This window comes from Triturus cristatus, chromosome 5_1 (genome assembly GCF_964204655.1).
Source record: "Triturus cristatus chromosome 5_1, aTriCri1.1, whole genome shotgun sequence".
Classification (NCBI taxonomy): Eukaryota; Metazoa; Chordata; class Amphibia; order Caudata; family Salamandridae; genus Triturus; species Triturus cristatus.
In genome coordinates this window covers 953,175,695-953,694,131 of record NC_140587.1, presented here as the reverse complement: position 1 = coordinate 953,694,131, position 518,437 = coordinate 953,175,695, and the positions used below count along the sequence as shown (strand labels likewise).

Genomic DNA, 518,437 nt, shown 5'->3' with positions numbered 1-518,437 from the left:
CTTACAATACCAAGGAAGATCATGAAGGAAGTTTATAGCTTTTTCTGACACCTCCTCATATTCTGATCAAGACATATCAGGTCCTTCCACTTCCAATACCCAGGGGTTCAACCTTTTTATGGTAGAGACAGCCACAGGGTGAGAGTTGGAGGATGGAGAGGACAATCTCTAGACCAGGGAGAGTTCAGGATCAGGAGGAGAGTATATAGATGATAGACCCACCTCCACCACGTCCACCAAACCCATCCCCATATATAATCTAATCTGTCTTCATATCAGCAATCAGAAGCAGGGATACAGATTTCAAACAAAGGCCTAATTTTCCTATTCCTCAGGGTACAAGATCATGTAGAAACCAAAAACGAAGTCTCTCAATTCCTACGTCAAGTTAGACTCAAAACCTATTTTTTTAGACCAACATTGGTGGTTTCAAAAACAAGTCCTCCTTTTGCCCAGAGAGCAACAGTATCCCCCCAGAGTCCTTATATTTGAAGACATAGTCATCCGGAAAATCGACCAATTGAATAACGAGAAAATTGTTTTTACAACAAAATTGTACCAAAATCGAATCTTCGTCCATATACAATCTGGCGAAGAACAAATCCATACTGATCAAAACCGTAGATGGGGGGGGGGGGGGGGGGGGGAGTCGTATGGGACAGCTCCTTATATAACCAAGAGGTCATGGGGCAGTTAAACAAACCTCCGCATTACCAACTTATACAAGAGAACCCAACTAGAGAAATGTCATTTAAAATCAATGAGCTTACCCCTAAAGTTCTTGAAGTAGAATGGATCTGTAAAAAGGAATCAGAGTTCCTCAATAGACCATATACATCAGCCAGGGCGACCGATCATCTCTGCGTGTTGTTCTGTCTTAGAACCTCTGGCACAATATGTAGACGTCTTTTTTAAACCCTTTGTGGTTCACACCCAATTATATACTAGAGATTCGATGGATGTTATTAACAAAGCAGAAGGTCTCTCATTTGACAAAACTAAACAATACCTAGTGACCTTTGACTTTGAGTCCCTGTACACAAACATCCCACAAAACAAGGCACTTCAAGTGATATAAGACACTCTAGACACAAGACCTACACCTCATTACATCCCTACAGAATTTTTGGTATCTTTGGCCGCCTTAACTTATACCTGCAGATCAATGGAGTAGCAATGGAATGTAGCTGCGCTCCAGAAGTAGCTAATCTAGTGATGTCTTCAAAAACAAAATGGGTTTACACTAATTAGAACCAATACAAAACACACATTACACAGGGGTTCCGCTACACTGATGATGTCCTGATGCTGTGGGAGGGTGACTAGTATACCCTAGAAGTGTTCCATGAATGTCTCAACGTTAGGACCCCAGACCTTAAGTTCACTATGTCCAGCAACACCCAGAAGATACATTTTGTTGATCTCTGGATACATAACAACACAGGGAACATTGAAGTTAGGTTGTATACAAAGACCACTGACCTTAAAACTCTACTTTACTTTTCCATCAGTCATCCATGCACACCTAAAGAAAATTTACCCTACAGACAATTTCTCCTGAGACTTTGTTCTAACAAAGATGACTATTCTGAAAATGCCGACACCTTGATGAACAAACTGATAAACAGAGGATACCCCAAAAAAACGTGTCAAGGCAGCCTCCAAAAGAACATGGTTCACACCCAGAAAAACACTACTCGCCCCCAAAGTACGTCTGGAAACCAAATCCCCTCACTTGTGTCATCACATATAATGCCAAGGCCAACAAAATTAAAAACATACCTCAGCAAAATTGGAAAATACAGAGCCCCCTAGAAATCCCTAAACCCAATTTCTTTTTCAAAAAGGGTAACCACCTATGTCACCACCCAGTTAAAGCTGTACATCCCTCAGAGAAAAGAAAATATCTGCGTGAAATGCTAGGTATACCCCCGTTAAGTGGGCATTACAAATGCAATAACTGTGCTGCATGTCAATTTAACAAGGACACAAAATCTATTGAACTCAACGGCAAAACACACCATCAAGTTAGATTCTCCAATCGCAATACCAAAAGCGTGTTGTACTGCGTACAATGTTGGTGAAAACTAACATATCAGACAAACCACTTAATCAGTTATAGCCAATATTCTACAGCACAGGTCAAGGATAAGATGCACAGTGCCAGGCACTCCCCTCGTAGAACTCTACCAGCATCTGAAACATAAGGAAAACGACATCCAGTGGTCAGTACTTTTTGTAGTACAGAGGGACCAAAGTGGATGCACTGTTGAGTCCATCCTGAATAGAACGGAAGCCGAACGGACAGCCACACGTGGTGTTAACGACCTAGATGAGTTGTGGGCCCTTATCTAAAATTGCATTAATCTGCCACACAGTGGGCTCCTATCTAATATAACACTTATAGGCCAAGCACTGTACAAATACACCTGTCTAGTTGGCCAGCGGAACACCTGTTGCAAGTTTCCCCTAATATCTGCTGGATAGTTCTGCTGCAGGCTGGCGTATACACCATATTCTTCTTACTCAGGGTTTGCTTATGTGGACGTGATGGCGCTATATAAGGGTACTGCATACCCCAAAAGTGTTCTTGATTTATGACACTGTTATCTTTCTCTACATTCTAGTAACACTTGCCTTGACATACCTCTGTTGGTCTTTGTTCCCCGAGGCAGAGTGTAATGGTTTTATACATAACTAGCATGATCGATAACAGAAAGGCACTTGACCTCCCTGATGCCTACAGCTGATTCAATTGGTTCTTTATATATGGTGCATGACACTTTATCAAGATAGCCACTGTACCTGAGGCATTTTTGCACTCCTTTAACATGGCCGACACGGTCCGCACATTTATCATGTGACCTGTTAGACGCGCCCTCTCTATTAATCCGGATCCCTATCATGCTTCTGCAAACTGTAAAGCAAGCACTTGTTATTCCCTGCCTACCCATCCTGCTATCAGTGTTCGGACTTTCTAGCCGTACCACTAAGAGGTACATGAGGCACTTCTCCACATGATGCTCCAACTGGCACCTCATTATTCTTAATTTACTAAGTTTTGTTTATTTCACTTTTTCCTCCTTCCATATTAATATTTTCCCTCCGAATTCGCTAGCACCGCCCATGCTAGGACACGCAAATTGGAGTTCATCTGGAGAAATATGCACTAAGTTGTTCTAAATCCGTGTAGGTACAGATGACTCCGATCACTAAGCGCTCTGCTATTGATTATGTGCAACCCCAAGCCTCTGGCCCTTTTCATGCATTACTAAAGTGATAGGGCTGTAATTGTTCTAATTCATTCTATTTAATGAGGCGTGGAATTGGTGTGCCTCCCCTTGTCTGCGTACATCCAGGCCCCTCAATCCTGGGACTTTCCATTCTCCTTAAGCAATATATCACCATTCATGATTTTAAACCCCTCATCCCTAAGCACTCAGATTTTGTTGATGGCCAAATTTTGCTCCCCTGCCCTATTTACGCCTCCTTTAACCTATAAGGATGCTATTAATTTAATACTGGTTTGAGCACCAAGGTGCTCAAACCAGCAATGGAACACTTGAGGTCAGGAAGAATCCACCTCCTAGTCTATCTTGACTACCTCCTCCTGATAAACCAATGCCTGATGAGGCTATCGGAACATCAGCAGTATGTGGTCTCTCTCCTGGAATCCCTAGGCTTTGTAATCCACTGCAAAAAAATCACATCTAATGACTACCAGAGGTTAACGTTTCTCAGATTTGTCATCGACTCCACGGAACCCTGAGTCTTGCATAGCCATCGAGGAAGATGGCCGAGATCAGGCAGATGCTTTGCAAAACTCTCTCAAAATCGACAACATCCCTACGCCAGATTGCAACGGTAGTTGGCCTTCTCACATCATCCATTCAGGCCATATTCCCAGGACTGTTACATATCGAGCCCTACAAAAGTTGAAAGGTTACCACCTCAGGAGGTGCTTCACATACCCAGAATCGGTGCACCTCTCACCAGAAGCCAAGGGAGAGATAAATTGGTAGCTGTCCCACACAGAATCGTAGCACTGTAGAGCCATTGTCGGATCCAACACAGATCTTGTTATCGAGTCAGATGCCAGCAGGATGGATTGGGTTGCCTGTTGTGGGGAATTATTCACAGGAGGAGGTTAGCCAGCGCAAGAACAGAAGCTAAGCATACTGCTTGGAGCTACTATCCGAATCATTTGCAGTTCGATGCTGGACTAAAGACCAGGTCCAATTTTCCTGGCTTGGCGGGCGGCGCTCCGCCACACCCGGTGGACCGGGAAGTTGACTCGCGCCACCCCCCTCTGGCACGGGACATGGTTGCGGGAGGTTGCGGGGCTGGGGGGTTTTAAGCCATGGGACTTGCTCGGCATCTCCCAGCTGGGGGACGTCTGGCGGCGGGAGGCATGTGCTCGTACTCGGAACTGCAGGCGCGCTTTTCCCTCCACCCATCTCAATTTTATAGGTACCTCCAACTGCGACACTATATACGCGCATACACCCCGCTGGACATCAGGCTGCCGGACCACAGCCCCCCGGAGGCTCAGGTTGTGCTGGGTAACCTGGGGAGGGGGGGTATATCCAGGATATATCGCTCTCTTATTAACAATGCCCCCGCGCCCCGGGAGGGGCTGAGGGAGCGGTGGAAGGAGTGGGTGGGTCCCCTGGACGAGGTCGATTGGCGGGATGCCCTTATGGCTCCCAGGCTGGTGACGGCCTCCGCCAAACTGAGGCTTATCCAAATCTATTACCTCCACACGGCCTATCTCACACCAGCGTGCCTGCGCCGTGCGGGCCTCTCCACTGATGCAGCTTGCCCCCGCTGTGGCTTTGACCCGGCCGACTTCATCCACATGGTGTGGTCATGCCCGGAACTGGAAGGGTATTGGAAGGGCATAGAAACCGATCTGACGGAGGTCTTTGGGTGGGAAGTGCCGCATAACCCTAAACACACCTTACTGGGCATCACTGACGGCCTAGATGGCACACGTGCTGAGAAATTGTTTCTTATGACAGCGTTAATGGTGGCGAAGAGGGATATTGCAGCGGCATGGAAGCAGCCGCAACCACCTAGTCTAGCCAAATGGAGCACCGGAGTGGACTGGTGTGCGGCACAGGAGCGGACTCTTTACCAGGCACGGGGCTGTCACGAAAAGTACCGAAGGGTTTGGGGGAAATGGTTAGGAAATGTATTGTGAATTTGTGGTGCGGGGTGGGGGTGGGGGGGGTGAGATTTCGGGGGGGGGGGGGCGGAGAGGGGGTGTGATTCCCCGGCGGGGCTATTGCGTGCTGATGGTTCGAAAGGCTCATTGTTTTCTGTTATACCTGGCAAAACAATAAAAACTTGTTTATCAAAACAAAAGACCGGGTCCAATGCTGCTCACTCCTGAAATTTGCTAATGTGTCAGCACCTAGCTATGTCAACCACCTCAGGGAACAAGATCCAAGGCCCTCTCAGACCTAGCCAGGGACTTCTGCCTCACCCACAGTATATCAGTGATGGTGGAACAGCCCCCAGTTTCATCAAATGCTGTGGCAAACTGGATCCCCAGACAGCTGCAGGATTCAAGCATGTGGGAACTTCATCCCAGATATTCCAGGCACTAGCTTGCAAATGGGGCCCCTTCATGACAGATTGGTTTGCCTCCAGACCATCAAATAGACAGGTCCTGAGTTGGAGGCCAGGACACGATAGCAGCAACGACGGATGCTTTTCTCCAGGTCTGGAGCCAGGGAAAGGGATATGCATTTCTCCTGTTCTCGATGATATCCCCCATCTTTGCGCAAATGAGGAGACAGCAGGCGCACCTGGACAATCTGAAAGTCTGGTATCTGGGTCTGATGGTACTTTCTTAGGATTGTCCGATCCCTCTGTCAGGATCTCCTTCGCGATCTGTCAGGAAATCCCCACAAGTTGGTGCTGGACTGCACTCTTCTTCTCATGTTATGGAGGATTACATGCAAAGATGGTAAGTCTCAGTACTTTCGGAATCTCAGGTGCTCCTCTCAAATGTCTGAGCATCTTCCCCTGTCAGATGATGCAAATCTGCTTGGGTACAATGGATGGGTTGGTGCCTGCAGAGGGACATGAATCCTATGTAAGTCACATGGTGTAAATACTAAACTTCCTTTCAGCAATAGCATCACAAGGTATGGCTTACAGGTTAGCAAATTCTTTCTGATCAGCTATCTCAGCAGCTAATTATCCCATTTTTGCAAGCCTTGTGGGAGATTAATGGGTGATATCCAAATCTATATCCATGTCCCTCCAGAACCGTGATACTTGTCCCTCAGGAATGTTACTAAGATTCTTAACCTATTTCTCTCTTTGCCAAAACAGACATCTTTTGAAGAAAGAATTATCAGGTAAGCTAGCTAGGCTTCTTTGTTTAATCTCCTGTAAAAGAGTCTCAGATGTTAGGGCTCTGGGCATTACAGATATAGTATTTACTCCAAAATGAGTTACCTTCCATATCTCTAGACGGACAAAGGCTAACAGTAAGGTTGTATATTACCCTTCTTTTGAAGACAATCCCTAATTAGGGGTAGTGAGATGCACAAAAGTGTATGAAGATATGACGGAGGAACTGAGACCTTCAGAAGACAACAATTACTCATTTCCATCAAGAAGCCATTTAAGGCAGTCTCCTCCCCTACTGTTTCCAGATGGGCCACAAGTTGCTGCAAGAAGTGGGCACTGACATATGGATTTTTGAGGGACATCCTGTAAGGTATTGAATGGCCTCTGAAGCTTTCAAGTTAGGTGCTCTGCTGGAGGATATCATGAATCCAGAAGACTGATCGTTTCCACTATAAACAAGTCAGGCCTACTGCCTTTTGAATAACAGGAGATAAGACTTATGCCATCTGACCAATGGGATCATTGACTTGTCACCATAATGAATTCAAGATTACTCTACCAAACACAGCTTTCCAGCAAGGCATAAAGTGCAATACAAGTACTTTTTTTCAGTGGAAACACCCAACATCTGCCCAAATAAATGATTTAGTTAAGGGAATCAACATGTAGGAAAGGCCAAAGCCCCTCTCCAGTAGTGCAAAAACATGGTTCCAAACATGGGATGAAACCAATATATGTGCCAACTAGAAACTTTACTTCAGTCTTACAACTGTTTAAACAATTATGGCTGCACTTTTTATTTGTGGCACAGTCCATAGGGGAGGTAGTCCATAAGAGAGTACACACACACACGTGGAACAATCTTGTCCTCTGAGAACTAGTGTGTGTCCAAAGATTCCTTAGTGCATTTGAAGTTTGGAAAGTCTCCTCCAATTACAAGTGTTGACGCGTTGTTACTAAAGCCTCTTCAGGACGGTGGAAGAGTGAAAATACCTATAGGGATAATATTTACACACATTTAACATTAACTCTGATGCTTGTACACATTTGGAGTGTACCACTGGATTAAAACCAGATATGTATACATGTAACCTTAAAAATGTCAAGCTTGACGTGAAATACACACAAGTTAAAAACTGGTTTATGCCCGAGAGATGTTTGTAACAATGGGACCATGCAGAAATCTCCTTGTAGGTTTGTCAATAGAATCTGACAGTGATAATTGGACATGCCTATGCTCCGAGACACAGTGCTGCATGCTTTTGTGACGCTGGTTGCATTCATATTGTTCAGGTGCACACATGACGGCATGACAATGCGCTGGCCAGAATAACTTCAAATCATTTGCAGAAGTGGTGGTGGTCGCATGCGAGGTATGTGTAGTGCTGCTACCATCAACTGGACTTACTATGATATGCACTGCAGGGAGGACAGAGGGGACCACTCAGGTTCCTTGGTGGTCACTCCGCAGGGAGTGGCTGATTTCCTCATGTGGAGGTATAAACGGACTGAAGGAACTTCGTCTGTGTCTGTCGTTATACAGATTACCTCTGTAGGCCATTGGAAAGGTACTGAACGACTACGAAGGCGGTCACCATGGTCTAAGGGGTAAAAATTGTTCTTATAGAGTGATTGCTAATGTGGAACTGGTTGACCAGGAGGACTGGGAGGACTAGGAGTCAGAAAAAAAGGCACCAATGACATGCTAAACACGTAGATTACATTAAAACCTGCTTCGTAGGTGGGGCTGGAAGTAATAGACCAAGACTGGTGATAGTACACATAACGCTTCACTTCAGTTCCAGTGAAGACTTCACCAGAACTGGAGGAATCTGCAGTGAGGATAGGGATTGAGAGGTAAGCATCCTTGAAGTTTAGTCATGCCAGCCAGTCCTGAGGTGAAGTAAATCCTTGAGGAGGTGGACACCCTCCATCTTGACGTGGCGGAATATCAACCACTTGTTGAACTCTATTAGAGTAATGATGAGATGTTCTCCCCGTCCCATTTCACTACCAGGAACAGGTTACTGAGGAAGCCCCCGGGTGTTGGACTGATAGAGATATGATGCCTTTTGCATATAACACCAAGCCTTCCTGTTCTATGAGTGAAGCATTGTTCTGAAAAGGTGATGGGATGCAGCTGCCGGGGCTAGAAGGGGGAGCCGTTGAACTCTGTGTGGAAGCTCTGAACTGTTTGCAGCACCCAAGTGCCTGATGTGAGCATGTGCTGGTGGTGTATGAACCACTCTATCCTGCCCCCCTACACTTGAGTGGGAAGAAGGAGTAAGATTTACCGTTATAATGCATGTTGTCCCCTCTGGGGTTGCCTCTGGCCCCACGCTGATGTGGCTAACTTCTGGAGGGGATGAAACCTCTGAATCTTGTTGCATCTTGTAAGTGCCCTTTTCTAAAGCCCTGACCCCTGAGGAAGGGAGGTTGGGATGCAAGGTGACCAGCTGAGCACTCCCTTCCATGACTGGACCCTGCAAAAACATTTTGGTTAAAGATCTGTTTAATAGAGGCTTGGGCCTTGTCGAGGGAGTTAAACATCACAACAAACTTTCCCAGTTCTTTTATGAAAGAGTCGCTGAACAGACCTCCTTGCACTAATGCCCCTGCTTCAGAAGTGGCAAGATCCCCCAGCTTGGGGACCACCTTGATAAGGAGAGATCTGCGGCATTCAGTAGACAGTGTGCAAATCGCACTGCGTAGCAGGATGTTAGTCCATTGGGCCCAGCGTGAGAGGACATCGGGTGTAGGAGGGACCCGGATTCTTGATCTTCCTTTACCATATCGAGAATCTTTGACAACCCTGTAACATCAAAGAGCGTGTCCTGCAGGAACACCAGGAGCCGTCAATAACCTTTTTAGGGTCACATATGTACGTGGCCAGAGAGGTAGGCATTTTTAATCTAGCTTTGGGGTAAGAGCCACTTTGCCTCCCACAGATCTCGAGGGCATTCCACAGGCAGGCGATTCCGAACATCCTTATCCAGTGGCTACCTTAGCCTACCTCACACATAAGCAGCCACTTTTTCTCCCAGTAGCCACTCTGAAGAGCAGGGTGGCCTATGTCCTCCGGGTCCAGCATGCCCACTATCAGACTGCGAATGCTGAGGCTGGTTGGGGGTAGGGGTCATTAATTATGTGGGGAAGGGTGCCAGGGCCCTGAATGATCATGTCACCATTTGAATCCTCTTGTGAGTCATTCAGATTGGGATCCTGCATGGGGGAGTTAATACGGTATGGGCCATAGACACCTGAGCCGTGGCCCCAGGAGCGTAGGCAGTAGTGAAGGGACTCCAGAAGGGGACATGCTGCAGAAAGGAAGGCCTTTTTTTTTTAGTCTGTTAAAGGCATCTAGGTCAACAACCTGATCATGTTTATGAATGGCTTTCGCAATTTTAGATGGTGCTCCTGGCTGCCACTGAGGTTATAAAACCGAGACTCCAGCAAGGTCATCCTTGAGAAGAGGGGTCTGGAACACCTTTGCACCAACTGTTGTAAAGTCTTCTTGTAGGGAACTAGGGCATATAAGACTGCTCTGTGGATGGACACATCCACTGACTCGCAACATTTGTTATTAAAGGGTAAGTATTATATGGCCTTCTCTTTGAGGAGGGAGGTGTCAGTGGCCTGCATGAGTGCAGTAGTATATGGCACTGGGGATACCAGTTGTTCTTGGAGGCCCCACGGGCTGAGACCCTGGAACACTAGTGACACCCTTGGTTATGAGAGGGTAGAAGTGCCCGGGTCAGTGTCCCTTATGCCCTTTGCTGTGTTCTGGAAGAAAATGCCAGTCTTTTCACAAATACTTATATAGACCCTAGTAAAGGGAGGTCAGACTCCAGGGACAGCAGGGGAACCGATTCCGGGCTCCGCAAGTGGGTGTGCTGCTCCTTTGACGTCAAAGACTCAGAATAAAGTCAGAGACTCAGATTGGGCCAGAGAGGTGCATGTTCCCTCTGAGACCACCTACAGCACCCTCTGCAGGTTGGAGGACCTGGCTGCATCTTGTGGCCGAGCAGAGCCGAATCCATGGCAGAAATCGGGCCAACTTATCTGAGGAGCTGCGTAAGATGCGAAGACAGATAACAAATTAGTAGAGAGGGAAGGGACCGTATAACACCATCTGTACTGCCATTGGTTGGACTCATGGTTATTGTTTTTTTCTTTTCTTTTCTTTCCTTCCTTCCCTAATATTCATGGGTAAGGTAGTTTGAGAAAATGTGTTAAGAACTTATGGCTACTGTTAAATATAAAGCGAAGGAAGATAGCGTAATCCTCTCCTCCGGTCGTGATATAGAATTCCTGTTAGGTCCACTCAGAAGAAAGTGTATATTGTTTTGCCAATTTTTTTTATTTTTATATAATTCTTTTTATTGAACAAAAGAATCGACAATACAAGGTACATAACAGTGTATACAGATCACGTAATACTTGACTTACATTTCCAATTCAGTACATGACCATTTAAATAGTTGCTGCAATGGTAATTACGGTGACAGTGGGTCATTTTGTGTAGGTATGGCTGTGGGGGTACAGATCTCACCTCGATAAATGTTCCAATCATTCCATACTTGTAACCATTTCCGGGGGCATCCACGAGCCACATAAACTGTTTTCTCCCTAAACATGCACCAGTCCATGTCCCTTTCCCAAGCAGCTGTCGTTGGCGTGTGTACAGCTCCCCATAGTTGCGCTATGTTTCGTTTTGCCACCATAAGGCTCAGTGTTACCCACAGGACGCGCTTATTATTCAAATCTGTGGGCTCCCACACATTTAGGAGACATCTCTTAGCCTCTTGACCGACAGTATGCTAGAGTACTTCACTGATAATCTTGTGTATTCTATTCCAGTATCATTGATGTGTTTGCACTCCCACAGTATATGCATGAACGTCCCTATACTACCACAGTTTCTCCTACAAGTCCCATCACCACCTGCTCCCATTTTCACTAGCGTGGGCCCAGTTATATATACTCTATGTAATATCTTTAGTTGGACAAGTCGCAGCCTTGCAGATATAGCCACTTCTCGCGGGGACGCTGTCGCCACCATCCAGTCTTCATCATCCATGAGTATACCGTCTCTGTCCCACTTTTCCCTAATGTCACGGAGTGCGTCCCCTGAATGATTAACTAGTTTTTTGTACGTCAGGGAGATGGCTTTGGATGGGAGGTATCCATCTAACAGTCTGTCCTCAAGAGATGAGGACTCAGGGGGTGTAGTCCCCACCGGGAGCGCTGTGTGCAGTGCGTGGTGGACTTGCTTGTACCTAAAGTGTTCGGTTTTGGCCGAGTCATATTCTTGCTGCAGTGAAGCAAAGTATTTCATGTCGCCTTTTACCCATAGGTCTCCCACCTTCGAGATACCTATGAGGTCCCATTTATTGAAACCTTTCGACTGCCACAGGTTTCCAAGCAGTTCCGAGTCCCATAAGGGGGTTGCAAGTGTTAATCTGTGGTCCCACCCCAAACTTCTGTTGGCTGCGTGCCAGATCTGCACCGAGTGTTTGGTCGGGCCCGTCAGAAGTGTCTGTCAACTCATCGAGTACAACGCTCTATTATAATGTCCCCCAGGTAGTATCCATCGATCCATGGCATAGCCTGGGCCGTCCATTCGGCGGTAAATGCCATAATTAATGGCGGCGGGGTGCGCTGTTCAGTAATACTTTCTGAGGTCAGGGATGCCGATACCTCCGTCATACCAGCCGAAATTAAGTTTGGCGAGTGCTATATGAGGTTTCCCGTTCCATAGCAAGTTCCTTTGCAGGTGCTCAAAGTCTTTAAAATAGCTGGCAGGCACTAGGTCAGGGGAGTTTTGTAACATGTATAAAAAGCGGGGTAGGGACATCATTTTGAAAAGCGATGCCCTGCCCAACAACGAGAGCGGGAGCACCCTCCAACTCACTGTATCACTCTTCAGTCTTTGTAGGGGCGGCAGGAGATTACGCTCAAAGCGGTGTGTCGGATCTGTTGTAATAAAAATGCCCCAATATTTGAAACCAAACGTCGTGGTCTGGTCCGGGTATCCCCTCGGGAGGCCAGGGGGGGGGGTCCTTTGAGGACATATATAGTCGATTTACTCAAGTTGATCGAATAGCCGGAGTATCTTCCAAAAACTGCAAATATATCTAGTACACTTGTAAGTGATGTCTTGGGTGAAGCCAGGAAGAGGAAAATGTCGTCCGCATATAACGAAATGCGATCTTCCCAATGGTCTGCCCATCGCAGTCCCCGTATCACTGGATCTTTACGGATCCATGATGCCAATGGCTCCAACGCTAGCGCGAAAAGGAGGGGGGAGAGCGGGCAGCCCTGGCGGGTCCCTCTTCCCAGTTAAAGTATTTCTGATTTCTTATTATTGACGACTACTTGGGCAAGGAGTTCTGAATAAAGGAGCTTAACCCATTGGGTGAAGCATGGCCCAAACCCCATTTTTCCAAGGACTGCGAAGAGATATAGCCATTCGATGGTGTCGAATGCCATTGTGGCGTCAAGAGATACGATTATTGCCACTTCTTGAATAGTGGCTACTCTCCCTAGCACCCCGTTGTTTTGCCAATTTTAATTCCATACATATATGTAATTCTGATGGATACTTGTACCTGCAAATTCCTCAACTATTGAAATTCCTTAGGCGTGAGATTGTATCTGGAAACTGTGTAATACTGTTCCAAGCTAGCAGGTGGCACTAGCTCCATGCCTGCACCGGATGCAGTGCAAGTGTAGCAACACTATAGGCTTAGAGCACCACTTCGGTGACCTGACGTCAGTTCCTTTTTTCCCTGCACCTTTCAGCAAGGATCTGGAACTTCTCTCAGTAATTTATTACATTTTCTGCTGCAGTTTGTCTACAAAAACCCTCTTTAGTGCAGCTCTTAGTGATTTCACCCTCTAAGAAATCCGGGTTTAAGCCCCAACGCTCTTCTCATGGACAGATGTCCATTTACATAATCAATGAGCTTAGCATTTGGTGTCTGGGACCGAAAAAAGTCTCTCATGTAAGAAGTCCAGCCTCATGCGTACCAGGGCATCAACAAATAGGAGCTTAAGCTTTTTATGGCCATAGTGTGTGATGACCATTGGACCCGATGCGAGTTGTGGTCAGGAAGAGGCTTAAAGTCATGCTGTTCTCCATCCTCTAAGTCATTGAAAGAGAAGAGAAGGAGCAACTCCTCACACCAATGTTGCTCCCAAGGTAGGTCACCTCAACGTTCTCCACCTCCAGCAGATTCATCTCAGGAACCTAATATTTTGGATGTTACTTCACATGAGGAACTTCTGACGACAGTGACACTACAACCTCCAGGACCTGCCTCAGCACCCGTTCTCATGTCTTTTTGCTGGCTCCACCAACTATTCTGCAAGCTTTAATGATGCTTCCGGCTCTGGTGCCTATTCCGGATTAACCGAAGTTACTGGTGCAGTTCCTGTATGCTATGATGGCAATCTTCATGAATGCACCGGTCCTTTATGGTGTGTCTATGGGCCCCATGGTGCGGTTTGGGTCTACATTAGGGATACCGCTGGTGGTTTCAAACTTGGCAAAATTTGACCGCGAAACTGTCCTCAAGGCACACCACTGATGCCAGCTGGAGCCTCACTGACGCAAAGCGCTTTCCCTGCCAGTTGTTTCTCAAAATGTGATGGTGCCATCACAGAAGCCGTCCACAGCACCGGCTCCTCCCCAGGAATAGACCCACAAATCCAATGATGACCATTGGACCTGATGCCAGGTGTGGTCGGAATGAGGCTCACAGTCATGCTGTTCTTCATCCTCTAAAACATTGAAAGAGCAGAGGAGGAAGCGCAAGAAGAAGAGGAGAAGGAATAACTCCTCAGACAGATTTTGCTGCCAAGGTAGGTCACCTCTGCGCTCTCCACTTTCAGCAGATTCATCTTGAGAACCGTAGCTGGTGGATTTCAGGAGAGAGACCACATTACTGCTGATGTACTGATAGCCTCCTCTGCCATTGGTCTAACAGGAGGAGATCGTGAAGATAGACTAGGAGGCCGATTCCTCTGGCCCTCAAGTGTTCTATTTCTTGTTTGAGCACCTTAGTGAAGCACAAGGGTGCTGATGACAGGCAGAAGGGCTGAGTTGGTAATCTCTACTGACAGTGACACTGCAACCTCCAGGGCCTGCCCTAGCACCCGTTCCCATTTTTTTTGCTGGCTCCTCCACCAGCTCTTTTGCCAGATTCAATTATGCTTCTGGCTCTGGTGCCTGTTCCAGATTTGCTGGAGTTTCTGGTGCAGTTCCTGTATGCCATTATGGTAATCTTCAGGGATGCACAGGTCCTCTTTAGTGTATAATCAATGGTCAAGGCCTGACTTGATGGACAAAAATACCCTAAAATCTCAGACACTAGAGGTGTCTGTAAAATATCTTAATGACCCCCTCCAAAGTGCAGTTATATACTGCTACTTCAAATGTCTATGTGTCCAATTTTCAGAACATAAAGTCAATATATTGCATTTGTGGGATTCCCACCAAGATTTGATTAGAAATCAGAAAAAATGAGAAAGTGGAGAAAAAAGCACCTCACGGTAGTAACACCAAGGGGGGGCTTGCTAGTTTGTACTCGCTAGCACACCCACTTATCATCATTGGTTGCTTTCTCACCGTGAAAAGGAAAAGTGTTCCAACCTACATTTTCACAGAAGTGAAGGAAAGAAATAGTGAAAGAAAGTGGAATATGCACTATTAGTGCCAATGTCACATAAGTGCCCAACTGGTCCCCGTGAATAATGAAATGAAAATGCGATTCCCAATATTAAAAATGAGGTCTTACTCACTGGCTAAATTTAGCTTTATTCGGTGCTGTGAGCGTCCTCAAGTAAAAAAATGGTTCAACTCAGACCATTATTTCGTCCAAAGCGCCAACATGTTTCATTGCTATCAATTTGCGCAACTTCATCAGGGCTAAGGGGATAACCAGTCTTCACTTCTTTTGAAAATGACCACTTAGTCTGCAAATATATGACAATAAAAGACCAAACACGTGCCAGGAGTAAAAATCCCCACTCTCCACTACACTTCATACTTATATTACTGATAATCTAGAATATTTAGTTACCGAGTTGTTGCCAGTGTCCTTCGTACCTGCACCCAACTCATTAGGCAGCACATGCCAATTGGTCACGCGTTCGCCTGGTGCCCACGCTCATTTGTGGCACCTGCAGGTGAATAGAAACAATGAGGTGTTCATTATACCATGAATCAACACTGTCCTCCACCCAGCAACAAGACTTTTTATATGGATAGAATCTCATTGCCACCATTGCCGCTTTTCAACAATACCATATACTTCCACACTCTCCTCGCATCTGAATGAATCCATTTTAATGCAGTAAATCACGCATGGCCCTTCACGTGTATCTATATTATTCTCGTCCGATAATAAGAAAACATTGGTCAATTCTGGATACAGGTGCTAAGAAGATGCTGCTGCCACGGTTTGCATTTAGAAGAGCCTCCAACTTAAAAGATAAATTGGTTCATACACGTCCTTCCCTGACACAACAACCATTGAATCTACCATCTGGCCACTACCCATGTGGTGGATGTTAAGTGTGCGGTTTGACACAAGTCACCAAAAGTGTCTCCTTGGTGAATGGCAAAACACGGCATTTGAATAAATTCAGCAATTGCAACACCGCAAACGTTATTTACAGGTTGACCTGTACTTGCGGGTTGCATTACACAGGACTCCCTTCTCGTAAGTTGAAAGTGCGCATTCAAAAACATCTCAGCACCCATAAAGCAGGCGGACTAACAACTCACCTGGTCCAACATTTCCAAGAGATGAAACATGACTTCAGGGATCTGAAGTGGACGGTGTTGGAAAGGGTGATTGTAGACACTCATAATGCTGACACCATTTTGGCAAGAAAAGAGGCTAAATGGATTTTTTCTGAACAAGTGGATCGCCTTGGCCTGAATGAATCCATAGAATGGAATAAAATCAGCAGACACTGAATCCAATATATAGCCATTTCGTTAGGGGTGGTCTGTGACCCTGGCACCATGAATGATGAGGATGTACTGTCTGTAATACTGGCTTAACTGGGGGGTTTATAGTATTAACTTTGTTTAGATTGTTTGGGCTTGTGTGGCTGGCATATATGTGTATATCTTGTTTGCCCCCTCTAGAGTGCCCATTCTTACCCGAATATAACACCCTGGGTAGGTGCCAGTTATCAGTAAGGGTGTAGAAAGATTGGACCTCACTTTTGGTATCTAGCTGTCACATTCTATTCACACTTTATTTAATTTTCCCCCTTTTTACATCGTTAGCAAATGGCAACCTGTGGTTATGATGAGAGAGCAATTTGTTCTACCATTAGTATACAGCAGCTAGTACACGGGAATCATTTTATTTACAGTTTATTTCTATTGTAAACACGAAGCATTTAACGGGTTAATATAGCCAATCAAACTCGCTAATTTAAATTTTTAATAACTGTTACGTGGTAATGTTCATTGTCCCGCATGAGCGTACACGCATTTGAGTAGTAATTGCCAATAATGAATTTTACATCCTGTCATCATGGCAGCCCCTTGAATCCAGGTTGGACTTGTAGACGGGGTTACGTCACGCTGTGAGTTACGGAATGACGCCTGGGTGACCACGCGGGGTCAATCTTAAATGCCTGTAACTCCCGGTGCAGCATCGACGGAGATCTATGAACGCTGGCAGATTCCAGCAGTGGTAAGGCGTCTGAATGCGTGGCTGGTGAATGGATTTTAAAATACAGGCAGAACATGTATTGGTTCTGCATTGATGGGTCGTTATGAAAGTAGCAGGCTCTCGAGCAAGATGCTAATATAATGCAAGGCTTACGAGGGATGTGTTTGTACGCGTGTGCAAAGTATCACCGTGGTGGGGCATTAACATTGTATCCGAGAATAATATAGGTACACGTGAAGGGCCAGGAGTGATTTACTGCATTAAAATGGATTCATTCAGATGCGAGGAGAGTGTGGAAGTACATGGTATTGTTGAAATGCTGCAATGGTGGCGATGAGATTCTATCCATATAAAAAGTCTTGTTGCTGGGTGGGGGACAGTGTTGATTCATGGTATAATGAACTCCTCATTGTTTCTATTCACCTGCAGGTGCCACAAATGAGCGTGGGCACCAGGCGAACACGTGACCAATTGGCACATGCTGCCTAATGAGTTGGGTGCAGGTACGAAGGACACTGGCAACAACTCAGTAACTAAATATTCTAGATTATCAGTAATATAAGTATGAAGTGTAGTGGAGATTGGGAATTTTTACTCCTGGCACGTGTTTTGTCTTTTATTGTCATATATTTGCAGACTAAGTGGTCATTTTCAAAAGAAGTGAACACTGGTTATCCCCTTAGCCCTGATGAAGTTGCGCAAATTGATAGCAACAAAACATGTTGGCACTTTGGACGAAATAATGGTCTGAGTTGAACCAATTTTTTAAATTGAGGACGCTCACAGCACCGAATAAAGCTAAATTTAGCCAGTGAGTAGGACCTCATTTTTAATATTGGGATTCGCATTTTCATTTCCTTATTCACGGGGACCAGTTGAGCACTTATGTGACATTGGCACTAATAGTGCATATTCCTCTTTCTTTCACTATTTCTTTCCTTCACTTCTGTGAAAATTTAGGTTGGAACACTTTCCCTTTTCACGGTGAGAAAGCAACCAATGATGATAAGTGGGTGTGCTAGCGAGTACCAACTAGCAAGCCCCCCTTGGTCTTACTACCATGAGGTGCTTTCTCTCCACTTTCACATTTTTTCTGATTTCTAATCAAATTTTGGTGGGAATCCCACAACTACAATATATTGACTTTATGTTCTGAAAATTGGACACATAGACATTTGAAGTAGCAGTATATAACTGCACTTTGGAGGGAGTCATTAAGATATTTTACAGACCCCTCTAGTGTCTGAGATTTTAGGGTATTTTTGTCCATCAAGTCAGGCCTTGACCATTGATTATGTGTTGAGTGGGGGGCGGCCTGACTTTTGTTCCCCCTTTGCTCCTTTTTGTGTTGATGACCTCTTTAGTGTATATCTGGGCCCCATGGTGCTGTTCGGGTCTCCGTTTGGGATACCATTGTGAAGGTTCATCCTTGCCTCCACTTGACCCAAGAAACTGCCCTCGAGGCACATTGCTAACGCTAGAAGGAGGCACACTGACCCCAAGCATCGTGCTAGTGATTTCTCTAACTGTGCTGGCGCCAACAAAGAAGCCATACACAGCACCAGCTCCTCCTTAAAATAGACCCCTAAAACCAAGGACTTTCTTAAGATGCTCAAGAGGGAGGCAAAGAGATTGGCTGAGATTACCTGGGACAGGGAGGAATCCCAGCCTGGGCCTACACAACTTAAACAATACTGGCAGACAGTTGATGAAATCTTTGGGCCAGATCTGAAACATATTTAGGTGGCAGAAGGAGTAGCCTACGATTGTGATGATAGTAGTGGGAGAGTCAACTTGCTGCCTCCTGCCCCCTTGGATATAACAGACTGCATGGAGCTTCAAAATGCCAGATATATTTATGCCTGCCAGGAAACAGCCATGTATTGCCCTTCTAAGACAACACCTCCGGAGGTCACCTCTTTCCATTCAACCTTGGGAAAAGCAACAAAGGTTTTAGAGCTGTCTATACTCACAGTCGAGACTATGTCCTACATTTTGACAGAAGTACTGCATCCCACTTCATCGGCTTCTGACCCTCTCCTCCTTTTTAAGTAGGCTTTTCTCAACCCCGTCAAGACGACTTGTGAAAAATCATCTTTTGATACAGCTGTAAATAGTCTAATTGTCCACCTTGGCAGACCAGCTCCAAGGGACAAACCTTTTTGTTGATACACCCTTCGCTGGAGAGCTTGGTAGTGCAGCATTCCTCCTTCACCAAGTAGAATCCTGGGGATTTTCCTTCTACACCCCCAGACAGATTCCAAGAAATTGGAGGTGGTGGAGGAAAAAGGTGTTTTCTGCTGCAAGTTTATCCCTGTGTTTCATAAATGCCACATACCTGCTAGTGTGGTACACGCATGTACAAGTGGAAATGGCAACCGTGGTAATACCAAGCATAGCAGACCACCGGAAGGAGAACTTCACAGATGTGGTCAGAGATGGCCAGGATGCCTCCAGGCAAATCATTAGAGAAGCCCGGGCACCACCTCTGTGGCCCGGGCCATTAGCTGTTCTGTAGCCCTGCAGAGGCAAGCATGGCTGACAACCACTGTCTTTTCCAGAGATGTGCAGGCAAGTCTCATGGATATGTCGTTTGATGGCTCTCGCCTGTTTGTTGACAGAGCTGACTCCGCCATGGTTCTGCTAGAGACAAAAAAATGGCACAACCCTGTATTCCTGAGAACCTGGGTGATCAATAGTACAGGTAGACAATGGTTCTCTCATGGGAACCCCTAAGCCGCCTCGATATAAGCAATCAACATGCATGCGGAATGTAATAATACCAGATTTTTCTATTGTCAATCTTTACAATTTAACAATTACCTTGTGGGGGCTTGAATGAACGGCACAGTAAACAACGTGGTATATGTGAATACATTGTGCACTGAATGGTATTTGTGAACAGATCCAAAACAAAAGAACAATGTAGACTCATTTGCAAATAAATTTCCAATTTTGGCTCATAATTAGAGTACAGTTTGGGCAACTAACAGTGAATATCAGTCTACATGTCAGATGTGTTGACTTTCCGACCCTATACATGATTTTCGTGGGTCTTCAGCAGGACTGATTTGTAGCACCTACAGAGATAGATAAGTACCATTTAATTATCTCAGCTGTATAGACATCTGTACTAAATTATATATGCAAATGTGTTATGTCACACTTACCACACTGCTGGTTTGAGAAATGTGTATGTAATGGTCACCAGGTCCTAAAAAAAATAGTGTGTGTATCTAAAAAAATAAAGAAACAATATAATGATAAAATGATACGCAACGTTATTACAAATGCCAAGGAACATTGTGTCCTTTTTGGTACTAAAGTGTTGGTGAATCATTCTAGAATCAAATATTGCCACCAGTTCTAATTAAAGTAGGTAGGAATGACTTGAGCTCACAAAACCTCAACCAAAAATCAATCAAACTTAATAATTGAACCATTGCCTAATGTGTGCTCTGATCTCTCATCACAGAAAGATCTGGTTTGTCAAAAAGTGATCAGACCATGATCTTTGGTCATATTGAAATATTATCATTAGAAATGTGATGCTGCAATTTAGCAGAACTGGTGCGCTTCTATTGTAAAAAAAACAAAAACACTACCTAGTCTTGAAGGATACAATGAGCAGGTTATACACACTGACTAGGTAAATCTATGTATTCTCAAACAAAGTTGTGAAAACTACTGGTGCTGTATCCTCGTTAACAACAGCAACAATGGGACACAAAACACACTACAGTCTCCCCTTTTGATTGTATGGTCCTGGGAAAAGGCAATAGTTATAATAATTTACACGCTTTCTCCTTTGTGGATGAACAAAACATAGAATCAAATCGATGTGTTACAATACCATGCCACGGCCGTCTTATTGGTGCTGATGCTGAAAATCAAGAGGAAACGTCATGAACTTTTGCAGTGTATGAAAAAAAAAAGTAATTGAAGCAATATTGCCTTTACATCCAATGCTTAATTTGAGCCGGTGGTTTCAGGTGTTCGGCACCGGCACTTAATTGCCTGAACCTGCACTTATGACATCTGCCACATGGTGGCGCTCTTGGTATAATTTAAAGATAAGCAGAAAAACAGTTGTTAATTCAATATACATTAAAAACAACTAATATCTGCCACCCAAGCCATTCTTAAAGCTTTGGCTGCCTCGAACAGTCTGACCGTCACTCTTCAGTGGGATGGTTAGTGGTTGTGTAACAGTGGCAATGTGTTGTTGCAAACTGCGGTGGTCTCCTGACAAGAGACCCGGCACTTATTATTATTATTTTTTAATACAAATAAAGCACTGGGTAAGTCAATGCAGGGAGAACTCAGCTCTGCATTTTGTTGGATCAAATCAGTGTGTGCTTGCTGTCTGTGCGCAAACGCTCTAAATATTGGTTGGCCCTGCCAGGCGCGCTGCGTGAACGCTACATTCCAGAATGGATCGGAAAGCAGCGTATGAAAAAATCTGCTTTGCGAACACATCAAAGCGTTGTGCTAAATCTTATATAATATGCCTAGTAGTATAATTTGAGCTGAACAATAACCAGTGTTATAGTTTTAGTTCAAAAGTAATTTTATTGAGAAAGCATAGAGTAAGAATACATAGTACAATAAGCAATAGAGAAACGAAAAAAATAAAGATTAAGCGTTTAAGTAAAGTTGTTTGAATAAAAATATCAGGCTGACATGATTAAGATGGATTGAAAGAGCAACAAGAAATTAATATAACCAATAAGATTACATTTCTTATAAAATATACAATAATGATACTAACACAAATATATCAATTTGTTACTAAGGCGAGGAATGTCAAGGAGGTTGGGCAACTTCTTGCTGAATAGGGATTTGGGGAAAAGAACGTTTAGCGCTGGCCTCTATGAACATTGTAACAGGTGACCATAAATTCAGGCGTATTATAGCTAGATGAGTAGGATGAACAAATTCCAAAATGGATCAGAATGTAGCGTATTAAAAAATCTGCTTTTCGAACACATCAAAGTGTTGTGCCAAATCTTACATAATATGCCTAGTAGTATAATTTGAGGCGAGCATTAATCAGTGTTGTAGATTTAATGTGTAAAATAAACTACTATAGATATAAAAGAAAAAACATATGATTCGAAAAAGCTTTTTGGATTCCGAAAAACTGGCCAATGGAAGGCTGTCAAAACATACAAGTAAAAGGAAACTTATAAAAAGTGAACCTCAAAAGTTAGATCAGTGTCAGGAACTCCGCGACTTAGAACTTAACTTGGAGGAAAAGGTTACAGTAAGCGAGAAACACCTGTACTGGTTTTGAATCCCTTTTACTCTTGAAGCAGTCTGTGTGTTAGTACTGGGCGGGGGGGTGTGTGTTTTTACACCAAACCACCTACTAACCCTAGAAGACCGCACACCTGAGGGCGCTTGTGCAGAGACCAGAGGGAGGAGCACCCTACCACTTTTCAAAGGCACCGATGTTACCCCGCAGCGTGAGACGGACACCGCTTCACGTTTAGGGGACTTCTAACCCTAGAAGACCACACGCCTGCAGGCGCTTGTGCAGAGGCCAGGAGGAGGAGCTCTTTTCTGAGCTTCAAAAGAGCTGACGTTATCTCGCAGCTTGGGATGTGATTGGGCCGGGTCAAGGTCGGGCCAGCCCTGAGCCTGTCGGGGCCCGTAGAAGGATGGGTTGGGCCACCCCTCTTGGCCTTGTTTCCTCTTACTGTACTGTGCTTTTTTACTGTGACTGTCCCTCAAGTGACTTCCTGGACTTTATTTCATTTCATATTAGCTCAAGTCGGCCTTTGTTTTTATATTATTTGTTTAACTTTGTGTCTTGTTGTTGGTGTTGTACTCTTATAAGATGACTAAATGCAAGCTAGGTCCTAACTCTGAAGGGGCAGCTGCTAAGAAATCTGGCACTCTTGACAGGCATATTGAAAGGGCTGTGGGGGCCCTAGATAAAGAATTTCTCCTTGCTGAGAAACGGCTTTCCTCAGCCACCTCCCAGCTGATTGTGCAGCCCCCACCAGCTCTACTGGTCAGGAGAGTGAGTCAGCGTTTTTTCTCTGTCTTTACACTGGCCCCAATAAGAAACAACAAATGATTTTATCTATTTTTGGTTTCTCTTCACTTTGTCCTCCGATGGATCGGAGCTCGACTGCTGCAACACAGAATACCAATAGTAGAATCGGATGTTCTGCAATCAATTTGACTATCTCCGCTATACATTTAGAAACTTTTATCTCTAGCACAAGCCCTGTGGCAATCACAGTTAGGAAACTCAAGAAACTCAGACATTTAAAGATTTTCAATTCAAATGTATAATTTTAGTACATTTCATCAATACATCAAATGATCATTAGGAAATTAGTTGATGAATTCAAATAAATCAATTACAGATGTAGTATAACACTACACAATACAAACTAAATGTAAAGTTCTCAAAGTCCCTGGTCATGGATAGATTAAGCAAAGTCTCTAAATTGGCAAGTTCAAAAGAAATTCTGGCTAAAAGGGGCATTTTAGGATATAGTCCAACCAGGAGTCCAAAGGAAGTCTGCAAGGCAGGAGATGCCTTCCTTTTCAAGGGCAGATAGAGTCCAACAGTTCTCTGCAGTCTCAAGCGAGTCAACCAGCAAGCCAACCAGCTCAAACTCAGAAAAGGGCAAAGTGGGACCAGGGAGTCAACCAGTCGGTCAGGAAAGAGGCAATGGCACATGGCAAAGGCAAAGAGAGGCTTTCCCTTCGCCTCTGTGCATTTCAATAATATAGTTCATCAGTCCGGATGTAACACCCACTCTGTCACACTATTGTAGTGCCATCAAAGTACGGTGTTCATAAAATAAATTTCCGCTTACAAAATCTTCAGAATGAAACATAGCAATACTTTCCTATGTAGATTATGAGAATCGAGTGTCTGTCCTGGTCATACAGATTAATGTGTGAAAAGCCCATTTTTTAAGCTTTCTGTACTGGCAGTTGTATCAATAAGTCGGATACAAGATGTGCCAACTTCCTGTAGGTTCTCGAGGGAAAGTACAAGAAAGTTACTTGAACAAGTCTGCAAAGAAGTTCCATTGTATGGATGCCATGAGTAAGAACAGGCCTAGAATTTAGGTCAAGTAAAATGCATTTAAAATATTATGGCATAATTATTAAACGAATATACAGTTATATGAGCATGTGTAACTCCATTTGTGCATTATTCAGAGCAGTTAATATCAGGAATTGTGCATGTCAATGTTCAATGATAGGTGGGACTCATTACTACATTTTGAGAACATCTATACGTGTAATCCATATCCATACATTAATGAAGCAATATCGTTTTAGGAAATCCAAGACACTCCATATATATAGAAAATAATTCTACAAAGTTTGAACTTCCTAAGTATTACGATGACAGTTTTGCACCAGGTCGTCATTACTCAGTGACACATTACAATGTGATTACTTAAGACAGTTTTAGGACATTAACATCCATCATATTAATGTAGCATCAGGCTTAGTTAAGTAGCAAATAAGCTCAATACGTATTGCAAATATACTTTCAAATACAATTAATTAAATTCAAAGGCCATTCAAACACGTTCTAATTATAACTTTCACATGTCTTATTAATTATTTCATAATAAGGAACTGTTCATAACTACATGAATTAATATTTGACACGAATTAGACACACAGTATATGATTTCCACTAATTCTACAACTTAAGCACACTTTTACAGTGCTTGTACTTCCATTTCTTATGATCCTTGACGTTTCTAAAACCATGTGCAAGGTGCATGTTCAGTTTATAATATGAGGCCGAAGTTGGTTAGCAATAAGCTTGGCCAATATTTTATTGTTCATGTTAATCATTGACAGCGGCCTGTTTTAACCGCATAAGTGTGCCGGTTTGCCTGGCTTTAGTAGGGAAATAATGACTGCTTCTCGAAGAGATGGGGCAACTCACGGACCTCTAAAGATGACCGGTACATAGCTTGCAAACGGAAAATTAATAGAGTAGCATATTCCTTATAGAAAGGAGTCGTCAAGCCTGAGTGCCTTGTCGTTCGGTAGGCTGACAATGACCTGGAGGATTTCCTCCTCTGTAAAAGGTGAGCCCATATATTGGTGATGTGCGTCGTCAGGCCCCAAGAGCTGGATTGTGTAAAAAAACTCAGGTCCACCTCTCGCATCTCCCCTTTAGTTTAGTAAAGACAGGCACAAAAGGAAGACATTGTGTGGAGTATGGCTGTTGGGGAGGTATGACTTACCGACTGCTTGTCCAGAAGCTCCATAACATAATCTTGGGCTCTAGGAGTGCGAAGCATATCAGCCAGGGTCCTACTGGCCCAGTCTCCCTCACCGTACTGTCTTGCCTAAGATTAGCTGGAAAAGAGTGGAGTTCACGGGCCACTTCCTCATGCTCCATGAGTTTTCTGCGTATAAACGCCAGGATCTTTGGGGATTGTGTTTTGCAATATCAGGTTTTGAGTGCACACACATCCTGCTCATGCTGAGCAAGTCTTGATCTAATCGCTCTCAGTACCCCTGCCTTCGCAATGCAAGCCCCTCTTATCACGACCTTGAAGGCCTCCCAAAGAGTGTGCTGGGAACTGACAGAGCCTTCGTTGGTTACAAAGTATTCTATGACGGCGTGCGTATCTCGGCGCGGAACACCTGGTCTCGAAGTGCACCGGGGGCAGGCGCCAAGTAAAGGCGGGCCAGTGGGAAAGCAACTTCTAGAAGCACTGGGGCATGGTCCGACAGTGTGCCGGGGTGGTGTGTCACGCTGACTGTCCAAGGGAGGACATCCCGTGTGGTTGGCCAATAATCTACATGTGACCAGGCTTTGTGAGCCGAAGTCACACAGGTCCTCTCCCTGCGGTCCCCGTGTTTGTCTCCATACGTCAACTAAATGGAAATCCGGCATTAAGGTGTGGAGTTGCGCTGCTGCTTTGGAGTGAGGGTGACAGGAGGCACCCGGTCTGTCTAACCCGGGATCAAGCATCACATTGAAATGGTCTAAGTTCGCTATCTCGCACCATACTTCGGTAAAAATGTTTGGGCAGTCAGTGTTGGGACACGCTGGCCAAGATAGGGGTTTGATGGTGGATCAGACCTGCCCGCAAGACTTATCTCCCCTCCGTGTCACATTTCGCCTGCGTGAGTTTCCATGCGGTAACTTTTCCTATGAGTATAGCAGTGCACTGGGTATAATTAGAATAGAGAGATGAGTGTACCTGTGCACAGCAGCACGCTTACGGCGGGAGGAAGTGGAAGAAGTGAAGTGGAGCTCCTGAAGGAAGCAGATATCTGGTGAGATAATTATGAACAAGGCGGGCCTTCCTTGGATCATTGAGCCCTCGAATGTTCCACGTTAGGAACCCAAGCCCTATAGTCATTCCGAGTGTGCCATAAATATATAGCCCTTAGGTGATTATACCAGTGTAGCAGTGCATTCTGCTGATGGTAGAGGCAGTAGGAATCATTTGCAGACAGAGCGTATTGTACAGTGAAATACCAGGTGGGGTTTGGTGTTTCAACTGCACGGTCAGGCAGTTCGGATGTATGTAACTCCAAAACATAAGGGATAGGAACCCAATAGAACATAAAGGAATAATACAACACCCCCGTACCCCCTCCCACACCAAACCCCAAACAATGTTGAGCATCTAGTACCCTCCCCTCACCCAGGATCCCCCCCCGAACCAGTCACAGCAAATCTGGGATTCAACCCAGAGGGGGGAGTAGAGCCTTGCGAACACTCCAGCCTCTGTCTGGCTCGGAGGCTGAAATGGGGGTCTGCCCCCTTGGAGTAGTCCCATCTGTGTCAGAGCGAGAATGCATGAACAGTTAACAGTGCGATGGGAGGGCCACATGGGGACCCACATCAAAAATCATCTGTGTTGCACACAAGAACAATCTACATGATGCAATGGGTCTTTAGACACCGGTTTAGTCATTATTGTCTAAGGCAGCAGTCTCTAGTCCCATTGGGGAGCTCCGGGTGACTTTGTTGATATTCCTTTGGCAAATTTGAATGCAGCTTTAGTCTCAGTAAAGTGATGTGCCCTGCCCTCATACATGATTCTCAGTTTAGCAGGGTCAAGAAGGGCATATTTTATCTCAGCCTTTTGGAGGATCTTCTTGGTGGGCAGAAATTCCCTGTGGGCAGCCTGAACAGCGATGGAGAAGTATTCTATGATGGCGGTACGTATCTCGGCGTGGAAAAACTGGTCTCGAAGTGCGCCTGGCGGCAGGCGCCAAGTAAAGGTGCACGCAGGGGCCAGTGAGGAAGCAATTTCTAGAAGCACTGGGGCATGGTCTGGCAGCGTGTGGGCGTGGTGTGTCATGCTGACTGTCCAAGGGAGTACATCCCGTGTGGTCATCCAATAATCTATACATGACCAGGCTTCGTGAGCCACAGTCACACAGGTCCCCTCCCTGCAGCCCTCGTGTTTATGTCTCCATATGTCAATTAAATGGAAACCCTGCATTAGGTGTGGAGTTGTGCTGCTGCTTTGGGGTGAGGGCGGTGGAAGGCAACCGATCTGTCTAATCCGGGGTCAAGCATCACATAGAAATAGCCTAGATTTGCAATCTGGCAGCATACTTCAGTAAAAAAGTAGGGGCAGTCAGTGTTGGGACAATACACGCAGACGAAGATAGTGGGCTGATGGTGGAGCAGACCTGCCAGCAAGACATATCTCCACCCTGTGTAACATTTCGCCTGCCTGAGATTCCATGGGGTAACTTTTCTTAAGAGTATAGCCGTGCCCCGGGCATAATTAGAATAGAGAGATGAGTGTACCTGTGCACAGCAGCACGCTTTAAAGCGGGAGGAAGTGGAAGAAGTGAAGCGGAGCTCCTGAAGGAAGCAGATGTCTGGTGAGATAATTATGAACCAGGCGGGCCTTCCTTGGATCATTGAGCCCTCAAATGTTCCACGTTAGGAACCTAAGGCATACAATCATTCTGAGTGTGCCATAAATGTATATCCCTTAGGGGGTTATGCCAGTGTAGCAGTGCATCCTGGTGATGGTAGGGGCAGTAGGAATCCTGTACAGACACAGCGTATTGTACAGTGAAATACCAGGTGGGGGTTTGGTGTGTCAACTGCATGGTCCGGCAATTCGGATGTATGTACATGACAGGGGCCTGCTCTAAAACAGAAGGGCTAGCAACCCAATAGAACATAAAGGAATAATATAACACCCCCCACCCCCACCCACACCAACCCCCAAACATGGTTGAGCATCTTGTACCTTCCCCCCACCCAGGATCCCCCCTTCCCGAACCAGCCACAGCAAATGTGATATTCAACCCAGAGGGTGGAGTATGGCCTTGCGAACACCTCAGCCTCTTGCTGACTGGGAGGCTGAAATGGTGGTCTTCACCCTTGGAGCGTCAGAGCGAGAATGCATGAACAGTTAACAGAGCGATTAGAGGCCACATGGCGCCCCACACCAAGAATCATCTGTGTTGCACACAAGAACAATCTACATGATGCAATGGGTCTTTACAGGTTTAGTCATTATCGTCTCGGTGAGCAGTCTTTTGTCCCCTCAGGGAGCTCCGGGGCGGCTTTGTAAATATTACTTTGGCAAAGTTGAATGCAGGTTTAGCGTCTGTAAAGTGATGTGCCCTGCCCTCATACATGATTCTCAGTTTAGCAGGGTAAAGAAGGGCATATTTTATCTTGGTATTTTGGAGGAGCTTCTTTGTGGGCAGAAATTCCCTGCAGGCAGCCTGAACAGCGACGGTGAAGTCCAGGAAAAGAGGTCACGTTCCCCTGGTATTGTATTTCTACATGCTCTCTGGAGAGATGCAACACTGTGTCTCTGTCTTTGAAATGTAAAACACGTGCCAGTATAGGGTGCGCCAGCATGCCCGGCTGTGGCCTAGGTGGCAAAGAGCGATGGGCACCCTTGACTATGAACACAGGGGATAAGGCCTCTCCGTACAGTTCCAGGAGTATCTTCATTATGCATTCTTCCATATTCTCTATGGCCGTTGACTCCGGCACCACAACAATCCTCAGGTTGTTGCACCTTGAGCGCGCTTCTAGGTCCTCGTTCTTGGCCTTAATTATTTCGAGAACCTTCTCCATCTTAAGTAGTTGTTTGTTGCTCTTTGCCTGTTCATCATCTATGTCAGAGACTCCAGTTTCGAGCTGGTCTAGCCAGTCATCATGCTTGTCCACCCTTTCTTTCATCCTATCTAGGCAGCTGGGCATAAGGTTGAGTTTAGCGTCAATAATGCATAGGCTTGACTTGACATCTACCAGGATATTCTTAATGTCCACATTCTGGGTGTTGTTATCTGGGAGGGCAGTACGGCTGGTACCCTGTTGTGATTTGGGCTGACCGGACATTTTCTTACTCTCAAAGTGAAACCAAGACTGCCTGGTGTCATGTTTACCCATGGTCACGATCTTGCAACAGTAGTGGGCCCAAGTGCTTGTGCAACGAATCCGGTTTGCCAGTACAGAGTTGCCTGTAGATTACAATTGCACAGTGGGGGAGGCCCAGCAGAGGTCCACGCTTCAGAGCTCCTTAGCGCTCCAACGCGCCCCCACCTCTCTGTTTGGCAAATTTCCCCAGCAGTGCTGCCCCAGCAGGTGTGGGTAGCCTTAGTATTGTCTTTGACTCCACCTCAGTCCCCCCAAAGCCTGTCACTGCCTCCACGTCAATACAAGGTTCAGTAGTCCGGGGGAGCGGGCCACCAGCCTCTCCCCCGCGAGCCCCAGGGCCCCCGTCAGGAGCACAGCCAGTCCCGTAGGGGGTTGCGTGGGCCTAGAGGATTGCACAGCAGGGAAGGGCAGGCGGGGGACCTCGCAGCCAGCGCCCCGCCCTCCAAGCATAACAGCCCACGGGGCAACCGTGTCCTCAAACACAGGAGACTTCAGGCCTCCTCTGACTGTGGCTCCCCCGGCCCCCGTCTAGCCCCACGACCAGGCCTTAATGCCAGAACGGATGGATGCCGTGGACAGTCAGCGTCAAAGGATCCCTTCAACAGGCCTCCTCACGGTCAATTCTGCCTTTGTGACAGGCGAGGGGCAGCCAGCCCCCGCTCCGCTCACCAAGACATCAAGTCGGGCCGCGGTCGCCACTCTCTGCCTTTCGATAAAACTTGCCTCTGTTCCCAGCCGCCATCGTCAGACAAGGTCCTCACTTACCTAGGTGGCCCGATCATGTCGCGGTTCGAGTCTGGATCCACATGACTCCGCCCCAGCCTCCGCACCCGAATCATCGCTCCGGGCGAATTTCCAACGGATGTTGCCTCCAAACTGGAGCGCCGAGGCCATCAGCAGCAAATGGGAGATCCCATGTGCTCACCCCGACAGCAGCTGGGCTAGAATAATGGCTGATTTTCGCTTTCAGGCGGCAGAGCCCCTCTACCAAGTGGCCATTTTCCTGCGTGGCTAGGCTCCGCCCCCTCTCACTCAAGTGATTGCAACAGTAGTGAAAGTGTTAAATTGCGGAGGGATAACATTTACTATTCCCCTCCAGCTAGTGGAACAGTTGGGAAAGTGTTGGATTGCGGAGGGGTAAAATTTACTTTTCCCACTACAGTCAGTTCAACAGTAGGGGAAATGTTGGATTCTGAAGGGGTAACATTAACTACTCCCACTGCAATCAGTGCAACAGTAGTAAAAGTGTTGGATTGCGGAGAGGCAAAATGTAGTATTCCCACTCCAGTGTATGCAACAGTAGGGAAAGTGTTGGAATGCGGAGTGGTAAAATTTACTATTCCTACTCCAGTAAGTGAAACAGTAAGGAAGATCTTGGATTGAGGAGGGGTAAAATGTATTATTCCCACTCCAGTCACTGCAACCACTATACCCTACAAAACCTACAACCCACTGGTAAAACGTAACATTTAAAGAAAATAATTACACAATTAATTATCAATTTAATAAGTAATATTAATCTAAAATAAATATTAATTAGTTTAATTTAATTTTCTCCCCACACTATACCCCTTCAAAACCCACAACCCACACCTGAAACGTAACTTAAAAAACAGTTACTCACACAATTAACATAAATATGTATCAATTAAGTAATTAATATTATTTAGAAATTAATAATTAATTATATGTAATATACTTCCCACACTGTACCCCAACAAAACCCACACCTGAAACATAACTTTAAAAAAAATACTTACACAATTAACAAATATTTACCAATTAAGAAATTAATATTGATTACAATTATTAATTATAATTATTTTACTATCCACCCTATACCCTGACAAAACCCACACCTGAAACGTAACTTTAAAAAAAATTCAATTATACAATTACATAAATATTTATCAATTAAGTAATAATATTAACTAACAATTAATTATGGATTAATTTTAATTTACTTCCCACCCTGTACCTCTACAAACCCCACACCTACAATTTCACTTTAAAAAATGAATTACACTATTCAAATAATTATCAATTACTTAATTAATATTCATTAAGAAATATTAATTAATCAAAATTAATTTACTTTCCACCTTATACCCCCACGGAACCCAAAACCAACACCTAAAATTTAACATAAAAAATTACACAATTAAAATAATTATCAATTAAATAATGAATATTAATTTAATAAAATGAATTAACATTAATTTACTTCCCATCCTGTACTCCTATAAACCACGCTACAGTACTAAAAATCGCAAATTTATTTTTGATAAACAAATTTTTATTTTCATATAGGCATCAAGATCAAAAAGGACATACTGCAATTTGAGCAACTTAGCATCAACCAGACCTGTCACATAATCTTTAAGAATCAGCCGCATGAGCATTCTCTCCCAACCCCCTTTTGTTCCCGCCCTACGTAAACCCTCCCCTAAACAAAGCCCCCAAGCCATTTCCCCCATACTTTACGAAACTTTTTGGGGCAACCCCGTGCAGCGTACAGTGTCCGTTACTGTGCAGCGCACCAGTCCACTCCTCTCCTCCATTTGTCTCCTCTTGGTGGATCAGTCTGCTTCCAGGCGGCCGCGATATCTCTCTTGGCCACCACCAGAGCCGTAGTTAGGAAATATTGCTCATTACGGGAGCCATCCAGCCCATCCGTTATTCCCAACAGCACTAACCGAGGGTCGTGGGGGACCTCCCACCCCAGAACTTCAGTTAATTCAGTTTCAATCTCAACCCAGAAGCTCTCCAGGCGAGGGCAAGACCAGACCATATGAAAGAAATCTGCCGGCTCCACCCCGCACCGAGCGCATGATGCCACTTGGCACAGGCCCGCTCGAAACAGATGTTCCGGGGTCAGGTATGCAGTGTGGAGATAATAAAGCTGGATAAGCCGCAATCGAGCCGATGCGGTGATCGTCCTGGGCGCTATAAGGGCGTCCCTCCAATCATTGTCGTCCAGAGGACCCACCCAGGCCTCCCACCGCTGCTTCAGCCCACTCCAATCCATCGGGGTATTATTGACCAGGGACCGATAAATACGGGATATGCCCCCCCTCCCAAGACATCCCAGCATCACCTGAGCCTCAGGCGGGCTATGGTCGGGGAGTTTGGAGTCCAGGGGGACTTGAGATTGGAGCGCGTGGCGCAGCTGGAGATACCTATAGAATTGCGAGGGATGTAAAGAAAACCGACTCCGGAGCTCTTGAAAGGAACACATATGTCTTCCCCGCCAGACATCAACCAGGCAGGAGATCCCCAAAAGGTCCCAATTGTGAAAGCCGCCGAGTCCCAATACCTCCTGCAACCAAGTGCCATGCCAGAGCGGTGTAACCCGGGTCAGTACCTTCGACCAACGGGTGTGCCGTAGGGCCGCTCGCCACGCCAGAAAGGGAGCCCGTACGACCTCCGGAAGCGATCGAGGGACTGCCGCTCCATAGAGCATATTTTGAATAGAAGGGAATCCGGTGATCTGCACCTCCAGTCTATAAGCCGGATCATCCCACCCACCCGAAAACCAGTCATGGACCACCAGCAGCCGCGTAGCGAGATAGTACAGGTAAAGATTAGTCATGCTCAGGCCGCCGTCATAGGAAGGAACTCGACAGCGGTCTAAAGCCAGCCGGGGCCTACCTCCACCCCAAAGAAATTTAGTTGCGGTCTTGTCCAGGTCTCGAAACCAAGAGCGGGGGAAGGACCAGGGCGTGTTTTGTAGCATGTATAGAAACCGAGGGAGGATCATCATCTTATAAAGAGCTATCCTTCCCAATGGGTTCAACGGGAGTGACTGCCATTTTATCATGTCTGATCTGGCCTTATTAACAACGGGGGCCGCGTTGAGAGCCCAGCAGAGTTCCGGGAGAAGGGTAACCCAGATCCCCAGGTATTTAAAGGACAGTCTTCGGATGGGAATGTCAGACTGCCAATCAAAACATTCCCTAGAAGGGTGTAACGGAACCAATACAGATTTCCCGAAGTTCAGACGGAGACCAGATGCCTGTCCGAACCGGTGAAGAGTCCGGTGTACCCGAGGACCCGAGACAGCCGGATCCGAGAGATAAAGAAGGACATCGTCCGCATATAAAGCAATTTTATCAGGGACCATACCCGGCCAGTCCAAGCCACGGAGAGCAGGATCTGCCTGGATGAGCACAGCCAGGGGCTCCATTGCCTGGGCGAAGAGGAGGGGCGAGAGTGGGCAGCCCTGCCGTGTGCCCCGTCCTATGGAAAACGCGCGGGACAAAGTCCCATTAACCAGTACTCGAGCCCGTGGGTCCGCGTACAGAACCCGAACCATGGCGCGGAACTGGGGGCCGAACCCCATTCGCTCCAAGGTTTCTCCAAGGTATTCCCACCCCACCGAATCAAAGGCCTTCTTAAAGTCAACCAATAGAAGGGCCAGATAAGAGAAAGGTGCTCTCGGTGGGCCAGAGCAAGATGTAAGCGCCACAGGCAATGTCTGGTTCCTCGGTTCGGCATAAACCTGCATTGGTCCGGGTGGACCAGCGAGACAAGAAGCGGGCGCAGCCGTTGCGCAAGGATGGTGGCGTATATTTTAAGCTCGGTGTTGATGAGAGATATCGGCCGATAGTCCGAGCAGGACTGTGATGGGGGTTGAGTCTTCGGAAGGACGACTATAGTGGCGGTATCTGTTTCCCGCGGGAATGAACCCCTCTTCACCGCCTCTGCAAAGAGATCTAGAAGCCGTGGGGCCAGGGTTTCACGGAAATGGGCGTAATACTCTTGCGGGAAACCGTCCGGTCCCGGGGTTTTCCCAGGCGCCAAATGGGCGATTGCCATCTCAACCTCCTGCAGGGTAATGGGTAGGTCCAAGGTCTCGCTGGCCTCCTGTCCCAACCGCTCAAGGGCCGCCCCACTCCCCCTCATCAATTCCGCAAGGGAGATCCCCGGCGCCCGCGCCCGGTTTAATTGGGAGTAGTAGTCCGCAAAGGTTTGAGCTATTGCCACCGAAACCGTGCGGGTCCCACCCGCGGAGTCTGTGATGGCAGGAATCACCCGGCCTGCACGGGGGTAGGTAGCCAGCCGGTGAAGAAGCGTACCGTTCTTATCCTCCCACCCGTAAACCTGGGCAACCGAGGAACGCCAAAGAGTCCTCGCCGCCTCCAGAGAGTGTGTGCGTATTTCCTCTCGGAGAAAGGCCAGCCGTCGCGCCCGTGTGGCGTCTCCCAACGCGTCCTGGTCTCGCTCGAGCTCCAGGGCCTGCGCTTCACAAGCTGTAAGTTGCTGGAGTTGGCGTCGACGCTGCTGCTGCATATGCCCCTTTGCAACCCCTCTAATAGTCGCCTTGCCGGCCTCCCAGAGGACGGCTGAGGAAGAGACGGAGCCCACATTGTGAAAGTAGTACTCCGTAATCCCACTCTCCACCACCTTCCGAAAGGCCTTGTCCTGAAGGAACCAGGCATTCAAACGCCACGTCGGACGGGCAGAAAAGGGAGGTGGACCAAGAGCAAGAAGCACCGGCGAGTGATCAGAGAGGCCCCTCGGAAGAATGCGGGCATCACAAACCCCTGTACATTCGGTAGAGGGGACAAAAATTAGGTCAATCCGGGCGTGGGAATGGTGCGCCGCCGAAGTGTGGGTATATTGGTGATCGCGTGGGTGCCAAACCCTCCAGACGTCACACAGGCCCTGGGCTTCAGCCCAACACGATAACTGTTTTGTGCGAGCGGTTCTGGTAAGGGAGACCGGGCCCGTCGAGTCCAGATGGGGTGTGTAGACCGCGTTGAAGTCTCCTCCGAGGACAAGCGACCCCGTCGGGAGTTTGGGGAGGAGATCCGCGGTGTAAGAGAGAGCGGTCTGCAACAGGGACGGTGCTGCATAGAGGGACAACAGTGTAAGCGGCCGCCCCTCCAGGGTGCCACATACCGTAGTGGCCATTCCCTGGGGGTCTAGATGCACCTGAGTCAGTACAAAGGGAAAGGAGCGTTTGAGCAGGATAGCCACCCCCCGGGAGCCCCTAGCGAAGCCTGAGTGCCAGACCCTATTGTATCCGTACCGGGCGAGAAAAGGACATTTATTACCCATAAGGTGGGTCTCTTGAAGAAGGAGCACGTCAATCTCCGCACGCTGCGCATATTTGAGGACCGCCATACGCTTGAAACGATCCAGCAGGCCATTAACATTCCAGGACAAGACGCGCACGGCAGCCTTAGGCACGGGTGTGTCTGCCATAGGAGCAAGCAGGGGCATGCATGACAGGAGGTGGAAAAGGTGGCCGCGAATGGGAACAGTGGGTGAGTCGGGAAGCGCGCATGGAGCTATCACCCAGCGGGCACCGCGCCCATACCGGGGCCAATGAGTGTGTGGGCAGGAGAGCTCCCTGGAGGGAGGGACATGAAGAGATCGGACAGGAGATCAGGTCAAACGTTACATGATGCCTTAGAACCACAACAGCGAGGATTGCACCCTCTAGCAACAAAAACCTCTCTAGGAGGAAGAAACAACCCCAAACCAACCTCAACCCGCACCCCCCACCCTATACTTCGAAAACAGAAGCATCTGTCGCCCTAACAGTGTGTAACCAAACCAAGCTAAAACGCTCGGGCCTGAGTGCCAGTGGACCCCTTAAGAAATCAGAGCAAACCCAATTCATCCGCCCTGGCCGAGAGCAACGAGCGTGCAGGAGCACTGAGGCCCGACCCCTAAGTCTTACAACCAGGAAGCACATCCCAGTCTCCCCTCCCCGACAAAATACTACAAGCATTAAATGGAAGTCAAATGGTAGGGCTGCGGGAAAGGTCCGAAGTGTCCACTTGAGGAGCATGCTGGGTCGCAGAGTCCGCCCGCGGGGGGGACACGGCCCGCCGCCCGGCGGCAGCAGGACTGGTGGGCGCCACCGAGGCGGCAGAGGAGGCCCCGGATGCCCGGCGCGGCCGCCCCCGGAGCGCGTGACAATCACCTCCTCCCCCGCGCGCCTCCGGGGCAGCGTGCAGCGTCTTCGTCGGGATCTGGAAGATCGGGGCGCCTCTCGCCCCCCCCGCCCCTCCACTGGTAATCCCCGGCCAGCATGGTGCAGGGGACATTCCTCTGTTAGCCAAGTCCAGGCTGCTCGTGGCGTGTCAAAGAAGAAGGTCTTATGCTGAAATATGACTCGGAGGCGGGCTGGGAACTGCAGCTGATATTGGAAGCCCATGGATCGCATCTTCTGCTTTACCTCCATGTAGGAGCGCCGGAGCTCCTGGACCTCTCGTGTGTAGTCCGGGAATATCATTATGGTGTGATTTTGGTATTGGAGAGTCGCAGAGCGCCTGGCCTCCCGTAGGATCGCATCTCTGTCTCTGAAATTCAGGATCTTCAGGATAAAGGGACGCGGGGGCGCCCTCGGGGGTCTGGGATCCAGGGAGCGATGGGCCCTCTCCACCACGAAAGAGGCCGAGAGGCTGTCTGCCAGCATCCAGGATTTAAACCAACGCTCCAAGAAATCATCCACACGGCCCGCCTCGGCCCCCTCCGGGAAACCCACCAGGCGGAGGTTACAGCGACGGGCACGATTTTCAGCGTCCTCAACCCGGCGGTGCAGTTCTTTAGAATGGGTGGTCAGTTCACGCACCTGGTCCTGCAGCTGGCGGATATCGTCTTCAGCTGTCGAAATTCTAGATTCAGCTTCAGAGATGCTGGCGGTGGCGTTACGCAGGTCTTGTAGAAGAAGGGCCACGTCAACCTTCACCTCTCCCACCATACCCTCCAGGGAGGAGCGGGACGCCGTGATGGCCTGCAAGATGGCAGCAAGGTCCGTGCTAGGGGTTTGAGCCACCTCCCCGGCGGGGCTCGGCCCCCTCTCAGAGGTCATGAATTTGTCCATCTTGGTCTGGGTGGCCGCGGGCGTCGGCCTGGAAGCCCTGTCTTTACCCATGGCGGCGGCACCGCAGGCACCGGGGGCACCTTGCCCAGGCAGCGGGCAACGGAGCCAACCTCGGCAATTCCGCAAGGACTCGGGAGGCGAACGGCAGGAGGGAGAGAACACGGGCAGGACACCTCGCCGGATCAGAAGGCCACTCGCCGCAAGCCCCACGGTGTATCACCTCGCTAGCTGCCCGATCCTACAACCGAAGAGCCCTTAAGAGCTGCTGCTCACCCTCAGCCCCGGATCCTCCCCGGAGGGGCACCACTCTCCACCACATGCCGCAGCCGGGGTCAGGCCTCCGCACACCAGCCAGAGTCCCAGGGCGCCCGTCCGCGCCACATACCCCCTCCCGGAGAGTCCAGCGCCTCCACAGCCCGCGCACGGCTCAAGACCATAGGCTCCAGGGGCCTCCGAGGACAGGGCCCCCTCCAACACACAGGACTCCGGAGGTGGAAACAGAGGGGGGGGGAGAAAAGGAAGAAGACGAAGGATGGTCAATCGCCCCACGACCGCCAGCCTGCGGCCCGAGCCCCCGATGCGGTGCCGCAACCACCACCACGCCGCTGCAGGCCACGGAGCACCAGGGCAGGTCCAGCCACGTTGGTGGGGGGGAAAGGAGGGGGCAGGCCCCCGACCGCCGACACCCGGCCCGATGGGGAGGGCCTCCCCGCCACCTCCAGCCCCCACAGCCACTCAAGTCGCCCCGCCGGGGAGGCAGCCAGCGCCGCACTCACCGCCTGTCCCTCAGCACAGCTCCGCGTCCCGGGATGAGCCCCACAGTTCCTCGCCTCTAGCTGGTGGGCATCAGGCAGGAGCCCCTCCTGACCCCCGGGAGGGGGGGGCCCGCAGCCGCAGCAGCGACGACTCCTCCCGGCCACCAGGACCTCCAGGCCCAGCCACCTCGTGGGCGCCGCGGGCTCGAGTAGCCGCGCGCCCGCTCCCAGAGACCAGGATCACAACCGCCTCCCGCCGGGCACTCTCGAAAGACGGCGGGTGCAGCTCCGGGGTGCCAATCACACCCCAAACTCAGGCCAGGGAGAGCCAGACGATTCAGGGCCCTATTACAGCCAGAAGAGGCAGGCCAGGGCAGGATCAGGCGGAGTGAGGAGGATCGGCGGGGTCCGGCGCCTGGAGCTTCACCGCGAAGCGGCCATGCTGGTCAGGCGCCACCTAGCGCACCCCAAATCGTAAACATTTATTAAACTAAATGTAACCACTACAAAAAATGTAACAACTATATTAAAAAACATAAACAATAATTGTACAAAACATTTATAACCTATACATTTAAAATATATACTGAAATACATAACAATATTTTAAAACGACGTTATACACAGCTTTATTTTTGTAAACAATAATAATGATTTCGATATTTGCAAAATCGATATTACTTACCTTAAACTCGATATTCTTGACTAGGTTATTCTTCCAAACGATATTTCTATATCATGATATTTTAGACATGATATTTTGGTATGAGGATATTTTGGTTGCGATATTTTGTCTGAATACCGTTATTGTGACTGGTCCAAACTGGAACCATGGAGAACGGCTGAGTTACATCCTGATTCCAAAGGGGTTTGTATTTACATTGCAGGTCTGATTTGTATTGTATATCCGAACGCATGTATTTTGTTTAAGTATCGGACTTGGGGTACTTGTATTGTTTGAGCTTGAGACACATTCAAATTTTGAATTCTTTGTCTTTGAGTCTGTTGAGTTTGAACAATATTATTTCCCTGAGACTGTGCTTACCCTCCATTCTGAAAATGGCCTCTAGTATTATTTACATTAACTCAACATTGGCGATTCCAATGCCCTAACTTGCCGCAAACGTAGCAAGGGTTTGTTTTCTTCATTGTCAGCACAACAACACCTTTTCTAGGATCAATCAGTACACCACGTGTTCATATAGTAGGTATGAACTGTCGCTTTCATTTCTTGGGTCGTTCTGCCAATCTTCACCCAATCGATCTCTTTAGGAGAGATTTTTGATTTCAGGAAGGTAACTGCTTGATGATATTTCTTCATTGCCCCTGGAGATGGAGCACCTGTTTTAGGATCTCTTGTGGGCTCCATCTCAGGCCAATCTACAGCAACTTTACATTCAGTTCACAAGTCAGCTGGAACCACAAATTCAAACTAGGGGGTCTATTATGATGTAGGGCGGATCGCCACCGCCCACATGGCGGTGGCGATCCGCCCTACATCATTCCCCGTCTGCCACCCATTTCCCCTCTGCCATATTAGTATGGCGGGGGGGGACCCCGGCGGACGGACAGGCCGCCCGCTGGTTTTCCACCAGTCGACCGGGCGGAAAAGGGTCTGGATATGGTGGCGGTGTCTGGTAGACACCGCCATCCATATTAGCATGGGTGCAGGAAGCAGCCTTTCCTTGGCGGCTTTGCCCCCTAGGAAAGGCATGCGGATTTTGCTTTCTGGGGCCCGTTGAGGGCCCTCAGGGTATTGGGGGGTTGGGGGGTGCACATGGGGGGTACCTATGGTACCCCCCTACATTGTCACGGACAAGGTAGCAGGCACCACTTGGTGCCTGTCACCTTGTGCATGACAATGCACAACGTGCATTCCCAGCATTGTGGCGGGCGGTGCTGTGAGCACCGCCCGCCACAATGCTGGGAATAGAGGATGCTACCACCACGGTGGCATCCTAATTGCAGGTGCGGGACCGCCACACCACTGGCGGCCGGTCCCAGCACCGCTAGGGTGTTGGGCAATAGGCCCCCAGGTATCCAAATCTTTCCAAAGCACTTTTGAAACGTTCACAAAACGCTCAACTTGTCTGTACCGTTCCATTGGATTATCTCTCAGTTTTGGGTAATCATTTATGAAAAATAAAATATCAGCCCTAGTCCAAGGCACATGTACTTATCCTCCTCCAGGTACTCCTCTCATGCGAAGTAAATGTACTTCCTCTACTTCCCCATCCACTATGGATGGAGGCATCTGTATCTTAACTTTACCATTTGTCTAATTCGTTCCATTTTTGCAATCTGCAATTTCATTCCTGTCATTCTCATGTTTGCAAAATCTTGGTCACTGAAATCTAAACGGTTATGTTCTCTGTAAAACTTTTGAGTTTTGCACATCAATTTCATATTTCTGAGCCAATTCCGTTCATCTTTCATGAATCTGTGTGGAACGTCTTGTAATGTCTTGCATAAAAATAGTAGCTCCTCATCTCTGTGATTATTTAGATTAAATAAACTAAGAGTTCCGATAAACATTTCCTCTAACTCCTCTTTTAATCTATCTACGTCCAGAACTTTCTCCTTTTCTGTAACATAAGTATTTGTGCACTAGTGCCAGGCTTCTCTCAAGCAACTGGAGTATTTAAACCTTTTAACCAGTCGTCAATTTCCTGTGGTGTAGGACGTGATCTGTCTGTTGAAGTATTTAAAGATACTTCTCCATTATTTGAATTTCGATTTATCTCGGGTGGTCAATACAAGAGGGACACATCAGGAGTTGACGTTTCCATCAGTACTTCTGTCCATGAGGAATTGTGATATATTTCTGGTAATAGAACTTTAATGTAATAGAACTTTATTTCGACATAAAGACATATCATAAAAGTAATACATAACATCAATAAAAAAAGAAGAAAAAAGAACAGTTTGGTGGACACAGTATAAAAACCTACAGAATCAGCAAAATAAAATAATAACCAAGTTTTAAAAGCCAATACAGGCAGAAACACATTACTGTATCAACTGTTTCCTTGCAGTTCTTATCCTCCAAGCCCAGCCCAGAAATTTAGCCATACAGCAGGCAAAGAAAGGACGGGCATCTGAGCGCAATATGCGTAAAGCTTCCAAATATGATCTTGTGCCCAGACTCCTACATAAAGGCTTCAACCATCTCAACCTAGGCACAACATAAGCATGGCACTCAAACAACAAATGAGCTATAGACTCAACCCTTGAGTCACAAAAGGGGCAATAGGGTATAGTTTGGAGTGGAGGTTTCCAAGTGGAAGTTAGGAATCCTAAGGGAAGAACACCCACCCTAAATTTGAAGTATAATGCTCTGTCACCCGGGTTATGGATTGAGTCCAGGTAAGGTTCTCTGAAAGGGATCTCCTTAACTAGCAGAAACTGGGCAACAGATTTACAATGATTAGGGCTACACAACCTCTCGTTATCCACCCAAAGCCAATAAGCCTTCTTTAGCATTTGTTTTGAAGGTGCTGTTCTATTGACCCAGGCATCTCCTAAACCCAACTCATGAAGAAGTCGCTTAACCTCCCTGAGCCAGTTTACCTTATACCAGCCAGATAAGGATAAGATTTCGCTTAGGGCATCTGCATAGCTACTCAATTCAGGGACATTCCATATCCTGGCCCATAATAAAAGGGGACGTAGCCTAGCTTGCTCGCAGATTGGGCGTGTGCCTGCATCTAGCAAGAGGGGAATTGTAGGGGTACTATGGGGTAACTTTATAAGATCTTTATAGAAATAGTTTTCGAGGTGGGTCAAGATGTCAACTCTCTGTGTGCCCCACAATTCCGCACCATACAATGCTGCACTCACCACTCTTGCCCTATAAATGTCTAGTAGTGCCCCAATAGGTTTTAGAAATGAGGCACGTTGTTCTTTGAGCAGGGCCCCTGTGACCCTCTTATGGGTCAGAAACACCTTTTGGTGGTGCGCCTTCCAACTCATATTGACACACAGTCGAATGCCTAAGTAGTCAAATTCATTCTGGTAATACACTTGAGTTTGCTACTGGTAAAGGTAACATTCTTGAAAGAGGCCCTTGATACAAATCAACTACTGTATGATTTGAGTCAGAAGTTGCAATGGAAACATCTAAAATGTTCCTGTGAGTCTGAACCATAGGAGTCTGAGGTACCAGTCGTATAATAGTCTCTGTAAGTGTATTAACAGGTGCATTTATTCGAGTGGGAACAGCCAATGTGTCGACAGTGTTTCCCTGCATTCTGGATTTGCAAAGGGGTACAACACGACCAATAGTAACAAACAGTAAAAGCATCTGGGGCAATCAAAGCAATCTGTCATTCCTGTAACTCCTCCTTTTAGAAAACATGGTGTATGCACATTTGTATCTACATGCAAAGAGTACAGTGGTCCTGTCGGGTATGTACAAAATATTTCTTATAAATACAATTTAATTTAAGGATAATTCCTTTTGTGCACAGTTTGAATGTGAAAGCGTTTTCCAAGGAACACACTCTAAACACAAATAAATCAATCAAGAGGATTGTGATGGGTATTTGGTATATTTTATATAAATTAAGTCATTTATATATACCCACATTTAAGGAATTTAGTTATCTACATTACTGCCAACAAGGTGAAGCATTTAAGGTGAATTGTGATAAAGTGACATTTTGTGCTGGGTGATATAATAAGTGCGTGATATGTACAAAGTGAGCAATATATACAGTTTTGAAAGCGGCCAGGGTAGAGAGAAACACAATGGTCCTGCTGCTCTATTCACTTTCAGTATTTTGAGCAGGGCCCATGTACTGGACCGGGAAGTATCATCGACGTTTCAACCCTATTTGCGCAAGATTGAATGGTCAAGGCGGGTCTTTATCAGGACTGATGTGGGGGGAAAAATGGATGGCAGCCTGCAGAGTCAGATAAGACGTGTATAAGGAAATCACGTTGTGAAATAGAGGTGTGTTCCAATGGCCACAGTAAATTTGTGTCTACAGGCACAGAAGGTGCATTTGGGATTCCAATTGAATATGTACTTATCAGTTCCCCAGAGTGAGAATCATTGTATGGGGCAGGACGATTCATCGTTTAAGTCATTTAAAAATTCTTCATTTAGGTTACTTTGTCCATCATCAACTACAATGTCAATTTTGTCCTTTTCCACATTTTTCCTCTTTTCTTTTTGTTTGCCTTTAGTTTCCCGTTCTTCTTCTATAACTGGATACATTCTTGTTCCCTCAGCTATGTCCGCTCTCCAAGCTTTCTTTTGTGCATCCCATTTGGCCTTTGAGTAAGTATTTATAACTCTTTTATTTTTTCCCTTTCTTTCTGTAGTGCCATGTGTTCCCATTCATTTAGTGCTGCAATTTGGGAAGGTCTTGGAGGCTGCTTCATTTCCTATAGCTTTCTCCTCAAATTTTCAATGACCCTCACGTTATTAGTGTCATACCGTGGAAGGGCTAAGGGACCATCATTTTCTGTGATCTTGTATCATTGCTCAAGCTATAGACATGTATGATATCCTTTATGTAATGCCATATGATGACTTGGCGTACCCTCAGGAAGTATAGGTTCTGCTTCCCTAAGTGGTATAATCATATCTCCCTGCATTATTCTTCATAATATTTTAAAGAATTTCACTTTCTTTTAGGATTGTACAAATTTCACAAATTACTTTCCATAAAACCAGGAAATAACATTTTCCGACACTCCTTTGTTCAGCACTCCCAACCAATGTCAGTTAAACTCGTTGTGACGTATTCAACCAATCCCAGCGCAGCTTTACACCAACTGACCAATAGCAGCGTGGCACACTATGATGTAGCTCTCGCTCCGTGCAGCAGCTCACCCTCTTTACAACTTTCCAAGTACGTTTTGTAAGCGTTTTCACACAATTTCAGTACAATTTCAGTACAAGCAACTTCAATTATTAAATCTTGAATCAGGAAAATTAGGAAACTTAAGATACTTAGATATTTAAAGATTTTCAATTCAAATTCAAATGATCTAGGTCCCCATGTGGGGGCCCTAGATAAAGAATTTCTCCTTGCTGAGAAACGACTTTCCTCAGCCACCTCCCAGCTGATTGTGCAGTCCCCACCTGCCCTACTGGTCAGGAGAATGAGTCAGCGTTTTCTCCCTATCTTTAAACTGGGCCCAATAAGAAACAACAAATGATTTTTTCTATTTATTGTTTTTTCTTCACTTTGTCCTCCGATGGATCGGAGTTCGGCTTTTCAGCAATACAGAATACCAATAGTAGAATCGGATGTTCTGCAATCAATTTGACTATCTCCGCTATACATTAAGAAACTTTTATCTCAAGCACAAGCCCTGTGGCAATCACAGTTAGGAAACTCAAGAGACTCAGACATTTAAAGAATTTCAATTCAAATGTATAATTTTAGTAAATTTCATCAATACGTCAAAAGATCACTAGGAAATTAGTTGATGAATTCAAATAAATCAATTACAGATGTAGTATAACACTACACATTAATAAAGAAACTAAAGATAACGTTGTCAATGTCCCTAGCCATGGATAGATTAAGCTAAAGTCTTTAAATCGGCAAGTTCAAAAGAAATTCTGAATAAAAGGGACATTTTAGGATATGGTTCGGCCAGGAGTCCAAAGGAAGTACGCAAAGCAAGAGATTCCCGCCTTTTCAGGGGCAGAAAGAATCCATCTGTTCTCAGCAGTTTCAAGCAAGTCAACACCAAAGGGAAAAGCGGGACCAGAGAGCCAGCCAGACAGTCAGGAAAGAGGCAATGGCACAAGACACACGGCAAAGGGACATAGGCAAAGAGAGTCTCTCCCTTCTCCCAAGTGCAGTCCGATAATATAGTTAATCAGTCCGGATGTAACACCCACTGTGTCACACCATCGTTGTGCCATCATCGTAGGATGTTTATGAAGTAAATGTCCGCTTCCAAAGTCTTCAGAATGAAACATTGCAATACTTTCCCATGTAGACCATGAGAATAGAGTGTCTGCCCTGGTCACACAGGTTAATTTACAAAAGACAATTCATTTCTCAAACTTTCTATACCATCAGTTGCAATAATTCAGTCCGCAAGAAGGTATCAGTAAGTTGGATGCAAGATGTTTCCTCTAGGTTCTCATGGGAAAGTACAAGAAATTTACATGAACGAGTCTGAAAAGAAATTCCGTTGTATGGATGTCATGAGGAAGAACAGGCCTAGAATTTATGTTAAATAAAATGCATTTAAATTATTATGGCATAATTAATAAACAAATGTACAATTATATGAGCAGGTGTAGCTTCATTTGTGCCTTATTCAGAGCAGTTAACATCTGGAATTGTTGCATGTAAATGTTCAGTGATAGGTGGGACTCATTACTACATTTTGTGAACATCTTTATTTGTAATCCATATACTAAACATATTTTTATTGCCATTTTCATATTTCACACATTGTACATCATACAAAGTTTACGCATAGTTATGTCAGACTGTACATCCAATGGTGGTACATATCATCTGTATATACTGGTGATACGTCAACGGGGAGCATGCATAACGTACAGATATATCGTGATGTATATACCCTGTTGTCTGAGGTTCCAGATATGGCACAGGAACTGGGGTGGAACGGGGGTATAACCTAGGGGACGGGTATGGAAGAACATCTCCAGTTACTCTAGCCTGGGTATGAAACGTCGTATGGGTAAGGCACCTCTGTGATTCACGATTGCCTATCATATTTGGTTCGACCTAAAACTGCGATAGGATACCTGATGCTGGGGCTGGTTATGCGATCCTGTGGTCGGTATTTCGAGAGATTGGTTGGGTAGGGTCTGTGACTGCGTGTGCAGGGCTGACGGTGTGGGCGGGCCGTCTGTTGGATCTGCTCCCGGGGTTAGCTGCTTGAACGGATATAATAGCATGGCCCATTCCATAGATATAGGGTGTTTGCGGACCCCTCTCACCTCCTCCTCCCGCAATGTCTCCTCCTCCGCTGCCGCCCATTTGTGTGTAGCTCCCACTCAAGCCGCCAACGGTGGACCGTTGGGGGAATGCCATTGCATGGCGATGCTGCGTTTGGCAAAAAGCACCGCAAGGGAGAGAAAACGAGTCCGCACCTTGTGCTGCTTACTTGCGCGAAAGATGCCTATGGCGCTGGCCTCCCACGTGTTCATGCAGGCCAGCCCTGTGAGGGTACCCAAAGCAGTGTGAATGTGGTGCCAGAAAATTTTAATGATGGAACAATTCCAAAATATATGTTGGAAATCTGCATTACGTTCATGGCATCTGGGGCATAAGAATTGAGTGTCGGGGTAGAATCGTTGGAGGCGCGCAGGTGTTAAGTAGGCCCTGTGCAGAATGTAATATTGAATATTCTTAAAGCGTGCGTTTCCAGAGACCTTCTTAGGGTACTTCAAAGCCCTCTCCCACTCACTCTCATGGAGCACACGCCCGATTTCAGCCTCCCAGGTGGCTCTCAGGGTCTCCAGTGGTTTATTAGTCAGTTCCCGTATGGCTTTATAAAGCCATGTAGTTAGATGGCGCCCTGCTCCCATGTGTAGGATCATGTGAAGAACTGGATGTGTGTGTGGTTCCCCTTTGATTAGGTCCTGATATGGTCGGTAGCTATCTAGGAGTTGGCGGTGAAGCAGGAATTGTCCCGGAGGAAGATCGTATTCTTCCACAAGGCTGCGGAACGGTCTTAGTTGCCCATCCTCGAATAGGGACTCCACTTCTGTTATGCCACATGATGGTGTAATCCATATACTAATGAAGCAATATCATTTCAGGAAATGCAAGACACTGTATATCTACAGAATATTTCTACAAAGTTTCAACTTCCAAAATGTTACAGTTCTGCACCACATTTTCATTACGTAATAGTGCATTACAACGTGATTACATAAGACAGTTTCAGGACATTAGCACTGCTATCCATCATATTACTGTAGCATCTGACTTAATTGAGTGGCAAATAAGCTCAATATTTATTGCAAATATACCTTGACAAACTATTAATTAATTTCAAAGCCCATTTAAACACATTCCAATTATAACTTTCACATTCAGTTTGTAACTATATAAACTAATATGTTCGATGAATAAGACATACAGTATATGATTCCACTAATTCTACAACTTAAGCACGCTTTTACTATGGTGCATATACTTCAATTTCACATAATCCTTGTCATTATCAACATAGAGTACAATGCAAAAAAAAATATATTGCTGTTGAGGTAGCACCTTTACAAATAATGGAGACCATGAGCAACAGTGTGTCATTACCTTACATAACAACGCCAGGCGACAGGAAAGGTGGATCATCTCGGTCAACGCTAAGTGGGGGGGTACAGATGTCTCCTCGATAGAAGTTCCATGGGCTCCAAATTCGGGACCATTTCTGGGGGCAGCCTCGTGCTATATAGACGGTCTTTTCCCTGTACATACACCAATCAAGATTTGCTTCCCATGCCTGCACTACGGGAGGTTGTGCCGCTCCCCACAATTTTGCAATGTTTCTTTTAGCCAACATGAATCCCAGCGTAACCCATTGCATATGATAGTTGTTTAGGTCCGTGGGCTCCCACACGTTCAACAGATCCTTGTCATTTCTAAAACCGTGTGCAAGGTGCATGTTCAGTTTATATGTCTATTGTTATTCTCATAATGTGTTTAAATGTTGTATAAAGGATGAACAGTTTTTACACTGCATCAAGGGTGTGGGTAGAACTCACCTTGATAAATGTGCCTCTCCCTCCCATACCTAGGCTGTAGATCAAACTTTACCGCCACACACCAAACACCAAATGGAAAAGAGGGCCCACGCTCAAACAGGCTGTTAACATAGCCAGTCCTGTCTCCCTTGAAACTCCAATGCCGTTTGATCATTCCAACTATAGAGGTTTTTTTGGGTATATTTATGCAATTTGTCAAGGAGATTTTTGACCTTATTGAGTCTAAACTGTCAGGGCTGTATTAACTCCTTGGGCGAATTGAGGCCAAATTAAATTACATGGACATTAGGCATGTTGTGGCTGGAGGGGGGATAACATCTTTGAGCACAGGCTCTCTTGTCAGCCCAGGAGCACCGGTCCTTGGATAAGAGGAGGGAGGGGAGATGAGGGGGTGGGCAGATGTCCTCCTGTTTGTCTGTTATGGCCACTGTGCCTGGTCGTGTATTACCACTTCCTCCCTGTTCAAGGGACCCAGAGCCACCAACACATTAGCGGGGGCATCCGCTTAGTGGGAAATTCTATTCTACCCCCTCCCCAACTAACAAGGTTAACCTCTGGGTGTGCTTCTAGATGTGACCTCCCGCCGGCCGCATGTCCTTATGTTGTTTTTATGGCAAATATTCCGATGTTGCACCACAAAGCGAGTGAATCCACCCCTCAGCTCATTAATAAATCCATTCACTCAATTAAAGGGAATTCAAGGCTCCAGGGTAGTTTATTTCCAGAGGTTCTTATGGCTAGAAGGGTGGGGTGGATCGGTAAGAAATCACAAAGGAGGGACTCTGGACTTTTTGAACAGGTCCAGCCTACGTGCCCAAACTTGTAAAAATGCAAGAAGTATGCCGTTCCTAGTTGCAAAAGGAGGGAAAAGTGGGGAAACCGATTTTGAGTAGTCATGAAGTGCAGGGGAACTGGGGTTCCTCCTGTTGGAATTTAGGGCCCTCACTCACCCGGCTGGGTGTCATGCTTCATCATAGGGCTGCTCCTTGTCAGGTCGGCGCTGCAATACCTGATGGGCTCCCTCTGAGGGGCTCTTTGGTGGAGATCTTCTATTCCAAATTGCTGTGTGGTGCCTTGGGGGTGAGGGGCCTGAACTGTATAGATGAGTGAGTGAAGGTGCAGCCAGTGCTGTGTATCTCTAGACACGTGTTTCAGGATAATTGTCCTTCTTCAGTAGAGAGCAACACTTTTCTTGGGGGTGCTGAAGATGCTGCCCAAAGTCTTCTCAGGTCTCAGTACCACTCGCTGGGCGCAGGTGCATCAACCAGAGCTCGTCAGCTCGTTAGCTCAAGGGAGCCTTTTGAAATAGGAGGGGGGTGGGCGCACACTGCCTCACACTCCAGCACTCAGTTTGCACCGATGCATCATAATAAATGCAGTGCATGATAACACTTTCTTCGGTGTCAGGCTTTAGTTTTTCACCCTTGTTGGTGCAGCCAGTGCTGTGTGTCTCTAGATACGTGTTGCAGGAAAATTGTCCTTCTTCAGTAGAGAGCAACACAATTTTTGGGGGTGCTGGAGATGCTGCACAAAGTCTTCTCAGATCTCAGTACCACTCGCTGGGCGCAGGTGCATCAACCAGAGCTCGTCAGCTCGTTAGCTCAAGGGAGCCTTTTCAAATAGGAGGGGAGTGGGCGCACACTGCCTCACACTTCAGCACTCAGCACGAGTGGTACTGAGACCTGAGAAGACTTTGGGCAGCATCTCCAGCACCCCCAAAAAAAGTGTTGCTCTCTACTGAAGAAGGACAATTTTCCTGCAACACGTGTCTAGAGATACACAGCACTGGCTTCACCAACAAGGGTGAAAATCTAAAGCCTGACACCGAAGAAAGTGTTATCATGCATTGCAGTTATTATGATGCATCGGGGCAAACTGAGTGCTGGAGTGTGAGGCAGTGTGCGCCCACCCCCTCCTATTTCAAAAGGCTCCCTTGAGCTAACGAGCTCTGGTTGATGCACCTGTGGCCAGCGAGTGGTACTGAGACCTAAGAAGACTTTTGGCAGCATCTATAGCATCCCCCAAAAAAGTGTTGCTCTCTACTGAAGAAGGACAATTATCTTGAAACACATGTCTAGAGATACACAGCACTGGCTGCACCAACAATGGTGAAAAACTATAGCCTGACACCAAAGAAAGTGTTATCATGCACTGCATTTATTGTGATGCATCGGGCCATACTGAGTGCTGGAGTGTGAGGCAGTGTGCACCCACCCCCCTCCTATTTCAGACTTTCACTTGATGCCCTCACAGGAGCTGCGAAGCCCAGTAATACGCCTGCCGCAATCCCACCGCAGTACGTAGACTGGATACACGTTGTAAGCGCCTCCCGGACCGCACCCCCGTGCAAGAGAAACCTATTCAGGAGTGCATTCATTTGGAGAAACCCCGACGGGGGATATAGGATACGGATAATTCTGCAGGTGATACAGAACGCGCAGTAAAGACACCATTTTGAAAATGGCGGACCTGCTGTATAGCGAAAGGGGCAGGTGGGACCACACCGTTGTTTCGTCACGGACCGCAAGGAGCAGCGGGGCTATATTGCGTGTCCAAGCCTCGTTAGGACACCTCGTGATATATACTCCGAGGTACTTAAAGCCCGAGTCAGTGACGATTAGTTGCGAGGCCCAAGCCTGACTCCTCTGCTCACCGCAAATGGGGAACTGGATAGATTTGGATGGGTTAGCGCATAGCCCGGAAGTCTCTCCAAAAATCTGCAGGATTTGGAGCACACGTGGCCCGGAGGCCCAAGGATCTGATATGAAGAACAGGGCATCGTCAGCATACAGCTCGATCCTGTCCGAACACTTCGGCGACCAGTCCAGTCCCTGGAAGACAGAGTCCCGGCGCACCCACGTGGCTAATGGCTCGATCGCCAAGGCAAATAAAAGAGGGGAAAGGGGACACCCCTGCCTCGTTCCCCTACGAATGGGAAAGGGGGCCGAGCAATGTCCGGCCGCATGAACCTACACAGTAAGGTCCGGATATAATAATTTCACATAGGCCAGGAAGCGTGGTCCCAGGTTGACGGCCTCTAAGAGTTTAGGTCCAACTTAGCGAGTCAAACGTCTTATCTATGTCCTCCAGCAGGACTGCCGCAGGGCGACCCAAATGGTGAGTTTCCGCCACTGCGTTGTGGGCCCGCCTGATATTGTGTCTGGTGGAGCGTTGTTGCATGAAGCCAGACTTATCTGGATGTACCAGATCCTGGATACATGTGCGGAGTCGGTCGGCTAGAACCTTCCCCAGCAGTTTTGGCTCAAAATTCAACAATGAGATAGGGCGATACGAACCCGGGTCTTCAAGAGGATGGCCTGGCTTGAGGAAGGCAACAATTTCAGCGTGTCGCCAGTCTGGGGGCAGAATGCATTGCTCGGAGGCCTCGAGTAGCGCCTTAAGCAGATAAGAACCAAGAGTACCCATGTCGCACAGGAACCCGTTTGGGCCCAGCGCGCGTCCCGGATGGGTATTTGATAATGCCGTCTGTAACTCGTCGAGGGATATGGGTGCGTCCAGGGCTTCGCTCTGCTCGTCCGAAAGGCGAAGACTTTCCATCTTTAATACTTTTACTAACACTGAGAGAGACTTCTAGAAACTCCCCCTTCCTTCATCTATTGCAAAACCAAGGCTGACTGTACCGGTCTGTTTTGAGGTCAAGACGGAAGTTGGCCCGCCCTCCGTGTTTTGACTCCAAGACAGAGAAGTACATTTGTTTCTCATGCTTTCAAAAGCATATCCCACACCGTCTGTTCCAGCAAGGCTGTTTTGCTCTGTACTGTGAAGAAATGAAAACAACCTACTCTGAAGCTATAAGGAGGCACAAAATGAAATCATGGAAGAGCACAAAAATGATGTACATTCAAAAGGAGTCAGTTAAGACACATAGAGATAAAGGTAACCACAATCTCACAATGCATAGAATCTCCGCTTCGTGGCCTTCCTCCAGAACTGTGAAAGAAATGATGCAGGGAGGTTCCTCACAAACTGGCTCACTTCATGGATCCCGAGTGATGTCCTCTCTTCATGCTTTGTGGTCCAATGTGCTCACAGGGCCCTTCAACAAAAGCCTCCGCGCGGGCCCAGATTGCGGTCCATGATTGCACGAATCCTAAACTTCTACGATCGGGACATGATCCTACAACAGGCATGACCTAAAGGAGATCTTATATATGATTCCCATCAAATCATAATCTTTCCGGACTACACCAAAATGGTCCAGCAGCAGCGTCAATCCTTCATTGCCGCCAAGGCACGGCTGCAGGACCTCAAAATCACCTACATGCTTTTGTACCCGGCCTACCTTAGGGTGGTCTTCAATTCTCGTACCATCTTTTTTTATACTCCGGAAGAGGTCTTCGCATGGACAGATGAACAGCGGCCCGTCAAACCACATACCCCAATGCACAGAGACTCGGACTCCTTGGCGGGGGACTCCAACGACACGCAGCCGCAGCCCAAAGACAAAAGACGCCACAGATCCAGATCTACATGGTGATCCAAGAACAATAAACAGTATCCAGAAAATATGCCGCCCTAAAAAAAATAATATTACTATCTCAACACTATGGACCCCCGGGGTGGGTAGCATGGGCTTCCCTCTTGCCCTTTCATTGGTTTTCAGGTAAAATATGGGCCGATTGCATGGGTTTGCTCCAGTCCCCCATTAGGATTTTGGGACACTATAGGGACTCAAGGGATCCATTGGGAGGGCTGTACTCCATCTCCCCGTTGGGGGCGGGTTGCAACACTTCGCTTTATAGATACTTCTGCTGTTTTGAGGTATTGGGATGGAGTGGGTGGGGGTGTTAGGTGTGCTCTTGTTTGCCTTAGTTTTTTTAGTTAAGTGCTGCGTAGCTAAAAAGCCCTTAGAACTATATAGTCCAGGATTGCTCGACACAACGCTTCACCTTCCCATGACACAATGGCGGCAGAACCTAGGGTACATTCCTTGGGACAGATCTACATAGTGAGTTGGAATACAAGGGGCATGTTAGATAAGATTAAAAGGGGTGTAGTCCTTCGTCAGGCCAAACATATTGGTACTGATGTTCTCCTGCTACAGGAGACACATATGCTCTGTACTAAGGCCCCTTGTCTCACCCAATATGGATTCATACACGCCTTTCATGCAGGATTCACTAGGCGTTACAGGGGGGTCGCCATTCTGATTCACTGCAGAGTCTCGTTTACATTGATACAGAAGTGGGCCGACATACATGATCTCTACATTTTCGTGAATGGGACAATGGCTGGGGAGCACATTGTGTTTGGTAGTGTCTATGTACCCCGCCCCTTGGTCAGAGTTTTTTGGACCACATGGTGTGGTTGTGGGGTGCTCTGCCAGCAGGGCTTGCGGTGGTGGATGGTGACTGAAACTCATTGATAGATGGCTCCTGAAGGGAGTGGCTGTCGGGATCCCTGATTCCAAATTACGGACCTTAGCAGATATGGTGGTTTGGGTGGACACATGGCGGGTACATAAACCCATTAATGCCAGCTACACATACTTCTCTCACACCCACACCTCATACGCTAGGTTAGACTACATATGTGTCCCAGGCTCATTTGTTCATAGGGTACCGGCGGCTGCGATTTTACCTAGTGGTCTGTCGGATCACTCTCCTTTGGCCATCCATCTATTGATAGGCCCATGCCGGCCCCCCTTCCGATAGCAGCTCTCGAAGTGGAATTTGCAGAACCCAACATAACATGCTCAACTTCATAGCGCTCTCTCAGATTACATTTCTCATAACGCAGGGTCGGTGATTTGGGCGTGCACCTTTTGGGAGGCCATGAAGTTTCGGGTCTACTCAAAAGGCTTTCCTTTTCTTCAACACACGCCTTCCTAGGCAGTCCAACAGCCAAACTAATTTCAACGGTAATACAGTGGCCATAATAGTGCTGGATGCCTCCATCTTTGAGTCGGATGCACATCTGAAGAACTGAAGACCAGAGACCACTGGTTTCCACAGCAGCAGGTTTGGCACATCAACTGCTCCAGCTGTGGGCGATTTGCCTGGCACTGAAATCTTTTCTACCCTCCCTTCGTGGCTGGGCTGTACAAATCTTGACATGACCATGGAGTGGTATGTGACCAAGCAGGCACACCTGGGCTCTTATATTCTCTGTTGGGATGTTTTGAGGCTCTGGGCCTGGGGGCAGGTACATGGGATCAGGCTCATAGCCAGCCATCTGGCAGGCTTTCTGAACACCAAAGTCTACAGCCGTTATTTTGCTGACCATGAGTTCCTCTCTACCCAGAATTGTTCCTATAAATCTTCACTCTGTAGGTCACTCCAGAGTGGATATCTTTCCCACTTGTAAGAAGGTGCACTGCCCACACTTTTGTGCTCTCTAGTTTACTTTGCAGGTGCCTTGGAGGATGTGTTTTAGTTGATGTGGAAGTTTCCACTTCACTATGCTTTCTCATGTATACCCTTAATTCCACAAGTGTTGAGAAAGTTGCACTAAGATCAGACCCAAGTTATTCTGATCAACCTGAACTGGCCAACGAGGGTATGGTATGCAGTCCTCCTATGATTCTTCCTGTGTCCTCCGCTCCAGTTACCTCTCAGAGAACATCTCTGCTCCCACTTCGAAGGGCAGGTTCTGCACCCTAACTTTCAGGAGCCTCTACCTTCATGCCTGGAGATTGAACGGGTACCCCAGACCTCCTTTTTCCTACCGCTGAGATGGTTGATGTTATCCTATCAGTTTGTCGTCCCATCACAGAATCAGTTTACGTGGGATGGTGGAACCATTTTGTTGTCTAGTATGCAAATGAGAATATAGACCCCTTGAACTCATACCAGTCAGAAGTGTAACGTTTCTCTCTTTTCGTAGCCCTGAAGGGCTGTGCAATGGGCACTGGTAAAGGCTACAGTTCAGTTCTTTTGGCATTCATTTGTCTTCCTCACCAGCCATTTTTAAGTCTCCCACTATTTAAAGGGGCTCACATGCATGTTTCTTCCTTCACCATGAGTTATGCTACAATGGGATCTCAGTTTGGATCTAACACCCTTGATAGGGACCTTCTTTAAAGCTCTACACAGTTTCCAGGTGCGACTGTTAACCCTCAAAATGATGTTTCTGTTGACCATCGCTTCAGTGTGACGTGTCAGTGAGTTGCGCGCGCTGTATGTATGTCCGCCCTTCACCCGTTACTACCTGGACAAACTGGTCCTGATGATAAAAGTGCTTTTCCTGCCCCCTGTGGTGACCCCCTTGTATATGGTGCAGTCTGTTAAATTTTCCAGCCTTTTTCTCTACACACCATTCAACCAAAGAGAAGGAGCGATTACATCACTAGAACCTTCCAGTTTTTCCATTGACCAGACTGAAGAGTTCAGGTCTGACACCTAGCTCGTTGTGAAATATAAAAGTGGCAAGAACGGCAAGGTGGTCCAGAGGAGGACTTTATCATGATGTGTCATCCTTTGCATTAAAATCTGTTATACCCTTGCTAAGAAGAACCAACTTAGGGAATCTGTACTCTTTTCACAAGTGTAAAGACTTCAACCTCAGTGGTGGTCAGGGGAGGTCCTATGGAAGAGATTTGTCACACGGCATTATGGGATTCCCTTCACACTTTTGTGAAGCACTATTGTTTCAATTCGGAAGTGAGAATGGATGGCTATTTAACTTATTACATGTTGCTGGGTTTACTAGTCTGATTACTCCCTCAGACCAAGCACCTGGGAGAGGGGTCTCTGCTATATTTTCAAGAGGTGATGAATCTGCAGGTAGAAGTATCAATCAAAGAAAGTTACTTAACTCATCTTTCTGAAGCTGGTGATTGAAAATTAATAAGGTTCCAAGTAAGTTCTATGAAATTGCACATTCACATTCATTCTGATGCTGTTCTCTTCTCTGTCTTTAAGGGCTTGGAAAATAAGGACAAGGTACTGATGTCAGGGCACCAGAGTAGCGCTGTATGACTCCAGTGATGTCACGCCTGCAAAGCGCCCAGCTCAGAGACGGAAACAATGCTACATACAGGCACTGGAAAGTTCTGCCAAAACAAAACTGTGTGCAGAGTTTCCCCCAGAAAGAGTGTGAACAAAGGTAAGCAACTTTTTCGTTTATGTTTGCAGATGACTTTTGGAAAAGCCTATGTTCAATACAGTTGCCTGAGTTGGTTATGGTAACAAGCCAATGATAAAGGATATAGGCCTGAGCTGTTCATGGGGAAAAAGGGATAACCAGAAAGGTAACGAGCAGAAAATGAACTTGGGTGACCCCAAGTAAGGATTCCTCAGACCTCACCTAGGGTAATAATTGGTGTCCAAGCGAGGGAAGCACAATCGTATCCACCTCTTTCCATTGCCATAATATCATCATCGAGGGATCAAGTTATTAAGCAAGTTGAGTCTTCATATTGAAATCTTAAGCAGGTTGGCATCTCTCATTTCTCCTGGTCTTACGGTTTCAAGGCACAGGTACGCTGGCTTTGGTTGTCTCTTGCCAGGAAGTTAATTGATGCCCCGATAGGGTGGACATAAACTGAGGTTTGAAAATGGCTTGCAGCAATGCATTTTTCTATCACGTCAGTGCTGCCACTTCATCAGTGAAGACTATGGTGAGGAAGAATTTTTTTTTTTTTTTTTTTTTTTTTTTTGGGAAAAAGTTTTTATTGAACAATAATTCGGTTACAAGTATGGGCCTACAACCACCCGGGCCGGCCGCTAGGTACATAAGGAAATATACACATATCAAGGCTGCAATCCGTTCCCAGGGCACTGCCCCGCCGTGGCTCAAGATAGTTCTCGAAGAACAGCAAGCGTCAGTCCAACAATAACAGAAACAAAAAGAAAAAACAATAAAAACAAAAGGCGAGTTACGAGGGATACCAGTGCGGTTCAGGCTCCCCCCGGGAGACTCCAGTCAGAACATTTGAGCAATCCGCTAAAAGAGAGGAGTACCGGGAGGCCGGGGACGGAGGGGGGGGGGGAAGGGGGTCAAGGGAGATGAACGTCCATATGTAGTTGTTACAAAAAGCGCCAGGAGCCGTCAAGGGTCAGGGGGACATGGCGATATCAGTGTCCACCAGGGGGGGCGTACAGATGCCTCCGCGATACGCATTCCATTGACCCCAAATTCTACCCCATGCCCCCGGCTTGCCACGGGCCACATACACTGTCTTCTCCCGAAACATACACCAGTCCATATTCTCCTTCCATACTGACACGGTGGGCGGCCGTTGAGCGCCCCAAAGTTGCGCTATATCCCTCTTGGCAATCATGTTCCCTAGGGCCGCCCACCGAGTCTGAGCCGCGTTGTAGTCATTGGGCTCCCACACATTCAGGACACAGCGACGCACCTCCGGCAGCAGCACAACCCCGGTGACCTGTCCCATGACCGTGTGGACCCGGCGCCAGTAGTCCGCCACCTCGCGACACTCCCAAAGGATATGAAGAAAGGTGGCGCTGAGCCCGCAGCCTCGTTTACAGAGCCCGTCGTCGGAGAATCCCATCGCGACCAAGCGCGGACCCGTAACATACACCCGGTGGAGAATCTTGAGCTGTACCAACCGGAGACGAGCCGGAATGGCAACCTCCTTGGGGGACGACAGTGCAGACTGCCAGTCTTCGTCGTCCAATTCAACCCCATCCCCAGTCCAAGCCTCCCGAAGGCGCACCAGGAGATCCGCCCGGTGATTAATCAATTTTTTATAAATTAAAGAAATAGTACTATCAGGGACATGTCCGTCAAGTACGCGGTCCTCGAGGGGCGAGGAAACCGGGATCTTGGTCCCCTCCCCGAAGACCGAGAGCAGGGCGTGTCGAACCTGGGCGTAGCGGAAGAACTCCCTGTCGGTCAGCTCGTATTCGGCCTGGAGCACCGCGAACGTCTTGACCGCGCCCTTGTGCCACAGGTCTCCCACTTTGCTGATACCAATCGTGTCCCACTGGTCAAACCCCTTGGTGGTCCACAAGCTGCCCAGGCGGTCGGAGGCAAACAAGGGAGTAGCACATGTCATTCGCTCACTCCAGCCCGTGGCCGCAGTGGCAGCCCTCCAGGTCCGCACAGCAATCTTAGTAGGACCCGTAAGGGTCCGGTCAGCCAGGCGGGAATAAAGTGCCCTGTTGTAGTTCCCGCCGGGAAGCAGGAACTTGTCCATCTCATACGCCGGATTCAAGCCGGGCGCATACGTGGCGTGGTTAATGGCAGATAGCTGCGAGGCCCAATAGTACCTACGAATGTCAGGAAGCGCGATGCCCCCGTCATACCAGGGGAGAGTGAGCTTGGCAAGAGCAATACGCGCCCGGCCGTTCCACACCAGTCTCCTCTGCAGGCTCTCCACCTCCCGAAAGTAGGCCACTGGGATAACGTCAAAGGAGTTCTGGAGTGCATAGAGGAACCTGGGAAGGGACATCATTTTAAACAGCGCGGCCCGACCCAGCGGGGACAGGGGCAGCCTGCACCACCGGGCCGTGTCCTCCCGCAGTCGCCGAAGTGGACGCAGAAGATTCTGCTCGTAGCGAGCCACCGGGTCCAGCGAAACGTATATCCCCAGGTACTTAAAGCCGCTCAGAGATATTTGAATCGGGAGCCGAGGCGGCAGGAGAGGAGGACCACCAGCGATGGGATAAACGCAGGATTTAGACCAATTGATCGTGAGACCCGAATTGTTCCCAAAGGAGGTCAGAACGTCAAAGAGGACGTTGAGTGACTGCCGCGGTGAGGTGAGGTACAGGAGAATGTCGTCCGCATACAGCGAGACCCGATCTTCAAAGCCCGGGCCCCACCGGATCCCTCTAAGCGAGGGCTCCCAACGGAGCCAGGCAGCGAGTGGTTCCAGGGCGAGAGCAAAAAGCAACGGGGACAACGGGCACCCCTGCCTCGTGCCCCTGCCGAGGGCAAAGGGCCGAGAGACCCGCCCATTCACCACCACTTGAGCCATGGGTCCCGTGTAAAGGAGCCTCACCCAGCCAATAAATCCCTCTCCAAAGCCGAATTTATCCAAGACGGCCCAGAGGAATGGCCACTCAATAGTGTCAAATGCCATCGTGGCATCCAAAGAAACCAACACGGCCGGTTCGGAGAGGAACTCCGCCCTGGCGAGGACCCCGTGCAGACGCCGCAAGTTAAGAGCGGTGTTGCGGTGCGGGATAAAGCCGCATTGGTCCGGATGAATAAGGTCGCACACGACACTCAACAATCGATTGGCCAGGACTTTCGCCAGGATTTTAGGCTCCGCATTGAGCAGTGAAATAGGCCGGTAAGAGGTACAGCGGTCACGAGGCTTGCCCTCCTTGGGGAGGAAGAATTGAACTTAGAGTATTGGAGATTGTCAATAAATAATCTGGGCATTATCAGGATGGCTTTTCCAAGTGCAATCTCATAAAAGCCTATCATCTGGTGGCATGCAAGGGACTCTGCATGCACTTGGTATAACCACTGATCCATGTAAAATAAAGTGGCGGCTCCTCCACTAAAGCGGAGGAGCGTCGCCCCCACTGCTTTTAAGAAGTGGAACTAAAAGAAAAAGAAAATGATAATAACTGAATGGTAGTATCATTTTATTTGTTCCTGCTGCTTTGCGGCCGGGGCGGGCAGGGGCTCCTCTGCTCTCAGAGCAGGGCAGGGTAGGAGTGGTTTGACCACTCCAAGTGCGCATGAATGCTTGCCCTTCCCTCTCGGGCCGGCCAAACAGTCATGCGCACTTTGCATGTACTCTGTGCAGGCAGCATTACAGGCTACGTGGAGAACATGCCCAGGCCCCCATTCCCTGCCTGAGCGCGAACCACACGCTCAGACCAATCAAAACGCTGTATTGCAGTTTTGTGATTGGTCAGGGGAGCCTGGGTTCCTCCTGATTCCTGTTCCGGCTTAGTCCTGACACGGATGAGAAACTGGAGAGATGCGGCTGCGATAAGGGAAGTTTAATTATTTTTTTTACTCCCCCCGTACCCCCAACTCCTGCCCCACCAACCCCGATCCTTGCGGGCCGCCACTGGTAACATGTATTCTCAGACTTGTTAAGAGGTTTGTGAATTCCTCTGCGACTTAGAAGATCGGCCAGGGGCGTAGCTTTGTCAGTAAGATTGGAGGGGGGGGGGGAGGGGGAGTGTAAGCTTAAGATTTCCCAACAATAACGCTGGCATATGTTTAAATACATTATGAGAATCAGGATACAAGGGGGGCTTAAGAGGCAGTGGGAAAGAGAGAGGAGTGCGTATTGTCAGTGGTACTTAAAACGCAATTGTTTTCAAACTAACCAAGCTTTAAATCAGAGATAAGAGAGAGTATGTGTGTGTTTTTGTCTTGTATGTACATCTAAAAATCCATTGTGAAATACGACAGACACCTTACCATATCCAACTGAAAGCACCTGTACCCAACTATTTACAACAAAATATATATTTTTTGGGGTTGTGATTCCTCAAACACCTGATGCAAAATGGAAAACCTGCATCTTCTACTTGGATAACTACCAGATCATGCAACTTTTTTCACATTTAAACATTAGTCTCTTGGATTCTACATTACAGTTTGACTTTGATAGGACCTCTGTTATCTGGATAGGATCAAAGGTGGCCCACCCAGGTATCCTCCCCCGCACTAACCCTGTATATCGTCCCTCCATATAACTTGACTGTCAGATGGGAGCAGCAGAGGGGCAGCTGCAGGCGGCCCTCACCTCTCTCTTTCTATATCATGGCTTCGCAAACAGAGCGACAAGCCATCCTTTCTATGTTTGTTCACCCACACTTCTGTTTTACGCAGCTTCGAAGTTTTACTTTTTTCTGTAAAATCCTCACTCATATGGCATGACCCACATGAGAAACAAGTAAATGTGTACATCAATCAACCTGCGCTAAAGTGATCTGATTGCAACGCAATAGAAGTGTATTAACCTATTTGCTATTTTCAAAAAATTCAATTTAAATAAATCATAAAGGGATTGTGAAAACAAATAGGAAAATATTCAGATTTTATTTTTTCTTATGAGTAATCAGCATAAATCCATTTGTAAAAATAAAATCATAGTTGGTAATTGCACCATGTGCTGAGGGTGACTATCAGCCCGCCTTTTATTTTTCAACCAAAGGTTTAAGCATGCTGGCACGCGCAAACCCAGATTTATCATCAGGGCCAATGGAATTATGCGGTTCTACAGTTCCAGCATTTTCCCCATCACACTTGCCGCATAATCCACTGTCTGATGCAAAATGTGCACGTTTCAATAAAAATGTGTTTAGTTCGAACTGATTCAAAGTTACTACAAAAAGAGCAGCACCCCCCGTGGTGCTTTGCAGCTGCAGACTCCTGGCACCAGCTAACTGGTTACCTTTTACTTGTTGTATTCAAGTGTTATACTGGTACTAATGTAGTGAAACGGTCCTCCAGTATTAATGTGTGGGAAAATAACAAAATAGCGAAATTATACTGTCACCTACTGTGCCGCTTTATGCCACAAAAGTTTTGCCTTTCCTTGCACTTAGGGAGAGGGTCATAAATAGTAGCGGCTCCCTTTCATAACAAGTGGTGGGGAGGGGGGGAAGAGGGGAGGTTTGGGTGGGGGCGTATGTAGTGGGAATATAATAAATAGAAAAAAAACACTTACCTGCTGCTGCACTGCCGGCAGCTGTCTCTGGATTCTTCTGCTGGGGTCCCTGAATGCTACGCAGGCCCCTTGATGCCACTCAAGACGCTGCTCTCATGAGAGCGGCACCGAATTTGCCCTGAGCGGGCTTGTTTAACGCTCACTCAGGTCCTAGGAGCCTGTGCCTCCACTCTACCCAGCTGTACAACACCGCTCGGGTGGAGAGAGATCAAAGTGCGCATGACGGTTTGGACGGGCCTTGGGCAGCCGGCCAAACCGTCATGTGCGCTTTAGTGTGTGCACAACTCCTCCCCCTGCACTCGTCATGGCCCCGCCCCCCTAGACTTGCCTCCTTGCAGTAAAAATTAAAATGCAATGATATTAAAATCGTTTTATTATTATTTTATTTTTCCTTTGTTTGTCTGCTGCCTGGCACTCAGTGGGGGGGGGCGACGCTCCTCCGCCATAACGGAGGAGCCGCCGCTGGTCATAAATGACCCAGTGAGGGAAAGGATGGGGCAAAACTGAGGCTATGGGAGTTAGGACTCAGCATGGTGACGCAGAAAGACTAAGATAATAAGATAAAAAGAAGGGGGAGAGCAGCAAAGGAATGGTGAAGGAGAAGGAACAATGAAGTGGAGGGAAAAGCAGAGACAACAGACAGGGAAAGAAAACCTGAGAGGCAGAGGAAAGAAAAAGTTTGAATAACACCTCTCTGAGAGATAATGAAAGGAATGGAGATAACACATGAGAAAGAAAGCAAGTGATGCTGATAGAAAAATCCTTAGAGAGCTAAAAATCCTTGCACTCTCAAATATTCTACACATGGAGTTTCAATGCCGACGACTAATTGCATCTTTTGGGAGTTGAATTGCACCAGATTATGTTTGTGGTTAATTCGTTAAATTCACGATGCATTGCCTCTATATTATTGTTAAAAAACCTTTGTGCAGTTGGCTGTAACCTCACCTGTGCTGATTTTTTCATCTCTTCACAGACAGGAAAACACCCATCTTTATGTACATATGTCTTGGAATCAAAGCAGCGTCAATAAAGGAAACCGGTAAGCTTTGCAACTACTGGCGCCCTAAATGTTCGAAAACCTGGGAGGTCAATGAGAGGTTTATTCAGCTTTCATGTGTGGGACTGCAAGAGTGGCAGTCTTTACTGTCTCTTTCTTTCTATCACCCTATACCTATTTTCCCTGCAAGCCATGTAGATGGGTTCAGCTGAACATATATCTCATGGACCTGTAATCACTGTAATACATACTAAGTTTGGCTAACCCTGCGACAGAAATGCTAATGTATCTGGTAATTAAAATCAATAAAATACTTTGAAATAAAAAATAAAAAAAAAAATATATATATATATATATATATATTACCTACTGGCGGTCGCCAGTAGGTAGTTATAGTTAGGACCACGTTTCCATAGGAAAACCTCAACATTCTATTTTGAATAACTTTGGCGCCGGTCGACGAATCCTCGCGAATTTCTCAAAATAGGTGGGGCGCTACGCTCCGCTCCTACCCTGAAAGTCTCGGGGGGATCTGTCAAGCGGGGGCTGAGATAAAAGGGGGGTCCCAAAACGCGTTTTTCCCATGCATTTTTCCATAGGACCTTTAGAACGAGCTACAGCCCGAACGGCTGAACAGAATTACTCAAAATTTGGCACAGAGGTAGTCCCTAGGTCAAGGAAGTGCCTTTTGTAGGTTTGGTGTAAATCTGTTCAGTAGATTCTGAGAAAATAGCCTTTAAATCAATATATATATCTGAGCCCGCTTACGGTACGCTTACCGTACGCTTACGGTAAGCGTACGGTGGCGTGCGCGAGCGCGATTCTGATTGGCTCTTAGATCTTAGTAAACATTCGAATCGGCCGAAACCAGGAAGCGGCGGCCGCCATTTTGTGTATTTCACTCTGAAAAAAAAGAGTGAAAACAAGGAAAGGGGGCAATGAGGAGAGTTACAGACCCCCTAACATTTGTAAGGGGGTCAAAGAAGGACAGAAAAGTACAAAAAAAACATTTATTGATTTTAAAAAAAATCACGGGGTACGCGTACGGTAAGCTTACGGTAAGCGTACGGTAGAAAAAAAAAAAAAAAAAAATGAAAATCAGATTTAAGTGTTTAGATATTAGGGGGCTCTAAAAAGAGCCGTTGTGTTTATGAAATGATTTTTTAGTGGTACCTACAAGTAAGTACCGATGCAGAGTCTAAGGTTCAAGAGGAAGACTCTGTTCCCTTCATCATTGAAGTGCACACCATCTCCTCTATAAATGTCTTGCATGTCATAACGCAAGTTGTTGTGGTAAATGGCACCCATACCATAGTCACGGAGGAAAGCAGAAACAGATTTGTTGACGTGCTTTCTTGCTTTGTCATCGCACCGCGTGCCCACCGTGCGTGCACGGCACTAACTGCGTAAAGTGGGCGCGCGGTGCGCGAAGCGCACCGTGCGCGCACGGAACGAACTGCGTTAAGTGGGCGCGCACGCCACGAATGGCGTAAAGTAACTTAGCATTTAAAAAACCGTACAAATTCACTGAAAAAACCATAGGTTTCACACACGTTATAGTTAGGAATTAGCATTTAAAAAACCTTGCAAATTCACTGAAAAAACCATAGGTTTCACACATGTTATAGTTAGTGGAAATTTTACTGATAAAAAAACCAATGAAATTCCCCCGTTATAGTTAGTGCAGGCAACTATAACTCACGCGACCGCAATCTTCTGCTGATGACATATGTGTCTTTATGAAAAAAAAATATTTGTAATATATGTATAGCTAAAAATGTATGGAAGAAGACATGGGCAAATAAGTGTCTAAATACAGTATTAGCATCAGCAGAGGATTGCGGTCGCGTGAGTTATAGTTGCCTGCACTAACTATAACGGGGGAATTTCATTGGTTTTTTATCAGTAAAATTTCCACTAACTATAACATGTGTGAAACCTATGGTTTTTTCAGTGAATATATATATATATATATATATATATTACCTACTGGCGGTCGCCAGTAGGTAGTTATAGTTAGGACCCTGTTTCCATAGGAAATCCGCAACATTCTATTTTGAATAACTTTGGCGCCGGTCGACGAATCCTCGCGAATTTCTCAAAATAGGTGGGGCGCTACGCTCCGCTCCTACCCTGAAAGTCTCGGGGGGATTCGTCAAGCGGGGGCTGAGATAAAAGGGGGGTCCCAAAACGCGTTTTTCCCATGCATTTTTCCATAGGACCTTTAGACAGGGCTACAGCCCGAACGGCTGAACAGAATTACTAGAAATTTGGCAGATAGGTAGTCCTCAGGTCAAGGAAGTGCCTTTTGTAGGTTTGGTGTAAATCTGTTCAGTAGATTCTGAGAAAATAGCCTTTAAATCAATATATATATCTGAGCCAGCTTACGGTACGCTTACCGTAAGCTTACCGTACGCGTACGGTGGCGTGCGCGAGCGCGATTCTGATTGGCTGTTAGATCTTAGTAAACATTCGAATCGGCCGAAACCAGGAAGCGGCGGCCGCCATTTTCTCTCTCGCACTCTGAGGGGGGGGCTGTAAACAAAGGCAAAAAACATATAAAGGGGCTGTTTAGACAGCGCCCATGCACATAGCCATGTTAGTTGAGTCCTCAAAGATCCCCCAAGGCCAAAAACGGTAAATTTTTATTTTTTGAAAATTTCGCCGATTACGCTTACCGTACGCGTACGGTGCGCTTACGCTAAAAATTTTAATAAAAAAAAAAAAACACTCTGTGCATGGCATATTATTGTCATCACTTACAAATTAAATTTAACAGATTACCTATCACAAGGAAGCGCATAATATGTCCTCCATGTGCGCACGGTGCTCACTGTGCGCGCACGGTGCGCGAAGCGCACCGTGCGCGCATGGAACGAACTGCGTTAAGTGGGCGTGCACGCCACGAATGGCGTAAAGTAACTTAGCATTTAAAAAACCGTACAAATTCACTGAAAAAACCATAGGTTTCACACACGTTATAGTTAGGAATTAGCATTTAAAAAACCTTGCTAATTCAATGAAAAAACCATAGGTTTCACACATGTTATAGTTAGCTGGAAATTTTACTGATAAAAAACCAATGAAATTCCCCCGTTATAGTTACTGTAGGCAACTATAACTCACGCGACCGTAATCCTCTGGTGATGACATATGTGTCTTTATGAAAAAAAAAAATTTGTCAAATATGTATAGCTAAAATTTAATGGAAGAAGACATGGGCAAATAAGTGTCTAAATACAGTATTAGCATCAGCAGAGGATTGCGGTCGCGTGAGTTATAGTTGCCTACAGTAACTATAACGGGGGAATTTCATTGGTTTTTTATCAGTAAAATTTCCAGCTAACTATAACATGTGTGAAACCTATGGTTTTTTCATTGAATATATATATATATATATATATATATATATATATATATATATATATATATATATATATATATATATATATATATATATTATAAAGTGAGAATCTCTTTTAGGAAGCATTTTAAAATGAATCGGAAATGAACGGTAACAATCATTTGTCTATTTATATATCATTAGGTACCTCAGTTTTGTCATGTTGTAGTATTGTGACTAATAGACGATGCTATTACTCTAATTATATACACGATTGTCAGTCTCGAAAGGATGAAAAGCTGACCCGGCCCTGCCAGGATTAAAACTCATTGCTTTACTCAATCTTATTTTTTTTATATTCATTTATTTATGTAGTTATTTATTTATTCATTTACTTATTTACAGATGCAAATGTACACTTAAATCAATTATGTATACCAAATTCCGTGCACAGCATTTAGCGGGCGGAATACATTTACTGAATCCTGGGGTAGGGTACAGTAACATATTGTGCAGGTGGTATGCTTCCTACCAGACTAAATGAACTAGAGCATTCTTCAGTGGAGTCAGTGTGCGTATAATTTGCACACACACTACATAGTGCATTGTATTATGTGTGGAGCATTCAGTATAATCCCCCATTCTTTAACATTCCTGCTCAGTGCTTGACAAATGGTCTGGTGAGGGGTTGGTCAGCGTGGGCAGATGGTGCCCAGTGTTTGGAATGTGTGCTGGCATTGCTCTCTCACATTCTTTGCATGTGTACGTGTTAAAGTTATGAATAGAAATAACACACTGGTAATAAGAAGCAGTCCTTGCAGAGCATAATGTGGCAATACAAGCTGAGGGCCTCATTTACTCTGTTTTCACACTCGGCAGCACAGCAAGCCTTCCTTCTGCGCTGCTGTGCGTCAAAATAAAAGGGCAGGAATGCACCGTGATGCAGCGGAGTTTACCAGCTCTACACATTCATACACGCAACACACATTTGGGCCCATATACGTTCATACATTCAATGAACTGGTAAATATCCACTGGTCATCAATTTTATTTTACCCTAGGAAACCCTTACACCAGTATTCTTACCATTCCTGTCTCCTGAGTAAATGCACATTAGAAAGATCTAGTAGTAGATTAGAATAGGGAGGAAAATACAATAATGCATTTAACTTTTATTTTTAAAGAACCACAGACTCAGAAGGAGTTTTAAAAGTTTATCTGAATTAATAATTGTGTGAGTCAATTCAGAATATACATGAATATACCAGAAGTCTCCATCAGGAAAATAGTACAGTTAGCTTATAATCAGTTTGCATTAATAAATTATTGCAATGACAGCACATGAGGAGAGAAGAGACAGAGAGCCTTTACCCTACAGATATATTTACCTAGAATGGTGTGAGGACCCCGACATCAGAGAGTCAAGGATTCAGGACACGTTCAGGACAGGGAAAGAAACAGATTACAGAGGCGGACAACAGCGGACACACTGACCGCACTTTCCCTGTTGTGTTCCCTTAGTATGATGATCAATAGTTAATTAGGTTTGGTGTGCACAGGCTGCTCCAGCACCTGCCGTTGTTTGGTGCTAACTACAACGCAGAGAGATACTGAGCCCAAGAGTGGAGTGGTGCACCACCTTTTATATGTGAAGAAAGTTGTTTTCAATAAGTATCACAGTCTTTTGGAAGTTGTCTTTAGACAGTCTCTTATTGTGAAAATCCGAATGTAGAAAATTGTCAGCCAACGCGTTTCGTTCATAACTTCCAGTGTGGCAGCTGCCACACTGGTAGTCAAACACCGGAACTGCAGTTTACATATATGTTTATGCAATTCTGCAGCACACTAGCCCTTATCAAGGAGGTCCTCGCAGCTGCTCTGTAAATGATCACCACAACCCAGACGCCACGTATACTTTTGCCCTGAAGAAGTTGCTATGAACGAAACGCGTTGGCTGACAATTTTCTACATTCAGATTTTCACTATAAAAGACTGTCTAAAGACAACTTCCAAAAGACTGTGATACTTATTGAAAACAACTTTCTTCATATATAAAAGGTGGTGCACCACTCCACTCTTGGGCTCAGGACAGGGAAAGGTGACCTCTTCTAGTGTAACACCAGCGTTACACTCCTCTCTGGTGCTACTCTCTCTGGCTCGGGAGGACCCCTTCTTAGATGTGCCTCCTCGGTTGTTCCGCGAATTTTCCCTAGTGTTGGATTCTTCAGTCACATTGCAGCAAAATCGGGCAGCATCTCAGCATCAAGTGTGTGTCTAACTATCTAGAACTTACCTCTGTTATACCAATTCAAAGGTATGAGCCACCCCCAAATGTTTCAATTCCATGTTCACCCGCAATTTGATTGGGCCAAGCAGTAGGGTGAGGACATCACACCATACTAAGTGCAATCATTTTCTTTAGTCTATTGTCTTGTTCCCCGCCCCTTAATTTTAATACCCACAAGCTTTATTCCCACAAGCATTTCATATGTGGACCGATAAGTCTATTTTACAATGTTGCTTCTTTTTCCTCTCGTAGGGTCCAGAGTTGGTTTCCCATGTCCTTGCTGGGCTTAGGGTTTGTCAGCCAGTCAATTATTTCACTTGTTCAAGACAAGCAGACGTTTGCGCATGCGTTGAAACCACAAAGAAACAGAGACGCGGTCACCCTCCAAGGCCCAAATATAAACTATTAATAAAGTCAGAGAAGAACATGTTAGAATACAATATTTAATGAATTCACTGTATGCCACTTACTTCTACTCTAACCCCATTTACTTAATACATCTTTTGCATTAATAGCTTGTCAGGAGGCCACTGCTGCTCGCACCACCCACTGCCCCTGTCAGCGCTACCAATTAGAGTACTAACACAACTACTACCCATCACACTCCTTCAAATGTGAAAATACAGACTATTCCAGGCCCCAACACAATAAGAATTACTAAGGTGGTAGGTATTAATCATTTTGAATATATATTAAATTAATAAACCACTATTGTGTGCTCATCTCTGAATTACACAAACAGCAACACCATGTGGCAGACCATCATAAGTGCTGGTGTTGATAATTAAGTGCCAGTGCTGAGCACCAGGAAACCCCCAGTTCAATTTAAGCAATGCGTGAAGCGTAAAGAAGGTGCACAAAAATCTGTGGTGTAACGCAAAAAGATTGAGGGACCTGGGAGCTTCCCATATCTCAAAGATGGTCTTTGGCTGCAGTTGGCCGGGCCCCCCTAAAAGGTTGACGAGGGCCCTGAAGGGTTGGGGAGGAGGGGCACTGCACCACTGGGCTGCAGGGGCCTGCGTTACACCCTTGCAAAAAATGTGCAATGTTTAAGTAACATTCATGATTTACAGAATAGGAAATGGCTTACTTTCACCTTTGCAAACGGAATTTGACAAAAAGTAAATTTCAGCAATTTGGTGGATTTTCCACAATTGCAAATCAACGGTTAGAGGTCGGTTTGTGGATGTATCTGTGTTGAATATAGTCACTATTGTATCGCTGCAATTCAATGTTTCTTTGACAGCCATATTTATTATTATTTTTTGTAAATAACAAATTAGTAAATAATAATTCTGTGCCCTAGTGGTGTGTTTCCTTTTTCTCTCCTTTTGTAAAAATCACTTGTAGATTACTCGGAATTGAAATTTCAAATTGTATTATATGCACACATCAAAGCAATTGTAACTTCCCAACAGAAGCAATTGTTTTAAATATCATAAATACCCAGGTACTGAGGGACACAGGGTCACCACATTATCGCTCATGGTGTGCCAAGGTCAGAGCCTAACTTACTAGCGACAGCAAATTGAAGATGACGTAGCTCACTGCTGTTTCTGTGGGTCTCTGTTGAGTAAAAAGCATCACCCTATGACCCCTCCTCACTGTATTTTAATGGGGTCCACCTCACACAATGGCGCCCCATCCAGAGGGTCTCACGTCATCAGTCTGCAGCAATAGCAAAGTGTCGCAAATTTAAGAGGAGTCAGGAGTCACATTTGAAGTCAGTGAGCCTGTAACTGTGGGTTAGGTCTGGTTGTTGAGGAGTGAGCAAAGAAGTGGCAATTGTTGGAAAGGTGATATGGAAGCTAACTGACTCGTCCCTGCTTAATACCGGAAGAGATTTCTAGGGATGATTTTGAGGTGATGGTAGCAATGAGAAAATATGATATAAGACCAGAGGGGTATGAGGAAACCCCATGCAGAACAGCAGAAATACCAGAAAGAAAAACAGGTGAAGATGTATCCAAATTAAGAGTGCCAAGTTTAGTGGTAGTAAGTGTTAGTAGTAGCATAGCAAAAGCAGATATTCAGAAATTATTTAAGAAGGAGTTACGTTGCTTGGATAGGTGTGTGCATACTATTTGCAGGAGGGCTTAGGTAGTGCAATTAGCACATTAGGTCAGGGAAAAACACATAGCAATGACTGAAAAGGTCTTTAAGGACTTGAGTGCGCTTGCATAGAGACGCGGCTATTGGGCCTTTGGAAGCCGCCAGGTGGGTTGTCCCTGTGGTTTTTTAATGGAAGACAGTGGTAATATGAATCTATAAATCGTTTGACTTCTTTTATTTTACAAAGTGCAGCATATTTCCTAGAATGATGTCATACCTATTAATTATTTTCTATTAACTGCAGAGATTACATAATTGATGCTAGCTTTTAATTAGTGTTTACATATGGCAAAGCATTTAGTTAATGAAAGCATCCTATCATACTGCAAAGGTTCTTCATTTATTTTTATTTTAAACCAACTTTATTGGGGGTTTTTAGTACAGTGGTCGTACAGCAGTCCTGCTGAGCATCACAGTACAGGATTAAAGGTATATCGTTATGTAACATAGATGTTCAATGCCAACGTAGCCCTGTGTCAAGATGGTATAACAGCTTTGAAACAAAAATATAAGAACAACAATCTTGAGCCTATCTTCCACTCACGTGAGAAAACTTGGACACGATCTAATCGCTCCATTTAGCCTTATAGAACTGGAGACTTGCTACTCCACCATTCTACAGGTATATATCCGAAGTATGTTAATAAAATGAAGTCTGGGGTGGAAGTGTCCAACCGCTGCCGTGCAAGGGAGGCCCTACCACCGGGATCCACTCAGGGGGGCTTGAGGGGGGAAAGGAAACAGATGGGGGGGGGGGGTGCAGTTATCCCACAGAGGGAGGGACACCCCGCTATGCCGAGCCTATATCGCTCTCCGCAGTTCCTTGCAGCTCCTCTAGGAGCTCATCTCACTCAGCGGCTATGGGGCGCCTCATCAATCCTCCCACCGCCTCCCGACGAAGTGTCACTGCTTACTGCCCACCACACTGGGCCACCAACCCCTGTCACAGTGCCGCATCCGGGAGTGCAGGGGCATTCCAGTGCATTGCAATTGTCCGCCTGGCAAGCATCAGTACTAGATCTATGAAGCGGTTAGTGGCGCAGCTCACTTTTCTGCGCTTCTAGAGGCCCAGTAGGTAACTGGCCACATTGTCTAAATCAAAACTGTGTGTGACATAGACGAGGCTTGCATTGGGTGACCAACCGTCCGTAAATTTCACTGACCGTCCGTAATTTGGACTTCACGCCCGTTGTCCATGAGGATCCCTTTTACGGACGCCTTTTGTCTGTAATTTTGGGCATTACAGGCAACAGCACTGCTCCCCTGCATGAAACCTCAAAACTCTGATGGGGCCGTATCGCACTCCTCCTTGGAGCACAAGACCAGTTCTACCCTACCCATTGTGATTCTTTATGCGGCTGATTGCCACATACAGAATGATAATGGGCCAGTCTGGGCTGCAAAGCATGTGGTGGGCATCCCCAGCCTCTGTCTAGGGCAGGGCATTCTCTGTCAGACAGAAGAAATGTGCAAAAACGCCACTGCTGCTACAGGAGAATCCAGTTCAAGAAAAGAAGCTGGTGAAAGAAGTTAAAAAGAAGGGGCTAGAGTTCATTCACAGTCTCGTCATTTTAGAACTGATGCATTTTCAATATTATATTCAAGGAAGCCATAATTGCTGCTTTTTTATTTTATGCAACTAACAACCATGGACAAAGCCAATAGTTCTGGCTTGTTGCAGGTGTAACGTTACTTGTTGTGTTATATATCTGGATACAATGACAGAAGAGGCAAAATACCAGTCGGGCAGTACACTATACTAAGCACAGATTTTTAGCTTAGGTGTTTTAAGCCACGCCTGTTAATTACATTGAACGCCCCCTTTGGAGAGACACCCCAGTTTTTTCATCCCACTTAAAGCCATGGAAACAACACCATGTCACAGTCACCTCCTGGCCTGACACTGTGCATCATTTATGACTCATGACTTCCACTTTTTCAGATTGCCTATGTGCAAGGGCATAGTGAACCCTACCCCCACCCCACCCCTTGCTTTAGGAACTCTACTGAAAGGGTTAAATTCTTGATGGGCCTCTTCTGTCTGCAACTCTGCAGACAAAGGCTCAGCTCATAATTGATATGAAAAGGTGGGCGAGTGAGTAAGTGAAGGGATGGGTGGATGGCTGGATAGATAAGTGGAAGGGTGAATGGATGAATGAAAGGATGAATGGATGGATAATGAGAGAAATGATGGATGGATGGATGGATGAGTGAGTGGAAGGATGGATGAGAGAAAAGGTAAATAGATGGATGTATGGGTGGAAGGGTAGATGGATGGGTAAAAGGGTGGATGGATGAGTGAAAGGATGGATGGATTAGTGAAAGGGTTGATGATGGGCGACTGAATGGGTGGATGGATAAGCAAATTGATGGATGGATTGATTAATTTTTAAGTGAAAGGGTGAATGGATGGACTGATGAGTGAAAGAGTGGATGTAAGGATGGATGAGTGAGTGAAAGGGAGGGTAGATGGACAAAAGGATGGATAGATGAGTGAAGGAGTGAAAGGGTGGATGAGAGAAAGGATGGATGAGTGATGGGGTCAATGGATGGAGTCATGAGTGGGCGAGTAGATGGATGGGTGGAAGGAAGGATGGCTAAGTGAAAGGGTTGATGGAGAGAGAAAGAGGAATGGATGGATGATTGAAAGGGTGAATGGGTGGAAGGATGAGTGACTGGGTGGATGAGTGAGTAAGTGAAAAAGGATGGCTAGATGGGTGAAGACTAAAAGGCTGGATGGATGAGTAGATGGATGGATGGGTGGAAGAGTGGATGGATGGGTGTACCGATGGACAAGGTGAAAGGGTGTATGGATGGATAATGGATGGATGAGTGAAAGGTTGGATGGATGGAGGGATGGATGAGTGAAATGATGGATGGAAGAATACATGATGAATAGGTTTGCAAATGGTTGAATATGTTTGGATATGGATGGGCTTCAATATATAATATTATGCGACCTCCTCTAATGTGTCTGTAAAACTTACCTTTTGTCCTGAAGTTTTGTCCTGAATTTTGACCTCCTGCCCTCAATTTTTGTCCTGAATTTTGACCCTTTGTCCCGAATTTTTACACTCGCCGTCCTAAATTTGCACCCATGCCAGTTGGTCACCCTAGGCTTGCACGGACCTCTATCCACAAACTGCGGGCATACACGCAGCTCCAGAACATATGTAGTAAATCAGCCACTGGGATGTGAGAATGCTGTCACTCCGGCCCCACTGAAGGATGTATTCTATGCAATCTGGCTGGACTCAAATGGGTTCTGTGCAATAAATTATGCTGGCTATTTTGGAACCGGGTGTTGCGAGAGACCGCAAAGTTTCTTCATTGACTTTCATTTGATTAGCCTTATGTTCAGGAAACATAAATACAATTTTAATATTCTCGCAGGAATAAGGGCTCATTGATGTCTCAAAATTGCAAACAATTGTTTCAGACCCCTTTATATCTTCAGCAAATTATGTTTAAAAAAACACACCTTCTGGATAAAATAAATAATACTTTTTTGAGTCTGGCATCAGCTATGACCTTATGAATATACTAAAATTCTATATTTAATATTCTTAATTATAGGGGCGTTCAGCCCCTCTCATAACTCACTGCTCTGTAATCATGTCATTCACTTATTTCTTCCACCTACTACAGCATGAGGCAAAGTGTCGGCCCACTTCGGCCATTGGGTAACTTCACTGTGAGTAACAGCATTCCCCTCTTTCACAAGGAGCACATCCACACATAAACTCTTTCCCTTCAGTGTCTGGGACTACTATGGAAATGTGTGCTTTTTGAAACCCAAAAAATATTTATGCTTTTGGACAATGTTTTTCTTTTTTTATACGAGTGAGAGACCACCAACATCTCAAACAATAGGGGTTTACAAAAAAAAGTGATAAAGCAAAACAAGCATTGACAAAGCCAAAAGCCTGGCACCCGACTCTAAACCTATTGGGTTTAATGATGTTTGTCTTTTGTTGTAGCGCAGAACAGACAACCAAACAGTGTTTGATGGATTGTTGCACAAGGTTTCTCGAAGATACTGCAGAGGGAAAGATGGGCAATCGAGATTTAGGAGACAGTTTGTTTAATACGAGAGATGTACAACCAACTGAGAAGAGTTTCAATTGAAAATGGGTCTGTAAATACAATCAAATCCATACCTTCTCTTACAAAAAGATTTGTCAGGGTTGTTCCTATGGGTGGGTGAATAGTATGCCAGACTTAAAGCATGGTGTGTCAGCAAGACTGTAGAGCTGTGAAAATTATCGAAACAGGGAGTAGAATTTGTTTGGACTATGATGTGAGACATAATTACAGATAATGCAATGGGATATTGGAAAGGCACCAAAACTGAGTAGAGCCTCGGAGCAGGGGGACGGCCAGTAGTGAGAACTCGGTTCCCTGTGATACTGGGGTGAGAGCCGCTGAGGTGAGCCTGTGGTACTGACAGAGTGCTGCACCTTAACCGGGCAATGGCATCAATTAGATGTACCCAGGAGAGAAAGCGAAAAGAGGTCCCACCTGGGTAGAAAATGTATTAGATTCCAAAGTGACTGAAGCGATCCGGGGCAGTAACCTGTGAAGGAGCCCAAGGCAGGACATGAGGACTCCCCAGTCTTGGCAGTTCTGGGGAGAGGCGTGCATAGACATTGGCTAGTCAAGTCAGTTCAGGGGGTTACATTGTTGGAAGCAAGAATTGAGTGGCTGGGGGGCGTGGCTTAGCGCCGACAGTAATGGCCGCTTAAGCGAAAAGCTCCGTCGGAGCCGAGGCTCAAATCCCCCTAGATCTCCGCTATAATCTGGCAAGACGAGGTCGGAATGGCGCCCCACACCTGCGGAGGCGGGCCGGACCGGTGAGCACAGAAATTACGGCACTAATCGCTGCCGGAGGACGCGCTGAGCCCCGGAGGGCGCGGCGCCGGCGGCGTCTTGGGAGGAGCACGGCCGAGGAACCATCGAGGCGGCGCTCGGCTTCCGCGCTGTACGCGTCGCGGGGGAGAGATGACATCGAGGGCCGGGCCCTTCTCTTCCCCCCCCAGCCAAAAAACACAGAGTGTGGAATAACAGGTGGCCCGCTGCACACTGGGAGGCCTAAGGAGGCGCCGACGCACAAGGTAAGACGGAGGAGTGGCGGTGTCCCTCGTTGGTGGATGGGCCTTCACGGACCTGCACATACTTTAACCTGGAGGCCCCTCAACTAAGTGAAGCTGCATAGGGCGTGACATCGGCTGGGTGGAGGGCGCGATGCTGGCAGTGTGTTGGGAGGAGCGCGACCAAGGAAGCACCGGGACGATGCTCGGCTTCGGTGCTGTACGCGTCGCGGAGGGGGGGACGACATCGGGGCCCGTCCCTCCCCCCCCCAGCCAAGAACACCGATTGTGGAGCAATAGCTGGCCGGCTGCGCATTGGGAGGCCTGGGGAGGCGCCTACACCCAGGGTGAGATGGAGGAGCCGCGGCGTCCCTCGCCGGTGGACGGGCTTTCGCAGACCTGCATGTACCTTAACCTGAAGGCCCCTAAACCAAGTGAAGCTACATAAGGCGCGACACCGACTGAGTGGAGGGCGCGGCACACTTCAACGGGTGGCGTGGGCCCACATAGTGCGCCTCTCGCGTTGCTATTGTCACCGGGCACCCGTACTACGGCGCGGGGTGTCCCCACTGCGCACTCAGGGTGAGCCATCGCAAGGGAGTCGGCGGATGTCCAGGAAAGACCGCAACCATTACCCAAGGGGTGATATCAATGGTGGTGTATCCTCGCGTCGGAGCTCCTAAGCGATTGGTGCGGAAGGGGCACAACTACACTAACCTTGGGCAAAGTCGGATAGGAGTGGACCAATAAAGGCTACAGGCACCACTGTTGGGCCCCTTGCCAGATATCGACGGTGTGCAGGAAGGAGCGTGTCTGGGGGTGCGGGGGGCGCATTCACCGCCCTGACGGGGGTGTGCCCTGCACGCGCCAGGACGTGAGAAGCTACAGTCGGACGGAACAGTGGAGAGCTTGCTGGAGCATAACGCGCTGGGACCGCAAGAAGCGCTGGTGAGGGTCAGGGTGCGGACGCGTTGCCGGCCCACGGGACGAGGGAGATACGGAACAAGGGATTGCGGTCTGAATCGTGAGCCTTCCTCGACGCCGGGGTTCAATGAGCGCCAGACGGACTATTCTATCTCATAAACACATACCTGAGTTGCGGGACGGCGCTGTATCCGGGAGTTGAGTCAGTGCACCTCCGGTTGTCGGGGTGGGATCGGCCTTGTCGACCACGCGACTTGTGGCGGAGGAAGCAGACGGTGAAATCTGGTGGGCTGGATCGTGGTGGAAGCAGCCGCCCCAGTAGATTATAACACCTCAAAGGGAGAAGTAACATCTGGAGGGGTGCACAAGTGAACATCGTACCGTCACCATGAGACCTAAGCACGCCGCTACAGTGCAATCTAACAAGTTGGACAAATATGCTGTCCCCAAAACGACGCCACAGGGCGAGGGGGCGCAGGAGGACCAGCCGGGCGAAGCGGAGCCGTCTCTTCAGTCTATAATGGCAGCCATCAAGGGGCTGGGAACTAACCTCGAAACAAAAATGGACAAAATGTCCATTGAGATGAACTTGATGAGAGCTGATATGAGCAGAGAGAGTCAAAGTGAATGAAACCAATGTCACAGATCTTCAGACAACTACTAAACGCCCGGAAGAGAGACTTAATGCCCTGACCCACCAGCACCGCCAAATGGCCCTTAAGCTCGAGGATCAGGAAGGGCAGGCCCGACGCAGTAACATAAGAGTGGTGGGAGTCCCGGAGGGACTGGAGGGACCGAGCATCGATCTCTTCCTTGAAGATCTCATCCTAAATCACCTCAAACCAAAACGACTCTCATCACTCTTCACGGTGGAAAGGGCACACCGAGCACCGGTTCCCAAGCCCAGGCCAGGCGCAGCCCCCAGAACGATTATTGCAAAGATCCTCAACTACAGAGACCGTGATGCGATACTGCAGGCAGCGAGGGTCCAGGGGGACCTACACTACGACAACGCTAATATCCGGTTTTTCCCAGACTTCACTCTCAAGGTACAACAGGAGCGGCGTTCCTTCGAAGGGGTGAACGCAATTCTTCGACAACATGGACTTAAATACATGATGTTCTTCCCAGCTAAGCTTAAAATACTCGCTGATGGAAAGTCACTCTTCTTTACCAGCCCCCTGGAGGTACTGGACTGGCTGGACGGGAAGGTGGAACAGAAGAGGACCTCTGGGGCTGGGGGAAACTGGAAGGAGCCTAACACCGGCGAACCATGATCGCCCGGGGAACGGACTGACACAGAAAGACGTAGCATGCGCTCCTGGAGATCAAGGTCCAGCAGTCCGGGTCTGGCAGCGGCACAAAGAGACTGATAAAACTGGGGTTCCAGAACTGAAGCCGGAGGCTATGTCACCAAACCGTAAAGTATAAGTAGATATATTGTTGAAATATGGGGCGGCTGACACTGGGGTCCGCAGAACAGAGGGATGACCTATTAACTTTGGAAGAACTCTTTGCAGTGCTGGGAATGTACTCGAACATTAGTCCGACCTACTTGATAAATATAATATGCAGGATACGTTCCTGGTTAGCATATCATGACTGCCTCATTTACTGGGGCGCCACCCTTAGATCTCGTGCTTTGCACTTTTTCGAGCAACACAGGGGGAGAACCTCAGGCGGCCGGAGTTCGCTCTAGCCCACTTCCCCACGACACAGTTGATCAATCATTAGGGCGATAGGCACTCTGCTAGTTGGGTATGCGGGTAGTTTCGAACCTACATGGCAGGGTAGCAGGGAGGGGGGGTGAAACAAAAGGGCTAGGAATATTGTGGGTTTCAAAATGTTTATTGTTGGTTGTGGGGGGAGGGAACGGGTGAGTTTTTACGTTGGTCATGCAATTTACAGTCATTAGTAAAGGGGTCGGGTCACAGGCTTTATATGTGGTTCAGAAAGCTCTACTACTGTAACTGGTATGCACTGGGATAAAAGTATTAAACTCATAAGTTGGAACGTCAACGGGTTGGTTGATAAAATAAAAAGGAGCATAGTGCTAAAACAATTGAAGAGACACCTGCCAGATGCTGCACTACTCCAAGAGACACATCTAATTGGTAATACGTGTAAAGCGCTTAACAGATGGGGCTATAGAATGGTGGCACACGCCGGGTTCACAACTGGGTCCCGAGGGGTGGGTATCCTCCTAAGACACACCTTTCCCTTCAATAAGAAACACACATGGGCTGATCCACTGGGACGCTTCGCAGCGGTCTCAGGGAGGTGGGAAGGGCGCACACTCACATTAGTGGCTGCATACATCCCCCCAGGCCTACAGACCCAAACCTATAAGGATTTTGGTACCTTTCTTCTCTCCCTACCCGAGGGGCACCTCGTGATTGGGGGAGACGTTAACTCCGTTGCATCAGGGGAGTTGGACAGACACCCACCGCGAGACATCAGCTCGGGGCAGCAATGGCTCCCCAACTTTCTTGAAGCGTTTGGCCTCATTGACCTCTGGAGGCGGCGACAACCCACTCTCAGGGAATATACATTTCTGTCGGGATCCCACCATACCTTCTCGAGGATTGATTACGTTCTCGCGCCCTTTCAGGAGGACGTGAACACGCGTGAAATCAAGCATTTGGCGAGGGGTATCTCTGACCATTCCCCCATATGGGTCCACCTTACTATTGGAGACAAAAGAATCGGCTGTGTCATGCCGATAAATCCCTGGTATCTGAAAGATCAAGATACCAAAGCCGCGATGGTGCAGGCAATTGAACAATACTTCCTCGACAACGAGGGTACGGTGAACTCCCCCACTACTTTGTGGGAAGCAATCAAAGCGGTGCTGCGGGGACGCGCAATATCAGCCGTGGCGGGAAGACGTAAAGATAAAGAAAAGCAGCTGACTGAGATTGAACGCGACCTCCTCCGTCTTGAGGAGAGAGCCGGGCACAACTCGGACCCTGCCACTTCTCATCAACTGCAAATAAAAGCAGCTGAATATAAAGCAATCGCGACCGATGCTGGGAAAACCCTCGCAAGAGACAGATGGGCGGCTCTATGACCAGGGCGACAAAGCGGGTAAATTGATAGCCTGGCTAGATAAAAAAGAGACAGCGCAAAGAGTGGTGTCTGAACTAAAAAATACTGCTGGTGAGGTGCTCATCGAGCCACACGAAGTAGCCAGAGAGTTCGCTATTCACTTCGAAAGAGTGTACCAGAGGGGCTTTGAACTCACAGAAAAAGATTCCTCTGATTTCTTGGCAGATATTCACCTACCAGCCCTCTCTGAGCAAGACCGCGAAAATTTGGAGGGAGATCTCACAAATGACGAGTTAGCCAAAGCAATAAGAGACCTCAGCACGGGCAAAGCACTAGGCCCCAATGGCCTCCCCATTGAGCTCTACAAGTTCAAGCCAGATAAAGTAGCACCTCACCTGAAAGCCATGTATGAGGACAGTAAGAAAATAGTGAAATTGCCAAGAGACCAACGTATAGCCACACTGGTTACCATTCCCAAGGAGGGGAAACCAAAAGACGAATGTACTTCATACAGACCGATATCCCTGCTAACCGCGGAACCCAAGATACTCGCTAAGCTCCTGGCCAATAGACTCCGGCTAATTATATCTAAGCTGGTGCACCCAGACCAATCCGGATTTATACCCCACCGTAATACGGCCCTTAATCTGCGGCGTCTCCATGGAGTACTGGGACGATGCCCCGGTATCCAGGAAGACCCGATAGTGGTCTCACTGGATGCGACTATGGCATTCGACACTCTGGAGTGGGCATACCTCTTTGCAGTCCTTAAAAAGATGGGCATCGGCCCCAAATTTATAGGGTGGGTACAGCTGTTATATGCGGAGCTACTGGCCCAAGTGGTGGTCAACAACAAATTCCCAGACGCATTCACACTAGGCAGGGGTACCAGACAGGGATGCCCGCTGTCGCCACTCCTGTTCGCACTCTCCCTTGAGCCGCTCGCGGCCTGGATACGGAGTGATGCTTCGATCCGGGGGCTTCGATGGACCGATGGGTGGGAGGATCGGATCTCATTATATGCTGATGATATCCTTCTTTATCTTGCCTCCCCTCCACGATCGCTGAGGGTGGTGTTGGACATCTTTGCCAGTTTCGGAAGAAACTCGGGCTTCCAAATTAACTGGAGCAAGTCGTTGCTCTATGTCCTCCATGGGAAAACCCCAACCTTACCTAGGAACTGCCCAATCCAGATAGCTGTCGAGGGATTCAAATACCTTGGCATATTCATCACCACAGATGCCAAGACTCGATATGAGCGTAACCTCATTCCGCCCTTGCAGAGGCTCAGAAGGTACACCGACAACTGGAAAACGCTGCCCCTATCCCTTCTCGGGAGGGCAGCACTTTTCAAAATGATGGCATTACCCCGATTTCTATATGCCCTTCAGAACTACCCCGACCCGGTCCCTCACACGTACTTTAAGGACATCGAAGCCTTGCAAAGGGATCTGCTATGGGATGGGAAACCACGCATAGCACTCCGGAAGTTAACTCTTGGATGGTACGACGGGGGTATCGCGCTACCAGACATCAAGAATTACTATTGGGCAGCGCAGTTGTCCGCAATAAACCAATGTCATTATGGAAACGGGGATGACCCAGCGTACAGTATGGATGGATGGCTGCTACCGGGAGGGGATTTTACGAGAGCACTATATTCTAAGCCGGCTAGGTTTCCGCTTACTGGACCTACCAAGCACGTGGTGCACTTATGGCACGTGGTTAATCATGTTCTGGGATGGGCCAACAGACTCACACTAGCGACTGCCCTTTGGGACTCAGAACGGTTGGGAACTCTAGGACGTACTAAAGGGTTTGATAAATGGGATCTCATAGGTATCTCGCATATAAGGGACCTCTGGGGGCGGAATGGGGTGGCGAAATTCACCTCACTACAGCAGACATATGAGATGGCCGACTCAGAATCCTTTAGATACGCACAGGTCAAACACTCCCTACAGGTCAACATTCTGGCTGGGATGTCACTACCGGAGTCCTCCCCTCTCGAGGATAGACTCCTTGATGGACACCTACCAGAAAAAAGCATATCCCTAACATATAAAAACCCGTTCACCATACTCCAGACCCTTTGACAACACTTAGGGAGAAATGGGGGAGGGACGGTTTGGAGATTGACGATGAAGAGCGGCAAGAGGCACTTTCCTCACCTAAAGAAGTGGCCATTTCGGCAAAACTGAAACTGGTACAATTGAAAATTGTACACAGGGTTTACCTCTCGGGGCGGCAACTAATGCTCATGGGTAGAAGTGAGGATGGGATGTGCAAGAGACAATGCGGGCTGGAGGGTACCTTCCTGCACATACTTTGGGAGTGTCCACTGATTCAAGACTTCTGGAAGAAAATCCTCGGGTGTATGAGTGTTGTCTGGGGGGTGACCCTTCGGCCGGAAGCTAAAAGATGCCTTTTGAACATCTGAGAGCCCACAGACTTAAATGTAAAGGGAAGGCTCTGGGTTACACTCGGGCAGATGATTGTCAAGCGCAACATAGCACAGCTATGGGGGGCTGCGACACCACCAACAGTGAAGGGATGGAGGGAGGACATGGATTGGTGTATGAAAAGAGAGAAATCAGTATACGTTGCCCGTGGATGCCCCAGGAAATGGATAGCAATCTGGACTAAGTGGAATGTATACCGGGGAGGAGTATGCGAACCCCGTATTGTTCCCTCCCCTGACGAACACTTGACGATCTGAAACCAACTGCATGTGATATTGTGGCAACCTTGATAACATGAGGCGAAACGCCAACGCTTGTAATGACACTGTTCCCCGTAATACGAAAATTGATTATTTGTATCGCATGACCCTGTTATTGATGTTTAATAAACAGAATTTATTTAAAAAAAAGAATTGAGTGGCTCAAAAACATCCCTAGATGTTCTCAACTAAGAATTCTTGGGGTTCCCTCTTGGAACCAGGCAAAATCGCTGAAAGAAACCACATGTGCAGTGCCTAGATGTTGCTGGAGATGGTGTTGGACAAGCTGTGTACACAAGCGGGAGGGACGTATCGATTACTCCAGAAAGAAATGAAGACAAAGTGGACACTGGAGGCATGGTGATGGTTGCCATCGCAAATGCAGAGTTGCCGGAAAGATTAATACGGGTGGCGATGGGCTTGGACAGACTCCTTCTCTTTCCGAACTTAAGTCCGGAGGTTCTCTCTCATGAATAGGTGCTTTTGGACACAGAGAAATGCCTGATGCCGAGAGATGAATTAGCCTAAGTTGGGTACCCAGCCAGACTTAGTTGATTATGGAGGGAAGAAATATGTTCTCTCCCAGGAAGATCGGGCAAGGGGTTTCCTAGAGAACTTGCCGGCGAACGTCACAGGGTAACAATGTTCGGTGATATGAAGACCAGTAACTGGAGACTGAACCCTTGAAGAAGGGGTATTGTTGTGGAGTTCCTAGGGTCCGCCTCAGAGGGCGTCTACAGGGGGTAGTCTATATCTGAATAGTCAAACAGTTGGGAGAGTGAGAATGTTGCTTTCCCGCTCTGATTCCCCCTTATACTACCTTTTGGTTAACCAGCCTGCATGTTTGATTAGGTTGTTTCTACTAGGTAAAATCCTGCTGATACTGTTTATAGGGTGCTTTGGTAAAGCACAGTGGAAGCTTATTGTTTGATGGTATGTCTTCTTTTCTGGAAAATATTGACACAATTTGAATCTAAAGAGCTTAACAAACTCCTATCTGACACATCATGTACACTATGTTCTAAATCCCTCTCTGTTTGGATCTTCCTGTCTGACGTACAGTTTTTCAAAGGGATCTTTGTACCTAAATAAACAATACTTACATTTTCCTAACCTCTCTGTAAACCAAATACAGAGCCATAAACAGCCATCCTACTTTTCCAAAGGTGCTTAAAATAGGCTGTTCTGGCTAGCTGGTAGTTGGATTGGGAACCCAAAGCAGCCCTGACAAATTTTGTTAGACCAGCCTCCTTACGGTGCAAAGCGAGTGCAGCGAGTGAGCCAGACTATTACAAAAGGAGGGATCTCCCCAAAGTAAATTTGGGACAAAATGGTCCAATCTATAACACATTTGTCATTATATACTCAATTGTATTCGTTTTTAAAGTATAGTAAATGATGACCTTACTGTGCACCAGGATATTGCAGCTCTTCAATGAATCCCTCACTATCACCCTCCAACAGTGCCTGTCATCTCTCCATAGCCCCTCTCTCACATGTATTTTATTTGTTTTATAGCACCTTTTATAACAGCGTAGAGTGTTGGAGCAGTTTACATCACACACAGATACATACAGAGACAATGAATCATTCATGTGTAAATCAGTGTAGAAAATATTACATAAGGCAAAGGGGGCTACAAGGTGTAGGATTCACGTCACCCATACAGGTAGGCACGTTTTAAGAGGGCTTGGTCTGGGGAAGCGCACAGTCAGGATTCAGAACATAACTCAGTGGTAAGGATTGACTTTAATAAGAATGTATTTCTACTCAAACAAATCTTTTTTAGCAACACCAGGATAATAAAAGGCTGGAAAAAACATACATTTCTAACTATACCTTGCAGATTTTTGATGGCAATTCATAGCTTACTCACTGTGCTCGATTACAATTGTACCTTATGAACTGCCCAGTAACAAAAACATCTCTGCGATAAAATCAGTAACCCACTGAGCTACGCACATAAAATATTGTTCATGTTCTTTGCAGCAGGCATATTAACACTCTGCTCTATCTTATATGAGTCAAAACTGCCACTAGATAACACCGCCCTCTGTCTCCAGCAGGTACATTAACCACCAGAGTTAACTTGACACTTTTATTGTTGCCCGAAACCTGCTGAATACAGGGGCGTAACACAGGCCCCCGCAGCCCCCCGCGGTGCGGGGGGGGGGCCCAAGCTCCAGGGGGCCCCCTCAGCACTACACTCTGGCCAGAGAGCTCCTGATTGAGCCTGGAGGGGGCCCCTCTTTGCACCGTGCAGGGAGGCCCCCTCAATTTTCGTTACGCCAGTGGCTGAATATCAATATACAAGGAACTTTACAGTACTTTTAAAACTACCGCACTCCTACAAAACTGCCCTCCCCTCACCCTTCCAGGAAACACCCGATGCCCGGTACTGACAGTCCGGCCTTGTGTAGTGGGACTCAGTTTGCTCATTTTGAGTACCAGGACTTCTTCTTTCCAATAGAGAGTACCAGTTCTCATGACATAGGCAGCTCGTGAGTGATGTGTGTCCTGCCCCCTGCCCCAGCAGGTTCACAGCTGCTGGGTTCCTGCCTGCTGAGCTCAGCAGTACTCTGATAGGCACGTGTCTGCTTGAACCTTTCAAGTAGACCGTTTGACCTCTGAGTCTCTTTCAGGATATGAGTGAACACTGAGGAGGCATTGTTGCTGATGGCTCAGTAGCTGGTTATTTCACAGAAAAAAACTGTTCTTACTCTTTCTAGCGTGAGAAAAAGTTTCATTTTATTTTGTGACCACGTGGTATTTCTCTCTTTTCCAGTTTTTTTTTTTTACTATCTTTCTCGTGGTTTCCTGTTTAGGATTGGGCGGGACATGCCAATACTATGTGTATTGCACAACTCTTCCGCTTTTTTGTGGGAGTGGCTTTGTGAGGGGGAAGTTTGACTGAAGAAACCAGAAACAAACATAAGGCAACCCAATTGTGCTGTTATTTTGTGGGGGAATAGTAATTGTGTCCCGAGCCATCTGTTGATTTGATCACACCCCTCAGATATCCCACTTCAGAAGGGGCCCGACTTTCAGGCTGGTGTTTGGCAATTTTATTTTCCCTTCTTTGTAACAATATATTTTGAAAGTATTGGAAAGTACACTTTTTGTTATTAGGGAGTTGGTAGCACGTTTAAAACCACCACCACCTGAGTCCAAACTCCCAACTCGAGAATTACCTAGAGTAAAATGCACTCATTATGTCAAACTAAGGAAGATGAAAGCCTGAGTTGGCACTGAAAGAATTAAAATATATGATATGTATGTCACATATAAGGATCTTTACGGCACTCTACCTTATTGAGGCTGTAACTTGTCTCCTGCAGGTAACAACTAGATCTGTGTAGGAGTCACAATATCCCCGAACTGCTCTGCAGTGATTGGGACCAACAGTATAAACCAGATCTTGCTGTAGACACTATGAGCTGTCTTGCAATGATGGGGACATGTAGTCTGACAGTTGCACACTCCTCTCTACTGTCTCATGGAACCGACTGTCAACAGTTCCAGAAAAAAGTCCGTGTAGCTATCTTCCTGGTACACAAAAGAATAACCAAAATTGCTTTTGGACAATGTTTTTCTTTTTTTATACTGGTGAGACACCACCAGCTTCTCAAACAATAGGGGTTTACAAAAAAAGTGATAAAGCAAAACAAGCATTGACAAAGCCAAAAGCCGGGGACCCAACTCTAAACCTATTGGGTTTAATGATGTTTGTCTTTTGTTGTAGTGCAGAACAGACAACCAAAGAGTGTTTGATGGCTTGTTGCACAAGGTTTCGAAGATACTGCAGAGGGAAAGATGGGCAATCGAGATTTAGGAGACAGTCCATTTAATACCAGAGATGTGCAACCAACTGAGAAGAGTTTCAATTGAAAATGTGTCTGTAAATACAATCAAATCCATACCTTCTCTTACAAAAAGAACAGCCAACAGGTTACACGCAGGTATTTGCAGCAGAGGAATTAATCTGATATGCCATCCTACTAGCAAATGAACATTACAGGTTACATGGCTCTGCAGCAGGTGCATTAACCCACCAAGCATTTAACTGACACTGCAACCTGTGAGGTGTAGGTTACATTTTCTGAAGCATGTGTTCCACTTATTGACATATTACTGGATCGTCTTCTTTGTTTCTACAGTAGCATGCATTCCTTGGAAGGCGTTTTACCCTTTTAAACAATACTGTAAACAGTGGTGTCCATACACGCGCTTGGGGTATGCAGCTATTATGATGACTAAGACCCCTTTTCTTAAAGGGAACATTTCGAGACAGTTTATAGTTGTTGATGTTTTAATATACAAGGCAAAACACATTTCATCAACTTGGCAGGAGAAAAAGCTGAGCAGTCGAATCTATGCCTTGAACCTGCGGATCTGCATGTTGAGCCTATCTGGGGCAGAGCTATTGAATACATGAATTATCTCATAAGAAGAAGGGGCTGGCTCCAGCCCACTGCTGGAATGCGTTGTCTCTAATGCATTTTCAAGAGTGTCTCTGGTCGGAGATTCAAGAGCAGATGTGGATCTCTCAGTATTGTGACACCAGGGTACACTAAATAAATCTAAAAAGTGTCCTGTGGCATCTTTATGGATGTCTCCATACGGTTTAACAAATGCATACTCGGTACCAGGACTACTTGAGGGAACATACCATTACCTCATCTGCATCCTTCTTACCTCTAGATCAAAAAAAGTACCTCAACAATATGACCTCCTTTGCCTTTTCATTGTGCACGATTAGCCCACCTAAGGGTTAAATTAATATTTTATGTCTATTCATTTCAATTTGAAATTTTTTAATTAAATGTCCTACCTCTTTTCCCCACTATTTAACCACTAGACGCATCCTGGCTCATCTCCCCTCCCATTTACAAACTCTAGGGATTATTTTTCCTTGCTGCTAAGCTTCTAGGGCAGGGCCCCCTCCCCATTGGACTGGTGGAGGACATCCCTGCAGATTTAAAGGTCCCCACTGGGATTACATTGCAGGACCCCTTTAGCTGCAATTCGAAACTGATCATGGATCTGATACACCAACCTGTTTTGTCCTGGTCAAAGATTTTACCTTCTGACTTAGGTCTTTCACTCCTAATCCACCACAGGAGTGCACTTCTAAAGCAACAGCAGGGGAGGCACTTAGGAACTCACAGGCTGTCATCAGCAGGGTGCAGTCCATGTCCAGTTGCCATTAGTCAGCTGGGCAGTACAGGAAAGGCCTCTTGTAGTTTGTCGTGTCCCTGTAGCTTGAATAGGAGGCCAAGCTTATGACCCTTGAAGTCCACTTCTTCGACCTGGGTACAAGATAAAGCAGGCCAGGTCCTTTAAGACTCCTCTCAGGTTACTGACAGCAGGTCCAGCCCTCTTCCAATCTTCTGCAGGACCAGAAAGTGTTCTGAAATGATTGTCTGAAGATGGCACATGTTATGTTATTGGCTATTTATAGAGCGCAAGATCACCGGGGAGGTCTCTTGGCACTAGGTACTGAGATGTCAGAAGTCCTTAATACTGGTAAGCCTGTATAAACAACCAAGGCTTCAGGAGTTGCCTAAATTTGGTGTAGACAGAGGACTGCCTAATTTCCAAGGGGAGTGTGTTCCAAGCACGTGGAACTGCGACAGAGAACCTGCAGCCTCCAATCCTGAGTTTCTTATAGGTGGGGGTGACCCGGTAGTGTAGGTGGTTTGATCTCAGTTCTCTTTGTCGGACGATATTTTACAATTCGAGCTTTCACGAAGCCCGGACAGCTCAAATGCAATGGATTGAACGCCGTGCAGCATGCCTTAAATTTGCATCTTTGCGCCACAGGCAGCCAGTGGAGGTCCTTTGTCACCTGCGTGATAGAGCCCCCTCTGGGCAGGTGAACTATCAGCCTTGCAGACTGATTTTGGATTAACTGAAGCTTACGCAAGAGGGATTTCGGGAAGTCCAGATAGAGAGAGGTCGCGTAATCAATTCTGGACATAACCAAAGCCAAGATAACTTGGATCAGTGCCTCCCTCGTAAGGAATTTCCTAATCTTTTTTATCCGACGCAGTTGCAGGAAACAGGCCGAGGTCACTGCACTGACCTGCTGTTTACATGAGAGGTCAACGTCAATGAGCACCCCCAAGCTTTTTACTGCCCTTTTTGGAGTGGGAGGGGAACTCCTCTCATTTGGCCACCACACAGGGTTCCAACAGGCAGTTCTATTCTTTTTTTTTTATTATTTTTTTTTTTTTTTTTTAGGTTTAACTCTTTTTATTGGTAGTTTTAGCAAGATCATTGTACATACATTAGGCGCACTATTATCTAATGCACCGGAGGCCAGTAAACAGCAATAGATCCGTAATACAGGTAGCTCAGGTTTGGCCCCGGTGTTCCCCTTAATGTACCGATTGCCAACAAAGCAGTCCTTATGCTGAAACATGAATAGGTAGGACATAAAGAGGATGAGAAAGAAAAAAACATAACACGGAACATTGAACCCCCTTCCCCCCCACCACCACCCTCCTCCCCACTGGTATGCAGAATTCTCATTTTTCATGCCATCACGGTGAAGAGATAGGTCCCTGCGTATTTACTGAGGCAGGGAGGCGCCTTCCGTTGTTGTGAGGCGAAGGAGGCGAAGGTACTTTGGACACGTGACTTCATTATATTCGGAGGACAGCAGGGAGAGAACCGGCCTCCGTACCTCCCTGAAGCCGGACTCCGAGCCTGTAAGAGATGCCTGGATGCGTTCCATCCCCAAAACGTACCATAGTTTATGAAGCCATCCCGTATGTGTGCGTGGGTACCATCTGCGTGCACCAATGTGCTAATATGTTGTGCAATGCCGCCCCCAGTGCTATACCCATTTGTTTGCCTTTGCAGGATTTCAGTGGAAAGGTTAGGGGATTGGGTAACCCTAGTACAACATAGGCAGGGAATCTTGGAATCTGTGTCTCACACTGCTCATCAATCTCGTCAAGAATCTGAGGCCAGTAATTGGACAGTGCCAGGCAGTTCCATAACAATGTAACAGAGTCCCATCTGCCCCGCATCCCCTCCAGCAGGTAGGGCTACGGTCCGGATTCCCTTGGTTCAGATGCACAGGTGTCAAGTACCAGTATGTATTTATCTTAAAGGCAATTTCCTTACTGGCGGTGTTCCTCGCGGTATGTTTGGCCCTATAATAGATGTCTCCCCACTCCTTCTTCGAGAGATCCCTGCCTATTTCCTTCATCCATCTTTTCTGACTGGGGGTAGAAGCTGCAGGGGCCGGCGTGCGCAGCATGTCATATAGCTCTGAGATCAACTTTTTGTCCGACGTCTTTGTAATCAGCCATTTCTGTATTTAGTCAGCTTTCTGTGTACTTTGGGGTGAATGTCTGGGTGTAGGAGCCAGTTCCGTAGTTGCATGTAAAGGTACCTCTCGGTCTCAGAGAATGCGTAGTCGTATTTCAAATAGGTAAAGGGTATAATCCCGTCAATGTCAAACATGTGGCCCGCTGCTTTACAAGGCGTGGATTGCCAAGCTCTAACGTCTGTAACATCCGTCCCTGGGGAGAATTCCCTGTTCTCAAACAAGGGTGTCATCGGAGAGGGAAATGTCGTGAGCCCCTTCTTCAGAGCCGCCCCTCCCACACATTCAACACCGCCCTAGTTATGGGGGACCCAATGAGACCTTGTGACCTGTCAGCCTTTGCCAAAAAGGGAACTTTCCATAATGAGATCTGGGCCAGTGCTCTGTCTTGGAACAGCCACCGCTTTTCTGATTCCTCCCTGCCCCATTCCACCAAGTATCGCAGCTGGGCTGCTCTATAGTACTCTTCCAGGTTCAGTATCCCGAGCCCTCCCTCTTCTGCCCTCAGGTAACCCAGCTCCCGCCACATGCGTCGTCTCGTCCCAGCCCATATGAAATGAAACATCTCCTTCTGTAGTGCCTTGAGTACTCCGGCTGGTGGTTTGGTCGGTAGTGTCTGAAACAAATACAGTGCTTTCAGGAGGGCCGACATCTTTATTGCGGCCACCCAACCCTTTAATGACAGCTGGTGGTGTTTCCACGCCTGCAGATCCTTTGTGATCTGGCTAGTGAGATTGTCATAGTTTGTTGTGACCGTTAGTGGGACTGATGGAGCCAGCTTAATCCCCAGGTGAGGGATCGAGCTTGTGACGTGGATCCCCAGAAACCGATCTCCCTCCCGCTGAGGGCCCAGCTGAGTCCCCGCTAGAGTGAGGATCTGCGATTTGCCAACATTGACTTTGTAACCAGATACTTCACCAAAGGCCTCCCGTTCCCCCAAGAATACCAGAACCGACCTCTCAGGGTTCTCCAGTGAGGCCAATATGTCATCCGCATATAGGCTGATGGGGTGTCGTTCCCCGCCGAATGGTATCCCGCCGATGTCTGGATTTTCTCGTACCCTCTGCGCCAGCGGCTCAATGTATAAGTCAAACAGAAGGAGCGACAGTGGCCACACCTGCTGGGTACCCCGTTGAATGGGGAAGGGGCGTGACGAGATCCCATTTACCCTAATGGAGGCAGTGGGGGAACTATAGTAGCTCGCTATCCATGCTCTGAAGCACTCCCCTAGCCCGAAGTGGGCCAATGTGCACCCCAGAATATTCCAGTCTACCCGATCAATCGCTTCCTCCGCGTCAACCGTCAACAGCAGTGCGTTCATATTCGTGCGGTGGGTCTTGTCAATTAGGTGGAGGATCCTTTTCGTGTTGTCGCTTCCTTGCCAGTTTAGAATAAATCCCGCCTGATATGGGTTTATGATTCCGGGCATAAACGGGCCCAGTCTCGCCGCCAGGATGCCTGTGAACAATTTGAGAGATGCATTCAATAGGGACACAGAGTGATAAGAACTACATTTCTTCCTATATTTCCCTGGCTTAGGGAGGAGTACAATTGAAGCTGCCAGCAGATCTGAGGGGATCGAGCCCGACCCCTCCCAGGAGTTAAACAGTCGCGTCATGACGGAAGTGCTCATCCTGGGCTCCTGGGCTCCTCGCCCTCCGCCTGGGACGACTCCTGGTGGCCCCCCGCCCTGGGCACCGCACCGCACCCAAACCGACAGACCACGCACGAAACCTGGGCTTCATCCTGGACTCCTCCCTCTCCATGACCAGACAAGTCAACGCCGTCTCCTCGTCCTGTTTCAACATCCTGCGCATGCTACGGAAGATCTTCCGGTGGATCCCCACCGAGACCAGGAAGACGGTCACCCAGGCCCTTGTCACCAGCCGACTGGACTACGGCAACGCCCTCTACGCCGGAACCACCGCCAAGCTCCAGAAGAGACTCCAGCGGATACAGAACGCCTCAGCCAGACTCATCCTCGACATCCCCCGAAGCAGCCACATCTCCGGACATCTGAGAGACCTGCACTGGCTCCCCGTCAACAAGAGAATCACCTTCCGTCTCCTCACCCACGCACACAAAGCCCTACACGACCAAGGCCCGAGCTACCTCAACAACCGCCTCAACTTCTATGCTCCCAAACGCCATCTCCGATCAACCAGCCACGCCCTCGCCGCCGTCCCCCGCATCCGAAGAGCGACAACAGGAGGAAGGTCCTTCTCCTACCTGGCCGCCAAGTCCTGGAACTCCCTCCCGACCGACCTGCGCCTGACCCAAGACCACCTCTCCTTCAGGAAGAAGCTCAAGACCTGGCTGTTCGAGCAGTAGCGGCACCCTCCCCCTCCCCCCCAAGCGCCTTGAGACCCTCCGGGTGAGTAGTGCACTCTATAAATGGCTTTGATTGATTGATTGATGATTGGTGCTAGCAGCTGGCAAAAGGATTTGTAAAAACCCGCTGAGAACTCGTCTGACCCCTGCGATTTAAGCGATTTGAGACGTGCTATCGCCCCTACCACCACCTCAATTCGATCGGGGCATCTAACAACTCTGCCTGGTCTTTCACTAGCGCAGACGTGTGTATCCCCTGCAAGTAGGCTGACATCAGGCGTTCCGGTTTATCTTCCTTGGTGTATAAGTTTGTGTAGAATTCCCTAAATGCCTGTGCTATGTCCTCGTCCTCTGTGAGTCCCTCCCCCTCGTCAGTCTCTATCGTCTGTACTCTCATCTGTTGAGTCCGTGCTCTGAGGGCATACTCGGCCCTGTTGAGGTCTAACCCTGCCAGTTGGGCCCGTGCCGCTCGCAACTGCCGTCATACCCTGGGGGCCCCTGTCCGGCTATGCACCCTTTCTAGCTCCAATACCTGTGCTGTGAGGTCCGCCCTCTTCTCTTTACGTTCCTAAGCCTCCGCCGCCGATAGCGCAATTAGCTCCCCTCTCACTACCACTTTCAGAGCTCCCCATAGTGAAGCTAGGGACATATCAAGGGAGTCGTTTACCTCGAGATACCTCTTGATGTACTCAGCGAGCTGCTTATGCACTGCCTCTTTGTGGAGCATAGTTTCCCTCAATCTCCAGCCCCCCTGCGTTTTCCGCTGTGGTGGCAACTGAAGGGAGACCACCACCTCCCCATGGTCAGACAATGTCGCCGGAAGAATGTCCACATCCCCCACCATCTTATTGATCTCTACCATGCCCAGTATGTAGTCCAGGCGGGCGTATGTCTTGTGTGCATGAGAAAAATTAGAAAATTGCGACTCGTGGGGGTGCGCCTCCCTCCACAGATCCACCAAGCCCATGGAATTAAGCCAATCCCTGCCCTCCTGCGACATCTCTCCAGTCTGTGAGTACCGATTCCCGGTCCAGTCTATGGACCCGTCCATAACTAAGTTCAGATCTCCCCCTATAATCGTCTTACGTTCTTGTCTGTGCATGACATCTGTGAGAGCCAATCTCAGAAATTATTCTAGGTCAGCGTTGGGTGCGTACCCGACCTGGACCGTATGAGCTAAGAGCCTTCCTTTGCTCTTGGCCACTTTTCCCCCCTTCGTCCCCCTAAATCATCTAGCCACCAAAATAGCCACTCCCGCTTTCTGGTCGGGGGTGGACGAGAAGAACTGGTGTGGGAAAACTCGAGACCGCATCCTATGTCAATCCTGGAGGAGACACACATCTGCCTCCGATTTCTCCAGATAGGAAAGGATGGACCGTCGTTTAATGAGGTTATTGAGGCCTCTCACATTGAGAGTGAGAACTTTCATCAGTGCGTGGGACATGACTCAATGTGGGGGGTGCACTCGTCTGACCTGACTCTCAGTGTCAGAGATTTGCCTGCCCCCCCTTTTTGTCCCTCCCTTGCCCAATAGCCAGTGCTTGCGCTTTATCCCTTCTGTACCCGCTGTCTGCATACCAGTGACCCGCCCTCCCCACCCTAACCTCAAAGTTGAAATCCCAGTGAACCCCAAAATCTCCTGCTAAACCTGTACGCATGCCTTTGATGTCCAGAAAGTTCAGTAGCATCGTGTGGCCAAGTCCCAGAACCCCCCCGCTCCCATCAGGTGATGCCGCCCACCCTCCAGCCCTTCTTATGCCACTTATCTGTCCCTCAGTCCTTCAGGGAGTCTTCGTGGGGGATGTCCCCCGAGATAGCATCTCCAGCACCGATTGCCTTTCTTGTGCCATCATCGTGGGGTCTGGTCTTGTCGCTCGCTCGGTGCCTCTCCTGCCGGTGACCTAATGCCAGCTATCTCTAGGTGCGTCAGTAGGTCCGTTCTCTATCTCCTCTGGGTGCTGATTCTCCACGCCCAGCAACCGGCAAGTGTCCTGCAGTGAGCGGAGTTGGTGCAGTTTGCCCTGCCACTGGAATATCAGCCGAAAGGGGTGCCCCCGTGAATACGGTATGCCTTGGTTCTGGAGATGTGTGGTCACTATTCAGAACTCCTTCCGCTTTTGGAGAGTTATTAGAGCCAGATCCTGATATAAGGTGATGGGATGGTCCTGGTATCAGAGGGGTTGCTTATCCCTGGCCGCTCGTAGTATGCGTTGCTTAAGCTGAAAGTCTGGGATGTAAGCCAAGATATCTGGTGGGGGCACCGGTGCTTTCCTTGGGAGACCCACTCTGTACGCGCTATCTATTTTAATGTCCAAATCTGGAGGAGCATCTAGCACACTTCGGAAGAGGCTCTGCAGGTAAAGCGTGATGTCCGTCCCTTCTTCTTTAGGCGCCACTCCCTTAACTCGAATGTTATTTCGGCGAGAGCGAATCTCCAGGTCTTCTGTGTGGGCCTGAAGTTCTATCTGTTGCTCTTGGAGCCGAATAACTTCTTGCCGTAGGTGCTGTACCTCGTCCTCCCGGGCTTGTTCCTGATCCTCAGTAGATGCCACCCGCTCCCCCACTGATTCGATGTCCCGCCGCGCCACCTTTATCTCTCTCGCTATTACTCCTTTCAGCGTCCGAAAGTCGTCTCTTAATGTGCCAAAGAGTGATTCCAGAAAGGCGCAGGTAACCGGGGCATCGTGAGGGTCTGCAAACTGTCCCGTTTGTGCCGTTGGGGAGACTCTCCCATCTCCACTGCCAGAGGGCGGGAGCTTTGTCAAAATCTCTTTTAACGTGCGGTCTTTCTTGTTCCTTACGGTAGTCATGGCCGCAGCTCTTCTCTCTCCTTCTCTGGATCGATCTGCCCTGTCCCAAAGGGATATGTGACCTATCTCCGGTCAGTTCCTGATCCCCTTGGTTGCGGTGCCCCGAACACCTTCCACCCGCGTTCTAAGGGGCCAGGGCTCGTCTCAGAAGACCCCCGTCCTGTGCTTTGTTCTACGGGGTGTCAGAGGTCTCCCCCTTCTGGTTCTCCCTGCGATATTTCCTGGGGCCCCTTTCAGTGATCCACGTGAGAGGCCATGAGCTGTGGAAGGACCGTGGACTCAAACAGGTTTCGGGGCTCCATAAGTCGCAGGTTGGGTCTGCCCCCTCTCTGGAGGTCACTGTACTGTCCTCTGCCACTCGACAGCCCCAAATATGACTTTCCCGACCAGATGTGACTGTCTTCACCTAAGTACCAGGTAGCGCGGTATCATGGAGGACCTGCCAGGTCTCCCCGGCTCCCGCTCCCTCCAGATGCAATGTTGGCTGCGGTTCACCCTTCAGCACTGCACCGGCGGGGAAACCACCACTCTCTTGTGGCCCCAGCAGCCTCTGGATCGGCCCACAGGTCCCGCTCCACAATGTCAGAGGATATCCCCTATCAGCGCTCAAATAACTGCACAGATGCGCTGGCCGTGGCTGCCTCCACCGCAGGTCGTAGCTAGTGCCGTCCAGCTCCCAGTTGTGCTTCCTGCAATCAGTTATCCGCTGGGCCTTCCATGGAGCCCCAGCCTCCTGTTGCGGCCGACCTGCCGCTCCGACCCGCATACGCCAGCCGATCGCTCTGGCCGATGTGCCGCTGGGCAGAATGTCCGCGCTGTGCGTCCCCACTTGCCTGACTCTCAGGGGAACACTCTACCACGGGCCATGTTGCGACATGTCACACGCCCACTCTTGACCCCTTGGGAGCAGCCCCGGGCTCCGCTCACCACCAGTCTGTCCTCGCGCCTCCCGGTGCCCACTCAACTTCCCTCCGCGCCCGTAGGCCCGTGTCCGGTCCTCACCAGTCGCAGCTGGTCTATGGATGGGCCGTGGATTCAGTGGACCCAGACAGCTCTGACCGCCATTTTCTATCGCAGCCTTGCAGCGGGCCTGGGCTCAATTTCTTCCCCCGACGGGCTTCCAGCTTATTTGTGTCATTACCTCCAGCTGCACGCGGCTGGGAAAACGGCTGCCGATCTGCTCACCTCAATGCTGCGGCATGAAGAAAAGCTCTGTTTTGGGCCGGAATGGGCTCCGGGAGCAGGGAGACAAAGGGAGACACGTCTCACTCGCTTGCCATCTTGGCCACGCCCCCGGCAGTTCTATTCTTGGTAAGGACTATCCGTTTTTTATCCGAGTTAAGTTTCAGATGGTTAGCATTCATCCATCCCCGGATGAATAGCATGGTGTTTTGAAAATGCTGCCTGGCTGCATCGCTATCATTGATCGCAAACAGCAGTTACATATCGTCAGCGTAATTGAAGACGTTCACTCCCATCATCTTAAGGGATCTGACCAAATTTTGGATATAGATATTGAATAAGTGGGGGGAAAGAGAAGACCCCTGGGGCACTCCACAACTCAACTTAACCTCTATAGATGAATAGGTGAAGAGTCTAACCGATTGGGATCTATCTTTCAGGAATTATATCATCCAGTTCAATGCTGCGCCCTGTAACCCCGCGGCCCTGACACGGCCAGCCAGCAAAGTGTGGTCCACTGTGTCAAAGGCCGCTGACAGGTCTAGTAGCACCAGAGCTTGTGTGTTGCCCTTATCCACTTCTCTTTGCATTTTGTCCAACACCGACGTGACCACTGCTTCAGTGGAGTGTGCTTTTCGAAACCCCGCCTGACACGGGTCCAGAAACTCTGACTTTTATGCTTTGCACAAGCTTTTGGGCAGGAATGACTCCTAGGCACACCCTAAGCAATGGGGTAAAGGTTCCTAGGGTCAACCCTACCCACTTTGAGCATTTTCAAGATGGCAAAAGTCTTCAAGCACACTAAACCTGTGCTCTGATGGTTGGGGTGTGCGGGGGGAGTCTACTATTGTATTCTAGTGTCACCACACATCTAAAAATAAAATCCAATTAAGGGCACCCACTGTACCCACAATAAACACAGAGACAGACGTCTGGTAGAACAAAAGCAGGATTTGCTGGCAACCAGTTAGTGGATACAGAAGAAATGTTGTGGCATTCTGTTTCAGTTCTTTCAGGTGCACCCCTAGTGCTATACGTAAACTCAGCAAACCTGTCAAGTAGAGCTTGGCACTCCAGCATGATTTGACACTGTAATGTCAAAAATGATGCTCTCCGTCCACCCTTCTGATGAGCTCAAAATGGTCCTCCCTGACTATTCAGGTTGACCTGCCAATCACATGGACCTACTGTGTACATCCCAGGAGGAATTGCACACCTCATTCACACCTCTTCAAATGCTAATTGTTGGCTTGGAGAAGTTGGAGATCAAATGCAAATTAGCCACCAGGACCTTCAGGTAGGGAAATGGCAACCATATAAAAGTTATATTTCCTTATAATATTTATTAAAAATATGATTTCACCTTTGAATTGGATTTTTAATAGCTATTAAAAATAGTTGTTGAATTAATTGTCTAGCTGGTTCTATTCCCATGTTACAGTACTAGGATGTTTATCTGTACTCTGGTTTTTCTACATAGGAGAGCTAGGCCTTCCACACTGAAAATGTTTTTTGGGTGCTAGTCACTGTAAGGACATGTTAACATTACATTTCTACATCTCCTACCTTTAACCATACACCCTGCCCTGTGGGCTATAAGGCCGCGCAGGTCTGGCCAATAAATATTTGAAAGGAATGTTTTGGCCAGTCAAAAGAGTTCAATTTGACAGATCGAATTGCAATTTTTACACGGCTTCAGTCAGGCAACACTGTAGGCCTGAAGCCATGTTTGCACATAGTAGGTGCTGCAGTCCACTAATGGCATTTATCTATGAGGCCCTGGGTACATCTTGTACTATGCACTAAGGACATCTAAGTAAGTTAAATTTACCAATTAGGAATGCACCAATTCAACCATGTTTAGAGTGGGAGCACAGGCACTTTCCTGCCGATTAGCAGGGGTAAAGTGCATAGAGTTTTGAAGTCAGGAAACATATAGGGTCCAGCGAAAGGTGAAAAATCAGGGGGAGTCACACAGAAAAGGTAGATTTCCTACAGCCAGAAAGACCGCTTGAAACACATGCACTCTTATTGAGTGCTTACTCAAACAGAAAAAAGAAGTGCTTGAAAATCAGTAAGTGGAAGCATAGATGTTGGATATTGTGACGGGACACTAAGGGCGGCTCAGGGGGCACCGGAAAGCACTTAATACAGGGACAATAGAAACTCAGTTGGGCAGTGGAAAGACAGATGATCTCTGTCCAGGCGGATAGAGAACTCTTCCAAACCTCCATGAAAGCCCACCTTGAGTCTTTGCCTAAAGCAATGCCGGACCCGACCTTACCGGTACCCATAGAACGGCGACTACCCTATGCCAGTGCGGCCGGAGCATCACTACAAAAGTATATTCAGGGAGAGGACCCGGATGCCTTCCTGACCAATTTCGAGCGAGCTGCTCGCGCTTGTGGGTGGCCCGAGGACAAATGGCCCTTCTTTTTGGCACCGCTCTTGTCCGGGGAAGCCCAGGCCGCTTATCAGGTCGCCAACCCCAACGGTACCACCGGCTATCAGCTCATTAAAGAGGTCATCTTGGAGCATCTGGGGCTTGATGCCGAAGCATACTGCTGCCGTTTCCGAAAAGAAAGAGGCGTGCAGGGGGAAAACCCAAAGACATTATATTTCCGCCTAAAAATGGCCGCGGACAAGTGGCTGAAGCCGGAGTCTAGTACAAAAGAGGAAATTATTACTAAAATATACATGGAGCAATTATTGGAAGCTGTACCATTCGGGACCCAAAAATGGTTGAAACAACATCCCCACCTGACTCCAGAACAAGCGGTTGACATGGCCAAATACTTCGCGAGGACTCAACCCCGCTCCTATCCCCTGGACGGCGAGAAGACCAATAAACAGCTGACGGGAGGTAGGAGCGAGAGAAAGATGGCCCTTCCGCCGGCAGCTCCCCGGCCCAAGAATCCTAGATCTGAATCGGCCCTCGCCAGGGGCCCACAGTGCTTTGACTGTGGTGAGTGGGGCCACATTGCCAGATTGTGCCCCCGAAAACGGACAGAAGAGCCCATGGACGTGGGGTACCTACACAGGAGTGTCCTATACTCGGCTGAGATGGGTGCATCATTCTACATACGTGTGGGGATGAATGGCATCGCCGTAAACGCTCTTTTAGATTCAGGATGCCGACAGTCTGTGGTCCTAAAACGACTAGTGTTGCCCCACCAGTATCTATCCCAACAAATAGTACATATTAGGTGCATACACGGGGAGGTCCGGCCCTATCCCTTGGCCCTAGTTCCCCTCACTCCCTTGAACGGACCAGCCTGCACAGTAAGGGTGGGGGTGGTTGACTCCCTGCCCGAGGACATAATATTGGGGGTGGACAATCCAGATTTCCTAACCATGTTCAAATATTCCGTGGAACAAGAGACCAAGAGAGAAGGCCCACCCACCTCGGGTCTCGCCACGGCTGAGCCGTGGATAATCGATAGAAGCTTTCGCTTTGCACAGGTTAACGACCGTACCCTGTTCAATGCCTGGGAAAGTGCTCACATTAGCGAGACAACCCCAAGGGACACGTACCCCCGGTTTTTGATCAAGGACGAGCTGTTATACTGGGAAGGAACGAAAGGAGGGGAGCCGCAGCTGTTAGTACCCCAACCCTTTAGGGAACAGATACTGTTCTTCTTCCATGCCCATCTCACGGCCGGTCATTCAGGGAAAGAGAAAACTACTAGTGGGGTACTACAGTTTTTCTATTGGCTAGGGGTCTATAGGGACATAGAGGAGTATTGTAAAACTTGTGATGTATGTCAAAGGAAGTCCTCATATAAGCCTAAAGCCGCTCCCCTGCAACCCATGCCCATTATAGGCGTCCCATTCGAGAGGGTGGATATGGATCTAATAGGCCCGCTTCCGAGATCCAAGAGAGGAAATCTACACGCCCTCGTTATCGTGGATTACGCTACCCGGTTCATAGAGGCGTTTCCCTTAACATCCCCCACCACCAAGAACGTGGCCGATAAGTTGATAGAGCTGTTTTCCAGGGTCGGGTTCCCGAAGGAGGTGGTGACGGACCAAGGTACCCCCTTTACGTCCCGCCTCATGAAAGAGATCTGTGCCACGCTAGACATCCACCAGTTACAAACCTCCGTGTACCATCCGCAGACGGATGGACTGGTGGAAAGATATAGCCGCACCTTAAAATCGACCCTTAAGAAGATGCTGACGGCGGAACGACATGAGTGGGACAAACTTCTTCCCCTGGCCTTATATGTCTTGCGGACCCAAGTACAAAGCAGTACGGGATATTCGGCTTTCGAGCTACTATATGGAAGACAGCATGGATAAACGAAGACCACCAAGACCACCGGTCCTTACTCGACTATACTTCCCAGCTGAAATCGAAAATCGGAAAACTCAGGGAACTGGCCCATTCCAATATGGAAAAGAGCCAAGCCAAACAGAAGGCGTATTACGACCAAGGAAAAAAACTCCGAACCCTAAAAGTGGGCGAGTGGGCCCTCGTCCTCTTACCGTCCAGCTCCAGCAAATTCAAAAGCAATAACCCCCGGGTCCTACGATGGTTTTTATCCCTGCAGCCCTTCACGTTCTCTGTGCACCACCGCAAGGGTCGGGACAACTGTAACGCTGACTTTCTTTCCCGATCCACTCCTCTCCCCGAGCGGGAGCAGCCAGGGGGGGGTGATATGTGACGGGACACTAAGGGCGGCTCAGGGGGCACCGGAAAGCACTGACTGGTGGACTCCCGTGTCACAGGCTTTTAACATTTTCCCCTCTCAACAGGACGAGTGGGCATCGGATACCGAGGAACACCTCCTATCAGCCCCTGCGGTGCCCTTTAACTGGGAGGCTCCGCAACCACAAGGACCGCCCTTAGATGACGTCACGGAGCTCGGGTCACCAAAAAGGGGAGGAACCAGGAAGTCGACGGACGGCGATTCCAGGTGGAGCCACGGAGATGAGCGAAGCGAGGAGAGAGACGAAGAAGCAGACGAGACCAGAAAGCGAGAGCAGGAGGAGAAAAGAGGAACGAGAGGCGAGAGGACCATCGGCTACGGATACGGCGAAGCGCCCAGCCACGTTCCCAGGGGAGGAGCGTGGCTTGGACAGGTACGGGACCGGGTAGCGGGGTGGATAGGGAGGAGGGAGTGGCCGCGCTAAACCGCCCGCTTCTCTGTGTACGAACCCTCCCCGTCTTTCTTTCGTTATTTCCCTCACCTTTTTCCAGACACTCGAGTAGTCCTGTTTTTGTTCCACGAAAGGTGATTCCTCACTCCCTGGCCCTGGTGGTAGGCACAGCGCGCCTCTATAGCCAACCTAATACCGTCCCTTATTCTTTTCTTCTGGGGAATACCGGGAGACGACCCCGAGACGAGAGAGGAGGCGGACCCCGGGAACCTGACGAGCCAAGAGGTGCACGGAGCTCTGAACACCACGGATCCCGCCCGCTTTGCAAAGGAGAGAATAACTAGCCGGACTAAGCGCAAACTTATTTCAATAAAACCCAAGCTACCCAGAACTCGTGTAGTGTCCCTCCTTGAGAATCCGTCACAGATATTCAAAAGAGAAGGTAAAAGCCTATGCGCAATGGAATGGACAAACACAAAATTGGCAAGCTGGGACACTAATAAGAACCCGCAAATGAGAGTGACAAGTAAGCGAACCAATTGTGAATAATGGGCAGGCTCCAAGCCCATGCAAATTCTTTGTAAGCCCAAAACATGTATTTTCTCTCTATCCTGGAAGCCTCACTGTGTCTGCCATATTTAACCTTAGGAAGCTGGGGAAAGGGACAGGGGCACCAGGAGCAGGCATTGGCTTTCAAAACTAGTCTCCAAGGGCATCAGCCCACTGCAGACATGCCAAATGGAATAAAAGGCTTGTCCGGCCCTGGTCTTGCAACTGACAGTGAATACGCTGTCTATTAGGCTCGACCTGGAAAGGGCCTGCCTTCCAATGCTGTTTAGACACCCGCTCAGAGGCAGACAGGTTGGCGGAAATGGTTTCCACTGACAAGGCTAACTAGCATGCATCTGCACTCTTCCACCTGTCTTTAAACGGCCCACTCAGTTGGGTGAATATCTGCACTTTTTGTTGCCCCCCATTTTAATTACTAGATCTAGTGCACAACCCTCCTCTTGTCAGCTTGACATTTTTCGGCCTTTATTTGCTAATATTTTGCATGGACGCTTACATTAGGCAATGTAAAACAAAACACATCATAAACCTACTAATTGTTTAAGAAGCCCAAATGCACAACTCTAAAGTGCGTTGGGTCAAGTGAGCATCTGGGCAACTTTCAGTTAAGGGCCCTAGTTTGGAAAACCCTAGAACAGAGCTTTACATAATTTTTAGTACCACAACCCAGTTTTTGGAACAACAAACTTTTGAGACTCACCTGACATGAGGTGAACAATTTTTTAATATAACCAAAGCATCATGTCGTAGCACACTGTCATGTACAGACGGACCATTTTTCATGAAATGACCACTACATTTGAAAAGACGTACAGTTTTACTGCTAAACTATATTGCACTCAAATTTTAATGTGTGGAAATCTGGTTTCAGAGAATATTTTCCATTTGTGCATCACCAAATAAAGTATCCTGATTTTATATCCTATTAAAATAATTTTTGGGGAGTTCCTATGTGCTGAATACATTTCATTACAGGTTTTTACAATTTGTTGTGTGTTTCAACAACTGACATCCGAAAGCCTTTTCTTTTACACTGGTGCACCCAGCAAGATTGTCACATAATTCACTTTACTTTTCTTTCTCTGACTGCAAAGTGAAAAGAGTTTGCAAATGCCAATTCCTATGTTAAAAAATAAGCAGCAATTTGTCAGAAGACATAGCCCTGACACTTGATCTCCGTCTTTCAAGCGCATCAAATGTGACAAGATAAATACAGAATTTAAAGGCATCCTTATTTAGTCTTTGGACTTTCATGACCCACCAAAAATCTGTCTGCGATCCAAGGGTGAGGAAACATTGCCCTAGAACATTCTCAGAAAAGCGTATATTCAAGCGACTTAAAATAAGCTAGGACTTTGCTCCTGGACTGCATATCACACATGGTACCAAATCCGACATACAGGTTACTTTCCATAGGCTTGTGTAACCCAGTGAGAAATGTGCCTTTTCTAGGTGTTCAAATGGAAAAAGGGGACGCTGACTCTGACAGACACGCGTGATAGCTCTACTTGGGACTGAAGGTCTTTACTCATCGTTTACACTTGGGACTAGATTTACTAACATTTTGTGTCATGGTTACACCACTTTTGTGGCACATCCATGACGTAAAACGCTAGTAGATATTTACAAAGCCACACAAAGGGCGATTTGCGCCACCTTGCGCCACCTTGCGTAGCTTTCTAAAACAAATGTAACACAATACAGTGGCTTGCGCTGCATTGTGTTAAATCTAATTCTGGGAGGCATTCAATGGGTGGAACATGGGCGTTTCCATGCATCCACCCATGGATTTCACGCAATTCCAGATTTACAAAAGTTAGTAAACCTGGGATTGCGTGAAATCTCTACGCCTCGCAGAGGATGGCGTAACGAGGAGAAAAATCTTTCTTCTCCTCGTTATTTCCTCTTTCTGTGTGTGATGTAATCTGCAGCACACATAGAGGAAAACTCTTGAGAGATTGTTCCTGTGCAGGAAGGTATCCCTTCCTGCACTGAAACAATTCTCCTTGTAACACAGGCAGCCTTGTACCATGGTGCAAGGGTGTCTGTGTTGGCGCTAGGCTGTCAGAAGTGCACCAGCGCCATGAGAGAGCAGAAGTGCGCCAGCGCTATGAGAGAGCAGAAGTACGCCATATCTCAGTATATATGATGCATTGCGTTGCGTGAAAGGTTAGTAAATCTGTGTCTTAATGTGGTTTACTGCAGCATTATTTCAAAGCAAGAAAATACAGAACCTGCAACCAAGGGCTTCGTCTTTTTCTTTTAAATTTGGTCCTGAAAAGATTTAAATAACCTTATTTGGTCAACGATCTCAGTCCTAGATGAAAATGCCACAGACAGACATTAAGCAGTTCTTTTCACATAATAAAATGTCAGGCTGCTGTGCATTTATCATTGACTTTGTTTATAGACAATGCTAAAATTAAAGAAGTGGACATTGCTAACAAGGAAAAGATCAAATAAACATTTATGTTATATGGATCTTTATATGACTGGGCGCATCAATAAGTTAGGAAGTTGGATGCTAATATTGCTCAATTGAAACATTTAATCGCCGACGTTAAAAAGTCTCAAAACTAACAATACCTTGTTCTGATATCACGTGACACAAGTTGCTATAGGAAGCCGGACCCTGATCTGAACTATTCGAGTCAATAGTTACCTCCTGTTTTCAAGTGTTTGACTTACAAACTAAGCCCCTGACAGCCTAGGAGGAGTGAAGTAGCAACAGAAAAAGGCTCCTGCAAAGTCATGACCTTCTTCAAAGACAGTGCTCGAAAAGAGTTAGTGATATGTGTGGGTGCTATTGTGAAGACATCTTCCAACAAGGAATATTGGGGAGGTATTCTGACTATCTGGTGTACGGTTGGATTCCATGCAATTAACGGGGCCTTTATCTTAGTGCAGAGGGCGGTTGGGGGGGGGGGGATTCTGCTGCTGGCGGAGTGTCACTGGCCGCTCACCAGACTGGCTGTACGCATCGCTTCGCATCTCCTTTTGGGAGTTAAGTGGGGAATCCTCCCTAGTCACTACTCAATCAGTGGGAGCATAGCCTAGCAGGTGAGGCAGACTATCCCTTTTGGGATTTTGTTTTGGCTGATAACTGCTTAGAAAGATACTCACAACGTAATTAAAGGTAGGTCGAACACCTCCCTCTAGTTCATTATGGACACAGTTCAGTGCTTAATTTGTAAAAAATTAAGTGCCAGGGCCCTTCTCAGAAGGCCACTGCAGCCTACACCACCCATACCCTGCCATCGCTGCCAATGATAGTACCTACATAACACCTAGCAATTGCACTCCTACAAGTGTGACAATTCAGCCTAGTTCAGGCCACACAAAGCTATAATAATGGCATGAGAGGCTGGCATTATTCATTTTTAATGTATATTGACTCAATAAATACGGTTGGTGTGCTCATCTCAGTGTTAAAAAGACAGTGCCACCATGTGGTGGACTGTTACTAGAGCCGCTGCTGACAATTAAGTGCTGGTGCTGAGCACTGGAAACCAACGGCACAAATTAAACACTGCAGACACCGTTTCCTGTCCTTGACGTGTGCGTGCTAGCCTAATGCATTCTGGGTATTGTGGTCTTGTTTTGCTTCCATTGAACTAATTAGACCAACACAGCTAAAATCAATGATTTGTAAATGAGAATTTCATGACTGAAGAAAATGAATGTCCGTAATGACTTGGAGTGAGGTGGTTCACACAGGCATTACTAGGGATTCCCATTGATTCAGCCATTTCTATCCTTTACTTTTGAACTGTTTAAATGAGTATTCCAAAAATGGCCTGGCTACGCCCAGGTATATGTTCCGAGCTCACAGTATTACAGGGACTTAAGGTACTTCTCACTGTTCAGGCCCAACAAGGCAGAAACATGTACTGGGCTGCATGTGTCAAGAGGACATGGCCTAGCAGTTAACTTTGGATTCTCGCTTTTTTTGTGGGGATATATGGTCAGAAGTTCTAATGTTTTTTGTTTGATAAACCAGTCGCAATATGGTTTGTAAATACAAAATGTACAATATGTAATGTACTAAAGTCTTAAAGAAGTGGAATCAGTATTTTTGCACAGTGAAGTAAGGGGATTGCCAATCCTATTAGAAAGTGCAAATTGAGATTTCCAAACAGGGATTCCCCAACAATATTTGAGAATCATTACCAAAAATTCACAAAACAAGCATTTATATTAGTAATTATCCTCCAATTACGAGCAGGTGGTAATCGTGTGCAAACTCTACAAAGAGACTGAAAATACAACACACTTCTTTCAAAATGGTAGCCCACTATGTCATGGTGAGGAGAATGCAAATTTTGTCAGCCCAGCTGAGCAGAAAGGGGAGCAATGAACAGGTTTGTAGGTAGCACGCTACACTGTTTGAACAGGAAGAGCTAAATGCTAAATACAGATTAAGCATTTATGCTACATTAGACCTGATATATTAATTATATTCACTAAGAAACACTCTGCACAGTCATTTCGTTCCTACAAATTTGCAGGTACTTTGCTCCCTACACCTGCGAGTGCCAGGAGGCTACCAGGGCATTGTAGCTGGTGCAGGAAGCATATCTCAAAATGCACTTTCAAGGGGTTTTAGGTCATTAGGTCTCGCCTGAACCAGCGTGCATACGCTGCCCTGCGAGGCTTTTAGTAAGGGCTTTTAAACTCTGAACATATGCTCGTGCGTGTGCTTATTTTTTTTATCACCCGCAATTGGCCTTTGCATGCGTCTTTCTAAGAAAGACAGCACGCAATTGGTCCAGGGCGGGTGCATGTCCCTCCTTCTCTGTCCCCTGGTCTAGGGTGCTTGGGAGCAAGCAGCAGCGCCATCTGTTTCCAATTATTGTGCCCACGTCTCACGGTCGCGTTAATTGGAAACAGATGGCGGTCGCGCTGGCCATGGTGCACTTTTGCTCCAAACGCGGCGCTTTCACTTTCGTCGCCGACCATAGGAGAAAAGGCTTGCGGCCAGCCGACAGAAGGTATTTTTCTGTTTACTTGTTTCTTTTTATTGCTTTTCTTTCCTCTGCTATAGTACTGATGGCATTAAGAAGAAAGGAACGAGCAATGACCGGATGCAGTGTGCGCGGGAGACACGCCTTTCATCTGCATCTGGCACTGAGAAACAAAACAGACAACCACGATCTCCTGGGAAGCTCCAAACAGGCGCTATGTGGGCCCCTCCAGTGCTGGCGTGAGAGGCGTTGCTTCCTGCCAGTGCAGAATGCTGCAGTGTGGGCGCACTGCAGGGGAGCGCCGACATGAGCTGCTGGGGCCGGAACTTGGCACTGCAGCTATCAGTGAGGTATCACAGCAACCGGGGTTACAGAGAAAACCAGAGCAGGAGAGACCGCTCATAGCTAATCTTGAGCAGCAAAGCGTCAGCATGCACTGGCACACCTGGCACCGGCGGAGGCTCAGACACACCGCTGCACCAGCTTTCCAGAAAAGCACCGCCTGGCTTCCCCCACCAGGCCCTCGCGGCCTTTCAGACAGGCACTGGGCTGACATGTTACTCGTCAGTAGCCAGACCAGTCAAAGGCCGTGAAGCCTGTAACGTAGCCAGTATGTCAGGGGCCCTAGTTCGAAGAATGATAAAATGCAGCAACAATCAGGGTTTAGTGGGCCCTTCAGGCCCCGGTGCTACTGCACCAGCTGCACCAATGGAAGCTACGCCTCTGGGCGCAGCGTCCTGACTTGCTATTTCCTGGGGGGTCAGGATAATGATCTATGGCTGATACTATGCGTCATTATGTGGTGTTATGATGTGTTACCTTGTGTCGGTTGTTTCTAAAGGGCTCACCGCAGTGCCTGGCTGCTTCAAAGCTCTAGGACTGGGAGAGGAAAGGAGGTATCAGGAAAGAGGGATTGAGGTAAGGGCCTTGTGATTGGACAAAACTTCCTCAAAAATCTCGCTAGCTAGTGCATCATAGTGTGGTGCAGCTCTGCACAGTGCCGGATTAAACCCTGTGTAGGCCCCTAGGCCGTCGAAATTTCGCCCCCCCTCGCAAATTATCTACCAATACCCAATGCATCGGATTTTTTTTTACAACCTGACAGAAGATGAGTTTTTAAAAGACAAACTGTTATTTGAATCATATGTCTCTGGTTTATGTACTTTAAGTTGTTAATGGCTACATTACATTAACACAGTATTTTCTCTATAGAACATTTACGGTCATGTTTTTGTTTCTTTAAATTGACTTACTTTTTTCCTTCTTTTGGAAACAATATTTAAGAAAGCCGATTGTAATTTTCTTTCAGGATCAAATCAGTATTATTTTGATCCGTTGTCGTGGGGCCCCTAAAAGGGGTGTGGCCCGTAGGCCAGTGCCTACTTTGCCTATTTGGTAATTCAGCACTGGCTCTGCAAACAAAATCTTATCATGGCTCCGTCAGCTAGCACTCTACTAAATGCAACATAAATACATTCCACATAATACCACTCAGTGCCACATACTTACACGCCACATAATTACACTCTATTCAATGCAACATAAATACACTCCACATATTAACACTGTGCCACATAATTACACGCCACATAATTACACTCTATACAATGCAACATAAATACACTCCACATATTAACACTCTGCCACATAATTACATGCCACATAATTACCCTATACTCAATGCAACATAAATACACTCCACATAATACCACTCAGTGGAACATAGTTACATGCCACATAATTATACTCTACTCAATACAACATAAATACACCCCACATACCGCTCAGTACCACATATTTGCAAGCCACATAATTACACTCTACTTAATGCAACATAAATACACTCCACATGATATCACTCAGTGCCACATAATTACACGCCACACAATTACACTTTACTCAATGCAACATAAATACACTCCATATAATAACACTCAGTGCCACATATTTACACGCCACATATTTACACTCAACTCAAGGCAACATAAATACACTCAACATAATACCACTCAGTACCACATAATTACATGCCACATAATTACACTCTACTCAATGCAACATAAATACACTCCACAAAATACCACTCAGTGCGACATAGTTAAACGCCACATAATTATACTCTGCTCAATATAACATAAATACACCCCACATACCACTCAGTACCACATATTTACAAGCCACATAAATACACTCTACTTTTTTAAAGCAACATAAATACACTCCACATAATATCACTCAGTGCCACATAATTACACGCCACATAGTTACACTCTACTCAATGCAACATAAATACACACCATATAATAACACTCACTGCCACATATTTACATGCCACATATTTACACTCTACTCAATGCAACAGAAATACACTCAACATAATACCACTCAGTACCACATAATTACACGTCACATAAATACACTGTATTCAATGCAACATAAATACACTCCACATAATACGACTGTGCCACATAATTACATGCCACATAATTACACTCTACTCAATGCAACATAAATACACTCGACAAAATACCACTCAGTGCGACATAGTTACATGCCACATAATTACACTCTTCTCAATGCAACATAAATACACTCCACATACCACTCAGTACCACATAACTACACGCCACATAATTACACTATACTCAATGCAACATAAATACACTCCACATATTACCACTCAGTGCCACATAATTACACACCACATAATTGCACTCTACTCAATGCAACATAAATACACTCCACATAAATGCACTCTATGCGACATACCACCAATCAACATAAATGCACTCCACACCACCATGACATAATTTCACTAAGCATAATTTAACTCAACACCACGGTTCCAGGCCACACAATTCAACTCCACACATTTCCAATACACACCGCATAATTACACACCAAACAACATATTTCAACTCAACAATCCACGATGTACCTCCAATCCACACCATATAGTGGCACCACCTGAGCACCAAACATTACTCACCACCACCATTTTGCATCAGCGCACCACCTAAGCATTACCTAAACATCACCTAAGCATCACGTCACTTTGCTCTCGGAATCTGGCATCTGTTGATTCTCCCCTAGTTTCCGTCGGCTGCTCGTGTTCTAATTCAATTAATGTTTACCAATCACCACTCCTCCGTTATTTATGTCCCGCTCCCCCATAACAAAAAGAAACATTTAAAAAAGGATGAGAACAGGCAGGAAAAAGTTGCCAGCAGTGCAAGTACAAAAAAACTAAAATACATTTTTTATGTTAAATTCTTTTTTAATCAGGTTGTTCAGTTGTATAGAATGTCATCTTGGTTTGTATAAAGGTAACAAAAATGCTTAACACTTTTTATTATAACTTTTCAACATAATGCACAGCAGCCACAATGCTCTACAACATGGCCAAAAGTTCTGGCTAAACACATAAGGTCCCAAAGGCGAGACCTATTGGCTATGCCAATGCTTGTTTTTAGATAGCCTCTTGTCTAGGATACATACCAACATAACGTTCCCCCAAACACAGGCTGAGTTGGTTGAAACCATGGTGGATTTCTATTTGATTGCACAATTCCCACTAGTAATAGGTTGTGTGGACAGTACCCATATATTAATGTCTCCTTCATCAGGTAACATATATCTTTGTAGGAAAAGGAAAAACAAGCGTACCTTAAGCATTTTGTTGGTATGTAACTCAGATAAAAATAATTACACACCTATTTGCACTCTACTCTGGCAGTATCCATGATGCTTATTTGTTCAAACACGGTGCAATATATGTCCGACTTGCCAGATGAAACATTAGCAATGAGGGTGCTGTAAGGCATGTAAAAACATCATACTTATTTTTTTTTTGTGCTGAATTCATTTTTGTTTGTTTTAGGGCTCTGCGCACTTTACCCCTGCTAACCACTTCCAAAGTGCTTGTGCTCTCTCTTTAAATATGGTAAAATTGGCAAATACCCAGTGGGCTCGTTTAATTTACTTATGATACTACCTTTACCCAGGACTGGAAGTTAAATTCTACTAGTGGATAGCAGCACTCATTGGGCCACCCACTAAAGTAGCAATGCATACATGTCTCAGGCCTGCCACAGCAGCTTGTAGTGCAGTTTGAAACTGTCATTTCGACCAGGAAAACTAAACCTTTTGCCGGGCCTGGACCGTCCTCTTTAAAAACGTATAAATTACCCCTAAGATAAGCTCTAAAGGATCATAGGGCAGGGTGCATGCCCTTTAGAATGTAGGACATGTGTATTTGAGTTTTCCCTGTCCTGGAAGTGAATTAACTCCTCAAGTCATTTTTCACTGCAGCAAGGCTGTCTCTCCCATAGACTAACACCAGATTAACTTATCACACTTAATAAGTGATAACGTCTGGGAACAGATGGAGAAATGTCTCTTCCAATCATTTGAATTGTAATTTAAAGTGGTCTTTCATGGTAAAGTTGGATTTTAAGTTACTATTCTGAAAAAGCCACATTTGGAAAGTTGCAAAAACAACAAGGTGATGGATGGAATGCTTGAATTAATCGCAGACACTGGCAATCGCTCGGACCACATCCCAATCCATAATTTTTTGTCCACCATGCCACCTCAGTTTTGACCTAGCCATATGCAAATCAGTCTTGACCGTGCTCCTCATGGTAACAGTCCAACCCAACCTGCCAGGCCAGGTCCTCCTTGAACCAGAACACAAGCCACCCAGGACCGTTTTTGTCCTTAATAGGGTTCTTCAGCCAGGTATCGCTTGATAGCAGTGGCACAGTGACCCCAGGACCCACTTCTGGTCATACCTGGTGCACTTAAGGTGACACACTAAAGTATACAAAAAAGTGATGGATGGACTGCTTGAATTAATCTCATCCACTGGCAATAACAAAATGTACCTTTCTGCTAGAGTCATGGGACACATGAATATAATGGCTCTCCTGTGGTGTGCTGTGTATTCCTTCCATACATGGGAACAAAAAGGGCCTAGGAGTAGAGGGAGTGTGTCTTCCTGACAGGATTGCTGGGAGGAGTTGTGCCCTGCCCTGATTACATTTCAAACGATCCTGGATGCAGCACGCAAAGGAACCTGGCACCACGCCTGCCCTTTCTTTTGTCACCCTTAACAGTTTGGGCCCAAACCCAGGGGAAGAACTGACCAGAACCAGTTTGACAGCAAGCCAGAGATTGCCCCCCCCCCCGCCCACACACAACAGCTGCCACTAGGTAGACATGTGACACCTTTAGAACCTCTCATCACAACTCTCCTGGACATATGGAAGATTCAGAAGAAGGGCTGCACCGCTGTCTGATGAAGGAACACTGGACATGCTTGCCTTGAACAGAGGCTCCCTAGAAGTGACTCCAAGGTTCAGTTCACTGACCTTCTGTTTGAGCTACAGGTACACAACAAGCTTCCAGAGTCTCAATGCTACTGCCCAGCTGGGCAGCACCAACTAGACCTGTCTGAGCTCTACTCCTGGCCTCTGCTAGAGTGAGTCCTGATCCCCAAGAGGTGCACCGCAGGTTCCTGTACCCTTGCCTGGCATCAGAGTGTATTCCTCCTGCTTCAAACTCGAGCTCCTGGTGAAAATCCAGAAGTTGGGGGCTCTTCACAACCATGAGTGGGCTCCTTGCAACAGCAATGGTCACGAGTCACCCGCCAACACAAGGTTCCAATAGCAACTTGCTTATTGCGGCAAACAGCGGGTGCCCGCGTCGCCTGCCAATTCAAAGCTCCAGCACTGAGCACGGTCTCCTTGCAGTCCCTGCCAATATGAAGCTCCTCACATGGACTTGGACTCAGAGAAGGTAAACTCTGCACTGGGATGAATCTGGTCCCTGTATCCAACCGGCGTTCCTTTGTGGGCGACCTAAACTTGTGACTTTGACCCAGTGCAGAGCGACCAGATACCCACGAGGGGTGCTTTGTGCTTTTTGGTGCCATTTTCACCTAAAACTTCATAGCTCCAGTTCTACTGATTGGGTTTTTGTCATTTTGGCGTCATACTATTTATTACATTTTACTCTATGGCCTTTATTTATTAGTTTGCAGATAACCCGCTGCTTGGGTGACAGAGTAAATTACTCCGTCCATCAGGGATAGGGACAACCTGCAACATTTCTAAGTGACTGCCAAACAGGCGGTCATTTATTATGCATTTGTCAGGAACTGCAGTTCCTGCAAATGCATTTTTCTGTTTGGTGCAGGGCTGCGTCAGCATGACGCAGCCCTGCACCAAACAGTTTTCTTTTTTTATTTAAAGGAAGAAAAAAATGAAATTTGTTTTTCTTTCTGAAAATGAAAAATGTAAAGCTCTCCTTGCCATAGGAGTCATCTCCCACGATGGGGGTGCATTTTTAGCATTTTACTGTCTCTCCCTGCCAGGGTTTTCAAGCTGTGGAGGACAGTATAAAACAATGGCTATATGCCTGCCTGTCCCGAGTCAGTGGGCAAACAAATAGCTATTTCTCCAACAGCCCCTACTCTAAAGGATTGTTGGAGAGGTTTGACTAAGGTGGTGACGGAGTAGTCACCTCCATACCGAAACCGATCAGGCAGGCGGATGATTATGTTAACAGTAAGGATACTCAATCACCACGAAGTATCCTTACTGCCAAAATATAAATCAGCCCCTATGTTTCTAAATTGGTTTTTGATTTTTCTTGTGTTGTGTTTTCACTTTATTGCTGTTTGAGTGCTGCATAAATAATCTACACATTGCCTTTAAGTTAAGCCTAAGTGCTTTTGTGGTTTAGCACAGTTTTATTTAGTGATGTGTGTAGTTCTCTCTGACAAGGATTGTGTTTTTTTACTTGAGTGGGGCTCTTACCCCGCTAAAATAATAACCCCATTTCTTACACATGCCCCACAGAAAGACATACTTAGTGGTGGAAGTTACCTTTGGGCTGCTCAAAGGCAGATTTTATGTTGCCCACAAAAAGGAATATCTCCGTATTCTGCAGAAGCCACGTGCAAGATTACAGTGTGTGGTGGAATACTACACAATATTGCAAGAAGGAGAGACCTACTATTGTTCAAAATGCTGCTGCACGGCTTTTTCTCCACTCTCATATATTCACCTCCACAGCCATTATGTTATGTACATTACATTGGCTACCTATTGAGCGTCGTGTGCATTTTAAGGCATTGTGCTATATGCACAAAAGCGTATCAAACACCGGACCTGTTTATCTTAGAGACTTGGTGTCTCTGTATTTCCCTACACGCTCCTTGCGCTCTAGTCATAGAAGCTTGACTGTAATTCCTAAAATTATGAAATTCCGCCAAGGAGGTTGAGCATTCTTTTTCCTTGGACCAAGACTCTGGAATGATCCACTTCCAACACTGTGGGGGTGTCATTCAATTTCGCAAATCTTTAAAGCCATGGCTGTCTCAACTTTTGGAATCTTCCTAACCCTGCATTTTCTCTTGATACTACTCTGGTTTGAAATATTTTTTGTGATTGAGCCTAGTGCTGGGAAACCATTTTTTGGTAGCCATGTGCTTTACAAATTGCGCATAATAATTCTAACATACCAAGAGGTAGATTATTCAAATGATGATGACCTCCGACCTCCCCATGTGTCTACATATGTTGTGATGCCACTCGAGCAGTTGAAGCAAGGGCAAGCCCGAGAGGTGTCACCAACAACTATGTTTAGGTTTGTGTTGTACAATTAATGCATTTCTAAAATAAAACAATGTACAAGGTGTCAGTGTTTCTAGCAATCTTTTCTGTTTACTCATAGCCTCAGAAACAAGCACAACATAAATAACTGCCAGTCTTGAGTAATGCTCAGTGAAGATTTGGATATATACATTAATTTGAACAAAAATTAGATTTCACTATTCTATTTTCTTTTACTGTCTCACAAGTGATGACTTATCTTTGTCGTCTTCTTCACCTTCTACCTCCCCCTCGACACTGTGGCTCCAGACAAACCACTCCCTACCTATAACTGGTACAGAAACGCTACTTAGGCGTGAAGGCTCTTCACTCTCAGGAGCTCTGGTCTGCTTAGCGATGGACACATGAGCTTTCTACAGGTCTTACAAGTTTGATGCATCCCCTGCTAGAGCCTTGGTGGTACAAAAGGGGGTGGTGATGGACGGAGCATCAGAACCATCAACACTCACACCCAGTCAACAGATCTGGGTTTGATCCATCACCATTCTTTAGCCCACTCTGCCACCCCAGTTCAGACATGGCCATATGCAAATCAGTCTGACCCTGTGCCTCACGGGAACAGTCCAGCCCGAACTGCCAAGCCATACCTTCCCTGGACCGGAAACAAGCCTCCTAGGACCGGTTTCTGGCATTTCAGCCGTCTTCAGCCAGGCTTGCTTGAATCCAGTGGCAAAGTGAGCAAGGGACTCACGTCTGAGCATACCCTGCCAACTTATGGCAAACAAAGCGGTACAAAAGGGGGTGGTGATGGACGGAGCATCAGAACCAATCAAACACTCACACCCAGTCAACAGATCTGGGTTTGATCTATCACCGTTCTTTAGCCCACTCTGCCACCCCAGTTCAGACATGGCCATATGCAAATCAGTCTGACCCTGTGCCTCATGGGAACAGTCCAGCCCGAACTGCCAAGCCATGCCTTCCCTGGACCGGAAACAAGCCTCCTAGGACCGGTTTCTGGCATTTCAGCCGTCTTCAGCCAGGCTTGCTTGAATCCAGTTGTAAAGTGAGCAAGGGACTCACGTCTGAGCATACCCTGCCAACTTATGGCGAACAAAGCGGTACAAAAGGGGGTGGTGATGGACGGAGCATCAGAACCAATCAAACACTCACACCCAGTCAACAGATCTGGGTTTGATCCATCACCGTTCTTTAGCCCACTCTGCCACCCCAGTTCAGACATGGCCATATGCAAATCAGTCTGACCCTGTGCCTCATGGGAACAGTCCAGCCCGAACTGCCAAGCCATGCCTTCCCTGGACCGGAAACAAGCCTCCTAGGACCGGTTTCTGGCATTTCAGCCGTCTTCAGCCAGGCTTGCTTGAATCCAGTGGCAAAGTGAGCACAGGACTCACGTCTGAGCATACCCTGCCAACTTATGGCGAACAAAGCGGTACAAAAGGGGGTGGTGATGGACAGAGCATCAGAACCAATCAAACACTCACACCCAGTCAAGAGATCTGGGTTTGATCCATCACCGTTCTTTAGCCCACTCTGCCACCCCAGTTCAGACATGGCCATATGCAAATCAGTCTGACCCTGTGCCTCATGGGAACAGTCCAGCCCGAACTGCCAAGCCTTGGTAACATCATTAGTGTAGTGCCTTGACGTGGATTGAAGAATCACAGTGCTTCTGGAGAGTGGGCTTGTTGCTTTCACGACAGATCTACTAAAACCCTCTACACTTGAGGTGGCCACATTATCTGCATCTCTGGGGTAGTGCTTTATCATTCTAACAACCACAGAGAGCTGTGATGGCCTCTGTCATTACCTCTACCTGAGTCACCATGTTTCTTGTCCCTCGTCGATGCCCTTGAGTCCTTCCTTTATTGTTTCATGTGGGCCACTTACTCTTATACTCAGTTGGCACAAGGTTTGGAGTTGTTTCTGTACAAACAGCATTGATGCTTCAAGTGTACAGAAAACCCTGACAGTGGGTACCACTCCCTCTACTTCATCCGACTTGGGGCACTTGCCCTGATTGGCACGCTTTGCCTCCTAAATTGTCTAAGATGGTGGATGTGAGCAAACACAGATGTGTTGTGTGCTGCCTTTGTGGAAATCTCATGGTTCTGCTTTGAACACAGAACACTGAAGGACATTTGGCTGGTCAGGTATAATGGGCACAGTTGTAGAAATACTACTCCCCCCCATATCCAGCCCCTAAACGTCATTTTCCCTGCCATCTTCCTCTTACTCTAGGCGTGAAGTGAAGTGTTTATGAACATCAAATACTTAATTTTAGTATATGGAGTTATTATAAATGGATGTGACATTATGAGGGCTGTTTCTTCTAACTTTCAAAATATTTTTCACAATGGGGACATTTTCAAACATGAATACACTTTTGTCACACTGCTATTGTGCGAGCAGTGGCTGCATTTGTATACATGAACTACATATCCCACAATGCATTTCAAAAGCCAGTTATACCTTACCTTTCCGGAGCACTGCCTGTGTGTTATGATATTATTGACTTGACACATGCTTTCAAAAACAAACACTGGTATGGGGCCATAAAACATAAGTTAATGACGAGGGTTCTCTGCCTGTTATTTGTGGTGCCGAAGTATCAATGGCTGGAGGGTACTCGCTATCATTTCCTCCATGGGAGAATGTAATCATGTTTTATCACCCCATATAGGTGTTTGTGATTAAGTAAATGATAATTAAATAAATATTATCTAGCAGAGAGTGCTCGATGCCGTTCATATATAAGTATTAATGCTTTAAAATATAAATGCAAAATAATATGTATGCCTTACATCTTCATTTACTATCTTACAAATGATAACAGTTACTCCTGCCTGCATATGGTAATATCTTTGTTTGTAACATACATATGCCTCTTGGTGGAACTGATTGAGCAGAGGCACAAGCGTAGAACTTTGATGAATTAATAATTGCTTATATACATTTGTTCACTGTATAGATACTTGGTGGACCTGGCCCTTTTTGCAGGGTTATCCCCAAACATTTTGCCTTCTTCCTCCCATTTTTTCTGACCTGTTTTTATTGGTTTTGGAATATAGGCACCTCACCACTGCTAAACAGTGTTAAAGTGCATATGCTCTCTGTGTAAGGTGTATTGTTGATTGGTTTATAAATATTGGCATATTTGATTTACTAGTAAGTCCGTGGTAAAGTGCACCAGGTGCGCCCAGGACCTATGAATCAAATGCTACTAGTGGGCCAGCAGCGCTGATTGTGCCACCCACGGGAGTAGCCCTGCATTATTGTTTCAGACCTGCCACTACAGTGTCTATGTGTGCAGTTTTAAAATGCCATTTCAATCTGGTAAGTTCACCCGCTTGCCTGCCCCATACCTTCCTTTTTCCTACATTTAGGTCAAACCCACAGTAGGCTCAAGGCAGCCCCCTGGACAGGGTGCAGTGTGTTTAAAAGGTATGACATGTACTGGGGTGTTTTACATGTCCTAATAATGAAATGCTGCTAATTTTGTTTTTCTCTTTTGTAAGGACTATCTCTCCCATAGGGTAACATGGGGGTTGCCTTGAAATATCTTTTAAGTGCAATTTCCGATTTGGAGCAGATAGAGCTTTGGGGTCTCTAAACTTACAACTTAAAAATGCATCTTTTTGTGAAGTTGGTTTTTAAATTGCGTGTTTGAAAATGACAGTTTTAGAAAGTGGGCATTTTCTTGCTTAACCATTCTGTGCCTCAGCCTGCCTACCTCTAGAATCCACATCTGGGTGAGGATTACAGTTGGGCTCTTGTGCATTTGCTCTAGACAGTCACACTTAGGGAGCTGAGGTGTGCCTTGCATATCCTGATGGGCCATCAAAAGGCTGATGGGTCTTCCTTAGCTAGAGTGGTGGGAGGAGTTGTCCCTGACACCTAAATAGGGCTGTGCCTTTCCTCACACAAAGCTATCTCCATCTCCTGGAGTAAGTCTGGGGCCAGGTCAGGGAAAGGCAGGGTCTTGTGCACCACACAGATTTTCCTTTGAAGTTTGCCTACTTCAAAGGCAAAAAGGGGTATAAGTATTGGACCTATGACACCCCAAAACCATAACACTTCTGGACTGAGGACATTCTGCCAGGAAGAAGAGCTGTGTTGCTGTCAGGAGGCACTACCACTTTGCTGTGTGCTTTGAAGTGTTAGCCTGCTGCTTGCTGTTTCTGTCTTGAGCATTGAACTTTGCTTTCTACATTCTGCTTTCAAAGTTTCTCCAAGGCCTTAAGTTGAGCTTGCTTCCTGTTGGCAGTCTCAGGGATATCAAAGACGTCATTCACATCTTGTTACCAGCACTGGGACTCTCCTGCTGTGGGTCCTCCGTTGCCAAGGGGTGCCAAAACCATTCCTGGGCCATTGGAACTGAGTGGTTGTGCTGTAACCTCCAGAAAAGCAAACCCAATGCCGTTCCCGACACCTCTGCCTGCACCAAAGCCGTGATCAACACGCGTGAAGAGCACGACGCATCGCCTCGACGACATTGCAGCCCCTTGTCTACAAACAACAACGCAATCGACTCCGACTTCATTACCTTTGCTGCTGCCTGCACCATTACTGAGAACACCACTCGTGAAGACACAACTCATCACCCCGTCTCACATCCCATCCCCGGTTTTGCCAACGACTGCGCTCAGCAATGATGCCGCGCCACTGCCTGCACGAAACCGTGGTCACCACTCCTGTGGAGCACGACGCATCGACTGCGACGACACCGCAGCCCCGCCCTGCCGACACCAGCAATCCTAACCTCAACATCGCGGAGCTCTATTACAGCACGTGTAAAGCCAAGGCCTCAATGACATCAGCACGACGTTCGAAACCGACGCCTTATCTTTCGATTTCATCGCAAGGTCTCCACATCCTCTTCAGTTCCAAAGGTACCGTTTTACGGATCTGTCTGATGCCGTATCCCTGAACAGTTGGATTTGTGTTGTTAATTATGCCTCAATAGCCCCAGTTGGTGCTATCGACTTCAATGAACTGTACTTTTAAGTTTATTCCTACAAAATTCATATGTTTACTTCTGTATGTTGGATTTTTATTGTTTTTGTCTTGTTTCACTCAGATGAATATTGGCTATTTTTCTAAAGTGGTGTGGAGTTGTGTGTGTGTACATACACAAATACGTTACACATTGCCTCTGAAATAAGCCTGACTGCTCGTGCCAAGCTAACAAGGGGTGAGCAGGGGCTATCTTAGCTGTGTAGCTTACCCCGATTAGAATGAGGGTCCTTACTTGGACAGGGTGCATACCGACTGCCAACTATAGACCCCATTTCTAACCACACTTAACAAATTATGGATATTAAAGTACTCTGGTCGACTTCACCTTGGTAGGACTCAGAGAGTGAGACCCCACATTCCAGTTATTCACTTTAATAAGTTTCCTATTGTTGAAGCAGACAAAAAAGGAAGTGGCTACTCAACAGAGCATTTAAGTGATCTGAGCAAGGGACACAGTAGAATGGGTGAGACAGGAACAGAATACTCTTTCCTTCATCTAAGCAGACCTTTTTTATGTTAGTCTTTCAATATTTATTTGGTTGATCTTGCCATGTCAGATGGGTTCTTAAATTGTGCCTGGTTTGAGATAATGAATTAGTTTTGATATATACCTTATAATGTATTCTTCCGACCTTGTCGCTAATCTACATTTTCTTTTCTTTGAATTAAAGGCAACAGCTTTTTTTTCAGCGAAGTTAGATCTAATTGTATTTTTGGTGTCATTGAGACGATAGTCTAGGGAGCAGATTTACTAAGACTTTGTGCCTGCGCAAAGTCACACAAAGTGAAGGAAAGCAGCACAGGTTTTTGAAAGGGTAATTTTTTTTTAACACAAAAACTATTTTCTGCTGGAATGATGCCCCATATTCAGTGCAAATAGTGCTTTGCACTGTCTTGCACCACTTTGTGTCATGGGGAAATTACATGGGGGCGAAAAGGCTGAATAACCACAAACACCCACTGTTGTTGATGCAAAGCCCAATCGACTAAGATAATCAGACCAGGCTGGCTTTGCATCCAAAAAATAACCCCTCCTTAAAGCAGGCGCTAAGAGAGAGAAATGTTTTCATTTCACCTAACATTTCACACATTGCATGTGTGCTGCACTCTGTGGCATGCATCCATGTGTGTAATGTTGTTGGATTTTGTACTGGAAGGAAATGCTTCCGATACAAATCATATGCTAGAGATCACACACACACCTCTGCTTACTTACTTATGCCTACTACCACTTCTGGGGTATGGGCCATCAACCAGGACTCTCTAGCTATCTCTGTCCTGGACTTTTCTTTCAATATGACTCAAGGTGTAACCCATTTCCTTGCAGTCAGTGTTGAGGCCTCGATGTAAGGTGTTTCTTGGCCTTCCCATTTTCTTTTTCTCCTGAGGATTCCAGGTGAGGGTTTGCTTGGTGATGTTTGATGCAGACTTGCGGAGGGTGTAACCTATCCAGCCCCAGCGTCTTTTCATGATTTTTTCATGAGCAGAGAGTTGAGAAGTCTACTGCCATACCTCGTCGTTGCTGATGGTGGATATGGACGATTTTCCTTATAAAGGTGTTGATGAAGGTCTGGACTTTGTTGGTGGTGGTAACTGTTGTCTTCAAGTTTCTGCTCCATACAGAAGGACCGATTTTACACTGGTGTTAAAAGCCTGATCTTGGTTTGCAGCTTTAGGTCCTTGGAGCTCCAAATCTTCTTTACATGAGAGAAGGCAGTCCTTGCTTTGCCGATTTTTGCCTTGAAGTCAACACTTATGCCGCCCTTCTTGTCTAGGACACTATCCAGATAAGTGAAGGCCTCAACCTCTTCTAGTGCAGCACCTGCAAGAGTCACTGCAGTAGTGTTGGCCGTGTTAACTTTTAGGATCTTGGTTTTTTCCCCTGTGCAGGTCATGTCCAAGTTCTGTTGATGTGGCTGCCCCTTTGTTGGTCTTCTCTTGCATCTGTAGATAGGTATGGGAGAGTAGGGTCTAGGTCGTCTCCAAAATCCTGGTTGTCAAGCTGCGTCCACGGTGTCCACTGGATTTCATTTCTTTTCCTTGTTGTGGATGTCTCCAAGATCCAGTCTATGGCCAGCAGGAAGAGAAAAGGCGAGACCAAACAATCCTGCCGGACTCCGGTCCTCACTTCAAAGGCTTCTGTGAGTTGTCCTCCTTGGACTATCTTGCAGGTCATTCCCTTGTAAGAGTTCCTGATGATTCTTACGAGTTTATCTGGCACATCGTAGTGGTGGTGGAGTTTATAAAGGGTCTCTCTGTCCTCTAGTTCTTGCAGACCTTGAAACTTTTTTCTCTGCATGTTTGAGGAGGGTGGTATTATATCGCTGGTGTTGGTTTGCCGGTTCCATCCATGCTTTCTTCAGCCTTAGCTTTAGTCTGGCCATGACATGGTGATGGTCTGACGCCATGTTTGTTCCTCTCATTACTCTCACATTCTTCAGGGACCTCTGGAACTTGTTGGCAATGCAGACACGGTCAATCTAATTCTCTGTTGAATGGTCTGGTGACACCCATGTTGCCTTGTGTATTATTTTGTGTGGGTATACACTACTGCCTATCACCAGACTGTTCAGGGCACAGAGTTCTTCGAGCCTTTCACCATTCTCATTCATGTCACCAAAGCCATGGTTGCCCATGATTTCTTCTTACCCAGTGTTGTTGCTTCCAATCTTGGCATTGAGGTACCCGATCAGTATGGTGCTATCTATCTCAAGGCATTTCTCCAGGATGGACTGGTGTCTGTTGTAAAACTGTTCTTTTTCCTCTTCTTTGCTGTCATTTGTAGGTGCATAGCACTGGGTAACATTCATGTTAATCCTATTTTTCTTTGTGTGGAAGGTTGATGTGTTCCACATGTACAGAATACAGCCGCATTTGTCCTGGAGTTAGTCTTTCACAGTCTAGACTGTGCCCATTTGGTCTTGCTGATGCCAAACATGGCAAGGTTGTATTTTTTCATGTCCTCTGCCACTTGGGCTGTGCTGCCTGTCTAGTACATGGTCCTCATGATCCATGTCCCGAAGGTGATGGTCTCGGTCGAAAGCAGGTGGATCGTCTATGTGGCTTCCAGGGAACTCTGGCTTTCACCACAAGGCGTCATAGCTCTCCATGAAGGAGATTCCTCTCTCCCCTAGGCCGGGATATCTTTTGGTTGACGTTTCTGTAGCTAGGATTTTATTTTACATGGTGGGGTAACGAGCTCCATACATAACTTTCCTCCTTTCGCAGCTAAGCTTGGCACTGGCCATGGCTGAGTTACACACCTCTGCACCATGGTGCAAAGGTTGTGCGTGGCGCTAGGCAACTGGCCCGGCGCAGTAGATGACAGCAGCATCAGACCATTTTTGTTTTTAATAAACATGGCTCTCCTGCTTTCTTTCCCTTGTGCTATGCAGTGCAGCAATTTTGGCTTCTGTGTATCCCCAGGTGAAAGAATGAGGAACTTCAGCCATTGTGTATTTTATGGTTGTTGTCTTTAACAAGGTTCCTCACAAATCATAGTGCTGGGCCTAGGCAGGATACTCTGTCAAGAGATGTTATTTCCATTTTTAATAGACAAACTGTGTCTGGAAGTTTATCAATGAGTCCTGAAACAGGTCTTAAAAATATGCTTTCATTGTTTACGTCATTGATTTTAACGCACACTCTCAGTACCCCCTGCCCGGGCTCTTGGCTTGAGAGAATTATTGAAGCCAACTAATGTTTAAAAGTTCATGGCACTGTTGCAAAATGTATCGCCTTGATTTATGGTAGAATCCTCTATACCAGTACCATCTACAAACCCATTAACTTACTTCTTCTTAGGACATCCACAGTGCTGATATTAGAACTTGGTATTATAGTTATTCAGTTCAGTTTTAACGTCTTTATTTCGATTTTTCATCATAAAAGACACACATATACACAAAATTACATTAAATACAATTAGTGCGCCGAAGTCATAAAATCATAAATATTTAAATACACATGCTAAACAAATCAAAAAGAAACAAGACAAGAAAAGTTAAGGCAAGGCAAATCTAGTTAAAAATCTCAATTAAACATGCTTGTAAAGACGTCAAGGGGAATTGTAAAAACATTTGAGCATATATAAAAAATAGCAGATCGTCAATACTAATAAAATCATAGGCCAAAAAATCAGTGGGATAACACAGTATACAAATTATTTGGGTCATGATACTATGAGCTGACTGACTTAATCCTTATCAGCCAAGCCCACCCAAGGAATTTGGCCAATCCTATGGTTAGCCATTCAGAAGTGTTGGTTCTCAAGATGTACAATGCTTCACTACTCACTCGGGTGTTTAGTCTAGTACATATAGGTTTCAGCCACTTATTACGTGGTTCACAATAAGCAGTACAGACAAATAAAAAATGACCTAGTGTTTCTTTGCAAACGGTACAACAGGGACAAAAACTTGACTCCAATCTCTGCCAGCCACTAGTAAAAGCCCTCAGAGGCAGTGTACCTACACGGAACTGATGGTATAGTTTCCTATCTAATGTTTTAAGGATAACATCCCAGTATACTTCTTTGTTAGGTACTGTTTTGTGGAGCAAAAACTGGCCTGTCAAATTCATTTTCTCAGAAAGTGCCACATGTTCCGTTTTTACCATAGACCAAAAGAGAAGTTTAAATTCATTCTTGGTAGGGAAGGTTTGAGAACCCGGCTCCGACCAAAGCAAGGGAAGACCCATTTCGGTAAGAGTGTTCTTAATTAGCTTTAGCCACGGTATGTCACCTGCCCCTTGTTGCATTCTCACATCCTGTAATTCACGGGCAAACATGGCCGACTCCGGGGTGGACCATATGCGTCTCCATAACGCCACCATCCTATAGAGGGCCTGGTGTTTAATGGTATGCATGCCCATGTCCATCAAAAGTGGAAGGACTGGTGTTGAGGGGGGGAGACTAACTAAGTTTCGAAGAAATTTATTCTGTATCCTATCCAGGACAGCCAGGTCCACACATCCCCAAATATCGGCCCCATATAATATGGCTGAGCTGATTTTAGCACTATAAATTTTAAGTGCGGGCAATACTCTTTTAGTCAGTGAACACCGCTGTACTTTTACTAGACAACCAGTCAGGCGGGCAAATTTCAAACAGAGTGCCGCTACTTGATCTTTCCATTGTAGCCTATAATCCAAGGTAACACCAAGATAAGTCATTACATCAACCTGCTCCAGTCTAGACCCATTCATTAAAACATGGCCCCTCAATGGCTTTTTCTTAGTCAGGACCATGAACTTGGTTTTATTAATATTGATCTCAAGATCATTCATATTGCAAAAGTCCATGAATTTATTTATTGCTGCCTGTAAACCCTTCTGTGTTTTGGCCAATATGAGAGTATCATCTGCAAAAATTAAAAGAGGGAATTTGGTCCCACCCAGTGAAGGAGCATCAGTGGGGGTATCTGAGAGGAACTTAACCACCTGATTAATGAAGAGTACAAATAGGGTGGGGGCCAGGACACAACCCTGCCTCACACCGCGAGTTACGGGGAAGGAATCGGTAACCTGGCCCTGGCGACCCCATCTGACTCTTGCAAAGTTACCCTCATGCATCCTGATGGTAAGTTATAATAGTGCACTAGGGACCCCCATCCTTCTCAATGCTGCCCACATCTTCCCTCTGGGGACCAGATCAAACGCTGATTTGAGGTCCACAAATGCAGCGAAGATCTTCCCGTCTCTCAATAACACAGTTTTCCAATAGATCATGACAAATCTTAATATCTGATCAACTGTGCTAAAGTGTGCTCTAAAACCCGCCTGCATTGGAGACATGTCTCCTCCATCATTCACTTTCACAAGTACTGTCCCTAAGTAAAACCTTTGTTATGTATGGCATTCAATGAGAACCACCCTAAGAAATACCAGACTCTAAATCCATGTATTCACCGCTATGACATTGCAACAGTTGGAGACAAAAGTTATTTCCTCCTGTTACATAAAAAAAATCCAGTTTCTGCTCCCGTTGCCCTTAGGATAACTTTGTCCTTGTGGATCTGCATGTATGGTTCCTCAATAGTCAAGGCTTGTAGTTCGCTTACCCTTCGTAAAGACGTTATGGCCATTAAAAAGGCAGTTTTTATGGTGTTGTATTAAAGTTCTGCTTTGTGCATGGGCTCGAATGGCCTTGTCATTAGTTGTGTTAGGACTGTGATTACGCTCCACATTGGTGCTAGAGACTTTCTTGGGGATGCAATTCTTTTTGATCCTTCAAGGAATATTTTGATGACTGGTGCTGTGAAGAAACATGTACATGATTTACCCCTGGTATAGGCTACAATTTCTGCCAGGTGCACCTTGAGGTTTGAATTGTTGATGTTACCTTCAAGCAGGTGAGTCCGATATTTGAGCACTGTTTCCTGTGTGCAAATTTAGCTTGGGTGTTGTTTTTTTGTTCACCATATGGTGTACCATTTCCATTTTGCTGCATAGCATTGTCTTGTGGCATGTTTTCTTGCCTCCTTCAGTATTTCCATTGTTCTTTGAGGTAAGTTCGAATGTCCGAATTCTATGTATTCAGGCGCCAGGCTGCTAGGCTGAGCGCCGCTGGTTCTGGGTGAAAGATTTGGCCCCCTTGCATTGTGAGGAGGTCCTTTTCTGCTTTGAGCTTGATCATTTGTCCCTTGGACAGTTTGAGTGCCCTTGATTACTAGGTGTGTCTTTCCCATTGAGGTGCTATGAGAATTAGATTTATTCCTGGTTGCCTGGCTTTCCCTATGACTCCTTGTATTAAAGGGATCAGAGGAAAAGTGTATGCATTTGTCCCTGACCAGTTTATTGACAGGGCATTCCCTTTTGACAGGTGGTGATGGAACCTGGAGGCGAAGGATTGGCATTTCTTGTTCTCCATTGATGTGAATAGGTCTATATCTTAGGTCCCCCAGAGGTTGAAGATTTGTTGCAAGGACCTTTGTTTTATTTCCCTCTCGTGAGAGCTGCTGTTCTGTCTGCTGAGTTGAACCATTGTATCTCAATCTGAACATTTTGTGTTTCAACCACTAGATCTTCCCAACTCCCTGTGGCTTGTGACCAACTGTGGCAAAGCCACTCCTGAGGACGGCACATGTGAAGGTATGCATGAGTGATGAGGGGGATGCATGATGCTATCATGCCCATGAGTTTCATGACAATCCTCACTGTCAGAGACTGACCCTTCTGGTGCAGGCGAGTTTCTTGTTTGATAGCTTGTATTTCTCTTTTGTGTCGGGTATGCCCGCCCCACCTTGGAGTTTAATCTTGCTCCTAAGAAGGTTTTTTTCTTGTTCTAGTGTTGTGGATGATTTTTTGTGGTTTATTGAAAAACGCAGCTTTTGAAGTGTGTTGATTACTTGATGGACATGTGCGTAACATGTTTGCTTTGAATTTGCCTTTATTATCCAGTCGTCTAGGTAGGGGTAGAAATGGATCCCTCTCCTTATTAGGGATGCTGCAACTGCTAATAGGCATTTTGTGAAGACTCTTGGTACAGATTTTATCCCGAAAAGGGAGGACTTTGAATTGGTAATGAGTGTTCTTGTGAAAGAACCTGAGGTATTTCTTGTGAGCTTGGTTCGTGGGGATGTGTAGATAGGCATCTTTTAGATCTATTGTTACCTTAAAATCCCCCTTTTGCAGCTGTGGGATTATTTCCTGTAGTGTCGACATCTTGAAATGCTGCGTGCGAATGAACTTGTTTATAAACCTCAGGTCTAAGATTGATCTTAGTGTGAGATCTTGCTTTGGGACTAAGAAGTATGGTGAGTAGTTTCCTTTGTTGTGTTCTCTCGTTGGCACCTTTTATATTGCCTGTTTTTGCAGGAGTTCCTTTATTTCTAGTCTTAATTGTAGGAGTTCTGATTTTAGGAACTTTATCTTTTTTGGTGGGTTTGCTGGTGGTTTGTTTGTTAGTTCTAAACAATATTCATGGCGTACCGAATTTAAAATCCAACTGTCTGTGGTGATGTCTTCCTATTTTTGTAGGTGGTACACTATCCTGCCTCCCACTGGTGTTGTGTGTGGGTCCTTTGCTGCTGGCAAGTCACTTTGAATTTGCTTCCCCCCCTCTCGAAGCCTGTCCCCTGCCTCTTCCTCGAAAGGGCTGCTTTGGCTGTTGTTGCCAGACTTGGTACCCGGACTGCTGGTTTGACTGCTGTCCGCTGCCTTGATTTTGATGTTGGCCTGTTGAGAAGACTCCTCTTCCTGTGGGTCTTCTGGTGTTAAAACCTCCACTTTTGAAGGTGCCCCTCTATTTTAGGGTCCCATAGCCCTGGCTGTTTCATTGTCTTTCTTTATTTGTTGCAGTGACTCATCTACTTCCTTTCCAAAGAGGGCGTCCCCTGTGAAAGATCCATTGATGATGGAGGTCTGGACCTCTTGCTTAAAGGCTGATATTCGTAGCCAGACGTGCCGTCACAATATTGTGCCTGCGCACATTGGTCTGCAGGCTGTATCGGCCGCGTCTAGGGCTGATTTCAGGCAGGTGTTAGCTATGTTCTTACACTTGTATGATGGATTTTGCTCTTTTTCTATCTTCCTCTGGGAGCTTGCTCATCAGTTCCTCAAGGTTATTTCTTTGTTGGTGGCCATACCTGTTAAGAAGAGCATTGGAGTTTGCAATGCAACATAGTGTTGCTGCTTCTTTCTCCATTTTATCTCCCTACCATGTCCATTCTCTTGCTTTCTCTCTCTAGAGGTGGGCCAGTAGAAGAGTGTGCTTTGCCCCTCTTTCTTGCAGTGGTGACAATAATGGAGTCTGACACTGTGTTTCCCTGAATGTATTTAGGGTCCTTTGTTGAGGGTTTATATTTCTTTTCCACCCTTGGTGTTACCCCTTTAACTGATGAAGGCTATTTTCCCTTTTCCAGGATGCTTAGTAGCATTGGGAGGTATTGTGTACCCTTGGTGGATGGTGCCAAAGTCTCCAGGAGGAAGCAGGAGTCTCCTTTTTCCTCTTCTAAGGGGACACAGCAGGTATCAGCTGCTCTCTTGATGAGGCTGTTGTAGAAGGGTATGTCATCTGGTGGTGAAGATTTTGAGGGATAGCAACAGACCTCTTCTTTTGGGCTTTCTTTATTGAGGTCGTTCCATTCTTTTTTGAGAGTCTCCGAGGCTGCTTCTTCTTCTGGAGAGTCAAGTTCTTCTTCAGTATCTTCTTCGCGCGGTTCGGGGGTTGCTGGCAAATCGAGGATTTCTTCCTCTTCTTCGGCGTTTTCGGCGTCGACGGCAGACTTCGCAGGACTATAGAATCCCTTCAGCTCTTCGTCGAACTCCTTTTTTCTTTGAAGGAGCGTCGCCATTTCCGCTTCGAAGCGTCTCTTCTTTTTCTCCACCTCGAGGGCCCTTTCAGCGTCTGAGGCTGGGGAGATCTTCTTCTTGGGTGTGTTGGTTTCTTGTTCCAAAGGTGATGTCTTTCCTTTTGTGGCCTCTCGTTTGGCACTTGCTTTTGTCGATCTTCCCTCATCGGTATCCCTGGGGTGGGATCCAGGGAGTTCTTTTGGTCGCGGCTGACCCTCGGTCGTCATTTTCTTCGACGCCTGGGATGCCTTTTGCACCTTTTTTTAGAGGCTCTTGGTTTCCGATGGTTGAGGGTTTCTTACCTTGTCCGTCTTCTTCTCTGTGTCCTTTGTCGCTTTCTTTGGGGTACGCCTCTTCTCGGCATCCCCTTCGAGTATCTCGACATCAGAGCCCCCGTGCTTGATTCTGCACACACTCCCTGGTCGTCCTCGTTGCTTGAGAGGCCTGTTTCTGACTTTGTAGCATGGCTGCGAAGTGATCCTCTCTCTGCTTTCGGCGTATCTTGAGTGTCTTCGACATGAACAACGCACAGGCCTCGCAGTCCTTTTCCCTGTGATCCTCTGGTAGGCAGGGGTTACAGATGTCGCTTGGATCGACCTGGGTAAACTTGTGGTGGTACTTTGGACAGAATTTGAAAAGGGCATTTTCCATGGCCCCTACCTCACCCTCTGTCGATCCATGTGGGTCATTGATTTGTCAGTGATTCTCGACGGAAAGGAGTATCGTGCTTAATTTAATAGACTATAATGTTGCTCTAAAATAATCTGGGCCGTGTACTGCGTTTAAATGACAACTGTCTTGCCTTTTAGGGCACTAATGGTTCATATTTAAAAACTATCACTTTTAATAAGCACTTCTCAGTGCAGTGCTATATAATGTGATGTGATGTTAATATTAATAAAAACTTCACATGATTAAGAAATACAGGGGTATATTCACAAGAACGTGTGATAACTACCGCAAGAGTAGCGTAACGCAACTTTCAATATCGCAGCTCATTGCGGGAAAATAATCCTGTGTCAACGTGGAATTCACAACATGGCGGTACCATGCGCTAGACACCAGATAACGCGTCAAATGACAGCATCAAAATCAACACCATGCCGCAAAAATGCAAAATGCGAATGCGGAAATTCATGCGATGAGGCCAATCGTGACACATAAAGTAGCGAAAACCAGCCACAGGCCTGCAAATCCCACGCGTCTTGCGGGAAAATGCACCATAAAAAGCACAGAAACAACACACCAGAAACAAGCCTAAGCACAGAGCAACATTGATGCACCCTGACCCAGTGCAGAGGACAAAGTGAACCCCACAACCCCAACAGACCACGAGCAAGGAACAACGGGCACGGGAAAGGCCAAGGAGAAAAGGGAGAGGAAGACGGGGTGCAGACCGCAGTAAAACAAAACCAGCATCACGGAGGTGACAGAACACTACCAGCAACTGACCCACAAGCAGACTACCTTGAATGCAGCCGGAGTGACGAGGAGGCCAACGGAGGAGGCCATGAGGCGCCGGCAGGACGTGACAACCTAGACCAGGTACAAACCCCCTGCCAACAGGAAGGCAGCAACGGCGACAGGAGGTGGCAGTCCAGCGCCACAGGAGGAGCTGGAGGAAACCCAGGCCACAGTCATCAGTGTGGAGACGGTGCAAGGAGTAGAGACTACGGACACAGCTTGAGAGGACCTGACAACATCAACAAGGAAAGTAACGGACAGGGACTAGGTGGCCGGGGGGAGATAGGCACAATGACACACATGCACAACGAGGCGTAGCACAGTGCACACCCACAATTACCCAGGATCATGTCTCACATCCCCTTGGCACACTGCATCACACACACATAGCAAGAACAGCAAACCCACATCGACGACAACGTGGTACAATACGCATAGCCGACACTGCAGAACAGAGGACCCAACTGGCTCCGCACATGCACAGAAACATGCCTACCACATCTGACAGAGCAGGAAACTGTGAAATGGAAATGTACGCATACGACCTCACATCCATCATGTAGTCCAAATCCACACTGTCCCGCAGAATAATCCAGCAACTCACAAACAGTCACAATGTACATTGCCAAACAGTCTGCCTGTAAACCAGAACAATGCGCCAACATACATGTCAACACAATGTCAACATGCATCTCCCCTTCACATTGCAGAGGGGAACACAACTCCTCCAGCAGAGCACAGAAGACAACATTTCTGTGATGCGAGAGAGGACCACCACACATTCGACACCGACGCCCTACAACAGCCCATGGATATACCACGCAAACCACCACCAGGACCAGGGCAGACAAGCTCCTCAGAAGAGAACACACCCCCTGCAACAGACAACACAGCAGGAAGCACACGCAATCACAGCTGTCTCAGGACACTTCACCCACCCACACATGGCACCCCAATGCCATGTGTCAGCAGGCCAAAAGGAGGTGGCCGAACAGGTGTGGGTGGGGTCCCAACCCATGGAAGGCGAACTAGATCACATAAGTTGGTGTCTATTACCCTTCAGGGACAACCTACACCCCACGAAGGAGACCCACACTGCCATAGAGACACATGCGGATGCACATTCACAGTACACAACCATGCCCAGGGGCACGCACATATCAGTCACACACCCACGTTGGCACGGCATACGACGGCCCTGGCCACTCCCCTTACAAATTGAGTGGGTGACTACAAAGCTACATGTCCAAGCTCCAACCCGCTGCCTGCGGTGACATGTCTGCATCCGATGTACACAGCACACTGTAATGTCCTAAGGCCCAGGGCCCTCATGCATACAACAAGACCACAGGGACACACGTAGATATCATGTCGAACTGGCTGTGGGCAGGTGTGCCCGGCCCTTTTATTGGCAGGGCCACATGTACAGTGACACCTGTGTTGGATGTGTGTGAGGTGAGTCCGCCAGTCCGCACGGAATGCTTGGTGCTGGTAACAACTTGAACATTGGACATCAGTGCAACGGAAACAGAAAACACATGCATAACAGAGTCAACTGCACAGCAACATGGTGTGAGCCGGAGTAAGGACAGAGGTCCCCCAATATTTAGTCAGGAGGTTCCGTGAGTTGCAGTGCACTGAGGTAGGGGCACTAGAGATGAGTGCGCTCAAGTGAAGGAATTGCTAGGATTGTGTCCCTTCGGGTTAGTCCTAATGCAGATGCAGTGGGGTGTGTTACACCTGCATCAACTTCCTCATCAACGTCCCAGGTCTCCCACACTGCCTGAGGTGACAATTGCGTCTGCAATCCACAGCGCAATACCCAGTAATGGTTCCGGATGTGTAGCTTGACTACCACCTCCAGTCTGCATTCCTGCCTTGGGGATGTTGCCTCCTGCCCTCCCATTGTCTGTGCCATCTCCCGTACGCACACTTGGCACATCTTCCCCATCATATTCCCAGGTCTTCCACACTGCATGAGGTGACATAGCTGCGCAACACCTCCACAGCACAAAACTCAATCACTAACGGACAATGGCTTTCGGTGCACTGGGTCACTGGCACCTGGAGTGCTGAGGAGGGTATCAGGCCGATGATGGTATCCACGACAGGTCTGAGCAACTCCGTAGGTCTGTCACGACCACCGTATCAACTCTGGCAGATGGCGGTTGGAGGTGGTCCTTGCAGTGGTGGCGTGTGCCTCCTGCGGTGATGCGACGTTCAGGCCGGTCAGGACCCGAATCTATGTGTGGGCCCTGGTGACCCGCAGTTGAGGCCGGAGGCTGCTGACATCGCAGGGCCACAGACACATGGCGTTGATGACCCCAAGACCACCGTCACAGAGGTCATCCAATATATCTGAAGAAGGGGTCCCAGACCTGAGCAGCACAGAGTTAGTGGCCCCGGATGCACTGCGGCCGGCACCGGCACCCTGCCACGGGACGGTGTTTTGCAGTGCACTGAGGTAGGTCCACGCGCAGTGGGCGGGTCCTAATCGATGTCCAAGGTGAATGTGGCGTAGGCTTGCGGGGGACAGAAGAAGGTGTCCTCCCTGGCAGGATGCGGAAGGTCTGATGTCATCAGACAGCAGCAAATGGAGGAGTGGAAAGCGCCAGCCTCGTTTTCACCACCAATTTGGTATCAGCTACATGAGGATGTAAACAGCCCCTAGTCCATAGACTCAGACTCCACCAATGTACGACCAGAGAGTGTCCATGAATAAAGGGTAACAGACTTAGTGGCACAGGTGCTGAGCAGGGATGCAGTCTGCGATGATGCCGGTACACTGACATGAACTCCACCATTGCCAAATCAAGACTGTGACCTACTGGACCGCAGTGTAGGCCGGAGGCAGCAGTCAGCAGTGGCCCACAGCCACATGTCGTTGGCTGGCGAGGCACAGAGTTAGTGACACCAGGGCAGTTGTCGGTAGTGTATGATCACCTCCGTAACGATGATCCTGTTCCCTCCGGACTGCAAGGCGTCATCCCCTTACGCCTCTCCGTGCGTGCGTTGACATGTATTCTGCCTTTTGAATAACCGATGTTCAGTTCCAAATCTGTGACCCACTCGTGCGCAGCGTAGACCGAGGGCAGTAGTCCGCATAGGCCCACAGACACGTGTGGTTGTGATGCCATGCACAGACTTGTTGGCACCACATTGAAGGGGGTATAGTGACTTTTCCTATGCCTTAAATTGTGTTCACTGCCATGGTGTAATCAAGACTCAGTTCCAAATGTGTGACCTACCTGACCGTGGTGTAGGCCTGAGGCAGCGGTCAGCACGGCCCATTCACTGAGTGTCGCTGGCATAGGTTGGATGGCCCCACCGGCCTGCGTAGTTCAGGTTCAGTGGCACCACGTGTTCGGACACCTCCGTGTATGTGACCCGGGGTCCGTCCGGACTGAGCCGCATCTTCCTCTTACTCCTCTCTGTGGGACCACTGGTGTGGACTCTGCCATTCGTGATTTTTGCCCCGGTGCGGGATGTGGGACCTAATGGTCCACAGGGTAGTCCTGGTCCCTCATCCACGTTTCGACGGCTGGTGTTGAACAGGGTTAGTGGCACCACATGTCGCCGGCTGGTGTTGAACAGGGTTAGTGGCACCACGTGTCGCCGGCTGGCATGGAACAGAGTTAGTGGCACCACGTGTCGCAAGAAGCCCATATGGAACTATGCCTCACTGATCGGGTGGGGCCTGGTGCTGTTGCCGCTGGCTCGGATTTGGGGTCACTGGCATTCATGACTCAGGACACAGTTTCACATATGGGACCTACTGGGCCGAAGAGTAGGCCTGAGGCAGCAGTAGAGTACGTCAACGAAAAAGGTGTAAAGCGGACCTGTGTCGCGGAGGCCGTGATGGTCTGAGGAGGCTGCCAAGGTTGCGGGACTCAGGCCTGGAGCTTGCGCCGGAACGTGGTAGGCCCTCTTTGACACACGCCGGTGTCGGAAGCTGATCAGTGAGGCCTGGCTGCGCAGTGGCGGGCCTGACGGGTTTGTGGATCAGCGTGCTGGGGTCTGGCAGGCGCACAGCATCGCAAGCAACTCTGCTCAAGAGGATGGCGTCGGCCTAGTGGCGAGGTGAGAGGCGCCGCCCTTGCAGAGACGTTGGGCTTTCTGGATAAGGACCATGCCCAGGGCTACGTGCTTCTTATTCACACCCCTACGCTGGCGTGGCGTATGCCGGGCCATCCCACTCCGGTCACGCATGGGGGGGCGCAACAGGCAAGATTTCCGTGATGTCCCCCACTGGCTGTGGTGACATTGTTGTGTCCAGAGGTGTATGTCGCCATGGATATGGGAGTGTGCTGCATACTGCGGTCTGTCCAGCACATCTCCGCCACGTTTGGCATTGTGTACTTTCCAAATCATGGTACTGCTGCATCCTTCACACATGCCTGTTTGCCACCTCTCCCCACATTAGGCTGTTGTGTGGCTGAGGTGCCATGCTGTTGATGGCTCATGATCATGGCTTGGCCAGGTAACCATTGTGAGTTGTTCTGTCGTGTCTGGTGGGTGGGCATGTTGTTGTGCATGTTGGTTGTGATTTTGTGACGTGTGCATTGCCAGAGTTGTGATATGCATGGTTGTTGAGTTGAGGTGAGTGGGGTGTTCATTTGAAACTTGCCAAGGGGCTGTGGATTTCCCTTGTTGCCATCCTGGGTACGCTGGTTGATGATGGACGGTCGAGGGATGAAGGAATCATGCACACTGGCTGTGTATTTGAAGGCGACATTGTTGGAGGTTCCACAGTGTTCTGTTGCCAGCACATTGGGGTGGGACGTGTTCTTTCTGTTGAGGTGATTGTGTGCTGCGTCACCAGGGGGCACAGGTGGGACATGTGTGATGTGGAATGCCCCCAACATGTGTGTGCATCCTGCTATGGCGTGTGGTCCTTGCTTGGTCTCCAGCGTGACCTGCGCATTGTGTTGGACGTATGGGGACTGGGGTACCAGGGTGATAGTGATGTCCAGGACAGGTGTGAGGGACTTGGATGTGGCTGGCAGTGAGACTCCTCCGACTCTGGCGGGTGTTGGTTGGGGGTGCCAGGGGCCAACAGGTGCAGCCAAGCCAGCCGCTTGGTGTGGGGTGGGATGTTGGTTGTCCGCTGTGTTGGTGCTGTAGGCCTGTTGGGTGATGATGGTCAGAATGCGTGGGATGGTTGTCCCTTTCAGCCTTTGGTGGACGGTGACATTGTCAGAGGTTGGGTCTGTGCGGCTGGTACGCTTCCTGGGGGTCCGCTGTTTTTGTCTGCGCTGCGTCTGTGGTGGTCCGGGGGGGTGTTCTGGGTGTGGGTTGTGGTCCTGGGGTGGTGTCGGTGGGTTTTGTGGCCCTCTTGGGTGTCCAGGCCGCATGATGGGTGGCTCCATGGCATCTGTTGCCCTTCCAATGTGGCCCTGGGCTGTGCTCCCTTTTGTTGTGCAGGCTGCCGTCCGACATTACACCAGGTCAGAGCAGGTGTAGATTTATTGATGCTAACGCGCCATATCGCCTGTTTTGTGTTTTTATTGCAGTTCTGTCTGGTCGTTGAGAATGTTGAGGTGTGATGTTGTTGCAGCTTTTGACACGGGAACGCCCACTCTGCATCTCATTAGCGATAGTTGCGGGGGGCCTCTGTGGCGATGTTTTTCGCGGCTGCTATCGCTGGTAAACTGGTGCTGTGGGCTGTTAAGACCAGCTTGTGAATTGGGCGATAACTTTATCGCAACTTTGGCTGCGATAAAGTGCCATTGACTCTGCGATAGTTCCTTGTGAATATGCCTCACACTTTTTAACTTTGAAGCGACTATCATATTTTACATGATGTTTGTTGAGTAATTTACATTATCAGGTCTCGGCTCGTGCACGGCCTCTAAGATCTGTGCCAGAGCTTTGACTCAGTTCCGGCTCGACTCTCGGAGTAAATTTGTTGGCTTGCCCACCAGGCCCAGTTCTAGAGGGTGGGCCAGGCCCGCCCAAGGCCAAATCAAAACTGACAAACAAGCGTTTTTCACTTTAATGTTTCCGTGGGATCTCCCTTATTGTATATTTTAACGATTAACACCTTTGACATAGGATACTTTCAGGCCTGGGGAAAGGTGTTAAGTCAGCAGAGTTTATTAGCTGCTGTGATGCACAAATGACATAGATATTCTGAAAACTGAATTATGATTCTGGGCTTATTGCATGTATTTTTAAACTTCAATGCTGCTAAAGTTTTTAAAAACATGAAAAGTTGTAAAGTAGCTCCGTATTGCAGCAGAAACATTTCTGCTGCTGCACATGACCAGGTGAATGCTTCTGCAAGATTTGACAAGCAGCGTATCTCCTCTTCCCCAAAGCCAGAAGCACATCAAAGTAAACTTGCTTTAGGGCAGTGTGACCGGTGCGGCTGCACTGGGCGCTGATTTGTGGAGGGGGCGCTGACCTCAGAGAGGGGGCGCTGTGTGTTGCAATAACTTATGATTGGAGCGATGAGCAGCACTTTGGCCCAGTGGAAGTGAGAGAGTCCAAAGAGGCGGTCATAGGGCATGGGGTGCCAAAGAGATTGCCGCACCGGGTGCCACCAGCGCTAAAATACTGATACCTAAAATATCAGATCGATTAAATACTTTGTCGTTTTTTGGCCAGTACCCACTCATCTTCATGGCCCACCCATACTTCTTTACGGCCCACCCAAAGAAAAAAATCTAGAGCTGGGCCTGTTGCCCACCTCTAGCTCTGAGAGAGCTGCTACCAGTGCATCCCTGGCTTTTTGTTCTCAGTGTGAGGGCACAAAGTCTTGAGAAATCCGCCCCCCAGAATTTAAAAAGTTAAGAGCACCCAGCATGTACAACAGACCATTTTATGAACAACAATTACGAATTGCATATCCCTTACAATGCTGGTGACAACAACAAAATCCAAAGTTTATTCATTTATTTAATGCAGTCTTATATAGCGCGGAGTTTGCCCAAAGGTGTCAGAGCGCTTTACAATAGAACCAAATACGTTACATACTAACACACTAACTAGTTACAAATAATGAAACCACGTGCAAGTTCAAAAACAGTAACAACGAAGGTAAATACAGTGTATTTATTCAGTGTTTCTTTACAACCATTCTGATTCACCCAGACATGTGATAAAAGAGTTGGTTTAGTATGTTGTTTGTTTTGTGACTATGTAAAGTGTGTGTAAAGCACGAGGGTTATCTTAAGTTATCTTCGCGCGCTCAGTGCTGTCTGGAGGTGAGCCAGGCGTTCGTGTGCTGAAGGTCAGAGTGCTGACACTGCGCATAAGCATGCAAGGTGTGCCGCCGGCTAATGTGAGGTCACAGGAGATGACGCAGTGTTCCTGCCCATAATCTGTTCATTGCGGGGCGTATGCCAGTGTGTAACGGGAACCAGCAGATTCCCACGAGTATAGCCTTTTAGGTCTCGCCTGACCCAGCGCATGCGCTGGTCTGGCTAGACTTATTGAGAGGGCGCCAAAAAGTGCTACCAGGCCAGCCTAGAGCTACAGTGCATGTGCGCGGGCGCCGCGCTTCACCGCAATTACTTTCACTTTCACGGCCGCTTTGATGTTTGATCGCATCGCGATCAGTTCCACTTTCGCGGCCGCTTTTGCGACCTTATAAGTGTTTAGTTATGCAACTGTTGCATGGCTAAACACTTATAAGGTCCCAAAGGCGAGACCTATTGGCTATGCCAATGCTTGTTTAGTAAGCCACGGCTCCCACCCTCCCCTCTGACATCACCAGGCTCTTCCTCCAGCCGGGAGGGATGGGCGGATGGACCAGTCAGCTGCAGACCCGGCCCCGGGGGCAGGCTATCCGGAGTTCAGCGGCGGGGAAGGGAGGCAGGGCTGGATGCTTTGGCAGTGAAGTGCAAGAGGGTGAGGAGCCGCACAGCTGGGCGGAGGAGGCACAGGGCAGAGTGAAAAGAAACAGCTTCACCCGGAGCTCCCAGTGCAACTGCAGGGCACAGGCGCAGCCATGAGGGAAATAGTGCACATCCAGGCCGGCCAGTGCGGCAACCAGATCGGAACCAAGGTAAGTAGGGGTCTGGGGAGAGGGTCCGATGCGCTACCCCCACCTCCCCTCGGCCCCACCAGAGAAAGGTTAGCACTGCAGCTCCTTTTCTTCTCGAGTGTACTATCGGCTCGATGCCCTCTCGGTCCCCTCTCTCCTTTACTGGAGAAAGGACCTTTCCCGGGATCGTAGACCTCGCCCCCTGCCCGACTCGACTGTGACAATTTCCCAATAACTTTTTACCACCAGGATGTCCGGGTACTCGGTTACTTCCCCTGACGGCCGCAAATGGGATGCCTCCTCTATGCGGGTAGTCCCCGGGCTCCCTCTGACCGCACCCTGTGCGCTGCAGCTTCGAGGCGCTAACTGCTCGTCCCTTCTAGTTAATTTAGCTCGCATGCTTTTGGAAAATTCTTTAGAAGCACAGTCACACAAAGGGGCCCGTGTTACCAGAATTGGGCCGATGCCGCGGATGGTTTGTGTGTGCGCCATAGGTCATCTCTCATACCTCTGGCTAACAGTTCCATATTAGAGACGACATTATCTCTCCAGATAATCCCTTCCACCGCATCTTTGTGAGAGAATCTCCTTGGAGAGGTGGATCCTGGCCCCGGTGGCACTCTTTCTGGCCATACATGTCCTTTTCCTGACACTGCATATCCCGCTGTCTGGCCTGCATGTACCACTTCATGCCCTGCCCCTCTTCCAGCACCCACCTGTCCCTCTGCCTGTCCCACATAACCTTTAAGGACATTGTATGCCCTCCTTCCTGACCCCTCGGGCCCGGCTCCTGATCACGCGTGGCCCGCTCTGTTTGACCCGGTTTCGTCCCTCTCCCCGAGGCCGCGTGACCCTCTTCTCTGCCCACGCCTGCCTTGTTTTAGTTTTTACTTACTTAACTGGGCCATGTGCTGCTCTCAAGGCCCTGCGGTCTGCTGTGTGTCTGCCCACCCCATGTAAAAGGGTTGAGTGTTCCCTACAGAATGAGGGGCGAAGGGACGGCTAGGCCTCAGCCTGGAGTGCGTTGCACACACCAGCCACGTGGTAACAGCTGACAGGCCGCCACGCGCCAGCGATGCAGCCCCAGACCGCAGGAAGACCACGCCGACATGGTTTGTGGTATTCGGTTGCTCGTTTAACAATGTTCCTATTTCCAGGAACAGGTGGCATCGAGTCCATGTTGCTTGCGGTGAGACTGCATGGTTTTTGGAAATACGTCACACCCGCCAGAGCTGCTCTTAGAGCCCGCGAGTAGCTCGTCCGTTCCAGGTTCTTTCTTCGCATTCTGATAAATATAGACGTCATTTTAGAATTGGAGCAGCAGGGCTGCGCCTCCCAGAGTGCGAAGTGAAACCTGGAGTGAATGAACTACTTACCCTTGGAACTGGAAATGAGAGCGCTCTTGCTTAGCCAAATAAACTGCAACCTATAGAAGAGCCCAGTAGGGCCCACTTTTCTGCTTCCCCTAGAGCAGAAGGCCACTGTTCCATATTTTGTTGTCACAATGTAGCCTCTTATTAACATCCACATTAGGGAGACCCACCCAATATGGAAATCCCTTCCAGCTCAAGGAAGCTTGCGTTATTAAAACGACGGCAGGCCAGTGGCAATTGGTATGGACAAGGCCTGGTCACTGCAGAGTACCCCCTGCTTTTATAGACATCGTAAATGACCCCCTGTCGTTGGGGGAGGGAGGTGCTAGAAGCCAATGAGTGACAGTCAGGATGGGAGGTGGGGTGGTCAAGAGAGAAGGGGTCACGAGCAAAGCACAGTGTCCGGATGTGACAGTCAGTGGTGTGGAGTGCCAGGCAGCTCCTGGAGGCAGATAGTGACACACTGAAGGAGCTAGGAATTGTCAGGTGTGGGATACAGGAAGTGAAAGCCAGGAGAAGGAGCATGGAGTGTAGGACAGAGTAAGATGCAAGCAGCAGCTAGTGACGAGGCCAGACCTTTAAATGGGCCGGTACTACCCGGCTCGGAGTACCGATACTTTTTTATTTTGAGAGGGAGAGTACCGGCACTTCTCAAGAGAAATGCAATACTTTTAATTGGAGAGTACCGGCACTTCTCGGGGTACCTGCACTTGTATTTTTCCATTTCAAGCACTGGACGAGACATAGCGGTGCAGTGAGCGATAGTCAGTAGTGTGGGAAGAGGCGAACAAAGGGAGTGAAAGCTGTAGGAGCTGGAAGGAGGCAAAGAGACGAGAATAAGATGGGGTAGGAGTGACAGCTAGTGAATCACTGAGTGATGAGAGAGAGTTGGTACAGTCTGACCGGAGTGTGGGATAAAAGATGAAAAACAGACGTGGGATGAAGGAAGTGACATCAAGGAGAAGAGACATGGAATGACACGAGTATGGGGCAAGCAAGTCACAAGACAGAAAGAAGGAAGATGCCAGTCTGTATATGTGGCAGTGAGTGACAGCTATGAGGAGGTAGAAAACAAGAGGATGCAGCCAGATACAGCGAGTAATGGGGGGCTGGGAGTGGCAGAGGGTGAGCTAGCGAGTGAGAGGAGAGTGGGGTGGGAAATGAGGGGCTGGGTGAAAGCCTGGATTGGGAAGCCGGGAGAGACCGTAGAGGGGAGGCAGGAAGTGGCTGCACCGTGGGTGTCAGGGAGTAAGTCTCGGGCGGTCAGGGCAGGCTGGGCGTGGCTGCGCCGTTGTGCTCTTGCTGGAATCCCACAGCTGTTGTTGCCCTCTCTCCTGCCCTCTTCACACCCTTCGGAAATGCCAGCATGCTCTCTGTGAACGATGGCGCAGGACGTCACACGTAGCCCCCGGCGCTCTTTCTATGAATAAATCTCCAGTGATTCTCAGCTGCCATCTGCTGCCCGCCCCTGTGCCCAGCGCCCCCTCCCGGACTGGAAGCACCTTTCTTGACTGGAGTAAAGTGAGGCCAAATTCCCACAGTTTGTTTTCGAAGACAGCAGCGATTCCTCATCTAACTCGTGCACTTACACAACCCCCCTCCCTACTAATGGCCGTTTCACATTTAGAAAAGATAAATGGCTGACGTAATTTGACAGAAGTAGTCATGAGATAAGACCACAAGAACCGTTAAAAATTCGCACAATTGACCGAGCTGTGTTTTTTCCCTCTCTCTCCCGCCCTCTTTCCTCAGTTCTGGGAAGGAATCAGCGACGAGCATGGCATCGATCCAGCCGGAAACTACGTCGGTGACTCAGCCCTGCAGCTGGAGAGAATCAACGTCTACTACAACGAGTCGTCCTGTAAGTTGTCTGTACTTCACGAGGGCACCTCTGATTAGGCTGTTCACCCAGCCAGACCTAGTGTTGACAACAGTCCCTCTAAAATTAGCTTTCTGCCATCCGAAAGTGGTCACACACACCCCTCAAAAGGTGTGAGGCATTCAACCCTCTTCAGCTACACACGCCTGTTTCACCACAGGGAGGACAGAAGACAGTCTGCCTGAAGGGTTTCTGAGAGGCACTCGATGGCTCAGTGTTTTTTTGGTGAAAAAACAAATCGCTGTTTCCTTTTGTTCAGAAGCCTGTCTGAAAACGGAGTTCGGGTTCAGTCCAACATCACACACCAGGTGGCAGCATTGAAAGCAGTCTCTCAAGAAAGGCCCGTGGTGCAGCAGGTGTAGTTGCACCGGGGCTCAGCTGAGCCCCATGAACCCTGATTATTGCTTTATTTATAAGTCAGACAGCAGCCAATGGGCCATTTCCTTCCTTGCACTGGGACCCATGACTCACTGGCTACGCCACTGGAGAGGCCTAAGACTGAACGAGTGTGACCCACTCACCCCTGAAGACCTGGTCCATTTAGCCAAACTAATGACTGTTAATTTAAAATTTACCCAAACACCAAACCAAAGTCTGAACCTGCAGTAACCATAACCTAACTGTACATTTTACCGCAACCCTTAATCGTAATTAAAACCCAAACTTTTTTTTTTATTTACTAGTTTTGTATTGTGTATGCATGTCACCTTACAGGTGTTTCCAGCCCAGGATACTCAGGAGTATTGGCACAGGCGAAGATAGACAGGTTAAAGGTTGTGTGGATTGCCGCGTGGCTAGCAAGTGGCATGAGGACCAGGCAGAGTTTGGGTCCAAGTGCAAAGAAGAGGGTCCCAGACACCCTTTAAGGTGGAGAGTGATGTGCCCCCAGCCTCTAACTGTACAGCCACGTCTGAGGACCTTCCTTAAGGCTGCACAGCGATTTATAAACATTTGAGGTTTAGCCTAAATCATGAATTTCCTAATCTAAGGTTACAGCCCTAAAACCATAAACCAAAGAATGAACCTAACCCTGATGTCCTCAGTCTAAGCCTACACCCTGAGTATGTGTCTTCAAGCCTCAGCCTAACCCCTAGGCATTAAGGGATAAGTAAAAGCATAATTCCCTAAACCTGTAACCCTAAACTCTTAATCATAATATTAAGCTCAAAGGCTATATCATAAACCTAAGACGCAACCTTTAAGCACTGGCTGAAAACATTAAACCTACACCTTATCTTTTCTGCTTTAGGCTAAAACTTGAAGGTCTGTACTAAGAAATACTATCTGAGCACATAAGCCCTAAACACTATAGAAAAACTGACAGTGGTACCTCATATCGGAACAAGAGAAACCTGAGAATCTCTAGGGACCTGGGGGATAGCTATAGCAGTACGGACAGTGATCCCTAATATCAAACAAAGCCAAGATTGTACCAAATGGTTTACTTACACATGGAACAATTTGTGAAAAATTTCATAAAAACAGTGACACAGTGGGTGCTAGTGCAAAACGTGCTTAGTGCTCTCTTCCTATTGATACACAAAAATTATAAAACGTGATCAATACGTGTATCAAGAAAGCAAACATAACATGGCCCGTCGATGCAATGAACAGAATATAATGGGACCATGATTAAAGTAAACAACGTTTTGATTCCTCTTGGAATGTGGGGATCATAATCAGGACTATAGGTACATGGAAACCTAAGAGCACTGAAACAGTGAAAATTAAAGGCATCGCAAGGAGAACAAGTTATAAAAGAGGCATGTGTCAAGTTTAAATATTGTAATCACCTACTTACATTTAAAGATGAAAAAAACTCTATGTGAAAGAAAATAGAACAGAGAAAGAAATTAAAAATACATGAGTCCCAATACGGCAAAACAAGGAAGGAGAGGTACTTATTGGGCTCACCTGTTATTAATTACAGTCAAAGCACCATGTTGGGTAAGGCAATGAATGGTTAGAAAAAGTCATGGCCATGTTGGGTAAGGGGATGACCAGAAACAGTGGTGGCCATGTTGGGTAAGGCAATGACTTACCCAGCACCACCACCATTCTTTCTGGCCACACTTCTCTTTATTTCTAGGGCACTTTTGAGCCTGGCTCATCTTCACTTAAGTTTTTCCTCTGGTCACTTTCTTAATTTCCATTAAATCATATCTGCTTTAATACCTGACCTTAATGTACCCTTTTTATGATCAGTCATCCCCTGATGTGATGCAGCTGTTGTTTTGATTTTTTGTAATCACTGCATGCGTGGTTCATCATTTCAGCCAACATGGCTGCCATTGTTTGTGGCCTCAGTCCCTCTTTATTTCTAGAGCACTTCTTCAGTTTAGCTCTCTCGACCATTCTGATTTCGGATTCCTTGCATGCACGACCGCCTGCCTGCATCCCACGAGCAGCAGTGGCACTTCTTACATATTGGGGACAATTCACTACCTGATTCAGGTATGTCATGATCCTCCTCACCAGCCACCTTGCCCCTCCCCCAACTCCAAGCGATTTTTCAGACATCTGACTGGTGTCCCTTTCCTGCACAGATCGTGCTACAGGCCGGGTCCTTGGTCATCCACATTTATTAGTCCAGCATTATGGGCCTATTCTTTGCGATCCCAGATTTCCTTTGACTGCAATTAATGTCAGGTGAGCCCAGTATTTGTCACTACTGCCTTGTTTGGACGGACTTGGACTCTTGCATTTTTTTCTTTTTTTCTCTGTTCTAGTTCCTCTTGACAGAGCTTTTTCACCTTTCTATGTAGGCAGGTGAGCATGATAGTTAAACCTGACATGTGCCTCTTTCCTATCTTTTCCCTCCTTTGATGCCTTTAACGTTTTCTGTTTCAGCACTCTCTCGGGCTCCCCATATACCGAGGATGATTCCCACAGGGATCGGAATGTGATCGACTTTACTCACGGACCCACTACATTCTGTTCATTGCATCGATGGGCCGTGTTGTTCTTGTGTTCTTGACACACACGTTGAGCCTCTTTTATCACTTTTGTTATCACTTATAAGTGAGCACTGAGCATGGTTTGCACTAGCACCGACTGCGTCATTGCTTTTATGACATTTTTTCACAAACTGAAAGCCATAAACAGAGTCCACTGAATTTTAAGCCAATTCTTTCAAACACCTGAGTCAAAGCCTCTAAGCTTAAAACGAAATTCCTAAGCCTAAACCACAAAGGCCATATCCTGAACCCTAATTCTATACCCCCCAAACAAGTCTACATGTGCTTAGAAGCAGGGCAGTTCCCACGTCAAGTTTACTGTAGTAAGTTACTTGTAGTCCCATCTGAAGATGGCGCCAGATTGCGACAAATGCCCTCTAAAGTGACCTACTTGTTAAGAGAGTGAGAGGGGCTAAATGGGTAACTGTTACTTGCCAATATTCCTCTAAAATCAGCTGAACTACGAATTCCGATTTACTCACCTGTTATCAGGATAGACCTCAGTGCTGCATCTTTGAGTCTAGTACTGATTCAGAATCATCAATCGAGTGCTCATGTACAGTGGAATGGCTATATTGAGTGACTCAGAAATCCCTCATTGTTCCCCGGCGCTGTGAGAGCGTAGATTATGGATTTAACAGAAGGAAATCTGTCCTGATTTGGCAGGAGATTTCCATCCGGCTCCCACAAGAGTTGCTTCCATTGTTTTGCTCCGAGGCTTCAAAATATTCCGCACAAGTGGGCCATTGTCAAAGCCTCCTTCGTGTTTGTTATAGTTACAGGCACATCTTGGCGTAATAATTTGGATTTTTTTCAGCTTTCAGGAGGGAATGCCTCTCCCTTTTTATGTCTGGCCTGGACACAGCTTTAGGTGTCTTGGAAGCCCTGATTTACTTAAAAACAAGCATTTGCAATGCAATAGGTCTTGCATTTGCTAGAGTTTAAGATATTGGCATTGTAAATGACAGTGCCTTTTATTTATTGGTTTTGATAATTAAAATAAATAAAAGGCATTATCATTTATAATGCCAATAACTCAAACTCTTGTAAATGCGAGACCTATTTCATTTCAAAGAAACAGTCGCCATTGTCCCGGGCTGCTTGGAAAGTGAAAGCGCGCATGTTGTGCCTGCAGTAGGAGAAACTCATTAAAGAAAATAGTGCTTACAGACTAATTAAGATATACTGTGTAACAACAGAAGAAAAAGGGCCAGTCCTCATGGGAGGTTACAAATGAAGACAAGGCGGTTCTAAGGAGGGAATAACAAACCTATTAACGAATAAGAAGCCAGCATTTATGAAGGGCAATGACACAAGCCAATGACAAATATGGGTGGAGAGTGGGCAAGGCTTCAAACCATACTCAAATACAGCATGCCTCGTAGAGCAGCGCATGCGCTGCCCAGGCTCGACCTAAAAACAAAGCTAAAATCACATAACTAAATATGCATATATACATACATACATGTAGAGACTTTGGGTCAGGCCTATTTTTCCATTGGTCTGTTAAATTGTCATTCACTTTTTGCATCTGCCCATCACTGCATACAGAATAGGCAATGGGTTAGCAAACTTTAGCCATTGGCTCTCTTGCGCTGTTAGTGATAGCATTTTGCTTGATCACAATCGCACATTTCATAATAAGTTGTGCACCTCATTGCCAGGACTGATGGAAAGCTCTCTCCCTTCATTCCTTGTTATATCTTTTTTTTAAACTTTTAAACTTTTTAATTGATATTGCATATAAATGCCACAAAAGAAGTAAAATTGTTGAATGCTGCCCGTATCATGAAACTGTACGTTTGCGCAGAGCACAGCTGTGCGCCTTTTTTAATGGCAGTCCATGCATTTAACTTGGAATTTCTCTGAGTTATTGCATGCGCTGCAGACAGCACGTCTCGGAAAGAAAGAGCAGTGGTTACTCCTCTTTGTTTTTGAGCAGTGCTTTCTACAGCTCATGCACTAAATTGGAGAAATTCCCAGAACAATGCATGCACTTTGGACACTAATCGCATAAAACAGGTGCACGGCTGTGCCCTACATAAGCGCACGTGTTCATGATATGACCTCCAGTGCTCTAAAATTAGCTCTGAGGCTAACCTCTGGCAAACATTTGCTGGAACTCAAGCCAAAGGATTGGTTTCTTCAGCATGTGTTAACAGAAAGAAACTTGTTTTTTAAACTTTCGAAGAGCTGTTATTTTTACCCTTTCGGACTGACATAGATGCTTAGTTGTGGTGGTTAAAGGAATATTGAAGTGATTTAACTTCCAGAGTGTTCGGCCCTGGAATGCAGCATGTGGAGTGTTTCATCAGGTGCTATAATATTGTATTACATGAGTATTTATATTGGGAAAACCCACTTGTGAAAGCTCTTCAGTGCTGCATAACGAGGGCCTGTAAGGGTGTTTAGGGACAGGTGTGGTGGGCCGAGTCAGAGATTGTGCACAATACTGGAAGGACAGAGGCATTACCAAGTCTCGGCCAGGGATTAACTGGAACGATCCAATTAGGCTGTTTTGGTAGGGACTAGGGGACATATTTATGAAGGTTTTGCGTTGCCCTTACACTACACAAGGGCGACGCAACTCTTAATGTGATTTATCAAGCTACCAAGTGCACCTATGTGGCCCTGCATGGCTTGATAAATCCAGAGTAATGAAATGCAGCGCATATTGCTGCGTTGCGTTACTCTGCCTCAGGGAGGCATTCCATGGGTGGAGCATAGGTGTTCCCATCCATTTACCCATGGATTTTGACGCATTCCCAGATTTACCATCAGAGGTAGCCCTTGGAATGTGTCCAAATTCTTTGCCTGTCCAGGGGAGGCGTAACAAGGAGAAATATTTTTATTTCTCCTTGTGTTATCCTATTTCTAAGTGTGCTGCATTCTGTTGCACACGTAGAAAGAGGAAAATGCCTCTCAGGATGGTTTTTGTGACCGAGGGTGTCCCTGATGTCAGAAAAACAATCCTGCTAACTACACAGGCATCCTTGCAAATAATACAAGGGTGCCTTTGTTGGTGCCTGACACACAATCACACTTGCAAATAATACAAGGGTGCCTTTGTTGGTGCTAGACACACAAGCACACTTGAAAGTAATAAAAAGGTGCCTTTGTTGGTGCTAGACACACACGCACACTTCCAAATAATAAAAAGGTGCCTTTGTTGGTGCCTGACACACAAGCACACTCCCAAATATTACAAAGGTGCCTTTGTTTGTGCCTGACACACAAGCACACTTCCAAATAATACAAAGGCGCCTTTGTTGGTGCCTGACACACAAGCACACTCCCAAATAATACAAAGGCGCCTTTGTTGGTGCCTGACACACAAGCACACTCCCAAATAATACAAAGGTGCCTTTGTTGGTGCCTGACACACAAGCACACTCCCAAATAATACAAAGGTGCCTTTGTTGGTGCCTGACACACAAGCACACTTCCAAATAATACAAAGGTGCCTTTGTTGGTGCCAGACACACAAGCACACTCCCAAATAATACAAAGGTGCCTTTGTTGGTGCCTGACACACAAGCACACTCCCAAATAATACAAAGGTGCCTTTGTTGGTGCCTGACACACAAGCACACTCCCAAATAATACAAAGGTGCCTTTGTTGGTGCCTGACACACAAGCATACTCCCAAATAATACAAAGGTGCCTTTGTTGGTGCTAGACACACAAGCACACTCCCAAATAATACAAAGGTGCCTTTGTTGGTGCCTGACACACAAGCACACTTTCAAATAATACCAGGGTGCCTTTGTTATTGCTAGACAGCAAAAAGTGCACCAGCACTAGGAAAGAACAGGAATGCGCTGTATAATGTTTTTCATGCAGCGCAGCAAGGTGGCTTGCTGCGCTGAATGAAAGATTGATAAATATGACCCTAGGTAACTATGCGGGTAACATAACCTACACTTTAACAAGCAAAGTTCTGCCAGTCATGAACGTCCTGAAAATGTTTTAATATTTTAATACGTTTTTTTCTTGTTCTTTTATTTAAGTATTATCTTTTGACTGATATATATTAGACATTTCCTTAGGCATGACTTGATCAAAACGCTGGAGGATCTTTATTGCTGTCATGAAAGTCCTCAAGCTGTGTACATTTTAGTATTGTCACCCGCATGCTGCAATGAATATCATTTAAAGTGATTGCTCTCTGCTCCGGGCATTAACCCTGCTTACCACCCTCTCCAGATGGCATTACTGCAGATTTGTTTTCTGTCCCACAATTATGAGTTCATATCAAGGGCAAGCGGGCATACATACTGGAAGGACAATTAAAAGCTATTAGCACTTGGCAGCATTGGTGACATGAAACGCCTTATGCTATATTTGGGGTAAGCGTCAACGGACAGTTGTTGCTCGCAAGAAAAACACAGGCGAACCCCCATGAATCCGCTACTGGAAAGTTCTCTTTCCCCTTCCCTCCCACCCCAAAACAGATCCATGCCCCTACTACCCTGGCTCTCCCTCTCACTCTTACACCTTTTCCTGAAGGCCCTGTCACTGCCCCTGAACCTCGGCATCCCACTGCGACTGTCTGCTCTTCTCCTTGCTTCTAGTCTATTTCCCTTTCTGCTGCACCCTACAGTCATTGTCCCAGATGCACTGCCTAGTTCCATGTACTTGTCCTTTTTATCTTTTCCACGAACCTTCCACAACCCAAAACAAGGCAGGGGGAGACCTTAACGTGACGTAGCCTTCTGGACTCACCAGTATGAGTCCTAAGAGCTCGGTTGAAATGCAGCCGCAAGCTCTTCGTGCCACGTCTTTGATCATGAAAGCATTATTTATGCTGGTAGCCCCAAAAAAGAGAACCACTGGTCTTGTAGAACCGAGGCTTGAGCACTGTCAGTCCCTTGCTTGGCGGACGCCTCTGTGCTTTTAGTTACTCGGGGAGAGTCTATGGACCTTCCAACCTTGTTTTGCTTTGTTGTATAGGTCACCCCATGAAGCAGGGAATGTCATTGTCAACATAGCTATCTGAACTTAAGAGAGTTTTAAGGAAGGACATGATTGGTGTTTTAACTTTCTGGAAGAGAAACAGAGGTGGCATCATATAAGATTTGCCTTGAATGTCAAAAGTGAAACCAGTCTGGACATGAATAGTTTGTGCGACAAACTACTGGTGTAACGAGCAACATGGCGACCAGACCCTGTGTTAAAAGAGCAATATGTAAGGTAAAGTCATTACCTGAGTATTGTGTGCTGCGTCTGCGGCTTGTATCAAAGGGAAGTGTTTTAGTGCACAGGAAGTGCTTGTTGTATGGCGCTATGAAGTTTCCCCAATCATACAAGGGAAACAGATGAACCTACCATAGTTGTTCTCTTAAGTGAAATCACTGGTATTGCTGTTGGAATGTTATCAGAAACAGTCCAGATAATGACACTGAAAAAGGATTGTAGTCTTTCTTATCCAAATAGTGATCATGGTTTTCTGGAATTTGACACTGTTTACAATAGCAGTCCTAATTTGCATCTGTAATTGTAGGGGGACTTGTTAATGTTATTATTAGTGTAATGCAAATGATTTGAACTCTGGTTCTGAGCCATTATAGAGGGTTAATTTGTGACAGACAGATGTCCATATCTGCGATGAAGTGACACCACCATGTTGGGGAGTCGTTTTGGTATTCATTTTCACTAGTGTTGTAGCTTTTTCTGTGGTGAGACCTCCAGTTTATGTAGGCTTTTTAAAAAAAATCAATGAAGTTAAATGCTTGTCTTTGGACAATTACCATCCCTGTAGTACTGGATATCTTTGGCACTATTTGTCACCTACTCCACCATTGGACCATGACAAGTTTTCTAGGAAATGTCTTGGTGTCTGATAAGTTCCTTATTTCGGATTTTTGGATCAGGGGCTGTGATTATTAAAGACCCCACTCTGTCCATTTTGTATCCGATGTGTATACTTTGCAGACATTTCACTGTAGGTGGTGTCTCTGGAAATTATTAGGGACTCACACAAAAAAAGAAATTGGGGCACTGGTAATTTTTTCCATTGTTTTAAGGGAAGTCCTCGCGCTGTAGGCCACGGTGCTCCATCTTGCTGCTGTTCAGCTTTTGCTGACATGCACTGTTTTTAGTTTATAATGTCAACCCTAACAATCTGGGAGTCCACAGAGGGTGTTCAATGATTGATGGCCTGGGGGGCTTTCACATTGTAACCACCCATTAAAGGCAGATCACTACAGGTCCCCCATCAGTTTATGGGTAGATGAGCAGGTAGTTGGATCCCAATTTTTAGTGCGGGTAGAGAGTGTGGTGGCCCACACCAGTGCTCAATATGCAATAGAATGAGGGCAGGTGCTCAAAGCTCTGCTCAAAACCCTATGGTGGGTGCTTTAAACGTTGGCACATCTAATACCAAGGCTGCGTAATCTTGAATCGTCCTTGTGGCATGCACTATCTGACATGCCCTGCTCCTTTATCTCACCCATGCAGGTTCCTGCTTTCTCCTTCTGAGACAGTTTTCCCGTCCTTCTGTTCCTAATTCTCTCCCCTATGTGTCTTTTTTACTCTCTTGCTAACAGTCAAAGTCTTTTGAGGAAAAACAAGCATTTGCAATGCAATAGATCTCGCATTTGCGTGAGTTTGAGCTATTGGCAGTGTAAATGACAAGGCCTTTGTTTTGGTTTTTAAAACATAAATAAAAGACATTGTCATTTACAATGCTAATAGCTTAAACTCTCGCAAATGCGAGACCTATTACATTGCAAATGCTTGTTCTCTTCTTGTGGGCCATGCAAAATTTGTGAAATAAAAATAAGTGCAGGGGCCAAAGCTGTTCTAAAAAAATGCATTGAAGTAGATCCCGAATGCCGGGGTTGCAAAAAACCGAGGGTGCCTAGCCTTGATTTCACTTTGTTGCACCACTCTACACTTCCTGTGTCTTTCTCTCGCTCTCACATGTTGTTTTTCATCCTCTATCTCTGTCCTTTTCACTGTTTTCTTGTACTTTTTTTCACTCCCCTTGGCCTTTCTCTTTCTTTCCCTGCATCATCGACTGATGATGAGAATCATTCGTGGTTTCGCAAAACTACTTGCATCACATGTACACATTAACGCTAGGCCCTGCACCTAGCATATTACACTCCATCTTCACAATCTGATCGAAATTCCCAAAAATAATCTTTTTTTGACTGAGGCTCTGGCCCTCAAACTATGGGCATGCATGTACCGGAGCTTGCTCCATTATGCATTCTCTTATGTTAATGACACATCCGTTCTAGGGTTAACCATTCCGTTGGACCTTTTGTTGCAGCGCTTGGAAGTCCTAGTGGGGTTTTATAGCGCTATACACTTAATTACTGCTGCTGGTGAACTCGCTTTTATCTCAAAAACATGTCCTCTTTTATGTAAATAAGTTGGCAACTGGCATCTTCCTGGGGATTTCACCAGCACCCCCCAGTCATTCTCACCACTACCACATTCACACCATGATAGATTAATTTAAACTTCCAGTTTGGCGCAGAATGCTATATTAAGAAAAAAATAAATATAGGAGGTTGTGCTTTGGGTAAGGAAAGATTAGAGATTGTCACTCGCGACCCGTTCTCTGGATTCTGTGATAGTAATACGTGTTTGTTGTGTAGCACTTCATAAAGCATAATTGGCAGACTTTGCTGTCACGCGGGATTCTTATATCTCGTGCCCTGCAGACCACTGAGGATGTAGCCGAGTGCGGTAAGTCACTGACACGTCTTTCTTTTTGAGGGCGCTTTATCAATAACTTTGGGCGAACTTCGCTATTACCGTCATCCAGGGTCCTTCTCGCGGCGCTCATGCTATTATTTATTAGTATAATAGGCAGTAATGAGCTCTCTGAAGGAGGCGTCAAGCCACTCCACAGTAGTAACCGGCCGTGTGACACAAAACTGGCCGCGCAGTTCCCAGCCTAGGATGAGCAGCCGCGGAGGGCATCCCAGGTCACGGCAGACAACGATGATGAGATAATGTGCGCTATTAATACCTCCAGCTGTGACAGGCGGGCAGGGCCGCGCATGCTGCAGCTGCACACGTGCGGGGCGGCTGGGCACGACACATCTACCCTGCGTCTCCCTGAGGTCATGCCAGTCTTCTGCACTAGACACATTCTTCCACGGTGCCTACACTTCCCGATACACCGCTACACAATGGACACTCCCTGGCTCCAGCGCACCATTATCTATGTAGGCAAGCAATGCACATGGCAAAAACAAACAAGCCTAACTTCCCTGATTGCCTTGTGGCAGCCCACAGCTTTGCTTCGGAAAACACATGCACTGGAGGCACCACACAGGGGCTGCCGAGGTTCAGCGGAACGGGGTGCGCACTCTATGCACGCGGAGGTGGGGGCAGCAGACTGGGGCTGCTGGTGTCCCGCGGAGGTCAGGGTGTCCTTCACGTACCAGTAGCTGTGGAGGGTAGCAGCAGCCCAGCTCCTGTCCCTATGTGCCGGGTGCTGAGTAGCAGCAGCAGCAGGCAGAGCCCCGGGCGGCAGCTCGTGGTCCTGGTCGCAGCCATGGGCGCAGCCCCCGTGTCCCGTTTCCAGCAGCAGCAAGCCCCCGGCGCCCTCGCGCTCCCTTCTCTCGTGCAGCTTCAGCAGCAGAGCCCGGCGCACACTGCCTTCCCCTCCGCTGCACACACGCATTTTTCACACGCTCCTGTCACCCGCTTAGACGGGGTTTGTGGAGAGGAGAAAAACAAGATCTCGGCAGCCATGACACACTGGGAGCACAAGCCTAACTTCCCTGATTGCCTCGTGGCAGCCCACAGCTTTGCTTCGGAAAACACACGTATAAACCAAGCGCGGCTGCTAAAGTTAGCGGACCGCGCTCCAGCAAAGGCAGCCGCTTGTTTAAATTTGCATTGCGCTTTCACTTTAAGTGAAAGCGCGATGCAAAAATAAACACGCTGCTGCCTTTGACAAAGGCGAATAAAACAAGCTGAAAAAAAACAACAAGACTTCGTAAACATGATCCTCACTACACGCCCCCTATAGATAAGAAATTGCTTCATGACAGCCGTGAAGCAGACGACCCAGTCCGGATGGGCCGTCCAAAAGGGAGACAGGGCAGTAACCAAGAAGCATCCTTTTCAATGGGAAGCCAGCGTTTAGCATAAACGCTGACGTGACCCAATGAAAATGATGGGCCTGGCTTTAAGTCCCCTTCTGAAGTCTCCTCCATCTCAAAAGCCCTCGCAGAGCGAGCAGCGCATGCGCGCTGCAACGCTAAGCGAGACCTAATAAGTCCCAGACCCCTAAAATAACTGCAGAACCTCAAAAATTCGTCCGGGGCTCACCGGCAACCACAAAATCCCATTAAGCACTGGTCCACACCAGGAAAATGTTTTCAGTCCCCCAAAATTGGCTCCTTCAAATCTCCTCCGATGGAGGTGATGGGTTACGTTGTGTGGCATGATGTGTTCATATGTTACATGGCTTGTGAATAATTCCCTCCACATAGACACGTTAAAAAAAGCCTCAGATTGATACCCTTCGTGCACCATCCCATACAAAATCTACATCCACGGTATGTTAAGATACATTAGGTTGTGTTATAGTGATATGTATAGTACTATATTGCCATCAGTATGGCGTCCCACTGCTGTTGTAGTTTTGGTACCTTCAAGGCCTGTTTTTTTAGCATTCAATCACACTATTGTTTATTTTCTGAAACTGTGAGTTAGATCATGCATAGTGTGCATGTGGCATTAAACAAATTTTATATATATATAATTATATTATATATATATATATATTAATTATATTATATATATATATATATTTCTCAGCCCCCGCTTGACGAATCACCCCGAGACTTTCAGGGTAGGAGCTGAGTGGAGCGCCCCATTAGTTTTGAAAATTTCCCGAAGATAAGTCAACCGGCGCCAAAGTTATTCAAAATAGAATTTTCCGATTTCGTATGGGAACTCGGTCCTAACTATAACTATCTACTGGCGACCGCCAGTAGATAATAATATATATATATGTATTTGTGGTATATTTGCTGTAATAGTGTTGTTTTGTGTGTGTAGTTGGGGGTCTTTACCAATATGGGAATGTGCTTGTTTGGAGACTTAGTGTGTGCATTGCTTGGCTTGGAGTACAAGTCTGAAGTAACTGATAGTATAGCGTCTTGTTAGGATCCACATTATCCTTTTAAATGAGAATATCTTTGGGGTGTTGGGTGGGTGTTCGTTTAGTGTGTTCTGTGCTGTCAGAGCCATATATATTTAAGAGTGTAGTGCTATTGGGAGCTCAGTGAGGTTCAATTATGTGGTGCTTCTGAGCTGTGTTGGATGAATGTGCGTTGTTCTGACTCAGGTGGTCTGCTGGGGTTGTGTATTTAATTTTATATTTGGAAGCGTTATGATCTTCAAAATAACCATCTACAGGGACTTATTATCTGTGTTGGATGTGTGCTTAGTGTTATGTTGTATTGTATTGTATTGTAATTGCATTTATATAGCGCTTACTACCCCTGACGATGCGTCAAAACGCTTTTTCGGCGAGTAGCACGCTACTCCGGGACCCATAAAGGATTAGTGTTGAATTAGTATAGTGGAAAATGAAATTTGAGAAGTGAACATGTTAGTCTGTTGTTTTGATTGAAAAGGATAGTGGTGGAATAGAGGTACCACGTCCAGCCATCTATTCCACGCTTGTTTAGGAAAAAAATAAAACTGCAGCCAGCGACCCATTACCACCACCACTTGCCGTCAGTGAACTCCGTGTGAATGACATGGGACACAACTCACCTTGAAATCTGTGCCTGTCACATGAACAACAAGCGCCATGCAGTCGCCTAACCCTATAATATAGCGCTATGAAATTTGTATCACTTTATTATCAGACCTCGTGGCACATTAACCGCCTCTCATAATTGTTTTAAACTTTTACGTTAATGCTTAAGTGTCCTGGTGTTATGAAAGTTGGAGGAAAAAAAAAAGAAGATTTTGCGATGGTTACTGGTGGGCGGCTCTGTTGTGCGCACCGTAACATTCAAGTGCCCGTCACATTTAAAAGGTTCTGCACTCATGAGTATATTTTCATTCAGTGTACACTTTTCTTTTTATAAGGAATGATGGGTTTTACGTGTAGTATGTGTGTTTGTATGGTGTTTCAAGGGCTTGGATTTCTCCTACTGGGTTTATCTACAATGTTCAATTTGAGCCAAAACAGCAATACAAGTCTCTGAATTTATCCTCGAAAGAGAGTACGTCCTTGTGATGCGGCTGTTGGTAGATACTGGTTGCTCTGATTCTGGAACCATTTGCACCATCCATCTACAGTGTACTTCCCAGAGGTATCATTGTTTAAAGGTGCTGTGGCACACTAGCCCTCAATTGAGGTGCTCTGCTGTTGCTAGTAGGAAACAGTGACTGCCCTAGGTCTCAACGGTGGCATCACCACAGAAACATTTACCTGTAACAAACTGCTTAAGAGAAGCAGGCTCCTGAAGCACGATACTTTCGGGGCGCCAACTGTTGGTGCTAAGTCCATTTCCAGCACCGTTAGCTACACTGACGGTGGCCAGTTTGAGCTGCAACTAGATCTCTTGATTTGTGCCGAGTGGTCAGTAGGACTTTGACTTGAACCTGCTTCCCCTTTCCATTAACTGAAAAATACCTTCTGTGGGTAGGCATTCCTATTCAATTTGGGTGGTAGGGGTTTGAGCTTTTTGCCATTGTCACTGCAGCTGGGGCTCAGACCCACCAAACTACTCTCATTGACACAGGGGAGAGAATCTGTAGCAAGAGTCAAACAGATCATAGGACTATGTAGCAAATATAGGCACCAAAGAACTGTGGGAATCGATCCACTTGCCACTATTCCAGCGGTTAGCCATGGACAACAACAAAGACATTTAAAGGCAGCACACATCAGTCAACTGGCACTAAAACACTCTATAGCTACATTTCTAGTACTTATGGTAAAATGTTTAAAGAGCTCTAATGCCTTCCGGGGTTCATATCTTGGCTCCATAAAGTGTTAGCTCTGGCTGCCTTTTTGTGCATTACTGTAACATAAACGTCTTTCTTTACCTAACTGTACCTAATAAATAAAGACCTAAGGGCTCATTTATGAGCAGCCTGTGCCACCCGAGCGTCACTTTTTCTGATGCTGGGGTGGCGCAGACCTCTCAACCATATATATGAGGCGACGCAAAGCCACTGCCGTGGCTTTTAATGGCCTCATAGATATGGAGTAAGTCAAAGCAGCGCATGTCGCTGCGTTGTCTTACTCTGTGTTAGGAAGGCGTTCCATGGGCGTTCCCACGCAACACCCATGGATTTTGATACTGCCCCAGATTTACAGCATCATATAAACTTGGGAGAGCGCCAAATCCTTACGTCTCCCCAGAGCAGGCGTAACGGGGGGAAATGTTTTCTTTCTCCTCGTTTTTTCCTCTTTTAATGTGTGCTGCATTTTGCAGAACACATAGAAAGAGAAAAACGCCTCTCAGAATTGTTTTTGTCCAGGAAGGTGTTCCTTCCTGCACAAAAACAATCCTGCATGCAATGCAGGCACCCTCTGATGGTGCAAGGGTGACTGCGTTGGCGCTAGGCAGCCCATTGTGCGCTAGCGGAGGGGGAAGGGACAGAAATGAACCATATTTCATAAATACAGTGCAGTCCTGCCCTTTCACATTGGCATAGGGCAGCACAGCAAGTAGACTTGCGGTTCTGCCCTACCCCAATTTCTCGTAAATGAGGCTGCAGACCCACTGTCCCCACAGACACGTGCGAATGAACACATGGTAGCTGGTTGACTGAAGCGTCCCGCATGGCACATGACCACAAGCAAGCCATGTGTTTAAGGCCTTGGAGAAAGCTAACTGTGTCTGTTCAAGAAAGGCGGATGCGAGAGCTGGTTACGGAAGACTGGTGGTAGTACCATTGTCTGATGGACTAGCTGCTTGTGCATGGTACTTGATGAGCAAGTGAACATTTGCCGTATAATGAGCAAGTTGAGAAGTCGTGTCTGAAGGGAGGAAAGTGGCACTTGTGGGCACTACTGCATGACCTATGCCTGGGTATGGTTGCTATGGTGCAAGGGACCGGACACCATCCCCGGAATGAAGCATTCTGCCTTAGCCTGAAAGGATGGACTGGATCCAAAGGTGGACCACCAGGCAACAGGCCCCACTGTGGCACCAGTGTGCGGATTCCCGGAGGCTCTCCATGTCAATAGGCCCATCCTTGTGCGCATACTAGCCAACAGACCCATTTCACGGAGCAGACTCCCTACTTTTTAAGCCCAAAACGGATTTATTTTAGCTGTCTCCTGTGTAACCGTGCCTCTGCTTCCATATGAGTCAATGGAGAAAATATATACCCCGTTTTTTACCCCCAAAATCTCCCTCTTTGCAGCTTGCAAATGTTGGCATGTGTGCTTGGGAGGCCCACCAAATTGCAAAGATCAGACAGAGGTTGCTATGCCTGTCAATTTGCATAGCCAATATGAGTGCCACACAAAGCAAATTAAAACTAAGAGCAACTAACACCGTCTGGCGAGCTACAGGGATCTTGTGGAAATTTTAGATTGCCAGGACAAAGTGTTAACCATTAGATATGACCACAGACTTTTTAACATGCCGTGCACATCTCAAACAGGGCTTCGAGACACAGCTCGAGATTTATGTGGACCTAGGGAGAGGAGGCGGGTGGGGCCCACCAGCTCTAACATTTAGTTGTTGCATCACCACGTACTGAGATACCACAAGTGTAGGGCACTTCTGCGTAGTGTGCCATCTGAGAGGTTTTGGGTGTCTCTTTCCGCTTGTGTTTACGTGAGGCACTAGAGAGTGAGGTGCAGAATGAATCTCTATGCATACTCTTTGCGATGGTTATACCACGCGTTCCAGAGAATCGTGGTAGTGACCGGGACTTTATAAGTAAATGAATGGAGTAGGCAGTAGACAGCTCCATGTGTGTATTTAGTATAAGAAGGATACATGGATGAGAGGTTTCAGGCCCTGCAACCACAACGGAAGCACTTGTATCATTTACAGCCAACATGGTGTGTGCCTATAGTTAGAGTGTGCCAGGTCCTGTGTAGGTTGTGGCCCAGCAGATCCATGAGTAGTAGTGACCCACTGGGCGGGAGAGGGAGTATGGTGCAACAGTGGGAAACCAAGGGTACAATTTGACACTGTTTTTTGTGTGTTACTACTGCTTAATATTAGATCTGAGTTCCAAACATGCTACCACCTCCTGAAGTAAGTCTTGACTGTCCCGCAGTATTGTCTGCTCCAGGACACCGAAAAAGCGCCTCTTGTGCTGTCTCCTCTCTTTCCCCACTGCTCCATTTCTGCCTTTTCTGGCGTTTGTCCTCTCTCTATGCCTCTTCAACTCCACCCCTCTGACGTATTTCCTTTTCCCTCTTTCACTGTTGCTTTCTTTCTCTCTCTCTACCTTTTCATCGCTACCTCTGTCATAGTCTCATCTCTGTTTGTTGATGTAAATGTGGAGTTGGAATACATAGGAAGAGAGTTTCAAAGAAACAATTGGATTAAGGCGGGATAGGCATTGAACCTACACAAAACGGAGTAACCGGTCACACGTGCTAGACAGTTGCTAAGAAGAGTGTTTCTCCCTGAAGCAAATGCGGCAAATTTAGTGCATCTTGTTAATAGTGGATACATTTAAAAGACATAGGTGTGAAAGAGGGCCACTAGATTTACCCATATCATAGTTGAAACAAAAAAACAAAAAAAAAAGTACCTTTTTTGTATAGTCTTCTTTCGAACAAGCGGCATGTCACACGTTGTCTACCCCCCCCCCCCCCAAAGCCCCCCCCCCGCTATCCCCTGGTACTGGGTAAGGATTTCACGCTGCTAGGCCCTTCGGTCGGTTATCCATTCTCTTAAATAAATTGCGCTACCTGTAGGCTCACATGGGAGTGAGCTCACAGCCTTAGAGGGAGCCTAAACCTGCAGCTTTGTGATACTGCTGACATTCTAGCAAGTTAGTCACCTTCACTTTCTGATATCTTCACTAGATTGTTGGGCAAACAGAGGGTGGGATGGCAGGACTGTCGGTGCGCATTGTCTTCTAGACGGGAGATCTTTTTGTTACTTCTTCTTTACCCCAAATAGATGTGATTGAATTTGTTGATATTACAATGGTAAACAGAATATAGACAAACGTAAGTACCTCCAGCATTTATTAAAAACACCAACATGAAACCGCACAATGGGGCAGAACCTTTTCCCTCTTTATTGAACGCTGCACAGTGCAAAATAAAACAACCAAAGATGACCCGCCGTAAAGGACACAGCCATACCCAACAGTTCACTTCTTACAAATAAATCCAGCATGGTGTTTTTTTTGGCTTGGACAATATAGATGCAGCAGAAAAAATAGGTGTAATTCCATTGGTTAAATAAGAATACCATCCTGCATCACTAGACACCAATAACCAGTTTCAAGATGCAACTGAAATCAGATCATATGTCCATATCTCATATATCTTGGAAATTAAATTGCATATGAGACGTTTACAACTGTTGAACTGAATTCAGAGGGGGATAAAACCAACCCAATTCAAAAAGGACACCAAATCACATGCATGGCCTCTGGGCAGAAAGGAGACATGCAATAGGGAGGTTTATTGGACTTCTTCTGATCGCCATTACAGAAGATGACCAAGCTGAGAAGTCCTTGCAACACATGTGGTGCTTACCCTTTTCAAGCAGCAATGGCTAGACACACACAGGATGATGGTCAGGAGCATCAAGCTTTGTTTAAGTGTTTTCAATCACTTTACAAGCTGAGCTGTGTCAGCTTTAGAGAGCCCTGAGATATTGTAAGCATGCACAAATGTCAAAACAAAGCAATATCCAGACAGTGAGCAAAGCAAGAATTGTGCAGTTATGGATACGCACTGGGAGGTGATGCTTTATCTCCCTGGTGATCCATGAATCACACCAGGTGATGACTTTCCGGTAAGGAATGCGGCCATGAGTAATACCTTTCTACATGAAATTGAAATTTACTTGAGTGCGGTCAATGAATTCAGACATCAGGCTTCTCGTGGCATCGCACCAGTGTATTTCCTATCAGCTAATTGTTTTAAAGAAAACATTGGTTTGAGGGCTGCTGCAACTGCAGGCTATCCCAGCGCCTTTGGTATGTGATACCGTGCCACTGAAGGTGATTTAAGCTGTGGTAAATAAATTGATTCTGTCAATACGACCCATTTTGTGAAAGGTGAAATCGCAGTGGATATTCAGGAGATGTGTTCTCTTTGTCGTACACCTGTGCTGTGTCTACATACTTTACAACTAGTCGGAATAGGATCTGTGTGAACTATTTAAAAAAAAAAAAAAAAGTTCACCCTGAAGACAAGCTTAAAACAAGCATTTGCAATGCCAATAGCCTTGGTTTAAAAGGCTGAGGTATTGGTGTTTTGAGAGTTCTTATTACTACTTTAGGTATGCAGTGGAAGGACACAACCTATCCAATAAGAACAGTGTGCGACCGAAATACTCCAGGGTGGGACAAACACAAAAATAGGAAGGGGATCCATCAAATCAAGAGCAGACAACAGAGATAGACAACAAAACCATCCAATCATGATCAAGAGGCTGACCCGAAGCCCATCCATACCCAGGGTATATGTTAGGTCTTTGAAGCACTCGGCCTTTCCTAAAGCCGTCTGTGGCTGAGACCTACAGATTACTCTGCCAAGACCACGCAGTAAACTGTACTAGACAAACATAGAGAGGAGTGTGGTTTACATGGGACAGCATCATTTCCTCTTCCTGCAATGCAATGACTCTGCTAATGGCAAGAAGTTGAGCGGCAAACGCCTCTTCCTCTCTAGCTTCCTTCCTCAGGTCAGCGTATTCTTGCTTAGGGCAGTCTTTTTTGTTTTCCACTTTCTTGTGTCCCCTTCATCTGTGCTCTGGAGTCTCGGCCCTTAAATGCTGCCTCTAAGTTGCTCAACGGGCAGAGGGTATTCCTCAACATCACATAAATACTGAGGTTGTTTTTGTATAAAATCTGAGCGGCAACGAGCTGAGGCTCTGGTTTCAGTGTTGTCAACTGACTAATCCTGAACACAGTCACTGTAGCTCACGGGCTCTGTTGCACCATCTCTGTTTATATTGTAGAATCCAGACATTTTCCTCTCTGGTTGAAGTGACTTATAAGGTGTGTTTACAGACACTTGATTACATTTCAACTGAGTCCACTGGATTTCCTTTTTTCTGCATAATGCATGTAGCATAGTTACTTTTATGATGGCTAGGTCTCTATATGCATTGAGTCGCTCATCATAGATACAGTATATCCGTAGGCATTTTTTTGCCCATCATATCAGTCTGGGACGATGATCCCTTGTCTCAGATCCAAGCTCTTTGTGAGACAGCGGCACCACACACAGGGGTGTCCGGGAAACGCTATCCAACAAAAAGTGGCTACTTCTCAGAAGTCTTTGCGGGCTCGGGTTCTCAGAATGCACTTTAAGTATGCATTTCAGGAGAGTCCTCTGCTAATGACTGAATTGTGTATCTGTAACAGTTCTGATTGGTCTCAGAAGATGATCAATTTCTAATCTAAATTTGTGTAGTCTCTCACCCATCAATAGTAAAACAAAAAGTGAATAACTATATGCACGGCCCATCCTTAAGGGTGGAGGGATCCCCACCTTTTTGCAAGCATGAAGAATGTGTGTCAGGCTGAGGAAAGGTCATCTTGATAGACATTCTTCATGTTCAGGTCAGGCAGCCAGGCACTGTATATGCACCAAATGTGCAGGTGCCGGTGCTGAACTTTTCCAGGCTGAGGATTTCACAGACCTGTGGGCATGACTTCCTCAGAGCTTTGAAGTACTTCCTCTCATGACGAGGGGGTACGTCACTGATATCCTTGGGCCTGGGGTGATTCAGCTTTAAGCCTTGAAGCACACAGAGCCGAGTATCCATTAGTGACACTTGTCACGGAGTGGGGTACGGTCAGCAGTCTCACTGACCCCATCCCTCTATGTGACGAATAAGGGCCTGCCACCTCTCTTCTCAATGCCAGGCCCAAAACAAGGTCAGCCAATGAGAGGAAGTGGAAGTCCTATTTCTCCAGGAACCTCTGATCCCTCCAGCCTCCTAAAATCACCACTATAGCCCGCTATTTTTTTTATTTTTTTTGTGATTGGTGCGTGGGTACGTGCAGTGAATGGGTGTATACATGCATGCTTGTGAATGTATGGGTATGTGTGTGCATGCATATAGATGGGTGAGAGTGAGTACATGTGTGCATGTGGCCTGCTCGCCTCACCCAAGCCTGCTCAACTTACTGGCCGCCACTGTATAAATATATGGTTTATTTATGAATTGATACATTATATATATATATATTGCATACACAAATAATGTACAGTGAGAGTTAAGGCTTTCTGCAAAGGGAACGTGGTTCACAACTTCACAATGTGTTATTGGTTCTCTCCTGTATGGTTGTTGCATGCTCGCTCATAGATTTGCGGGTTTTACTTCGATGACTCACACACACCTACACACCTGCAATCTTTCTTATTCTGAATCGATGCTTTAGCTCAATAGCTTCGTCTTCAGTGTGCTCATTTTAATGTTTGCTGAACTACACATGCACTCCACTCGGTCTCCACATGTGTTTTTTGGGCATTAATCAAATTGTGGCTCATATGAATGGGCCCTGTCAGGACCCTAACACCAAGAGACATTAATATGCTGTGCATCTTGGTATCAGCTGTAGTCAGTGACTGGCGAATGAGGATGAGTATGTGACGTGAGGTCTCACTAACCATATGCTGTGTTACAGCAAACAAATGATGGCCGGAATGCTGACAATGCAAACATTCTCCCCCAGTCAAAATATCTGGGTTAAATCCATTGTTCTTTTGCCCACTACACCACCCCAGTTTGGACCCAGCCATATGCAAATCAGTCTTGACCCTGTGCCTCATGGGAACAGTCCAGACCGAACTGCCAGGTCCTCCCTGGACCGGAAACATGCACCCTTGGACCGGTGTCAGGTTATGTCACCCTTCTTCAGCCAGGCTAGCTTGAATCCAGTGGCACAGTGAGCAAGGGACCCACGTCTGGGCATACCCATCCCACTTAGGGCAAAAAGTGTTACAGCAAACAAATGATGGACGGAATGCTGACAATGCAAACATTCTCCCCCAGTCAAAAGATCTGGGTTTAATCCATTGTTCTTTTGCCCACTACGCCACCCTAGTTTGGACCCAGCCATATGCAAATCAGTCTTGTCATGCATGAGTGCACCTGGGTGGGTCTAGATATGGCCGTCCCAATTAGTATAGGGAATGTGGGCCTTCTATATGGGGAATGACAGCAAGAGTCCCGGTGCCAAAAATAAGTGCTGGTAGTGCCCACTGATACTAATAAAGTACCAGGTGTTCCCAGTGAGAAAGATGGTGGTCATAGGCTGATCTGTAGTTGCAGTTATATAGTGCCTAACATACCTATAATGCAGTCTTCTCACACAAACGTGTAGGTTTGTAGGTATACACAAACATTTTGCAGGAAGTGTCACGCTCACTCTGTAAACAACAGTAAAAGTACTCCAGTGAAAAGTAGGAGAAAGTGCCATTCCAGATTGAGAAGGGGCCGAGAACAGTTGCATATTCCATGAGGTTGTTGCGATGGAGCTTTCTCAATATAGAAAAATAGTCTCCCTCATGTGAAACGTGTTTCTTTATGATCAACTTGTGGAATTTTCACAGTTTGGAAAATATGCATGAGTAAACATTGTCCGGTATAGTACTTCTGGAAATCTACAGGTTAGTGAGAATTCCTACAAATGCCCCTGGGGTTCTGTGAGAAACACCCCAAAAATCCAGAAATCTGATATATAACCTACAAGAGCATATTTCGAACTTTTACTAGCCTTGCTTTGCAAACGTGACACAAGTTGTCCTTAAAAACACTTATATTAGTGCTTTTCTATTGAAGTAGGTCAGACACATCTTAGATAAACAAAAGTAATCCACTGCAGTTCTTTATATGGGCCCAATTCACAAGGGGTTTGCTGTGACTTACCCTTGTAGTACTCCAGAATCCAAGAGGATACCATGAGAATATTACACCTACTGATAGCAACATCTTTGTCCATTGAGCCCATTGTATTTATCATCCATCTTAAAAGGGTCTAATTCTGTAACTGTAGTGTCACTATTGGACAAGTTAAGTTCAGCCCTAGGATACAACATGTAAGAGCTCAGGACATTATAAAACACCCATTGTCTAATAGCTTATTTAACAGCAGCCATCTCGGTCTGTTACTGGCAGATTCCACCAAGATGCCTTAACAGTATGCCTGCAACATGTTTGCAGTTACTTGTTTTAGTTTTTAGACATATCACAAGTAAGGTATGACCAGGGTCTGAGCACAAATGTTCAAAACAGGCTCTGCTCCCTTCCTGTCTCTTTCTTTCCAGCTCTTATTTTTCAAGGTGAATGGCCTTCTGACATTAACCTTGGGAAGGCTGTTGCCTCTGTCTCCAGTCCAATGGCTCAGCCCCTACCCCCAAGGGAAATTCCTGGTGGAACAAGTGGTCAATCCGGCCCTAGATAAGCGCGATTTCTGAGGTCCATCATGGTTCTATGTATTTGAAATTCATGTGGCATGCTGCAGTACAAAAGATAACTTGGACACAGGAATTTTCACTGACAAACTAGCTGAACACATTATTTGCTAATAAACTTTAGGTAATATCCTGTGTTTCTTCAATTACCATAATCATAATTCTGGTACCAAGCTGGTCAAGGTAACATATCCCAAACTGCTTATACTATCCGAATCCTGGAAGATGACATCCACTTGTAAATATTTCTTAATTAAAGAAGCCATTTCTTATTATTACCATCTGAAACCGCTACCAGTCATTTTGATCTAATTGAAAAAGTGAGAACAAAATTATTTCCACCCAGGACCAAGCATTTTCTCTTCACGCATAACAGTTTTTACCAAAAAGTTGGTGAAGCATAACTTACTGACACCCAGAGATAGATGTTGCATTGTAGTTACAACATGGATATTTATAAGTAGCCGTGGCCCGTGCAGGTAAGAGCGGTGGGGCCAGGTTGGGGGCGGGAGGGATTCGACAGACTACCACGAGGGAAAATTAAAGAAATAATTAATTTTCCTTGTTATGTCGAAATCCCCCCACCGCTCTTACCTGCACGGGCTGCGGCTGTTTACAAGCACACGTGGATATTTATTTCACATACTGCACTGGAACTCTTAAGCAGGAAAGAGATTGCATTATGTTTCATACAGATCATTTTATTTGAATTATGTCCCACTCTGGGATTTGCAATTTTCTCAGTTGGTCTGGATAGCACATTCTTTCTCTAGTTCTTTCTATTATAAGGATACTTATAAAGACAAATGGTAGACTTGCTCTCTATTTAGCATATGTAATTCCGCTGATTTAAATTATCCCCCCTTTAATCCAGTATGTTAAGACAAAATGGAAGGAAAAAATAGACAATGAGCCATTTGCAGGAACAATATTAGGTTTTTAAAATGTTACATTACTTACAAAAACGAGTTAATTGTCGCATCAACTTGCTCATCGATTTCCTTCCAAGTACATTGAATTGTCATCCCACTGCATTATGTGTCGTTTCTACCCAGACATGACAAAAAGTCAAAACAATCCATAAAGCGGGTATACTTGTTCTCTGCTTCCCAATATTTAAAATAAATAAATGAATGTATATTTTGATAAAATCCACTGGTCCAAAGTTTAGGTTATTTCATAAATTCTTTCTCTTTTTCCACAGCTCGGAAATACGTGCCCAGAGCAATCTTGGTGGACTTGGAACCAGGGACCATGGACAGCGTGCGGTCTGGCCCCTTCGGGCAGCTCTTCCGGCCTGACAATTTCATATTTGGTATGTGACCATAGCTGCAGATTTTATTTCTGTTATCACCCTGAATATCTGGACTGTACAGGCCATGAGCTCCCCGGCATGATACCTTAAATGAGATCTGGAGGATTCCAGCGTCAAACGACAATGTATATTCCATTTTGGTTTCTCCGAGGTAGGAGAATTAATTCCTTTTTACTAGACTGTGTTTCTGAAAAATGACAGAACTGAGTGGAGGAGAGCGAATATCTGCATTTCAACCTCTAATAACTGCCTTTGCCATGCAAGACGAGCCATTTAGCAGAAGTAAAGTATAGCATGGACAGGCTGGGTTTAGGGGCGCTTCCCGAGATGGTGAACCGCCGCAATGCTCACTGTGAGTTAACTTGCTTGTATTCCTTGATTGTGCTTTAATATTATAATCTTTAGTGATGAAGTACAATATGAATGACCTTATAGACTTCAACATCTGATCTTTGCTAGAAGGCGGCCACTTGCGTGTTTGTTGTAACTCGTACAGAGGGTATTTCTTACTTGTTGCTGTCGTAAATCACCTGTCGTGGTAATGGTTACAACATTGAGATTGTAGTGATGTCCACCAAGGAGCAGAGAAGCCAGAAAATGCCATCAAAGGCCAGTATTTCCCACCAGGCTATGATTGTGTGCAAGCTTGGATGCCTGGAGCGTGACTGAAGAAATAGGAGTGGGGGTAGACGGGGTCTGCAGATGCTGATAGAGGTGTACATGCGAAGCGAGCACAGATAATGACATAAGTTCTGAATGTATTTTATTTTTCTGGCTCAAGTTGTGATGGCCTGCATGCCACAAAAACAGCGATAGGCTTTCTGTGCTGACACAGTATTTTACATTTATGTCATTTTTCATGGTATGGGATTTTTGATTGACCTTCTTTATGCTGGAAATTATTGGACCAAATAAGCACTGGTTCTCTTGAGGCACACATATATTTGCATGCTGTTTCTAATCAGGCACGCAATTTACTCAGAGGAGTGTTCCCTTGTGGAAAAGTGTTTCATTTGTTCCTCTTAAGACCTGCCTCTACAACCTACCCTAAGACTATTCATCCAATATATTTGAAAGAATGTGCTTTGAAATAACCAGTTTGATCTCAAATTTCCCAAAAAGTTCAGAATGTGCCAGCCAAGGACACAGAGGGAGTTTATTGGCCCAGATAGTTTAAAAAGAAAAGTACGAGCCCTCAAAATACAGCAGATCTGCATACTGGGCTGCCTCTCCGTCTAGGAAGGATATTGACTCACCCAGGCGTCTTTCCAGCTATTAACGCCCCATAATAAATACAGCAAAGGGTGTCGATGGTTGTTGCTTATTGCTGGGGTTATATGGGGCGCTCGTTTTCTTCCACTACCCTACACGTTCGGTTTTTTATATCACTCATTTGCAGCATAGCATTCAAAGGCCATTGTCTTCTTAACTGTCCAACAAATAGCACGTTACTGCAAGTGCCTTCTCCCTTCGGTGCGAGCCATGAAAAATGAAACCTAGATGTCTGGGCAAAGAAAATCAAATATTGGAAGGAGTGAATAGTTGTCGAGCCTTTTGTCGCTAAAAGACCTGCAACATTGCCAAGATGGACCACATTGATCAGAATGAAGGGGGGGCAGGGGTACTGAGTTGTGTTTCACTTGATACCCACATATGAAGGCTATTGGCGAGTGCCACTCACTCAAATGTTTCTTGCGCACACTACAACATACACCATGGGGCAGTAGGTCAGTCCACATCAGTCATTTACTAACTTCACTGTGAGGGATGGCATTGTGCTTCATTGTTTTTTTACAAGGGGCAAAAAGTAGTTGCCCTTCTGTGCCAGGCACAGCTACAGCGAAGGGTGCTTTCTGGAGAAAAAGACCACGTGGATTTTGCATGCTCACTAGTCGACTATATCACACAGTTAATGCCATCTCCCACAGCTTTCTTCATGAAGGGTGATTTCAACTTTTGGGCTGACGAGTGTTTTAACTGTGCTGAATTAATTGTTAGCTGCCCAGCAAAGCTATAGCCATGCAGTTCATTTCCATTGATAAGCAAGCTGTGGTTCTGTTGGATTTAATAATAGACTTGAGTAACCTTAAGCTTTCCCTTTTCCACCTGCAGGGCAAACTGGTGCGGGAAATAACTGGGCGAAAGGTCATTATACGGAAGGCGCAGAGCTCGTCGATTCGATCATCGACGTGATAAGAAAAGAATGTGAACATTGCGACTGTCTGCAGGGATTCCAGCTCACTCATTCGCTTGGAGGTGGAACTGGTTCCGGTATGGGAACGCTGCTCATCAGCAAAATCAGAGAGGAATACCCTGATAGGATAATGAATACCTTCAGTGTCATGCCATCTCCCAAGGTCTCGGACACAGTAGTGGAACCATACAATGCCACCCTGTCTGTTCACCAGTTGGTAGAAAACACTGACGAAACATACTGCATTGATAATGAAGCATTATATGACATCTGCTTCCGTACTTTAAAGCTTACAACCCCAACCTACGGAGATCTGAACCACTTGGTGTCTGCAACGATGAGTGGGGTCACCACATCGTTGCGATTCCCTGGCCAACTCAATGCTGATCTTCGCAAACTAGCAGTAAATATGGTCCCATTCCCACGCCTTCACTTCTTCATGCCTGGCTTTGCACCTCTGACAGCTCGAGGAAGCCAGCAGTATCAGGCACTTACTGTTCCAGAGCTCACCCAACAGATGTTTGATGCCAAAAACATGATGGCGGCCTGTGACCCAAGGCATGGACGTTACCTAACAGTGGCTACAGTGTTCCGTGGACCCATGTCAATGAAAGAGGTAGATGAGCAGATGCTTGCCATTCAAAACAAGAACAGCAGCTACTTTGTGGAATGGATCCCGAACAACGTCAAAGTAGCAGTATGTGACATCCCACCTCGTGGCCTCAAGATGGCTGCCACCTTCATTGGAAACAGCACAGCCATCCAAGAGCTCTTCAAGAGGATATCTGAGCAGTTCTCTGCTATGTTTAGAAGGAAGGCCTTTCTACACTGGTTCACCGGGGAAGGGATGGATGAGATGGAGTTCACAGAGGCTGAAAGCAACATGAACGATTTGGTTTCAGAATACCAGCAGTACCAAGACGCAACTGCCAATGATGGGGAGGAACAATTTGAAGAGGATGAAGAAGAAATTGCTGAATAAAGAGCACCCTTTCTATAAAAGAACTTTACAAGGCCATCTTTATGAACAAAAATAGAATTGAAAAATTGAGATTTTTTGATGAACTTAAGCAAAGGACGCCGTTGGATAAGCAATTTGCTTCAAAGCAGATCACTGTGTTTTAGTCAAACTGTGAAGGGCAATGCAAGGCTTTGAGCGATTTAAAGCAATATGTGCAGTAGTAAATATTTGAGAAGCTCCTTTATTCATAATAAAAAAAAAAAGTCTAATGGTGTGCCTTTTTTTTGGAAGGCGTCCTTTCAAACACTGGTAGTTACAGGCGGCAAATTGGAATCAAAGGTGGATTATTCATCTACTGTTTTAGAATTTATCCACAGGCAATCTGGAGTAAAAAAAAACTGCTCTGCACAAACATAAAAAATCGAATCAATGTTTTCTCATATAGGCAAGAAAATATGTTAGATTGCAGGCAAAATGTATATGGATGACGAGTGTCAGTAGCAGGCTTCAACTTTAAAGTATGAAGGAAAATAGATTATGGTTTGGGAGAAGAAAATCAGATTTTGTCTCATCCTAGAGTATGGCTATGAAATAAATGCCAATACTTCTTTATGGTATGCAATTCATATTATTGTTGTACTGCACCTTTAAATGGGATTTAGAATGGATCAATAAGTTATTTCTAATTAATTTCCCCCCACGCAGCAAGGAAAAGAAAAAGTCACCAATCTTAACTCCCACCCTTACACGTTGCCTGTCCAGCCATGTTTCACTGTGTGATGACCCTGCAATTAGTTTGGCTTCTAAACTCTTGTAATCTGTAAACAGACAAGCTTTTTAGGTCTCGCCTGAGCCAGCGCTTTAGCACTGCTCTCGCGAGAGCTTTTGTAAAAGGGGGATTTAGAAGTGCAAACCAGTGCTTTCAGGCCGCCAACTACAGTGCATGTGCGCCGGGCGCGCGCACCATTTGGCAGCCTGCGTGATCATTTCGCGGCCGCTTTGATGTTCTCAGTGAGCCGCTCGGCCACTGAGAACATCAAAGCGGCTGCGAAAGTGCACACCATTTGCCACCTCCTCCCTTATCCCACTTCCATGCTACACTTATTTATTTTATTTCGCGGCCGCGTGGCGTTATTTTTACAGCCGCGCGGCCAATGCTTGTTATAATCTGTCCCTTTCCTGGAAGGGGCGGGTTTATTGAAAAGGCTCTCTGGCAGCGAAGCTGCAGTGTCTCTCGGGTCTGGCGGTGATCTCAGCGCTCTCCCGTGATCCCAGCGCTCGCCGGTGATCTCAGGCAGTTCCCTGGTGATCTCAGCAGAGGGGCTGGCAGTGAAACGGGGATATATTGGTCCACGGGGCCTTCTGATTAGGCTTGCCCGCATCGGCCCCTCCGCCCTCAGCAGACAGACAGCAATAAATGACCTACAGATAGTGCTCGTGTGTTTGGGCGCGCGGGAGGGGTGGTGTGGGCTTTCACTGACAGACTCTCTTTTCCACTACGATTCTTATGTTGCTACTAAATAGAAATGTAATGTTTTCGTTCTTCCTTACACCCCTATGTCCCTAGTGTACTTCTCATGTCTTTGCGCCTACTGCCTTACCTATGAGAATTAATTCAAATGGCGCTGTTAATGTGCTGAGGTGTGACTTTCTCCCCCCAACCGAGCCTATCTTGCACTAGTCCACCAATGACATCTGACAGACGCTTGACTATGCGAGCAAAGATGTCAACATACGTCCTCTGAGACCGGCTGCTTCACCCCGTTGGGTTCTCCAGAAGCATCAGGCTGTCCCACAAGTGACTGACTCCGTCCCAGCCTTATCTGCCCATGTCACTGACTCTGCCCCAATATTACCGGCTTCTTCAGAAACCTCAAACTGTCTCATGAGAGACCGACTCTGTCCCAGCCCCAGCCCCACCGGCCCTTTAGAAACAAACTCTTACCCAAGTCACTGACTCTGCCCAATATTACCGGCTCATTTTGAAGCACCTAGCTGTCTCACGAGTGACCAACTCTGTCTCAGCCCTTCAGAAACACACTGTTTCCTAACGACCCTGTCTCAATATTACCGGCCCTTCAGAAGCACCAAACTGCCCCTCAAATGACGACTCTGTCCCAGCTCTTGTCCTTCTTACGGTGCACACATGAAGAGTTATTGCGTCGCAACAAATAATACGGCGGAAGTGGGCAGTAAAAGCAATGATTCCCAGTCGGTTACGTTTGGTTTTTATTGAAGAATAGTTTTGGGCTTCCAGAGGAAAAAACTATAAATAAAGCATGGCAAAAGAGTGGCTTTACTTCTCTAGCGCTAGGGGCTGAACAACTCGCCTCTATGCGCTATGAGCAGAAATACTTGGGTAGTTCCTTGTGTTTCTTGGGCTTGGTGTGGACAGTGGCCCCTTCGGTCTTGAAGTGCAGCTACAACAGACTGTGCACATACAATGCGCTCACTTCTCACCTGAGCATACTGTAGAAACCTAACCATGAGTACAAAACTATAAACCGTGCAGGGGACCTCAGTAGCTCATGTGAACACCCCTTAGCTATGCCCCCCCTTACACACACCTTATCTCTGATCGTGACAACCTCCTGTGTAGTTGCAATAAACTCTCGCAGCACTCTGGGCTCCATGGGGCGAAAAGCCGCCAGCGCATTTGGCCCATTTGGTAGCTTTGCGGAGCTTTGAAAACAAGCATTTGCAATGCAATAGGTCTCGCATTTACGAGAGTTTAAACCATTGGCATTGTAAATGACAATGTCTTTTATTTATGTTTTAAAAACCAAAACATAAATAAAAGGATTTGTCATTTACAATGCCAATAGCTCAAACTCGCGAAATGCGAGACCTATTGCATTGCAAATGCTTGTTTTTAAAAAGCAATGGCATATCAGTCTTTAAGACAGAACATTATAGTGTTATACTGAAGTGCACAGTTGGAAGATCTCATTCTTTGGAGTTGGAGCATTAACTATCACAACTCCCGCTACCCGAACTAGCAGAAGTAGCCCAATCTACCATAAATAACCAAAAACGAGTGTTAATACTAAAAAAAAAAAAAAAGTAGTGTAAGTTGCCCATTCCGCGTAAGTGTCTTAACCAACCCATCATAAACATGTTTAATTAAGGAGCACCTTATTCACTGACCAAGAATGAGTGTACCTTCCTATCCAAAAACCAATTACTTTGGTCACTTGCATGAAAAATGCAACAATGGAATTTAAACAAACACTCTCAATACTCAGGGAATTCTATACTCCTATCCTGTGCTGTGGGGTCTCTGCCAATGAGCATCGCCTTTGACATTATGGCAGTGTCAACCTGTGGCATGGCGGACTTTAGCTTTCCTTTCAGGGACTCAAGTGCCGTACAAATGGGACGCAAGGTGTTTACGGCGACTGATCTTCATGTAGTCTATGCAGTTGCAAAGTATTCTGGAGGGTAATTTATGTTTGCTAGATGTGTCACCCTGTGTCTTCAAAACTTGCTTAGAGCATCAGTACTTTTATTCCCTCCCAATCACAAATATGAATTAAGCACTGATGTATGGTATAGGTTATCATTTCCTGGACATGGCCAATCACTGGACTCAACTGGTAGCCTAGATTAGTCCATAGTGTTACATTTTCTTCTTTACCATTCTAGGTAATGTAGATAGTTTTAACTAATGTGAGGAATCTTCATCCCACTATATCATCTTGTGCGGTGGGCAAATGCTCTCCACCAGCTTTTTCCTTTCTCGCCCATGTACCTCTAAATTTCCCTCTTCACCAGCTGCTCCCCAGCATTACCCATTTTATCTTCGATTATGAGCATCTTTCTAAAGATGGTCATCATGCCAGTATGAAATCATTACACTAGGACTGGCAGAATAAAGTTCAAGCATCAGATCCCGAATCTCCATCCTGATAAACTAACTGCGTATCACGGTTACAACACTACATCACCTCTCACTAAATCTGACCTCGTTCCCCAAACCCTGACCTAACCTCCCCTAAATCCACTAATGACTGCGATCTCAGGATTACAGGATGTAATCGAGTCACTTTCCCCACTATACCCAGTGCTTTCTGATCATTCACCTACAAAACAAGGGCAAAGTGATGACATGCCAGTTCTGAAATGAAGTGTCGATATATGGCCTCTTACTAATGTTTGCAGTTTTCCGGATCCAGGTTTTGTTCCCATCCATGTCTGTGTCTATGTTCACTTTTCCCCTCTGTCCAAATGAATCAAGAGGTAAGTCAAAGAAACCAGGCCTCTCGTGGCCGTAAAGTTCAGCAAACCAATCTTACAAACAGCAAAAGCCCAAGTGCTCCAGTTCTTACTTTTGGTGTGATGGTTGGTAGTAGCACAGATTTTCACCTTTATTTACTCCAAATCTCCGCTTACACATCTAATATGGTTTAGTCTGGCCATTTCTCAAACATGCCTAACATCTGGAACCCCTTTCTCCCCTCATCTCTCCATGCTCTAACAGAGAACATGCTATGTGGGGTGTAAACTCTGGGTTTATGTGAAGCTGTTAAAAGGGAATGAGGTACATAGTTAGTGACGCTAAGGAAGTAAGCTTGTCCCAACACCGTAAAAATGTTGTCAATGGGATCAAGGCCTAAGATATTTAGTTAGCTACAAAATTCCCCCAGAAGAACTGATCTGCTATCACCACTCCATGAATACTAAGGGGCATATTAACAAGAGCCGGCGATAAATAACGCAAAGCGCGCTTAGCGCTTGTATATTTATCGCCTGCTATCTCTGGAATTTATCGCCCGGTTAGCGCGTTATCAACAACGCGCATCGCCAAGGCGACAAAAATTCCAGAGATAGTGTGGCTATCGCAGTTTTCCATGGTGTAAAACGGCGATATCCTAGATGATAGGACCTGTGGTCTTAGCCACAGAATCCAATCCCCATGTTAAGTATGCCTTAGTCAGGAATTTAACAGACGTTAAATTCCTGCGTTAAGGCATACTTAACGCGGTTTAAATAATCGCTACCCTTCCTTGTTAATATCACGAAGCTGCCTTTGCGATATTTTCCCTGGTTGGTTTCACAGCCACGCCTACTTTGCATCTCATTAGCGATGCAAAGTTAGGCGTGCTGGAAACGGGCGCTAAGTCAGCAAAACACGCGATAGCGTGTCTTTGCTGATAAGGCGATAAAATTATCGCCGCTTTTCGGCCGAAAACGGCCGCAAAAGCGGCGATAATTTTACAGCACCGCCTTGTTAATATGCCCTTACGGGTTTCTTAGATTCCGGGGATATCCAGTCTTTTACAATCCAGAGCTGGCGAGCATAATGATATCCTTCCATAGCTGGTCACACCAGTCCTCCCTTTGAAATACAAATATCCTCCTGCTCATCCTCACTTTTTCCCATTTACAGCAGGACAATCATTTTGAAACCTAACCTTTTTTTACCGTTACCGTTGCTATTTCTTGCTATTTCTTGAACTCTGAAACAGAGCATCCTTACAACTCCTGGATCTTGTTAGGGGCAATTTTTAGGCTACTCTGACTCTCAGCTTTGTAAATGACTTGTAATAATCTTCTTGTGTTTTTGCAAGACTGTTGACCGTGGACAAATCAAACCAATCGGGATCGATCAAAGAGAACAGCGCCACCTTCAAACAAGGCCCAGATCTATGTAAATACCATAACGCCTAATTGATTTGACATACATATATATATATAAATACAATTCTTTATTCTTGCTCCGTATCCGGTCACCTCGCGTATTTGAATGAAATAATGAAATAGTTTTTCTCCAGGGTTCAACAAGACTAGTACCATCCTTGTGCATTAAGATATGGTGAAACAGTCTAGACCAGGGCCTAATCAGAAACCATTAATCTGATTGCCTGTGAGATTTCATCCATAAGGATTGGGCTTTTAAACTCATCCCTCACTTGTTGGGGGACCTCCAGGAGCCACACTCTTACCAGGTAATGATGCAGGTCCCTCTAATCATGTTAATTCTAATCTTTGTGCTAGTAGTTTGATCATGTTATTGTATATCTTTTAAAAGATTTGTGTAACCTCAAAATAGTGTACTCTGTTTGCAGCTGGGCTGGTCCTCCATCCTCTACTCTCCTTTTTTAGGTCTCGGCTAGCGAAGGCTGCGCTTGCGCAGTCTCGCTCGCGAGATTTAATGATTTCAGAAGTGGGGCTTGAACCCGCGCCTCTTCTTCCCTCTTCTCCATTGGCTGGCCTCTTAAATGCTGGTCAGCCATTGGAGAAGAGCTTTGGTTCTCCAAACAAGCCCCGTCTTTTTTGGATTCGGGGTCGTGTTTTTTACTTTCTTTCTCTCCTCTGGAATGTAAACATTCCAGCCAATGGGAAGAGGAGAGAAAGAAAAACATGCCCCCCAATCCGAAAATGCCACTGCGTTTCTCCGAGGCATTTCTGCTTGACCTCGGAGAAAGGCGGTGGTGTTTATGGCGTCATCCCCGTTGCTCCTCGGTCTAAACACGGTCCCTCCAGGGGCCCTTCAGATGCCCTTGTTTTAACCAACTTCCAAGACGCGTGAAAGGTAAAACGTCAGACAAAAATCCTAATGCGATGTGTTCTGTTGGTAGGGATTCTGCCAGCTTTTGTGAGAGTGCCTCGGCGATCAGTGTCTCTGCTTCTCTGCTCTTGCGCAAGGAGCGTTTCGTGGTTAGTTACCTCGTTTACCGGGCATGTGCAGTTGAACCGTCTGCTGGCCCTTTTAGGTTGTCTATGTACCAGTTCTGTTTACTGCGGAGGCTGTGTGTTTGTTGTAGGATCTGATGAACAGCAGTCATCTATTATTTAGTAGGCGGTGGTGGAAGGCACCCGTCTTACTAGAATCATTAAGGATCACAAAAATTCTATGATTTTATTATTTTCTATTTTATGCCATTTTGCCTAAAGGAGTATTTTTTTTAACCAACTCCCAATACGCGTGAAAGGTAAAACGTCAGACAAAAATCCTAATGCGATGTGTTCTGTTGGTAGGATTCTGCCAGCTTTCGTGAGAGTGCCTCGGCGATCAGTGTCTCTACTTCTCTGCTCTTGCGCAAGGAGCGTTTCGTGGTTAGTTACCTCGTTTACCGGGCATGTGCAGTTGAACCGTCTGCTGGCCCTTTTAGGTTGTCTATGTACCAGTTCTGTTTACTGCGGAGGCTGTGCGTTTGTTGTAGGATCTGATGAACAGCAGTCATCTATTATTTAGTAGTATTTGTGTGTGTGACTCTGTGTGTGGGTGCAAATGCAATAGGTCTAGCATTTGAGAGAGATTAAGCTATTGACATTGTAAATAACAATGCCGTTTCTTTAAATGTTTTAAAAACAAAAACATAAACAAAAATAATGTCATGAGCAATGCCAATAGCTCTAACTTTAACAATGCCGAGACCATTGCATTGTAAATGCTTGTTCTATCTAGTGTTTATCTAAAAGTTGTAGTAACTAAATCATGGTATATAAAGAAATACCCTTTGCACCAAAGCCCCTTTTCAACAGCTTGTTGCCTATCACCCACCCTCAAAAATCTCTTTTCACTGTCTTATGTATTTGTTGGTGGCTAGTCTTCATTTCCTTGTCTATTGTTCCGATGTTCAAAGAAATCAATGTAGGGAAATGAAAAGCGGGAAAAGAGGGTTCACTCAGCTTTCTATAGCAATACAAAAGACAAAAAGAGGAGGGGCACCACACCATTCTAGGGACCGGAGTCTCTTAAAAAATGTATCGAGACCCTCAACAGCTCATTTCCATCAGCGGTATGGTATCTCCACTGATGCTACTAGTAGTCGGCATCTTATTAGAAGGCCCTTCCTCCACCAGGAGGAAGAGTCTCTAGGTGCAGTGACATGGTGGGATTAGTGAAGTAAAATTATCTCCTATTCCAGGAGTGAGCTATTTCCTAAAACTGGGATGAGGGCAAGATTAAAAAAACACAGTGAGATGTGGTGGGGATGAGTTGTATATCCTTCACATCTATCAGTATGATTGACATGTTTTAGTCTACTTGCGCCTAGAAAGGTTGTCGGCTTTCTTCAGGATCGTGATGTGCCAGATCTCCAATGGTGCCAGATGGGTCAATCCCTACTGGAACTTAAGCTGCAAGTACATTGATTTAGTCAATCTGGGAAGTGAATTGCTATTCTCTGAGAAATAAAATAACGAAAACAAACGGAGGGATTTATAGAAATTGCACAAGTTAATGATTCCCATTTTATGAATCCCAATTGTGAATTCAAATATAGTTATGTGCCCTATGAAGCAAAACAAAGTAAGTAATTCGTCCTTATGAATTAGACCTACAACACACATTGAGTGCATTATGCACAACGACGGGAGGTCACAGTGTTTTTCGGATAGATACTAATACAAACCGCTATTTTCATAAAAGTAAGACTGATCTACACAATGGTATAGTTTGAATAGGGTTATCAGGATGGTAGGTACATTAAAATAGTTGACCGCGTATACACCCAGTTAGAGTCAGTTTTAAAAGCCTGCTCCGTGTCAAAAGCGCTGATTGTCTGGAGCATGCTGTGTATGCTTAAATTTATGGAAAAGAGGTAATCGCTCTCAAATTATGAGGGAACGGGAGTGAGTGAGAGTCAAATCTAGCTCTGTTTTGGTTATGGGAGGATCCCGGACCTTCTAAGAATGGTTAGTGTACTCCATGCAGACAATCGGCAAAAAAATAAAACTTGATGCGGCGGAATTGATAAAAAAATAATGATAATTTCTAAACCTGACGGAAACCTTAATTAATCTCTCAAGAGAGAAATATTCTCTTCAAACCATTTGTCTTATTGGAAAAGCACTCACACCGGTCCGAGTTCCAGATTGTTGTCTCTATGCATATATTTGTCAAAAAGAACATTAAATATCTACATACGAAAAAGTGATACAAAAAATTTATGTACATATACATTTAACATACATAAACAATCATATAGTGTCTTCTGTCTCACAGACAGAATTCTTGTTGCCCGAATTTCTTAAGGGGCTGCAATAAACATTTTTTTAACCAACTATGGTTCGCAACCCATATCGTCAAGATAGCCCTTGTGCCAACACCAATTAGGGGAGTAATAAGTCTCAACCCCTTTCTATATCAGATGGTGTTGTGAATTTCCTTTTTATAAGAGTCAAAATTGTAAGGGCTTCTTTTATCTATCAGGCCGGCGTGTTTCAGCCCGTTTAGTCTGGGCCTCATCAGGACTAGGGGCACAAAGGAAACCTCTGCGACTCGCCGATAGTGCAACATCAATTGGGACACAATAAGCTGCACCGGGAAAGCAGGACTACTCTGTAGGGAGCAAATGGTCGGATAGGCAGTAATCAAATAGGCACTATAATCGGGCTTGAAAATGCTGCAACTAAAATACTTTGAATGATAGTGACAGATACTTTGTGGTAGGCAGGTGGATGGTACACATAGCTACGTACTCAGTCAGTATTCGGGAGTGCTCTGGAACGGGTTTGATCTTTAAACAAACCATTCGTCAGTAATTGCTGCGTTTAGTTGATAAATTACATAGTACTAAAAGACATAATGAATAAACCATGAGTGTACTTTAGGTGGGAAATGCTAGTGTATATAATATATTGGAAAATGCTAGTGTCCCATAGGACGCAGGGTGGAGGTTTGCTCAGTAACCGGAGCAGCCTTAAAAAATAAAAAGGAAACTGAAGGTTAAATACACGCGGCTAACTGAGCCTTGCATATGGTTCTCCAGTTACTAGTGACAGGCCGGCTTTAGCACAGGTGGCGCCCAGTGCGACAATGTTTTTTGGCGCCCCCCCAATGACCACCTCTGCCACGGATTCCCTTACTTCCACCCTTTAGCAGTCTCTATAACCTCTCTCTCAGATGCATTTATTGAATTTTATAGCGTCACACATAAAAGTGAAGGGTGTCAGAGCACTTTACATAACACACACGTTACACAGAGACAATCAATCATAGGTGTTTAAATTGGTATATAGTAAATGTTACATAAGACAGAGGACAACAAGGGGTAAATTCACATGTCCTCCATGTAGGTAGGCATTATAGTTTAAGCCTACTTGGTCTGGAGAAGCACAAACTCTGAATTTAAAATGTAACACAATGGATTGGGGCTCTCTTTAATAACAAGAACTGATTTTTACCCAAATGAACCTTATTTGAAACATTAGAATAATGAAAGTCTGGGGGAAAAAATCCATACGCTCTAATCTATACCTTAAAGTCTGCACACAGTTCTTTGATGACAGTTAATAGCTCACTGTAAACTGCAACTAACAAAAGGAAGTCTCGGACAAAAGCAGTCACCCACTGACCTGTTTACAGTATATTCACTTTATGATGTGCATGGTACATGTTATTTGCAGCAGGCATATCAACCCTCTGCACTACCTTACCATGAATCAAAACGTCCACGACTCAAAACATCTACTAGACAAAACTTCAATCTCGCTAGGAAGTACATTAATCAACTGAGTTTTCTTGACATTTTAATTGTTGAAACTGCTGGCGGCCAGGAACGCGGCAGCAGGTGCTTTTAAGCAAACAGGCACCCCCATGTGAAGTCAGCACCCGGTGCGGTGGCACCGGTCGCACCGCCCAAGAGGCGGCTCTGAGTAGTGAAGTGTGAGCACTTACTTGAAAAGCGTCCCGCCCCTGCTCCGCTCATGGTGTCCTACCCGACCTTTATGCTGAAGGGAGGACGGCCGGTCAGTGTATTTGTATCTGCGGGCAAATGGCTAATTGCTGAAAGGTGTAATTAATTGCTAGCGCTTGAGTCTGTCGTTAGGAAAGTGAAGAAAGACAGGGCTTTCGTTAAGAAAGTAAAAAGTAAACAAAGACTTATTGTTAGACGCCATTGTATATTCCTCCCACAAAAGATATTGATCAGTCTTTTCCGTGAGAAAAAGAGGGAACTAATGTGAAAAATAAGAAGAAAATGAAATGGAATGGAATAGAATAGAATAGAAATCGTCATGAAAGTGTAAGGCCCTTGTGGTAAGGTCATTTTTATGGTAACAGCCTGTGCTAGTCGTGGATGGCCATTATTGTACCAGTGGGAGCACATACGTTGATCAGGCCGTGGGTGTTTTTGCAAACAAGTAAGAAATAAAATGCCATTTCTATTCATGGGTCTGTGTATCCACATATGTAATATATGAGGTGGTGAAATATTATTATATTTTCGAAGGACGCATGCTCATTATCAGGAGTTTGGGATACCATACTCTCCTTGCCCAATCTGGCGGTCGTTCCTGATCTTCTTCAGAACTTGGGGCAGGAGTAGTATCAGCAGAGAGGAGTACTGAGTTCCACTCTATACAGAATGCATCTTCAAGCGAGAGACACGTTGGAAACTTCAACGTGAAAAGTGCTGATATTGCATGTTCTTGGCAGTGGCAAAAAGACTGAGCTAGGGTTCTCCTCATTCACAGAAGTGACCCAGCACTTTCTCCGGATGTAACTGTCATTTGTGAACTGAACGGCATCACTTTTTTTTTGCTCCTCTGCTCTGGTGTTCAAGGAACCCACCAGATGGTGCATCACCTGAAAATCACATGGCAGTCTAGACGCAAAGCCTCTTGGCATAGGGTCCATGACCCCCAACCTACCCCATTTTGCTTGTTGAAGTATAACATGGTGGTGGTGGTGTTGTCTGCGAGTTCCTGATCCAGCGTCCCTTTGATGGAGGGCAGGATGTCTCTCAACGCCAAGTGGATGGCAAGCAGCTTTAGAAGGTTGATATGGAGCTGAGCCTCCACCAGGGACCTGAAGCTTCTGATCTTCACCTCTCTTAGATGGTCTCCCCAACCCAGAAGTAAGGCATTGATCACCACTGTGAGCTCTGGATTAGCGTAAGGAGAGGCGCCTGCCACTGACCCAATCACGGTCCTGCAGCCACCTCTGCAGATCTTTAGCAGTCTCCCCTGAAATCTGGACGTGATTGGAAAGATCTCCTGGTGCTCTGCCCTCTGGCACTTTGAATTCTACTGCAGAGCCCACATATGCCACCTAGCATGATGGATCAGCAGGATGCAGGAGGCCAGTAGTTTCATAGTCATCCTCACTAAGATTTAGGACAGAGGTTGAAACATCTGGATCATAGCACAAATGTCCTGGACTCTCTGTTCCAGGGGTGGTATGCATGAAACCGCACTATGATCAGAATGGCTCCAATGAACGTGAGCATCTGCAAAGGAGTCAGGTGGGACTTAAGGTACGTTGACAGTGAACTCTAAAGATGTTAAGAGGTTCGCTGTAGTCTGGAGGTGAGTGAGCCTTCCTTCAACAGCCAGTTGTCTAGGCATGCGGAAGACTGGGACCAGACCTCTGAAGATATGCTGCAACCACTGCCTTCACTTTCGTGAACACCCGAGGGGCGCTGATAAGGCCAAAGGGGAGCACAGCAAACTGAAAATGCTAATGGACTACCACAAACCACATGTAATGCCCTAGGGCATGCAAGACAGGGCTGTGAAAATAAGCTTCCTGCAGGGCCAGCAATACCATCAGGTCTCACAGTTTGAAAGAAGACAAAACGTGAACCAGGGCGAGCATCTTAAACTTGCAGTTTTTCAGAACGGCATTGGGAGAGCGAAGGTCTGATATGGGACGGAGGCTCCGGTCCTTTTTCGGCTCCAGCAAGGAGTGGGAATAACAACCATGACCGACTTCCGGGACACTCTTTATGGCTCCTTTGGCCAAAAAAGTCAGCACTTCCTGTTGCAAGAAACAGATGGTCCTCCATCAGCCACTGTGAAGATGGAGAGTGCGGAGGGGCTTGAGGGAATGGCAAAGCATAACTCCACTATAATATTTGCAGGACTCACGTGTTCGAAGTGATCGCCCGCTACCTTGGCAGAAAATGTTGGATCCTGCCTCCGACATAGTGGCTGTTTGTAATCGAGGGCATGCTGGAGAGGCTTGGAGGGGGTGACAGCTGGGGGTATGAAAGACTGGGCTGTCTGCTGTCCCTCTGGCCCTCTCCCTCCCCTATGGGTACTGCGGCAACAACCACAAAAGAGCTGTGGAGATTGTATCACCTGTTGGTGGACCGAGAACGATGTGGCAGAAAGGACAGGGAACGCACTGTGACACTGATATCTTTGAAGCGCACCTGGGCCGAATCTGCTTTATCTACAGTCTGGAGGCATTAAACGGCATGCCAATGAGTCTGGCCTGAACATCTCTAAAACAGTTGGTGAACCACATTCATGTATGTCTGCGAATGACCACACAACTGCCAATAGCCTTGTAGAAGGAGATAGTGGTATCCAGTCCACAGCAGATGATGAACTTGGCTGCATCACAAGAGTGAAGGGCCAACATTTTAGAGGAGAAAATTCAGACTAAAAGTCTCTATCCTCTTCGATTCCCTGTCTGGGTCAGTAATGAAAAATGAGGTTCAGTTCACTCTGCTGGCCGAAGCCTGCACCACAAGGCTTTCAGGAGTGGGGTGTTGAGAGAGAAAAGCTGGGTTGCACGGAGCAGGGCGATGGTGTCTGGCAATGCACAGATGGACATTAACAAGGCTTGGCTCAGGTACTCAAGAGCAAATCCATAAGAGAGCCTCGTTGAATAGCAGTAGAGGCTTACAACTCAACTGGCCAAGGTGCAACACCTCTGTCAGAAGATTGGTTTTAACCTCCTGAGCGGGAAGGTGAAGGACGAGACCTCCTGCATTACTTGCATGATCATAGGGAAGGAGGGTCTGTCTCCCAAGGCAGGCCCTAGGGAAGAAACATCACTAGTGATTAGGGAGGTGACCGGACCACTGGCATCCTGGAGATCCTCATACCAGTTTTCCTCTTGCTAAGGCTGGGCAATCTCATCCTCAGAGTCATAGCCCCATTTATCAGAATCCGTGCCGAGCAACTCATGAAGAACATGAGCCCTTCCGGAAGGCAGAAGCACCGTATCGGATTCCGAAGGGTGGTATAAAAAGGTTGCGGCTCAGATGATGGAGTGTGTGGCCTCAGTCAGGGTGGCGCAGTCTCAGTGTTGGACAGTACTATGGGTTGTCTGTTGGAGGCAATCGATTGTGTTCCGGTGTGGTCTGTGGCTCCAGGAAGGGAACAAGTACTGATGTTGGTCCAGAGCCCTGAAGGGATCCTGAAGGCCTAACTGCTGGAGAGGATGGACCCATTGGAGGAAGCCCAGATGGGAGGCCCCTCTGCTCCTTTGGGCATGCCCAAGCCAGAGGCAGCCAGTAACATGTCAAAAAGGCACAGCATAGCATTGCAGCATCTCTCGATTTGCTGCGGTGTTGCGGACGCGTCCGGAAATTCAGGTTATCGCAGGACGAGAGTCGGAGTCACTCTGAAGTAGACTGAATTCGGGAGTGTGACCAGGAGGCACGATGAAACCATCTGTCTTCTTAGAGAACCGAGATTGGCGGGACAGAGCAGAGTCCCGCTTGGACTTATTGTGCTTCTTTATGGATTTTCACGGGTACTAAAAGCTTGAAGATCAGTTGTGGTAATACCTCGAAAGAGGGATTGGGACCTACCTTTAGACCATGACCGATCCAGGCGGGGGGTCTTGCAGTGCTTCGCCACAAAGAGCTTAGCTTCCTGATGTTGAATGGTCTTTGGGTGCAGACCTTGGAGTCGTGATCCGACCCTGGGCACCACAGGCAAACTATATGTGGATCCGTCACATACTTTTGTTTGTGACATTCCCCAAAGGGTTTGAACTCTGTCAATTTAGTTGGCGACATATTCCCTAGCACACTTAGAATTTAGAAGAATATAAATGTCTCAGTGAGACGAGAGGTAGTTCTGGATTCATGTCTGCTGGCGCAGGAAGAAAGGAACTAAGGTCACCGCGCATGGGTGGCACCTATGTAGGCCCAATCACATCTGGTGTCGAACGATGTTGATGCAGAGCCAACGCCGTCACCTGCCAGTGTACAAAGGGCTCCTCTTAGCTGATAAAAAGGAAAAGCACTCCTCTGCAATGCTTACGGAACCTTACTCTGTACAGCTCAAAAACAATTCTGTCCTACAGGCACTTACCAGCGCATGCATCATAGTATAATTCTCTTGTAGGGGTGGTGGGAGTGTTCCAGAATAGCGGTGGCGACCCACACCCCATTTCCAATGCCAATACTGGTTAAGATGCTGCACCAAGTATTAAATCCTCCATACCCAAGGGTGAACACTTCAATCACTCAGCAATTTTGGGTCAAATATTGTATTGATCCCATTTTTAACATGGACAGGAGTCAATTTCTCAGTTGCCTCTTATAAAATACGGTGCAGAAGCGACAGGAATTCACTGAATCAAAATTTCTGAGACATGAGATGCGGGCTCTGCTAGGGTCAGTGACTGAGAAGTGTCTTTCTCTCCCAGCAGATTATTGGACGACTTAAATGGCTGATACAATAAAAGAAGGCAATTATGTATTTAGTATAATTGTTGATCTCGCCAGAGATTTAAATCAAGAAGATTAAACTGCACAAACATGGCTTTTGATTAAAACTAAATCAACCAATAAGAGAAGGCATTTCGTTTTATCCAATCAAAAAATGGTACAACTCAAAGCAAAAACACCTTTTCCAGGCAGGGGACAACTATAGAAAGAAACATGGACACAAATATGAATATTGTGCCCTGCAGACACATAAATCAGATATTTTGATTCAATTTAATAAGCGGTGTGCTAGTGCCTATATGCATCTTTGAAATGGCCATGTGGCATATGCAATAACTGAGACCACATCGGTGTGATCAAACTCTAAGCTGCACAGCTACATATATTTTTTTCAACTGGTCTTGCAATAAGGCCCATTATATAGTTTGTGATATTGGTAAAGGGCTTTTTAATTTCCCTAAACATTTCATAGTCAGAGTCAAGAAAACTTTGCTAGAGGTCAAGGCACATTGTCATACTTTCAAGGCACTACATAACACTGCCCAACATAACTCAACTGCTTCCACAAACCTTGTAGACACCCCTTCTCATATGGACTCCTAATCGCACAAATCCCACACATACCGAAAACCAGTTCCGGCGGGCAAGCCTTCTCCTCCATCGCTCTTGCAGCGTGGTATGATCTACCGCTAGACATAAGTGTTGCCTTCTCACTTATGATTTCCGCAAGAAGCTGAAGATATGGCTTTTCCACTAGTGAGTCTACGTGTGCCTAGACTCACACCGGCTCAGTGCCAGGATACGCTCCCAGGTATAGTGGACTCTACAAATCAGCATAAAATAACAGATCGCTACAGCAAGGGATGTTATTTGTAATAATGCCACAACAATGTCAGAAAAAAACGCCACTTTTAATGGTTGTTTGCTTCAAATAAACCCTATTTACACAATTATCTGAATACATTCATAGTTTACATGGCAGGTGCTTGAGAAATACTTAAGATCTAAATAAAACCGCAAGAGATGATCTCTGGATGTCCCTTTTGTTTGTTTATTACTTTAAACACTAGCTAAATTCTGTCCAGCCAAAAAAGCTTTGATTTATTTCCTCGGGCAAGAGAATATGTAGAATTTTGTCAAAAGTTGTTGCAAATAGAACTGAATTTAGTGTCTCAAAGAGATCAATGAGTCGTTGGTTCTGGGTCGGAGGAAGATTTAAGATTTCAGAGACACATTTTCAATGTTAACTCCAGCAAACTTACCAGACATTACGTTGTTTCAAAGCAATACCCCGATCTTCTCTGAAATATCACTTTTACTTTGTAAAAGAATTGTTTTTGCACCATGCCCAACTCCGTTCAGTGAAAGATCTCTTGATTTGAAAGCGGTTCTTTCGTAAATTATTTAATTAAGTGTTCAATTCTATGAATAACAGTGACTGTACAGTGTGGAACATGCCACACAGTTCTCAACACACAACACTTCATCTCTAAAATGGAATCCCTTCACTGATCTGCCTTGCGACTTGCTCATCAGAAGACTCCTCTTTTGCCTTCTCACGATCCTTGTTCCAGTCTTTCAGGCCTTCTGGTAGTGAGGTGTCCTCGTCTAAGCTCCCTGTTCCTTCTACAAATTCTTCGTAAGTGGATTTTTCTGCAAATGGCCTTGGGCCCAGTAGTTCAACCATATCACTTTTATCCAGTACCTCTTTTTCCAGTAACCGTAGAGCGACCTGCAAAACATGAAAAGGTGCGACTTAGAGTAAAACAAAATCTCAGTGCAGTCAGAAATACCCTGCAAAACAATATTACAAGATCAAAACAGTTATGTGTACAACAGTGACTTCCAGGACCGATGGAATGCTCCGTGAAGGCTAAACTAAATACAGGACAACTAAATGAGAACATACATTGGCATGGTATCACTGGCCTCCCACATTCACCCTTATGCTTCTGGCTGGAAAATGTGAGAAATGTGTTTGGTGGGCTCGGTCTGGTCTCGAGATGTGCGTGATGGCCATTTCTGCTACATCAGAATGAACTGGCTTGTTGCGTAGTACTGTTTCTCCTATTTAAGGGAAGGAAGAGCAATTGACAATCGGAATATGGGAGAAATTGCTACTCGCTGTAACACAATGCCCAGTTCACATTATTAAGCTCCTTGCCACTGCTCACATCAATGTCACAAATCCACACACTGAAAAAGTATTTTTTTAAATGTGAGAAAAGTCCATGACACACAACATGTTAGGGCGCCATTGTCTCTAGCACATTACTTATAAGATCTTTGCTGGGGATGATGCACTTCGATAGGCTGAGGATTTTACCTTTTGACTTTAGTCCTCTAAGCCCAAATCCACCACATAAGTACACTTCTAAAGCCCCCCCCCCCCAACACCAGGAGAGGCACTTAGTGACTCACAGGGTGTCAGACAGAATCCAGTCCAGGTCCAGTTGCCACTAGGCAGCTGGGCAGTTGCAGGAAAGGCCTCATGTAGCTTGCTGTACCCCTGTGACCTAAACAGGAGGTCAGCCTTATGATCTTTGGCGCCTACCTCTTTGTCCGTACAAGAGGGAGAGCATGCCCAGTCTTCTAGGCTCTTCTCAGACCTCACACAGCAGGTTACGTCCTCTTCTGATCTTCCGCAGGTCTGGGAGTGTTCTGAAGTGGGTGCCTGGAGATGCCTTATTTATGCGCCACCAAAACTGTTGTTTTTGCATTTGTCACCCCGAGTGGGACGGGTATGCTCAGACCTGAGTCCCGTGCTCTCCATGCCACTGGAATCAAGCTATCCTGGCTGAAGAGGGGTGAAACCCCGAAACCGGTCCTAGGATGCTTGGTTCCAGTCCAGGGAGGACCTGGCTTGGCAGTTCAGGCAGGACTGTTCCCATGGGGCACAGGGTCAAGACTGATTTGCATATGGCTGGGTATAAACTGGAATGGCATGGTGAGCAAAAAAACTATGGATTTAGGCCCAGATCTCTGTACTGGGGTGAATGTATGACATTGTTTTGCATTCTGTCCATCAACTGTTGTTTTTGCATTTGTCACCCCGAGTGGGACGGGTATGCTCAGACGTGAGTCCCATGCTCTCCATGCCACTGGAATCAAGCTATCCTGGCTGAAGAGGGGTGAAACCCCGAAACCGGTCATAGGATACTTGGTTCCAGTCCAGGGAGGACATGGCTTGGCAGTTCGGGCTGGACTATTCCCATGTGGCACAGGGCAAGACTGATTTGCATATGGCCGGGTTCAAACTGGAATGGCATGGTGAGCAAAAAAACAATGGATTTAGGCCCAGATCTCTGTACTGGGGTGAATGTATGACATTGTTCTGCATTCTGTCCATCAACTGTTGTTTTTACTTTTTTTTTTTATGCGCCTCGCATAAGGTAACAGGTAGGCATGACCCCTCGGCAAGCCCTACATAATGGGGTAAAGGTTTTGGGGCTAACCCAATCTACTTTGGGCATTTTCAAGCTGGCTGCTGTCTTTGGCTTTGACAGCTGGGTGTGTGTGTGTATGTATGGAGTGTACTGTGGTAATCCTAGTGTCCTCCCACGTTTAATACCAAAATTCAGTAAGAGGCAGTTCCTGTACCCCTAGTAACCCAGAGACAGACGTTTGGTAGAACAAAGCAGCTACCAGACAGTAGATGCACAAACTGTATTGACATCCGGCTATCGCCCACTGAGGTAATATGTAAAACCACAGCAGACCTGTCAACCTGATTTTGACACTCTAGCAGGATTTGACACTGTGAAGTAAACAAGAGGCCCATTGTGATTAAGGCTGGTCTGGCTGGAAAGACAAAAGAAGGGTGCAGGCCTGGGTGTTAGCTATATCTGCTTGTGACAGAGTAAGCCTCTTTGAAGTTAATCAAGTTCCTGGATCCAGTTCACAGACCATCCGATCAAGGGCACAACAACACCTTCTCATACCCAAGGTCTTTTGTCCCTATTCTGGGAGCAAGCTCACATCTATTAAAATGCTATTTACTAGCTGGCATAAACGGGGATTAAATGCAAATAGGCCTCCAGAGGCTTTAGGCAGTTAAAGGTCACCTTTCTAAAAGTGGCTTTTCCTTAATAGTGCAATTGTTGTTAAAACAAACATCGAATGGTGAGCCAGTCTCTTCCATTTAGCATATAATACTTTTATGAACTTGGGCCACTTACCCGCAAGTTGGAAAGGAGCAATAATCATACCCATTTTGATGAAAAACAATCCCTCCGACCCACACAAATTATGGGCAAATTAGCCTAATTGAAGTGTGAGCTAAAATATTTGTGAAGCAGATCCTCCAATATTTGAAGGATTGAATCCACACTAATGAGTTAATACCCATTAAGCAAGGGGGCTTAAAAGAGGTGCATTCAACTATCGATCATTGCTTTTGTGTCTGGGCAATGGGACAGAAAGTAACACAAACGTGAGGGAACCTTCTTTTTTTTGTTTAGCCGATTTTCAATTGGCCTTTGACCTGGCCAATAGGGGGAAATAAAGAGAAAAACTAAGGGTACGAATATCCAGAGAAGGTTATTAGCTGTGTTAAAGGAACTTCACTAATGAAACTGGGTCAAGGTTGAGCTAAATATTAATAGAGCTCTCTCAAGGAAAATACCAATTAAAAACGGACTAAAGGCAGGGATATGTCCTTGCTCCTACTCTATTCACAATATACCATGCCAATTTGCTAGGGATTTTACAGAAAACAGACTCATTTTCTCCTATGATGGGGGAAAGGCACATATCACCCTGCCTAGTATATGTGGATGACCTTGTTATTCTAGATGTGATTTAAGTGGGCCTTTAAGAAAACTATATGCTTTTAATAACTGTAAGGCAAATTATGTAACAATAAATATAGAGAAAAATATAAATTGGTGATAGGGGAAAAAGCAAGCCTGTTATATAGCCCATTGGGGATATGGTTGAAGAAGAAACCCACTCCTGTAAATATCTTGATATGCTGCTCAACAAAAAACGACATTGAAAAATACACTTGGACACTTTAAAAGGTCGAGCACTAACATCTCTGGGAGTATTTAGAAATTTAAAAGAGACTTTGGTGGCTCCTCAGTAATCCCAGAGTTCACTGCATATAATTTATGGCCACTCCATTAATGCATTATGGGGACAGAATTTGAATTCAAGATTGTTTTTAAGAAATTCTTGGCAGAATTGCCCGGTGTGTCTATATTTTTCGGAGTTGCCAAATCCCAAACTGAGAAGTAAGCTCCTGAAATTTCGTATAGGGATTAATACTGCATTAGTAATATAAATCAGTGGAAAATCCCTGGTCGATGAAGATAATTGTGGATGTGGGTTCAAAATACAATTCTCCAGTGTGCATACTTTAATGGATTGGTTATATTTTAATATAATTAGAAGTAGGCTTTTAAAACCAGTTCTACTCAAGTATGGTGTGAAGAATAAGTTGGAATCTATAAGAGTTTTATATGAGATGCAATTCCTGGATGTAATCTGTGCAGTGAGTAGGTTTTTATGGGCCTGATCAGTTTAGCCAGTGTTGACAAATCCACAGTTTTTATTGGATTTTAAATTTAACCAGCTTTTTTAAGTTGGCATATATTTTTGGATGATGTTTGTAGTTATTTTAGAGGATGTTTAAAACCTGTTTTTAAATTTTTATGAGATATATGTATTTATTGGGTTTCATAGGGTCACAATTCGAACGTTTATGTAATTCAAATGCCATAAGCATGGAATATTATTTTAATGTTGATTAGACCATGGTCTAAATAAACATAACTACTTGACGTTTCCTTAATAGTTATTATAAATCAAATTTTACCATTAAATTGGATTTGAAATAGTAATTAAAAGCAGTCCCTCAATTGGACTTCTAGCTGCTTCCAAACTGAAAATTATTATTAGTATTATTAGTAATAACGTAAGATTGTTTTTCTAACGAACACCCAGTCTATAACTTTTACAGCCTTTTCACTGTAAGACCATGCTTAACATTAAACTTTTACATCTCCTACTTTTAAATATTATGCAGTGGTAGTCAGGCCTACTTACTAATACTTAAAAGGAAGGTTTAGGGCTTTCAAAAGGGGTTATTTTGACAGGTTGAATTAGCAGTTTAAATGTTTGCACTGTTACGGTGGTGAGTGGTACAATGGGTGCTGCCTCCCACTTGTGATCTTTAGTTTACAGACCCTAGGTACACTTTGTATCTTATAGTAAGGACTTCTAGTAAGTTAAATATGCCAATTAGGGGCATGCCCATGTCATCATGTTAAAAGATGCACAGGAACATTACCTCTGGTTAGCAGGGATGTAGGGCTCACAGTTCTACAGTCAGAAAAAACAGCTAAGGCAAAAGTCTATCTGGGTAAGCACCACGCAACACAAACTATCACAGAATCTGCAGCCTAAATGCAGTGGCCTTCCCTATATCTGATAACAGCTGAAGAGTTGAAATGCAAGGCTCCATTGTTCAACAGATACAAAGACAGTGGTATAAAAAATTCAGCTTTTTCTACAAAGTCCCACATCAGCAAGGGTGTGATTTGGCGAAGGATCTGATCACCTCTCTAAAATCACATTTACTGAATGTAACAACATTCTACACTTGAAAACTCTTTACAAAATAATATTGAGCGGTAGGTAGATTTGGTTAACCGATCTGCATGCTTACAATAAATTTGTTTAACTCTCTATTATGGATGCCAAGGTATAAGATTTGAGTTTGTTCTATGTTTAGATTCAAAGTACAGCATGAAATTTTTTCATGGATATCGCTGCACAAAATATATACTTTTTAAGAATTTCTGATACCAACATATGAAAAAAGGTTGCAGAAGACAAGTCACAGTACAAAACTCTGTTTTTTAGAAATAAAACTTTTTGAAACTCAGAAAATTCACATTCACAGAAAATAACATAAAAATGGCACTGCAATTTACATTATTCTTACTGATTTATTCAAGCAACATATCACATTGTCTAAGTTCTAGCCTGCACGTAGTAAATGTCGATGTCTAAATGTGATTCCCTGAACTAAACGCATGTGCGCAGAAGGGGCCTGCTGTGACATCAACAGATGAGACTAATGATCTCAGTATGAGCAAATTGGAGACTTTCTATCTTGAGACTGGATGAAATGCTGCAGGTGGGACAAGAGTACATCCCACACATCACCGCTACCTAAGCTTTGTAGTACGTGGGCAATACTACCAAATCAAAGTCTACCATTTTAGGGTCACAATAGCCTCATTGGTGTTGATAATATGTCTAGCGGTGGCAACTGCACACCTGTGCAGAAACGCTATACATATTTTCCCATATCTTGACAACTGGCTGATAAATGGCTGTAGTCAATACCAATAGCTAGCACATATTTAGGCAACGGTGTCCCTCTTACACAGACATGGGTTCACAGTCAAAGTGAAAAAGCTGCATCTCAAGCCGTGGGGAGTACATCTCAATCACATGACTAGTCAGGGTACCAGCAACAGGAATGTTTTAACAATTACCAGGAGCAGACAGCTACTCAATTGGCTTTCTAAGTGTTTTACATGCTCATTCACGGCAAAACAGTCCTAGTAAAGACTGACAACATGACTACCTTGACTCCATCCACAAAAACGGTGCATCAAGAAGTCGAAGAGTGGGAGATGAGTCCCCAAGCACTTCAAAGGTATTTTTCATAAGCCGGCTTCCCATGAACGAGACGGTGTAGGGGGACCATACAGGAGCGAGCAACCGCCACCTGCAATGGCAGAGGAGACAAGGGTAGAACCTTCGAGAGGAGAAGAATTCTGTACCGCGGCCACAGGCATTACCACTTAGTCATCACTTGTTTTGCCATGTAACACCCCGCAGTTCAGGGAAATGGCCATTGCAGCTGTGCTGCCAGATAATACACTCCTAAGGAGGGGGGCACACAGTCCTCCCCTACCCATTGGGAACTGTAATTTCTTGAAGGCGACGCAGCGACGTTTGTTACCCTAAATAAGTATACACAAAATGGAGTCCAGTTCAGTAAAGAATTACTTTGATAGAATGACTGGCAAGTTGTCAAAATAGTATAGGAGGTGAGGTAAAGTGACCAGTGGCGCCTGGTGACATTTGAAAGTGGTACGGCGTAAATACTGCACTGTGGCGAGCGTGTGGAGCGCGCAAGCCTGAATCACCTGCGGGGGGTTCGGGGGTTTTACCCCTGAGAAAATTTTGAAAAATGAGTGGGCAAATGGCGCATTTCCAAGCAAATTTGAGAAAGAGGTGGCTTGGCAAACACATCTCTGGGAGTAGCCAGTCAATACTGCAAAATTCGTCTCCACACTTCATGGATGCTAAAGACACTCCCTCGCTAATGGCACTCTTTGATATGCTGTCACGTCCTCCGCAGCAAAACTTGAGAGACGGCCATGTGTTTAAAACTACCACAACTGGCTACTCCACAAAGTTCACAATGATTAAGATGTGCCGACGTAGTCGGATAATATAAAGAGACTCTGAGAAAGGCTCCACGTGCGCCCTACCATGATGTCGCAATGTTCAAACAGGCACTCTAGAAAGTAAACAAGCATGTGCCTTGCAAACCAATATAAGCCGCAGAGACAGCAGAAAGAAAGAAAAATTACATCGTCCTTTGTTTTTATTGTGTTTCTTCATCAGATTTTTATAATAATGAACTCTTTAGTAAAGGTTGCATTTTATATTAAAAAGCAAAAGCAGAGTGTCAGTCGAGCTACATTCACTATTAACCGAAGACGCAGGAATGCACCCAGCGCCCTCGCGTTCAGCGACACATACACCCTGTTTACTTTACGTTCTTGGGAGCCACCTGTGCTCTAGCGGTTGTCTCTCCTCTAATCTGTTCGCTAGTACTTAGCAGCTTACCCAGCTTGTATTTAACCTCTTTCCGTAATGGCAATTAAGATTTCCCTTGCAGGGGATTGCCAGTGAAATCCTCCCTCCCTCTTTCTCTTACTCCCTCTCTTTCGCTTGCCCCCTTCTCTTTCTGTCTCTATGCCTCACTTTCCCTTTCTCTCGCTCCTACTTCGTGCACACCGCTTCACACTCGTCTCAAGCTCCTAGTGTACCTCGTGCACACTGTTCCATACTTGCTTCTCGCTCCTGCTCCCCGTCGCCCTCAGTAGCCCAAACTCCCTCCGGCCCAGCTCTCCCGGAGGTTGTTCCGCGCTCACTCTCTCTCTCTCTCTCTCTCTTGCTGCCTCTGGGCCCAGGGTACCAGCGCCTTCACCTCAGCCTCTGATTGGCTGACGGAATGCCCGCGCATAAAAATAAATGATTAAGCTGCGCAATGTTTGAAATCCAGCTAAATACACTGATTATCATCTGCTTAAAGCGTTCTTATCTGCAGCTGGGTGCTGTTTAATACATTAATATATGCGTTAAAGCACTACACTGAGAAGTACTTATTAAAAGCGATAGTGTTTATGCATGAACTTACAACCACTCTGCCCCCACCCTAGTGAAAGTGCCATTAGTGAACTAGGAGGCGAAACCGTTGTCACATGCACCCTGTATGTGTTCCAGGTTATTGATGATAATGGAACATGTCTTTTGAAACAAACCCAATATATTTTTGTACAGCTGGAATTTGTAACAGGATTTTGAAGGTGCTTTCATTTGGACAATGAAGAAAAAGAAGGACTTTGGCTTTGTTCACCCTGTCCTGTATAAAAATAGTTTGCAGTCGCGCGCAAGCTAAATCCTTCAAAGCTTCTCATTTAATGAACAGAACACATAACTAATGATCTGCACAGTGCCACAGTACCATATGTTCTACAACGCTGCAAATGAATGTGCCTGTCTGGCGACGTGCATCCTTTCTATCAGAGTTGAAATAAAGGAAATATTTCCAGTTGAGTGGGTGCCTCGTGTATACCACGAGACTCAACAATAATTTACCGCAGAGATGTAAACCGGGGGCTTGGAGAGGGGGGGCAGACTCCGGACATCTCCCTCAGCGCCCTATTATATATTACTTGAAAAATGAAAGCAAGGCCTGACCTGCAACCCCCGACCCCTCACCCCCCCCCGGGACCCCGCTCTCCGGGCCCACTTGAAAGGTCGCAAATCCGTAGGCAGGCGCTTTTATGGATATTACTTCTCCGGCACCTGGGCAAAGAGGCAGAGACAAATGAGGCGCTTATTAACATTTAAGTGCCCCCCGGGCACCCCTGCTGGAAGCTGACGGGGGGGGGGGGGGAGCCGCAGGGGTGGGGGCCGGACGCTCATATCTGCCTATAGTGGGTAATAAACTCAGGCCTACACCGGAAGTGCACGCCTGTAGCAGGATCTGCCCCCAGGGGCAGGTGAAAGCTCGATCCGGCCCGGGCAAGGCAGCTCTGCCAAGAAAATCGGAGCGCGCCACGGACCACCAGTGTTTCCTTCATTGCCTTGAAACCGGCGCCCCCGCTGCATACAGGAAAATAATGAGGCGACACGGGGACCCCTCAAACTCGAGCCAAAGCACACAACAGAGATTCACAGCTATTTTATTTATTGTAAGCACCAATATAAATCATTTGTTTATACTTATCGACCTATTTCCACAGACTATAATTCCGGACAATGAAGATTCCACCCCACATTAAGCAAGTAGAATTATGCACAGTGCTCGCAGTTTGCTTTCAATGGATTTTCGCTGCAGGTGCTAACCCGTCCTGCTGAATACCTCTATCCATGGCGCCTGCAGCAGCCACAGACTCGCCTGTGGCCTCCGCATGGGTACACATGTAGGCCGACCGTACTGCAGCCACGCCGGCATGCTCCGAGTCGTGGGAGAGAGGGAGGGGGGGCGAGGTTGCTGAGTGGGGAATAAAATAAAAAATAAAAAATCTTTACCTACCTTACCACCGGGTTCCGTGTGCGCTGCAGTGTCCTTCACTCCTAGATGGTGTAATGCTGCAGCGGGTCCCGCGCCGCTTGTTCTTGCAGGAACAGGAAGCAGCACCGAAGCAGGCAGCCTCCCTCCCCTACCATAAACCAATCACAACGCTGCAATAGCAGTGTTGTGATTGGTGAGGCGAAGCAGAGAGCGCCCCAGACGGGCTATTTTCTCTGTGTAGGCTGAAGGGAGGGTGGGCGGTCATGCTTGAGGGCAGGTGGGGAGTGGCTTTCCCACTGTTGTGGGTATTGACTGTTCGGTCGGCCCCAGGCCGACCGAACAGTCAATACCCACAACAGTAGGTAAGCCACTCCCCCCCTGCCCTCGAGCAGGACCGCCCACCCGCCCGCCCCCAACCAGGCACTTCTGCTTTCTCGCAGTGTGAGAAGCAGAAACATAAAATGGTAGTTTTTACCATTTTATGTTTCTGCTTCTCGCACTGCGAGAAAGCAGTGAGGCGGCGCCCAAACGCTCCTATGGAGGAGCCGCCACTGAAAGTGACCATATTTGCCAGTGCAATCTTGCCAATCAGGGCATGGGTTGCCAAAAATGCACCTGAGACCCAATGCAGCTAGGGCCTTGCGGCAGTTCCCCTCATACTTCTCAAGAGGGGCATGATGAAGATGGACCCATAGGTAGTGGACTGCCTCCTTGCACCAGTGGAGCTGTGCCTCGCCAAGGTGTATAGCTTGCACTGGTTGGTTCAGGCAGTTGGTTAATTGGCGATTTCATCCAGTTAACCTGCAATCCAGCAGCTTCAGCAAATGCAGTCAATGAATCACGGAGCGGGGAGGGATCAGAAGTTATATCTCATAGGTACAGAAGTATATTGTCAACGTATAATGATACAGTTCTGCCCTCAAATATACCTAATTCTTGGCCCTCGCTGGGCAGTCGAATGACCAGGGACTCCATCACAAAGCGCAGGGGGGAGAGTGGGCATCCCTGCCAGGTATCCCAACCCACTGGAAATGAGGCCAAGATGAGACGACCCAGGCGAATCCGAGAGGACGGTCTAGTATAGAGTAACCGGGTATAAGCGAGCAACCTCTTCTCGGCGCCCACATAAGTGAGCAGTAGATAAAGATAATTCCATGTCAACGTATTAAATGCCTTCTCCAGGTCTAATGTGAGACAGGCAGCAAGCGGAAATCGGTCCTGGACCCGATCCTGAAAGTGAAAGAGATTATGTACATTCTGGGAAGTGCTCCGGCACAGGACAAACCCGTTCTGATCAGAGTGCGTTAACTCTGGGAGGACTTGGGAGTATCTACTGGCGAAGATCTTTCCCAAAATGTTATAATGTGCCCCAAGGATGGCAGTGGGTTGGTGGTATCCCAGATGTGCAGGGTACCAGTCGGTTTGGGAATAGAAACTAGGAAGGACTCCCGAAAGGACTGCGGGAGCTCATCAGAGTGCTTCAAATATCTCTGCAAGACAGACAGCTAGGAGCGAGGAAAAAGTTGCATAATATTTCAGTGGCAGCCCGCTCAAGGTTTTGTTATGGACAACTCCTGGATTGCCTGCGATATCTTGGGTGTTGCGATAGGGGCATCTAGGGAAATTCTAGTCGTGTACGCATTACACAGAAGGGTAACATCTGCCAGAAAGGCATGTGATGCACCTACTGAGTTGTCCGGTGGAGCTTGGTAGATGGAGGAATATTAGGCATCGAAATCCTGCAGTATCTTACTCTGTGAGCGTACCATGACGCCTGAGCGTGAAACAATTTCTGTGATGGGGCCAGGCCAAGAGGCAGCCCAATTTGTCCCCTTCTCTGTGCACCAAGGCCGCCTGGGCCGTAAAGTTCAAACGCCTCAAATGCTCAAGGAGGGCAGAGTAGTTAGTTTTTGCTTCTATGTAGGTCGGAGCAGTCGTGGGATCACTGTCTATCTTCCTCAGTTTGGCGAGAAGCCGCTTGGCTTCCACTAGTTATCTGTTCAAAGTTCTGTGGACACCTACTGTCTCCTGTATGCAGGTATCCCTCATTGCCACCTGGAACGCCTCCCACTCTAGCATTCTGGTGGTGGCTTTATTATGATTTTCAGCAAAATATTGTCATATAGGAGTCTCTTGCGCCGCATGGAAGACAGGATTCTACAGTCAGTCGCAAGGGAGCCGCCATGTCAGTGTGGGCAGACGCGAGGGCAGCCATCGCATGTCCACCACATGGGCGTCGTGATCCGAGATAATACTTCCTAGATAGTCTGAATGAGGGGTACCAAGGAGGTGGAGCAGAGGAAGCAATCCACACATACATAGACGTTATGGGGTATGGAGCGAAAGGAGTAGAGTTTGGTCCTCGATGGAGAGATCTCCAGGCGTATGATAGGGACCAATGATGTGCCGAGCACCGAAGGCGATTGGCCTGCATATAAAGGGGGAGAGTGGCATAGGGTGGTGAGACCTGTCCAAGGCTGGATCCAATACGCAGTTGCCCGCTAGGACCCACGGCATCAGTGTCTTATGCGCTAGTTCGGTCAAAAGGGGTCCCAAAAGGTATCCTGTTCAAAGTTTGGGGAATAAATGCTCCCTATAAGTATGAGTCGGCCATCCAAGCGGCCTCAAGAAACACATATCTACTATCCCTGTCTGCGACAGTGCCAGTTTCCTAAAAGGGAACTCCAAGTCTAACCCAGATCAGGGCGCCTTGTGCATATGCTGAGTAGGTAGTGGTGTGTATGATGCCCCACCAGTGTTTAAGGAGACACCCCAGTTCCTCCATCTTCGTAGGTGGCTCCTGTAAAAGGACTATGTGTGCCTGTTGGTGCTTTGTGTATGAATAGATTGCATAGTGTTTCCTACCTGAGTGCATTGCAGGCAATTCAGGGTCAGGAATCGGATGTCAGACATAGGGCCTATAACAATTGCAGAGAGCTGTGTGCAGCGTGCGTGGCAGGAAACCACCTGGGGGAACCCTCACCCTACACAACCACCCAGCCAAAGTCATGCAAGATATATAAGGTCTGCCTGCCTGTGCCAATCATGGGAAAAGTGGGTAAGGGGTCTGTCGAGTCCCAGGCGTCTTTAGGGTCTGTGGAGAAAGTGGAGGCCCCATTCAACATGATCTTAAGGCGAGTTGAGAACAGCGAGTACTGGACCCACAACTGGTGAAGGCAACGCTTGACCTCTAAAGAAAAGGAGCACTGGAGCTGACCACGCACGTGTAGTCTGGGAACAACATGATGGTCTTGTCCTCCACTCAGAGTGGACCTTGCAGGATAGCATTCCGATCTCGAAAGAGTAGTTTAGCCAGCATGAGGCGTGGGTAGGCCTCTGGGGGAGAACGGCAGGCAGGGGCACGATACACCCTCTCCAAGGAGAACAATCATTGGCATAGCCAATAGGTCTCGCTTTTAGGTCTGTATATGTGTTTAGCCATGCAGCAGATTAACCTGGGTGCCACAACATCTATTGTCACTAAATGAGTAGCACATTATCCAGTGTGTGTATGTTAGGATGCTCTATTCCAGTGTGTGTGGCCTATCCCTGCGGTCCCTTCTCTGACTATTCTGTGACCCATGCCAGTGATCCCATCCCGAGAGCAGCGTGGGAGAGACTGTAGGAGTATGTATAACTTGTGACAGAAGTGTGGGGAGTGAGTGACTGAGGAATGTATGTGACGTGCACAGCAGTGGCAGGTTGAAACTGCAGGAATGTGTATAGCTCCTCAGAGCAGTGAGAGACTGTGCAAAAGTATGAGCTGCTCTTGAAGGCAGTGTGATAGAGAGTGCCGAAATGCATGTAACAGGCGGCAATGTGTTGGGGTGAGCCTACAGAAGTGCATGCAACTTGACGAAACATGTTTAACTCGATACCAGGCAGATATGGATTTCATTCATGTATGGTCGGTTTGTGCATCCGTGTGTGTGTTTGGTTGTGTGTTTGAGAGCCAGAGAGAGAAAGAATGGGAGTCCTCTGAGTGTTTAGTAGAGGGCCGTCAGAGGTGTGTGGGCTTGGAGAGCAGTGGGGGAGATATATTCCGCTCTTCACAATCCTGAAGTAGATAACACAAGTACTACTGCCATGATTATTATCAATCCACCTTTTATTTTAAAATCAATTCTGTTTTTTTGTATTTTTTGTCTAAATATTATGATGTAATTATTATGTAAAGCACCCACCCCTCTAGCAGGGTGCCAGACTTGTGTAGTCTCGGTTGTATAAATAAGGGACACAGTTAGTTTAAATCTGTGGAACGCACATAGTAATACAAGCATAAAAAATGCAATAGGTCTCGCCTTTCATTAGGTTAAAGCCATTTGCTTTACTATACAATACCATTAGCAAAGCAAATGGCTTTAACTTAATCAAAGGCGAGACCTATTGCATTTCAATGCTTGTTCTCTCTGGATTTCCCTTCTCTTTTTGAAAATCAGGAGCAGCAACATTGTCGTGGTGTCACCAGGGCTTTAAGTGGAAGTTTTTTCAATATTATATACAAGCCATAGTTGCTGCTTATTTATCTTATGCAAACAGCAACCATTGACAAAGCCAATAGTCCTGACTTGTAGGTATGATGGGACTTGTTGCATCATATATCTGGACACAATGACAGGAACAGCAAAATACAAGTCAGGCGGCACACTGTGCTAAACACAGAATTTTAGCTTACGTGTTAAGCCACGCCCTTAATTACATTGACCCCGCCCCTTTGAGAGACCCCCCAGTTTTTTCATCCCACTTAAAGCCCTGCTCTTGGCATCAGCAGATCCCTGGACCTCCAGCCAATCAAGTGCAAGGAGCTAATCTCAGAAAATGTCTTCCGCATTAGCAAACGGGCAGAGTGGGTGATATACACAAGAGGTGATGCAATGCACTTTGTGGGCTGACCGACAAAGTCACCGCAGGGGACCCTTATAAGAGGGCGGCCCCTTTAGTGCCACAGGATGGCACACTGGGCAGCCTAGTGTCCAGAGACCCCTTTGGGGTCCCGCTCGTCACTTCCGGCCGGGGTTGGGGTCGGGGGTCGGTACAAATTCCTCCCCCGCCCACCCGGCGGCATCTTTGTCCCCTCGCCCCAAGCAGAGTAGGCTGCGTAAGTTGTCACTTCACAAAAGGGTGCAGTGTCTAATAACGGCCACCATACACTTATTCCCTCAAACCTGTTGTGACACCATTACTATGTTCGCCAGGGATCAATCGAAAAGAACTATGAAATTGTATGGCCAATGTGGCTAAGTAATGCACCCTAGAAGAAGACCACAAAGACCATACGGTGCAAATTAGCAACCAGTGGGGGACAGGTGAACTTCAGTGGTCTGAAATCACCCCCCCGGCTCCCATGGCATGGAGCTCGGTCGGGGGAGGCAATGAAGCCTGCGCGCAGGAGGTTCATCTGAGCTATGCGTAAATTCACTGAGCAGAGGGGATTTGGCTTCATTAGACATGGGTGCTACTCGTCAAATTCACAGGGTGTTGTAGGACGATGGGGTACATCTGTCCAGTATAAGCATGGGCCTGTTCTTGCTGGATAGGGGAGAGGCCCTAGAATTAGCAGGATGTACGTAGGAATGCCGGCCTTGGTGGGAGGCCCTGGCTGCGACGGTCGCCACACCCATTTCTACCATTAACTGGAAGGAGGTTGAAAGCACAAAAAATAGCAAAAATAGGGTATGTCCCAGAAAAATGCCAAAACTGTGTAAAAAATGTTGCTTTTCTGACAAAATTCTGTCATTCCCTAAAAGCTGGAGAAATGGTGATTTCAGCCCCACAAACCCTCTTTTGATACCATTTGCAGAGAAAAACCCAGAAGCTTTCATTTGCAGCCCGTTTTTCCCATTTTTCACAAAAAAAACAAAATTTTGCTGTATTTTGACTAATTTCTGGGAACCCTCTAGGAGAATCCACAAACCCTGGGTACCTTTAGAATCCCCAAGATGTTGGAAGAAAAGGACGCAAATTTGGCGTGGATACCTAATGTGGTCAAAAAGTTACAGGGGCCTAAGCGCGCACTACCCCAAATAGCCCAAAAAAGGCTTAGCACAGGAGGGGAAAAGGCCTAGCAGCGAAGGGGTTAAAGAAAGACAACAAAGAAAATATTTATCTCTAATAACTGGAAGACTTTTTTTCTATAAAGTTTAATAGTATTGATATTAAAACATGTTCACACAGAAAGAAAATAAATTTACTTCTAAATAAAGTTAAACAAACTAGGAGTGCAGCAGAAATAATGAGGAAGTCCTGTCTATTCGATTAATTCAGACAGGCTGTTACTCTGTTGGAGGGACATTTTCAGAACAAGGGAGGCATTTGACTTGTTTTTTTGGCACTAAACGGCGAAGAGCTATCAGCAGTTTGAAGACGTGCTCGCTTTCATCCGTAAAAGCATTGTTGACTTTTTGTGCAGTAGTCTTCAGCATTAGAATCTGAGCTAGAAGTCCTGGGCTGAACGAGGTGATGAGGCAAACTGTGCGAAAATGAACATATTATATCGCCTTTGGGATATACCAAATAAAACCGGTTTTCCTAGTACTTTTGATTTTTGTTGCATGTGACCTCCAGCTGGGTTCCACATTATGGATGAATTCTCTATCAGTTGGTGACAATATCCCGGATGATGGCACGGGTGGGTTAATGTTTACAAAAGCTGCTTCTGAGGACTAATGGGTCTCTGCCCTGCTATCACAATACTGCCAATAATGCTCTGAGGGGTCCGGCCCCCCTCTTATGGCAGAATTGAAGGCAGCAAGAACATTTGAAACACCCCACTTTTGCCAAACAAAGACGCATAAGAGAAAAAAAATAGAGAAAAGTATATAGTGTGCATGAAATGAATGGCTGGCAAAACTGAAGGTAAGAAGAGAAGATTCGACCTAAAACGATCTTATTTCTGTATACGAAAATGTCAAGCACTCCAAAACGGAAAAGATGTTTGAAGGCGTTGTCTGTCAGACATTGACTTTTTAGAAGAACGAGAATGCCGCTTTATAAGTAGATAAAGCCATCTCATATCAAACTCTATCGTATATAGTGAAGAGCATGTCACGTTTCAATTTGGAAACAATTCCCAGTATATCCTATTTCAGCCTAATTTTCTTTCCGTTCGTTCTATGATAATTAAAGGCCCTATATTAGCAGTCCTCTTACGTGGTGTACTTTGGAGGACGTTATGTCTCCAGATGGCCTCTGAAATTGCTTTCAAGCAGAGATGATATATACATGGTTTTCTTTAAGCAGGTAGAAATGTGATGTCCCTTGTTTTCATGATCAAAGTGTGCAGGAGATATGTCCAGATGTAAATCATTCCTCTATGTGAATAATCTCAGTCAATGAGCTGCTCTTGTGATGCCCTGATTTTGCATATGTGCAAGGTAGACACATGTGGAGCTGCTTGATAATTGGACAAGTTGTTACACCTATAAAGAGCTACACAGTAAAACTAAAGGATCTACACACTCAAAGTATAAAAGCCACCCTAAAGGCGTGCCTAAATCAGGCTAGGATCACGAAAACGTCAAAGCGGCCGTGAAAGTGAAAGTAATTGCGGTAAATCACGGCGCGCGCGCCCGCGCACGTGCACTGTAACTCTAGGCTGGCCTGGTAGCACTTTTTGGAGCCCTCTCAATAAGTCTCGCCAGACCAGCGCATGCGCTCGGTCAGGCTAGACCTAAAAAGGAACATCACAAAAGTGGTCGTAGAACACACCACCCAGTGACCCAGCCCTAGTGCATGTGATTAAGTAGGGTTCTGTCATGTTAACTTACAGAGTCCATGCCCACCCAAAGCAGACCGATCGAGCAGTGGACAGGAGACTTGAGCAGACGCCACTGAGCTCACAGAGGGGCAGAGAGGTGCCCTCGGGGGTGGTTTGTGTATGCCACGTGGTGCTGGAAGTTTATAACTATAACAGCTCTGTATTGCGAACGCGAAGGTCTTATTTTACGCGGATTCCTTGAATCAACTCCACAGACACAAATAAATACATCCCCTGAGTGCGTCGGTGGTACAACTGGAAGAAAAGAACCTCTACAAGAAAGGGGTGCCCCTTCCATGCAGAGGGAGATTGCATGAATAAGGCTGCACTCAGGACTGAGTCGACCTCTGAAGGAACTAACAATGAGAAACCACAAAGCAAAGTACAATGAAAAAAACTAAATGCTGGAGAAATCATGAGTGAGCATTGCAAATACCATGCAGAGTGCAAGGGCACACAAACGGATTCTGACTTACGGAGTTGGCAAACGCCATATTTAGATTTTGGTATTATTTACATAACAAGGATAACAATTCATTTAATGTGCAGTCCAGTCCAAGAATATGTTTTAGTATGTCTACATTTATGGTTACTATTTAGATGATTTTTTTTTTTTGGGGGGTGGGGTGGGGTGGGCTTAGGGAAGTTAGTTCCTAGGGATGAAAACTAGTTCAATGTATTCACATTATACAGTTATGTTCATTGTTTGCCTTGACTCTTTTAGTCTTAATTTGATTATTCGGGTACAACGTGCTTATAAAACCTATATCTGAACGAAAGTTACCTATTAACCCCTTCGACGCTTATGACAGAACGGTTCCGTCATGCACGTCGGTTGGGCTGTGCTTATGACGGAACCGTTCCGTCATGGCCCCGCCCGCGCTCAGAACCTTCAGCACTGCGCGGAAATCCGCGCAGCGCTGAAGGGGTTAAAAGGCAGAACGCATTAAGAGGCAGAACGCAATTTCTTTAGAATACATATGAAAGTTGTGGGGTAAAATACAGTATCGACATATGAACAGCTGTTTAGTAAATTATAATGAAATGGATTTGTTAGAAAAAACAACATTAACTAATACCTCATCTAATATTTGTTAACTTAAAGCTAAATGCCCCATTGATTCTGTGTGTTGCCTAAACACGGGAGTTGCAATTTAATGTTACAGCTCATTACATTGTTAAATTGGATTTAGAGGTTTAAGCATGGATAATCGCACTCACAATCATTGCCTTCAACTTTTAAATACTTCTTTATTTGTGTTTTTTTCTGCCGGTTTAAAAAACGTTTGCATCAAGTACGGTGTACAGTACAGCATCTCGGCGTGAGAAAGCGCTCCACGGAGATCGGAAGCTTTAAATTGTTGTTTTATCTGCAGCTTGATCCGGAGTCATTCATTACTAAATATTTAGTGAATGTATATATTTAATTCATTTTAATCATATTTTAATTTCCTGTTTACATTTTTGTATTTTCTATTAGGAGATCGAAAAAAGCGTATTATGTACTTTGCTGCACTTTGCGGAAAACATTAAATCATAAGCACAGGACACTGGTGGTAAAAAATAAAAAAACAGAGTAAAGCGACAGTGACAAACGACTTTCCTGCTCATGGTGCGCAGGAGTCGCTGAAGAGATATAATATACCTGTCTAGGGGTCGAGAAGTGAAAGGGGCAGAATGATGAATCACAGTATGGCTCTACCGTTAAAAAGAAAACAGAGTAAAAACAGATTTAACTTCAGGGAATCTTGGACAATAAAGGCGCCGAGGGATCCTGGCACCGAGGAGAGCTGCGGAGGCTTCCCTGCGGGATCCACGGCGCTCCTTGGCCTCTCAGTAACGAGTGCCACAAGGAGGGTCTCTGGAACTATGTGATAAGTAAAATAAGCAGGACACGAAAGTTACTAGTGGGGAACTGATTCATAATAGTGTTTCCATTACAGATCGGCAAAACCTTGGATGTATGTTCAGAAACAAGCATTGGCCGCCCGGCCCGCGAAAGTGAAAATGATCGCGATTGCGATCAAGCTCACTGAAAACATCAAAGCGGCCGCGAAAGTGAAAGTGATCGCGATTGTGATCAAGCGCGGCGTGCGATGCGCTTAATGAACATGATGAGGAAAGCCATATGGCACCTCTGCTCGTAAGCGCGCGCCCGCGCACATGCACTCAAGCTCTAGGCCGGCCATGGCAGCATTTTTTAAAGCCCTTACTAAAAGTCTCGCCAGACCAGCGCATGCGCTGGGTCAGGCGAGACCTAAAAAACATATAGGGAAGATGGGTAGGGGTACCCTTCTTCCCCTAAGCTGCCGGGCTCCAATACAATGTAAAATAAATTACAGCACATCTGCAGTGGATCCGTGAATCCACAGTAAAAAGTAAGAAGAAAAAAAAACGCAGGGTCATATGATTTTAAAAAAAGAAAAAAAGGAGGGGCATGCTTTTTCCAGTTGGGCCCTTGCCCTTTTCTAGGCTCTGGGGACCACATCCCCATGGGCCACATTGATTTTTAAGAGAAGGGGAGCAGGGGCGGTCCTGCTCTCGAAGCCTCATACAGGGATCCCATCATGGGGGCCGAGGCAACACTTCCTTTGACTCCCCGGTACCACCCGGGAAACCCACAAAAACAGGTGGAGGGAGACGGGAGCCAGCTGAAGTGGTTTGCTCCCTCCTGGAGGGAGCAGCTTTACTTTGCACCCGCTGGGCGTGAGCATACCTGTATTCCCTACTGCAATAGCGGGGGCAGGGAGTTTAACTTCTCTCTGCCCGCACTGTAGCAGGTAGGAAAATGTAGTGTCCTTGGAGGATGGGGTCCCAGGGTCCCTTGTAAGGCTTGGGGGGAAGGAGCGCCGCATGCCCCCTCCCCGAAATCAGAAAATCCACCCTGGGGGATGGGGTCCCAAGGTGGCAAAAAGGACGAAAATCGGCCTGGGGGGATGGACATTTTTTTAAATAATATGTTTTATTTCTGGTGGTGCCCCTAGAAGGGACAAGGGGACCACCAACCTTTTTTTATGTTGTGGGGGCTGAAGCAACCTCCCCTACCCCACCAGCAACATTACAATTAAAAACACAGCAAGCCTCCTGGGTTATTTAATCTATGACCCCAGGAGAGCTTACCATATTTTTTCTAAAACACTCCGAGCTGGAGCTGTTTGCTCTTCAGCTGGAGTGCAGGGCACCCTTGTGGCTGCACGTTGTAGCATGAAACTGTAAACAAAACCCTACTCAGACATGTTATTTTTTTTTTTATGATTTAGTGAAAATATTATAAGCCATTAACTTTCAATAGTTAAAAAGCAACTACAACTCGCACCCTCGACATGCAGTGTTAATTACTTCACATATTACATCATTCGTGACTTGTTCTATGACATTGTTGATAAAACCACTGTGGAATCTGAAATGGCATCATTGATAATCACAGTGTGCCTGGCTGGGATGGAAGTTATAGCTACTCTAGGGCATGAGTTATAGTTACTTGAGATAATTATAAGTGGTGAATGTCAGTGGTTTTGTTAGTTTAAAATTGTATGTTTTAACGTAACAACAATGTCCCTTCAGAGGGAGAAGGAGAGAGAGTGTGTCTCTCTCTCTCTCTCTCTCTCTCTCTCTCTCTATCTCTCTCTCTGCGTGCAACATGGCAAAAAATGTAAATGTGGCCCAATAATGTGTTATTTACAACAACAGTGCAAAGTTAAAATTGCTGTGTATTACCCCAGTGGAGGACATTTGACGTTTTGTTCTGAGAAAACGCTGTTTACTTCTTCACACATTGTAAATTTCAGTAACTTTAACATGGAATTAATGCTCCTAATGGTCACAAGGCCTCTTCAATCAACATAAAAAATGACATGGCATACACCATATGCAGATGCGAAGAATGTAATATGCTATTTATTACGATTGTTGAGGGATGGTAGGGATATCATAACCCACTTGAGGCTTCGACTCTAGTGCATCACAGCCCCTCCCTACACTCAAATATATATACATATTTGTGTAATCTTGCACAGGCGACTGGTAAAGAAATAGGGTCTACTTAAGCAGCTCCTGATACTTTTGGGTAACAAGAGTCTTTTCAGGAAGCAAGGAGAGACTTTTCTGTGGTGTTGCTTATACATTTACCTTCTCTACCTCCGGCTTCTTCTCCTTCAGGAGCTGTAATGTCCTTTCATAGGCTGAGTTAATAAGTACCCGGACTTCGTCATCGATCATCCTTGCAGTTGCCTCACTATAAGGCTTCTCAAGCACCATATCTCCCTGTCTTGGAAGATCGAAGGACACCTGTCCCACCTTCTCATTCATGCCAAATTGCACAATCTGAGAAAATAGAAGGATAAAATGTGAGTTATCATATCATACACCAGTGCTGGTAAAGTTGTATTAATTGGTTTAAGAATTTCGGGATGCAGTGTACAATTCAAAAAGAACTCAAATAAACAATGAGTATTATTCCCACCAAACTATATATTTATCTTTATGGTGACTCCAATAGTCATAGCCCATGAGCTCAACTTTTAAATACCCTCCCCTCTGGCATGACGAGAACCACTTGTATTACTGTTTAAAACAGAGTTTTGAACTGATGCTGCACACATGTAAATTCATTGTATGCTGCTCATTTCTGCACGCATGTTTGCTCTTTCCAATTTCCAACTTAAAAAATGAAGTCGATTGGCACACATTTGAAGAACAGTTGAAAGGCTGGCAGAAATGTGTTGACATTTGGTGGGAGCAATGGCTAGGAATCAGGGAGTCACTATAAAGTTAAGTTCATCCTGCTCTTACATCCAAGTTAAGTTCATCCTGCTCTTACATCTACTTTCCTATTCTCAGCTTGTGAGCATATTCCATAGTAACAGACGCCGCCGAAGGCGGAAATAGAAAAGCAGAATCGGGCAGCTCAGGACAATGCAAACAGATTTCAGAAAAATGTTGGCCAAGTCTTGAATAACTCTTCAAAGAAAGTTCAAGAGATTAGTAAAGGCAGAGGGAATGCAAGGTATCCTATACAGCTGCAGGCGTAATTCTTTGGCAGGAGAGCCTGGTGATTTGCCACAACACCAATTTAGCCCCAGTATAGTTTGTCCTAAGTACCCAATGCTGAAGGAAAACACAACTTTGGGTAAAAAGAACGCCTGAGTCTTCAGCACCATTTGTCCGGGAAAAATTGTGATGCAGGGCATTTGCGCTGAAATTGCTGGTAGTCCACTCACGTGACAAGCAGATGTATTCACAATGAGGAGACAGTCTTAAAGGCCTGGAGATGCAGTGACCAGCTAGGCACATGCTCAAAGGATGTAGCCATGAGAAATGTTAAGGCCATTGTGGCATCACAAACAGCATGGTAGGAAAAGTGCGTCAAGCATTTAATAAACCTCATCACTACAAGTAATCTGAACAAGGACGGCTGGTCCAGCAAATATAGAACGTTGTAAGTACCGAGAGATGTCCTTTGATCATGCCAACAGCAAGGCCTTGCTGGGTACAGCCAAACCAAACAAAAGTCAGTCAGACAGCTATTAATTTAAAGTGTCAGTGATGCACACACTATATACCAGGCTACAAATTTGTTCATCTGGATTTTGTGGAAGAGAGCCAGACAACAAGAATGAGATCCAATATTTCAGGTGGTAAATCAAACACAATCAATTTTCACTGCTGAATCTCCGCGCAAGTAGGGGTAGACAGTGTAAATTTGGGTGACCTGTATAATCTGGGATTGCCCCCAATATGTCTATACTGAACTTCCCTCTGATATTATCAGTCTAATAATGTATCTGCTTTATTTCCCTGTTCATACACCCTATACTGAGAAACCTACCACATCTACCTGGGTTTGTTCAATAGGGCTTGCCGATAAACCAGCTGGGGTCAATGTCTCACCTTGCTTATAGATTCTTTATCGAACATTAATTCTAGGATATTCTCTCCTATCTTTGCCTCCTGAGTTTTGAGACAAGGGTTAAAGCTTGTCCTGTCACTGCTGGTTTAAAGGATTTTCATAGGGTCAATGGGAATTAACTGGCTCCACCTTTACCAAGACATATTGATCTTTCACCTTCCTTCTTTGAGCTCGGACTTGGTGAGCCACCATGTATTGAGTTGTCACATATCCTGCAGTCGAATTCTATCCCTACCTACAGCAGCTCAATTAGTGTGTAATATAATAGCCCACAGTGTGGACCCTTATACTTTTGGTCCACCTATGAGAGGAGGAAATAATTCAGCCAAGAGAAAAGCCTGAGCACTCTTGAAAATAAGGTACATGGCCATGTGCTAGGGTGTCTTCGGTGCCATGTCGCTCACCCATATTAAGTTGTAAAAGAGGTGAGATGGGAAAGTCTGTCCCTTCCCACTGTCTGTGTTCTGCTTCGATCCAGTGCTGGGTTCGGGATTCTGAGTGCTCAGTGCGGTTAAGCCTGTGGGGGTGGGCTCGAAAAATGATAGCCCCTAGGGTATGCAGGAAGTCAGGGGATTGTGGGCTGGGGGTTTCATATAATGTATAAATGTCATTACTGGTGCTCTCAGTGTTCCAGAAACCCTAATGCATCTGGCACATCTATTGTGCCATTCTCTAACCATTTGAAAGGGCAATTGCTTTTTAACCAGAATGGTCACCCTCTGGAGCCCCTAGGAAATCTGGCATGATATACTGAGGTGAAGCCCTCCCGACTCTGAAATCCACAATTAATTCACATCAAAAAAGTTTCAGACAGCATGTAAACCTCAGATCTGAGATGCGTCCCACTGACTGTTACTCTGTCACAATGTCTCTTAGGTCTGGGTGCAAGAGGCTGATACCAAGGCTCACCCCCCTATTTTGGCCTCACGAGACATGAGCAATAGCTGAATAGCTTGAAGTCTCTGTGGATGTCAATTGGTCTATCTTTTCAGCTCTCCCCCGCTTCTTTCTGGCTTGATGCAGTCCCATAAGTACCTGGAATTTAGCCTCTGTTTTTCAGTAAACTTGTCCTTTTGCTCAGGTGAGGAATATGTCCTGTCTTGTCTTAGGCCATAACGTCTACTTTGGTGCCACACCCTTTCACTCAAACCTCACACCTTCCTTGCGGAACAAGATAGTGCTGGATGCAGTTGCCATTTAAGTCACTCTCTGTAGCTACGTGCAACAGTTTACACGAGTATTTCAAATCGAATGAGCCTGGACCATCATTGTCTTTCCCGAGGGCTCTGCTCTTGCTTTGTTTCTTCTTTTGTGGATTTTGTCAATGCCACAGATGCACAGGGGTTTTGCCACAGGAGTCCATGCCAGTGTCAGTGCTGGGTTCCTCCCTGGTGTCTAAACATGTTTGTATCTCTTCAGTCTTGTAGCCCCACAGAGAAACCTTCTTTCCCTCCTGATGTGTCTTGTAGCCCCCTCAGTGGTCTCAGTATTCCCTAATTTGTGTTCTCATTTCATTTTGGGGCCCATCAGTGGACCTAGACAGTAAGACGTCACAAAAAAAAAAGAGGCTTGTCCCTCTTTATCTCTACTCACACAGCCAAGCAGGGTCACCCTCCACTCACAGTCGTGAGCTTCTGCCCCTCATATAGTTGCCCCTCTCAAAGCTGGCCTCAGATGTAATATGTTAGAGGGAGAGACTTTAAGACTGATTCACAAAGGGCCTCCGCACTCGTGGCAGAGGCTCCACAGTCATGGGGGAGTCTCCACACTCGAGGAGGAATCTCCACAATGAGAATTTTCATTGTGGAGATTCCTTCCTGAGTGCCAGGACTCCTTAACAACCACAGGGCCTCCACCAGGAGTCGTGAGGCCCTTTGGGAACCAGGCCCATAGTGTTCTTTCCACTGCACTGAGGAGTGGGAGGCATCTGAACCAGTCTCACCTCCTCTCTGCCAGTTGATTCCCACTCTTTGGGTCTGATCCACTCCGAGTCATTCCTATTACTTGCCCTGACTTGGGTACCCCTCACTGGAATTTCCTATATCTGGGGTGAAGGCTGTTTCTTCACTGTTCCTAATACTTGCAGAGGAATCTTTACAATTGTGCTGATTTCCTTGCAGCTGGGGCTCCTCATTATGGAATGACTTGGGGGCCGATTATGATGATGATGGTGGGACCGCCGCCGCCAGCCCATCAATGTCGGTCCCACCTCCATCGGAACCATCTTATCCGCCTGCCATATTTCAATGGTGGTGGATTGTTGCCGACTGCCACGCATCCGACAGGCTCCTTGAGCCCACCGGTACGGCAGGAAGGAATGTATTCCCTATCACGGTGGCCGCCTGCAAGGCTCCCCCGTAGGGATTACAATGTCCCTTTCTGCCCACCTTTTCATGGTGGTTAACCCGCCATGAAAAAGTAGGCAGAAAGGGACTTTGGGGGCCCGTAGCAGGTCCCCCTTGCTCCCTGGCCCTCCGATATTGGCAGGTGCCCCCCTACATATCCCTGCACCAAGTGGCAGGCACCATGCTGCCATGTAGTGCAGGGATATGCCAGGTATCCTTATTTTGCATTGCGGCGGGTGCTGCAGCCAGCAGCACCCACCGCAATGCAAAGTATAGGCATTGCGACTAGTGTGGTGGCGGTCACATCCTAATGCTTATGCCGGGTGGCCCGATTTCTGATAGGGTGGTGGGCAGACGCAAGTTCACCCGCCATCCTAATCAGCCCCTTAGTTCTCTGCTGGGTCCTCCATTGTTGACATCACCAATTCACTCCCCCTCACTGATGGCTGCACCGCCCCTTGGGTGTCCCTTCTAACTCTCTGAGGCCTGATCCAGCCTGCTCCCTGCATGGGCCAACCTGCCACTAGCTCGAGCATCACTTAATGTGTCCCGCACCTTATGTTTGTGCCTGGGGTGTGTGTTGTTGTCTCCCCGCTGATGGCTGCTGCCTCGCCTATCCAGACTAGGTCTCAGGGTCTCTTGTACTGTGCCGGTTTACTACCATGTAGCCTGCTCCTTTAGGCAACCTGATAAATAAGCCAAGGCTTCCATTTTGGGATCAGCATTGATCTTCCTTCTGGCGCCGGCTCAAGCGTATTCCTGGTGGTAGGGGAGATGCCCAGCCGACTTGCTTCAGAGGCCCAGTGTCTTTGGTCAGGTGCAGAGAGCACGAGCAGCTGACAGGTCTTCAAGAGGAAGGGCCACTTCAATGCTCGTCAGCAGCTCACAAATGCTGCCTGAACATCCAGCACTGGATGCGAGGATTTTTAAAGGACTATTAGGCATCAAGCTGGAGCTAAGAGAGAGCGTGTGCTATAATGGCTTCCCAAGGCATACCCCCACCAATATAGACACTATAATTATCACAGAGTTCCACCTTTATAAGGAGTGGATACTAAGGTCTGGTGTTCGGAGATTCTTTTTCAGGAATGTGGTCTTCCATTCCTGGTCTTCATCCCTTAACTTCCCTTCTGGTCAATTTCAAGGACTTCTTTCACTGTGTCAAGAACTGGGAATGGGTAGAATCAAAGATTCCTTAAAGGGTAGGTACTCTGCACTGCTGATGTAGGACTGCCCTTGATTAGTGATGGTTGAGGCTGAAGCTTAAGCCTACCAATCGCAGTCACTTTAAGATCACCTGGATCACAGTGAGGTAGAACGGTTAACCACTAAAAAAGATAATTTCAATTCTATTTTTTTTTTACTAAAGATTTGCGGCACTCATGTGTCACTTACCCTCAAAAGGGTTTGGATGAATCCATATGTAAACAGGAGTAATGAAGCAGAAATAAATACATTCTTTGCTAGTTCCACCAGATGGTGGCTGGAGGGCAGACTCCTATGATTGTTAACCAGCTATAAAGAACTATGTGTAACATGGCGTGAGGATGATGCAACACAAACTGTCTGTCTCTTATCATGACAATGTCGGCATGTTCTTCAAGACTGTGTATATGCAAGCCCAGTTCTGGCAATAGGGGTGGTGTGCAGTTTATGACGAATGTTGTGGCTATGCTCCTTGCAACTACACAATCAAGGTCAGGAGTGACGGTAAGTAGTGCTCGTCGGCAAAGCAGGGCCCTAGCGAGGGGCAGCTGGATTCTTGCTTTGCCGGTTAGGAATATGCCTTTGTCTGAAGTGTGTATAAGTGGGTTGAGTTACACTGGAGAAAACCACAGAACAAAGGAGCAGGCCACTGCTGTCAGGAACACAGAAGGCATTAGGAAACTCTCCAGGAGGCTGAGATGTGGGCACCGGTGAAGAATCTGCACACTTAGTGGGACTACCAACTAAGCCGTAAACCCCCAAGAGTCAATTGAAACCACAGTCTGCATAAGGGAAGGGAGAGAGAACAGAATATGGAATGTCAAAAGCACGTGCATATAAAGATAAATAGAGGACTGGGCATATTTAATTAATTATATCGCAAAACAGAGAACGCAGAAAGATCTCGAAAGGCGAAGGATGTGTGCAGTTCGTTGTTAAGCAATCTGCAATGTAGCAAGAAAAAGCAGTCTCATCTATGTACAAACTAGAATGAGTTGAGATATTTTAGTCAAAAATATAACCGATGGCAGCCTGTTTGAGTTCTGAACTCACTCTTTGGGAGAGGAGTGGCGACTACATTTTGAAGTTTAGCCCATACAACTATGAGAAATCAAAACATATGCTCCAGCTGTTCGTTTGTGTGTGTGTGGGGGGGAGCTGTTTTAGTTAGTATGAACCATAGCAACTGGTCAAACAAACGCTCACCAACATGTCACTTTTTACCCATTCCACAAACAGGCTCTTTGAAAAGTTACAGGAGCGGTGCTAACCACCTGAATAAGTAGTAGTGAAGGACAGCTGCATGTGCGTCACGAAGGCCTAATGTGAAATGGCTGTTTGGCAGTTGCTGTGCTTACATCAGAAAATCAGTGTAAAGCCATCTCTGACTAACGTGTGGCAAATGCCACTGCTTCTATTTTAAGTCTACAACACCCTCGTACCTTTCTTGAACCAGCCTCAGGGCACACCCCAACAGCTGCTACAGTGGATAAAACAGATGGCCCGGAAAACACCACATGCCTAAAAGCCTCCCAACCCCAGATAGGCCCTATCTGTATTCGCAACACACAGCGACACACGTACAAGCCCCACAAGGTATAGTAGCTTTCGATCAACTCGGCTCACACTTCCTTTCCTGCACTCTATTCAGGGGCGTCACGCAGGTCCAGCAGCCAAGGCAGATAAGTGGGGGGTGGGAGGGGAGGGCATACTGCCCCAGGCCAATGAGTATCTGGGAGACAGCCGCGGTGCGTCCATTGGGGCGTAGGGGCGTAGCCCCACCAGCCCTGCTGATTGGACCCGCGTTAAATAATACCCGCGTTAAATAATTAAAATATAATGTCCAAATTACCATTTACTGCGCACATTATTCCGGCGGCGCCGGGCAGCACCCGACTTTATCGGGAGTGTGCAGGGGGGCGGGCTGGCTGGTGTGGTCATTGATTTGAAGCCGGATGATTGACAGGTCTAAAAACTTTTTTTTTCCCCTTTCCCCGCATGTATACTTCGGGCAGCAACTTGCCCGAGCATGCGCACCCAGGCCGGCCCCATTAGCTAGTAGGGGGGGGGGGGGTGCAGGACCTGCTGGCGGCAGCGCTGGCAGCAAAAGGGCGACAGGGCGAGCAGTCACTATGCCCTCCAAGCCAATCCTGGCGCTGCATGCAGCGCCACTGCGCCAGGATTGGCCGGTCACCGCGCAGCATGAGCAGGGGCAATCCTGATTGGATGCCGAGCTTGACGTAAGGTAAGCGTGCTGCTTGGATCCGGTAACGGTCGGGTTCACTTCGTGCGCGTCGCCTGAGCCTCGTGGTCGTCGTGACTCGTGGACTGGACGGTGGCTGAGGACTGAGGACACACAGGTAGGATCGGTTGGGGAAACATGGGGAAATGCTGGGCCGGCTGATTTGTAACTGCTGTCATATACCGTTTTAAGTGTTTATTAAAGTCCTTTTCGTATCAAATTAAAGCAGTGAGTTGGACCTACAATTTTGTGCTGCGGAGCGTTCAGTTTGTACACCCCTGCCCTACTTTCCTGAGAAGCCTGTGGCTGTTCACCAGCGGTACCACTGAAATTCGTGTTGAAGGGGTTGTACTTGGCCTAGTTTGCGAAGCCATAGTAGGACAGATTACAGGAGATCTGAGGTGAACCACCCCTGCCCTATGGCCGTGGCTCAGCCCCTAAACTGGGTCTGGCACATGCCTTCAACCAGAAAGGTTATGTATTCAGAGTGACCAACTTTACTCGTTGTGCCACCCAAGTCTATATAGTCCGTTAATCACTATTCACTGAATTCTACATTTCATTGGAAGTCAAGGGCACAGTGTGTGCAGGTAGAAATGCCGCACTAAAGGCATTAAAGGAAAAGAATGAAAACCAGCCTAGATGCCGGTCTACATCATTTCTTCAAAAGCTGCAAAACAGCACTTGTGGCTGTAGGTGACCTATTCCTTCCTTCATAGTGGTCGTTATGAAATCCATTGGGGCTCAGTGTTGGGCATGGGATTTCTTCCACCCCACCTGCGCTATACCCTTAGCGATCAGTCCCTGCTCGATTCCCACACAAGCTCACAGCCACAGTTGCAGTGCTTGAACCTCATCTGTTGTGCTGCTGCCCTCCAGCAGCCTTTGCCTGCTTTATCTACTCCCTTTTGGCTGATTCCTCAGGGCCTAAGACTAATCCCACCTCCCACTCAGCCACCTCTGGTTCCCACTCAGTCTTCTTTCCTGTGCTATTCCTCAGCGCACTCTTCCCCTCTTGCACTGGTATTTTAGTTACGGAGAGTAGGCATGCACTAATGCAGGAAGAACAGATATTCAAAGTATGTACACTTTCACGAGAGTTGGGTAATTAAATGTATGCTGTGTTAGGTGTGCCTGTGTAAGTGCTGGGTGACACGGAGTGAGCAGTGTGAGTGCAGGGTGAAAGGTATGCCTGTGGAAGTACAGGGTGAGTAGTGAGTGCAGGGTGAATAGGGTGCCCATGTGAGAACTGGGTGACCAGTGTGGTCTTGTCTCAGGACGGGAAGCGTGAAAGATGAGCTGTGTGAGAAATGCGTAACCGAAGTACCAGTGCGAGTGCTGGGGGAATCGTGAACCAGTGTGAGTGTAGGGTCATTCGTGGAGCTGTGTCCATGCAGGAGGATTCATCCCTCGACAGGAAGAAACCGTCATTGACAGTTTAGGTGTAATTGGAACTATAATTATAATGATTGTGAAGCTGATCCTGCAACAAAATGTCAGTATTTTGGATATTTCAAAGTTACTTTTGTAGAGGTAGGTGAGCCTTTGAAGGCCAGAGCCAGATGTTGAGCTCTGGCTCTGAAAGAAGTGTTCTTGGAACTTCACGCCAAGTCTTCTTGTGGTTTCTGTCACCCACACACTTATGTTTGTCACTACGCCGCCTCATCGAGAGGCTAAATGTTGCAACGTAAAACCAAGAAACCTGGTTTCAAATGGTATATCTGCTTGGCAAAATGTGTGTTTCCCTGGCCCATTAACTTATTTCACTGTGCCTTCTTTTCTGTTATCATCCTACCTTAAAACTCAATTAAGGATGTGTCATCAACAACCTCATTTGTTTAAAAGACTTTAATAATACCCCCTATGTTATAAAAACCTATGCAGTGTTCACATGACGGCTGACTTGCCTCTTGGTTCACTAAAAGCATCGTCCTCGCAGGCATGAATGTTTCAAAGTTGACATTTAGAACCAATAACTTCTCATAAATTCCAGTCCATGCAGAAATTAATTCTAGGTCTCTGAACTAAAACGCATCCAAGTTAAACAAATCTACCTTTTTAAAATTTGAGCCTTTAGCATAGGTTTACATGGCAAATTATACACCACACAGAGCACTGCCTGGACTCTGGCTCGGCACTCTTTTAATGTTCTGCTTGCCTAGCTCTGTATTGTTCCTGAAATGTATTCTTCCACTGTGGCATCAAGGGTCCTTAACAAGAGCAGGGACAGCAGGGGGGCCTGTAGTAATTAAAACACACAGACTGGTGAACTGAGAGCAGTCATGCGAAGGTGTGGCTAGAAGCGAAGAATACACTTTGACACCGCATAATCATGATTGCACTTAAGCACTTTAGGGTAATGCTTTAGTTGTGATACAATACATATATCATGCATTTATGTATTTCCATGTCTTAAGGTACCTTTCTTAGATTTGCGAATGAGAGAATATTTTATACTGGATTAGGTATGTGTTAAATATGTTATATTCTAAATCTCTGCTGAATGGGATTCATTCAAAATGTACACTTTATGATTAGGGTCAATCTGATGGCAGCGTAATCAAAATGACTTACTCCGTGACTCTAGGATTGTCGACAATGAATCTCTAGTATTGTGTGCTTTATTGCACCTTTCCTAGTGGGCTTCTGATATATTATGCATACTGTGAGACACTGCACTTCAATATCTGTGATTGCCTGTGTTTGCCTTAGCTTCTGCTTTGCAGTTGTCTCATTGGGTGATGAACTGAGCTATTACCCTTTTGCACTTGTTTTCTTGTCACGTTTGCTGGTTATTGAAATACAAAGGTCAAATGTCAGCCGCTTTCATTCTGGGAGCCTGGTGTTTACTTTTCTTTCTCTGACTTCGAAGTGAGAGAGTTATGTGAAATCTTGCTATGAAATGGAAAGGGTTTTTTCTAGCACACAACAAATATGAAAAGTGCTGATATTTCACACTATATTAGAATTATAAATAGATAATGAAGTTAATTTTTGTATTGGAGTCTGGAAACAAATATTTGAATACAATGAAAACACAATACACTAGCCAATGCTATTTCCACACATTATCATTTATGCGCTAAAAATCTGCATGTCTGTACCAATGTTATGGTCATTTCAATTGGAAATGTGTTGTCTGTAAAGGCAGTGTGCTACCACACGATGGATACTCCACATTACGCCGCTCCACTCTGCAACACTCTCCTTCAGTCTATGCCCTTTGATTCAGAGACATGCCCCTCGACTTTGACATGCCACTCTATGCCACTCCAATCTAAGCCACTCAACACCATTTGACCCTCTTAACTCTACCCACCCCACTCTTTACTAATCTATTTCAGTCAACTCTATCTCACTTCACTACAGTCTACCCCACTAGGGTCTACCCAACTTTACCCCTCTCCACTCCTGGCCAATCCACCCCAACCTGCCTCATTCCACTACAATCTACATCACTACAATCTACTCCAATCCACTCAACCACAATCTACACCAGTCCAGTCTGCCTATCTACCCTACTGCAATCTACCTCACTGCAATCCTCTCAATGTTTTCCACTCTACTACAATCTACCCCACTCCACTCTCCCACAATCTTGCACTCCAGTCTACTCCACAGCAAACTACCCCACCCCATGCCTTCCCCGCTCTGGTCTTCTCAAGTCTACCCCAACTCCACTTCACCCCAACTCCACTCGCTCTTCTCAAGACTACCCCAACTCCACTCCAATGTACCCCACCCCTTTCTGCCCCGCTCCAATCTACCCCTTTCCAATACACCAGTCTACCCCGCTCAACTCCAGTCTACCCCACCCCACTCTAGCCCACTTCACACCCATGTACCCCAATCTACTCCAGTCTACTACAATCTACCCCACTCCGCCCCAATCTACCCCACTCCGCCCCAATCTACCCCACTTACTCCAATCTACCCCACTTACTCCAATCTACCCCACTTACTCCAATCTACCCCACTTACTCCAATTACACTGCTGTGCAACTTCTTCTACTCTTAGAGCTGAGATTTCCATGAGTCTTATAGTCTGAATTCAGCACCTGAGCATAATAGGACAGAATGTATGAAGCTCTGTGGTAATACTGAATAAGCAGCTACCTATGTTATGCCATCTATTAATGTAATAACTGCACTTTCACAATTGCTTTATTAACCTTCCTGCTTTCTCAAATTTGCTTGAAAATGCCTGATTTTTCTTCTTTTTTTTCAATATTTTCTAGGGGGGGGTAACCCCCCCAAACCCCCCTTTTGGGGTTCGGGCTCGCTCGCTGCGCTCGCTCGCTACGGTGCTGTATGCTAATTCGTTTGCGCCCCACCACTTTAAAATCTCACCCACCGCCCCTGCTGGGAGATATGGAGTCTGCGAGGCCCTTCTTCACATTCTGCGGGGGGGGGGGGGGGGGGGCACGTTGCGTTAAACCTCTGTCTCTGACGTTGGACAAGCAAAGCGTTCAAGCGTGCGTGACTGTCACATCCAACAACTTAGCTAAAACACCTTCAGGTTTGGAAGACTCGTTTATGAGCGAGCTCACACGCTACAGCAGCACTCAATAGAGCCCCAAATAAAAGTTTACGCCATTTCGAAGTTAAGGTGGAAGTTAGCCTTCCTCTGAGGTGGCGCCTCGCGCCTGCCTGCGACTGGCATCCCTGTGACAAATGCCGCGTGATTCTGTCTTTGGAATTCTGCTCTGCCGTCGTTGAAAATTACCGTGTTTTAGGAATACTGCAAATTGCTTATTTTCTCATGACACATTAATTTGGGAAGCGCCGTTCAAAGTACAGCTCATGGAAAAAGGTACCGACCTTCAACTGCCATGTAGGTGACCCCTTGCTAAAGTGTTAAATGAGCAACCATATATTCTAATAAAAATGAATGGAAACGGGACTATTACTTTAAGCGACGTAGATTCAGGTGCCGTGCAATCTTTTCCATCTAGTGTTGGATTCGAAATACGGCAACTTGTTTTTCCTGACGAATGTCTTATGACCACGATCCCTGAAACGCACCAGGACACAGACTTCGCGTGCAAAACAAGCATTAACACCCCCCCTGAAATACTAAAGTTATTGTAACATTTGTGTAAAACAAACTCTTAACTGAGCCCGAAACCAGGCACAGTGAACATATAATAACGATGTGACTTTTTTTTTTTATAATTGGAGTAGAGCACTGATCAAGCGCCTTGAAAGAGGGCGTCGGTGAGACTCGATTAACGATCACATGTTCTATGGCGTAACTCAAGTTCAGCAATGACATCAGCTTGCGAAAATCTCCCAAACCCCCCCACTAAACCCCCTCCCCCCCACACCTAGGCTCAATTCACTACTGTTAGGGAATAGCTGAGCTCTCCTGGTTGAGCGCTCTATTCATTTAAAGTTTATGGAAGTATTGGCTCGCCTTCTATAAAATGTCTTTGAGCACCGAAGGTCAACAACACACACTTTGCCGCTTAACAAGTCATTTGGATGGAGCCTTCTTCAAGAGTTCACAGGAACAAAACAAAATACTGCCACCAGTACTTTATAAGTTTAGGCAATCGGCACCAATTCAACTCAATTTCTTTTGTAACATTTAGACACTTTAGAGAGATGCAACTAGCCCCTAAATGTGAAGCTACTCTCTCTGAAGAAAGAATGAAGCTTTGTGGAGGGCCAACTGAAGAGTTCTTGAAGGAAGAACCACTTCTTATAGTTTTCTCAACGATGCCTGAGTGAGGATTAAGGCCCAGAAAGGACTGCGGTAAATCTACTTGATATTCCAATATGCGAAAACAAGTTAAATAGGCTTGGGAACCACCTGGAAGACATTCATTTACAGTGCTATAAAAGCTAGGGACCTGAACGCTGCCTTGTAGAGACACGTCAACAGTGCTTACTGTAAATGGAGAGCTGGCAATTCTGTGTGGAGCAGATCTACTGCTTATCTGTGTTAGAAGACACAGGAGAGACAGACACCATGCATTCAGAAGACTTTCAGTTTGTCTCTCCAACTGGAGGTTCCGAACAACAGAGGCCTGTGACAGTGGAGGAATGGAGGGATGATCCATTGTCAGACTCGAGGGGCACATCCACCAATGTAGGCAAGGAGGCAAAATGGAAGATCTCTACGCCAGCCCAGAGACTCCCCCAGATACTAGAGCCAGTCATCTCAGACACCAGTGAAGCGCTCCCATACACCACCTGGTGAGCAGCAACAATAGTCTAGACGTAGACATTAGCCCAGCAGGTGGAGAAGCTGCAGAATTGACATTGGAATCGAAAGCAGAAAGCCTGAAATCATACCCCAAATATAAGCAATCCTCTAATGGGGAGGAAAAGCTCCCAACAAAGTTCTTACCCCTTTTAACAAGGGTCCATAGAAGTGGTACCCGTGGAGAAGAGCGGCACACGATTATATTCCATTTATGTTTTAGTTCCCAAGAAGGCTTTGGGTGTTAGATCCGTTCTGGCCGGAGACTCCTAATTCTCTTCACTCGGCAGGAGAAGTTCAAAATACTGTCCCTAAGCCATGTGCTGCTGACCTTCAGTGCGGGGGATTGGATGGCGTCCATGGATCTTCCATGAGGTGGTATCTGGATTGAAGCCTTCAGACATGAGAGATCAGTCCCTCTCTTGGGGAGTGGTTCAGAGGGATGTGGAGACATCCTGAAAATATCAAACATGGCCTTTGATGCGTCCTCAACCTGGGAAGTTTCAGGAACTCCTATTCCATCTTTTTCAGATCCAATATTGACTCCAATGATGAGCAAGAGACCCTCATCTATGAAAGGAACCGCCAAGTCTCCGAATGGGAGAGGAACTGTATCTTGACAAAGAAAAGGACTTCTACTTTCTGTGGCCTTTTTGTATTTTTTACAGGAGTACTGCTTGGGGTACTGATATCCGTGAGTAGGCTTACCCGAAGGAGGGGAGGGAGACCACTATGGAGTATCCTAATGGGACCTTGCAAAAATTAACTTGGCCTCTCACTCCCTGTTTGCCTAAGGTGCATGGATGACGTCCAGGCTGAGGGGTTGTGGACAGAACACAGATACTACACACAGATGTTGTGCAGTTCAGGTAATGACATCAATATGGTGTCATTTAGACTTGAGACCTTGAGAGGTGACATTTGGCCTAGATGCTGTACAGTTCGGTGAACAATGTGATCTGTAAATAACGAAAAAGAGCTTGGGATACGCATAGTGGAGGAACGGCAAAACAGGAACCAACTCCCATGTGCCAGTCCCTGACATATATAGCCTGTGATCCCATTTGGGGCAGCGGTTCTCCAACTGGAGTTGCCTGGCACTACCTAGCGACCCTGGAGTGCTATTGATGGTTGGAAGGGAATGGGGTTAGAGGGGCGGGGGAATATTCCATATCCAACCTGGCACCTGATGGATAATCATAAGGTGAGGAATCTGTAGGAAGAGGTACACATCCAATAGCAAATGTCCAGGAAGAAGTGTAAATAAAATTAATGAACACTAATTGCCATATAACCCATACCTTCACTTAAAGGATGAGACTAACGCAATAAGTTTTATAACCAACGCCCAATAGTGAGACTCCGCCTGGTGAGGAAAAACACTCTGTGGCAACGTTCAAAAGGAATATGTCCTTAGACTTGTACATTATATTTATACTACAAATACGGAGGAGTACTAGAAATGTTTGTGCTGATAAAACCTACACAGAATTACATTTGCAGAAATTGTATTAAAATAATCCCACTAGAGCTTGCTGCTCATTTGTATCTAAGAGTTTTTCTACAGGGCACAGCAATTCTTGAACCTTACATTCAAATAACAGGGAAGACTTAGATCTGCAGTCATACAAACGTGCTTACCTGTGCATAAGCGCTTTGGGTTACTTTTTTTAGGTCATCTTGGGCGCCTGTTGTAATTTTACCAAAGAAAATTTGTTCTGAAACTCGTCCCCCCAAAGTCATGCACATCCGATCGAGCAGCTGCTCTTTGGTATAAAGATACTGTTCTCTTGGTAAATACTGTGCATAGCCCAATCCCTTGCCACGTGGAATAATCGATACCTGAAGGCACAATAAACACAGACAGGAAAAGTACATAAAGTGAAGTAAATTCAAAATTCAGACGAAATTAATTATCACAAAATGTGTGTAGATGTTTATTTTGAAGCTACCAAAACGTAGCTTAAAAGTGCAAGCTAATTAAAAAGCAATATTACTTTCCTATAGAATATTTCAACCTACATGGGCTAAATATGACTAGCTCACCAGAATGCAAAAAGAAAAAATGCCAGGAAAGTTGAGGACAAATCTCAAAGTCAGATTGTTCCCTTGGTTATGGGGATGCATACGAAGACAGAAACCTCTATTTAAGATACCTTCAGGGCTCTTGGTTTTCTACAAGACAATTAACACATTTTCACTTTTTTCTTTTTAGAAATTAGATTTGCATCACTTTTTTAAAATATAAATGCTGGTTAGAGAGGCAATAACAATTGTTAATTTGAGTTGCTATTGCGGAGTTATAAAAGATTAAGATCGCACGCAATTACCAATGATCCTTGGTGCTAGATACACATTTTCTTGGCATTAGCATGAAGGAGGGTGCCCGTGGCTAGGATAAATGAATGGGTAGCTTTTACACTCAATTTCTTGAAACCTTGTTTAAATCTATTCTTATTTGTTTCATTGTATTTCTTCTATAAGCGCCATTCAAGGAGGCGTAATTCAGTTTTCCCTCCATAATACCTTAGTTAAACCAGGAAGCTGGTTTAACTCTTTATATCAATCGACACTTGGCCCTAGGGCATGCAAAATGGCTGCTTAATATAAACATCAGATATATGATTTTTCATTATCATCAATTGTAGAGCTAACTTTTGGCTTGCTATCATTGCCTCAGGGTTAACCTGCCACTACACACAATCTTAAACTGGATCTGACTCAGTATCCTAAGCTCAGAAGTAGGTATGCAGAACTTTATCAGAAGGTGGTCGAACTAAATGCATGGGAATATTTTAAAGCAAGTGCATAAAACAATTCTGTTAAATTCAATAACAGTGAGACAAAAGACGATGCTCTGATTCAGTTGAATGCAAAGAAAATGGAAAATGCTGCTCTAAAAAAAGGTTCTTTAAACAGCCTAAATGCCGAAGTTACAACTAAACAATGGCTCAAGGATTGTGTTTGCGATAAACAGAAATAACAGAATGATTTTGTAAGCTAAGTATGAATATAAGAATTTAATATATTCTTTGCTTGGTTTTGGCTAGAATAGACACAGTGTAATTCCATTTAGTGATGCGAGATGTGTCAGATTTCCAACACAACCTGCACTGGACGGATTGTTGAATTTATTTAAAGAATGTAACATTTTTTGCAAAGACAATAACTCAAGATCATCAATTTAAGTTGCCATCATTTTTTGCTGTTTAGTGAGGTAAAATGTAACTATTTTTATAAGTGCTTCCATAAAAACAAAAGAAGAATTATGAAAATATCTGCACAAGATTAGTTTTTTCCTTTTTTTCCCCAATGGCAGCAACTGTTTAATGAGAACTTTCACCTTAAAACCCCAAATAAATGATAACCTGACAATGCCAAGCACAATTCCAAGCTAGGTGATACAGGGCCATGGTAATATGGCCTCCCTCCAATGGGTAAAGTGTAAGTTGCTCCAAGTGGGAGCTAGCACTGTCGACATTCCCAGAAAAGTTAATGTAGAGGTTCCCCTGCCTCTTCTTTAATAAATATTTGGACTTATTTTCTAGGCAGGTCTTGCCAAAATATGGCAAAAAACTGACAAGTGGATGCTCTTGCACCAAATGAGCTTGGTTACAAATTCCAACTCCCATTGTTGTGTCCTTTGGGATGCATTTCAAGAGAACAACTAAGCATAGAGAAACTTATATATTGAATGTCCACCAAATGCCTTCTCAGCTGAGCTACCTCAGCTGGAAAAGACCTGATTACTTTATGATCACGAGAAGTAGGAACAGATCACCAATTATGTCATTTGGGCAGAGCCTTGCATACTTTTCCCTCAACTTTGTGAGGTTCTTCAAGTTGTGCAGCACTGTCTCTCCCACACTGATCCAGAAGTGCCAAGTGATGGGGTAGTAGGGAGAATAAACTGCATGTGGGATTGGCTGGTAGCCTGTGTGCTCTGGAGTCCTTATCCATAGTATTGTTGTAAAAGTGAGGCCTTAATCACAGCCACAGCTCTCCAGCAGAGCAAAGTATGTCAGCACCCCAGAATCAATGACAGGCTCTTGGTCCCAAGTTGATGTTTGACTGTACAGGTCCTGTAATCCAGTCAATTACCATGTAGTTCAAGTAATATGGTAATCACCTTATTACAATGTGATAAATATAGATACAAATATTACTTCTAAGTGGTAATCATAAATACTGTCTGACACTAAGTCTGTGACATTGGTATAACATACCTGTATGACATAAGATTGTGAGATAAGTATTTATTGTTCTCCATCCAGCCCCTTTCAAGATGATAATCAGTGCATATGACTGACGAGCATCCTGAAAATTGAAAGTACAGAATGATGAGATGCAACACGATAAGCCATTTGAAATCACATAATCAGAGTGGTCAGCGTAACCTTTGGTTTATTAGACCTTTCTTGGGTAAACTGTGCCAACAAATGTATTGTTTTCTGATTCCTTTCTTTGAGGTAGATGAAAACATAGCACATTGATGAGGATCAGGTTTGCTTGGCACATCTTATACATTTTGGATGCTTCAATGTATGTAGTTACTATTTGTACATGGCAGACCTATAGGGACACTGTACACTGTCAAAAGCAAGGATACACATTGGAATATTTAAAAAGTGCCCCATCAGGTCTCATAGGTTTCTAGCAAATATATATGAAAGTTGTGCAGTTTGGCCTCATTAAAAAAAATTGCAAAAGAAGAAGCTCTCCGAAAATCCCCTATTGGAAGTTAGGATCCGTTCCTTTGCTTGCTTGGTGAAATTCAGGGCATGCATTGATATCCTATTACGTGCAAAGTTCGACAGCAGCCACAATAGAGTGGATGTGAACACCAACTCCAAGGAAGGCAGTATAAGATCTTCAATGACAGTTGTAGGACCCACTTTTCCTAGGGTGGGATTCCAAGGAATAAGCTTTCCCAGCATCAACACAATTATTTAAATTCGCAAGGAAACAATCGGTTAAGATACGTCTTGAGAAAGGCAAGGACAAAGGCGCATTCAAGTTAATACGATATAGGTCAATTGATTAGAGCTTGGCATTAAATACAAGTATGCTTTTCTTAGTTTAGAGGGAACTCAAGAATCCAACTCAACTTCTTTGGAAGTGTGATTATTGGAAATCTAGTGAGATTTTGCATTCATTGTCATACCACACTACTTACAGATTCCAGTATGGCTCAAATTTGACTTCCTGTAAATTTACACATTGTGCTCGGCAGTGAACTTTAACGTAATTTGACACTCGAGACACACAGGAAGCAGTGGGCCCCCAAGACTGAGTTAGTGAACGTTTCATGTTGAGAATATCCCTATACCATACTTCGTCAAGGAGTTCACAAGTGGTGGAGTTTCCCAGATCAAATTTGACATTTTGTTGACATTTTACAGACAGAGATATAAAAAAGGGTTGACCCCCTGCAGCTCCAAGTTAAATTAAGATATCTTTTCATCCTAAAACTCACTTTCTAAAAAGCATTTCAAAATTTGTATATAAATCAATGGGTTTCCCAGAGAATTCTTGTACATTATAAACAAGAGATTTACAGAGGTCACCTGTTAGACACAAAAATGGAATTTGAATTCCTTCTCAACGGAGGTACAAAAGTCGTGTATATAAGGAAAAGTCTGCAGAATGTCAGACATTCTACCAAATGTCCAGGATGTATTACTCCATCAAAGTGAAAGAACCTTGGAAGTAAATATGAAGTGATAAGACTCTGCCTCAGTGTACCACCTTGAAGTATCAGCTTTGGAGATGAATGGCTCACCTCAGGAGTTTTAGTCTGGCATCCTTTTGCAACATCAGTCATATCAGGGCCCGTGGCCTTTTTCTACAGTGGAGGGACTGCTAAACAGGCATGCCCTCAAAGTCTTTAAAGATCAGGCAAGGGTGAAACTGCTATGTACAATGACTGCCTGTGGGATTAGGTTTACAGTCAGCAGGAAAAAAACATTTTGGGAAGGGTTCTCCTTAAACTACACAAATTCACACTGACATCTTATCTTATGTGGTGAAGATTTGGCAAAAACGATGTCATGCAAGCCATTATCTTCATTAGCCCATCACCCAGTGTGATTCTGCTCTAGCTCCTGCCAGCAACAGACATGAATGAGAGACTTTCAAGGCAACGGTAAGAAGGGCCCACTTGCGCACATATGGTGGGGAACTCAAAACACTAATCTGCAGGTGAGATAAACTAGAGGGAAGGCTAAACAGTGGGGATTTCGATTCTACTCAGACCCTGTTGCTGAGGAAGAACTCATGGAAAACAGGGCAGATGAAGGTGGTTCATTGACTACAGGTTTGTTTATTAGGAATATGCTCCCACACAACATCGGGCAAGAATGCGGCTATAGTTCCAGGGTAATAGCACGGCTTATCAAGAGAGACAACAAAGCAAGATCACTGAAATGTGAGGGAAGACATTATCAGCCAACAATATTGCTATAACCATTATGTATAATATGCTGCTCTCTAGGCTACATGAATGCTATTCAAATGTGACACATAATGAAACTAGATTGCACTATGGACTTAAATAAGTGAGATGGTGGCAGTCCAGAGGTAAATACATGCCTAATGAGAGAGCATGGTTGTTTTGCTAAGGTTGCAAGGAAATGATCTTACTATGGCAACAGTTTCCACAAACTGTCTGAAATAAAAAGTCAAAACATTTTTGGAACTTGTGAATAAAGTTGTGATAAAAAGGGCTAATTCCTGCAGAATCGAAGAGGGGTAAAGGATATGAAAGGCAAGTGGGGCTCAGCATTAACCATCCCTAGGGACCAGCCCCTTACGTATGACGGGTTAGGGGAATGTTAAATGTTCTTCTTCCATACACAGTGTCTTACTGGATATCTAGATCTTCATAAACACAGTAATGATTGAACCAATAATCTAAATATCTGAATATGAACACTACTGAGGAGTTATGTACCTATGAAATGCAAATTAACCCAGAACAGTTATGCTCATCGACCACCATCAAAAAGACTATTTGTATGAAGTCATTAAAACATTGATAGTGTTTCAGTTTATTAAATTAGTAGGAAGAATGAGAAGAATGAAACTGAACGAGAGATTCACTGAGATGGGTAGTGGAGGCGCAGCAAGCAGTGCAGTGTGGTACGGGTGTCGCTGTGGGGCTCGATGAAACTATTGCCTGGCCTAGCAAGAGATAAAAGCACGCCCCTAGAGTGTGTGCGACGATTCTTGCTCTACCTTCAACCCTTGCACTGACTGGAGGCCCTCATCTTCCTGAGGTCTGCTGGATGTCACCAGGGGGACCAAGGATGTGTGGCACACTTTCCCCACCATGTCCATTAAAAGAAGGATTAACAGGGCGGAAGTAAAGTGCCCTTGCCTTACTGGGCACGGCAGAGAGAGCATGCCCTGAAGTTAAGAGGGCTGGGAGTAGATTACAGACTGAACGTAGACAAGCTTAGTCATGCTGTGTGGCTCATATAGGCTGCATTATAGCACAGAGAACATCTTGAAAAATCGATAGAAAAGACACTTTTGATCTGAATATCCCTCAGTGATAGCCATACCTCCTCAATCAATGATATTCACCTTCTCTAAAATTCATGTAGATACATATTAACTATTTTGAATGCCACGTTCTGAGACACAGCTTTTGGGCTAACTTTTGTTTTACAAGATGCATGCGTCTCTGATATAATGAAAATTATTCTCATATAACATACCCACAGATACTGTAACACTCAAAGTTCGATAGGCTGGGAGATCCCTGGAAGAACTGGATTTTTCTAATCAGTCTAATACATTCAACTGAAATTTAGTATGTCATGAGAGCGTTTGGGTAGCTCTAGCATTTAAAGATATCCGTCTCTCTCACTCCCTGTTGTTGCATCAAAGTATATTGTTGCCAAAGTACTACACCTCAAGTTTGAAATGTTAAACTGCTCTATCTAAGGCCAATACATTGACGTCATTTTTTCCTTAACCTGTTTAGCCATTCACAAGGAGACATTGTAAAAGCTACTGAGTTACTGCTACAAGATAGCAAGGCCTCTTTTTCTGGAAAAGATTCTAATGGTAATATATTTAAAGTAGTTTTCTTAACCCTCTTGCTTATGACAGGCAAAAGAACAAAAAACCCACAACATGCGGCATAATTCATGCCTTCTGTCCAGTGATGAAGAGAAGGCTTGGATTATTCTAAGACACTGGTAATTACTTGGGACAAATTCTAAGTCCATCTTTTCTTTTGTCCACTATGCCACTGTAGAGATCAGCCATTATCAAATCAGTTTTAAAAGATTTTTTTTTTATTGTAGAGTTTTATATAGCGTGAACTAGACCCGAGAAACTGAGTATCGGAGCGCATTACATGAGCATCAGTTTAGTTACATATGGACACATTAATTTTTGTTTGGCATCGGGAAATTAAGTGACTTGCCCAGAATCACAGGATGTTGAGTGTCGTTGCCGAGACTCGAACACAGTTCCCCAGCTTCAAAGTTGATCGCTCTAGCCGTAAGCCTTTGTTGTGCTCTAAAAGGACCGGTCCAGTATAAATTGCCAGACCATGTCCACCCCTGAGGGGAACACATGCAAACCCAGACATGTTTGGCCTATTTGGGCCTCTTCAATGAAGAGCAGGTTGAGTTCATTCCAAAGGTTAGCATAATATCAACAATCCCATCAGTCGCATTGCCAAACCCAATATGAACGATGTCAACAAAAGGGAAACTGAAATTTCTCCGAAAGGCATGAACAGTTGAGGAAGAAGAGGTTTAATGTAGACTACTGGCAAAGTGAAACAGAAAAAAAATACCACTTTGGTTAGGATTGAGTGACACAATAGGAACTCAAAACTATGCCTCTTGCCTAATGGGTGGAAAAAACAAATTGGATGAGAGCTGTTGGTCATAAATGATTGGTGAGTCTTGGGTGGCAGACGAAAAGAAACACTTATGCAGGAAGGGATCCACTGAAAAGTCACAAGTGAGAACATTCTTTTGAATGGGTTGCCAGCAATAACAGGCAATTCCTATTGCAGTAGAACTAATGTGACATAATATCTAGGACCCCCAAAAATACAGGGTAGATTGCTATTCTACACAGTTGTATTGAGAAAATGCCTGTCACACAAAGCACTGAGGACAGGAAAAAATCCTGCACATGCTAAAACAAACATGGGAAAAGCATTAAACAAAAGACACAGTGTGACGATTAGTTTCCTGAGGCACCAGGGCAATCATGAGTTACTGGGCTCTAGCTGCATCAATTAGAGTTCACTGGTACCCTGAGGCCACAGTATTATTAGACTCAAAACAGAACAATCAAATGTTCTTCTCCAGCCCTTGACTCTCTCAGGGTAGCAAGACAGAAAAGTCCAAGACTTACTGAAAGACATGAGGTGGGATAGATGTTCAGAATACAATTTACACTGTAATACCAGCTAATAAAATCATTGTCCATTTAGAGCTTTACTTTATCAAAGAAAACGTACTTTAACATATATTGGAAATAAAATTAAACTGCACAGTGCGGCCAGAAGTCTCCATGACCCTCTAGGTCAAAGTTCTGACCCCAAACAGAATTATCACACCTAGCTGCTACACACTATAAAACAACTAACATGCCAATAGGAAGGCCATGTTGCACAGGGTTATTTTTCAAAGCTAGAGCAATGATACCACTGTTCCAAAGTAACAAAAGTGCCCACCCTTCCTTGAAGCGGGCACAGCTCTTGTGGTACCAGGAATCTAGTTAGTGGTGCCTAGTGTCTTGGTACAGTTATTGCAGTCCCTCTAGTCCAGTAGTCACTTGCAGTGTCCACCGGTAGTGGCTGGTCAGGATAGATAAGTTACTTACCTGTAATCCTATTTTTCTAGGATCAAAGTCATAAGCACATGAATATTCCAGCCCAAACGCGGGATCCCGGAAACATATATGTGGAAACCATATATGTAGCTATGTATATATATATATATATATATATATATACACACACACACACACACACACACACACACACACACACAATGCAGCCTTCCTTATACCAAAACACGCTGAGCAATGTTGTAAGAATTTCCCTTGCATATAAATACAATTTCAATAAAGCAGGGAGAAAGAAACACATTTGAAAACTGCTTTAATGCACAGGAGAAATATATCCTGCAAAGAGGAATGAAAAAAAAACATTGCCAGCACATAGGCTGCATTGCAGAAACATCAGAATAGAAAGCTGAAAAGCTAACCCACAGAAACACACAGAATAAATTGGCACCGCGCCTTTAAGGAAGCCATGGCCCCTAGCTTCCTATCATGCCTCAGGGGTGACAGGTAAGTTGTTCTTTGCAGAGACCCGAAGGCCATGGCACAAAGAGATGACATGTATCTTGATCACTTGTCCGGGAAGGCGGGTGGGTTGCTTATGACTTTGATGAGGATACCGCTGGAAGAGAACTAGGATTACAGATAATTAACGTATCCTTCTCTTCCAGGGGATCCTCATCAATAGTCGTAACCACATGAATAGAATAGCAAGCCCATCCCCTCATCCTGCGGGCAAGTGACCAGAGTACAATAAAGATACATTGTAAGAAAAAACGATTACAAAGACTCCAATCAAGCTAGCATTGGAACAGATTCCTCAAGGAGGCCTGGCCTACTTGGGTATCTGCTCTGGAGTCAGAATCCAGACAGTAATGCCTGGTAAACATACGGACTGATTTCAAAGTTGCAGCCTTGCAAATATCGGCCATCGGTACATTGTGTAAGAAAGCTATTGTAGCAGTCTTGCCCCTAGTAGAGTGAGCTTTAGGGGAGGCCAACAAAGGCTTGTTCGCTAATTGGTAAGCCAATTTAATACAAGACACTATCCACCTTGAAATGGATCGTTTGGAGGCTGGAAAGCCTGTTCTAACAGAGCCGTAGTTTACAAATAATTGGTCAGCCTTTCTAATGGATTATGATCCCTCCAAATAGAATTTGAGAACCCTCTTGAGGTCTAATGAGTGAAGAGACCTTTCTGCTGGTGTAGCAGGATTTGGAAAGAAGGGGAGAGAAATTGATTGACATGGAAGTCAGACACTACTTTGGGAAGGAAGGAAGGGTGAGTTCTCAAAACCACCTTATTGTGATGGAAAACTGTATACGGTTCCTTAGAACAGAGTGCTTGAATTTCACTCACTCTGCGTGTTGATGAGATAGCCACCAGAAAAGCTACTTTCCATGTAAGGTGTTGTAATGTGGCCTTATGAATGTGTTTGAAAGGAGGACCCATATATTTTGACAAAACTAGATTCCACTCCCAAGGCGGAGGAGGTCGGACAGGGGGATAAACCTTCTTCAACCCCTGAAGGAAGTCCTTGACCACCTGAAGTTGAAAAAAAGAAGGTTGGTCAGGTGATTTTCTATATGCTGTGATGGCCGCCAAATGCACTTTTATGGACGTGTATTTCAAACCAGATTTGGCCAAGTAGAGCAGATACGGCAAGATTACCTCTTCTTGCCCGCTAACTGGACTCCAACCATTACGCATACATCACAAGTAAAATCTTTTCCATTTAAAAGAGTAAGAGGCTCTTGTGGATGGTCTCTCTGACTCCCTCAAAATGTCCATGCAGTCCCGAGGGAGGTTCAAATGTCCGTTCTGCAGGATCTCAGCAACCATGATGCCAAGCTCAGAGAGGGAAGGATGGGGTGCAGAATCCCCCCCACACCCCCCATTTTGGTCAGAAGGTCCGGCCTGCACGGGAGTCTCCGATGCGGACAGATCGAGAGCTGCAACAGGTCCGGATACCACAATTGCCGTGGCCAGTCATGTGCTATAAGGATCATCTTCATCCTGGATCAGATGAGCTTGGTCACCACCTTCGGGATGAGAGGAAGGGGTGGAAAAGCATATGCAAACGTCCCGGACCAGTCTATCAAAAGAGCATTCCCTCTCATTCCTGGTCGGTAAAATCTGGATGCGAAGGAGTGGCATTTTCTGTTTCGATCGTCTGCAAAGAGGTCGATGGATGGATGACCCCATTGATGAAAAATGTCCACCACCACTTCGTCGTTGAGTACCCAGTCTTCTTGTTCTTGGAAGTGTCGACTGAGGGCGTCTGGTCGCACGTTCGGTTCTCCTGGCAGATGCACTGCAGTGATCGAGAGGTTCCTGGCTAGCAGCCAGTGCCAGATCACCTGAGATTCCAGAGACTGAGGGCGAGAGCGTGTTCCACCTTGTTTGTTTAAGTAACACATGGTGGTTGTATTGTCCGTTTGTATCAGAATCGACTCGGACTGAATCGACGGATGGAATGCCTTGAGGGCCAAATGAACCGCCCGCAGTTCTAGCATGTTGATATGATAGGTCTGTTCCTTGCTGGTCCATCTGCTCTGAGTCTGCAGTTGACCCTGATGCGCTCCCCATCCCCGAAGAGACGCGTCCGGAATCAGGGATTGTTTTGGCAGAGGTTGATGGAATGGGACTCCCACTAGAAGTTTCTTTGGCTGAATCCAACAGAGAAGGGACTTCTGCGCTGCTTGAGAGAGGAGAATTTGGTCGTCCGAATGACCCGAGGATTGGTCCCATTTATCCTCCAGATCCTGCTGCAACGGTGTCATTCTCAATCTGGGTATGAGAAAAAAAAAAGAGGCCATCGACCACAGTAGAGACGCCACTTGTCTTACTGATGGTTGATGTGCTTGAAATATGATGTTGCATTTGTTTCTCATTGATAATCTCTCTTCCGAAGGAAACACTTTTCTTAGGCCGGAGTCCTGGGTGGCGCCCAGATAGTGGAGCGATTGAGTGGGCTGATGAACTAATTTTTCCACGTTCACATGAAGGCCCATGCGTTGAAGGAGATCCAGGCAGATGTGAAGGTGATTCTGCACCATGTGAGGAGATAGTCCCTTCAACAGCCAGTCGTCCAGGTATGGATACAAAAACAGGCCATGGCGATGTAATGCTGCCGCCACCACTGCCATGCATTTCGTGAATACCCTTGGAGCAGATTTGAGGTCGAATGGTAAGACTCTAAACTGGTAATGCTTCGCGCCTACCATGAATTGCAGGAACTTGCGATGCCTTGGGGTAATTGGAATGTGAAAGTATGCATCTTGGAGATCCACCAAACACATCCGAACTCCTTTCCTCAGATGTGGAAATATTTGATGGAGCGCCAACATTCGAAACTTCTCCTTTCGGATGAACTTGTTCAGAGTTCGTAGATCTAGAATAGGTCTGAACTTGTTTGGTTGGTCTTTTTTCGGAACAAGGAAGTGTCTGGAGTAGACTCCCTTTCCGATCTGTGCAGGCTGGACCTCTTCTATGGCTAGTTTCTTCAGAAGGGTCGACACTTCCTGACGCAGCAGTTCCAGATGTTGAAGACGTGACCTTACCGGAGGAATGTCTCTTGGGAGCGCGCAAAAACGTAGCGCGTACCCATTGCTCAGTATATTTAGCACCCACTGGTCTTTGGTGATGTTGCGCCACTCTTTTTTTTTTTTTTTTGAAAATTTTATTGAACAATAAATCAATTACAAGCATGGGCCTACAACCACCAGGGCCGGCCGCTAGATTCAGAAAGGATCATACAGATGTTAAGGCAGTAGTCGACTCCCGGGGCCCAGCCCCGTACATGGCTCCGGATAGTCCTAGGGAAGCAGGATACATAGGTTTAACATAAATAACGAATAAAAACAAAAGGCGAGGCGTAAGAGCAAAAAATGTGGGTCAGGCTACATCCGGGGGACTCTACTTCAGACCTTCAAATAGCTATCAAGAGGAAGGAGTACTGATAGGTCGGGGGGGGGGATCACGGGAGAGGAACGTCTATATTCGGTTATTCCAAAAGTCGCAAGGAACCATCAAGGGTCAGGGGGACAAAGCAATATCGGTGTCCACTAGGGGGGGAATACAGATACCCCCACGATACGCGTTCCATTGCCCCCAGATTCTACCACATGCCCCCGGTTTACCACGAGCCACATACACAGTCTTCTCCCTGAACATGCACCAGTCCATGTTCTCCTTCCATACGGACACGGTGGGAGGCCGCTGGGAACCCCAAAGCTGCGCTATATCTCTCTTGGCAATCATGTTCCCCAGGGCCGCCCACCGAGTCTGAGCCGCGTTATAATCATTGGGCTCCCACACATTCAGGACACAGCGACGCACCTCCGGCAGCAGCACAACCCCGGTGACTTGTCCCATGACCACATGAACCCGGCGCCAGTATTCCGCCACCTCGCGACACTCCCAAAGGATATGGAGAAAGGTGGCTCTGAGTCCACATCCCCGCTTACATAGCCCGTCTTCAGAAAATCCCATCGAGACCAAACGGGGACCCGTCACATACACCCGGTGGAGAATCTTAAGTTGGACCAGGCGGAGACGGGCTGGAATGGCCACTTCCTTGGGGGACGACAGTGCGGACTGCCAGTCCTCGTCGTCCAGTTCCACCCCATCCCCCGTCCACGCCTCCCGGAGGCGCACCAAGAGGTCAGCCCGATTATTGATAAGTTTTTTATAAATTAATGAGATAGTACTGTCGGGGACATGACCATCGAGTATGCGGTCCTCGAGGGGCGAAGAAGCCGGGATCGTGGTCCCCTTCCCAAAAACAGAGAGCAGGGCATGCCGAATCTGGGCGTAGCGGAAGAACTCCCTTTCCGTAAGTTCGTATTCGCTCTGGAGCGCCGCGAATGTTTTAACCGCACCCTTAATCCATAAGTCTCCCACTCTACTAATACCAATCGTGTCCCAACGTTCAAACCCCTTCGTTGTCCAGAGGCTTCCCAGGCGGTCGGAGGCAAACAGAGGAGTAGCACATGTTAATCGCTCATTCCAGCCCAAGGCTACATTGGCCGCCTTCCAGATCCGTACCGCAATCTTAGTAGGGCCCGTAAGGGTCCGTCCAGCCGAGCTGGAGTAAAGTGCCCTGTTATAGTTTCCGCCGGGAAGCAGGAATTTATCCATCTCATACGCCGGATTCAAGCCAGGCGCATACGTGGCATGGTTAATGGCCGATAGCTGTGAGGCCCAATAATACCTGCGAATGTCGGGAAGCGCGATGCCCCCGTCGTACCAGGGGAGAGTAAGCTTTGCCAGAGCGATACGCGCCCGTCCGTCCCACACCAGTCTCCTCTGCAGGCTCTCCACCTCCCGAAAGTAGGACACAGGAATAACATCGAAGGAGTTCTGAAGTGCATAGAGAAATCTGGGAAGGGACATCATTTTAAACAGTGCTGCCCGACCCAGCGGGGACAAGGGCAGCTTACACCACCGAGCCGTGTCCTCCCTCAAACGCCGAAGTGGAAGCAGGAGATTCTGCTCATAGCGAGCCACCGGGTCCATCGAGACGTATATTCCCAAGTATTTAAAGCCGGACAGAGATAATTGGATCGGAAGCCGAGGCGGCAAGAGAGGAGGGTCACCGGAGATAGGATAGACACAGGATTTAGACCAGTTGATCGTTAGACCCGAATTTCTCCCAAAGGAAGTCAGAACATCAAAGAGAACATTAAGCGACTGCCGCGGCGAGGTGAGATACAGGAGAATATCGTCCGCATACAACGAGACCCGATCCTCGAAGCCCGGGGCCCACCGGATCCCTCTGATCGAGGGCTCCCAGCGGAGCCAAGCAGCGAGCGGCTCCAAGGCAAGAGCAAAGAGCAGAGGGGACAACGGGCACCCCTGCCTCGTACCCCTACCGAGAGCGAAGGGCCGAGAGACCCGCCCATTAACTACCACCTGAGCCATGGGTCCCGTGTAAAGAAGCTTCACCCAGCCAAGAAATCCCTCCCCAAAGCCGAATTTGGTCAAGACAGCCCAGAGGAATGGCCACTCGATGGTGTCAAAGGCCATCGTGGCGTCTAAAGAAACCAGCACGGCTGGTTCGGAGAGGTACTCCGCCCTGGCGAGGGCGCCGTGAAGACGCCGCAAGTTAAGAGCGGTGTTACGGTGAGGGATGAAGCCGCATTGATCAGGATGAATCAAATCGCAGATGACGCTCAACAAACGATTGGCAAGGACTTTAGCCAGGATTTTAGGCTCTGCATTTAGCAGTGAAATAGGCCTGTAGGAGGCACAGCGATCTCGTGGCTTACCGTCCTTGGGGATCACGACTATCGTCGCCAGACGCTGGTCGTCAGGAAGGGAGCCTGCCTCAAGGGACTCCTGAAACATACGACGGAGGAAGGGCGCGAGTTTATCCGGGCGCAACTTATATAATTCAATAGGCAGCCCGTTGGGACCCATCGCCTTGCCCGAACGAAGGGACCGAATCGCAGTTGCAATTTCATCTACAGACAAGGGGGCGTCCAGCTGCTCACGGTCTTCGACGGACAGGCCGGGCAAAGCAATATCCCTCAGCAGAAGGCAAGAGTCTTCTTCATCCCTATCAGTCACCGGGGAGTACACGGCCCGGAGGTGGTCAGCGAAACATTCCACAATCTCACCAGGCTCAGTCACACACACTCCATCCGAGACACACAGCTCCGGGACCACACGATTCACTCTCTCCTTCTTATCCAGCCACGCAATCAACTTTCCCGCCTTGTCCCCGGCATCATACAATCGACCCTGCTGCTCCCTATACATCGTTTTGGCAGCGTCAGTGACAAGAGACCTGTATTCAAACTGTTTCAGGCTGAGGGCATGGAGCCCGTCCGGAGTGACACCCGTCTCCAAGGCCGACTCCAGCCCCGAGATGTCAGTCTCCAGCTTCACCACTGCCTCACTCTTGAGCTTCTTAGCCATCACTATCTGGGAGAGGGCGTGTCCGCGGATTACGGTTTTAAAGGCTTCCCACAGGGACATTGCGGACGACACCGACCCCTCGTTTTCAAGGAAGTATTGGTCCATAGCCTTAACCAGGCTGTCGCGAGTCATAGGGTCTCGCAGGTACCATGGGTTAATGGGAGCAATCCGCCCTGCAGACCGCGACTCGGTGTCAAAGAGCAGCCACAGCGGGGAATGATCGGAAATACCCCGCGCCAGGTGCCTAACCTCTCGAATCCGACCAGTCTGTGCCGCGGGCATAAGGAAATAGTCTAACCTAGAAAGACTCCCATGCGCCCCAGAGTGAAAGGTGTACTGACATTGGGTCGGATGCATTAATCTCCAACTATCCACCAGGCCGAAGGTCTCCAGCAGGCCACCAAGCCATGCCTGGGCAGCGGGGAGGGCCCTGGGTGGGTGACGATCCAGGTCACCCGAAACCACCGAATTAAAGTCCCCGCCCATAAGCAAAAGACCCTCCGGAAGTTCAAGCAGCTTTCGACCCAAGTCCGCGAAAGTGGAGTTCTGGAGGCCCGGGGGGACGTAAACTGAGACCAGGGAAAGGGGCTGCCCCTCCCACCTCCCAGTCAGACACACATAGCGCCCTCTGTCATCCAAGACTACCCTAGTGATATCCAACGGAAGTGAGGATCGCAGGAGAATGCCCGCCCCCCTGGAACCAGTTGTGAAACCAGAATGGGCCACGAGGCGGTATCCCCCCCTGTTCATTGCATGACAAACATTGCCAACCAGATGCGTCTCCTGGATAAACACCACATCAGGAGTCAGACGACGCAAATACTGCAGTACTACACCCCGTTTGATACGATCCCCCAACCCATTGACGTTCCATGACATCAGTCTCAACCCGTCCCCCCCCATCCCCTCCAATAGATCAAAGGCCCCCCAGTCAGTAGCACAGTTCCCGAATCTGGACAAAAATCAATACCTCGCCCTGCGAACAAAAAACACACAACAAAACAACCCCTCCCTCCCCCCAACCCCCCCCCAAATCCAACTCCCCCCACCCTGCACCCCTGCGGGCCAGAAAACCCCCCCAACTTGCAGTGTGCCTGTCGCCCTACTAACCCCATTCTACGAAAAGACCCCGGAGAAGGAAAGGGACCCGTCCCCGCCCGCCCCCCACACAGGTCCTAGTGAGACAAAATGAACAAAAGAAGTAAAACCCAGCTGAACAATGCAAAATGGCAAAATCAAGGACCAAAAGTCACTCCAAAGGGGACCCGTCACCTTCGGCGCCTGCCGAGGGCCCGGGACGGTCACCTCTGTCCGGCAGCGAGTCCAGCCAGTCACTCACGGCCACAGGAGAGTCAAAAAAGGCAGTCCGATCCTCATGTTCCACTCGGAGTTTTGCAGGGTAGAGCATAGAGTACTTTAGGCCCAGTTCACGGAGACGACGCTTCACCCCCTGGAATCCCATCCGCTGTTTCTGGACAAGTTGGGTAAAGTCCGGATAAAAGTTAATGGATGAGTTCTCATGACGAACCGGGCCGTGGACCCGTGAGGCCTGCAGAATCGCATCTCGATCTCTATAGTGGAACAGTTTGGCCACGATAGGCCTCGGGGGGGCCCCCGGCCGTGGCCGACCGCCCGGAACTCGATGGGCCCGCTCCACGGCAAAGAACTTACTTAGGCCTGCAGGGGCCAACTGTTGGAGGATGAGTTCCTCGACCAGGAGGTCAACCGGGCGGTTGTCGGAGGACTCCGGTACGCCTATGACACGGATGTTGTTGCGTCGGGCCCGTCCCTCGAAGTCCTCCAGCCGCCGGGCCATCTGATCGTTGACCGCCTTAATGTCACCAAGCGCGGCCTGCAGGTCCGACACATCCGTGCCAAGGGTGGAGGTCCGCACATCAAGAGCCTGAACCCTCTCGTTAGTTTTGGAGAGATCTGCCCGAATTAAGGTGACATCGATTGCCACCGTGTCGATTTTACGGGCCAGGGCCTCGTATTGCATGGCGATGGTTTCCCTGATGCCATCAATGGCGCCCATGATGTCCTGCAGGGAAAGCTCCGGAGAGACGGTCGTGCCACCACCGACGGCATCCGGGGGGGGGGCCGGTCGCTCCAGGGGACCCTCTGCCCTGAGTGTAGCGGTCCATGTTGTTGGCCTGGACCGGTCCCCCGCGGAGGGAGGCCTTAGTCTTGCGCCCCTCGGGGCCCCCCTTGCCCCCCATGTGGTCACGGACACCGAAGGGGACCGCCGATCAAGAGTCGTAGGGGCACCAGCACCGCAGACCAGCGCCTCACCAGAGACCACAATATAGCGGTGCGGGGGGACCCAAGGCGATGGGCACACTGGTGGCAGGTGGAGACAAGGCCTCGCGCAGAGGCCAAGGAAACACCCCGCCACATCAAGTGCATTCGCAGGCCAGCCCCCTGAAGTCCGAAAGTGAAACCGAAAGTGGTAGAGCGGCCACTGGCACCGCACTGCAGCCGCTGTTGTTCAATTACGACACGGCTCCACGGTTCACCTTCGCCCCGGGCACCTCCGTCGGGTGGGTCCCAAAAGTTCGAACAACGACAACTCAGGATTCCCAGGTCCGATTCGAGTTCTGAAAAGAGATACGTGCTCAGCCGGTCTTCATCTGCCAGATTCCATAAACCACATCAGGATATTCTCAGGATAAATTCCGAGGAGCAGCAAGGGTCCGGGGAGCCCTGTGCTCACGCGACCATCTTGGATGCGCGCTAGGCTCCTCTGTTGCGCCACTCTTGTATGCAATTTGAAATATTTCCTCCCACGGTGCTAGAGGAAGCAGAAAATCATTGCTTTCCTTGAGTTTTTGCTATGGAAGAGGACTGCTGTTGATGTCCTCCTCTTCCTCTCGAGGAACGACGGCCTTGCTATTGGGATTTGATTTTGTTTTGCGACCATTGAGGGGTTTGAACCCTCTGTTGGTAATTTTTACGATTGTAGGGCCTGTAGCGTTGTTTGAACTCCGTTTTCTTCTAAAAGGCCCACAGCCTTTAATGTGTCCAACTCTGCCTTCATTCTGGCCATTTCCTCATCAGTGTGTGACCCAAAAAGGGAGTTTCCAGAAAACGGAAGATTCAAAATACGTTGTTGTGCTTCCGGTTTCAAAGCTGTCAGGCGCAACCAGGAAGACCTCCGTGCACATATACCATGTGCATACGAGTGTGCAGCCAAAGAAGCCCCATCCACTGCTGTGCTGATTACTTGGTTGGCCACCAGCGCCCCTTGATAAGTCTTGCTGATCCTCCTTTGGGAGTTTGTCTTTAAAACGCTCCAGCGAATCCCATAGGGACCTGTCATACCGGCCCAGCAGGGCAGCAGCGCTAGATACCTTAAGAGAAGATGCTGCAGAGCCGCAGGCCTTTCTCCCCCAATTATCCTGGGCTCTACTTTCTTTATCTGGAGGAGCTGAGGAGGAAGAAGCCACCGCATGTGTCTTCTTTGCTGCTGTGATGATGAGAGTCCGTGGTGGATCAGATTTCAGAAAAAGGGAATCTGATGCAGCAGGTTTATATTTTTTCAGGATCCGAGCAGGAGCTGCTTTAACCGATGATGGTGTGAGGAAGATGTCCATTTCAATGATACCAGGGACTAGAGGAAGTAATGGTCTAGCCGCAGATCTCTTATGGAGAGTTTCGAAAATGATGGAAGTGGTGGTCTGAGGAGCTGACATGGCTATGCTCAGCTTTTGTGCTCCACTAGTGAGGACATCGTGAAAGGGGTTAACATCATCGATGGGTGACTCTCTAGAAGGAGGGCTATCCGTAAGGGTAGGCGAGTAGTCCCTTTTGGATGAGCGTGTCGAAGACGAGGAACAAGATGGTGTTCTTCTTCTCTTGTGATGAGCATGAGTTGACCTATGCTCAGGAGAACTGCCTCTGTGTTCTCTGGTCCGAGTAGTGGGGGACCTCTCCAGTGGACAGTGGACTGGAATAGTCCGTAGGCCGCTGAGCATGACCAGAGGGTTCTTTCTGCCAGTGATGGAGAGGTTGAAGCCATCTGGGCAAAAGATGAATGGAAGGAGATCGCTATCTCCTTGGAGAGCCTCTTGGAGATGTTCTTGGATGCTCAGGAGAATGAGCAGAAGAGCTGCGTGACGTCGAGAGCGTCTGGGGGGAGCTCCTATTAGAATGAGAGGACTCTCTGTGACTTTTGGAGCGTGATCAGCGTCTTGATGAACGATGTGACGTCGATGGAGAGTGTCTCGACGTCGACCGACTCTGCGTCACCATCACTGGTGAATCCTTAGAGCGTGATCTTCTCCTTGATGTCGACCTCTCCGTGTGCTTCGACGTTGTATGATGTGACGTCGAACACCTGGAGCCAACAGACTTCGTCTTCGATGTTGAGCGTGCAGGAGACCCCAATGAAGTATGAATCGACGGAGAAATCCTTCTCGACGTCGTGTCTTTATGCCTTTCCAATCTCTCTCTCGACTCTGATCGTCTACTGGAAGCCAGCAGAGTCGAGATCGGGGCACTTCTCGCCGTCGATGGAGACCGCCGTCGATGGAGACCGCCGTCTCACGACGCCTAGTGTATTTTATTCTAGTTCTCGACGATGAATCTTTCTTCGTCGTTGGTGAAGATCGAGCCCTCGACGTTGAACGCCACCTGGATGACGACAACGGAGGCGATGGGTGCCTTGCCTCTGGTGACGAGGCACGTCTCGACATTGACCGCCGCCTGGTTGATGGTAACGGAGACGCCTGCTTCGACGCCGATCACCGATGACCCGGCGACGGCGGAGAATGTCTCGACGTCAAAGGCTGAGCAGACAGCGACGACGGAGATCCATCTCTCGACGTTGGGCAAACCCGCAACAACGGAGAGTGACTCCTCGACTCTGATCGTCGCCGGGTTGACGACGGCGGAGGATTGGACATACCTGTAGTCTTCGTCAACGACCGGTGTTCTGTCGACGGCTAGCCCGCCGTCGATGGTCTTCTCGTCGACGTTTTCGCTGCCAATGAAGGTATTTGTGGCGCCGAGCCCGAAGCTGATGGAGAGCAGGCTGGAACCTTACTTCTAGAAGGAGTGGTGGCTCTCTCTTTCCTCTACTTCATCGGAGACCTGCCTCTTGAAGGTGTGTTCCCCTTCTCACCCAGCCCATAGAGGCGAATCCTCTCCCTGTCCTTCAGAGTTCTTTTGGACAGCGACTGGCAATGCTGGCAGGTCTTAGGAGCATGATCAGAAGGCAGGCAGAGAATACAGACAGGATGGGAGTCTGTTTTAGCCTTCTTCTTGCCACAGGAAGGGCAAGAGTCAAAGAGAGAGGGCATTTGTGACTGGAAAATAATGCTCAACTCTCTCAAAAATAGTAGAAAGGTTCTTCACCAACAAAAAGACGAAGTAAAATGTTTGACAAAAAAAAATAGTGATTTCTGACAGAAATCAGAAAAAACTGAGAGCTGAAGTTACCAGGGTCCTTACAGATGGAGCCGGAAAGAACAACTGACCTAAATGTCACCCCTGAGGCATCATGGGAAGCTAGGGGTCATGGCTGCCTTAAAGGCACAGTGCCAGTTTATTCTGTGTGTTTGTGGGTTAGCTTTTCAGCTTTCTACACTGATGTTTCTGCAATGAAGCCTATGTGCTGGCAATGTTTTTTTTTCATTCCTCTTTGCAGGATATATTTCTGCTGTGCATTAAAGCAGTTTTCAAATGTGTTTCTTTCTCCCTGCTTTATTGAAATTGTATTTAAATGCAAGGGAAATTCTTACAACATTGCTCTGCGTTTTTTGGTATAAGGAAGGCTGCATTGTGTGTTTATTGTTATATATATATATATATATATATATATATATATATATATATATATATATATATATATATAGCTACATATATGGTTTCCACATTTATGTTTATATGTTTACCGCGCATGGGAGGGAATATTCATGTGCTTATGACTGATGAGGATCCCCTGGAAGAGAAGCCAGTACACCCGGATACCCGGAGATGATAAAAAATGGGCTGGAGTCTATACCACAGAAGACACTAGTCAATTTGTAGAGTTTCTAATAGAAGAACACCTGCTGGGACAATGCTAACTAAATCCAGGACAAGTATGGACAAAGCAGGAGACTATGCAAGACCTAGGGGTTCAAATGGTATGTTCTTCAACACGGTACACTTCCGAAGCTGCAGATGTTATCTGAAGTCACCCCCAGGCTCCAAGAGTGCAAGGGAGGCTTTAGGAGCAAAGCAGTCTCACTTGCAATGGCAGGAAGGAACTTCCCCTGTCTCTCTTGTTCTTTCTGTTCAGCAGATTTTCAATATCTTGAGCCCGCGCCTGGGGTCTCCTTGTGCTTCAAATCACCAAGTGCCTTCACAGTACTCACAGAGAGCCCATTCTCTTCTGAGATGCCACCTGATGAGCTGAAGTCCAGCTCCTTCAGTCAGATTGGTAAATTTCTCTCCAAAGGCAATCCGTCACAGAGACATATTCTCAAGCCCACACTCTGTTCCGGAGTCTAACAGGGAGAATTACAATCCAAGGGATCCCACGCTCCTGGATCTCTGCGCCTTCAACCAAAGCAGTTTGCGTGGTTTTCTCAAAAAACAAGGGGAATGTAGAACACACCACTGGCTGATGAAGCCATACCTTTATCGTTCCCTGATGGACAGGCAGGTCCTATCAGGGGTCTTCTACAATTGCATCCTTTGTGCCCCTCCAATCCTGGGGCATATTTCCAGCATTTGCACTGCGTGATTGGTGCATGAGGAGGACCTCCAGCCCTGCTCCCTAGTTTCTTGGTACCTGTCCGTGTCATCCTTAGGAGGGCCAGGAGGGCCTCACCATAACCCAGCACAAAGGGAGCTAAACACTGGTAATACCTGGTGCCTTCTCAAAACCCAGCAACTTCTACAAGGACTATGGAGGTACACAGGGAAGCTGGACAGTTCAGCAAAACAGATACCAGCTAATTTTGGATTACACATAGCAGCTCATCCCCTCACACACTTGCTCATGAATACATGTCCTAGAAAGGATACGGGCAAAAAGAACTAAGGTGAGGCATACTGCACAGATTTTACGAGGAAGGAGCGGACAGCCACTGCCACCCAAGGAGTACAGGTAACCCTTAATATAGATTAATGCTGCCACCAGTGTTGGTCTACCATAGCCCGGTAGAAAGGGAAGTAGCCACTCTCTGTTCATGCACTTTGCATGCCTCCTTGATCTCAGTCCAAAGCTCCAAGGTCTCAATCAATGTAAACAGAGAGACCCTCAGTGGACATACGTGATTGTCGTGTTCATTGAGGTAAACATCAAAAATCCTAGAGCAATGGTGCATGCAGTGACTTACCAGGAGATCAACATAGGGCAGGGAAGCACACTCTCTCGAGTCATCCAGAAGGCTCTTCGTGCCAACATTAGGCCAACTGTTTCAACTCTGTTTGTAGTGGAAAACAAGCAACTCCTACCAACACCTTGTGCATTGCAATAACTGATAACCATCAGCTAGATTTCTAGCTTTTTTTTTTTAAATACCAGCAGCTCTGATGTTGTCACATGTCAGTCTTGAACTATTTCAGTGCAGAATGGAATTTGTGCTCATTGATTTTTAACAGGCAAAACAGCATTACAAGACCCTGAATGCAAAGACGCAAACAGTGCTGGATTAAGAACTAAAACAGATTTGTGTTCGTTGTTAAATGGGTTCATAGGTGCTTTTGTAATATTACGGGGGTGAAGGACTTTAAATTGGATCGAGTTTAGTCCACAACGTAGAGGGTATCACAGGTTTGCCAAACTGGGGGAGGAAGGTCAGCTAAATTTGGAATAGATCACCTCAAACGGACAGCTTTCCCCATAGGTTGTCGGGAGTCATATAAGGGGTGGGATTAAATCACCGCAAGAGCAATTCTGCCACATCGTGGTACCCACACAGTGGAATTGTTGCCAAAACAAAACCTTTCTGGAAATTAACCCAAACCCAGTATTACAATACCAGTAACCACTTAAAATATTTCCCTGGGAGTTTCTCATAAGTCAGAGACACCAACCTGCAATTATGTGCAATCCAGCTATGGAATATGTAGATGCTGCTGAAAATGGCATATTGGTTAGCATACATTGGAAGGCTTTCCACTTTTTGCAAGCCAATACACCAACGACATGACGTTCTCTTGATGGAGCAGTGTCAGCTCCCCTATCATAAAGGCCACCTTCCACTACCCATGTCATAGGACATACTGGACTATTTCCATATTTTTGTGGAAGTCCCTTTACTGTCCTGTTAAGTTTAGTCCTAAGGGACTTAAATAGCTTGATGGCCTAATTGTGTTAAAAGTGTGATCAAGGTTGGGTTGTGGTTACCTTTAAAAGAGGATCGGCATGTTCCAAAAACCAGCCAGCTACCGCATGCCCAGCTTCATGATAGGCCACAGTCTTTTTTTCATTTGGCTGTAGTACTTGAGTTTTCTTTTCCAAACCTAAAACAGTATGAACAAAGTTTGTTACATACAACATTATTTTACACATTCAGAACTGACAAGACAGAGAACACACAAATTAGGAGATTGATTGAACCAATGGCTACCTTCACCATTCAAGCAAGTGAATTTAGTGGGATGACTGTGGAACAATATAGAAAGACCTTAAAATCCATTACAGCCATTTTAAGGTCTGGCTTCCGTCACTATGGCGGTAAATAGACTAATTACTATTATACTTGGAGTGGGCTTTGGGTCCGCCCCTCTCAACCACTTCACCATTATCGTTCAGCCACTCACTTCAGACTTTGTCGATCACTGCTCATCTCAGTCCAGAGGAGAATTGTTTTCTCACCTTAAACTGTTAGGTGACTGGATGTATACTTCTACCTCCTAGAAAGTGTTTCAATTGAAACACATAGGCTTCACTGATTTCAGTATGTGGGAGGGACTATTTGATGAATGTAGAAGCCATCTTAAAGCTAAGGCTTCCCAGAATAAAAACAAGACATTTCTAGTGATAAACACTGACGTTATATTTCATCTAAATCTGCATACAGGCCTGATAATTTTTCATTCGAGAAAATGTTTATTGTGTAACACTACATAAAAATAAAAAATCCTATATGTAATTATTATTATTATAAGAAGCAGTGTTTCTGGGATGTTTTCATTCACTGAATTCTCAAGCACTTTGAAGACATGCAGTCCAATTTCATATGGCTGCCATTCCTCCATGCATATAGGTCCTTCTTGCCCCTGCCTCAGTTTTCGCCTGGTCTGTGTTTCTGTTCACCTCCATCCTTTTCCCCCACTTACCCCTTACTGGTGTTCCTCGTTCTTTTGCTGGGGTCTGGTGCTGAGAGCCACTCTGCATTGAGGACCTCTACCTAGGATTTCCATCCATGATTCCTTCTTACATTTGACACAGCAGTTTAATTTGTTTTCCTATTGATTTTCGCCTTGCGTTTAATGCCCTTGCCTGGGACCTGAACTTTCAACCAGCAAATCACAGACTCTTTGAGGAGCATCCTTCATGTCCTTGAATAATTCTGCTAATACCTAAAGGGGTCCTTTTAAGTGGGACACAGAATACAGTCTGAACACTCAGCCTTGAGACGGTAGCTTTCCAGATACCTGTAAGTAGCTCTCCTGTGTGAAGCCCAGTTTACGAAATTTGAGGCTTTTGCTCAGCTGAATGAATAAATAGACCAAGAAATACCAAAATTAAAAAGTGTGCATCTGAGATGAAAATTTACATATTTTTAGACCTCATAAGCATGTTTTGGAAAAAAGCGGTTTAATTTCCAAAATATATTTAAAGCTGATATTTATCTGATGAATAATGTGGCACTAGGGGAAACTTATTATTAATATTATTACCTTGGTGTCAGGGGTTATAGCTGTGCCTGCTATGTATTACTCACGTAAAGGAATTCAGAATTGACAAAGTCTTTTTTACATAACTGTTACCAAGTCTGCTTGATGCACTGGGGTGATAATTTCTGCCAACCCTGCACTGAGGTGATGACTGCCAGTAATTGTGCATAGGGGGCCACCAATGCAATCTTTTCAGGGTTCCTTACATGTCCTCACCATCAACAAGATGCTTGTAAAGACTCCTGGAACCACTATCAGATCAAAAGGGGTGGCTCTTTCCTGGCAATGGCCTCTGCCTACATCAAAACATGGAGGGGACAAAAAACACATCCTGCAGTTCCAGACAGAACACATAGTCCACGAGTAATAGGCTCCTGAAGACCTGTCCCATGGAGGCGATCATCATTTTTTCGCTCTCGTTATTATTTGCTTGAATGAAACACAGACCTGAAGACACCTAGACTAACCTCATATTTGTGAACCCTTTAAAGTTCCTCTGTCTGCAGAAAGGCTTCTACCTTTTGCAGAAAACCATCCCAAATAGACACTGGTGCAGAAAAGAATGCAAATCGCTAGAAAAGCACAAAGAAAAAGAACACTTTTAGAATATTCAGAACGTTATGGTCTGAAATCACTTTGTCTATTTGAAAACCATCCCATTTTCTTTTTCAACAATTACGTGGGATCCGGTTCGTAAAGTGACATACTCTACAAATAACGCAACCTCTGCACTTGGCAGTTACATGCTGTAGTCTAGAAGAAGCTACAGGGCTTCGGGTTTGTGGCAACTTTGGATGTCATTGCAGATTACAGTACAGCTAGTTGGTGCAGAAAGGCTAGGGTTCCCCAAAGAGCACAGTATGGTTTTACGGGAGTGGCCATCATTCTCCGCCATGCGGAGGAAGCTTCTCTACTTCAAAAGGAACAATGCCCAAGCCCTTTAGTCTGCTTTATTGGGAAATTCCATGAAATACAAACTGAAATCATAACTAGTAAAATAGGGGACACGCCGCAGCCCCACAATCTGGTTGCCTAGTCTGCGTTTGTGAAGCGGATTGTATACTTTAACAATTCCATGCATCCTTGACCAACTCTAAAAAAAAGCTGCACTCATGTGTCTAGTAGTTGGAATCTCTCATCACTTGCCATAGAGCATGGCAGGAGCAGGCTAGGGTGCGAATAGAACTAACAAATCGGAGGAGAATGGTGCAGGAGAAAAAATGCTTTCCCTTTAGACTCAATGTTTTGTAAAGACCTTGATGGAGACACTGTCATTCTGACCACAGACAACACATTTTCGAATTATCAAACTGGGGATCAGGTTAAATCTGGAATGTATTCTGGATCAGGAACATTTTTAAGACTACTGGATGTAGTGGTGAAAGAAGGTGCAGGGAAGGACGTATGATATGTTCTTTTAATGTTTCCCTTAACAAAATCTGCATTGAAGTCAAATCAACTCAACTAAAGTATGTCTTAAAGCCTACAGGAATAACACAATCGAAGGAGCCCAGGGCACTAGCAGCACTCTTCAGTAATAAAGATTGAAAAATAAACTATCTAAAAAATGCAGAAGAACAAAGTTCAAAGAAGGGCTACTAGCCCTGCAGGTCCTGCAAGACAGGCAACTTAGTCATGAAAACGTCCTTGCCATGAGAAGAATATCAGTTTCATAAGTCCCCTCCCTCTTAAACACCTGATCAGTCACAAAGAAGAAAAAACGATCACTTCCTGCAGTGGGGAACCTATTAAAATAAAAAATAAGCCACATACCAAATATATTGAGAACTAGACACCTACAAATGTCCGACAGATCATGGACAAACCCTCTACACCTCACAGTGCCAAAGAAGGTATTAGTCATGGGAGAAAGGAATTAGTAGTTAAGAGAATCTGACAAGCGGGAGCCAGTGATACAAGAAGTAGGTCCCAGAGCTTTAAAAATGTTGATTGTGCTCTGCACACTGAAGTAAAAGTACAAGAAAGTGTTCAGGGTTTCCCTCTCACAACTGAGGATATTTAATAAAAAACAAAAATGGAAGAGCAGTAACAATATATCATGCATTTTATTATAAAAAATAAGCACAAAAGCATAAAAACACAAATAAGAGCAGAGAAAAATACAATAAAAAAAGATTACAAACGGCTTACATAAAAAAATCACATTATATCAAATTCATTAAACTACGTTCGCGGATTGCAGACATTATAAAAAGCCCCATGGAATGGCAAACAACATTCATAAGAAATAAATAGCTGGTTTACACCGATGGAACCTATATGGTTTAAGAATGTGTACTAAATATTGCTCCTTTAAAGATCACATGAATTAGTGTCTGAATGGAGGTTTTGTCAGAGCAGGGCTGATCAATACAGATGCAGAATCATACTAACAAAACAGAAAGCAAAGATGGCTTCTTATGGTGTTTTAATCAAGCTCAAGTATGGTTCAGTGCCAGAATTTGTTTGAACAATAGCATAATCACATAGGCTAGGTTTTCCATCCCCTTACCCTCCCTGCTCGTGTATGAAAACAACATAAATATATTATTCACCTTAATGGTGTCTCCCTCAATCAAATGAGGGGACGCAAACAGGTAGGGTCTGCCTGTAGCTTCAAAAATATTTTTTATTTATCCGAGCGAGAGAATCATATGGCCCTGATCACACGATAAGCAAATGGGAATGATTTTATGACTGAAGGTAGCACGTTTGTTTCCCCATACTGATACCCAGAGAAGCAGTGGAGCAAGATTGGCTTGATCTTATGCATATGTTAGGCCTAATGCCTCTTAAAAAAATAATGAGGACTAGATGGTGGTATCCCTAATAGATGCCTACAAAACCGATTGTCCTCTATCTGAAATTTAGTGGTGTCTTGATAGCCCCAAATAGCAGCCCTATACGTAAGGACATGTAGACATTTACACTTCTAGATTTCTAATAAGGAGAGGATTGGTTTGCTTCCGATGTTCCTTGCAAAATAAAACAAAGCTCCAACACAATGGTTGAAGCAGAGACATCTGTTATAAAGGCTAGACGACCATGTGCTATGTGAATCAATTATGACACCAGATACGGGACATAGTTCACCTTCCCATTTCACTTACCCTTAATAGAGATGGGTCTAGTTCTATTTGTTTGCGGACCACATACCATGCAATTAGCTTACAGGATACTGGTGTGCAGGATTAATTTGTCCATACATCAGAAAGTTATCTATGCAACCTATGAAACCATTGGAGGTACGCGAAAGCAAAACTACATCATTTGCATTAAGCTGTGACAGGAATTGAATTAACCCTTGGCATGTCCTTCTCTATGGAGAGCAAGAAGCCATTCAATCCATTGGTATACAGGAGAAACAAAATGAGACCCAAGCGCACCCTTGGTGGACAACTTGGGCTAACTCAAAGGGTTCGGTGCATTCGCCCTCAGTCTTGTATCTTGCTGACACAGTCACCCACAATGTAGGGCACGTAAAAAGTTTACCATATCTTGAGCGAGGTCAAACTGTGAGAGAATATTCAATAATTTTGCACTGTTAACCCGGTTAAATGCACTACTCAAATCAATGAAGGAACCATATAATACCCTTGTCTTAGCTACTGTGTACTTATTTATAATTAAGATTAGATTTAGGCACTGCTCTCGAGTACCAAGCCCTTCTTTAAATTCATATAGGACCACAGTTTTTGCTTTTTGCTTGACAAGGTCCATTGTGACCCTGTCCGGACCAAGGGCTATACACACGGGACATTCAGTGATCGTTTTGATGACCTCCTGAAGCTCAAATATGATATCTAATGGGAAATATGAATGGCCTTCTGACGAGTCATTTTCAAGTTCCCTGATAAAGTAAATGGCCATAAAATGCTCTACTTATAAGTCTACATTGATATTTGTCCGTAACCCAATTGGCAATCAAAGATTTTTGAAAAACCTCAGGTGTCTTTTACTTTAGTCATTTTTACAAGATTTTGTCAAATTTCCTCTTTGATGGCTATTTTCCTATTCTTAATTGTCAATTTGTATTCTGCCCTCAGTCTTGCTGTATGCGCCTGTTTTCTAGGACTGCAATTTAGGACCACGCACAGCCTTTGGTTAGCCTCCCCTACATTCCTTATCAGGCAACTTGGGTAAACATTGATAGTGTTATTTGCAGGGCTCAGCAATAGGGTTCTGACTTGTTTTCAGATAGCAGATCTTTAGTGATCAAATCCAAATTTGCTCGAGCAGTGGACGAGGACAAGTTTGAAATGTGAGTGGTCCTCCGCTTAATCCATGGCCCTCTATCTGCTATGGTCAAATCAGTAATTCCTTCAACCAAGGGCTATTAACGCTGGCCAGGAAACTAAAATCCAGTTCATTAGGGTTGTGCTCACTATAGGTGTCACCAGACCGGGTAAACACATTCATGTAAAAATATAGTCAATAATAGTTCACCTGACCCCACCCATAAAGGCTGCAATTAAGTTATCAATAGCCCCTATGATTTCGGCAAGATTACACACAACACATTTAAGCAACTTTTTATATATTTTTGCCTCCCACTATAGCCTGTCTTGTGAGGGAAAAAGTATTTTTGGTTAGTTTGAAAGAGATCGAGCAAGGTAGTTATAGTGCTTAGCATTGAAATCACCCCCAATAATGACAGAAGTTTTTAAAAGTTAAACTGTCAATGTTACAGTCCTTACCATTTTGAGCTACTGCATTGTTAAACTTTATGATAAAGAAGTTGCATTTGGTAGGAACGACTACCCATAAAATCTGGATACCAGGGTAGTTAAGGGCTACACGTATAACTGTATACTTCTGGGACAACTGGATCATGGTTACCAAGCCACCCCTTGCTCTGCCATTGGCAGATCGAATTGCCGGAACACATGAACTCTGGGAGCCATCCCATATAATGATCTTTAAAATACAGGTTTCCTACAGCATAACAATATCAAATTCCATACACAAGCAAGCCAGTCCTCAGGCAGCTTAGAAGAAATACTTGAAATGTTCCTACAAACTAAGTTCACCGGTACATAAGTCCCTGTGGGAGTTGAGCACAGGCAAAGTGCTTTTATTCTTTGTCGTTTGGTCTGCTACTTTCTTAAAGCGGATGTCCCTTTGTTGTCAGTTCATTTAATTCATGTCAGTAAGGGGGTGGAAACGATTTGCATATACAATGTCAGATTCTTTAGGTGGAATGAGGTTGTACAAATGGATTGAAAGAAGAGGGGTAGGACAGAATTGTGAATGTTTGCAGAAAACGCTCAATGGTAATAAGCTAATGTTCGCCTCCAAGTATGTGGTGGGTGGGTTTTGGGAGATAAGTCTACCAGCGAATTCATGGTATTTTCTTAATGACCACACAATCCCCCTGAATTGTTTGTCTGTTTGCCCACTCCAGTCCACTCTTCGCACAAATAGGATACTGCTATACTCTGAAGTCTGTATTTTACACAAGCAAGCGATACACCTTACTTTTGAATTGAGATGTAGATTCTGCTATGGGCGATGATAGCTGAACATTCGTCATAACTGTCACATACATTCTGACGTGGTTAAGATGCATTCAGGGGGAAGATTCAGACATGGTTACGATGCCTTGGAACTCTGTCTGGCCTGTGAAGCAATCTCGGATGAGCTACGTTGGATTCTATTACTATTTATGCCAGCTGTTTGTTGCACTTGTCCCCTACATTCAACAGTAGTTACTGCATGTTTGGTATGTTTATTGGCTTGGTCATAACAGTTGGGTTTTTGTTCTGTTAGCGAGGGTTGTTGAGCTGTGGCAGATGCTACAGAAAGTAGTGCCTTAGTCCGTGTTTTTGCAAGAGACGGTTGAAGATGAGATGACAATTTAGCGATTTCTTTTTCCAGATCAATCAATCTCTCCACCAGTTGTGCAATACAGGATTCAACTACAGTCATACGTTTCTCATAGAGGATATCCCAGTTGAAGACATTACAATACCCCACCCCTAAAGTTCTGAGCCATTGTATCTAAATTCTGAGCCAGGGTACTCTTAAAAAGTAATTCCTGCTAACAGACAGACCCTTTTCTTTTTTGCTGATGGACAGATCGCGATGTTCGGTAAGCGATCCAGGGGTGGCGATTTTGGCTTGGGTATTAGGTTGGTGATGGAAGCGCTGCCCTCACTCGAAACTCCACGTAACTCAGTAGGGGCTGTATCTATGGCTGTGTGTATTCATGGTAACTTATAGATGTCCAAGGATGCACACCTCTTGGCCAAATCACTCTCTTTGGCGTGTACCCTGACATCTCTTGCCAAAAATAAATCCAGAGTAGTGATTTTTTTGGTCAGGAACAGTTCACGCGCTAGGCAGTTTTCTTTTTCCCCATTTCTATTCAGAAAGATCCAATGACCCACGGGAGTGGCGAAAAGTAATACAAGGGAAATAAGATGTACTTCCCAGAGGCAAAGAGGTAGGTAGATCGCACTAAGGTGCTCACAATGGGTGTTGCAATTCTTTCCTTCCATCACGTGTCAGACGGGTCAGACAAATAAAAGATTTGACAGAGGAAAGGGGCAAAGTATTGAACAAATACGTTTTTGCTTATATTAGGGCAACAGGTTCCTCTGGCTGATCATCCAGCAAAGGGGGGGGGGGGGGTGGCCCCACCCAGCCTCTACCATGGACCACAAGCCCATCTTGGCCCATGCACATTGGGACACAAGAGTACAATATCAACTGCCAAGCCTCTTTTCCTGGAACAAGGGCTGCTAGAATTGTTAGTCCACCAGAGGCCACAGTTTCCTCAGGGCAAAGTTCTGTCTGAGAAGCATCCCATGCTGTAGGACAAACAGCGCAAAGCCCATCTTCCTGGAACAGGGTCTGCTGAAATTGGTAGTTCCCTAGAGTCCACAGCAGTCTCTGGGCAAAGTTCTGACTGAAAATTATCCCGCACTGCAGGACACATGAGCGCGCAATAAAGTGCCAAACTCTTCCTCCTCCTGGAAAGCTCGAACGCTGACGAACCCGAGGGGAACAGGAAAGACCAGGCAGCAACCAAACAGAGGAATGCTTCCTAACCCTTCAGTGGGTATACCCATACCAGCAGGCATGCCCAAGTAATCAGGTGGGAGATAAGGGAGAAGAATGGGGCCCAGCTAGACAGAGATGTGTTCTTAGATAAGGTCATCAAACTTGCAGGGTTTCCATTGGCAGAGATATTAAGCTGCCACGCATAAGTGCCAGGACTGATCTTCCTACTGAGTTTCATCACCCAGGCACTTTTTAGGAAGTACTTGGCAATCTCCTAGAAGGGGTAACCACCTTAAAACCCATTCAATGTGTCAGCAGGATAGGAGCCAACATTAATGGAGAAATGGATAGATGAGGACTACATCACCATTGACTACGGCACCTAAGACAACAACATAGAAGACATGAGGGGCATCCCAGAGGAACCAGAACTGTCCATCCAGGCAGCACTGCAAGAACTCCACATGCAACTGGACATGATGACAGCCACAGGGGCACCCACAGAAGAGAAACCACTTGGATGGCGGAATCAGACACCACAACACAGATCCTCATCGAGGATACTGAGATGACATAAAGGGAAGAAGGACCAGCAGGCAGCTCCGCATCTCCAGTAGAGCAGCTCAGGGCTCTTTCCCAGTAGTGTTTTTTTAAACCCGGTCACTGACAGCTAACGTCTAGAGAAAACGGAAGAGTGTTAGTTGTTGACGGCCCATGGTCTGGTGAGCCTGTAAGGCTCATCCGTGTGCATGCACCCTCCCCCAAGAGAAGAACGAACAACTTGAGGTAATCCAAGTCCTTAGACTGCAGCTCATCCCCTCCATGATCATCCTGATGGATGGCGATTTTAACTGCACAATAGAGGCGGATGGATGCACTTGGCCAGAGTGTGGGTATGGACGTGACATCCAAGCTGTTGATGGAGATGGTGGGCTAGGCATCCCAGCGGGATGTCATCTGGTAAATGAGGAAGAATGGCAGGAACTTTTCCCGGAGTAGGCTTGATGATTCGGTGCGTTCACAGACCTACATCCTATTCACTTCCCCAGCAATGAAGCCTGCGCAAAGCTCCATGGATGCATCCACTTCTCTGACCAGAGAGCTGTTGTTTCCGAGGGGGAATCTACAGGGAAGTTTCTCATTGGCCACAGTTCCTAGAAGCTGAACTGCTCCCGGCTGGGGAACGAGGAGTTATTGGTGAACCTCAGAGTTGCATATGTAGAGTAAAGGCACATGAGGGACCTCTTTCACTCGACCAACGAATGCTCTGAATGGGTGAAGATCAGGTTCTAGAGCTTCATCCAGGATGTAAGCAGAGTTGCTGCACGAGAGAAGAGTGAGTTCAGGAGGCTGCATAGCAAACTGAAGCAACTGTTGGAACTAAAGTTTATGGATGGGACGTGGGTGACGACCTGGGGGAAACTCAAAAAGGGCTTGCTCGCAGGGCACTTCAGGGAAGAGTCCAGGAAAATCATCTTACGGACCAGAACCAAGAACCTTGAGAAGGACGAGAACTTCACTCAGCTCACACCTCGTTGGTAGAGCTTTGGGACTCAGAAGGAAACCTCCAAAGCGGGAATGAGCAAGTCAAAGTCATGACTGTCTTTTACAGCAAGCTCTACTCACTGAAGTCGTAAGAGAGAACTTAGATGGACAGTTTCCTAGAGGGTATCTGAAAGACACACTAGCCAGGAAAAAAGAAAGAGGGAGAGCCGAAACGTGCCCTTCACCCTGAAAGAGCAGCACTTGGCCTCCACAACCTCCAAGAGAGGCAAGACCCCTAGAAGTAATGGTCTCCCAGTGGAACTTTATGTCGAACTGTGGAACCTGATCGGCCTGGACTTGCAAGACCTTTACGATGAAATGGTGGGCAAGAGAAATGTGCCGAAATCCCTGCGTGAATGCATGAAAACACTTTTGTATAAGCAAAAGGGAGAGAGAGAGGAACTCAAGAACTGGAGGCCCATCCCGCTTCTGAACATGGACCACAAAAATCCTAGCGAAGGTAATGGCGAACCGTCTGAAGAAGTTAATAGCAATGATAGTCCACCCTTGCCAGTCCCGCGGTATACCGGGCTGACAGATCACAGACAGTCTTGCCTTAGATCGGGACACAATTGAGTATGTCAAGAGCTGAAAGGTTCAAGTGGCCTTGGTCAGTCTAGACCAGGAGAAAGCATTCAACCGTGCCTCCCATGATATCATTGGCCAGACACTGAAAGAACTTGGACTGGGTGACTTCTTTTTCACGTGGTGACCATAATGTATAGAGATATCTGTAGCACAGAATTGGTTAATGGTTGGAAAGCAGACTCCTTTACTGTCCTATTAGGTGCCAGGCAGGGCTGCCTATTCTCATCACTTCATTTGCGTTATAGAGCTCTTCGCCAAATGCCTCAGACAGACAGGAACATCAGAGGCATGAAAGTACCAGGAAGCAACAGGAAGGGTGAAGGGAAATGATGCCGCTACATGGTCAATGTCTCGGTCTTCTGTGCGTACAGGCACTTAGTGAAGAAACTGGAGAAGACATGCATTGAGTTTGGGAAGGAATCAGGAGCAAAGATCAACAGTGCTAAGTCTGGAGCCCTGCTCTTTGGCCACTGGGCCCGCACCTGAGATGCACTGTCATTCCCCATCAAGCAGGACTTTATGAAGATTCTTGGAGTTTGGATCGGAGGAGATGGAGCGGTGAAAAAGACATGGGATGAGCGACTGGTGAAGAAGAAGCAGAAGCTAGGACTCTGGAGCCTCTGGAAGCGGACGATCAAAGGGAAGTCTTTGGTCTTACGGAACAAGACCTTGTCAGTGCTCCAGTAGGTCGCTCAAGTGGACAGTGCAGCCTCGAATGGTCAAAGCCATCATAAGAATGATCTTCTACTTTATCTGGAACTCCAATATGGGCAGAGCGAAGAGGGGGGTGATGTTTAAGACCCATGACAAGTGAGGCAAAGGGTTGCCTAACATAGCCACCATCCTGAGGGGAATCTTCGTGGCCCAAAGCATGAGGAGCACACTGAGGACCGAAGATGAAAGCCACGCTGGCTTTCTGATGGCACGCTTCTTCCTGCTACCAAAGTGGAGTCACCTATGATGGACAGAGGGGGTGAGCGCCATCACCTATAGCTGGGATACCCTGTGGTTTTACAAGGACATGGAAAAGTACATCAAAGAGTTTGGTCTGCAGGCTGCCTTCCCAAATCAGTGGACCCCGAAGATCGTCCAACGCCAGAGCCATGAAAGGGAAGTCAGCAAACAGATCGGCACCCTATCCTCTGCCACAGCAGACCACATGTCGGAGAATATCTCCTCCAAGCGCCAGACCAACACGCACAAAGACATCACCTGGATGGCCATCCAAGGTCTGCCAGTGAGTCTTCATGCAAGCAGAGGACTTAACAATTCCTAGTCCTGCCTGAGAGGATGTCCCAAAAAGGAGACGATCTACCATTTGTTCTGGGAATGTGCCAACACCCAGGACCTGCTGAGGGCCCTAAGCACAGAGCTTGGGGCTCTGATACCCACAACATGCATCAGCACAGACTCTGTAATATATGGTTTGTTTCCATGGACGCATGCACTTGGGACCTTCAGGACTGCTGGAGGCTCCTGTTCTGTGTTTAATATGTTCTTCTGTTTTCCAGAAACGACCTGATAGTAGGGAAGTAGGCGACATTGACCATGGCCTGCTGGAAGATGATCCACAGCTTCCTGCGTAACTATGGGGTAATCGAAGGCTCTGACTATGACAGTGTTGCCTGTGGACCAAATGGGGTCCCACTGCCTTGGTGGGTATGGGGGGGGGGCTGGAGGGGCAACTAACCCTGTTTTCTCTTTTTCTCTTCCCTCCAGGAACCATACAGTGACCGGGGAGAGGAGCAGACAGATGAAGACAGGTAGAGTAAATGTAATGTATTGTTTTTGACTAACGTAACCTTTTCCTTCACAGATAAAAGGTCCAAGGGACAACTTGTAAACATGTTGCCAAGTTTGTTACCTACGACTTATGAGCACAAGGTTGTCATGAAAGATGACGATTGCATGTATCTGTACCGAACACAAATTCCTGACAATAAAAATAAAATATCTGGTAGTCCCTCATCGTCCACAGCACCCGCGGGGCAAAGTTCTAGCTGAAAAATACCTTCCCTTAATCCCTCATTCTCAAGCTACACTTACGACAAGATTGCTAAAGAAAACATTAACTTTTCACAGGATGGCTGTTTTTTTGGCGTTTTTTTTCCCTTCCTGCTTTTTATTTGGAAAATAAACATCGTATTTTCTCAATAACCTGAATTTCTTCTCCTTATCTGAAACGCGGAATACCTGGACAGTGCAAACCTCTCAGGGGAAAAACATGCAACGATTAGAACTGCAGTAAAAATGGTAATGCTCATAAACTAGAAAGACAGCTCAGTGGAAAGATAAGCCCGCAGCAGAGAACTGCGTGCCACCTGCAGCCACAGGTTCGAACCCAGGTGACCATTCAACAGCACAAGAACTAAAATAGACTGCCTGATTGGAGAGGCTCTCTGCCCTGCCAGAATGGAGGACTTAAAGAACTCTCCCCTCCCAGACTCTCACGGTGCACAGGACAATACATCCACTAAATCTGTAGAATGATAAAACAAGGAGTTGAAAAGCCAAGAAACGTGCCCATGTAAACCGGTACTTCTGTTTTAAATTTATTTGGTAACTAATTGATGCTAAAAAAATTGTTTTTAAAGTCCTCAGTGAATTAATTATTCCAATAATGACAGAAGCCCTGTTGCAAAGAACATATGGAGGTGTGGGGGCTTGATTCAGGGTTCTTGTACTGACAAGTATTTTTGGTGACTCATGTTAAATTATATTATGCAGTGTGGTTACCCAGCTTTTTCCTAGAAACAATGTATTTAGGCCATTTGTGGGAATTTGACACCATCTTAGGGCATTTCGTGATGGAACAGGTAGGCACCATCCCAAAATGGCCTGAATATAGCACCACCCTCACCTGCTGTGTAAAGATAAAAGTCCAGGGCACAAGTCCTAGAAAAAGAAGTGGAGGGACTAACCTAGTTAGGCAGTATGCAAGTGACATCATGGCACGCGTCATCTCAGAGCACAACATCATAGAAAGTGGCACCACAAGCCACGACTTTACAGGAAGTGGCATCACAAGAAGTGTCATCCGATCTAAAGCCCTCATATATATGTTTAGCAGGTCTATCATCTGTACGTTTGAGCGCATTGCGAGGACAATAGCACAGTGAGCTATGGAAGATGATATGCGACTTCTACATCTTGCAATCCCCCAGTTTTATGTAACACATCCTGCACATTCATTTACAAACTTCTATAATGTATTGTACATGTAATATGTGCGAGTTGATGTAAAGCGCTCTGACACTGCATTGGGATGAGTAGGGCTATACAAGAACATATAGTGGTACTTAAATTATTTCAACGCCTCACCAGGTGCAGTAAGCTCTATATAAATGCAATTTGCTTTGTGTAAATACTGGGAAAGACCAACACATCTAAAATTCTTACAGTGCCTGCTTATCTCATAAACAGGGACTGAACAAAGTGAAAAGCTGCCTCTCTTAAGTATGTGTGAAATGCTAAGAAGGTGTGAGCCTTTGTTTCCCTCTGCTTCATTTACATCAGGTGTGAGGCTCCTGACTGCTCCCAGCCAAGAGACTAACAAAAGGAGGCCTGTTGACCCCTCAGATTCGACCTTTATTATGGGCCCAGCAGGAGTCTTAAATAAGAAAGCCCCGTCCCTGCCTGCACGTTGTTGCAGATGGAAAGCAGACAACGTGCAGGCGCTGCTGAAAATGTCTAGGTGTTTGGAAATTACACCGGGATGAGTTCAGCACATTATTTAGTTGGTCCTAAATTCTTGGCAGAGTGGACGGCGTTCATCATGTGAAAATAGTGGGTGGACGCCGTCCATCCGCGGGGACCCCCGACTCGTGCCCTGTAAAAGTCCAATACAGACAGAACCCTTCCTAAAGGAAAACGTGCATTTGTTACAATTGGCTGGAGTGTGCGACCAAAACAGCCTTCTCAGACGCGCATGCGCACTCATTAACACACACACATGTGCCTCTTGTAAGAACCCCCAGTCAGCCCTCCAGAGATGCTGGCCTGGCTGCAAAGTGACACCCACACACACACACTTGTCTGTTTTGATTCCCTTCACATTTACTATGTTATGCTATTGTGAGGGAAGCGTGTACAACTGTATCTGCAGTGTGTAGGTTTTTGTAAACTTTCACTGCTGGGGGTGTGCACACACAGTAAACTTCAACTGCTGATGCACGTGCTGTACTTCAGCTGTCCGCTCCAAAGGGAAAAAAAAAATTCTATACGCTATTCACGCCTGTTTTCTGTATGTTACTTATGAAACTCAATGTACCATGATTTAGTTTACGTTTGAGATGTAAAACAGTCCCTCATCCATTGCAATGCAAGCATTCCATATTGGGCAAAATCATATATCAAACAACACAAACCATGAGGTGACAAAAATAACTACTATGGGTGAAGGCAAACCGATTCAATGTGTAGTTTAAAATATTCGTAAAAATAGGTCATGCACATTGCTGTGGCTGTCCAGCCATACTTCAAAATCTCGCGTGCACGTTTTTCTGGAAAAGACATTCTCCAGAGATAAGTCAAATTTCTTTTCTCTGAATTGACACTAAATACTCGAGCTCCTTTACCTCCTATCACTCTTTCAATTGCTTGTTCGAAGTGCTTCTCCGTTATCGAGTCTGACAAATACCTTGCAGCGATCAAGGCAGCTTCGTTGCACACATTTGCAATGTCAGCACCTGTGAAGGAAAAGCAAAGCGGGGAGTCATTTCCGGCCTCTGGCTGACTTCTCTAGTAATGCCCGGATGGGCCCACAGACACTCGGTGCACAATACATGAGTCACGCGCGGCTGAAGGCGCGTGATTTCCTGAAAACACGGGCATGTACGGGGATTAGAAAGACTATATTTAATAAGAGACATCCTGTCTTTAATGGAAAACGGAGTTTGAAGATACTAAACACATAATGCGTGCTACAAAACAGAAGAAAAAAAACATCCACTAACAAGTTTAGGGGTGTTTCGATCAACGCCTACTAACACACATTTTAACACAGTAACAACCAAGTGTTTCAGTTCCACATTATTGTCTGGGTGTACACAGTACATTCCACAGCACGATCGGTGGCAGTAACCTAACGGATGGAACCGGGTTCGAGTCTCGGCAACGACGCTCCACATCCTGTGATTCTTGGCAAAATATTTAATTGCCCCGTGCCTAACAACATGAATGTGTCCATCTGTAATACAAATGGTGCTTCTGTAAAGCGCTCTGATACCTTAGGGTCGAGTGTCGAGTTCCCGCTATATAACTCCCCCCCCCCCCCAACCAAAAAAAAAAAAAAAAAAAAAAGACTCTGTACAGAAATATTTTATTTTATTTATTTTATTTAAGAGTTTTATATAGCGCTGGCTAGACCCAAAGGTATCAGAGCGCTTTACAACATTTATCGTGATGCATTTGAACACAAAGTATAACATTAATAAACACATTGATTTGTGACTACTCCTGTTCAGGGAGGGGGGACGAAGGAGTGAGTCAAGAGGTAGGTGATGTAAAAGCCTTCTTATCAAAGTGACTATACACTGCAATGGGCAAGATTCTACGTTAGGCGGCAGCTATCCATTCGGAAGAGTTCGGTTGAGGAAGAGGTCTTTGAGCTGGCTTTTGAAGTTTATGAAGGAGGGGTTAGTCCTGATATGGACTGGGAGGGAGTTCCAAAATCAGAGTATTTATTTGTATTTCGGGGGGGTATGGCAAAGAGCAAATCTAGTCCAAAGGCCTACTCAGCCTGCAAGTGGGGGATACGGAAGCATGCAGGAACGTTATCAACGAGAACTAAGGACCGTAAGTAAGTGCAAGTGAAGCATTTCAGAGGGGTGCGGCGGGAAGCAATTGAGTAGATAGTGGGATGCTTGTAATGAGGTGGCTTTGAGAACTTTCCAGAATTAAATCAACGGAGGAGCTAGAATGAGGAACATGAAAGAAGGGTTAACTTGAGCACTGTTCCAAGGTCAAACTATGCTCATTGCACTTTCCTTTAAATACAAATAAAAACATCAGTATGGTTTTGAGGGAAAGGAAAGCGTCAATGAGGAAATCCAGAGATTTAACAGGGACTGGCAGGATAGGTGGCAGCCATCTAATTGGATATTGTTCAGCCATGTGCGCATGAGCGGTGCCTAGTTCTCTCCCCGAAGGAAATGGTAGTTAATAGCCTTAGCAAAAGAAAAAGCTATTTCAGTGGATCAGATTTTGGGGAAAAAATAAATAAAATAAAGGCAGTCGTAAATTTAGACTTCCGCTTTACCACAATTCTCAAAACCAAAAAATGTACCCGAGGCAGCAATGACATTCAGAGTTTCCATTCCACATGCCTAGCAATCATAGGTCGCAGACCTACAGTTACGGGAAATGGAAAACATTATCCATGTACAGAAATTCCCTCTCCAATACGGTCATAAGCATTGTAGCGTTTGATGCCTTTCTTCACAGCAAAGCCATCCCTTGCACCTCAGCCGGCAAGATGACTCAGTGAGAAAAGCACCTGTCGCTGATCTCTTGTATGATTTACGGATCAGGAGTTTGAAAGCTAGGGGGCCAACTCAGCATTTGTTCTTTTTAATGTTCTTTTTATTGTTTACAAAAATAAAGAGAGAAAACAATAACAGTACAGAATTCAACTTAGAATTTTATCCTTCTGAAGACAATCAAGTGAATATCATTAATTTGAGTAATAGTAAGAAACCTGTTACTTGCCTTAAACTACAGTTTTCCAGCATTGTTACATTTCTTAAAGTCACCTTCTTGTATCAATCCCAGTTATCCAGCTGGGAAACCCTAGTATTGTAACATGGCAGTAAACAGTAATAACAGGTAATATCAGTTTAGAGGCACATTCACCTCATTTGAAACTGGCCAGACTTCAGTCACTGTGAGCCTGTGACAAGGAGGGCTGAGGGTCACAAATGAATTTGGGAAAGACACCAATGTGGGAGAACTGTACTTTTAGGTAAGTAACTTACTTATTCTTCAACATTGTATCTTTTATAGATTCACATGTTTGAATCAGAGTAGCAATAAATGAATACGGTAGCACATAGTAAGTAGGAAGAAGACTCCCTATGCTGGAAACAGGCTATGCCGGACAGCTTGGTCCACAGAAGTATCTCCGGCTGCATTCAGTGTACATTATCCCAGCTCATGCATAATTTGGAACTTCTATGGCTACATGCAGGTATGGCCGGAGTGGGTGGGGCTGTGACAAATGTATTTGCAAAACTTTCTTTGAAAACTAGATGGAGTGTTTCTATTTGGCTTCATGACTCTTAGCGGTGGAAGAAGCTATGGGCTGCACTAGGGTTTGCATTTATTAAGATTACATTTCTGTATAGCCAAACTCTACATTGTTAGGAAGCAGACTGTGAGGTTCAAAGACTTCTGGTCTTGGTGTAAAACCAAACTGTGTTGCCTAAACAGAGGAGAAAGATGAATCGTCAGTGTAATTAGTGGAAGATACGACGCGCTTCTCTACCCCAGTGAACCAATACTGCCTTGATCATGCTGCTGCTTTGAGAATAAGGGTACACAGTTCTCCTTGACTTTGGCTAGAAATCTAGGGATGAAGTTAAACAGAGAAAAAATGTAAGTAAGGTCGCTTTATCACATCTTCAAAATGTACTCCACCTAGGTCTACTCATTGCCAGCGTTTGCTTGAGAGGAACTTGTATTGCTTGTTTTGTTGGCTAGATAAGGGGAACAGCTTGGGTTGTTCCCAGCATTTGAAGCTTGCCCATAGTTGGTCGTGTTGGAGTTCCCATTTGTGATGGTGACAGAGGGAGCAGTTTAAAGCATCTGCCTGATCGCTGTCGAGACCTGGGACACATTCCAATAAGATGCGCATGTTCTTTGAGATCACAGTGTTCCTTAGCTTCTTCTGATAGGGTATAAGATCTCAAGCCTATATAATACACAGAGGTTCTTAGGACTGACAGCTGATTCGTAACCCCTACCATTCTGCTCATAACTCCAGGATGTTGCGGAGGTTTTAATTCTTCTTCCTTCCACAGACTTTTTGTGGACAGATCCTGCATGTGAGCTCGTCAACAGACTACTGACGTATCTGGTGTAATGACACAAACGGGGTAATTGGCTGGACTAGTAACCCAACTGACAGATTCTCTGGTATCTTCCACTCAAACATGCCCCGTTTGTCTTCTTCAAGTCTTCCCACAATATTGAGACCTGGTACCACTGCTGCTCTAGTTCTTGCTAAATAGGAATCGCTTTTAGCCTGCATAAAGGTACTAGCAATACATGATGACCTTAGTCCCAAGAAAAAGACGTCACTGACTGTGATTGAGCTATGCTAGCAGATGTTCAAGGTCATTGACAGAAACTTGGCAATGTAAGTCTCGAGGTGAATACCTTGACCTGAGCAGTGCCCAGAAAGCATTTTGAGAAGGAAAAACCTTTGATTAAAGAAGCAGTGACCTAACAGTAGGAAGAGGCTTCTGTGGACACAAATGCCTCCCATGCTGGGAAAACTTTCAGGAGATAATCATCCAAGTATGGAAATACATAATGGCCCTGCTTCTTTTAATGAGCTACTTTTGGGATTTGGTAAAACATCTTTGGGGCAGACTTTAGGCTGAAGGGAGGTTCATTGAATTGATATTGTTGGCCCGCCACTGAGAACCTCAGGTATTGCAAGTCATGCCATCTATATCCCGTTCAGGGCATACAACTGATAAGCTCCCCTTTTCTTGTCTGTTGTAGGGCTGTCTGTCTTGACAACAGTTAGCCTTGGCCATACCCTGTTTGATGGCAATTATAAGAATGACTGCGCTATGTGGTGGAGTGCAAGGAGTAACTCCAGTTCTTGGACCTGAAAGAGTGGTCGGATGCCAGTAATGAAGTGCTCCAACAGCGTGTAGTGTTATTTATTATTATTTAAGAGCTTGTATAGCGCACAGCTACCCCCAACTGGGGTGTCCCGGCGCTTGCGGATACAGTGAAAGATGAAGGCAAGTTAGAGTTGTCGATCCCTGGTTTGCTAAGGGAGGCTGAAGAGCCAAGTCTTCAGAGCCTTCCGGAAGATGAGTTCCAATTTGGCTTTTCTGATGTGATCGGGCATGGAGTTCCATAAGGTCGCGGTTTTGACTGAAAAGGACCATCCTCCAATTCTGGATTTAGAAAAACAGGGGATGACGAGGCATTCACGATGATTAGATCTTAGGGTCCTAGACTGATGGTATTTGCGAACTCTCTTCTTTAGGTATTGCGGGCCAGTATCATTGAGTGCTCTGTATGCAAGAGTTAGTGCCTTAAATTCAGTTCAGTTCTGTTGGCAACTACTTGGCCAGTAGTACAGGGCAGAGTAAGGAGGAGGAGCAGACATTTTCACGGAGGTATGTCCTCCTTCCTCTGAGTCCTAGCACCCTCAGCAAACAAGCCAATAACCATAGACCTATTGATGCACTTCAGCTTGCTCTTATAGTGTCTACAGAAGAGGAAAAGTTGTTCTTGAGTAGGATAGAAGAGAAGAGACAGACAGTTCTTGGAAAAGTGAATAACAAATGAGAGGGCAGGGGAAATTGTCAAGATAAAGGGTAAAGAGAAATGGAGGGAAAAGAGACTGGAGGGCAGGAAGGGAAAGGAAACAAGGGTGGCAAAGTAAACATGCTTGGCAGTACAGAGCGCAAGACTCTTCTATCGGGTCAATGCTGGTTTGGTGGGAAACAGACTGAGGATGCACAGGCCTTAGTCCTGCACTGCACAATCTGTGTCTGTAATAGAAGCACGCATTATTGGCCGGTTGGGCTGCTACAGTAATTAACTGTCTCACCTTCGCCTAGGCATACTATCAGTATGGATTTTGTAACCAGGTTGCCTCCAGTTTGTTGGCCAGTCAACCATCTTAAACATAGTGGATTTACAACCAAATTGTCGTTAGTTCATTCCCCTCCATAAGATACCTTGTGCCAAGTGATTGGCAGATATTTACATTTATCACATAGTACAAGTGCATGGCATTTCTCCTGCTATTATCTCCAACCCTGGCCTCTGTTTGTTGGCAAGTTCTGGTGAGCATCTCTAGGAATTGTCTGTGAATCCTCAGCCTATACCCGCAGAGCAATGGACAAAAAAGAACGCCCAAATCAAGTGATGGAACATTTCTACTGACAACCAATGACATAAACTGCATGGGAGCCCTCCATCTAGTTCACTTACAATTCAACACATTTGGCTACTGGTTTCCCCCCCATCTATTGCCATCAAGGGTACCACCTGATATCTAGCCCACTGCAGGTAGAGGAGGAAAGTAGGTGCCCCCTGTGAAAAATCATTATCAGCAACCTCAGGACATTTTGGAGCAAACAAAGAAAAACCTCTACGAAGCCAAGGTCACTTCCCAGAAACAGTCGGATAAACACTGACAACCAGTACCCAATATGAACATGAGACTGTGATTGTTTAGCCAACAAGTATACAGGTAATAAGAAAGTTATACCCACACTATGTAAGTCCCTTTGCTATGGAAGGGATGATAAAAACTAGTGTCTGCTAAGTTAGTTCTGCCGGATGAATCTCCTGTACATCCTGTTTTTCATGTTTCACTGAACACAATGGGCCTGATCCACCCCGCCACCAGTACACGTGGTTGTTCGTGAGGTAAAAACTATTTTGGACTGCAGGCGCATCAAAGGATGATTGTTTAACCTAGCAGACTGGAAAGAATACAGCCCACAGGACAGGTCATGGGAGCTGGCTAGACAAATTCATGCTCGAGTTTGGTTCGTCTATTTGACTTCCATCACCCAGACAAGCCTCAGCCTGTTGGGCAGCCTTTTTACTGTCATGAAATGTCAAATGTGCTCACCTCCCCCAATCACCAGTCGTCCTGAGAACAAGAGACCACCCCCCTTGCCCAAGGCATTGCCACCCACTGTGCGATTTGCTCTGACATTGCAGGAGTAGTGTCACTCTGGATTATGGCTCTCACATATATGCTATCTTGTTTTGGATATCGGCAACTGGTGCAGCCAGACCTGTCCCCATGTGGACACTTTAAATTCTATGAAGTCAGTGAGAGAAAGTCTCTGCCTTGGATCTGCTCTTTCCTGCATTTGTGGATCTCCATTTGAGATCTTCTGAGAGCTAGGTGATTAGTTCACGTCACTTCACTTTTCAGTCTTCCTGGATCCTGCAACTTTCAGCGCATCTCAGCACGTCTCCTGCAGCTTTCATTACTGGGACATCCTCAGTATCTGGTGTTTTCTGTGCCGACACTAAAAATCACAGGTTAGTGATTAGTTATGGTTCATTGGAGAGGTCAAAATGATTATTTGTATCCCAAGTTCTTCTTTTGTCGTTAAACTGCATCCAGTGCAAAGATACTGATCTTTGTTGCTCCATCAAGAAGTTGTGCTGAAACCACCTCTTCATGGGCCTTTGTGATAAGCGACGCTGCTGTAGCATGAACGTTTGGATAAATCTCTTTATTAAATATATTTGTGGGTGAAACAGGGACATTAGTTATAGTTTTACAGCTCCTGGGGAAAATAAATCGACCTAGGCAGGCCACCAGCAATAGTTACAGGAAGCACATTAATCCAGCAATGTATGGTGCCTGTCAGATTACTATGAAACCAACAGAAGGAGTACAGTCCATTCAAAACAGAAATAGCAGACTAATAGTTATTGTAAAGGTGTATACGAGATCCTGCGAATAGTTGAGACACCCCCCTGCAGGAGATAGGAGTCCATCAGCCCACCCTCACTGGCGGAGCATCGTCATCTGGAACTCCAAGGAATCACTGTCTGAGCCCGAGATAGCAGATCGCCCAGGTGCACAGGCTAGTGAAACCCAGAAGGAAAATAAACTCCTGCCAGGGTGTATACCCAAGTAGTCGAGGGCTCCTGTGAAGTGCAGTGCTGAAAAAGTGATGTGAGGTTAAAAATGAATACTTGATCAAAAATGTGTTTAATATGGATTAATCAAGTTTCATATCTAAAAGAACCTATAGTCTGGTATGAATTTTACAGGCTAATTCTTGGTTCGTGTGAAAAAGTGTGGTCGACATGTTTCAGCCGGAACGGTCACTTGACCCGGCTTTCATCAGGACCGTGAGATTGAAAGAAAGCTACTGCCTAAAGTAATCACATAAAGTGAAAAAAATAACAATAAATGAACCCATGCAAACCAATTGTGAATGTGGGAAATGTATGTGGCGTTTGCCACCCTACCAGAACAGCTCAAACATTGAGCGTGAGGACAATGTCTTCATTCCTGAAATAGAATATACACATAAACCTCATGCACATCAGAACAAAACTATTAGTTGAAAAACGGCAGGGCTGAATTAGCAATGCCTTGATTATCAAACAAACTCTTAGTGATGTTTGGAAATACGATTTGTATGTCAAAATAATGGAAAAAACTAGAAAAAACTCACCCAGCTTTATGTGGGAGTAAAGCCTCACCTCACCCGGCTGACTACTCGGAGAAGGAGGCACCGCTCTGTTTAAATGTGGAGAAAGAAGCCAGACAGATTGCTGATTGATACCCATCTGCTTAGAGCTCAACACACGTATTTCAAACATATTAAAAAGAACCTACAGTAATTAAAACGTCCAAAACCTCAAAAACCTCCTGACTCCCAGGATGTATTTATGGTATAGATCTCTGCAGACCAGTGTTATTCAGGGATAATGTCTCTTAGCAAACCAGTTACATAGTAGAAACCAGTAATAGGTGAAGTTATGCATGGTTATTGCCCATATAGAATAGGGGAATGCTGGGAATTAGTAAAGGCTAATTGTAGTGGCTACACGTGTCCACTAAGCTCTACTTATTAAATCTGGGAGGATAATCCGTTTTTAGAGCAAAATTAGCAAGAGCTCCCAGCCTCCTCCCTTACCTGTCCGTCGATACCTCTGACTGACTCACGAGCTGTCTGGGAGGTATCGACCGGAAAGGGAGGGAGCTTTTTATAGCGCTCGCGTGTGAAATTCTAATCTGTGATCGAGATCAGCTGTGTGTCTCGATCGAGAAAAGCGGACGTGTCCACACTGGAGCGCATGCGCCTCAATGATACGCTAGCGGAGAGATAATCCTCCACAGCGCATGTGTCAGTGCTTTTGCACTATAAAAGTATAATCTCTGCCTGCCTGGAAACTGACTACTGTAACCGTGATCAGGCAAAGCCGATCACCAACATGATGAAACCGCAGGATGAAAATATACGGGGAGCATACTAAATAACGCGCCTCTAGTGAAATCATCGTACGTCTATCGCGCATGCGCGAGGAATGGATGGCAATTACCAGCGCATGCGTGCGCGTGAATCGTTGTAACAATGGAGCAGCTCTCGAGCACATATTAAACAACAAAAACCAAGAACAGGGTATAGATGTTGACCCTGGTTGATTTGGCAATGGAAAAAGGTAATCCGTACTGTTTACTCACAGCGGAGTCGATGATTATGACACAGTGACTTTAACTACTAGAGCCAATGTCATGCAGGGTTGGTAAAGGTAACGTAAGGTAAAGTGACCATGTAAACACGATGCCCACCAATCACTCCTGTTGGGAAGACTAGTAGTTATAGCCCCTCTCATGCCAGTTAAGTACAGGACTGACAACCAGATTGTCATCTCGGGAGTCAAGTTGGTAATGATACCCAATAGAGTGATCCAGTACCCTAGTAGTGTACTAGTAAATCGTGTTTTGCCTTTTATGGTACAAATTGTCACACTGGAGCGCATGCGCCTCAATGATACGCTAGCGGAGAGATAATCCTCCACAGCGCATGTGTCAGTGCTTTTGCACTATAAAAGTATAATCTCTGCCTGCCTGGAAACTGACTACTGTAACCGTGATCAGGCAAAGCCGATCACCAACATGATGAAACCGCAAGTCCTACAAGATACTGTCATCTACCGGGCTGAATGTCTGAGGCAGTTGTCAGATGCTAATTCTTATCGGGCTTTAGAGTCAGATCCTACATCTAGACTCTCCCTAGAGATTAGACAGCTGGTGGAGGAAGGGGAGGCAGAGGGATGGATAACATCACATGAGGCGAAATTTCTGGTGACCAACAACCCAGTCATACCCTATTTCTACTGCCTCCCCAAAATTCACAAACAGCAACGACCACCTCCTGGACGTCCCATTATCTCTGGGATTGGTTCATTATTGGAACCTTTGTCTAAATTTGTAGACGTGTTTCTAAGACCCATGGTCACCGAGATGCCAACATATCTTAAAGATACGGCTGATGTCCTCCGTATTTTACCTGAGGTTGAATTTAATTCCGACACCGATCTATTAGTCAGCCTGGATGTAGAGTCATTGTATACTTGCATTCCGCAGCTTGAGACCCTCGATGCAATCAGAGGACTCTTAGAAGCACGGTCTATGGAATATGTGCTCGAGAGCTGCTCCATTGTTACAACGATTCACGCGCACGCATGCGCTGGTAATTGCCATCCATTCCTCGCGCATGCGCGATAGACGTACGATGATTTCACTAGAGGCGCGTTATTTAGTATGCTCCCCGTATATTTTCATCCTGCGGTTTCATCATGTTGGTGATCGGCTTTGCCTGATCACGGTTACAGTAGTCAGTTTCCAGGCAGGCAGAGATTATACTTTTATAGTGCAAAAGCACTGACACATGCGCTGTGGAGGATTATCTCTCCGCTAGCGTATCATTGAGGCGCATGCGCTCCAGTGTGGACACGTCCGCTTTTCTCGATCGAGACACACAGCTGATCTCGATCACAGATTAGAATTTCACACGCGAGCGCTATAAAAAGCTCCCTCCCTTTCCGGTCGATACCTCCCAGACAGCTCGTGAGTCAGTCAGAGGTATCGACGGACAGGTAAGGGAGGAGGCTGGGAGCTCTTGCTAATTTTGCTCTAAAAACGGATTATCCTCCCAGATTTAATAAGTAGAGCTTAGTGGACACGTGTAGCCACTACAATTAGCCTTTACTAATTCCCAGCATTCCCCTATTCTATATGGGCAATAACCATGCATAACTTCACCTATTACTGGTTTCTACTGTGTAACTGGTTTGCTAAGAGACATTATCCCTGAATAACACTGGTCTGCAGAGATCTATACCATAAATACATCCTGGGAGTCAGGAGGTTTTTGAGGTTTTGGACGTTTTAATTACTGTAGGTTCTTTTTAATATGTTTGAAATACGTGTGTTGAGCTCTAAGCAGATGGGTATCAATCAGCAATCTGTCTGGCTTCTTTCTCCACATTTAAACAGAGCGGTGCCTCCTTCTCCGAGTAGTCAGCCGGGTGAGGTGAGGCTTTACTCCCACATAAAGCTGGGTGAGTTTTTTCTAGTTTTTTCCATTATTTTGACATACAAATCGTATTTCCAAACATCACTAAGAGTTTGTTTGATAATCAAGGCATTGCTAATTCAGCCCTGCCGTTTTTCAACTAATAGTTTTGTTCTGATGTGCATGAGGTTTATGTGTATATTCTATTTCAGGAATGAAGACATTGTCCTCACGCTCAATGTTTGAGCTGTTCTGGTAGGGTGGCAAACGCCACATACATTTCCCACATTCACAATTGGTTTGCATGGGTTCATTTATTGTTATTTTTTTCACTTTATGTGATTACTTTAGGCAGTAGCTTTCTTTCAATCTCACGGTCCTGATGAAAGCCGGGTCAAGTGACCGTTCCGGCTGAAACATGTCGACCACACTTTTTCACACGAACCAAGAATTAGCCTGTAAAATTCATACCAGACTATAGGTTCTTTTAGATATGAAACTTGATTAATCCATATTAAACACATTTTTGATCAAGTATTCATTTTTAACCTCACATCACTTTTTCAGCACTGCACTTCACAGGAGCCCTCGACTACTTGGGTATACACCCTGGCAGGAGTTTATTTTCCTCCTGGGTTTCACTAGCCTGTGCACCTGGGCGATCTGCTATCTCGGGCTCAGACAGTGATTCCTTGGAGTTCCAGATGACGATGCTCCGCCAGTGAGGGTGGGCTGATGGACTCCTATCTCCTGCAGGGGGGTGTCTCAACTATTCGCAGGATCTCGTATACACCTTTACAATAACTATTAGTCTGCTATTTCTGTTTTGAATGGACTGTACTCCTTCTGTTGGTTTCATAGTGTCTATTGGGGATCGGAGTTGTTTCAGTCCTTAAACCAAGTCCCTTTTTTCTTCTGACCCTCCTAAAAAATTGTTGTTTTGCCTGTCAGATTACATCAAATCTTGGTCCCTATGATCACCATTAACCTCACCTACCTTCTGCAACCCCAACTGTAATTCCAAGGCTAAGCAGTCCCCTCATGTCCACCCTAGCAACAAAGTAAAAGATAGCCAAAACACCTCAGAACTTCCCAAGCAACAGTATCAGTGAGTAATGATAGTAGAGACTCACCCGGTTTTATCAATGAAAAAGGTCCAAGGCTCTCCACCGTGGTGGAGAGATTGAACTAGGAGGCCCACTGCTCAACTGCGTGTACAACTGTTTCCATGTAACAGCAAACAACAGATGAGTCTGTTGCATAATACTTGTCAAACGTTCTATAGCAAGTCTAGACCACAATCTATGGTACCACTGGGTGAGTACTGGACAGTCTTTTCTTCCAGTTGTGGGCTAATGTCCGTTTTGCGGGCAGGCACCCTAGAAACAAGCGCCACTCGTCATCAATCTTAAATCGAGGGGTTTAAGGACCAGGAGCATCACATCCAGTGTGTCGAGGATCGGGAAGTTCAGGACTTTTGTAACAGCTTAGAAACTTCCTTCCAAAAGGGTCGGATCACCAGACAGTCCTATCGTGTGCAGCGCCTCCTCATTGCTCCACACACTCTCCAACACCTAGAAGGAGTGTTGTTGTATGTATAGTGTCTTTCGTGGAGGGCGCAGTGCCATCTGTACCAAACCTTATAGTATATTTACCGCCCAAAGTCCAGCTAGAGGAGGAGTGTATATCCTTGCTCTGTCTGTTCTAACGCTTAGGTGCCACCTGTATTTACAGAGTGCGTTCCCACCCCCTAATATGGCACCAAGTCTATGAAGTATCATGTACTGGTAGGAGCTAATAAAGATTCAAGATTGTTCCCCAAGTGCTGATTAGTTTAGGGAACAGGAATTTGAAGGATGTCTTGGCCCTGTTGGCTCTAGCTCGAATGGAAGGGTGTGCCACCCAGTACCGAATCTGGGCCAGAGGAGTATCTCAGACTCAGGTACGCCAAATTATGTTTTACTTTACAGGAAGGAGGTGTCATACATACCAGAGATCATTTGTGGTGTCATACATATCTGAGATCATTTTACAGCCTCCCTTCCTCTATTTGTGGAAGTACTGGCCCTCTAGGGCAGGTGTAAATGCCGGATTCTAGTAGATGGGAGTATAGGGGGACAGATAGGACACCAGCCCCTGTGACCACATGTACCTGTCACAAGCCTTAACTGTTGGCATTAAAAAGTTCTTCAATGGTCCATGCAGGTCTTCCCCCAGATATTTAATCAAAGATTTTTCCCTTCTAAATGGAAAGAGTGCCGTCAGCCTGGCCACCACTCTAGTTTACAATGTCAAGTTGAGTATTTCCGATTTGTCGTAGAAGATCTTATAGCCCGAGGCTGGATCACAGGCTTGGTTTGCTGTTTCATCTAATGTGGGTAAGTATAATTCATCTAAGTCTGCCATGCAGTTTCCTATTGGAGCTGTGAACTCATGGTTGTATAGGGTTGAATAATTGTCCTGCAAACTTTTGAGTGTTGCTTGGAGGTCTGTGTGAATTTTACCCGACACATCTTTTATTGTAGCTGTAGGTTTTGAAGAGTCTTTGTACTTAAGATTGTTTGCTAATGACCTGCCTTCTTTGTTAAATTCCATTTTCTCTTTAATCTTTGTTACCAAGATCTGAGCCTGACTACTTATTATTTTATTGTATTGTATTGTATTCATATTTAGTTTATTTAGTAGAGTTACATCCCTGGTGACGAAGAGTGTACGTTCCAATTGTTTAATCTCATCTTCTAATTCCACCAGCTTCTGATTAGTATTTTTATTTTTTGTAGACATTGCATTAAGTATTTCACCCCTGACTGTAGCTTTCATACCTTCCCAAAGTGCCTCAAGAGGGGTTCAACTTGAGCGATTGTCACTGAGGAAATGTTTAATGGCTATACGTGTTTGTTCCTTTTATGTATTATCATTAATGAATTCTTCATTCATTTTCCAACATTTTTCTTTTGAAGCACTCTTGTTATTAATTTTTTAGATCAATGGAAATACAAATGTGTGTCCGAAACTAATATTTGGTATATTATGGAATTGCAGCCTTTGGGTGTGAGATTGGTGTTTGCAACTATATAATCGATCCTAGATATTCCGTTATGAGGATGTGAGTAAAATGTAAACTTACTGCTCGTCGGGTTCTATAGATGTCAATTGCCATTCAGGTTGCGTTCTTTACAGAAGTCTCTGATTTGAGTGAACGTTTTATTGGGTCTGAATTTACAGGACGAGTTTCTATCGACGGTAGCATCCCAGAAGAGATTAAACCGCCCCTGACCACTACATTTGTTCCCTGCAGTACTTAACATAGTTTTTTAATTCAAAGTGTGATTCAAAACGGAGGGTCACCACTTGTCGGAGCGTATATGTATTATAGACATATTCGTTCTAGGTTGTTTTCCAAATTACCCATCTCCCTTCATCAGCATGGGAATGCTTTATGATTTTCAGACCAACTATTTTAGATATAAAATTTAAAACCCCATTTTTTTCTTCCTGGCTGGTGAAGAGTTTGCATTCTGGACCTACTATTTATGCATATATTGGGTTTCAGGGTCTCCTAACTTGGATTCTTGTAATAAAATTATATCTCCTTTAAGCTTATAACGGTAGTCCAGGATTTATTTTTACTTTTAACCAGGTGATTCAGGCCCTATATATTAGGAGAGAGCGATCAGAACATGAACGAGAACAGAAGGTTTGCAAATGACTGACAGAAACATTAGACCTACTGGCTCCTTTTTCTTACTGTGCCTGATTTTACAAGCGTATTGGAGTGGACATCGAACATAGTTTTATCCACTGCTGTATTGGTTTTGTGATTAGCACGGTGGTGCAGAATGTGTGGAAGAAATAGACAAGATAAATTATAGTGACTGAGAAAGAGAGTAGAGTCACAAACAAAACAATATACAATCCAACTCCTAACCCATCCAACCCAATGTCATCAAAGAAAGACGAGGATGTGGGAGTCCCGAAAGGCCAGTTCTCAGGTATCTTGGGTGTACCGACAGGAATTTGGAAGGTGGCATGCTAAAATATTCAGTCTTTAAATGAGATGTAGCAATGGCACAGAAACATAGGTGAGAGTGTCATAATCCAGACGTATTAACACTGTCAGCTTTAGCAACAAAAGGTTTAACCAATAGTCTATCCTGTAACCTACAGGACAACATTTGAACCTTAACGCAATATACTTGCAAGAACTAGCTTTTACATGAGTTTGTTGGACATAGTTAAGGAGATCGTCTAGATTCAGACCACAGATTGTATGGTCTTCTTGAGTGAGAGCATGGTCAAACGGATGTTTGCGTAGTTAGTCAGTATGTGAATTACTATTTCATGGAAGTCACTATTTAGCGATTCGGTTGTTCCTTAGGCATCCTCTCCATTCCACAATCTGTCTCCATTTAGCCTTCAATGACAATGGGTGTTCCTCAGAATTCAGCATAGTTGGGAAAAGGGTTCTGCTCTTAGAAGCCAAGCTCTAAGACAAGTTACATTTTCAGAGAAAGTAGGTGTCTTTGGGAATGTGTTCCATTGACACCTGGTGGTCTTGAGAAAACTACTGTATTGGAGAATTTATAAGTGTGTGATGTCAAATGTATATTGCTCTTTCTTGGAGGATATGAATTTATCATTCGTAAACAGGTCACCCATGTGTGCCAGTCACCCTTTTTTAAGTGGATGATATTATAGTCAGGAGCAGACATTCAAAAATTGGGAAGTCCCAATAGAGAAGCGTTCTTTGTGTGAGGTAAAGTTATCAGTTTAGCCATCATATCCATTGGTACAAAGTAAGTCTGATCAAAAAGGGCAAATATGAGTTTGTTGTAGGTGGTGATAAAGGCAGTCACCAAATTTTCTCCCACTATACATATCGGACGGAAGCTTCCTGCCCAGACAGGAACCATCTGTGAATCAATAGGTTGTGTACTGCAACTGTGTTACACACTCATAGCTCTCCATGTCTGGTAATTGTAGCGTCCTTTGTCTCTGTAAAGTTTTAGGGTGTTTAGTCTGACCCTTAATCTCTCTCCGCCCCATGACAGATTCATCAATATTCTGTCCACTTCCAAAAAGGTTGGCTTTAGGTAGAGACATGCACATCTGTGCGAAAAGTAGAGGCATCAAGTTACTGCCACCATTTTAATTAAGGTCGATTGACTTATCAGTGACAGTGGTATCTTTATCCAGAGTCTAATGCTTTCTTCATGATACTAATCAAACTACCAAGATTCAGTGTGCATCTTCAGAGCTCAATACTCTTAGGTAGAGGAACAAGCCCATCTCCAAGCATATATGTCAACCTACTTACTGTTCTTCAGTAAAGCAATACAATAACAGACTTGTCCAAGTTCATTTTAAGACTAGATAACAAGCCAAATAAGTCAGTTACCAAGCATCAGGATCCACTGTCCAGGTAGTGGCCCCCATATATAATAACGGATCATCTACATACAGAGATACAATATGCTCACCATCACCTATCCAAATCCATGCACCTCTCACTGTGTTTCACTACAGGCAAGAGAGCGGTTCAACAGCAAACTGAAGCAGTGATTACATCCTTTCTTGTCTTGTATCTTGTGATAATACCTGTCCTGACTCTAGGCAATGATTTGGTATATAAGAGCTTTACCCACCCCATTGCATGACCTAAAGGTCAAAATGCATCCAGTGTAGGACCTAGAAAAAGTTAGTTCCAGTCTACTGGATCAATAACAATGTGCCAGCCTCCCGAGACAGAGTGTAATATTGCCATGTGGCCTAATACCACACTTGTCTATTTGTACTAGGTGCCCAGTCCCAACTTAAGTTGGCTTGCTAGCAGGTTTCTAAATATGTTGTTATTCACATTTAACATAGATAATGACAGATGCCTTCTAAATCATAGATTTAAGCAGTTTGGGCTCTATACCTATACGTGCATGATTTCTGAGCGCACAGCTACTATAAGCGCTCCTTCCAGCACGGTTATCTTAGCAGGCTACTAAACTACATAGGAACATTCAGCCAATGAGCAAGAGCCTCCCAAATTCTTGCAGGTTTTTAGGTCTATTACATTGCCCAAAATGCCCTCCCTACTCAACACAGCCTATAGGTTCTTCCCTTTGTACAGTATGGGGAGTGTGGATAAGAATGGAAAAATAAAATCCTTAGCACTGAAAAATATTCAACCCAACGTGACAACAAGAACATTTCACAACAAGTAACTGGGACACACGCGACATCATACAGGTACCTGAAAATCCAGGGGTTAAAGATGCAAGTTTTCTTGCTAGGTTCTCTCGATTTATGTTAACATCAAGTTTCAAGGGTCGAAGATGAACTTTAAAAATGGAGGCTCTTCCTTTAATGTCCGGAGGACCTGGAAAAGTAAGCAAGATAATTAAAACTTTTAGTCTGTACTCTTCATAAACACAGTTTACAGTATAGCTTTTATCTTACCAATGTAGATCTGTCGGTCGAATCGCCCTGGTCTTAGTAGTGCAGGGTCCAGTATATCTGGTCTGTTTGTCCCTGCCAAAACGACCACATTTGTTGCTGTGTTGAATCCTTAAAAAAGAGATAACAATGTCAAAATAATTCAAAAAGTACGTCTTTAATACACTAATCCTTTCAAAAGAACTGGCCCTTACAGCAGATCATGTTCACATTACAGACTTGTCTCTGGAAATCACTGGGAATGTATGGGAATTAATGTTAAAAGAAAATACGGTATTAACTCGCCGCTGAGAAACTGTCACTCCGAAAATCACCTTGTTGAAAAGGATAGTTACAAAGGAAAAATACTTTCAAATACTCAACACTTCTTAAAAATAAAAATAAGAGTTTGAAAATTATAATACATGCAAACTGAAAACAGTGAAAACAAGACCAGAAGGGAAGATGAACACAGGCAATTTGGGCTTCATCACTGTAATAAAAATAAGGGCAAAAGAGAAAATCCGAATAGAGAAGGAAGTAGGAGGAAGCTGTGTTGAAAAAAGTAAACGGAGAGAAAAAAAACGAAAGGAAGAGGAAGTACTGTGTCATGGCATCAGGGTCATCCCTGTAAAGAAAAAAACACACAGGAATAAAACAAGATCACAAAAAGAAACAAACAGGAAGTAAAAGAATAAACACACAGAGGAAAAAAATGATTACAAATTAAAATGTAGACACAAGGAAAAGGAAAAAAAGTAGGAGAAAAAAAGAAAAATAGGCATAAAATGTAAAAACAATTCAGACTTTAACATTTTGAATTTATGAGGCACAATTAGAAATTATAACAACAATCCTTTCTCCCACTCAACTTAGCTAGGACTTGTTATCATCCTGAGCGCCCTACTCAGTTCCTAATGTCAAAGGGAGAGCATGTTGGGCTGATGCTAAGCTTGCCATAATGAGTTTCTGTTTTCACAGACTTTATCAGTTCTGTTTCCGATACAAAGGACCTACGGTACACAGGAAGCATGTAGGTGATGGCTAGAGCCAGGGTCCTTGAAATTAGTTGTGTTTTTCTTTTCTTACACATTTAGCTTTTGCAATAGAGTTTCTGTTTCAGAAAAGTTAAAGTACTAGCTATTCATCATCCACTTGAAACTTTTAAATTAATAACAATAAAAAAAAATACATTTTCTGAGTTTCAACACACACATATAGGAACTTAGCAGCAAAAAAACACTGTGTTGAACTGCAGACTTCTAATTAAGTTTTTTTTAATGACTCATCCTAACCCTAATATCAAAACTTATTTTCAATTATCTAATCCAACAACTTATAGTTCACTATGCTTCCAAACTTCAACCCCATGAGGTTGGTGTAAGTCTTGATGGAAGGAGTACTTCAGACATAGCACGCTTTGCAGCTTTCTAACCTCAAGCTTTACCCTCTTGTCCATCAATCTCACAGTCACACTTGTGGATCCAGCTCTGATAAACTCTACGATTGACTACTTGAATAATTTTATATAGAACAATTAATTGATAAGATTATTTTCAGAACTCCAAGTGATGTTGAAATATATAAAGCACATTTAGAAACAAACCATGCAAACTCTAAAATACCTTCAATGACTACCAGGGACATCTTATGCCACTTCGCTTGAGACACTGGTTTAAAACTACGTGTAATTCTATTAAACGCTTCAGTCCATCTTGCATGGTGTGGCTTCTACTTTTTTTTTTTTTTTTGTCCTCATCTCACCATTTAGCGTCTGCAAAAAAAACCCGTCTTTCCGACCTATGCACCCCACGGCTACTGCATTCGCTTAAGCCCTGGCCGGGCCAGCTCCTTTATTCGAAACTTGGTGTAATCATAGGACCCAGGACAAATCAACCAGTCTCATCTCTCTTCCCCAGGATATAAAATCCAGCCATATATTCGTACTGTACTCATTTGAAACCCCCAGATCCAAACATGCCATTTCAAACGCCACTTTCAACCAATCTTCACACAATAGGGGCCGCGGATCCTTCCATAACTTACAAATTTCCCTTAGGGTGATAAGAATTAGATATAACAATAGACCTCTTTGTGTTGACTGTACAAGATTGATTGAATCACTATCAATGCCAAAGTTAACTATAGTGGACTTTACTCTCAACTTAACTTTGAAGATGCCACATAGAACAAGCTCCACGTTCTTCCAAAAAACACTTAATTTATAACACTCGAAAAAAATATGAATATCGTCACATATCACATCTTGGACATTTAGGGAAAGATTGAGGAGCAAATTTAGCTATCTTCGCCGGGGGGTAATACAGCCTATTCATGACATAAAAGTGGTTCTTTTTTAAACATGCCGGCTTGACAAACTTATATAATAATTTCAGTGATAGATCAAATAAGTTTTCAAAATTAAAGTCTAAAGGAGACTGATTCCAAACAACGTACTGTGGGGGATATTCCACATCATCAGCCTCCAGGAGCTTCTTGTACTATAGATCGACTTCCTTTCTCTTAGAATGAGGGTCTTGCAAAATAAGCTCAGTTTCCCAATCACCACTGATGGACTCCTTTTCCGCAGAGCACCAAGAGACCAATTGTAAATATTTGAATTTGGAGAAACTGTTTCCGATTTTAGATCTTAACACTTCCCAAGGGTGGACAACTTCTGATGATATAAGATCCGACCATACGGAAACACCAGCCCTCTTTATGGGTAACGCAAGGCTATCTTCCAAACAGGCCGGTGTCCCAGGGGAGTCCCAGATCGGGGCAAAATCAGAGTAATAGCCAATCCCCCATCTGCATTTGACCTTGTACCACAAAGTGAGAGCCGCCCTTAAGACATTCAGGTATACCTTTTTGAGGTACCTTGGCACCCCAAATTTATAAAGGAAACAGTGTGCCCCTCTCCCCCCCGCCCCCCCCCCCCCCTCCGCAGTGGCCATTCCACCCAATAACCTACCCCAATTTGTTTCCTCCGTTTTAGCAAGGAGCATCCGGATGTTTTTAAATTGGAAAGCAACGGAGTACCAGGCAATATCCGGGAGAGCGAGACCCCCTTTCAGGAGTTTACGTCTCAACTTCTTCCAGGACAGTCTAGCACTCTTATTTGCCCAGATAAAACTATCAATCTTACTTTGAATTTTACCAATCTCCTTGCTGGGTAAATTAAGGGGGATAGCATTAAACAGATATGTCAGCTTGGGAAGGATGGCCATTTTAACTAGATTAACCCTACCAAATATTGTCAGGGGGGGATTTTTCCATCTAGAAAATAGACCATCAACCTCTTTAATGGTCTTTTTTAGATTGATCTGTGGGATTTTATCCAAGTCATTTACTATAGTGATTCCCAGGTATTTAAACTAATTACTTACTCTACCCTCCCAACTGTTGATGTTCCAACACATCACCTCGGTTTTGGAGGTATTAGCTAAATACCCCAAGTATGAGCCAAATTCTTCCAATAGGGCTTCAACCCTTTGTATTACCGTAACCGGGTCGTTGGTATACAATAGCAGATCATCGGCATCGAGAGACAATTTACTGCAATATTGGTGGGACCTAAAAGGAGTAATCTCTTCATCTAATCTTATCGCTTGGGCGAGGGGCTCTATATATAGTTCGAATAACAGGGGCGACATGGAACAACCCTGTCTTGTTCCCCATTGAATGTTAAAACTAGCTGTTAACATACCATTTAACAGGATTACAGCTGAAGTCCCTTGGTAACAGTTTATCCGGGTTTGAATGAAAATATGCCCAAAACCCAGCCTCCTAAGTACCTCCCAAAGATAAACCCAGCATACTCTATCGAAGGCCTTGGCTGCATCGAGAGCAACTACAACCAAGGGTTCCGAATGAGCCACAGCCAGGTCTATAGTGCCGATAAGTTGAAGCGTCTGCTCCTGAAAATATCTCCCCGGAATAAAGCCTTTTTGGTCCGGGTTTATCAGCTGCGGGGCTAGCTTGACCAATCTCGCTGCAAGAATACTCAAAGATCTTATAATCAGCATTCAGCAGGGACATTGGTCCAGAGGAATCTGCTTTAAGGGGGTCCTTCCTGGGCTTCAGGATAAGCACGATTGTGGCCTCCTTCCAGGACCTCGGAACTTGACCATTCAGACTGTAAACAGAATTGAATAGAAGACTCAACATTGGGACCAGCTCGTTCTGCAAGAGTTTGTAAACCTCACTAGGAAGCGCATCCGTACCATCTGCCTTATTCTTCTTACATTTGTTTAGCTGTATTCTTATCTCGTTCGGGGCATCTAGGCTATCTTGATTACCATCTCTTAATTCTAATAGAGCTTTATCCCGCAACCATTTTTGGAGCGTTTCAGAGCTAGGTGCAATCTCCTCCCTATACAGCTCTGAGAATAGGGAAGGGAGGCGGGTTTGCATATCCTCCAATCTACTGAAAGTTATCCCACTGTCATTTATTATTAGTTCGTTAATGTTGTTTTGGCACGATCTACTCTCGCTTTCCAAGACAGGAGGGCGCCCGCCTTCTCTCCGTACTCAAAATTCTGCATATTCTGGGTCGCTCACTGAGCCTTCACCTTCTGATCTAGCCTACCCCTATAGTCCTGGCGAGCACCATCCAGCTCACTAAGAACTTGAATCAACCTTTCTGGGCTCCCCTGAATACAGCGAGTCCTCTCATCTTCTAACTTAAGGATTTTCCCTTCCAAGTTTTGTAGCTCCTATGGCTCCACCCTATTCTTAGAACAAATCAAGCTATGTAACTGACCCCTTAAGTGAGCCTTAAAAGCATCCAATATAAAGTCCATGGAGGTTGAACCGATATTTACAGAGAAATAGTCAAGGGTAGTGATTTTAAGAGCACTAATTAATTCTGCATCCGACAACATTGACCTTTTTAACGTCCATCTAGGCCTGAGACTACACCTCTTCCCTAAATGTGTAAAAGAGATTGGGGAATGATCTCATATGTGACTAGGTAAGATAGAAATAGAGGGTACATTTTCCAGACTAGGCCTATCGACTAAAACATAATCGATTGTAGACGAATGTCCATACTTCCTACTGAAGAAGTTATACCCCTATTTATCACCCATCTTTGCCCTCCAAACGTCAACAAGCCCCTGAGCATGTATCATATTGCCCATGGCCCGACGTATATAGGGGACACCTATGAAGTGGCTCTGATTTGATCTATCTCTTAAAGGGTCAAACAGGATGTTAAAATCACCGCCAATAATTATAGGCAATGGGAATTCCATTAGTTTGGACTGGAATTTGCAAATATGTGTCGGGTCATCAACATTTGGGCCATAAAAGGAGGCAACGGTTAACTCCGAGCCTCCAAAATTAAACATGGCTACAATCCATCTCCCTTTCTGGTCGGTTTGTGTCGATTTAATGGTACATCTTGCCCCCTGTTTAATCAAAATAGCCACACCCTTGCTATGAGCAATCTGTTCAGAAAAGCAGAAATATTTTACACAGGGATATTTAGCAAAGGTGGACCGGCACTCCAAATGGCTTAAATGCGTCTCCTGAATGAGAAAAATTTGGCCGGGAGATTGTTCAAAATATTTCATGGCCAATCTTTGTCTTCGTGGACATCTCAACCCGTTAATATTCCAAGAAATAAACTTTAATTCATTACCCATCGGGATGACTCATTGCACCAGAGCAAGAACTCCACGCAGAGGATCTAATACTAAATGAGGATTGAGGATATTTTCTTTTATTTTTTCCCACTGCTACCCCCGTGCACCCCACCGTCATTCTTTCCCCCCCACCAGTCCCCGTGACCACCCCCGGGGAACCCCCCCTACTATAGGCATAGTGTCCGTTTGGCCTCAGACCCCCGGGCTTAAAGCTAAAAGAAAAAATAGAATTTATAATTCATTACTAAATCTCTCCAAGAGAGCCCCAAACACAATTGACCCCCCTCTATACCACACTCTCATTCCTTATTTTAACAATGAGGGCATCAGCCTCCTCTACTGAACGCAACATGTGCATATGAATATTCCACATAATACGTAAAGAAGCTGAAAACCTCAATTGAGCCTTAGCCCCAACTTGTTTAAGATCTCTATTCTTTTACCCAGCTCCCACTGTTTTGTGGCTGTAATATGGGACACATCCGACCTAAGTGGTTGGAAAAGGATTTAGATTTTATCAATCCTTCTTTCAGAGCAGAGGTTAAGATCTTTTCTTTAACAGTATACGTAAGAAAATTCTTTAAGATTTTCCTCGGCTTCTGTTTTGCGGGGTTCCTTTTAAACGGATCACGATTAACTCTTATTTCGTGAACCAGGTAAAGATCCGGAGAGTCTTACAGGACAGTATCTTTTAGCAAGGATAACACGAAACCTTTGACATCTGCTCCTTCCATATCTTCAGGCACATTCAGAAGTCTTAAATTATTCTTTCTTGTATGGTTCTCCAGGCGCTCCAATTCGTCTTTTAATTCCCTGTTTTAGATGGCTAATTTGGCCATTTCCGTTGAGGAGGATTGGAGTGCCTCCTTGATTTTAGGAATTTCGAATTCTAATGCATCTGTTCTTAGGGATACCTCTTCCAGCTTGTGAGCCAGCGCCTCGCACGACGCTTGAATTGCAGCTTGGTTGGTCTACGAGACCCTGAAACGTTTCCCTATGTCATCCTTAAGAGCCAGTAGTATATCCGCCAGTGAACCAGGCTCAAACCCAGAGAAAGCTACTGAGGGTTTTAAAGATGCTAATTCAGGGTGAGAGTCTGGTACGGCATCTTGAACCTCCAATATCGAAAATCTATTGGAGGTACCAACCGAGGGATGAATGGTGGAAAGATGGTCCTCAGATACTTGAACCACCACTTCCCCTGGATTGCTCAAGGGACTGAGACTGGGTGGTGCGAGGGACTGGATGGTGTTCTGAGCTAGAGCTGGCTTAACAGGAGACTCAAACAAAGCAGAATCGGAAGAAGTATCGGGTTGTAAGCAATTAGGCGCCGGAGAGCTTCCTTTATTTTGGCACCGGTTAACAGGGGTGGACAAAGCTTGTAGAACGTCTTTAAGGAAGGGGTAATTTTCACTTTTGAGGTAAGAGCTTGCTTTCCCTTACCTCTTCATCTCCCCCTCACAGCAGTAGTATTCTCCGTAGTACTTGTTCCCTTGCCCTGCCCGGCAGAAACTCTGATTTTAGCAATAGGGGGGGAAGCTCGCATTGGTACTAGGGAGACAGTACTTAGTGCGGACTGAATGGCCTTAGTGCGCAGGGTATACCTGCACACATTAGGTAGAGAGATGCCAATTTTTTGGACCTGGGAAGCGCTATTCTCCATGCAGTACCGGGACCCTTCTTGTACTCTGCCTGTCACTAAGGGTTTCCTCTGCGATATAAGATTTCAAAGCTGACAGGTGAGTCCAGGGCGTCATGGGAGAAACGAAAATAGCTCTTACCTTCGTCCCAAGATGCAAAAACGGATTCAGAGGAATCGAGAGCACCAAAATCAAAATGTCCTACCTCGCACGGGTGCTCTACCGCGCTCTCCTCTCTTCGAACACCAATTTTCAGGCTCACGTAGTCACAGGTGCTGACTCTTCCACCTGTGACCCGGGCCTGACTGCAAGCAGAGCCGCAGCGTCTCCACTCACAGGCCGCGCCCTCCCACCGCAGGAGCGCCGGCACCGGTAGTCCGCCTACAGAGTCAGGAACCATTCACCCTGCAGCCCCACGCCAAACGGAAAGAAGCAATCAATCCGGGAAGAGCCAAAGCAGGTAACAAGGTTGGGGGACCAATGGGGGGCGGAATTCAAATCCGCCGTAAATTCATCCGGAGGGGCCCCCTAGAGAGGACTCAGAAGCAAGCCCGCGGGAACTTCAGCCGCGACCGCTAGCTTACGGCCGCCATGTTCCCCATCTGTGTGGCTTCTACTTTCTGACGGAAAGCTAACATTGGTTAAAGGATGGATAATACGTTTATATATTTCTAAGAAATTAAGGGGGTTGCATGTGTGTGTGTGTGACTGCATATGCACACACATCACACATAATTGTATGGACTAACATTGACTCCAGTTTTGTTATGCAAAAAGAACAATTGACGGACAGAATGCAGAATAATGTCATACATTCACCCCAGTACAGAGATCTGGGCCTAAATCCACCATTTTCTTTGCTCCCCATGCCATTCCAGTTTGAACCCAGCCATATGCAAATCAGTCTTGACCCTGCTCCCTATGGGAACAGTCCAGCCCAAACTGCCAGGCCAGGTCCTCCCTGGACTGGAAACAAGCACAAAAACGATGGATTTAGGCCCAGATCTCTGTACTGGGGCGAATGTATGATATTGTTGGGCATTCTGTCCATCAATTGTTCTTTTTGCAGCCAGTTATGTTATGTGCATCTGTAAAATGCACTATCATCCAGAGGCCTAGCCCTATCTATGGTATTTGATTAACTGAAAAGCCAGGTCTTCAGCTTCTTGCCGAATCCAAAAGGAGAGGAGGCTCGGGCTGTTTCACACTTAAGGAGCGATACAAAAGAATGCCTCTTCTCCTGATCTAGTTCTGTGTATGCGTGGGATTTGTGCGAGTAGGAATCCTGCAGAGCGGGGTATCCTGGTGGTTGGTGGAAGGTGTTATGCGTTGGAACCTTGAAAATATATTCAGCTTGCTGAGTTTTCATATGTTTTTGGCAGTGTGGACGGTATTATGACTACCTGTTAATGGTCTATCTGCAGCATGCTATGTTTATTGCAATCATACAATCAAAACTTGGGCACTCTAAGGTATAGAATGCAAACGTTGTCGATTTTCCTTCTCTGTATTTGCCTCAATACGGACGTTTCTTCTTTTATTTGTTGAGAACATGTTATTTCTTGGGGTGTTCTAGACAGCAGCCATTGCTTAGATTTGCATGCCCACCTCAGAGACTACTCTTTTTTCCTAGTGCTTGGAAATTAGGGTGAGGGGTAACTAAGGAATAATCCAAGTTTTGAAAGGCTCATTCTCAAGAACATTCACAACATTTTGGGTTTGTCCCAGTAAACACAGTATGGATACCTCCAAATTGCAATCGTTAAGGAAGCAGGTGAGTGTTTTTCTATCAGCTGATGGAATTCCATGAGATGCTGAAGTTAACTGAGATTCATTTAATTTTGTCTGACAACCCATCTCAAGGATGGCTAGCAGGTTATGCAGAGACCTTCATTTAGATGCTAGAGAACCAACAGTAAGGGTGAGAATTGCGCAACTTTGCATGTTGATCTTTGTTGGCAGGTGAGGTTAAATTGGAGCATGGCTATTTTAGAGCAATGGGTGAGTAACTGAATTAAAATATTGTTTGAAAAATATAGCTCAGAGGAAATAACAGAATGTCAAGATATCACACAAACATGTCAACATATTCCAAAAGATTCCTGGCATCATTTAATGGTTGGACAAATATTTGACCTCCCTGCCCCACCACATTTCTCCCCAAATAAAGAGGGACCATACTGGTATGTTTTGTTTCAGAGATTATCTCCTTGATGTTATACAGTTCTTAAAAATTTGAGATTCTATAAAGAATGAGAATGGATGGCCCTAGCCTCTGCAGTACTCACCAATTGAACTGAGGCACGGCGAAACAGGAACACACCGTGGGAGGGGCTTGGTATGCAGGCCTCACAGGAGAACAATATGCATCTTTTACAATAATGAATCTCACCAATTTGGGGCTGGGAAAGAATCACATGTAAGAGAACAACGTTTTGTGGTATCTTTTTTCATTTCCCCATATAGCCCTGGTAGCATTACACCTGATGGTATACTCCCACTCAATCAGAGTATTTATAATTCATAAACATGAAGAAAGCCTGCTCATTCACATGTTGGGCTCAATAAAGGTCTCTCAATTTCACCTTTTCTGATCTTTCAGATCAAGCTTGAAGCACGAATGGATTAGCTCTTAAATAAAAGACACCCATTAATACAGGGAATACATTCTTACCATCCATTTCCACCAGAAGCTGGTTGAGTGTGTTCTCCTGTTCGCTTTGGCCACCAAAGTTGCCCCGTCCTCTCTTCCTTCCCACTGCATCGATCTCGTCAATGAAGAGAATGCAAGGAGCATTCTTTCGTGCCATCACAAACAAGTCACGGACCTAGAAAATAAAACAACCCAGAATGTCGGTCCATCTGTTTTCTTATTGTGCCTTGGCATTCATGATATTACAATTCTCTTGCAAACACACACTCCTGGAATGTACCCAGGGTAGGGAACTAGCGGCTACGAGGTCTTAAGGGTAAGCTGGCCTCCCAGCTCAATATATGCACACAAAAAGAGCTACCCGAGATTTTTTTTTAACTAATAATGCATCCCTCCGAATTCACTTCTTATTGTGCCTTGGCATTCATGATATTTTAATTATCTTGAAAACACATATTCCTAGAATTTACCCAGGATAGGGCTATGTGGTCTCAAGGGTGAGCTGGTCTCCCAACACAATATATGCACACAAAAGTAGCTACCTTAGATTTTTTATTTGCCTAATTATGCATCCCTCACAGTTCACTTCTTATTGTGCCTTGGCATTCATGATATTTTAATTATCTTGAAAACACACACTCCTGAAATGTATACAGGGTAGGGCTATGTGGTCTCAAGGGTGAGCTGGTCTCCCAACACAATATATGCACACAAAAGGAGGTACCTTAGATGTTTTATTTTACTAATTATGCATCCCTCACAGTTCACTTTTTATTGTGCCTTGGCATTCATGAAATTTTAATTATCTTCTCAGGTGGCAACGCTATATTTACAGCCTGGAACCTGGAAGTGTAAGATGGTGTAGTTTACTGACTGCCCTGTAAATATGTTTTTGCTTAAGGTAAGCAGAATAGAAATGAAAATGCTTGTAAACTATTCATGACCAAAATTAAAAGGCATCTTCAGCAATGTTGCTGGCTATGCAATCCAGAAAGATGAAAACAAATCTATTTGGATTTTTTGGTTACTTGTATTGCTCTACCAAATACTACAAACCCTAGTGTAGGGAAATACACTGGCTGGCTATTGAAGGATGAGAGCTGGACCCAAGCTCTAACGCTGTACTAACAAAACATCCCACTCGGGGGAGACAGATTTCAGTAACCTTAGCTCAGAAATACTTATAGACAATGTATGAGGGTTATGTGTAACCAATAAGTTATAAAACTAAATAAAGAACTTTAAGATCCACATGAAGCACACGTTAAACAACTACATGCAATACGAATAGTAAATGAAAATTAAGTACATGAAAGAAAGGGTTCACAAGTTAAGCAAGAAAGAATAAATGGTAATTGAAAACAAAGAAATATTTGTCACAATTAAAGTAAATGAAAAATTATAAAAAATAATTATAACAAGCATTGGCATAGCCAATAGGTCTCGCCTTTGGGACCTTATAAGTGTTTAGTAATCCAGCACGAAATCCTTGGTGCAACAACATTAACTGTTGCATGGCTAAACACTTATAAGGTCCCAAAGGCGAGACCTATTGGCTATGCCCATGCTTGCTTTTACAGATATTTCGGTTCCTTGTGTCCTGGCTCTCTCTTCCTGCTGCTTTTCTCTCCGGTTTTCCCCCACACTAAAGTAAAATGTTCCAGTAGAGGCGTCTGATCTCAGCGACAGAGAGCCAAGAAGCTTCCAACAGATGGCATGCAGCGCTATAGAAAATCGAGTATACACATTGAATGCGCTGCACACAAGCTACCCTTGCACAAAACCTCTAGAGAAGCTTGGAGTCTCACAGAACCATACATCGATGCAGCCACACACAGATCCCTCTACACACCACAGACGCTCAAAGTCTCAGATACCCACTACACACTCCAGCACACACACAAAGCATTAAGGACAACACAACTCTCTCAGACCAGCTAAATTATAACACAGCCACATACAGACCCTCACAGTGTTTAACAAGAACTGACAGAATACAAAACACAAACTCCACAGAAGCTCATGAGGCCTTGCGTTCGAGGCTCCGCTCAATTACAGAGATGCTCTGTAATTACAGGTCTCTCTGTTCGAGGCTATGTTCACTGCAACCCCCTTGCGTTCGAGGCTACGCTTAATTACAAACCCACTTTAGGGTCAGACGGGTTCAGAGCAGGCTGTCTCCGGCCCCTTGGATCAGAACCAAGGCTCACACTTACTGTGTATACACTGGCTTGCTTCACAACACACAGGTCTCAAGGCGCTACACACAGCACCCCTGACATAAGATGCCGTTCTACAGACCACACACATCCGCCATACACATGCAGACCTAGACAACACAGAGCCTTGGTCCCACACACTTAACAATTCCATCTACACAAATACACTTGGAACCCTAAACTTACAACACACACCTACATCCAGCACGCAGGTCACCACACACACGTACACAAATGTCATATACAGACACGTTTCCACAACTGTCGACAACAGGCTCCGCACAGACAAATCACACCCACAAACTTGAAGTTAGAAACGGAAAGATCTTTATCCCTGTTTAAATAGCCCAGACGTGTCAGGGGCCTTGCTCTAAAATGGGACAGAACCAATAAGATGGTTATTAACAACTGCATCAGAGGTAGAGCCTGGAGACCAGAATTCTAATCCCCGCTCCTCCTCTGAAGTGTGTGATCCTTGGAACACGGTGTAATCACCTAGAGTTTGAATACACTTGTCAGCGCAGTGTGCTTTTTGAACCCTTACCGTGGTCCGACAGCGTGGTCCAGAGTTTGCTGTCTTTGGCGCTCCCTCCCTCCCGCTGCCGCGCTTCCCATCGCGTGGCCGCTGTGCGGAGTAGGAGGGGGACAGGACTACAGTTCCCAGCCTCCCCGGCCCCAACATCCCGGAAGCTGCGCCAGGAGGCGCTTTAAAAATTGAAATCACTCCCCGCGTCGCGGTCTCGCGCGCGGTCTCAGCCGGGCTAAGCCCGGGCAAAGGGCGGGCCCTCTGTGGCCCTCAGAGGCCAGAAGGAGGCCGGGCTGGGCCTACTCTCTTGACTCTGGACTCTTGGCGGAACTGCAGTGACTGCGAGATAGACACTATTTGATGCTGCATTGGTTCAAGTAGGTTTTGTGTGTTTTGCTTAGTTACTGCTAGACACGTACCTTAGGGGGACCGTGAATTAACAGCTATATCATCATGACTAGTAAATCGAATAAGGGTACTCTTGATGGTTACATATGGAAAGTTAATCCTGGAGCTGATAAAGAAGCTACTTTAGCCGAAATAAGGGAGAGACGACGTTGCTCTATAGAGCATATAAAAAGCTTGTCTCACACTGCCAACGTGTCCCACGAAGTTATTCTATCTGATAATAGTGCCCTTTCTTGTCATGACTCTATACCAAGTTTGGACACTACAATCATGTCATCTCCCCCTGGTAATCCAACCATGTACGAACCGTGTAAAGACCTGTTTTCCACTATTATATCTCGTCCCACTGAGGCAACCTGCCAGCCAGCTGCATTGAATAATTTACAACTAGTGGCACCCCCGTCTCAAACTACTGTTTCTCCAGGGGTACCTAATCTAGCAGGCCCGTTACCTAAGAAAAGGAGAAAGTTGGATTTAGTAGTTTGCAAGAATAAAGGGAATTATATAGCCTGTAATAAACCCAATCTGGCTCACATTGGTACCGGCCCCGTTCATGATTCTATTGACATGCCCTCTCCTGGTACCTCGTCATCTTGCTCTATAAATGACATTACATTAGCTGAATTAATGGGCAATATAGAGAAACTGTTTAAAACTCATTTGCTACCCATTGTCGACAGCCTACAAACTATTGAAATTAGGCTGGCGAAAGTCGAATCTTTATTGGGTAACAAAAGAGTTACATCTCCGAGTTCTGCGAAGTTACCAGGACAGTCTTCTACTGTGTCTGTCCCTCAGGTATCATCTCCTATCTTACCCTCACTCCAGACAGTACGACAGGGTGAGAGTAGTGTGATTAACCCGACAAATAATTGTGCAGCGAGAACCACTACTTCTATGTCAACCCAGTTAAAAAAGGACATTTTATGTCAGGAAGGGTCTATTCCACCAACTGGGGTTGTTAATTCTGACAGAAAGAGCCGATGCCCGGCTCTAATGGCAAAGATGCACGAATCTCTTTCTGTCAACATTCCACCAGAAGCTGTCCCTCTTGCAGTGGTGCTTGCTGGTGTCCCTATTTTGAAAGGCGAGGTTATAGAGGGATACTCTCAATTAAAAAATAAGGTTATTCACTGGTTAGGACAAAATCGTCCCCTTCCATCCTACATCAATGGAGAAATTTTACACGTCAGGCGTTTACCATGGTTAGGCAACACACCGAAAAACATCAGTGGAGATATCATTTTGGTTAATTTTAGGGATTCCAGGGCTGTTAATTACATTTTAAACTGGCATACTGACTCTGGGAGGTCCGCCATTAGTACTTGGGAACTAACTTATTTTTTTCCTAGACCTAGGTTAGTTTCCACCTTCAATTCTGGGGCCTCAATAAGGGCTCAACCAAATGTATCGATCCCGATGAGAAATCGATTTGAGGTGCTAGCTGACCTCGAAGAGGTAGATTGACTTGATAATAATCAGGTTATGTCAGTAAGAGCTGCTGAGCCTGTTGAGCCACCGCCTGATCCTTTCCCTCTTAGCAATATGACACCAAACCACGAAAAGGAGGTAATTATAGATATTTGTAATAAACAAACCTATGATCCTCTACCACCTGATACCTGCCCCAATAATGCACAGGGAACCATGGGGAGTTTATTGTCTTGGAATATTGCTGGCCTGAATTCCAAATTGGAATCAGAAGATTGGATTGGTTTTGTTAATAATCATGACCTTTGTATTTTTCAGGAGACATGGTCATGTGAACCTTGTTTTGTTCAGGGATTTTTGAACTACTCTGTGCCGGCTTCCAAGGGTCTTAGGGGCAGACCCATGGGAGGACTAACAATATGGGTTCGCCAGTGTCTTAAGCTGGTTATTAAAGTTATTGACACTAAGAACAAAGATATCCAACTGATCAGACTGGCAACAGATAAATCAGGCATACTGGACATTTACAATGTTTATGTCCGGAGTAATAAGGGGAGAAGGTCTGATACCTTAGGTGCTTTAAGCAGTTTAATAGATACTAACTCTTCAAATAACAATATCATTATTGCGGGTGACCTTAATAGAACATTCGAACCCCTATTGAATAACGATGACTTATTTGATGATGAAGAGGATCGACAATGGGGTGTTTCTAAATTAGAACTTTCACCAGTTCTGCGATGGACGGTAGATATTATAGCCCTAAACACTTTATGTTATGAAAAGGGCCTCAGAGCTCTAAATGGCAGGACTATTGGCGACAGAAATGGGTCAAGCACATTTGATAATGGCCGGCATAACTCCAGAATTGACTATGTGATCTGTAGTCTAAAATTATGGCCCTCGATCTGTGACATGGAGGTTGTGAAGAGGATAGAGAGCGATCACAATCCTTTGTGTGTCACTCATAAATGGTGGCTTTATACCACCTTATCGTCTTGCCTCTTTGTGACTGCCCCTTCCCGGGCCGTCCCCACAAATGACATGCGGAGATTAAGGTGGGAAAAGGTAGCTATTAACCACCAGGCCATTGCAGAGATTAATTCTCGGGTGGACACTGCAATTTCGGATATAAAACTCTTTAATTCACTTGGGACTGGCTTAGGTGAGGTTGAAGGTTTACACAACTCTCTCTTTTGTAAAATTAAGGAGTATTTCTTCAAACCTGTAAAAAATAAAGTTATTAGAGTTCCTAAGCCAGCCAACTGGTATAACGAACAATGCAGAAAATCACGATTAACCCTGGGCGAAGCTATTAAGGGGGGCAATCTATTCGAATTCAAGCCGCTAGAAAGAATTATAAAACAAGTATATCAAAGGCTAAAAAAGATTGGGATGAACATCACTGGTCTGAGCTAAAGGCAGCCATTGACAGTAGGAACTCCCGGTTATTTTGGCATATTGTTAGATGGGGTAAAACGGGTTTTCCAGGGTCCCCAAATAACAATGTGCCTGAAGAGGAATGGATAAAATTTTTCAAAAACCAGTATGCTGCCCCAAATAATAATAATGATAGCATGGCCGAGGAGCTCAGGTTAGACCTTCCCAAAGTGAATCTCTTCGATATAGATGAAATCATGTCGGCCCTGAACACGGTTGCCCGTGGCCGTGCGCCTGGTCTCGACGGTGTCCCAGCAGACTTATTTGTAAATGATAAGGACCGTTGGTGCCAGTATATTCTTCTCCTTATTAACGCTATTGCCCTGGGTGCTACGGTCCCAAAATCCTGGCAGGGTGCAGTCATTATTCCTATTTTCAAGAAAGGCGATCGATCCCTGCCAGGCAATTATAGGCCAATAAGCCTTATTGATACCATTCAGAAGGTCGTGGGACGTGTGATCGTCAATAGGCTCCTGGAATGGGTGGATGAGACCAATGCTCTCTCACAATTCCAGGCTGGCTTCCGACGGTCCACAAGTACGGTGGACCAGGCATTCCGCTTCACTCTAATACAATGGAAGACGGTGACGCTGGGCAAAGGTAGCTTGTATGCTGCCTTTGTCGATCTACGGGCCGCATTTGACCTCGTTCCCCGTTCCAAGCTCTGGCTGGTTTTAAATAAGCAGGGGCTTCCTAGCGACTTATTGTCTTTGATTATGAGATTGCACGAATCTAACTATGCCAGAATCCAGTGGGGAGGACTCGGATCGGTAACCACGGACTTTCCTGTTGAAAGGGGAGTGCGGCAGGGTTGCTCGATGGCTCCTGTTCTTTTCACCCTATATATTAATGATGTTGTAGCCCGCATGACCTCTGCTCAAGTGGACGCCCCTTTTTTAGCTGGGATTAAAATTCCCATTTTAATGTTTGCTGATGACACGCTCATCCTATCTAAAACTCCCAGTGGACTCCAGCGTGCCTTATCCATCTTTGACCAATTCTGTAGGGAATATGGATTAGAAATTAACACTGCCAAAACAAAGTTAATGACATTCAATCCTCACTGTAGCTTTAAATCAAAAATTATTTTGAATGATCGCCCGCTGGAAGTAGTGAACACCTTCACGTACTTGGGCATGCATATCTCTACCGAGCAAAATTGGCGGCATCACACTGATATAGCTACACTTAGGCATAGACAATTGGCAGGTGCTATTTCCTCAGAGCATAGAAAATCATTGACTAAACCTATAAAACCGGTCTTACAGGTGTACGAAGCTAAAGCTATAGGCTCCGCCTTATATGGTGCAGAGCTCTGGGGCTTTGAGAAGGTTGCTGCTCTTCAAATTTCAGAAAATAAATTTTTAAGGGCAATAACAGGCCTACCTAAAAGTACCCCATTGTTGCCTCTTAAATATGACCTGGGCAGAAAAGCAATCTCAGACTTGGTACAACTGCGCCCTATTTTGTATTGGCGCAGGATATGGACAACTCCTGCCCTTTCCCACTATGTAGATGGTTTTCTAGATATTATAAGGTCAGATGCTTTCCATAAAATAGAATGGTTAAAGGCACTTAGGACATCTTTGTGTAAACTTGGTTTGCGCACACTTTGGGATGACCCGGCGGGAGCAAGCTTTCCGTCTAAAATCACCTTAAAGAACATATATTGGGAGGCGGCTGCTAGACGGAACTGGAGCAGTTTGTGTGCTGGTTCCATGACTGCAGACTTTATGGAGGTCAAGATGTACCCCTGTCTGGAACCATATTGGGATATCATAACGAGGCCCCTGGAAAGAAAGCTCCTTTTCCAATTGAGAGTAGGCGCTCTTCCCCTCAAATCTTTGACATTTAAGTGGGCAGGGGGTTCGTGTGATGGATGTCCTGCTTGTGGTGCAGACAGGGAGACCATTGGACACTTTTTATTTGTCTGCAGGTCTTACGCGGCCCCAAGGCGTTACTGGTTGTCTCCGATGTGCAAAAATTTAGGAACAACTAGTGGCACTGTGGCCCTGCGTATAATACGTACTAATACTTTGCCATGGATCACAGTAGCCACTGCAAAATATTTAGGCTGGGCGTGGACAATCAGACAGAGATTGCTAGTCACTTGACTACTCTCGTGATCTAGGAGAGACTGCTAGTCCTTTGATTATTCTCTCTAATGTTTTATCTTTTTTAAAACCTTTTTTTAACTTTACCGTCGAAGAACGACATGTTATGGTCATGTACAAGATATATGTATGCTTTGTATATACTGATCTCAATTTAATTCCTTTTTACCCATGTATGAATTTTTTATTGTAAAATGTTCTTGCTTTTATGAATAATATTCGAATAAAGCATACTTTGACTGACTGACTGACTGACTGAATACACTTGTCAAAGGTCGGAGCAATTCGAAATATGTTAAATACAGGTAATTTACATGGTTCTACACTGGCTGTACAGACAGCGCATGGAAGTTGCCACATCTCAAAGGAAGGTGCTACACGAAATTATGATGGATGATCATGCACACATCTCCCAGGCAGAACAGAGACTGAGACCGGGTTTGTTCAGGGACATACCTGAGAGGTAGAGTGAGGATCTCCTGAGAGCTCCTCCCGACCAGCTTCCTCGGAGTTGCAAGCGTCGGCTGTAGGGATATCGGGTTAGCATGCCTGGACTGCCGCTGTGTTGTCCCTGCGGCGGCGGCCAGGCACAGCATCATTAGCAGCGGCGCCGCAATGCACGGACAGCAGAGTGCGGGCGGGGGGGTGCGAAAATACACGGAGTGCTCACAGATGCCACCCGAGGTCAACTTGTTAACCGGCAGCGGGGATGGGTGGAGAATTAAACAGGCAGCCTGTTTTTTTGTGGTGTGAGGGAGGGCCCCCTACGGGGAGATCGAGTATTGAAGATGAAAGCACAGCACTCATGAAATGGGCGCTGCGCTGAATAGGGAGATCGCGTTTTGAAGATGAAAGCACGGCGCTCATGAAAGGGGCGCCGCGCTGGATAGTTTGAATGAAACGGGCGCTGCGATAAAAAAAAATGAAGTTGGGCAAGCCGCACAGTGAAAAACGAAAAGAGAATGAAGTGCTGCCGAAGAATATCTTCTCTCGTACGCCGTGGAGAGCCCATGCTCTGGTGCATGTCGGCACCGTAAACAAACAAGTGCATCCAACGGCGCTGACAATGTAAAGATAAGTTGTTGGAAAGGCGTTCGCCGGAGGGGGGTTCGATACACGTCTTGCCCACTCCTTTGACCCACCTCTCCTAAGTAGGCCGAACCAAGCACGCACACCCTGAGCTTACACTACGAACAGAGGGACACCACACGTATTCTTCGTAGGACGATAGGTTCTTTATCGAAGGTTTCAAGGGATCTTTATGATCCAAATTATAAGTAGTACATCAGCGGCACAAGAGACTACAAATCGGTGGTAGGGGAATGGGGGGTAGCGGGACAGTCTTTGAATGTAGTGTCTCTGCAAAGGTCCCTGCGGATAGCTCACAATCCTCGAGCTGGAGGGTGTTGTTTCTCTTGGCGATCTCTTGCCAATTCTTCCTCGAGGGGAGAGCCGCGAGTCCCTCAGCAGGCACAGGTAGTCGGAGTTCGGGAGCCGCGACCTTGTCAGCAGGGCTCAGGTGGTTCGAGGGTCGGAGGCCGCGAGTCACTCAGCAGGCATAGGTGGTTCGAAGTTCGGGAGCCGCGACCGCATCAGCAGGGCTCAGATGGTTCAAATGGCTGGGGGCCGCGAGTCACTCAGCAGGCCCAGGTGGTTCGGTACTCGGGAGCCGCGACAGCGTCAGCAGGCTTCGATGGTTCCAGGTCTTCTCTGCCATTCGTCCCTCCGGCACCCCTTATTATACTCCCCCTGCCCTTTGAAGTCCGGAGTCCTCGCAGAGAGGGGCCTTTGGTGACTGAGGGGGTTCGGCGGGATTTCCTGCCGCTCGTTTCTTTGGTCTTTTCAGGTGGGTCTGGGAGGGACCCCAGACGCTCGGTAGGCGAGGCGCCTGCTCCCCAGGGGCCTGGTGGCGGATCGAGTCCTCCCGGGGGAAGGCGATCCGAGGTGTGACTGGGCTGGCGCCTCTTGGTCTGGCTCGGGGGTTCCCGCTCCCTCGGTCGGACATGCGTGGTAGGGTGTCGAGTCTGTTGGGGGCTCTGGCCGGCCCTCGGGTCTGTGTGGCTGGGGTGGCCGGAGTCGGAGATGCCGTGTCTTGGGGTGGTTGCAGGTTGGCTGGATGATCGGGAGGGCATACGCCGTGAGGCCGATCTCACACGCGTCCCCCCCAGCTGAAAGGCGTGGAGAACTACCCATCCACTGGGGGGGTTCTCCTCGCCGAAGCGGAAGAACCGGGACAGGCCGTCGGCGTTGGCATGACCCGTCCCGGGGCGATGCTCGACAGTGAAGTCCATCCCTTGGAGGGAGATTTACCATCGTAATAGCTTGGGGTTTTCTCCCCTCATCTGCATCAGCCACCGCAAGGGCCGGTGGTCCGTCTGCACTCGGAAGTGGGTTCCGAACAAGTAGGGCCGTAGTTTCTTGAGGGCCCAGACTACGGCGAAGGTCTCTCGTTCTATGGTACTCCAACGCTGTTCTCGAGGCAGCAGCCTTCGGCTGATGAAGGCTATGGGCTGATCAATGCCCTTGTCGTTGAACTGCGAGAGGACGGCTCCGATGCCGTGTTCGGATGCGTCGGTCTGGACCACAAACTCTTGGGAGTAGTCGGGGGCCTTGAGTACTGGGGCGGTGCACATGGCGGTTTTCAAGGCGTCGAACGCCTGCTGGCACGGGGGGGTCCACTGCACCTTCTTCGGGAGCTTTTCGGAGGTCAACTCCGTGAGAGGCCCTGCGAGGCTACCATAGTTTTTAATGAACCTCCGGTAGTATCCTGTGAGGCCCAGGAAAGCCCGGACTTCCGTCTGAGTGGCGTGGGGCTCCCAGGACTTGATGGCGTCGATCTTTGGTTGGAGGGGGGCGACCTGCCCGCTGCCCACCTGATGCCCCAGATAGACCACGGAGCCTTGCCCGAGCTGACATTTGCTGGCCTTCACTGTTAGGCCGGCTTGGCGCAGGGCCAGCAGTACTTGCCGGAGGTGCTGGAGATGCTCGTGCCATTGAGAGCTGAATACGGCTATGTCGTCAAGGTACGCTGCGCTGAACTCCTCAAGTCCGGCCAGGACCTTGTTTACCAACCGCTGGAAGGTGGCCGGGGCATTTTTCATCCCGAACGGCATGACCCTGAAGCGGTAGTGTCCATCGGGTGTGGAGAAGGCGGAGCGTTCTTTTGCTCCCTCCGTGAGCGCAATCTGCCAGTAACCGCAGGTCAGGTCGAAGGTGCTGAGGAAACGAGCGGCCCCAAGGCGGTCGATGAGCTCGTCGGCGCGGGGGATAGGATGAGCATCCGCTCGGGTGACCGCATTGAGCCCCCGGTAGTCCACACAGAATCTTAGTTCGGGGGCGACCCCAGGGGCGGCCGCTTTCAGGACCAGGACTACCGGGCTGGCCCAGGGGCTATCGGAGGGTTTCGATCACTCCAAGGGTCAACATCTTCTGTACTTCGGTCTTGATGCAGGTGCGGACCCGGTCAGGCACCCGGTAGGCTCGGTGTCTCACAGGTGGGCTGTCGCCGGTGTCCACGTCGTGGACACACCAGTCGGTGACCCTTGGGATGAGGGAGAAGAGGTCTGCGAATTGTCTGAGCAGCTGGCGACAGTCGTCGGACTGTTGGGGAGTGAGGGTGGTTGACAGTTTCACTCCCTCCACGGAACCATCCAGTTCTTTAGCGCACAGGGGGTCGGGCAGGGGTTCAGTGTCTTCTTCCGCCCCATCGTCGGTGGCCAGGAGCAAACTCAACTCCGTTCTCACAAAGTGGGACTTGAGACGGTTCACGTGGAGAACCCGGAGGGGGTTCCGTGGGGACTGTACATCGATCAGGTACGTGACCTGACTCTTCCGCTCGATCACCTTGAAGGGGCCAGTCCATTTGTCTTGTAGGGCGCAGGGTTTCACCGGGGCCATGACCCAAACCTGCTGGCCCGGCTGGAACTCGACCAGAGTTGCGTTCTGGTCATACCAGCGCTTCATTTCTTCTTGGCTGGCCTCGAGGTTAGCCTCTGCGAGTTCTCTGAACTTCCGGGTCTGGTTGCGGAGCGCCAGGATGTAGCGGAACACATCAGGGGGGGTCCCCCGGGGGCTTGTCTCCCAGCCCTCTTTGACCAGGCTCAGGGGCCCCCGGACGGGGTGTCCGTATAGTAGTTCGAATGGGCTGAACCCCAGGGACTTTTGGGGAACTTCCCGGTACGCGAACAGGAGGCAAGGGAGGAGGACGTCCCATCTTCGGCGCAGGGGCTCCTCGAGGCCCAGGATCATCCCCTTCAGGGTTTGGTTGAAGCGTTCCACCAGGCCGTTGCCCTGGGGGTGGTAGGGGGTCGTGAACTTATAGGTTACTCCGCACTGCTGCCACAGGGACTTCATGTAGCGGGATATGAAGTTAGTGCCGCGATCACTCACAACCTTGCGAGGGAATCCGACACGGGAGAAGATCCCCATGAGAGCCCGGCCCACCACGGGAGCCGTCACGGTGCGGAGGGGAATGGCCTCGGGGTAGCGGGTGGCATGGTCCACCAGGACGAGGATGAATCTGTGGCCCTGGGCGGTCTTCGGATCCAGGGGTCCCACGATGTCGATGCCAACCCGCTCAAACGCGGTACTCACAACGGGAAAGGGTTGTAATGGAGCCTTGCGCTTTCCGCCACTTTTCCCACTGCCCTGGCACGTGAGGCAGGATTTACAGTGGACTTCTACATTTGCTCGCATCTTGGGCCAATAGAAGTGGGTAACTAATCGCTGATATGTTTTGTCTTGGCCTAAGTGTCCTGCCAAGGGTACATCGTGGGCCAGGCCCAGGAGGAGGCTTCGGAAGCGCAGGGGTACTACCAGTACTCGGGCTGCGCCTAGCTCGGCTGACTTTTGTTCGCTGTATAGGAGGCCATTGTCCCAATAGACCCAGTGGGTTCCGGACCGGTCACCGGCGGTCTGGGCTTCGGCTTGTTGTCGGAGTCCCACGAGGGAAGGGCAGGTGGCCTGTTCCTGGCAGAACTCTTCACGGGAGGGACCTCCCTCACAGCGCCACTGGGCCATCTCGGGCAGTTCTCCGAGCTTAGTCAGTGCCTCAGGGGCGGAAGGTTCCGGCCCTTCTCCCGGGTTAGTGTCTTCTTCTCCTTCCGGAGGAGGGTTGTCCGTTTCTGGTAGGGTGTCCCGTTTCTCGGGGACAGTGTTCAGTGGGAGGGCCTCACCGCCCTCGGAGAGAGGCAATCACGCGGTCATGGAGCGCGTGGTGGCGCAGACCCATTCGGGTAGGCCCATCATCTCGAGATGGGCTCTTCGTTCCACTTGCCCCCACGGGGAACTCTCAAGGCCGTTGCCCAGGAGGCAGTCTACGGGCTGTGATGTTCGGACGGCTACCTTCAATTCTCCGGAGACTCCTCCCCACTCGAAAGGCACCAGAGCCATCTGGCAGAGGCTCTCGGAATTGTCGGAGGATATGACCGGACAGAGGGCACCGGGTAGGATCTGGTCTTCAGAGATTAGGTTGCGGTGGACCGCGGTGACACTTGCCCCGGTATCGCGGAGGCCCTCGACTCGGTGGCCGTTGATGGTCACCTGCTGTCGGTACTTCTTCGTGTTGGCGGGCAAGGGTGTCCCGGGGACCATTTCTCGATCCCCAAGGGAGACCAGGGCCATGGCAGCTGGTTCTCACTCTTCGGAGTCCTCTATCTCTTCCCCTAGGGCCACGGAGGCCATCTGCCGGGCCGGGGGGTTGGTCGTTGCGGTTCGTTGATACTGGGGACACTGGGGGTCATTGGCGTAGTGTCCGGGCTGTTGGCAGCGGAAGCAGGTGATCCTGGTTCGTGGCCCTAGCCGCCCCGGGGCTCCGGTGCTGGTTGGGGACGGGGCTGGACCTGCCGCTGGTGGGCTGCTGGGAGGGCTGTGTGGGGGCCCCCCTTGGAAGTCTCTTGATCGGCCGTGGTTTCCTCCGCCCCTCTGGCGGGGGGGTCCTTGACTGTGGCGACCGTAGTCTCCCACGGGGCCTCGGGTGGCCCGGGTGTTCACCCAACGGTCAGCCTCGGCGGCCAGCTTTCGAGGGTCGGTGAGTTTACTGTCCAGGAGATGTTGGCGCAGTTCTACAAAGCAATTGGCCGCTAAATGTTCCCAGGCGATCAGATCAAACAGCTCTTCGAAGGTGGAGACCTTGCTGCCCTTGATCCACCCGTCCAAGGCCCGGCTGTAAAAGTTCACGTATTCTACCCATGTGGTGCCCGGTATCTTTTTGCAATCTCGGAACCGTTGCCGGTACATCTCGGGGGTGAGTCCATACCGGCCCACGAGGGCTTCTTTCATGTGGCTGTAGGAGTTCATGACCGTGGAGGGCAGATCCAGCAGGGTATCTCTTCCTTCGCTTAAGAACCGGCCCCATAGCCCAGCCCCCCAATCCTTCTGCGGGACTCGGTGAGAGGTCATGGCGACTTCGTAGGCCTTAAACCACTGCTGGATATCGTCGTTTTTGTAATACTCCTTTACCACATCCTTGGGGATGTGGACTTTGGCTTCCACGGTGGGAGCGGATGGTAGATTCCCGGAGGGTCGTGACTCTTCGCTTTTAGCCCTCAACTCGATCTCTTTCAGGCTGCGTTCATGTTCCAGCTGGAGTTTCTTTTCGTCGTGCTCTCTTTGGCGTCTCTTTTCCTCGAGTTCCCCTTGTAGCCGTAACTGCTCGACGGCTAACTTTTTCTCGGCCAGTTTTATTTCTCCCTCGATTTTCAGCTTGGCCAGTTCAAGTTCGTGGTTGCGGCCTCTCTCTTGGTCTGCTAGTTCCTCGGGGGACAGGTTCCCCTCTGGCCCGCTGTTTCTCACCGGGATGCTTTGTGGTTCATGGGCGGAGTCTCCTTCCGTTTGGGTCGGGGGCGCCCCCGTCTCGACCCAGGTCTTCAATACTTTCTGGAAGTCTTCCTTTGTGCTTAATCCGGTGGTAGCGATTCCAAGGTCTTTGCAAAATTGTTTTAATTCTCTATGCGTATAATAGTCCAATTGATCCTCTCGGAACGTCGAGCTCATTTCGGTACCTGCGGCACCCAGGGAGGTTTCTCCTTCCATCTCTGTTTGGTAGTGCGTCAGTCGTTCACTGCACGCTCTCTTTCGGTGTCGGCTCGGATCCCGTCGTCTGCCACCAAATGTTGGAAAGGCGTTCGCCGGAGGGGGTTTCGATACACGTCTTGCCCACTCCTTTGACCCACCTCTCCTAAGTAGGCCGAACCAAGCACGCACACCCTGAGCTTACACTACGAACAGAGGGACACCACACGTATTCTTCGTAGGACGATAGGTTCTTTATCGAAGGTTTCAAGGGATCTTTATGATCCAAATTATAAGTAGTACATCAGCGGCACAAGAGACTACAAATCGGTGGTAGGGGAATGGGGGGTAGCGGGACAGTCTTTGAATGTAGTGTGTCTGCAAAGGTCCCTGCGGATAGCTCACAATCCTCGAGCTGGAGGGTGTTGTTTCTCTTGGCGATCTCTTGCCAATTCTTCCTCGAGGGGAGAGCCGCGAGTCCCTCAGCAGGCACAGGTAGTCGGAGTTCGGGAGCCGCGACCTTGTCAGCAGGGCTCAGGTGGTTCGAGGGTCGGAGGCCGCGAGTCACTCAGCAGGCATAGGTGGTTCGAAGTTCGGGAGCCGCGACCGCATCAGCAGGGCTCAGATGGTTCAAATGGCTGGGGGCCACGAGTCACTCAGCAGGCCCAGGTGGTTCGGTACTCGGGAGCCGCGACAGCGTCAGCAGGCTTCGATGGTTCCAGGTCTTCTCTGCCATTCGTCCCTCCGGCACCCCTTATTATACTCCCCCTGCCCTTTGAAGTCCGGAGTCCTCGCAGAGAGGGGCCTTTGGTGACTGAGGGGGTTCGGCAGGATTTCCTGCCGCTCGTTTCTTTGGTCTTTTCAGGTGGGTCTGGGAGGGCCCCCAGACGCTCGGCAGGCGAGGCGCCTGCTCCCCAGGGGCCTGGTGGCCGATCGAGTCCTCCCGGGGGAAGGCGATCCGAGGTGTGACTGGGCTGGCGCCTCTTGGTCTGGCTCGGGGGTTCCTGCTCCCTCGGTCGGACATGCGTGGTAGGGTGTCGAGTCTGTTGGGGGCTCTGGCCGGCCCTCGGGTCTGTGTGGCTGGGGCGGCCGGAGTCGGAGATGCCGTGTCTTGGGGTGGTTGTAGGTTGGCTGGATGATCGGGAGGGCATACGCCGTGAGGCCGGTCTCACACAAGTGGACAGCGAAACAGCACAAAACTCACCCAAACGTGCAGCACACCAAGGCTCCCTCGGAGAGCACAGCAGGAGCCGTGAATGCGTGTGCGGGAATAGCTTGGCAGAGGGGTGGAGTCTCGCCTGGCTGAGCTGCTAAGGCACAGTCGGCTTTCACTTTCGTCCTTCGCAAAGCTTTCTTGTCTTTATGGGGCCATATGTTTGAAACACATGGCCCCATAAAGATAAGAAAAGCTTTTGGACGGCTCTAAAAGAGAAAAGTATACGTCACTAGACGCTCTTTTTCAATGAATGGCCACCCTTCAGCATAAACGGTGACGCCAGCCAATGGAAAAGAGGGGCGGGCTTAAAGCCCACTAGAGAAATCTATCGTAACTCATTAATTAAATCTCGCCAGCGAGACTGCGCATGTCTGCGCAGTCTACGTCAGACGAGACGTAAAAAGCAATTTCCTCTAGTGTCCTATTCGGGGTTGAAGCACCATGCTGGTGCCATGTAAAACTCCAAAATAAACTGGATCTGGTAGGACACATGACTTGTACTGGATCTTAACAGGGCAGCAAAATCAGCACTGATTATGCTGGTACACACATGGTGAACGATGATGGATTCAACCAAAATCTGTGACTTCGAGTGAGTGTCGGAAAAGTTTCAGCGCTCCGTCCATTGTCTCCTTGTGTTTGCTTTGTTCGACCTAAGTTGGCAGGGTATGACCAGACATGGGTCCCTTGCCCACTTTGCCACTGGATTCAAGCTAGCCTGGCTGATGAGGGGTGTTACTCCGAAACCGGTCCCAGGATGATTGTTTCCGGTCCAGGGAGGACCTGGTTTGACATTTCAGGCTGGACTATTCCCATGAGGAACAGGCTCAAGACTGACTTGCATATGGCTGAGTTAGAAGTGGGGTGCCGAAGTGAGCTGAAAAAAAGATGATGGCTTCAATCCAGATCTGTGACTGAGGTGTCTGAAAAAGTGTCTCCACTCCGTCCCTCATCTCCTTGTGTTTGCTTCACACATGGTGGAACCAGGGAAAAACATTCTGCTATCAGAACCATAAAAGGCCTGGGAAAATGCAACATTACACAGTATCACCATGGTGGCTTTCCACATCCAAAGTCATAGCTACTTAGAGTAGAATTATTGCTGTGTCCTTGAATAATAGCTGAGAAATTTGTGCTTGATGATTGGTGGTGTAAACGCCATAAAAAACGAAAAGCAGACACAATGTTTCACAAAATAAAATAAACGCAGAACAAAAATCATAAAACACACTGGAAAATATTGACATTAACTCTAAAAACAACAGCATTAAGAAGTTAAGGGTTATACAGTATTTTACACAACTTCAGATTAACAATCAAGGAACACACAGACGGTGAACAGCACAAATTGAAAATGCACAAGTGGCTACATGCTGCACTAAACTATAACTGTGAAGAAATTAGTAGGTGACAAAGTTCTATGTGCAGTGTATAAACCATAGCTGGGGGAAAAAGGTGTAGAGATACAGGAATACAAAATGCATAACTTCTTGCTGCAGTATAAACAACATTAAAAAGACCCCCCCTCTCCTCCAAGGTGCGCTGCGGCCACAAATCTGTAGGAAGACTTACTCTGGCTGGGCCCACACCGACAAACATCTCCAAGAACTCAGACCCATTCACTGTGATAAATGGCACGTCTGCTTCCCCTGCTGTGGCCTTGGCCAGCAAGGTTTTTCCTGTGCCTGGAGGACCAGTTAAAATGGCCCCCTGAAAGAAGAGCAGACATGAGCATTAGAAACAAAATACACTTATAATGATCAATTCCACTGCAAATGGTAAAGGCATCCAGCTCATTCTCAAATACAATAAGATCTATTGGAAACCAAACCAGACACCGATTAAGTGACCTTCGGAACAGTATCTCCCGGGTCGTACGTCTACTCAGAGGTTCAGGTACATACACTTAGACAAATTGGTCCTACAGATAAATAACTTTCAATCTTCTTATTACTGACATTTTAATTAAATTCATAAACGTTGAAGAGAGCCGCCCCCTTGTGGAATCCTGGAGCACTTTTAAAATGATAGGAAAAACCTCTGCAAATAAAGCACAAACTTCAATGCCGATAGGCAACAGTGGGCTTTTAGCTATGTATATATACACACATTTATATATATTCACTGAAAAAAACATACGTTTTAGAGAAAGTCATAGTTAGCTGAACATTTCACTCTTACAAAACCATTGTAATTCCCCCGTTATAGTTAGTTCAGCTAACTATAACTCGCGCCCCCGCAATGCACTGCTGATGACGTCACATATTACATCACTGATGACATGGTCAATGACATTACTGATGACATCTCAAATGACATCACTGATGACATCATCCAGTGACTGTGTGTTTCTGTAAAGTTTAAATATGTTTAATATATATAGGGAAAGGCATATTGAAGAAGGAGTGGGTGTATAAGTGTTTGAATGGATGTTTTACTAGGTGCGTGACTCACTCTATAAGAGAGTGGTTAAACATATGTTACTGAATGCATGGGTTAGTGACTAAACTGTGTGAATATCTATATCCGTCTGTCTGTTGGCGTGTATGTGACTGCATGGGTTTGTGAATAACAACATAAGTGTCTATATGAGTTATTGATTGGTTGTCTGAGTATTTGTATGGGTGCCTGAGTGTTTGTGTGGGTGGGGTGTGTGTGACTGTGCAAAGATGTGTGAATGGGTGATTCATTGGGTGCATGGTTTCAAGAGTGTATCTGTGATGGACTGTATGAGTGGTGAGTGTGTGCATGGGTGTGTTAGTGAGTGAATGTATATCTCAGTGGTACATGTGTGACTAACTACATATGTGAAAGGCAGTATATATGTGTGTTGGAGTATATACATGGCTATAAGTGAGAGTGTATGATTGTGTGAGTGGCTGTATGGATGAGTGTGTGCTTGTATCAGTGATTGTATAAGAGCATAAGAATGTGGTAGTATTTTTATGAGTAATTGAGCTAGTGTGTGTATAACTGTATAGGTCTGTAAATAGGAGTGTCATTAATTAGTTGCATGGCTGACTAGGTGTGTGAGTACCTCTATGGATGAGTGGTGGTGTGTGTGAGTGTCTATATAGGTGTATGAGTGCATATGATAGTCCTGTACTGAGTGACCGTAAGTATGAGTGACTGTACGGGTGAGTGAGTGGATGTGTGTAGACCTAGGAATCAGTGAGTGCATATGTAGTAACTGGTGTTGGTTTGTCAATGGTTTCGAAAATGGTAGTCTGTATTTTACAGTGGGTGTATCAAAGGTTATATTAAAGTGTGAGAAGGTGCATCAGATTATCACGTAGATGATGTCATGAGTGATGTAATATGTGACGTCATCAGCAGTGCATTGCGGGGGCGCGAGTTATAGTTAGCTGAACTAACTATAACGGGTGAATTTCAATGGTTTTGTACGAGTGAAATGTTCAGCTAACTATAAATTTCTCTAAAACCTATGTTTTTTTCAGTGAATTTCAAAGGTTTTTTAAATGCTAATTCCTAACTATAAAGTCTCTGAAACCTATGGTTTTTTTCAGAGAATTTCAAAGGTTTTTTAAATGCTAATTTCTAACTATAAAGTGCCTGAAACCTATGGTTTTTTCAGTGAATTTCAAAGATTTTTTAAATGCTAGTTTCTAACTATGCCTACAGAGGTAGGACATGTGAAGAAAGAAGAAAAAACGCACAGAAAGAAGCAAAAGAAATGCAGAAAGAGGCAACAGAAGTCCACAAAGACAAAGAAAATTGCAGGAAGAAGCTAGACATGTGCAGAAAGAACCAACAGAGGAGCAGAAAGAGGCCTTGTTGCAAAATCATCCTGTGCCCACAACATTTTCAGACGGTTACTGGTGGTAACTGACTAACCAGGCCTAGAGCCAGTGCAATGCTAAAAGACACTTAGAATACAGTGAAAACACCTACATACACTAGGGAACACTATGCGGTGGGGTACCCCTGTGATTAGCATGACCTCCTCTGTAAGACCATAGTACATAATTGGGCAGGGGAATTAAAACTACCTCCTAAAACGCGCCACGGGGCGCATTTGCACACTGGTGAACGAAGGGAGGCGCCTGAGGTGACGTGTGCAAACATGCCCTGTGGCCATTTTAATTTGGGGGATAAATTCCCTTTGAATCCTGAGTGTCCCTTGGGTCCAACTAGCCTACCAGGTATCTTCAGTAAGTGCCACAGGGCTGCGTGGCAGAGATGTATAAAAAGGGCCACGGTCTGGACCACCTCTTTGCAACGCAGCGCAGTGGCACTTACTGGAAGCACCTGGTGGTCTAGTTGGCCCCCAGGGGTCCTCAGGATTGAAGGGGAATTATTTCCTCAACTTTAAACACGCCACAGGGCTTGTTTGCACACGTCACCTCAGGCCCCTTCCCCTTCCTTCCCCACTGTGTAAACATGCCCTGTAGCCGTTTAAAGCTGGGGGATTAAGTCCCCTTGAATCCTGAGGGTCCAACTAGCCCAGTAGGTACCTCCAGTAAGCGCCACAGAGCTGCGTTGCAGAGAGGTGTAAAAAGGGGCGTGGCCTCTGAACACCTCTCTGCAACGCAGCTCCCTGGCGCATACTGGAGGTACCTGGTGGGCTAGCTGGCCCTCTGGGACCCTCAGTATTGAAGGGGAATTATTTCCCCAACTTACAACTCACCAGGGGGCGCGTTTGCACAATGGTGAAGGAAGGGGGGGGGGGGGCCTGAGGTGACATGTGTGCAAACACACCCTGTGGCGCGTTTTAAGTTGGGGAATTAATTCCTCTTAAATCCTGAGAGTCCCTGGGGGCCAACTTGCCCACCAGGTACCTCCAGTATGCGCCAGGGAGCTGCGTTGCAGAGAGGTGTTCAGAGGCCATGCCCCTTTTGACACCACTCTGCAATGCAGCTCTGTGGCGCTTACTGGAGGTACCTGGTGGGCTCCCACCATTTGCAAAGCCCTGGGGGGTGGCGGTCCCCGGGACGTGTGGGGTACAGGTAGTTTTATTTGTTTTAAAACAAGCCCCCGGGGGGTGGCGGTCCCCGGGGCTGCGGGGGGGCCCTGAGCCCCCCGCAAATATGTAAATAAAGCCCCGGGGTAGCGGTCCCCGGGGCAGCGGGGCCCTTGGAGGCCCCCCACCTATTTAAAATAAAAGCCCTGGGGGGTGGCGGTCCCCGGAGCTGCGGGGATGGCTGCGTTTGCACAGTGGTGAAGGTAGGGGGCGGGGCCTGAGGTTATATGTGTGCAAACACGCCCTGTGGCGCGTTTTAAGTTGGGGAATTAATTCCTCTTCAATCCAGGTCCCCTAGGGGCCAACTAGCCCACCTGGTATCTCCAAGAAGCACCACGGAGCTGCGTTGCAGAGTGTTGTAAAAAGGGGCGTGGCCTCTGAACACCGCTCTGCAACGCAGCTCCCTGACGCATACAGGAGGTACCTGGCGGGCTAGTTGGCCCCCAGGGGACTGCTAGATTGAAGAGGAATTAATTCCCCAACTTAAAACGAGCCACAGGGCGTTTGCACACGTCACCTCAGGCCCCGCCCCCTTCCTTTACCATTGTACAAATATTCCTCTAAAATCAGCCAAACTACGAATTCCGATTTACTCACCTGTTATCAGGAGAGAACACGGGGCTGCATCTTTTAGACCAGCACTGACCCTGAAAAGTAATTCTAAGCGTACTTACCAGTAACTTGTATTTCCTTCCATAGGAATCCATTGTGTGGTTTTCAGCAGAAAAGTTTCTAAGTGTCCAATTTTGAAACGTACAAATATTCCTCTAAAATCAGCCGAACTACGAATTCCAATTTACTCACCGGTTATCAGGAGAGAACCCAGGGCTGCATCATTTAGAGCAGCACTGACCCTGAAAAGTAATTCTAAGCATACTTAACAGTAACTTGTATTTCCTTCCATAGGAATCCATTGTGTGCTTTTAAGTAGAAAGGTTTCTAAGTGTCTATTTTCACAAACTAAAAATATTCCTAATAAATCGTCGGTATGACTTAAACACATTCTTTCAACTGTTTACAGGAGATTCACCTGTGCTGGATCCAGGATCCACCACTGAGTAAGAAAAAGTAACGATAACACTACTTACCTGCTAAGTGAATTTTCTGCCCTAGGATAACATTGGTGATTCTATGTGAACAATTTTCTGTGTCAACTTTTAAAATACAATAATAATCCTTAAAAATCACTACTGTAACCAAAACGCTTTTACTCAACTGTTTACAGGAGATGTCCAAGGACTGAATCTAGCATCCAGTCCTGTGGTTAGAAAAGTAATCCATAAAGTAACTAATTGCATTTAACTAGAAATTCACATTGAGCTCAATGTTGCTTTGTGTTTGAAATTGTGTTGCCCATTGTGCCCATTGCAACAACTGTAACTACTGTACTTAAAAGTCTATTGCCTATTTGCAAGGTATTTAAACTAAAGTAATTCATTCTGAGAAAGTATATTTTGTATTGTAATGTATAATGTAAATTAAAAAAAAAATATCTAAAAATAAATAGTTTAAACAATGTAGTAAATCAGTATCAAAAAAATCAGTATAACAATTAATACATTAAAAATTGTCATTTACAAAACCTTTGAAATTCACTGAAAAAACCATAGGTTTCAGGCCTAATATAGTTAGGAATTAGCATTTAAAAAAACCTTTGAAATTCACTGAAAAAAACATAGGTTTCAGGCCTGATATAGTTAGGAATTAGCATTTAAAAAACCTTAGAAATTCACTGAAAAAACAATAGGTTTTAGGGGTGTTCTAGTTAGCTGGACATTTCACTCGAACAAAACCATTGAAATTCCTCCGATATAGTTAGTTGTACTAACTACATCTCGCGCGCCCGCAATCCACTGCTGATGATGTCACATATTACATCATTCATGACATGGTCAGTGACATCACTGATGACATCTCAAATGACATCACTGATGACATCACTGATGACATCACCCATGTGACAATCAGATACACCTCACCAAACACTAGTATAACCTTTCATCACTCACTGTAAAATAGAGAGTGCCAGATTTAAAACCATTGACACACCAATACAAGTTTCTAAACACCCACTCAGTGATTCCTGGATCTATACACACATCTAATCACTTACCTATAGATTCACTCATACATGCTGTCAATGATCAATAGAACACTATCAAATATACTTATACACCTATATCGACATTACACACCAGCACACATCCTAATCACTTATGAAGTCATCCTACTCACTTATGCAAACAATGGATCATACTTACGTTTACTTAGCTATACACTTATAAAAACACCACTTCATCTATTCATATAGATAATAACTCATACTTAGTGTGTTATAAAACACTATTACAAGTATACAGTTATCCATACAGTCACTCATACAATCACTGAGTCTTATGTATACTTATTTATATACAACAACTGACACATACACTGGCTTTTATTTTCCTAGTTTGTTGGACATGTACCATTGAGACATATATTGGCTCATCGCCACACCCATAAAGATATTCACTCACCCAAACAACTGTTATAACATGTAGTTTTAACTTCATATACCTACTGAATCAACTATTCACACATCTTTGGGCAGTCACACACCCCCCACCGAACCACACACACATTCACTCTCATACAAATATTCAGCTAACTAATCAATAAATAATATAGACTTTCACGTAGCTAGTAACCAACTGGTGCAGCAGTTTACACAACAACTGACAAAGTGATACAGATATTCACACAGTTTAGTCACTATCCAATATATTTAGTGAGACACTATAAATTAGTCAAGTAAACAGTCAATCACACTGCTACTAAATCCTCCATCCAGATATTTATATTTATATATCCACTCATTCTTAAGTGCAAATTGCTAGATATATATATAATACATATTTAAATAACAAACCAAACCACATTCACTGGATGAGGTCATCAGTGATGTCACTGACCATGTCATGAATGATGTAATATTTGACATCATCAGCAGTGGATTGCGGGCACGCGAGATGTAGTTAGTACAACTAACTATATCGGAAACATTTCAATGGTTTTGTTCGAGTGAAATGTCCAGCTAACTATAACACCCCTAAACCCTATTGTTTTTTCAGTGAATTTCTAAGGTTTTTCAAATGCTAATTCCTAACTATGTCAGGCCTGAAACCTATGGTTTTTTCGGTGAATATATATATTTACAAATACATATATACATACACATACATATACACACACATACATATATATATACACACACACACACACACACACACACACACACACACACACACAGATATATTACATAATTCGAAAGGAATGCAAGCATATACCTATTTTTGCTGCTCAGAAAATCTTTTATCGCTCTCTATGAAATGGGAGAAATTGAATGGCATTGTTCCATTGGGCAGGTAATCTTTCAAGATAAAAAACACAAAACAAAAAAAAAGCACTGTCACTTTAAGAATTCCTTAATCCCAGCACCCCACAGATACAAATTGCCAAACTGACAGCATGGAGTTTAGATTTAAAAAAAAAAACACTCTGTCACGTCTTTTCTCAACGCGAACACACACATTTTGAGAAATCCAATGCTTACTAAGATGTACACATGCGATCGTAATTATGAATTAGAGACGCAGAATCCCCGACTTATTTAAGCGATTCTAGCGTTTCATTCTTGCGTAATAGAAATATATTTAGTTGGACATTCCCATTGCCACTAACTCACTAAGGGCTGTTATTGCAGTTTGACGCCATCTTGTGGCCTCTGGCGGTGAAGACCGAGACAAAGCACAAAGTGCTTGAGCTAGGGAAGAATGCTTTTTACATTAGAGTAAAGACAGCAATAAAGCAGTATCAGTCATATTCATCAAATACATATATAGCGGTGAATCCCTCAACTTAACTATCCAAGACCCAAAGGGGTCTCTTTAAAGCAGCAATATTCCTCAGGATATCTGAGCCATCGCTGAGATCACAGACGATGCACCAGAAGAGAGCAGGGCTATGGGCATTAAGAAGCAGCGGACCTTTCTCCCTTGCATGAGTGAGGAGCATGTTATTCCCCTGCCGCGAGCAATATTCTCATTTTGGGTTTAAAATTAAAAGGAGATGTTTTTAGTAAGACAGTATACGGCAAAATGGTTGAAGCTAAAGACTGATTCAAGAGAGCTCATTTCCAAATGGTCTCTTATAGCTGCCAGTTTTCAGATTGCATATATGTGACATTTTATTGGTTTCAGTGTACTTATGAGTAACATTCAATGACCAAATGTGTGACACTTAAAGTGACACTTTCTTGCGAGCAAAAGCAATCAATGAGGACCATGGAAACAGATAAATGTCAGAAATGACACCCATTTGAACAACAAGAAACAGTGCTTTCAGTCGTAGGGTGGGACCTCATAGCACTATATACACAAGTCACTATTTCTTTTGAGCCAACCAGGATTCAGTTCGTTTCTTCTCTGGCTACACAGTAACAGACCGGATCTACAGTGATTGAGAAGCATTCTGAAACCTCATTGGAACGCCCCTCAACAGGTGCCAACACCAATACCCCACTCTTCTTCAGCTTTCTACCGTGTGTGTATTACTCAAGCACCCCTCTCTAAAAGTGAAAAAGCTTCCACTGACTAGCACAACCTCTTCACATCCTACATGATTTCTTTCACACCTCTTCGGACCACTGCAGCTGAGCGGCTTGTAGTACCAGGGACAAATTAGGACATTCATTGGGGTCTCTGAACAGTCAGTGTACAATTACCAGCCCATTGTAACTTGGCTACATAAACTCCTTTTATCACAACTTAAGTTAGAAATTCAACCCCTTTCCTCTATCTATACAGTACTACCACATTGGTATGAAGCTGTGGATTCACCGGGCTTCCCCGGGCTTCCCTTTGACCACTTAATCAAGGACGGCAAGGGGGAGGCGTGTGAGCTGCTTCGACTTGCTCAGAGATTTTTTTTTTCTTTTTCTTTTCTTTCTTGCTCGGCTGCTGCAATGCCAGCAGGAAGTACTGAGGCTAATGCTTGGAGGCGTTTAAAAGTAGGACTGAGAAGCCGGCTATATGACTCCTATCTGACTCCGGTTCTGCTTGGAGGGAGAAAAGGAAGAAAAGGGTCTGAATAAATCAAAAACAAAAAACAAGGCGAGAATAAGGTGTGAAGTTTAAGATAGGGGGGTGCCCGCAGTGACTTGGTAATCTTTTGACTGTTGACTTTTTGGCTCCTCAAAGCTAAAACTAAGGAAGAAGGGGGATAAATATATACAAATAATATAAATAATAAATATGCCCAGCCTAATAGGAATGCACACTAAGAACCTCAGCTCACCGACTCAGCCAATCGAACCGGACACAAATATGCCCCTTAAATCTAAAACTCGCACTACGCAGATTAAGTTAACTGCAAAGGCGGAACGTGAGCGTGTACAGAAAGCCCATCGTGGCTCTTCTCCTACAGTAAGTCCCTTATGCTCTGAGGATGAAGTCTTGGTCCCGGGAGAGGAGGGCCAAGGAGGTAGCAGTCAAGCAAGGCCAAATTCTGCATGTCAGAAAACAACTAATTCAACTCCAGAGGCGACCGAAGCGGGCAATGAATCAACAGGCCCAGCTATGATGGCAGGAAGCCAGGATAGCGATCCCCCAGTGGATAATCAGGTGAACATCCAGCAAAATCTCCCCAGTACACCTCTGGGTAAAGCCAAGGAATACCCCTTGTTTCAAAATCCTAAGGCATCTCAATCTCAGTTTTTACCCCCTCTGCCGCAGCAGGCTTCTAAGCAAGCCTCTTAGCAGGATAGCCACAGCACTAACAATACAGAGATCACTCAGCCCCAGTCTCAGCCTCAGCCTCAACCACAATCCTGCTCTGAATCTGAAATGACTATCTTAGAACCTCCTTTGCTTTTTCAACCATTTACGAACTCTCCACCCCTAGTTCCATTATCATCGGAAGGGGCTGAAGCAACCACGGTGATCACTATGGAGTCTGCAAGCGGGGCTGGCCCAACTTTCCAGTGCAATATAAAAGGCATGCTTAATCTTATTCTTGATGAGATCAGGGAAATGACGACCACACAAGCAACAGAAATTGCTGCCCCGCATGCCTGTCTATCCAAAATTGAAGAAGTGGTGGGGGTCCTACCATCTAGACTGCAGGAGGCTGAATCTAGAATCTCACAGTTAGAGGACCAGATGACCTCTATGCAGCAGCAGGTCTTAACGGACTACAAACAAAAGAACTTGCTGGAAGTGAAACTTGAAGAATTAGAGAATCATTCACGGCGGACTAATCTACGGCTGGTTGGGGTTCCAGAGGGTGTGAAGGGTCTCAACCAGTGCAATGGGTTGAGTCATTTATAAAAGAGACAGTTCTTCCCGAATTTTCACGGGATCTTACGGTCACTCGTGCCCACAGAGTTCCAGCACAGCCTTTTCCCAATTCTAAACTACCTAGAACTATTCTAGTGAATTGCTCAGACTCTCTTCTCAAGGAGCATATTCTAACAAGGGCAATTCAGAAGAAGCAATTCTCATCCCGAGAGGTTCCTTGCTGCCGTATATTCTCAGATACGAGTGCAGCGGCGGCACGTTGCAGGAAAGAGTTTGTCAAGCTCCTCTATTTGTTTAAAGCACAGGGAGCCCAAGCGGCCATTGCCCAACAGTCGAAACTTTGAGTTTTGGTTCAGAAAAAGAAAATGAGCAGAATTATTTACTGACGGTTTGGATCAAAGAAACTGGGTTGTATTTGTAGGAGAGTAGGATCTGCACTTATGTTGCCCCCACTTTTTTTCTGATGTGAACGCTGGTTTCTGGCTATAGTCTGGCTGGGTCCCTGCTAATCAGGGCCCCAGTCTCTGTTCTCTCTAAACAACTTGGAGTGCATATTAGATGCACTAGTGATTGGATTCTGTGGTACCTTATGAGCCCCTAGTATATGGTACCTTAGGTACCAAGGGCATAGGTACTTCACAGGCCTACCAGGGGCTGAAGCATGTGTTATGCCACCCCTGGGAAGCAGACTAAATCTGACACCACAGGCCTGCTATTGCAGCCTGGGTGAGGTAGTGTTAGCACTCCTCACTGAGGTATAGGTTCCTATATCTCACCTTACACACACATATAAACCTATCAGTCACCCCTAAGGCAGGCCCTATCAATCCTGAGGGCAGGGTGCTTGGTTTACAATGTGAGGGGGTGCCTCTGCATGAGCAGGGCCACTCTGCAGCTGGCAGAGTCTATTCTCTGTGGCTGTTTGTGGATGCGGTTAAACCATATACTCTTAAGTGCATTATAACTTCCCGGTTACTGCTACCTTGGGAATGACTGCATCAAAACATGTTGTGTTTGGTGTCAAACAACTTGGAATCATACCCCGCACCAGTAACTGGTGTGGGAGTATGATCCCACCCTCCTAGAGGGGACTACATGTGCCTACTGTGGAAACACGGTGGAAATCTGAAAGAGACTTGGCATCACAAAATGGATGCCACCAGCACAGACACTGGGCTGCCCTCCTGCTGCTGACTGAAACTCGCAGTGGAGGAGGCCCAACAATAGGCATCCTGTCACAGGGAGGTGTAACCACCTTCCAGACAGGATTTAGTGTATTGGGGCTGGGTGGGTGCACTCCTAGAGTGCTTTGAATCCTGCACTGGGGGAGCAGTAGGCTCCTCTGTGCATATGCCAGCTCAAACCGGTTCAGGGGCTACCTGCCCCTGCTCTGGCACGAAACTGGACAAAGGGAAGTGGGTGTAACCACCCACTCCCCTGACCCTCCCCTAGGAGCGGTCATAGAGCTAGTCCTTCCCTTTTCTTTAGTATAAGATAGGGAAACCTTGCCATTGCAAATCAGATATCCCTGGATGACGCTCTACAAGAAGAATCCTGGCCCTTCGACGTTCCACTACCTTTGGAAGACTAAAGAATCTCCCTTGGAGTCAAGGAGGGACTCCCCTGCTTGGCAGGCACCAAAAACTTAAATCAACGGTCGCAAACTGACTTCTCGACGGCCATTGTGAGTCCCCAGCAAACCTGAGGCGAGTGGACCCCACGAGTGACGAGGAACAGCAATACCCGGGTACCGTGCACTATTGTCGAGTGCAACCCCTTCACGACGTTTTACGAACTTGCAATTGGACCACGTGTGGTCCAAGCCTCCAGCAGGATTTGCCTCGAAAATCAGAGGCCTACATCGTCCCGAGTGACGATGGGCTCCTGTGAAGCGAATCCTCATGAGGTGTCTTCGCGATCCCTTGCCGGTTGGCTTGTGGGTCCCCTGAAGACTTTCTCATCGAACCAAAGGGCTCCCCTGGTTGCTACAGGCCTGCCCTGACTTACCCTCGCTGGGTGAGTCCCTCAGACCTTGCTGGTCTGCACCGCTGACTTTCTTCACTTTCCACAAGACTTGCTGTTGCCAAGGCTTGTTGGCTCCAATCCGGTTGCCGACACCTCAGTTAGCTGCAGACTTCGTGGGACACTCCGAATCCAGCTCCTGGTCTCCATCGATGCCTCCTGGACCTCGAGGCTGAAGAGTCAAAACACCCTTGATCATCTGAAATAACCCGACTTCCGTGGGCATCCATCTTCCTGGCCCCGGGTCACTGGCAAGTGACTGTGAACACTGTCCCTCCTGCTTTCAGGTCTTCTTCATCCTGAATCTAGTCTTGGATTCCACCGGACACTTCTCCAGTCTTCACAAGCAGCAAAACTTCTTCGGCTTCCAGTGAAAACGACGACGCGACCCGGCACCAAAAGACACCTACGCACCCGGCTTCCCTGGGTGAGGTAACTCGTGCACTCCGGTGCTCCTGTGGGTGTTGTCCCTCGAACTACTTACCTTGTAAGTGGCTTGCTTGTAGACTCTCTAGAAGTACCATAAAACTTTAAAATTCCAACCGCGATTTGCTCCATTGAAATCAATAGGGAACCCACGGCTGTGTTCTCACACTGCACGCGTCTCCCGTGGGTCCTTTACTTACCTGCCTTGGGTGGATTAGTGAGGCCCCAGCGATTCTACAGGCCCTAGGTCTTGTCCCCTTGCAAGTCGACATTCCTAAACCTCTTTTTTAGTATATGGTCTGGTACGCCCCTAGGGCCCCAGCCATATTTGTGCTTAACTTATTGTGAAACATTGATATTTGCATATGTTCCTGACTTCTAATCTCATAAAGAGATTAGTAGAGTGTGTCTAATAATAAATACATATATATTTGATATATATATCTGTGAGGTGTCCTTTCATTTGGTAATTCAAGAGATTATAAGGTAAAACACGCTGCTTTACATTCCTCTGAGACTTAGCCTGAAGGCTGCTCTCCACAGCTATCACTAGGATAGCTTTCTTTAAAAGGTTGTCTTAAACCTATCTACCATAAGAGTCGAATTGGACTGGTGCAAGGTGGCCACTATAACTAGTGACCAGCATATGCCAGGCCAACTTCTCACAGTATTCAAAATATTATTCTAGAACGAAGGGTATGTTCACTGACGTTTCGAATTAAAGTAATAGTGGTGAATAATAATATCCGCATTTTATCGATCAATGTAAATGGCATCTTGAATAAGAGAAAGTATGGTGGTCTGATGAGATGGTGGGCGGAATTTCCCCCCCAAATCTTGTTTTTACAGGAAACTCATCTTAAAACTAATCAGCCTAAATTGTTTATTCCCAAGGGTTTCTCGAAAGCCTATTTAGCCTCAGCCCAGGCGGCAATAAGGGGGGTGGCTATTTATTTTGGTCGAGGGATAGACTGGGACATCATTCAAATTCAAAGAGATCCATATGGAAGATGGATATGGATTGTTGTAAAGGTGGGGGGCAATATGCTGAATCTTATGAATTATTATGCACTTGTTATAGACGATGTTGGGGCTCTTAAAAACATAAATGATAAAGCAAGAACAGCGGAGGGCCCAATTATTTTAGGGGGGGATTTCAATTTCATACAAGATTTAAAACTAGATACCTCAAATAAAGCTAGGAAGCAGATGAAGCCTGCGACCAAAAGGTTGATTGATATCATGCAACAGGATTATCAATTGGTAGATCCTTTGGCGAAGGACCCATGGTGTGACTAAACAGTTTACCTACTACGCTAGTCAATTTACGTCCGCTTCACGGATTGATTTCTTTCTGATGTTATGTTCCCTGAGCTGCTTGAATATTGAGATCATGGCTAACTCTTTCTGAGACCACTCTTTAGTAAAATTCAAAATTAATCTTGCATTGGGGTGGGGGGGGGGGGGGGTAGAGAAAAATCCAGGTGGCAGATGGATAGACTGCTCTTAACCAACCAACAATGGATAATGAGCACGCGAGAATGGATTGGGGAGTTTTTTAAGATTAATAGGGGCACTGCGAGGCCTTTCTCAGTTTGGGGGGGCCTTTAAAGCCTCAGTTCAAGGACACATGATTGCTTCTATGGCGGAACGAGTCAGAGAGCGTAAAAGAACTCCAGAATGCCGTTGATATAGCCTTGGCAAAAACGAGTGGTTTCTCTCGGAGGCAACACCGCGCTGGAGCTAACTAAGGCTAAACAGGAATTGAGTAAGTTTTTTAATGTGGAAGAAATAAGTAGCTCAAGAGCATACCAGCAGGTGGTTTACGAAAAAAGCCAGATGGTAGGAAAGCTATTGGCATGGTCAACTAGAGTCAAGCAAGAAGCGGCGGTAATCGATGAAGTGTTAATACCTGGGTCACAGATAATAGTTTCTGAAAAAGATAGAATCTCGAAAATCTTTGTAGATCATTATAAAGGTCTTTATTCAACTAACTACCAGATATCTAAACAAGCTATTCAGCGCTACTTTGATGATTTAACTCTCCCTCAGCGTTCTACAGGTCAGAAAGAGGCTCTTATAGATGATATTTCAGCAGAAGAAATCTCTAGGGCTTTGGCCTCAATGCCCGGAGGTAAGGCCCTGCGGGAATGACGGGCTTCCGATTGAATTCTATAAGGCTTTCTCGGAAGAGCTAGCTCCATTCCTGCTGGAGCTATTCAATCATGTTAAAACGGGAGCTGATGTTCTAGCGGCCTTTAAAGAATCCACAATAGTCAGCTTTGTAAAGAAGGGTAAAAGTCCCAGGGAGGTCGGCTCTTACAGGCCAATCAGTCTCTTAAATAGTGACTATAAACTACTGATGAAAATATGGGCTAGCCGATTCATCTCTTTGGCACAATATGCAATACATAAAGATCAATCAGGCTTTATAGCAGGTCTGTCAATGTCATCAAACACCTGTTATTTAATACAAGCAATTGACTATTTTAATACCCATCAAACTCCCGCAATAATAATGATGGTTGATGCCGAGAAGGCATTTGACCTTTTGAACTGGGGTGCGTTATTTTATGGACTTGAAAGGTTTGGGTTTGCAGCACAAATAATTATTATGGTCCAGAATATCTATCAAGGAACTCAGGCTCAGATTAGGATAAACTCTAAAACGGCAGGTACAATTGATATTAGGCGTGGGACCCGGCAGGGGTGCCGTTTGTTGCCGGTTTTATTTACTTTCTTTATAGAACCCATAGCTGTTAGGAATCGGGATAATATAGATATTAAAACTCCAATAGAGGGGATGTCAAAAATAAAATTATTCGCAGATGATGTTATACTTTATCTTGAACCTAACAAACAAAATATCAATAGGATTATGAGGGAGTTCGCCGATTCCGAGGCGATTGGAGGATATAAAATTAAACATAAAAAAAACGAAGTACTGGCGTTAAATGCTTGTTGCAATTTCCTCCCAGATAATTTAAAACAACAAGCATATTCTTCTGACCCGATTCGTTATCAGGGAATCTATGTTTCAAACAATTATGCGGATTTATTTAGATTAAACTATGAAGCAACACTGAGCAAAATTAAAGATCTTTTGGGAAAGTGGACTCTTCTTCCCCTCACCTTGATAGGCCGTATTGCGCTAATAAAGATGTCCGTACTACCCTTACTAATTTTTCTTTTTTCCAATATACCGATTAAAGTCAATGCAGTTTATTTTAGAGAACTGGAAAAATTATTTTATCAGTTTATTTGGAAGAAAAAAAAGGCGCCAAGGTTAAAACTATCAATACTTCAACTTGATACTAGTTGGGGCGGGCTGGCACTTCCCCATATTCGCACCTACTATGAAGCAGCATTTATGGACATAGTAGTCCGTCTGCTTGATAATAGGGGCTCTATGGAAGGCATTTTTCTTAGTAAGATGGTTTATGGAGCCGGAACTCACCTTCCGGTCTTCTTAAAAACATCACAACTTCAAAAAAAAGTAAGATATAAGACGTTTCAAGCTCTTTCTAATAGACTTCAGATATGTTATTCTCAAAAGGCCCAATCTACGGGGTTCGAATATCTGGGCTTGACTGAGGCCAGAAGTCTGGGCCTTTACATTCGTAATAGTCATGTCAAACTTTGAGAATCAAAAGGTTTTAAAGAGCTAAGCCACTTGATAATACGAGGTAGATGTTTTAATTGGGAGGAAGTTCAGGCCGGATGTGGTATTCAGAGCAGGCTACTCTTCTTTAGCTTCCTCCAGATTAGATCATTGATAAATCAATATATACCACTAGGAAATATAGCTACCCCTTCGGTCCTTGCTGCTGTGTTTAGAACTAAACTACGAGGTATAGGGAATTGGTATCGAGTTTTTCGAAATCAAGGGGAGCCCCTAGCCATCACTAATTTTTTGTAAAAAATAAAACACGAACTGCTCTGCAATTTTTCAATTAGAGAGTGGCAGACTGTTTCTCAACATGGCAGCAAGTCATTGAGAGCCGCAAACTTTATGAGAATGGCGTTCCTGTCACGGTGGACGGCCTATTACACCCCATATGCTCTCCATAAAATATATCCTGAGGTTGAAAATGAGTGCTTTCGATGCCAACAGGTTGTGGAGGGTGGCTGGCTTCATGTTTCTTATACATGCTCAAGGTTGAGCCAGATTTGGGTGAAAATGTGTGCCGAGCTTAGCCGTGCCCTCGGAAGCATTATACAACCTGAGCCGGAGCTCGTTCTGTTTGGTTTATTAAAACAGAACTTAAACCAGGTTTTAACAAGAGGGGCGGAAATGTTTCTATCAATCTCCTTTTTGGTGGCACGCTCACTGGTTCTCCAGAATTGGAGAACAACTGAATTTGGATTTAATAGAAATGGATTCTTAGGGCTAATACATCTGATGGTTCTATTGCACCTTAGCACTCGCACTTTAGTTGATATGAAACAATTTTCTTTTTAACTGCAATATATCTACAGAATGAATTGTATGTGTTGGATTTATTGCACTTTAGCATTTGCACTTTAGTACATATGAAGCTATCCCTTCTCAGAATTATCTTAGTATCAAGTTCTACAGTATATCTATTTATTTATAATCCTTTTTTTCTTTTTCTATGTTAAACTCCATTCTTTTATGGTATTAACTCAATTTAAAAAAAAAAGTTATCAATCTTGAACAGCACTGTGACTGACATCACTGACTCTCTCTCAAGTTCTGCATTGGCGCTGGTGGCGCCAGATGCAGCAATCTTTTTTGGCACCCCCAACAACCTCTTTCTCCACGGATGACCTCACTATAATTCTCCAACAGTGCAGGGACTGGAGTGGAGTGTGGTTGGATGGATTGGACTGAGTGGGATGGACTGAACTGGGGTGGAGTGGATTGGAGTGGAGGGGGGTGGACTTGGGTAGAGTGGGGTGGATTGAAGTAGAGTGAGGTGGACTGGAATAGAGTGAGGTGGACTGGAATAGAGTGAGGTGGAGTGGATTGCAGTGGAATTGGGTGGACTGGAGTGGGGTGGACGGAGTGGGATGGATCGGAGTGGGGGATTAAAGTAGGGTATTTGAGTGGAATGGAGGGCAGTGGGGTAAATTGAGACTGGCTTGGGGTTGGATTGTTGCAGAGATTCTGCTCAGAAACAGAACTATGTCTAGGACCATAAAACATCAGTATGTTGGGACTGAGTCACCATTCCACATCAGTACCTATGGACCCAAATCGGACTAATAGTGCCTCACTTGCCCTCCTAACCTTTACAAAAAGACAAGTGATTTGGCACCCCAAAACACAACACTCTAGACCCTCTCAGGGATGACTGTAGCAGGTCATGACCTTTCGTTCTCTCACTCATACATGTCCACAATAAATGAAAAACAGACATGAGGGAAGCTTATAATATTTATTGAAACTATCGTGCTCTAATATGCAATAACTGTGCAACAATTAGAAAACATATGCATGTCAATAATGTGATTAGCATATTTAAAAGACCATACATTCTAAAGAGCCCTGTGGATTGGATAGGTGTGGGGTGGATTGTACTGGAGTGGGGTGTACTGGTATGGAGTGTGTGGATCGGAGTGAGGTTGATGGGAGTAAAGTGGATAGGAGTGGGGCGGACTGGAGAGGGGCAGTTTATTTTGGATTGGACTGGGACAGATTGTTTTGGACTGAAGTGGGAAAAATTGGAGTGGAATGAATTGGAGTGCGGAAGAGTATTATGGATTGAAGTGGGGCACATTGGAGTGGGCAGATTGTTTTGGAATGGAGTGGGGCAGACTGTTTTGGATTGGAGTGGGGCAGATTGTTTTGGATTGGAGTGGGGCAGACTGTTTTGGATAGGAGTGGGAGGAATGAGAGTGGGGCAGACTAGAGTGGGGCAGGTTGGGAGGACTGGAGTGTGGTGGTTTGGAGTGGACTGGATTGGGGTGAATGATTTGGAATGGAGTGGGGTGGATTTGGAATGGAGTGGGGTGGATTGGATTGGATTTAGTGGGGCGGAGTAGAGTGAGGTGGGGTAGACTGGATTGGAGTGGCCTGACTGGAGTGTGGTGGATTGGGGTGTACTGCACGGTTATGTGTCAAAGCATAATTTCAGAAATTACACATAAGAAAGAAACAATGTCGCTTTGCAATAAAATAGTCTTTATCTTTTAAGAACAGTGCCCCTGAGCAAAAACAAAAGAAAACATGAGTGCCAAGTGAGAAAAGAAGGTTTGGTCAAATAAAAGAAAATTAACTATAGAAAATAAATCTTTGCAATTTTGTTTGTCCTGCTAGGCACGTGTTTGTCAGTCACACACCTTCTGTTTGCAGGGCACTAAAAGTTAAACAGAACAAAATAGGACCTCAATCGCGTGGGCAGTGGGCGGGCACTGTTTAAATTTAATCAACCAGTGCTTGGTCCCTGTTCCAGAAACGAGAACGGAAATGAGGTTAGGCCTGCCTTGACAAATTATGAGGCTGTAAAAAAATTTTAAAAATAAAGTGTGTCACACAAGCCAACAAATGTCAAGCAATGAGCGGGCTCCAAGCCCTTTTTTGTTAACAGTGTCTCGCATGCGAGACAAATGTGCTACCCCATGCTTTCGCAGGGTTGACCCTAACAAAAATATCCGGCCTGCGCTGACTGGACCATCTCAGTCTAGCATGGTAGGCAGCTGGGTACACTGTACAGAGTGGTGCCCTGCCTGCCACGAGGGATGTGATGTGCTGCTTGAACCTGAGAGAGGTGCCAGACCCACTCACTGGCAGTGGGCACCACAAAACAAAGTTTTGCCCATGATCACTATTGCCTGCCACAGAAAAAAGGGCAGCGACCTACCAGTAGCTGAAAAACAACCAGGTGACCCCCCTCCCCCAGATTCCTGTAAGGCCCGGCCCTGCCAGGGTAATGACACTGACAAACATCGAATAGGATGATCATGTTGTGACAGAGAGGCCACATGAAATGATGGTACGGCCTCTGAGGCAGCGGCGGCAGGTCTGAATGATTCAATGTAATGAACAGCTGAGCAGACTGCAGTTGCAGGCTGCTTGATCATGTAGTGACAGTCTGTGAATTAAACTGCCAGTAAGCAGAGTGCGGGTCTCGCCACAGCAGCACAGCAGAACTCAACACACTGCTAATTTAAGGCAGCTCCTGAGTTCTCTAGTCTGTCGCAGTCCCTCTCTCCTGGCCGGCTTGTGCCTGTAGTTTGCCAGAGGCGGTGTCAAGGCACTAATAATGCATGACTATATGTTTTAGTGCAGTGATGCTGACCACCACACTAAAAATCATTAGACTATCCCCTGATGCATAGTATTTCGCAGGGCTGGTCTCACCGTCTTGAGGATGTTGAAGTAGGTGAGGGGTGTTACTTAATGTTGGGTACTTCCAGTTTTAGGTTGGATGTAAAGTACACATTATGTACTGTGTCTCACAATGAGCAACTCCCTCAGAGTTGAGATCAACTAAACAACAATAATTGTTGGAAAACATAAAGGTCAATGTCATGGGTTCACAGCCCCTCCCAAAGGTGGGACTATACGTCCACGTTGAAGGAGTAATAAGAAAAAGCATTTGCAAAGTCAAAGGATGTGGGTGTATTGTGAAAATTAATGTAGCACCTGCACATTAAAGCCAGAAAAGTTAAGAATCCAGAATATTGACCCAGAAGCTGAGAGGAGTTATCAGAGAGGTTTCTGATAATTAGCCTAGCAATGGTTACACATTTTTGGTGCAGTTTTCTCAAACTTAAAAGAGCAAAAAGGCCCATTTTTTCCCGAATACAAAAGCAGAGAGTTGGAATAAATGTTGGTCAAATATATAGAGAATTAGCTTATGAATCCACAAAATAATTGTCAAAACAGTATGACCTCAAAAGGTAGCGGGAAAATGTAATTAAAAAACAGTTCGACACAACACAGAATAACAGCGAGACAGTGTTGACTGGAGACTGCCAAAATGGCTGCCTTCTCATTTCTCGGTCTCAGTACCTCCTCAAAATATTGTAAGTTGCGGCTCTTAAAAGAAATGTGAAATGCATCACTAAGGTTACAATGCACGAGGAAGTGTGCAGCTCTCAGACCCACCTTTTCAGCTTAGCAGCCCACATTTGGTTTCTTTCTTTCTTGTATTCAGGAACCCGTTTGATACATCAAGAGTTGCGCATTTGGGCATCATTTCATGTATGTCAGAGACACATCATGCCCTGTCAACTCAATATAATGCATAACACTCATCTCGTTTTACAGCGACACAATGTTCTGTGAAGCCATTCATGTTAAAATCACACCATTTCTGCACCCCATTTAAATAGCTCCTTGGTTCTGTATATTCATCTGGTTAAGGGTGCTTCTACTGACTTACATTTCTTCAAATTATATGCGTCTGTGCACTCTATCTTCTCAAACAATCTTTGAAACATTAAGTTTTCATATGAAAGTATAAATGTTATGCTAATAATTATGAACATTTCATTTTTCTCATTCATTTGTCAACGAACCTGCTCTCTACATCCTTGAACCCAAGTTTCTCCAAGGGCTTGTTGGCTTGCCGCCTGTTCCTTGAAGTCTCAGGGTTACAAAAGACTTCTTACAACTCTTCTGGTGCTGATGTCATCTTTGAGTCTTACCCTTCTCTGAGGTGTCTCCTCCAGCCCTGGGCCTCAAAAGTGGTTTCTGAAGCTGTTTTCTGCAAAAAGTGACGCAGTGACCCATTAGGACTGATTGGACCTGACGCAGTGCTTTTCGTTTTCAATACAGTGCTGATTCGGCGACGATGCGGATCCCGACTGCAAGGTTCGCTGACGACGCAGAGCCAATCCGAAGACCTCACTGCGAAGCTTGACTTCAACTCAGCGCTGAATCTTCGACAGCGACAGCAAGGCTTTACTTCGATGCATTGCGGATCCTTTGACACCAACTGTGAGGCTCGACTCTCACACATCGACCCGACTGCGTGGATCGGCACGGACGCAGGAAGTCCTTGATGCAGACGCTTGCTCCATACAGCCTACTTTTTCAGCAGGCCCTTTGTGGCCCCTGTAGCCAGCCTGCCCTCCATCGCGGTTGGCCTGAACTTTGGATTTACCCCCAGGTAGAAGAACCTCAAGTAACCTTTGAGAGCTATTAATTGCCAAGCACCGTTTTTAGTGCTTGGCAATTAAATACATAAATATCTATTGTTCTAAACTGGTGTGGAGTCTTTTTGTGGAGTTATCCTTGTGTTACTGTAATTAAAGTGTGAAAAAATACTTAAAACATTGCCTCTTAGGCTAAGCCTGACTGCTCTGTGCCAAGTTGCCAGAGGCTGAGTAAAGGTTAATTTAGGTTATGTATCCGACTTACACTGACTAGGATTGTGGCTCCTGCTTGTACAGGGTGCATACTCTGCCAACAAGAAACCTCAACAGTCCTTCCTTGGACACTCCATTCACACACAGTCACCTAGGCAGACAACATGTAGCCACCATGCTGCTCACAGTGCGCACCATACCCCTAGTGACGACAATGAGAGGACCGAACTTGTGATGGGCTTGGGGAATTTTATAAGGGGATTCCAGTAGGCCCTCTTTTCTCTTGGTTAAAAAATGTTTCTGCCTCTATCAGCGGACACCAATCTTCCAGTTTCTTTATGAGTACTACAGCCACCCTTGAGTAATGGAGTGGGCTGCACCCCCTGGTCAGTTAAGCTTAAGGCCTCTCTGTCATTGATATTGTAAGCACTGGCATTTAATTTGCAGGTTATAGAGCCCACTGGGAGCAAATCAGGGTATCTCAGAAAAGATAGGAGGTAGTCTGACTCCCCACCATCCTAGTATATTTGTCTATATAATTGTTGTTAAGAAATGGCTTTTTGCAGGGTTCACCCTCACTTTTGGCCCTACTTTCTGGTAACTTTCGACTGATGTTGCTATTTTTTTTTACTCTGTATTTACACTGAGTCCTGTCAAACAGGCTTCAGTGCCAGTGATCTGACTCTTTAAAATGTATATGTTTTAGTTGATTTATACCCAATTGCCATAACTTAACATAAGTCCCTAGTCTATAGTACCAGTGGAACCCAGGACCTGTAAGTGAAAGTGTCCCTCGTGGGCTGCAGCACTGATTTTGCCACCAGTAAAGTAAAGCAGCTCTCCCAGCCTGCCATTGCAGACTGTTTGAGCAGTTTCAAAACTTCTAACTGAACTTTGCTATTTAAAGTAATGCCAAAGTCCAAACCATCCGTTTTAATATATACGTGATCCCTAAGGCAGTTGTGTTTTCACATGTCCTGACAGTAAAAACCCTGCATTCTCATTTTTACTGTGGAAAGTCTAGTAGCTCCATCGACGAGTACAGAGTTACACGCTGACAACTACTGAATGAGACTACGAACTATTCAAGGTATCAAAATAATTATTGCATTAAACCCGACTGGTTGCTCAGGGCACATTTAATGTAACCTTTGCACAAAAGTCACAAAAGCTATTATCCAGAAGAGAGGCTGCTGCCGAACCAATTTTTTCCATGGGTGGTAGCCACACCCCTGGGATGGGCTAGGGAGCTTCACACGCCAAGAGAAGAGTTCTGCCATGTAGCAAGTGAGCACTTTCATGTAGTTGGACATGAAGTTGGTACCCCGGTCAAATACCACCTCCTTGGGGAAATCCACACGGGTAAAGATCCCCATCAATGCCCTGGCCACAACAGGTGCAGTCACTGTCCTCAGAGGGATAGCTTTCAGGTGCCATGTTCCACCAAGACCAGAATGAATCTGTTGCCCATGGCTGCCTTGGGATCCAGAGGCCCCACAATGTTTATGGCAACTCGCTCAAAAGGGGTGCCAATGACAGGGAAAGGTTGCAAGGGGCCTTGCACGCCCCCCCCCCCCCGACTTGGCACTTACTTGTTAGGTAGCAAAGGACATACAGAAAGCATCTGAGGCCTTCCTCATTTGAGGTCAATAAAATTGGGGGACAAGCCTGTCAAAGGTCTTGTGTCTTGCCTCAAATTAACTGCCAGTGGCGCATCATAAGCCAGACCCAGTAGGAAGGTCCTAAAGCGCTGGGGTACCACCAACATAGGTGTTGCACCAGGCTCAGGAACCATAGGCTCACTATACAGGAGATCATTCTCCCAGTAGATCGGGTGCTGCCCAGAGGCATCACCAGCTGCCTGGGCCTCAGCCTGCTGCCGAAGGCCCTCAAAAGTAGGGCACTCTTTCTGCTCCTTGCAGAATTCTTCCCTGGCCAATTGGTCAGCCCAGGCAGGTTCCCCAGTTCAGCCACATCTACCCCTGGAAATACCGGGGTGTCCCCCTCAGGTACCGCCTCCTCCTGGACCGTGGGAATTTCAGGAGTGGGTAACCCGTGCCTCATGCCCATGCCCTTCCTATTTTTGGCAAGTACCTGGGCCATTCTTCCAGGTCCTTTTGACAATCCTCATAAGCTGCCATGGACAGTGTGGTCAGGCACACCCACTCAGACAACCCCATCATCTCAGAGTGTGACCTGAGCTCACCCTCCTTCCAGATGGTGTGTTCCAGGTCGTTCCCCAGCAGACAATCCACAGGCTTGGATGGACTCGAAGCTACCTTCAGCAGATCGGAGAACCCCCCTACTCAAAGGGAACCAGAGCCACAGGGTAGTGGCTCTCACAGTTGTCAGCAGCAACAACTTGGTGGAACGTGTTAGGGATTACCAGCTCTGAAGACACCAGTTGATACATGATGGTTGTCATGCTGGCTCCTAAGTCTCTCAGAGCCTCCATCCTCTGCCCATTAATAGACACACACTGACTGTACCTTTTAGTATTGCCAGGCATGTGGATTCTCTGTACCATCTTTTCATCACCCAGGGTCACTAGGGCCAATTCAACACTCCTCTCAAAACTATCTGGGGCAACCTCCTCCCTAAGCGCTACACTAGCCAGCCTCAGAGACTGCACACCAGTGGGGGGCTGTGCCCGCTTAGGACACTTGGCATTCCTTTTGTAGTGCACTTCCTGCTGGCACTCATAGTACTTCATGGTGCCTTCCTGGCAGTCTTGTTCTCAGGGAACCATTTCCTCTTATCTACAAGGGGAAGGGAACCCTGGCCCCTTTAGAGAACTCCTTGCTCTTTTTGTGCACCCCCCACCTTCTTCTGGTGAGGCCCAGATCTACCTTTGTGGTGGTCCCCCCAGATACCTTCCTGTGGACCCTAGTGCTGACCCAGGAGTCTGCCTCCTTAGCAATCTGTCTGGGGTCAGTGAGCATACTGTCAATAAGGTGTTGGCGCAGATGTGGCAAGCAAAGACTGAAAATATGCTCTGTTGCAAACAAATTATACAGTCCCTGGGAATCGTTTTCCTCGCTGTCCTTCACCCAACCATCCAGTGCCTTACAAACAAATCCACATAATCCACCCAAATCTATTGGGAAATCTTTTGACTGTCCATGAAATTCAGTCAATATTTCTCTGGGGTCAAACCAAATTTCTGATTAGGAACTCCCACATGGTGGGTATCTCATCCTGTCACCCCCTTCTAGGGCCAGTAGAGTGTCCCTCCCCTCACTAGGGCCATGTCTCCAAAGACTATCCCCCCAATCTGCCTCAGGGACCTTGTGCATTTGGAGTGAAATTTCACAGGCCTCAAACCATCTGTCTAGGACATCTTTCACCACAAAATCAAGACACCAAACCCATGGGTATGTGGATCCTTCTGTCAGAGGGCATGGAATAAATGCTGCCACCATCACTGCTGGACTTTACCTGCCTGGCCTTTATTTTTCAGCTCGCAACTTGGCTCGGTATTACCCTCCTGCTTCTTACAACTTTGCAGAATCAAAAGACATTTCTCACTGTTGATGCCCTGGTCCATAAGTCATAATTGCCTTGATTATGTCAATAATAGACTACGCCAATTCTCTTAATTTGGGCCTACCGAACTACCTTACCCATAGGCTCCCGCGGATTCAAAAGCAAGCCGCTCAGCTGATCTACCAACTCCCTAGACACTGCCACTTTTCTTTAGTGACAAAAGATTTTCACTGGCTACCAGCTGCCAAGAAATCCACATTCAAAAAATGTTGCAAAGTTTTTTTAATCCCTTCACATGAAAAGTCAACCTTTATTAACTTTTGCATCCAAATGTACACCCCCCCCCCCCATTAGAAATATCAGCTCGACTCATCTACACTATCGAGTAATCCCTCAATTTAATAGGAAAATGACAGATGGGGCCAGAATTTCAGTTACTGCCCCTCACATTTGGAAATCCCTGCCCTTGAAACTCAGGATTACTCTCAACTATGGGAAATTCAGACAGATGTTGAAAACCTTGCTCTTCAAGCAAGCCTATCAATAGTGTTCTTTGCTGTCTTGGGCTACTTACCTCAGTGCCAAGAAACCATTTGGTATATGTACGCTCTACAAGTTATAGTAACATAACATATAACATTTGCTCCAGTTGCTTGTCTCAATCACATTTTGTGTACTTGCCCTCCACATAGACCGGATTACCCATGTATGGCCAGGAGAGGCTGTATTTATGCATGGGTTGATCTTGTAGGATGGCCTCTTCTGTCATGTAGTTATGATTGGGGCTCTAGGACACATCATTTTTATTTAGCTTCTTAACGAGCAAAGATCATACCTTTGGTATTTTAGCTCCAAGATCCTGATACTGCTTTGGATTCTTGAGAAAATTAACAAATTCCATAATTTCCAGCTTTGCTTCTTCACAGCCTGCCACATCTTTGAACTTGACATCGATTTCATCTTTGAGCACTTTAGCTGTGGTTTCACCAACACTGAAGAGCCCACCCATTCCTCTGCCTGGTCTTCCACCGGCTGGCCCCCGCCTCAATGAATATAACAAAAATCCGATGATGAGAACTGTGGGCAGCATGCTCAGCATAAAAGAGCTAGGAAAAAAACAAAGGAAATCATGATTTTCTACAAGAATCATGGTCAACAGAGAACATGAAAATAAGGTCTTAACTGACCAGTGGAGAATGGTCAACACAAATGTACTTTTTAAAATTAGCAGTTAGGATGGGGCAGTGTAAGTACTTGTAATTTCAAGATACAATACCCTTCTCACCACTGACTCTTTGCCAAAATCCTTTGTTATAAAATTGAATAAAGGGGGGTCATATGATGCCAGCAAGATTGGAGGTTATGTTCCTACTGGGAAAAACATCTAATTTCAAGCATATCGTTGTGAAGACCTTGGTCACTGAGCACAGAATCTGGTGCAGAAGGGGAGCATAGTTGGAAAATGCTCCAGGCTTGAAAAAAACACAGAGTAAAATTATCAACTTTGAAGCAAAGCAAGAGAGAGCCCACAGGCATTAAGCTGAAAAAAAGAACAGACTCTGTGGGCTCACTCTCACCTCCATTTTGAAACTCTGCAAGGCCCCTCATAGGATCTAGTCTGACACCCACTGTGTCCTGTTTGTTTGCTGGTGTTATTGTCATGTCTCTCAGTTCAGTAAGGAGTGTAGTGTTTTCCTTGGAGTGCAACAGTGCCCATGAGTGTGATCTTTATGAAAAACTTCATAGCTTCCCTCAAAGAGTTGGAAGCTTAGGATGCATGGTGGATCTGACTGCCCCCATCTATGATTAATTGCATTTCCCTCATAAAATTGGCGGTGTTACCTACACTGCTGCATGAGTTTACAACCAGCCTAGAGGTTTATTTTCCAGGGGTATTATTTTGTGTTGCAGACCCAAATCACCTTTTTCTGTTTGCATCCACTATCCAAATTCCTGCAGAGGTGCACTGAGAGAATCATGGCTAGATATCTGTATTTAGTCAGGTTGTTGCTCAGCAGCCATAATGCCTCTAGAGGTGAGAATTAGCTGAGTCATGCATCATTGAATGTGTGGTACCGATTATTGGGGTACATGGAGTAACATCACTCTTCTCACAACACTGCAATTTAAGGCCTAGCTTTCAAACCTCAAAGCAAATGTAATAGATAATTGGAGGAGATGGGCTTAATGTTGGAACAGCTATATGCAGACACTAGATCAGCTGAGGGGGGACCATTCAATTAGTCAACTGGTCATGTTCTATTTGCTTAATGCAATCAAGATAAAGCTACCCTACTTCCCTAGCACTGTCAAAGAATCACCCATGGTGAGGTGTATCATGAGAGTAGAGCACCCTCTGCACTTAGTCTTCATTAGGTATGCAAGATGGAGGGCTGCCGGACTTTCCACAGTGCACAGATTGCATCAGGCAAGGAAGAAACTAGGATTTTACATTATGGATGCTTAGTGGACAAATGCCTGCTTGTAAACTAACAGTGCTTGTAGACTAACAGTATTAATGAATTATATGCACACATTAATTGTATAAGTTTTCACATCAGACGTATGTGTCTCCTGTAAAACTTGAGAAGATGGACCTACACCCTTGTCAAACATTTGTCCTAGGTGTGGTATTAGTGCTGGGTTGCTGCACTTGACATGGCAGTGCCAATAGATATGCGCATACTAGTACAGCCTCTGCAAGGGCCTACTTGATATGACAGGAGAAAGCTTCAGTCCGAGTCCTGAGATCTGGTAGTTGGTTCTTTTATGAGGTGCTGCCTACCTTGGGATGTTGATTATTTTGTTATGTGGCCAATGTGGTCAAGAGGAGACTAGAGTTGGAATAGATCTGGGGCCGTATTACGCATTGTCATTGTTTGCACTCGGCACACCTTTTAAAAGGTGTGCTGGGTGCAAACAATGACAATGCTCCCCATTTTGGTGAATGCGCTGCCCCCAGGGAAGCCGCAAACTTGTGCTGCCTTGGGTGGCGCACATTCATGTGAAAACACGGAGCGGCTGCTTGCAGCCGCTAAGTGTTTTCACAGTGCAGGTGGCAACCCGCCTGCACTTTTAAAGGGGATTAGAGATACCCTTGCAGGCAAGTGCAGTCAGTGACTGCACCCGTCTGCAAGGTGATGTCTGCGGGTCCATAGGACCCCTTTTCTCACCTCCAGAGGGCTGCTCTCTCCTAGAAGGTGGCGCACTGTGAGTACACACCTATGCAAATGAGGGAACACCCCCTGATGGTAGCACTGGTGCTTTAAGATCAAGTGAAATTAATACAGTTGAATATTCAGAAGAAGTGTTTCTGAACTAAAGTCTAGAATTTTGGGTTAGCTGTGTTCTAATTGTGGGGGTTTTCACTAGTAAAATACCCTACTTGGGACCATGGATATTTTGCGAATGATGAAAAGCAAGCTCTAGAAATAACACACTTATGGAGAAGAAAATCTTTTGAGAATAATATCAGTATTTTGCTGAAGCACAAGTTACTTACTTGTGTAACGATATATCTGTAAGAGACATTAGTTAGTGATAGATTCCTTACCTTCGCATATCCCCAGGCGTCAGACTGGATCCGGAAAGTTTTTCGTCAGCAGTACCCCTGCGCGTCGGTAGGCGTCGTCGTGAGGCTCCGCGTATGTCGCTGGCGTCGTCGCCCCCGAGATGACGTAGTCGGAGCTACTTTGACGCGCCCACGCACGCTGACGTCTGTTCTGTACACAACATTTCCACGCCAGGAACGCAGAGCCATGCCAGAGACAGACTACTGGTGCAATAGAACTAGGGCCCTGAAAGGGATGACCGGAACCCTAGAGAACAGTTCGCAGAATGGGGAGGATGGGCGGGCGGTAAGGAATCTATCACTAACTAATGTCTCTTACAGATATAGCGTTACACAAGTAAGAAACTTGTGCATCTGAAAGAGACACGTTAGTGATAGATTCCTTACCTTAGAATACATACCCAAGCAATACCAACCCCGGTGGTGGGCCTGCGAAGTGAGATTAAACCAGAAAGTCACGGAGAACCGAACAGCCAAAGAAGCCGTCTCTCCGGACTTGACTGTCAAGGCAATAGTGCTTAGTGAAAGTATGCAGCGAGGACCAAGTGGCTGCCTGACAGATGTCCTGCAGGGGGACACCACGTCCCAATGCAGTAGTAGCTGCTGTCACCCTGGCAGAATGTAATAATAATAATAATAATAATAATAATAATAATAATAATATAATAAGGGTAGCTTATAAAAGCGCTTGGTTACGCCAAAGCGTGTCCCCGCGCTGCAACTGAAGAACTCTGAGCGAGGTGGAGACCAGTGATCCGTTATCTGGAGAACAGGTGTGTTTTTAGGTTCTTGCGGAAGCTGGATTCGGATGGATCCAGATGGAGAGGGAGTGAATTCCAGCTTTTCGCTGCCAGATAGCGGAAGGAGCGTCCGCCCATACGGGCTCTTTTGACCCTAGGAACCTTAAGTAGGCCCTCATATGAGGAGCGCAGCTCGCGCGCAGGTGTATACCTTGTCACTAAGTTCTGGAGTGGAATAGGAGATTTCTTAGCCAGGATGCGGTGGCATGTACAGAGGGCTTTGAATTCCACTCTGCTTTTTACTGGCAACCAGTGGAGGGTTTTGAGAGCGGCTTTGGTGTCTGATCGTTTAGGGATTTTTAGGATGAGACGGGCTGCCGCGTTCTGTATTACCTGAAGGCGATTCATGGCTTTGCAGATGGTACCCAGGTAAAGTAGGTTGCTGTAGTCTAGGCGTGATGTCACAAGGGCATGTACCAGTGTTTTCCGTGCTGACATAGGAAGGAGGTCAAGGACCTTCCTTATGGTTTTTAGGACACCAAAACAGACGCCTGCAACTCGGTCTATTTGGGGTCCAAAAGATAGGTCATCGTCGAGCCATACGCCTAGGTTTTTTACTCCCTGGCGGGGTATGGGAGCTTCATCCAGACATGGAGGCCACCACGCCGATGTTGGTGGACATCCAGGCTGCAAGTTCTTGCATGCAGTTCCTTAAACTGTCCATCGCAAGACCGGGTGCACGCGATAGGGAGATAGCCAGCTGCGTGTCATCGGCGTATGACACGATGCTCAATCCGTGACTCACGGCAATTGAGGCCACTGGAGAGACATAGAGATTAAACAAGGTTGGGCTCAGGGACGAACCCTGGGGGACGCCCTGACCCAAACCTATGTTTCTCGAGTAGTGGTCGCCCAGGCGAACCTGGAAGCTTCTCCCTGTCAGGAAGGATTGTAACCATTGGAGTTCAGCTTCGGATATACCTCCGTTGTTCAGACACTGTAGCAAGTTGTCGTGCGCCACAGTGTCGAACGCTGCACTCAGGTCCAATAGGATGAGGGCCATGGTGTGTCCCTCATCTACCCCCTGACGTAGGGTCTCAACTACAGTAAGCAGTGCGGACTCTGTAGAGTGGCGGGGGCGGAATCCGAATTGGGTGTCGTGCAATAAGGCAGCCTTTTCCACGAAGTCCATTAGTTGTTTATTGACCGTTTTTTCGGTCGGGCAGGAGTGAAATTGGGCGGAGATTGTCAAGTTTCTCAAAACTGATGGTAGGTTTCTTCCTGAGGGGCAGAACCACCGCCTTTTTCCACTCCCTAGGTACTGTCTTGGTGGTAAAAGATACATCGAGTACATGTCTAATGTATGGTTCTAGTACCCTTAGACTATCCGTCAGGCGTTTGGGTGTGGTAGGGTCTCTCGGAGAGCCCGACTTCACCGACCTGCAGATTTTTAGAAGATCTTCCGTGGGAGGGGTAGTAAAGTTGATAAGTCTAGGTTTATCTCCCCACTCCCTTGGGCTTTCAACGAAGTCTGCCCCGGTTTTGGACTGCGTGGGGAATGCTGAGTAGATTTTTGTTATTTTATCTGAGAAAAAATCTGCGATTTTGTCACACAATTCTGGCGAGCAGTCAGCGGGGGCAATAGCTGGGTTTCCGCTTGAAAGAGTTTTGTAAAGTGAAAACAGCTCTTTCGTCGAGTTACCAGCCTCACTGATCCTATTCGTAAAATATGCTGTTTTTGTCTTTCGGATTAGTCCATGGTAGATTCGTCTCTCGGTTAGATAATTCTTTCTGGTTTCTTCGGAGAGAGTCTTGCGCCATTCTCTTTCGGTTCTTTTCAGTGCAGTTTTCTGAACTCTTAGTTCAGCGTTGAACCACGGGGCAGTTTTGTTTATGCGTCCCCCAGATTTGGTTTTTAGCAAAGGGGCTGTGCAGTCTAGTGCCTGATTAATGCGTGTGCAGAGGTTAGCATTGGCTGTGTCAGCATCCTTCCCTCCTCGGCTTCCTCCTTTCGTTAATTCTGCACAGAATTTGGACTGAGAGAATGTAGCCCATTTCCGTTTGAGGTGGTACATAGCTGGTGGCTGTGGGGGTCTGCTTCCCGGGATTCGTCCAGGGAGTACCACTATGTATCAGTCCTTCTTGGATACCATTACCAACCTATCCCTAACACACTCTAATCTAATCATTCTGGGCGATTTCAACTTGTGGGAGAATGCAAATATGGGTAGCTATTTGAGAGATTTGAAATGCACTTGTACCAACTTTAATCTCCAACAATTAGTCACCTCCCCGACCCATCAGGGAGGGCACATTCTCGATCTCCTGTTTGCAAATGAGCTGAAAGTTGAAATACTAAACATTGTTCCTCAAAACTGGACAGATCATTACCTAATTCATTAAGATTAACTCTTTAAGATTGTTAGAGACCTCTCAGCTCCAACTTGCCTAGAAAACAAAGTGGAGGCTTCACAGAAGTTATGCGATGAGATCGCCACCCACTTTGAGGAAGAAGTTGCAAAGATCGTGGGCTCCTTCAAGGACAACGAAACTGCTACCCAGGATGGGTTAGAGGTAACTGAAGGGGTCCCGGGTCAGCAATGCACCTTGGATAGGTTTCCTACCCTTTCAGACCTTGTCTTCAATGCTACGGTGCAAAGCATATCTTCGGGCTCACCACTCGACCCCTTGCCCCAGAAGGTGTGGAGATCATATGGCCGCTTGACCTTCCCTTGGTTGCGACAGATATGTAACCACTCTCTGGAAGAAGGTACAGTCCCAAAGGGCTGGAAGAAGGCGGTGGTGTCACCTCTGATCAAGAAGCCCTCTTTGGACCCGAATAACCCGGCCAACTTTCGGCCAATCTCCCTCCTTCCTTTTCCAATTAAAATTTTGGAAAGGGTTGTGAGCAGATCGCTTTCAGATTACTTGGAAGAGCATAACTTGTTGGATAGGGACCAGTTTGGTTTCCGACCCGGACATGGGACAGAGTCAGCCCTGACAACTATGATGGATAATCTACGGATGCGGGCGGACAACGGGAGCACAGCGGTCTTGGTGCTCCTGGATATGTCGGACGCATTCGACACAGTGAGTCATCCAATTTTGCTTGAGAGACTGGAGGGCATCGGGATAAAGGGGCGGGCACTGCAGTGGTTCCGTTCCTATCTGACAGGGAGACAGCAGATGGTAACCTTGGGACCATTTACATCTAGGACTTCTTCTATAGCCCATGGAGTACCGCAGGGCTCCAGTATCAGCCCCATTCTTTTTAACATTTACTTACAACCACTCTTCTCTATTATTAAAGCATTCGGGGTTGAACTGGTCAACTATGCTGATGACACGCAATTGGTATTCTCCATGGAGGGTAAACATGCTGTCCCCACGGAACGATTCCATGAGTGCATGCGGCTGACCACAGACTGGCTGCAGCGTAACTCTCTACAGTTCAATGGAGGAAAGACTGAGATACTGTACTACTCACCAGCAAGAGTACCTCTACTATCTCCGGTGGAATTCAGGCTTGCCCCAGAGGAAGATTCTTTGACCCCGACTAAGACAATACGCAACCTGGGGGTCCTTATAGATAACCTCCAAATGGAATCTCAGGCAGGCAAGACAGCCAGTGTGTGTTTTGGGCTACTGCGCTTGTTGCGCCAGATCTTACCGATTCTACCGAATGAGATGCGCTCCCTGGTCGTGAGCAGCACAGTGTTAAGTAGGATGGACTACTGTAACTCCCTGTATCTGGGGGCCCCTCAATATATCATCCAGGGGCTGCAAAAGAGTCCAATCAGCTGCAGCCAAATTAGTGTTAAACCGTAGACGTGCTTCATCCTCTACTCAGGCTCTGAGAGAGCTTCACTGGCTGCCAATCAAAGAACGGGTCCAATTTAAATCCCTCTGTTTGGTATATAGAGCAACACATGGGATGGGCCCAATACCCCTCCAGGAAAAGTTCACCTGGTACCTCCCACAGAGACAGCTTCGCTCTTCCAGCGCTAACCTGTTGGTAGTTCCTAGATTCAAACGGTCTAGGATGGGCGGACGGGCTTTCAGCGTGGCAGGAGCCTTGCTGTGGAATGAGCTACCACAGAAGATTAGACAACTTGACTCATTAACCGACTTCAGAAAGAGCCTTAAAACCTGGCTGTTTCCGAAAGCCTAATCCCCCGTCTGTTTATCATCTCGAACCGGTAATAGCTGTGCTATATCAGAGCGCCAGGATACCCGTAGGGTCACAGTAGCGCTATATAAGAATCAATACAATACAATACAAAAAGGGACCAAATAGTGGTCCGACCATGGGATGGGAATTGGGGTCATAGCTTCCGCTTCCCCCCAGTTGACAAATATGGGGTCCAGCAGATGACCCTGTTGATGGGTCGGGCCTCTAACAATTTGGGTAAGTTGGAGGGCTTTCAGTGCCTGGCCAAAATTCTTACTGACGTGGTCTGAGGGGTTATCAAGATGAAGATTGAGATCCCCGAGTACCAGAAACTTGTCAGTGCACAGTGCGGTTTCCATGATTCCTTCAACCAAACTCTCCTCGAACCTGGCTATGGGGCCTGGGGGTCTGTAAATTAGTATGCCCTTTAGCGTGTAGTTATTATTCACTTTGACAGTGAAGCTCCCTGCTTCACTGTCCAGGATGGGAGAGCTATCTAGCTGGCATCGTAGGTTTTCGCGGGCTATAATTGCGATTCCGCCTCCTCTGCCTGTGGGTCTATCCAGTCTATGTATTGTATACCCTCCTGGAGTTGCCTCAAGGGCGTAGGGTGTAGACTCATTATCTAGCCATGTCTCTGTTAGAAACACAAGATCCCATTGGTTCTCAGTAAGTAGATCATATAGGTCTAGCCTGTGTTTTCTCAGTGAGCGTACGTTAAGCAGTCCGCATTGTATGGTATAGTTCATGTTGGTTGTATTCTAATGTGCGCGCAGCTTTACAGCGGTTCCTTTTTAGCCAGAGAGTAACAGGTTTTAATGCACAGGACAACCCAGCAGGAGATAGTCCGTTTGTGCACAGCCTGGCCTTTTGTGACGCCCATGTAGCCAACAAAGAGCTGGTCCTTAACCTGGAATGGTTGTGTGCGGCTGAGGTAGAATGAACGCGCATGTTTTGATACCAGATGGTGCAGCCTCTCTTCCTCTCTGAAAGGGTGTGGAGGCGGAAAGAAAGTGGGCAGAGTGACAGTTAGCCCCAGATGAAAGGCAGTGACTCCTTTTGGTAGAAAGGAGGGACGTGGCCGAAGCACAACCTTGTCCGGGTTAACCGCCAGGAAAGGAGGTTTGCATGAAAGAGCCTGGAGTACACTCATGCGCCTAGCGGAGGTGATAGCCACCAGGAAGACAGTTGTCAAAGTCAATAACCGTAAATGACAGTTATGAAGAGGCTCAAAGGGAGCACACATTAAGTATGTGAGAACCAGGTGCAAGTCCCAGTGAGGCATCACAAAAGGAATAGGAGGGAAAAGTGGAGTAATACCTTTGAGAAATCTGTGGACAACAGCCTGAAAAAGGCTGAAAGAGCAGAGAGTTACCCTTAACAGTGCACAGAGCAGAGCCCTGCTAGGCCAAAGAGAGAAGGAACAATAGGACCTCAGAAAGAGGAGCAGAAAGGGAGGGGGGGTCCACAGCTTTCGCTGTGCACCATGCCACAAATTTGTTCCGCCGGCAGGCATATACAGTTTAGGTGAGGGACGCCTGGCTGCCAGAATCACATTACTAACTTCAGGAGGCAAATCAAATGGCATCAACTGTCGCTGCTCAATCTCCACACAAGGAGGTGGAGGCTGGACAGGTTCGGGTGGAGGACCGTCCCCTGTTGCTTCGACAGAAGATCCTCCCGAAGAGGCAGTCGGATCGGAGGATCCATGCTCATACTGAGTAGCTCGGGATACCAAACTCTTCAAGCCCAGTCCGGTGCCACAAGAAGAACTTGTGCCCGGTTGCGTCTGATCTTCCACAATCTGGATAGAATTGGTATAGGCGGAAAGGCGTACAACAGACCGCCACTCCACTCGCGACGAAAAGCGTCTCCGAGAGAGTGCCGTCTAGGAAACTCCAACGAGCAGAACAGCTGACAGTGCACATTCTGTTTGGTGGTGAACAGATCTAACCAAGGTTCTGCCCATTGCTGAAAGAGACCTTGTGCCACCTCTGAGTGAAGACGCCATTCCTGATCTATGATGCACCAGCGGCTGAGTTCGTCCGCCCCGGCGTGCACAGAACCTGCCAAGCATTGAACCACCAGTAGAATGCCCTGGCAGTCCAGCCACGTCCTGAGGTGCAGAGCCTCCTGCCAGAGGGTCCACGAACCCACCTCGCCTCGCTAGTTGCAGTACCACATGACGGTGGTTTCGTCCGAGAACCCCTGCATGACTGTACTCTTGACAGAGGGAAGGAATGGTTCGAGTGCAAGCAGGTTCGCCGTAAGCTCCAACTGATTGATGTGGAGCTCTGACTCCGCCGGAGACCGTAGGCCTCTGATCTGCGCCTCCCCCATATGGCCGCCCCATCCCCGGAGGGACACATCTGTTACCACTGTGTGCTCCGGTTGGGGAAGGAAGAGAGATCTGCCGCTGACCCAACTCATAGGCGGAATGACCCGGACGCACTGTTTGGAAAGATAAACCCCAAATCGCGTCGTGTCCAGAACCGCTCCGACGAAGAGGAGCTTCTGAGAGGGAGCCAGATGCGACTTCGCCACGTGGATGGAGAACCCCAGCAAATGCAGGAGGTTGGCCGTAGTTTGGAGGTGGGAGACGACTGCTCGGGGCGAGCCCACCGTCAACAGCCAGTAGTCTAGATAGGGGAAGACTGAAACCCCTGATATGCGCAGATGAGCTGCGACCACCGCCATCACTTCTGCGACCAACCGAGGGGCGCTGGTAAGGCCAAAAGGGAGTTCGGTGAACTGAAAGCGGGAGCATTTAGAACTTGACGTACCGGAGGCCTAAAAGAGGATGCAGGCCGTTGTCCTTGTTTGTTCAAGAAGTAATGGGAATAACAACCACGACTTACTATGGGCGTCGGACCGCGCTCGACGGCTCCCCCCGGCCAAGAGGGCCGGAACGTCGTGCTGGAGAAGCGCCAAGTGATACACCAACAAGTGGTGGTACGGAGGGGCACGGCCGGAGGGGCAGTCCGGAATGGGTGGGAGTAGCCCCTTCGGACTATTAGCAAAACCCCACTGTCCGAAGTGATGATGCGCCAGTGGGGGAGGTGATGGTGAATCGTGCCGCCCACGGGCGTTCGGTGGGCCCGAAAACCCCGGACTAGGAAGGTTTGGAGGCCGTGGTGACAGGGGCGGCGGCGGACTGTGACCCACCTCTGTAGGTCCCCTTTCAGCGGCTGCGCCAAGAGTGCTGCTGCGCAGGCCTGCGGCTTTGAAAGGAACGTGTTTCGGGCGCCCCGTCCCTGCCATGAAAGGCAGACCCCGAGGGAGTGCGCGTGGCGGAAAGGCCCAAGGACTGGACCGTTGCCCGGGAGTCCTCAAACGTTCCAACGTGCCATCCGGGTTGTCACCAACGATGCGCATGCATCCCCTGAGAAGCCAGTGGCTCTGAGCCAGGTGGAATGGCGGAGCGCCACAGTTGTGGAAATAGCCCTGCCAAGGGAGTCATCGGTATCAAGGCCGCCACGTAGTAAACGGTGCCGCATCTCTCCCCCCGGTATAGTTTGGGAGAGTACCGTCTGAGTGTCCGTGAGGTAGCAACAGCGCCACTGTGTCCCACACAGAGTGGGAATCCTGAAGTGGCAGAGGTAACACCTTGTTCCCAGACCGATCAACCTTTTTTTTTTTTTTTGGGTACCCTATCCGGAGGTGTGGAAGGGAATGTGCTAGGAGAAGCAGAGGTCTGGACAACCAGACTCTCTGGCGTCGGGTATTATGTGAGGAAACTGGGGTCGCCCGGGACCGGGCGATGCTGTTGTGCCACACTCCTATCCACAGGAGTACCTGTGGGAGGCGTGGACCAGGCGCCCAGAGGACGTCTGTAAGTGCGTCATTAAAGGGCAGCAGTGGCTCCTTGGAGGAGGCTCCTGGCCGAATCACCTCAGTCAGGAGATTGGTCCTCAGAGACAACGTAGGGAGCTTGAGGTTAAGAGCCTCAGCCGCCCTGCGCAACAGAAAATGTACCATCAAGCTCCGTAGCCACGGAGGAAGGGGACAGTGTACCGGGGCGTGGAGAGAAATCCAGATCGCTCAGATCCTCCACATTGGCATCCTAGTGTGGCGCATCCTCACACTGAGATGCGAGAGGGTCCCCAGACCCCTCCCAGTCTTTGCCGTCGACCGTCGGCTGTGTAAGAGGCCGAGAAGGATGAGGAGGCCGGGGAAAGGGAGAAAATTGCCTCTCCCAGGCTAGGAACTGGTGGACAATAGGTCAATACAAGCTCGTCATAGTCCGGCAGTGGAGGCAACGGCGCCGTGTCCGACGCCAGGCCTGGAGCCATTGCCAGGGCCGAGTTTGGAGCCAGCGGCGGCGCCGAGGCCGGAGCCAGCGGCGGCACGGAGGCCGGAAGCCAGACAGCGGCGCCGAGGACGGAAGCCAGCTGGCAGCAACAAGGCCGGAAGCCAGCCAGCGGCACGGAGGCCGAAGCCAGCGGCAGAACCGAGGCCCGAGCCAGCGGCGGCGCCGAGGCCATAGCCAGTGGCGGGGGCCAAGGCCAGAGCCAGCGGCGCGGGCCGAGGCCAGAGCCAGCGGCGGGGGCCGAGGCCAGAGCCAGCGGCGGGGGCCGAGGCCAGAGCCAGCGGCGGGGGCCGAGGCCAGAGCCAGCGGCGGGGGCCGAGGCCAGAGCCAGCGGCGGGGGCCGAGGCCAGAGCCAGCGGCGGGGGCCGAGGCCAGAGCCAGCGGCGGGGGCCGAGGCCAGAGCCAGCGGCGGGGGCCGAGGCCGGAGCCATCGGCGGGGGCCGAGGCCGGAGCCATCGGCGCGTCCGAGGCCAGGAGCCAATGGCGGGGGCGAGGCCTGAGGGTATGTTGCAGGCGTTGCCGGGGCCAAAGGCGGCGGCATGGGGGCAGAACCCCCGAAAGCACTCCGGAGGGACCTGAAGGGGCAAATAAACGGCCCATGGCCGATAGGAACACTTGTATTCGTTCCGGAGTCGCGTACGGCCCCGGGGAAGGGCTGCAGGCAACAACGGAGGCTCCACCAGAGCCGCAGGGGAGTGACCACCCGCCCCCTCCACGGCGTCCCACGACCAGTGAGGGGTAGGCGAAGAGCGACGCCGCGTCTTCGACCTGGTATGGCGATTCGACTCACCTGACCCCGATGCCGACGAACAATGGTGTAGGCTCTGCGACCGGCCCCACCACAGCCCACAGGCGCAGGACTGAGTGGCGTGGAGCAATTGCCGGGCCTCAAAGAACTGTCGGGAACGCTCCCTTAAGTCTTCGGCGCCATGGCCCAACAACTGGGGCACATCTCGGGGTGATTGCCGTGCCCGAAGCAGAAGAGACACGTGACATGCTGGTCCTCCGCCGAAGGCTGACGGCAGTGCCAACAGGACTGAGACCCGGGCGTCCCCACTGCTCCAGAAGTCGAGTACTCGACAAACAAGAGAAACAAGTCTCAGAAAACAAGTCAAAAATATGACTAGGAGTACCGCTCTCTCTCGGATCTGCGCTTGCTGGCGTGGAAAAAGAAAGAACTGAGGTCAGCACGCGTGGTCGCGTCTAAGTAGCTTCGACGATGTCATCTCGGCGGCTACAACGCCAGTGACGTACGCGGAGCCCCATGACGACGCCTACCAAAGCGCAGGGGTAACTTTCTGGATCCAGTCTGATGCCTGGTGATATTCTAAGGTAAGGAATCTATCACTAACGTGTCTCTTTCAGATATAAACTTTGTCAAGGAATTCATTATTAAATCTGTAATTTAAAAAATATCTATTTAACTCAGCCCCTGGTTCTGAAACGACACAGGAAATTTCACAACTTATCTGAACAACTTAAGAAGTCAATCAAATGAATGTCAAAGTAATCTCAAGTTCCAAAACATACAAAAGTGCACTCACAGACACACACTCCTACTATTAATGAAACATACCTAACATAGCCGTTTAGCCTTCCTTTTAGTGCCCAAAATGCAATGTCCAAATAGAAAGTTACTTACTTACACTAACAATATTTCTGGTAGAAAAATAACCTTCCGGCAGATTCCTCACATTATGAGCTTATCAATATTCTTTGTAGGCTAATGGCTGGTCTGGGAAACTATTTTCGCACCAAAGACTCTCCTGCCCCATGCGGCTCCAGCCGAGACTCCATTTCCAGATGTGACGTCACTGGAGCATGTTAGGACGCAACTGGGGCACTGATGTCAGTTCATTAAATCTTGCCCAGGCCTCATCAAGAGGTGGCAAGAAGAGCTTAAAGCTGTAACAGCGACAAATACAGCATGCAACACCTCATTATCCACAGCACTAAGTCATCAGGAAGGAGTGAGAGTGGTGAGGAATACGCAGAATATTACGCATCCACCTAAAATATCACTAAATTAGGTAAATAACTTTTTCTTTGATAGGCAAGTCTTCTTGCAGATTTTTCACTTTAATAATGAATCCTGATGTAGGACCTCTTTGCGAGATGGGACGGACTACTGCTGTTTAACTATTAACTAAGCAAATCATGCAACCCAGCTAGGGCAAAGTACCCATCAATCCATGCCTCGGATGGGAGGCATAGGTGTCATGAGGTTTATTGACCCTGTGAGCACAGGTAATCGCCACCGAAAGAGTTGGTTTTAGAGTTAGAATACAAGCTGAGCAACTGACCATCAACTCGAACATAGAAGTCAAAATAAGATACATATCATTCCGAGGCACAATGAATAGAGTGAGAGAGAACAAGTAAAGCAAACCTGTCAGAAAATGAGCAACAGTTAAGGAGGGATGGTTGATCAGGAGGCACATAAACACAAGGCTGCTACGTAGCCTTGTAAACGTAGCCACCAGTAACCTTGTGCAAAGGACAATACAAACCTCAAAATGTCAGACAGGCAAAATATTAAAGGAATGATGCCTTCTGACTCATACCTCAGCATAAATCCCTTCCAGCGGCTTGTGTAGATGGTTTTGGACCCCAAATCACATTTTGATGTCTGGGAAAGGACTTTAAGAATGGGAGGTTGAGACCCTAAACTTTGTCATCTGCCAAGCGGCCACGCAGGTTGCGCGAGAAGGGGAAGCTCTGCAAGACTTCTGCCTGTGACCAGGACTGGGGGCCAAGGTGTGCTAGTTTCCCTGCTGGTGAAGTGTCATCACCCAGGGAGAACTAAGATCACCTGCCCGGGAGCAATGGCCCCTGTCTGTTTGTCAAGACCAGGGACTAAGATCAGTGTGCCCTGTGTAGAAGAGGAGTGTGTTGGAGGGAGCGAGCTGTGTGAAGACTGCTGTGCAGGAAGCTTCAGGCCAGCACCTCCATGCCGCAGTGATCCATATGCCAGAGAGAACCACAGTTGAAATTATTTGGGCCAGGAGTTTGTGTCCGCTGAGATCAGTGACCTCGTACATCAGGAGGGGCCGCCATAGTGAGGTTGATCGCACTGGCAGAGCCTGCGCATTATTGTGATTAATGTGGCAGCCCTGTATGCCAGGAGGGGCTGCCGGTATTAGTGTTGCCAAGTGTTTGGGTCAAGGCACAGACAAGGGGATTACTGTCGTGACCAGCAGGTCAAGCCTGCCAACTGCACCTGACTGAATCCCAGAGGATTGCAACAACACTGCAAAAGATGTTTCACACTCACCGAAGCTCCAGTGGGGTGCCGGTAAATTCTCCCGCTGTGTCAGGGGTGGAGTGACTTACCTCGTGTTGGCTGAGCGGAAGCAGCTCCAATCGCTTGACGAGCCAGCAGTGCTGCTCAATGGAGAGAGCCTATCCTGCCGGGTGCTGCTGTGTGAACTGCACTTGGACTTTCTTTGCCAAACATAATCTGGACACCGGAGTGCCAACAGAGAGGGCACTGACTGCAGCGCTGAACACTTCCATACCGCCAGAGGGGGGTTAGACTAGAATTGGTCCTGTGGGGCCCCTGAGGGACTTGCAGCTAACGGGGTTGGGTCACGACAGACAATTTTGACTAATAGCTAAGGAGTCAAAGGGGAACTCTTGAGTACGGCCTAGTAATATGCATTCCCTGGATGAGGCCCCCAGAGAATAACTTGGGACAGGTTACAAGGTAGAGGGTGGGACAGGGATTTGCCTGACAACTAGCAGAGACCCAACCTCAATGTTATTGCATATGAGTATTGTTTTTCCTTTGCATATGTACAGTTCGAAATAAAAGACTTCTTTTTCCTATAAAAGTAACTATTGGACTAGACATTTATTAATAGTGCACATTGTGTGCACTGTGAGTTATAAGTCGCCTTCACTTACCTGTATCAAAACGTCACCCCCCCACCACTGAGGGTACCTCGTCCACAGCAAGCACTGACACTCAAGTGCAGAATGGGAACTTGGTCCAGTTGTTCAGGACCTGCTGGTAGGTGGTGTTGACTGGCTCTGTGTCCATCGTCTGTGTCTTCTGTGCCAGAAGTGACATTGTGGTACATATATAGGCGCCGCCCGGAACGCTGACTTCAGTTACTTTTTATGATTTTCAACACCAGAAACGTAGAGACATGGAGAACACTGACCACTGGTGTATCAAAACTAGGGCGCTGAGAGGGGTCATCCCTGTCCCTAGAAATCCGTTCGCAGAGTGGGAAGGATGGGTGAGCCGGTAAGGAATCTGCAGCTAGATATAGAATCTACCAGATAAGGCTCTACAGCAGGTAAGTTTCTGTTCATATGATAGCCAATTCTAGCAGCAGACTGCTTATCTTTTTAATAGAAACCCAAACAATACAACCCCCGGAGATAGGTCTGCAAACAAATTTCAAACAAGAAAATCCTGGAGGACTGTACATGCACACAGAGCAAAATAATTAGAGGGCACATTGATGAGGTTCAATGTAGATCACCACTCCTACAACAGTCCTATTTAAATTCTGTGCCACTAATAAGCAATTTAACATTATTAATGTCAGAGAGCTAATATCCACTATGAGACTTAAGAGGAAGTTGTCCGTCCCACAGAGTGCTAGAAGACAAAACATGGCCCATTTCATCTCAAGAGAATATGGAAAACAATGTATGAAAACATTAGAATGCTGGAAGTTCCAGCGAAGGTGATGGAGCAGGACAGGAATAACAATAGTTGGAGGGAGGTCTTCTTCTTGAACATTCCCTGGTTTCTAAAGGTTTAGGAGAAATATTATATTAGCATTATAGCTCATGCCACACCAGTTGTTCAATATCTGCACCCCTTTGTATGCCATTCTCTGTAGATCAGGTATATAACTCAGGAAGAGGGTATTTTAAAACTGGTGTAGTTTTCAGCGGTAGGCTATCAAATTGCTAAGCATAATTTCCTGCATTTTTGGGCAATAACTGCTGTTACTTACCATCCCGCAATTATGGGCCTGAGTGGAAGGTGAGGGCCAATAATGAGGAGATGGTAACTAAGGGCAATAAGGCAATGAGCACTCCACCCCTAAAACAAATTGGGAGCGCTAAGCGAGCACGAGCTGTTTCTTTTCTAATATGGTATAAAATTGCTCTACTTTCCTGCAGTGCTCAGATGGCTATCATGGCCACTCCCTTTGTTAAGAAGAAACCCAAATCAGTCACGAGAAATAAGAAAAATATTAGCTTACTTTACTCCACTGGCTTTTAGGGGAGAGGGTTCCTACTCTTCCGGAACTCCCAGACCAATACACACCAGAGGATTGGCTGACCAAATCCCATCTATCCATCCAGGATGCTAATATAAGTTATGTGATGGTGAGACCTTTGAGGAGCTAGAGTGTGCTGCTGGCAATCATAATGTTTTGTGTACATACTTTGTGCAGTCTCTTACCCATCACTTTCTGCCGAGTACACTACGGGAAGCTTGTTCTCGCCCTCGATTCCCAACTCTTGTTGTGCCGTTTCCAGATTTCTTTCAAAGGTATCCACACTACCGATATTAAACCAGACGTACTGCTACAATAACAAAACACAAAATATATCTATTATATGTGGAAAATGAATTCATAAAACATTTGTCATTACAAAAGCTGTTGAAACTGTAGTGCTTTTATACATCACTTTTGTGTCTTATGAATTGCTTTATTTCATATTTTATACTTTATTTGTTTTTATGTGTTGTTAATATGGTTTTTCTTTTATGGATATTTGATTATCTGAATAAAGATATTTTTGTCTGACTGACTGACTAGTCATTACAAAAGCAAGGCAAATGCAGAGGTTGCCATTTAATACAGCCAAGACATCTTGTAGAATTCTACCTATTGCAACTAATCTGACTTATAGAATGCAGATGGCCAGGAGTACTACAATGCCCAAGAGGGGGGAATGTCTCTGACATCCAATGTGCCAGTACTAATGTATTTGTACAGATTCCTATAGCATGGCCCAGGCACCAGACTGTGTCACATTGTCATACAAAGGTGCAGGTAAATGAGGGGAAAAACACACTTGGTAAACGCAGTTGTATTATGGAGCAGCATCTGAGAAAATTGGGAAGTCTGGCGTGATTTTTAATTAGCGGAAGTCATGGAAAAAGGGAACAGTGAGTCCACCCTAAAGAACAGCTGGGAGGAGCTGAGCAGATGCAAGCCATAGCTACAATATGATTCCAACAGACGTGTTTCTGCTATTGGTGTGTTACTCCTGGACACAGTTTTACAGACCAATGTGTACTTCTGATGCAAATATATGTTCTTTCAACTCATCCCTTGAGGCAATGGTTTTAAGATATTCAATGTTTACATCAATGCGCCTTTGCAAGCATAGTACATAGAATTCTGTAAAATGGATCAAAAAACAAATGTGTCTTGTTCTTGTTACATACACCAAGGTGATATGCATAGCACCGTCCTAAATCTTTAACTAAATCAATAGCCATAGTTGCTCTTAGGTGATGGTTATTTGCTACCAACAAAGGTAATATCTCGCCTACACATATTCTGCCCTTCATTGTATTGCATGAAGGGCAGAGTATGATCAGACTTTCCAATGTGCATAGACTTGTTAGTGGTAAAGGCACTCATTGATTGCAGCAGTTGAATACATTTTTCAAGTCAGTAAGTGCCAAATGAGTAACCGAACATTTAAAAAAAATTTGAGCAGACAAGGGGTTCAGAGGGAAGCACATCTTTTGAGATCTAACTGGAGTGAACATCTAAAAATGTAAGGCTCTGCTGGGTGGCAACAGTAATAGTTAGGTATTGAGACTGCAACCCACCAAGTGAGAACAGTTCATTGTCCTCTGGAGAAGGGGGGAATTCAAGACTCTCCTCTTAAATAATAGTGTTCTTCTTACACACCCTTCTACGTGAAAGCACTACAACCACTGCCTTTTCCTTTGTTTAACACAAACTTCATTCTCTTTGACATTTTCCTCAAGTGAGCAATGCCTATTGCGTGTGCCTGGATTTTCAAAGCTACAAAGGACAAAAATGGGTTCAATCCCTAACATTTACCAAACAGCCTGACGGGAAACAATATCTGGATGCATTACGGCGTGACATCAGAACAGGGTATGGAGACTGAATGCTCATATAATTTTGTAGGACTTTGCCAGGGTTGGATGAAAAAATATTTTGTGTCCATGAATTAACCAGATTGTGAATTTGCAGAAACATTAAAAGTGAAACACATTAAAAAAGAAAACTATTTATTGTATCTTCTCAATGAATTAAGAAAAACATAAAAAAGCTTCAAGATGTATTACCCCTTCAATAGGAAAATTTCCAGGAGTGAAAACCACACGGACATATCGCTTGTTCACCACTTCAAGCCGGTCCACCTGCAGAGCAAACAAAATATTATAATACTTAATTAAGTAAAAAATACACAAATGTTACTAACTTACTGAGGGTGAACAGGTACAATGTACAAAGCACAGGTGAACATAGATACCATTTGGCATGCATCACGGTGCAGTTTTTTTCATCCGTTCAATGTAAATGCATTTTTGCCGACATTTACCATGCACAAAAACAAAATGACACTCTGAACATCATAAACAATGCTCAGACAGCCTGAAGACCACATGTGGCCAACGAGAGAATCATTGGGTTAAATAAACAAAATAAATTAAATTATCATATTGCACAGCAACCTATGTTTTCCCCTCTTCATATTTTGACTAGCCATGTTGTGAACTTCCATGAGTCTGACTTTTACAAATGGTCTGCATTTTTTGTTCTGCTGAAATCTTTTAACTGCATACTTTCTGCACCCACGTTATTACAGAGTAGCTTGACCCAACCATTTTCACACTCTGATTAAACATAACCAATGACCAGTTTGGATTGTTAAAGCAACGCCATTTTGGTGACAGAACTGCAATGTCACAACTGACCAGGACTATGTACATTACCTCCGAAAAAGTGTAGATGCTACCGGTAAGGATGGAAGGGCAGGAGGATCAAGTTCGACTTGACTAATTCTTTTTTGGGCCTTGGAACCATTCTTCTTACATAAATAGAAAATCATACGAAAAATGGCTAAAAATATTAAACTACTTCAAATGGCGGCAGAGGCAGGGCTTTCTAAGAAAAACAATTTTGCAGGATTTTAAAAGCCAAAACTGTCTCTAGGTCTGTGGACATTCATGTTGGCTTTTGTGAAGAAAAAGTTTCCTCAAGTTATTCATACATTTATTTGAGATAGAGCGGCGCAGAATGGCCCACAGCAGCCAAGTTCCCACACATGCACAACACAGGCACAGTACATGCAGCAGCAGTGCAGGCCCCCATACACACAGAACAGAGGCAGCATGGGCTGCAGTGGCAGTACTGGCGGCTGGCATCTATTGGGGTGGGGGGCTTAAAATAATATATAGAAGAAAAAAAAAAACTTACCTGAACTCTGCGACATCCTCGCGCAGACCTCTTCTTTACACATAGGAACTGGAAAAAGCAACTACCTCAGCCAATCTAGGGCTCCTCTCACCAGCATGAGAGCTGCTGGTTGGTGGGAGGGGCCTCACGCGCGCATGTGTAGCTGGCCGTCACAAGACGGCCGTCCAAAAAGACATGCGCTCTTAACAGTGCCATATTAGCCCACCCTCCTCCCTGCTGAGTGACCTGCTTCTGTCACTCAGCAGCGGACCAGGCCTGATGCTCGGCTCAGGACGGGGGACTAAAACATTTATTTCTTGTCTTTGGTGGGATTTTTAAGTAGGGCGACGATCATTCGCTCAAACGGAGGAGCCGCCTCTGAGTGGCAGAACACAATAACCGCACACACGCAGAACAGGTACAGCAGTCCAGAAAGCAGCAGCACATTCTCCCGTCGCACACAGTACAAGGGACACCTGTAGCAGAAGCACAAGAACCTCCCACATACAATGAACAGGTAGAAGACAGGCAGTAGAAGAGCAAGTTTCCCCACACAGTGCTGGCGTAGACAGGGAGCCAGCCGGATTCCAGTCCTACTGGCTATTCTTATTTTGGAACCCCATTACAACGAGTGAAAAATATCAAAGAAAAGGTGTTCAAGAAAAGCAAAATCCTGGTATTGTGATTATTAGCACCTGATCTGCCCTACCCTACATTGCTGCTGTGTGATGATGCTGCTGTACGATCAGATAGACTGAGAACAAAAGCTGTAGCGAAAGAGGGCTAGGAAGAACTGTGGCGAGTCCAGGAACAATGCATAACCGAGCTCAAAATATGTATGTTAAATGAGCTTTCAAGCATATTTAGGGCTATAAGTGGGGTGCAAAAAGTGTGTGTGGTCTTTGGGAGGGTCTCTAAAAGGAGAGTGATATATGTAGCGTAGGGCATGGCTTAAGAACATGAATTACGTTTCTTTGATTCACATGGACTGCCGCCAGACCGTATTTTGGTTCTTCTCTAAGCTTTCTGTTATCACATCCAGATTTATTACCCAACAACTTACAGTCATCTAAAACCAGCTAAGACTATAGGTTTTGTCAATGGTTATCGGTTTAAGATAAATGAGTAAAAATGATTTTGTTATAAATAATTAATATTGAAAATGTTTCAATTATGAGACCGTGAATTAAACATTACTGAGGTCTATGGTAGGGGCAGTGGACTTCAGTGTCACAACCACTCCCATTATGCTCACTCTGTGTTAGACATGTAAGCCTCTTTTCTCTTGGCATCTCCTCCATCTGCATATATTACACCTCTTCTTTTTCCTCTTCAGCACCCTCTTTTCTTTCTCTCTTGAATGCACTTCCTTGTATCTCCTTCACTTCACCGCCCTCAAACACACAACACACCTACTCATCTGTAGGCACTGCATTTTCTTTTACTTCTGGCTTGTAAATATTTTGACATCTGTGTATCTCCTTCACACACATTTGAACAGAATCAGAATTGCAACTTGAATGCATGACCACAGCTCTGTGTACACTACAACGTGGCCGGTTATAAACACCTGGAGGTGGCTCAGATCGAAGTATGCACTATCCATAAGTAACATGCTTCCCAGAAAAATTACTGCAACAAAACATCCTGGAAAAAACAAACACTAATAGGGAATGCAAGATTAGGCAAAAAAAAAAATTGAACTATAAACAGGAACTAAATCGGTGACATGGATTACCTTGGTGTATTTCACATTAATATTTCTAAAATCGTTCAGTGTTATTTGGCAGTCAAGTTAAGGACATGGTTTTAGTGCCCAGTTTCAGTGTAGGTTTTTAATTTCTACTGGGTCTCATACCCGGAGGGACCCGGCCCACTTTAAGCTCTGAGCATATACTTTCCAGGGCTATGTTGCGGCAGTCAAAATGCTTTTCTATGTGCATGTGGTTGCACTCATTTAACAATATAACTGTTTAGGGTAACCATGATAGTTCAATAAAAAGAATGTGTACTAAATTTAGAGACTTAAGTTACATTCTTTGTGAAAACAACTTGCTATGTAGGGGGCTAGCATGCAACTATAAAAAGCAAAGGGAACTGTTGACGTCAGCCATTGGTGCCCTGGTTGGCATGGTCTAACTGCACATTGAGTTCTGTATTCCGCCTGAGGCTGGGGTTGAAGTGGAATGAAAAATGTATGGGGTCTCTAAAAGAGCGTGCCCTCTTTAAGGGTGTTACTTCAAAATGTAAACTACATTTCTGTGATTCCTTTAGTGTGCCACCTAACTGGTATTTTGATGCCTCTGTGAGCTTTCTGTTGTTGCATCCAGATATATAATACATCGACTGGAATACACTTAAAACCAGACAGGACGATTGGCTTTGTCAATGATTGTTTGCTGTTTAAGATAAATCAGTAACAATAACATTTTGTTTTAAATAATATAGAAAACATTTCAGTTTTGAAATTATATTTTATACCTCTTCAGCCCCCTCTTTTCACTCTCTCCTAAGTGCACTTCCCTGTATCTTTCATTTATGTTCACCTTGTCAATATTTTGAAAACTGCGCACTTCCTTCACACACATTTGCACAAAATCACGATAGCAACTGGAATACGTGATCACTGCTCTGTGCGCTTTGCAGAGAGGCCAAGGATTGGACGACCATGTATTCTGAACACCTTTCTGACCCATTGGCTAGCGCTGTGTGAAACTCGCACTGCCTTCAGCTTCAATTTAAGAGCTCTCAATTGTGGCCCATTATAAACACCTGGAGGTAACTCAGTTTGAAGTGTACACTATTCAAGAGCAATATGCTCCACAGGAAAAAACCTATAAAAACAACAACCCAGAACTACCTAACACAATGCAAGATTAAGTAAAACACATGATATTTAAACAGGAACTAAATCATTGACATAGATTACATAAACTTTTTTTTTACATTCATTTTTCAGGAATTGATCAGTGCTTTTACGAGCTAAGTTAAGGAAATTGATAAAGGGCTCAATAGTAACCCTTGCCAGTGTCTGTTTTTGTTATTACTTCCTGTTTTGAGACCTGGAGGGACCCGGCACACTTAAAGCCCTGGTCAGAGCTAACTACAGATCTCACTGTCCCATGTTCTCCCTAGTTTCTGGTCTCAATTCACCTTCCCGTATAACAGTAACATCAAATGAGCCCTCTCAGTCTGGTGGGCTGAGGACTCGCCTTCCCAGACTGCATCTACCTGCCTTGTTGAGGAGGTGGTGGTGCCTGGTTTCCCGGCACCATATTAGGCTCACTTGAACCCTCAAGAGCGGGACGTGCCCTCTCGGATGGGTGGGCTCAGGAGTTGCTGTCACGGACTGCATCTGCTTGCCTTGCTGAGGAGGAGGTTGCAAATGCAAAAAGAACAGATGATGGACAGAATGCTGACTATATCAAACATTCACCTCCAGACACAGATCTGGGTTAAATACTTCTTTTTTTTGCACACCACCCTATTCCAGTTTAGAACCAGTCATATGCACATCAGTCTTGACCCAGTACAGTTTGAACTGCCAGGCCAGGCCCTCCCTGGACCAGGAACAAGCATCCTGGGACCGGTTTTGGGGTATCACCTCTCATCAGCTAGGCTAGCTTGAATCTGGTGGTGTAGCGAGCATGGGACCCAGATCAGGGCCAGGCTTCATAGAAGACTTACTCTCACCCCGCAGCACGAGACGTGTTCTCTTGATCTGGTGGGCCGAGGACTCAGTGCCCCACTCTGCATTTGCCTGCCTTGTTGAGGATGAAGTGGGCCTAGCTTCATGGTGCCATAGTAGGCGCATTTTCACCCAGCAGCATGGGGCACATTTGCTCTGTCTGGTGGGCTCAGGGCTAGCTGTCCTAGACTGCATTTGCCTGCCTTGTGGAGGAGGAGGCGGTGTCTGGCCCCATATTAGGCACACTTTCATCCTGCAGTGCAAGGCTTGCCCTCTTGGTTTGGTGGGCTCTCTGTGCCAGACTGCATTTACCTGCCTTATTGAGAAGGTGGCGTGCCTGGCTGCTTGGCATCACATTAGTCACACTTTCACCCCACAGTACGGGACGTGCTCGATCGGTTTGGTGGGCTCAGGACTTGCTGTCCCAGACTGCAACTACCTTTCTTGTTGAGGAGGCGAGTGGCTTCCTGGCACTATATCACGCTGTGCCCGGGCTTAGACGGGCTAGTCTGCGCCCACTGGAGTCTAGACGAGACTGGGATGCCCCACCCCTCCTGGTTTTATGTTTTTGTTTTCTGGATAGGAATAACGCCTGCCAATTATGGGTAACAGGAAGGGGTCTGTGCTCAAACGGGGTAGGGGCAAAGTGGCTTTGCTAGCTTCCTCAATTGCATCTTATCTCACAAAAGCCATGGGGTTATTAGCTCAGAGATTAGAAGAGTTGGGGGGGGGGAAAAGAGTCTCCTCTGTTAGACGGGAGCTAAATAATGGTTTACTTGAAAACAACAACTCCACCATGGTCAGTGGTGGTATTCAGCCTGCAGACACGACAGCAGGTTCCCCAAATAAGAGAGGACTCTGCCCCACAACTAAACCCAATCTCAACCCATGTGCTCTAAATCACTTTTTATTGTTGATTACTGATGGTGGCTCTTCTACAGTGTCTTTGACATTCCCACACACACCATCCACATCCGCCCAAGAGCGATCATGCAAATGAGGTTAATCTTGCCAATTCTAATGTGCTTTGTCCCATTAAATCCTGCTCAACCACAAATAAATTAAAAGATGGAAATGCTTTAAAGTACAATTTAGTCTGCAATTTCACTAAATTACATATGAAATAAGAGACCCTGTTAATGATTTATTTTACCCTGATATTGGACAAATTAAAGACTTTGGAAATACAGACTCAAGAAACACATTACCGATTATTGTCCTATAGAACTCTACTTTGAAAACATTGGACAGAGTTTTGCTCTAAAGGTAAGAGGCCTGGGCAGTAGAAATTGAGGTCCTTTCTCAGATGCAATATGGATTCCGCCCGGGTTTGGGAATGGTGGAGCAATGGCTCAACCTTCACCCGATAAAAGGGAAATACATTAATGCAAAGAAATAATCATTTCACATGGTTTTCATGAACTTAATTAGTGCTTTTGACCTAGTGAAGCATTCAAAACTTTGGCAGCTGATGGAATCAGTGAGGGTGGCGAAAACTTTAATTACCATTCTAAGGATATTACATCACGATACATCTGCTAGATTACATTATGGAATTAATGGGGCTTTTACAGAAAAAATAGGTTATTTTCCTTATACATTATTGGACTGGAAAAATTCCTAATTAATTGAGGGATAGATTGGCTGCAGGTACGGAGTCATCCTGTTCCAGTGTTACTGTACGCAGACCATACCATGCTACTCTCAAGGACGGAGAATGGCCTTCAATCTTTTCTCTGCCTTCGCTCTTTTTGAGAGGGATCGAGACCTGAACATTAATCTCACTAAATCATATGTGATGACGTGGTTCGAAGGCAACTAAGATTAGATCCCATTTTGCAGCCAATAAGAAGTTATGGAGAGTAACCCATTTTTCATATTTCGGTACACCGTTTTCATCGTTCCTAGAATGAAGGCATTTGATAGCCACTATAACTTAAGAATTAAGCGTAGGGCTAGGGAAATCCTGACACCCTTTAGAGGGAGAACAAATTTATGTGCCACTTATTGGCAGTCCCAAAATCCTGCCCTAAATTAATCCGCCACTCTGAGATTGGTTTACTGTATATTTTTATATTTATTTAAGCTCGACCTATCTTGTTGTGGGTGTCAATTTGGGCAACATTTGAATCTGGGTCCTGCAAAGGAGTTATCAAGGAAAGTTTGATATCGCTTTCATGTTGTCCAATGATATAGTTGTAAAACATACTTCTGCTATTTTGGTGGTCCCTGAGCGGTTTCAACTAGAAAGCATTGATGGCACTACCAAACTAAGAGTGAAGCACTTGTTTTATGGACATCAAGAGGAAACAAAAGTTAAATGGAAATACTAAATCAATCATGAGGGAACATTGTGTGCGGATATTGTCACAAGGACCAAAACTTTATTATCTGTTCGAAATGTTCAGTACAAATTTTCTTTAACACATCTTAGGTTGAAAACAGTGCACTTTCTCTTAGCACTTCCAGCACCAGCCACTTGGTTTCAAAATATACCTGTTGTCCATGTGACAATGTCTCTAAACAAAGCACTTTGCACATCACGTTACTTTGCACTCTGTACAGTTTTCCCCGGAGATTGTTTTTAGTCCCTTTATTTAACAATTGTATTATCCGGGAGCATGAATTGACAATGCCTATCACCCAACAGCTTGACCCTCAAAGTATTTTTAGTACAGTAATTCGTTTTATTCACTTAGCTTTGAAAATTATCAAATCCTATGGAACTAATAATTATGTATCTATCCTTGGTTAATGGGTTTTATCATTCCATTGATGTTTTTAAGTATTTATTTGCATCTATTATGTATGATTTATATGAACTGTTGTGCTGTTATGGCTTATCTATAGGTAATAAAGATTAACTAACAAGCTAGCGCTAGAAACTAAGATGCACAGGAAAGCTTCATCAAATGGTAATAGAACTTCAGCAGTATTCATTTGCGCTGTCTTTACCTATGAAATGGTGCTATGAGACATGCGAAACACAGAATAATCAGCAGCAATAATGAAGGCAACCACTTTCTGTGTGTGCCTATACCAAAGCCATGAAACACAACTCGCTTAGATGCAACAGAAACCATAGGGCTTACTCCAAATCACTCACAGCCTGGGAACTAGGTTGATTGTCATAATTATACCCAGTTCGATCGTGTCTCACCTATGATTTCCCTGCCTTGAAATAGATACCACACTATTTAGTGCTTCCACAGCTGAAGTACAAATATTTACCTAATGCCCCAGGCAGAGGTCTCAGCCCCAGGGATCATTACGTTTGCTCCACCAGAAAAGTAGCAGAGAGTGCTGTCTTGACAAAATGTGCCAGCAATAGTATCGCCACAAAAAGGTCTGATTGCCTCATATTAGTCGACTTGTCCACTCCAGTTATCCTGATGTTATTTCACCTACAGTGAGCCTTATTGTCCTCAGTCTTTTCCGCAATGGCAGCCACCAGCTTCTCACTTTTTTTTATTTTTACTTTTCTGCGGTGGTCATGGAGTTTTCTTCCAGGTCTGATACTCTCCTTTCTGCCCAATGTAGATGTATGGTCTAGCAATCTATTCTCTCAGTCTCTCCAACCGTATAGTAAGAGCCCAGTTTATGGTCGATCGAAGCCAGGCTAGCTTTTAGGTCCTTCAAAATGGTGTCTGTTGAGGAGGCAGGTCCCTGGGATCCCTCTAGCCCTGCCTCTGCCACTCAACCAGAGGGGCCCGATCTCTGATCCAGTGTCTTACAGTGATGAAAAGACAAAATGCCCTGCTTGGAGTCTGATGTGCCAATGCTGTAGGCACGTGTATTGTACGTATCACAAGTGTCTTAGGTATATATACAATCCAGCACCGGGTCTGCCCAAACAAGCACCACAATGGGGAGACTAACTGTTGAAAGGAGGAAGAAAGAGTCAATGTACAGGGTCTGAATTCCACAAGTGATGCGTTGAAATACTGATGCTCCCGCCCTCTATTTGTTTGAAAAGGCTCCCTTGAGCTATTGAGATTACACGCTCTGGCTGAGGCACCTGTTCCAGTGAGTGGTACAGAGACCTGAGAGGACTTTGGCCAGCATTTCCAGTACCCTCAGAACAATGTGTTGCTCTTTACTGAAAAAGGACTACTATCCTGAAAGACATCTCTAAAGATATACAGCACTGGCTCCACCAACAAGGGTGACAAACTAAAGACTGTTACTGAAGTGTTATTATGCACTACACTGAGTTTACCATGATGCATTGGGGCGAACTGACTGCTGGGATGTTAGGCAGTGTGCTCCCATCTTCTTTTTGTTTAAATACTGACGTGGACTGCCAAAAGGGCCGACCTGATACTTGGCAAGAGCCTTTGCCCAGTAGAACTCCTCACTCACACCACATTATCTTACAAAGCATTATCAGGCACCTGAGAGGTCCCTCTTACTCAAATCAACACCATGACCATACTACAGTGACATCTAAAGTGCATCTGATTTGGCCCACTCCCCATCGTACTGCAATCCTCTCCTATCTCTAGATAAGCCTCTGGGCTCGGTCCAGCACTGCTCGCAGGCAGCCACCCGGCCAGGCAGTCTACCCAGAGCAGGGTCCTCCTGCATTCTCCCATGTCCATCGCCTCACAAGGTTGGCGGCACCACGGGTGGCCTCAGGCCTCTGTAGCACACCTGTGTAAGGCACTGCCTACCTGGATCACGGGCCACTCATGCATCAGATTGGATTTATTTTTAAAAGCCATCCGGAATGCAGCAACAGAAGCTCATCAAAATTAGCTAAATGAAAATGAGTAAACTTAAGATTTGAAGAATACAATCTGGCAGTAAACTGGATGACAATAAGCACAGTTATAAAGTATAAATTTTCAGCAAAAGCAACAAAAGTTCACACAAAAACTCATCAGGTTTATCTCAATAGGAGTATGAGTATTCAGTTCTCCCGGTATAAAGTGTAACTATTACAGAAGTAGAAATTACATCCCAGAAGTGGGTTGATTTCACATAGATCACTGGCTCATGGAGTGCATTGTACTATGATTCACCATTTGTGTGTTACCTTGCTATCAACTGTTAAACCTGATTGCCTAATAAATGCTTTAAAAAAGAAGTACATAAAACTGAGGCAATGATTTTGTATAATCAAAGCTTTCTCAAGTTGCGCTAACTTACAAAACAAGTGCAGAATGCTAACAGAAGTGCAGGTTCATAGACACAAAACAAACACAAAGAGATGATGGATGGAGCGCTGAAACTTTTCAGACACTCACCACCAGTCACAGATCTGATCTGGGTTATAGCAATCATCGTTCTTTAGCTCACTGTGCCACCGCAGTTCAGACCCAGCCATATACAAATCAGTCTTGACCCTGTTACTCATACAAAACATAGTACAAGCAGCAATAGTACAAGACACATGGCAGAGCTCAAGCAGCGGTGAAAGCTTGACTCGCATATCAAGTTTCCTTAGGTATAAGCATGCAACAGGTGCAGCATATACAGGATCAATACAAGCTTCCTCACAAAGAACAAGTATAGCATAGGAAGTAGCAGGGCAATTTGGGAGCTTGGTCTCCAGTATTGGGCTCCATTTAAGGGTGAAAGATGGGTTAGTTACCAAAACATCTCAAATGGAACTGCATGGCATGCATAAAAATTTAAACGAAATGAATAACTGAAAAAACCCTGATCGTTTAAGGAAGGAGAGCACGATTTTGTTAGGACCACCAGAGTCAGGAGAAAAGTAAATAAAAAAATCCACCCAGGTAGGGATCTGCCTGGAATCAATAGATTTAGAACCAGAAACAGGTGTAAAGATCAGATGTACAAACATTAGTTATACCGATTTCTTAATTGCAATTATCACGGAATCACAATTAGGAAATCGATATTCGTAATGTATTAAGTACTTTTATTCCCAAATAGCGATTCCTAATAGGTTGCAAATCGACCTACCTCATAAATATTAATGAGGTAGGTTGCAATTCGCAACCCATTAGGAATCACAGCCATCACAGAGATGGTGGCCTGCTGGGGTCAGTAGACCACGATGTCTGTAATTACTTTTTTTATAAAGCAATCTATTTATTTTTTAGTATTAAATGCAGCCCATATTTCTCAAAAGAAAACCGGATGCGTTTAAATAGAAAAGAATAAACTTTGAAGTTTTATTTTTAACTGTAGGCAGCCCTTTTCCCTTTGCAAATGGGTTACTACAATTTTTAAACTGGTCGTAAAGTATTACTGTTTTGTGACTGGGATTCAGTGGCAAAACAGTAATACATACAATACCGATTCAGTATTTGAAAGGGATGCCCAAATCCCACCCCTTCCAAATACTGAATCGCAAATGCCAATTTGGATTTGATAACAAGTTACCAGATCACATTTTGCATATTTGAAAAAGCATTTTTGCTGTAGCGAATGAACCGAATCTGCGAATCAGGCCCTTCTGCGACTGCAAAAATGTTTTGTACTTCTGGCCCTAAATATCTTCTGAAGAAAAAGTAGCTTGCATAAGAATTTGTCACCGTGTCTTTAATGACACAGACCATCCGCACAGGAGCAAACTGTGATTTTATTTTTTGTATTCAATAACTTGCTCAAAGAATATACCACAGCCCAGGCGGACTGCAAATCCTTGCAGTATCGCTCCTCAGAGATTTCGTAACCTGTCATACAAACATGGAATTGATTGTATTTTGAGTCGATTGTTCACATCACTGTGATGACTACCAAATGAGCACAAATAAAAGTGCATTTTACTTACTTTGATAGCTACAGAGATATTTTATCACCAAACCAAATCAGTCACCTGGAAAGTCTGAACAGTTTGAGTTTAAATACCTCTTGCATGCAAAGTCTTTTAGAAAATCTAAAATCCAAATGATCCTCAGTAGTCCATTTGCTGCTGTGATTAGAACAGATTAGGAATATAATTGAGTCCCCTCATTAAAGGCAGAAATTAAGAATAGTCCGTGTAAAGGTCTCTAGCAACAGGGGAGCAGAGAAACTGATGCAGGAGATAAAACCTTAATGGAACAGTAGTCATATTAAACCTCAAAGCAAAATCAACATCTAATAAAGAAATATTCTGCAATGCTTATTTTTGTGATTAGTTGTGATTACTTTACTAAACTGGTTTGTCTTACTTTCCTTCAATGGCATACACACAAGCCAGCATTTTCCTATCAGCAGATTCTATTTTATTGTAGTGTATGTTCAATACTCACAACTCCCTTGGTAAGATAATTGTTGACAAAGTCTTTCCAAGTGATCTCTCTTGATGAGTTCCTGAAGAACACATAGTAGGTTACACCGGCCCAGAAAAGGGCACTAGCCATGAAGTAGAACCGAAACTCTTTATCATCCCAAGGAATGTCGCCCTAAGATGAAAGATGGGGAAAAAAGATTGTCAACCAATTATATACTAAAATGAGACATTGCGCTAAATCGCAAAGGAGATTCAACAGCTGACAACAATTACAAATAAATAATTTTAAGTACCTTTATGAACCTATTAGTCGCTTTGTATATGAAAAACATATTATGTTTAACCTCAGGAACATTAAAAAATATAATCCAATTACAATGGTAAACAGAAAGGTGCTCTGGCTCTTATCAATGGCAGACACCTAAAGAATTTCTGTATATTTTGGAACCAAACACATAACCAATGGCAATGGCCAGTGTTGTCAATGAGTCAATGTAAATCCAGTGCCCCAATGAGAAACTGCTCTTTATTTCATGTAGAACCTTGCTTTCCACATAGATCACTCTTTTTTTTATTTCTTTTGTTACTGTTTGTTTAAAATGCTGTGTTGTGTTGTTTTACAATATTTTTGGAATTATGTCAATATGAAATAGAATATATTTCCATACTGTCATTGTGAAGTTTTGAAAAAACAAAATAGCATGATGGCTCTTTGCACCACTCTGGCTACTGAGAAGATCATAAAGTTATAACAAGGGCTCTTGTATTTGAGAAGTTTCAAGATAGCTAAATAGCTGAAAATTCTTTAAAGTACATGACGAGCACAGTTCTCGCTACAATATTTTAGCTGTTTATCGCTTCTGGTGCTGAAGAGACTGAATGTTCCAGATGGATCACATTTCCAAAGGTCTACGTAAGTGTTTTTTAGCAGTGTTACAGTACGCACAATTACACTAACTGATTGGTACTTTCAGCAATCCTTATTAGTGCACTCAAATAATATTCTTCCTATTGACTACCACTGCTTGCTTATTGGCAAGGTTTGCCTTAAAAAAAGAACAATTTTAAATTTGAACAATGCTACTATTTTCAGACTAAGGGTACTGCTATGGGTTGTCCCTTTGCGCCGGAACTGGCAGTTCTGTTTATAGCACAATACGAAGAACAGTTTATTTACAACAACAACCCCTTTTGGAGTCAGATATCGACATATGTTGGGTATATAGATGATATCTTCCTAATTTGGAATGGCAATTTTTCAGACCTTGTGGAATTTCATAACTGGTGAAACCAAAGGACACCAGATATCCAATTCAGTTTGAAATCTAGTTCAAATACGATAACTTTTTTGGATGTAGAAGTATATAGCTCCCATGGCAACCTGTTGACTTCATTACACACTAAACAGACGGACAAAAACAAAGCCATTTTATACACAAGTCACCATCAGCGTAGTTTGCGTGACAGCCTGCCAGTAGGCCAATTTCTTCGAGTAAAACGCAATTGTTCAACCAGAGATGAATATATGTTTCGTGCAAACAACTTGCTCAAAAACTTTAAATCGCGAGGCTATCCTAAAAAACTCTTAAAACAAGCACTCAAACGAGCTTGGTGGACACCGAGAGAAGCGCTGTTGCAGAAAAAAGACAAAACACCTTCAGATCGGATGGTCTGTGTAACCACGTTTTGTTCACGTACAAACTTTCTTAAAAGTGTGATCAATCAAAATTGGCATCTGGGGGGAAAGAATCAGGACTGGGGGGCTACTACCGACTCAGAGTTTGATTCAGAGGCCCCAGGGCAGATCGTTGTACGGAAAAAAAAAAATCAGGAAGTAGATGGCGGAATAAGAAAGCATCACAAAACAGACAAAAAAAGCATGGACTCTACGGAACAAGGAAGCAGTGCTGAGCTTAGATGGGATTACTCTTCTTCTCAGTTTGCCACTCCCTCGGATTGTACCATTCGTTCGGGTGCTAACCTTTCGGCTATACCCGATCTGGGCAGTAAGAGTTCTGAAATCTTTAAAAATAAAGAAAAAGAGCCCACTTTGACGGAAGTCCTACAGTCAACAATCGTAAGAATCGACAATCGTAAGAATCGACAAGCTACACAGAAACTACAGGGAGCAATCAGGAAAATTGGTCGCACTTGTACCGAAATTGTTGACAGAATGTCGTCTGTTAAAGTGCGCACAGAGAATCTCGAGAAAGAAGTCTCTCTACTAAAAGTTCAAGGGGATGCACACGATTGTATAGTTAAGGACCTGATGACAAAGGTTGAGGAGCAGGAGAATAGATTGCGATGGAATAACCTCCGTATCCTTGGGGTCCCAGAAGGAGTGGAGGGTAGCGATCCTAGGGCCTATATAATTTCACTTTTCAAAGGTGCATTTCCCGAGTTGCAGTCTTGGGACTGGGACAAGGAAATCCAAAGGGCCCATCGCTTCCCGTTACACTTCCTAAAAGATCTCCATCTCCACAGCAATATCCTCGTGCATTCTTAGTATACTTTGGAAATTTTCTTTTACGCCAAGCACTTTTTGACTTAGCCAGACCTACAAGCAAGAGGGGTTTTAATGGTGTCACCTTATTAAGTAGACCCGACTTTGCCCATACCACAGTCGAGCGCCGCTGGAGGCTGAGACAGTTATTTGCTCCATTCCAGCAAATAGGAGCAACGGTTTATTTGCAGAATCCAGCGCGCTTAAAAATTATTCTTAACGGAGTTACACGTAGCTTTAATTCTGAAGTGCAAGCCCAAGCTTATTTGAAAGAGGTCGTAGAAACACGAAGAGACATACCCAAGGTTTAAAGAACTTTGAGATGCTTATGGACACCTTTGGGCATTAATGGTCAGAAAGATTATTTTTTTTTCATTAATGAACATTGCTTAAAATGGAATATTATAATTAACATTCACGCTGTATGGATAGCTTATTTGGGGAAGGGACTGGACCGGGGAGCGGCATGAGGTTCTGTTGCTCAAATGTCCACACCCTGGCTCTTAAGGAACCAGGTTGCCTGTATGGGTGGTGGTGGGTGGGGGGAGGGATTCCTCTGTGTTAGGGTAGGGTGGGGGAAGGGGTTGGTAAGGAAAGAGTTGATACATGCTTTTCTTTTAAAAATATATATTTTTTTCTTTTCTTTTAGCATAGGAGTTTTGTTTATCTTTAATGAGTAATTTTCGTATAGCAACAATTAATGTTTGTGGACTTAATGACCCCAAGAAACGACGGAACACTGCTGTAGCCCTTCAGCTACTTAAAGCCGATATTTTATGTATACAAGAAACCCATATACAAGGGTCGCAGATCAACCTTCTAAATTCCCTTGGTTATATAGTAGTAGGGGCCACAACACAGGGGGCTAGGGTTCGGGAGGTGGCAATATTATCTGCAAACCGCTCAATCCAGTTTAAACGGACATTAGCTGATCAACATGGGAGGTGGGTCATTGTTGAATGCCAGAGGGAAAATGGAGATTTATTTACTATTTGTTCTTTATACGGAAGCACTGCTGATGACCCAGCAATCTTAGATTTTATGAACAACGAGTTGGCTAATTGGCCACTCCCACTAATTCTCTGCGGCGACCTCAATATAAACTTACCTGCCAATAAGAACATAGTATTAAATAAAGATTGGACATATTCTGGGCGAAAAAAGAAGGTCTTTAAAGATCTAAAGACATTATGTTATGAACAGGCATTAACTGATATCTGGCATGCACAATACCCTACCGACCCCGGCCATACATTTTATTCTTTTCCACACAATAGGTTGGTAAGATTAGATTTTGTCTTTGCATCTCATTCACTTCTTAGATTATGCTCAATTGAAAAGACCCCACGTATCATTTCTGATCATAATCCATTAGTGGTAGAAATAAAGGGGGTCATAGGTGGTACTAGAAAATTGTCTAATTGGACTTTTGAACGATCCCTTCTTTTAAATGATAATTATTGCAAACATATGAAGTATTGGATCCCACAATTCATCAAGGATAACTTAGGTAGTACCGGGATCGAGGTCGTATGGGATGCATTAAAAGCTGCAATCAGGGGAGAAACACTGAGTTTCTCTTTATCCCTAAACAAGGATAAGCAACAGCTTGTGAACAATTTGCAAGCCCAACTGGCAGCCGCAGAGGAGAATTGAATTACTGCCATCATAAATGGTATTGAGCCTGCAGAAGCACTCGCCAAAATAATGTCGGTAAAATCACTCCTGCTAGAGCAAATCGCTAAAAAAGCTGCGGATAGATTATCAACTTGGGGGGGTGGAAGCATATGTATGCAGCGAACAAGTTGGGCACCATCTGGCGGTTAGAGCAAGACAAAAGTCTACCAGGAATATTATTACAGAAATTAAAGACAATACTCATAAAATAATTACAGATTCCGAGGGAATTCGAAATGTATTTTTTTCCTATTATCAAAATTTATATAGCGAAACTAACACAGCATCGCTTCAAGATATTAATGTATATCTTAAACAAATTTCAGCGTTACAGTTAGCCCAGGAGGATCAGGAGCTACTTGAGGAACCTCCCCAATGGATAGATATTTTATTATGTATTAATAGTCTTCCCAATGGAAAAGCTACGGGCCTGGATAATATTCCTCTGGAATTCTATAAAAAATTCTCTACTGAATTAAAAAAGGTTATGCTGTTATTATTTAATCATGTATTTGTGGGGGGGAAGCCATCAGAATCATGGTCACAAGCAAAAATTATTATCATCCTGAAAAAGCATAAATCTCCTTTAGAACCAGCCTCCCATCGTCCTATCACACTAATCAATGTAGACAGTAAAATGTATTCTAAAATTTTGGCAGGTCGACTAGCCGCATAAAATAATATCACCATGGCAACATGGTTTTATTCCAGGCCGCGGTACTATAGACCATATTCGGAGAGTTATAGCATTGTTTGATGCTGCTCACATATCCAAATACCCAATATCACTTATTCTACTGGACGCAGAAAAGGCCTTTGACAGGGTTTCCTGGTCCTTTTTGTGGGAGACCCTGCCAAGAGTTGGGATTGGCCAGGGATTTATACAGGCTTTTAAAATGTTGTATGTTGAGCCTACTGCTAAACTACTTATAAATGGCATATTAACAGATACATTTAAAATCACTAGAGGTACCAGACAGGGATGCCCGAGCTCGCCACTTTTGTTTGCTTTATATATAGATCCCTTTTTACGTTTACTGGAAAGTAATGATAAGATCAGCCTCATTATCAGTCATGATTGGGTATCTAAAGTCTTGGCCTACGCTGACGATATAGTTCTAGTGACAACGAATCTCAGAACATCGATGAATGAGTTAGAAAAAGAAGCGGAAAGATTTGGAGTTTTATCGGGATATTCTCTCAACAGGTCAAAAACTCAGATTATCTGCAAGAATGTCAGCATGGGCATCGATATACGCCAGGTAGAAAAGGCTACCTATCTCGGTGTTGATATTCTGCCCAATGTGGAACGCATAGTTGAATGCAATAGAGACCCCCTGATTAAAAAAATTTAACCGGAATTAACCCGTCTACATAATTTACATCTCTCAATAATAGGCCGATGTAACTTAATTAAGATGCTTTTCTTTCCTAAATTTCTGTACTTCATAAGAGCTATTCCGTTAGAATTTACCATCCCTTGTTTGAAAAGGATTGAGGATTTATTTTCTCGATTTATATGGGCATACGAAAAGCCTCGGAGAGCTTATAAGTTTCTCTCCCTACCAAGGGAAAGAGGCGGGTTGGCACTCCCAAAAATAAAACTTTATTATTGGGCAACAACTATTCTTTATAATTTAACCCTTTTTAGCAACAAGTCTGCAGGTAGCTCCCTGGGAGACATACCCACCCCAATAGAACTTATAATGGGCAGGGACGCATGGGGATGGATTTGGAGATTTCACATTACAAGAAAGTTCGTTTTAAAACGCTCATTCCCGGATTTAAAATCATGAAATCAATTCGTAAAATGGTAGGACCGGGTCGTTTAAACTATTATACTCCAATCTATAATAACCCCAATTTACCAGAAATTTTTAATGATTTAATAATTAAAAAATGGCAAGATAAAGGTTTATTGAAACTGGGCGACTTTTACTCCCTATCCGAGATAATCTCATTCTCAAACCTTAAACAAAGATACGAACTGGACTGGAGAGATTTCTATAGATATTTACAGGTACGTGACTTTTTGAGGAAAAAAGGCGGTGGTCCAGCAGGATTTATAAGTAGTACTCTAAAAGATAATTTCGGGGGGGGGGGGGGGGGGGGGGGGGGGAAATATTTAACCATTGGATTTTTATATAGCTCTCCTAATTCATTAATGTCGGACGATTTGATATTGCGTGCTAGGAAATGGGAAGAGGAAATTGACATTTCGGAAGATCTATTATTTTATTTAATCGAATTAGCACTGAGTTTGTTAATCCCGGCGCGACTACAAGCCCAGTATTATAAATCCTGCTTCGCATTATATTATACTCCAAAAAGAATTGCGAAATGGGGGACAGGGAAGGGGACTTTCTGCCCTAGATGTTCATTCTACCACAAGAGAAATGCTCGGAAGGGACTTTGATCTTTCACCTTCTCTAATGTGCCTTGGGGTGGATAAGGAGAGCCGAGGAAAACCGGGAGAACAACTGGTCTTCATTTGTATGGCAATATATCGGCTTTGTTTAGCATCAGCTTGGTTAGACACATCCCCACCAGGATTTCATCAATGGTTAATACGTTTAATATCTAATTATAGTTTTGAAAAAGCTATTTATCAGAATAGAGGGGTTCATGCTCGAAGGAAAGGTTTAAGAATATGGGAACCACTGGCTATATGGCTCAAGAGGTAAATAAATTTAATTTAACTTGAGTTCAGTTTTGTTAGTATTATGTATACGATTCCTCTGTCCAACCCCGGGGATGGGAGGGTAGGGAAGGGGATGAAAAGTTTATTAAAAATAATGTGCATATTGTATAGCGTGAGATTTAATCTTATATTCACTGCATTAATATATGTCTTAATGTATATATGTCTGTATGTATGTAATACAGTATTCTAATAGTAATCATGCACAAAAAAAAAAAAAATTGGCATCTGGTACAAAAAGTACATACCACATGGAAAAAACCTTTATTTGCGCTAAAAAAAAAGATCAAAGTGTTGGGAGTTCAATTATCCGTGAGGCTGCACAAGAACCTGTACAAAAAAACACCTTGAGGTCATTACTGAGTCTACCGCCAATTACTGGGCATCATAAGTGCGGGACATGCATATACCGTCCACAAACAATTGAAGGACCCCTTTTCACTTTTAAGAACATCAATTGGAAACATGAGCTCTTCACCAATTGTAAAAGTAAAAATGTAGTGTACGCCATCTTATGCCCATGCCCTAAATTATACATTGGCAAAAACAACCAGGAAATTCGCCAACGTATAACTCAACATATGTCCAGGATACGAAAAAAGGTGGCTAATGACCCATTGGTAAACCACTGGATATCTAAGAATCATGATGTAAACGATTTAAAATGGACTGTTCTATCCAAAATTGAGAAAAATTCTCGAGAATACTATTACAGAGAGAAGCAATGCTCATCGTTAAATATAACACTGCAGTTGATGGACTTAATGAGCTTTCGGAAATTTATAATTTATAACCAGGACCTGGGTGGTCCATAGACAGAGTCTGCCTTTGGAATAGGTTAACTTATAGATTTCCTGGTAAAAAAAAATCTCTCTTTCACTGAAGTTTTTTTTTTGGCACAGCGCCATGCATACAACACCAATAATGCAACACAGGTGCAAGCTGCACCAATGTTTAAAATGTGGTCTTTTTGGAACAATCTGCCCACCAAAAGGAAAGCGCATGGTTATATGATGTCCCCGAGATTCTTTCCTTTTCAATTTGCTTCTTTGAATTTGCCGTTTGCCAAAAACGGCATATCAATAAAGCTATGTAAAAGTGTAAAACACGTGACAGCTATTAATGATGACGACTCTCATATGCGCCGGCCTCGAGAAACACAAGCGGAGCCTTGACTAACAGACGGACGACCGGACGCTGAGTTCATAGATCAAGTGCAAGGTAAATGGATTCTGCTAAATAAACAGACAGGAGCGCTGATAAGTATTCGAGCAGAATGCTCTACTAACATCGCGCATTGCAGTGTTCGATAGACTCTTGTAATGGACATTCCTTCCTCTCGGGGCTTGCGCTCTGACACTCGCGTTATGTATTATTTCTTTCAGATAAAGCATTAAAACAAAAAGTGGAGTCCGGACACTGTGTGCCCCTATGGCACAACTATGAGGTATGTCACTTTTGACTTACAACACACAAATACGTATTAAACAAACTAAACGCAGAGACGTTTCAGGCCATCGCTTCATTTATTGTTTCTACCTGAGATTGTCTACAGTTCGAGCCATTCCCGTCGTGAGGTTGAAGACGTTGATTTATGCCCATAAACATCTACTTTAAGGTATAACCACCATAGACCTTGGTTGCAAATGCAGTGCCAAGCTAAAGGCATAGAATTATAAGCTCGTTTTTTTATTCCGTCTTTCGCATTTATTTTTGTCTTCTCGTTGTAAAAGTTTCTCCAGACAAAATAGAAACATCCGGCTTGAAACGCGATATGGCGAATGCGCAAAGAGTTATATTGGTCACCTAAAGAAAGAGCTTAAGGTACTTTGGCAGTTGTTGGAAATATGAAGCAAATGGGAATGGTTGTAGAGTGATTCGGTAATGATAACACAAGCACTTTTTTATTTTCTTTTATTTGTAGCTCAATCTCCAGGTTCTGAGGATAAACCCAAAGTATCAGTGGGTTTGAAACGCGTAGACCGTTTATTCCGTCCAAACAAGTATTTTGTAAAATTGAGAGTATCAGGTCTAGACAACAGTGTGATAACTATGAATTTAAGTTTCATATGACCTGAATACACAACTGTTTGGTCTAATCCCTTCTTGGGTCTGTGTCGCTTTAATTTATGATTTTTCTTATTTTCTGACCTTTCCGTTGGGTTTCTGTACTATTTCTTAATTTCTTTTTCTCTAATGTTTCATGGATTTTGAGCGTGCCCATATAGTGTAAATATTTTTGAGTATGAGATGTGGTGTAAAGGATGACTTGGCATAGCCATACTTGAGGTTATATGTGTGTAATGTTATTGTGGTCAAAAAAAGTTCTGTGATGTTCATATAAATAATAACATGAATAATTTGTTGTCTTTTAAAAAAAAATATTGAAAAAGCTATACAAGAAAACAAGAATTAAATAAATATATTTTTTACAATCACTATGAGTGACACGTGTGATTGGTAGGAGTGAAGTGAAGACTCAGTGTCAGTATTGGCAGTTTTTGGCGTTTTGCTTATTCTGGTAGCATTCCACATTTGAACTCCTACACCCCACCCATATCATTATGAGAGCCATTCCATACATGAATAGGGGATCTTGCCCTTGCCTATCCAGTGTCTTTCTTGGCAAATGCTCCATCCAACACAATCTATTCTTGTTGTAAGGATAGCATGACAAGCTATCCTGCAATCTTACTTTGTACTTCCATCCAGTTTCTCAACAGTATAACCCTGGAATTCTCTAAAGTGTTTCATTGTCACCCAAAGTCTAGAGGGAATATGACTCTCAGATTTTCTTGGCCAAACATTTCATTTAGTAAAATAAACAAACAAAAAAAACCTTTACTCGTAAAGTCATGAGATAACCCTTTTAAACACGTTCAACGACAGGCAAGTGCGTTGACTACTAAGGTGCCAACCTATGATTTAGATTGTTTTTTTGTGGCCCCCATGTCCTTAAAAAGTAGAGAGCCTAATTAAGAAATCGGCGGACGGGTTACTTACTTTGTCACAAATGTGATGGATATCGTGTCTGCCGAATTACAAGTGAATTATATCTGATGGCACTTGGAATACGGAGAATGGGAAAAAACGTCACCTGAGTGACGTAGTAACCTGTCCGCCAAACTCTAAATCAGACCCAGACTCAACAATCGGCATATGAACTTCACAATCATTTTTTATACTCATGACAAAAGCTTTTCAGCTCCACAAATTATGAAATCCCTTCATTTTAGGGTAGGAGACAAAGCAACTATGATATAACTAAGCGGTCAGTTGAAAGGTTGGCTGCATGAAAAACGTGCTCAGAGGCATAAGAAAGCGCTGTATACACAGGCTTAGATACACAAGGCCAGTATGCTGCTCTTCTTTGTAGGTAGGACTGGAATCTAGAACCTCAAATTGCATATATGGTTTTAGTAAAAAAACACCACGCCCTACAAAATACGTGAAACAGTCTTAACTAGGGAAGCTACTTCTGCCGGATATCAAATCTGATAATTTCAAATTTTCTGCATGCTTAACAGAAAGTCAAAAAACGATCATTTAAAAAGCTTCAAAGGAGGCACAGTCTATAAAAACAGAGGTTTAGAAAGGAAGGATAGTGCTGCAAAAATTCTCCAAATGCATTATTATGAATCAATCAAGACCTTCTGTACTCTCGACCACCAGCCAGAGGAGTCTTCTTTCTTGCCGCCCTTTTTTCCGCCGCCGCCGCCTCCACCAGCACCATCATTCCCACCTGGAGGCCGCTGCTCATTATTCTGCTTAGATTCTAAAACAAGCAATGGACTTAATTAACAATCTACATCAGATCCATTAATTTACAATTAACATCAAGCAATAAATACATGCTGCATACTACATTTTTTTCATTTTTAACATATTATTGATTTTTAACAACTGTCATTTACTGTATGCAAGTAATACTGAGAGGTATAATACATGCACTCCCCATTACGCCCAAAATCTATTCCCCAACAGAGTACTCCAAGAGCCCTTTCTATCCACACATACAAGTCAAAAGTTATTGGAAGTGCTTTAGTTCAGGTGCAATATATTTCCAGGTATACAACTCTGGTTGTTATCTCCCACTCTCAGGCTCTTTCAGCGTTGTGTTAGAAGAACAGGTTTAAATGTTCGTATTTTACAGAGTAATGAAATGGCAGCACCCCCTTTTAATAATCACCCCAGGACTGGTTGACATAAGGAAACAAATGACTCTTGGGTACAATCAGAATCTGCATTAGGCTACAGTTCAGATTATTTACCTTGAAATCATTCTGTTTGAAGAAACAATTTTACATTTGAACTTTGTCCATTAAAACTACCTGGTCACAGTGCACAAAGTGGCTCGAACTGAGTTAGAATAATTTATTTTCTGACTTAAGATGTGACTTAAGATGTGGCCAAATTATATTTGTTCTAGCTAGTTCTAGGCTGTAGAAAAGGGAAATAGTTTAGATCTCAGGTATGGCCTTTCCAGGCTCTAAAAAAAGCAATTTTAACTTTTTTCCCTAAACTTTGTCCAAACTAAATCTTTAGGACTAAATCAGACAGGTAATTTCTCATGAAAGGGTATGGACCATATGTATTTCAAAGTACATTTTTAAAAATGTTAAAGTACCTTCAGACAAGCATATGTGATCCGTTCTTTATGTCTCTCTCAATTTTTGGTACCACATACAATTCATACTTCCACCCTTGTCCATGCAACAACAACCATCTATTTGGTTCACAGCATCAGGTGCCATAGCAACTTTAAGGTCTGCAGGGGTTATGCCCTTCAAAGTCGCACACCTTATACTGAAATATTTAGCCCCAAGGATTCTGAGGTCGTACAGACCAGAATCGTCGTAGAGAGGGAGGAAAAACACTTAGGTCTTTCTTGTTGACTCTTTTTTGAGGCAACATCTTTGCTATATCGCAATGCATGAATAAGGCAAATGAAGGCAAATAACCCGATGCCTGGCATTGCTTTGGTCTCAATCAGTGGCATAGATAATGGTCCTCAATGTATATTTTCTCATCTCTGGACTGGTGGCTAGATGCTTATTGATTCAGAAGTTGCACTCACTAACAAAATGAAACGAAGAATCAAATTCCTTTACTGGGTTCAATGAGGAGGGGTATATTTTAAAAGGGGTACTAACCAGAAGGATGGCTGAGTTAGTAGGTGCAAAATATTACAGGAAGCTTAAGTGGGTGGGACTCGAGTAATAGGGCAAGATGTAGTCCTCATGCTACTAGCACACGTTAACAATAGTTAGTACTATGATGGATGGCTACATGATTCATTAAGACTCATTTCTAGAAGTTTACTCCCATTCCCGCTTCTTCAATTGCTTTGTCAATATGGGGACAAATTCAGTTAGGTAAATGCCACCCTGCTTTGATGGTTACCAACACTGCAGGGCAGTCTTACTTACAATATTGTAAACAATGTAAACCACCCAATATATGTCATTATGAGTCTGCCGTCCATGTGCGGCTTCGAACCTGGATTGGTGTAGTTCAATCAACCGCAGTGGAATATGTTATAGTCTACTGGTAAATAAGTTGCTGGAGATTCTCACACCATAAGTGATTAAGGAAGCACAGAGGTTGAGGTTTTTCCACGGTGTGGGCATTTTAGAAATGTTAGCCTCTGTCAAGGAACCCAGTACTATTTTCATATAAGCGAGTTAAATTGAAAATAATTAATGGAATATCTTACAAAAAACAACCACTGAATCCCACTGGATCTGGGGAATCTGTTTACTTTTCCAAAAATAAAAGGGTCTTCGAGTTTCTATGGAGTTGGTAATAGCTGGTAAGATGAAGTATAGGTTCAAATCTGAAGATCTTGCTTGATGCCATTTACCCCTCGTTAGAATATAAAGTGCTACAGTGTCCCCTTTCAGTTACTTCAAAGTGCTTGACAGCAGGATAAAATAAAATACAGAGAGATCTTCTGAAGGGGAGGTTAGACTTGAATTAGAGAGGTGAGTAACCATGCCCAAGAGCCTTTGATAGAAACCTCTGTACTGTGTTTAGTGAAATGCAACTCAGAACTGCTCACTTTCTGAAGCTTCCTGAACTACTTGTAGTTGGCTTCAAGTTTCAAAGTCAGGATGATGACTAGAGTCTATGTCATTTGTACGGAGATATCCCTCTGAGTTTCATCTACCCCTACATAAGTGCCCAGTCTTGACCGATAATGTCTTCGATGTTTGTAGCGTGGGTGACTAGAGTGTGTGATGATGCAGGCATGTTTCTGCTACTAGTGGTGTGCATGTGCTGGGGGTGAAATTTAGATGAGGTTGTGGTTACATGTGCCTAGGGATGAGGGTGGATATGTTTCGTACAACAGTGTGAGGCACATGGAAATCCTCGCTTACCCAAGGGGTGGGGTTTCTGCCGTTAGGCCCTTTCTGATCTAAATATATGGGCCCGGATATGTGACACTTGAGGGACCTGTCAGAAGAATAAGAGGGGGTTGGCTGCCTGCTAAGCAGTGATAATGGATCAGGAGGGAGAATGTGGGGCTCAATGCACTTTGATGCATTCTAAGATTTTGAGAGTGGTGGTCATATAAACTAGTTATGCTCCCAGAGGTGCAGGGAGGAGGATTATAGCTTAGAAAAATGTCTATTGAAAGCTAAAGGGTACCACAGAATGGGCAACTGGGACACAGTTTATAGCCCCTTGTAATGCTATTAGGAACAATACATTGACCATCGACTCCACTTTGTATACCTGACTCAATTTTCTGTTCTCTCACACAGTTGCATGGTGGGGAGTGGATGTTTTCGTTCTTCACTTGTTTTCGCTCCTCATCGTGCAGAGTAAGCTGGAACATGTTGTGTAGGATGCGTGCTTGGTACCTTTCAGGGCAAATATTGTTGGTGCCAGAGAAATGTTCAGAATGTACAGCTCTGTCTCGGAGTCAAAATACAGGAGCCTGGCCAGCTGCGGTCAGTTTGGTTTTTTTAACAGAGGAAAGGGGGCGAGGTTTCTAGAAACTTCTACTCAGGTTCAGTAAAAGGTATTAAAGGCGGAGAATATTGGTGCTGAATCAAAAGCTCACCCGTTGGAGTGGATGCACTGCCATGGGAAAATCTTTGGTAGTTCCCGATCGAGACTTCTAGCTGACCGCCAAGGGGTTCCCGGTTATTGACCAGAATGATGAGTGAAACTCGTTCTGTTAGGGGTTCTCTTTATCCACTTTATGTGTATACATTCCGAGTTCCTTTGGTTTATGTACATATTTTATATGTTTCCTTGTTTTGTGTATATGCTACTTGCATTTGACTACTTTTGGTTGATATTTGGGAATCTGCATTAACCGACACTTTTTGCCATTCTTCTAAAAGTGTTGAATTAATAAATACACATTTCATTTTAAATGCATCTGAATCCGTTTCCTTGTCTCGTCTTGAGAGTGCAGAGTTCTTTTTGTACACGTGTTATTTAAAGGTGCAGCGGTACATTTGCCTCCTCTTGGGAGTGCTGAGTTTAGCTGTGTCCTACTGTTTCAAATCAGAAGCAATACACCCCCACGCCCTTAAAAATCAACTGGTATTACAAGAACTCTGCTCTTTCTGCTGCCAATATCTATGGTCTTCACCACTCAAGCTAGAAGCACTAACAAGGTTTCGAGGTAGGCAACTCCACAGGCGAGCCCCCTTCATCAACAGTAGAGAGGATCCAGGTGCAACAGCTACCTCGACGAGCGACAAACTAATAAAGAAACACCCAAAAATGCCCACTCTAGCACTCTGGGGCCACCAAGAATCTGTGAAATATAAGCAAACAACGCTTCTATGAAAAGAGTGAAGCTGCTGAGGCAAGGACCTGGTCCCCTGAGCCACCAACCTAGAACCACAGGGGTAGAATCTGAAGGTACAGACTCAGATACACTTTGCTTAAGACCGCGCTTCGAAATGATGGGGTCAGAGTTTCCATTAATTGAAAAGAGTTTGCAAGCAGATGTGGTAACATGGAATCCAGAGAAGGACACTTTGCTATCAGTGAGGAGGCTGTCAAACGTGGCTGGTCTTGGACCACTCAAGAGATCCCGAAATAGGCAGAATGAGATTGGGGCTGCAGCAGTCTTCAGACTTCAGGAGCACCTTTAGGCAAGATATGATTTTAGAACTTTAAGGAACAAGACCTGCTATTGGTTAGCCAATGAGATACGTCAAGGTAAGGCTTTTGGCTGAGATACCAAAGTGCCTTAACATGTCTCAAATGTTAGGCCGGAAAAAACTCATTTGGGTCTCTGCCACTGGAACGGGAGTTGGATTCTTATGCCATTGACTCCTGGTACTTCTCTGATCGGGAAGATCTGTTTGCAACCAATTTATTCACGTTGTTGGAAAATAAAACTGCTATAAAAGATGCATGGTTGGTGGTGTTGCGGCCTCAGGCATACCAAGAAGAATAGTGAGAGTCAACTTTCAAGAAATGAGGAACACCAGTGAACAGCAGCGTAAGCAAAAGCTGTGTAAACAAGTGCTGCAAACGGCATTGAGGTGCCAGAGAAATAAACACAAGTAGGGTCAAAAATAAAGACCACAAAAATAATATTCAATCAAATTGACTGGAAAAAAAAAATTTATGAACCAAGAGGAAGCTAGCAGGAATGTGGGAGGTTGTGGGCACAGGTTGCTCAAGCACCTAAACTTTCAAATTCTAAAGTTTAGGGTGGTTACAAAGTGCTCCCTATATCAGTAGGGACTTCCCATTACTCTGGAGCAAATGAGCTGAGAAGTACAAGTACAAATTTAGGGTGCAGCTATATTAACCTGCACGAAAATCCACACTATTATGCAACTTTGGTCCATTCATGCAAGCTTGTATCTATAAAGCATTGCATATTGAGGACTACATCTGCAAGCAAATGCAAATAATGGTGTGCTTTTGAGACGCTGCATGGGATTTAGAGATGCCCCAATACTCAGGGACTGTCAAGAGGTATCTTCACTCCTACAGGTGTTTGCACAGTTCTTGCTCTGGGACACCGCTTTGATTTCTTTATGAGGAGTTTCATGCATGGTGATCCAATGCCATTCAGCATAGCCTTCTCTGAAACTTTTGGTGCAAAAAAACCTTTTCAGGGGAACATTAACTGATGCCATTGCTTGGGTTTCTCTCTCATATGCAACTGCCCATTCAAAACTCTAGTGCATATGGGTCAAAGTCTAGAAGCTGAAAAAACATAGGTTGAAAGGAGAGGTAAAAAAGTTAAAAAAAATAAACCACAGTAACAAAGTTTAATTACAAAGTAGGTTCCAGCCTGCAATTGTTAACGACAAAAATACAGTTACTGAGGTTAAGGCCAGTTAACTAAACTCAGATCTGCGTTAGCCTCGGTTTTAAGGTCTGGTCTGTCTAGCCAGCCTCATGTATTTTCAAAAATTAATTAAATATATGTATTACACCACTCATGACATATTCTATGACACCACTGATAACATTACTGCAACATCTGAAATGACATTGATAAACAGTGAAAGGCGTGGGAGAAAGTTACAGTTAGTTTAGGGTGTGAGTTATAGTTACTTGAGATAACTATAACTGGTGAATGTCAGCAGTTTTATTAGTGGAAAACAGTATGTAGATTGCGATCCGATCCATAACTTGTACATTTCAGGGTTTTTGTTGTTGTTTTTTAGTCAGAACCTTCAGAGTGAGTGTGTGTGCGTTTACACTCACACTAGAACTCGTTACTCTCCCAGACACTGTGCTCCGACAAATAATGCGATTTTCAGTTTCTTAAGTGTTGTTATCAATGCTACGATTCCTCATGGTATAAGTGATGTAATATGTAAGGGTGTAAACAGTGCATTGAGAAGGCGCGAGTTATAGTTAATGTAGTGTGGCAAGTGAGGTGACAACACTGTGCACCCTTACCCATCCCTATACCCCTACCCAACCCTAAATCTAAAACCATAAATTAAACTTTGTACTTACCTTAAATAGGCTATCCATGTGTGGTAAAGTCATGTGTGATAAAGACACATGCGTGGTAAACATTTGCGTGGTAAAGGCACTGTGGGGTAATTTCCGCGTTGTAAAGGTTTTTCCTGTACATTGGTGTGGCATAGAGTGGAAGAGCATACAGTAGAGTGGAGTGGCATACAGTGGACTATCATACAGGGAATTGGCGTACAGGGAAGCAGTGTAGACTGGAGTTGTGTACAGTGGAATGGCATAGAGTGGAGTGACATACTGGGGCACCGAACAGTGGAATAGAGTACAGTGGAATGGCGTACAGTGGAGTGGAGTGTTGTAGAGTTAAAAAATGTAGAGCTGAGAGCCGTAGAGGGTAGTTGCATGTAGTGGAATAGCATACAGTGAAATGGCGTACAGGGGAGTGTAGTGTCAGAGTTGAATAGTGTAGAGTTGAGTGGCGTAGACGGTAGTGGCGTACAGTGGAATAGAGTATAGTGGCGTGGAGTGGAGTGCAGTAGAGCGGCATACAGTGGAGAGGCATAAACTGGAAGAGCTTGCAGCAGAGTATTTTAAAGTGAAGTGGCATGCAGTGGAATAGCGTAATGTGAAGTTGTGAAGAGTGAAGTGGAGTAGACTGTAATAGCGTGCAGTGGAATAGCGTGGAGTGGTGTACAGTGAAGTGAGGTAGAGTGTAGGGGTAGTTTAGTTTCACTTGTTGCAATTGAATTTTTGAAGGTCATAACGCTTTTGAAATATGAGTCAGCATCTGGCATTATATCAAAAATAGAAAAGGAAAACATTTAAACAGAAAATAAACCAGGACACATCTCCAGACTTTAAGGGGCACCTCTCCTCGGTCATTCTCAGTTTTACAGAGATCCTCACAACTGATATAGAGTGAATTCCATTATATACAAACAAAGTCCCAGCCAAACAATCACAAACTGACCTTTTCATTAACAATCCCCATCTGTGATGTGTAAAACCCTTAATCTTCTCAAACAGTGTAATTCTCAGAAGTCTACATATGTTAATAACATGCTTCAAACTTTCATAGATTTCTTATCCCTCCCTACTGTGCGGTAATTTTTCCATTCCTAGTATGGACCACATTTATATTAACCATGCCTTTATGTTGAGGGTAATTACCTGTCCCCACAGCACTAATAGTTTCTACTTTGGACCTAAATTCATATTTGTTCCGAGTTTGTGCTTTCTGGCATGTCAGGGATAGTCCCCTCTCAGGTAAGCACCTCAGTAGACATAGCACTTAGCAGATACCCCCTGACCTCTGCAATGATGTTCAAAATGCTGTTGCCGAATCCCATGATCATAGAGCTTGACTACAGTATGTGTGTTCTTCTCCAAAACACACCTGTACATTTAGGGTCGATATCAAATGCATTCTCACGGGGGTCCAGAGCCATATTTGTAAACCTTTGTATTGTGTATCTCCTCTTTGAGTAGGATATCAAAAGTTAGAGTTCCAAAGATAAATCCCTTGCCATTGTTCATCATCTAACTGGATTCCCAGCTATTTCGCCCACACTAGATTAAACATAGCCTTTTGCCCCATCTTGCTTACAGCCAGTACCCTGTAAAATTGAGAGGCAGCATAGGCCAATTCTCAGAGGTCATGACTACACTATTCCATTGTTGTGAGTTTTCTGGTTTCACCAAGGCATACCCTGGACTGTGGCACCCAGTGCAAAACCGGAACATATCGAAAGCATTCACTCTCTGAAACTCTTGCTTGAGATTCCCAAACACCTTCAGCCACCCCTTTCAAAACATCGCCGGGACTAAGGCATTCTGTTCCTTTCCCTGCTTTGAAAGTTTCCCTTTTTATCCTAGGTCCAAAATCAAAATTTCCTCATAGTGGTGTAAAGGGTCAGAGGTAAGTAGCCTCTCCTGCATTTCTTGCTCACATATCTCATATACCCCTGATCCCCCAATCCCAAGGTCTCAGTTTCAGGAGTCCCACAGGGGTCTATTTTTCCCTGCTTCTCTTTAACATCTAACTGCCCTCCGCTCCCTGTCGGGCCTGCTGGGAGAACAAGGGATGTCATTCAATATGTATGCAGATGACACTCAGCTCATTTTTCAACTAAGCCGCCGATGACAGAGGAACATCTCATCCAGATCATTCTCAATCAGACATTTTCCATTAGTCACCATTGGATGGGTAAAAATGGTCTAAAATTGAATCCTGCTAAGAAGGAGCTTTTGATGTTCTGCAAGAAACTAGCCAGCTCACTTCTCCAATCATGGCCAACTAATATGGAGCCAGCTCCGACCTCAGTTGACAAGGTTAGAAACTTAGGCATACTAACAGACTCAAACTTGACAATGAATTTGCAAGCATCCAGAACTTTCAGCACCGTTCTGTGGCAGTTAAGACTATTAAAAAACGTTCTACATCCGAGCTCAGTAGCTCAGGCTCTAGTACTGGAGACGCAGAGGACTTTGTTAGAGGCGAAGATAAAAGAGTCATTCAGGCACAGGTCAACTCCTGGCATTTCCCTTAAACTCACAAGATGGGATTATTATCCCTGGCAGGTCAAGGAGATATGGGCTTAAACGTGGGAGATGTGGCTAGTTTCAAGGTTTCCTGTCCTCCTTCTACACAAATGATGAAGGAGCAGTATTCTGGTGAAGAAAGCAAAGTTGGTGCTTTGCTAGTTCCGTCCTCTGTTGCACTGATAGGTCACTACTTGTGTCTGTACCTCATGTGATGGTTGGGGGAGCTTGGGAGAGATCCTTATAGAATATCTTGTGTCTACTAGTTTTCTAGGCGCTTGTATTCCTCCCACAGCCTTGTAAGTGTAAGAATGTACGGTTATAGGCCCAGATTTTACAATGTAGAACAAATTTGAATCTTGCTCTTCTTTGGAGGAGAAGGAAGAGCAGGGCCATGGTTTATGACATATCACGAGAGAACATCTACAGCTATCAAGGGAGGTTGTCTAGATCGGATTTCAGATTATACTTGTGGACCTCCCATCTCACTGGGATACAATTTTTGCTAGCCCCTCATGTGTGTATATAATTTTGACAGTGTGAAGTATATTACCACTATCTGTTATTCCCTCCCACAAACCGAATTCTTGTACAAGTCTGGCTCACAGGGGTTTTGATTAAGGTGGTGCAAAATAGGGAGGGATTTTAGGATCACCCAGTATTGTTGACATACCTCTTGGATTGGTAACAGCATATCCCAATAATCAAGATCACCAATAAAGTTAGTTATTTTAATGGATTACCAGCTAGATAGGGATCTAATTTGACAGAATGGTGAGATTAAATATTATACGGTAATTCAGGTGAAACTGAACATCAGTTTGCCTTTACATTGTATGCACAGCCCACCTTTCTCCACACCACGTTATGAGGGGGAAGTCTCAATACACCATCGATTTTATTGAAATCTCCTAGTTTGACAGGGTAGCTTTGGACACCACATATCACAATTATGTGGCATGTTCAGTGAGCTCCAGGGAGAATGGTCCCAATCTTTATTAGACAAATGGGTTTGGCAAGGTATGTTGCTGAGAAAAACTGGGCTTTCAAGATCCTTTCAATTATGCGAGAAGGGATTTACAAAGAATACATTTTGAATGCAGTATTATATTTCCATGTATTTGTCCCATCTTACACCACAAACACTTAATCCAAATTATAGAAATGGTAGCCTAACCTATAAATGACTATGTTGGGAGGTGTAGCACTACACACCACCCTCATATGTTCTGGAGTAGTTCTATGAAGGTAACATATTAAGTAACACATTCATATTTATTGCCACATATGGGTGTGTGAACTAATTGGTACTCACTGGAGTTAATAGTAGTGGCATCAGATACTGCTATTCATACCAGTAAACTTCACAAGATTAATACTGGCACAGGACAGGAAAGGCAGAGGGCTGATGCCTAGTTAGTGAAGATGAAACATACACCTGCGATTGTGATTCAACTGGCTAATTTGATGAAGGGAATACAGGAGGAGGAGGAGAGAATGTTTTGTGATGCACCAAATCATGATTTCTGTTGATCCCAATAAAGAATGAAGTATTGTTATTTGATGGAAAATGGCAAATGACCATGAAGGTTTGGCCAGGTTGGCTCTGGCTTTCGGGGTGTACAGTGTGAGACGCTCGATGGGTAATCTGGTGCCTCTAGGTACAGATCTGGTTTTCTCCTAGGATTACACCCAGGCCGAATATCCCAAGTGGCTGTTGGAGATGATGACCCTTTGGCAATGCTATCTCAGTCTTGATGTATTGGCTTTTCTCGGATAGGACAGGACAAAGAAATGCTGCTTTCCCCTTTCATTTGAAACAGGGAGTGTGCTGCAGCAAAAGCAATATTTTGTCAAAGAAACAAGAAACACACACACTCTCTTAACCCACCACAGAATAAGGTATCATTGTGCCAGGACATGGAGATGAATCTCACAATTTTAAAGAAACTGAAATTACTGGCAAGACTATACCTTTCCCTTCACTTGCGAGACCTTTGGCGTCATTTGGCGTTTTCCCATTTTGAAAATACTTCTCAAATCCTGATTAGAGGAAACCAAAGCAGAAAAAGAGAATTATAACAACTGTATTATGCACAGCAAGCCTATTTCTTCATCTACCAATAACCAGCGACAACGACTGATTCACAGATGTACGGTGCATACTTTTTTGTCAGTGGTGCACATGAAACCCATTGGATGTAAGTCGGAGGTAAAATGGAGGTACTGGGTACCTTTGAAGGAGAGGTGGCTTAGTGTATAACACAAAATTGATAACAACACACATTTATCACAATTGCCATGACATAGCCAGTTTAGACTGATAGTAAAAAAAAAACCCCTAACTAAAAGCATTCATCCTTAACTTCTTCACTCTCGAATAAATCGTCAAAAGAGCTCCAAAGAAATACATTTGGTTGGGTGCTGATTTTCTTTGCTTATATAAAAACTGCAGAATACAGTTTAATTACTTTTTGTACATATTCCCCATTTCTATCTGACAAACACAACTGTGATTAAAACAAACAAGAGAGTTACAAACACGGTTAAAACAAACAAGAGTATTGCAAACACGGAGTCCAAAGAATTCAATGACATAATATTTTTTCTAGTTCAGATACAGGATCAAGTAGGAATATCTGTGGCAGCTCCTCACAAAAAAAAATAATAATAATAATTCACAGTGGAAATACAATCCCTAAACTAAAAAGTATAATTTGCAAAACAAGATGCACATTAACGCATTGTAGTCTTATGCATATGATTTGTTTATGTGTAAGTATTTTAGAGGTACACAGCATCCTGTGATTGCGAGCCTGCAAATTTTGTAATTATAGGGGTATGTCTGATCCACTATGCGTACAGCAGTCGACTGTTCGTTTTGTGGACAACACACTGGAGTACGCCTAAGGGGGTAAAAAATTCTTCCTCCGCAAACCACAGAAATATGGGGATGAACCGATTCCTGTCCCACCCTATAAAGGTACTTACCTCTACTATTTGAAAAAGTAACTTTCCAGGAAAAAAGGACCTGTGAAATGTTTGTGAAAATACACTGGAATACTGCACAGAAGCTGTCAGTAGATACTGGAGAACACAAGATGACATGGCATTCGATTCCAAAACTTGCTCAACATGACAATATCTCATACACTGTCATCCTCAAAGCAAGCCTTTGCTACTGGCATTAAAAAAGGAACTACAGCAACAAATGAGCCTCTTTATGTGGACAGGATGTAATTAAGGTCCCAGTCAATGTTAGAAGCTGGATGGGAGATAAAGGCATCAATACAATTGCCCAGAGAACTGCAGCTTCATGGACACAAGACTGTTTTCAAGAACAATGACACACTGATTTCCAATGGAGAGAATGATGTATTCTCTGGTCGAAAATTTTCAAGGCCAGAACATGAGCGGTGGTTTAAACTGGCACAACCCAATGTTTTGCATTAGACTCTAGAAGCACACTTCTGCTACTCATGATATACATTTTTATTTGTCAAATAAATCATTTGGGGTATATTTGGCACAGATTTGGGCATGGACAGAAAGACAAAGTGTAGCCTATCATAAAATTGCATCTAAAACGACATGAACATCGAACCTTAAAAGCTTACTTGACTGCACGGCACCCAAAAATAACATCCCATAAAAATCCTCATACACCTCATCTCCACAAACGTGCATTCCATAAAGTACATATTCAAACAGGAGACTGTCCTGTCCAATATGAAACATGTCATCATCAAACCTCATTAGCCTCTAACTTTCAACTGTAAACCAAGCACTTTCACAAGGCACTGATTGGCACATTTTTAACAAGACTGTGTGTTGAAGTAAATGGAGGTTTTTCTGTTGCATTTAGCCGACAGGATACATTTTCATTTACCGATGCAGTGTTCTTTTGTCTCTAAGCAAACTCCATACCAAATATCAAGCGCTGAGGTGTCTTGGAAGATGATCATCAGGTTGGCTAACATCAAAGAGCATATGTGATGAAACCACTTTTAGGATTTAGTAGTTCCAAAACTCTTCCACATGGCAGGCTACTGGTGGCCTTGATCTTATTTTAGGTATGGTATGGCAAACTGATTACATCCATTATTTGCAGAAGCTATTCTAAGGGTTCAGCTGGTGGAAATACCAGTGTTTGGGAAGACTAAGGGTGAATCTTCTGGCCATTCTGATCCATGAGGCTGCGTAATTACCATCTGACAGGGTGCAGAGGGAAATCCACATTCCTTCACTGTTGCTGCCTCAGGCCAGAAGGTAACGCAAAAAAATTATTCAAACCACTAGAGGTAATTTCGTTTTTGGATACTTAAGGCTTAGGCTAATTTTCTTTTGTGGTGGCTGTTGCTGTGAGTAAGTTTTTAAGTGTGCTGAGTGTTTGCTGCTCTGTGAACCGTTTATTAATCCTTCGTCTACTGCAATGGCTTTCTCCTCCCTCCCACCCCCCCAAGCCCTCTCCTTGGAAGTTCATTGTACTTTATTCAATCTCCTGGTCTACTACTCTTCTTTCACGGCCGAACATCTATAGTTCCAATTAGTGAACAGTGCCATTTTGTCATTTCTACAACGTGTGGAGCAGTGTCAGTTCTGCGCAGCATGTCGGCTGCTTCAACTAATTGGCAAGGTATTAACCGAGGTATCTTACCCGAGTGTCCTTAGGCTTTGGCTTGATTTCATCGTGTTGTATTCTGTGTCACACTGTGCAGTTTTGAGGAGTGAATCATTGCAGCAAAGAGTGGAACATCTAGTTGGTTTGCGGAGGATCTGTCTAAGTTCCAGCATGAGGAGCAACCAGAGAAAGCAGGCTTCCACCACAAAGCAAAAGCCAAGAGTGACCATTGTCATGGATGGGGTCTCCCTATATGTATACTATGTATGTATATAGTTATGGTTGGTTCAAACTGAATGTCAACCACTTTATACACCTCACTTTTCATACTCATCAGAACATCACACCAGAGAGAAAGCTCCTTTTACACTGTAGGCCCTTCTTTATCATAAGTTAAGCGCTGAATTTGTACTCCAAAATATGGAGCGTGTTCTAAATATTTCCAGGTCTTCAAACAAGTTAACAAAGGCTTGAGTGGAGTAACGAAGAAGGAATGACCAAAAGAAGGGAACTTGCTTTCCAAGTTGCAAAGGGCAGAAGATCAGAAGAATAAAATCATAAAGGTCCGAGTCTAAAAAGAGCTGGTCAAATTGCAAGGATGAAGAGCTGGATCTTTCACAATCCGCAAGTTTGTCAAATAAAACAAAAAATTAACCACCTAAGAGAATAAAGCATTGCTTAAACTGGAAGCTTTATGTAGGTTAAAGAATGGAAGATGGATACCTTTTGGTGGCCGAGAGTAGAGACTTCGGTAAGCAGCAATAACATTTGCCAGGTCATTGTTTTGGCAAGTAGAAATTCGGGAGGTAACAGCTCCTTGAAGCTAGAAGATGGAAAAAACGACAGTCACTACAAAACAAAAGAGAAACAAAGTCTCACCTTCTCAGCGGCCTTTTAATTCCACTGATTGCAAGTCTGACATTTCTGAGATTTTTTAGCATTATTCTCAAGCTAGCATGCATACTGGGTTACAGTAAGTTCCTAACCATTTTTAGAGGCAATGTGACCATGATCAGAAACAGATGACCTTTCAGTGGCAGAGAAAGGGTTTCTTCAGAAATCTACCTTAGACCAAAGAAGCAATTTTCACTCAAATACAATGCATAAATATTCTGATACCAAAGTGCAATAAAAAAGCGAATAAAATTTTAAGGACTAAGGCAAAATATTTTAAAATAGTATGCATCCCATTTTCAAACCATTCCTTAATTCGTAGTATTTATCAATTATCTGTATGCTGATGCTTCTTATATTCTTTGACTCTACATAACTGGAACCTTCCTGGCAGAAAATAAGCATTAGACAGCTTACAAGAAACCACACCACACGCAAAACGTACATACTTCTTATTCATTACTTTTCCCAAAGTTGAAATGCATAAATTATCCTTTGCTGCGTAGAACAGTTTTAAGCATATGCAAGTGGTGATTTACCTCCGCCGCCCAAAACCCCATCCCACCCAACCACATCCTCTGCAATAGAATACAGGACTAGGATGAAACTTTCTTCAAACAACTCAAGCTCAAAGCAGCATCAAAAACTGCAGAAAAGTTTTAAAAACATCTTTTCCAATACTAGACAAGCCACTAACTTTGTCATAGCATGGAAGGAAAGCACCTTTTCAGAAAATGGGGGGGGGGGGGGGGGGGAGCAGCAGAAGGTGGTGGGGGCAGAGTAGAGACACCCTTCTAATTCACCTCCCGAATGCCCCACAACCCCTGCTCCGCCCTCCACTCTTATTCCTAGTTGCAACAAGTCCCGTTGCCCTGGAGCTGGTCCTGGACTCCCCCATTCCCGGGGGTTGTTCTTTTATCATACCCTAAGGGCCGTCGCCCCGAGTAAGAGGCACGGAAACATACCGCAATACTTGGGTGTGAATGGATGTTGACCTGTTCTCTACAAATGATGTGGATAGAGATGCAATGGTGGAGCCGAGAGCAGCGCTGACAAGAGCCTCCTGCCCCATCCGTAACTCTCCCTCTCCATCCGCTGTCTCCCCTTCTCTCTCAATTCTTCTCTTCCCCCCCTCCGACCTTTCTCCCAGGTTCGTCTCTCAGTGCAGGCTCAACGTCGAGGGATTCTTTGCCACCTCCACCCCCGCTGAGCCTTAACAAAATCATGTACTTTAACTTGACATCATATAAGGTAACTGCTGCTCCTGTGACCCCGCTCTTGTGCCTTCGGGTGGAGCTCGTGAGAAAACTGCAAAAAAGTCACAATGTTTAGTTTTAGTATTAAAATAGTATTCCCTCGTACCTCGCACGCTGTATTTATGGGTGCTGGAAGGTGGTGTGAGGGTGTATGCATCTTCTGTGCGCCATGAAGAAAGCTAGCGCTGTGGGAACGACGCGCAGACGCTTCAATGCGCCTCGTTCAGGGGCCAAATCTACATTTTATTAAATAAAACATGTGTGTTCCGTTTCAGCGAAGACTTGGCAGTGGTCTACGCATTCAAGGCCCCCGTGCGCTCCTTCAGACCCTTTCTCAACTTCGAGACATTTTTCTGTACATTTAAATACATTCGGTTGGGCCGAATCGCGACCAGATCTGTACATAAATTACACATCCAAATCATGTAAAACATTATCTAAAAAAAACAACTTTTCAACATATTGAAATAAGAAAAAAACGGTTGCCTCAAGGGATGCAAGTATTTTTGCTTTGACCTGTGCAGTGTACATACGCCGATATTGTTCTTACATGTGAAGTACCACGAGCGAGTGGGGTTTTGGGCACTTACCCGAAGGGAAACCCAGTTTCTCCAAGTGTCGCTCGCATCAGTCGGACAAGGGAAACAAGCATTTGCAATGCAATAGGTCTTGCATTTACGCAAGTTTGAGCTATTGACATTGCAAATAACAATGCCTTTTATTTTTGTTTTTAAAAAACATAAATAAAAGGCACTGTCATTTACAATGCCAATAGCTTAAACTCACGTAACTGCGAGACCTATTGCATTGCAAATGCTTGTTTTGAGGAGCATCTAAGTAAGCAACTGGCAGGGAAGAAGGCCCACAACTGCCTTTCCCTGTTCAAATCCAAACATTCTGAACGTACTCTAAAGGAATGCAGAACGTTCTGCCTTCCACACAAAGAAGAAAAACAGATCCTAACACATGTTCCCCCTTTATCAAAGGCACAATGACATAAGATGATAATACAGAATCATGAAGAAAATAAAACAAAATGCCTAACAAACTATAAACATTCAATAAAAAAATATATGCCTAACCTAAAACAAAGTCCATTGTGCCATGCACGTGTGGGTTCGGATACCATCCTCGTCGCCAATGTAAAAATGTCTCCAAGACATGGTAAGTTCAATTTTGTTATTATTTGAGGAGCATCTAAGTAAGCGGACCTTCCCCTATTCAAATGCAAACATTCTTAACGCACTCTTAAAGGAATGCAGAACATTCTGCATTCCACACAAAGAAGAAAACCAGATCCTAACACTTCGTATGTGATATTTGGACGTGGTTGGGTAGTGGCTGTAATGGCTGTTGCTTGCTTATATTTTGTAAAACAATAAAGTTATTTATTTTTTCAAAAATAAGCAGAGGAAGAAATTAAATATAGATGAAACAGCAACCAGGCACACGTAAAATAAACTATGGCATTCACTAGCATACCTAATGAGGTTAGGATAGACCCAGAGTTAAGACAGTAAATGACAATTAAAATAATAACAAAAAATGGTTAGGCCACTAGCTCTTAATGGCAACTAGAGTGATTTGACCTACTAACTCCCAAGTAGCGCGTAAGGTATTTTGAGCCTCTTAAAATTCTAGAAATTATGCAGGCTTGGAACCTTCGAGAATCAATTCATAGTGCTGTAGGTCTGACCTCTTCAGTGAGAGTTGTAGATTTGCTGCTTAGGAAAAAGACACTCTATGGATTTAAGCATTGAAATGCAAAGCTTAAAGCCGTCATTTGTATATTTTTTTAGTAATCCTTGTGTGTACATATGCAATGCTTTTCTGACTTGTTCACCAATACCATAATATACATTTTATCACACATATGACTACCTCACTCTAACCAGCTTCTGAAAAGGTGGTAGGACCGGGGAGTAGTATATCTGCTTATTGACTCCATTTCTAGAGTGATACCGGCAGCCAGTACTGGCTGAATGGCAAACCACTAGACATGCTGGGGTTAGGTGGTCCACACCCATGATGGATACAAAAATAATACTTTAAGTCACAGAAGGCGAGTCACTTTAGGCTAAAACACACAGAAAGTTTGAAGGTGTCGCATGACACAGGGTAACATGGCAGCACAACATTCACTAGTCAAAATAGCCTTCCAAAAGCGGGCAGGCTTGCAGCAGAGCCTACCTCATGTCAGCATTGCCAATGTCAGGCAAGCAGTACGGTGTAATGGTCGTTCACATACTAAAAACATCTGTAAAAGGCCAGTACGGTGGGCGTAGGGAGAGTTCCGCGCCAGTTTTTATTTCACAGAAAGTTTAAAGTCATGATCCAGGGGTCCCCCGCTGAGCCGTAGGGGTCATGTTTCTAACCCCCTGGTGCAATTCACCAAAACGAATTAGACATTCAGTTGGACTGCGACCCGGTAGGCAATGCTGTGTTGGTGGTGTTTTCTGGTCATGATTAATCCCTTGAAATGAGTTCAGGGACACAGTGGAATTGCAACACCTCTTTCGTAAATGAATAACACACTTAAAATGAGCAGTATGAGACAGGGCATAAAACTTTGATATGTTTATTTAATAAACCCAAGCCAGTGCATAAAATAGGAATGATAACCACACAGGATGCAAAAACAAATCCGGCAATGCAGAACACGACCAGTGAAAAAATATGACTATTCCTAACATGGATGGCCAGTTCCTAGCATCCCAACACCCTATTGCTACTCCTAAATGCTATGCTTAAATTTAGCCAAAGAAATATCCGTTTAGGTATTTTATATCACAACCCTTGCCCGGGAAGATAACCAGTGCTGGGCTGAAGGCCACTTCTCTGAGAAGCTTTTGGAGTCCAGGAGCAACCCCCCCGAGTGGGGCTGGTTTGTCACAGCAACCCGTTGTGGCCTCTGGCCTGATGGTTCCGTTGCGAAACCTCTGCCACTAATGCTTAGATACTTGAGTTTTTATAGTATCTGACCGCAGATTTTAACTCATGTTTATAAGTTTGGCAACACTAAATTAACACAAGACAAAATAAGTAGGGCAACAAATGCATCGCCTCAATTCACATGTAGACATTGAAGCCTTCACTATAATAGTCCACATTAACATGGCAGAGACCATAACAAACAATAAAAACATGTCAGCCTAGACAGGAGGTGGACATAATGTTAACACTCCTACCTAGGTCTAAATTTCACACTTTCTAATAGAAAGATATGAAAGAGTCTGAAGGCAAGCACATGATAAAATTAGAAGAGATTTAAATGGGCCCCGTCACGGTATTCATGACATTACTAGTGCTGGACACAGCCAGTCACATGTTAGGATCACTTTTGAAAGGTCAGATGAACTTGGACCGAATCAATCATATTACTCTCGCTTCACAAATGTGACAGAATTGTGCTTCAGTCATTGAGGTACAAAGTACCTGACTGACTCCACCTGGGAATTATTGCATCAGGTGATAAAAATTAAGTAAACAAAAAAGAACCGGCATATTTTACAATACCCGGGAAGGTCTTTTAGTGCCACTGACAGATAGAGATTTATTGTCACCCAACTAAAGAGTTCTGATTTTATCAGCTTCAGAAAGATGAGAGGCCTCGTAATTATTTGAAACTCTATTCTCTCACAATATGGGAGGTTTAAATACTGTCCTGCCAGAATATTGTGACCAAAATATTGATTCCTTTAATATCATAAAAGTAAGTCTATATAGATAAGTACAGGCTTACTATACTTAACTCTGCGTTTACATACTTTGACCATACATATAAAGGTATGCACAAGTGGAAAGAAGAATAGTAAATCTGTATATATCTACATATAGAAATATACATACTAAACTTCACAAAGTTTTCTGCCTGTATTAGATAGCTTCAAAGTTATGAACATGTGGAGTCAAGTTTAGTAAATCTATACGTACCTAGACATACCTCTAGGAGATTATGTGGTGGGGGACGATGTTTTAGTCACAATATTCTGTCAGGAAGATATTTTGCTTCTCGGTATTATGACATATACGTTTCAACTGGTAAACATTAAGATTAAGATCCCTGCATTGAATGCATTAATCAACTAAGCTGCCAACTCAGCTCAATGTAATAATGTTGACAAATTAGAAAAATGTACTACCTTAAATAAACTTAACTGCGATTCCCAGAAGGACATTAATTCTATTATCGCCCAGGTTCACAATGACCTGTTCAAGCAAATGAATTTTTTTTAAATTTAAAGTAGCAAACCAAGGAAAAACTTTTGTGTAAAGGCGGCTTCTTGGTATAATAGCTCTTGCAGACAGGCCTACAAGATTTTATCCAGGGCTATTAGATCCAAAGTAGTGGGTGATATCAAAAGAGTAAGGTATAAGAAAGCCCAGCAACAAGCGAAGAAGGAATGGGATGAGAACCGCTGGCAAGATTTGGTCTCAGCCAGTAAGGAGAAAAATATGATCCAATTCTGGAAGCTTGTTAAATGGGGCAGTGGAGAATTAAATCAGACACCTACTAATTATGTTGCCCCAGAACAATGGGTTTTACATTATGAGGCTCAGTTCACTGCCACAAACGGCAGTGATGATATACCCCTATGGCCGATCCCCACTACCACCCTGTGCTTCACCAGTTTAGAGGTCGAATCAGTGCTAAAATCAATTCTGAGAGGTAGGGCCCCAGGCCCCGACTGCATACCCGCATATTTGTTTGTATACGATAAAGGCCATTGGGTATCTTATATAAAGTTATTGGCCAATGCTATAGCTAGCGGTGCTTCCATCAGACACGTGGTCAGGTGCCAAAATCCTAGCTATATATAAAAAGGGTGACCGCTCACTACCAGGTAACTACCGGCCAATCAGCCTTATTGATTCCATCCAGAAGATTGTTGCCAGGCTAGTTCTTGGCAGAATCCAGGCCTGGATAGACGAGCCAGATATCCTGACACCTCTTCAGGCGGGGTTTCGACCACACAGTCAAGCACCTTAGATCAGGTCTTTAGGTTTGTGCTCATCTACTGGCGGGTGGTTATTATTGGAGGGGGTGCAATCTATGCGGCTTTTATTGACCTAAAATCCGCATTTGACTAAGTCCCCCGTACGAAAATGTGGAGTGCCTTTGTGGACATGGGGATGCCAGCGGAACTGTTGGCTATTTTAGTAAAAGGACACGATTCAAACTACGCACAGGTCCGCTGGGGAAAGCAGGGAAATGTTACTGAGAGGTTTCCGGTTTCCAAGGGGGTTCGCCAGGGGTGTGTTCTAGCCCCAACCCTGTTTTCTTTGTTTATAAACAAGGTTGTTCAGTATTTTTCTACTCATCCCACAGATGCTCCAGTGTTAGCCGACATGAAGATACCCCTGCTCATGTTCGCGGACGACACTTTGATAATATCTAAGACTTGTCAGGGCCTGCAGGCTGCTCTGTCCCGCTTCGAGGTGTTGTGCCACAACCATGAATTAGTAGTAAATGTGGAGAAAACAAAGTTTATGGTGCTTCACAAATCCAAAGCCATAACCGGGAGAGTGTATATGAATAATGTCCCCTAGGAACAGATTGATGTTTTTACCTATCTGGGTATAACACTAGGTAGGAAACTAAACTGGAAGCCCCAGATCGATATGCTGGCCTTAAAACATGCACAATTAGCTAGTGTATTGATAAAAGAACAGAGGCTTTCCCAGACCAAACCCATTGTCCCCGCCCTTAAGATTTACAACTCTAAAATCCGTACCTCAATATTATATGGCGGTGAACTTTGGGGCTTTGAGGATTTAACATCGCTGGTATTAGCCCAAAACAAATTGGTCAGAGCACTAATAGGCCTCCCGCAATCCACCCCACTTATGCCCCTTTATCTTGATTTGGGTTGCTACAGCATAGAGGACTCTGCATGCTTCAGACCTATAGCATTCTGGAGAAGGCTCTGGACCACACCTGAGCTTTCTCTGTATGCTAAAGCTCTCCTTGAAGTTCGGGGTTGGCCCGCTCATACAAGATCTCCTGGTTTAATAACATCAAAACTACCTTGGCTAATATGGGGATGAGTACCCTGTGGGAGGATCCAGCTGCTAATTTATTTCCATCTAAAAAGAACCTCAAGGCAGCGTATTGAAGTATGGTCAAAACTAAGCGGTTCTCATCTATCATGAGGCCCACCCTGACTAGAGAATTCTTGGAGCTCAAGCATGAGACCAAGTTTGAAACCTATTGGGACCTCATCACCAGGCCAATAGACAGGAAACTGTATCACCAGTTCAGGGTGGGCTCTCTCCCTATAATAGATCTTACTAGTAGTTGGCAACCGCCAACGGATGACAAATGCATTTCATGTCCAGCCCAAATTGAGACATTTGCGCATATTTTGTTCATGTGCCCAGCCTATAATCCACCTAACACCAAATGGCTTCAACCTATTTGTATGAATCTGGGCACAAGATAGGATCCTTAAGGCCTCCAGAGCCAAAGGACAAACACTAAAGATTTCATAGTAGTAGCAGTGGCAAAATGTTTGAGCTGGATGTGGGTCATCCGTGCCAACAAGATGAGGGTACACTAACCTTGTCAATTCTACTCTTGAGTATTGAGACAACACGGAATGAGCCTGTTGATAAAACATCTTTCTAGACCCCGAGATTTGGTTATTTAAGAGATGATCACTTGTTGACCCTTTGCCTAAATCTGGTCCCCATATTGTGGGCTGATAAAAGGAAACAACTGTCCTGTTACAGTTTGCGTCTTTTATGTATATTCATTTTTTATGTGCTTTTTAAATGTGTTTTTATCTTTTGTATTTACAGCTTTGCCACTTTATGTAACAATGCTCTTAACTCATATGTAAATATATTTGTGGTTTTTTATATAAGCCTGGATGATTGAAGAACGCATATTTTATCCCAAGCTCTTTTAATTATTGATGTACTCTGTCTTTTATGATTTTGTAAATCAAAATAAAGACTTTATTGACTGACTACCTTAAATATATAATTTTCCTCTACTTTAAGAAAAGAAAGCCAGACAGGACCAAATCCAGGTGAAGCCATACTCTCATAAGACATGTGCTTTACTCCTGTTTCTTACTCATTTAACCAAGATAACTACAGAGAAACTTGTTCGTATCAAACGTGCCTTTCACCATAAAAAAACACACAACCCCATTGGCTTTGACACAGCCTTTCACAAGTGAGAATTAAAGAGACAGCCTTGGACATGAATAGGTTTATGCTAGGTTGTCTACCACTGCAAAACACAACAATTGGCCTGGTGTCCTTATGTTAAGAGCCTCTGGGAGAGGTACCAGTTGTTTCTCTAGTGATCCTATTTGAATACTGCTGGTGTGTCTCCTACTAAACCTGGCAATTCCAAGTATTGGACAAGGTGGGCTCACTCACTGAATGCGACATGCTTCATCATAGGTCACCTCGTCCCACCCTGGTAAGATGATATTACCAGGACGGACTCGACCTCGGGTTGGGCTATCCCAAGGGAGTTCATAGATATGAATCTTTTTTTCTGCTGATAGAGCACTGGCGGCGGTCACAGCGTGGGAGGGGTTGGTGCAGGCCCTGCGCAGCAGCGTGGCGGAGGAGGATGAGGCGCCCTCTGAGCCTGATGTTGTTCCCCGGAGCATTCCAACCACACAAACACAGTAAATGGTTATGTACCTCTGAGATGTACCCCAGACTATACATTAAGGCCGGGAACAGTCACAGTCGTAGGCGTGGGCACTGGAGGGTGGAGAGGGTGGGGGCTGGGGGATAGGGACTGGGGAGGGGGAAGTGATGGGGGGGGAGAAGGGGGGAGGAAACTTCAAAGTGGAACGCAGACACCCTACTATGTTCGCGGCAAATGTACAGATTGAAATATGGTTAAATACAGTGATTTCCTTGCCACCGCTGCCCGGCCTCAGGGATGTGGGCTCACCAGCTGTGTACGACTGCCTAAATAGCCACGTACGATATGGCACTGGCAATAGCGGTGCAGGAATGTTATGACTGTACGCTGCTTATTACATTACATTGTTCTGCAATAAAAACGGTTTAAAAAAAAAAAATGATTCTTTTTTTCTGTATAACTTGATTCCAGGTTTTTTGTGCTAAAAATACCTTAGGATATACCACAAAAGTATCATTTTATTAGGGTGGTACCCTAGGTATAATTAAAATATACCATAAGGTATTGACAGGGTATGTTGGTGGATACTATGAACCGGCATTTGAAAACATATATATTTTTTTCAAACACAACTAAGGTGGCACTCGTAGGAATAAACACACACTTATAAAACATACATAAGTGGCGAGGACACACGTGAAAAAGAAGGAACACATGCTTGTTTTGAGTATCCTTGTGCAACTTTACCTAGTGCCCGGGGGCTATTTGCATCATGGTCTGTTGCGGGGGGCATCTCCTATAGTCACACACTAAAATACTTCAAATTAACAAAAGAAAATCATTGAGATGCAAATATAATGTATTAACACCCCGGTTCCAGGAAGGTTGAATGTGGCCATAACCTTGCTTAATCCAAAGGAACAGGTCCCTGGGGAGTATTCACTTACTTTGTCACGGAAAAACGCCCACTTTGATCTTACCCGTCCCGTTTCATCTGCCATCTGGGGAATGGAGTGCATGCATCATGCACGCGTATTTAAAGTGCAGAGCGGGAATCCGACACAGGTGGTCTCATGTGTAACACCTACTGGTGCTTCCGACATTGTAATCAAAATCAGGTGCCTCTCATATTTACGGCAAAAGCTTTGGTGCCCGTACCTGCTGGCCAATGAAAGTCTCAAGGAGGCGTACACCGCCCGGTGGGGCTGCCCCGCCTGCGAGTGGAGACTACCAGCGGAGGAGCCTCTCCTTAATGACGTGCATAGGTTTGTGCCCATATTAGCGGGGCACCCGACAAAGGTAAAAAAAGGCGAGCCTCCAACAGTGATGCTGCCCATCCAGCGTGTGGGGTTTTGAAAGGGAGGGGCCTCCGTTGTGGTCGTGCACATGACATCATCAGGGGGTTGTTGGAAAATGAAGGTTCTCTCATAAAAAATAAATAAAACTTCTCGGATCCGCGTTGAGATCCCAAGACAAGGCCTCAATTTGAGAGCAGTGCATGGCAGAACTGGGTGGTGCTGCCCTCCGGATGTGAATGCCAGAGAATGCTTCAAGAAGCATTAGCTAATGGCAAATCTGGAGATTGCTAAATGTGCAAGTGTAGCTTAGCTTGGCTTGGCCTGGTGTGCAGCGTTTTATGGAAAGCCTCAACACTATATGTGTGGCAGAAGTTGGAACTTCCCTCTGATGTAACTCTCTTTTCTCAAACACCACGAAGCCCCCCAAAAAATACTTGAAAACTGTTATTCAATGCTATTTATACATCCATACATTTGCATCAACCCTGAATCTGTAGCCCAACTGTGCTCCACATCAACACAGGGAAAACGGATTACAGGCACGCGAGCTGGTGCTCAGTCAGAATACTACTAACTGGGAGGGGGGTTGAAAGGGGCAATCCGGCGCTCAGTCTGTGTTATCCCCAATTTTTTTAACTACATGTAGGTAGTGCTCCAAGGGAAAGGGTGTCAACCTAACACCCCTGATACTCTTATACAGAAGCCCAAGCCGTGAGCAAATACAAGTGTCCAAGAAAAAAGAGTCCCCACGTCTTGTTCCTGTATTCAGCCAGACTACATTTTATTCAGAACGTCACAACAGCCTCACACCAGCCAAAACGCGTTTCGTCTTCGGGTTTAATGTCACCCTACAACTACTTCAGGGCTGCTAAAACTATGGATAGGCCTTGTGTGTATGACGGTTTTAATTCCTATATCCTATCCAAGATTCACTCCAGTAAAGTAAATACTTGTGTGTTCTTTGGTGACACTTCCTGAGTACGGGAAACAACGTCCACCTCCGTCTCAGTGATCAGTAACGGCACAAGTACGGGGTCAGGGCATGGGTTTCTCTAAGTCAGAAGACAGCAGCTACTTCTCTGGAGGATAAGCCCACATCACAGCAGCTGGAAAATGATGACCCATCTTCCGAAGTGCAGGTATTGCACTATGAAAGCGATTTTACTCAACATGCAAGAAATTTAAAATCGTAGTTGAGGGAGGTTCTGGAAAGACCAGAGCCTGCGTGAATCACAGCTAGGACCCTAAGGTCTCAATAAAAGTAAACCGAAAATGTACAAAATGTGCAATAGATATACAGTGAAACAAGATACAAATGGTATAAAAACAATAAACAAGTAACTGGTTTTACCACTGTTTGTTTGTATTGGTTGTATTTTATAACTGGTTCAATTGGTATTGTTATCATCACAATACATCAGTTATGGTGTTTGTTTTCAAATTCAAATTAAATTACAATGTTCAACAATTGTAAAAACAAGGTCCCAATGCATTTCGGGTTAATTTCCAACCCTTCGTCAGGGGATATATACGTTCACAAACAATCAAAATAGATGAAGTTGCTCTATTTTAAGTTCTTTTCAGCCTCCAGCCGGAGCTGCAACAAAAGCCACATGAATTCAATTAGAAAAATGACATGTATGTTGGATTTATAGGATTTGCACTCATAGGAAGATCATAAAATGGGAACCCACATCAAGAGGTTAACGTGCGAGAAAAAAGAAGAAATCTCACCAAGGTGTGTGTACGATAAACTGTTAAAGAGAAAAGAGCGTAAAGCTCGAAATCAGGAAGTGTGTGCTTACCGGAATAATTTTAGTCGTGCGTAACTCAAAGTATCTGTAAGAGAACGTGATGAGTGAGCTCTACGTAAGGAGCATATTTAAACTCAAAAGTCAGAGAGACGGACACTCAAAAGGAAATCAATAGCGCCCCGACTCACCCTGCTGTAACGCCTGGAGTCATGAAAAAGGGTCTAAGTATCTGCCGGTCAGTGCGTTGAATGTGTCTGTAACAAGCGAAGCCGTAGGTTAGAAACAACCGAATGGTTGTAATACAATGTATCAGCTCAATGACCGCTAACTCGTCTCACCTTTCAAGTGAAGTGTTCGTGCTTCTCAGCTAAACTTCCGGGAACTGCAAACCTTCTGCTGGCGCATGCGTGTGGATGACAAGTGTGTCGGTTATAACGTAAACGGTGGTGCGCAAATGACATGAACAACGGACTAACGTGCTGTTCATGTAATGGAAATGAAAAGAGTAAAAAGGGGTAACTGTTCGTAAATAATTGAAATTAGCAGTGATTCTGCTGTAAAGCACTGCGAGTAAAATCTAATCTACCGCATGTATATAAAACAATAGGAAAACGAAGAAAAGTTTGAAATAGGTGTGAAGACGAGAAACGTAGTACGAGTGCAAATCCTTTACAAAGAAGAGAAATACATGATATCACAAAACTTTCAGATGAAGCATAACATTTCGTAGTGGTCATTCAGACCACCCGGGATCACTGTTCCCAGGAATTTTATCCAATGTGTTTCTCTACATGAAAGAAGTGTGTTCATATCTCTGTCTGTCAGTATGGGAAGGCGTTCCAAAATAGTGAATCGTAATTGAGGGATGGTGTGGGGTGTGTTGATCCAGTGTGTAACCAAAGAAGAGGTCATATTCCTATTCCGAATTCTGCTCTTGTGTTCGATAATTCTGGTCTTAATCTTGCGACTCGTCCTCCCTACATACACCAAGCCGCAAGGGCATTTAATGGCGTAAATGACCCACTCAGTGTTGCAATCTGATGTGTGTTGTAATGTGATAGTTTTGCCTGTGTGTGGATGTGTAAAGGCTTTGCCTACTATGACGTTGCCACATTGCCCACAGTTGTGGCATTTTTTCATCCCTGTATTTTTCGCAGTTTGAGGTTTAACTTTGTTTTTAAGGAGTTCCCTCAAGTTCTTCGGTCTGGTATGTGCAAACATAGGGGGATCCTTAAACAACTCGTGAAAATCAGCTTCTTGTGCAATGATGTCCCATCGTTTGTGAATGATTGATTTGATGTTTTTAGATTGCATAGAGTGTCTTAATACAAAAACTTCCCGTTTAGAAGAGACCTTAGAGGTAGTAAGAAGTAGATCTTCTCGTCTTTTTTGTGCCACTTTTTGTTCTGCCTCTAAGAGGATGTTATCAGGATAGCCCCTGTTTTTGTATTTGACCAATTGTTGTTTGATGTCCATTTCACATTGTTGGTTGTCTGAAGTAATCCTTTTGATTCTCGTGAGTTGAGACACCGGTAAATGTTTCTTTAAAGAGTATGGGTGGGCACTGCTGAAATGCAGTGCATTGTTGACATCTGTGGGTTTTCGGTAGATTGTGGTGATTAAGCCATGGGTGGATTTGTGAATCTCAATGTCCAGAAAGTTGATTTTGTCATTTTGAATGTCATGGGTGAATTGTATTCTTGGGTTGCATTGATTCAACTCAGTGATGCTGTGCTCCAAAAGACTTCTGGAACCTTTCCAAATAACTAAGATATCGTCAATATATCTCAAGAAAAGAGTTGTGTTGGCTCGCCAGACTGGGTTGTGTAAAATGTATAGATGCTCAAAGTAAGCCATGAAGGTATTCGCATACGCTGGGGCTCCTGGAAAGCCCATGGATGTACCTGTGATCTGAAGGTAGTATTTGTCTTTCCATGAATAGTAACTGTGGTACAATGCGAAATGTAGTAATTCCAAAAGAAAGATGCTTTTTTCTTTGGTGAATGATGAGTTAAGAAGTCTCCATTCTACAGCCTCGAGACCTTCATCGTGGGATATCGATGTATAAAGGGCCACAACGTCTATTGTGCAAAGGAGATAATCAGTGTCAAGATATTTTTTGATGGATTCCAATTTTAAAAGGCAGTCAGTTGTATCCTTGATGTACGTTTCCCATGATTGAACCAAAGGTTGCAAATGGTGATCCAGATATTGACCTGTTGCTTCATGCATGGATCCACAGCCTGCTACTATGGGTCTAAATGGTGGATTTTGTTTGTTTTTGTGTATTTTAGGGAGCATATATATATGCGGAACCTTTGGTGTGGATTGAAAAAGAAATTTTCGGGTATTTACATCAATGATGCCATCTTCTTCTCCTTTCTGTAAAATACTATTCAGTATTGTAAGAAAATCCTTGGTAGGGTCTTGATCCTTGGATCTTATACTACTTATAGTTGAAGAAATCTCGTCCATACTCCAAGAATTAGATCAAGACATCAACAAATTGAAAGATGAAACATGCATGAAGCAACAGGTCAATATCTGGATCACCATTTGCAACCTTTGGTTCAATCATGGGAAACGTACATCAAGGATACAACTGACTGCCTTTTAAAATTGGAATCCATCAAAGAATATCTTGACACTGATTATCTCCTTTGCACAATAGACGTTGTGGCCCTTTATACATCGATATCCCACGATGAAGGTCTCGAGGCTGTAGAATGGAGACTTCTTAACTCATCATTCACCAAAGAAAAAAGCATCTTTCTTTTGGAATTACTACATTTCGCATTGTACCACAGTTACTATTCATGGAAAGACAAATACTACCTTCAGATCACAGGTACATCCATGGGCTTTCCAGGAGCCCCAGCGTATGCGAATACCTTCATGGCTTACTTTGAGCATCTATACATTTTACACAACCCAGTCTGGCGAGCCAACACAACTCTTTTCTTGAGATATATTGACGATATCTTAGTTATTTGGAAAGGTTCCAGAAGTCTTTTGGAGCACAGCATCACTGAGTTGAATCAATGCAACCCAAGAATACAATTCACCCATGACATTCAAAATGACAAAATCAACTTTCTGGACATTGAGATTCACAAATCCACCCATGGCTTAATCACCACAATCTACCGAAAACCCACAGATGTCAACAATGCACTGCATTTCAGCAGTGCCCACCCATACTCTTTAAAGAAACATTTACCGGTGTCTCAACTTACGAGAATCAAAAGGATTACTTCAGACAACCAACAATGTGAAATGGACATCAAACAACAATTGGTCAAATACAAAAACAGGGGCTATCCTGATAACATCCTCTTAGAGGCAGAACAAAAAGTGGCACAAAAAAGACGAGAAGATCTACTTCTTACTACCTCTAAGGTCTCTTCTAAACGGGAAGTTTTTGTATTAAGACACTCTATGCAATCTAAAAACATCAAATCAATCATTCACAAACGATGGGACATCATTGCACAAGAAGCTGATTTTCACGAGTTGTTTAAGGATCCCCCTATGTTTGCACATACCAGACCGAAGAACTTGAGGGAACTCCTTAAAAACAAAGTTAAACCTCAAACTGCGAAAAATACAGGGATGAAAAAATGCCACAACTGTGGGCAATGTGGCAACGTCATAGTAGGCAAAGCCTTTACACATCCACACACAGGCAAAACTATCACATTACAACACACATCAGATTGCAACACTGAGTGGGTCATTTACGCCATTAAATGCCCTTGCGGCTTGGTGTATGTAGGGAGGACGAGTCGCAAGATTAAGACCAGAATTATCGAACACAAGAGCAGAATTCGGAATAGGAATATGACCTCTTCTTTGGTTACACACTGGATCAACACACCCCACACCATCCCTCAATTACGATTCACTATTTTGGAACGCCTTCCCATACTGACAGACAGAGATATGAACACACTTCTTTCATGTAGAGAAACACATTGGATAAAATTCCTGGGAACAGTGATCCCGGGTGGTCTGAATGACCACTACGAAATGTTATGCTTCATCTGAAAGTTTTGTGATATCATGTATTTCTCTTCTTTGTAAAGGATTTGCACTCGTACTACGTTTCTCGTCTTCACACCTATTTCAAACTTTTCTTCGTTTTCCTATTGTTTTATATACATGCGGTAGATTAGATTTTACTCGCAGTGCTTTACAGCAGAATCACTGCTAATTTCAATTATTTACGAACAGTTACCCCTTTTTACTCTTTTCATTTCCATTACATGAACAGCACGTTAGTCCGTTGTTCATGTCATTTGCGCACCACCGTTTACGTTATAACCGACACACTTGTCATCCACACGCATGCGCCAGCAGAAGGTTTGCAGTTCCCGGAAGTTTAGCTGAGAAGCACGAACACTTCACTTGAAAGGTGAGACGAGTTAGCGGTCATTGAGCTGATACATTGTATTACAACCATTCGGTTGTTTCTAACATACGGCTTCGCTTGTTACAGACACATTCAACGCACTGACCGGCAGATACTTAGACCCTTTTTCATGACTCCAGGCGTTACAGCAGGGTGAGTCGGGGCGCTATTGATTTCCTTTTGAGTGTCCGTCTCTCTGACTTTTGAGTTTAAATATGCTCCTTACGTAGAGCTCACTCATCACGTTCTCTTACAGATACTTTGAGTTACGCACGACTAAAATTATTCCGGTAAGCACACACTTCCTGATTTCGAGCTTTACGCTCTTTTCTCTTTAACAGTTTATCGTACACACACCTTGGTGAGATTTCTTCTTTTTTCTCGCACGTTAACCTCTTGATGTGGGTTCCCATTTTATGATCTTCCTATGAGTGCAAATCCTATAAATCCAACATACATGTCATTTTTCTAATTGAATTCATGTGGCTTTTGTTGCAGCTCCGGCTGGAGGCTGAAAAGAACTTAAAATAGAGCAACTTCATCTATTTTGATTGTTTGTGAACGTATATATCCCCTGACGAAGGGTTAGAAATTAACCCGAAATGCATTGGGACCTTGTTTTTTACAATTGTTGAACATTGTAATTTAATTTGAATTGGAAAACAAACACCATAACTGATGTATTGTGATGATAACAATACCAATTGAACCAGTTATAAAATACAACCAATACAAACAAACAGTGGTAAAACCAGTTACTTGTTTATTGTTTTTATACCATTTGTATCTTGTTTCACTGTATATCTATTGCACATTTTGTACATTTTCGGTTTACTTTTATTGAGACCTTAGGTTCCTAGCTGTGATTCACGCAGGCTCTGGTCTTTCCAGAACCTCCCTCAACTATTGTTATATATAGGGACGTAGACTCACATCCCTCCGCGTGAAAGCACGCTTAAAACACACTAAAGACTCTTTCAAATTTTTATTATAACATATCAGCACATAGAACAGGTGTGCAGGCCCACTCAACCATATAAGAAATTTAAAATCAACAGAGGCATAGATAGACTCGCTGCTAATATAAGCCAATAAAATTAAAGACAAATTGCATTATGAGGCTACGAGACTTGACATGTCGGAATGCCATATCTCTAATAATGAAGATTAACTTACTAATCATGGATCTAAAATACAAGTGATTGAAAAGAAGGAAGTGGCAACCATATGTAGTACGAGTGAGGATTGGTAGGCCCGCTCTCGAATGAACAATATCACAATCATTAGCAGGCCGGAGTCCACGGTTACTGGGTCAATGGAGCAATTCATAGAGTATACTATCTGAGTTATTTGCCAGACAGATTCTCGCTCATGTTTGTTATTGAGTAGGTCCACTATTCTCTGGCACAAAAACCATCAACCAGGGAACTTTCCCAGCCTAAAATTGGTAGGATTGATGAACTACTGGTGCAAGGATACAGCTCTCAGAATTGCACACAATTAAGATAGTATGTAAAGCCTTGGCTAAGCAAATGTATGTTCACCAGCTCTATCAGCCGCTTCATAGGGCAGTGTGTAGGGGTGCATCCTACTAGTCAACCACATGGTAAAAGCAAGATGCTTAGTTTGGCATCAATAATGCCAGTATATTGGGAATTGTTTGAAGGTGGGAGGAGCTCACGGGCCATTCGTGAATCTGTGTGGGTGGGGAGGAAGAGGACTATGCATGTGTTCACACATGGCCTGCTCAGAGCTCCTTAAAATCAGCTGCACTTCAGTATATAGCTCAAAACTAGCTAAAGAACAGGATTACAGCAGAGGATATTACGGTGTTCCAATTCCCCTGCAAAGGTCCAAAAGTGAAAAAAACGATATATATGAGGCAGGAAACTACTCTCAAGCTGTACAACCCAGACAATAGACTTGACATTGTTCTTAGCTTTTAGCCTTTTGCTCCACCAAATGCTGGGGAAAGCACATATCAAACACAGATGGTGCTACATAAACGTCTTTGTGCAAAAGTGTATGTTGGGCAAAATAAAAGCAACTTCAAAGTGTACACAGGTGAACATAAATCTACAGTTTAGGAATAAAAATGAAGTCCAATCTGGCAAGACACTGTATAGAGCATAAACATTAGATACCACAAAAGAGATATTTAATTTGTGAGAACATTTTGAAGCCTCGAAGAGAAGACATTCAAAAATACTACAACGAGAAATATTCTGAATTGAAAATTAAAACTCATTAGAGCCCCACATCTTCAATGAAGAACATCTGTCATATTTTATTATAATTAACCTGAAAACTCTAACACAAAGTTAGACACCCCCAGAGCAAAATGATTCAACACCCAAGCAATGTTTAGAACAATGATATATGTACAATAAGCAATAGTATGAGGAGAAATTTCAAAACCCAGAATACCATTTACATGGGAGGTTCGGAGATAAGCATTCTATTGAATAGTGTGGATAATATGCATGTAGAAACAGAGGGGGACTATATTTGCATATACCCATACAATCAAAATACACTAATTCCGCTTACAACGGAAGAGCCGAACAATATACACAACATGAAGACTATGCAAAGGTGTGATTGCAGAATGCCATGACAATCGCAAACAAAACAATCCAGAAGTATGTTAAAAACCAATTCCAGTAGTATACACGTCACATTACACCATCAATTCCTCACGAGATGCAATGAAAAACTATGCATTCGCCTGAATATCAGTGATTTTGCAACAATGTAACTAAAAATTACTATAATAAGCATTGATAACCAAAAACGTATCCATTTAAAACAAGTACTACATTAAATGAATAATTTTTCAATACAATGCTCAACATTTGCTTATAAAACCTTCAAATATGGATGCAAATTGTATTACCAAATGCTACTAGAAATAACTGTTTTTAGTCTTGCAACACATGAGGTCTATTTTGTTATACTTTGAGAAATGAAGACCTCTTTCATGTGTGGGTGTTAAGCATTGTAAATATGAGTGATACTTCTTTAACTGCTGTGAAGAAAGATAAGAACACAAGTACTTACTTATTCATGTTCAATTTACAAAACAAAAATGTGTAATTTGAGACTGCACTCTAAAAGAAGGGAGTTATGCCCAAAACTCTCAAGGAGTCATAATAAATATATATTTCAAAAGAAGAAATCAGCTGAAATATGTAGAAAAAGAAAATATAAAAATTTTTACATTCAGGGTGGGACCCAATTTAATGAGTGTGTGCCACCACCAAGAATGAGCTATTCGCTTTATTCAGATCGGTCAATCATGCCCAGCCAGAGCAAAATCTCTTACCTCAATTGTAAACTGGTGTAAAAATTGTTATACAACCTAACAAACGCAGAGCGCAGTGCAAATCTTTGTCTACCACAAAGAAGTTTTAAAAATGTATCTTAATAACAAGTTATATTTAGCTACAGCTGTGCAGAGAATGGTTCTAGGAATGAAAGCTCCATCCCAACAACCAATAATGGGGTGCTACATAATGTATCTCCGATATCAACAAAGAACTGAATCAAATCAGAAGTTTGTTTCCCCAATTACAATTGTAGAGTCCTTTAACGTAAAGATCTATGTGCTTGTAAATAATCCTATTAAACCATAAAATAATTTCTCTCACTGCATACCCCAAGTGCCCCTACTAATTTGTTAACACACGTGTTAGTAAGTAATTGTATCAACCTATGTGCAATGTGGTTCGGTAAATTCTGCTGCTCTAAATGTCACTTAACAACACTTCTGTCCCTTTAAGGCAGGTGCATGGGGGGGAATGAAGTTGCTGCTGAGCTAGGATTAAAATAAGGAGGTTTTAACTAATGACTCATCCTGTGTATCTTAACAAGTCACTTCACGTTCATTATATGGCGGCACTTTCAAGTAGCTGAAGTAAGAATATAACTTGAAGGATTGTAACACAAATAGTGTTTTGCAATACTAGCTTAATCGACATTAAAAATATCAGAACAAATGCTTTTGTAATTCCTTAGAGAGTCCTGTGGAAGCTTACGCACAGGCACTTTCTTTCTTTGTACCAAGAAAACCAAATGACCCTGTTCATACCTTGAACCCGCCTTTGTGCTGAGATGGAGAACTTGGGTAGATGTCAACGAAAGGCAGTAAAGCAAGCATTAATTACATCTCATGTACTATAATAGGAGTCCTACAAGATTTGGTTCATTTGTGGAGCTGATTTCTGGTCGCAGTATTGGAAGAGAAGCCGGTCTATTGGGACTCAATCTGCTGGTTGTAGCTGCTTCCTTACATTTCAATGAGTTGACATATAAACCTCAGATTAAAATGGATTGATGAATCGATTTACTAGTTTAAATACTTAGTTTCAGATGAATTAGCAAACTGTGGTGTATTACATTTTAATTCTTTGACAAACATTTCCCACTGATGAAAAATGTAAAGGCAGTGCTTAAGATATATTTATTTAGCCTCAAAGCAATTAGCGGGATGGCAGTCTTTGCCCATCTAACCTCACCGCCAACCAAGAAAATAAAATGCCCCATTGGTGTCCTGCTTCTGTTCTATGCCCTTTAAAGAGATCCATTCAAGAAAACAGTCATTTGAAAAGCCAACTGGTCCTGCACTTTGTTAGAGAACATGTTTGGTAATAGTTGGTCGACTATGTGAGTGTTGTCCACAGCTCTCCTACAAAGAAAATTACAAAATGAAGCACCATCTCAGGCTTTAACACTATGGAAGCTCAGAGTAGGGGAATAGTTTTCAGAGTTCATTAGCAGAGTTAGGGCCTACCCTCGATGAAAAGTGTTTTGAATATTTGTCAGAGCTGTAGCTTGTGTTGCATGGATATGTTGTGAGCACAGGAGATACGTTTGACAAAAAAGCCAATATTTTCATTGCACATTTACGAAAACGTGTGTGTGTTCACTTTGCACAGGAAACAAAAACGCAGATTTACCGATATACAAAGAAAATTAAATGAAAGTGCGCAATAGTGATCAGTAAGTAACTCTGTGTAAAAGAAACACATCTCCTAAGCAAAAAACCCATAAATAAGGAATTAAAATCTCAGTGAACTAAACACAAAGAACACACTTTTGTCTCAACTACTAGCCGCACAGGTCACATATGTAGTCTAACAAAAGAACTAATTGATGCTTTTTCACCCAAACCAAAGACAAAACAAATGGGGAAATGCAACCACATTAATGCTATGATTACTTACTGGTAATCCCCATTACTCTTAGTCCTACTTTTCCTCGACCCAGTCATCACTAATGAGGTATTACACTTGACAGGAAACAAAATAGGAAACGCTTTTAGGCTCCACCAACCCTCCTGCCAGGGGCTATAAGTACATAGCCAAAAGAAAGCACTTCCTGACATACCAAGCAATAAAGGCCTGAGGCCTGAACAGGGAGTGTGGGTGGGAATTATTACTGGGTCGAGTACGAGTAGAACTAAGAGTAATGAGGATTACCGGTAAGTAATCATAGCATTACCTCTACGGGGGGGGGGGGGGAACATTCCCCACAGCACGCAACACACCACAACCAAAATTGGTCCGGTTAGACAGAGCACAATTCAGACGATAATGCTTCACAAAAGTAGAATCAGAAGCCCAAGTCCCAGCCCGACAGATCTCATCAAGGGAAACCCCATGAAAAGCAGCCCAGGAAGCAGAAACACCCCTGGTGGAACAGGCCTGAACCCCAGAAGTGCAAGGCAAACCAGAGCCCTGATACGCCAGAGAAATACTAGCCTTGATCCAGCGACCCAGAGTAAGACGGGAGGCAGCCTTACCTCGACATGCCAGACCAAAGGTCACAAAAAGAGAGTCGGAAGAACGAAACACCGCAGAGCGGTCAACATAAATAGTCAACGCACACTTCACATCAAGAGTGTGCAGCAAAAGCTCAGTAGGTGAGGAAGGAAAAGGACAGAAAGAAGGAAGGATCAACTCCTGAGAGGAATGAAACCGAGAACGAATCTTCGGAAAAAACCCAGGATCCAAAGAAAGGACCACTGCGTCATCCAAGAAACGCAAAAAGGGAGGAGAACAAAGCAAGGCATTGAGCTCACCCAACCGCAGAGCAGAAGTAACAGCAACCAGAAAAGCCACCTTAAAAGAGAGGAACTTAAGGTCAATGGACTCCAATGGCACAAAGGGAGAGGACTGCAAAGCACCCAGGACCAAGGAAAGATCTCAAGGAGGAACCGAAGAATGAGCAGAAGGAGAGGAGAGAGAAAAACTCCGGAACAACCGAGAAACCAACAACTCCTCTGAAGAAGGTAGCAAAGCCGGATCTCGGAAGGCCCGAATAGCAGCCCACTGACCTTTCAGAGTAGACAAGGCATGGCGCTTCTGAAACCTATCAATAAAAAACTGAAGAATAGAAGCGATAGGGCATGAGGTAGGAGACAGACCAAGTCCAGAAAACCAGGAGGAGAAGGAAGCTCAATGCTTAGAGTAGGAGGACAAAGTGGACTTCCTACGGGAGACCTGCATCACAGTGATGAGGTGGCCAGGCAAACCCCGGACCGCAAGAGACAGCCGTTCAACCTCCAGACCGCCAGAGTGAGAAGGACCAGGAGGGAGGGGGAGGGCGACCTCAGGGAAGACGCGCAGCGAGGTAGAATCCAAGGAGGACCCACCGCCAGACTCAACAACAACAGGAACCAGGACCTCCGAGGCCAGTGAGGCAAGACAGCCACCACCTGGGCACCCGCCTGCTGTACCTTCAGCAAGAAGGCCGGAATCAGAGGAAAGGGGAGGGGGGCGTACAGCAACTAAGGGGGCCACCGGAGAGACTAAGCCTCCACCCCCAAGCACCCAACTCCGGAGTCCAGGAACAAAAGAGGGGAAGCTGCTCGTTGGTCCTGGAGACAAACAAGTCCAGCTCAGGAGTCCCGAACCTCTGACAGAGCAGCCCGAAAATCCTGGGGGAGAGACACAGGGTCAGAGATCATGGAAACCTGTGACTCAAGGTATCCGCCACCATATTGTCCACACCCCTGATATGCTGAGCAGCAACGGCCAGAAGATGACGCCCCGCCCAACCCACAATCACACAGGCCATCAGATTCAACGAAGGACTGCGAGTACTGCGCTTGGTGGTTGATGTAAGCCACAGTAACCGAGTTGTCGGACCTCACCAGGACATTGCACCCCAGCAGACGATCCTGGAAGAAATGAAGAGCACGTTCCACTGCAGACAGCTCCCTCCAATTGGAGGACCGGCGGGACTCTGACTGGAGACAACGAGCCTGAACAGCCCACTGACCCAGAGTCGCTCCCCAACCGGACGCACTGGCATCTGTCATCAACACCAACGGAGGCGGCAGGCGAATCCACATCCCTTTGTAGAGATTGGAGGAATCCAGCTACCACTGGAGAGCGGACACAACCTCCAGAGACACTGGCACAGGACAGCATAGTCCTGAACCAGAAAAGGCACCCAACGTTGAAGATGCCACAGCAGAGGCCGAATTTGAACTCTGGCCCAGGGCACCGTGAAGACAGCTGCAGCCATATGACCCAGAACCTCGAGCCACCGAAGGAGGGGAGCCGCAGCCTGGGGCAACAACCTCCGCAACAGGAACTGAAGGCACAGAAGCCGGCAACTTGGAAGGAACTCCTTGCCCTGGATCGAATCGAAGACGGCCCGGATGAAAAACCTCCGAGTGGCAGGAAGCAGCTGGCATTTTGGAAAGTTCAGGAGAAACCCATGGCGCTCTAGCGTACAAATGGTCAAGGACAGGTGCTGAGACAGGACCGCAGGGGAAGGAGCCTGGAGCAGCTAAATGACCAAGTAAGGAAACACGGACACTCCCAGGAGGTGAAGATGGGCCACCAAGGGAGCCACCACCTTGGTGAACACTCGGGGAGCGGATCGGAGACCAAACAGAAGGACACAGAACTGCCAATGATGACCCACCAGGCAGAAGCCCAGGAACCTCTGATCCTCCAGAGCCACTGGCACATGAAGATAAGCGTCCTGGAGATCCAGCGTAGACAACACCCAGCCGGCCTGAATCAAAGGGATCACCCATTGCAATGGATCTTCCGGACAAACAAGTTCAGACTCTGGAGATTGATGACAATCTGAAAACCCCCGGTGACTTTCGGAACAAGAAAGATGATCGCATAGGTCCCCAGACCCCACTCCAACCGGGGAACAGGCACAATCGCCTTCTTCAGGTGCAAAGAGTGAAGACCGTCCAACAAAGACTGACGTTGAGACAGGTTCAAGGGTGTCGGAGTCCGCACTATGCCTGAGGGCGGAGGAAGGGACAGAAACTCGATCCTATACCCATGGTCCAGGACATCCAGCACCCACTGGTCGGAGATCGTCAGACGCCAAGCAGGAAGGAACAACCTCAGCCTCCCACCAACCTCTGGTTGAACACCAGCGTGACCGAAGGTGGCATAGTCAGGAATGCTGCGGACCCTGTCCAGCATCTCTGGGGGGCTTCTTCTGGAACTTCCAGGGGAAACTCCTACCAGCACCTTTCGGGCCCTTAAAAGAAGACTGCTAAAACCGTGAAGGTTGGCGGAAGGTCTTGGCATGAGAGAAAGAAAAGTCCTTACGAGAAGGCTGACGATGGAAGGACAAAGAATGTTTCTGCTCTTTGAACACCTTGTGAAGTTTACCCTCAAGAGCGTCCCCAAAAAGACTAGGTCCAGTAAATGGCAACCTCCATGCCATGGATCTCTGCGTGGCTTCCGTATTCCAACCCTTCAGCAACCGGTTCCGACAAGCGGCAACAGAGGAACCACAGGGCAAGGCAGTAGAGCACACAGAATCAAAGGCAATGTCTGAGAGGAATTCAGCCTGACGTTCCATGGATTCCAGCAGGTCTGGACAACTGCCCCCCCCCCGCATTGTGGAAAACAAAGTCTTATAGTCAGTCAACAGGGATTGCGCGACATAAGCTCCATAGACACCAGAAGAGATAGCAAGGTGAGAGCCTGCATAAGATTTCTTCAGCGCAGAGTCAATCTTCTTATCCACACCATCACACAGTAAATTATCATCCGCCATAGAAGGACGACCCACTAAACTGGCGACAATGGAATCCACATGCACCGACTTAGTAAACAAATCCTTCATGTCCTGCAAAGGATACAGTTTGGACATAAAGCGCAGCATCATGATGTGATCAGGATCCTTCCATTCTTTCAAGAGGACATCCATCTCCAAGGGATGGATAGGAAGAGAAGTAGCAACATGCTTCCGAAACTGCGGCAGAACCGCATCCTGGGATGTGCTGGCCACAACATCATCAGAAAACCCTATGTTCCCTCGTACATGAGAAAGAATGTCAGGCAACAACTCCTTGGAAATATATTTTCCTTTCAGATCCACCGTCCCCAAGGAAGAGTCATCAGAAGAATCCGAGGAAGAAATGTCCGAATAGAGGTCAACACCCCCACCAGAAAGACCCCCAACAGACATCTTGGAGGACTTCAGATCTGACAAAGTCTTCAAAATTAGGTGCTTCAACCTGCCATCATCCAACCTGGCCCACTTCACCTGAGGGGCAGAATCCCCACTGTCCGCTGGAGAAGAGGAAGAGGAGACAGGAGACACATGCTTTCGCTTCTTTTGATGTTTCCCCATCATGAACACCAAAGACAGGACCCAGCGCACACAACCAACAGAGGCGTAGGTACAGACCAGAATGTGACACCCCCGCCACACAATTAAAAAAAAAGAACATATCGGAAACCACCCCTGAATCAACGGGCATGCCAAACAGCTGAGCGCAACACAGAAGCGAGGTGGGGAGGGGGCGTGGCCAGTGAAAGCCACACTTTCACAGCCGCCGAAGGTCGAAATCATGCTGAGAGCCAGGAAACGCGTTCCGTCACCCACGTACCCCACCGAGCCCAGCCCAGGTGCCCATTACCCACGAGGACGCTGGGAACAGTATGCCGACTCGCCCGAATGCCGCGGAGCACTCTAGAGCCCAACCCAGGTGCCCCGCACTGACCACGAGCAGCGGAGCCCAACCTGAGCGCTCCACAACGTCCGTGTCCGAGCGGCACGAGAAGGAATTAGAACGGAGCACCTGGAGCCCAACCCGGGTGCTTCCCAACAAAGCGCTGCGTACGGAGCATCCGGACCCCAGCCCGGGTGCCTGGGCGGCATGAGAACGAAGCAGAACGGAGCACCCGGAGCCCAACCCGAGTGCTCCCAAATGACGCGCTGCACATGTAGCGTCCGGTTTCCAAGCCGGATGCTCATCAGAAACGGATCACACGGAGCCCAAGAGAGAGACGAAGAGTGCCCGAGCCTCCCCCACGCAACAGACAGCAAGCTGCAGCGTCCGACTGCGGGACCACAGCCACAGTAGGAGGACTCACCAGACAGCAGGACTCCAGGAAACCAGCGCAGCCCAGCAGAACCGGTAACCGAAGGACTCCAGGAAACCAGCGCAGCCCAGCAGTACCGGTAACCGAGAACCCGAAGGAGTCCAGGAAGCCAAGCAGCCCGACTCAAGCAGCTCCCACGAAAGTCCATGAGCACCCCCAAAGCCCAGCAAAGGAGGAAACCACAGGACAAACACGAAACAGGTAAGTGTCCAGCACTTACCCAAGCGTCCCCAGTCAGGTCCACCGACAGGAAACAAAACAGGAAGTGCTTTCTGTTGGCTATGTACTTATAGCTCCTGGCAGGAGTGTGGGTGGAGCCTAAAAGCGTTTCCTGTTTTGTTTCCTGTCAAGTGGAATACCTCATTAATGATGACTGGGTCAAGGACGAGGGGCGTAGAGGTAATGAAATGCTATAGCCTTGATGGATAGCCCAATCAAGTAATAACAAGTCATAAATTGAGAGTCAATGACTTCAGGGGGCTACCCTCAACCCCAGGCTCTCTCTCTCAGTCCTTCTCATCTTGAAGCCTTCAAAACAGCTAAATCGGTTTGTATTCACGCTTACAAATGAGGATTTATCAGTGTCCCAAAATCAGACGAAAAGAAAAGTTAAGTGAAGAGTTGCCAAAATCTGTAAATTAACCCATGGTACCCTCTAAAATACCACGGCATCCTATGCAACAAAGCTAAATTTTAAGTCAGATTCGGACTCAATTGAGCACAAAAGTGAAATTGTAAAGTCTATTGCAAAAAGAGCTGCAGATTAATAGGAAACTGTTGATAGCCAAATCAACTCAGCTGCACAGGAAAACGATAAGAAGGGATGTCCTATAACATACAAAAACAGCACACATAAATACACAAGAAAAAAAATTGTTATCCTGTGCCTCGCTCATTCAGTTTGAATTGAAGAGACTCTGAAATCTGTAAACACAGATCACAGCCCATTGGATGAAGACACTTTGTGCCCACTAGATTTTTTACTGCTGCCTCTCAAAGAGTTTGCATATTCTGATGGTAATCGGTAAAGTTTGGGCCATTCCATATTTGCTAATTAAAAGCTGCAACTGTCCTAATGCATGGTCACACCACGAAAGTTTACTTCTGTGTATTTTACTGAATAATTTACCAGACATATAGCTGATTTGTTTACTACTATCAGTTATAGAGCACCTACCTAACCACAGGTTCAACTGGTTGATTTACATAAAACAAGTTATATACAACAGACAAAAACATCACTTACTTATCATTAACTCTGCAGTTCTTACAGTTAGGTTATAGAAGGTAAGCTTTGATCCAGTGAGGGATGAGCTTTTTGCTGAATGCCAGGACGATGGGAATGGTCCTTATGTCGTCAGGGATTTGTTTTCAGAGTTTGGGTGCACGTTATGAGAAGGTCTGCCTGGTGGTTTTTATTTTCTTTGAGGAAGGATTTAAGGACTTTATCTTTCTTTCCCTCTTAGGCCACCAGAGGCAAGTATTTTTTCTACTATGTATTTGGGAAGTGTACATGTGCTGCTTTGGGAGTTGTGCATGCATTCTTGAAAGAGATACATAGCATCAACAGGAAGCCAGTGACTTTTTTTAAGTATAGGTGTTATGTGGCCAGACTTTCTGGCATTTGTAACAAGACTACTAGTGGACTGCACGATGCCTTTGTAGGGAAGATTGTGGATTTAAGAATGCCCGCTACAATGGTGTTGCTACTGTTTGAATGTACAAAAGGGGGTGGTGATGGACAGAGCATAAGAACCAATCAAACACTCACACCCAGTCAACAGATCTGGGTTAGATCCATCACCATTCTTTAGCCCACTCTGCCACCCCAGTTCAGACATGGCCATATGCAAATCAGTCTGAACCTGTGCCTCATGGGAACAGTCCAGCCCGAACTGCCAAGCCATGCCTTCCCTGGACCGGAAACAAGCTTCCTAGGACCGGTTTCTGGCATTTCAGCCGTCTTCAGCCAGGCTTGCTTGAATCCAGTGGCAAAGTGAGCAAGGGACTCACGTCTGAGCATACCCTGCCAACTTATGGCGAACAAAGCAGTACAAAAGGGGGTGGTGATGGACAGAGCATAAGAACCAATCAAACACTCACACCCAGTCAACAGATCTGGGTTAGATCCATCACCATTCTTTAGCCCACTCTGCCACCCCAGTTCAGACATGGCCATATGCAAATCAGTCTGAACCTGTGCCTCATGGGAACAGTCCAGCCCGAACTGCCAAGCCATGTCTTCCCATGTGTTTGATTGGTTCTGATGCTCCGTCCATCACCACCCCCTTTTGTACCGCACTGTTTGAATGTGCCAGTGCTTGCTCCAAAATTATGAAGTCCGGGGGTGTGGGGGGGGTGGTAGTGACATCGTTCAGTAGGTGTAGCTGGTATGCTGCGGGTTTTGAGAGGTGGCTGATGTAATCAATGAAGGATAAGGAGCTATGGAACAATAATACTATAGAGTTACTCTGTGTGTATCAGATTGGGGGTGATTTCTAACCATGTTTCCCATAGGTGGAAGCTGGTTCTTGGATTGAAGGATTATGAATTAGGCATTGTCCGAGTTGAGTTCTTTTTTTTTAAAACACATTTTATTGTGTCAAAAGTCACATACATTGCAGTGCTCCTTGATCCAGGAAACATCTGCCATAGTAGACATTGCAAATCGTAATCATTGACGATGGAGGCAAACATTTTCTTCGTCATCAATATTAAAAAACAGTATAACATGAACACATTGATCCCCCTTGCACTAACACACTACTGCGTCTCGTTTCACACTTCCTTCTCCATCCCTACAAATCAAGTCCCTCACTACCCTTCAGATCTCCTACCCCAAGGGCCCTCATTACACCATAGATGCTGATGAATCCACTGGGGGCACCGCATCCAGATCCAGGCCTCGATAGTCTGCCCATCTCTTCCAAATTTTGGGATGCTTTTGTGGGCAACCCCTGGCCTTGAATATTGGGATCTCTAACCCCATGTAGAAGTCTAGTCCATTCTTCCAGGCCGAAAGGGAAGGTGGGATTGTCCCTTTGCACATCCTTGCTAGATCCCTTTAGTCTGAGTTGAGTTTGAGAGAGCTTTTGAAGGAAACTTTTCAATTTGTATACGTCCAAGAAAACTGTCATCAGAAATCATTTGTGACAGAAAATCTGTGTTTGACTACATGGTGACTAGTTAAAATCTCTTTGGGTCCACTCAGACGTTCATTCTTCTGAGGTCAATATAATGAATGTCATTTAGTTGGGTAAGAATTCCAAGTGAAGTCACTTCCTGTGATGTCCCTTGGCAATGTCATTTAACGTAATGTTGAGTCACTGGGTCAAATACCAGGTGACGTCTTGTCCAATTACTTTCACTTCCTCTGAACTGCTCTGAAAAGCTGAGAGGCATGTTGATACTTTGTAAAGGTCAATGGGTCATTGGCAAGGCCATGAGTTAGACAGACACGATCAGTGCTGGTCGGTGAGTGACCAACAAACTCAACACCCCTCTAAATTACAGATGGCATCGTTAACTCCATCATCAACAGTAAGAGTTGAGAGAGACACTCTTCGGCAAACAAAATGACCATCACAGCACGGAGGCAAACCATGAGTGGAGGGGAGATTTGGGTTACAATGCACAAACTCCCCTCACCTTCCCAATCCCAGTACACTGGACACGGAGGGGAGAATGCTAGTGCCCTTCCTCTGGTTCAGATGGAAAACTGACAAGACCCATCTTCCCTGCTCACCGAGAGGAGCGGCGGGTGGCCACGCAGAGCTCTGCAGCCGCGGGAGAGAAGCAGCAGCAGGTACCGATGAGCCATGACCTCCCAGGTCCGCCTGCCTGCTCCCTTGCCTGGTCTTCCTGCTCTGTGTCCCTAGCCTTGGCTAGGAGGCTGCGTGTGCCTGTGCTGACTCCGCCACTCGACGTCATAAGCACGCCCTCCCACTACGTCCCGACTAATGTATAAGCCATCTTGGAACAGTTCTATAATTTTTGAGCTTGACAAAAATTGTTGTCTGAAAATGTGGTCCTCTACCCTGAAATGTGTAACACTCGGCTGGGCTGGACATTGTCTACACTTTCTTTATTCTTCAAGTTCTTTGCTTATAATGTAAGGACGAGTCACGAGACGTGTCCGCCAATCCGTATTGGTTTATCAACGGTCTGTAGGATTTGGCTGCTTGAACTTTTACATGACATTACAGTGACAGATTCACAAGCGTGGTCCAGTGTTTTAATTAGGCTCAGTTGTTGGTTTATTTTCTTGATGTAGAACATAGGCAAATAAAAGTGGGTGTGGCTACTGTGGATCCGCCCCTGTTCTCTCCCTGATGGGCTAGGCTATTCTATTTAATTTGGTCATGGCCAGGGGTTATAAAAGTGGGTTATATATTCGTCACCTTGGAACCTTGCATAACCATTGAATTCTCACGTATGAGGCCATAACAGAGCCCGCCCATAAACATCCAATCTGAGCATGCGCATTTACTTTGTATTCTTTTTCTCCGTGTCATCGTGAGTTAGTGAGAGTCTCTGCAGTTTTTTTGTATTATCGGATAAAATTCTAACAAGCATTGAATCTTTTGAGTTTTAAATTAATCTTGCATCGGTAGCTAAAAGGAGCGCGGAAAAATCGAACACGCTGAAATGTATTAATAACTCTGGTGTTGGTGAATCCCTTTGATCTTTGAAAAGTTTGTTATTCCATTTTTAAACATGTTTATATCTTTGGTTACGCACCATTGTAACGTTTTCTTTTTGTGTTTAGACCAGGGGTCTACATCCTTTTCTGGAACTAGAGCTACTTATGTTCCATAAAAGTGAAATGTGATACTCAATAAAAATATTTTCCAAAAAAACTGTTCCATAAAAGTGATCTCGAGCTACTAATATTATTCGTGTTGTAATAGTGACCACGTCCAATAAGTTTACTTTAGTGGCCATCCCCTGCAAGATTACCAGCAATGATCACCCCAGTACATCATGCTGAGTTGCCAGTACTAATGTAAAACGTTTTTTCAATGTGGAATTCTATTACAGGACCAGACGCTTTGGATTATTGCTTCTCTTTTTTAATGTTCAAATCACAGCAGCCAATGAAAACGTTTTACACACAAATAAAACTACATTTCCCATGATGCTTACACAACCAATCCTATCTCATCGGACCCTATAAGAGTCACTCTCCTCTTTCCATGAGCTTCTTTCTTTGCTGCTCATGCAGAGTTAAGTGCAATTTCGATTTCTATTTTATTGGTTTGTAATGTGTACAGTCAGCTGTTCTCACAGGTGCACGCGCTTGTCGGAACGAGCTACTGAGTATGTGCATGATTTTATCTTTCAAGTTTGTATTCTTGACCTATTTTAACTTTATAGATTGTATGCGTACTAGCGCAATTGTGCATTGGCCTGGATCGGGCAGATTCTGAGTTTTGGCTCCCGCCGGGAGCGTGGATGTAACCCTGAGGTAAGCGGTGTAGATTGGCATTTTTGCAGTATTTTGAAGCGCGACCATAGCGCTTACAGTCGGCTGTCTTCCCTGATCGAGCCCGACGTGTATATCGTGAGCCAAGTGTCGCCTGACGTGCGTAGCCCAATTGGCGTCTTCCCCTCGCTCATCCCAGGCTAAAAATAGCCAGGACTTCACAATGAACTGCATAGGTTGAAAACGCTTGAAAGACTGGAATAGTAGTCAGCCCAGAGAGTGCGCACACACTCCAGAAAATTGGAAAATTGGCTCTTACGCCCTAGATTAAGGCCAGTGGCGTAACGAAACCTGAGTGGGCCCCCCTGCAAAGTACATGGAGGGGGCCCCCGACTCACCACTTTGCCCCACTTCCCAAAAATCTGGTACATTTTTTAAGTGAAAGCTCCAACATTTAATGTAATGCCTAGCTCAAAGTTTGAATAAGAAAGTGAGAAAAACTCTTAACATATAAGCTACGCCATTTGTAACATTATTGTTAAGAGCAGATTATTTTTCTGAGGCAGCAATCAGAACAATGCCAAGGAGCTGGCCTATTGCCTCAGGAACTGCCTATCGCTGAAGAACAAAGAACAACTGCGTAGGGTCTGGATTATAATTGACATTGATGGAAAATAACTTGAAACTTTGAAAGACAATCCCAAACCTGCAATTTCACTGACTCAACTGACAATATGCATGAGTAGTACACAAGTTATAACTCAGTAACCTGCCAGCTCCAAGAGAAATAAACTGGTGTGAATTATCTGATTGCCACACACTTGCGTCTGCCAGGGGGTGTGTATGATAATAACCACTCTATAGTATTTAAAATGAACTGAGGAAGCAATTTCAATGTCTATCATCTTGGCTTTATTAGTTAGCATGACAAAAGCAGGCAGGCAAACACGGCTGAAGATGGAAACTGCTTGGATGCTTCAGAATATTGATGCAGATGTTTGTCTGTATTTATCATTTCTGTAGTGTAAACAATGCTAATTACATGATTTAAGGTTCACATATTATAGGCAAAATTCAAACAAGACCATAAATAACACCTCATGTAGGATAAAACCAAACCATAGCAGCAAGTACCTAATGACAGAATATATTCTATTTGTAGCCGGTGAAGCAAAGAAAAAAGTGCAAATACTATCAAAGTGCATAATAAAACAATCAGCAATCCAGCAATATACACAACCCAAGTGTTTCTTCTTCATCAAGGTGAAAACACTTTCAAAGTGCATGATAAAAACAAGTCCAGCAGTATGCAGAAATTAAGCCAGGTTGGTCTAATAATTCCCCTTTTGGTTTGTGCATGAAGGCACACATATTTCAAAGTGACTGGTCAAACAATAACATGCACAGCAGCATACAAAAATCAAACCAGTTTAATCAAACTATGGCCCTTTGGTTTGTGCATGAAGGTGTAAATATGTCACAGTGACTTTTTAAACAATAACAAGTATAGCAAACAGCTGCATAAAAAGATCTATGTACTGTACCCTTCCCAGGCACATAGACATCTAGCGCAGAGTCACTACTCCTGCGCAACACTGCACATCTACCTGAAGTTGGCCAAGGGTGAGTCAAGCACGCAGCAGCTGAGCTTTTAAAAAAGTGAGTGAGCCTGTAGGGCTCACTCCAGGGACAGAGGCCAAAAAGGACCTGTTCAACACTACTGATCACTACACAGTATACTTCCATCACCTCCCTTGTGGTTCTTAATTCCTGGTGAAGGCGGTAACCTTCTACCACTATGAGGGTAACACATTGGGTGCCCCTCCTGGTCCAACAAGATCGCATTCCTTGAGACAGGCCTTTGTCATGGCACACCCACAAGATCTGTGCTCACCTATGAGTAAAGAATCAGCACTAGGAATCCAGACAACAGTACAGTAGCAGTAGAGCCATATTCTTTAAGGAGGAAACATTCATTTGAATGCAATTATTAAGGCATTTCATGATTATAGGTTTCAAAAACCTCTCTCTGAAACCATAATAGTGTAGGCAAATAGCTTGTTACTCTTCTCTTCAAGCCTGAAGGTAAGCAGTTGAGGTAACAGTTTGGTTTTCTATATCATCTCCTCTTACTTTATTGTCTATTTTGAGTTTCTTCCTGCTAAGAAAGATCCACCGTGGGTGAGCACAAATATTTCTCTTCAAGATCAAAATATTTTGCAATCTCTTTTGAATGCTAAAGTGGTATTTATCACTATGGTTATAAGAGCAGAATGTGCAGTAGTCATGGGTCATCGGGTAGGCACTCAGGGGAAGCCAATTCAAGGTGTCACCAAAAATGGTGCAGAGAAAATGAAGTCATAGAAACAAGAGACCCCCAACATGCATCTTGTTCCAAGGTTACATTGGTATCATGTGTGAAACCAAGGACCTTCTATGATTCGTGCCAGAATAACCAGAGTCTGCCATGACAGGAGCATTTGTGATGTTCACTCTGGTTTTCCTGTCCTTAACAGAGACGTTTTAAGCCATGGGCAAAGTGGGCTCTGGCCCAGGCCCCCAGGCTTTCAGAGGGCCCCCGATACAGCTAGCTCTGTTCTGCCCTGATGATCTTGAATAATTCAAAAACTGACTCTTTTAAATGCAGTTTTCCTTTAACATATTTTTAACGTAGGAAACGTATGAGAGTCTATTACACACATTTTGCATGGAATGTTTCATGCAAAATCCATAAAAAATAGTTTCCTTTAGATCACACTAGGTCCTCACAGATGAGAAATGGGCGGACGTCACAGAAATTATTTGCAGTAATTAGTGAGCTGCTGCTGTGTATCAGTATTGAAAACACACATCACGATCCCTGAATAACATTTAGAATTTGGACCAGTGTGCCTGTGCACTGCCAGTGACTTGGCCAAAGAGGGCATGAAAGTCCTGAAACTGAATCAAAAATTCAAAGCTTCTCCGAACAGGAGCCCCCAAAATCCTTAAGATGTCTCTGGTCCTTAACCATTGGTGTGGTGCTTGGTGTATATTTCTGCAAGCAAATGAGGGCAATGAATTAGCTGATGTCTAAGAGCAAGACCCTCTGAAGTAGCTAAATTTCACATGCACTACACTCTTGCATCAAAGACGAGTGCTTCATGCTGGATCGTACCTATTATTCTCACATCACATGCATAGTTTAATTTAGCATTGCACCACTGTAACTTTATTTCTTTGGTGCAGGCTTAATTTAAAAGATAGAAGTACAGAGTTTATAAAAATAAATAAATACTCCTGCATTGAGAAGTGATTGAGAGGAAGACGGAGAATGCATAGCTTTAGAAACGAAGATGATGATGCTTTTTCACAATGACCTGCAGACACACTGTCAAGGCTTGACTTCCCGCTGAACAGTTTTTGAATGCTGTTTTTGCTTCTATTTCTTTACTGAATCTGGTTCGTAAAGTGATAAACAGCTTCATCCCCACATAAAAAAACAAACTTAGTTGCTTGCAGGCTGCTTCTGTAGCGTCCATGGAGGCAGGCAGGCGCAGATGGCTGGTGCTATCGCACGTGCAGTTTACACTGCTCGTATGACCCGCCCTGACCCGCCCTATGTGACCGTGCACAGATTGCGCACCAAATGTTAACGTGCTGCCGTGCAGCTGCGTGATCCCAGCCTCTGTCTCTGAGGTCGAGGGCCTGTTTTAATAATGGCCTGCCACCTCCGCACAGAGCCAGCCTTTGTGGTGCATGGGCGGCAGGCCATTATCATTATTTAAATGCTCCTCTGCCTCGGAGACTGTGTCCAGCCGATACGTGCGGTGACATTGACTGTGCTTTGATATTTTGAGCCAGTCTGCAATGTGCTGAGGGGGCCCCCTGGACCTCGGGGCCCCCGGCACAGCAGGGGCTGCGGGGGCCTATGTTACGCCCCTGATTAGGGCTGCAACAATATATGATGGAGTTTTTTCCTACACTGTGTGCGCAAGGATAGGCTCCCCCTGACTTCTCCTTTAACTACCTTGCCTTAAACACTACAATTCCTGTTGACAAGAGTGTGACAAGTGGTTCCATAATGGAAGATTGGGTTAGATATGAGAAAAAGGAGGAAGAACCCTACTATGATGGACAGTAGGAGACTGTCTTGGAAGATAATCTAGTTGACACTCTGGACGCATCGGTCCAGCAGTCAGTTAACCGGGCAACTGAAAGTGCGGTCTCTAGCACTGTGCAACAAGCCTTGGCAGGACTCCTCAGAAGGCTTGGATTTACCCCCATATCCTATGCTGATGACACGCAACTTTTGCTGTCATTTGATAAATCAAATCCACTCACCCAGGATATTTTTTCTGAGGGTATGAAGGGTGTTGCACAATGGATGAAGGAGAACTTTCTACAGCTGAATACTGAGAAATCAGAAATAATGCTGTTTGGAGAGGCAACACTAAGATGGTCTCCTAACTGGTGGCCAGAGGAATTAGGCCCTGCCCCGACCCCTAAAGATGTAGTAAAGGATTTGGGAGTGCGTTTGGACAAGGGTCTAACTCTAGAAGAACATGTAAACAGTACTGCCAGAACCTGTTTTCACACTCTCCGCATCTTGCGAAGGGTCTGTCCCTTTCTTCCTATAACCACTCGCAAAACCCTTGTTCAATCGTTGATTATCAGTAGACTAGACTACTGCAATGCCTTATTGATTGCAGCCAAGGAAAAATCACTAAATAAATTACAGGTAGTCCAGAACACTGCAGCTCGTTTAGTAAATAACGCACCACCTAGGACCCCCTCAGCTCCCCTTCTCCGTGACCTACATTGGCTCCCTATAAAAAGGAGAGTCAGGTTCAAAATTTGTTGTATGGTTTTTAAATCCTTACACAACTTGGGTCCTGGCTATCTGGCTCATAAATTAGTCAGATATACTCCCACAAGATTGCTGAGATCCAGTCATCTAGCATATTTGTGCACCCCTCGCATTAAACTTGCGCGGATGGAAGGGAAGGCGTTCTCTCACCTGGCACCTCGATACTGGAATCTCCTCCCATTACAACTACGTCAATGCACCAACTTATTAGTCTTCAGGAAACTGTTGAAAACAGAGCTTTTTTAATCTCACTCCCTTGGTGGTCAGTAGGCTGTCCCAGCGCAGAGATACCCCGTATGGGGTGATTCAGGCGCTATATAAAACCCATAAATAAATAAATAAATTACCAAACAATTAGAAAGGTTTGCGAAGCGCCATGGGTTCCAGAACCCCCTTGACCCCCAAGACGACACCCCAGCAGGCAAAAGCAATGCAAAGTCAGAGCCATGGCCCCATGCAGACGCGCTAGCTAGCTTGGCACAGGCGAAGGCAGAGCAAAATGGCTATGCCACACCAGGTATCACAGAAGGTGGCAAAGTGAAACGCAAACCAAAAGTGTATGTTGACACCGACACTACTGACACGAACACCACTGACGAGGAGGCCCCATCTAAGAAAAAGTCTAGAAAGGCAGTCATCATACTGCCTGATGTGACGCCTCAAAATTCCAACACCCTCTTCACATTTAATCCGACCAAATTCATCATCCACCCCGGGTCATCTGATTGGGCTCTGGCCACTGAAGTGGCAGACTATTCACATGATAACCTTTGAAAAGGTTTTGATAAAGAAGTGCCCAACAGGTTGTGCTCCGAGTGCCTTCGGCTCGATATCCCGGATAAGGTGACGGAGACGCCTGATATAGATGCCAGTCTTTTAAACTTCCTCAAGAAGTTCACGAAGGATCCCAAAAAGGGGATGGATCGCGCCTGGTGGGGCTGCCAGGACAAACTCCTGGATGTGTCTGGACCCCTGGCCAAAATTCTAGAGATGGCTCTTGTAGCCAAGGAGTCATCCACTCCTGTGGATCCAGACATCCTAGCGGGCTGGACACAAAGGGCAATTTGCTTACTAGGGAACGCAAATTGCACCATCTATACCGAGAGACGCAAATCTCTACATGTGCAGATGGATACCAATCTTACGGAATTGGCTTCAGCCGAGCCTGGTCACCTTGCAGAGGGCAGCCTCTTTGGTGAGAGATTTTCAAAGGACGTGTCAAAGTACTTGGGTACTTTTACGTCACTGGACAAGGCTCAATCTGGAATAAAAAGAGTGTTTTTAGGCGGGATTTTTTAACAGGGCCGGGTAAGGCAGGGGCCGCTCGCTAGGCCGTCAGTACTACCAAGGTTCTCCTAGAAGCGACTACGGATGAGGTAGAGGTGACTGGGACTCTACCAGAGGTGCAACCTTCTCGCCCAAGCAACAGAGGTTCAACAAGCAGCAGTTCAACAGAGGTGGTCGCCGTGCATGGATGGTCATACTCAGTTCTTCACTCACAATTGGGTAGTGTTGTCACAAGATGCATGGATGTTGCAAATCATTCAGGGTTTTCACCTGGACTTATATCAAACTCCATTCCAAGACACTTATTCGAGACAACTCAGTTTTTCCCAACAAGAGTGTCCTTTTATAGATGCAGAAATAGAGGAATTGCTACGGAAGAGCATGATTTCCTACTGCGACAACAGGGCTCGCGGGTTCTGCAGCAATGTCTTCTTAGTGCAGAAGAAGAGTGGTGGTCACAGGTTGGTGTTAAAACTTAGAGAATTCAACCAATTTGTGGTCTAAAAACACTTCAAGATGGAGGGTATCCATCTATTAACAGATTTACTCAAGAAAAGAGATTGGATGGTCTGGTTAGATCTAAAGGATGCTTACCTGATTATTCCAATTTTTCCTCCCCATCGTCATTTTCTTCATTTTCGATGGAGGAACCGGTGGTTAAAATACTTGGCCCTTCCTTTCGGGCTTTCCTCAGCTTCATGTTGTTTACCCAAGGTAATGAAACCAGTGGTAGCTCATTTGCGAGAACAGGACATTCGCATGATAGTGTGATGGAGCAAGGACTCGTAGAAAAGAGACTTGCTTGGAGACAATCCTCTCATATAACTCATAACGTCATACTAATTGTGTATTGTGTCATTAATATACACCACATTTCAAATATCAAGAATAGAGAAGCTTGCGTACGTGTCTTATTAACAAGTAACTAGAGTAAAATCTAAAATGGCCGCTAACGAGGAAAAATTTAATTGTGCATGCGTCAACTAGACCTACGTAGAATGACGAGCTTTTGCTTGGGGGGAATTTTCTGCACTTGCACAGACACCTCTAAAATGTCCGCTTGAGGGGGGCGTGACCAAGATGGCGGTACGAGCAGACGTGTAGAGTCGGAGCTCCCGCCGACGGCCTGTGGCAGCACCGGCCTTTTGGCCGTCTTAGCACCCGCCGACCCTCGCTGTGGGGCCGGGTGAAATCCAGCATCACCGAGCTGCCGATTTGGAGCACCGGTGGTGAGCGGGCGCGCTCAGTGTCGGCAGCGCCGGTGGTGGAGCGCGGTGAGGCCCACGGTGGAAGGTCGCGCGCTGCGCGGCCTACGTGATGGACAGCCTGCCTGGTTGACGGCCGGGGCGGCGTTCGCCCGCCGAGTTGGTGGCCTTGCTGGAGTGGTTTGGCAGCGGCGGAACAGAGGAGCCGTGCCAGGCGGGAGAAAGACGGGCCCGGTGTGGCCGAGATGACCATGAGCCGGACTGTCAGCTGCAGAGCGGACTTTGCTGGGGCCTGATTTAGCGGAACTGGCCCGGCTTTGGATGGCCCCGTGGGAGACGTGGCCGCCTGCGGAGAGAGCTGTAGGCCCGGTAAGCAGAGTGGCTGGTGCACAGGCCCCCTGGATTCGGCTGACCTGCAGTGGCGGTTGTCCGACGGGACGGGGGGCCCCCTGGTTCACTGGCGGGAAGAGGAGTCCCCACAGAGGCTGCCAGCAGGGAGGACTGGGAGGCTGTCGTGGCCTGAATGCGTGGAACACAGAGGGCTCCTTCTGGGAGAGTGAGGGAGGCACCGTTGGAGGCCTGAGGCGGCTCCCAAGTGGGCCGCCATCTTACCGACCGTGAGGGAAATGGCGGCCTGAAAGTCTTCCTGCGGACTGGCTGTTGTACCTGGAGGTTGAGCCCACAGTTACTGCAGCACTGACATGGATCTCGGGGAGCCTTCAGCACTGTTTGGAGGGGGTCCTCCAGGAGTTACCGGCAGAGAGTACTGGTCCCTGGCGTCCTTGGCTTGCAGGATCCCCAGCTTCCTTGGCGACGGTGGAGGACTGAGGGACACTGGTGAGTGCCGGCTTTGCCGCTCCAGTGAGCTGCCGCGACGCTACGGTGGCTGGGAGGCTGCACTGGCGCGCTACCCACGCCGCGGTTGGGGGGCTTGGTCCGAGAGCGGAGGAAGTGTGTGCCCGCCTGAACGGTGAAATCCTGTGGCCGTCTGCCGGGGGGGGGGGGTGCCCAGCACATAATCTAGGGTGAACCCTGGGGGCTTCAGCCATGAAGGTGCTGAGTGGGGTGCACACATCCTATGGAATAAAACAAGGAATAGCCGCCGTCCTGCTTGTCATGTGCGTACATCCCGGTGTGGACCTGAGGCGGTGATCCACTGGGGACAGGTGGCTCCCGGATACGGGCGGAAGCGGGAGGCGCCCTTTGACAGCAGCTGGTGACCCTGTGAGGGAGTTGAGGAGACGGTCCGCGCACCGCAGTTGGGAGGTATTGGCGGGGTGCAGGGGTGCGCGGAGAGGCCTGCTATGGGTGATGTGAGCCTGGTGCTTCTGCGTCTACTGGCCAAGGAGACACAGCCGGACGTCACGCCTGACTGAGCCGGGGGACAGCGTAGCGAGGAGGGAGATCCTGGCACCTGGGGGCCCTATCGGCTTGGAGTGCGGCACGCTATGGTCCCTCCTAAGGGGCGTAAAGACAAAACTTTGAAGGACTTGTTTGCGAAGGTGCAGGCGAGTCAGCACCCAGACGATATGGCGACTGGCGGGACTCGCCCAGCTGCAGAGAAGGGTGAGGGTACAGAACCAATCACCAAGGTCTTCCTGGAGTCCATGTTCGCTGCTTTGAGGGCCGATAGTCACACTCTTAAACAGGAGTTTACGGCGGAACTCAGAGAGGTTCGCCGAGATGTGGACAGCTTGGGAGAGAGGGTGGCGGAGCTGGAGGGCAAAAGCGACGGCCGGGATATGGAGTTGACGGCACTGCAACAGGAGGTCCTCAGGATCCACGATCAGCAGGTAGACCTACAAACACATGTGGAAGACTTGGAGAACCGGTCCCGGCGCCACAATATTCGGATCCGTGGAGTTAAGATGGATGATGACTCGAAGGACCTCTTCAGATATACCAGAGAGCTCTTTAATCATATTCTGGGCAGGCCACTTGAGACGGAGCTGCGGATTGACCGTGCCCACAGGGTGGGAGCCCCGCGGGCGCCATCCTCTCCCCCCGGACATACTGGTGGTGCGTCCAAGACTATCGCACCAAAGAAGAGATAATGAGAAAGGCCCGTCAGATGCATCCAGTGTCGTTTCGCGACCAACGGCCGGTTTTGTTCCAGGACCTCTCTGCCCTCACCCTTCACAAACGTAAGACCTTTAAGCCCATTACCACGCATCTTCAGCAACGTAAGATTCCATACAGTTGGGGCCACCCTTTCCGCTTGGTGTTTCGGATTGACAATACGCTTTACCAATTACGCTCCCTGGCCGAGCTTGGCAGATTGCTGGGAGTGGAATTGCCAGCGGCTGATAGCGACGACGAAAATCACCCACCGGAGGTCGAAGATTCGAAGCCCAGATGGCGTCAGCAGGGCCGTCGAGTTTGCAGCCCTACGGTTGAAGCATGCTTACTACACGGGGGGAGATAGGCCTTCTTGCTCATAAGTTACATGAAGTCCAGCAGTCACAGGGGGTGCGCGAGGTCTGCAGAGGTGACGGCATGCGCGTTTCGGAGGATGGGGACATCGCTGAAACGTTCCGCGATTTTTATGCCACACTTTACACGGCCTCCCCGTTGGTGGAGACGGAGGGGGTCGACTTCCTGGATTCTGTTCAACTCCCGGCTCTGACACAGGCTCAGGCTGACGGGTTGGATCGGGACATACGAATTGAGGAGGTAATCGCGGCCATATCCCGGCTAAAGCCCGCCAAGGCGCCCGGCCCGAATGGCTTCCCCGCCATCTTCTATAAAAAGTTTTGTGCCCGCCTCGCTCCTCTCCTCACCCAACTTTTCAACTCCTTTTCCGAACCGGGGGGCGATACCTCCGGATCTCTTAGAGGCCTCAACAGCAGTTATCCCCAAACCAGGGAAGGACTGGACTCAGTGCGGTGCGTACCGCCCCATTTCCCTCTTGAACGTAGATCTTAAACTCTATACAGGGATCTTGGCCACCCGTCTTGCACCTCACATGCCCGGCCTTATTGATCCGGACCAAGCGGGTTTTATCCCGGAGCGCCAAACATCGGTCAACACGAAACGTGCTCTACATCTGATTGGGAAGGCTTCTCGCACGGAGGGCGAGTATATGTTGCTCGCAATTGATGCGGAGAAGGCATTCGACCGCGTTCATTGGCCGTATCTGGAGCGGGTTTTGCAACGGATGGGCCTGGGGGAGAAATTCCACACCGCATATTTAATTGTTATAAGTTCCCGTCTGCTTCCGTTCGGGTGAACGGCTATACGTGCACTAGATTCCCGATAGAGAGAGGCACCAGACAGGGCTGCCCTCTGTCGCCCCGCCTTTTCGCTGCCTACATGGAGCCGCTGGCTTAACGGATTAGGCAGCATCCAGCAATCTCTGGGATCCGGTTCGGGGGCTATGTCCACACCATCAGTCTGTATGCGGACGATGTGTTGCTCTCACTAGCCAGTCCGCGTACGGCGTTGCCGGCGTGCCTCGCAGTTCTGGACACTTTTGCGCAGGCTGCGGGGTTTAAGGTCAATACCGACAAATCGTTGGCTCTTGATGTCTCCCTGCACTGATCCACTCGGGAATATCTACAGGGTCTACTACCTATTCAGTGGGCTCAGGAAACGACTCCCTATTTGGGGATTCAGTTGGTGTCCACTCTTCCGGAGTGGTTGCCATCAATTATACCTCCCTGCACCGGAAGATCCCCCGGGAACTCGGCCGCTGGAAACATAGTCCCCTTTCGTGGCTAGGCAGAATTGCAGCGGTCAAGATGACCATTTTGCCTCAAATCCTCTATCTCTTTCATACTATTTCCCTACATCCACCCGTGGGCTGGCTGCAGCAGACCCAATCTGAACTTGCCCAGTTCATATGGCGTGGTAGGAAGCTGCGCATGAAGCGGGCCCTGTCTACTTTGCCCCCGGAGGGAGATGGCTTGGGAATTCCCGATTTACAGCTTTACTATCAGGCCGCCCAACTGCGACACTTGGTCGAATGGAGTCGTTGGGAATCAGAGAAACATTGGATATTTCAAGACCAAGCGATAGCAGCACGACCTTTACAGGAGATCCCTTTTCTCCGCAAGCACCATAGGCCCCTAAACCTGTACGCCTCGTTTATCACCCGCGTTCCTCTCGAAGTGTGGGACCGCACTAACATTAAGCATGATTTCACTACCTTTCCCTCCCCGCTAACTCCTTTGCTGGACAATCCGGACTTCGCTCTAGGAATGGACCAGATGGCGTTTGCAGCATGGAAACCGGCGGGATGCCGCTTCCTGTACCATCTATATGGAGCGGATGGCGTCATACCCTTTGAGCACTTTAAACAGGAATACGGGCTGCCGGAATCGGAGAGGCTCAGGTACTTACAGGATCGGCATTGGGCGCGGTATGAGCGAGTCCGTCCGGAGGCTGATAGGCGTTTTTCCCCTTATGAGCGTTGGCTTCTCATGCGCACGTCAGACAAACACATACTCTCGGATTTATACAAGATGCTTCAGACTAGACTTACATATATTTATAACCCTGGCTGGGTGCGTTGGGAGAAGGAGCTCGGCAGGACACTTAGCAACAAGGAGTGGGAGGGTATCTATTATAGAGCCCGGCATTCAGCCTATCATATGGGGCTTACAGAGACCGTCACGAAGGTGGTAACATATTGGTATTACACCCCAGAGCGTCAACACTTAATGGACCACACGAGGGAGGCGCGGTGCTGGAGGGGGTGTGACCAGATAGGCACATTGGTGCACTTGTTGTGAGAGTGTGAGCATATTCAGACCTATTGGTCGCCGGTGCTTGATGAGGTGGATAAACATTTCAACACAGAGGTACCCCGTTTCCCGGTGTACATCTTGCTTGGTCTATCAAACCCATTGACTTACCCGCTTCGAGCACGTAGGGGACGGCAAATAGCAATAGACCTGGGGTCGGCGATACAGAACATACTTTCTCATTGGCGCACCCCTACCGTTCCGACTTTCATGGGATGGTTGCACCGCTTGTGGCATGTCCTTGGGATGGAGAAACCTACACTGACAATGGCGGGGGAGGGTTCCAAGTATAGAGAGTTGTGGCCGGAGGGGTGTGGAAGTCCTGTTAGGGGGCCTGGAGAGCTATAGGGTGGACATGGAACGGGGGGAGGGTGTTAGGGGGGAATTGGGGAAGGGGGGGAGTTATTTGTGTTTGTTTTTCCCTTTCCTTGTTAGGGTGTATTAGCCCCTGTTCGACTTAGGGTGGTTGATTTTCGCAGGAGCAGGCCTGTGATCGGACCCACGCTTCCAAGTTGGCTTGTTCAGTTGAGGGCCTTAGGTCAACGGGGTACGGATAGCTCCCGGGCCCGAATGGCCTGGCGTATGCTTTGCCCTTACTTGCCTCTTTTGAAAATCCAAGAAAGATCTATATCTCACCATGGAGCGTCCTTCAGAGCCGCTGGATTTTTGCGGGACACTTTTTCTGGGACAGGGACACACTGCATCATGAACGTTTGGCACGCCTGTTTAGGCTAACACTTGTTACTATGACTCCCTGCCTATATTGTTCAGACGCGGCCGGCCCGGAAGGGTTGTAGGCGACATGCTGTGTTTAAATTGGAAATGTTCGAACTGATGTTGTTTCCTTTGCCTTGCTGATACGCTAAAGCTGTAGCATGCCGGCCCGTTGGGTTGTAGGCGCCGAGCTTTTGTATCACCGCTGATGTTCTTTCTTTCAATAAAACCGATTTAAAACTAAAATGGCCTCTTGAGAGCTCACATGCTAAGCATCTGCTTTGCTGAAACTAAATGACACTATTTTACTAATTGCTAATGTGGGGAGAGCATTTATAAGTAAATTTGGACTAGAGTAGAGCTAGGTAGTATACAGTGAACACATTTTATTTTGTAATTAATATATTTCTTTCTGATTTTCGTATTAGTTCGTATTCGGGCCTTTGTCGAAGTCCAAAGTCTATATCCCATGTGACCCACTACACATGCTCAGTCTAAGTGAGCCAGAAGCCGCATTGTCATCCTTGAATGTCATCCAAGAAAAGAAACAGCAACATACCCTGGGAGCCAACATGATGTCCTGTGAAAGGAAGACATATTACACCAAATGTATACTGATAAAAATGTGGATATGGGTGAGAATAAAGATGTTTGAATAAAAATTAAGGGGAGGGATCATTAGACAATGAACTAAAGAAAATGACAAAAACTTAGCATGGTGTGATGATCATGCCTTTTGCCTGTCCAACCAGAATTATAAGTTCTATGAAACTGAAACATTAAGGGGTGGTACGTGGTATTAGAAGGGTATAATTGAGGTAGTTTAGTTAATTAGTTAGAACAGAGAGACCTGAATGCTGCAGAGCTCAGGATGCTGTCGGAGTAACGAACGAATGCTGAAGAAGAATCATATTACAGACTTGGGGCCCGATTCACAGAACTAACTTAAGACAAAATCCTAAATTTACTACCATTTTGGTATTCACAGAAGGCACTTACTCATTTTGGTATTCACAGAAGGCACTTACTCATTTTGGTATTCACAGAAGTTAGGAGTCCTAACTTTAGGAATCCTAAATGCCTTCTGTGAATACCGAAAGTCTTAAAGTTAGGATTTTTCTCAGTTTAGGAGTCCTAAAGTTAGGAGTCCTAACTTTACTACTCCTAAACTGAGAAAAATCCTAATTTTAAGGTTTTCGGTATTCACAGAAGGCATTTAGGAGTCCTAAAGTTAGGAGTCCTAACTTTACTTCTACTAAATTAAGAAAAATCCTAATTTTAAGACTTTCAGTATTCACAGAAGGCATTTAGGAGTCCTAAAGTTAGGAGTCCTAACTATACTACTACTAAACTGAGAAAAATCCTAATTTTAAGGCTTTCGGTATTCACAGAAGGCATTTAGGAGTTCTAAAGTTAGGAGTCCTAACTTTACTACTACTAAATTGAGAAAAATCCTACTTTTAAGACTTTCGGTATTCACAGAAGGCATTTAGGAGTCCTAAAGTTAGTAGTCCTAACTATACTACTACTAAACTGAGAAAAATCCTAATTTTAAGACTTTCGGTATTCACAAAAGGCATTTAGGAGTCCTAAAGTTAGGACTCCTAACTTCTGTGAATACCAAAATGAGTAAGTACCTTCTGTGAATACCAAAATGGTAGTAAGTTTAGGATTTTGTCTTAAGTTAGTTCTGTGAATCGGGCCCTTAGAATTTAAGCCAAATAATTAGAAGAAGATCGCAGAAGAATCGAGGAGGAAGATAGTGTCAGAGAGGGATGCAACGCAGGCGTCGAATCTAGAAGAGGTCATCATATCCTGTCCTAAATCCTGTCAAATCCTGTCCTAAATCCTGTCCTGAAACCTGAAGCCTCTGACTCCTGTCCTTTCCCAACTCCTTGGCTAAGGGGTCGGTTCTCACGCCATTCTAGGTAACTATAATGTTCTGCAGAATTTAAATTGTGCTGCTCTTTCTCTATCCTCTCTTTTCTAGGTACCGTTATTGAAAGTCATATTAATTTGAATCTTTATTTTTCTTCCATGGGTGACGGAGACCGTTCTGTACTTTGAATTTGGCTCACATGAATTTCATTTAGATAAACATTAAAAAAAAATCCAGAGTCTGTGGTTATTTCATTGCAGAGATAGTGGATTTAATTCATGTCATTTCAGCATCAACTAGTTCAACTAATGGTCCATTGACCAAAGGAAAGAACTTTTGATCTCTGAAAGATTGGTTAGAAAGGTCAGATAACTATTCTTGAGAGATAAATATAAAAATTGACTCCAACGGATTTAACTGGCCTGTGTGTGTGTGAGTGTGTGTTTATGGGCCCAAGGTGAGTATGAGGCATTAGAGTATTTGTGGCTGGTTTACTGCTGGATCAAGTGTAACTAGACGACATACTTATCATGGCTCAGACACAATCCCTAGCCAAACAACATTTGCAAACGATGGTGTCACTTCTGCAGAATCTGGGGTTCGTGATCAACGAGTCCAAGTCAGCCCTTTGTCCTTCCCAGACAATGGACTTTCTGGGGTTTGTCATAGACTCACAGACGGCTCAACTGAACCTTCTCCAGTCAAAGTTACGGGATCTCAAGCAGGAGCTCACATCGGTGCTTGCCAAGCAGATGGTCTCCCTCAGGACAATTGGCAGAATAGTGGAGTTACTGGCGTCCTCAATATAGGCTATCTTTTTGGGTCCCCTTCATTACAGGGCCCTTCAGAGACTGAAAATCCAGCACCTTTAGAAGGGTCTGTCTTATACGGACCTAGTCCCTTTGTCCCAGGAAGTGAGGGAAGAAATGATATGGTGGTTAGGTCAAGTAGAAGCGTGGAACGGCAGAGCTAACTTCGGCTCTCAACCTGAGGTCATCATAGAATCAGACGCCAGCTGTTGGGGCTGGGTAGCACGTTGCGGAGATATCTCCACAGGAGGAAGGTGGTCACTCCAAGAACTATCCCTCCATATCAATTGTCTGGAGTTGTTGGCAGGGTCATTTGCAATACGGACACTCGCCCCCAAGCAAGTCTCTTGTTGCATCCTACTCAGGATGAACAATATCTCGGCAGTGATGTTTATCAACAAGTTGGGAGGTTCGAGGTCGTCTCTACTAGTGGAGATAGCAAAGGACTTTTGGCACTATTGCCTGAGTTGTCAGATATCGGTGATAGCGGAATACATTCCAGGACAGTCGCGGACTGGAATTCCAGGTATCTAAAGGACTACAGCGATTGGCAACTCCAACCCCAACTGTTCCATTGGTTGCAGGCAGTGTGGGCTCCTTGCATGATAGACCTGTTTGCGTCCAGATTGAACCGTCAAATACAGACGTTCTTCAGCTGGAGGCCTGACCCCTTAGTGAAAGCGACAGACGCCTTCTCCCAGGATTGGTCAGGGAACCTGAATTATTCTTTTCCTCCTTTCATTCTGATCCCCAGAGTGATGACGCAGATTGCGCATTAACAGGCAGAGTTGATCTTGGCGACCCCCCTGTGGAAATCGCAGCCTGGTTCCTGATATCATTGGAGATGAGCTGCGACCTTCCCAGGATTTTCCCTTGGACTCAAATGATACTCCAGGGCCCTCACGAAGAACTGCATCCGATGGTAACATCGGGGCAGATGTCCCTGATAGCATGGATGCTTTCCGGCAACAATGGGAAATGCCAGGATTTTCGGACAAAGCTTCCGCATTCATCAAGCAAGCCTGGGCCCCTTCCACAAGAAAAAGATATTCTTCAGCTTGGAAAGGCTGGATTTGTTGGTGCTTGGAACGGCACGTGGATCCCAAGGGAGCAGAGTTACCCCATATTGTGAATTTCCTGTCTGATAAAGCTTCAGAAGGTTTAGCACATCGTTCAATAAATAACTTCAGATCAGCCATATCCGCAGGGCTTATACAAGTGGACGGTAAACCGGTGGGTATGCACCTAGTTGTATGTAAGTTACTTACAGGTTTTAGAGTGGCTAATCCCCCTAAACCAAAGTATTCATTTTTGTTGGACGTATCGCTAGTCATATCCTTTTTTGACAAATGGACGAATAATGCTTCGTTATCCTGGAAACAATTGACAGCCAAACTGGCTATGCTTTTGTGTTTATCTGCCTGCAGATGCTCTTCAGATGTAAAAGCCTTGGACCTTACAGGTAGAGTATTTACTCCGGAAGATGTTTCTTTTAACATAACTGGCAGAACGAAAACCTTGTCATGTAGTATTGGGTATAATGCTTTTCCCAATAATGAGAAGTTATGTGTAGTGCAATGCCTTATGAAGAATGTACACGGTCTTTGCGATCAGAACGTGCTAACCAACTATTGATTGCTTTGCAAAAAACGTTTAAACCAGTGTCGGCGGCTGAAATAACCACATGGTTGAAGTCCGTGATGAAAGAAGCTGGTACTAATAACCAGATATTTGGGGCACATTCTGTACCATGGCATCCATAACATTCATGTTGGGTTCCATTATGAAATTGGCTGATTGGTCTTCAGAGTCCACATTTAAGCAATTTTATTATAAACCCTAGGTGATATAACTACTGTGGTGTTTGATAAGTGTTAAACAAGCAATAATCTGAAGCCTCCGGTCCTGTAATAGAATAAACAATTTGCTAGCATTCGCGCCAAGAATTTTCAATTCTATTAAGGACACGGAGGCGAGGATTATCCCAGCTGGTTGTATTTATTGCAATAAAGTACCCACATGTATGTTGTATATTTTCTGTTCGACAGAGATTACGGGTTGTCTGTTTCATTTTATTTCAGGCTCAGAGAAGAAGACGGAATAAACGCTCTTCTGGTTAAAGCGATTGGACGATGTCCCAGTTCTTGTTTCAAGTTCTTCAACATAGGAGAATGACATTATGGGTTTTTTCGAATTAATATTCATTTGGACTTAAGGACTCGAGCAAAGAACAAGGCTCATGGAAAGGAGAGGGTGACTCTTATAGGGTCCGATGAGATATGATTGGTTGTATAAGCATCATGGGAAATGTAGTTTTATTTGTGTGGAAAACGTTTTCATTGGCTGCTCTGATTTGAACAGTAAAGAAAGAGAAGCAATAATCCTCGCCTCCGTGTCCTTAATAGAATTGAAAATTCTTGGCGCGAATGCTAGCAATTTTTTTATTCCTCTACATGGATAATACTGAACAGGAATAGTTGCGATGCCCCAATCACCAGGTTAGTATTAGTAATATTGCATGATTTATCACTCAAATATAAGTTTTACATATAGTTCGAAAATCCATTTATCTCCAGAAGTCAGTTTATGAGTTCTGCAAACACACACATTTTCATTGCAAAGATACACCTTTGAATTTTGGAATACATTTGCTAATTCAACCAAGCAAACGTTTCTAATTTAGCATGATGTACTGCACACAGGTGAGCTACTTTTAGGTAGCTGGAGAGCTACCAGTAGCTCACGAGCTACTCAATGGAGGCACCTGCTTTAGACTCATGTATCTGTTTCATATCTTATATGTAATCCATGTACTCTGAAGTCCTTATGTAATGTAACTGGTTCTATTGCAAAGCGCTCGGACCCCTTCAGGTAAAGTACTCGCTATATAAAAACGCATAAATAAATACATTATTTTCAAATTTTAAAGGCACCACTATAGAATCTGGGGCCAGATGTACGACCCATTATTGCATGCGCAAACGGGTTAGCGATCCGTTTGTGCATGCAAAAGCTAATAGGGCCTTGTAGAAACCCTATTTAGCGAGTCACAATTTATTTGCGACTCGCCAAATAGGATTTGCGACTCGCTATTAGGAAGGGGCGTTCCAATGGCGTCCCTTCCTAATAGCAACTCGCTACCCTATGTAAGAATGTTTTGCGACTGCAATTGCGGTCTCAAAACACTCGCAATTTACCGCCCTCTTCAAGACGGTGGTAAAGCACTTGCAAAAGGGAAGGGACCCCTTCCCCTTTGTAAATGCAGGGGTTAATATTTTTTTGTGGCAGGCAGTGGTCCCAGGGACCACTACCTGTCCTAAAAATTGAAACGAAAACGTTATTTATTTATTTTTTTTGAATGCATCCCGTTTTCCTTTAAGGAAAACTGGCTGCATTAAAAAACAAAACTGCTTTATTTAAAAGCAGTCCCAGACATGGAGGTCTGCTGAGCCCAGTAGGCCGCCATACCTAGGAGGGCCAGCCATTCCCATTGGGGTCGCAAATTGCGAGTGCCTCATGAATATTTATGAGGCATGCAATTTGCGACCCCATTGGGAATCGCAAACAGTGTCTCTGACATTGTTGTACATTGGCATTAGTGACTCGCAAATTGTGACTCACGATTTTTCTCAATTTGCAAGTCGCTAATGCCAATGGTTGTACAACTGGCCCCTGGTCAATACTGTGACAGGGTTAGTCTTGTGCATTTTACAACAGCAACAAGAAGCCTGTCTGTGTATTATTTGCTGCACCGCCATGCTGAACTGTACACAACAAACTAGCAGTGAGGCAGAACCGAAATCCCACCACCACTGAACCCTCAGTAGAAGCTCATCTCCTGTGCGTCCCTTTTCTGGGTGTTCCACTGCAAATCGGCCACTCTGCCCACTGGTGGTCTGTGACTGATTGACCCACCACAATTCAGATGCACTCCCAAAGGGAACTGGGCTCTTACATCACGCTGATCCACGGTACGGTGCATCGGACCCGCCGCCAAGGGCTGCTGTTCTGTATCCTACACTGCCACAACCACAACGGTGCATCAGTCATTGGCTGCAGGTAGATGTATACTCCCCTGCGGCAAGCGTGTTTACCAGTCACTCTAGACCAGTTTAGCACGTGTTCCTGAAAAAAGAGAAAGCACCACACTAGCCAATGGTGAAAATGTTTATTGAGCTTGCTCCCAATTTCACCACTTCTGAAGGATAATGACTTATGTTTCTCATCAACTGCACACCCGGAAGTTGCAGACTGACATTCTCTTTATTTTCATCCATGGTGCAGTCTAGCACAGCAAATGCCATTCAAGTATTTGACTACTCTGCTTCCTCATCAGTGGATACAATGTATTACTGTAAATATAAAACTTTGATTGAAACAAGACTTTTTATGGTGACCAAACTGAAAGACACAATTGATCTGGACTCAGAAATGGGTGTAAAAAGATCCATGGTGTGTACGCATGGAATAAATAAGTAATTTGAGATTATTGTAATCTATGTAACAATAAGTGTTTCATGAACAAAATACACTGTGAATTAACCAGACTTCACCATGTACATTTACAAAGGATGAAAATTGTGGTTTACATTCTTTTTATATTTAGTGACCTTCTGTAAAATCAATTTAACCTTCACAACGCCTTCTGTTGTTCGTGGCCGCACCCTCCCACACAGTGTGGCACCCCAGGGCCCTATGATATTTAGGAAATCTGCCCCAATTTGCCAGGAACAGATATAACAGACAAACCATGAAAGAAAACTGAGAACATGTGGAGACTGTCAGCTCGGGATATTAAATTAGGTAGGAGGTACACCTACGAACTTGGCACAAAATACTGTTCGGAGATTTATGCTCAGCCGCTGGTCGATATGGTACAAGGAGCATGCAATTTTCAGAGAAGTACATGTTAAGATCAAGTAGTAACAACAATTTTAGATTTAAAAAAAAAACAAAAGTAAATTATTAATTTAATAAATAGAAAAACAATTTGAAAAATCAAAAAATACCAAGATTATTACAATAAGCTGAGGGCAAACAGAATACAAATAGTCTTGTTTTACTGTCTGTCTCCACCAGGCAAACCCTGATGGCAATGGGCAGTAAAAAACACAAATTCCCCCATCGCCATGGGAGATGACTACCGTGGCGAGGTGGAATTATCTTTTTTATTTTCAAAAACTGCTTTAGGATTTTCTTTTTGAAAATAAAAACCTAAAACTGTTTGGGGCAAGGTGCTGTCATGTTGTTAGAGCGCTGCAACAAACTACGAAAAACATTGACAGGAACCGCCGTGATGGGCAAAGGAGCTCTGAGTGTCGAGAAAGGGGTCTCACCATGTTGAGAGTGGGCAGAAGGTGCATCCTGGGATAGCCAGATGCCACACTTCGTAGGAAGTGGTCATCAGGAGGGAGGGAACATAGTAGCCCATTGGCTACCAACCGCATCCTACCCTGAGAGCATTTTCTGGAAATAAATACGGCACTCCTGGCACCCACAACTCAGATCTCTACTGACTGGAAGAAGAACTGAAGGAAGACTGCCCTGCTGCACCGAGGGACCAGAAAAGAGTGGCTACACTGAAGAGGACTGCACCTGCTGCACCTGGTGGCTAGCTAAGGAAAGGGACTATGCCTGCTATGTCCTGCTCAGAGGAGAAGCTTCAGAGCCCAACAAAGCCAAGAGACTCCAAGGGCCAGCTGACTGGCCTCCTGTTCACAGCACAGGAACACAACAGCTGAAGAAGCCTGCTGGGGCAAGTTGGCAGCCCAAAGTCTTCAAACCACTACCACTGCTGCTGTGCAGCGCCAAGGACCAAGACACCCGATTTACAGAGTTGCACCTGAGTTGGCTGAGCCCAAGAGTGCTGTCAGAAAGCTGCTGGGACCCTCAGAAGGCAAGTTATCGGCCCAGGAAGGATTGGCATGTGACCGCAACACCGGGCAACTGGTCGGCCAGTGATGACTGGATTTTGGACAGACCAGAGTGGACTTTGTGGGACGTTGACCCTGTAACCAGAACCCCTTAACCATCTTCATGAACCAAGGAATTCCCGCAGGAAGACCCCATTAACCGTGTCGCATCCACAGCATCCTTGTAGCATCTTCAGCATCCTTCATCCCTTGCATTAGCACCACTCAATAGGAATCCATTGCAATGTTTCTAAGGACCTTGCTGGTCCCCTTGACTAGCTCCGTGACGTAGTTGGTTGCCCCAAGTACTTCTACCCAATCACATTGACAGTTACCCAAGTTTCCCTTGAAAAAGTTTCCAAGTGTCAAATTCATTGAAGTTGTCAGGGCGTGTTCGTGGTTGAATAAAAATGCTTTGGTTTATTATTACTTGTAAAATCCATATCTCTGGAACCCTCCAGTGGATCTTTTTCATTGTTGTGTCTAAATTCTTATAAAAATACAGTCTATTTTTATAAATTGGTGTCCAATTCCTTGGGTGTCTTTTCATTTTCTTCTTCAATTGTTTTGGTTCTGTTTAAATGCTTTACACTTGTTCCTCTGTGTGAGCTTTGCTGCTTAGTGCCACAACTACCCAGGGTTGAGCTGAGGGTTTGACAGACAAAATCTACTGAATCTAAAGGAGTTGGTAATTGTATTACACGGTGAGGTCACACAACCACACCATATAATACACTCCATTTCCTCACAGCCACTTCTGAAAGAGATCCCAAACCCTTTTTTGAAGAGTAGTCTGTTTCAGAATCTCCCATAACCAAAAAGTAAGAATGAATCAAGAAGGAGACGCCTCAGGAGCAAACATGGTGGCATGTCCCTTCCTCAGGATATTCATGACCTAATGGTCCAATACATCCCAGATCCAGGCTTTAAGGATCCATTCCCTCTTCCCCTACCTTGACCTCTGAAGGGATGACCCTGAGAATAGAAGGCTGCAGAGGAGAGTACTTGGGCGAAGTTGCCACCAAGTAGCGAGAGGGGGGTGAGTGTGAAAATGAATAGCCAATTTTCTATTCACAGTGGCCTACTTCTCCAATTACTGTAAAAGTAGAGCAAAAAGGTCCTGAACCAAACAAAGGAAGTTCAGCAAAAGTTTCTTTAGACCTAAATCCTTCTTCCATGTACGAAGATAACAATTCTTGTGAGCTGTTACAGCAGAAACAGCCACCAAGGAGGTCACCTTGAGAGTGTCTAAAGGCACTGCCAGAAGCAGATTGGAGCAGTTTCTCAATAATATCTAAAATAACACAGTTAGAGCCATCTTCCAGAGGGGGAGTTAAGTACTGAAAATTATCCATAAAGAACTGGGCTGTGTATGCAAAGGAAAGGTAGCAGCTGCATGCTCACATTTTGTGTTTAAATCTGTTTTATTGATAGTTAAGTAAATTCAAAATGCAACAATCATCCCATCTACATAGAGTGGCTGATGGGGAACAACAGGGTAAGTTGTCAATAACAAGGGGAAGGGTGACCGTTGTAGAGGACAAGGGGGGATGGGAGGGTCAGGAGAGGGGAGGTTGAGGGGAAAGCAGGTAGAATCGCTCAACAACCCTCCGTAAGGAAACATGTATAGCGCTCAGTCCGCAGGGGAGTCAGTGCGCAGGGGAGATGGATGCTAGAAGTTCCCACCTACCTTTCAGGTGGTGTCATAATCCATATGCATGAGCTGATGTACTCATAGATATGCTCGACAAGTCAGCACCATAAATTTATTAGAAAGAAACCATACTGGGTTTTGACAAATTGTGGCAATGTTCTATTTATGACTGCCATTAGTTTCTCCATTCCCAAGAGTTCCCATAATTTATGTAGCCAGTCCAGTCATGTCAGTGCAGTATCTGTACCTCAACGGGATAGGAGGACTTTTTTGACTGCGCCAAGCACCAGAGTGATGACACTCCCAGTGTCCCACTGGGAGTGGGATATAGCTAGGAAACCTGCGATGGTCTGTGACATATTTCTCATTGATATCCGTTAAAACTACTGCCCAAAATTGTGGCACCTTGTGGCAGTGCCAAAGAAGATGTGCCAGTGTGCCAATTTGTCCACAGTGCCTCCAGCATGTAGCATCTCCGCCTTGCTTCTATGTAGCCACTCTAGCTGGCGTATAATACCAGTAGTGCTCAATTTTAAATAACATTTCCTTGCCAGAGGCATTACATGTGGAGATGCAGGCTCTGTGTTACATTTCGCTCTATTCCTTGGTGGTGAAAATATGTATGCATTCCACTTCACAGCGCCTCTGTGCAAGTGATTTAAAGGGCACCGTGGGTGTGTTGAGGAATGCGTAGATGTCGTAGAGAAGATGTTTGTCTGAGGAGTGAGTGTTAATCCATTTTTCAAATTGTGTAAGGGGTGTGTGGGCGGGCATGGGGCTGTGTGACCCAGGGTCGAATGGCAACGCACTGCAAACATGCACTGGGCGGTGGACCACAGTTAGATTGGAGTTGCGTGAAGTCCATGAGCCCATCTAGGTCAAAGAAGTCTCCCACCCTCTTGCAATTGGTTGTCTCCCATTGCGTGAAAAAGGACCCTTGTATCGCTGATGGGAAGTCTGAATTCCCTATGGTAGGGATCTGGGGTGAGATGCGAGTGGACAGTTTTTGCGATACTTGTACTTTATTCTATACTCCTATCGTCGCTTAGACTATTAGGGAGCTATAGACCACTGTTGGTCAGTGGGGTTTAGATAGCCATGGTATTTTCCAAATATGAATTCTGGCTAAAGCTTGATCTATGAAGTACCAATTCTTCTCTCTGCTATGTCTGGATCATTCCGCCAGGTACTGAAGTTGTGTTGCCTGACAGTAACGCACTAGGTGAGGTATGCTCCACCCACCCGCTGCTGGAGCTAAGTAAGCCTGTTTTTTTGCCATGCGCGCTTTCTTCCCACCCCCAGATAGAGTAATCTATGAGGTGTTGTAGTTTGCCTAGTGTATGGGGAGGGGGCAGTAATGATAGTGTTTGTATAACATAGAGAATCTTGGGCAAAAGGGTTCTTTTGACCATTGGAATTCGTCCCAATCAGGAGAGGGTGTATCCCTTCCATGAGGAAAGATCGGATTGAGTGGTAGCAAGAAGCGTGGCATAATTACTTTTGGCGGGGCGTCCCGGCATCAGGAATATCTGCAAGCCCCAATATACTACACCGCGGGAGGCCCAAATGAATAGGAAGAGGCATTCAAGCTGGGCTTGGTCAGCTTTTGTAATGGTAAGATTGAGTGCAAGGGATTTTTAAAAGCTCATCTGAATGCTTCTTTCTCTTGCATTAGTGAAGACAAAGAGGTGAGGGGCTTTGTTAAAGCTATCATGGCGTCATCTGCAGATAGGGCTAGGTTATGTTCCCTGCCCCCCATTGTTATTCCTGCTATATCAGGACTCCTCCATATTCTATCAGCAAGGGGTTCCATCTATAAGGCAAAAAGTAATGGAGATAGGGAGCAGCCTTTTTGGGTGCCTCTAGTGATGTCAAAAATGTGCGACATCAGCCTATTGAATCTGACCACTGCCCTAGGCTGTGCATAGTTAGCTCAGCTCCGTCAGGAGAATCACACGCCTAGGCCAATCTTGGCAAGCACTACTTAAAGATACGGCCAGTGGATACGGTCAAAAGCATTCTCAGCATCAATAGATCGGAGAAAGGCCAGGATACGAGAACACTGTATTTTATCAAGAAGATGGCAAATGGGTTTAGTATTGTCACTGCAGCTTCTCTCGGATATAAACCCGGCTTGATCAGGGTCTACGAGGCCTTGCATATATGGAGCGAGACGGACTGCCAAGATGCTAATGATAATCTTGGCATCTACATTTGGCAGTGAAATAGATCGGTACGATGAGCAATGTGTGGGGTTTTTGTCCGGCTTCGTGATAACCGCAATGGCCACCATTTTCATTGTGTCCGGGAGTGTGCCTGTTGTGCTAAAGGAATTATATAGGCGCACCAGGATTGGTGCCAACACGGGTGCAAACTTATTATAGAAGTCCGAGGTGTAACAGTCCTGTCCGGGCACTTTGCTGGGTTGCAGTCGTTGTATGGCCATAAGTACGTCATTGGGATAAATGGACTTTTTCAGTTTTGAGGATTTGTCTTGGGAGATCTGGGCCAAGGGGACCTGCGTCAGATAGGATTCAGCGTTTCTTAAAGCTAGGGCTTCCATCATGTACAGTGTGTAGTAGAAGTGCTCAAGCTCTTGGGTAATCCATGCCCGCATTTTAGAGCAAATTGCACACTCATGTCAGTGGAATCAGATTGGGCAGCATCTTCAGTGGCAATATAGAAGCAGTCAGGCAAGGGGGGGGGGAGAGAGAGTTCACCTTAAGGACATCTCGGAAGTCCTGGTCAAATTCGCTGTGAGGATGTGTTTTAGGCCAGTAGAGAGGTACAGAGGTGTTCTCCAGATCATTCCACTCCTGAAGCAACACTAGCCAGATATCCTGATGGAACTGAAGACCCTGAGAGGCTGAAGGTAGGTGTCTATCAAAATGATTACTCTGACCAGCATAATCAGATGTGGATGGAAGTGTAACCTAAGGAAAACCCATGTTCAACTGGAGATGGGAGGAAACCTCCTTAAGGGCATCCCTCTGGAAATATCAACCTTTCACCTCGATTACGGCGATCTTATCACCTGCTGCAGCAGAATCAGCATTCTCAATCTCCACTGTAGAATCAGTTTCAACAAGGCACAGACACAGGAGCAGGAAAGCATTTGTCAAACACCAAAGCTGCTGTCTCCTCAATTAAATATCTCAAAGTCACAGAATCCAGAAAAAGTGGTGCACCAAAATGGGGTAAAGGAAAAGGAGGAAGTAGAAGTCCAGGATTTGGATTGTGAACTGAGGGAGAGTGCTCATGATGGCGAGGTCTGTGTGCCTCTTTTGAGTGCAGGAAGGGCTGCTTTCAACCAGCGCCAAAGGCTCTGAAGCCGTACTTACGAGATGTAGAGGAGCACTCGCTACTCATGATCAAAGAAGTCGACAGACAACATTTAGGTAATGTAGAAAGAACAAAAGAGTCTTCATGAAACCTACAACCTGATCCACTAATACCATCTAGCACTAGTGTAAGAGGGCGAGAGCATAGCCGCATCCTCATGCCTAAATATCAGCAAGAAGACAAACCTTGTAATTCCGTAAATGAAAAGACAGAGGAAAGGACAAACAGTACCAGGAAAGGGCAAACATTAACATTCAAGAACAGGTGCCAAAGTACATAGGTGCCTGCCTTACAGAAGACAAGATCTAAACTGGATGTGTTTTTGGAGGTTGACCTTTTCATGCCTTCAATAATGGGAGGAGTTAGAGAGTTAGGGCTTAGAGTGGCCTGTCTCTGGGGTGGGATAGGCTCATTGCTTAGGACAGGATGAGGGTAGGGATGGTAATGACTGGTGGTCATTTTGACCAACAGTTGGTACTACACCACTGACATTTTGAGCATGTTTGTCTGTGCTAAGCTCACTCAGTAGGTTTGACCCTTTGTGAATATAAGTGGGCTGTCTGTAATCAACTTTCCTGATTGAAGGCTTTTTTAAACATAGCTATATTTGTTATCTGTAATTGTTCTATTGTTTTCAATAGTTGAACTATGTAGCAAATGTGCCTTGTCTGCATTGCCACCACTCATGTTTCGCTTTTTTCTAAGTCCCATTTTTGCTGGTACTATGACACTGTGTACTGTCATTCTGCTATTCAGTACCAAGGTGCATGTGCTCTGACTCTAAAATGGTATTGGTAAAATTGGTTTCACCCTATTGCTCTATTTAACTATCCTTTAAGAACATTGATGATGGCACAGAAAAACATCACCTATAACAGGAAAGTTAAATGTCATATTTGGGCTGCTGTGTTTATTTACACCACCCCTCACATTCATGACAAAAATATATGTCTGCCAGGAGCACCGGTACTCTGGCTGTATTGCAATTTAAATGCACTGGAATGACACAATGCAGATAAAAGTGCCTTTGCCCTGTAGAACTATTTACCTATATTAAAATATATATAAATTAACTACCCCTAAAGTGTGCTTTGTAAGCACACAGAGCAAGGTGCTAATGTATGTAGGAAGGTGGAATCTGACTGCATGGTTCCCCCCACTTTTTGCCTTGTGTTTTGCTGGTTTTCGACTTAGTTTGACTGGGATCCTGCTAATCAGGACCCCAGACTATCTGCTTTCTCCCTAAAATGGATGGCATGTACTTTAGGTACACCACAGATTGGTTCCCTATATCTATCCATATCACTGCACATATAAACCTATCAGTCACCCCTATGGCAGGCCTTATCAATCCTGAAGGCAGGGTGCTTGGTTTTATGTGAGAAGGTGCCCATGCATGAGCAGAGCCCCTCTGGAGACTTTGGAACCTTTATTCCGGGGTTATTTGTGATGCAGCCAAACCATATACTCTTAAGTGTATTATAACCTCACGGTAAATGCGAACTTTGGAATAGCTGCATGGAAACATGTTGTGTTTGGTGTCAAACACCTTGGAATCATACCTCCCCGCCAGTAACTGGCGGCGGAGGTATGATTCCATCCTACTAGAGGGAGAAACATGACAGCAACGGTACACCCGGTACCAGCTTCACGGACCCTGGCATCACAAAATGGATGCTGCCAGCCACAGACACGAGTTTTCCCTCCTGATGCTGGACGTAACTCCTGCAGGGGATGGCTAGACAATAGGTGTCCTGTCACAGGGAGGTGTTTCCACCTCCCAGACAGGCTTTAGTGTATTGGGGCTGGGTGGGTACACTCCAAGAGTGCTTTGATGTCTGCACTGGGGGCACATTTGGTGTCCCTGTGCATAGTCCAGCTCAAACCGGTTGCAGGGGCTACCAGCCCCTGCTCTGGTGCGAAACTGGACAAAAGACATGGGTGTAGCCACCACTCTGTCCTGACCCTCCCATAGGTGGGTGCCCAGAGTTTTTCCCACCCCTTCCTTGGGTATAAAGTAGGAACCTCTGGCTACAGGACTTTAGATTTACCTGGACGAAACTCTGCTACATAATCCCAGAACTTCAACTATCTACATGACGTTGGATGACCGAAGAATCTCCCTTGGAGTAAAGGAGTTACTCCCCTGCAAGGCAGGCACCAAAGACGCATCTGTCCGGTTTGCAACTACGCAGCTCCTGAAGGATTCCGAAGACTTTGCAACACAGGAGGTGGGTTTCCAAGCTTCCCCGAGGCCGATCCGTGCTCTCAGAAAAACTGAGATCCAAACCCTCGTGGGGACCGTGCAACCTGAACCACTGGACACTGTGCACATTTGCAGTATCATATGCTTTTTGGCGATCCCTGAGGCTGTGCTTTGGGCTACTTGTAGTCCAGACCCTGAGCAGTGATTCCACCGAATATTACTGGCCTACACTCCTCGAGTGTCCCGTGGGCTGGTATTTAGTGATTCCTCTCGAGGTCCCTTTGCAATCCCTTCTCCGTCGACTTATGGGTCCCTGAGAAGGGTACTTTAACTTTCAGCAGGCTTACCTAGTTGCTCCAGATGTGCCCTGACTTTCCATCGCTTGGGGAGTCCACAGGACCTTGTTGGTCCACACCAAAGCCATTTTATTCTCACCGCGTGGGTTGCCGTTGCCAAGGCTTGTTGGTCTCCAATCTGGACACCGACCCCCCAGCACTTGACATCCTTTGTGGGACAGCTCGCCTGCAGACTGTGATCATTGTCAATGTCTCCTGGTCCCTGTGCAGTGGAGTCAAGTTTCACCTCTTCGCACCTGAAACACCTGACATTGGTGGGCATTGGTCTACCGTGCCCCTGGTCACCCTGAAGTGACCCAGACTCTGTCCCCTCTGCTTTCAGGTTCTTCACATCTCCGATCCAGGCTTGGATCACACCAGGCACTTTTCCTCTTCACGGCAGCAGCACTTTGCAGCAACTCTCCATTGAAAACGACTAAGATCCCCGACACCATTTAACACCTATGCACCCGGCTTCCCTGAGTTAGGTAACACGAGTACCCCGGTGCTCACATGGGTGCTGGCCTTAGAACCTTCTAAGTCTCCAAGGGTTTGCACCAAGTCCTCTCCTAAGTGTCCTTAATCTTTAAAATTCCAACCGTGAATTTCCCATAGGATTGTACGGAGCTTGTGGCTGTGTACTCACACTGCACGCGTCCCCCGTGGGTCCCCTGTGGCACTACTTTGGGTGGTTCCTTGGGGTCCCAGTGATTCTACGTGTCTAGTCAAGTCGTGGTTCTTATACCACTTTCTTAATATATGGTTTGGTCTTCCCCTGGGGCCCATTGTATATTGTGCTATTTAATGTCGTTCTAGTGCTTTAATATTGTGTATCTTGTTTACTAATCTCAGAAAGAGGTTAGTAGAGTGTGTTTAGTAATAAATACATATATTTTATATATATACCTTGTGTGGTTCTCCTTTCATTTGGTCATTCAAGAGGTTATAATTTGGCAAACCAAGCTGCTTTACATTCCTTAACCTGAAGGCTGCTCACCATAGCTACCACTAGGATAGCTTTCAATAATCGGTTGCCTTTAACCTAATCATCAATAAGAGTTGTTTAGACTGGTACAAGGTTCCCACTTTAACTAGTGGACAGCATATACCAGGCCAACTTCTCACATTGCTGTGCAGCGGTTGGGATTCAAGCTTGCTATTGCTTTACCAGATAATCTCATTGAGTGACTAGCTGAAAACCACTATAGGTACATAGGTACATATAATCAAGTCTAGAATAAAGTAAGTTCTACTGAACTTAGAGTTGGGTAAGTCAAGGGTCTAGCACACCCTTTTTCCAACTCAAGAGAGTTGAGTCGTTTCCACTAGGTTAGGTAGGTGCAACACCTCACAACACTAGTATGTCTTCAAGAGCAGAAGCCAGTGGCTCCTTGCTGAATAAGTATGACCGCCTCTCATTTCAGTAATTGAGAAATATGTGTGCATCAAGAAAATTGAAGACAGGGAAATACCCTAGAACTCAACGCCTCATATAGGCCCACTTTTAGATGACCTCAGAAAGACACCAGGGTCTGATGAGGCAGGCAGGTTGGGGGGGGGGGGGCAGTAGAAGAGGAAAGGCCAGGAAGCAAAAACATTCAGGACCTAGACTCCGATGCTGACCAGGGGGGTCAAGATGATTCTAACCTGGACAATCCAATTCTTCCTGAAGGTGGGGGAGAAGACCCTAGGGGTCCTCTCTTTACCGCACCCACCTGGAACGGTTAACAGTTTACCAAGAAGAGCAAGATCTCCTTCTCAGGAATCTAATCATTCTGGTACTTCTGTAGGGACCTTTCTTTCTCATAGGACTACTACCTCTCATAAGAGGCAGTCCTCTTATGAGAGGAAGTGCCAAAAGCTTGACTTTGAGAGAGCTAAGCTCAGACTAAAAGAGAGCAAGTGGCCCTAGATAGGGAATCCCTGGAGCTTCAGAATGCTTCTTAAAGGTTGGGGCTAGAGCCCCGTGGTGGCAGCAACAGTGTCTCTAGAGGTAGAGAACATACTCATGACCATAGGAACCTGAACAAGGTTGTCCCTCCCTACTAGAGTGGGGATGACATCCACAAATGGATAACTGCACTGGAGAGGGCCTGTAAAGGGCCTGTAAAGTACAGAGGATCCCTCGGGAACAGTAGGCAGCAATCTCGTGGCTCTCATTTGCAGACAAAGGTAGAGACAAGCTCCTCACTGTTAGAGAAGAGGATGCTGATAATTACAAAGTCTTGAAGAGTGCTCTGATTGGTGGGTTTGTTAAATGGTAGCGGCAGTTTCAGTCGACAACCTTTCAAGTATTTGCCCGGCGGTAATCGCCTCTTATACCACTCGATAATTTACCAATGAAAGAGGCAGGCGCCGGAGACTGGAAGGCAGGAAACAAAGTTTTATTCCGTCGGAGCAGAACACATCAGATCAGACAGCAAGGTATCGTCACGAGGTGCTCTAACCGCATCTCTGAGACCTGGTCTCTTATACACCGGTTTATTGCTTTATTACATATAGTACATTCTTGAGATTCTCTTGATGCCTGAAAGAACATCCCCTGAAGCCCCGGCTCAGATCCGATCCCACACATAGTTACAGTAGAGGTTCCCACCCTACCCGCAGTGGGAGATGGCTATCGCGCAGCAGGGAATTCCGCTAATTCCCGGGGGTGTGTGCAACCGGCCGGGTCTCAGGGGGTAGGGGCTTTGATCTACTGTAATCCCTTTGATGCGGGGTGTTTCCCTTACAGTAGGGGCAATAAACTGCATCCGCAGGGCTAGGTGATGGCCTGGGACCAGTTCGGACAATGGGGCGCAGAGGAAGGGGGTTATCAAAGGAGAGGCATGACCATGTATGGGATGTCGGTCGGATGTGGTTCCGTAGCAGGGTCGCGCAGAAGGAGAGGGTTTATGGCCTGTATGAGAGAGCGGGGGTGGCCGGCGCGCGGGGGATGCTCGCAGCGCCAGGGGAAAGCGCTGGCGGTCGAGAGTGAGCGGGGAGAGAGTGGGGTGCCTAAAATGGCTGCCGTGCATTCGCTGTGCGTGGCGCTGGGGAGAGGCAAGATGGCACAGATAATGTTCAGTTTGCAGGCTAAATTTCCACAGTCCTCCCTTTTAACATATCTCGCCAGCTTGTCTAGTTCGGATTTATCCCCATAATACTGCGGACTTCCACCTCATAGAGGGCTTTCATCCGCTCTGTTTCAAAGTTCAAAGTCTTAGGGCAGATGCAGTTCATAAAAAGTGAACATAAAGGTGGCAGACACTGAATCCCCAAACAACATCCACATAGTATCACAATCGGTATTAGGATAAATGAAAACAGCCTCCATCCCCAACTTTTAATAGTGTCCCAAAACCAACTCCCCAGCGACCATTCTTCTTGCTCTTGATGGACCTCCGTGGACAGTCTGTGGAGGTGTTCAATTGCTTTGTAGACTGAGGGTGAGTTATCTGGTACGTAGGTACAACAGCTGGACCCAATGATGCGGCATGCTCCTCCACGATCAGCCAGAACCACATCTAGAACAAGGCGGTTCTGAAGAGCCACCAGGCGGACGGCTTGAAGCTCAGCGGTGTTGTTGGCGAGGGCGCCAGCTGTAATGTTCATTGCTGTTTCGACTGCCTGGGTTAAGTGGCGGATGGCACGGCTGTTTGCCATCGGACCCCAGAGCGGAACAAGACCCTTTACTGCGTCCATGAACTGTGCTCCGGTGGAGTCGGCTTGTACAATGTCTTTGGCACGTTTCTGTCGGTGATGGTTTGCTGGAGCCACATATGTCGGGGGAAGGACGAAGGCGATGTAGCAGGTGCCTCCCCAACCTTTCGGGAGCCAGGTGTAGGCCTTAGTACCACAGATGAAGTACATATTCGGGGAGGCAACAAAGGAGGGTGGGTCAACTGAGTCCAATGTTCGGGTGATGAGGCAGGAGCTGTGGCCCACCAGCTGTGCCCCCAGGCCTTCGAGGCATACAGATCCAGTGATGTTGATGACGGACAGGGCCACTGTTAGGGTGGCGGCTGTCCGTTTTCGGAGGTAAGAGAAGGTGGGTCTGGCTGGATTGTTGAACACTTGCATTTCAACTCGTTCTTTGGCGGGGATGTCCATGTGAAAGGAAGTGTTCGATCTCAGAGGGCAGAAGAGGGCGGAGGTTCTACCAGTTTTGTTCAGCCAGAACCCATGGTAGAAGTGTGACATGGTTCTGCCGGAAGTGGCATTGTCCTTGTAGCTCTCCTGCAGGAGGATCAGCCAGGCGAGGCAGGAACCATGGACAGAAAAAGCTGAAGGGATGAAAGGGATTGAGTGCCCAGTGGCATGGGGCAGCAATCCACAGATCCAGCAGTTAGTGGCGTTGGTGGCAAGATTGTGTTGGTGGAGCAACTGCACAAAAGAGTTATTCCAGAACTCCTTACGCCTTTCTCGGAGTTGGGGTGAAAGTGAGATCAGATGGTGTTCTTTCGTGGTGGTAGGTTGAACGGTGGTCAGCAATGTCTTATGAGCGGGTGTGCTCTCCTCCATGATCCAGAAGGTGACCACGAGGAGAAGGCAAAAGAGAAGGGAAATGAAAAGTGCTATTGTCTTAAAGCTGTGCATTCGGTCAGTCTTTGGGTTTTTGTAGTGGATCTTCGGACGTCCGGTTGCTTCCATCATCTTCATGTCGGGCGCTTCCATCACCTTCAAGAGACTCGGTAGCGGGCAGAACCACAGACTTTGTTTTAGTTTCTCTCCTGGTGGCCTTTGAGGTGACTAGGCTACCGTTCTGAGATTTCCACTTAGCCTGTGGTCTGCTTAGCCGAAGTTCTCTCCTTTCGTCGCAAGTTATACCCTTCTTTGGATGGCACAGTGGGATCTGGATATTCAATCAATTCAAGTGTCTCTGTATCCGGGCAGCGGCTCAGGGATGGTCGGTCTTTGTCCAGAAGTTCCTCTTGGGCGGTGATGTTGTCCGTGGTTGTCAGGGTCGGTGATACCTTCTTGCAGTGGTGTGCATGCAGCCAATTGCGTTTCCCCTCCACTCGAAGAGCTGTTCGGGTGGTGATCAGGACTTGCAGGGGGCCCGTCCACCGGGGCTCCAGACTCTTGGTGCGCTGGAAGTTACGCACTAAGACGAAGTCACCGGGTTGGATGTCGTGCCCGGGGCCCCTGGAAACATCGGGAATGGCGTGCAGCACCTGCTGATGGATAACAGACAACGTCTTAGTTAGGTTATACAAATAGTCAGACATGAGGACGTCCGGGACGTCGTGGATAGATGTTGGTTTTGGTGCAGTCCAAAGGTTCATGGGCCGCCCAAAGACGACCTCGTAGGGGGTTAAGTGGTGTTTGGTGGGGGTGGAACGCATTGATAGCAATGCTAGTGGGAGAGCGTCTGGCCATCTTAGTCCTGTGGTGGCGACTATTTTTGCTATCTTAAGCTTCAATGTGGCATTGTGTCGCTCAACCAGGCCTGCAGATTGGGGGTGGAAGACCGCATGGAATTTCTGTTTTATACCCAACCCTTTTAAGATGAGTTGGATAACTTCGGCTACGAAGTGGGGGCCGTTGTCGCTCCACAAAATTCGACAAAGGCCGTATCGGGGGAAGAATTCCTTCAGTAGTACTTTTGCGGTAGTCATAGCGGTGTTGTCATGGGTTGGGTAGGCTTCCACCCACTTGCTGAAGGCACACACAACGACAAGTACATACTTTAAACCTTGGCACCTTTCTAGCTGGACATAGTCCATTTGTAGGACTTCAAAGGGGTGATTGGGGACCCCAAACCCTCCCCGGGGTACAGCAGTTCCTTTCCCAGGGTTGTGTTGGAGGCATACTAGGCAATGTTGGACCAGACGTTTGGCTGAGTCTGGTATTCTGTCGTTGTGCCAGACTTTGGAGATGAGTTCGATCATGGGGGCAGACCCTATGTGTGCGGGGGAGTGTGCCATGGTCAGCATGGGGATCAAGTATGAGTCGGGTAGCAACCACTTGTTCGAGTCTTTAGTTCGCCAACAACCGTCATCGTCCTTCAACCCCACCCGGGCCCATTCAGTTAATTCGTGTGGTGTGCTGGCTAATTGGATATCCCTAATCGTTTCCCTAGCATCCTTCCATTTCTCAGTTTGTGACCTGGTCACGTACATGCGGGTCGTGGACCTGTTCTCGGCTGTGGTTCGGGCAGTAATGTCAGCTAGTGCATTTCCCTGTCCTATAATGTCTGTCACCTTCTTGTGTGCCTGGCATTTGATCACAGCTAACCGTGTGGGGAGGAGGACTGCTTCGGTCAGGGCAGAGACTAGATCTCCATGCAGGATGGGTGTGCCATGAGAAGTCAAGAATCCCCTCTCTTTCCATAAGAGCCCAAAGTGGTGAACTACCCCAAAGGCATACTGACTGTCTGTGTAAATGTTTGCGGTTGTCCCTGCTGCCAGGATGCAGGCTCGTGTGAGGGCAATTAGTTCCGCCGCCTGTGCGGATCGCTGTGTGATGCGGGCTGTCTCAACAACTGTTCGAGCTGTGGTGACTGCATAGGCAGCTGAGGTGGTGCCATCAGGGAGCTTGATGCATGAGCCATCCACCCACAGTTCTCCGTCAGGGTCCGGGAAGGCAGTATCCCGGAGGTCAACCCTACTCTTGGTTTGTTCGTCGGTGAGGGTCACGCAATCATGTATAGGGGATGCATTGGGGTCAGCGTCAGGGAGAGGTAGTAGAGTAGCTGGATTCAGAGTGGTGCATCGTTTCAATGTGATGTGGGGTGCAAGCAGAGTCAGTTCATAACCAGTCAGTCGTGCGCTTGTCAGGTGTTGAGTCTTGGTTTGGTTCAGGAGGGTATCAACAGCATGGGGTACCAATACTGTGAGGGGGTTCGAGAGCACGATCCCCTCACTTTGCCGGATAGAGACAGCAGCGGCGGCTACTGCTCGAAGGCAGGCGGGCAAAGCTCTGGCTACGGGGTCAAGAGTGGCAGAGAAGTAGGCACAAGGGCGTTGCTTAGGGCCTATGGACTGGGTTAGGACAGACAACGCACATCCCTCCCTTTCGTGGGTGTAGAGGGAGAAAGGTTTAGTGTAGTCTAGGGTTCCTAGGACTGGGGCCGAGCAGAGGGCGTCTCGTAATTCTTTGAAGGAGGATTGGCATTCGGGTGTCCAGGGGAGGGGGAAGGGGGTATCTTTAGCCAGCAGGGAAAGCAGAGGTTTTACGATAAGACTGAAATTTGGCAACCACTGTCGACAAAAGGAGGTGAGGCCCACTAGGGACCGCACTTGCTTCTGAGTTTTGGGAACAGGGGTTTCTAGAATGGTTTGAATTCGGTCAGGGGTAAGTTTCCTCCCGTCTTTGGATAGTAGGTGGCCTAGATACGTTACTTGGGGCTGGCAGAATTGCAATTTCTTTCTGGAGACCTTGTGACCGTTCTCCGCAAGGAAGCGGAGGAGGTGAATGGTGGCTGTGACGGCAAGTGGAGCGGTGTCGGCCGCCAAAAGAATGTCATCGACGTACTGTATCAACACCACTCCATCGGGTAGTTGGACTGCATCCAGTTGCCTCTTGAGGGCTTGGCTGTAAATACTGGGACTCTCAGTGTAGCCTTGGGGTGCCCTGCAGAATCTGTATGAACGGGCTTTTAAAGTGAATCCGAACAGGTAGCGGCTGTCTGGGTGTTTGGGGATGGAAAAGAATGCGTTCTTGAGATCAATAACAGTAAAGATGGTGGCAGTGGATGGAATCAGGGTGAGGATGGTGGTGATGTCTGAGACCACGGGGTACTGGGGTATGACTACTTTGTTAACCTCTCGCAAGTCAACAATGAAACGGTAGGCTTTCTCATCCCCCTCGCCTTGCTTCTTTACAATGGGTAGGATAGGGCTGTTGCAAACATTACTCACTACTTCTTCTACCACTCCTGCCTCGACTAGGGACTCGATGATTTCCACCAATGCCTTCTCGCCTTCGGGTGATATCCGATACTGTGGAAGCTTTGGGAGCACTGCGTCCGGTCGGACGGTTATGTGTACCGGGTCGATCACCATGCGCCCTACATCTGAGTCGGTTTTAGCCCATAGATGTGAAGGTAATGTGTCGAGTAGGGACATGTCAGCATCGGTTATAGAGAGCATACGCCGTGTGTGACAGGGTCTGGACAGATCTGGGTTATCGTGTAGGATGACTCGAACTCCGTCTGGGGAGCATCTGATGGTAGCTCGAAAATGTTTTAGCAAATCAAGTCCCATAATAGCATCGGGGGTGTTGGAGGAGAGCAGAAAGGTCGTGTCAGTGGTGTTATCTTCTAAGTCAAAGGAGATTGGTGCTGATAAGGGGTTAGTGGAGGGCGTTCCATCGAAGCCTATTGAGGTTACATGTGAGCCAGACAAGGGTGCCCTAGGGATCAGTCGTTTGGATAACGCACTACGTGTCGCCCCAGTGTCTACCAGGAATGGGGATTTTGTGCCCAAGACCTTAGCAGTGACGTAAGGGCCTTGCTGGTCAACACGGAGTTCGACTGGATCCCTCCCTTGCCCCTGGCGGTCCTATGCGAAGTCATGGGTGCTTTCATAGTCGGACTGCTGACACTGGTTTTGTCGGGGGCGGTCAAAGGTGTTTGGTTTGCCTGGCCTGACGTTGGTTGCGTCGTTCGTGTGCCCTCGTCCCTGTCCTCTGTTTCTGGGGTCATATGCTGTGTCTCTGGGATCCCTATTTTTGTTTAGTTCCAGAAGGACCGGGCACTGGGATTTCCAGTGTCCGAACCCTCTACAGAACGCACATTGGTTCCCATCTAAGTCTCTCCGTCCGTTGTAGGGTGCAGGTGTATGGTCTCTAGGGGGTAGCTTTCTAGGGGCGGTTGGGTGGTAATTCTCTTTCGGGGGTTCCCTTCCTATGGTCACCCCTTGCAACTGTGCTATCATTACCCTCTCCTTCAGTTCCTTTTTCTTCTTCTCTGATGCCCTATCGTTCTCGTTTTTCTGATTTTCGTAGTATTGGGCCATCTGGAGAATCGCTGCGGGTTTGGAGGCTGCCCAGCTACTCTCGCTGGTCTGTAGTTTCTGGGAAATTTCTTGTGTCAGACCCTTCACATAATTCTGGACAAAGAGGTGATGTCCGGTTGCGGTGGTCATGTCTTGGCCACTGTAATCGGAAAACACAGTCTCGAATCGGGAGAAGTATTCAGACACATCCTCCTGGGGTTTCTGGCGGCAAGCCGTTACTATCGACCAGTCTACCTTTCTTTCTGGGATTAGAGTCTTCAGTTTTAGTACAATCTTGTCTGGGAGCTCTAATATGGCTTTTGGGGGTTTCTGTCCTGGTTCTCGCTGCTTATCTATGGTATCGAGTTGTACCCAGGTATATCCGAACGGCTCAGCGTGGTCAACTTTCCGGATTTGTTTCCACACATCAGCCGGCAGACATTGCCCAAAGAACAAGTCGATATCTGCTAAAGTCATAATCGTAGAACCTAAGGCTGTACCCAGTTCAGTGTAGAAGGCAGTCGGGTTCTTTCTTAAGTCGGGTAGAGTTTTTCTAAAGGTCAAAATGTCTTGCCGGTCCCACGGCTGGTAGGCCCAGTTATATACAACCCTTCCCTTCGCATCTTGGTGGTTGATGTCGTCATGTGTTCCCAGACCTCGTGGGGGGACCCAGTAGGGGGCAGCTTCTTTAATGGGCATCATGGCATCAGCCCTCCCTTCCTGGGGCTTAGTCGCTATGGGGGTTTCTGCTTTGGTGGTCTGTCCATGTTCTTTAAGGTGTCGGTAGACCTCGAGTGTACGAGTGAAGAGGTTCGTAACGTCGCCCTCTCTTTCCTCTCCGATGTCTACCTTCCTATATAGGGCTGCTAAGCCTTCGGGACCTTTATCGTGGTATCTTTCCTCATACGCATTCAGGGCGTGATAACAGAGCCGTACGACGAAGTGTCGTCTGCGGCTGTCGGCATACGAGTTATACACGTCTGTTATATACTCCTCACTTTCTTTTCGCTCCACCAGTGTCCCTACTATCTTATCAATTCCTGCTCGTTCATCCTTTGTTAATCGATTCATTCTGGTGGACTCTTTCTTTCCCATCTCATGGTCATCTAGCGTTGTAACCGACATTGGGTTCAGTACAAGAGGCTCAGCCGGCGCGGAGGCCGTGAGGACCGAGGCCCCTGTACTGCTTTCGCTTGTGTTCGGGGGTTGTAGGTGTTGCACTACTGACTGGGAGGGTGCATATGGAGGGGGCATGTAAATGATCGGGGGACCTAACAGTAATTCATCATTCGTTCGCTGCTTGGAGGACAACTCAGGGTAGAGCAAAGAAGGGGTCCTAACAGCGTACTGGCCTGAGGTTTCGGGCTCCTGTCTTAGTTTAGTTTCCCTTCTCTCCTTTATGTCTTCTTCTAACTTTCTAGCGGCAAGGTGAGCTGCCTTTCGTAATTCCCTTTCTGCTTTTACTTCTTCCCTCTTTTTCCGTTGCGTTGCTTCTTTGCGCCACATGCCGATACTGTCAAGCATAGTAGGCGTCGTCTTATTGCTACGCAGAGCTATTTCTAGCGCTTCTATCTTATGGTCGTCGAAGGATCCCATCAGTGGCCACTGACTCTCGGGGTCCTTCTTTGTATATTTATGCCATAGCTTGGTATAAGCTACGGCGACTAGTCCATATTTAGTGAACATGTCCTTATTAGGGGTGCCCTCCAGTGGAGCCGGATGGTTCACCTCTAATAAGCGGTCCGGGCAGAACCAACTACCAATCAGTGGGGAGAAGATAGGCATGACGGGTTTCAACGGGGACAAAAGTCAGCACTACCTATCTTTTCACTGCTTGCAAAGACTAGACAGAATATCTCTATTCTTCGTTATTTGTAAGCAGAGAATACCTCCAAAGAACCAATATCGAACAACTAGTGTTCGGACAATCAATCAATCAATCAATCAATGGGAGATAAAAGATAGGCATGACGGGTTTCAACGGGGACAAAAGTCAGCATTACCTACCCTTCACTATTTGCAAAGACTAGACAGAATATTCCTATTCTACGTTATTTGCAAACAGAGAATATCTCAAAAGCACTATTCTCCAAAACAATCAATGTTCGGACAATCAATCAATGGGGAGATAAAGATAGGCACGACGGGTTTCAACGGGGACAAAAGTCTGCGTTACCTACCCTTCACTATCTGCAAAGGGAGAGAGAGAGAGAGAGTATTTCTACTCCTCCCCGTTTGTAGACAGCGAATATCTCAAAGAGAACAATCAATGAGCACAATCAATGAGCAATACTAGTATTTCCAAAGCTTTAAACAATCAATCAATTATTTCGCATTTTGTCGTGTATCACGACCTTACCCGGACCACGTGGACAGTTTCTCGTCTTCCGCCTCCAGCGCCCGATCGTCCTCTACTCTCCGTATTTGCCGCGGCACTCCTGATGGTTCCCAGTCAGGACCGTAGATCACTCGAGAGAGGTCTGCTCGGAACCAGTGAAGTTCGGATGATCGGCTGCCAGACGAGGGTCTATTGGGCAGGAGCTCTCCCGATCGTTGCAGTCATTCACTCTGTCGTCGGGACCTCTCCCACTGGATCTACGTGTCGCTGATGGGCCCCACGTTTGGGACGCCAATTGTTAAATGGTAGCGGCAGTTTCAGTCGACAACCTTTCAAGTATTTGCCCGGCGGTAATCGCCTCTTATACCACTCGATAATTTACCAATGAAAGAGGCAGGCGCCGGAGACTGGAAGGCAGGAAACAAAGTTTTATTCCGTCGGAGCAGAACACATCAGATCAGACAGCAAGGTATCGTCACGAGGTGCTCTAACCGCATCTCTGAGACCTGGTCTCTTATACACCGGTTTATTGCTTTATTACATATAGTACATTCTTGAGATTCTCTTGATGCCTGAAAGAACATCCCCTGAAGCCCCGGCTCAGATCCGATCCCACACATAGTTACAGTAGAGGTTCCCACCCTACCCGCAGTGGGAGATGGCTATCGCGCAGCAGGGAATTCCGCTAATTCCCGGGGGTGTGTGCAACCGGCCGGGTCTCAGGGGGTAGGGGCTTTGATCTACTGTAATCCCTTTGATGCGGGGTGTTTCCCTTACAGTAGGGGCAATAAACTGCATCCGCAGGGCTAGGTGATGGTCTGGGACCAGTTCGGACAATGGGGCGCAGAGGAAGGGGGTTATCAAAGGAGAGGCATGACCATGTATGGGATGTCGGTCGGATGTGGTTCCGTAGCAGGGTCGCGCAGAAGGAGAGGGTTTATGGCCTGTATGAGAGAGCGGGGGTGGCCGGTGCGCGGGGGATGCTCGCAGCGCCAGGGGAAAGCGCTGGCGGTCGAGAGTGAGCGGGGAGAGAGTGGGGTGCCTAAAATGGCGGCCGTGCATTCGCTGTGCGTGGCGCTGGGGAGAGGCAAGATGGCGCAGATAATGTTCAGTTTGCAGGCTAAATTTCCACAGGTTTGGCTTAACCACTGAACAATACAGGATTAAGTTCAGAGATACCCAAAAGACACAGACTCAAGACTGGGTTGACTTTGTAGATTGTGCTACTAAGGCTCTGGAAGGTTGGTTACATGGCAGCAAGGTGCATGACTTTTTAGGATTGTACAATTTGATTATGAGGGAGCAGATCCTTAATAATTGTCAAAACCAGCGTTTACACCAGTACCTGGTGGACTCTGATCTGACCTCTCCCCAAGAATTGGGAAAGAAGTCTGACAAATGAGTCAGAAGCAGAGTAAAACCAAAGAATCAGGGTGGTGACCAGAAGAAAGATTCTTCCAAGACCCAAGAGAAAGGTGGGGATAAATCAAAAGATAAGTCCACTATAGGGCCCCAAAAGTCCTCTTCTGTGGGGGAGCCCCAAACTCTTTCCTCCCCTGAAACGAAACCTTATTGTCATGTTTGTAAGAAAACTGGCCACTGGAAAAATGACCCCATTTGCCCTAAGGTCAGCAACAAGGAAAATGTTCCTCCCAGCAATACTACCACTCCTACTGGTACTACAGGTAGTAATCCCCCAGTTGGTAGTAGTGCACCCACAAAGTTAGGTGGGTTCTCATGGGGAACTGAGGTGGACCATAATTTAGAAAGGTCCCCCTCACAGGCCTCCTCAGTCTGTGATGGTGGTATGGGATTTGCCAATTTTACTGTCAGCCCCAATTCCTTGGACAAGTACAGACAGGAGCCAATAATCAATGGTCAGAAGGCGGTGGCATTCATGGTGACAGAGAAGCTAGTCCCCCTCAACAACTTCTACCTGAGTTTAAATACCAGGTGACCAACATTGATGTTCACAGAACAGATCATCCCATGACCATAGTCCATCTCAGCTGGGGAGGGTCACTGGCCCAAAGAGAGTGGCTTGTCCCCAAACTTGCCTGTAGATTGCCTGTTGGGCAATGATCTGGAAATTTCAGCCTGGGCTGAAGTTGAATACCAGGTCCATTTGAGAATGGTAGGCCTCCCTGAGAGAGTTAATGGGGCTGTGAGGGCGACAGCCCAACCCCAGGGAAACTTTGGAGTGATGGAGCCTGAAAGAATGTCCCACTCTCCTCCACAAGAGAGCACAAGGGTTGAAGAAAAGTCTTCTTCCCCTCAGACTATAGGTATGGGTCAGCCTCCTCAGGGAACTGATTCTACTCCTAGTGAAGGAACAGCCCCAGAGGTGGCCAGGCCTGTCCTGGCAACATCCCTGATGGCAGGGGACCCTTCCAAGGTGGTACCCAGTCTGGAGCAGGTAACCTGCCCCTCTCTACCCTACCTCACTCAGCCCAGGGCTGCAGGGGTCAGAGAGGTCAGCGGACCCCTAAAGGCCCACTACCTAGAGGAACCCACCATCAACAGATTAGTTAGGGGCACCCAGTCTAGTAGACCTAGCCAGGTGAAAATTCCTCAACACACTAAGGGATCTCTCTTAACATTGAATAGGGACCACCCCCAAATGGACTCTGTTGGGCAAAGCCAAACCTACCATGTCCCTCCAGTGTTCCAACCAAAGGGACCCAACCCCCAGCTGTAGGCAGCCAGAGGTTGACCCTTAGGGCCAGATACAACTCAGTCATGGAAAGAAAGGCCTCCATGGTGGCCAGTGATCTGAGGAAGCTGAGACCAACTTTATTAGAGCCTCACTTCTCTACTCAGACACCCCACCAGCCTTTTACTTTGCCAAAACAGCCAATAGTTAGAAATCCCAACTTTTGGAGACTATCCCATACCCTTAGGGGTAGGGACTGCCTAGTGGACCATAAGACAAGGAATATCCATGCTAGTGCAGGATCTTCCTTATTTGGCCACTTAGTCAATAAAGGCTCAACTGGCCAAGGTTAGCCTTATCTCCTTTCGTTTGGGGGGTTGTTTGGGAAGGTGGAATCTGCATGGTTACCCCCACTTTTTGCTTGGTGTTTTGCTTGTTTTTGACTTAGTTTGACTGGGATCCTGCTAATCAGGACCTCAGTCTATCTGCTTTCTCCCTAAAATGGATGGCATGTACTTTAGGTACACCACAGATTGGATTCTGGGGTACCCTTATAAGTCCCTAGTACATGGTATACTATATACCCAGGGCATAGGTACCCCAGAGGCCTCTCAGGGGCTGCAGCATGTATTATGCCACCCCTGGGAGACCATTCAAAATGACACAACAGGTCTGCTACAGCAGCCTGTGTAAGGTGGTGTATGCACCCCGTACTTTGATATAGGTTCCCTATATCTATCCATATTACTGCCCATATAAACCTATCAGTCACCCCTATGGCAGGCCTTATCAATCCTGAAGTCAGGGTGCTGGGTTTTATGTGAGAGGGTGCCCATTCATGAGCAGAGCTCCTCTGCAGCCTTCGGAACCTTTGTTCAGGGGTTGTTTGTGATGCAGCCAAACCATATACACTTAAGTGCATTATAACCTTGCGGTAAATGCGAATTTTGGAATGGCTGCATGGAAACATGTCGTGTTTGCTGTCAAACACCTTGGAATCATACCTCCCCGCCAGTAACTGGCGGCGGAGGTAGGATTTCACCCTACTAGAGGGAGAAACATGACAGCACCGGTACACCCGGTACCAGCTTCACAGACCCTGGCTCCACAAAATGGATGCTGCCAGCCACAGAACACGAGTCTGCCCTCCTGCTGCTGGATGAAACTCCGGCAGGGGACGACTGGACAATAGGTTTTCTGTCACAGGGAGGTGTGACCACCTCCCAGACAGGCTTCAGTGTATTGGGGCTGGGTACACTCCAAGAGTGCTTTGATGTCTGCACTGGGGGCACATTTGGAGTCCCTGTGCATAGTCCAGTTCAAACCGGCTGCAGGGGCTACCAGCCCCTGCTCTGGCATGAAACTGGACAAAGGACATGGGTGTAGCCACCCCTCTGTCCTGACCCTCCCATAGGTGGGTCCCCAGAGTTTCTCCCACCCCTTCCTTGGGTATAAAGTAGGAACCCCTGGCTACAGGACTTTAGGTTTACCTGGACAAAACTCTTCTACAGAATCCCAGAACTTCAACTATCTACACAACGAAGGATGACTGAAGAATCTCCCTTGGAGTAAAGGAGTAACTCCCCTGCAAGGCAGGCACCAAAGACGCATCTGTCCGGTTTGCAACTATGCAGCTCCTGAAGGACTCCGAAGACTTTGCAACACAGGAGGTGAGTTTCCAAGCTTCCCCGATGCCGAACCGTGCTCTCAGCGAAACTGAGATCCAAAGCCCTCGTGGGGACCGTGCAACCCGAACCCCTGGACACTGTGCACATTTGTAGCTGCATATGCTTTGTGGCGATCCCTGAGGCTGTGCTTTAAGCTACTTGTAGTCCAGACCCTGAGCAGTGATTCCACCGAATATTACTGGCCTACACTCCTCGAGTGTCCCGTGGGCTGGTATTTAGTGATTCCTTTCGAAGTCCCTTCGCGATCCCCTGTCCATCCACTTGTGGGTCCCTGAGAAGGGTACTTTAATTTTCAACGGGCTTACCTGCTTGCTCCAGACGTGCCCTGATTCTCCATCGCCTGGGGAGTCCAGAGGACCTTGCTGGTCCAAACCAAAGCCGCTTTACTCTCACCGCGTGGGTTGCCGTTGCCAAGGCTTGTTGGTCTCCAATCCGGACACCGACCCCCCAGCACTTGACATCCTTCGTGGGACAGCTCGCCTGTGGACTGTGATCATCGTCAGCGTCTCCTGGTCCCCGTGGCAGTGGAGTCAAGCTTCACCTCTTCGCACCTCAAACACCCAACATTGATGGGCATTGGTCTACCGTGCCCCTGGTCACCCTGAAGTGAACCAGACTCTGTCCCCTCTGCTTTCAGGTTCTTCACATCTCCGATCCAGGCTTGGATCACACCGGACACTTTTCCTCTTCACGGCAGCAGCACTTTGCAGCAACTCTCCATTGAAAACGAAGAAGATTTCTGACTCCATTTGACACCTATGCACCCGGCTTCCCTGGGTTAGGTAACACGAGTACTCTGGTGCTCACATGGGTGCTGGCCTTAGAACCTTCTAAGTCTCCAAGGGTTTGCTTCAAGTCCTCTCCTAAGTGTCCTTAATCTTTAAAATTCCAACCGTGACTTTCCCATAGGATTGTAGGGAGCTCGCAGCTGTGTTCTCACACTGCACGCGTCCCCCGTGGGTCTCCTGTGTCACTACCTTGGGTGGTTCCTTGGGGTCCCAACGATTCTACGTGATCTAGGCACTGTGTCTAGTTCAAGTCGTGGTTCTTATACAACTTTCTTAATATGTGGTTTGGTCTCCCCCTCGGGCCCATTGTATATTGTGCTATTTACTGTCGTTCTAGTGCTTTAATATTGTGTATCTTGTTCTCTAATCTCATAAAGAGGTTAGTAGAGAGTGTTTAGTAATAAATACATATATTTTATATATATACCTTGTGTGGTTCTTCTTTCATTTGGTCATTCAAGAGGTTATAATCTGGTAAACCAAGCTGCATTACATTCCTTCGAGACAGCCTGAAGGATGCTCTCCATAGCTTCCACTAGGATAGCTTTCAATAAAGGTTGTCTTTAACCTAATCATCAGTAAGGGTTGTTTGGACTGGTACAAGGTGCCCACTTTAATTAATGGACAGCATATACGAGGCAAACTTCTCACAATGTATAAATACTGGGCACACTAGATTTGGGATTTAGTGTGCTTCCACAGTGAAATAAATAACAAAATCTATTTCACTGTTTAGGCTTTGCTGGACTTTGCCCTGAGCAAGCTTAGATGGGATTAAAATCTTTATTTTCCAACTCTGTGCTTTGGAAAATGCCAGAAAAATGCTTACAATTTTCAAAATCTGATTAAAAGGCAAAATCATATTTATGATAACTCAACTGACAAAGTAAATTTGTAAAAATGTATTTCGTAAGTCAAAACTGACCTAAAACTTGTTTTGTTCCCCCAAAGCCGAAATACAAATCCTTTGCTAGGAGAGTTAACAACCCTGGTTGTGAGAAAATTAGCTCGTCTGAGTCCAGGAAGAGCAGATGAGTGTTAACTGGCAGTCGCCAAGCAGGGATTAGCTATCTGTAAGTGGATAGGAACAGTTGGCAGATCAAAAGAACAGCTTGAGCACTACCTGTATTTGACATGGGGATACCAGGGAGTGCTTCTCCAGTTCACTCCCTCGACCCTTCTAGACAGCCAAGCTCAAGTCACAGTAGGGGAGAGAGCATTTTCCACAAGTCAGAAGGGAGGAGAGCTCATCAAAATATAGGAGTGGTTAAGGAGCTGATGGTAGGTCTGCTTGACTAATGGTAGACGTGATGTGAACTCCGGGTTTTAAACCAACATTGCATATCACGGTAAGCTTAGTGTGGGGTTGATTGGATGTGATACCAGACAGAGCGCGAATAGAGGGGGGAGAGGCTGTTTAGAGAAGCAGAGAAGGCTGGCGTTTGAACCAGAACCTGAGCGAATTGGGGGTTGGAATGGTTTACGAAGGTTAACATTGTTATTGAAGGAAAGCAGCAATATAATCTTTTTTCTAAAAAACATCTCAGCGTAGGCTATGTTGATAAAGAGAATGCATTTAGTTAACGTCTTTGTACTGTAATTAAGGAATATTCTATGTAGACTGATGGTGATGTCACTGAATACTTGTCTTGCAGATACCCCTGACGAAGGGAAATTAATCCCGAAATGCATTGGGTGACGCAAATAAAGTCGTGATATGCAGAAACATGTATTCCTCCTGTTTTGTATTAATATCATCATTTACGGACGAATGAGTAGAATAAATCGAAGAAGAAGAAAGCAAAGAATAAAAGAGTATGTGTAAAAATAAGAAGAGATAAAAAGAGGTGGAATGGAAAACTTGATTTATTGGATTCATTATAATCCATGATTGGCTGTGCATCCGGTATTGGTTCCAAAGATTGGTTCCTTTGTGTTTGGTCCTAATGATAGATTCTGCCGGCTTGAAATAGAGACTCTTGGGTAATATTATAGTAAAACAAAGAGAAAGTGCTGCCAAAGGAGGTGGGGCTATGTTAAATAGATAGGATTGGGTGGCAGAATTTCTTCAATCACTTGCTAGTGCATAGGATACATCTAGCACCTCAACCAACATCTCCTGTGAACATTACTGTCCTTGGAAGGCTCCACCTGAAGAAGAACTGCTAGAAGAAAGCTCCTATCTCTTGCTGTATGAAGATGACTCCTAGATCTTGCTGGCACCCAGTGATTGGAGTTACTCTCTAGTGGTCAAGTGGTTGGACTCATGTTTGCCTGCTTCAGGGACACTAAAATCATGCAGACTCCCTAATTCAAGAGGGCTCAGCTAACCACAGAGGTCTGGACCATACAGGAGACGTGGCTGGAGAGATACCTGGTGCCTGGAAGCCTGCCCCAATGAGCTTCAGGCTGCAGAACTGGTCATGAGGAACTTTTCCTACACTTAAAAAGAAAGTGGGATTTGATCATGTTTTTTACACCTCCGGGGGACTGCGGCAAAGTGCTGAGGCTTGTCTAGGAGGTCGCACCCCATGCAGGCAAGTAAACAAGGTTTGCGCTAACCAGAGCTTTTTGATACCCTGGAAGCTGGTCCAGCTGAACCATCCAGAGAAGGTATTGGGCCTTGTGGTTCCCTGCCCATCTACAGATTCCAGCCTTGCCCCACTGGAACTGTATCCATATCACCAAGGTAATGGCCTGCCAACCCGATTTAGATGCAGGAGGACCATAGGTTTAATCATGGCACCCAAATCTCGACTGGATAAAATAATAAATATGTTTTTTCCATTACTCTTTATTATAAAAATGGTTACACATGTATTTGCATTCTTTTCTCTTCTATCTCAACATATTTAATAAAATGTTTTCTAAGAAGGATATAAATATTTTTAGGAATGTAATGAAGGCATACCATAAATTAGTCGAACAATAGGTGTCAGTCAGATTGATGATATGTCAGCAACAACAATGATAAATATGCTGTATGAAAAAATATGTCTTTGAAATGTTGTTTAGACTTCTCTTTTAATTACAGGAATTGTGGCTTTCTTCCTGACGAAGGCGTAATTCACGCCGAAACGCGCGTCGAAAAGTATACAGTAGTGCCACAGCATTGTTTATTTGTCTCCCCCTTTTTTTATATAAAAATTTATTTTAACGATTGTAATGATTTTATCACATGTTTATGCATAATAAAAATGTGTTTTATTTATGAATGTACAAACTAACAACAATTAAAAACAACAATATTTTCTACTCTTTTCATTGTTGATTCAAGTTGTTCTGACTACTAGACACACTATTAGTAAATGTCTCTATTCATGATGATTGCCTAGGTTGTTACTTTTCAATATATATTACCCTGTCCTAGGAATTACCAGGGGGTCCTTGTTATTTTCGAAAATTTACCCACAGCCTGTCTGTGTGGGACTTTGTGTATTGTTACTATACAGAGAGAAAGATATTTCAGAACTTCTATATATACATGGCATGCCTTCACATGCACTGATAGACATTTAATTATCTATTAGATCCTGGTCCCCATACCTTTTTGCCCTTTGCCTTCTATATCTCCTTTCTAAACTATACCATCTAGCTTATTCTATCAATCCCTATGGCCCAACTAAAAACATTTGGGTGCATTATTGGTAGGAACAAGTAGCTCTTTCAGCAATAGCTCCAAATCTAACACTCAAAATAATGAAGATATCAATAAATTACTAGATCTCAAGAAAAAACTTAAAAGAATAGAAGCACATGGTGAATTTATATTGGAATATTTGAAGGCAGGAATAATCCCACAAGGTTTACGGGTCCGCAATATTCCAGGGCTATTTGTCCAACATAAAGAATTTCTTGAAAAATGGAGCATGATTGCTAACCGTTGCTCAAGAGATCTAATGATATTAATAATTGAAACTGCCAAAGAGTTAGCAATATCGCTCAAACTAGAACTCAAAGAACTAGAAGAGTTAATAAGAAAGAACAATAGTATAGAAGAAGCCACCAAAAAACTAGAAGAGTCTAATAGAGAATTGGCTTCATTTGCAGAATATCTGAATAAAAGGAAATTAGACCAATTAACTAAAGATAAAAGGTTTTATACATTAGAAAGAACTTATCCCTATCTCAATGTAGATTTCTACAAACAGAATCATTTTACAAATGACCAAACATCAAGACAACAGAAAGTCATGACCTTTTCAGATACTTCTGACTCTGAAAATGAAGGACCGTCTTATCAAAATGAACCACCTGAAGTATATAGTTCTTTTAACTCTAAGAACTCTCACCAGCCTTTTTTAGGCCAACGAGGAGCACGCAGGGGCAAACAAAGAGTCAGGTTTCAAGCCCAATATTTACTAGAAACCAGAAACCGACAATACTGGAAAAACTGAATGTAATTCGCATTTTCAATCTGTCATCCCAACAGCTATAACCCCCAGCTATATATCTCCTATCAAAAGGCCTTTCATATGTCCCCCATGCCCATGCTAACACTTTTGAACTCTTCCAAGATATCTTCTCATTTTTTAGAAAAATTAGATTAAACACATTTTTTAGACCTAATGATCAAAGTGTAAATTTTAACTCCAATCTCATTGGGTTGGCGTTACCTTCTACATTTACCCCCACATTAGAGCAAGTAGGACCAGAGGTATCTACTTTTGAAAATACAGTCCTTAGACAATTAGAACAAAAGTTGAAATTTATTCCGAAACCCCTTTATAATCTTAATAAAGAAGAATTCTCAGCAATGAATAGTTTGATACAAAACAAACTTTTAACAATAAAATGTTGCGATAAAGGAGGTGGCATCGTTATTCTGAACACAGATGACTATAAAAATAAGATGCTTAACATGTTGCAAGATAACACTTTTTATTCAAAGATTCAAACAAATCCCATCTCCAGAATAGAAAAAAGAATATTGACCTTAACTACTATTGCACTGAACGAAGGATATATCACAACTAAAGAACATGATTATCTAAATTTCTCGGAAGGCAAAACGGCATGTATATATGGAGTGCCAAAAATACATAAAAATTTAGATAATCCCCCATACAGACCGATTGTTTCTACTATTGGGACAGTGACGGAACCCTTATCCAAATTTGTAGACAACCAATTAAGACCATATGTCTCTCAAATTAAATCTTATGTGCAAGATACGAGAGACATAATAAATAGAGTAGAGTATCTAACATTCAACTGCAACAATGATGTACTAGTGACTCTCGATATAGAGTCACTGTACAGCAATATCCCACAACAGGAAGCTATAGAAGCCACAGATTGGTTTACAGACATCCTTAAGATACCCTGCTCTAAACCATTTATAAAAGAATGTCTCCAAATAATACTAACTGAGAATATTTTTGCATTTGGAAGTCACCTTTTTCATCAAATAAAAGGCGTTAGTATGGGAGCATCTGTAGCGCCTTCAATAGCCAATATCTACATGGCAATGCGGGAGTCTAAATTCATTTACAATGCAGTAGCTCCATTTTTTGAGTCTGTAACCCACTGGTCCAGATACATTGATGACATCTTTTTTATCTGGACCGGTGGGGAAGACACCCTTTCTGAATTCACTCAATGGTTAAATCTTACAGATCCACATCTGAAGTTTACGGCTAATAGTAGCACTAGTCAAGTAGAATTCTTAGACATCAACATTGTAAATCGATCAGAACAACTAGAAGTAGATCTTCATACAAAACCTACTGCGAGGAATACTTTGTTACACTTTCAAAGTTTTCACCCTTGCAGTCAAAAACAAAGTATCCCTTTCTCACAATTTCTACGAGTTAGACGGAATTGTTCCAACCTATCTGATTTTGATAGACAGGCTGCTATCATGAAAAGTAAATTCCTAGAAAGAGGTTATCCACATAGATTAATAAGAGAGTCCTATAAAAGAGCAAGATTTTTTGATCGAGACTGTCTACTACGGAAAGAGAAACAGCAAGAACAAAAACAGCTGGTATGTGTAACTAGGCATTCTAAATTGAATGCTAAAGTTAAACATATTATCAATACAAACTGGCATATTCTAAACTGTAACTCCACAAACACCAATACATTAGAGAAACCTCTGTATGCCCACCGTAGGAATAAGAACCTGAAGGATATCATGGTACACTCTAGATTTGAAGATCACAAAGTAAACCCTCCTTTCATTCAAAAATCCATTGATGGTAAATGTCCGATCAAGGGAACAATTAGATGTACTAACTACAAATCGTGTGACCTCATTAGTTCAGGTGAAACACTTATACACAACGGATTTAAAATCCAAGCAACAAATATGTGGAACTGTAAGACACAAAATGTGATATACTTGATTCTCTGCCCGTGTCAATTAGGCTACGTAGGAGAAACCTCGAGAGCCATACAAACTAGAATAGCAGAACACCGTTTAGCCATAAAGATAAAAAAATTAATGGCCCCTTTGGTAAAACATTTTATAGAATTGCAACATAAACCTGAAGATATCCGTTGGCGCATCTTGGAGAAAATCAATATATCAGATGATATACATGGGACAAAAATCCGTATGAAACGTGAAGTTTTTTTGGATTTTTTCATTAAATACATTCAAAAACGGTCTCAATAGTGAACTGCCATGGGAAAATGCAATTACTTAATTATAAATTGGCTTTTTTATATTCTGCCAATAAAAAATATTAATTTTTGCACTGTGAACCGCATCTGCACTTATATTTCCCTTATATATCTCTACCCGTTAGGCATAGTATAATAAAGTAGATGACTCCAATAGTTGAAAGTAGATTTGGTCAATATTTTAATCATTACTTTATTTTATTTTACTATATTCGCCAATTTCTACTTTTATGTTCAAATTTAATATGGATCAAATTATTTGGATATAGGTAATCACTTAATACTATACTAGAGTTTTACTCGTTAAGATTCTTTCCATTTGCCATAGATAATAAAGATACAACCATGTGTTGAATTTTTTCTATGCCTATGTTGAGCGTGCTTCAATGTAAGTAACGTTTCTCGTCCGGTAAAGACGTCTTCCTTATACGTGAATCATGTTAACCAATAGTTATACGCCACGCGAGTAGTGTTACACGCTACGTAAGTAGCGTTCGACGTATTGCTCACACGTTCTTTGAACACACTAATCACAATACATCTTCAATGGTTCCGGGAATATATAAGTGAAACATTCGGGTGACAGTTGCCTTCTACTTGCCATCCAGAGATGTATTGCTTTCTTCATCGTACGGAAGCTTTTTTAGCTTAAAGAATATCTGTAAACCAAGGTAAGCTTTAAAAAGATAAAACTCTGCTATATTTAAGTTACCACGTAGATGCACTGTTGCATTTGGTACATTTATAACAATGTTTGAAATATTTTCCTTTATGTAGAACGATTTGTTCTGCTTGTGATAACATTTATCAATATAAAAATTAAATTCATCTTCTAGTATTGCATGAGCCATGTTGCCATCTCGCATAACTATAATAATCAAGACGTCTTTTCGTCAGTCTTGTATATTAGTAATACTTTAAGCAATACGCCTATTATGTGATATATGAAAATAAAAGAAAAAAGAAAAAAACAACAAAGCTCTATACACCAATGGATATAATAGATAGGTCATATTTCAGCCCTACCATAAGAGTTAACATCGATATTATCATAACTATTTTTACCAAAATATTTAAAATTAAACATGACTTAACACAAGATAGGTATTACTTGATACTATACTAGAGTTTTACTCGTTAAAATTCTATCCATTCACTACAGATAATAGAGATACAACCATAGGTAGGATTTGTCTATATCCATGGTGAGCGTGCTTTAATGTAAGTAGCGTTTCACGTCCAATAAAGATCTCTTCCCTATACGTAAACCGTGTTAACCAATAGCTATACGCTATGCAAGTAGCGTTACACGCTACGTGAGCAGCGTTTTACGTATTGCTCACACGTTCTTTCAACGCACTAATCACAATACATCTTCAATTGATGCCGGCACTATATATAAAATGAGACATTTGGGCGGCAGCTGCATTCCACTTGTCATCCAGGGACTTATCGCTTTCCTTATCGTACGGAGACTCTGCCGCCGTAAAGAATATCTGTAAACCAAGGTAAGCTTAAATAGATAAAACCTTGTAATATTTATGTCACCACGTAGATGTACCGCTGCATTTCATAAATCTATAGCAATGTTTGAAATTCCTTCCTTGATAAGGACGATTTGATCTGCCCGTGGTAACATTTATCAATATAGAAATAAAATTAATCTTCTAGCATTGCCTGAGCGATGTTGCCATCTCATATAACTATAATAATTAAGACAGCTTTTCCTCAATCACGTATATTAGTAATAGCTTAAAAACGATACGCCCACTATGTGATATATGAAAATAAAAAGAAAAAAACAAAGAAGTTCTGTTCACTAAGAGATATAATAGATAGGTGATACTTCAGCTCTACTACAAGAGTTTACATCGACATTACCCCAACCAATGATACCATTTTTTTTTTTTATTAAGCATGATTTAGTACAAGATAGGTATTAACTAAACATAAAAGATCTCCATACTGAAAGATATGCAGTAGTTTTGACTACTATAAAGTTTTGATAATAATACACAAAGAAATGTGAAACTATAAATCAAAAAAAATCTTTTTTAGCCTCTGCATTTTTTCTACTTTATAGGTTACATCAAACCTGCTACGTATTCACCATCTATGTGAAACATGCCCGCCATTTAAGCGAGCGACAATATCTGGTGTCTGGATACGTCCTCTATCAATTTGAGGTAATATCAGCCCACATTAATGTGTAATTGAATGTGGAATGCACACTTGGATTCACCATTGAACAATAGATAACAGTAATGTTTTTAATTCTAGATTTGATCACCTCTATGAACTATCTCCCACACAACATAATAAGGAAATGCTATCTACTCCTTGATTGACCCATTATTATTAGTTGGATCAATATATAACCAATAAGGTACAAATCATAACTGTTTAAATAACATAATTATGAATTATTGATTTAAAATCTCCATCCATATAATCATGTGTTTTGCACTATTAGGTATCCATCTATTGGAAACATTGTAACCTTCTGAAACTCCAGCAATTGCACCTTGGAGTACAGGGATACATAGAGAATAGACTTTAGATCACCATCTATCTATAAGGAAACACCTATAACCATCTTGGGAAGCTAGATATCTACTATTTCTCCTCTTTTCTTACTCTTTCACCCAAATCTCGACTGGATAAAATAATAAATATGTTTTTTCCTTTACTCTTTATTATAAAAATGGTTACACATGTATTTGCGTTCTTTTCTCTTCTATCTCAACATATTTAATAAAATGTTTTCTAAGAAGGATATAAATATTTTTAGGAATATAATGAAGGCATACCATTAATTAGTCGAACAACAGGTGTCAGTCAGATTGATGATATGTCAGCTACAACAATGATAAATATGCTGTATGAAAAAATATGTCTTTGAAATGTTGTTTAGACCTCTCTTTTAATTACAGGAATTGTGGCTTTCTTCCTGACGAAGGCGTAATTCACGCCGAAACGCGCGTCAAAAAGTATACAGTAGTGCCACAGCATTGTTTATTTTTCTCCCCCTTTTTTTATATAAAAATGTATTTTAACGATTGTAATGATTTTATCACATGTTTATGCATAATAAAATTGTGTTTTATTTATGAATGTACAAACTAACAATAATTAAAAACAACAATATTTTCTACTCTTTTCATTGTTTATTCAAGTTGTTCTGACTACTAGACACACTATTAGTAAATGTCTCTATTCATGATGATTGCCTAGGTTGTTACTTTTCAATATATAGCTGGTCCAGCTGGACCTTCCAGAGAAGGTATTGGGCCTTGGGGTTCCCTGCCCATCTACAGATTCCAGCCTTGCCCCACTGGAACTGTATCCATATCACCAAGGTAATGGCCTGCCAACCCGATTTAGATGCAGGAGGACCATAGGTTTAATCATGGCAGAGACTACTTCATCTCCACAATGAATAAACCTCTTCAACGGCTCTGTGAAGTAAGGTATCATATACACAACAAAGGACCTGCTCGTATACCAAACTAAATTTTTAAGCACAGAGACCGATCAATACTTTTTACTCGACGTATGGGCTATTGTACAGTTTGTTACCTATTAGCCGTTTTTACTGAAAATCAAGTACTGCAGGGTTCTATTGTCTCGGGCTATACAAATGCCTGTGAACTAGGTGAATTTAACAGAAGGTTCCCCTGGAAACCTATGTGGCCCCCCACCACCCTGTGTGGAGAGAAAAGAGTGAAGGCGGAAAAGAAAAGAAAACAGCAGTTTCACAATCCACCGCACCATCAGAGATTGATGTCCGTTTCAACGCCACAAAGGAAGAGTGTAGAAAAAATGAGGGCGGCAATACCTCACGGACGTAACCCCCACGAGGTGTAAGCGGACAGGTACTCGTCCGTTACCTCACCTTCTCATCATCGGTAACTGCCGTCCCCAGTGAAAACTCAAAAGTGACACAACAGGTCTAGCATTTTCTCTAGTACTTACTGTGAAGTAAACTAATAATCTAAACTGTGTATATGTGCAAAAAAGGAAGGAAAGGAATGGGTGTCGACCCTAAGACTAGGGAGAATGAGTCTGATCAGGACCCAAAATACTCCCAGTTAAAACCGGGCAGCCCCACACTAGCTAAATGAGACTTTTTATTCAAGGCTGTGTGGCTGTCCCCTTAAAAAAACAACATGTTTCGTTGCCTGTATGGATTGACGGCGACTTCTTCTGGGCTAGGGTCGACTAGCCTCTCAGCTTTGCTTATGCTGGCCAGTGTAATATCTGTCAGCACCTAGGGGAAACATAAAATAGACACATACAGATTCAGCAAAACACCACGAATGTTCACCTGCAGGGTAGACATACATTCAATCAGGCAGTGGGCCTAGTGCCTGCTTCACTTCCAACAGGCATATTTACCGTAAGGGTTGCTCACTTACAGCATACCTCACCCCACGGGACTCAAGGGTCTATGCTATCTCAGATGCTTCTGAATTGCTTGACCGCGACCTGCAGATTCATATATCTAAAATGCATAGGAAAGCGGAAAGTTAGCACATCACGTGTCAATATTACACAAAATATACACATATGTGTGATCCCATCTGTGTTGTAATGGCCGGCTAATCAAGGTCCTACCAGTACCCCTTCTCGCTGCCTTGCTTTTGTCATTAATTGCCTAGTGCCTAACCTCGTATGTGGCTGGCCCCTTACCAACTGCATATCGCTACATTTCTACATTTCGCTCACCAACAAGGCCTCAATCATCACTCAGTATGCACCCAACCGTTGTATCTTGGTATGTATGGGATATACTCCGGGTGGACTTTCCTGTTATCCCTCCTCCCTATCGAACTATAAGGACCTTAAGTATAGTACATGGCCTCTCTCAAAGACTTCGAGTGTCTATCTGAACCTTTCTTAGTGTATCAGTTCACCGCCTTTAACCCACTCGGGATCTCACCTCATCAGTGTCACGTTGAGAGTTCTATTAGGCCTCCATCACGGGTTCTGTGTCCCGTCCCTGTTTAAATACTCCGCGCACACTGATTGTGTCCAAGCGCGGCCCTGGTTGGAAAACTGTCGCGGCCATATTGTGTAAACCGGACCAGACTTCCCTATTGGAGGACGTGTGCGTGATGTCACGGGCATGCGCAAACGCGCACTGAAGGCCGTAGCGGCCATCTTGTGTATCCTGGGACAACTATACCCGTATTATAGGATACACTTGGGGCGTAATATTCCTACTGCTCGCGGCCCTTACATTTCAATTTCCTTCTTACGTAGACGGTGTAATGACCCTAATATTTCAACCTTGCTAGTTCGTCTACTGTATGTCCCGTAGCATAACACCCCATAGATGATCCTGTGAGATATACTCAGATTGCCACATCGAGAGTACAAGAGTGGCCCTCTCCGACCTGACACTTTGTGTACTGAATTATTTAGACCCTGGGATTGATGAATGCCGTTACAGTGTGATTAGAATGTCAAGTTGTAACCTGATTCCATTCTATATAATCATTCAGGCCCTGTCGGTCTACTCCCTCCTGGTAGATCCATCGCGCTTCCTTCGTTGTTAGTCTGGCGTTCATGTTGTGACTGTCGCCCCAGACCCGTTCCAGTACCACCCATCGTAATTCACGGGGACCATGTCTGGCCGTCATGAAGTGCTGGACCAGCTTTGTGGTTAATTTGCCCGTTCGGATCGTACTCAGGTGCTCTTGTACACGGACCTTCACTTTCCGCGTGGTTAGTCCAATGTAGTGAAGGCCGCACGGGCATGTCAGTCTGTATATTACGTTGTTAGTGTTACAGTTACTGAACGCATTTAAGTACCAGCACTTGCCATTTGTCAGTGTGACGCTCTTAGTCGGACTAGTCAGTTCGCAAACATTACAACCGCCACACTGGTAATGTCCCGGTGGAATGCCTGTGGACTTGACCTCACATTTGGGTCGTGAATGCACCAAGCGATCGCGTAAGCTAGTGGAACGCTTAAAGGCAAATCTAGGTTGGGGCATGGTCATGGTCGGGGTGTGGAGTAAAGGCCAGTGTTTCCTGATTATTTGTCTAATTTGGGTTGATAGAGGATCAAATGTGGTGACTACAGGGATGCATTCTCCTGAGGTTTTAGGTGTTCTCTCCAAGAGGGCCGCTCGTGGGGTATTGAGGGCTCTTTTCTTGGCCTGCTTGATAACCCTGATAGGATAAGCTCGGGCCTCCAGTTTGCATGATAGTGTTTCTGCTTGTTGTACAAAGTCCTCGGTGTTAGAACAATTCCTGCGGTAACGCAAGAATTGACCGACCGGCAGGTTGTCCCTCAGAGCCCTAGGATGGAAGGATTTATAGTGAAGGAGGGAGTTCTTGTCGGTGGGTTTCTGATGGACATTGGTGACCAACTTCTGGTTCACTGCAATGATGTCAAGATCCAGGTATGTGGCTGTGGTGTTACTAATAGTCCAAGTAAATCTTAGGCACTCATCGAGGCCGTTCAGCCACTGAAGAAACCTATCCAGGTCTGCAGAGGAGCCGGTCCATATACACAGGACATCATCGATGTACCTCTTCCAGAGGGCAATGTTTCTCTGGAAGGGATTAGTGCAGTGGAATATGTAGTTGGACTCGAATTGGCCCACATAGATGCAAGCTAAGCTGGGGGCGAATGTAGCCCCCATCGATGTACCGGACACTTGCAGATAAAGTTGGTCCTTATAAGCAAAACATTTTTTTGTTAAGGCCAGTTCAATGCACTGGAGGACAAAGCTTTGGGGGACATCGTAAAACCATTCGCATACCCCCAGGGCATGTGCTGCTGCCACCAGCGTTGCTTCCTGGGGGATGCTGGTGTATAACGATTCGATGTCGATTGTGACCAACAGTTGATGTTGGGGGTCAAAGACAATGTCATTCAGGATTGTTAAGACTGATGTAGTGTCCTGGATATAGGAGGGTTGGGTAATTACACATTCCCTCAGAAAGAAATCTGCATATTGAGATAGTGGTTCAAGGACCGACTGGATGCCCGATACTATGGGACGTCCAGGAGGCGGCCTTTGTGCCTTATGGATTTTCGGGACAATGTAAAAAGCAGGGATCCTTGGCCTTTCATTAACCAAAAAGTCCGCTTCTTTCACCGTGATCCACTTTCTTTCTTTGGCTTCGGCGACCATGGTGGTTATGGTCGTCTGTAGGTTCGTAGTGGGATCTCTCATCAGAGGTTGATAATTGTGTCGCACATCCAACAACCTAGCCACCTCCCGTTCGTAGTCCGTAGTATCCATCACCACCACCGCGCCCCCCTTGTCGGCGGGTTTGATGGTAATACTTGGGTTGTGCTGTAGGGAATGGACTGCTGTCCAATCAGCCTTGGTCATGTTACTACGGGTATGCCCCTGCTGCTGTTCTTCCAAAATACTAATGTCCTGCATGATTTTTTGTTCAAAGACGAGGACTTCGGGGCCTACAGAGTGGTTGGGAGGGCAAAATTGGGACGGTCGTCGCAAGTTGGTGGAAAACAGCGAGGTGAACGGCCTCAATGAGTGCCTAAGATTTACTTGGACTATTAGTAACACCACAGCCACATACCTGGATCTTATACAAAAAGCAATGGTATACAGGAATTGATACACAATTTATTTTTGAAAAGAGCACATTTTAATTATCCTCTCTCTAGTAAATCAATCTAATAGAAAAATATCAAAACATTTTAGCCATCTACATAAAACGTGACGTCTAATCAGGCGAGAAATAACAAAACATCTATACAAACTTATGTACTAATTTACAAAAAGGAAACATAACACACAACACCTATACACATACGTTAACCCCACAAGTATATTCCACTAGTGTCCTCCCACTAAATCAGGGCGAACCACTCGGAGGTAGTCAAGGTAGTATACTGGAAATCTGTCCAACAATGTAGACCCTCTCAGAATACTGTCGCGTTGCATGCAATCAAAACTTCATGTTTACGACTCCTCCTTCAAGAAAATGTGTCTACGCACATGCGTTTCGGCCTTAATCTTTCCTTGGCCTCCTCAGGACAGGGTTACTGCAAAACTGTGCCCACACTACAAAAAATATATATACACAATATTTACAATCAAAAACACATTAATGGTATTGCCAAGACACTGCATGTCTCCCGAGCAAGTGAGGGTGAAGGTAGAAGCCCGCACGCCATAGAGAATCACCGAAAGTGCAGCAAAAAGTGACCACAAGTGCCAACAGTTAAACAACAAACTCGCAAACTAATCCCTACTAGGGAGACACCCGTGGGCTGTACTAGGATCTAACTCCCAGGTGTCAACCGGAATCCGCCGGCTTACAAACTAGGGTGCACAACAGCTGCCACTGCTCATATTAATCAGTCTACGTGAGGAAACAGAGAGCCGTGCACACCTCTACTAAACTTATGTATTGCTCTCTCTGGTAGAGAGAGCCCATATACTTACACGTCCGTGTAAGTTCCTCCTGCCACTCATAAATTAAAGGTCGTTAAATTCCAAAATGCCTTCGCGGCAAAATCAGGGCACCTAAGGGGGAAAAAAGGGATACACACCTTTACATGATAAAACCTCACTGAAGACAACATTACGGCCAGTGAACTCCCATACCCTCCAGCTAAGGGTATGGAGGGTATGGGAGTTCACTGGCCGTAATGTTGTCTTCAGTGAGGTTTTATCATGTAAAGGTGTGTATCCCTTTTTTCCCCCTTAGGTGCCCTGATTTTGCCGCGAAGGCATTTTGGAATTTAACGACCTTTAATTTATGAGTGGCAGGAGGAACTTACACGGACGTGTAAGTATATGGGCTCTCTCTACCAGAGAGAGCAATACATAAGTTTAGTAGAGGTGTGCACGGCTCTCTGTTTCCTCACGTAGACTGATTAATATGAGCAGTGGCAGCTGTTGTGCACCCTAGTTTGTAAGCCGGCGGATTCCGGTTGACACCTGGGAGTTAGATCCTAGTACAGCCCACGGGTGTCTCCCTAGTAGGGATTAGTTTGCGAGTTTGTTGTTTAACTGTTGGCACTTGTGGTCACTTTTTGCTGCACTTTCGGTGATTCTCTATGGCGTGCGGGCTTCTACCTTCACCCTCACTTGCTCGGGAGACATGCAGTGTCTTGGCAATACCATTAATGTGTTTTTGATTGTAAATATTGTGTATATATATTTTTTGTAGTGTGGGCACAGTTTTGCAGTAACCCTGTCCTGAGGAGGCCAAGGAAAGATTAAGGCCGAAACGCATGTGCGTAGACACATTTTCTTGAAGGAGGAGTCGTAAACATGAAGTTTTGATTGCATACAACGCGACAGTATTCTGAGAGGGTCTACATTGTTGGACAGATTTCCAGTATACTACCTTGACTACCTCCGAGTGGTTCGCCCTGATTTAGTGGGAGGACACTAGTGGAATATACTTGTGGGGTTAACGTATGTGTATAGGTGTTGTGTGTTATGTTTCCTTTTTGTAAATTAGTACATAAGTTTGTATAGATGTTTTGTTATTTCTCGCCTGATTAGACGTCACGTTTTATGTAGATGGCTAAAATGTTTTGATATATTTCTATTAGATTGATTTACTAGAGAGAGGATAATTAAAATGTGCTCTTTTCAAAAATAAATTGTGTATCAATTCCTGTATACCATTGCTTTTTGTATAAAATTACGTTCCATACCCAGGTATATTTAGGGTCAATTGGGTATAACCCTGTTGTTTTTTGCCACATACCTGGATCTTGACATCATTGCAGTGAACCAGAAGTTGGTCACCAATGTCCATCAGAAACCCACCGACAAGAACTCCCTCCTTCACTATAAATCCTTCCATCCTAGGGCTCTGAGGGACAACCTGCCGGTCGATCAATTCTTGCGTTACCGCAGGAATTGTTCTAACACCGAGGACTTTGTACAACAAGCAGAAACACTATCATGCAAACTGGAGGCCCGAGCTTATCCTATCAGGGTTATCAAGCAGGCCAAGAAAAGAGCCCTCAATACCCCACGAGTGGCCCTCTTGGAGAGAACACCTAAAACCTCAGGAGAATGCATTCCTGTAGTCACCACATTTGGTCCTCTATCAACCCAAATTAGACAAATAATCAGGAAACACTGGCCTTTACTCCACACCCCGACCATGACCATGCCCCAACCTAGATTTGCCTTTAAGCGTTCCACTAGCTTACGCGATCGCTTGGTGCATTCACGACCCAAATGTGAGGTCAAGTCCACAGGCATTCCACCGGGACATTACCAGTGTGGCGGTTGTAATGTTTGCGAACTGACTAGTCCGACTAAGAGCGTCACACTGACAAATGGCAAGTGCTGGTACTTAAATGCGTTCAGTAACTGTAACACTAACAACGTAATATACAGACTGACATGCCCGTGCGGCCTTCACTACATTGGACTAACCACGCGGAAAGTGAAGGTCCGTGTACAAGAGCACCTGAGTACGATCCGAACGGGCAAATTAACCACAAAGCTGGTCCAGCACTTCATGTCGGCCAGACATGGTCCCCGTGAATTACGATGGGTGGTACTGGAACGGGTCTGGGGCGACAGTCACAACATGAACGCCAGACTAACAACGAAGGAAGCACGATGGATCTACCAGGAGGGAGTAGACCGACAGGGCCTGAATGATTATATAGAATGGAATCAGGTTACAACTTGACATTCTAATCACACTGTAACGGCATTCATCAATCCCAGGGTGTAAATAATTCAGTACACAAAGTGTCAGGTCGGAGAGGGCCACTCTTGTACTCTCGATGTGGCAATCTGAGTATATCTCACAGGATCATCTATGGGGTGTTATGCTACGGGATATACAGTAGACGAACTAGCAAGGTTGAATTATTAGGGTCATTACACCGTCTACGTAAGAAGGAAATTGAAATGTAAGGGCCGCGAGCAGTAGGAATATTACGCCCCAAGTGTATCCTATAATACGGGTATAGTTGTCCCAGGATACACAAGATGGCCGCTACGGCCTTCAGTGCGCGTTTGCGCATGCCCGTGACATCACGCACACGTCCTCCAATAGGGAAGTCTGGTCCGGTTTACACAATATGGCCGCGACAGTTTTCCAACCAGGGCCGCGCTTGGACACAATCAGTGTGCGCGGAGTATTTAAACAGGGACGGGACACAGAACCCGTGATGGAGGCCTAATAGAACTCTCAATGTGACACTGATGAGGTGAGATCCCGAGTGGGTTAAAGGCGGTGAACTGATACACTAAGAAAGGTTCAGATAGACACTCGAAGTCTTTGAGAGAGGCCATGTACTATACTTAAGGTCCTTATAGTTCGATAGGGAGGAGGGATAACAGGAAAGTCCACCCGGAGTATATCCCATACATACCAAGATACAACGGTTGGGTGCATACTGAGTGATGATTGAGGCCTTGTTGGTGAGCGAAATGTAGAAATGTAGCGATATGCAGTTGGTAAGGGGCCAGCCACATACGAGGTTAGGCACTAGGCAATTAATGACAAAAGCAAGGCAGCGAGAAGGGGTACTGGTAGGACCTTGATTAGCCGGCCATTACAACACAGATGGGATCACACATATGTGTATATTTTGTGTAATATTGACACGTGATGTGCTAACTTTCCGCTTTCCTATGCATTTTAGATATATGAATCCGCAGGTCGCGGTCAAGCAATTCAGAAGCATCTGAGATAGCATAGACCCTTGAGCCCCGTGGGGTGAGGTATGCTGTAAGTGAGCAACCCTTACGGTAAATATGCCTGTTGGAAGTGAAGCAGGCACTAGGCCCACTGCCTGATTGAATGTATGTCTACCCTGCAGGTGAACATTCGTGGTGTTTTGTTGAATCTGTATGTGTCTATTTTATGTTTCCCCTAGGTGCTGACAGATATTACACTGGCCAGCATAAGCAAAGCTGAGAGGCTAGTCGACCCTAGCCCTGAAGAAGTCGCCGTCAATCCATACAGGCAACGAAACATGTTGGTTTTTTAAGGGGACAGCCACACAGCCTTGAATAAAAAGTCTCATTTAGCTAGTGTGGGGCTGCCCGGTTTTAACTGGGAGTATTTTGGGTCCTGATCAGACTCATTCTCCCTAGTCTTAAGGTCGACACCCATTCCTTTCCTTCCTTTTTTGCACATATACACAGTTTAGATTATTAGTTTACTTCACAGTAGGTACTAGAGAAAATGCTAGACCTGTTGTGTCACTTTTGAGTTTTCACTGGGGACGGCAGTTACCGATGATGAGAAGGTGAGGTAACGGACGAGTACCTGTCCGCTTACACCTCGTGGGGGTTACGTCCGTGAGGTGTTGCCGCCCTCATTTTTTCTACACTCTTCCTTTGTGGCGTTGAAACGGACATCAATCTCTGATGGTGCGGTGGATTGTGAAACTGCTGTTTTCTTTTCTTTTCCGCCTTCACTCTTTTCTCTCCACACAGGGTGGTGGGGGGCCACATAGGTTTCCAGGGGAACCTTCTGTTAAATTCACCTAGTTCACAGGCATTTGTATAGCCCGAGACAATAGAACCCTGCAGTACTTGATTTTCAGTAAAAACGGCTAATAGGTAGCAAACTGTACAATAGCCCATACGTCGAGTAAAAAGTATTGATCGGTCTCTGTGCTTAAAAATTTAGTTTGGTATACGAGGCAGGTCCTTTGTTGTGTATATGATATTGAGTGGGGGGCGACCTGCCTTAGAGACCCCCTTGGCTCCATTTTGTAAATGTCTGTGAAGTAAGGGCCATTGGAGAGAGACCTTTAATTCTGAACACCTCATTTAGATGGATGGAATGAAGGGTCAGTTTTCTCCGCCGTCATCGCCAGGAAAACCCTGACGATGAGGGACAGTGGAAGTTTCTAAATGTTCTTCTTGCCATGCGAGGGGACTCCCATCGTGAAGGGATCATTTTTTTTCAATTTTGAAAAATGAAAATCTAGTTTCGGGGGATCTTTTTGGAGAAAAAAAACAGTTTGGGGCAGGGCTCCCTCTCCTGTTGATAGAGCCCTTCACCAAACTGCAAAAAGCATTGACAGGAACAGTCATGACGGCAGTTCTTGACAATGCTTTACTAATGATGCTTTATTAATGACTGCCAGCTTGGTAGTCATTTATAAATTCAACGTGTCCTTCATCAGGGTAATGAATTAAATTACTCCATCACCCATGCAGAGAAATGAGCCAGGAAAACCCTGGCGATGAGGGACAGTGGAAGTTTCTAAATGTTCTTCTTGCCATGCGAGGGGACTCCCATCGTGAAGGGATCATTTTTTTTCAATTTTGAAAAATGAAAATCTAGTTTCGGGGGATCTTTTTGGAGAAAAAAAACAGTTTGGGGCAGGGCTCCCTCTCCTGTTGATGGAGCCCTTCACCAAACTGCAAAAAGCATTGACAGGAACAGTCATGACGGCAGTTCTTGACAATGCTTTACTAATGATGCTTTATATATTTTTTTTTTTGAAAAACCTTTATTAGCATTTCAACCAATAACAAGTATGGGCCTACAACCCCCCGGGGCCGGCCGCTAAGCAGTCAAAGCAACAGAGATCCAATGTTGACACAGGCAGAACCTCGGGGAGCAGAATCTCCATGCTAATATATTCTCGGCCAGTGAATGGCGCAAGTAGGACACCAGGATTAAGAAGGCTTTCATTTTATAATAGGGAAAGACGAAAGGATCAGGTGCCAAACAATTTCCCAGCAGCGAAAAATGGCAGGCAGAATAACAAACGTAAACAATAAACGGCAATCTATCGAGTCAATGGCGCTAAAACAGGAAGTGCAGGATGTAGAGAAGTATCATGACCCGTTGCGCCTGCAGTCCCATGCCCTAAAGCCCAGAAAACACCCCGGAAATTGTGGCACACATGAAAAAGCAGTGATTCACAACAAAGGAGTTGTACCACGCTGATCCCAGAAAAGAAAAAACAAAGAAGAATCAGAGAAGAAAAAGGAGGCCATGGAAAAAAAGGGTAAAGACTAAAGAATCCCCTTCCCCAACCCCCCACCCTGCACCTCTGCAGATGAGTACGGCCCCCCCCCCAGCAGTGTGCCTGTCGCCCTGGAACCAGACCCGAAATATAGAAGAACAGAGAAAAGGGAGTAAGAAAAGAACCCCACCAGACGGGGGGGGTAGAGAGAGTATTAATAAACTGGAGGAGGGCCTTCAAAACATGCCCCCGGCTTCTCCCTCCCGCACGGTAAGTTTTCCCCAAGGCAAACAGTAAGCAGCACAAAATCGACCATGTCAAAAAAGATGGGGAGCATTATGCACCAAGTTTACTAATAGCTATGCCATGAGAGCACGCAACCCCTGAGCCCGCCCGTCTACTAGATGACCACCCCTGAAGGATCAGCCTTATCCTTGACCACTCTTTGCAAATCTGCCCATGCATACCCCTCGACCCAGCGCCATGTCCAATGTTACAAGGTAAAGGAGTGTCCAAAAACGACCGGGAAGCGACGCACACAGGTGGGGTGGAAGTCTCTGAGTACCAACACAGTCCGCATCATGGAGGGACGTCTTTCCCAGTGTTGCCCCAGGATCTGCACTGCACACAAGGTCCAGGAAGGCGGAATCAGCCAAAGTAGACAACTGTTGCTTGAATTTTCCCTGGGTCGCCGGAGGCCGTGCACGGGACAAGGCCACCACCTCCCACTCAGGTCCAATACCTCCGGAACAGATCAGACCCACAGCCAGCCGATCACACGGAAGCATACTGTCCGGAGTTTCCAGCTGTTCACTAATCTCAGGGGTGGCCGCGACATTGTCCTCCTGTGTGCAGTGTGGGAAGTCCCTGTGTACCTGAGGACAGGCAGGCCGCAACTGGCCCGACGCTGATGCCACACCATCGAGCTTACTCCCCAAGACCCCGATGCCATGAACCAAGGTGGAATGAAGGGCACCGAGAGCCTCGAGGAGGTCGCCGTACCCCAGCACAGCTCTCTGCGATCGCTCCGCCACACTCCCAAAAGTCACACACTCCCAATCCTGCTGTAACCCGGTGGACAGGATGGTAGGCTTCATCATAACAAGATGGCCGCCGGGTAGGCCCGACCCGTATTGGGACCGGGACCCAGGGACAAGCGCCTCAAGGTCCACGTCGCTGGAAACAGGGTTCCGGGGGCAGGCAAAAATTATCCGTTGTGTGGTCACGGGCAACAGTCGTCCCCACCACGGACCAGCGCCCGCGAAAATCCGGGAGCAGCCCGCAAGAATCAGGGCGAGTTACGGGCGGCGTCCGGGCAGCTCACCGTCAAAGGCAGGGGCAATCACCGGAGAATCTCAGAATTGCCACCCCGGGCATGCACTCGGTCCGCTACGCTTAGCGGTAGGAACGACCACGGCGAAATGTAGGCCGAGGTGTGCACCGCTCCGGTGGTCCGACTCCACCCAGTCACCACAGGCCGCTGTTGTTGAACTGCCACCCGGCCAAGGCGTCCACTCGAGGTCCTGGCTCCAGGGCTGCACGGGCCGCAAATTTCAAAGGCACATTTCTCCGGCGGTACCGCCGCCAGAAACTTCGGAGTCACACGGTCGGTTGCCACTCTCATTCACAAATACGAGCGCGTAGCGCAGGCTGAGGATCTCATGCAGGATATCCGTGCGGGATGCGGAGGTTCACGGAGCCGGGAGTCTACGCTGCCATCCCGGTCGCCATCTTGGCTCCTCCCTAATGATGCTTTATTAATGACTTCCAGCTTGGTAGTCATTTATAAATTCAACGTGTCCTTCATCAGGGTGATGAATTAAATTACTCCATCACCCATGCAGAGAAATGAGCCAACCGACGAATTCTGAAGGTAAAACCTTAGACTGGGCTGAGGCAGAAAATATATCTAACCTGGGAAGTGACTACGGCTGCTACAATACCCAGGTTTGTCCCACTGTGAGCTTTTGGTGCCAAAACCAATGGCTCACAACAGGAGCTCAAAAGATGACATATCTGACTTCAAGGAACACCTGATGACCATAGGCTTGATTCGCTGGAAGGATTTCAGAGGTGTGCCTACTAAGGGGCTACACACCCCTGGACAATCTGGTTTGACAACTGCCTTCTCCTCTGTCCCCAGTGCCAGCTTGTCTGCCTAAACACTAGAACACCCCGCTCCTAAGTGTTACTCATTTGGCCTTTACAGTGGCTTCCACTTTAAAGCTCGCTTTTGGGTTAACACCCATGTGGCTTCCAGCAGGAGTGAAGGGACACCTTCTCCCATACAGGCCCCTATTGTGTCCTTTCCTGGGAATCATTAGCATGTCTCCCGAGGAGGGCAGAAAGCTGTCTGCAGAACAAGCCCCGAGTGCAACAGTAAACGGGCACTGGAAACCAAGGGCAACTAAAGTGGCAACTTCTAAAGTTGCATCTTGCCCACCAGTGATATTAAATTCGATTTAACCATTAAATCAGATTTAATGCAGTAATTCTTTTGATTCCAAACAGTACCAACCATAGTAGTCCCATTCAGAAGTTAGCTGGGCTGGGGTGCCAGTGTTTAACTCTGTACTTGCTAATGGGGCTGCTAGCCTTTCCACAGTAAGAACAACAATTTAGGGTTTTACTGCTGGAACATGTAAAAGTTCAGGTTCCACTTTTTAGCATGGAGTACCCTACCTTAGGGCTCGTCAGGCTTGCCATTGTGGTGTCTTACATACATTAAAAAGGGAGGTTTGAGCAAAAATTGAGGTAGCAGTTTTGAACTGCCCTTCCAGCCCACAGTGGCAGACTGGGAGCCATGTTTTACCTTGTCATACTCATGGGGCACAATATGTGCTGCAGACCACGATAGGCACCCCAACCTTCAGCCCCTAGGCACCCCTGGGACCATATACTGAGGACTGACCCGCAACTTGAAGGAACTCCTCAACATCATCCAGCAACTCACCAAACCCTCCAGCGAAACCACAGACGTCACTCCCTCCCAAGACCTCTGCAACAAGCTCGACTCCTACTTCCACCTGAAAATCAAGACCCTCTACGACAACTTCAGCGAATAGACTCCAGAAACCACAGTTCCCTCTTGCGATAAAAGCCTGCCCACCATCACCACCTGTACACCGTTCACCACTGAAGATGCCATCACGACCATGAAGAGCACCCACTCAGGAGCCCCCACATAACCCTGCTCGCTTCACATCTTCCACAGAGCCACCACCGTCATAGCACCCGAGATATGCCGCATCATCAACGCCAGCTTCCAATCCGGCTTCTTCCCTGATGACTGGAAGTGGGCAGAGGCCAAGCCCCTCCTCAAGACACCCTTGGCTGACTCTACGGACCTGAAAAACTACTGTCCCATCATTCTCCTTCCCTTCGCAACCCAGGTCACCGAGAAAATCGTTAACACCCAGCTGACGACCTTCATCGAAGAGAACGCCATTCTCGACTCTTCCCAGTCCGGCTTCCGCAGTAACCACAGCACCCAAACTGCACCCCTTGCCACCACAGACGACATCTGCATGCTCCTCCACCTGAGCCAAACCACAGCCCTCATCCTCCTGGACCTCTCCCCTGCTTTCGACACCATCTCCGACTGTACTCTCACATCCACACTCCACGACGCTGGCATACAGGAAACCGCCCTCGACTGGATCTGCTCTTTTCTCACCGGCAGAACTCAAAGGATCAGACTCCCTCCCTGCCTCTCCAAACCCACAGAGATTAACTGCGGTGTACCCCAAGGATCATCGCTTAACCCCACCCTCTTCAACATCTACATGGCCCCACTCGCCGCCATCATCAGATAGCATGGACTCAGCATAGTTTACTATGCCTATGACACCCAGCTCATCCTCTCCCTCATGAAGAGCCCCGAAGACACCAGACTCAGCTTCCAGGAAGGAAGGAAATATGTCGCAGCCTGGATGAGCAATAGCTGCCTTAAGCTCAACTCGGAGAAGACGGAGGTCCTCGGGCCTTCCCCCACGCCTGGGACAACATCTGGTAGCCCTCGCCCTCGGAAACCCACCCACCCCCATGGACCACGCCCAAAAACTCGGCATCATTCTCGACTCCCCCCTCCCCATGACTCGCCAAATCAACGTCGCCGCCTCCACCTGTTTCAACTCCCTACCCATCCTCTGCAAGACCTTCAAATGGATCTCCCCTGAAGCCAAGACGACCCTCACCTACACACTCATAACCAGCAGACTGGACTATGGAAACACCCTTTATGCCGGAATCAACAAATCCCTACTACAACTCCAGACCATCCAGAACACCACAGCCAGACTCGTCCTCGGCACCCCACGACGCGATCACATGACCCAACACCTGCGAGACCTCCACTGGCTCCCCGTCGAGAAGAGAGTAACCTTCAAGCTACTCACCCATGCCAACAAATCCCTTCACAACATCGGTCCCAAATACCTCAACGAAAGCATCTCTTTCCACATACCCAAGAGAAACCTCCACCCCGCCGACCTCATCCGAGCGGAAACCTCGCACATTCTCAGAACCAGAGCAGGAGGAAGAGTCTACTCCTACGTCGCAGCCAAGGCCTGGAACGAGCTCCCAGTCAACATCAGACACTCCCCTACCCTGAAAACCTTCAGGAAGAGCCTCAAAACCTGGCTTTTCAGCTGACCCGGAGCTGCACCCCCCCAGCACATTGAGACCCTCACGGGTGAGTAGCGCGCTTTAAAATTCCCTGATTGATTGATTGATTGATGCCAATTGGGGATACGCCAATTAAACTTTCACCATTTTAAGGATCAGAGCACATGCACTGAGTCCTGTTTAGCAGAGCTCGGGGCCTTTTACAGGCATTACACCAGTACCCAGTAGTCAAAAATGGGTGCAAAAAGTGAGGGTAAACCTGTAAAAAAGACCGTTTCCTTACAGTGGCAATCACTTCTAATCCTGCCTCAGAACACAGCCTGGCAGTTTACTCCTTTCTTTTTCTGGCCCAAATCCTTTTCACTGAGGTTCAGCCCTATTATTCCTCAGAAAGAAGGTAATGCTTTTCTCTGAACTGTGCCTTTCCAGATGAATATGTTACAGGTAGACAATGTGACTGTGGATTCACCGAGAAGTGTCTTGCTGTTCTTGATGGTCTACTCTGAGGGTTAATGTCTTTCATGAGACTTGTCAAATATTTTGTGTCCCACTGGTGGATCCCTTTTCGGACTGCTGCAACTGGACAAGTTTCTCATAGCTCTCGGCTTACAGGTGGCCAACGCTGCATAGCTTACCTCCTTTAACAAAACGCTGAGATACATCTCCCCACTGAGATACGGTGCACTCTCTTTACCCTCCAAGATCTTGTTATCAGAGGTCCTACCAACAATGCACCCCACTCAAATGTTATATTATTTACAGAAGCGGCACAGGTAAAAGCACAAAATCAGCAACACCAACAGAAGCCATGTCGAAAGAATTTGCTTTGGACATGATTCTGAAAGAACCTATGATGCTCAAAGTGTCCGTATCGACCACTGAGCATAGCATAGCAGAACAAAGACCTCCTCAGAACTGTCCTCTTTAAGAGTTGATATAGCGACATTCAACATTCCACAATGGTGACAGAAGAAGACTAGCTAATGTAGAACATGTGATTTTCACAAAGGTAGACTGGGAGCAGGACCACTGGCTGCAAGCAACGCTCACAGAGCTAGAGAACAGAAATATGAAGAACAACCTTTGCTTTTCTGGAATTCCGGAACAGATGGAAAAAGACAACATCATAGACTTTCTGAAAAATCATTGTCTTTTTAGGCTGAGAAATTATTGTTCACTGATCAATTTTAAATGTTTTTATTGGAATTATGGAGGATTGTCTTTGTATAGAATGCTTTTATAGTTATATAGTATATACTGAATAAAGCTTGATTTGATTTGATTTGACTTTCTGAAAAGCTTCCACCAAGAACTCACAAGCCTGTCATTTTACCGGCCACTCAAATATCAACGCGCTCACAGGGTCTGAGCACGAAGCACTGGCAAACCGAATGCTGCAAGGCAAATATTAGTTTGCTTCCTTCAGTATCAATAAGGGTGACAGATACTCCAAGAAGTGAATAATAAGGGGTCGGCTATTTTTGGAGACAACAAAATATATGCTTCCCTAGACTTTTCCGATGAGATAGTACAAAAGAGGAAGTGCTTCCTGGCAATAATAACACAACTTAAAAGATGGATATTCGCTATGGGCTGCTGGGACCAGCCACTATGCTACTAATGCATGGCGGTCATACTACAGGATTCACAGACCCAGAGATCCAAGAAGGATACTTGGATGATTAGATCCCCCTAAATATGGGCATATCTCATCTGCGACTGGATTTTATGGCAAATTCCCAACTAAATAAAAGAGTGAGCTTGGATGCCCGGACCTCAAATGTGATAGTCTCAAGGATGTCTCAAGACAATGGTCCTAGGGCGAGAAACACAAGCACAGACAGCACCAGACTCATCTGCGAGACAAATCCAGGTCCCCCTGAAACCTTAGCAAGCGAGCGATGCCTCAAAGTCTACAGCGACTAAGATAGCAATAATTGATTTCAGACATTACAAACAACATTGAGTGTACCAATCTTCTGGGTGATACCCCTGTTACTCACTTCAGCACAGAGACATAAACCCTTAATCGTCTTCCCTCGTTAATGTCACAGTTTGGTTGAGGGGGAAGGACTGGAATTAAAGATCTGACTTTTTTAAACATACCATTTCTGTGAGTGTAATGATAGATACCTTTTTACAACCTTACACATGCAGTATGACAATTTCTTTACTTTTACAGGCACAACTTTAAAGACAGAGAAATTCCCTCAGTGTAATCCATGTCAGACCACCCAGAGTCCATATTCCCACCTACTCCTCCCCTAAATCCCCACCATAGGTGCATTACCACTTGTTTGTGGTATAACACTTGCTGAACAATGGAGTTCGCCCACGCCGATCACTGAGATCCAGGCCATAGCACATCAGCCAACATATTCAATTGGTTTCCCAGTAGCTCACTCACCCAGCCAAACTTACAGTTCGAGAACCAAACCACTATCAAATAGAAGACTCATCTTGACAGATAATTCTTGCCACAATTTTCAAACTTGCTATCATTAGGCACAATTTCTGCAATCACAAGTAGGTGTAGAATCTTCTATCAATCCCAGTAATAGTGTGTATTTTCTGTGTGCTGATGGCTGCTGGCCACGCACTATATGTGCCTACCCAGGAGAAGTCCATAACAAACTTATTATCCACAGTCTTTACAGAACTTTCATAGTAGAGAAGCATGCCCACAGCAATACACTACTGATTTTCCCATTGAACACTAATGAACTCACATATTACATCAGATGGAAAAAGATCCTCTCCTACCTAAAATTGCTCTCTCCAGACAGAGCTCTTCTGCAAGAGACACATCTTACACCTCCAGAAATGAGAAAACTAAGAGGGCATGGGTGGGGCAGGCATACTTCTCCTGAGAACCTCCTTCGCACATTAATCCTAACGCTGTGCCCAGAACACATGGAAGAGGAAGTGCAGCCATCTTGATTGGCGCAATGCAGCCATCCTGATTGGCGCAATCGTGGACCGACCCTGATAGTCATAATATCTTCTATAAATTACACATACACCTGCAAACACTGACAGTAGTATCTGTATATGCCCCAGGTAGAGACAAAACTTCCCTTTTCAAAAGTATTACTAGATTACTCTCATCCTCACCACCCAGCAAAATACTAATAGGAGGAAACTGGAATTGGTGAAGTGGAGGGTAAATATGCTTTATTGTAAGTTACAGGAAATCAAGGAATGTCTCCAATCATATCTGGCTTCTTACTTGACTGTGAATAAAGGCAGAGTCACCTCCATGTAACTGGTATGGGCGGCAGGGAAAGGCAGAATCAGACGGGACTTAATGAGGGCGTCAGCACTACACAAGAAAAAGATTGCTCAGCAACAGACTCTCTTTGTTGCAGTCCCTCCTTTCTTCCACTCCTTCTTGGTGTCTTATTTCCAATCTGTTTCTTTGTTTCTCTCATTTGTTCCTTTTTTTGCTTTCTCACTTTCTTTTTCCTTCTCTACTGCCTGCAGTCTTTCCTTTCTTTTTCTCCCCCCTTTCTCTTTCATTAGCTCAATCTCAGTCCTTCTTTCCTTTACTATTCTTCTGCTCGGTTCCTCATTTCCTTTCCTTCTATTTCCTTTTGTCGTTTCTTATTTCCTTTTCTTTATTTTCCTCCTGCCTTCAGTTCTACTTTATTTCTTCTCTCCTTCTTTCCTTCTTTTTTCTACTTCCATCTTTACTTTCTTTCTCTCTTTTCATCCTTGTTCTGTGCCTTTTCTTACTTTACTTTCTTTCCTCCTTTTTCCTTGCTTTCCTTCCTTCCCTCTGTTTCTCTCTTTTCTCCCTGCCCCTTCATTTCTTCCATCCTTCCTTTTTGCCTTTCTCACACTCTCATTTTCTTCATTCTCTCTGTCTCTCACTTTTCTCTTCATTCTTTCTTTGTCTCTGTTCTTTCTTTCTCTCCTTCCTTCCTTCAAGAGTGCTCTCATTTCTAAAGCAATCTCGTATGTGTTTAATTTTTGCCTCAAATGTATTCTCATTGATATTGTTAATCGTAGAGCCCTATGACGCCTGCTTGTATATATTTGCTAATGGTCATAGTTAAGGTTGAAATGTATATGCTAAAAAATCACTCTCTTATTTAGTTAATGTGTGTCTGTACATGATGCGGAGTGCTTGGGCATTTTGTCCTAGGTCAGTGAAATCTTAAGAGGTGGCTTTGCCAATAATTCTTCTACCTTGCAACAATAAGAAAAAAAACATTATTCTTAATCTTGAATATTTAAGGCAGGGCCAGTATCTAGATCTCTGGGATGCAACCAATGGTCTTTAGGACAATAATCAAGAAAATGGAAGCCTTTCAGGCCCTTTCTCGCATAATAAGCATACCGCCATCCTCCCTGGTTCATGACAAAAAGTGACACTCTCCTTCCACAGGTCAAAGTAAGAGGATTAAACAGCTCCATAGGGACCCTACAGTATACAGCTGTTATGCCGTTAATAATTGTGCTCCCTGCAACACGACTGGGTGTTCAAGGGGTAGCAGTTAAGTTGCTTGGCCTTTATGTACCTTCATATAATACCTAGAAAGTAGCTCTGCATGGGTTTATTTAATCAGATGTCGCTATCAATGTTGAAAAGGTTGGAGACCCCTGAACTAGAAAAATCTGCAAAGATATGAAGTGACTTTCTGAAGGATAAGAATGATAAATAGCATGATTTATACTGGCCGAGACCTGAGACAGCTGATAACACATCATATGTGCACAATTCAAGATGGTTTGAATGCTGCTCCTCACATCAGATCCCTACATCCTAATATTTATGAGATACCCTCTCCAGGTTTAGATACATTGGTAAGCGATAAGAGAAGCCAAACAGGACACAGCACTGATAAGAGGGGCTCGAAAAACTTGTTGAAGGAGTTAAAAACACAGGACATTCTTAGCACAATTGCCTTTATTTATTTTATTTTCATAACATTTTCTTTTAGCAAACGTATGTGCTCCTTCTTCCTATAGCCTTTTTCTTGCAAATCATGAGACTATATTGAATGTGTGATTTTCATTTAGTTTAATGTACAGCAAGAGATGCTCTCTGATATGATGTTCAAATCTGACGGTGTTTTAACTGGTCCACTGAGAGATGAAAATGTAATATTTCCTTTTCTTCTTGTGTTACAATAAAACCTGACTTATTAAAAAAGAATTTCCTGGGTCTAGTGAGCTTTGTGTTCCATCCAGGGATTGCAGTAAAGTCTCCAGTCTCACTCCCCTGGGGTCACAAAGACTGCATATGTCAATTTTGGGGGGAAGCCATTGATCACGTGTTTTGCAAGCTGAAAGTAGTTTGTGGTATGGCAGGGGTGGTTTACCATGTAATACTAGCCCAATACACAAAGATGAACCCGGGGTACTTTCTCGGTACACCTCCTCTCAGTCCGGGTAGAGAGGCAAAGAGCAGACAGGCTATTTAGAGGAACATGTACTAAACATTTCACATCACCAACATGGACGATAAGTTATTGACCCGACTCAAGAGAAATCCGACACCAATTTATAAAAATAGCTCTGAATTTTATATATGTTTAGACACCATAATGAAATCAATAGATACAGTATAACCGGAGTTGTCAATTTTCAAGCAACAAAATAAATCAATACTTTGCAACGTGAAAAACATTTACGTTGCAATCAGTAGAAAAAGAACATATATACAATTGATACTTTAGAGGGTGAGTTCAACAGAACCCACTTACAGCTAAGGTCTCGGGAGACCTAAGACCAGCTCACAACAGCTAGCATGAATTTACCTGACTCAGGGGAGCAGGGTACAGAGGTGCACTGTCAGCTGTCAAACGGAGCTGTCAATCAGACTTGCGGTGTTGAAATGGTTACCTTAGCAAAAAGGTACTTGCGGGGTGAGTTGAGCAACGCCCTTTGGAAGTAAAGCAAGCAGCTGGCCCTGGACTCCAGGCAGATCCAGTCTCAAGGCAGATCCAATATACCTGTCTTGGGGACTTGGGTGCAGAGGTGCTCTTGGCTATCTGTGGTGCTGAATAGGACCCGCGGCCAGGTGAGCTGGCAAGTGTGGCCAAGATGGGCAAAAACAAATGCAAGAACTTTACGATGGAGCCACAGGAGTGGCTGATCATTCAAGCAGATGAATCTCTTCTCTTGAAGTGTCGAGTAAAAAAAGTAGCATTTGGACTGACCACCAACTAGCATTGGTACTTGCAAGTACTCTGTTTAAGGAAATCTTTATCCAGAGGACGAGGGAAATGTTGTAGAAAGCTTTGCTTCACTGAGGGACTTCACTACAGTTCCCAGAAGCCACCTGCACAAGGACTTTGAGCAACCATGCCGGGCGGCTCAGGGTGCAAGGTTTCAATGTTGTGAACTTTGCAGTTTGGACCTGCCGACTGCAGGGGACTAGTTCCTCTAGGCCAAGGGAGTTCTTGTGTAGTCTGGAGTTTGCAGAGGGGTTTGCCTTCCTTGTAGAATCAGTCTCTTGCCTTGGTTGAGTCGCAATCCAGTGGTTGCAGGGGGGCTGCCACAGGTGCAGAGCTTAGCGCGTATCTTCATGGAGTCCTGCCTTGTCGTGGACACGGGTCTTGTCTTGACATCACATCAAATCTAAGGTTCTGGTGTCTGGGGTGCCCCTATAATTCTAGATTTAGGGGATGTTAGTGGTTGTGAAGACTAGCAGCTAATGGCTTGTGCGGCTAATCCGCCCCAGTAGTGATGAAATGCTGTGGGTACATGTAACTAGTCAGAACCTGATTTCTACTGTTAAATTCAATATGGCCAAAACTATCCTCGGTCATGCACCGCAGCTGCCAGCCCCTAGAGGTGTGGTCAGCCTTGTGGAGGTGGGCGCCTTCCTGCATAGCTAATTTCCCATCCGCCTGTGACAAACAGTGCCTGGGGCAATGGAGGCTTTGTCCTCAAGTGGGGGACAGATCCTTTGAGCTTAAAGGCTCCAGCTGTTTTCACTTTTAATATGTGTGTTATCAGCATGCATAGTGAGCTGCTCATCACACTGATTAGAATAGTAATCTTTGGCTGTGAGGGAAGCTCTTCATTCATGGTTCGAGATTTCTAAACAAAGAGAAAGTCCTTTGGGCACAAGAAGTATTTTCAGCCTGCGGTGAGAAGCCGCGACGTTCATGTCCTCTGCACTGATAAGGTAGGGTGCAGGACATACATTTCTCATGCTACACATTGTAGTGGACAAGAAGATATGAAAAAAGGGTGTTTTAAGTACTCTATGAAAGTGAGGAATGGGAGTTTTGTTCGAATATCAAATGGCAGACAGTTCCTGGTGGTAATTGCTGCTCCAATGAAGAAGTGTTTCAATGAAGGTCACAATTTATTGGGGTTATGTACTCACATATTCCTGTGGCAATGATTTGTGTTGCAACTGATTGTGGTATTGCTTTTAGTGGTACAAGGGGCTTTGTGGAGCCCCTCTTAGAATATAATTTCCAAAGTCAACTGGAGCTAAACTGTTGTTTTGTTTTAGCTCGGTCTGAAAAGATTAGGCGACTCATTTGATTGAAAGTAGATATTTACTGGCTTGGCCATCCATTTGATGTTTCATCTGAGAGTGAAAGCAGAAACAAACAATTTTAACTTGAGAGTGATGAGGGAAGTCTTCTAACTTCAAAAGGTGTAGTTGTCCCAGATCATTAATTTTGTAATGAAGATTTGTCAGTCAGCATATTAGTGTCTGGAGATGTACTCTAAGATAAGATACACCACGTATAGGTTTCATTAGGGAGGGGATAGCATTGAGCCCCGGGGGACATAGCAGGACATTTTAGATCTTCATCACATGTAGTTCCCAATCTTCACCACTTGGTGTCCATTGGTGAGAGAGGTGGAAAACAAAAACATCTACGTAGCATTCTAGAGTTCAGATCAGTCTGCCATGACGAACTGTGTCATAAACTGCTGAAAAATCTAGAAGTGTGAGTAGTGATTGGATGGTTCTTTTTAGCAGCATGGAAGTGTAGAGGGGAGAAAATCTGTTAGTAAGCCAATCAATTAACCCCCCAAAATCCCCTTGGACACATAGTTACCACAGACAACTTGGTAAAGGCAGTTGATTTATTACAAAGCCAAAAATAACTGAACATAAAGGCACCTCAAGATGAGAGTGTAAAAATACATCAGAATTAGCATAGAGCCAAATCTGCGTATCTAATTAATACGATGTAGCATGAACAATATGATTAATTCAAGAAGTAGAATGCAGATGTTCAGAAAGCATGAGTCCAAATTTCCCTGCTTTGAGGGTTGATGAAAAAAAAGCATTAATCCTTCCCTACACTAACACTAAAGTGACATCCCTGCCTAAGCATCTTCAAGAGGAAAAGTAAACTGATGTCAGCATGAGGAGTCTTCCTAAGAAGTCTCTCCAATTTCAATGGGCCATGTGAGCATCAAGGTACTGAGACAGAGCTTGCTCTCAGGTTCTCTCTCTCAGAAAGCAGAAGAAGAAGTGGGCACTTTCCCTCAGTTTCATCCTCACATTATTTGTATATAACGTTTTCCAATATTCATTGCGGATCATGCCATCTGCTCTGGGTACAATCCTAAAGGTGTTTTTCCATGAGATAGCGGTGTCCTCTCCTTGCAACATTTATCCTTGGTTCTCAGGCCTTCTCCTGTGTGAAGCACAACAACCTTCCTTTATCAACTCAAGCCACACGATTGCTACTTCTCTTCTTGCCTGACTACTAAAACAAAGACATTTTCTAGCTAACAAGAACCATTCTTTCACCTGCAACATAAAACGTGAGAAAGAGCAAGTTCTACAGCACACATGAAATTCAACTATTAATTCTAAAGCGAAAGTTTCAAGGAAACTGCATTTCAGGTCTACGAGATTAAGCTAACATAAAAAAAACATCATCAGAACTTTACAAAACTGCATAGGAAATAAGGCACATTCAATTAATGCATTTACACACATATAAATGACACTATTAATAAACACATTGAGTACGTGAATAATTGTCAGTTTCACAACACAAGTTCCTCACATTAATGTTTTCTGCTAATTAAATTGACCTTCAATGTTAAAGAAGCAATAGGTGAGGTGTTGATTTGTTCTTGAATAAAATAAGATTTATACAGGGGCGGCACCTCCATAACGGCGTCAGTCGCAGAAAAATAAAATGATTATGAAACAGTAATATAATTTTATGTTTCTGTGACTGTCTCTGGCTGAGGCATGCCTTTGTATGGCGGGGCGGGCCGGGCCAATTACAGGGAGGAGTGGTGGGCACTTAGAAGTGTGCATGTCAGTTTGGCCTGACATCTTAGGCTGGCCAAACAGACATCCACACTTCTGTTTCTCCAACCCGGCTGTGTTGCACAGCCAGGTTGGAGAAATCCAGCAGGCTCCCAGGCACTGTCTGAGAGGCAGACCAGGTTGCTCAGACAAATACTGGCTCAGCTTTCATGCTAGGTATAGCATGAGAGCCGCGTCTGGATTGAGTGGGGAGCCTGTGCTCTCACGGTGACTGCTGGGAGAGAAGCCCGAGGCAGGCAGTGAGAGGTAAGTTTTTCTTTTAGTATTTCCCCCTAAATTCCCCATTCCCCCTTGTTTAATTGCAATATTGTTTTTTTAGTAAGATGGGTGCCATTGAACTGACTAACCTATGTATGATATTATTGTAATTCTGACAGAGTTATTGATGTAAGCCAACAGGACCAGCTGCCTTCTTTTAAAAGTGAAGAGGTCATGGAGTACGGCAGGTAATAATATTCTTACTGGGCAATTTCAACTTCTTTGGACAAGGCTTTTCTTTGGTCAAGACTGCTATCAAGACAAGAACGCAGAGGGGGAATGAGAAAGTGGTCTGAGCAGCCAACTGGAAGGACAGAGAAGCATTTAATGATTTATGGTTCCCTATGTTGACCTATTTAAGCTGTACCCAAACCCTTTGGCCCTGCTTGCTTGTCCTGAGTTTGGCAAATGTGAATCTCGTTCGATGATGTTTGGGCCTCCGCCATGCCTCTGCCATCCCCAGTAGTTATGTGAGTTGATGGTAACCAGGCAGAAGCTGTCACCCCACCTCCTTTAAGGATTATTGATTTTCCTACTGTGAAAAAGAAAAAACTGTCATTGGCAATGAACCTAATGTATGCTCATGAGGTTTACAGCCACACAGCACTTATGTCTTTGGCCACTATTATTGTAGGGTAAATAGCCATTAGTACGCGGATGTTAGTTCGCGTACCATTACTTCACAAGCGTAACAACGCATGCGATGTTACAACGCGTAGCCTTTACTACGCAAGTTGTAACATCGCATATGTTATAACACTTGCGAAGCAAAGGCTATCAACATCGTTGTGTGGAAACGAACGCGCTTCCGTTTCCACACAACGACGTGCACAACTGACGCTGAAAGCCCGGACAAGAGGAACCAGGGCTGAAGGAGAAGAGAGGAACCGAGGAGGGAGAGGTAAGAGGGGCTGTGTAGTATTTAAGGGTTAAGGGTAGAGGGAGGGTCGTGCAGGGGGTAGTCATTTTGGTTTTAGGATAGTGTAGCTGTGTTTTTGTAGTGTAGAGTAGTGTATTTTGGTTTAGGGTAGTGTTGGGGGTTGTGCAGGGTAGTGTTTGGGAGTAGGGACAGGACTGGGGGTAGGGGCAAGGTCGTGCTGGGGGTAGTGATTTAGGGTTTAGGGTAGTGGTGTGGTGTTTGTGTAGTTTAGGGTAGTGTTTTGGGGTTTCGGGTAGTGTCGGGGGGGTTGTGAAGTGTAGTGTTAGAGTGTAGGGTCCAGGCAGGGGGAAGGGGGAAGGTAGTGTAGGGGGTAGTGTATTAGCGTTTAGGGTAGTGTAGTGGTGTTTAAGTAGTGTAAGGTAGTGTAGTGTAAGCATGATTTTAGTGCGTTGTTTTTAAGTAGCATAAACCATAGTAAATTTAGAACCATTGCACTAAAAGCATGCAAAGTAATGGTATAAAAAGTATCGAGATTCATTCTTATTGTAGCAGTTTTAGTATCAGAAAGAGAGGAGCACTTTTATTATTGGGGGTGTGTGATAAATAATTCTTGCCACTAATTTCACATATTATAATGGGTAGTCTGAACAATATCTTTTGTCACTAATCAGGCATGCAGTAATGGGAAATCTCAAAATGGAGAGAATTGCATGTAGACCATTTGCCCCTGTATTATCCTTGCACAGGTAAAGGTGTAGTGGGAGTCTAAAACAGGAACACGGTATGGGAACGAAAGATCCGAATGGGTACGTTTTGCATGTTTTCACCTAGGGATCCATGGGCTTCCACATATCAGCCCTTTTACAGAACAAACAGAGAGTGCTTGGGTTTTTGTAAGTGTGAAGAGGCTGTGCATGTGGTTACTGTGATTACTGTGTCCTATTTGGACTCACCCACAAGCGAAACCTCAACTGGCACAACCTACCACAGTCCTACGACAGAGTGATCAGGAGGATAGCTGAATGACATAACTAAGATGATACCTGCAGCCATGCAACTCTGTCTCTTTTTCTCTCCTCCCATCCACCTTTTCCACATTTGGTTCTCTTCAAGTCAATTTCCCTAACATGGAACTGGGAGCAAACAGGGCAGTTAGCTGGAGTCTGCATTGTCACAGCAGGACGAGAAGCACCTTTTATTAGGCTAGTATACTTGTTTTGACAAAGACAAGAGGGAGATAGAAAGAAACTCTGGCAGATGATAAGAGAGAAAGTGTAAGAGAATGAGAGTAGCAGAAAGGTGTCTTAAGAGTTGGGGTAAGTAAGAGTAGGATTAAGTAGGAGTAAGATTAGGAAGTAGAAGTAAAGATTCATCATTAACATCTACACAGGCAGTGACATTACTGGATTTCCCATCATCCATCTGCACAGGAAGTGGCATCACTGGATTTCCCATCATCCATCTGCAAAGGAAGGGACATCATGGAGCCCTGCACTTCTCCCTCCTCCCAGGACCTGTTTAATGACAGATGCACCATAGTCACGCAGGAGACATGGGCAGCGGGTGCACCAAAGGAAAGCCTATCTGTGCTTGGACCCTGCCCAGTGCCAGAAATCCTGGTTCTGCCCCCACGCACTGCTACTCTGCGGCACTCCTTGACCCTGGCCGCCAATTTCCACACTGATGCCACACTGCATCACAAAACACGGAAGGAGTATTCACATGTGCCTCCTGCAAGTTCTCATGCACTTTCGGGGACCCTACACCCACCAATCTCACACCACTAGCATCCAAAAGCTCACACTCACAAACCAGCCACCAGCTCATGCTCACACAGACCAAACAGCATCCCACACTCTTAAGCATGTTCCTCAACATTAGCTTACTCACCAAACATGCCACAGAGATATGAGACCTCACGCCACAGTGATTGAAGGACCTCAAGACCTAGCTCATCGACGGAGCTCTATGATCATCCGGGAGCTGTATCCCCCCCCCCCCCACTTTAATCACCCCTCAGCGCCTTGAGACACCTTGGGTGAGTAGCTGCGCTTTATAAACCTGATTAATTGATTGATTGATTGGGACCTCCTTCACGATAATGCTCCAAACCTGCTCTTTCTCACAGAAACATCGCTAAACTCAACCTCGACACCGCTACAGCCATCACCGCCAGCTACAAGATTGCCAGGCAAGACCATCAGTACAAGCCCATAGATGGAGTTGCCATCATATTCAAAGATGTTGCCAGCTGCACCAGCTACAAGGACTCACCCACCAGCTATATGGGATACCTCACATTTAAGATACACATCTGAGTCAACTTCTCCCTCGGCATAACCCTCATTTACAGACCAACAGGCCCCAGCTTCAATTTCACCAGCAACATCACAGACTTCACCGTATTCTCATCATCAATACCAGCACTTTCATCCTCCTTGGAAACATTAACTTTCACTTAGAAGGTTGCACCAGCCCAACCTCTACGGCCCATAGCGCCAGACTCCTGTATGGCCTGACTTTCTACTCAATCAGCAACATTACAGTCGATAAGCCAGCAACTATGATCTGAACTGACCATTCCCTCATCAGTTTCACAATACCCATCCTGCACCACCATGGATCTACCACCCTTGGAACAACCCGCTGCAGCTGGAAAAGCCTCAGAAGAGGAGTACACCAGCAACTTGCCAATTGCCATCTAGAGCCTCAACAACTGTATCATCAAATGAGCCAACACCCTTGCCAGCCCTGCCAAGTGTCACACATATCAGGCTAGATTGACTCGTTTCAGTGCAGATTCCAGCATCACCGCACTGAAATGCAATGTCACGGTAATATAGCAACTTCTGCTTATCATGGCATTGCTGTAGATGCTCTCAGCACAGCAGTGTATCAGCCATCCTGAGTTGTGGGGTGGAGGAGAGAAGAGGTGCTAGCAGCCTGTTTCCTGTTATGTAGCTATGGGCTGGAGCTAGTTTCCCATGACATTTTAAAGAGTATTTGTTTCAATCTGTCCAAAATTCAAATACACCATGTTTTTCCCACATTCAGAGGCATTTTTTAAAATATATGTTCAGGTATCTAAACACACAGCCATGCGAGGTGCACTATTCTCGTACAATTCATTCTATAGTGAATAACAATAAACAACACATATGTAAATTGCAACTTAAGCAACAGTAGCAACTTAGAAGAGTCTAGTGTTTCCTGGTCTGCTTTTTTACCCGCCTGCAATATTTAAGAACAAAACTACAAATACCAGAATGCACCTTTGCTATAGGCTAAAAAAGCTATTAATGGCTGATGGTGTCACTTAATCATATCTGAAATTAATCTTAGGAAACACAAGGAGATGATGGACGGAGCACTGAATCTTTTCAGATACTCACCCCCAGTCACAGATCTGGGTTGAATCCATCATCGTTCTTTAGCTCACTTCGCCACCCCAGTTCAGAACCAGCCATATACAAATCAGTCTTGACCCTGTCCCTCATGAGAACAATCCAGCCCGAACAACCAAGCAAGGTCTTCCCTGGACCGGAAACCAGCATCCTGGGACCATATTCGGGGTAACAGCCCTCATCAGCCAGGCTAGCTTGAATCCAGTGGCAAGGTGAGCAAAGGCTCCTCAGCTGGGCATACCCTGCCAACTTAGGGCAAACAAAGCAAACACAAGGAGATAATGGACGGAGGACTGAAACTTTTCAGACACTCACACCCAGTCACAGATCTGGGTTGAATCCATCATCGTTCTTTAGCTCACCTAGCCACCCCAGTTCAGACCCAGCCATATGCAAATCCATCTTGACCGTGTCCCTCATGGGAACAGTCCAGCCCGAACTGCCCAGCCAGGTCTTCCCTGGAACGGAAACAAGCATCCTAAGCCGGTTTTGGGGTTTCCCTTTAGTAGTTAGCTTGGCTCAGAACCTCACTGCATGAGTGTTCCATGTACCAGCGTTGCTGGGTGGCAATTGTAGACAGACGCTGCCTGAGCTCTGCCTGAGGTGGTTCAGCAATAAAGAGAGTGAAGAAACCTACCTTGTCTCCGTCTCTCTTTATTACACCACCCTCATCAGCCAGGCTAGCTTGATTCCAGTGGCAAAGTGAGCAAGGGACCCACGTCTAGGCATACACTGCCCAACTTAGGGCAAACAAAGCAAACACAAGGAGATGATGGACAGAGCACTGAATATTTTCAGACACTCATCCCCAGTCACAGATCTGGGTTTAATCAATCATCGTTCCTTAGCTCACTTCGCCACCCCAGTTCAGACTTACCCAAATGCAAATCAGTCTTGACCCTGTTCCTCATGGGAACAGTCCAGCCCAAACTGCCAAGCCAGGTCTTCCCTGGACCGGAAAAAAGCATCCTGAGACCGGTTTCAGGGTAACACCCCTCATCAGCCAGGCTAGCTTTAATCCAGTGGCAAAGTGAGCAATGGGCCAATGTGTGGGCATACCATGCCAACTTAGGGCAAACAAAGCAAACACAAGGAGATGATGGACGGTGCACTGAAACATTTCAGACACTCACCCCCAGTCACAGATCTGGGTTGAATCCGTCCTTGTTCTTTAGCTCACTTCACCTCCCCATTTTGGATCCAGTCATATGCAAATCAGTCTTGACCTTGTCCCTCATGGGAACAGTCCAGCCCAAACTGCCAAGCCAGGTCTTCCATGTGTCCTCATGTAACACAACTAGTGCTCCTGTAAAGTCCTCTGATACCCGATACCTTTGGGTCAAGTTCGCGCTATATAAAACTCCGTAAAAAAAACAATGAACGAAAGAAAACGAGAGAAGAGAGAGAAAGAATGCATATCAAATTTTTGAAAATTATTAATGAGTGTAGATTAAAGCAACAATGAAGAAAAAAGGTAATAGTGCAGAGTAAAATTGGGTGATAAAATATGGTAAATGAGAAAAACTCTTGTTAGGTATATACACATTAAGTAAAACAAGTAATTCAAGGAGGTGTGTGTACTTCTTCAGTTAAGGGCTGGTGTAGGTTAGCATTGAAATCACAGGAGTTAAGGAAAATTGTTATCGGCGTCCAGAGTTTTTGATGTGTAAGGGGAATGGGGTGGTATATGCTCCATCTAGTCTATAATAGTAACGTATATTACACTACTATGCTTGAAAAGATATACCAGGGGAATTCTTCCAATCTTTTGTTATTTGTTGCAATAACACTGCAATTAATAAATCAACAATGTGTACACTAGGGGGCTCATTAGGATGTCGGTCGGTAAGCCTCTGACCCCAGGTCGGAGGCTTTCCAACCGACATCCATGCTTTAAAGTCTGACCTCCTAATTACAATGTAGGCGGTCAGAGTTTAAACCGGCCGGTCATTCTGGCTGGCGTCCAACGGGCTCAAGGAGCCAGTCGGCCATTCATAAATCGCCACATAATCCCTTACATACAACATTTCTGCTATAGGGATTATGATGTCAGTTTCCGACAGGCTTTCCATGTCGGGCTTTCCAACATGAAAAGTCTGTCGGAAAGTGACTTTGGGTGCTCCTGGCAGGGCCCCCTTTCCTCCGGTTGTGGGCCTGGGGGCACCTAAGGTACCCCCCTGTAAATCCCTGCACTGGTGTGGCAGGCGCCTTCACATGGTGCATGGATTTACACAGACTCCCACTTCTCTATGGGAGCTTGTGCTGCGGGCTGAAACTGAAACTGCCTGCAGCACAAGCTCTCATAGAGAAATGGGAGTTTGCGACTGCACCAAATGCATTATAATACGGTGTGCGGAACTGCTAACCTATGGTCGATCTATTCCCACACTGAAACATTGTCGGGTGGACCCTAAAAGTACAATCAAGGCAATCATCAGAAAGGCTGCCTAAAAATACATTTGTAAAGTTAAAAGGTACATGTGTATGGAAAATGTAATTGATTTTTGACCAGACCTTTAACCAAAATTGGTAAGTAGTAGGACATTCAAATAACATATGTTTTATATCTGAAACAATAACATTACATGACCAACAAGATGGGGAGACACTGGGATTAAATTAGTGTAATTTAGCTGGGGTGATGAGGAGTCTGTTGTAAATGAAAAATGGAATTTGGTTTCTGTTAGCGCCACATGAAGATTTGTGTATCTTGAACCATATTTTGTTCCAAAGAGAGAGAGGCAAACAAAGACTGCAAATCAGATTCCTATTGTAACTCTAATGAAGTTTTTTCCTTAATAGGCAATGAGGAAGTGAGGTTGTGGGGAACGTGGATAGCACGTTTTTTAGAGGGGTGTAATTAGCGGTTGTAATGGGGCTAAGAATGGGAAATGAGCATAAAGAAGTGTAGGAATTAGAGATGCCTTTGATCAAAGAGTCATATTTGTATTCATATGAGGATGGGAGCTTAAAGAAGTATTGCGATTGAGTGAAGGAAATACAAGATTGGTTTTGAAATAACTGATGAGCCCATAATAAGCCTTTATCTCTTCATGACTTCCAATAGATAGTTCTTTTATTAATTTGAATGAATTTAGCATACCAAGTTGAGGATTGAAGAAATTGATCAATCCTGGAAGGGAGGGAGTTAAAAATTGGACATTATGGTTTACAAGCATTTTTAAGAATAGGGAAAGACATTGAAGTTGGGCGTTGAGTGATCGAAAAAAATCTGGAAAAGAGAAAAGATGAATGAAAGATAATTTTAAGTCCATCCATAAAGGGTAGTCATTTGAGGATAAGTCATTTTGAATGGAAGTTGATTGTTTGAGAAAAAAAGCATTATGGTATGCCTGAAAATTAGGGTAATTTACACCACCTTGGAGTTTAAGGCATTCTAACCTACTGAGAGACATACGTGGTTGTTTATTGTTACATAAAAGGAAGTTTAAATAGTGTAAATCTTTTTAAAATAGAAACCGGGATATTGATAGGAATTGTGTAAGGGAAGTAAAATTACAATTGGAATTAACCTAATTTTAATGGAATCCAACCTACCCCTCCAAGAGAAAAACAAAGGGTTCCATCGGGAAATGAAAGTATTTAAGGAAGTAAGAAGGGAGGCAGAATAAAGGGCAATTGTGTTTTTTATAGAGCCAGTAAACCAAATACCCAAATATTTTTATTTTTTACCAGATTCCAAAGAAAATGTGATGTTAGAAATTCATGTTTAAAACCCCATTCATTTAGGGGGAGGATCTCACACTTACACTCACACTCACACTTATCTCACACTTATTAAATTAAAAGCAGATATTGTATCAAGAAATGGTTGTAAGAAAGATTCAGGAAAAGACATATACAAAAGAATGTCGTCAGCATAGACAGAGAATTGAATCTGTTTATCTCCATATTTGTATGCTTGTATACTATTATGTTGTCAAATCTTGGATAAAAACGGTTCAAGAGCAAGGATAAAGAGAAGGAGGGGGGAGAGGGCAACCTTAGCGAACTCCTCTATGAAGTTGAAAAGGAGTAGAAATTAGACCGTTCACAACAATTGCTGCTTTAGGTGATGAATATAGAAATGACATTAGATTAATAAACCTTTGTCCAAAACTGTAACATGTAAGAGTAGAAAATATAGTTCCATTGCATTTTATCAAAAGCTTTTTCAGCATCTAGAGAGATAACTGCTAATGAATGTTAAAATGTTTTGGATTTGTTTTGGATGTCAAAAATGAGTCTATTGTTTTCAGAAAGTTGTCTGCCTTTAACAAAACCAGATTGTTCCTTTCCAATTAAAAGAGGTAGCAGCTGATCTAAACGTAAAGCCAGAATTTTAGCAAATATTTTGTAGCCCAAATTAACAAAGTAAATGATCTATAATTTCTACACAACTTGTGGTCTTTAGGCAGAAGGCAACTTAATGCATCTGGAAAGGTACCAGAAGCCGTATTTGAAGAAACAAAGAATGTAAACAATTGTAGTAATTTGGGAAGTAATTTTTTTAGAAAAATAAAGATACGTTTCAACTGAGAAGCCATCAGGGCCTGAAGCGTTGATTTTTCTGATATGTTTGATTGCATTTTGTATATCTTGAATGGTAATGTCCTCATCTAGGTGGGGAAAGTCAGTATTTAAATCAAATTATTCATGTATTGAGGATAGATAAGTAATATTAGCTTGGAGGATAATTTTCTGGCATATGAAGGGTTTGATATTTGGTAAATTCAGTTAAGGTATCATTGTCTTTAAAAATAGGAGTCGAGTCATCTCATAAAATGGTGTAAATTTGGATTCTATCTTTTTACACTGTAAGATAATTAGCTAAATGTTTCCCTCCCTTGTTTTGGCCACCATAATATGTGGCACTGGATTTAAGGAGAAAGGAAGCAGCATCTCTTGTAGAAAGTGCATTTATTTCAAATTTAGCTTTGATAAGTTCATCTAATTAGGAATTAGATTTAGATGTAAAATAGGAATGTTCTAGAGTTTTTATGATATGTAAGCTTTTTTGGAATTAGTTTTCTTTTTCTGGACATATAGGATATCATAAAATCTCTATAAGCAGCTTTGAAGGAATCCCATACATATTGAAAATATATTTCTGTGGATTCATTCAATGCAAAGAATTATGATATAAATGTATCAAAACATTGTGTAAAGACACTATCCAATAAAAGGTAAATGTTAAATCTCTAGTGTGTTATCTTAGGGAGAGGTGGACGAAGATCATGGTCTAACAAAGCTAGAGCATGGTCTGAGATTAATATGGTATCGATATCGGCATGAATAATAGGTTGAGATAAGGCTTTGGATACAAATATGTGGTCAATTCAGGATTGGGGGGAAATGAACAGGGGAGAAGAAGATAAATCCCCGAGAACAAAGAGTGCAAAATCTCCAAGAATCTATGAGAGATCGTTCAGAAAAGGATACATTTAATTTTTTGTGCATGGAAGAGGGAATAAATGTAGACTTAGAAGAACAACCCAAAAAAGGGTTCCTTACTGGTTTTTAATCGCCCCCAAAGATGGGGTAGTCATCAAAAAGGGACATCAATTTATGAGTTATATTAGGCCAGATAGATTTATCAAGCTGTGTTTGGGCATATATGTTAAAAAGAGTGAGTAGTATTTTATTAGTGCTTAGTTTTAAAATAAGCCAACAGCCTTTCAAATCATATTTTTGTGAAATGTGTGAGACATTCAAGGAACGTTTACATAGAATTAAAAACGCCATTACGTTTACCTGAGCCTGGTGAGGTAAAAGCATAACCAACCTACTGCTGTATTATTTTCTTGGCCTCCATGTCCACAATATGTGTTTCTTGTAACAGAGCTATGTCAGCTTTTAATTTGCCTAAAGAGACAATACCCTTTGACATTTGATGTGTGACCCCAACCTTTTCATGTTCCACGAAATTACATGTAATGTCATACAGAATTAAATATTTGGTGATGAGTAGTTGCTATGAAGAGAGCTATTCTTAAACAGCAAAGAACTTTGTACCTAAAATAACCAACTTGCAGTAAATGAAAAGAGAGAAAAAGTGAAGAAATGGATGACCATCAAAGAGAAAGTATTGAACTGGAAAGAAGCAAGACATTAAAGAAAGATAAGAGAGAAAAGAAGGGAAAAGAGCAAAGCAAGAATATAGAATAACCAAAGAAAAGAATATAACAGCATGTGGGAGAACGAGAGTATACAAGTAACATACTGGGGAGCAAAACAAATGACTGAGCATGTTGGGGCCACAAAGGGAAGATGACGTGACCACATTCCAGAGGTAACCAGTAAGGGACAATCCAGACCACATAGAAAAATGTAAATACAACTATGAGGGTTATGAGATGAAACATTACCTATGGGAGAGAAAAAGAACACAAGTTAACTCACATGAGAGTTAAACATAACTATGAATAACAAAAATGTAATACCGTGAGATCATATCATGTACATTTTTCAAATACATAAAAACACAACATAGAAGAAGTAAATTAGGAATGTGGAAGTTTAGATTTATCCATAGCTCCAATTTTACAACTGTCTATAAACTTCTGCAAACGTAAGAGTAGGAAATTTGATTATTTGTTGAAGGTGCTGAGAACACTCTTTAAATAATAATCACAACCCTTGTCAGGGAGAACCACTGAAGACACTGAATAAACCCATGCTTAACCCTCTAGCAGCTTGGCGCAAAGCAGTCAGACTTAAATTAGAGGCAATGTGTAAAGTATTTATGCAGCGCAAAACAGTTACAGTGAAAACACAACACAACAATAAACCCAAACCAATTTTGAAAAATAGAGAATATTTTAATGAATAAAATTAGATGAAAGCTACAAAAATTCCTTTAACTAGAACTGTAGATATGAATTTTTAAAGTTTGAATTACAATTGACCCACAAAGCACCAACCACGGTTATCTAGTCAAGGCCGACGGGGTCTAGGGGAAAAGTAAAGGCTGACGGCGATGGAGCACGGTTCGGATACAGGGACAAGATTTTTCTCCATGAAAAGTTTACCTTCTGGCTTAGAAACTTCTATAGAGGAAAAGTGGTTGTTGATGAGTTGTTGGCAGGACAAGCTGCAAGCTGGATCTAAAGCAGGGCTCAACATGGTGGGTTGCTGAAGTGCGGATGTTCATGAATGCAGAAAAGCTCAGAGTGGAAGAGGACGGCCTCAACATTGATGGGATGCTGCTCAGCGTCAGTTGCGGTGAATCCCTCCACGTTCAGACATAGACATTTCTCGAAATCAGATCTCCTTCCATTGGGCAAGCCGGCAAGTTAAAGCCGACTGGTATTCTTTGGCTTCAATAGCTATCCCTGTCTCAGCTGGTTATCTTTGCAGAAAGTTGGCAAAAAGTTTCTAAGTCCCACTTCTTGCAGTTTGGAGACAGGAAGTGTACAATTTAACACCAGACGATGGTCCAGGACCTGAGAGGCACCACTTGGGAGTTAGGACTCACTCCAACAGAGGTTCAGGTCAGTTCCAGTTGGAGTTTGTCAGCTGGGCAGTTGCACTGAAAAGGCCTCTTGAAGCCTGTTGTGTCCTTGTAGCTCAAACAGGAAGTCAGCCAACTGACCCTTAGAGTCTATACTGGGGTCCTGGGTTCAAGGTAAGCAGGTCCAGTATTGTTTCAGGTTCTTCTGACAGCAGGGCAGTCCTTCTTCTGATTTTTCTCAGGTGCAGGAGTGTTTTGATGAGAGGTCTGACGCTACCACTGTTATACCCAGTGACAGCCCATGGGTGGAGGACAGTCCTTTGTCCACCCCCAAAACCAGTTCTGGTCACTTCCTCCCCTCTCTCTGAGTTTGGTGTCAGTGTGACTAGAGAGACAAAATGGAGGCAGGACTAGGTGTGAGCTTCATTTGCCAGGAATATGGTAGGCATCTTTTGAAGCTCAGTGAGGGGCTGGGTGGAAACCCCAGGCCATCCTGTCAAGGAAGGAGACCTCATACCCACCCCCAGAGCCCTCTGTCAACTGTCTGAGAGCAATACACATCTCACCACAGAGGAACCAACAGGTGTCATGTGATGTGGTCACTGGCAGAACATTTGTTTAGTTTTAGGCAGGAAAATAAGAATTTTCTTAAAGTGTAATTTCTTTAAATAGTAAATTAAAATCCAACTTAACTATTAAGTTGGATTTTAAATTAATATTGAAATGAGTCTTTGAAGTATTTTCCTAGCTGCTTCTAAACTGAATTTAGTCCTTAGTAAATGCAATGGTGTAAACCAGGGTTAACCTATAAGAGAGCCAGCCTTGCCACAGTGAAAAATGACTTTGGAATCTTATCACTGCTAGGGCATGTAAAACACTATGTATAGATTTCCTACTTTATAAATGCCATGTACCGTGCCCTATGGGTTTTAAAGCCCAACTTAGTGGGGACTTATATGTATTAAAAGGGAAGGTTTAGGCCAGACTAAAGGTTTATTTTGCAGGTCGAAATGGCCGTTTAAAACTGCACACCCAGGCTGCAGGGGCAGTCCTGGAGACATAGTTTGAGGTGCTACTTTAGTGGGTGGCACAATGAGAACCACAGCCCACTAATAGTATTTCATTTGCAAGCCCTGAGTGCATGCATTACCGTGTACTAGGGATTTGCAAATACATGCATTGTGCCAATCAGGTGTATATCAATTCTGCCATGTTTGAAAAGGATGAACAAGCACTTTACCACTGGTAAGCAGGAGTAAAGTGTGCAGAGTTCCATGGCCAACAAAAATACGTTCCGCAAAAGAGTGCAAACATCTGGGGCAATACCAAACAAGAAGTGTCATTTTCAACAGTAAGCTAAATTGTTTTGTAAGATTACACTTTGTAGTAAGTTTACTACATTCGATATTCACAAATTCTGAGAGTAAACTTACTACAAAGGTTGCATGTCTCCTCCCCAGAGTAAAGCGAATGGCTATCTGTTGTGTGGGTGGGTGACATTGGTGCAGATCAGAGCTTCCGAATCCCCTCTACTTCCACGGACGGAATGATTTCACAGTCACACACGCATACACACATCACACGCTGGTGGGGCCCATTTCACCAACATTCACCCTAAATCACTCTATCCGTGCCCTGTAAAGGAGAAAAACACCTTATCACTTATGCTCTATCTAATCTGCCTGTACTTTGAGGTCAATGCGACCAGCTAGTTGCTTGTGGATCTAGCAAAATACATTTCAAAGAATACACAATAAAATCAATAAACATGACCAGAAATAATCACCCGAGACAGTAATTCAAACAAATTGTTCATTTATCTAAAATTTCAAGAAAAGCCAATTAAATGCAAAATTCATTTCTCTCATATTTACCTATTCTGTCTAAAAGTCAGATTCTAAGTCAGAACCGGTCCTCTGTAGAAGATTTAGAGTCTTCTGTCGTCATGTAGAGTCATTGTCCTCTCCGTCAGCGTAGGGACCTCGCATCATCAGCTCGGGAAGAAGTGGCGCTAGACCTCTCTAGTCTACTACTATTTATACTAAAATTTACATTCTATAAAGTAACTTTTCGTTATTCAGAACGGATGAATGGCGGAAATAATATCATCTTGGTACTTTTTCGATAGTTCACAAAAGGTTCTCACACATAGATTGTCCCAAATAATGAATAGCAGAATTGAACGTCCATGACTAATTTGCTACATCTACGGATGTCTCTACTAGGTGAATTTGTTGCAAAATTGGGTTCACACTAAGTTCGTATCAACTTTTCCGTCTTTCAGGGGCTTTTGGCTGATGTCCCAGACTTGTCATCATGCTTATGGCTTTTCGGTTCATCGGAGGTGCAAGGTCACAGGCAGAACAAAGCCTTTCTGTAAATTTCCAGCAACTCCAATGCAGGCTGCGGGTGGTGGCCATTTTGTGGCAGGCCACAATGGACAACTTAAAGCAAAGTAGACATAAAACAGAATTACTGCATAGAAATGATTATACAGTGTTATTCCCCTGCTAATACCCTTATGTGTATGTATTTATCTAGCCATTTGCGACATCAGAATTAATGCATATTAATTATAAGCGCAAACACCATAACATCACATAAGCAACATCGTTTTCTGTCAATTTGCTCACCAACTTAGTTCACTTGTTATTTAGCCATGCAATAGCATTCCCACGTGTAATTCTCTTGTTAATAAGGTTGATTAGTTAACATTCGACAAACTTTTAATACTTAATAATTAATCAGTAGTACTTTTAGTTATAACATGCGAAAATGAAACAGGTATTCCGTTTCAGAGTAAAAACCCTGCTCCATCAACATCTCACCATAACCCCCTCCCAGAACCTCCCTAAAACCCTCATACTCCTCCCTAATCCCATCCCCTTTAGTAGTAAGTCAGCCTCTTTTCCCACACACTCCCCTGTGTCCTTCTCACATTTACTACTAAATGCTATACTTACATGTGTGGAGACTCCTCAGTTGGGATGGAGAACACCGCACAAATAAGGATAGGCAAAACTTACATTGTATAGTAGGACAAAACGTACTACAAACAGCAGTCTGAGAATCAGACCATAAGAGAACATTGAAGGTCAAAGTACACCCAAATCAGGCATTTGTACTTGGCACAAGAGCGTTTCACTCCATTTGAGAGCATTTCTATTGCAGTTCAAACTTACAGAATCAAAGAAAGGCCCCAAGCACAGAGTCAAAAGATCATCATAGTGTCATCTATTCCAACACTGGAGGCAGCAGCAGCAACAGCTGGCACTGTCAATTTCAGAGTTTTATAGGTTAGATGAGTGCAATGGACGGAGACTCTGGAGAGTTTCAATTCAATATGAGTATGACACAATATTGAGAACACAAGGCTTCCTTCAATACCAACTGGCACCCCTATAGACACTGCATATCATACCTCCGCATGAGTACCGATCGATATACTCCTATGATCGCTAGGCAAAGCTGGCAGCAGGCAACAAACAGCGGCATTCAACTCTTTATGTGGTGGTTGAGGGAACGATTGAGGATCAGGGGTTGAAAATCAGACATATTTTTGACTCATCATTCCTCTTGCAAGGTTGCAAGATAGGTATGAGACAATGGGAGTCTGGGGATTACAAAGACTTGTGGGTGAAAATGATAACATCTAAGGACCTGTGGGTACAGATGGCTACTTTGAAAAGTCCTCCAATGGTAGATGCACAGCACAGTCTGGCATACAAAAGAGAGAGAATCCACTCAAAAGGTAATTGTGCTGCTGATTGAGCAGCAACGTCTGCTGTTCAGAAATGCAGCAACGCAGTCATAACTACTTAGCAAACTAAAACTAACCTGGAAATACCCTCAGCAGTAAGATCATTCACAATAAAACGTTTTGCCTCTATTTTTCCTAGTGTAATATGTTTACTTCCTGGGACAAGAGGGGCTCATTAAAGTCTCAATTTTAGGAGTGAGTGATCCCTACATTGCAAATGAATCAGTTGTGCTTGATGTAATTAGGGCAGCTTTTGAGGGGATATGCGCCACTCATATTGGACACACTCACTCTTCACATGTTGCATGAACATTATGGATTCCATTAACGACAAAAGCTACCCAGCAACATGCATTGCACTATTCAATATGTCCATAATTAAAACCTCCAATGGTTTCATAACCCCATAAATACCTCTCCGACAAACAACTAAACACTTCAAAATAATTCATGTCAGTTATATTGGTGCACTCTCATCACTAAACAAATATTGGTACAAGTAGTGTGTGTGTGTGTGTGGGGGGGGGGGAGCACAGCATTCACTTGAATCAAGGGCGGGCTTTTACTTCCAAAGCATTAGTTTAGGGATTTGCAAAAGTGGAACTACTATTTCAGTTCCCTAATCCATTCAAACCACATTTAAATGTCGCCATAGAAAAGCTCAATTGCTCAATGTTCCTTTACTAGAAGCATTTCAAGTAGAGATGCATCATGGGTAAAAAATCTCAATACTGCTCAGATAGCATTAAACAAGTTCCTAAAACGTGTATAATTAACCCGAACACCTTATAAATTATTATTCTATACGAAAATGTAAATTTATATTTTTAATTAGTGTTTTCTCTACTAGAATGATCCTTGAATTTGTTCCCACACATTACCATGTTTTTATAAGTTGTATCTCCCAAGCATTCTTTGCTTCGGCAGGTGCAGCAAAAGAAGGGATGGCTAATCTATTATCGTGGAGTTTTAAAGGGGACATCTTACCGGTGCTTAGAGATCAGTGGCACAGTGAGCCCGGGACCCACGTCTGTGCATACCCAGCGCACTTAGGGCGAGGAAGCAAAAGACACACAATTGATCTCTTCAGCCAGGATAGCTTGAATCCAGTGGCACAGTGAGCCAAAAAAAACGATGGATTTAGGCCCAGATCTCTGTACTGGGGTGAATGTATGACATTGTTCTGCATTCTGTCCACCAACTGTTGTTTTTGCTTTTGTCACCCCGAGTGGGACGGGTATGCCCAGACGTGGGTCCCGTGCTCTCCATGCCACTGGAATCAAGCTATCCTGGCTGAAGAGGGGTGAAACCCTGTAACCGGTACTAGGATGCTTGTTTACAGTCCTGGGAGGATCTGGCATGCCAGTTCGGGCTGGACTGTTCCCATGAGGCACAGGGTCAAGACTGATTTGCATATGGCTGGGTACAAATTGGAATGGCATGGTAAGCAAAAAAACGATGGATTTAGGCCCTGATCTCTGTACTGGGGTGAATGTATGACATTGTTCTGCATTCTGTCCATCAACTGTTGTTTTTCCATTAGATATGTAGGCATTTTTATATCTCACTGTTTCTCCGATCTCTATCATCTCAATTATGTACCCACGTTAGCAAAAGCCCAGAAACTACTATCGCAATGGCAGCTTTATCTACTATCCATGATTGGGCGCAAAGCATTAATTAAATGATGAGTTTACCTCTTTTTCTCTTTATTTTTTCTAATGTGATCCTAAAGGTCCCTCAGAATTTTTTTATGGAAATCAATCAGATGTTGAGTCATTTTATTTAGGCTGGCTAAAAGCCTCGGCCCAAGCTGGAAAATTTATAGCCATCAATTGAGGATGATGGATTAGCAACTCCTAATTTTAGGAAGTATTTTCAGGCCTCTTTCTTAGACTGGTGTGTGCAGGCAGCATCCTCTAAAACTCCCGCTAATAATTTGTATTTGAATCTTATGCTGAGAGAAGTGGGCATTGAGCTCTCTCAAAATCTCAAAATTTCTGATACATTCTAGGTATAAATTTGCCCTGGTGGTAGCCTGGAGATTTAGCCAACTGAAGGTGTATGACTTCCTCCAATTTCATCCAGATCTGCCATTGAAAAATTGAAATGCGCAAGGTTTACATTTAAGATAAGTGTGTATTTAGAGTTGGGAGAAAGCAGGAATTAGGCGCTTAAAAGACTTACTTGTGGCAGGAACTATGAGACTCTGGCGGCAGCTCCAGGAAGGATTTGATGTTTTTCTCATAGTCTCAATTACAACATTTCTTTCATGAAAGCCAGCCCCTTGGGGATCCACCACCTTCTCCAATCAGCTATGAGTTCTATGTTTCTGGTTCAGTTGGAGTTGGTAAATGGCATGACACCCTGTTGAAACAACTGTATCCCAAGGTAGTGCCCACTGCACTAGAGAAGATTGTGATCTTTACTGGTTGCAGAATTGAGCCCTCAATATGGAATTTATATAACCTATGGGCCCACAAAGGATGACTTTCTTTTACAAAATGGATGTTATACTATATGCCAGCCAAACTGCAAAAGATGTTTCCAACCATATCAGGAACCTGTTTTAAATGCGAGGCTGAGAAGGGGGACTGGCTCCACATAAGCTTTACTTGCCCAGCACTTTTTGCCTTTTGGAGTAGAGTATTTCATTGGTTAGGGGCAAAGCTACAGATCTCAGAGCCACAGAAACCAATGGGAGCCCTTTTTGGAATATTGCATCTTTGGTGGCTAAATCACTGATTTTACAGAAATGGAAATCAAGAGAAGCTCCTTCCTTTGAGCAATGGCTATCTAAGATGCGCCAGGTTAAAGCAAGAGAAATACTCAATGCTTTGTGAATCAGGGTCATCGAAATCTCAGAGACTGCGGGAGGGGAAA

General features: G+C 45.4%; 2 protein-coding genes across 3 annotated transcripts; one reads left to right on the top strand and one right to left on the bottom strand.

Moving 5' to 3' along the window:
* Positions 1-137,067: 137,067 nt before the first annotated feature.
* On the top strand, positions 137,068-169,101 carry TUBB6 (tubulin beta 6 class V). Of its 2 annotated transcripts, none has more exons than XM_085606064.1 (4): positions 137,068-137,587; positions 140,692-140,800; positions 165,567-165,677; positions 167,790-169,101. In XM_085606064.1, the coding sequence occupies exons 1-4, from the start codon at positions 137,531-137,533 to the stop codon at positions 168,851-168,853; spliced, it is 1,341 nt and encodes a 446-aa protein (XP_085462190.1). In that variant the 5' UTR covers positions 137,068-137,530; the 3' UTR covers positions 168,854-169,101. The 2 variants fall into 2 exon arrangements, with proteins under 2 accessions (XP_085462190.1, XP_085462191.1); XM_085606065.1 differs by lacking the exon at positions 137,068-137,587 and adding an exon at positions 140,274-140,460.
* A 15,988-nt stretch (positions 169,102-185,089) lies between these two features.
* On the bottom strand, positions 185,090-418,529 carry AFG3L2 (AFG3 like matrix AAA peptidase subunit 2). The gene is made up of 17 exons (XM_085606063.1): positions 418,350-418,529; positions 387,721-387,820; positions 384,351-384,419; positions 373,568-373,692; positions 363,056-363,208; positions 351,043-351,117; positions 349,165-349,289; positions 331,778-332,048; positions 305,980-306,117; positions 288,064-288,217; positions 278,123-278,230; positions 277,917-278,042; positions 260,993-261,103; positions 245,782-245,897; positions 222,338-222,538; positions 206,916-207,110; positions 185,090-185,929 (listed from the first exon to the last, which is right to left on the bottom strand). Exons 1-17 carry the CDS (start codon positions 418,422-418,424, stop codon positions 185,687-185,689), a joined length of 2,385 nt encoding a protein of 794 aa, XP_085462189.1. The 5' UTR covers positions 418,425-418,529; the 3' UTR covers positions 185,090-185,686.
* Positions 418,530-518,437: the final 99,908 nt, after the last annotated feature.

Bases quoted from the DNA above. Each gene is read 5' to 3' on its own strand.
- TUBB6 (XM_085606065.1), top strand. From the start codon at position 140,362: ATGAATAAATCTCCAGTGATTCTCAGCTGCCATCTGCTGCCCGCCCCT. The intron at 140,461-140,691 runs GTGAGGCCAAAT...CTCTTTCCTCAG, and splicing joins CCTTTCTTGACTGGAGTAAA to TTCTGGGAAGGAATCAGCGA. The intron at 165,678-167,789 runs GTATGTGACCAT...TTCCACCTGCAG, and splicing joins GCCTGACAATTTCATATTTG to GGCAAACTGGTGCGGGAAAT.
- AFG3L2 (XM_085606063.1), bottom strand. From the start codon at position 418,424: ATGGCTCATCGGTACCTGCTGCTGCTTCTCTCCCGCGGCTGCAGAGCT. The intron at 373,693-384,350 runs GTATAGTCTTGC...TGCTTGTTTTAG, and splicing joins TCTCGCAAGTGAAGGGAAAG to AATCTAAGCAGAATAATGAG. The intron at 278,043-278,122 runs GTAAGATAAAAG...TTACTTTTCCAG, and splicing joins CGACCGACAGATCTACATTG to GTCCTCCGGACATTAAAGGA.